Raw genomic sequence first — 576,716 nt, 5'->3', positions numbered from 1 at the left:
TCTCTCTAGCAGGGCACAAAGGGCCACACTGGTGCTACCTGCTGGTGGCCTCTAACATAGATGTTGCTGGTACCGTAGGAGCTTGAGAGAGGGATGAGCAATTCAGATCCTCTGCTAAAGGCTTATACCCTGAAGCATCAGCAGTTACAGCATTTGGAAAGGACTCTGGCAAATAGGTTCTGGGCTTTTTTGCTGTGGAGGCTAAAAGTGCTTCCATCCCTAGCTGTCCACCCAGCTGCTCTAGCTGTGGTTGTACCATGCCATGCACATCCTGATAGGATGAGTCCCTGTGAGTGCTTCGGCTGTATCACTTCACAGACCAGTGTCTCATCAACATGAAGAAAGGTGGGACTGTCTTTAGACACCATATTGTGAACACCTGCAGCTGAAGACAAAGTCCCCATCCTGTCCCCTTCATGCCTGCTGCAGCAATAATCATCTCAGCATGATGGCCAGGCAGGGAGAAGGGTTGTATGCTGGTTTGGTAGCACCCTAACCAGCCAGAACTGCCACGCAGCACGGCTTGCTTAGTGTGAGCATTGTTACCAACTCTCCCTGCAGAGCCGGGCTGGCTGCCCTTGCCCATACCTGGGTGGATAGCCCAAGAGGAGAAACTTGCTGCAGACTCTGGAGCCCCCTCAGTCACCTTCCCAACAGTTCTGCCCACTGTCCTGAGACACACTTGCTGCTGCTTGACTGTTCCACCAACTCCTCCTTGCCCTGTGCACAGCACTGCCCAGTCCAGAGCTTCGAGCACACTTATAGCTATAGGGTGCGCTTGTGCCTACACAAACCACCTGGACAGCTGCCCAGAGCTGTGTAATTATGGACATCGCCACTGACCTAGGCAATCTCTTGACCAGTAATAAATAGTCAGATGCCCAGTGAGCTCCAGAGGTGTTATTCATCACAAAAAGATTTTGTTTCACGGTGACTGCAACTGCATTCGTACTTCTGTGTGAAGAAGGTACCTCCTTTTCAGGTACATGCCGTGGGCTAGTTTTTGTTTGTTTGTGTCTGGGAAAAGCATGAAGAAAATGGACAGGAGAAAATGTTGAATTCACAGAGCTGAAATCTAAATGTTTATATTTGTTTGTGTATCAGGAAAAAACAGAGATTTTAGACAAAAGAGAAAGCCAAGAAAGGGTAGAACAACCCAGAAGCACATAGAGTTTTCATGGTGGGATTTCACATAGTTAGATTTTAAAATATCTCATCTCCTGCATCCACAGTAAGTTTTCAGATGAAATCCAGTGGTTTCTCACTACAATCATATGTAAGACCCTCTCTACATTTCAGTCCATTTAGGTATATGCCCAAACTTTCACTCTGAATGTAAGGTTAAAATGAATTTAAAAAAAAAATAAGTAATCAACCAACACTCTTCTGTGCTTTGACAAGGACCCAAAACCACCACGTTTCTTGTGGTTTTCTTCTAAAATCATTATGACAGGGTTGAGTAGAATCATGAGGCAGGTTTGCCGAGTGGTTTGGTTCTGAGAATATAATAGAGTCCAGAGTCAAAGCATTTATCTCTGGCATCAGGGCAAGGGATCACAGTGTTTCTGTGGGTACTCATAACCATGTGCTTGCATGTCCTAGCCTCTGGGTGATTATATATCACACAAGGTGATAACATGCACACTGAGAATAACTCTGTAGGAGACATCATGCATGGAAAGAAGCGACTCTGATTTCCTTGAAGTTAGTCCCAGACCTAAAGCCAGAAAGTCCTGCTCTGTCATTCTAGTTCAACTTCAACCCATAAGGAAAGTAACAGCAGAATAATATCAGTTGCTTCTACCTCAAGAAAGAAGCAGACCAAAGCCTAGAATTTTCCAAAGTCCTCCTAAAGCTTTCCAGAGCCATATCTGGCGTTCCCTTTGCCCTCAGGTAAGCAACAGTCTTAAGTTATCTCTGTAGAGTTCCTGGAAACTGGTGGCTTCCCCTTCTGCCACTGATGCCTGTTTGGTTTAGACTTTGAAGTTGCATTCAGTAACCACCAGAGAAGTGACCAGAGGTAATGCCCACAAGGGCAGCCCATGGATGAGAGTGCAGACTGAATTTCAAACCCCAAATACAAGCAGAGGTTCAAATGGCACAAGAGCAATATTACCAGGACACATGGGATCCAGATCTAGGCTGAAACTCTCCTTATTCAAGTCACAACAGAATTCTCACTGACTTAGGAAAGGTTTTTGCCACTGAGATATTATTTTCAGTTTAATTAACAGGCTACAACTATATCTTTCCCCTTTTTGTACTATCCTGATTTTCATGCCCTGGGGAGTACTGAGCAAGCAAGCAGCCTGGGGAACAGGTATGCAGAAATCCCTCTTAGCACAGGAGTCGGGACTGTAAGCAACTTTCCCTGTGCTAAGAGGCTGACATAGATACTGTGAGCAAATGCCTGAGAGGAAACTAGATTAGGGGATCTGCTTAAAGAGATTAAATAATTCACTGTGGCATTTTTCAAGAACTATGTTAAAAGGGAAACAATGTCTTTATTTGAATGTTTCCCCCTCCACCTTACATAAAAGGATAAAAACCTGCTTACTTTTCTTCCCACCAAGGATCAATTTTATTCAATGTGATTTCTGTTTCTCATCTCCCTTTTTGCCACCCAGTTTCTGCATCCATCCAGAACCAGCCAGATCAATATTGTAAGCACAGAGAAAGGAGGAAAGCAGCACAATGAAAGACTGCAGTCCAAATGGGAGCCATTTGCTTTGAGTCGGCACATCAGATGTGTTTTTACTCAAAGATGTAATACAGATTCTGAATCAAAAGGCAGGATTTTCCCCACCCACCACTCTATATTCACTGAACATCACCAAGCAATAAATTCAACACATCGCACTGGGAGACTAAGTTTTGCTCCCTGCATAGCAAGGACAGCTGCACTGCAACGAGGATACACTAACAATGTAGAATTTTATTGATTTTGGCTGATCTCAACACTGTTGACCTCAAGATGTGTGATGTTAGATGAAGATTAACAGTGAGGAATCTGGTTGAGAGCGACTACTAGTTTCTGCAGACACAGTTGACATGTCTGTGGGATAAGCATGTTGAGTTGCTTTGCCCTGCTCTTCTGAGCAGACACATAGCAAGCTCTGCCCTAAGCAGATAAGATTCACCTCAGGACCAAAAGACGTGCAGTTATGTGAACCTGGCTGAAAGCCCGGGCCAATACACCCAGCACCAACATAGCCATGGCCACATGGCTCAGACCAGCGTTGGCTTTTGTCCAGTGGACAAGGACTCACATCTGTCTGCAAACACGGCATTGCCATCCTCTCCATCCAGCAAGGGCTGATCCTGCAAGGGTCTGTGTTCAGGGTGTGCCTCATCCCTCATGATGCATCCAGCATCATCTCAGCTCAGACCATCCATAAACTGTAGGAGAACTTCTCGCGTTTCACAGTGGCCAAGAACTGTGCAAACCAGGCTGGGGAAGGCATTCAGCAGATTCAGGTTGTCCTTAAATGAGGCAGGTGACCTAAAGCAAGTGATTTGCAGGTGACTGGATAATAGTAAACAAGTCATCCTGCCTGCAGGGGCAGAAAGCATCACAAATATGCAAGTTATAGTAACTTTCCAGAAAAGGAGAGGGAGGAATAAGTGGAGACCTGCTCTGAGGTGAGTAACTGGATAGAGTCATCTGCCCTAACCGCGGTGCACCTGCTCTCAGGCTCTCTTGCTCCAGCCCTCAGCACCCTCACCTCACCTTCCCTGTGCTGCCACATCAAGGCAAGCACAAAGCATCTCACCATGCCTGCGGCAGCTCAAGAATTCCCAGTGGTGCAGGAGCATGAGCAGGGAGAGGGGCAGAGCTAGGAAGGGTAAAAAAAAGGACAAACAGCCCTGGGGTCACTGCTCCTGTTGCCACATGGAAAGGATCAAAGGGAGAAACAGCCCCTTTCTGAAAACATCCCCTGCCCAGTAAGAGCCATGTGGGCCAAGGTTTTCCCCCAGCAGACTGTCGTTGTTTAAATCTGACTGGCAGCCAAAACCAGGCATGCAACTGGTGCAGCCACCAGCATGTCTTTCCAGGGCTCCAGACACAACGAAACGGAGAACAAATCTTGCCATTTTGGCAGCCAGCTAACATAGGCAACTGCCTGTGGTTAGAGAGCCCTATAGGTAGGAACACCAGAATACCTGTTCCTAGGAGTTTCTGAAGAAAATCAAAGGAGTTTGGACCATCTGAAAGGTGTAGAAAGAGATGTGTAAGAGTAGGAAAAAAAATAATGAGTCTGTCAGGGAATGAGAAAGCAGCCCTAAAGCAATGGAAGATAGGAAAGCATGATTATAGCAGAGATTGCATCCAGCACAGACAGACCCCAGCAGAGAGGATAGGCTGGAGTCCCATGGTTAAGGCTGTACAGACTCCGAAGACATCTTTCAGCACAGGTCTCATCCAAAGCTGAATATGTAGGTGTAGAAACTGGGGCTGGCAGGAATTAATCAACAGTGCATTCCCCGTTCGTGCAACAAGTCTGAAACATGCACCATTCTGCAACAGCCCTCTGAAAGATGTTCTTGCTCTTGTCCCAGAAAGACATCAGAACATGAGAATGGATCTCCAAAGATATGTATGGGAACCAAAAAATCCTAAACCCACCAATCTAGGGATGTGGTAGGGCAGTATCCTGACAAGGACATACTGTCATTGCTCTAGCTTCTATCTATTGTCAGTATAAACTATTCCTTTTCTTTCCAATAAGGTTGGGTTACACAAAAAGTTACAATTTTAATTCTTTTGGATTAATGGGCCAAGCTGGGTAGGGCAAGTGCTGTCGTGTTGAAAGTTGTAGTAGATATGCTATATCAATGACTTAAACTGGTCATAGAACTATGATCCTGTATCAACTCCTGACCTTCAAAGAATGAGCTTTTGCAACAGGCTTCACCACAGAATGCACATGCCCAAGGATGAAAAGTCTTGTAAATGTCACATGGTTTCCTTACAGATTCACACAGATGCACCCACAGGTATACACAATGAATGTAAGTGTGCAGTGAGGGAGCAAAGAGAACCCACAAAATATGCAAAACAAGGAAGGTCCTGAGAAAAAGCATGAAGAAAGTTTTTCTCAGCTGTGTGCTAACTCAGATGCCGGGAACCATGAAACTCTGTATAATGTACTTCTCAAATGAAAAGGATTCATCAAAAACATCCTATAAAACACTGGGCTCAAACACCAAGTTTGCTTTCTAATGGAAATGACCTGCTAGATATTGAACATCGTGGGTTAATTGCTGGTGCCAATGAGGAATGAGTCACACAAGACTACTCCAGAAACATCAGAACTCAAAATATTAATCCATAGTTTGCAAACGTTGGAGCCCCCGAGGCTTTTACGGGAGTGAGGAACAAAACAGCCAAGCTGTTCTGATCCAGTGTGGCACAGTGGTGCACACAGGGTCACTACAAATACAGAAAGAACAGACAAAATCTCCTCCTGCCCCAGACAAGCAGCTAAACACTGTGGTGACACCATACTGCTCTGGCAGAACAAGGTGAGGGTAAGCCACATGAAAGCTGTCTTGTCTACACTGGAAAACCAACTGGAGCTGGTATTGTGAAATGCTGTCACCTGCCCCTCTGCAGTGGCTCCCACTTGGTCACTCTGTTCCTGAGCAGAAGTAGCTTTAGCTCAGCACAGTTCAAAGGCAACTCATCACCCCTGAGTGGCTATCTTATGTTTTCTATCCATGACCACATTGCAGAGAAATTCTGGTCTGGTCAACGTCCTCTGTTAGACAAAGCCCTGATACTTGGACAGAGTCTGCAGTTCTAAAGTAAGATAATTGTACTCAACATCATTAGCAACAAAACAATTAATTCCTGATTCCAAAGTGCTTATACAAATAAGATGGAGATAAGAATGAGAACAAACCCTTTGCAAATGCAGCAGAGCATAGAGTGTCTGCATACGCCTCGCTTAATTACCTATTCAAAAGGAACAAAGCATCTTTCATACTGTGACTCCAAAAATTAATTAGTCTCAGTTCTCATTAAATAATGATCCAGTTCAGCTCTAATTAAATTAGGCTGCCTTTGACAATCAGCTGCAGTCTAGCTATTGAAGGTAACAAGCTCCTTTTCCCTGCATCTCTCCTAGGTGTCAGCAGAGGCAGGGATGCTGGAAGTGTCCTTCAGCCCCAGCCCGGCCACCAGGCACAGAGCAGGTCCAGGATGCCCACAGGCCCTGGGAGCAGCTGGCATGCAAGAAACCTCCTGGACTTCAGGTCTTCTTCTGCAAGAACTAATGCTTTGGGGAGAGCTAACTTCTCTGCAGCAAGACTACATGCATTCACCTTGGTATTTCAACACGATCTGCTTTTTGTCACGGCTGTGTTCAGGCCTTGTGTCCCACACACCCCTGCAAACTCCCTTTCTCTGGCTGCCAGAGAAGTCTCCAGCTGGTTCGACATTCATCCTCTTCAACATTTCCCAAGGGCAAAGAATAAAACCCATGCTCTGGGCTTTGGCTAGAAGATGAAGGATGTGGAGGTTCTGCCCAGTCAGATACATCTTCCTTAAAAAAAGTAGGGGCGGGAAGAAGTTTATTGCATCACCTTATCATCACTGGTGCTGGCCCAAAAAATCTGCCTTGTAAGGGCTCAACACAGCCTTCAACACAGGTTCCCTTCAGCACGGCCCTGTGAGGACTGTGGGATCTCAGTCAGCAATATCTTTCTTGCTGAGCTGGTGTCTTGCAAGTCTCATTATCCTGTAGCTGAAACAGGACAATTCACCTCCCCCATTTTCCGCTCTTCCATCTGACCATGATCAGAAGCTTAAGGGAGAGGGACCAAGGACACCCTTGGGTTAAGGGAGTGGGTTACAGCACACCAGGCTCACCAGGTCCCTGCCTACAGTCTTTCACCAGGCTTCGATGTTTTCCAGCTCTGGAAGGCCCCGAGCCAGAGTTGTTAGCGTTGCATTTAGTAGCCCAGTCACGTCTCTTACATTAGTTATCCGATTTTAAACTGGAAGAAGCTATTTGTACCCACAGTTCCTTCTGGTAATAAGCTACACAGTGTAACTGCTCAGTGTGCCAACAGCAACTCAGATAAGGGGAAAGAACATGCATATCTGCACATTTCAGTCTCCTTTGGGTTGTTCTGCACTTGGCAGCCACCAGGCTACTTTTATACTACAGCTCCTGAGAGTAAGTGAGCATGAAAGATCTAGATAACCTTCGCCATGCCACTCAGTAATTAATTGACTCCTAACATATTTCCTCTCTCCCTCATTTTTTTGAGGCTAGAGTCCTCACCTGCTTAGCTGTTTCTATTATGAAATTGGTTTCATGTCTTTGCTCATCCATCGATTCTTTTGAAGTTTGACCAGATTACCAGAGACCCAAACACTTTCTAAAAAAATCACTGGAAAATACAACGCAGAAGGAACTCGGGATCAGAGACCACCACACCAAAATAGCTTTTTCTCCTGTAACATTTTACACATCCCAAGAGAAGGAAAAGATATAGAGGCAGGGAGATTATAAGTGTTTATAGATCACCAGTGTCAAACCACAGATAAGCATTTCAAAGAGTTTGCATAATAATCTGTGCTGCCAATAAAACATGACTGAATAGTAACCTTGTAAAATGAAGACCAACTGTCCAGCAAATAACTACATCAACTTTCACAGACAGTATCACTATTCAGTCCAATTTGAACTGTCACCTTTGCAAATGAGCACATGCCCATCTCCCTGGTACACATACACCTTTATTTCTCCAAGGCAGCTATTAGCTATCAACCAATGTCCTTATTCAGTAAATGCCTGCTTTAGAAGAAAGGTAAATGGACCTACTGCCTCCCCCCACCACTCATTTCCCAGGCAAGTGCTGCAGCTCCAAGCCCCACCAGGCCTCCACGCTCAGATCTGTGGAAACTTATAGTGTTCCAACAAGTTAAAATTACCCTGAACTCCCTGCAATCTGAGAGCTCCCAAAGTGCCCCCACATTAAGAGATTACACAAAAATGTGAAATGCTCAAGTCATTTGAAATTGCCATGTGATCAGCACAGAGTAGAGGGACATTACTGGACTGCTTTGGATGGTTCTGTAAAGCCTTGTAGCTTGGGATTCAAGCAGCACTACAAGACATACACACATCCCTTAAGAGGGATGGACATCCTACAGAGGTGGAAAGGGCAAAGAATAGCTGTAGCAGGGAGATACTCCTTGGCTCAGGTAAGGTCTGTATGCCAACCACATTCAGATGCTGCATCTCTTCTGACTTGATAAGACCTTCTGGGAATCAGTGAATGGTAACCGTTCTGTATAAGATATATATGTGGTGGTGCTAGTTAGGCATGTGAGACCATGGGGAACAGGACAGGAAATGTAATCCACTAAAGAGAGACAGACCTGAAATAACTGAGCCATTTTCTCAAGCATAAGTAAAAAGAAGTATGTATTCCGACTTGCACATGTACAGAAATCTCCAGAGAGCTGTTAAGATGCATTTCTTCAGGATCTGGTTCACTGTAACAATGTCTGAGTGCTGTGTTCCCATCTCTCCTTACAAAGGTTTCAGCAGAAAGTGGTACTGTCTTTGCAAGAAACCTTTTAAGAAGATTTTGATAGCATGCTTTTCTTCCTCTCCCTCTACAACATCCATGCTCTCCTTGCTTTTGGAACTGGACAGTTCCCACCACTGCTGACGTGCTCAGAATAAATACTCAGTTACCAAAAACTTTATGCCGCCTGGTGGCCAGGTAGATAGAAAACACAAGTGTCCTGTGCTCTTTGAAAGGAAGGCTGCAAGAAGTGGTCTGGCTTTTACCAGATTTAAGAGACTCATAATGAGAACATTTATAAAACTAGGATGTTGGAGAAGTACCAGTGGGGGAGAGTAATTTATTAGACATCAGGGAATACATTCCTCCATCAGGGGTATCTCTGCTGTGGATTTATAATGCTTATTATTGCATCGCCGACTCGATATAATGCAGTAGGGGAAAGAAAGTTCTGGCAAAACAAACAGAAAAACCCCATCAAACCCTCCGTTAACCATCAGACAAAGCCCTGGGAAATCTGACATCACTGTCTGCCAATCACAGAACCCACTTGCCTGTTGTTAAAATTGAAAAATTTCATGATCTGTCCCAGCAGGGAAGGCATAGAGCCTGGGAATGCACTCCATTTACAAGCTTTTCTTTCCCAGTTGCATGAAAGGAAAATGGTGCTGGTGGTTTTGCTGCAGAAGGAAGCAACTGCGGGCTCATAACCCAGAGCCCATACTGCAAGGAAAGATCTGGCCTGTTGACACACAAAGCAGATGTGCGTATGCAGGGGAAGCCCTGCAAAACCCAGGTGACACGAGGTAGTTTTTAAGCTGCTCTGCAGCTCTGATGGCAACCACTTCTGCATCACTGGAATAATACCACCTACACCAAGGCTGGTCTTTTGGAGGGATACACATCTGAATGAATAGGAGCTGAACAATTCACTGTGCTCTAGGGAATGGCCGCGAAGATATACCCTGTCACTGAAAAAAAATAATCAGTGGGCTGTAGGGTTAGTTGCTTTGGAGATGTAAATTTTGATGAGCTACAGCATGGGTGTATTATATTGGATGACAAGTATCTTTTTAAATTAGTATAATTTCTTAGTGTTACATTAAGGGAAGAAGGAGACTGAATTCCCCAGCTGAAGTAGAAATACAGCTTCTCAGGTTGAAAAATGAAGGTGTGTGCAGCAAGCAGATCCCAAATTCAGAGTGGGTTGGGGGAAGCATTGCTCCACACTGGAGGCTCCTATTTGAAGAGGGTGGGAGATAAACAGTGGGCTGCTGTTTTGGCCTATGAGTCAGAGAAAGACCTTTTTTCTCCAAGTAAAACCAGCACACAGCAGAAGCCTTTTCCCTCCAGAGCTGCTCTTAGATCCAAAGCCTTTTCAAAGCCAGTGAAAGAGGTACCCAGAGCTCACATTTATGAAGTGATGACAAGCTGCAAAAGAAGGATCCCACTTCTTACATTGTACATATGAGGATTTCAAGGGCTTTTGACTTCATCTAATCAAAAGCCATTTTCACCACAACACTCAAAGACTGTGTGTGAAATCAAGATAGTTTCTTTGCCAAATTTTCTCTGGGTAAACTACTGCTCCTCATGTGCCAAGTTGAGTAAAAAGAAAGAGTAACAAGTTTTAACATTTTTCTCTGCTATTAGTCAGAGAGGATAGTTAAACTGCTGAGGCTTAAGTTTTCCACAAAAAGTCAGTCTAATTAAAAAGAAAAAAATGCATAGGAAATTTTACCAGGGTGCCTGAAAAAAGGGACAGAGGGTAGAAAAGCTAAGATAACTTGAGCTGAACCTGGGTCTCTTCATCTCCTAGAGTAAGTTAGGTCTCAGTAATTGAGGTGTGGATTTTTCAGAAGTTCAGTCTGAACTGCAGACTTCGCAGAGTTCCCACACAGTAGAAACAAAAGCAAGAATCTCTCACGCTGCTTGTGAACATTTCTGCAAGGCAGTGCCTCACCCAGTTCTTAACAGGAAGCTTCCCATTAACAATAAGAAAAGGATGACGAATGAATGCTTAAACACTCTCCAAACCCATTCACTTCTAATTGTTTTATGATATAAACCATCCTCATCTCACAAGAGTTTCAGGGAACTTGTACTCTATACGTTCAAAATGAACCAAAATGGTTCTGTGGCATATCTTGTCCCTGCACTGTACTGCATGCTGAACAAACTTACTTGCAAACAATCTTGAGATGATGGTCTGGCTGGCTATTACAAACAGCATGCACATACACTGCAAAAACTCAAGGACAAATCTGCATCCCATAGCCCCCCTTTTCACACAGCTTGTGTCAGGTATTGATAGAAGGTGGGGGGGAAGTAATCAGTCTTCTGTTTTTTAGAGATGAATACAAAGTTTCATCTGATATGCCGTGACTAGCCCCCCAAGAGCAACCCTACACTGAGGAACTTGTAGGAATTTCCCACTGACCACCTGCTCTTGAAACTGCAGGGGGAAATCCCACATGCTCTGGGATGAAGGGAGTTCAGTTAAAAACAGCCCTTAACAATTACAGCTGCAGGTTATTTTTAATTGAATTCAGATGATGAATGTGAAATAGACGGATTTCAAGTGAGATAAGCAGAGAGATTCTTACTTTTGTCAAGAAGGTACAGAGCACACACTCTCCCCAACCAGCCTAGAGAGAAAACTTTTAATCACTGAGAGAGAAATTATGGGTCCAAACTATCAATGTCTTCAGTGCTCAAAATAGCCCTAGGGTGAGTCAGCAGCTGTTTTTTGTCTCTGCACAGACCTAAAGGGCCCCAGGAAGCTTTGCTCTTCAAGGACGGACCACAGAATTGGTACGCAGCTCTCCTTGTGACATCAACATCCTGGCTGTCCTCAGCCCTGGAGAAGGGAGGCAGGGATGTTACCACTCTTTTACTGCACTGCAGTTCAGAGCGAGCTGCAGACTCCTCACACAACCTCAGATGCATTACAGAAACTATATGGGCAATTGTTTCCCCACCAGAAAAAAAGGGACAAGATCTGTGTGGTGCACTCAATATGCTGGAGGGAAGGGATGCCATCCATTGGTATCTCGACAGTCTTGAGAGGTGGGCCTGTGCAAACCTCATGAAATTCAACAAGGCTAAGTGCAAGGTCCTGCACATGGGTTGGGGCAATCCCAACCACAAATATGGGCTGAGCGAGGAGATTGAGAACATCCCTACAGAAAAGGTCTTGGGAGTATTAGCGGATGGAAAACTGACTAGGAGCCAGCAATGCACATTCGCAGCCCAGAAAGCCAACCATATCCTGGGCTGCTTCAAGAGCAGTGTGGCCAGCAGGTCAAGGGAGGGGATTCTCCCCCTCTTCTCCATTCTCGTGAGACCCCACCTGAAGTGCTGTGTCCAGCTCTGGGGCCCCCAACATAAGAAGGACACGGACCTGCTCAAGCAGGTCCAGAGGAGGCCACAAAGATGATCAGGGGGCTGGAGCACCTCCCTTCTGAGGACAGGCTGAGAGAGTTGGGGTTGTTCAGCCTGGAGAAGAGAAGGCTCTGGGGAGACCTTGTAGCAGCCTTCCAGTACTTAAAGGGGGCTACAGGAAAGATGGGGAGGGATTCTTTATCAGGGGGTGTAGGGATAGGATGAGGGTTAATAGTTTTAAACTGAAAGAGGGTAGAATTATCTTAGCTATAAGGAAGAAATACTTTACTGTGAGGGTGGTGAGGCACTGGCACAGGGTGCCCAGAGAAGCTGTGGCTGCCCCCTCCCTGGAAGGGTTCAAGGCCAGGTTGGACGGGGCTTGGAGCAAGCTGGGCTGGGGGAAGATGTCCTCGCCTGTGGGGGGGTTGGAACTAGATGATCTTTAAGGTCTCTTCCAACCCAAACCATTCTGTGATTCTATTATTTTCTTTCTCCCACTATGTCTTGTCCATCTAGATGGTAAGTCCTTTTACATGTGAAAGGTGCTGTGAAATGAGAAAACAGCCAGGCTTTTTCATAATGTATGGGAACCAGTAACTAGATTATGACTTTGGTCCTGCAGTACTACCTACTGCTTTTCACTTATCACTTTGCATTCAGATGGGTAATTAGATATTGAAACAGAAGCTTTGTAGTCACGATGAATGCCCCTCAGCATTGACAGAAAATAAGAAAAGATTTGATAAGTTTGGGGTATTTTCCACAGAAGCAGACAAAAATTTTCATTAAACTACAGACACTGTATATCAGGCTGAATACCAACAGAGCAATGCAGATGTGTGCACAAACTGCTAAGATGGGACATCTCCTCATGCCACAACATCTTTTATTTAGATTATGAGCTCATTTTATCCATGCACGTGGTAGAACTACAAAAAAAGACAAAAAGACATTTTTAGGCTATTGTTACATGGAAATACAAATAAATTCACTCCAGCGGAACTTGATCAACACTCATTTCTAATGTAATAAGAAGAGTACACATGCAACTCCTCCCTTTCCCTCAACCCCAGACCTTTGTGGGACATTATTTCCATTAGAAAAAATGAACTGTAAACGCATGCGTGCAAAAGAAATGGATGAACAGAGCTGGGAATAAAAAAATCATGCCTAAAAGCATACACAGTGTTTCACAAGATAATTGCAGAACAAATAGAAAGCAGAGGAGAGACAGATAAACAGGCAGCTTGTGCTACATTCTCATGACCATCTCAAGAGCATTTTAAGGCAAAGGGAAATGGAGTAGGTAGATTTCTACTCAGCCATTTCCTGGTATCTCAATGATAACTAAAAATAAAAATTAGAGTAGAAGCACTACTGAGTTGGTACAGGTCTTGCATACACTGTGCACATCCAGTGTCAATTGCTGTATGCTAGGAGCAAGGCATAGCACAGCACAAGATGGAACCAGCCTGTTTCTTAAATGCACTCCAGAGCTGCCACACGGCAAAAAAAAAAGCCAGTTATGACTCAGTTATGTGGGATATGGGCTGGCAAGCCCCCCGAAAACATTTTCACAATTCCTCACTACAGTCTGCCCTACCATGCTCTCTGGGTAAAGAGTTCCAAGTTTGCTAGGTAAGTTTTAGAAAATCATGCTAAGGGAAGGAAAGGAAATCCAGCAGTTACATGCCTCAATTTAAATGTAAAGTAAATTTCAGGAACACACCATCCAAAGAATGGGAGGAAGAGACATCCTGAAATAGTTCATCCCCTGGAATGTCCCCCCCAGCCCAGTTTATGTGTTGGGCAGGTGAACCTCCTGCCTAAAGGGAGCATCATCACTGGATTAGCCCTGTGCTCCAAGCCACTGATCACAGTTAGCTTCCCAGCACCCTTTCAGAAGCAGCAGCACTGCACTTCTACGTGGAGTGTAGGCTGATTGGTTAACTAGCTATTGAAATTAGTAATCCTCAGTTGAGTCAACAGTTAGGCAGTTGCTTATATCACCTTACAAGGAAAAAAATATTGACACTCATACTGTCAACAGATCTAGAAGTAGGCAAATATAGACAGAGATAGAGTATTGAGATAACCTGCCAACCCCTGCCAATCGCAAGCAAAAATATAAACAGAAGGCTCTCTGCTTCATGAAGATTTGCAACAGGGCAGCAGCTATGTGAGGTGCTCTGGAACCATCTTCTGATCTGAGTTTAAAGCCAGAGAAGCATTATTTTGCTATCTTAAGGATTTCTCTGCTCAGAAGAGCTGCTGAGGTTATGGGCTTAAGCATCTGGAAATCAGTGCTGCTATCCGCTTTGGCAGAGGCAACAGGAGTTTACAGATTCAGCTGCAGTTACTAGATAACCAAATAGAACTGAAACAATCTGGATTATGAGCCTCTTTAAACCAAAATTACGATTTTGTTTTGAAACAAATCTTGATGTTGTCCTGCTCATTGTGACTTACTGAGAAAAAAGACAACAGGTATCTTCAGTCTAGAGCCCATCCCAGATTTCAGGGATATAGTACATACCTTTGCTCTTCAACACTGACCATTTTCACCCAAGGGAGATAAACATCAGAAGATGCTGGGCTAGCAAATGCCTCAGATTATCCTGCCTGAAGTTTCTCCTCTCTTCTATGCCTTCTCCCACTGCTCTGTCTCCTGTAGTTCTTCCTTCCACATCTATCCTAGAAATCCCCCTTCAGCTACTTCCCCAGAGATTCCTTTAGCATAGGTCTTCATACATTGCTGGGCCATTCTATACCCCCCATACCACATGACGTGGGAGGTATCGATGCTTTAACAAGTTACTCCTGTGGAAGTACCTCTCAGAAGGTCTTTCCCTAAAACGCTAAATGTCCTTTTGCAAAATCAGGCTACTTATTCTTCCCCCTAAAGTAGCTGGGTCAAGGGCTGAGTGAGAAGCTGGTAACCCTTTCAGCAATCAGCCATGGCTAATACAACTGAAAATGGTAGAGCTCCTTTCTCATGCAAAGACCCATTCTTTATGGAGGTATAATTGCCAAGATTGCCTTAAGGGCAAAAAGAAACCCCTCCATCTCTACACTTGGCCACACACTCCATTTTTTCTGAGTCAACTCAGAGGAAGAATATTCAACCTCTTTCTTCATGAAAACCACACAGACTCTCCAACAATGACAAGTGGCTGCTTAGGCTAACCACATGCATCCCCACAGCCCCTACTTTCTAACACGCTTTGACAAAGCCAAAGGGACACATTGGTTTGTGGTCCTGTGGGGAGTAAATCTCTAAGAGAGGCCTGAAGCCCACACCAGTCTGGGATTAGCACACATGGCGTAAATACTGGCTGATGTTCAAATAATTAACCTTAAGGGAGGGTATAGGTGCAGATGTACAGGAGAAAGATTTTAAGATATTGGTCATGCTTTTCACAATGTCTGTGAAGGTTCAGCTCTGAGGACAGGCATGTTCCAGGCTTAGGTTTGTGAGGTGGAAGAAGATGGAGTTTAGGCTGAGCCCATAAAGAAATGGTCAAAGGTTCAGTCTGAGCCACAGTTTCTTCTACCTGAACCAGTTTGCCCAACCCTGGAGATGCTTCTCAAGATATTAGCTTTGCTGAGGTTCCCACCTGACATCTTTCAGGAGGGCAGAAGGGCTCAGAGAACTCCAACTCCACCTTGGCTTATAAACCTGCCAAACATGTTTCCTGGCAAGGTAGTAGAGTCATTTCCCCAAAGGCATGGTGGTTTTGCTTTGTCTTTTACCAGGTTCTAGCCCTGTGGTGCTAGCAGTTGTCACTGGGAGACAATCATAAACCAAGAAAGCAAGGCAGAAAAAAAGTAAATAAATAAAAAACAACAAAAATGTTAAGACCACAACTACACACAAAAAGGACATGTTGAGCAGACAAAAGCCAAGATGGATGAAAAAAAAATGACTCACTCATTTTAAAAAGTTTTTTGCTTGTTCCAAAGTGAAAACAAATGGTGGAATAAGTCATTTCCATTGTGTTTAGCTTCTCTCTGTGGTTTTTACCAGTAGCCACAATTGTCTGTGTTGACTTAAGTATTATTTATAAGGTACAAGGAATGAGTTGTGGAAAAGTCAACCAGGGATTTGACAAACTGCAAGAAAGAGCTTGGAAGATTTCCTGGTCTTCACTGTGCCTGACACTCACCACCACCAGCCTCTTTCTGTCTCTTTCCTTTTTGTGCCCTTGATAAGAAAGTTTTGGCATTTCTTCCTCTTCTATATTACAGGCTGAGAATACCTCCGCAGAAATACATCGAACACCAGCAGTGACATGCACTCTTTCAGCAACAGAAAGGAAAACACTGACACCTCATTTGAGAAAACACTGGAAATGGAGGAAAAATTAATTGATTCTCTAGGAGGAGACCTGCAACGATCCAGACTGCAAGGAGGCTGTCATCCTCCCAAAACACAATAGGTACAGAGATGCCCGGGCAGGCTCTGCACAGGGCAGCCTTGATCAATAAGGGCAGCACAGCCACGTCTGTGCTAATGGCACACAGTCAGCTTAAGTCTGGAAATGACCTGGCCACATTTCCAGGCACCTTTGTTTCTGAACAGGAGTAGCATGCTGAAATGCCACTTTTCTAGGCTGCAGTTACTTACTGGCTCCTATCTCCATTTGACAGATCCCCATGTTATGCTCTACCATGGCAAAGCCACCTGGTTCCTCCCATGACAAAACCAGCTGGTCCTCCTCTCCTCTCTCCTCTTGCCTGTCTTGGCTCAAATGTAATTTGAATTGAAATTTCTAGGCAAACCAGAAATTTTAATTTAAAACCAACTTTTGAGAAATACTTCAGAATAATTAATATCTGAGAATACAGAAAAATGTTTAATTTCAATCAAATATGTTACAGAACTTTTAGTCAATATTTCCAGGTAAATGTAATGTTTGGTTGCAAAAAATCCCCTCATTATTTCCTGAATATCTTGACACTATTTTCTCCCTTTTAGGCTGAATGCAAATACATCTTAGAGTTTCCACACAGAAATGTTCTTTCCTCTCTGGTTCTGCTCTGTTAGCCACCTGAATATGTTGGCTGCGTATTGGGGCCCAGAGTTGACTATTTAATGGGAAAGTGGACACCTTTGTCAAAAGATGTTTCTCATTAAAAAAAAGCAATAAGGCAATCCAGCATGAGAACAGAGAAATCCAGTCAATGCCCAATATAAACAAATGATCTGAATCTGACTATTAGAGCATCACAGGCTTTCAGAGTTTGTAGGAACCTTCTCTCATTTTGATTAGCACAAGATGCCCCTGCTGCTTCCCTTGACTCACCTCATAACATACTGATTTTAGTCTCAAATCGGGGCAGAAGTCAAATACAAGCAGTATGATTCGTGTGCCTCTTGCTTCAATCCACCCTCCTCTGCTTGGAAAATTAATTGTCATTTGCTTTGAAGTTTTATTCTCTCAAGCTCACTTTTATAAGAATTGCAACCTACTTGTTGAGTTCTTTTGGCATAAATTGTTCTATTACTGTGGCTATCTTACTGCAGAATGCATCAGGGTGGTGACAAGAACTCTCCTGCAGCAGGGCCATGAGGTCCTTGTTCATTCAAACTTACTTAGATTTGTTTTATGCACACCACAGCAACTCTACTGGCACACAGGCGGAATCAGAAGAGGGCCCCGAACTGTGGCAAGCTTTTGATCTATGCAGTCTTGCCTGCTGTAGAAAGGTTGACTTGTAATGTCTTAAGTCAAGGCTAAAGGCAGTGTAAACTTGAATAACCTCAGAGTGATCCTTACCCTGTGTAAGAACTGTAGCTAATCTCATATATTTAACAATTAAAACAAATAAGAGAAGAAGAGGTCCAGCTCCAAAGCCCAGGAAATTTGAACTAGTTAAACAAAGCAACTTCGTTTTCTTTGCATCTTTCTGTGTCCATACTGATCCTCTCCTAAGTCTTGGCAAGACTTCTCTAAGACCAATTTTAAGTATGTCCTTCACTATTCTTTCTTTTTAAAGCAAGATATCCTGACACAGGCTTCCAGCCTCTTTGATTTGTACCAGTCCCTCATCAGAATCTAGTGAACTGTCATCAGATTCCCTGGCTCTCTTGGTATTATAAATCTTGGACTTTTTGAAATTGCATATGAAAATTTCATTGGCTCAGCCATTCTTAAGCCATGATTAAAAATCAAAATAATAAAATGTAAAAAGAAAAGTTAATTACACCCATGCTGGTAACTAAAGTGAATAGATCTCTTGCACACAAAACAAATCCCTGTACATTGACTTCCTCTGAGTCACGCCCCAATACACCCACGCCTCGCCTCACTAAGGTATTTCTCATGTCATCGTAGCCTAAAGCAAACACCTACACTCTCTTGGAGCCTGCAGAAGAGAGAACCCAACCTTGCAGGTTGGGATCAAAGGTGCAAAGGCCACCATCTTCCCCAGGATGTCCTGCAATTAACAGGTGATAACATGGAGATGGTGGCTTGGCCTGAGGTCATTTTTCTCAAGGGAGAGGGTGTGTGATGGCTTCTGATGTAGCAATAATCAACACCCGTTAGGCCAGGTGCAACAAAGTAGGACCAAGCTCCTCTGGTGTTATTCAATGTGGCCCCTCTGAGGATCATAGTTTGTATGGAATGAAATGAGGCTCTTATATAATGTGTCTAATTTTAGACTGGGGCTTGCATAGATGCTTGGACAAATGTGGATGGCTCTGCATCCAAAAGCAGGAAAAGAGAGACAGAGATTGAGAAATGGAAGAGGAGACAGATGTAGTAATAAGAGAAGAACAAGGGAGAAGGAAAATGATCAGAAAAAGATGAAGACTGAAGTGTTGGAAATGCTTTCAAGAAAACACTACCTCTTGCTCCTCTCTGGTCTGTTTTGTTGGGTTTGCATTTGTAAGCACATCCCCACCCCATCCAATAGCTCCAGTTTGCTGCTACAAAGCAACCCTGGGCTAATAGTTTTGCAGGGTCCATTTGCATGGGCAGGGTATTTTACAGATGAACGCTCTTTGTGCAATGACCTTCCACGAAGCATCTTTGCATCAGCTCTAGCTTCTGAAGAGCATTGTTTCCCACCAGACATAGAAAATTTAATAAGTATTCATGTTCTTGGGTAATGAAGAAAGGCAGGTCACGTTACGGTCATGGAGTGCCCTTCACTTGCTGTGAACCAGCCTAGTTTGAAAGCCTCAGTAAATCTCAGCCACCACAGAGTGACCTCAGGTGCCTCTGGGGTGCAGCTGGTTCTCACCGCTGTGTCATGCAGCCTCAGCTCCCTGGCGAGCCTTCTGCCTGCTGTGGTTGTCCTCCTGCCAACACTGCAACATGGCCGGACATCAGTTCCCAAAGCTGACAGCAGAAGCTATGGCCTGGCCTGCCACCATTTAATTGTTATCACACAAAACACCCTGTGCTTACCCCATGCTGGTTGCAGCTTCACCAAGAAGGTGTATACATCCCAACTGCAAGTCCCCAGAGTGGTCATATCTTCCAAATATCTGCTGGAGACAGATCAGAGGACCAGAGGACACTGTGACTGTGTCCTCCCTGGGGCCACCTGGCTTGTTGAGGAGGACTTTACTGGGTCAAGTGCCCATCACCACCTTGGAGCAGCTGCAAACACCTCAGCCGGGGCTGGAGCTGACCCTCAGTTCTGACTTATACGTGTGCTGTGGGTTGGATGGTGGTTGTCCCAGGCTATTTTGGGCAGCTCAATCATTATTTATTCATTCAGGGCAAGACTCTTGTAACATCCAAGCCTGAAACAACACCTTTCATGCCAGCAGAGTTAGCGATATAACCAACCCCAAGACCAGGGGCATTAGATATAGAAAGGACACTGAGTGATCAGTCTTCACGGCCACTGAATTACCTGCAGGGCTTTCCAGACTCAGAAGTTAGAAACAAAAGTTAAAACTGCAATCAACAGGGTGAGTGAAGCAGCATTTTCTTGCCACGGCTGTGACCATCAAAGCAAAGGCTGGGGCCACTGAACTGGATTTTCAGCAACTGTGCCCCTGAGACAGATGAGGAATTGGGAGGACCCTCACCTCCTTCCCAGCTCCCATGGACATCTACTGCATCCCTGAATCTACAATGGCTGAAAAACCCAGGAGACACAGTGGTGATGCGGGGAGCAATTGCATCCAGGTCTGTAAATGTGAGCTGAAGTACTTCTGTACCTGTCCATGCCAGCAGTGTCCCTACCTTTCCTGATGGTGTAGAAAAGGAACATAATTAGCAGCATGCAGCATGCTGATGTGTTTCAAAATCTTTGCTGGAATACCAACACCCAGACAAACAAACAGAGCAGAGCATGCTGCAACAAATATCTGCCCCATCTACAAATAAGACCTCTCCTGATTTCAGTATTAGTAACCTGCAGTGAAGAATTCAGCCTACGGAGCTGACAGATCTGTGCCAGGCAGACATACATCAGGGCTTCTCTGCAGCAACCAGAGACCCATGAAAAAGTGATAGTGATGGCACAGTTGGATAGTCCCGAAATACCAGTTTCCCCATAAATACGCAAATCAATTAAAGGTTACGAAATGCAGTAATTTTCTATGGGTGTAGCTACATGCTTCTGAATTTAATGAGCAAGTAAATGAAGTTGGGAGAGAGAAAGCAAAAACACACTTTGGGCTTCTACTGTTTTGTTCCTCAAAACCTACAAAACTTCACAAGCCTTAGATCACACCTGGTGACCCTTACAGGACCTTCCAGTTTGTGTCATACTGCAAACAGTCACTCCTGCCCGCCATCCCCTTGGGCCTGATGACTCTTGGGAGGAGGGAGAAGTAGAATTGCCTGTCAGGCATGGAAAGTCAGGCCCTTAGATGGGATACAGTCCAATCAATTTTAAAGATGGTGTGGGGAAAAGAAACGGGCTGGAAAAAAAATACCAGAAAGCAAAGACCTGAAGAGAACATTAGGACTGGAAATGGACTAAGTCCAATATCGCCCCATTTTCTGTCCATTGAAAAAAGGTTTAGCACCTTTCCTTTTCCAAAACCAGATAAGGCACCTTAATCATCCAGAGAAATTTTATATCTCCTTTAGGAGGATGACACTATCCCTACAAAGGGCAGGCATCTGTATATGCTCCTCTCTCTCAAAGAGCAGAACAGTTCCCCAGATGAACCTCAGGTGAACCCTTCATAATGGCCCAACATTGCCTCCTAGCCTATGACCTAATGTCCCTAGTATCCTACCTTTAAAACTGAACAATTCTTTACTGCTTTAGGGGCAAGTGTTCACATATGCCTATGAACCTTTCTGGCTTGTTTGCCTTGTTTCCTTTGCACAGCAAAAATTTCGGCTAATTCAGAGTCATGACTGAGAACTTTGCCCTCATTTAATTCTCTGCTGTACTTTTTGGGGGGGTCATCCTTTCAGCAGTCCATTTTTTACAAAGAGGTGATACGGTGATTCATTCTGCTGGCTTCCCAAAGCTGGGGGAACAATGAAAACTAGCCCATGCACAGGCAGTAATAGGCTTTCTGAATCATTCTGCAACAATTTCTTGGCATTACACTTGGGAGATGAGATACACCTCCAGATTTCTCCACTCCCCAAAATAGAAGATACCACCACTTGGGCACATTTAGTAATAGAACAAGTAGGAATAGAGTGGCTGTGCCATTTGAGTTGGTCATGGAATTTCCTTATCTTAGTTTTTGGTGCACAGTCCCATATTTGGTTGCAATTTGATGCTTGCAAACCCACTTCTGGGGCCACGTTTGTCATGCCATGTGCCTTAGATGTACCTAAATGCTCCAGCCGTGGTCGAGGGCTCGGTCCCGGACTCAGGAACTGATGCTTCTAGGTGTGACCAGAGATCTGGCATTCCTTCCAGGAGAGGGCAGCAGCCCTCGCTCAGCCGAAGGACCAGAACTACTAAAACCACTGCTTTCCAGTCATCAGCATTTTTGATAGTCAAAATAAGAGATTTCTGCTGTTCTGGGATGCAGATAGAAGCACACTGCTTTCATTGAACAGCAGGTGTGAAAAGCAAACACTCTGCTTCTGACTGAAACGTTTTGGTTAATCGGCAAGAGATTGCTTAAAAGAATATAAAATTTCAAACTCTACAGTGTAAGCTAAAGTGTGGAGAAAATTGTTGGATGAAATGTTCTTTTAGCCAACCCCTCTAACTTTAAACCTCTTATTTAGATCTACTCCAAGATTATTAATTTTACAGAATTAAAAATAATCAAATGAAATAATTCAGTAGAATTGAATATCACAAACCAAAGAATTTACAATTTTTTCACTAAAAAACAGGGGCAAATATTTTGCTCGTCTTCTCAATCATTAAAAAAAAAATAATCCAACTTCCAACACTACTATATCTGAACAGGGTCTTTAGCTAATAGATGTATCAGTAGAATCAATATGACAGTATTCATGTCCTGGAATAATTTCTGTCTCACCTCAGTTACAGAAGGGAGATTGTGAGCGTAATTGTTAACAGAGGACCAGTCCTCACTAACATTGTGCTCTCCCAAACCAGATCTCGGCTTTGTACATTGAACTCCTCCTCGGGTCAATTTACTGCTGTACAACCATTCCATTCTCCATGTAATGGAACAAGGGGAATTCACTTTACTTCTAATAAAGAACCACTATACAAGCCTTATTTTAAATTTGCATTACACAGTAACCTTTAAAAAGAAGATGTCGTTAGGCCAGAGGAGCTGGCTCTGCAACATGCTTCTTAGGTAATAATATCTTTCACATTCTGTAACTTCTGAAATATAGGTATGACATAAACCATATGGAGGCTCATATCACCAAGATACTGCTAAGTCAAGCCCTGCAGCCCTTCTCATTGGGTGCAGAAGGAAAACACTGCAGCCAATCACCCTCCCATAGTAAGCAAAGATGCTTGGATACTGTGCTCTGGAGTCATATCTTGCCTTCAGTGGTAACCCTAGAAAGACTATCTTTTTAGTTTGGTCATTAGATAATTTACAAAAATATCCCATGCTGTGATCCCAGCACAAAGGGCACACAAAAGCACAGGTGGAGCTCTGCTTCGCCTCAGGAGGATGCTAAGTTAAAACCAAAGCGCAGGTTGGTGCCACCAAGGGCAGTATGACAGCATTTGGCTTTCTGGACAGGCGTCCCGGTATTTGGAGAATATTTATTGTCACTTTGGGAGACCTGAGCTCAGATCCCTGCTTTGAGACAGACTTCTTCTCAAACGAGTGGCATGTATGTTGGTTTTGTGCTAGAGTAAAAAGGTTTTGTTGAAAAATACCTTCAAGATAGATTTTCAGCTACTGTGGTGACACGACCACACAAGAATGTAAGGAAATTAGATGGTCTACTTCCCGTCTTCCTCCCACACTGGTCAGGACATGAGGCTCCGGTGCATGATGAAGTTGCTATTGCCTAATGAGCTATTGCACATCATCTGACATGGTGCAAGCGATTATGTCCTGGTCTTTGCCTGCAGCAAATGAAGCTTGGCTCTCTTTGCTCACACGTTAAATGTAATTTGCTGAAAAGTAGGTGCCCTTGTGTGCGCTGTTATCATATAACAATGGATACTGTTGAGCTGCTGTAATATGAACAGTGCCTATGTCCTTCCTGGCACAAAGAAAGGCAGGCTTGACCTCACTGAGCACGTAAGCACATGGTGGCTGACATACGAGCTGGCCAGCTGAAGTCAGTAAAACTGCTTTTGTGGCCACATGCTTTGCTGGAGCTGGGTCCCTGTGTCAAGGGCATGAACGTGAAAGGTGATAGCACCTGCATTCACTGGGCCAGGTAAGCTTTACGAGAAACACCACCACCACAATGAATTCACAGTGAGGCACAAGCCTTAGATACTGTGTAGTTTGTAAATAACTTAAAATTATGGAGGTAGCATAGCTTATTCATATGCTTATATTTTATTTCTCTTCTCTTCTTCTTATTTATATTAGGTAAAGAGGTGAACTGGCTGAAAATATTTTTTGCTTTCCTCAGGAGCTGTATTTGACACAGTAAGTGAGAAATCGATCTCTTGAAAGAAAACCTTGTAAAATGGTGTGGTTTGTAAAATTAGATGGATTTGGGAAAAAAAGTCAATGCTATGGGAAAAATAAAGCTTGAAGAGCAAAGATCACTGGTATAACATGTGGAAGGAAAGGTCCTGAAAATTCAAAGAGCAACCAGCTAGAGATCTCCTGGCAACTGCTTGTATATTGAGAATCTTTTAGACTCCTCTGTCTGTCTGCAACTCAGTCATGGGGTTGTGTGTTTAATGTCTAAAACTCAGTACGGGGAGCCAGACTCATGGGTCATTGTTACTCCCAGCTGAGCCAATCCTTTATGATTTTGATCAAAGAAATGTAATTCTGCAAAGCATGGGCAAGACTACATGGAAAACCGGATGCATAAAGCAGGACAGAATATTGAGCTGCAATTCCCCAGAGGCATTAAACTCACGAACTCTTAGCTTGTTTGTAAAATACTCTAGCTACAGAGAACAATATGGACTAAATAGTATCTCAGAACTGGGCTGTCTTCCAGACTCCATCTCACCGCTCCTGAGAGTCTGACTGACAAACCCCTGATATTGCAGAACAAGAAATGTTTGAAGGTTGGTGCCTCTGGGTGCTCCTGTGAGGCCTTAGGTGCTTAAATACTTGCCTCTGTGGTCTTGAATAAATACTAAATTTCATGGAACAATTTTGCTTCAAGTTCATTTACTTGGATAAACGCTGAATTTCACAGAACAATTATGTTTCAAGTGCATTCACTTTATGTACAATGGAGAACATTTTTCCTTACCAAAAAAAATAAGGGGGGTGAGGGGGTTTTCATTTCGGAAGGCCCTTGGAGAAAGACGAGAAAGATCACAAACACTCTTCAGCGAGGTACATTCACCCTGGAAGTGTTTGTGTGGGCATCCTGAAAATGTTGTAGGCTTTAGCTACCTGGGGAGCAGAAGCTGTGCTCTTGAGGAAGGTGGCAACGGGTGAGACACTCCTCGCAGCAGCTGATGGTAAGTGCATAGTTAGAACAATAGTTGCAGTGAAGAGTATCTGAATAACCAGCAGGGTGGGTACATGGCCAACAAAAACAGGGTGAATAATGTCACGCAAAGAAATTTGTAAAACTGTCTGTTTTCATAATTGTTTGCTCATACTTAAGGACAAAATTTGGTGATAAATTTTGTCTGTTAAGGTGAGAAGTGGTGGTTGCACTGGATTTCAGAGACAAAAGGAGACATTTTGTAGGAATCACTTTTCTATATGAGGCCCCCTTTTTCCTCTGCTGAGTACTGGCCTGATGTACCTTGACCACAACACAGTTCTGACTGCTGTTGGGATGGAAAGGGCCATGGTCTGCCAGGTAAGAGTCATGTTCCATGACTGCCTGCAGCAGGTCCTGAGCATACTGACTGACACAGGGGACTACCTGAGTTTCACAGCAAGACAAAACACACTTTAAATAGCCTAAGCAATACGCGGAGAATTCCTCCCAACTAGACTCAGACAGGTGTGAGCTTCATGGAACTTTTGAACCTTGACCCAAAGATCATAGCTCATTCTGTCTCAGAAATAACCAAATCAAAACCCACATCCACAATGAAAACTTGGTAGCCAGATTTAGGTGATTAGCTGTTATAGAAACTTGAACTATGCTGGGCATTAAATAAGTAGAGGAAAAAAAGTAACTGCTTATGAACTCAACTAAGGTACAAGAGAAGCAACGGATGGTTGCAGGCAGCCAGCAAGGAGAAGAGGCAGACAGCAAAGATTTCAGCATGAAGAAGCAAACATCTTAATGCCAGATTCAAAGATTTAAAAGAAAATGTGTAAGCAAGAAGAAGGATCTCCTCCTTCCCCCCTTTTGTCCTCTCTATCAGATTAAAAAGAACACATGCACATGTGAGAGACTTTCTTAATGTCCCCTCCAGAATAGCAGGTAGGTAGCGACAGCTTTGAATTCTGTGCTTGGGGCAGCTGCTGCTCTGATCTCCAGTGAGGCCTATTCTCTGTCTGTCTGACTGTGGGACCACAGAAGACCATGCCATTTTCTCCCCGGCTTTGTCATGTACTTTGTGAGCTCCTGAGAGGCAGATGTTACTCCTTTCCTGTGATTGGGTACTAGTTGCAAATTCTTAAAAACTGTCTGCCAAGCAGTTATTAGCTCGTTTTCTTCCCCGGTATGAAAAGAATTCAGCATTAACTTAGAAAAAATAACCTTCTTGACTAAAATAAAGACAGTCTTTGAGGAAAAAAAAAAATATACAGAAATATGAAAAAACTCATTAGAAACTCCTCCTCTGATGTGTACCAAAGGAGATACAAATGGAAATTATCACTTGCTCAAAAGCACAAGCAGCAAGGAGAGAAAGCACATAGCGTCTCCAGTGTGAGTATGTGAACACATTTCCATTTCTCAGCTGTAGCAGCAGGTTGTCTTCCAGAAAATCTGGCCGCTATGTGAGAGGAAAGGAGATACATGGACTCTGTGTAAACACATCTAAAGCTGCAGAGCAAGGGCAGTGGCATGCATTAGGGACAGCATGGCTGGCTCTCTGCCACGGTGAAGGCTCTCAACATTACAAACTGTGGTACTTCTGAACAGGTAAGTAGGAAGCCTTGCAGATGAGCTCTCCTTGTGTCTTCACAGAAGCACAGAGGATGATAAGCTGCAAATTCACATGCAGGGAAAATTTGTTAATCCTACCACTCACTAGAAGGGAAACACATTGCCACTGAGAGGCAGCTGGAAGAGCAATGCAATAGGAGACATGAGTGCCGTGCTTTTCTGGCAGTTCTGGGCCAAGTGCATCTGTGTACTTTTCTGCTGATTGGTTTCCCAGACCCTTTACTGGGCTTGTAAAAAGTCCCCAAACCCACAAATAAGCATGAATTGTGAAAGTGGCAGGCCTCTGAGGGCAAGGAAGCCTGTTAACACCCTGAGGGGCTGTAAGTGCCTTGATTTTTTTGCCGAGGCTGCTTCTGCAAAGGGTCATCCAGGGAGCAGAGGGAATGACAGCATGGTGTGAAAGATGAGAGGGAAGAAGAGGGGGGTATACGGAGGTGCCTGGGCAACTCTGCCATCCATCAGGGCAAGCAGCTTCTGGACCCCTGAGCATAAATTGGAAGGAACTTGGGTAGCCATTTTTTTTTTTTGCTTTCACCACATTCCCTCTGCAGGCTGTCATGGTCCTGTATTGTCATGTCCCCTCATCTGCAATGAGCTTATCCAGCACCCATTCCTGCAGGATGCATCCGTCCCCCACCATGTTTCTCAGGGTGACAGATTTAGGGCACTTACCATGGTAATGCAGCTACAAAATAGAACTTCTGAGCCTGAGTGGCAGGGCCTGAGGCCGCAGGAGTTGGCATGCCCAGAAGGAGAAAATCCTTTCACCCTGCAGAGGCCCTGACCTGTGCTAAGAGCTGGCCAAAGACTCCAAGGCTCCCAAATTCACCCTCAAAACATCAGTCTGGTCCTGACACCCCTGACATGTAGGCAAGTTCAGTGCAAAAACCAGCACATATCTGCCCCTTACACCCAAATCTGTTAGGCTGAGGCTCACAGCCAGCCTGAACAGGTTTAGAGTTCACCAAACACTTGTACAGAAAGCCCACACAGATGCGTTTTACAATACCACATCATATATGAGGACCTCCTCTGTCACACAGACACATATATAAATCCTTCACATAGATACTGGCCTGAATTTACCTAACCTCATTCACATAAAAGCACTGGATTCCCCATTTTCATGCTTTAAGTGGTGATGGGTAATGCTCAGCATTGAGCACAGGTCTGCTCAACCACCTCTGGCTTCTCCCATGGAAAGCAACCAGAAACTCAGTGAGGCACTGGGGCACCTTGCTGGGGCCAGAACATAGCAGGATTTTTCTGTAAGATTTTCTGGTTTTCAGAATATTAACATTCTTCACCAAATATAACTCACAATTAAAATCCAACTTCCATGAAACTTTCTTTAAGTTGGGCAAGTTTCTAACATCCAGAGTGGGATTTGCAATAACTAAAAGAGGGAGAATATTACGAAAAAAGCAAGCAAACTCCTGCTGCACAATGGCATCATGGTCATGTGCAACGCTGGAAACCCAGGGCTCAAGGAAAGACCAGTTAGGTCACTAAAACCTTACATCAGTGGAAGAGGTGACTGAACACATTCGTGGAATTTGCAGCTATTAAGTATCAAGAAAGTATCAGGATGGTCTGGGAAAGCACCTGGGGCAAGCACCACTACTTGTCCTGTTTTCAGACTTATTCCAAGCCATAAATGGGTACAACCGGAGACAGGGTTGGAGCTACACTAATCCTTATCCAGTATGGACATTTCTTAGTGGCTCTCTGGACTCCTTCTGCAGTTCTCCTCTTGGAACTGCTTCACTTCCATATACGTGCCTAAACGTTCGCTGGATTAAAGTACACACATGGGATGTTATAGTTCACAGGTCAGGGCTGACAGATGGTATGGAAAGCTTAAACACAAGTTCCCTGGTTCTCTCTTGGTTTTCAGCATGTGAAATCTTCAGTGAGAGACCAAAGGACACAATCTTGAGAGCTCTCCCAAAATTCTATTCCTCTCCAGCAGCCCCAATTCTATGAAAAGCTGAATTTGCAAAAGGTGTTGCAGTGTTATAAAATAATGATATCGCCCAAGACGCCAGCAAATGGTTCAAAGGTTCCCAAGCTTTGCTTGCTGGTAACCATGGCACTGCAGATTTTGTTTGCTAAATACTGGCCCTGAAAGGGAAGGCAAAGGTGAGAAGCTCACAGGAGGCAGGCCACGGTGCATGTTGCTAAGCCACTGAGCAATAACATGCTGTGTGTCTCAGGGGTGTGATGGCATCAGTCAGAACAGGCATGTGACTCAGCCTCACCAACACTGAATCGAACCTTGTAAAGCACATACCTACATTTCATTTCTACCTCTTCTCATCTGTAGAGGATACCAGAAGCGGAAAAGAAAAAATCAGAGAGAAAACCCTTTCAATTTAATACTATTCATAGAAACATCAAAAGACCAAACAGCCAGGCAGGCTAATTTTGTAAATGCTGGATACTTCCTTGATGCAAGATATCTAGCTAGGCCTTTTCGAGTTCACCCATCACTACCCAGTCAGTCAGAGTACAATTAAATTCCCGGTCACCAACACCACAACTCTCAGCCATCCCAAGCTTTGGAGATGAGGCTGGTGTTGGACAGGAGACCCAGGAGTGAGATGAACCCTGCACCCTTGAGGCCTTAGGAGCCCAATTTCCATTGGCCTCCCACTGAGAAGCAAAGACCTTTGATGCTGCTTAATAAAACTCAGCACAGAAATCTCAGTGCTCATGAAATAACCGGCAGGAAGTGGCCTGGCCAGGCTATGCCAATACTGGAACCTGAGCCCAACAGTGTGGTAGCTGCTTTAGCCTCCCTGAAACTCTGCATTTCTCCATGAAGGCTGTTCTTTGGCCAAAAAGCCCCCTTATGCCCCTATTGGGACCACATGCCTTTGAAAATGTTACCTGCCTGTCCTACAACCAAAACATCAGCCAAGGAAAGAGAGGGAAGAAAAGCAAGCAGCCATCAAATGTTAAAGAGTAGGTGCAGTCAGCAGCCACTCTGCTGAGTCACTCCTGTTCTCTCCAACATGTTGAGGTTTTAGGGCAGGATAAGGCTCTCTCTGTTCACCTTTGCTAGCCACCCTGTGCAGGTGTTGCTTGCGAGTATGAGTGTTGAAGAGCCTCAAGTGCTTCTGCAGACACTAAACTCAATGTGGTTAGTCCAAGTCATAATTTACCAATACCAGCTGGCTCCCAGGATGAGCAGAAACATGCTGGGGTCAGGATGTTGTAAAGTAACCCTATTAAAATATTTTTCACTGGCTGCCTGTGCTCATGCTCGCGAATGCAGTTTGAGTATAACTCATGAAAGGAGCTGTGGCGAGAGCAGGTGAAGAGGAGGATGAGGTTCATTCTCCCCATGATTGCAGTGTGGCTAGTCTAGCAGGCACCACGGCAAGCTCTTTGTTGGGGAGCAACTCCCACACTGATGCTCAGAGTGGAGGAGAAAACTCACACCAAGAATCCCACTTCTGCTGGGAGGTTCCCTACCTTACAGCTGGCAACCTCTCAAAAGAGACGAGGTCAAGGATCAGTGAGTGGATTGGGATGGAATAAAAGCAACCCCTGTTGCTTCCTTCCCCCATCTCCCTGCAGCACACGAAACTGTGCTTTGGAAAAGTCTGAAGTCACACTCTTGAATCCTCTTGATTCCTACATCCATAAGACCTGTCCTTTTTCAGCACTGTAACACAGCCTCCAGAGACCTAGTTGTTTTTGGTGGTGTCTTTTTTTTTTTTTTTTTTTTTTTTTTTTTTTTTTTTTTTTCCAGAAAGTCTGCTCTCACAGTATTTTCAACTCAATTTAGGGCACCAACACAACCGGCTCCTTTCCTTGCACCCAAAACTATTAACCAGCAAGCTTTCTACCCCACATCTGTGACAGTTTCAGGGATAGGTCAGCACCAAACCTCTGGTTTGGAAAGTGGCTTTTTTCATACCATATGGCTCAGACTCAAAGGCCTGCATACAGGATCAAAGTGAAGTTTGGCCCCTTTATGTCAGTGGCAGTATTCTCGTGTTTCATAAATGTTCCCCAAGCCCTGAGCCTTCATATGCAAGTGTACCAGCCACTGCATAAAACCTCTGTCTCAGAGACTCGATATCCCTGTTACACGCCAGATGTCCGAGGGGCACTTACTGCATCTTCTGTCTGCAAATGCTAGTTATGTGGGAGAGCACCTGTACTGTTGCACATATGGGTGCTATACACAGCTTTCTAACTCCTTGTTTTCGTTTCAGTCTCCGCCTCAGAAGAGAAGTGGCCTTTACCATCAATAAGTGATGCCTACAGTTCTCTGTAGCTTATAGATAATGCAGGTAGTGAGCAGAGTCTGGATGCCTTGATGTGCCTATAGGCTAGACATGCGTTTTCAGAAGATGCTGTACTGAAATTTAGATAAAGCAAGAGTGTGTTGTGGACATTAAAAACATAGCAGATGGCTGTCCTCAGTGGTTGAGAGAGAGATCATCGGGTCCTTCACCTCCCCACCCCATCAGTAGCATTTTCTGTGGCCACTGCTTGGTCACCTTCTTGCACAGAGCCACCTGGTAAAATAAGTGTTTGCAGAGGGAAGAGTAATGCAAAAGGAAAGTCCAGAGTGTTTACTCCCAATTGTTTTTCAGGACCCAGTCCAACCATAGTACTTGTTCCTTTGGACTTTAGGGAGACAAGTGTACTTGACACAGATTCTGCATATTTTTCAGTCTTTAGATCTTCTCCAGCCTCCATCAGATTGCACCCAACATCTGAATCTGTGCACTCTTTGGAGCGGGGACTCATTGCTCACATACATATAGCAACTAGCAGACACCATCTCTGTAGTACTGCCCTTTCAGTAACAGAGCATAGCAGAAATTTTAAATGAAGATACATTACAAATCTGCTTAGTTTCCTCGTGAGAGTTTCACTGAATTAAGACTGCAGGATCCATTCCAAATACAGTGTATCTTTTGCTAACCACACTAAGCTCTTCTAGAAAACAGTTTCTCTATGACGAAAAGCCCTAATTAAGCACACAGCAGCCGAGGCAAGTTCGTTGTATTACCTTGTTGAAGGCACACTCAGTTAATCCTTACGGAAAGTCCCCTCCAGTCCCCTGAAGTCATTGTAACATACACACAAGTGTGCGTGCATGGGTATAAATAAAAAAATGCATCATGGACCTTGGTCACCAAATCTGGCCTTATTTGTAAGTGCTCCCCTTGCCACAGCCTTTTCTAGCCTTGACGCAATGGGGAGGAGGAAGGTGTCACCTGTTGGTGTCCTTGACAGATGTAAGCGTGGGCATGTGAGGGGAGGCATTTTAGAAACAGGGAAGGAGGGAAAACCACTCTTGGCAGCAACGAAGGGTCCATCAGAGCCCCCTGATGAAAGGTGCAACGCTGAACGAAAATGAAAGCCACTTGGAGTAAAAGGGAATTAGGGGTTGGAGAAAATGCCGAGCAGTGCATCTCTGCTCTGGGAGCAATGGAGAGTGGTACTAACGGCAAGGCATATTAGCACGCAAAACCAGCCCCCATGTAACCTGCTCAGTCTAGGGATGCTCAGAGCTTGCTTAAAAGTTTCTAAGAAAACATAAGAGAAAAAATATTTGGACCACATTTGCGAACAAAGCTGTCACACAGTCACCCCTGTCTTCTGTGGAATGTATTTCTCATGTAAGCTGCAAGTTCTGAGCTACTTTCTCATGATATTTTAAGATTTTATGGCAGCTTTGTTTTTTGTTTATAATTGTTTGTGCTTTTCAAGAAAAAAATCTGTTTGGATACAGTGATTTTCCTTAAAAGTTTGAAACAGATGGAAGAATTTGTTTCCGTGTTATGCTTTCTCACGTGCCTGAAATTACTGAAAGAACATTTTCATATCATTTTATAGATGCTGCTCTTCTCCTTCACCCATTTCATCATCTTATGTTCTCAGGCCTGCATACGTGTGTAAACTTCACTACACAGAGCAGCAAGAATGGTCAGACCATCTTGGGTTCTGGCCACTGCTGTAATGCAGCCACTAATAAGACTATGCACAGTTCAGCATCTGGTGTATCCTCTGTTCGGGACATCAGAGCAAAGGAATAGCTCCATGAGCTAATATATTAGTTATTTAGCTTTGACTTCTTTAACCAGAAGCAACTGTATCCTTGAAGCATGGTGAAAGAATATTGATTCAAAGTGGGTCTTTATGCACTCATGTATACACACGTGTGCATGCGTAGAGAGCCTCCAAGTGAACTGCAGTGAGGATGCACACAAACCCCATTCTCCGGTGTGTTAGCAGTGCCAGAAGGCCACAGGGGAAGAAAAGCATTCCCTACTTAGCTGAGTGCTGGGAACCTGTATTTCAAGTCATCTCTGTTTGCAGAACTAAGCTGAACTCCCCTGCAACCCAGGTGGGAGGCAGAGCAGCCCTCGCTGCCGGCCGGGACGCCAGCTGCAGAGCTCCCCATAGCCCCCGCGCACGCAGCGTGTGGCACAGCCAGCCCCAAGAGGAGGAAACCTCCACAGCAGACAAGGGCAGAGCATGTGCCAGTTCCCCAAAGGCCCGACCTGCAAAACATCAGAGACAGCAGCTCTGCTAACCCTCGATGAGCTGAGGTCAGGGAGACAGGAGTTTGGGAAGCTGCTGCTTAGGTACCAGGGAGCGGGGATGGGTCCTTCAACCTCTGATGCCCAGGGGCATAAAAAGTGCCCAGTACCTCATCGTTATTTCATCAGCGTTTGGGCAGCCCAGGATGTTCCAGCTTGGAGCAAGTTTGGACAGGAGAGTGCAAGTGTTCCCAACATGAGGGATGCCCCATTTTCTACACAACCACACAGCTGCCATACCAGAACTGGGCAGAACTGGAAAATTATACCATATATTAATGCGGCATGTGAGAGGGTTATGGTTTACCTTTTGTTCTTATTTAATGAGAGGGAGGGAGAGGAGGGGGTTAAGGGAGGGGTGAGATCATGATAGATGAAGAGAACTTGGTTGGCTAACTCTCCATAGCCTGTAGCTACTGCAATATTTATGAAAGGGAAGGTGCACCTTGGCAAGTTAACCTGCCTGAAATTGGAAGGTTTCAGATGAAAGGGAAACCCTGTAACGTAAAACTGAGCTGTGCTTGAGAGGAGTATGATGGCAGGGAAAGAAAAGCTATCTCCTCACCAAGAGTTTCTATTCCTGAATGCTTTGCTTTGCCCCCCACAAAAAAAACACAAAAGAAAGCAACCTGGCCAGGTCTGCCTGTTCCCAGAGCACAGGAACCAAAGTGCCTGCAAACATCAAACTCCCTCTTCTCCATTCAGCAGAAGTCCTCTGGCATGTGCTAACACTGCACAATTTCACTGTCTGTGAAGCTGGAAGGGCCCCATCCTGACATTGGGGTGATTTCTACTGCATTTCACTGAATTTTGAGCTTGTTTGCACAGACCAGGAAGGGCCCTTGGGTTCCCATTACAGGTATGCTTTTTCAAGAGGAAAACCTTGAAGATGCTATCATTAATGGCATTTCCTGCTTCTAGTACAATTCTTACTGAATTTAAAAAACAAACAAATAAAATTTTCTGTCAGTGTTATCAAGATTTCTTATTTACCAAATACTGCATCAGCATAGATCTTGGACCTTTTCTGAAGACAAAAATGTCATTTAGATGGAAAAAGTATGAATGTCAATATCCTGCAAAATATACCCTTCATTTCATTTTAGCATAAGACATGGAAACAACTTTGAAAAATTTCAGAAAAATATTTGATACATTACAGATAAATTTTAATTAAGATCTTGCCTGTGGGCAGACCCACAGCCCTGGCATCTTGACTCTTATCTACCAGTACAAGGCACTCCCAGTATCCTGTGCTCCCGTGGAAGGAGCAAGCTCTGTGCATGCAAGGATAGGTTTCTTTAGGTGCTTAACTGCTTCCTCCACAGAAATGGCTCCAAAGTGAGGTGATAAGCCACTGTTGGAATTGGAAGAGGGATTATTTTTCAATTTGGATGAAAAATCTAGATCTTTCTCATTCTTTCCTCCCACCAAAAAGAAGGGTTTCAACCAAACTGGATGAGTGGCTGTGCTTTCTATGGCTTTCATTTTTTAATTATCATTTCCCTAATTTTGATCTCAACCTATCAGTAAAAACAAAAGAGCGGTTTGAAAGCTTCAAACAAGAATGGTGCAATTTTTCCAGCAGTTTTTCTTATTGTCCCTCCCTTCCCACGCCAGCCCTAGTGCATGGGGGCAGGGGAGTGCTTGGCAGTCTGGAGGTTCTCACACCCCTCTCCTGTCTAGACCAGGGCTACGTCTGATTTTCTATCACCCCAAGGCTACAATTTCCAGTGAAGAAAATATTAAATTCAAAACCATCTGCCCATCTCGTCTCCTTCCAAAAAGTCAAAACCCGTCAGAGGCTGAATTCCCACGTCTGGCATCAGAAACCCTCCTGTCCATTCTGCAGCTTTACTGTCGTTGTTGCTCAACCCGTGACGTTAAACTCTCACGCAATGTGTTCGAGGCAGGGATAGTCATTCAGGTAAAGCAAGGATTTCACTGGGGCACTGAGAAAAAAAGTGGATATGGCATGGGGCAATGGTGCTGGAAGCTGGGGAGGATTTAACTAATTTACATTTATTCCTCATCTGACTTGCACTACTGCCCTCTGACCTTTCCCTCCGGAGACCTTCGGCTCAAGCTTGCCTGCTGCTGACTGGGCCAGGGTTTCATTTGCAGCATTAATCACAGCCAGCCGTCCCCGACATCTCGGTGGCAAGCCGGGGTCAGCACTGGTGTGCTGGGAGGGGAGGAGGAACAAGGCTAGTCAGTCAATCTGCTGTCTGGTGTCACAAGTGAATTATGGCCTGCTTCAAACACAGCGATTGATCTGTTCTGCTTTCCCCAGTACGCTTGTCAGTGTGTAATAAAGCCAATGGGAATTCCTGTGTGTTGAGTCAAAGAACTTAAGTATGCTCAGGTTTACTTATTTAAAAAAACACACCTGAAGTCTCCCCATTTGGGAAGCAGCTCAAGATTTACAATCCTGTAGAAATTTGCAAGGGTAAGAACAAGAAATACAACCCCAACCAGCCCTTCAGGCAGCTGGCCAATTAATCTTTCCTTTGCTGTCTGCTGCTTGTTCACCTTTCTGCCTTCAGCAGTTTTGGAAGATCTAAGCCAGGCAGCGGCAGTGACTTCCTCCCGCCTGGCCCGCAGTGAACCCCCGAGAGCCGTCCCGGAGGTGAACCCAGCGATTCCCTGGGCTGCATCTCCCGTAAGGGCTGCTCTGGAAATCACCTGCCACTCTCAGCACGGGCTACCCTTGAGGCCAGGCCAAATGCCATGTGCTCCCTGGAGAGGCGAGGGGCCGCACAGCCACCTGCAGTTTACAAACAAATGTCTGCACAGCTTGGGGTTGGCTTGAACTCAGAGCACCACCAACCTCAACAGCTCTGGGACTTGGGGGCCTTTCTAAGAACGGTTCTCTTACCACCTGGGATTGCTGCAAGGAGGGACGAGGCAAGCCAGGACAAACAAAAGAAGTCTGTTCCACTGGCACTGCAGGATGGTGCCTGCTAAAGGACAACAAGGAGCTGATTTCTCTCCCCACTGCTCCCAGAAGATCGCCTGAAGCCACAGGCCACATGTGGGTTTTCATCCATGCAACGTAAGCTGAAGGAAAGCATGGGCTGAAGGGCAGGTGAGGTGCCCTTGCCCAAAAGACATCACATATGATGTCACTGGCCATTAAGGGGTTAATTTTGTTCTGCCCTTGCAGGGTCTGGTCTTAATTGTCTCATCAGTGACTTCTCACTTCCACTACTCATCAAGAAGTAAACATTGCTCTACTGTTTAGCATGGGCTGTACATTTAAAAACTAGAAGGTTAATAGTTTTGTCCAGTACAATGAGGGAATGTATCTTATTCTCTTGCTTTGCACTTGATTAAAAAAACACCACCCAAAGCAAATAATAAAAAATCCGTAACAGAACAAATCCACATTTTCTCATGCAACATTTTAAACCAAAGAATTTGCATCTCAGATCAAAAATATGTCAGCAAACTCCCAAAACTCCACTTGCTGAGTAGTTTTCCAAAATGTAGCATTTCCAATACATCATTATTTTTCTAATCAGAAAACGTTGACTGATGAAGCTAATCAAAAAGAAGTTGATAAGCCCCAGCAATTTTTATTCTGACAAAATATTCACTTTCTCTGCAAAGAAAATTCCCATTAGTGATTACTAGGCAGTAGAATAAATGAGATTGCAGAGCAGAGCTGTTCCACAGATCTCATTAAAACTGCTAACCTAGGAGCACGGCATGCTCCATTTAAGAGCGCTCATGAATGCTCAGCTCCTCTGGAAACACAGGGGTGAACCATTTCACATCAGGTATCTCAAAAATCACAAAATTCCCAATCAGTGGCCATTTGGAAGACATTGGCCACAGTTCAATGGATTTTGAATTTCAGCTACTGTACATGTCATGACAATCAAACTGTGTGAAAAGAGACACAGAGAGCTGCAAGTTCATAAGAAATATTAGCGCCAAGTCTTGTTGAGTAATGAAGGAAAATGTTCACCTATGGGACTTTCCACAGTTCTTATCAGTTATCAAAAACCCCCAAGAGAGACACATTCTCCAGTCTTGCTTTTTTCTGGGATGAACTTCCCAGCATGCTGGGGAGGGGAAAGAGGAGCAGGAGGAATGGAAAATCTTTCTTGAACAAAACATTGAAGTAAATTCCATTAAAATGTTGATATTTAGAACACCCACTCACATTTGGATAGCCTGGGAAGGTCAGCCCTCAGTGGTGCTGGATTCCCCAGCCCTGTTCATAGCACAGCTTCTGGTTTTGCCCAGCCAAGCATTATTTCCAATAAAGCCTGCCCTCATTGTCCTATCTTCCCATCCTGACACATGAAGGGACAGAGAGAGTGGGAAGGAAGTGATCTCAATGAAAAAGAAACCATTCTGTAGCCAAAGTCATATTTTCTAGGGCAGAAAGAGGGATTTCTTGCTTTCTGTCCTTCAGTTTTTACTTGCCCTCCCCAGTCACAACAGAGCTGTCACTTCAAGGAGAGCAGAGACATTCAATACCCCAGCACTGGCACTGCCAGCATCTCTTGTGTAGACTAACACCACTAATTCCTTCTCCTTTCTGGGGAAGATTTTGTGTCTTTTCTTGTCCAGAAGGCAAGTTTCAGAGTAATAAAACCAGCCAGTTGGTCTTACTAGCAACACAGACACTGCCTCATCTCTGTAGCAGAAGGAAGCTTTTCTCCAACAGCCCCTGCATGGCTAAATCCTACAGTAGCAAGCAGCTGGACTCTGCATGTAAACAGCACACACATCTGAAAGCAGCTGGGCAGCTTGTGTAAATGCTGGCATTCACAGTCAAGCACTCGGAGCCCTGCTTGAGTGGAAAAATTGTCTGCAGTGCAATTCTTGCAATAGGGAGATCTTAGCTTCATGATCGAGCCCAGGAGTGGTTTCCCTGAAAAATTTAGAGACTGGCCCAAAGTGGCTTCAAAGGAAAGACTTTGCTGGTACACTTTGGTTCAGTGTTAACATCCTCCCAACCAGTGAGGAACAGGTCAAGAAATATATGGCACCCCCTCAGTGGGAAGAGGACAGATTTATGGGGATCTGGCAACATTGGTTTATACTGGCTGAAAATCTAGCACTAAATATCTTACAAAATTGGGTAGAAAATTGTGCAGACCATTGCCAAGAAGGATGTTCCATCACAGGGCTTTAGAGAAAAGAAAGAGGCATATCTGAACCTGTGACTTCCCCCAGATCACCCAGGAGAGGCCCAGCAAGAGAAGTGCTGCATTTGAAACAGGCTCATACAGTGCCAAACACTCCCTCACACTCTCCCAGATAAAGGGAGAGGAGTTGTTCTTCCACCTCCCAGATCAAGCCTTGAACAAGGCAATTAACTTGAAGAGGGCGATTTGATTAGACTCAAATTCGCCTGGGGTAAAAAACATCCATTAACAAACACCAGCGAATGGGAAGGTGCTCAGCTTCCCCTGGGCTTTCTGGCTCTGGCAGTTGGGAGCATGTACTGTAGTGGATTCATCAGAGCTAAAGGTGACAAGTTGGGGTTTAACAAGAGACACTGTAACTTGGTCTTTTTCAGACTTCACATAGGAAACAACCCCAAGACGATCAGGTCTTCACAACACTGACCATAAGAAGGTGTGCATGGGCAAATAACACACAGGCGTTTGCCTGTGTCCCCGCCACCCCAGACTCTGTCCCAGGGCAGGAGCTGCAGCATCAATAAAGCCAGTGGTAAAGCCGCCTCCAACAAGCAGCAGCATAAAGCCATCAGTGGAAGGTGGGGAGATAATGCCCCACAATCAGGCCACAGCTAGCTTGTCTCATTGGCTCAAATACCCAGAAATCCCACATCTCTACACTAAGGGATGACCTTACAGCCACAACTTCATTTTACCAGTTTGAATGTGGTTTGTTAAACCTATCTAAATACCAAATAACAACCCTTCCTGGAGGACCATACAGGCAGAGTTACAGAAACACTCAGTGCACATGCAGAGCCATTACTGCTCTGGTGCTGCGCTCGCTCTCAGATGAGGATGCTGGAAAGTGCTCTATACAGCTACACATAACTTTCTCGTTCAGTGACTGAGTGTGCATATCCACCCACTCACATGGTCTCATTCACTGCTCTGCAGTATTTTCTAGGCACAGTCTGACAATGAGCAGCCCACATTGTCACAGTCTGCCACCAAGCATATACATTTAAGCTGGCAGCAGAAGCAGCAATGTCTCTTGGGATGCTCAATACAGATAAAGTCTATAAGGGGAAAACCAGCTACCCCAATCCCAGTCACGCGGATGCCTTTGAGAGCATTTTTCAGTACTGTCAAAACATGGTATCTGCTGGTTCATGTACCAGTGAATTAATTTAGCACGAAATGGATAACATTTTGACTAACTCCAGTTGTTTGAGCCAAGCTTGTAGAGGACACCTATGTAGCCATGGTACACATCATTACTGCATTCCCCTATTGGGCTTGAGCTCATGGCATCCCCCTTGGAAAACCCTGGAGTATCTGCTTATTGCACAAATTTTAACAATAGCCTTTGTGCTCTGCTGGTGTGGTAACAGAGTATGTTTAAGCCATTGACAATGCTGAGTTCCTTGAAGTGGCTAATGGGTTAAAGCTGGGACATCTGGTGAAACACTAGCCTCAGCTGTTCCTCAAATGACATCTTCTTGGGTCAAATTTATCTCTTCTTGCCAGTCCATCTGCTCACAGCCTGTCAATGGTAAACACTTGAGAGCCACAGAACAAGCGACTTGGCAGACAGCAGTGAAGGACAGCATCTTGGAGTCTAACTAGATAGCGATACAGGAGCAAAAATAGCCCCCCATGCTCTCCCTCTCCCAGTCATCTTCCTACTGCTGCACTCCAGGGTCAGGGTCAGGCCAGGGAAGCGGTGTGCCGCCCTGAATAGAGAGCCCAGACCAGGCCACCCAAGGGCTAATGAGAGACTTGTTTGTTCCCTAAGGCAACAAGGAAAAAGCCACCACGCACTACTCAACACATTACTATACTTGCTCATGCTTTGAATGCCCCAGGGGAGCGGTTCACACCCATGCTGCCAGCTGGTGAACGGTCATTTCTTTCAGCAAGGATCTCCAGAGCCTCCTGGTTTTTCCTTGCCACCCCTGGGCAGTCCTGCCCGCATAACACCAGACCAGAGCAACACACCAGGAGGCACAGGGGACCTGGAGGCTGCCAGGGAAGGTACAAGATGAACGTGCTTCTCACTTACCAAGGAGTTTGTACATTCAAGGGCTGTTGCCTCCTTGCCCATGTCTCTAGAAAGGTTGCCTTTCCTCCAGAAGGCAATGACCCCCACCTAGGCATGACTATAACCCTGCACAGACACACACACTCCTCTCCAAAGCATAAACTCAAGAGCCCCAGATGAACAACGAGGTGGGAAACGGACATGGCTGCCCCTGCTGCTCCTAGGAGATTATGTACCTGAGGAGGTAAATGGTATAAAAACCCATCCAAAACACAAAATATTGCAAGAATCCTTGGAGGTCCACTGGTGTGAAAGAGTGGGCAGGGAGTCACTTCACAATTAGGGTAATCTGGGAAAAGCAGATTAAGCTGTCCTTGGTGTCAGCTGACCAGTGACAATCTCTGAAGATACATTAAAGTGTGGAGTTTCAATCTGGTGAATAAATCTTTTTGTTTAAAATGGGCCGACTCAGCACCAAGGCCACAGTTTGTCCCATGGGTTATACAAGGGTCTATTCATGGTTAAACAAACACTCTGTGCTGCTGTGTCTTGCTAACACAGTGGTGATGTCCTGAAACTAGTGAGGATCAGTTTCAAGTTGGCCCTTTTCTACGCAATGAGAAATTTCTACCTTGAGTCATTTGGATTCTTTCACAACAGTGTCATAACACTGCACTGTGCTATTGCAGGGCACCTGCTCGTGTCCTGATGCTGCCCAAAACACGACGAGGGAAGATCATCATGGCTCTCATGAAGCAATGAGGCTTCTTAGCATGCTATGAATACCCTTGAAGAGAGAAATCTCTTTTACCCTGCCAGTGCTATGCAATTGCCCTAATGAGCCACACAACTATAAGAGAAGCATTTGCCTTCTCCTTCACAGACTTCTCCATATCCCAAATTAACTATATTAACATCATAACTAACCCCCTGTCCCTGGAGCATGCTGGCAACTGGCAAAGCCCACATTTCAAGACATGCTTGATGCATTACTGTGCAGCGGATCAGGAGACAGACATTTTAGTGTGCGTCAGACACCATATTTCTCCATCCTTGAAACTGATCCTGCCGGAGTGTGCTCTCTGCAGAGCCAGGACTTTAACCCGAGAGTGCAGCTGCATTTTTAAGTATCATGTTAATACACTGTCGTGGTGGGGATTTTGTTCAAGGGAGGATGGCTCCACTCTGACCTTTGGCTCTAGAGGCACGCTTTAAAATTAAAACCTTGCTTCTTGAGTGACCATGCACTCATTCTCCATTCATACAATACTGCGATTTTAAGAACTGATCACATTCTCATCTGCTAGTGTGCATGGCACTCTGTACGTGCCCTCAAAAGCCAAGAGAACAGCAGTATGTACTCTAGGATTTTTAACCCAGGACATCTTTTATAGACGTGCTAACTCGGAAAACAGAGAAAGACCTTGATATTGTCCGTCTGGTCTGGTGGTATCCCAGCTCTGAGTTTGGGTTCAGAGCCACAGCTCAAGAAATTACATTAAGCCAACAGTAGAGCCAAGCCAGAAGACTCCTTTGAGACCCTGGAATCTGGTGAGGAGGGAGTAAGGAGGATGGTGGCCGGGAAGAGCAGGAGCAGCACTGGCAGTCCAGCTCTGCTTCTGCTGCTTCATGCTCCTGCTTCACTGTGGCAAGCCCTCTCCTCACTATGAGCTTGCTTCTGCATTGCCCCATCCATCAGGCAGCCAGTAGCCTGGAGGCACTGCATGTCCACCAGGTCTGCAGAGGTCCAACCATCCCCACTATGCATCCCCCAGCGCAGCCTGTCCGACATCAACAAATGAGACTTCCTTATGCTTTTAATTGTGCTACCCTCTAGTGGCCAATGCCATCCCCTTGAAGCTCAGATCATTGCTCCTGGAAGAAAGACAGGCCTTGGACTGCAAACCTTCAAGACCAGAAACCAGCTTGGTGCTGTGCAAGAATGACTTGCACATTTCAAAGGAGGAAGGCACCTGGCAAGGTCAAGCACTAGCCCAGGCAGAGTATGCTCCACCACCTCATCTCTGCTTTGGCCTTAGGAAGGGAGAGATTCCCCCTGCTCAGGTTGAGAGGTCTTAGCAAGAGCAGGGTGAAGCCAGCTCAATATCAGGTGCTTGCAGCACAAAAACCACCACCAAATTTGGGCTCTTGGCAGGCTCTCCAAGAGAACGTGCTTCCTTCCTCCTCCCTGCTTGCTTCCCCAGGTGTCTCACATCAGGCACTCCAGCAGCTTAGCTGTGGAGCAGAAACACTCAACACGTCAATAAAAATGGGTTAGAATTCAAGGAACGTTCTTGCAATTACCGAGATAATTGCTACATTTCAGAACCAAACATTACTTAATGGTACTCAATTATCTTGTGGCAGGGCCTGCAATGGCAGCAACTAATTGCTTAACTAAAGACTTTCTTCTTTCCACCCTGTGTCAACATGCACTCATGCAATTAGGCCATTGGTGCAGGGAGGAGAGGAGATACCTGTTGTGAAAAGAGGGGTTAAGCAGCAGCCACAGTCATGTTTCACAGCTCAGAGGACAGGTGTCTTGCCTCAGACTTTATAAGAATGTGAAGCAGAAATGGAAAAGCCCAGAAAGGAACAAGGGTACAGTTTTTTCTTCTTGTCTCCAAACAGCAATGCGATGAGTGGCATAGTGTGACTAGTGCCACTCTTACAAGGCTATATGCCCCCCAGGTTCAGCTGCATGTCAGTAGCCTTTTTGTAGTCTATCAGTCTGGAGAGTTCACGGATAGTAGTGAAAAAGAAAAAAAAGGCAAAAAAAGGCAAAAAAAAAAAAAGTGCCTAACAAGCTCATAGAAGACTTTGGATACTTTCAAGCTTGTTGTTCACTTCTTCACTGCACATCTCTCTCATATAAAAGAAAAGCAAAGGGAAAATATGTGTACTTTCCTTGTTATTTGCCATTTTATTACTCCTTCACAATCTTCTTTACTATTTCAATCACTCTCATAAGCAGAGGTTTTCAGTCTGCTTTGACACAGAACTACTCCCTGTCCTCCAAGGCCCCATCCCTTCTCCCTGGCTTTTTCAGTCTCTCTTCTACCTGAGAGGGGAAACACAAGACCCCAGATCAGGCCATTACCCTTGTGAAAACATCGGGTCTTGGTTTCTACCCCTCACTGCCCATGACTGGTCTGTTCCTCTGACCAGACAGAGCTCACCACAGAGCCAGCCCCAGGCCTTGTCTGCTGAACATCGGGTACCCTGGATCCAAGGGCTGTGCCTGTTCAGCTCTGCTCATCCTTTCCAGACTCACATTTCTCAGGCATAAATTCCCAAGTCTGTTTTGTTGTTTAATTACCAGCTCAACTCCCCCCCTTTGAAACCCCTCTTCACTAGGCTCAATGACATTTTTTTCTCCAGTTCATCATTGTTTCCACAGCACGAGTAAACAAACTAGGGTTGACTGTCCGGCTCAGAGACCTCCTTGGGGGCCTTCAACTTTATGGAAAACTGTCTATTCTCATCCTGGTTTTGTAGGTTTGACAGTTTCAAATCATAGCAATAGTTTGCTCTCATCCTTCAGTTACTGAATGGCCCTGTAAAGATTTGAGACAAAGGCTTCAAGACCATCAAATCGTATCTTTCAAATCTCCTTTTTTATGTTTGCTATATTAACAGCTCTCATGGACTAAAGAACATAGCTTCCTCTCCAGAACACCATGCTAGTTTGTCCTCTTTTATCCCCATCATTTAAGTCCTGTGCATGTTCTTTGGACTCCTATTTTAATTACAAGCCTAGGAAGGGGACAGGAGCTAGTGGGGTACTAAGGTTTTTGTAGACTCAAACTGGTCACTTAGAAGACTCATAACTCAGCAAGGGAATAGTTAACGTTCCCCAAAATTGAAAGCAGTTTTATAGCAGACTCTTCAGTTTGCTAGCAACGTACCCTCTCCATTTTCACACGCGCACACATAGGCTAATTGTTTCACAGTAGTAACCTCACCTGCAATTAGCCACTGTTTTAAGTCTTTGATCTTTATAACTCTCCAGAGGACAGCAAGATTCCCACATAAAAGCCTTTTATTATTTTATTCCACATGTAGGAGAGACCTTATTCTCTTGTGTTTATTAAAAAAAAGTCCTTACCTGATCTCAGAGATTCTCATTAGGCTAAGTGAGGCTGTGGCAAGGGGAAAATCTCACTTTGGGGGATGGCTCTCCCAGGTTCTAAGAATAAGCAATTACAGTCCCAACCTGATGGCCTTCACCTGCTCCCTGAGCAGACTGCTGCTCTGACAACATCCAAAGCATCAAGCCCATCCTGGAGATGGACTTCTTGGGGATGTGCCTTGTCTTGCTGATTCATTTCCTAGGGCTATTTCTATTTGTTTGAGCTAATGTCCAATTCATAGTTAAGGGTCAGCACACATTGTCCCTTTCCAGTGAGCTTACTGCAGCCAACGGAGCTCAGCTATGTGCCGTGAAGAAGACATCTACATCTGCTCCCCTAGCACGTGCTAAGGCAGGAGGATGCACATAGAAGAGTGGATTGCTGGATTTTGTCTGGCTGTTTTTTCAGGGAAAGGGCTGGGGAAGAGCAGGTAGCTCAGAGGCCTAAGCCATAGCTCTGGTCCCAAAGAAAACAAAACGTCAGGGCCTCAAGGCTCTTAATTAACTTGATTAGAGTGATAATTGTGGCCTGCCCAACCCCAGGGGAATGGAAAAAACCCTCCAGTGTGAGATGCACATAAAGGTACATGACTGAAACGTGACTATTTTTATCTTCTGTCAGTGGTTAGAAGGCAGTGTGGGGTGGGGTGGGGGTAAGGGGAGAAGGAAAGATCCTCAGCTCAAGAAGCTTCTCGTTTAGCACTAACAAGTAGGAAGCAACTTAGCAATCAAAGAAATTTCTGTAAAGTGCTTTTGCTTTTCACAGGACTGCTTTCGAAACATCTGAAAAATTTAGATTCTATATCCTTTACAGTTCATTAGTGCACAGTAAAATATGCCCTTAACCACTTCCTTTTTGTCTTTTTTTTTTTTTTTAATAGATATATCAAAAATAAATCTCTTCTGCATTTCCTTTCAAAGGATCTAATGGGACAGTGCCTTAGGAGAGCCAGCATTGCTTCCTTGCCCCTGTGCGAGAGTTGGGCTCCAGCAATAACACTCTGTTTATTTCACAGGAATGTGCTTCCAGAGACTGGTCCGAGGGAGTGGGAGAGGTGCCTGGTTCCCACAGCTACCAGAGCCTGACCAGTCACTGGTACAGCAGTTTCGGACAACTTCCAGAAAATTCCCCTAAGTAGAGCCAGGTGGTAGAGCTGATTTGGCACTGGGGAAGTAAAGTCATGCTGTCCTACATTTCTTCCTGCTGAAGGAATGATCAGAGGGGTTTTGTGTGGTTCTGCATAGCAGAGAGTCCCGTGGGTCTAACAAGCCCTTCTCTCGATGGCAGATGCAGTCCTGTCCCTTGGGTGCCTCCTTCTCACTCTCTGGATTTGAAGAGACCTTGCAGCAGCCAGGGAGAAGCCACCCCACACGCGGAGCCCTCTGGGGCTGATGAGAAAGTACACAACATCTGGCAGGCGGTGGGAAGCATGAGCTATACTCATACCACTCCAACTGTGTGGGTTTGGGGTTTCAGAGGTGGGGTTGATGAAGATGCATAATTAGAACACCCCAGAACCTGCTTTCAATTATGAATTCAGCTTAATTTGTCTATTGCCTTTAGAAGGAAGAGAAAACTTCATCCCACCTTTCTCCATCTGAGTCTACAGGCAGGAGATGCTGACCTGTGCCTTTCAGTAGGATCAGCACGGTGTTTTCCCCTGCTGTTTGCAGTTGTGTATCTGCAGCACATGCTGATAGAGGACATTTTAGAAGACAGCCTGAAGTGCAGTCCTGTCAGGGTGCAGGCCTGGTGGGCTCCCTGGCTCTGCATTTGGTAGCAGCTTCTCCTGCCAGCTGTCCACCAGCACAGTGCTCTTGTGTTTAAGCACATGGCACATGAGTGTCACCAAATTCAAAAATCTCTCACCCACTAAGCACCTAGCTCAACCCAGGGTCTCATACCTGAGATGTCTCCATCTTCTCTGCTTGTAAAGCCTATGGCATTAACTCATCATTCATAAAATGTCTTGTATCATAAAGTCTTTCTGAAGTATGACTTGCCTCGGTTATAAGAAAAATAAATCAAATAATCACAAATAACATGTACTCAAAATCATCAGTTAAAGGCTTCCTTTGCTTTCTGGTTTCTTCACTTTCAGGCAACACATGCTTCACCTTGTCAAACTTTGCTGATCTGGAAACTAGAAATTCACTTTGATTTTAATGACTACTGAGATGGGGGAAGAGAAGTACAAGTGACTAGCTGGGTCCAGTTTAATGCATAACCATTCCCCAGCTGAACCACAGGCTCACTGCTCTCCCACCCCAACTGTGACAGCTCAATTCAGCTGATGGTCCAGCTACCCTGAACCAAGACAAGCATGTTACTCTGAGAGCCCGAACTCTCTGCAGTGCTTCTGGAGCTCACTTGCTATGGGGGGAAAGAAGGAAAGGACAAGTAACACAAATTTCCCAATTAAAAGTCACTGAATGGTGACACTGGAACTCGAACTCAGACTTTATTTTCAGCTTTAACCCCAAAAAGCCACTTGGATGTGAACCCTTCTGTGTTGTTGCTGGTGTTACTGCATCTCACAGAGGGCAGACCTCATCAGCTGTTTCATCGGCTCTCTCCTTTCATCTCACAGGCCCCTTACCTTCACACACGACTGGAAAAAGACTATATCACCCAGAAAGCATGGTCTGTGCTGCCCTGGTACCTGTGGGTAGCATTCCATAACAAGTGTTGCAAGCACAGGGCTGCTCCTGCCTTGACCCTCATACCAGAAGCCTGTCAAGCAACTGCCCTGTCTAAACTGTACCCTGCTTAACAGAGCACAGTGCTTGCCTTTTTTTTCCTTCTCCTCTTCTGGAAGCTCATATTTCTCACGTCTCACTGTAACATTTATTGGAAAGTATATCCTTCACCTCTAGCCTCGGTGTCCCCTTCTCCAGGCTGGAAAATCACTGATGATGGGGGTGGAGGGTGGCAGCTTGTTCTCAGCTCATCAATCTATCATAAACCTCTGCACCAGGCTAGCTGGCTCCAACCCTCATTTATTTTCAAGCACAGAGGATATTTGTGTTTGTTTGGATATGATGGATAAATGATTTCAAGCTGTGGATTTAATTTCATCACTAATCACAGACATGGGTTGAAATCGTGTTCCTGAAGTCAGTGGCTAAACTTCCATTGACCTCCCTGGCAAGGTGGGACACTGGTCACCTGTTAAATGAATAATAATGTAAATTAAATCAAAGAGGGCCACAGGAATGGGATATGCAAGAAGATATAATTTGTATCATCCTTAACTTTATTCCTCATCTGTGGATTCATATATGAAAGAGATGTTTGCTTTCCTGTGTTACTACAGAAACAAGTTGTTAAAGAGACTCACAATCCCAGCTAAGATAAACCTCAGAAGCTTCTAAACAAGCCCCAAGATGCTCTTATAACATCAGTCAGACCTTTCAGCTTAGCTAAAAGCAGAAAAGATGCTGCAGAAATCCTTCTGGCAAGGCTCCTGCCATCCCACTGCAAAAGGCACTGCGGGGCTGAAGGCTGGTGGCACAGTTTTCTGCCTTCAGCATTATTCACTTCCCTTTTCAGTCCATGCCAGCAGAGGAGATGACCCAGGCTGCCTTTCCAAGGACATGAAGGGTCCCCCCTCCGAAGTGGTGAATCATTCAGGTGCTCAACATGGAGCTCCTCCCAGGAATCAGAAGCAACACAGACATTTAATTTCTGACTCTTTCTTAAATGCTACTGATTGTACAGTAGAAACTATAAATGAATGCTTGGCTCTTTTTTCACAAAGACCCCAAAGTCAGACCAGGGAAATCAGTTATTAAAGCATCTCTCTGTACCTCTACTGTGCCCAAGCAGGCTAGACTGATAGCTATTCAGTATCCTACATGAAATGAGGTGGTGAGTTCTCAGACAAGACCTGCAGTATAGCATCCCCTTTGAATGAAGTCCCTATATCATGTATAACACCATAAAGGAGAGAAAATTGAGGTAAATGGATGACAGGAGGAATAGACAAGACAGCACGACAAAGATCGTGACCTGTGTTTGTTACTAGTGCAGCAATGCACACCTGCATTTCACAGCTTGTAGTCTGTGCCCTGGAGCTGCTTCAGAGCACCTCTCCTGCTGCTGGGCCAGGATGTGACATGTCCTTCCCTGTGCATAATTGGGCCAGGAGGGAGCTTTTAGGGACAAACTGCTCAGTATTAACTACAATGCCTGTGTTCAGCAGGGCAGTGTGGGCATCTCCTCCCTGTCTTAATGAGCAATGGCTTCAGCATTGCTACCTCCACAAAAGTGCATTTGCCTGCATCTCTCCATGGCACCACACTGGCCTCCAGAATCTAATTCCTGAAATTAGGTACTAGGGCAGAGGTTTTTGGTTTCCAAAACAGAGAATGTGCTGGAGAGTGGCCAGAGGCTGTGGCTACACTGAGGGAGAGTGGGGTAATTTGGGGGGAAGCTTTCTGCCTACAGGGAGAGCAGGATGCGTGCGAGCAGGTCTACAGCACTCAGCTGGAGCAAAATTACCAGCAGATCATCAGCTTGATAGCAGGATTTAGTTCAGGAAGGGCCACGCCAGGTGAGTCACTGTGCTGCTGCTGCCAGTCGCTGGGACAGCTGATGGCTGTGATATTCCAGTGAGGAGGGAGTGGGGACCAGGAGGGAGATCACCAGGTTAGTTATGGAGTTAGGTACTCTGGAAGGTCAGAAGCTGCTGCCTGTGTCCATGCCCCTTCACAGCACCAGATACTGGGGCGGACAAAGCACCAGCGCCTGAGACCTGCTTTTGCCTCTCATTACTTGTGTGGGTTGCACTCTGTGCACAGCACAGCCATTCCTCCCCCAGGAATTGGATGAGGAAGCAGGTTTTTCTCCACCACAAGCTCCTCCTCTGGGGTGCACATGAGGAGCTGAACTGTGCCGAACCCCAGCATGGCAACAGCTGAACTTTGCTCACTGAGCCATGATCAAGCACCAGGCACCCAAGCCTGGGGCCAAGCTTCTGGGCAAGCACAGACCAAGGATCTAAAAGAACTAAAGCAGAGGGGAAAAAAACCAAACCAAAACAAAACCAAAACCCACTCCCAAACAAGAAACAGTCTTTCTGGTCATCTTCCCATCAGGGCACCAGGCTCTGGTGGTATAAGCAGATCTGAGTTCTACTGTCTTCAGCTCAAACACTTGCCACAGCAGACAAATCGGCTCAGATACTTGCTTGTTACTTCAGACCTTGCATACCCAGTGTCCTGCTCACCCCATCAGGTACCGTTGCATCAGCTGTGATTTTGACAGAGTGGTATCTTACCCTTTCTCTGTGTAGGTCTAAATAGCACTGGGATGGGTTCCCAAACAGTCAAGCTCAGTCTATTAACCAGGGATCACATCACACCAGAGGGTGTGGAGAGGCCCTTGACACCAAAATGTTTTGACAATCAAACAAACATCCCCAAGCGACTAGGCATCAAGCACAGCTGATGCAGGGGTAGCCAAAGCAGCTTTGAACTGTCTAGCCGCGCAGTCACATAACAGAGAGCTCAGAAAATCCTTCCTGAGAAGCTGGGTGAGCTCTTGGGTTACTGCTACACATGAAGCCAGCTGTCCTGTCTGCACATCCAGTGCTACCTATGTTAGCTAGTCTGATGGTAGCTCCAGTCTGAGCAAGCTGAAGCCCTGGTGCAGGGCAATGCTACTACCTGCATGGTTTTAAGGAATTACATCCACTCTATTAAGTACAGTAAAGCCACCACCCTCTGCATGTCCTTCCACATGGCCAGCACTGCATGGCAAAGAGAAACACAGATTGCAGAGAGATGCTGCTGAACAGTATCTGCAAGCACAAGGCTCCACAGACTCACCACTATAACCAGTAACGGATGAAGAGTTCAGAATCTCAGGCTAACACTACTCCAACTCCTGTTTAAGAGCAGTAGTTACTTCTGCTGCTTTACAATTAGAGCCTCTGCCCTATGGATGCAAACTAAACCCAAACACATCCACCCGTTGCTGGGGCTCCCTCCTTCCCTTTGCTCCAGGTGGAGGTGATGACTAGATGTGATGAGGTGATACTTGGCCTGAAAAATCTTTAGATGTTGCAATTCAGTGCTCAGGAGCTGCAGCTGTACTAGATTAGGTTAGACTGGGCTAACCAGAGGGATTTTTGCTGGGTTTCTCCAACACTATGTTAACCACAAATCATGAAGCAGCAAGAAGACCTAAGAAAATGTTCACATCTGAAATGCTTTCTCACAGAGCAGGTCCAAAAAATAAAAAGTCCCATGAGGTCAAAAAAGAAATGAAAAGTAATCATTGGGGTCTGAGGTTCTACAACGCACAGAGTATTGAAATGACTCACCCTGCCATAGTTGTGCTACCAGATTTCCTGTTTGCTCTGCCCCAATCTTTGGGTGTTTTTCAGCTACTGGAACTATGAATTAAACTCCTACACTAGAAAACAGCTGGTGGCAATGAAGGTGGGGTAATTTCATGAGGTAACTGTGATACACCAATATGAGAAGGCTTATGATCCAGTTTTGGTTTAAATTTGGAGACTAAAGTTCACCTCAGTCCTTATTTTTTCCAAATGGCTTATTCAGCTCAAGAACGTATTTTGCATCCCTATTTCCCCTGTCGCACAATGGAATATGAAGCCGTGCACTCTACTTGTCATAGCTTAGAATCTGTCTTACATTTCTCTAATGCCTTGCATGCTGGAGAGTCTTGGCATGTTTCACAAGCTGCTGTATATGTAGCCAGAATCAGACATGTGGCCACTTCTGGGGTGGAAGACAGCAATAACTGCATGTGCTGCACTAGGAGGAATAAGATTCTGTCCCGGAAGAGATAGTTTTGCATAACATGTCATTAACGTCAATCTCTGAACACCCAGCAAGCTGCTAGCTACAAGTTTAGCTGCATCTGAAGGACTGGAAATATTACTGCTGGAATGTGAACCTGTAGTTCCAGGCAATCTATTTCTATTTAACCTGCTAGGCTGTTGGTAGCTGTTTTCATCACTTAGCTACACTATAGACCAGCAATAGATAAATACCAATGTAGATCACAACCTTCTGTGCCTTCTGGGAGGGGTAGTGCCTTCTGAAAGGACCACTTTGAGAAAGGAACCAACAACAGGTGAGAAAGGAGTCAAATTGCCAGAAAAAAAGTCATTTTCTCTCTCCCACCTCTCATCACTTGCAGGTCTCTGTTCTCATCACTGCCCCAAAATGCCGGGCTGCAGCTGGCAGAAAAGGCAGCAATACAAGAAGGAGGCGAGTCCTGCAGGTTGGGAGGGCAAAGGCAGAGCTGCAAGGAGGGAGGTTGTGGTTTGGGCTGTGATTCTCAACGAGTTGCATTAGCTGCAGAGATTGAGGGATGCATGGCAGTGAGGGTGTGACCCAGGCTCTGTACCCCCAGTGACTTCTGCAGCCCTCAGGGTCCTGCACGTCCCTCCCCTGGTTGAAGGGGTAACTGTGGCAACTCAATTGACTATCAGGATGCAAGTTGAGTGCCTGGAGCTAGCATGTCCCCATTGAATATGCTCTTTAACTCAGGCTCCCTACCCTACTCCCACATCAGGTGTGGCACCCTGCAGCTTCCGTAACACCTACCTGGAGCCATTTGCCACAGCCTGATTGCTCATCTCCATCCCCTCTCCCAAAAGCATGTCTTTCTGAAGGTCAGAGGAAGAGGTTTCAGCAAGGTTCTTGTTGAGGTGCCTTCAAGTTGCCTTGCAGCCCTTAGGATGGTGCCAGTGAAAAGACAGGTGATGTTTAGGAGATAGGAAGTTGACCAAGGGCACCTGTGAACCTGGTCACAATGCTGCTACCAGCTCCCCTCTCAATTGGGTTTTAGTTTACTTCCTGTTCTGATTTTTGACAAACCTTCAAACTGGCTATTCTTGGGGAAGGAGAAAGGAGGGGGGAAAAAAGTCCCTTTCTCCACGCCAGCCTTTCTTATTGTCATGCTGGAGCTAAAGAGGGGAGAGTGATGCCCCTTTTTCCCGCACCCTGGGAAGGTGCAGAGGAAAGAGCAGTTCTTGTGGCCCTGAGTGCTGCTGGGGGCAGTGGCTGGCAGCTGAAGAAGACCTGGTTTCCAGCCACGCACCCAGCTGCTGTGGTGTGTGTCCTACCTCAGCCTGAACCACAGCTGCCGGCGGGAGCGAACATCCAGGTTTGGAGGGGAACTCTGCCTTCAGCTGCACCCGGTTCTTTGCGTTCATGAAACCACAGCCCTGGTTTAGTGGTGTAGCTGTAATGTGGGTGAGTGTCTTTATGCACACTCACAGTGGGTAGTTTACAGCTATTTTTTAGAAGGCATTTGCATTTTAGTGGGGTAGAGGATAAAAGTGATTGCCTACAAAACAGGGTCTAGCATACTGAAAACAATGATTGCTGCTGACACACAGTAGCCCTGAGCCACTCAAACCATCTCTGGCTCCCAATGGCCATGTGGCCACAACAGCCTCCCAAAGTAATCAACTAAATATTCTGCATGCAGTGCAGCAGGGTGCTGGGTACCACACAACATCTGGAGTTTGCTGGGATGTTAACTTAGCTTCCTTGAGCACCTGTGCAGAAACGAAAGGCTGCTTAAAGAGAGAAGAGCCTCTGAATCCCTCCTTACAGGTTAGATGGACAATTTGAATGCACTGCCCTGTATGCAGAGCAACTCCATATCACACACCCAGAGCTGGGGGGACTGGGCATCCCGCGCATCCACCAGCAGCTGGTCCTGCAGGGCTGTTTGGTGAAGCAGCACAAGCACCTGCACAACGTGGCCTCACTGGTGACTGCTGGGCTCAGCACGGGGCGGCCAACACGAAGAAGAGCCAGTTCTGCATCACCAGCACAGCAGGGAATTTTTGACTAAGTCTATTCATCTAGCCACTGTGCAAGCCCTCCTGAAAACACAGAAATTGCGTTGTATCAGTCAACATTAGTCATCAGCAAGCACTTATTTTACTAGGCATTGGCCACTTAAAAGGTCTTCCGATTTCTCTCCTACCCTAAATCAGTCATATTCATTGTTTTACTCAGGTAAAGACTTCTGTCTTTACACCAGGGCAAGGTTTGCACTGATGTAGGAATGAGAGGTCCACTGGTGAGCCCACATACCAGCCCACCTTTATAGAATGCTGTAGCTTAACAGGACTGAGGCCTCACCTGCACCAAATCTGGTGTCTGGATACCGAGCTTGAAATCAGCAGAGAAACAGAAAAAAATCAGACTAATTTCTGACTCTGACTGCTTTGGCCACCATGTACCATGCTGGATGCTTCCTTCTCCTCAACACCATCTTCCACTTCGTGACACTTAGTGTTCCCCTTCATCTCAAAAAGCAGAGTGTGGGGCAGAGAGACGGCAAAGTTGTTTCACAGTGTCTCACAGCTGTCTCTGCCTTGCACATTTCTGCACAGTGCTGAAATACATCAGGATGGACAGCCCTGGGGTAGCCCTTGTCTTCAGCCCTGCCTCTTCTCCCTGACCCCATGCAAACCCGGTGCTGGTTCAGGACAGGGTGTCTGTACCAGCCTCTGACAATGTCATTTCTTCCATCACCTGGACCTGTTGTTTTCAGAGGAGTAAAGGGCCAGGGGATATATTTGTTGATGGTGTGTATGTTGGTTACTACCAGGATTGGCAGTTTTAAGGATTTTCCATGTATCGCGTGTCCCTCCACGTTGCAGTGCACTGACCCAGACACAACACTGACAGCTGCATGGTAAATAAATAAAAACAGAGTATTTTGATCTTGGAGGGGGAGGTGGTTTGGAAGGGAAGGGGGGGCCAGAGTGTCAGCCAGACAGAACAGGATGGCCACAGCTGTGATGGGAACAGATGCGGCACAGGGAGCAGGAGCGGGGAATAAAGTTCTGCAAATGTAAGCAATGCTGGAAAGTCTTGGAGAATGGCATGCATATTTGGGACAGGTGGGAAGTGTTTACATTGAAATAAGGATGATGGCCTGACAGAACGCTGGTCACGTTACCTGTGACCCAAACTGACCGACTGCGGATCTCATGGGCCCAGAACATCCAAGACCACCATTTCTCTGTCACAGCAGAGCCCACTGAATGCATGTAGGGTCCTGCCCAGTGCTATGGGTGTCCAGTGCTCGTAGGTGTTTTGTTCCTCTTACAAGCAAGCTGACATTGGCTCCAAGCCAGCCTTTATCCCAATCTAGCTGGTAGTGGGTCTCTGTAGTGCCCCTGCAAGCCTTGGGCCAGGCAGGTTCAAGGCAGTATTGAGACCAGGCTCACCTGAGTCAGAAAACCTGACAGTGTGGTCTCCAGCACAGCTGGAGCACAGCTAGCAGTGCCTAAGGACACCCATCTGGCTGACCCCGAGCAGCAGCCCTCACATGGCTGTGTCCCAGTCTGTACCAGTACCCAGCGGTGTGGCAGTTTTAGGTTTTGGTTTGTTGTTTTTTTTGCTTGTTTGTTTGTTTGTTTGTTTTTGTTTGTTTGCTTGTTTGTTTGTTTTTGTTTTTGTTTTTGTTTTTTAAAGTCTAGGAGAAGCTATTTCTCAACTGATAATTAATTCATGAAACAACTAGAGTTGCACACTTTTTTAATTCTCGGAAATGGCCATGCTGCCAGGAGGAGCTCAGCAAGGCTATTGTGGGACAAGTGACCTGCTGCTAGCCACTGGCTGACTGAATGGGCATTTTGGTACAAAGCAGTTGTGCTGTGTGATTTCCCTGCTGACAGCCATTAAAGATATGAGGTTGTGGGGCTTTTCTTGCAGGGGATCTTTGCAGTGCTTCAGTGAATTGCCTCCATCCTAAGGACTCATCAAAACTAGTAATGTGAACAAAATCCTTGTTTTCTACTGGCACATCGTACCCTTTCCATAAAATATTAAGGGCTGGATTTTTCAAGCACCCTAGAGGCACTTGTGTCCCAATTTAAAATTAATGGTGGGCTGGGAACCCATCTCCCTAAGGTGCTACTGAAACCTCAGCTAAATGAATGGAGCTGAGCCCAGCAAAGATATAGTGTGGCTCTAGCGTAACTGTGGGATGAATGCCTGCATCATGCTTATGTTACCCAAGAGTGGCAAGGAGACTTGTCCAAGGTTACTTCATGTGGCAGCGGTGCACTGAAGAACAGAGACCAAGGGCTTCACCTTCTAAGCCTCCAGTCTGACTCCAAGCTTCCCTTTTGCTCCTGGCTGATTGCTGCCTCATGTAACCCATGGGAGAAGAAATCCTTCTTAACTGCAGCTATTTCACCGGAGGATGCTCAAAGGCAGCTTGCAAGAAAGTTTGAGCATTTCTAATCAAGCTGAGGGAAGGCTCACAAACACAAAGTCATGTTGAGAGACATTCTCTGCATTTATTCACACCCTAGCTCCTAGATAAAAATAGCTTTATATGTTAAGTTTAGGACCACAGAAAGCCCAGAGGATAGCAAGGGATTATCACAAAAGGGCAGCAAGTCAGTCAAAAAGAGCCTGGGGGACATTTTGTACAATTTCCATGAAGGGAATAATTAATTCAAACTGTATACAGACAGCTCTGGGAGTGTCCACTGTGGAGATGTTCAAAGAGTCCTTTGCTGCTTTGGGCTCACTTTAAATCGAGTGTCCTAAAAAAACACTGCAGCTATGCATTTCATTTCAGTTATACAGGGTGTTTAAATGCTAAGGGATCTGGGAAAACTTTGTTATTAAAGAGCTGCAAGACTTTAACAAGGTACTCAGTCATTAGAAAGTTGTTGAGTCATGAAAATATTCTCAATAATTTGAAATTAATGTTTAGTGTATGCTGTACCATAAAATGCTTAGATGTTGTGGCCATGGATACTAAAGAAAAACCTTAAGGCCATGACTACACGAGCAAGTTACCGCAAGGTAAGGTAGGGTGTAATTTTAGAGCACACCACTTACAGTAAGGTAACTTCCCTTTTGCCAGATCTTGTCCTGGGACCAAGGGAGGCAGCTAAATCCTTGCTAAACATGGGCCAGGCTGCCCCTCGAGGGCTGCTGGCTGAGGGCATGCATGTGGCTGGGTACTGCAGAACAGTTAAGGTGCAGTAAATCTGTGCAATAACTGATGTTTTTAGTATCTTTGCTCTCCAGCATAGATACAAGGATGGATAGACTATGTGTAGCAGCCACTGCCATAGAAATGGATGCAATTAGATAATCAAGAAGCTAAGTTAAAAGAGCTAGAAACTAATGTGCATTCATAAACACTGGCAAATAATAAACGGGGCTCTAGCTTCCATATACCAGTGACTCCATTGAAGAAGTAGGGAAAAATGACAAACTACCAAGAGTTCCCCTCTCTTCTTTCTTTTCCAGAAAAACACAACTATTTGAATTCAGACTTCTTCTGGTGATCTGCCCTTTCTTTTCCATCTCTGGATTCTGCCAAGCAAAATTCAGCAAGTTCTACTTATGACTTTAATAAGACCAGAATTTCTTGATGTAGTTGTTGTGGAGTGTGTTCCTGATAAATCATTTAAAATCAGAACAACAGGGCTCCTATCCAAAATCAAGTAATCATCACAGAGCCTGTCCAATGCTAGGTGGAAAATCACTGTCTTTAACCCAGTGGTTAGGGCATCCTGGAGCCTGGAGATTTTTCTTTTCAACTTGATAATGATCATTGCAGGACTTTTCTTTCTTTCCTCCCACTAGTTATTGTAATGAAGGGGGAGATTTAAGTGTATTATACCTACTGTTGTAAAAAAGGGAATGGAGTTTCACCAGGAGAGCCCTGCTACTGCTCAGGTGACTGGGAAGAAGATCCTGAGTCCTCCAGTCCTCTGGGGCAGGTGAGCAATCCTGATATTCAGACCATCTCTGTAGTATCTTATTCTATCAAGGCAGATATTATAAACCTTTGAGAAGTGAAGGAAAGAGACTACAAAGGAAACCATGAGCCCGGTGAGTACAGCAATCAACTTTCATTGCCTCTACAAGGTTAGGACTTCATCAGACCAGAGTGCAGCTTCCTCTGGAAATGTGTATTATACTCAGCCATGACACATATTCATCCTGCACATCCCTGTTGTTTCAGATTAAGAACGAATGATCCCATAATCCAGGTTTGCCTCCTTCCCTTGCAGGCTGGCATGTAGATCAGGGCTGTAGGACTCTCACTAGCTCATGAGCACCTTACCCAAAGCAAAACCATAAATATAACCTGCTTGTATCCCCAGAATCAAGGCAGAACTAGAGTACCGTTACAAAGCCTGGCCTATGTTACATGTTTTGCAGGCGTTGCACAACACTTTGTGCTTTCTAGGTGGGAAAAGTGGGAGAAGATGAATGGAAAGAGGAAGAAAAGGGGTTCTTTTTCCCCCACATCAATTGTTTTCTTTCCTCACACTCCCACAATGCTCCCCCTTCCCCCGACACCCACCACCCCCAACATGACCTTTCTAACCAAGGGAAGAGGGATGTATTTTGGAGCTGTCACACCTTATGCTGCAGAGGAGCATGTCATGGTAGGTGTTGTTCAGCATTCCTCAATACTCCTCATGGAAGCAGGGGGCAGGATGCAGATCCCAGCCAGCACAATGCCTGAAATTACATACAAATTATATAGAAATTATGATTCCCTTGCTAGCAAAGAATAACCCACATTTCTACTGATGCCCAGCTCTGTAATGAGGAAATATTGTTCTGAGGGACACAAAATACTCCAAATGTCCACCACTGCTGTGGCTGTCTGTAGGCATCTGTTTTCTTTAGGTACTCATATCAGTGTCTCAAGAGTTAAATTACCTGGAAGAAGGGGATTTTAGTAGAAGATCCGGAGTGGCAAATATTATCAGCAGTGTTAATCTGTCACATCTTTCCTGGACTCTACATACCACGCTCCATCAGTCTGGCATGTCATGGCCTGCATTGTTACAAGATGTACTGAAGCTGTAGCCAGCCATAGTTTGGCATCTCAGTGAACCTTCTGATCCAAGAAAATACGGGAAGGAAAAAATAATAATGCCATTTAAAAAAAAAAAAAAAAAAACAAAAAACGAAAAACAACACCCGACACAAACCAACCCAACTCTATAAAAAGCAACGAAAAAACCCCCCAAACTTCTAGGTACTAAAATAGAATTTTTCAGATGCAACTATAGAACAAATCTGTTTGAATTAAAGGTGAGTTAGACCCTTGAATGCACACCACTAAGGGATACCAAATGGCTCAAAACCTAGAGTTTTTCTTAGTCATGGTTCTCTCATATTAAGGCATATACAAAGAAAAAAAAAACCAAACAAACAAAACAAAACAAAACACCAAAACCATTTGCTTTCCTTGTTCCTGTTTCTCAGTTCTGGCAAGAGCCTGGCCCTGCAGCCAGGCTGGCCTGAAAACACCCCATGTTATCTGAGTTTGGAGATGCAGCAGACTCAAACTGGACCAGTCCGTGGAGTTGACACCACTGGAGTGGCCAGAGGCCACACCCCGGAGCAGTCACTGGACTGCAGACACCAGATGAGAGAGAAGGCTCTTGGCTCTATTGTTGTTGTTAAGCTCCTGGAAAGGAGCTAGGGAGAGGAAAAATGTTCTGGATAGGATAAAAAAAAGTCTCAAAGGAATGGATGATCTCACTTGTCCACACACACACGCCCAGATGTACAAATATATATAATTAACTGGAAAATACTGTGTGGTACAAAGGTTTCTTCAGCTTGGGTTCATCACAGTTGGGCTAGTCAAGGTTGGTACAGCCATAACAAAGAGTACTTCCCACACATCTCCTGCTAAGAGCCCTTCAACCACATCATAGGATTTTAGTAAGCATTTGTATCTGTTGATATGTACCTTTATTCTTTTCACACACAGAAAACTAGACATGTGATACAATTACTAAATGTATTATGTAATAGCTTATATAGATATCATTAGAATATATGGGCTCTATGTACATACATGTTCTTCTATGGGCAGTTTGTTGACCCCTTTAAACTGTTGCAAGGGTGTAAAGGGTCAGGATATAAAAGGACTATCCCATTCAAATGCTATGAAGAAGATAACCCAAAAGAAAGAATAAAACCAAAAACTACTGAAGGCAGTATCTCCATCTGCTTTTGCCCCTGTGCAGGGCATCTGTGGTGGAACAGAGGGAGATTCACTGTAGTAGCCTACACTGTGGGATTTTGGGGCTTCTTAAGCAGCCCCATGACAATTTGGACAAAGTTGAAAAAAGCAGTCCAACTTACAGCAACAAATTACCAGTTTCAAAGGTGCCACAAAACATCTTCTGTATCCCTTTCCCCATTTCCTATACAGTGCTACCTAAGGGACACAGCAAAGAAATTGTTCTTCAGAGCACAGCTTAGACCCTTACCAGCATGCCAAAGCAGCAAAATCATTTCCATGCATTGCTGTGATGCCATATTGCATGACAAACAAGTCCTTGCTCTATTCTGTTCCAAAGAGATATTAATTTATCTGGGCTTGTTTGTTTTAAATGAAGCAGATATGCCTCTGCCTGTTTGTTTGGTTTGGTTTGGTTTTTGTATTTTTGTTTTTCTTTTTTTTTTTTTTAATTATTGGGGGGTAGCGGGGGAGGAAGCAGGTTGGGGCTTTTTTGTTTGTTTGTTTATTTTTTTAGGAAATGCTATTAAGCATTCCCACATACTTTCCACTCACCCTGCTAATGAAGTTGTGTCCCTGAATACAGCTGGTGGTGTCCATAGTTTCCACCCTGAAGGTGCATAGGTTCCCACATGGGCACTGTCAGCTCTGACCAGGGCATACTTAATCCTCAGGAGCCACAGTCTGAGAGCAAAACCAAACCTTTTCCTTGCAAGAAGCCCCTACATCATCTCCTAATATTTTGCAAGAGCCAGAACTGTCTTAATAAAACTAAGGAATGAGAGGGAGAGAGAGAGGGGAGAGCTGTGCTACTTCTGTTTAGATACCTCTAGAAGCCACTACATGCTTGTAGCATTAAATGGAAATAGCTCACTACTTCCACTGTCCCGCTAGAGTAGGAGCTGGTATGTTGTTTGTCTTGCACTGAAGAAGTAGGCCAGTGTTTCTCAACAGGAAGGCTTGTCTGGATCCCAGACAAAGAAGGCTCAGGAACACTAGCCCTCAAATAACCTAACCACTCGCTCATCCTGACCCTTTACACATTCAAGAAAACTCACCACCACAGCTGCAGATTTGCATCTAGCTTCCCCACAAAACAGTTAACTTAATCCCTGAACAGAGATACTAACTAGAGAAGCCAAGAATGGTTATTTTTTAGGTAACAAGAATGCCCCAAACTTTACTGGCCTTACATGACTTTTAGCTTCTTGTTCCAAGCTCCTGAAAAGCTTGTCTGTTTTTTAAGACCAGGTCATTCCTTTCTCTGTGTCCAAGCTGTTCTTCCAATATCTTTTTAAATCGTGTGCTTGTTTCCAGTGAGTGGACTCCGAGTGACAGGAAAACTCTGTAAGAGAGATTGTCTTCTTGCATATAAATCTTACTTTAAAAGGATATGGTATTTTTGGAATTCAAGGGCTGGAGTTTTTTTTCCCTGCAATATATTTTGTTCTGCCACTTACAGGAACCCTGTGTCTCCAGAAGGAAGATGCTTGTTCAACTGTAACCTGAAACAAAAGACACAAGGTAAAAATCTCCTTTAATAAACACATTTTCAGGGTGAAGGAGATATTTTCTTTCAGTGTGTTCAGGTCTTTCTTCATTTGTCTACATCCAGGTGTGCAGGATTTCTGGTAGGGAATGTGTCATCCCCCTAAATACAATACAACACAAATTTTTATTTTTTTGTCTCAGTCTAAGATGCCCTGTCTGTGCCATGCTTGCCCTAATCATAAATCAGAAGTAATGATGGTACTCATGGTACAGACAACTTAGAGATGCTTTGAGGTTCAGCTACACATGTTAAGAGCCTTGACCAAAACATTATTTATTGCTGGTTACTCAACAACAACAGCAGCAACAACAACAAATATAAGCTTGCAAGAATGAGTTAGGAGTGTCAAAGGAAGAAAAGTTGTGCCCCAAAGGCTTATACTTTATAAAAACATGATGGCCAGAAAGAGCACAACACAATGAAGAGAAGCTCAGAAAATGGCTTAACATCACAGGCAGTGGACAGGTTTCAGATGTGTGCAATCACACTCACTAATGCCAGCTTTTCACCCTTGATGATTTCTTGCATCCATCCCATGGTCTATGCACCAGTGCTCTGATGGACTGGCTGGTCAAGCCTCTGGCGAATGCTCATGTCTGTCACTAGGGTCTGGAATAAGCACAAAGCTGGAGAACAGCTAGCAGGCCCCTGGTCACACACTTAAAAGTCACTTAAAAATCCTTCTCAGACTGAAGCCTGGTGCTGTGGGTTTTTCTTCACCATCGGATCCAACATCCCCCCAGCACAATAGGTTGTAGCATGGTCTCATGCTTGGGAAAAGGACCCAGAGACAGCAGAAGACCTGGAAGACAGAGACAAGGGCAGAACAAAACAGCTTTCTCATCTGATAATGCTTATATGGCCCCAGTCAACATAACAGAAGGATTCTATTTCCCTTACAGTGCAGGTATCTCTGTCTGACCTGAGTATTCTGGGCTCATGTCATAGCTGCTGGAGAAAAATAGTCATATTCTTAGGGGATTTTAGCCAGGCTTGTTTGGCCTGCCAGGTTAAGGTGACTCAGTCCCTAGACACCTCTATCTCTCTGCTTGTTATAAGGGGTGTCTAGACAGCTCAGGAGTAAGTGTGGCCATATCGACATTCGGTGGGATGAATCTGCCTTAGAGAACCACATGCTGTGCCAAGACCTACCTCTTGCTACTTCAGTAAGCAGGGAAGAGTGCTACAAATAGGGAAAGGAGGTCTAGATTCCCACAGAGATTTAGTGGCCTTACTCCTGGCTGACTTGCACAATCGTGAATGGGCTGTATGCAAAAACCAAGGCCCAAACCCCAGCTCTCCTCTGTTCCTGGTGTGTTTTGGTAACTCTGCTGCTCCCCTCTTGAAGCTCTACAGAGACAGCAAGGAGCCATGTAGCCATGTGGGCAGGCATTGATGAAGCTCCCAATTAACCTGCCTAATAGATGGGTTTCTCCAAGGAATTCTCAGCACCTGGATGCAAATAGGCATGCCACCCTCGCTGCCGCAAGGTCTCCAGGGCAACATACCCAGGTGCATACACAACAGGACCATCAGGTAGCTGCTTGTGTGCCACTGAACATCATCACAGCCTTTTATTCCTGGCACAGGGTGCAGAAAGATGAATGAGGCTGGTACAAAAAATGACACCACCCTGCTATAATATGTCTAATTCTCCAGTGTCGTTCTCAAAAGCTGACTGTGTGTCTACATACATATAGACACACACACTTCACGGCCCTTTGCCACTCAGTTGTACCAGCAGTGCTTACCTTAAAAGGAGTTAAGAAAGCCGAAAATCTGTACCCAACACATTCCAAGACACCATAATCTCTCTTTTTATTTATTTTCACTACTCATGGTCTAATCTTAGTGATGTCAATCTGTAGCAAAGGGCAGCAATCATCACATTTGTCTTTGGGAGTGGGCTCAAATATCTTGGGACTGAATAATGAATAGTTTTCATAAAAATGTGTAAATGCAAACAGAAATTTGCAGTCCAGTCCTGCTTCCATTTACACTCAATTCCTTGAGCAGACAGGTCCCAACAGTAACTCTGGAGACATCTCCAGCGAGAGAACAAGTGAGGTCTGGCAGATCCTGCAGACAAGTGGCCTGTCCTAAGTGCAAAAAGGATTCCAAAGAGAGGATTTAAAGAATGAGATTTACTACCTTGCACCACAGGCATTCACATGAAGAAATCTATAAACTGGGTACAGCGATTTCAGAGTGTCCCGGTGCTCTGCTCTGATGGCCTGTAGGTTTCCAGTTCTCCAAACCTTGGGAAGCACTCTTAAATAGCTTATTTTACTCTTGCCACGTATATCAAACTACAAATAGCTGCACCTCATTTGGTAAGTGGGCCTATGATGATGACCATGAACTTAATCAACCAAAGGACTTTTCAATCTCTAGGAGCCTTCCCAGAGGTATGAAGAAAGGACAGCCCTGGAAGTCAAGGGACAATGAGTGCACTGATAAGTAGGTAGACAGGGATTTATGCAGAAATATCTGCATGTGCATGTGTGAGGGGAAGAGACAAGATGAACTAATACCTTACCTTGAGGCTATGTCTTTACTCTTTCAGACTGGCACGTGTCTCCTTTGTTTTCGATAATAGAGGTAATTATATCTGAAATATTAAACTGTAAATCCATCATGCAAATAAAGGAATTCAAACTGCACAGAACTATGGGAACATTTAAGGATGGATTAAGGACAGAGATTCTGAAAATCACACTCCATGTTTTCCATCACTTGACTCAAAGACTCAGGCAGCTTACTGTTTTCTCCAGGGACTGTGTATCTTCCCACCACAAGATAAGAGAACCACACACTGATTCCAGTGAGAATCACTAGCGTACTGTGGTGGAACAAAAAAGCCTTCAGAGAGGGGTTTATGGTTTGGGTTTCCTTTAATTTTTTTTGACCCTTCTTATCGCTAAACAAAAGCTTGTGGTCTTTCCTAGATAATCGACAATTAAAGTCTTATAAAACCACATGCCCGGATAAAGCTGGTCTTATGCAACTTGGATGAAGCTTTATTCACACTGTAATTATTATTGAAGAAATCTATCATTATATTTTACGGGGAAGCTTAAAATGCAAAGCACTTAGTTAAAAATACAGATGAACCAAATCCTCCCATTCTCTACCACCTATATTTGAAAACAAAAGAAGAAAAAAGAATGCTAAGAAAGGAGACTCATTCTTTCCTTGTAGGATCACCAGTGACGCTCACCTTTCACAGGCAGCGAGGGAGTGAGTGCCTGGGCTTACCTTACAATTTTGTCTGTGTGGAAGCCTCTCCAGTTCAATGCTGGAGCGATGGTGCTGGTGAAAGCACAGATCCAGGGTGGGATTAAATACAGGGTCTGGTTTCTTCACGCCTCTCCATCTTGGTGGCTGCTGGACAGGCTCAGGCCCAAGGCATCAGTCCTTACATAGAAAGAGCAAGCTTGGACTTTCTGCTGCTGGGATGGTGCACAGCTGTGCACAGCTGGTCTGAGCCTCCAGGCCAAATGATGGGAAGGCACTGTGTTTTCCCCCTTGGGAAACGGGCTGCCATTTCTGTACTTCCTTATGGGGGAGGAAGGAGAGGGTGGTTTGGGCACAGCCTCAGATGTTGCCTTCACCAGCAAAATGTAGACAGAGATCAGGAACTAGAGATTTCTCAGATCCTGCTGGGTCTATCTGGTTCTTGGTGCACGTGAGCTGTATCTGACATTAAGAGCAGAGACAAGAGTCATTTGTATCTTTCTTTCCAGCAGTTCTTTCACAATCTGAACAGTGTGATTTTTTGGGGGTGATCTTTGGGTAAGGAATGCCATTACTTACACCACAGTCACTTGGGATAATATTTATTACTGATAGTCTTTCACAGGGCAAGCTCAGGCAAAAAAGATCAAATCTTTGCTTCAGGGCATCCATTGAGTTATAACTGCAGAAATGCCAACAACAGAAAAAGTCAAATGCAAAATGGAACATGAGTGTACAGGGCTTGACTCAGAAACCATAAGGTTTGGTGAGGTTTTATTGTTTTGTCTTACTTCAGGGTGTACTTGGGTCATATTCTACATAAGTGTAAGAGCTAGAAACACATTTTGGTTTTGTTTTTAACAAGAACTGAATTTCTTAGATAATAACAGATTATTTTTTCCAAAAGCATCACACTGCAAAATTCAGGATAAAATTATGAGAACTGGCTACATAGTAACTACTACTCCCACTTCTGCATGCAGCATTGCAAAAATCTTAAATTGATTAAAAACTAGACAACTTTCTTCCACTCACCACATTTGGATTGTTAAATAAACCAAATATCTTCATATTTCAAGTATCATCCAATCTTACTTGAAACCTTTTGACTGGCCTGGGTTTGTTTCTTTGCTGGAATGAGTGGGACAAGTACTCCACCCCTCCTTTTAAATAGACTTAAGCTGTATCATTTAAGTTACTTGGAACAGGATGCAGGGACCATCAGGAAAGGATTAACTGTAACAAAATCTTTGTGAGGTTAAAAACTGGACAAGCTGGCCATTTAAACTCTGTGATGGGCCATTTGCCTGTAGCAAACCAACCTTCCAAAAAACAACTTAATTACATGTGTCTGCCTGGAAGGTGATGCATGAGGGTTTCTGTTGTTGCTGGAAGATGCCCCAATGGAAATGCCTCCATAAAGCTTTTAAGAAGCCACCAACTTGGATGAATTGGACAAGTGGACTACAGAGTAGGATTTAATTAGTGAGAGGCGTGAAAAGCCAGCAATCTGGCCCAGCATTCCCTGGATCTCATCTCTGGCACAGGAAGGATTTGCATGTTTCCCGCTTGGGGCTTCTATTTTAGCCTGTATTCATTGCAGAGATGCTTCAACACAGCTGTGCTGCTTCATTAACTGACCAGCATGTCACTCAGCCCAAACAAATGGCTTTGGGGTAGTGTTTTCCAATGACTAGAGGGAAGGGTAGACCTCTGTGAGGAAAAGAAGGTGTTGGTCTAGTAGATTTGAGAATCTCATGAGATACATTAAAAATGAAGACCAGAGGAGAAGACTCAAGCAGCAACAGAGCAGCTTCCCACAGCAAAAAGGCTGGGACTCAAGTGGAGATTTCAGGAATGATCCTCAGCTGTTGAGACTGTACTGAGACACCAGTGACCAACAAACCAAAATCTCCCTTTGTGTTACAGCTACTATCTCTAGTAGAGACCTCCCCATTCCTGCAGTTTTCCCTGTAGGCTCAGAAGCAAACACTTTGCGGGCACTAAGTGAACACTAAGAATGAGAGAAACAGATCTGCAGCATCCCCACCCTCTTGTGCTCACTGTATCCTGTTCTCAGGCAAGAGCCATTCCCAAAATTACAACACACTCAAGCCTTGCCCTTGAATGCTTGGGTTAGGAAGGTGCCCTGCCCTATTCCAGAAGCTGTGTCAGAGATGTGCTGAGCCATGCAGCTGCTAGTTGGGCACCATTTCCAAAGAAACAGGGTCCATATCGTGCCACAAGTGACTCACGATGAGATCATCTCACTCAGGAAGAGACAGAAGCAGCAATCCCACCTCTTCCTCCGGGGAGGGCCCATGGGTTCATGGCATGGAGGAGCAAAGCAGGTGCTGCAAGTGGGGAGATTCAGGGCTTCCCACTGCCTTGCTCCTTAGATCCTTGTTTTGTGCAGAGGAGAGGGAGACAGGAACATGTTGTCTGCCAGCCCACGCTATGGCATCCATCACAGTGACAGCCCTTGGCCACAGGCAGCCTGGGAGGAGCATCCCAGCACACAGCCCCGGCATGCTGGTGTGCCTTCGCTCCTCTTCCTGGGCCTTGCTGTAACCACCATAACGCAGTCTCCTTGCTCCACGCCTCACCATGTGCATTAATACAACCCCCTGTAACAGCTCATTTCATTCTTCACGCGGGTAGTCTCTGGAAGACCACTATGGGCCCAGGTAGAATAAGGGACTGTGGATACTTGGCTTTAAAGGCAGGTGATTAGGAAATCCACATGGCATCATGACAGGCACAAAATCTCCATGACTATTGCCACGCTGGTACTAATCCTATTTCAGTAACGAGTTGTGGGGCCACTCATCCAAAACATTTTCCAAGGTATCTAAAACTAGTTTAGAAAAGACTGATTTTATTCTAAAAATTTGACTTAGGCTCAGGCAGCTCAGCAAGAAGTGAGCCCAGCAGCCCTAGAGCTGTCAGTCTCGTGCCCTGTTGTGGCACAGCACTGCTCAACATGAACCATTGCCAGATCTACCATTTCTATGCTCACATCTCTATCTCTAGAAGCATGGATGCTTAAGAAAATGGGGGCTCTGTAATGTTACTCCCCAATCCTTCCTGGCTGGCTTGTCACTGGGTGGTTCTAGCCTTTGACCTATGCCATTACAGTTCTTCCCAAATGGGTTCCCCTGGTAGTTGCCTCCCATGCACATGCACTCACACATGTCTGCACCACGCAAGCTGCTTATGCCTGCTCTTCCAGGCAGTCATTGCTTTTCAAATTGCCCATTAGAAACCCAGCTTGGCCCAAAAACTAAAAAGATTGACAAAAACACATTTTGCTGCTCTTCCTGCAAAACTCTTGAACTCCTGCAAGTTGAACACATGAAAGCAATCTGAGGTTAGCGTGTAATACACAAACCACATAAAAGAGATAATTTAGCATTAGACACATGTTACTAAAAGCAGGTTGAAACTAATACAGGTTTTGCATTCAGGTCATAAAATACAGCACTTATATCGTCTTATGAGGCGTCCCTACTTAGTGTGCCTTGATGGAGGAATAACTACAAGTGCTCCAATGTCGAGGCAAGCTGAATACAAAAACCACCTTTCTCCTTCACCCTTCCCCCCACCGTGAGAGAGATGCTCACATCTGCAGGACAGTCTCTGAACAGTGACAGACAATTCACGAGAAAGATGGGACAAAACTATTTTATTCTTTTTTATTCCTGTTCCACACCTACTGAAAGGCCACAGCAATGAGCTGAATCCAAGCACTCTGATAATCCTGTGAAACTATTTTTTAGCACTGCCATAATATGCCTCAAAAACCTGATGCCAATGGTCTAGTTGGAGCACTAGCAGGGAGAGTACACGGTCCCCAGCGCTGCCCACTGATTGTGCCTCTTGGCAGGGAGGGATGAGCACAGAGATCAGCCTCCAAGCATTATTAGGGAACCTGTGTGAGATTTCTCTTCTGATCCTGGGGGAAGACACACACAGCCTAATTAACGTTAGTAACTTCTGTCCACGGTTGACTCCTGTAGGATTCAACCATGTTACCACTATTTTCAGAGATCCCAAAGCCCAGCCTCTCACTTTAAGCCAGAGAAAACAACAAATTCGACATATTTCAAACAAGATGGAGTTCTGAAAATAGAGCTGTGTTGCACCTTTAAAAAGTATGTTGGCAGAGGAACTGGGTTTACTTTGAAAGTTAGTTTGGTATGAAAGAACTACACAGCAAAATGCTAAATCCCTTTAGAGAACAGAATGAAATAAAAGTAGATATTTCTTTTCTTAACACCTTGTCAGCAAAATTCTCCTTCCTGGGCAAGATTTTTTTTTTTTTTTGCAAAATTATTGTGCTACTTTGCCAACGATACTTTTCTAAGAACAACCGCCTAAGCAATGTAGCTGCTTTCTCATCCTGCCTCTCCCAACACTTCAACACTCCCTCCTGCAGCCTGGGTAGAAAATTCTTTGCCTTGGGGCCTGCAATGAAACTCTTACAAGCTATTGGGAGAAAATGCTGCAGGATGTAGAACCCACTTCCCTCTTCCCTGTGTCCCCATGTGCTTTTTTTTTCTTTGATATTCCTGACCCTGACTTTCAACCACTGCTCCAGCTAGAGTCTGAGAAACTGATTTGAGATATTTCTATCCATGTGTTTTAGACTCAAACAAACCGAACAAGGGGCACTAAAAATATGAAGATCTACCAATTCAGAGTTAGGCTGAAAAAAATTCCAATGGCCTAACTTCCCTTCTGTTCCTAACGATGTGCTGGACAAACACAACAATTCAACTGATTTTGTGGTCTGCATTTAACTTAGCCTTTTAAAGAAAAACCTGGATGGAAATGTGAATATTAATGAAAACACACCATCATGAGAATATTTATAGGACCTTCCTGTAGGCTATCACCAAAGTCTACAGGAGAGTTTCTGTCCTATTTTTAACTCTTTATTCACCAGCTGAGAATAGCTGGAAGAATAGCAAATATATCACACACTGACCTTAATTAAGATGGTGATTCACCCTTTTCTCTCTGAACACAAACAGAACAGCTCAGAGTTGGAAGGCTTACATGTGAAGAGAGCTTGGGTGAAGAGGAAAAAATTACCATGCAGGGCCTCTTTTGACAAGGAATATAGGGTTCCTAAAAGACATGTTATCCCAGAAAACAAGCACAGTCATTTATCTGTTTTATCTGGAAACCTAGAGAAATACAAATATGTAAGATATTGGGGTTTGAAAGTCTGGAAATCCCAAGTTAACACATAACTTTACTATGAACCTTATAAAAACAAGGCCTTCATCAATCTAATACTACAATATATTTATTTTACAAAAAAGTTTTACAACATCCAGAAAAAATTTTTTTTTTAATCTTCCTCACCTTATTTTCTTGTTCCAGGTGAAATGCCTTTCCAGAATATCTCCAGAAAGAATGTTTGTCTTCTAAGATTTACCACAATGTATTTCAGCATTATTTTTGCTTTGATTGGATCCTCAAAGTTAATTTCAATAGCAATCTTTTTGTGACTAAGAAGATACAATATTGACAGTATATTGGAGAAGGGAAAATTCCTTTCCAGTTTTATCACTGGGTTGTTCCAGAGGTCTCCAACTAATCCAAAGGCACTTCTTTAAAGAACAGGAGATATCTTAAAAGTTATCATTAATGAAATTTCTACCATTGCTCCACAAATGTATTAAATATAATAATCACACAATCTATCTTGAATATCTATAAACTGCTGATAATTAAGATATTCATATCAATTTACAATCATGATAGTAAATGCCTTCAGATGAATGAGATAACTACATCTCCACCACATTCATATAGCACCTTAGGTTGGTAAAGAACATTCCCTTACCACACTGCAAGGCTCTTGGATTTTGACTTTAAAATGGATTTCAAAACAAAAAGGATACAGAAGAGGACATAGATAATTTGGTGTACAGCCCAGTTTTTGCAATTCAAGAGCAAATGCTCTTACAGTGCTGTTATAGCAATGGCATGGATGGCTGACAGTGGGCTAGAGCACTTAGCACACATGCAGAAACTGCAAACACCAAGTTCACAGCTGAACCCCTCCAAAACTTTGGCACAGCACGTACCCTGGACAGCTTCCCCATTGGTCTGGGGTACTAGTTTGGACTAATTTATATGAAGAGAGGATGGAGTGTTTACAGCTGAACAATATTTACATGCATTGGGGATGAAAATCCCATGAAAAAATGTGCTCAGAGAGTGAAATTTAACTCTTGTCAGAGAGCCAGCAAAGAGAGCTCACCATTACTGTTGTACGAATGCTTCCCAATACAGCCACAGACATGACCTCCATGATAAAAAGGCTGTGTGCTGCCTTGAAAAGGGGTGTATTCCCTCCTTAGGCGTTCATAGAAATTATACTATATTTGGGATTTAAAGAGAAAAAATGAACAAGAAGTATCCCTTAGAGCTCCCTGGTGGATGGGGTTCCAAAAGCCCAGAATTGCACAAGCAATTGAATAACCATGTTCGTTCTGATTCCCAAAAAAGGCCACAAGCCCTGTGTAGGTGTCAGCATGAAGTGGCTGGTGCAGGACCACAACCAGCGCAGCCAAGTGCTGGGTCCTCATTCTGGGCTCTCTCCACAGCCTGGGTGGAGAAAAGGAAGGGGAAGATATTTTGTCCAATATAAATGGGGAAAACTAAGAGTACAGAGTCAACTTCAATCAGCAGAGTCTGATTCTTATAAAGAAGCTTCTGGAGAAAGCATATTGACATGAAAGTAAGCAAAATCTCTTGAAATAAAAAATTTCAGATCAAGGCTTCAACAAAATTTCCCTGCTTCATATCGTCCTGGTGACAATACCTTTCTGTAGAAGGAAGCAAAGGGGACTCTCCTTGGCAAACTCAAGGCTCAGAAATCAAAGCAGCCCAGTAAGGAAGTGGGGAAAGCCACAGATCTGGTTTAATCTGAAGACTTTTAAGTGGTCCTAGAGAAGCAGACCAGAAAGTAGTGTTTCTAAAACAGAAATAACCCAAATCCAAGGCTCAGATGTCCTCCAGACTTGAGGTTTGATTACATTCAAAGAATATTTGGATTCAATCCCAACTCAGAGAACACTGAGATGTGCCATGCCCATTTCTCTTATTAAGGGCTGGGGCAGATTTCAGGCAGACTTCCTTCTCGCAGGGCATGCACAGTGTAGGCAGCAGAAAGGCAGACTTTCTCACTGTGCCATTGCCAATGTGCCTTTTTTGCTGCCCAGGAGAAAAATCTCCTTAGAGAAGCAGCCAGAATAATGGCCAAGGCCTCAGGCCACTGAACAGACTGCCTGGTTGTCAAAACTGCAAGTTCAGGCTTTGTTAGGTGGAATGTCAGAGGTAGGACCTGGCACCAGACACATGATTCTTCTCTTCCCTGCTCTCCCTGGTTCACAAATGCTGGTGGATCCTTCTGCCAGACTATGACTTCAAGCCTTTGAGAAAAAGAGCCTGACTCTAACTGTTCATTCACCATCTCCTGACCCGCCCCCTGCCAAAGGCTGTGTGCTGGTATGGGAATTAGAAACACGAAGAAATGGTTTTAAAATTAACATCTAGTCCCTATGCTTTTCATATGATCAAACAAAATCTCACATACAAATACTTCCACAAATTCCTGATTTTCCTATCCAATCCTGGGGAATGGAGTTTAGGATCGAGATCAGACAGCAGAATTTGTATCTGAAGGATTTTGTGTATTTAGATCATGAAAAATTTGGAGTGAGAATTCCAATTTATAAATTGACAAAGCTAAGGGGACAGCCATGGTCAGCTAGGTTTGGCTTCTGGAAGGATGTCAGCAACAAGACTGCTTTGAATGAATACCCTGCATGAACCAGGGTGTAACTGATGGGAAAAGCATCCAATCTCTACTGCCAATGACAGAATAAATCACAGCCTGACTTTTTCTCCAAGAATGGTTTCTGCTGTTAAAAGTTGAAGATTTATATACAGTATGAACTCATCCAACTTCTGACTACCAATTCTTATTATACTATTGCCCAAAGGAGCTTCTGTTTCTGCATTTCTCTTCCTTATATAGCATAGTTGAAAACCAGATTTGAGCTTTTCTTGACTTGCTGTTTGGTAAGCTAAGTAGATGGGCTCCACCGTAAGGCATATTTTCTAATCCTTCACTCATTCTTGTGGCTCTTCTCTGAAAGATCTCCAGTTTTTCAACATCCTTCTTTAATTGTGGGTACCACAGCTGGATGCAGTATTCTCAAAGCAGTTGCACCAATGCCAAACACAGCAGTAAAGTGATCCCTGGGTACATAAGAAGAGAATATCAAGTAGGTGTTAGAAAGGATCCAAAGATTGCTTTTAGATCCTTTGACCACAGCACTGGAGTGAGAGATGACATTCAGCCAATTATCCATTCAAACCCTCAATCCTTTTCCAGATTCCTGTTTCTCAATACAGTCTATCCCATCTGGTACATAAATCTCAGAGTTTTAATTTCCTTTACCTGTAGCATCCTGAAAAGAAAAATTATTTGCTCTTTCCATTCTATCAAGGGATCCAAACTATGCAAAACCAATCTTTCTGTCATCTGCTGACATCAGCAGTGTGGAGTTAATCCCTCCTTCCAGTCACTGCCCCACCATTAAGCAACTCAGAGCAATGACTGGATCCCACTAGGAACACAGCTATTTGATGTGTTTACACTTCAAATCTATTTACAAATCCCACTTTGAGATCTGTAACTGAAACAGTCGGAATCCATGTACCATTTCTTATTTGATACTGTACCATCTGAGTTTATGAATTAATATGTACAGGAGCACATTAAAGGCTTATAGGAAGTTCTTACATCAACCTTAGTATAATAATCAACCAGATATCTTTTTTTTTTTTTTTTTCAATCTGACAGAGATTGATCAAAATTGTTTTCCAAACACCAATACTAGATGCCTCTTCATGTGTTACGTTGCTTTACTATGTCATTTATTGTATTATTTTCCTTTAATTTCCTTGAATTAATTAATATTAATGTTAATTATTAATTATAATAGAAATCTATTTAAAATATTGATCGAAAATTAGATATCTTTTGTCTCTAGAACTTCCCCAATGCTGTAGGGCTTATTAGAAATCAAAATAAAAGACCTACAGAGCTCTTCAACTCTGTAACTCTAGGATTTGGAGTTAGAAAACCCCATGATTTGCATATGTAATTTTAGAACCTGATTGTTACATACTCCCAAATTCCAATTAAGTGAAAATTATTCCATTATTCAGAGAAAACATTCATCCTCTGTTTATTCATAAAATACAAAGAAGGCTCTTTATGCCACTATTGCAAATTCTATCACAACCAGTCAACCAATTGAACGTGATGGATTATTTAGTTTAAACTTTACTATTTTATTTCTTTATCCGATTTTCTGAGTGACAATGCCCTAATTAGACCTTCCCTGGGGTACCAAAATTGAACTCGAATTGGACATTCGTGGGCAAAGGAGCAGAACCAGTTTTCACATTTATGAAATCAAGGAGTCCAAGCATCCTGAAGAAATCTGGTGCACAGCATTTTTTCAGGCCACAATCCTACTGTGAGTGTTCCCATATTTCCTTACTCTCTAAAAAGCTGTAGGTTATCTTCTGCCTCACTGATGGCTGACTTGCTCCACATTGGTTTGACTGCTGCTGCCCTGAAAACATGGACTTCAGATTACCAGCTACTAGCTGCCAAGGGAAGTGGTGTTTCAGAATTGTTAAGTTTGTGATTTTACTGAAGGTCATTTTCTCCCCATCTGCAGGAGAGCACAGCATGACTGGCTGGTGCATTAGAATAAACAGATGCTATCAGCACCAGCAACAAATTATCTTCTGAGGCTTTGTAATTTCTAGAGAGTAGCAGGTTGTGGCAAGTCGATTTACATTTAGGATGGAGAGGGAGTGAAACAGAGGTTATATCAGCATTAACAAGTAATTCAGCACAAGGGAAAAGGAAGAGTAAATTGAAGCTGGACAACTACACTGTGAAAAAAGTCATTATCTGTGCACCCATATCACTCCTAGTGAGATACGCAGAAAAACAGATGTGGACATATAGACGTTTTGCATCTGAAAAGAATTTGTGTTTTATGTTCAGGAGGTAAAAAACCAGAGAGAGCATGTGCATATGCATGTAAATGCTCTGGGAGACGCAACTGTTCATATGAAACACTTCCTTGCCCCAGGACTTGGGGGTGTGCTGCAGTCAGCAGCTGGAGGGGAGAACCCACTGTTTGCTTGCTGTTTCCAGGAGAGCACTTTCCTAAGGCTGAGATCCCAGTCCCAAACCCAGAGTGGTGGCATAAGTAAATTCAGGAATTGTTTCGCTGGTTCTCTGCAAGAGTGGGAGAGCACACCTCCTTATAAATTTTCAGATGCACAAATAGTTTAGCCTATAGCATTATGTATATATACCTGCACATAAACTGGCAGTACTAGCTGAAAGCCATGGAAAAACTTTTTAACAAAATGAGGAATGGAGCCCCAAGTTCCTAAACCCCAACTTGGTGTCCCAGCGAACTAGACTTGCTCTGCATTTTTGATCCAGGCTGTGCCTCTGCTACATTAAGAGGCAGCACACATGCCTATTTGTGCATGGAACTACAAGATAAGCCTATATTCCTGAAGTTTATGTAGTATATCAGGGCAAGGTACCAATTAAAGGCAAGTCCTACACCTCTGCTTTTAGCCATTGTACCTCTCCACCCATTTCACATTGGTACGCAGAGTCTGCACTGCTTTTTCATAACACTTCCCTCAGTGTTTTAAGAATAATTCATATTTCTAGTTGAGACTGGGAAGCAATGAAACCATCTGCTGCAATCTTATTTACAGAAGATACTAGACACCCATTTAAAAACTAGACTGGCTTTATTATCATGGTGAAATATGCTGTTTCATCATTCCTATCAGAATGGAAAGACAAAGCTTCCACATATCTCCATGCAGGTGGCTGTTCCTGCCTCTGGACCCAACACATCCTGGGGTCTACCTCCCTTCACATACGGACTGGCAAAAACATTTATCCCAGCACCCTGATGCTTTAGCCATCTTTTTTTCTACGACTGTCAAGACAATATCTGCAGATATTTATGAGATTTGATGCTTCACTCATATCAGTCCAGAGCTGCCTACACAATCTGTCATTAGGTTTCATTTCCCCAGCCCAAAAAGGAAACTAATCTTACAGTCCTGAGAGACTTGAGTACAAATGTGAGTGGGTAAGCCATGCATGCAACTCAGAGATATAGAGATTCATTTAATTTTTCTATAACATCAATTATTTTTATTTTAGAGGAACATACAAGAGTCAGTCATCAGTGTCCTTTGCAGGTTATGTTAGAGGCAAAAATTTTGGAAAAAAAACAGCCACTTGCATAGTATTTCAAATATTACTGCTTGTTCCCTGTCAATTCTTTTTTTGACATGAGTTTTGATCATTATCATTTGTCTGCAAGGCTCACAAGGAACTTGTCTCACTTGGTTTTTCTATCAAGAAACACAAGAAATCTTACACGTAAGGCAGTTCAGCAACTCATATTGAAGACAGGACCCCCATCCTCTGGACTTCATCTGCTGTCCTGATTAATTTCCCTTACCTGCCAGAGTGCACTGAAACTTCCACTGCAATTCTTTTCTGGTGTTCAGTGAAGGTCTTACGGGGACATCTGTAGACCAAGGGTATCAGTGGAGCAGAATCAATCCTTCCTTCAAATGATTCGAGGGATTTCTCATGCCTTCTCCTTTCCTCTACTAAATAACTAATTCAGAACAAAGAAATATATGCAGTAAGAGGACTCAAAACTAAGAGTTCTTAACCATTTCAAGTCACTAGCCCTTCAAATTCTAAGGCACCTATCAGCATACAGCTGAAAGCAATTGGTACAAATCTAGATTGTTCTATGAAGAGTCTATGTGATGTCTCCTTTTCGAACTGCTGGGTGAACTGTAGTACAACCAAAATCAGGCTGGTGATTCTATGATTTAAAATCAATCAATATTAGATATCAAATAATTCAGTCTGATTTACATGCCTTTGGAGTGCTATCAAACTTGGGGTGCACCATCTCATCTTTCTAGCGTAATGTTTACAATATTCTGCTATTCCTCTCTCAAACACTGCTGAGTTTCCTTGATTTTCAACAGGTGCAGTACTTTTTTTTTCTCTCTCCCCTAATATCTGCTTATATTTTAGGGAAATCCAGGTGAAATGGTGTGTAATTAGCTTTTAAGGGGCAGATCTATAGATTTTACTATAGGCAAATCACTACATCTCTCAATGTTTTAAATGATGCTGAAAAAAAAAAAAAAATCTCACCAGAGGAAGAAGTCCAAATATTCTCCCAAGAAAATTGGGCTAGCACACTTAAAGCACAAAAGTTTCCATAGCCAAAAACACTCACATCTGGATGCTTTTAACATTGTCAGCATGGCCAGACACCCACTTGTAGCTTGGTGTTGTGCAATTCCATCATGAAACTCAAACTCACACCATGAATCCAAAAGAAGCAGCCTAACACTTTGCCATCACACCCTTTCTTGTAAATCATTGGTTCTAGAGAACTTCTTCCAGCTCTAGGGTTTGGAATAACTTGTTTTCAGACCAAAGCTGTCTTCTCCAAACCAAGTCCTGTATCCTGGCTGAGCTAGCTGGAGTTAAATCAGCATAAAACTAAAATAGCACAATGGAAACTCAGGCCTACTGTTAAATCATGCTTCTATTTTTATCTGGCAAAGCACTTAAACATGTGCTTGAGATCCACAGAACTTAGGCATATGCTTAAAGTTAGTCCTGTGTTTACATGCATTGTTATGTCAGGGCTTATAAATCAACTGATTTTGTGGATCTGGCTGAAGTTCTTTGATTTTTAAAAGAAAACACACAATGATGATCTCCACATACGAAAAGGAATCCATAGGCTTAGGATGCAGAAACTTGCAAATCAAGCAGGAAAAACTGAGTTGGGCCAAAAGCTCACACAAACCTAGAGAAAGTGATATTTCAAAGAGAACTGCAAGATGGCACAAAGCAGGAAACAAAATTTGGAGTTCAACATCAGGTTCAACCTTAGTAGAAAAGGAATACAAAAAATGGTGGTGCAGGTAAAGCCAGGCTTTATCTAGCTCAGCAGTTTACCTGCAACACTGTCCAAAAGCAGATACTTAACAGACACACGATGCAGGCCGTGCACAGAATGGTCACTGTCTTCCAGTTTCTGGCCATCTGCAATTTAGGGACTTGAGGTAACCTCCAAGCCCACACAGGCCATTGTGTATAATAGCCTCTGATGAATGGATCCTACAGGATTTTGGCTGATCCTATCTTAAATTTATTTTATTTTGCCATTTCCAGTATTCACCATCACTTCCACAATGTAATAATGAAAAAGTAGTCCTTTTATTCCCTGCTAGTATCCTTTTAGTTTCTTTAGCACTTCTAGTTCTTGTGTTACAAGGAGGAGGAAATAATCAGTTCCCGTTCACCTCTTCCATATCACTCATGATTTTATGAGCCTCTGTCAAATGCTTCTTCAGTTTTCAAGGCTGAGAAGTGCTACTTTATTTAGAATTCTCCATAAAAAAAAGAGACAATTCACACCTCTGGCTACTCTTACTTCTCTTTTATATGTTTTCTACTTCTAATACATCTTTTTTTGAAATTGAGAAGTTCTGCATGCAGCAGCCAAGATGCAGGAACAATAAAGGAAGGTCAACACCTCTGCCTCAGTTGTATATACTGCAGTGGCATAAGCTGTTTGTTTTGTTCTCAGTCATTCCAAATAACTCTAAAAATTTCTCTTTGTCATTTATAAGACTTCTAATACTGGTCTCATAATTCTGGAAAATCAGCAACAATGACTTTATTAATCATTTTCCTGAATGTAGAAACCATAGAAAACATAGCTACCTAGAAGCACGAATGGTCAAGATTATTTTCCCCTGTTTTATTTATATATACTAACACTGACTTTTGTCTGCCACTGTACTGCCCAGTCTCTTAAGTTCCTTCTGCAAAATACCAAAAAGCTTTAGTTATCACTGTCTTTCTTAGTGATTTTTTGGCATGAACGAACTCCCTCCCCTCCCTATTAATTATTTTTTCCAGGTAGGACTGTTGAAGAACACAGCTCCCCCTGCCCCAGAAACTCTACAAGGACTGACCCCCAAAAGGATCACTATAAGGAACATGAAAATTTTTTATTGTGAAAATTGGCTAATTACAGCTATCCTTTTCTTCATACTTTGGTGAGACATTTTCAAAATCTATTCAGAACCCCAAGTACACCATATTAAGTGTCACATGCTTCTCCAGATTCTTATTCATTCCTTCAAAGAATCCAAGAGTTTGCAATGTATGCCTTTAATTTACAAAGGCCTTGTTAACACATCCGCAGTATATCGTATTTATATATGCTGCCACTAAATCTGCTGTAATTTCCTCTCGATTTTCCCTGGTACAGAAGCCAGATTTAAGTAGTCTGTAGTTTTTCTAATCCCTGCTGGAACTCTTTTTAAGATTGGTGACACACTATTTACCTCCTCTGGGATCAAGGCTGACTGAATCCAAAAGTTTCATACTAGAGCAATTTAGAATATTTGAGTGAATACCATTTGTCCCGGTGATTTGTTATTGTTCATTTCATTGATCTGTTTTCAAAGCTCTTCTATTAACAACTCAATTAAAGGCCATTCCATGGGCTCAAACCTTGGATGATTTCCTATTTGCTATGCATCCTTTGCCTTCTGCTGTCTGCTATACAGGGGCCTTACTGACCTCGATTGCTCCATTCACACCTTGGCCATTTGCTGAACCCACCATTTGCAGGCAGACTGCCAGCTCCTGTTGTATTTGGAAAAGCTTTTGTTATTAGTTTTCACGTCTTTTATGAGTCACTCCTCAAACTATTTTAGTTTGTGTTGTTATAGTTTTACGTTTAACTTGTAAGAAATTATATTCCTCTCAGTTTTCTTGGTTTAGGCATGATTTCCACTTTTTAGAAGGACACCTTTTACCTTTGCATTTCTAATAGTCCCCCTTATTCCACTGTTTTAACTGTAGTAACTTCTTGGGGGGTTAGTTTTATTTTGGGAACCAATGAGATACGTTTTTTCCAATTTACAGGGATGCTACTTACACTCTTAGCTCATTTACCTGCTCCTTTAATGTTATTTAAACTGCTTTTTAAAGAAAAATATTGTCATAGTCTTTGGGGTCTTCTTAATGTTACTATTCCTACAAAAGTATTGAATTTGACCATGCAATGGTCACTAATGCCAAGCATCTGTTCAGTGCAACAGCTATAGTTTAAATAAGGTCTCAATCAAGAGCGTTTTCCCCTTTTGTTCGTCTGTTTAAAAATGTTGACTAAAATTTGCTCTTTATATACTAACTAGGACAAATATTGTCTAGTCTATTTTCTCGTATACTATCTTTTCATTGCCTCTGATCTTTCTTAGTATTTCATGGATATTGACACTGCCATTGGTCAGCTATTTAAAAGGGTATTATTATAATGTTTTTCTTGATTTGGCATGGCAACTTTCAATCCATAGGGTGCGGGTGGTAGATGATGATACAGGTAACTGATTTATCTTATTGGACTCAGATTTCCAACAGATTGAGTCACTACTCCAACAACAAAATCTATTCTTGTCATTTCTACATAATAAGTATTCTGATAGTACAGCTTCATACTGATTAGCTTCATTCAGTAAGATTTCTGGGAGGACAGTACATTAAAATTCACCCATCCTCACTTTATATAGAATCATAGAACTGTTTGGATTTGAAGGGACCTTAAAGATCATCTATTTCCAACCCCCCTGCCATAGGCAGGGACACTTTCCACCGGCCCAGGTTGCTCAAAGCCCCGTCCACCCTGGCCTTGAACACTTCCAGAGAAGGGGCAGCCACAGCTTCTCTGGGCAGTCTGTTCCAGTGTCTCACCTCCCTCCCTCATTTAATTTTTATACAAAAACACAGCTACTTTTGGTCTTGGTCTAGCTGCCTATTTATGTGTGCCATGTTTAACTGTGGATTTGCTTAGACTGCACGATTTTACTTACAACCTGAAAATTATTGGTGGATGTCCTATGCTGCCATGAGGGGACAAAGTTTTTGTGCTGGGGAACTTGTCATCAGCATGAGTGTCTTATTCTCCAGGTCCTCATCTCACATAATTTTAAAGACTCCCCTGGTATTTGTTTTCATTCCCACCGCCACTAGCCTGGTTGCTCCCATTGCAGAAGAGACCACCCCTCCCATTCACTCTTAGCATCTCTTTTCTTATTCCCACATGACTTCCTTAGATACACATTGCATCTCTGCTTGTCTGGGACAAGTATTTCTTGAATGCTGTGAGTTCCCATTCTTTACCATCCTCTTCTATCAAAATGTTATGTTTCGCCTCTTGGAGCTTTCCCTTATATTTTATTGGTGCTCATACAACCATGACCAGACATGACACATGAGAATGGTTGCCAGCTCCTTTCCAGTATCCTCTCAAAGGCTACCCAGACACCACAAGATGCAAAGCCTCCAGAGCTTAGGCAAACCACCACATGCTCCTTCCTGGCCTCGTAATCCCAGTTATCAATCCCACGCAGCACCACAGCCTGCCTCTTCCTACCCAGCGGGACTGTTGTCCTTTCACCACGTGCCTTGCTTAAGTGGATACACAAAGTCTCCTTCTGGCAAGAGAGAGGGGTCACATGAACAGTATCTTTTGCACACATGTTTATTCATTCAGTCTGAAACACAATTTTATGATTTGTCTTATTGTCTCCTAATTCAAGCACCAACAGCAAATCAAGCCAATTCTCCCAACCAAATCTCTTCTAAATGTTCATTGTACATTCAGCACCCAGAAAACAGAAAGCTTCTTTTATTCAATGTCTAAAACCAACACAAAAAAAGGGAAACGTGTTTTCCACAGAGAAAATTTGGTGCTTATACTTTCTATTATCACAGTCCTCACTCTCCTGTGTTTAGGAAAGTTTTCTTCTATTTAGAAGCCAGTCTCCTGAGGAACACGATTGTGGTTTTCACATTGATTTTCTTTTCTAAAGACTGACCCTGTGTTTAATGTGCAGAGACCACATGGTATAGAACAGATCAGGGAGTTTGGCACAGAGATAGGAGGTACCTTCACCCCCTGGACAATTAAACTTGAAATGTAAAACCTGGCAAGTCTTGCATTTAATCCTCTCTGCACCCTGCCAAAGATAAGAAATCCTTCTCCTCTTAAAAAGAATAAGGGATTTCAGAACACATCATCAACTCCTCCCTTTAGCCCTCAATACTGACAGTTTTATCTCTATACACAAAGCTTCTCCCCTTTTCTCCAGCTTGGCAACAAAACTCAAGCTCAATGAATATTTTATATGTGTGTGGTTAATGGAGCATTCTGGCTCCAGTCCATTAGGAACCTTACACAACGGTGTATTAACTGCTTCTCAATGTAACATTTTGAGTCTGTCCAAAAGGGATGTGTGTTTGCCAGTTGAGCCAACATATTATTATTGTCTTGTCAGCCTAGTTCCTGTCCTTAGTTCAAAAGCAGGGTCCCCTGCCACAGCAATTTGCCACCATTGTGCTCCCAGTAGCAACCCGAGACTATTAGCCCAGCTCCAAGCTCTATTCTTCCCCTCTATATTGTGAGGTCTGCATCTCATGTGGGGTGGGGAATACCTGCAGTCTTTCTCCTTCAAAGATATACACAGGGATAAGCAATCACATCACAGATTAACACAAAGGTAAATATAAAGCAGTGAAGATGAGATCTTTAATTTTGATGAAAGCCAGGCCTCCATATTCTTTCATCAATTCTGAAATTTTTGCCTTAAAATCCACTTGACTGAAAAATTGATAGCAGAATGACAACATTTGACAAAGTACTTATTACCTTCTCCCTTTGAAAACCCACTCTGTTCCCCAGGGCCATCACAGGCAGAACACCATCTCTATAAAAATCAACACAAAGCCAACTCAATAGACAAATGGGCACAGATCACTCCCCTTAAAACAAAGGACAGTATAATTCTACCCTGCACATAGTCAACATCTAAGGTAAATGGTATAAAGAAGATAGCTTCTGGATTTCTCAGATGAAGAGCCCTGTGGGAGTTAGGGGTCCAGACCTGAATGCTCACCTACGCCTCCCCGACAGTTTGTGGAAAGCACAGAATCTTCCAAAGCATGAATCATCCCAACCTAAGGCAGATGTCTAGAATGGGTAAGATGAATGGCATGGGCTGTTTATCACTCTTCACCAACCAAAGAGAGAGCCTAGATGGCAATCTTAGGCTTTATGTCTAAGTTTTAGATAACTAAAATCAGGTGAGATGATTCCCAGCCCCAAGGTTTGCAGACTCATTACCAGACAAGCCACAGACCCTGACAGACTTAAGGCAGAAAACAACAAGATAAAGAAAAGTGCTGATGTGGAAGGGCTGATCTCATTCCTTCCCTGTCTGAAAGCAGAAAGATCTTATGTTTCAGAAAGCAAAAATTTCTCTTTTGCTCTCACATCATTGCTGAAGTGCAGTGGAAGGAAAGGAATGCCACTGTTTCACTTGATAGGACCCTGCAGTGCTTTCTACAACATCTACATGAGGTAGTCAACATCCATGAGGGACAGGGTATTACAAGCCAGTAAGCAAGGCCCAGAGGAGCCAGGGAGAGAGTGTTGGCCAAAAAATAGATGATGTGAAGGCTTTCAATAGGTAGGGATCACCCCTGGACAAATGGTGCCTCCTCACCCAGTCGTGCCTGCACACCCATGACTTACCCAAAATAGGCAGTAGTGGAATGGTCTGGAGCTGAAGGATGTGGGGAGGGGGCTCAAGGACACATGTCTAAGGGAGGCTCCATGCAAACTTTGAAGGAATTTCCTATTGCAAGAATTTGGGAGAAAAAGCACCAGTTTCCCCAAGAGCACTGACAGGATCACCATGTCTCATATCACACTTGAGAAAGGACAGGCACTGCACGAATATAATCAAAAGCCATAAATCTGACTGATCAGAAGCTCAGCTGCTCTGAGGTCAGGTTGTTTCTCTCTCCTAGAGGCACACACAGCAAATCAGTCATTCTACCAGTAGATAACCCAGTTACCAGCCCTCTTTCCTCTCCCTCCCAGATCCCTCAGCTCCCCTCAACATTTTTATTCTTCTATCCTTCAGAGTTATCACCAATGGAAAGTTTTGAGAATCAGCCGAAAACAACCAAAGCCCCTAATTGACTGGAGAAGGGAAATGGCAACTTCCATCATCTTAAAAAGCTGCACCTTTCTCCTACTCATCTCAAAGCTGAATAAAGGAATTAAAAACATAGCCTGGGGCAGCCAGCAGAGATTTACAAGAAGCAGACATTAGTTCTCACTCTAAAGGCTGGGCGTGTGTGCGTGTGAGCCAGAAGGAGCAAACACAGAGAAAGGGAGCAGAAACATAGAGTCTTTGCATTTAAAGAAGAGGAAGGAGAAGAAAAAAAAAAAAATAAAAAGAAAAACCTACAGCCTTTAAACCCTTCCTAATAAAACAAAGATCATCCTGGCAACATGAAATGCTACCCTACTTTGTTTATTTATCGACACAAAGAAAGAAGCAAGTTGGCACCTCAGAGGGTATTAAATGCTGTTTTTTTGCTGACTGAATGACCTCAGCTGAAATATTTTCCATGACAAGAGCCCAGAAGACGCTGGCACAGTGTCAGACAATAAGATTTTCAGAGTGTATTTACATTCTATCCATGGCCCCAGGCTGTTCCAAACCCATAGGCAGGTGCTGCCTTTATCTGTTCTTTGCTCACCTGGCTCCCTAGCAAAATGTTCTTGAGGCCTGCAGCTCAGCTGCCTTAACTGTTTGCTGCCTGGTGCTTAGAAAGCTTGAGAGACATCTGAGATCCTGGTAAATGGAGGTGGTGATTCCAGTTGCTCCTCAAAGCTGACCAGAAAGTGGTGTGTAAGGACTTTTTCCAACAAGCAGAGGGAAAACAGTGGTGATGCAATGGTAAAAGATAACTAAAACCCAGATGAATTCATGCTGAGAAAGATACTTTTTAAAATAGGAAGAGAGAAGGTAGTGCTTTCAGGAATGTGCTACATTCTCCATCACTTGGGATCTTTAAGCTAGGTCTGGATATCTTCCTAAGAAGAAACACTCAAGATCCTGCAGAAGACCAGACGAGAGGGTTACAATTATAACTTCTAGCCTTGAAACCTGTGCAGGACAATATGTCATTGTCAAGCAGGGGATGCTCACCAACCCACATCCTTACAGCAGTGGACACAAGGGAGGGAGTCAGGCTAAGCCACAAAGAACCACAGGGTTGTGTCTTCCAGCTCCATGGCACAAATTCACTACATCACAGGCTTCCAGCCACATATTCTCCAATAGACCAGCTCCTGACTTAGTCTTCAGCAAAATGATCTGTTCCATCCCTGTGGTGGAAACAGCCTTCTCTTTGCTCAGTTTAATTTGGCTTCTAGTGCACAACTCCTCTCTCTTGAGTAATAAACCTCCAGGAGACGCTGCGAGAGGATACGCCCTTAATACCGCACAACCAGAAGAATGATAATTGCACTTTTAACAGTACAAGGCAGCCACCAAAGCAGAGGAAGCATGAATTAAAGCAGGATAAAAAGGAGGGGCTTTACCATCTACCTAATAAGGTATTATTCATGCTTTTGGAAAGCTTCCTTGCAGAGAGATAAAGAGAGACATAATGGGTAGTCAAAAGCAACTGCATCTGGAAAAGGAAAGGCTGCCTGCCATCTCACAGCTCCATTGTCATGCTGGACTCAGCTTCTACCTTACCAGCCTTCAGCTCCTCTCCCTTTCCTATCTTCTTGCCATGCACCCTTGTTTAACCCATTTCACACCCAGGTTAGCTCCCCCCTGCCCCTCTGCATGGCTCATGTCTGGCCCACGCACACACCCCTTCACACCAGTTCCCTCCAGTTCCATTATCTTCACCCAACCAAGGAAAGTTTCTCTTCCCGTCCTTCCCTTTCTCTCATTCCTGCCCTCCCTGAAAAGTTCTTCAACTTAAATTCACTCTAGGACTACTGTGTGCAAAGTGTATACCCTTTCACATCCCTCCTCTGACCCATACTTATCAGCTCACTAATGTCACCCCACATCAAATAGGATGCAGACATCTGATAACTGTGCTTGTAACTGTATTTATGTATTTGTCTGGCCTCACTTTTCACCCAGGAAACAAAAACGTGACCTTACCCTCCAACAAATTTATCATAATAAACTTTCACTCATGAGCCCAAAACAATGCTGAGTTTTAAATATCTTCCCAAAAGTAAATTAACCACTGCTGACTTGCATATCTGTCACTGTCTTTTTCAATCCTATCCAATTGGTTATCATAATTTACAAGTATCTTGCAGCCTCTGCCATTTCTGAAGCTGTTTCTATACGTGCTTGATGATTGAGCTGTGCAGGATTTGCCATGCTGGGAAGTGCACCTCCAGGAAGCCTTTCCTACCAGGCAGAAAAACAAACAAACAAAAAATCTCTTTATCTACTGAGGTCATATTTCGTAAGGCTTTTAGGTGCATGGCAGACCGACCCCTAGTGGGAATTTCAAAGGGTCCTGATAAATTCAGTCCCACCAAAGTCACAGCAATTTGTGTACCCAATGAGCTAAGGCTCTGCGAAATCTCTGTATGTTTCTTCAGGAGTTAAAATGCCTTTGAAAATTGGAACTAGGTGTTAAATGTTTAACCAGGCCTGTAGGTAGCTCTTTGGTGCCTATCCCTGGATAAGATCAGATACATACATGCACTTGGTAAGACCACCACACAGGTAGATGTACAGAGAACACCTTTTCAAAGCTATCCCTTCCCTGGCTCCACACTCCCAAGCTAGCATCACTACAGAGTGGTTAAAAAAAAAAAAAAAAACAAACCCACAACAAAACAAACAAAAAACCCCTAACACCACACTCAATCAATCAATCTGTAGTCCTCCTGGGATGAAATGCTGTGAAGAGCTCCTCTCAGCTGGAACAGTGAGGATAAAAATGGAAGAACACATGAGACTAACCAGGTCCTGGATGTGGTGTCTGCCACCTCACACTCCCAGCAGGAACTCTCAGTAATGCCTGCACACAACGTTGCTTCTACTGTCCAACTCAATGACATCTTTTAAACAACGCCTCACTGATAATCTTGTAAGGATTTTCAACTCTGTTCTGTATAGCATTTTAATTACTTGCACTGTTTCAGGAGCTCAATCATTTATGGAAGGTATTTTCATCCCATTAATTGTAAGTTTCCCAGGGGATTCATCACAGTATTTCATGTCCTCAGTGCTATTAAATGCTTTAAGAAAGCATCCAGACTTCCAGAAGTTCATTTTTTTGTCTGCATATGGTTCTGGGGAAGAAGAGGACAAATCAGGGAAAGGAAGATTTTTAGGCCTTAAACAAAAAAGAAATTTTGGCTGTCAATTTTCAGGAAAAAAAAAATTCAAAAATACAACATTTCAGGTAATGTTGTAACAGCTTCATCTAAGTCTGCAGCAGGTTTGGAACCTGCTATTTCTAATGCTAATAGAATGCAGCTATACCCCTGCACTGGGAAAAGTAATTTCATTAGCTAGTAGTGAAAGGTTATATCTATCTCACTAATGACATCCACCCTAGGGAGCGATTCTTAGCCTCCCAGGACAGATAGTACAGAACATCTCATGCTAACACCGCCCAGGGCTAGCTTGGCTCTAGAGCAGACTGGCCATGCCCATAATGCGTGGCACTTGGCCTTGTGGCCATAAGACATAATAGTTGCTTGTGTGTGTGCTTGAAGTCAACATGCCTAAAATAATTTGAAAGTTGTGTCGTGGCCCACGAAGGCAAGGTTTTTATAGCCTGACGCTGAAGGGCTGTGTTGCATGCCCTGCAGAAGAGGGTGGTGGTGGCAGGGTACGGCCAAGAGCAGAAGGTCTGAGGTGGCATGGAAGGACTGCAAGGGGCAGAGGGAAGCCAAACCAGGCACAGTGCTGTGCTGCTTGCTGGGAGCAGTGCTGCAGGTCTTCTCTTGGTGGGGTCTATCTGGTTCACCCCAACACCAGACATAAAAATGGGCTGGGAGGCTGAGATGTCTGGCAATGTAGGTATATTTACTGCAGGCTGTTTCCCCTCCAAGCAGTCAAACCATCAGAGAAACAGAGACCCACAGCCTCCAGATGAAGTAAATAGAGCCATGTATTTTGAAGGAAGGAATGGAGATTTCCAAGTGCATCTGTATAGCATATCTGAAAAGCAATAATTGTATGCTACTGCATTCCCTGGAGTGGTGGTAACATCATCCCTTCCCTCCATGCCAAGGAAATTTATACACAGCCCAAGGAAAAAACTGCAATTCTAGTGGAAAAAAGGCTGAGACCTGCCAAGTCCCTGGAGCTCACAGCAGTAGGAGGGGAATGGAGAAATAACAGGTGGGGGTCTGTAGCCCAAGGAAGAGCCCCTTTTTCCAGCCCCTTCCTATTTAGTACAAAGTGCTTTAAAGTGAAGATAATGTTCAGCCTTGTTTTCCATGATCCTGTAATGGTGGAAGAGGCTCACAAGTGCTGTCCCACAGATGAACACATGTGCATTAGCCGAGTGGTGGTAACCCTGGGTATACATGTTCTCAGTTATATGAAAGGTAGGTTTGGCACGTTGGCTTATAACAGGGGCTGTGAGCTGATCAGCAGTAAATTATTAGATAGGTGTACCTCAACCATGACCTTGAGTCTTCTGAAAAAAATCTTCATAATTATGATATCTGTCCTGTTGTGGTATGCAGATCCCAGGAGGCAAGTCTGGTTTACTCTGGCTCTTAGCGGATGAGAATCTACGTCACAAAACCCATTATCACAGTCGGCATTAACCAGCAAGCATCTTGCTAATTATGTCTGCAAAAATACCCAGTTGAAATGGCCTGGGCAAGACAGAAGACCCCTACCTGCATGAGAAATGTCTATGCTGGTGTCAATTGGCTGCTCATGACATGAGAACATGCAGCAGCTCTGCCAGTGATGAAGAGACAACTTCCCCCAGCCGATCCCCTTTTGTAGCTCTTTATTAACATTTTTTGATGACCATTAAAGGTGATGGCTCTTAGCACTGGCTGGGAATTAAATTGAATGGAGGTCTACTAACCAAAAATAAAAATAAGGAGAAGACAATCCACTAGGAACTTCAGGTGTGTTTCAACTCAAAAAGATGGCATGGATTTCAAGGACAGGACCATTAAAACAATTACCTGAAACAGTGACTTGTCCTCACAGCAATTTTATCCTGAGAGAATTCACTTGCACCACCTGCAACCCTGCACTCTCATCTGGGATATCTGACTGGGATGGACCAAGAAATATTCCAAAAATGGAACTTTTACATCCCCCGCAGGGGTACAAAGCACAGAGCAAATGGCATGACTCAGACAGTGCCTGGAACATATAATGAGGATATTAAACTAGATCGTCACTTTATAGGTTACTTTATTTTTAATTAAAAAAAAAAAAAAAAAAAGAAAACACAAAAGCCAACCAACCTACATATTTGGCCTTCAGATGAATTTTTGGTTTTACGTGACAGCTTTTTCTCCTACTTAAAAATTTGCATAAATACTGTCAAGACAGGACACGCATGGTAAAGAATATGCAAAAGCCAGAGCTAAGCCCAGCTGCCTGCCTCTCCCACCGTGCTCTGCCAGGACAGCGGAGATCAGATGGGGCTGGTACTGGGAGCAGTCCCCCATTCTGTCCACCCTAGTGCACGTCACTAGGTGAGGGACTTGGTCCTGCTGGCACACAGCCTTCCCTTTAGTGACCCTTTCTTGACAGACCCTAAATGGACAGCCTAGTTTCAATTCACTCAGTCCTCTCCCTGCACAGTCACTGGGACGATGGAAGGGGGGTTTGCTTATTTTCCTGTGGGAACGGAGAAGAATAAGCTTCAATGCAACCTCCCTGTCAGGAAGCTGCTGCCATTCCCCTGCCAAAAGGGGAGAGCAAGAGCAGCGTGGCAGGGAAACATGAGGACGCTGGAAGGTATCAATGTGAGGTTGTGTTTACCCACTCAAGGGCACCCTGGTGTGATTTCACAAAGATCTAGTTCAGCTGGTGTGAATTCCTGTGCAGACACTTAATTGGGGTTCAGAAAGGTTTATCTCTGCTAACAGGATTAGGAAAGGTTTAAACTAAAACAAAAGAGAAGAATGCACACAAGCACTTTCACAGCTTAGAAAATAAACAAATACAGAGCAAGTCTGCCTTTAGACATGGCCAGAGCAACCAGTGTTCCCTTCCCAGCAGCCCTCCTCACATAGAGCATTTTACCTAATGCCATCCCCTTTGTTGCTTTTCCTGCTGCAACCCTACCTTACCACCCACTCAGTACAGAAAATTGCTGCACTTTACACCTATATACTGCTGAATAACTTGCACCACTCCAGAATTCGGCCCAAGCAGCTGCACTGGCATATGAAGAAGTGTACAAAACAGCTAAGCAAATGTTTTTTGTCCCTCTAAGATGGCAGTGGGCATCAGAGTGTGCCTGTGCTGTGAGAGCCTGGCAATATGTTGCATTTGAAAGAGCCAAAGGCAAGGTGGAGGGAGGCTATGCTGCGTTCAGTACAAGGAGGCTATTGCTCAAACCAGGTCCTACCAAGGCTTCCAAAATCCCTACTGGTGGGAAAACACCTCCCATTTAAATAGTCCCTTTCCAGTGAGGGCACTTACACAAGTTAATTGTAAGGGTATTTGATGCCTGCCCGAGTAATACTGCTGCCATCTGTACTGAGCTCTGCCGCGGTTCAGCTGGAGGTACAACGTGACTGAGCAGTGAATGGAAAGGGTTCTGCATCCTCCTGAAAGGGCAGGGTGGATCTCCATCTGCAGGGTGCGGTTGCCTTGAGATGGAATTTGGTTGGGACTCAGGGGTAATATCAGGAGTCCTGTGATGTTCACTCTCGAGTGGTGAGGATGTTGGTTTTACATTTTTTCCAAAAGGTTAGGAGTTGTGGTGAGCCTAATCATTCTGGCATGTCAGCCTGTGCTATCTAGGGGGAAGAGCACCACCTTCCGAATTACCAAGTCAAATTGACTGTAGCAATCAACTTTTCCTTCTAAGTCTCCAGCCAAAAACAAACAGGCCCAACCCTGCTTAACTTATGAGATCATAGCCCAAGGCACTGTAGCTTTCTGGGACATCACTGCCTCACCCATCCTCTACAAACATCAGTTGTGCAGGGATGGTAGAGATCTCTCCCAAATTTTACATACACAAAGATCTCTGACCAATGACATAAGCCCACTGGAAAGTGCCTGCAGCACCTCTCCAAGGTGGTAGGCAACCAGCAGAGCCATGGAAATAAGGACAGAGTGGTGGAGTCATCAGGAACATGTACTGCACAGAGCTCTAACCTCTCCTGGCTGGCTCCCAGTGAAAACCTCTTGCCCAAGCTGGTGCTTGTCATTCAAAGGCTGCCTTTTGTGAACCCTGCCACACCAATGCTTTGCTGCTGCTCATCTCCACTCTGAGTAGCATATTCATCTTCCCATCATCACCTCAGAGACTATTTGCATTGTTAAATCACTAAGAGAAATTGTTTTTCCCTTGGTATCTTCAAATCAAAGCTGCTTGAGCTAGAGATCTTTCTTTTGTTAAAGCATGTTACTATCCTTAATGGATTTTTCAAATGCATTATCCATACCTTAAACTTTAGAAATCATAAAGTCTTATTGTCCTACAATTCAAGCCTGGCCCAACACTTCCTGAAGCAAAAGCAAAAGTTCTCATTGACTTTTTCTTGGATCTGGTCTTTTCATAGCATTGGTTCTCTGATCTCAATGCAGAATCCTTCACCGCTGCTTGAAGAAGTAACTTTATTCATCTATACCTTACATGTGACAAAACAGAGGTATGACAAAGCTGCAGAGCTTTGTGAAAGGTCAGTCTGTGACTCTAAACCTGAGCTGAGATCAGAAGGTCTGAACTCTGGACCCAAGATAGATAGTTCTAGACACTTTCCATTAGGTGCTTTGAAACACAAAGAACCGTGGAACACAGAAAGAAAAAAAAAAAAAAGAGAGAAAAATAGGTAGCATTCCTCTCCTACCTAGGGCAAAAGTGATGCTGCCTGAAGGATGTAACTGCAACAACTGATGACCATTTCATAAGTCTCATCATCTTGGGTGTTCTGCTTGACAGCCTTGTATCTGAGAATTAGTTCCATTCAATAGTTTCTAAACCAAAATCAAATTAAATAATTGAATATGTATACTACTTCTGCAGGCGAAGCTAGGAAGAGGTGTCATTATATACAGAAGGGGATCAAAAGTCAAAATGATCTTGATAATCTGGAAAAATTGGGAGGGGGGGAAAGTTTAGTTCCATAAAAATCAGCACAAGAGACTATGCTTGTAGAGGCATCCATCCTCCTTGCTAGATGTAGGTAAGGTCTCAACTAGTGGATTGCCTCTAGCCTCAGACTCACATTTCAAGAAAGATGTTGACAAACCACAGCGTCCAGAAAAAAATTTGTCTCCAGCAACTACCTTAAACTGAGGTGTTTAAGCAAGGAGAAAGCTGGTTAAGAGGAGCAAGAGGGACATCTTCAACTGTACAAAAGGCCATGCAAGAAATGGGTTGGAGATCAGGGTTTCCAACCAGCCATCCTTCAGTGGCTGTATGATAATTTCACTTTTGATTCCTGATGCCATTTCTGTAATAATTGTATGCTTTATGGCTAAGAAAGAATCTTAAAAAATAATGTAAGGGTAATCTAAATGTTAAGAAAGTATAAGTGAAAAAAAAAAAAAAAGCTTGAAATAGTTTCTTTTATGTCATGATTTGGCTCATGATGGATGAGAAAATCCAGAATTTTTGATCACCATTTGGCAATGCTTACTTGCTTCCCTAAAGGGTTTTAAAATGGCACCAACATTTTATCAACCATGTTACCTCCACCCATTGTTTATATTTTTACTGACATGGGTATCTTGAGCCTGATGCAGCATTCTAAAGCATCCAGAGTGCACTGGGGTGTGGAGCTTCTCTCTCTTATATTGCAACTAAGCACCAAATTATTCCTTATCTTTTCTGCAGAACTTTCTAAATCTCAATCTGATTTGCTCTACACTGACCTACGTAGGTCTTGCAGCACTCTTCACCTCCCATATTTTACTCTCTGTGCCCAGCAAGCATTAATATTCAGAGTAAGTTTTTGCTCCAGGTATGAGCTTGGCTTTCTTTCAGAATAGTCTCATTTTCCTACCTTCATGCACACTTGTATTTCCTTAAAGAGCTTGAACACCCATTAAATAGGAGAGTCTAAATGACAAATGTTAAAATATTTTTTTTTAACCTATTTTCATTCAGTAGGTGCCCTACTTCTCTGCAGACTGGGCACCATCTCCAGCCTACTCAAAAATATGTGCCCTTACTGACACCAACAACTCATTTTTATCCTGATTTTCAGTTCCTTGTAGACAACAGAAAAAATAGCAAGTTGTGTGGATCACATCTAAAACCACGTGCATAAGTTCAAAGATAATTAGCCTTTTAGTTGCTAAATGCTGTGCAAAGCACACATTTAACAGCTAAAACTGATTTTAATCTTTGCTTAATTCTTTTGCCAGAGAGTCCCATTCATAGTGAGGCAGCTGTCTAAATATCTCGGCCCCTTGGGGCGAGGAGACGAGAGAGCCTCTTGCAATGCTCTTGAGTGACCCCAGCTGGCTACTCCCCCGGCAGCACCCAAGAGCCACTTCCAACTCAGTTGGGGCAGAGGATGCCAACGGGGCTAGACCTCCCAAAAGGCGATTTATCTGTGAAGTGCAAAAGTTCTCTTTCCTCAGTTCAGGTAACCCTTCTTAAAGTTGTATCAGAAAGTTGGGTAGCAAGAGTGGTAAGATTAATGCAAAGTAATGGCCTTATTAATGAGGACGTACATGGATTTACACACCACTGCCCTCACGCTGGCTGGACACGAAATCATCAGTCACTGCATCCTTCGCCCCATATGACAGCTGACAGAGTCTCCCCCTTGGGTCAAAAAGGCCCTCGACAGCCAGAGAGCGCCTGCAAATGGTGGGACAGTTTGCATGCTTGTTGCACCCCAAACCACAAGAGTGGTATTTTTTTCCTTCACAACACCTCGTCTAAGCTTTGCCATGCTATGAGCTCCTGCTTGTAATTATACTCCTTAAAAGCAAGTAAATAGGGTATTTTTTTTAATCATCTCAAACAGCCTTCTGCAGAATGTGATTACGCATTAATGCTTTCTACGGACAGGCAGTGTATGCACGGCCACAGAAAGAGATGACACGGGATCACAACAACAAAAAATTAATGATTATGCCTTCTGCAACAGGCAGTAGCCTTCACCAAGGTTTATTTACCCCAATGTCTTAAAATTCTCCAATATTTAGGGAACCAAGACATTACTGCATAACCAGATGATTACCCCTACATGTGGAATATGTAATGCACCCAGATAGGAAGGAGCTGGACTGAGGAATATGCCTATGCCTGTGATGTGATGAGAAAATATGCTTTGTTCCTTCTCAGAAAGGCTGGTACACTCCCCAGCTGCAGACCAAGGCTGACTATCATTTTAATATTAAAATGCTCGTTATGCTCATTACGTTTTTTTTTTTTTTTATTTTTGCTTGACCAGTTTATCTTATTGGCCCTTAGGTTCTAAAATATAGGGAGTGGCATAAAAATTGCATTATCTTCAATACATTCCTGACATTTAATCAGGCAAGGCTTTCGGTTACAACTACTTGCTAGTCCTTTCCTCCCTCAGACCCAAGGAGCCGAGAAAGCAAAGCTGGGAGAGGAGAGGACACAGATTGCAAAAGACATTTGGAAAGCAAGCAGCATGACAAGACAACATTTTACTTTTAGGCCCATGTTCAGACAGTCTAAATTGTCAGTCAATCCCTCTGACAAATATTTCCCATTGGGTGGCTCTCAGTGGCTCCCTGCTCAGCACCATACTTTGGTCCTAGGAACAAACCCTGGGAGACACGGTGCCGATCGGCAGTACTAAGGGCTTAGGAGGAGTTCATATGCCCTCCAAATGGCAGGGAATTTTATTTACCTACTCATTTATCTAAGCTGTACAGTTAGCTAATAGCTTGCACAGCACTTTGAAGCAGGAAAGCTCTAGACAGAAGAGCATTAGAATTAGTCATATAAAAACTATCATGAAGAAAAGTCTTCTTTTATTTTCCACCAGGTTCCCTATAAACCCAGTATCTCCACGTCTAAAAGAGCATTAGCTCACACAAGAATGACAAAAGCCTGATTTTGAATAAAGAGCCAACAGGGCTCAGAAATCACACCTAAGAAATTATAGAAAGGCTTGCCTAGAAACTGAGATTTAAAAAATAACAATAAATCCATTTGGGATTCTTCAGACTTGTCTGTGAGACTTGAAGTCACCATCATAAAGAGTTCACACCCACACTACGATTATACAAGCTGTCTTCTCTTGCAAAATCAAGCAGAAAACACAGTCTATCACAAGACAGGTAGTAAAAACATGAGATTGACAGCTCTACCCTCAACATTGCTGCTATTCCCAATTTGAGATACCTTTTCCCAGCTTTATCATCCAGGAAATTCTACCCTTTCCTTCTCATGTGAGGTTGATGGTTGCTGAGGGCCTCCTACAGATCACCGATGGGCTCAGCATTTGCAGGATACAGCTTCAGATCAGTGTTCTTGGCTGGGTGGATAAAAATACAAATAAATCAAACCACAACCAAAAAAAGCCTCTGGCAATCCAGAAGAAAGCTAGTAGTCATTATATTCATCTGCAGGATGTGAACTTTCCCTGTCCTTACTGATTTCTCTTATTAAGCGATCATCAAGCACCAATAGGAATTTTTTGCAGGAAATAGGAGTACAGAGTGTTCATAAGAAAAACACCAATACAGCATGCAGCCAATACGAACCACTTGACATTTCAGGAAATTAAGTTATACTGTGGTCCCAGCTTATAAATTCAGCAAGACCCACAAGGGAGACGTACTGTGCTTTCATTTGAAATGTGACGGCCACACGAGCTAATTGAGGGCAGTAGCCGCATATGCTCTGTCACAGCCATCCTGATGCCCTTCCTCTCTCCTGGCTGCTCCTATGCTGCTCAGGGCCCGCGTGCCCCAGCCAGCTTTGTCCTTTAGATGCTGAGTGTGCTGTTCTGAGGGTGAGAAAACAAAAAAGAGGATTTTGAAGGTCAAAAAACCCCAATGAAAACAATAATAGAGTTTCAGAGAAAGTCTCAGATCTCTTTCAAACAGAACTGAATGTATTTTTTGGGATTCAAAGCCTGAAGCATCTCATCCCTGGATGACTGACCACTTGGGGATTGCAGGTATTGCAAGTACAAGCTGGGGAGCCAGGGTCAAGCACTGAAGCTTACAAGCTGAACAGATTTACAGGGCGCTTTTGTCCATGTCATTGACAAGAGGGCAGAAAGGAGGAGGTTGAGCAACAGCAGTATATGGGCCAGCTGCGTGGGAGATGGAGACGCAACCATCCTGAAATGAAGGGGGCAGCCACCAAGGCTGGTGTTTATTCAGCCATATTCCTGGGGGAGCTCCTGCCAATAGACACGGGGAAAGATGACAGTGAGCCACCTTGCACAGAAACTTCCTCTTCTTCACCAGAGACAAGGTTGAAGTCAGTTGGGGAAGATGTGAGCTGCCACCCATGGGCTTGTGTTCCCACAGACTATCACCGGCTAAGGTGGCACGAGAAAACCATCTATAGCAAAGACAACACACCCTTCCTTTGTGAGAAGGACAGAGAGAGAGGGGAACTCTGGAAGGTCCAGGAGACTGTGCCCAGGCAGCCTCTCTCTCAGGGGAGTGCCACATACTCTCTGCTCGTCAAAATTTGCTGTGAGAGACTAAGGGCTGCACATGCAAAAACACCATTCAGGTCCCCCAGGCTCTTGGCTATGCCCTCCACACTCTTCCATCTAAAATGTTTGGACCATCTTAGAAAGCTTGCAGGATTGCAGCCAGTACTCCTGCTATTCCCAGTTAAAGGTACCTCTAAGGTATCACATAGGAAACTACTACTTCCTCCTCCTGTTAACTGGGTGGGTGCTGAGGGTCTCCCTTTCAGCCCACTGAAGTGATCAGTGCTTGCAGGATATGGCTCTGGACTGATTTGAGAGGGGTAGCTGCTCCACTGCTGCCTCACTGTTATCCTGTGGACACAGCCTGGCTAAGAAGAGCTTCAATAGCCAGCTCAGCCTTCAATCTGCTGTGTGACATCAGGCAAGCAGACAAAATGGAGGCTTGGGGAGCTGAAGAGACCTGCTTGAGATCACTCAGCTGATCAAGAGAGGATCAAGAAACAATCAACGCCCCCCAGTCCCTATCCTCCTGGAAAGAGGAGCATTAAGGGACAAATCAAACCTAGCAAAATCCACCCAATGAAGCATTATGAGACTGTAAAACCACTCAACTACAGACCAGCCTAATCAAGGAGCAGCCAAAACCTTTTGGGGAGGGGATATTGATAATTCCATCATCTTCTGTCCCTTGTAACATCTGCTCCATCTTTTGCAATGGGCTCATACAGGGAAGTCATGCAAAGATAAAATACTTAATTAAAACACTAATGCTGCAAATATTCACCTCCATGTAGGTGTGGAAACCTTCAAGTTTCCTTTTTATTATATGGATGGGATCCTGCTTTTCATTGGCACAATAGAAAATAGCCACAAAAATTCCACACACACAGCATCAGACCCTGCGACCAGTCTCGACACGCAGAGCGTCAGTAATAAAACACACCCCTACAGGGATTTAGCACTTTGGCTTGTGCTCAGCTGGGGGACTTGGGCAGGACTTTCACTCTTCAGACATAAAAAAAATATTAATTATAATCAGCTCTGTCATTATTTCAACCCCCGCACTCCCCCTTCCCTTTCAGCAAAGGGGAAAGGAGACATGTGCTGATGGGATTGTGGGTTTGCATGAACGAGATGGGGCCAACTCTGTGTGTGTGTATGTGTGTGTACTGCATCTGCCCTGGAAATCAAACAGCAGCTTTAGAAAGGGCATCCTGGGAAGGGCCCTCAGGTGCCAAAGGAGAAATTCAGGGAAATATTCTTTTATTAAAACAATTACAACAGCTGCTGCATGTACTTCCTTATGCACACATGCAGGCACACCCCTCCTTCCTGTGCATCCCGCACATCCCCTCTGCTACAGACACTCTTGCACAACAAGGTGACAAAGTAGTTTTCAACTTAAATCTGTGCAGAGGTCACACTCCTCCTCTTGACAACATGCCATACACCCCTGGTGCATTTGTCCCCCTCACACCTACTGTTCCCCGTGAATGTGCTGCCCCACAAGAAGGTGAGTCTCTGAAGTGCACATGCAGGGTAGGTTTTGTGCTGGCACCACAACAGGCACTGCAGCCAAGAAGGCAGACTAGTGAGTACAGAGGGTCTGAAATGGCCAGCCAATGCAAGGACTTCCCAGGGATTTCTGAAATGGTCTCCTTTCCTGTAGACTGCCTTTTCCTCCCTTTCTAACTGTCTCTTCCCATGAACTGAATGGTGGTGTCCTGCAGCACCCTCCAATCAATGGCTAAGTGAGGGGTAACGCACCAAAGTTCAAGACTTGGCTCTTTGTCAAACACTTCTGTGCTCATACATATTCATGGAAAAAAATAACAACAAAAACCCATACAACTCCCTATAAAAATTTGCAAAGCTGCTTCAACAATGCCTGGAAACCTTCTCCCCTAGTGTCCTGGTTAGACTAGTTACAAGGTGAAATTCCTGATTTTCCACTACACCCTTCTGTTGCACTGTCACTTTCTCCTTCCAGCTCTACTCTACCCACATGTCTGAGCTATCCCACTTTGGCCTTTTATCTGGTATCTAGTCTGGTAGCTTGACTGGGATGGTCTTCTTGTCAGCTGTCTGTGCAGCATCCACAAACATGGGGCAGTGATCCACATCTAAAGGCTTCAAGAGGGAATCTGTGAACCCATAATACCAAGGGGACGTGTTGTGTTTCATTGAAAAGCCTGCGGAGAGTCACAAAAATGCAGACACATCCATGTTCCTTCCTCCTTTCACACATGCTCCCCTCTTTCTCAGTTAACCTGCAATGCAAACAGAATTTGGGAAGAGCTCAGGGATTTAGGCAGGACCACTGAGCGGGCCAGGCCATTCCTGGACATGCTGCATGGTGGCATATCTCAGTGTTTCCCACAGGTGTCTGCAAATTGCTCCAGATGGACAATTACTAGAAAGATAGGGCTCTGATACATGATGGAGTGAGGCAGAACAGAAGACTACAGATACTCAATTCTGTGGCCTAGCAGAAAACCCATAGCATAAGACTGCCAGCTTCATTTTCACCTCCAGTGCTGCTGCTTACACTTTCACCTGGCCCTGCACCCTGTCACGGCCGAACAGGTACCCGATGTTGCTCTTCAGGTCTGTTAGCATGATGCCTTTGCTTTGTGCAGGTGTTGGCAACAACACTTGCATACAAAGCATGGAAAAATCCAGCCTAGGCTGGAGAGTGCTGCTCCAAGGTGATCCCTGGAGGCTACATTTCAGTTTGGAGGCACCACCCTGCAACGGGGCACCGTGATGCTACAGCATATGGCAAACGCCACCTTGCTCAAGGAAGGCACTTACTTTCTTTATGCTCCATAGCTGGTCCGTCCATGAGAATCATCTGCTTCTGCTCCAGCCAACCATTTATTCATTTGGGGTGCTCTGGGAGAAGAAAGAAAGTATGCTTCAGGCAATTGCCATTTGCCTTTGGACAGGATACCCTCTCTTCACACAGACACACTCTGTCTCTTCCAAGCAAGCTCTAATACCAGAAACCAAGGGATATTCTGATTAAGACCTAGACTGAATAATACAAAATTTGGAGTTTAAGCACTTCTCTAGTTTGACTTGCTTGGGACAAACTGCTGCAACTCACTATGCCTCAACTTCTCCATAGGGAAACTGGAGGGATATATGACTTCTGAAGCTCCAAAAAACCTGAAAGGGATAAGAGTTAAATGGTTGCTAATAAACCCGAATAACTCCTCACTCACCCCAGCAGCATTTGTCCACACACAACTGGTATCCAACTAGCCTCAGTAAAAAGAGTTCAATAAGGAGACAGAAAACTTTTTGACCTGCAAGACAGCCACCATTCTGCCAGTGGAGGCTTGCAAAATGCTCAAGCACCTTTAGCAGCAGTGCTTTAGCTCTGAGATTTGAAGAAGGGTAAGAGCATTTGCAATGGGCTCATAGTGGGATGCATAAAGGTCTCCCAGAAACATGACACCTAGGTGGGCAAAGCATTAATGTCTGTGAAATGTTTCTATAGGGGCAGAAAATTGGCTGAAGCTGTGAAAGATCTAGCTCAACAGCTCTGTCCATTGCCCAAAATAACAAGGTGGTGGCATCTGGGATCCTCCCCAACCCAGCCTGCCAGCAAATGTCCCAGCAATCCCAGCGTGTGTTCACCCCTGTCATCACGCTTTGCTGGGCATTAGTGGTGGACAGCACCCCACCCCAAGAAAACATGGGGCATTCTTGGCACTTCGCCCTGAAGGCAAGGTCATCAGATGTGATCACGAATTCTTTGCCTGCCACATCCACAGTGGTATGCACAGGAACATGATCCTGTCCCAAGCAAGAGCCAAGTTTGATTAGGGCTGATCGTTCTAAGATCCTTCCTGGGACGATCTTGCAAAGAAGGAGTTACTGGCCACCCAGAATGAGCCCAGAAACAAGAACATGAAGGCTTGCAGGGAGTTTGGGCAAGTCTCCCAAAGATATAAAGCAGAGTGACAGAGCCCGTGAGACCAGATGCTCTTTCTGGTTGGAAATACAGTGGAGAGTGGCACTTCTCCTGATGCCCTACAACCCAGCATGCACAAGTCACCACAAATGGACACAGAGAAGCCTTTCAGGCATCCCTTCCAACTTGGCACTGACTTGGCTCTTGGAACAGAGAAACTCTGGCCTTTTCCAAAACAATCCGCCTGACACAAGGCTCAAATACTTGGCTGAACAGAGTTGGAATCCACCCTCGTTCTCCTTTAGACACCCTCTGTGGGACCTTGAATGGGTCCTATCTTCTCTATTCCGTGCTTCAGTTCTCCACTGAGGACAATGACTCTTTCTCACTTCAACAGGGGGCTGTACCTAAATTCATTAACACTGAGGGGACACTCTGGTAGCATGGTGATGGCCTCACCCCATCCCAGCCAGCTCTGGGGCACACATCTTGTGAAGATTTCCCTCCTTTTGCTCTGCAGCAGAACAGCAATGCCATCACAGATGCCTCGTAGATCTGCTGAGGGCCACAGGTCTCCAGAGGTCAGGAGGGCAGAGTCAGGCCAATGTGCAAGGCCTCCATGGTGCTTCTGTACCTCCACCAGCCCTAGAAAGCGGGAGTCCTGCCTCAGAGAAGATGCCCACGAAATGACAGATCAAGTCCAAATTATATTTTTTGTTTCCCTGTGTGCAAAATGTATTTCAGTCTTCTGTGTTGTCTTTATTCTCCATGTGATGGAAACCCACCCTGCCTCAGCCAGTGAATAACAAAAAACTACAGAGGCAGCAAACATTAAGAAAACCCTGTCCTAAAGCCTACCACCACCACCACATTTTCCTCTCTGCCATCTGTTTTGCAAATTCAACAGACTAAACTAAGCACCCCCCCCCGTAGCTAAATTCCTTGCATCTCAGAAAGTACATGCATCTCTGTGCCAAAATAAACAATCTTATGGCTAGTTTACATCAAAAAAAAGTGCACTAATTTCATCGCAAGCAAAAGGAACAACAAATTGGTTCAAAGCTTGCCACTGTACACTCTGTGGAAACATCCCTCAGCAAAGACAGGAGTAAAATAACCATTGTGGGACCTTCAACGCACACTCAGCCTGGTACCCTTTACCTTCAGGAAGTACAAACCCAGTATTCCTACAGCTGTCACACAGATTACATGCCAACCAGCTTCCTGCTATTGCTGCAGGTTTAGTGGCAGTGCAGTACAAAATGTACCAATGATTATCCAGTTAACATAGGGAGAAGGGATTACCCGGCCCTGTTGGCTGGCTGCACGGGAGAGCTGGTTACAGGCTGGTTGAGAACTGCATCAGGTGCAGAAAGCCACTGCAATGCAATGTCCATGCACCCTTGGAGGAAAAAGGAAGGGAAAGAACTGTGCCTTCTTCACATGGAGCTTCCTTCTTCTTTGGGTTTATATGCAAGCACTGAATTCTGCAATGTGAGCAAGTGTCCAACAACTCAACCCAAAACTGATACTCAGCTAGTACAGACCACCAACCTGAGAGTAGAAAGTGCTGGGAAGGGGAAAGACTAGTCTCCCATTTCCACACAAGGCTGTGAGTTGGCCTGGCTTTGGCTCTGATGATTACTGAGCTAGGAGATCATCTCCTTCTGGAAGAGTCCTAGAGCCACAGATCCAGCTGGAGTCTTAGATTTGGGTGGATGGCTGGCTGAGGACCACCCTGCTTAGACTGGGCCAGAAATCCCACCTGTAGTTTAGCTTCAGGGTCTCTGGATTTGAGGTCCACTCTTTCAGCATGTCAGCTACCAAATTCAGCTCTTTATAAGGATACACTTCCATGTGTCCTAAGTGAATTCAGATGAAACCCCAACCTTACACTGAAGGAAGAGTACCCAGATAGACTTTTCCACCAGCTGAGAAACAGGCTTTAGTTAAAGAGGCAGCACTGCACAGCTTGAACTGAGCAACTCCTACCAGAGCCCAAAGCTGGGAGATTTATGCAGGTTACTCATTAACTAGCTCTAGTACCAACTTCTTTCAAGTAATCCACGTTCATGGCATGTTTCAATTACCAGGACCAATAAAAAGCGGCTTTTTGATCTTGACTATAAAGAGCTGCAACCTAAATGCATATCCCAGAGCATCAGTTCACCCATGTCACTGCCAGGAGGAGGACAAAAGGTGCCTCCCATGGAGCAGAAGTGGGCTGCTTGGTGGCACACCCCCCATGGATCAGCATGGCACTTTTCCAAAGCTGCTACAAAAAAAAAAAAAAAAAATCTCCCTATAATCACTTTAAAGCACATTGATTTGGAATCAAAATGGAGAGAATAGATTATTCTCACACATCTCAGCTCCTGCAGAGACCCATGTAAACCCGCGCAGCACCCCAGGGCTAGTGCAGACTTGGGAAAGAGTCTGAATCCCAGGGGCCTTACTAAGTATCAGACAATTCTCTTTGGTACCAGTTACAGCGAAGGAATCAGGGAATATGACATATTAAAGAAGGGCAACAGAAAAAAATATGGTTTTTTCCTCTCATTACAAACTCCTGGATGTGGCATACTATGGAGAGCAACTGAATTAAGCAAATGCAGTCCAATGTTTTAGACTTATTGATTATTTGACAGTTAAATCAGTAGCTTTAAAAGCTCTTAGGTAAAGGACATAGCTGAAATAGAGCTTGAGTTTGGATACAGTCTATGCTGGCGTAAATAAAAAACGAGTCCACAGATAAGAAGAGAATTAGAGTGGATACAATAAGTACACAAAAAAATACACAAAGCAGCTTACAGATTTAATGCATTCTGCTGATAGTGGTGGAGGTTGTTTATTTAATCCAGAGAGATTTAGGCATACAGAAAAACAGAAGTAGGTAAGGCTAAACCTAGATCCCACTGCAATTTCATGAGGTTTGCCTATCCATTTCTATGGCTTGGAGCACTTGCTTCTAAAGGCAAAGTTCAAATGACTGTTGCCCAGGTGGCATTGTACAGTCCCTACTCTGCTAATCTTCATGCTAGAGCAGCCAACAAATTGGAAAAACTAGTTCGGAGGGCAGTCAGAGGAGGGATAGAAGGAGCACACAGTTGCCTTGGAGTTATCCAGGGTTATCTACACATCACGCTGTACGCTCCCTGCTTCTCATAATTAGACTGTCTAGACAGGAGATGATGCTGGTGAAGCAGCAAGTAAAAAGGTTTTGCAGAGTTTTTCAGAGGAGCCCAGCTAAAGCGGTGATTACAACAGAATGACAGACACAAGACCTGCAGAACCCAGCTGAGATTAGAGCTAATTTTGACCTGAGTAAAGGTCCTTTCATAACCCTTCACATCCCGAAAAAGCTGCTGAATCAGAGCACTGATGGCTCAAGCACTCAGGAGAGCTCAGAGCTTTTGAACCAGCCTCAGACTGGAGGTTTCTGCAAAAGTAATTGCAGCTGTGTCTCAGCTGCATCCAGATGCTGGCATTTAGCAGCCTCAACTTGTGTAAACCAGCTTCACTCTACTGAAGTCAACAACAATTGACACCAGCTGAGAATCTGGCTCTCTGTGTGGTTTAAATATAGTCTAAAGAAAGAGAACTTACAGAAGGATTGCCCAATTCCTCATGTCCATTTCCCCCTTGGGGTAGGGCTGAATAAGATGAATTTTTTCTTTTTAATTTAGCTCCGGTTATTTTTAACAACAGCATTATGAGCTCACATTTATTACAGCACCTTCCATCCTCCAGGAGCCAGGCTGCCTTTCAGGCTTCACCAGGAACCACAGAGAGAGACGGACACGGTGCTCTGCACAGCACCGGGCTGGAACCACCTCTGGACGCAACACAGTGGATGCTCAGTGCACACAGAAGCCTGGCGACAAACACAACAAATCATCGAGGGGACTAAAACAATTCAGCTTCAGCATTGCAAGAGCAAACCCCAGCCATTTGCACAAGGAAGCAATCCAAGCAACAGTTTCAAATCCTCCCTTGAGCTGGCTAAGAGATGGACATGATGTTTTTACAGCCATGCAGGGTGTCACGATCACACGCTGTAGCCTTACAAGCATAACACAAGGCCAGATTACTACACATACTGCTGGGGAAAGGCAAACATGAGTGACCTTTGAGAAAGGAAGAGTAGCCAGATCACTCCTACGGTGACAAACCAGGGCTCTGTTGGCATTCCCCCATCTCTTTAGCTCAAACGTCCCAGCAAAGCCAAGGGATATGGCTCTGAAGCCAGTTAAACGGCAATCTCTGTGTAAAGCATTACCAGGCTGTAATTCCCCAGAACTTCGGCCATGCCACGGTGACATCTATACTGATTGCTAACCAATGTGTGTGTGTGGGTCATTGATGCTAGTGGCAGGAGAGACATTTTCTCCAGGGGAGCTTCAGAAAGCTCAAAGGTCTGACATCCCTGGTCGGGAGCAGGTGGGATAGTCGTCAATGCTTTTTCAATACAAGAGAGAAGATAAGAAAGTAGAACAGGAAAAGTAAGCTGTCTCATGGGCTTAAATCTGTGCGGTTATGCTAGAGGTAGAGTGACACCAAGTTTTGTCAACAGTGGTATGGTTGATTTTTTCTGGGCTCAGACTGGGAAACTAGGGCCTGCTCAGATGCAACCATATGGGAACTGCTCAGAAACAGCATCTTCCAGACAGTTCCCCTCAAGCCACCACAGAGCAATGGAATTGCAGCAAATAAAAGCTGTGGCCACCACCCAAATTCTCCATCAAAGACATGAACTCTGGCCTCTTAAAAAACAAAACAACAACAACAAAAAAAAACAAAACAAAACAAAACAACAAAAAAAAAAAAAAAAGAGAGAAAAGAAAACCAACACAAACAAAAAACCCCAGATCCATTAATGAAAAATAAAGCACAAGGCAAGGGGTGATGAAAACAAATAAAACTAAGGCTGTAAAATGCCTGGTATGTGAGATGTGTTGAAACTTGCTGCTGACAGCAGCTTGAGCAGACATTCACATGCAGCCATTCATAAGATGCACAGTAATTACCTTCTCTGGGAGGCTGTATTATGATGATTTCTTTAAGCAGAGCACAATATCTCTAGCAACAGGATATAATTACAGCAAAGGATATGCCTCTTAACCTCCTTCCACCCCCCCAAGTCAGCTCAGGGAGAGAGTTGGGAGCCAGGGGCTCTGTGGAGAGGGTGAAAGTAGTTTACCCTGTGCTACTGCACTCATTACCTAGAGCCAAGCATGCTTTTGATGGGAGATTGCAGTGGCATTGCTCTTGCAGGAACCCGACTTCTCTCCCCCTCAGCTTAGGGTGGAAACACTCCCAACACTGCAGGACTGTGACAGAGCTGGCAGCGGTCACCAGGCCACCGGAGGAGCTCAGCACAGCCAGACTGCTCTGGGCTGACACCTCAGTGGTAAATAAATAAATATTAAAAATAAACAGGCGAGGGAATGACTCAGAACTGGAACGTGCAGGCAGTGCTGTGAGGCAACAGGACTTCCCACCTCCAGACTGGGACCTTGCTAGCCCCAAATACCCCAGTGCAGAGCCAGTTTGGAGAGCTAGCATGCTCTAGAGAAAAACACAAGGCTCCCAGACAAGGAGTGGTACCATGCCCAGAAAGGGCCATGGTGTCTCCAGGGGATGGATGCCACCTCCTGGTGATTACCTGGCCCACCTGCAGCAGCCAAAATGCTGGAATTGGTCCTCCCAACTCAGCTCCCTGGCGTGGGTTGTTCTGCTCCACTTCCACAGCTCTCCTGCAGGGAGGCACAGGAAATCCTATTGCTGCAGCTGTTGGGTTAATTCATGTAGGGTCCAGAAGTAGAGAAAGGTGCAGGCAGTGACAGAGCCCTAACAGCTATGCACTCAGCCAAGAGACCTGATCTCTCACATTGCCTCCATCCGCTCCCTGTACTCACTTCTCCAGATTTCTCTGGGCTGGTGAAGTGGCCAACACAGTCAATGGTGGCCAGTGAGATTTGCTGCACTGGGAAGCAGCTCAGAGTGGTGAAGTCCCATTTGCAGACCAGCGGGTAGTAGTCTGTGAGCACTGCGACTTGCTCCTAATTATTTCAGTCATCAGTCTCAGGGGGAAAAGCAAAGGGTTAACTCCTGGCCCCATGCCTCCCCACCCTAAACCAAAAAAGCAATGCTTCATCTGACCCTAGGCTCTGTTGTTTCTAGCCCACATACTGATTATCTGAAAATCAAAACAGGAGCTCAACCTTCATTTTCCAAAAGCATCCGGAGTAACAGTGCTCACTGTCTTGGGCTGTCCATGCCAGAAGTTGAGAGCAAAGAATCTGGGAGGTTTTCAGAGCCCTTTTTCGAGATCCAGACAGGTTTACCTCCCATTCCAGGGTAGAGGATGTTTTTTCTAGATGAGAGACTGGAAACCTTCTTTCTCTAACATGAAACAACTAAAATTAAAGAATAACCAACATTTTCCTCACTGGTCTGGAAATTGCGTTACAAGTGAGTCAGCTTGGTGCAAGTTTGCAAGCTGTGGTATCAGGAGGAGAATTTCCCTTCCCATTTACAAAAGGAAATTAATTTTGCATCCACTGGATGGCAGTGTAGGGAGAGCAATCGTATTAGTCGTAGTATTATTATTTTCCTTTTAAGCCTCTCGAAAGTGATTGCAGACACAGCAATTCATTGCTTATTAAGATCTCCCTGCATTACAACCAGGGAAAAATATCTAGGTCTCATTAATAAACCATCTTCTAGAATCTCTGTAAGACGACAGACTGATTAGCCAAGATCATTCAATAAACGATTTGGCTTGTCTGACAAAAAGAAATGATTGATTGGAAGAGAGTGTGCTTTAAATACTTCACTCTTAAAAATAAAAACAAATACTTCAGATAGAAATACAAATAGTAAAAAGGCAGTATTTCTACTTCAACAGAAGATAACTTCATGCACCAGGCTGGCGGGTGCTGGCAGTATACACAAAGTTCACTTCAGTGTTCAGACTCCACAGGACGGAATTATTTTGAGCCTGAAATGGCAACGTTTTCTGCAGCTTCCATCATCAAAACATTTCAATGAGCAGGAAAGTCTATTCTACTCTCAGACATGGCAGGACATTACTGATTGACTGCAGAGAGCAAATTTTTGTTTCCTGCCCAGCATAAAACTCTGAATAATAGAGCTGAACGTTCGAATCCAGGTAAATAACATGCCTGAAACCCATCGCGTTAACACGACGGTTGCCCCGGAGCAAAAAGCGGTGGAAAAGCAGCAGGAATCAGACCCCGGGAAGCGAAGCCGCGGGCCGCCGGGCTGACGCTAGAGGGCAACGGCGAACCGGCGCCAAGAACGGCGGGGCCCGCACGCGGCTGCGGGCGGCTGGTGGGAAACTGCCCGGCCGTGCCGCGGGGGGGGCAGCGGGGGGCCCGGCCTCAGCCCCCGGCCCCCAACCCCCGGCCCCCGGCCCCAGCCCCCAGGCAGGTAGCGCCTGCCGGCGGCTCCCGGTCTCGGTTCATCTGGGTTAGTCAGTGGAAAATATTCACAGCTGGTTTTGGTCTAGAAAACAGCCACAAGAAGTACTTCTAACGGCATGTGTTTAAGCATCATCAAATAGGTGGTCGGATGCCGCTCTGAACAGATGATTGATCCAACATAACACATCATTCAATTCCAGATGTTGCAGAGCGCGAGAAAGGGAGATGGAAAGACTTCGGCAGCCTGATCTCCTTGGCTTACTGAAGGGAAGGTTTGGAGGTGATTTGATCTAAATCTATTAACATTTCTCAGTGGGGGACTGTGAGAGATGATAAAGAGGTCCAAGAATCTAACAAACAAAACTATAACTAGATCCAGAAGCCCAAAGTAAAAGCTGGGTAAAATCAAACTGGAAATAATAAGAGCATTTAAAAATTAGAACTTGCAATAATGCCAGTAGTTAATCACTTGAGCAAATCATGTAGGGGAGAGTTATATTCTCCACCCTTGGAGCTCTTAAAACAAGATTTGCTGTCTTCCTAAAATATGTGCTGTAGCTTAACAGTGAATTATTAGCCTTGATGCAGACAGTATGGGTACAGGTGTCATCTGAATGAGGCAGAAGGTGAGACTAGATTAGCAGCTTGGTCTCTTCTCGTAATTACAGTCTACAAATCTCAAGGTTCTTGTCACAGAGAATTGTCTTTCAGCTGTAGGGGCTGACTCCCACCTTTGCAAACTCACTTCACAGGCTGCGTCGATGCAGCAGTGACAGCAGTTCCAAGGACTCTGCCACACAAGAAGCAGAGGTGGCCTTTGGCTGATGGGGCAGCTTTTGTTGTCCAGTCATTACCTGTCTCTTCAAATAAAAAGAGCGTGAGCCTAAAGAAGCTGTTCTCTACACCTAACTGTCCAGGGCTAACAACCAGGTCATTCTGTACCCCAGCTGGGGTATGGGTTCCTGGGCTGTGGTAGCAGCTGAGAAGACACTTGGGCAGAAACTGATAGCTGAGAGTGGTGGAGAAGAGGTACAGGCCAGTTTCAATTCTTTGAGCCTCCAGAGATGCTAGTCACACAGAGTTCATGTAGTACAGAAATCAATGTCTGCAGTGCATACCCTTTTCCTTCCCAGTCCTGGGCTACATGCTGATCTTTAGTGAAGGAAATGGAATTTATAGTGGATATAGATCCTTGGGAGTTGCATGTTGCACAGACAGACACTGAGCTGTGACCCAAGCATCCAACAGCATCGTACCACTGAGACACCCCCAGCCTCAGCCCAGCCCTTGTGCACTGCAGGACAGACAACACCAACATAAACAAAAGCTCAGCCTTTCCCACCAGAGTCACAGAGCAGTGCTATTCTGGCTGTAAAGTGTTTCCAACCTAACCAAATGCCAGTGCTTTACAAGACTGGACAGTTATAAAACAGACAGAACATGATGAGAGTGCATTGGCCTTTGCAATAACTCAGGGGCATTTCTCTGAGGAAGCAGCACAGGGTGGTGCAGGAAAAAGGCAGGTAGAGAGCAGGCGGAGAGCAGGAGCACACAGTGCTTGGTGCTCGCGCTCCTCTGCGGAGGAAGGGCTTGCAGACACTTCTGAGTGCTTTGTCAAGGCTAAAAGGTGCTGTCAGTGAGCCAAGGGGGTTCGCTAGGAAACAGCATGGATACAACAGACATGGTACACTGCACTGGGCAGGGGACGATGCCTGCCTGTACTGAAATGGGAGTGCTGGCCCAGGGGACTATACCTTCCAGGTCTCCAAAGGTCTGTCTGCCTTAGTGAGGCAGACAGTATGCTGAGCTGATGGGTCTGTATTCCAAATTGGAAAAAAACCCACCACCAAATTAAAGCAAGATGATTTGCTGTGAGAAGGAGGGTGATAGAAATGTGTTTGGACATTGTATTGTTTTGTAGGACAGGATATGCCCTGGTCCAAACTTCTCCAAGCATTCTCCTCATTGCTCACGTGCAGCAAGTCTCCCCCTCCCCTTCCTCCTGCTAACTCTGGTCCCATGTAAGAACCCAAAGGTGTTACTCCTGCTTTCTCCAGGCTTGAACTCTCATTTGTCTGCTCACATGTGATCTAATGTCTGCAGCCTACCCCTGATAACGAAGCCACATCTGATGGGGACTCCTGTTAAACCAAAATGACCAGCAATTAAAACCCATCTCTTCAGATCAGCCTGAAATGCCTTTCTTCTTCTAGTGAGTAATTAAAGCAGTTCTACAAATCAACAAGTTGCACTACTTTTCTGGCCAGGTTGTCTCCAAAGCAGAAGGCCTGGAGTGACAGTGGCTCTCGCCCTTTCCAGTTCCAATGGCATGTGGGGTGCACCTTTATTCACACTCACACACACACACTCAAAGCAAACATCATGGCCATAAAAGTAAACGCTGGAGACAAGACCATGCTCCTACACTCTGCTACTCAATTTGCAGAACAGGAGAAAGGAGGTTATGGGGCAGCAAGTCTGATACAGGCAGCTGTCAGACTAACAGCGCTGGTGGATGTAGGACAGTGAAAGCATCTAGGTGGGAGTGCACAACCGAATTAGGGGTCGAAGGGTTAAGAGAAGAGAGCCCATTATTCATCACTACCACTGTGTTCCAGGCATAAGAAACATTTGCAGCTAATTAGAGGGAGAGCAGAACAATGCACTAGAGAAAGCAACAATGCCCTAGTTCAACCCAGCAGATGAGCTCCATGCTCAGAGCAAATTGGTCTAAAATGAGTATTGCTCCATCTCAAAACCAGAAAGGTGTGACCTACTTCTCTGACCCTGGCATCAGCTGCAGGAAGAGAATTGACAGAATGATTCTTCGTTCCTGTCATGTGGAGATTGAGCATATTCAGTTCCATTTCAGAAATAAAAGCCAGCAGCTTTTCCAGCTGATTTGGGGTAACCAATAACACAGAACTGCACTCATTAATGAAGCTGGTTTGTATTGTAAAGACCTCTAAGGCAACAACTAAACTGACTTTATATAAACAGCCATGATATTGTCTATGTGACTTAGGAGCCTTAGGTAATAGACTTAACATTTTCAAATGTAAAGTATATTCAGTTTTTAAATTATTCCAATGGATTTTGTGAGAGTTTTGCTCCTGAATAACAACAATTTTCAAAACTGAGACTACAGTACCTGAATGCTATGCTCTATGTAAGATCCAGGAAGCACTTGGGACCCTCTCAGATGAACACCCCCAGAGAACCATAAATAATTATCTGTAGTTCTGGAGGTTATTTTCCAAAGCCACTTAGAAGTTGTAGTGTCAAACTAGCTTGATTTTATTCTGAGCTGATTATTTGGGTGTCATCTTTTAGGGAAGCAATTCTCGGACATTCAGCTTGCTGATCACAGAGTTCATGCTCTGAAGAAGAAATAAATACTTCAAGTTTTGATGTCTGGGGAAGGATGGAAAACGTCTAAGGCTCAAAAGAAGGTTATTTATCAGTGGACTTGTGGATTACAAGCAGGTATTTTTAGGTAGTCTGATTCCCTGGTATTTGTCAACAAAGAAATCTTGAAAGCTCCTGGGTCCGAGTGTCTCAGTGAAAGCTGCATGGGCACTACCTGTATTTGGCAGCCACTAGGCAGGCAGCTTTAAAAACTGTCTACAGGCAGAAATTAAGGCATCAACATTTAACAAATCACAACTACTCTTTATAATGAATGTCCACCAAACCTTTTCAAACATTACACAAATCACCACTTCAGCTGAACTGGCTTGAAAGCCACTTTGACACATCTTCACAACACACAACAAAACGCAGAACCTGGAGGATGGCAGCAGGCTGTCCCAAAGGGAAAACTGTCACGTGAGCCAGCCTGACATCCTCATCAACTCAACTACACTTCACATAAGGAAGAGCAGGTTGTGTCGCATCTGCCCTATGTGACCCTTCTTTACTAAGTGGGCATTCAAAAAAATAAAGCAAATATGTATGAACGCCAGGATGGAAAGGTGCTAACTTGAGTATCACTGCTAAAAGAAGGCATTACCTCCAGTGGTCCAGGAAGAATGCGGATAGGCCGACAGCACCAGGGGATGACAAGTGCCTTTCCCTACCCACAAAGGGATCTGCACTTATTGTTGTTTCCAGCTGGCATTTAGCCTATCATTAGGCTAAGCAACCTGCAGTATTTGCCATGTAATTACACTGCCATGGCAGTCTGCACCCAACCATTACAAGATAATTTCACTGTAGTTACCAGGATGCTAGAGACTTCAGTGTATGGAAGCCCCAGGGCTACCACTTGCCAGACCAAATGCCACTATGACAATGCAGAGTTGACACCTAACTAATTCCATCCTTAAAAAAAGCTAACATTCCCCCACAAAGAAGGGAAAGAAGTGAAAGTGTGAGGCAAAACTCAGTGACAGAGATAAAATGCCAAGCAAGAAAGCAGAAAGCTATTCTTTGTGTTTCTGGGATTCCACAGATCTGGATTCCCATCTTCAGCCAGAAACTCCCTGCATCTCAGAGTCTATCTGGTACAATGGTATAGAACCTGTGGAGCAGACATTTGAAGAGATACCTGTATTGAGGATACTGTATCCTCTACATATATACAAAGGAGGTGGAAGAAGGCTGCTGGCAGTGTGTCTTCTTATTGCTGAATGATCAAATCTGTTTGGATAATAGCATTGTTTTTGAGTGCAGATTCCTCTGTGCCCACATCAGCTTAAAACTGGCTTATGAAAAGAACCTTCTTCATCCCTGCTTTGGTCTGTTCCAAACATAAATTCTTTGGAGAAGGAGCTGGCTGAGGCTTAGGGGGTGTGCAAACACCACCCTGCTCTAGGAAATACAGCATCAGTTTTGGCCTCTTGTGGCAAGACCACATAAAAGGCAGACTTGGCACCTTCAACCTGGGATTTAGCAACCGGAAGGTATTTCAGTGACATCTGGGAAGAAAGCTCTCTGGCCACATAGTAATGGCTGTCTGCTGGCTTGCAAGATCTTTATCGTTTTAGCAAGACCAGTCTCTACAAGTGGGAAAGCCATTTACTCAATCTCTGCTACTCTCTTCTGCCTTCACCTGCTCCATCAAGATCAACCAATGCTTCTTGTGTGAAGTGTCATTTTACACAAAAGCCAAAAGTGATATTTTGGTTATTGGGCTTGGCCTGAGCAGCAATCAGCTGCAAAATGGGTTTGTTCTGAGTTCAGAATCAGCCTTGGAAAACAGTGGGAAGCATTCACTGCCACAACACTGTCATGAAAATGGATGCTTTGCAGTAGGTCTAATCTAAGCTATATCTCCTTCCTTCAACAGCCTTCTCAGGCATGCTGAATAACAATAATATGAGAGTGAGAGAATATATCAATTCCAGTTCTCTGTCAATGATACTGGCTCCTCTGGCAGCTGTCCATTCTCTTACTGGTATATATGGCCACTTTCCCTCTAGCCTTCATTAACTCAAGATCAGGTAGGGACTTCTTTTCCGCTCCTCTTTAGGATGGCAAATAGAAACATGACAAGTTTTTCAGAAAATATCAAGAGGGGAAGCAGTATTTAAGACTTGGAAAAATGGCCTTCTCTCAATGGATGACATTTTGTGGCTGATACACAGCTGTTTAGCACAAAATGGTTTTCCAAAACACCTAAACCTGATCTTGCCTGTATCTACTTCTACACTTTTCAAATGGCTTTGGGAGACCTCAGAATTGTCAGGAACGGCAATAGATGTTATTCTTGTCTCCGCTAAATCTAGGGTGCCACCTGCAAAGATTCTTAAGTACAGAACATTTACACTCCCAGACAAGAGTGATGTGCCACCTATTAGACTGAAGAGTTGTCATTTGCCAACTGCTAGGATTTTCTTAACTAGAAATAGGCACTGCAGAGAAGCACCAAGCTCCAGCAAAAAGAAGAGATCTGGCATCAACCTTTATTGTTTCCTTTAAAGAAATTGCTAGCAGAGACCTTTAAAGTGAAATCAATAATGATTCAAGTTCTCATCTCCCCTTGTCTGCTATGAGCAAATCACAGATTCACTGACGTTGACATGTCTGTTATTATTATTATCTTGTCTAAACAACAAAAATAGTAATAACTTAAAAAATGCATCCAGAACTTGTAAATCAGTATGTCTCCAAGTACTTTGCAAAAAGGACAGTTTAATTATCTCAGTTTTATGGGTGATTTTCTGCATTTTAATGGTGGAATAACTAAGGCACATGAAGAGGAATTAACTTGCTCAGCTGGTCAACGAAATACCAAATAACAGATCCAGATATCCTGAATATCCATCAAATGCCCTTCAGATAACATTCTTGTTAGTATAATCGATTAGAAACATTACATATTACCCATCTTCAAAGAATTTCACGAACAGTGTACAGACATCATCAGTGTTAAACCACACCGTGCATCTTGGTATCCCATTGCACCTGCTTTGATCATCTTTGCTGTGTGCCTATAATTCATGTAATTAATAGTTCCCATTCTAAAGAGCGAGATAATTGACTTACCCAGCAATCACTTCAGAAATAATATTATTGGAAATAGGTCTGCATTATAAATATTCATCTACCTCTAGATGAGTTAGGCCAAATACCAGCTCCGTGTGAAGAGATATTAGCACCAAGGCCAGCATAATCCAATTGCTTGGGAATTTGTCTCATGTCCATACACATCACATGCAGCACTGTGCTGCACCTCTCCCAGTCCTCCCATGCCTTCTTTCCAACAACCCATCACCCTCACGATCACCACAGCCATATCCCACACATACCTTCATGACCTTTCAGTCAAAATCAGAAACTTGAGAAGTTTTCTCTGTACTATTGATTTCATGGACCTTCTATGGCTTGATCAAACACCCTGGTTAAAATAAGGGAATGTTGCAAAAGAATAGTAATATAAACCTGACAATAAAAGACCACAGCTAAGATATAACCACTTGTTCTTCATTTCCAGATCATCAGATGTCAAATGTGTAAATGATGCCTTCATAGAAAGCCATTAACATTAGTTTGCTTTATATCCTATACTCCATAGTAGCCAAGTGAAAATTACTCATCTAGTCTATCACCTACCTGGCAAAAAAAAAACAAAAAACAAAAACAACCCCCCAAAAAACAAACAACAACAAAAAAACCACACCACCAGAAAAACCTACAAGAAATAAATAATCAGTGTCCCAACATGTCTCATGCAGATGGCAACAAGGCAGTCATGACATCCTCACTGACAGTCTGTCATAGGATTCATCACAAGGGAAGACCTACTAGCTCTGAGCAAGCAATATCTCAGTCACCAAAACCAAAAAGTTGAAAACTACCAAAATTATCTCAAAGATCTTGAGCTGTTACAATAGTACCCAAGATAGAAACATAGGGAATCTTATGGGTTACTACAATCATCTGTTGGTTTATAGAAGTTTTGAACATGTTTAAGTGGATTCCTTCTTGCACAGATGTTATTTCAGCAGCTTTCCTGAAACTACATCAAATTTAGAGCAACGTTAAACAAAGGAAAAAAAAAAAAAAAAAAAAAGAAAAAAGAAGAAAATAAGATCTGTCTGATTCTGTATGAAACATTAGTCTCAACAGCTGACACAAATGACAGAGCTGGAGGGGAAAAGGTGTGGAGCTACTGGTAGTATCTCATGATATATGAGAAGTTGTGAGAGTCGTGTGAAGCCCCCAGACCTCACATACTCGTCTGCCTAGAAAGCCCCCAAGCTTCAACACAAGTGGCTTTTCATGTCAGTAGCAAAATGCAAAACCAGGAACATTTTAGACTGTTTCAGCTTCCCTAACATTCCTTCTGCACAGGTGTGATTTGACCGTATTGATCATCTTTGCTCAGAGGAGATAAAGCTGCTTTCCACAGAGAAATGCAGAGCAAAAGGATTAGACAGAAAGGACCATAATTAACAAAGCCAGATACTTTTTCTACTAGCAAGTAGGATTCAGTTCTACAAGTTACTGTCTATACCTTTTGTCCCCAAAGCACCTTTGATTTGCCTCCCAGCATTGGATTCAAAGCCAGTAAATAATGACTTTCTCACATAATCATTACACTTGGGGTTTTAACCATCTGAATATTAACCTCTGAAATGAAAGCTCAGTTATGAGTGTGCTTATATGTTTGATTTCATACATTCATGTTATTTGACTCATACAGGCAGAGTATTATGGGGCTGAAATCTCCAGATTAGTTTTTGGGAGTACGTCCCAAGCCTGAATTGGCAAGATCCAAATCTAAGCACAGGGAACCTGCCTACTAGAGCATTGCTGCTCACGGCAGAGTGCAGGCTATGGCACAGCAACAAAGAACCATTAATTAGACAGTAAGGATCCCATGGGTTTAGTTCCATTCCTCTATACACCATGTGATCTTAACTGTCAAATTCAGGGATAATTATTTCCTCCCCCCTGCTTTGTCTTTTGGGTACAATAGCTCATGGACAAGCCACTGATGGTAACATAAATATCTCTGCTGATGAGTATGGCTCTCCTGAGGTAGTGTTTTGGAACAGCAGTCTTCAAGACAGAACTAAAGACCACATTCACAGCACATCACAGATTAGTGGCTTTCAATACTACTTTTTTCCTTCCAGAAAGCCTCTTTGCCCATCCCTTCGATTGGTACAGAGACTAAAGACACAGCCTTGGCAAGGTGCCAAGCAACTTACGTCTCAGAGAAGGTAGCAGGAGTTTAAAGCGCTTAGAATCGAGCCCTTGCAATAAATGACTGACACAAAAAGCAACAGTGATCAACAAAGCACACCCTAATATCATCCTTGTACATTCCCATACTACATTTACGACCAAAGAAGGTGTTGTAGTTGGTCAGCACAATGTAATTTCAGTCTCCTCTACTGTGCTCTGCTTCCTAAACATTAGGGAATAAACCACCACCAATATAACAAATTAGACAGCAACATACGTTAGGAATTTGCTGCAACTCCAGCCCTCAGTGACTAGCACAGCTTCAAGTGTAAACAAACAAAAGCTGCAATTTGCGCCAACTGTTTACTCTGATTTTAAGTCAAGGTTAGCTTTGCCAGTACAAATTATGCCTCCCTTTGTCTTCAAGAAAGCTGGCCATAGACTAGAGGAACTGAGACAAATTTTTTGTATTAAATGAGCTGTCTGATTAGATAGATCCGTTTTCACCAGTTTTTACTTCTCCATCAGTGACCAGGGATTTACAACATTTATTATATCCCTTGTCTTCTACCATTAGTCAAATATAGCTTTAGCCTATATCCTCACAAGAAGTTAGGAGGACAGAGATTCATCTGCCGGTGCAAACCACAGCATGAATGCCGGTGAATGAGACCAAACTACTGGGCACTTCTTTGCCTTGTTAATCACAGAATGGTTTGGGTTGGAAGGGACCTTAAAGATCATCTAACTCCCACTGCCAAACACTAATTCAAATATGGGGTCATTAAAACAGAGTGCTTGTGATTTTCTTGGCTGTATAAAAACTAAGTATTCCAGATGAGGCTCCAGCTCCCAAACAATTCCCAGCATGGATGGACTAGTGAACAGTGAAAATAAACTGTTACTGGCTTTGCTTACCCTGGTGATGAAGAACTTCCTCATGGGATGCTGCTTTGCACAAGCACTTGCACAGAGAGTGGGTTTGGAAGTCACAGGTATGGGCACGGGACTTCCAACCAAGTGAGAATCTGAAGCTTTCCCATTGCAATGTTTGTCATGTTTCTCTTACAATTGGCCCATCTGGAACTCTTGCTTGTTTTTACCATCTGACATTTCGACAGCCTAAAAACAGCAAAACAACCCCCTTAAACAACCAAAATGTTTGATCAGATCTTTTATATAAATGAAATGCTAGTGTATGCCAGGCATCTGAACTTGGTAAAAATAAATGAGTGCTTCAAACCCACTATTGTTCTCAAGGTCTCTGACCTTCAAAACATCATTCTATTCTATTTGTAAACAACACAGACATGACAGAACATGTGAATACCACTTCACCCTTTGGTAGCAGCATCTACCCCAAGACCTCAAAGTGTTCTACAAATATTAGCTAAGGCTCTCATGCCTCTAAAGAACTCCTACTCTTCTACAAATATTAGCTGAATCTCACCCCATGCCACTCAGCTCATAGTAGGTTAGTGCTATTCTCTAAGTTCAGAAAGGTTGAATGCTCCAGCTAAGGCTATTCAAAAGTTCCGTAAAAGACTTGGGCAACAGAAATATGAGTTTCTAATACTTTTATGTATGCCTGAACCTCTGGAAGCTTGTCCAGATTATCACCAAAACCTGCATGCCACTTCTGGCAATTCTAATAAGCGCAGACCCAAATGTAAACCAATCCAGATTTGATCTACACAAAATAAAGCAACCATGAAAACTAAAACATTATTTTAACCACCCACCTTCTCTCCCTCACCTTTTTAAGTCTCACAGTCATTTATCCTTTTGTGCAAAACCAGGTAAACCAAGGAATAGGACACCTCAACTTCAAGTAGCAAGGAACAAAAGGTGGCACAGGGCCTGAGAGCATCACACCTCACAGTTAAAGTAAGTAGTGATGAGCATTAGTTGAGCTCACCCAGGTTTCAGGCAAATAGCAGTTCAGCACAGCTGCACTGGTTGCTAACTACAGATGTATGACCACTAAGATAAGGACATGGTAACTTCTACATGGTAACCAGCCTAAACTTCCTAGGAGGGCTTGCTGGAGGCAATTAATTTCTAAGGCACAGGAAACGTGACTGGCTTTTGCTCATGCCTCTCTATTGCTTCTTTTGTAAAACTGGTCACGAACATTTATTTAATGGAAGTTTTCAACACATCTTGTCAAAGGCATCATTCCAAGCTCTGGCCAAAACTTAAGCTTATATTGATTTGGATTCCCTCTGGGCTATGCTTCCATCAGAGTGTAGGAACACCTTCCCTCTGTGTTGTTTTGGGTCACCCAGACATCCCAAGCTGCCCATCTACTTTAAGATTACCACAAGAAACAAGTCTCACAAATCTGGAAGCTCGAAGACCACATGTTGCAGAGTTGAAATAGAAAGCAAAGTTTCCAAATATGCTTTTCTTGCCTGTAAATGAAAGTTTATTTCCACTGGGGAATGAGTTAAGAAGAATATCTTCCTAAAGGAGTACTACTACTCTATGTTAATTTAAAATTGTATTCAGTCTAAAATGATAAATATGATGCCCAGTCTTTAATTATACATAATGTATTAGGGTTTTTTTTTCCCCACAGAATTTTCTCTTCTATATTTTATGCAGTCTTCAATCTTCATTGAACCTAAACTGAAAGAGCTGAGTGATGTTGATGCAGAAGAAAGCAATGATGATAGCAGTCAGTATGAGGTTAAAGTTCTCCAGGTGGTTATTTTATTGTTGGGTAGAAGGGGCCAGTCCACATGAGTGTTGGCTTTTGGACTTTTTTACAACATATTGTTGACTCTTAGAGTGCACTATGACTATTACACAACACTGATAATGAGTGTTCACAGAGCTTTCCAAACACCACAGGAACAAAAAGAGAAGGTCAATGGATAACTTCATGACAGCCTACAGGTACTCTCTGATTCCCTCAATAGGGAAAACTGTTTGCTACTACAGTGCACTTAAAGGCACAGGTAAAATGCAGAGCAAAAAGTGAGAGCTAGGAGCCTGAGCCAGTCAGCTAAATTCAGAAGCAAAACAAAACCTGTGTCATTAACTTGGTGTTGGGTGGGAAGGTCCAACACAAGTGAAGTGATGGATTGTTTCCCTGAACGTCTGCAGCTCAAGACTGAGTACCTTTCTGGAGGTAGAACAGAGGTCCTAGCTTTTGGTGGAAGGGTAACAATGCAGATTTTGGTGGTGTGACTATTGGAATTGATCAAACTAGAACAGCCAGTCTCAGTCTTTGATATAGTGGTTCAAAGTGAAGAAGAAAAAAAAAAAAAAACAAACAAAATAAGTCTGAAACCCACTTTCCTTATTCTGGGACTCAAACCGCTAGAAGGAAGAGAGAATTCTTCAATCAGAAGTGATTTTTCAATCAGCAGAACTGACACACGGGCCAAAAGGGTTGAGAAACACTTCTGCTCTTCATAAGAAGTCTGCAGGCCTGTCTTCAGAATGTCAGCCAGATTCCCTCTTCCAAGAGGTGTGCTGGAGGTCATGCTCTCAGACTGGTAGTGTGCTCACTTCCCAGGTACTTTGGCCTTTCCTCTTGGCTGCTACATGCCCTGCTCCCATCCCCTCACCAGTTCTCCCTTGAACCTGGGTGCGCGGTTAAACACTGTGCACCCCTGAACATGATTTCCAATCTTCATGCTCTCCAAAGCCTTGAAATGCTTCTGAGGCAATACAGTGCGATAGAGTCTCACAATCCTGGAGAGTTTCCTTTTCTCCAAAATTAAGTTAGGAAAGTGAATCTGCCTCCTCTCTTAATAGGCTCCTCAAACTCATAAATCCCGGGCTAAAGAGCTACTGTCAAATCCCCTCTTAGATGGTATGATGGAAAGTCTCCATCTCCTCATGCTGCCCCACTGCAGATGGTGTAGAAAGGTGCTCCGCTGGAATTACCCTGGCATAAGGCACGGGGAGAAGGATAGACAACCTTGTTGCTGTATCTCTCCCCCCTTGCTGCACAGAGCCCCAAAGGCTCCAGTGTGACTCCCTGAGCTGAACTGGCTCTGCAGGCTTCAGACTCGCTGGGCAAGTCCCCCTCCCTCCCTTACACACAAGGTATAATCATCACAGCCAAGAGGCACCAGTACCACGGGCAGGTTCCCGTTCTGCAGCATACTGTATAAATGTAAGCTAAGACACACACTTTATGTTTAGACAGAAAATAAAAACAAAAGATAACAAAATAAAGGGGTGATCTTAACAAGTGCACATAGTTAATCCAAGAACCTGAGCTTCTGTTGCAGGGAAATGCAAGGTTTACCACTGATGCTGCTGTCACTATTTCTAATAGACCAGCAGAATCACAACACACCTGGTGCGGCTGGTGCTTCCCCCAGGCTGTGCACGCATCTGGGGAGCGCTTGGAGCTAAGCGACCTTGTCTTTGATGTTGGATGTCAGGATGAACAGAGGATGAACCTGTCTTCGAAGGGGTGTCTTCATACCTATAAACTTATGCCACACCACAGACTTCTTTTGAAGCAAGAGCAGTTGCACAGCATTCTCATCTTCGCTCTCCTGATGCCCCATCCATCCACTCACGAGGAGGTCACATCCCCTCTAACAACTTTGCTTTGCAGCTTACTTCTGCTCATTTCAAAGGAGCTGCCAGTGTTGTGTCCTTTTCATAGAACCCCAGGGACCCTCTAACCTCAAAATGAAGCAAAACAAAGTCCTTTGAATATTTTCCAATTAACCTGAGATTGACACTAATGTTTTTCTCTCAGTGTTCCCACTATCTGAACAATTGGATTTCTCCTGTATGCCCCAGTTGCCTGGCCTTTTGCAGCAAAGATCTAAGTAATTCCTTTCCCAAAGTTCACTGTGGTTTTAAAACAGAGACCCTTTTCTGCTAAGTTCATTTCTACATTGCTCTTCTAGGTTGTGTCATTTAGCAGCACAGAACAAAGAAGCCTTGCAGCAGCACAAATCGAGGGAAGATATCGAAGAAGTGACAGCGTGGCAGCTTTCTCATATATACTAACAACGAGGGTGAGTTAACACCGCTGAAAGCCTTTGGGGGTGTATTCTGCTCCCAGTCTCACAGCATAAATATCCAGAGAAATGCCTTGCTGTCATGAAGAGGGTTCATTCTGAACATCCAGAGCCAGCAGAGAGCATAATTGCAATGCCATAAAAAATGTCAACATTTGTAATTCATACAAGAGGCTGGAGGTAGCAGGTGCTGTCCCAGTCTGGTGCGTGCAGAAGCACGCCGGCCTTCAAGAGCTTTCAGGCACCATGGCCCGTTAGCCAAACTTCATGTGAGCTGATGGTGACACTTGAACGCAGGAACCCTCTCACTTGGCTAAAAAGGCAGTTCTGCCAGCAAAGTCACAGGCGGCTTCTGTGCAACCGGGAACAAAGGGAGGAGAAGGTTCCCAACACACAGTGAAATAGCAGCACTCCCTGCAGATACGCAGACCACACCGCACCTAGGGAACAGCCAGCACATTAGAGACAATGTGTTTATAGCATTTATTGCCCACTGTTGCTTAGGTAAGGCACATCTAAAAGCTATTGGGTGGATTGCCAATGTCCCAACTGCTGAGATGGGGAGTTTCTGAGCACTTTCTGTCCATTAGCTTGCAAATGTCCCTCTGAAGAAGGTAAAATATTGTCACCCACACTTTATAGCTAGGAAAAGTGATGCGCAGAGAGCCAAGCATCCCAGTTCTACCTCCCTTCTTTCTAAACTATAAATAACAATATTCCTTCCTCCAGTTACTGGAGCCAGAATGCTCTTTCAGAAAAAGGAGAGCTGCCCCTTGCCTGGAACCAAGTAGCCCAGAGTAGCTGGATGTAGCAGCCCGAAGCTTATGCAGTGCTTAACACGGTTTTAACTGGAGATTTTCTTCTCTAGCACATCTCCAGGGTCCTTGCTTGTAGTCAAGAAAACATGTTGTGCTCTGTATGCTCAAGGAGTTCATCTTCAATAAATAATCTGAACAAAGGGAGTCGGTGCTGGCACAGTTGCATGGGTTGCTGCAGGGAGAGTTTGCAGCAATGTCAAACTCACCTTTGTTGGTGGCTACTGCCACTTGCTGGGAAGGAATCCAGCCCCCAAAGGGGAACACTTAGGAATATCAAGAGCCAAGAGCAATTTCACCCCCATTAGTTAATATCAACTATAAAGGACACTTTCCAGCACATAGAGAGCAGTCATTGCCTCCCTGAAAGACAGTTAAGATTGATCTGGGTTTTAGGAGCCTTAAATGGTAAAACAGAAATACATAGAAAGAATTTTTTTTGCAGAATAATATTGCTCAGTAAGCATCAGTAGCACTCAGATTATTGCCTGGAAAAGTCTTGGGTCAGAGGCATATTGTTGACCCAATCCAGAGGGCAAGCAGCGAGCTCCATGGGCAGCACAGTTCAGGCTGTTGGGCAAAACAGCCAACAACATCCTTTCTGGCTTTGATAAAATGAAGTGGCATTCATTCTCCCTATCCTGGAAAAACAGAGAAAACAATGGTTGACAGGTCATTCTAAAGGAAGAGCAGGATCCAGGATTAAACAATAAAGACACATCAAAGTGCTGCTGAAACTCCCCAAAGTAGTTAAGCAGACCCACACTATGGAGCAGGACTATGGAGCTTTCAAGCCCAAATCCCTCAGGGCCCTTGGGGTCTCTTACAGCCCAGAGCAGACTTGTTAGTGTTGGGTCAGCATATCAGCCTGAAGCTGGTCCAGAGAATGCCGCTTAGCCTGCAGGCATACTACAATAGGCTTCAGCAGCAAAGGTCGTCCTTCCCAACACTAAATTTAAGAGGATGAAGGAAAAGATGCATTCATCTCATGGCCCTTGTAAAATGATTGCTGCATAAGGTGATAAAAGGATCATGAAACTTAGTAAAGGTAATGAACATCAAGAAGAACAGTAGTCATCTTGTCTAGCAATGCAAGTTTCCAGTCTGGCTAGCCCAGAGTTGATGGCAAAGATCAGGCTCATCCTTTGATTTCCCAGGCCCTCCAGGGCCAGCAGCTATACTGCACCAGTGGAACCAGCCCTGAGATGGCACACAGCCTGCCTTGGCTTGGGTCACGTTGGAAAAGAGAAGCTGGTAGAGGGGACATGAGAGGATGGTGGATGTTCACAGAGCAGGGACAAGGGACCCAGAAAACTCCTGGCTGATTTTGGTTCTCCCAAAGATGTTCTGCACAGCTTTTTGCTAAACATCTACATTGCCTTCCTTCTCCGTCCTCTCCTCTGCAAAGTCCTTTGTTTCTCTACCTGGAAAAACTCAGGAATAAAAGAACCTTCCCCTCTTTCATAAGTCAAATACACCAGTGATAGCAAAGGAAATAACAAAAGTTATTATTGCCTAGAAGAGGAAAAAGAAATTCTCCCTTAAGATCACCACCACCCCCCCCCTCCTGATACAGTTTCTAAGCATGAGAATTCCTGGCAAAACCTGGATCAGAAATTGTCGCTGCTAAATAAGTGCTAGTAGAAATAGGTAAACATCCTTGCACTCCATCATACTCCCTGAAAGACTGAGCATGCCAGCAAAGGCAGCACAGACTCTCAGAGCAGTAAATAACCAAGTAGGCAGAGCAAACAAACATCTGAAACGCCATACGGCAGAAAACCTCTCTTTGGAAGGAGGGGGTGAAAACACTTTTGTTAGAAAGGAGGAAGTTTTCTCCCCTTCCCTTCTCCCCACTTCCCCAGTCTTTCCCTCTCTTGTTTACTTTGTTTCCCTGTTTCTAACCAAGTAAGAGAAAATCTAGTATTTGTGGAACTGGGCTCTTTCTGTTCAACTCCAGCTGTAATTTGCCCAGTCTGACAAAGTGGTTTCTCAAGCCTGAAATAAAACCATAGAGATTTTTACACTACTAAAATGACTGGCCCTTGACAGGACTAGCAATTATCTATGAATTCCAAAGAAAAAGCTTGTTGCATGGCACAGCACCATGTCTGGGGAGGCAGGGGCTTTCTGTGCTTTTTGCTCTAGCTCTTTGGCCTGTTTTGAATATGGCAGCACAGGGAGGTCCACAGCAAAAAAAAAAAAAAAACAAAACAAAAAACCAAAACAAAACAAAAAACACAGAAAAAACAGCTCAGAGGATTTTTACCTATTATAGGCATGGTGTTGGAGAGATGTTACTGTTAGTCTCAGGTCAAGGAAGAAGCAGCATCCAAATTCAGAGAAAATTGCTTTCCAGGAACACCAATCACAAAGCTCCTTGGGGGAGGTGGGCTCCTGCTGTGGTCCCCACCATAGGGTAGCTGTACCACTTTCTTTATGGGGAATACCTGTATGCATAGACCAAGAGACGAAGGGGAAGGCAGTTGGTTTCCTTATGTTTGATTTAGGAGGAGTGACTGCTTTGGGATCTAACACCCAGCTCTTATCAGAGAGGGTCTGGGGCCTGCAAGAGTGCTATCCAGTATCAGCAAGTCCCCTTGGGCAGGGACTGTGGGAGCAGATGCTGACCTCAGCCAGGCAGCATGAAAACAAACCTCAGCACAAAAGGGCAGGACGCCATGAAATAAGAGTCCTTGGGAAAGGAAACAGGGAGAAACCAAAGCTGAAATCTTGATGCTTCTAGGAGATGTAGAGAGGGATAACTGAACAGGATGAGACATGGCCAGCACAGGGTTGCACGAGGGCAGGCTGAGGGTCTGAGCAGGGCCAGCAGCCTCGGCCAGCTGGGGAAGGAAGGAGCAGCAACACCTCTGCTGCTACCAAGCGCTGCTTCCAGGGCGGCGAGCAAAACCCGTCAGTGCCAGCCACGCTGCTGATTTCTGTTTGTCTGCTTGCTGAGGTCTGGCAGACAGACTTGACCTTCGATGTCTGTCTGGTTAGTACCCAGCATAGCACCAAGGACCTCTCAGTCCTGCTTGAAGGGAGAGAACAAACCTTTACCAGGGATGAGACAGGAATGGGGAAGGTAGGTGGCAAGTCTGTCTTGCTTTCATGTCTTTTCAGGCTGAATATTTTGGAAGGAAAGTTTGCCTCGGACTGAGGCTCTGTCTGGGATTAATTCAGCTCAAATTTGTAGTCACCACAGGCAGCGGGGAAGCTGCAATAGCTATTAGAGAACAAGCCAGAGAAGTAAAAGCAGGCAGGGACAAAGAGTAGTCCTTGCCCTCCCCTAAAAACAGAAAGGAGGCACAGAGATCCAAATTAAAAAGCAACTACTAGTCACCAGTACTAGCAAGTCACTGTGGGCTGGCCAGCAGCAGGACAGCCGCCCCAGCCAGGGCCCGTCTGCCAGCAAGCGGCTCTGGCCCAGCAAGCGTGGCACACCCTCCTCAGGCCTGCAAGCCCCAGCTCAGCAGCCCAGAGCCGACTGGGAAGGCCAGTGGAGCTGGGAGCAGTCCCAAACTGCGGCGAGGGGAAGGAGGGAGAGGAGACCTGCCCCCCACTCCCTGCTGCAGCCCTGCCCAGGGGATGGAGGGAAGCGGCCACCTCGCCTCCTCCTGCAGTTGCTGCTGGCTGAATGCCTCCAAGACGTTGGTGTTGGTCATTCTTTGGCTGGGGGGATCCAAATGGCCAAGATACCCAGAAAGAACAAGCTGCAAAAGGAAATGACACCATTCTGCGGTAGAGACAAGAAAAACACAATGAGACAGGTCAGCACCCAGCAATATCACCCAAGACGACTGACATCCTCGCTGCCATTGCACACGTAGGCATCACTGTCAAAGCCCCAAGGAGACAGCAATTCCCTACCTGAAGGCTGGAGGTGGTTTCCCATCTGCTCATCTTGGCTCCCTTGGCTTCGTACAGGCAGCAGGCAGCGCCGGGCCCCCGCGGTCCCTCCCCGCATGCCATCGCCTGCTCGGACAGGAGGTGGCAGCAGATGGCCGCCTATAACGCCCTGCCAGGCCCCGGAGCATCTCCCGGAGACACCCTGGTACCCGGGGGAGAAACCCGCCCCGACTCCCAGAGACGGGGCAAGGACGGCGGGAGGTGCTCCCTGAGAGCATCCATCCTCCCCGGGGTGCGCCTTCTCCCCGTCCCTGCCCCGCCGGCTCTGTAGCCCCCATCCAATTTCACACATACCACACCCTGGAAGCTCCTTACCACAAATGGAGATGTTTTAAAAACAGCCCGTATTGAGAAAACAGATGGCAGCAGCTTGGAACCTCTGATTATTATTGATTAATGCAGGATTATGGTTGGCAATAGGAGATATTGAGAGCTGCAGAAATTAATGCAGACGTTACCAGTGGAAGGGGAAGAAAAAACCAAAACCATGAAGCAAAAGCACAAGGAAAGAGAAGGGCATACTGCCCAGGTCTCAACATGCTCTCAACAATCAGGAATCATGCTCAGATAATCTCATAATCCACAAATGTTTGTCCCCTACATCATCTGTCAGCCTTAACCAGAATAATACCTTTTCTGAAGTTTAAAAAATAAAATAGTAACTGGAATTATTTTCCAACATTTTGAAATTTCCATTTCCATCTGCCAGCTTAGGAAATACCAATGGGCAATCAGGCCAATCCAGCTGAAACGGGGAGTCCCAGAAATCTGTTCTCTCTGGATCCCTAGGGCTACCTTCCTCAGAACTCTAAAGACTAAAAAACAGATGGATTTAGAGTTCCTACAAACCATCTCTCCAAAGCTGCAAAGGAAGTGTGAGGATTTGGTAACAGTGTAGTAAAACAATGACACAAAACAGCATGGACACCATTACAAGGAACAGACTGGGACACCCTGTCAGCCAACCCCTCCCTACCTTTCATCCCATCTTTGCAGTCCGGTGCCTGGGTCACCCCAGCCCCTGCCCCATGCAGATACCCATTTCACACAGCCATCCTCCGGGCAGTGCACCACTGGCTTAGTTTGCTCCTCTGCCCTTGAGTGAAACTTGATCTTTCAGGGAAAGCAGCTGTGATGATTGAAGTTGCTCCTTCAACCATCCTTTTTTATTTTCATATGCCAGACCTCACCTCTCTCACATTATATCTGCCCTTCCAACTAGAGAGGTTCATGCACAGCTGTCTGCCAGAAGTAGCATCGGACAGAAGCCAGCATGCAGCTTTCATATCCTCTTAGAAAAAACAGACCTGCTCCCTAGGAGAAACCCATAGGAAACATAATGGGTCATAGAATGCAGTACTGAATGGGAACTCAAAAAGTCACTGACACCATCCCCAGAGTCTTCAAACATGGTCATCTCTACCTAAACAATTCCTAGCCTGTTTTTTTGAGGAGTTGAGTGTAGGGGTGTTTTTTTTGGGGGGGTGGAGATGAAGGGTGTTGTGTGTGTGCGTTTGGTTTGGTTTTCGTTTTAAATCTCCAGCAAGGAAAACTGTATAACCTTGTTCAGAAATCCATTAAAGATTAACTCCTCTTACCCTCAGAAAGAACTGTCTCATGTCTAGGCTTGATCACATTTTCTGTTTCAAGGTAAGCCCAAGACTTTTGGCCCTATCCACAGGCAATGTGAATGTTTTCTATTTGCAGTATCTGTTTATATGTTTGAAGACTATTCACAGTTCCCTGTCTCTTCACCTGCAGAAGAACCCTTCAGGTAGAGACAACTTGATATAACAGCAACTCACATCTGTTCAAATTTATTGACTTTCTTAGAACATTTCAAATATAACAAATAAGGGCAAGCACAGGGACAAATCTTGAACCCAGCAGCTCTTTAGTAGTAATGGAAGTCACGTAAACCAAAAGTATGGTCTATTTTATTTTCCTTCTTTTTAAACCAGATGTACAAGCTGTTTACGAAGACTGTAGCAGAGTGGAAGATGTAGACTTGCCTGCTTTACAGGTTACTATGGAGACATCCTTCCCTTCATTATTCTGTAAACAGATCATGTTACACAGAGGTGAGAAGTTCTTATTTTTGGCCATTTAAAAATTGCCCATGATTAGAGCATTTCACTTGCTATGAACTAGTAAACATTTCTGGTGAATTGGTTTGTTTTATCCCAAGTTTGGTCAAGGAGAACACAACTGACCAAGAGATGAAGGTCAAAGATACACTTTTTATAGCCCTGCAATTCTTTCGAAGTCCCATCAGAGAACTGATGGATTCACTTCCTGCTAAGTTCTCAAAAACTTTGGTATCTGTCCCCAAAATAATACAGGCAAATTCCACCAAGCATGAATAATCACACCCCCTTCTCCTTAAGCATGTTTCTAAGGAATTATTCTAAATTAATTTGCACAGCATCAGAGTAGGAGAACTAAGAATATCAAACTTTTTATATCAATAACACTGTCCATTGATTCCCAATGGTCTTCGGGTCACAACTACTACATTTTTTCTTTTAGATTGTTATAAATAAACTAACAGCCCTCTTCTGTAATCAGCACCATGGCAACACCATTATCTATGATCTACAGGTCTCTAAAAATATGCCTTCAACTTTCCCCTTTTAATTTCACCAGCACCCTCCAAATGCCCAAGGTGCAGCACATTATAATCTTAGCCCTTAATACTGCTTTCTCTGTACCAGCTTTTTGACAGTTCACTACAGTTTGCAGAAACTACAAGAATTTTCATCTATTTCTATTGCTTATACTGCAGTTTATTTCTGTAAAGCTTTCCCAAAAATCAGAACTAGAAGTAGGACAGTAAAACTGCAGTAACGGGTTAGGATACAAACCAAATGAGAAATAGGCAGCAAAAGATCAGCAAGGCCTAAGTAGAAGCAGAAAACATAAACCATCATGAAGGTGGCTCTGTCAGGAAACTCTTGAGTCAACCAAATCCAAGTCACAGGACATGTACACAGCATCCCTGTTGGACAACCGCCTTTTGGAGAGATGGCCACAGTGCTCCCATGTAACCAGGGGTTACTCATGTCAAATGCACACAAAGCCCAAGCGCTTTTGGTCATCAGAAGTGCTAAGGTCACCAAGCTGACCAGCAGTAACAGGACAGAGAAGGTGTCCATCAGACACCATGAGGATGGTATACCACTGCAAACCAGACTTCTCACTTTTCAAGGCAGGGATAACATGTAGGGCAAGGATCTAAGTAATCTGAAATGAACTCTGCCAGGCTGAATCCACAAGCATTTGAGGGCTGAGCTGTAGGTATTTCCCCAGCACACAGTGATATCAATGCCAACAAAACCTTGCACAGAACCTCTTGGGCCTTTGTCTGTCCTTGTCATGGGGCACTAAAGCACAGGAGCAAAAAGGTGTGCAGCACAGCTTAAGGTCTGGTGATGGAACCTGAGGAGGTAGGTTAAAAACAAAGAAAATACCTCCTCAAAAAAATAATCCTCCCTTCTTTCCCTTCCAGATGTAGAGAGTTTCTGCTTAGTTATTTACTTTGCAAAACCACAGTTATTCCAATGCTTTTTTTTTTTTTTTTCTTACATGGAAATATGGATGATTACCAGAAAAACAAATAATTGGGATGGAGCCCAGTTGGATATCACTGAAGCAACTAAGTGAGTATGCCTTGTGGAGGAGGAGAAGAGAGAGTTACACAGTTAGGAACTGTCTGTTGTCACATTTAGGATAAACATGACAAGCAAGAGCTGCTTGTCCTCCCGCTACTGAGGACAAACTAACCACTCACAGTCAGGGGAAAGAAAAAAAAAAAAAAAAAAAAAAAAAAAAAAAAAAGACATCCAGGTTTTCTCAGAAAGAGGTTTAAGAATCTGATTTAGGAAGTCACTTGGGGAAATACCCCTTTTTCTACCCATATTCACATAAGCACGTAAACGCACATGTTTATTCTTAAATTCCGTCTTATTTTTCAGAATTTAAACCTGTGCTAAAATACTTTATTAAACTGCAGTTTTATCTTCCTGGATTAAATTTGAATTAGTCACCTCCTGGGGGAGATGAGATGTCTCTTGGTCTATTCAGTTCTCACGATGGAGATTACCCTCTTTTTCATTAGCCACAATAAACAAATACTGCAGTAGTCTAAAGCTCAAAAATTAGACCCTCCTAGATCAACCCTCACGTTAATTGAAGTAAAGGAGACAGAAAGATGAGGCTGGGATCAGCATACCTATTTTCTGTCTCCACGTAAAGTACAGAGTTTTCTTCACGTGAGCACACATAGAAATACTCTGGCCATCTGGAGCTGAGGAAGATCCAAAGCCTACCTCATCTGCTCTCTGGTCCAGGTCTTTCTCCTATCTACAACCACTCTCAGAAAACACTTAATTAGCCAACAGCTTGTTTCTGTTTTTCTCACAAATCTGCCTATAGCTGTCCCCTTCTAAGATTGCCACAGCATTATGTGTCAGGACACTATAATATCAACAAAATTCTATTGGAGATATGAGAATCAATGACAGAGCCAGAGTCCAAGCTAGGTGATACACAGTTTCCTACATCTTAGCTCTACCAAGAAGTACAAAGAAGTGCAATAAAGAAAGAAGCAGCTATACCCTACAGGCACATTATTCTTATTTAAACATGATACTGCCAGGAAGCACTTTGAGATGCTACAGTCACTCATAGCTTCAACCATACTGGGCTGAATCTTCCAGGATGGAAAAGCAGCCTTTGATCTGCTGCCACCTTTCCCTCCTACACGGCAGGACTCGAGGTTATTGTAATTGCACTCCTGAGCTACTGACACTACTTCTGTCTCCAGCTCTTCTTGACAGCCAGATATAGGCCTATGTTGGAATAACTTCCACGCATAAAAAATTGTCAGAGAAGTGTCTAAGAAAAAGCAGATGATAAGATCAAATGCAAACAATAACTTTCACTTCTGACCTTAGCGCACAACCTTAACTCTGGGATTCTTTACACAGCAAAGGCTCAGGGCACCAAACAGAAACCAGTGGTTTTGCAAGTAACAAAAGCCAGGAGTATGCACGAGTAGATCAGATGCTTGTGGTCCTCAGGGTGGGATTGACCAAAGAAAGTTATGAATAAGCCAGCATTGCAAACTCTTGACTCAGATGCCCATGTCCCTGCCGGGCCACAGCAATAGATTTCTTGCCTCAAACCCAATTCTCTTCAGATACAGCTTGTATCTTTTTCACTAAGGCCAGAGCTCTGAGCGCCTCAGGGAAGAAGAGCCGAGGACATCCATCAGAGCCGACAGTGAGAAAACACTCTGAATTATTCATAACACTCAAATAGCAAAATTAAAATTAAACTACCTTACATGACAATGGGAGGTATGCTAACACTGAAGAAATTCCAGGGCTACTTGTATGTGCTGTACAATGAGCTAAAGCTGGAATGAAATACTTGATGGCTAAAAGGCTTGCCTGTTTGTTTTCTCTGTGGATGGATATATTTCTTCTTTTGCCTACATTTATATCAAGTCTTTACATAACTGTTGGCTTCATACCTGAGGCTATCTTCCTGAATCAAAATCTCTCCCATACTGGTAGCAGAAGAATAGACTGCTTCTAGCTTTTTAACTTGTTAATAATGAACTTGCTCTTGTCTGATTGTTCTTGTCCCCTTCTCCCTGTGCGATATCTGCCTTGGGAAGTACATGGCTTTTGCATCAGTGTTCAAGTTAGTTTTCTGTACTTGCTTAGATGGCTGTCAGGGCTAGTTTTTGAGGTACGTTCTCCCTTTGATAGCACTCGACAAGCTCTGCTAGAGGAGAGCCAGCTCCCAAAATATATTTCTCTCACACTTGTTTTTCAGGGTTCTCCACTCTGCAAGGACTGACAGTGTGGTAACGAGAGGCACTCCAGACTGGATTTAATGCTACCATATGCTAGACAGAATGAGAATCCATACTGCAGGAGAGCAGCCGGTACATTTCCACGTTAACAGAAGCCTGATTGCAAATTGCATTTAGTCTCAACAGCTCAGTTCACTGCACACAGATGCCATGGGGGACTGTAAAGTTAGCAAGATGTGGGGGAGTATGGCTGAATCTTTAAAAAAGAGCTTTGGCTGATCGGATGGCACAGACATTTGGAGCTGATGCCATGAAAGAAAGTTGCTGTTGCATTTGTTCTGCCAGAAATAAATAATAAGAATAATGTCATGAGCTGTTAGTCAAATTACAAACTCTTGCTAGGCTGGTGATTGTCTGCTGATACAAAGGGGAGTATCGGCACTGTCAAATGCTGCTCTTATAACTTGACAGCCAGCATGTAAATGAAATCAGAGAAGAGGAATTTACTCTTTCAAAATAGGTCAGCATGAGACGAGACAGGTTTCTAGTTGGAGTGCACCGTGTCTCCCTGGGCTGGCTGCAAAGTGCACCTCTTAACTCTTACAACAGACTTCGCACAACTGAAGATATAACGGGACTAAGTGACTTGGGCAGGTTTTTCTCTCAGCTCATGGATCCACTCAGAGCTGGTAGAGAACAAGAACTCTTCTGTGCTTACTTGCACATGATCAACCAAATCAACTCAGTGGCCTCTGTGTAGGGCCTACGATACAAAAATACTCAGCTCAGCTCATCCGAATGGGCCTTTTGATGAGCAGGCTGAACAGGAAGGCCAAGGACTTTTCACTTTATGGCCTGAGCCTCCAGGGCACAGATCCAGGACAATGTAAAGATGCCTGGCAATGTTTTGATGGGGTGGTACAGAGGGTTTCACTATCCGAAGCTCCCAGGCCAGCACCAATGCGTGCGTAACTTGAGCACTTTTAAATATGAAACAAAATCACGGGTGTGGAAGTACTGCATGTAAACTCAGCCCTTGTGCTGCAGGATAAATGCTCTGATCCACGTGAGTCGGGCAAGATCTCTTCCTCCATCCTCATTGGAAAGTATCACACAGTTCAGCTGCTTAGATCAGTGTTGGTAAATGGAGCAGACAATCTCTCAAGGCCCCTTTTCCAGTCTGACATCTCTATGAAGCATTCCCACATTCCTGAAGAATAAGGAAAAGCTTTCCCCACCCCCACTGTACAGCCAGCCTGAAAAATTCACTGTAACTGAAGGTCACCAGGTCAAGCACTGCAGCTGGGTCATTTTATAGCCATTAATAATCCCTGTAGCTCAGAGAATAAAGATAAAAGTGATCTAAATCCTGCTCTTTAGGACATAAGCCAATCTTCCTCAGGGTCAGGAAGGAATTGCTCCCACACACACATCACATAAGAGATTGCACCGCCTGCCAGGTGCATGGGGGGGGGTTCATTTCTCCCCTCTCTCTCCCACCATGTGTTACCAGAAACCACTGGGGCAGACACAAGCGTGCTGTGTACCATGCTTCTGTAGTTTCACAGATGAGTGACCACCAGCCAGAAGATCCAGGGCTCCAGGTTGCTCAGACATGAAAACATTTGCATAATTTCCTAAAGCCCTGTATCAGTGAGGTGGCAATAGCTCCCACGTGCTGCAAGCTGCCTCATGCAGTTCCAAGAATAAAGTGCTATGGCTCAGTAGTCCCCTGTGGCATTGGCTTTACATTTCTGGGCAACAACTTCACTGCTCGGCAAAAGGCATTTTTCAGACTCTAAACAAATTCCCAGGAATTCAAATGAAGAGCGAGAAAGACAGACAGGGAAGAGCGAGAAAGACAGACAGGGAAGAGCGAGAAAGACAGACAGGGAAGAGCGAGAAAGACAGACAGGGAAGAGCGAGAAAGACAGACAGGGAAGAGCGAGAAAGACAGACAGGGAAGAGCGAGAAAGACAGACAGGGAAGAGCGAGAAAGACAGACAGGGAAGAGCGAGAAAGACAGACAGGGAAGAGCGAGAAAGACAGACAGGGAAGAGCGAGAAAGACAGACAGGGAAGAGCGAGAAAGACAGACAGGGAAGAGCGAGAAAGACAGACAGGGAAGAGCGAGAAAGACAGACAGGGAAGAGCGAGAAAGACAGACAGGGAAGAGCGAGAAAGACAGACAGGGAAGAGCGAGAAAGACAGACAGGGAAGAGCGAGAAAGACAGACAGGGAAGAGCGAGAAAGACAGACAGGGAAGAGCGAGAAAGACAGACAGGGAAGAGCGAGAAAGACAGACAGGGAAGAGCGAGAAAGACAGACAGGGAAGAGCGAGAAAGACAGACAGGGAAGAGCGAGAAAGACAGACAGGGAAGAGCGAGAAAGACAGACAGGGAAGAGCGAGAAAGACAGACAGGGAAGAGCGAGAAAGACAGACAGGGAAGAGCGAGAAAGACAGACAGGGAAGAGCGAGAAAGACAGACAGGGAAGAGCGAGAAAGACAGACAGGGAAGAGCGAGAAAGACAGACAGGGAAGAGCGAGAAAGACAGACAGGGAAGAGCGAGAAAGACAGACAGGGAAGAGCGAGAAAGACAGACAGGGAAGAGCGAGAAAGACAGACAGGGAAGAGCGAGAAAGACAGACAGGGAAGAGCGAGAAAGACAGACAGGGAAGAGCGAGAAAGACAGACAGGGAAGAGCGAGAAAGACAGACAGGGAAGAGCGAGAAAGACAGACAGGGAAGAGCGAGAAAGACAGACAGGGAAGAGCGAGAAAGACAGACAGGGAAGAGCCAGTTTTCTAGGAGGTGTCTCAGTAAAGCCCAAATCAAATCCAAAAGATCATGGAGGAGCTTGGGATTTCAGACAGTAAGAAAAAGAGGAGCACTCTCTATCTCTGCCTACACCACAGGCAGGATGGGCATTACAGACCTGTTGGCAGAGGGCTCCGTGTCCAAGGAGCTAGGAAATTTTAATGAGGAGCAAGGATGGTCTACATAGGACCACCAAACATCAAGCTTTCCCAAGGAAGGCCTCTTTTTCTACCCACAAAGCATCTAAAGTGCATTAGTCACTTATTTAGAGATGTTCAAGAGACAAGGATAAAGCTTCCAGTGAGAACTCAACTCTCAATCCCAGACCAAATTTCAGCAATAGACCATCTTTTCCTAGCAATTCCAAGTGTCCCAAGTTGTTTGAACAGTCAGGAAGAAGCTTTAAACAAAAAGCAAATACACTCAAGCAGATATCTGCTGAGTTGGCTGGTAGTAAACCATGGAGCTGGCTGCCTCTTGGGTGTCCATGAAGCTGAGGAAATCAATTTAGACCTGCAAAGTAGACATGAAAGTAGGATCTGGTTCCCAGCTGGAGCTGGATGCTCCCATGAAATTTGTTCTGTGCTTCCAGGCATCCATGCTTCATCCCACGAAGGCAGAAAATCCCCATGGTTTTATGCAGTTCTTCACTTTCATTTTCCACTGGTTTTTGTTATATAAATTGGTGGTTTAGGGTTTCCTTCCACTGCTTGGAATTCTTTATAAGGCAACTGACTCATTTTTGCACTCTAACATGGATGTTCGTGTTGTGCTCTTGCAGCACCTCATTTTGTGTGCTGAGCAAGCCAAGGACTAGAATGATACAAATGCTAAGGGCATGCAGCACTGAGTTTAGTGGTCAACTCTCATCATCAGCTCTTTCACACAGTCACACCTCAACGCTCAGCCGTAATCACAGTTGTCAGAGCTCCAACAAGGCACACAGAAATACCACCAGTATTTCCAAGAGCAAGCCCCTGTCCTGAATTCCAGAGGCACAAGGGAAAGGTAAGTGGATTCCTGAAGCTCATAAAAGAATTGTTGCTCCAAGCAAAGTTGTGAAACTGCAATGAACTCTTGAAGTATGCAAGACTGTTTTCTAATGACTATGGGCAGAGAAAAAATAGTGCTCTCCTAGTGCTGTCTGCAGTTCAGAGACCTCCTTTACTTTATGCATTATCAGTAAATAAAGGAGCTAAGAAATCTAATCCTAACTTCCATTGTGAGACTCTCCTAGTGATCAGATCCATAATTACTTCTTGTACTGAGCCATGCTTCCTCTTCCATGCCCCATTCAGTCACACCTGTGTTTTTAATCAGTCTTTTGTGCAGGGCTTTCCTTAAGACCTTCAATTGTTCCTGCAGTTTTTAAAGATTTGGTCTGAGCAGGCAAACCATGGTAAGGAGACAATGAGCCTGGAGACTTCCCTGTTCATAACAATACCAGCAGTATAACTCTTGCTCTGTCAGAATAGGAACCTACAGAAGGGCTTTTCTTAGACTTAGGGAAGATGTGTCTAACATGATCATATAGGGTGGTATTTTGGTAACGCATCTACTAGGAAGATGAGAACTGTGTAGCCCAAGCAAGATGTTAACGTATATATTTTCCACACTTTAGAACAAGGCTCTGAAATCTAACTCAAGTACTGTGATTGAGAATATCTGCTAGGTCCTAGCCACATCCACCTGATTGACACGTCCCATTTCCTAGAGCCTGGCCCTGCAATAACCCCCTTTAGCTGGGAGAAACAACGCCAAAGACAGACCTGCTCAACCTCACCCATATTCCCATCCAGCAGAGAAAATATCAGAAGGATTTGTTGGCAGACACTGAACACAGTGAAACTGCTGGAGTTCTTTTCCTCTTTTCCATTTTTTTTTTTTTTTGAGAAGAGATGAATAATTTGGCAATACATGGCTTCCCATAGACATGTCATGCAAGGCACCTCCTTAACACCATGGGGACCCCATGAACCCTTTGTCCTCTAAAGCCGAAGATCCTGCTCTAAAATATGGAACTTGAAGAGAACAATTAAGTTTATTTTTGTTATTAGCAAACAATTTCCAGTCTCATTCTCCAAAACAGCTGAACCACTTTAACTGGAACTTTCCAAAACACAAAGAAAGAAAACAGAAACAAGACCAAAATCAGAGAAGAACGACCTTTTGCACAGTAGGCATCAGCTGAAGCAGTTAAACTCTGCAACCTGTGAGCTCCTGAAAACAAAGACTTCTGATGGAAAAGCATTAACCTTGGTGATCCTAACATCTCTACCTGGAATACGTATGCTGTGAAGGCTGGCACTGCTCACTGCTGAATTGCCTCCACAACAAGGGAGAATTACATACTCCTGCTGCATAAAGGAAAAGTCCTGGGCCCACCATCATTCAACAGCTGGTTTGGCTGCAGATGCAAGTTTTGACTCAAATGAGAGCAATTCTGCTTCTGCCCTGAACAAGGTATTGCAGCTTGTTTACTGCACTGTCACATCACCCCATTTCATGCTGCACAGAGAAAAGTCACCCTAAAGATTACAGTACGGCAGTTCTGGGTGCCAGACAGGCTTCCTCACCAGGAGACAACTTTTTTTTCAGAATTAAACAAACAAACAAAGTGCTGTGGCTGCTGCCACTGTAGAAGTCATCTCTCCATAACTGATGAGACAGCATGAAAGAGCCATGCCTCAGCTAGTTAACTAGTTCTCCTAAGCATTTACATGGCTTCTTCACCTGGTCTTTAAAACTTCTTTGAATTTCTTGGATATCAAAGCTTTCCCTCTGAGTTGTACTCAAGCTCCAAAGGAAGAAAAAAAAGAAAAAAACAAACAAACAAACAAAAAAACCAACCCCAAACAAAAACAGTAAGCACCACCTACAAAGCTCTTTTATCACCCAACAAACAATGGCTGTCTGCTTTGAGCTCTTGCTGTTGGCACTTACAGACAGCAACTGTTTCTCCCTTTTCCTCCTTCCCTCCACACCCAGACATACTGGTGGGTCAGTTACGAAAAACAGATCAGAGATGACAAATGACAAATTGTACCTGGATAGCTAGCAGAGATCAACTAAGACTCAGTATTTTCCATGACTTAAGAGCGATGTGCATGCCATGCTTTAACAGGAAAGCTCCTTGACATCCATTCTGGGAGCTTTTTCAATACCAAGGATGCCAGAGGGTCAAACCAAACAAAAAACCCACAACATAGAAGACATTTGATATTGTCCTGACTTAGGGACTGAACAGCTCAGTACACGAGAGGTTGTAGTTCAGGTCCCATTTATACAACCAGTAAATCACTCACTGTTCAACCTCCCTTTGCTGAGTTTTGTGACTTGGGACTTTGTTCTTAGCTTACTGCTGGCAGAGCTGGCTATCAGGTACTGCCCTGTCTTTCTGGGACCAGCCAGAACAATTTTCCTGCAGAAAACAGACCATTCCTTTTGCTGTGAGTGATTTCCTGGTGCCAGTTCTCCCTTGTTGCTTCTCTGATGTCTAATAATGAGCAAGCAAATGTTTTGGTCTTTTTCCCTCCTTGGAGCTACTCAGACAGCGTTGCTTTTGTCTCTGGCAACCCCTTTCTGTGAAAACTTGAAGGAACGTAATACCTTGGTTGAAAGTTCAAGAGTTGTGTGATATGGGACAGGGAACGTGCTCTATCCTCCCTTCCCATCATATCAGTCACAAGCGACCCCCACAAACACATGCTTTCCAAGGTTCAAGCTGTCTAGTCGTGCTCCATCTCCAGAGGACCCTGTATCTCTCTACAGAAATCACACACAATGCTAAGAAAAAGCATAGAGCTCATATCTCCTATGTGGGCTAAGCTCACCTGGGGGTGGCAGAGGACATTCCTTCTGGGACAGTCTCTGTCAATATACCAAGATGACAGATGTATGCTGGCCTTGCTGCACTATGGACTCACTGTAAGTTCTAGACTTAAAAGCAGCTAGCTAGAAATTCTATGGACAACTGTGGGTTAATCTGCACTTGTTTGATTGTCAAGCACCTGAGATATGATGACACCACATTGGCACACTGTAATTGCAACATATTATTAAGTACCTCCAGTCCCCAAAGGCTAAGACACTTTTAAAAAAATAATAAAGCTAATGCACATAATAGCCTGTGTCTTGTTATTTAAGAAACCTCTTCCCGGCATCGGACATCGACAGTACGTGTAAATGCACTTTCTCCAATAACTATGCACAAGGAACAGTTTGATGGAGTGCCAGAAAGTACAATGACTGTTCTACCTTAGCAATGTACAGAAGATGACATGTTCCCTTTAGAACTAATTGCTTTATTCAAAAAAAACCATTTACTAAATCCTAGCTTGGTCTCTTCCCTTGATGAGCAATTTCAGAATCCACATCGGAGCTTTTGTTTGTTGTTAAAAGACAGGGACAGAAAACTGTTTTGCTAAGTCATTTTAATTTTCATATTTAATGGAAAAGAGTTCAGAAGGGTATTTTTCATTATATTATTTGAACATTTGCATTATATATGCTGCTGGGCCTTCCCTTGTGTGACTCAAGGCTGACAAGTTCAGGCTGTCAAACACAATCCTTTGCATCAAATAAATTACCCTACACCAAGATCTGGTTATAACTATTGACACAGACCAAGCTACACATCTGAAAGTCTGAAAATATTCTTAACTTTGTTATTATCCTTGTTCTACATTCTCACATGCATAACATGAAAGCACTTTTAGAACTGCTTCCAAAATTCACTGCATTCCTACAGTCAAACTGCTCCCTACCTCCCTGCATTAAAAAAAATAAAGTCAGGAATTCCTCCTCTTGTGCCTTCAAGAGAGAAACAGCTGTAATGACTTCACAGACAAATCAATGCCATTTCCAACAGAATTAATTCATTTTTTCTCCCTACTTTGAAGAATTAGAACAATTTCACGATGAGCCCTAGGGAGCGAGCTCATGAAAATGCACAGAGCAGACAGCATGAGGAAAAGTCTTTGGCTATATATTTCAGGAGGCAGAAAATGGGCCTATCTGCTTCTCTATGAGCAGTGAGAATAATTATGTATGCATTTGCTGCATCCCATAATCATCATCATCACAGACATGACATTTCATAGCTGAGTTGGGAATCTGCCTTTCACAAAATTATTTTTTGTTTGGAAGGAGAAGTTATTCTAAATAATGTCTGGTAGTATAGATATAGGAAAGCATAGATTTGAGAGTCAAACACTCTAGAGTCATAATCCTATCACTAGCTCTCTAAATAATTCTATTCTATCGTTAACTCCACATTTGCAAAATGGTAGCACATCTGTCTATGGCAGAGTCCCAGGCTACTAGGAACTTTCATGAGATATTATAAACTGGTGCATTGATGTGAACTAGTCAGACTGTGTGTGCATGGAGAAACTCCTGTGGGCTTTGTAGAACCTTGGCCAGATTTGACAGGTGGAGGGACTCTCTTGTTTTATCCTGGTAAAAGTGCTCCAGGACCCATGTCATTACCTTGCCATAGAACAACAAGCACTAAGGACAAGGAGCGTAGTGAAGAGTTGTGTTTATTAGGTGTACCTCTGCTTCATTCAGACTATCCAGGAGGAAAGAACCCATCTCTTAGCTAAGTGATGAGGGACAGGACAAGAAGAAGTACCAGCTTGAGGCACAGGGGGCTCAAAGACCATCCCTTCCCCAGGACTATTTCCACCCATTGGGTCATGGCTAATGCTGTCAGAGATGCACCACAGCCCCATTATCAAGATCCAAACAAGGGGAGGACTTACCCCGTTGCTCTGGATGAACATACTGCTGGATCCCTACAGCACAGAAGGGAGGCCCCAGGTACCACAGAGCCAGCCAAGCTCACATACCTACCCATGCCTCTTCTCCAGTATCCTGGCCTGCTTTCGAAAGAAAACCAGACTGTCTCACGGGTTCCACATTAGGCTACACTAATTGATCACAGAGCCACATCTCATTATATTTTCTTACTGGGATGGTGCTAAACCTAACCCTGTTCCTTACCAATTCTCCAACTTGGGTAGAATGAAGATCAAGACATAGCCAGATCCATAGCAGCTCCTCCATGAGATTAACTGAATTGTCATGTAGGAAGCCACAGCCACCTCTAACCATAGGTGAATTCTTTCACTCATCTCCCTTCTTCTGGTGGTTCTGGAATGTGGATGTTGTCTTCAAGGGGACAGAGATCCAAAAATCCTTTTACAATACTGATTCTTATTTTGACTTGTATGGCAAGACAGTGGGGCCCTATTTATGACACAAGTGCTAGAACAGTTTAAAGGAACCTAAGTGCAAATGAGACCCTCACCCCTGGAAGAGCTGTACTGTCATATTCGGCATGAGGACCTCATTAATAGACAGACTGGGTTAACATCATAGCACTTCTTTTCCCAATGATCCAGTGGGACTTAGGATTTCTGATCTACACCAGCTTTTCACATCCAAGAGATTTGTACAGGCTGGCTGGACTGGTATGCAACAGCTCAGGCCAAATTGCAACTCTGGTTTGAAAAGGGTTCCCTGAAAGTATGTAGTGCCTAAATCTTAATGCTGGGGACAAGTATCTGCAAAAATGTAGTATTAAATGCAATGAAGGTTCAAGTACTAAATTAGCCATGAGCCTGCCTAACACACACAGATGAGTAAACTTTGATTCTCTGCTACCTAAAGTAGCAACTACTTGCAAATGCAAAGCATGTTCTCCAGGTGTCCTGTACAGTACACACTGTGCAGGAAAACTGCTACCAAACTTCAAGCCAGGACAAATTGCTGGCTGGACAAGAAAGCAACATTTACCCAACAACATGATGTCACTTATGTATATGTGGGAGGAGGAGAAAATCTTGATTTGTTCTGGCCATAGATGAGGACACAGCTTGAAATTAATTGATTGTGGGTGAATTCAAAGTAACAGCTTGATCCAGTTCCAGCAAAATCCAATGGCAAAGCTCTGGTGCATAATACCGAATGTGCCAGACTTTCTTCTCAAAGACTTTAGCTCACACTTCAGGGTGTAGAAGTGATCAGACCCTCTCTGCCAGCTTGCTAGGGGAAGTTCTGATTAGGCAGTTGGACCTAAGCTCCCTTAGGGTGGGGCGACTGGGAGGGGAAAGATAGGCTGACACGTAAAATAATTTGTTTAAACAATATTTAAACTAGAGAAGAAAATTAATTAAGATGAAACTTGCACAGAGATCCTTCAGCCAGGAATCCAGTCCACAGCTTGTTCTTTCTTTCTACCTGTTTGATATCCACAGTCACAGCATCTCAGTATTTTACAGCTGCACTTTCTAACTACTGATGCAGGAATATGTGTGCTGTCCCCTTTTAACAGATACATCTCTGCAGAACTAGCTTAAGTGTCCTAACACCAGTATTCTGTATGATAACCCTTTCCTCTTGCATGCTCAGTCTTCATTTGCTGCAACACACTTTTTCCTGCTGTTTGCTTTTCCCCACCAATGCCTTACACTCAACTTGGAAAGCAAAGCTCAGCCAACCTGCTTTACTCCCATTTATAATCAGTTTAACTTCCTGGCTCTGGGGCACCTTTTGCTGTGCTCAAGACCACTGCCACACAGTTCTGTTTAAATCCAAAATAATTTGCTGACATGGAAATTAAACCATTGTTCTTCTGATGCCAATAAACTGAAGTGCTGACAATTGAAACAGTCATTCCAGCAAAATGGTCAGGAGTATCCACGTTTGTCATCTCTTGATGACTCCAGATCAAGAGTGCTCAATTCATAAAAAGCCAAAAGATGAGTTCTCTAAGTACCAATGTCACAAAATTGGAATCTCAGAGTGTTTTCTTAGAGCTACTTAATAGAGAGAAGTGTCTTTATTTAGCACCTGTCATCTCAAGTTCCCAAAACGTTCTCTCAGAAATTAAGTTTCCTAATAAGCTTCCTAGCCAGACATCAGGCTCCAATTTACAAGGGGTAAACTTGTTTAAGGTCAACCAGCATGGGAAAGAAGAGCTGGGAAGCAGCTCCAGGAATCCAGAGGACCACACCCCTCACTAGCCACTAGACCACACAACTGTCCCCATTTCACTCAAGTCATTATTAAGCAGGATAGAAGAACACTGTGGTTTTATTTTAAGTCAGCTGAACTCTTGCATTAACATTTTACTGTCCCACTGATGTTTTGCCTAGAACATTCTGTAATCCACAAATTAATGTGAAGAACATCCAGTACAGTTTAGAGGAATAAAAAATTTACACAAATGGCAATGGAGATTTGATTTCCAGCAGTTTCATAAATCAGAAGTTGGAGAAAGAAGGATCCTTATTTTATCACATATAGCCTTGTATAATGCCAGCAAAACTGCTGCCCTTCCCAAAACCAAGCAGAAACCCTATTGTTGCGGCAAACCCCATCTGGTCACATGGAGAACTTAAAACCCAGAAGCATTCTGTTTTGCATGGACAGAAAGGGAGTTTTGCTCTAAATATGTGACAAGGGCCAAAAATAAATGTGCTCTACCTATACACAGTATATGAAGTTTTGGTTGCCCGCTCTTATTCATCACTTCATATTTTTGATGATCCTGCCCTTAGCTTCTGGGACAATGTTTTCTCTATCTGACAAATCCTCCCCTATTCTCTTATTTTGTTAGATCACTTTGTTGAACGATTCTTCTAGGTGGAAATAGATCCTCCCCTTTCAAGGACATGCCCATGCTGCACTCAATGCAGTGAAGTGCAAATGTAAGGCAAAACCCAATCCCTATTTGGAAAGTCTTTGACCAAAGTAGCAGGAAATTTGCCCCTGGAAATGAGGTTTGTATTGGGCATAGGCCCTGCTTGCTCAGAATACATCTGAGGAGGTGTGCCCCGTCAAGAAAAACCATCTCTATCGACAATCAAAATCCAGTGCTCCAGCCTGACTTGGAAACTTAGTATGGAGCTAAGCAGAGCATAAACTCTAATATGAGCAGAATCATTTAAAATCCGTTGAATACAAACTAATTAGTAAACATCTCCCATGTGCCAGATGACATCGGATGTTTCGCACAGACAGGGCCTGGTCACACTCCCACAAACCCAGCATGGCCCAGAGCTTGCTGGACCACTCCCCAAGCTCTCCCAGTGCTGATGGGGCCCCTCTTCACGGCCAGCCCTGAACACTGAGGCAGAGCATGGTTAAATGTAAAGTTTGTGTGAAGCTGCAGGAAAAATGCAACTACAAGGCTGAAACAAAACTTAGTAAGATGAACTGACAGTGAAAGAAGGGGAAATGCCAGCAGGGACCATCTGTATTGCTGGCACAAGCTAGGTGGAAGAGAATGGGAGTGTGCCACATGTCAAAGTTTTGAGAAAAGTGCTTCCTTTCTACCCCCCAGGAGCCTCTTCTTAAGATGGTGCTCTCCCTTTGCCTCTCCTTGAAAACCTAAGAACAGCCCAGAAAGCCTCATGATGATGACTGTTTAAGAGAAACAAAGCTAAGTCCCTCTGGACATTAAACATACTTTACCGCTTTACTCAAAAGCAGGACTGCTAACCTTAGTGTCCTTGGCCAACTTCCAGCTTGGGTCAGAGTCTGCACACCTAAATTCAACTCTCAGCAGTAACCAGGGAGGCTGTCCTGTTTCATCCCTCACAAGTAAACATTGTTCTGTATCGTAATTCCATCCAGAGGTAGACACGTGTGCCTAGACATCCATCATTTTGAATTTGTTTTAGGTATATCTGGAACAAAAAATAAAATACAGATCAGAAGGTTAAGGAAAGACAGCTTCAATACTCCTCTGGTAGGCATGAGCACAATACAGCTGTCATGGCCTTAGCCAAGGAACAGATAGAGGGTGTGAGTCTCCTCTTTATTTCACCTGGAATGACAAAACTGATCTTTGATGTCCTAGTCTGAGACAGCAGCCTTCTTAACATGCACAAGATGAATTTTATTTGCTCTGTCAGCATAATTTCTTGATCTTTTATGGCCACCCACAGACTGATTGACTGAAGTGATTCCCCTGACACCAGCTCTCATTCTCTGCCCTTGTTGGTATTTTTTTCCAGTGATATCATCTATCTTAGGCCACTTCAAGGATCCAGCAGCTGTCGCATACTCAATGCTAGGCTGCTGTGAGTTTGGATTTTGCCAGACTGTATGCCAGTCCAGAATCAGTGTTGGTAAATAGAGTAGCCAGTGTGCTAATTCTGTGTTTGTACTGCACAGAGTAAAACAGAGTAGCAGGTATTTATGCTGCTCTTTTACTGAGGAGCCTGAGAAGCAAAAATCTGTGGAAACAAGTTTTAACACTCTTGGGCCCAAAACAAGTTATCTACTGTAGGATCAGGAGACTGTAAACTAGTGTTATATGGGATTGCACCTGCAATCACTTCTCCAAATGGGAAATCTCATAATAAAAGCAATTTTAATAGGGCAAGCACACTGCAGACATCCTTGTTGCATCTATCAAAATGTACACTCAGGGAAAGCCAAAATATGACCTGCTCCACCTCTGGTTATTATGAGGTCTCAGAACATATGCAGCTACCCAAATTATTATGTATATTGCTATTGTGCTTAGAGGCTACACATGAGATCTTAGCTGCCCTATAATTAGACCTGCCTAATATAATCAAGCCTGTCCTGTGAGTGAAAGTTTAGGGGCTATTCCCCTCCAAGTGACAAGCTATGACTGAATATAGCAGGAATAACACATCTAGCCTCTTTCTCCAAGGATTTACATTCTGGATAGGCAATGGAGGCAGAAAGAGAGACAGATTGGCAGAACAAGGTAGACTGGAAGAACAGTTTTAAAGAAATGTAATGTAAAAGATAGTGATACTGCAAGCTGCTGGGGAGAAGTGGTAAAGATTTATAAGGACATACCCCAGAAAAATTAGAATCAAGCTAGAATCAGAATCACTGAAAACATTATTGTTGGATGTCACTGCAACCCATTGAGGTGACAGAGGGGATCTGGCACTGAGGTAAAAGCCAGTGCCAGATAAATCCATGCCAATGACTTTGTAAGGACACAGCACATTACCTAGATGAACGACGACTGCTTTGCTTATGTCAGTGGCAAAAGGCAGCCAGCACTGGCCACACACATTAAAAGAAAGTGCACAAATTCTTAAAAGATAAGCGGATGTAGCCTCTCAGCTCTTCTGCTCATGTCTAGGCACACAGTCCTTTCAAGCATGCAGCAGGTGAAACCAGTGTAAAGGAAGCTTCAGCAGAGGTTATGGATTTCTGCAGACTAATGACACAGTTGAAACAGGTGAGCATGATCTACCACTTGTATAACAGCTGTGTCCAAAGGTTTAGCCCAGAAAGCAGATTCACTGCACTACACTCTACAAACATTCAGCAAGGGCAGGCTCTGTTCCAAAGAGGTTGAGATTCAAGTAAGATAGACAAGGTTTAATGGCTTGTCTGTGGTCATATGTGTCATCGGTAGCCTACTTAGAAGTCCAGCTAATACCTCCTGAGCTCCAGTCCAGCATCCTCTCCAAACATCCCGCCTTCTCTTTAGCCAATACTTCCTTTTCTTAAACAAAGCAGGTCACAGAGAAGACACTCTGCACTGAAAATTAACACCTTTAAAGAGGCCGACATCTGAGTTTCTCCATCTACTGTCAACTTACTAATTTGCTAGGGTTTTTTCCAAATATATCTATCTGCAAGTCAAAACTCCAAAAGTGCTGAAAATAACAGCACCTCCTTCCACACACCAACATGCTCCTTACCCATGGGACAAGATTGTCTCCAACACAGCAATGAAAAGCTGCTTCTGTAGAAGCTCAAAATTACTATTCTTCCTGCTCTTGTCAGTAGCAATCAGTAAGGTCACTGCAGCATGAGCTCCCATTGAATATCTAAGGCCATCCAATTAATCTTAGTTTGCTGAGAACTCAGAGAATTTAAGTAAGGTCAAAGAGTTAAAAGAGATCAGGAGACTCTACTCTCCCAACTGACACGATACTTCCTGAAGAGCTGACACAGACATATAAGTTACTCCACTGACAAGAAAACAGAGCTTTCTGCAATCAACACCCTAAGCACATATACATTTACTTTGAAAGATAGCAAAACATCTGGACAATACATCTCTGCTTGCTGTCCCCCATCATTATGGTAGCAAATGATCTTTCTGCAAGAAAAGGCCCTCTTTGATTTACAGATTATTTGTTCTGTAGTTATTATAGGGTTACTCAGACATGCTTATGTGCTTTCTCAGGTGAAAACTGGACAGCCATGGGTCAACTACTCTAGTCCTAGAGACTTCATCAGCCTCAAATGCCTCCTTTTTATCTGCTAGGTGTGAGTTAGAGCTCCTGAAGAGATGGGCGCTCTCCTCACACACCAGAAAGCAATAAATGAAGACAGAAACAGTAGGAAGGGTGTAGATAATAATTCTGAAAAAAAGGGGAAGTCATGTGAAGAGCTCTAAGCCCACAGAAACAGCCATGCAAAGTGGACACAAATGTGTCACAGATGCCACACAACAACTGACTTCTGTCCAGGCACATTAAAACACAAGAGGCCTGAAAATTTTTGCCCTTTATCCATCCACTGCTCCTCAAGGAAGCCCACCAGTGTGAATGTTATCCCTCTGTGCAAGGGAGAGACCACAGAGCTAAGAAGCTGAAAAGAGCAGCACAGAAACCAGGCAACAGTGGCAGGAGAAGGACCCCCATGGGGAACAAATGGGAAATAGTAGGTTCCACTTTGAGAAAGAGCTACAGAAGTCATGGGTTGTGCCCAGACACAGGTAGGTAACAGGATATGAAGGTGGCCTCAGTCAGAGATACACCAAACCCAGGTGCCCACAGAGATTCAATCACAATTGGCTCCTTGAGACAAGCCGTTCTCATGCACGACAACTACATGCACATGCTTCAGCATGTCCCTGAACATGCATGTGTTAAAGCTGAGTTCCAAGCTAGTGGGTCTCACCCCAGTACTAGAGACAACATTTGGGACTAGTGCTGAGGATACCACCTTTTATGGTCAGCATCATACTGAGGGAAGCAACACTGGAACATCCTTGTCAACTAGCCCAGACAGGGCTAGTAACAGTGCATGCAGGGATCTGCAGTGCCCACCCAGCTCAAACTTCAGTGCCTAAGAGCTAAGTGGGACAGCATGTAGCCCAACTTACATCACCAAGCTCTAGCTAAAAGGATCTTGACATCCTTCTATTGGGCTAGCTTTCATTATTGCTGCTCAGACTGTCTCCATCATTTGCTAATGCAGAACAGATTAGAAGGTCTATCTATATATTATGAGATTCTTCCTGCTGGTGCAGGAATGCATTTCAGTAGTTATAATAAGTGGCAGCCACAGAAACCCAGCTTTTCTGATCATCTTACAATTGCGTCCTTGTAAACAAGGAGACAGATGTTGCTCTGATCATCAGCAATGGGAAAACAGCTTCTAAATGCTATGTTGAACACAAAGCTGTGCTTGTATCACCTCCGCGGTTGCATACGTAGCAGGGGATTCCTGGCAGCTTCCAACAGAGAGGGCAAGCCAGGGCAAAGAAGAAAAGTGGCAGGAGTGTAATTTTCCTGGTAGTATTATGCCGGAGAAGGCTCTGGGCAGCTCTAGGATGAGCTAGGGTAGGGAAGCAAGGAGTCATGATTCATAGTGAATCTTTCCTCCAACTTGTTTCCTCTCTCTTCAGCTGTGCAGAGTACCTGAGTGAAAGACAATATTGTCCTATTCCTGGGGACGAGGCAGGAGGAAGTACCTCTGTTTCCTCTGCAGAGTGACAGCAAGAGCTGTTAGTCTTCTAAAATAAGTGTACAGGGCCTGCTTATAATACTGATTGCTAAAAACATCCTCTCCTCTCTCTTGGTCTAAGAAAGGACTATGCAGACAGGAAGGATGGAAAGTGATGGTAGGCCAAATGGTCCTGGGAAAACAGCCCACTGAAAATATTTACAAGGGAAAACATGCATAACTTTAGAGGCTGACAGTGATGCCAGCAGACCAACCAGAATGAATCCTTGCCATCAAGATGACTGCTAGGGTTTATAAGTCCTTTGCCAGGAGATGCCAGCATCCATAATGTATGGATTCACACAAGTTCCCTCTTACGAGTACTGAGGACCATGAACACCATCCCTGTGTACCTGTCTGCTCATCTGGTATAGTTGCATTTCCTTACTCTCCAGCATCATTAGCCAGGCACAGTTCCTCTACTTGCCAATGCATAGCCTGGTAGGAAACAAGGACAGGCTTATTAAGAAAAAGTGCAAAATGAAACACCATTTTGGAAAGACACAGCAATAATTTATCTGCTTAAATGACAAATAAAATACTTTCCCACGTAACCTTGGCAGTCAGCCATCAGCAACATTCCACAACCAATAGTGGTCCAATGGGCAAACATTCCTCTTCCACATTACCTCCCTCTGCCATCCACTAAACCCCACTCATGGTTTGGCATCAATGGGTAGCAGTGACCTAGCATAGCGAGGTCACTCAGGGAACAGCTCTGTATGGCATCTTGCAAAGTATTTATTGATTTGTTGTGAGAAGTCACCACTGATCCCAACTACATGCCACAGTGTTGGGAAGGGACTAATTGGAACTAACTCCACTCATTCCTCTACAATCTTACCCAAAATTTCTGTTGAGAACTGCCTCTGCTTCAGCTTTTGTTGAAGACTGCCAAATGCAGCGTCTTAAAAGAGTTAGTATTACACAAGAGTAGGTAGAGCAAAGACCTTGCTACAAAGAATCCATATTCTCTTAGAAACTAAAAGTCACTTCCCCACTCTAATTTAGCTCCCATCACCCAAATGTTTTAAGGTTGTGGCATGCTACAGTGACTCCCAGGGCATTACTAGAAGATTTGTCAGCACCCTTGCTGTATTTACTCATCTCCCAGAGTTTGTCTTTACAGTGTCCTGTATGAAAAACTTACGTGGGAGAATCAATTACATGCTCATCCTTCTTGCTGTTCAACAACATGTGAGCAGAAAGCTCATGGATGCCTTCTGTACCATCAGACTGAAGATGACTGCATGTCTATAGCATCTTATGAAGGGTCAAAGTCTGAATATAAGTTTGCTCATTGACCTTCATACTACTCCAACACCCCACATTTTTTCAAACATTTTATCAGTTTTCCCAGACTGAAGAGTCCCATTCATTATCTAGAAGAGTCCTATTCATTATCTAGAAAGCCAACATTTCTCATCTGCATCTTACAGCCAGAGAAACAGAGTCATCAGTTGTTTATGCAACTTCCGCTTCCCCAAAGGAGGAACTGTAAGTTAGACGACTCTCCTCTCAAAATCACTCAAATACACAAAGTTGACACAGACTTAGCCCTGGTATTGCTGGTCTCCAAGAAGGGAAAGAATTTCTCTTATGCCAACACTGTGCAACATCAAGGTTAAAGATGCCTGCGTCCATGGGTGCTCCTTGGGGTTCTCCAAGGAAGAAATACCTTGCAAATTCAAGGTCAGTAGTTCAAGCTTGAGATTGATTTCAAGAGTGACCTTAATGCCCATTTAATAAGAAAGTTCCAATCTGGCAGCCTTCTCTGAGAGGAAGGGCAGGTGTGTGGTAGCTGAATATGGAGTTCCCACATTATCTGTTCTGCTCTAGGCAGACTAAATCCCTAAAGACAGGAGAAAAGCAGCCTCTTCCACCCCAGGCATAGCCAGTGGGCTCTTACATAAGAAACCCTGCCCTCCAGCTACCTGCCACAGCATTGCCAAGAGGCACAGGCAGGACCTCAGCAATACCCTGGGTTTCAGAAACACAGGTCTAGACCCTCGATGTCTTCCACATCACCCAGGATTGGCAACAAACCTCCTCCTCCCTGACTCACATGCCTACTCCATGTGTTTTGGGTGATGTTTTTTTTTTTTGTTTTGTTTTTTTTTTTTTTTTAATAGCTCACCTCAATTCACACCTGCCTCTTCAGCCTGAAGGCTAGGACCAAGTTGGCAAAAGCTGAAGACATTCAGAAGAAAACATACCTGACAAACAGGCCTCCCTTCTCTCACCAAACAAACCAACCTTAAGGCAATTTCCACCTCGCAGGCATCACACCCAAAGGACAACACAAATAGAAACAGCCTTGCAAGCAACAGCAAACATCCAAGATTGAAAGGAGTGTGACTTGGCTTTCCTCAGTAGGAGAGGTGTTAACCTCCCCTGAGGTCAGATCCCACATGAACATGGGCTTATTATCAAGGAACTGAAAGAGGCATTGAAGAGACACCAACACCTGACAAAAAAGTCTCATAACCCAAACTATGCTTACACTTGGCTCTGTGTATCCACTTGTCCCTAAGCTCTCTTCCCAGTCCCAACATTCCTATATGTCTAAAAGCACCACCAGCCTCCTGCCAGGCCACTACCCCTTCTACCTTACAGGTGCTCTTTGTTTCAGGAAATAAGCAGTGGGTTATTTACTCTATTGATTCATTAATTTCTGCCTGATGGTTTTGGAAATAGCGGGCTTAGCTTGGCTTCTAGCAAGTCCCATAAGAAACAAACTATGACACTAAGAAGGATGCTTGTACGTACTACACAAATTCATAATTTTGCTCACGAGCTGTTGATACAATGGCTATGGGGTACCATACAGCATTAGCACCAAGCTACAAGGTGATTTGCTTCTAGAATTTTACTCTAAGCTTTGGCTGAAGTTCTCCCCAAATCCTATGGTATGCAAGTTAACATCACAGTAAAGCTTCCAGCTGGGAGAAATTTAATGATACTGTTTTACACAGCACATCTCATTAATAATAAGTAATGCATTGGACAGTTTGAAGAAAAATACCTACCCTGTGTATACTGAGCTAACAAGGTCACACATTCAAATGTTAGTATCTGTATGGCGTCATACTGAGCTAGAAAAGCTCCTGGAGATTCTTGTATCTTTGCATTACACAGATTCATAAGACAGCCAGACAGAAGTTGAAGGACTGCACAGGCTGATTAGACCCAAACCAGAGTCTAACAAAGCTGTGAGAAGCTAGAAAAAAAAACAAGACAGACAAAACCAGGCAAAGAAATTAAATACCCACAAGTACTGGATCTGCAAACCTAGGAAACAACAGAAAAGGCTCTTTGGTAGGTTCCATGACTTTGCCTTTCCCAAATGGAAACACCAGAATAAAACATGTTAGATCATTTTTCTGCTTTTTAGAGTCCCTTCAGATCTGTTTATGTGTTATCCCCAGCTATATGCAAAAAAAAAGTCCCACCATCAGCCTAAATTCCAACCTCTGATTTTGAGCAACAGATTCAGGAGTATCTGGAGTGTTACAACAATCTTTTTTGATACATGAATCTTGACCCTTGTTTAAATTTCTTCAGAGTTCAAGTATGTTTGGGTGCACCCTCAGAAGTCAAGGCAAGCCTTCAGTCCTGCTCCTTAGTTGCAATCTGGAAAAGACACACTAAGAGCGAAATAAATGGCGGTGTTTGGATAGCCATGCCAATAATCCAAACAGTGCACTTCGGAGTGAGAATATTCTACATGAGAATAAGGAACAAAAAACCCAACCAATTTTAAGTTGTTCTCTGAAAAGCATTAAAAATGTATCCAGATCATAACAGACTACATGCCTCCTGTGCCACTTGCAAAAATGCTCTTGGAGCAGAGCTCTAAGTTCCCAAAGAGATATTTCTATAGGTAATGAAAAGATTGGGCATTACTACCTTCTGAGCAAAGAGGAGTTTGAGACCTACCTTAGGCCAACATGCAAGACAAGGCACCATTCCCATTACACTGCTGCCTCTTCTATGACTGTGTATACACAGCTTCTATACAGCTGTTAGAGATGTCATGCTGCCTTCTAAAAGCAAAACAACGAGTCAGCTGAGATATAAATACTTTGCCAGAGCACCTCAGACTAATTGCTGGCCCACAGTTTTGCTACAGACTTTAACTACTAACTTCCAAACACACGTATTTGTGTGCTTGTCTACTGCTTTAGCATCACCATTGCTAAACTGCATGCACAATCTGAAACACAGGCCTGAAACTAGAAAAGGCAGGAGTAGAACTAGGTCCTACATCCCTTTAGAGTATCTCAGCACTTCTTACTCTTCCCAACCTCAAAATAAAAATCAACACAAGTACACAATAAATCAATGACAAAATAGGAAACTGAACCCAATTTGGATGCCCTGACTGTATGGAACTTGTTGTCTCCAACGTGTACAGGACCCTACATTTTCCAGCACTTTGTCCAATTCACTTCTAAATATCTCCCAGAGGGAAAAAATATTTTGTGGTCTAATATGCATCAGTGTTGGGAAAACCAGCTAACATTTTCCTCTGGGGTTAATGTGGACTAAGCACCATGAGAATTACATTTTGACTAAGTAACTCAGCTTCCTCTTACATTATTCCAAAGCACCCATCTCAGCTGAGGTCTCAGACATCTTTGCCTGGTTTACCATCTCTGTGATATCTGTAAACACAATCAAAAGTTTGCTGAAGTCAGAGGAGATGTTTTATTTTAAAGGTAAATGATTTTCTCTATTCTAAGGCCTAAGTTTTGCAAATATAGTGTGGATAAGTTTCCCATGACTCAAAGTTCTAAGGATGCATTAAACAGTTATTAGAAAGTGTCCTAAGTAAATATTGGTCACTTCTGGTAGCTGAGCATGAGGTATGTTATTTTTAACATGTTTGGCTAACATAGTCTTAAAAACCCCTAGCAATCAGGAACTCCATGACATTCCCAGCTACTTCATACTGCTGCATCAATATCTTTACTACTAGAAAGCTTGCTTAAATGTCTCACCTCGTTCTTCCTTGTTACAATTTAAGTGCATTATTTCTCATCCTATCTCCATAGCTATGGAGAACTGTGTCTCTTCCCCCCTCTCTGCATGAGTCTTCCTATATCTTTTGAAAATTCTGCTGTACTTGCTTTATTTTAATTTCAGTTTAGTCAGATTTTGTTTCCTTCTCCTTGTTTTGAGGTTAAGCTTTCAAGATCTACAATTGTTGCCCCTGTTCTCCTTTGACATCTCCCCATTGTCCACATCTTCCCTGAAATGTACTGAGCAAATTGTACACAATGGTCCAGCTGTTTCCCCAGGACTGTGTAGAGTAAAAGAATTACATCTGACTCTCCTGACAGTGCACGAGTACTCATGGTTCTTCATAAATCTAAGTTTTGTTCATTTTCCTGCAGCTACATAGCAATTCCAGATATTATCTTCTGTTCTTCAAGATCTAAAGTAAGCAGGAGAAGCTCTTCAAGAGTTAAAATAAATGTTAAAAAGAACTCAAATTTAAAAGAGTTTAATTAAAAGTTATCATTATCTTTGTTTAAGAGAAAAAAAGTCTCTTCATCCTTTCATTAACTTATCTGTACTTTATGTGCCAGGTCTGTTTTTAAGTACACTGAAGCCTAACAATACCACTGGAAGAGAAAAAGAAACGAGCTATTCTCTAGAGACATTATTATGAATAGCATGTGTTCCTGGCTATTTCCTCTGGGCCTATTTTATGAATCAGTCCCAAAAAGCAAACAAGTCATGCAACAGTCCCACCATAGGGTCACTCATGATCTCAGGTTTTTATTTTAGCAGACAGCAACTAACCTGAAAGTTCTAGGCTACTCAAAATTTCAGCCTGATGTGGAAACAGAGAGATACTACTGCATGAGTTAAGTTCTCTTCCATACTAAAGAGAGCAGCATTGTTCTCTAGTTTGTGCTGGGGTTGTTGACAGATGAGCTGTCTCTCAGGAGGGAGAACACCAAATCCAAACTTGTTGAAGATATTCAGCAGTCTTTTGTTCTTTCTACATCAGTATAGAAGCATTTGCCTCAGTCATCCCAGAACTGAAAAGGTACTACACAGAACCTACATCACTTCTGCAGGACAAAGCAATGATTAAGCTGCTGTCTAGAGGGGGAAAAAAAAAAAAAAAACAAAACAAAACCAAAAAACCAAACATACACACAAAAACATTGCCATGCACTTTGTGACAGGTAGAGTCAACAGGTAATCAAAATAATTCAATGTGGGTTAAAACACAAAAGCCAGAGCATAAGGCAATTTTTTTTTTTTTTTTAAAAAAAGGATTGTTCACAAGTTTCGAGTTTTAAACCTTCTACCACTTCAGTTCTGCAAGGTGTGCTGTTTCCTCACAGGTTGTCATGCTCTTTCTTTATAGGCTTCATTGGCCTTTGAGGTGGATTGTAATGGATTTTCAACAGGAAAGGCTAGTACTAGACTACTGTTATTCAATAGATACAACTAAAAGATAAAGGGAAATGAACTTCATATTTTTGGGGTGAAATGACCAGAATTATGGTCTAGATTCATCTAGTTGTACTTGAATCCAGAGAATTAGTTCCACCCATTGTAATAAATGGAACTAACTGCAAAATCTGGATGTGGGTCAGTATTTAGAATCCAATCCAACAGTTGATGGCAGGCTTTGTTGCAACTCTTAACATTTAGAGTAAGAGAAGAAAGAAATGAGTAAAGAGATCCAACTTGGCACAAGAGCCCTCTGAAATGCTGAAACCCTGAATATCAGGATATCTCCTGATCACTGAAAACAGAAGATTAGAAATAAAAAGTGGCATCGGCCAGTCTTTTAAATTTGATTAATAGTTGAAGGTACTAGGACAAATATTAAAACACAATTCTTGGTTCTAGGTAACCTGGTTGGATTTATAACCTTGGAAATAATTAAGGACAGCCTAATAAGACGTAAAGATCTTAGAGGAAACAATATGAACACCACCTGTGATTTAACATAATTTCATCCACTGCTGCTTCCAAAAGGCTCCTTTCACCCCACTCACTACACCAAACTCCACCATTCCCATATCCCAGTCTCAAAGGCTGGAACAGCCACATAACCATGCTACGCTTCCAAATATCGCAAGACAAAAGTCAAGGTATTCTGCTTGCAAAATACAAAAGTTCAGGAAACTCCAGCTGAGATGAGCATAAACTGGACTACATTGAAGTGCACTCTGTTTCAAACTATATTCTGGGCTTGCACCTAGTGGGTAGAAGCAACAGTAACCTACACAGGTGAGCACCACTTGCTGATTCAGTTTCTTCTAGTAAATCAGGCAGGTAACTCAAAGACAAGCAGTGCCCTTCAAATTCAAAGATATCCCTCATTTCTAGGCTTTGACAGTTTGAGCTTTCCTTAATTTAGGGTCACTTCCTCCCACCCCAGTTCTAAGGTTGGGAGTTTTGACCTGGTGAAGAGGCAAGCTGTTATAACCTTGCTGCACGTGCTTTGAAGGACTGGGAGCCCTGCTGACCCAGGACAAAAAAAAAGAAAAAAAAAAAAAAAAAAATCAAAGTGAATTTGTCTTGAGTGACAGTAGCAATGCCATAAACAGGCTGATGAAAATTAATCATTATGCCTACAGGAATACAGCAAAGATTAGCACCCCAAACTCTCTCAGCAGTCATTACTTTGAAAAGTTTTTGTCTTTTGAGGTCGCCTCCCACCATTTTATTTTTTTAAATAGGTTAAAATTCTAAATTAGGCAAGCAGCAGAGATCACTGTGCACACCAAATTGTAAACAGTACTCCAAACTGAGGGATGTTTACAGGGATAAGCCACATCTCTGGACCTGAATCTCTCTCCTTAAATACTAGGGTGGCTTGAAATCCTGCCTCAGAGATAAGGCCAGGCTTGAGTCCATCTTCCAAACAGATCTATTCCAGGCCCAGGGAGTAATGTTGGGTGAGAGTCAAGAGAGAGAGAGGGCATAAACCCCCCTCTTTTTTCACATGTTAATTCTGCAAAAAGTTAACACACATTAAATAAACCAGGGGGCTCAAATCTATAAAATTCAAGGGGTAAAAAAAAAAAAAAAAATTTGCAACCAAGGATTTTTGGACTGCTGAGAGCTATTTTCCATGTGTGTCTCATGCTTTCTGCATTGACTACTTGGGCTGACCTGAGTGGGGAGTTGTGGGGGGGAGGGGTTGTGGAACCATGAAAAAAAAAAAACACCACACCACTGCTTGCAAGAACAAGCAAAACTTTTCAAGAGGAGGGGAAGGGCTAAGACTCACCTGTGCCAGGAGAGGTACACTGACCAGCTGCAGTGGGAGCCCACGGCCCTGCTCACCCACCAGCACCAGGATGGGCAGCTCCTGCGCTTCCCAACACACTCCCTAATCAATCCCTTCATCCCTGTTTATCCTGCACAGCTGGCCATTCATCTCCTCCAATCCGACAGTTTTTTGCTCCACTCGCCTGGCTCCATGTTAACACTCAGCTGCCTTACATGACACCATGACCTAGTTTGTTGGGTTTGTTTTTTTTTTTTCCCCTCATGGAGAATAGCAAAGCACTGCTTCAGTGTGGCTTGTGAGGAGGAAAGGCAAAATTAAGGAGTGCTGGCAGAGAAAGCCAGGGCCCTTTTCAAAAATTCGTAGCTGTTTGCAAGAGGTTAGACAAGGAGAGGAAAGGCCAGCCCAGGCTCTCCAAACTTTGCAGATGAAAATGAGGCGATAACAGGAAAAATAAGAGAAGGGTCTTGTGTTTGAGTCCGAAAGAAGAGGCTTGTAATAACTTTACCAAAATCTGAGAATTTTCCTACCTGGCTCCCACAGAACTTAAATCAGCTGATTCAGATACAAGGGTAAGAAACACCATCATGGGTAGCAGCAGCGACTCAGGTGAGGGAAGACAGTGGCTCAGAAAACATCAACTCATTTCCACCCTCCCCTACAGACCTGATCTAAGGAAAATTATTAGACCCAGAGCCTTCAAGATAATCAATTACATGCCTATATACTATAAAAGTCAATCGGCTTAACCCTAACCCTAAGGAAATTCTGCTATCTCCACCAGTTTCCAGTGCAAATTACAAATCTACATTCCTTTGGGGATGTGGATTTTAGTCTCCACATGTCTCACCTCCCTGGTGTTTGAGAAGAGATAAAATTTCCCTAATTCTGCAAGGTATTCTGTGCAGCAAGCTGTCAGGCATACCTAATAACTCAGTGAAGGGGTATCTACAAGAATAAATTGGAAATATCTACTCCTAAAATAACTAGAATTTGGTCTGTTCTATGAGGCCAAATAATCCTTCAAGGGTTTTTGATGTTCTTGTCCATCCAGACCTCTTTAGTTCTTGAGCTTTCAAAAGCTTGTCTAGCATTATTTCAAGGGTGTATTGCTCTGGCTTACCATAGCTTTCTTTAACTACATGGATGGTTGTCCTTGGTAGCAAGCTCAGAGCACAGCTGCTGCAAGGCAAGCGGTATTAGTCTGCACTCTAGCAAGACTGAAGAGTCAAAACAAGCTATTTCCAGGCTGGTATTTGCTTTCTTCACTGCTGGAGAGCTTGCAGGACAAAAAAATATATTCCCGTGCTTGTAGGTCAGGTCCAAAAGGGTCCTCATGATTTTTGCTCTTTTCATTTCAGGACCTAGTTTGCAACGGAGCCAATACAGACATGGTTTGGCAAGAATGGCATGAACCCTGGCAACAACTGGATAGCATTCATGTGCCTTGGGATAATGCTCACTGTGGCTCACGGACAGAAGTGTAACCTTGCACCAGGTTGTAAATGTCTGACCTAAGGAATAGTTCCAGTCACCTGCAGCAGCTGTAGGCTTTTATAGCTTCACTCTCAAAGCTTTAATCATTATAGTGCCTGCTGCTAGGGACGACCAAAAGAGCTCTAAGGTGTAACACTAAGCTTTGAGAGCTTCTTGTAGCCAAGTTTAGGACCTGGCCCAGCTGGATATCTTCTGGAAGTCACTGGCACTGTACTTACTGCCCACTGATGCAGACAGGCTGGGCTACATTGCTGCTGTTCGGGGAAAAGCATCTTGTTTCACTCACCTATGAGTATCCACTTAGTGGCTATTCTTGCAGAACATGTCAGTAGCTGTGGCAGGAGGTGCTGAATGTCCAACCTGCCACACCTCACCGAAGTGCAACACAACACAAAGGCCCCAGACACTCCACTTGCCCTGTACTATGTTCAGCTGCACTGGCCCACAGGGCTGGAGCTGGAGATGCTGTAGCTGGGAATGTTCCAAGTACCCAAACCCTGCTGGAAAGCCAGCTGTAGATTGCAGCCTCACTCCTGTTGCATACCATCCATGTCTCCTTCATATATGACCCCAAGCGGGTCTCACATGTTAGGAGAAAAAAAAAGAGAAAGAGAAGAAAAAAAAAGTCACTACAGATGTGCCTGTGACTAGAAAACAGGCTCCAGGGCTCACAATCTCATTGCTGCCCTCAGCAGCTCCTAAAAACACATCTCCAAAACCACACACATGGAAACCACCCCTGAGTGCAGAAGACACTGTGCCCTTCTGAGCATCTTTTTCCAGAGCCCTCCTGGAACCCAGCTGCTCTGCTAAAGCAGCCCAGCACAAGCTGCTTCCAGTTTTCCATTGCAATTAGCATAGGTGTTGTTTATCTTATTTTAGAGTGACCTGGCTCCTCTGGGGAAAGCCCTTGTCTCCAATTCACTCAGACACAGCAGTTGCTTCTCTGCTCTCGGCATGAAGTGACCTTGCAAATGGTTGGGATGGATGACTATAGGGTAAGTGAGAGTCACTACCACCTAGGCACTGAGTATGCACAGACTCACCACTAAAGAGCAGGAATCCTCCCCCGGAGTCCACATATAAGTCTCAGTGGCCACGTCAAAGGCTCAGGGAGCTGCTTTCCAAAAGCCACAGATTCCCCACAGGTTGCCCACAACTTGTGGATAGAAGAGCAAAACAGTCTTCTCTCAACTGACCTCTATGCAAAGAACAAACACAAAAGAAACAGTTGGCAGGATCAAGGCACACTGCACGCTCTCAGCCCAAACACATGCTCTTGAGCTTTACAGATATGCCGCCAGCATGCTCCAGGAGCTAATTCCATCTTCAGACGTACCTTAGCATGACTAAAGCATCTGAATTCAGATAAACAGGGTTCTTTGGAAGCAGATCTCCCAGTTACCTGCCCTTACTGCACTTTGATTCACATCACAGGGTGATCCTGGAGGATGCAACCTGGAGTCCTTTCAGATGAAGCCAGACTGGGCAATACATGCCAGCGCACGCCAACCACCAACATCCAATACTACAGACTGGTCCTCCAAAGTAGAGCTAACCCAAAGTAGAACACCCCTGGAAATGCAGATAGCACTGCTGTTATATTCTCATCCCCATCTGATTTACTCCAGAGCCACTCACACTGCTCAGTGACACCCTCAGAGCTGCTCCAGCTGCACTCTGGTCCCACCCACATGACTGGTTTCACCTGCTCCTTTTGCCCAGTGCTTAGGCCATCAGTCCTCAGAGACAATCCTTCAGCTTTGATTGCATGCAATTGTCACAGCTTTTCAAACAGGGCCCTTAGCTCTCCCTGCCTGAGATGTCTGAATAAAATGAAATTAATTCATTGCAGTTTTTACTGCTTCCAAACTTGCGTTTTACAGATGTTTCCCCCATTTCACCAGGAACCATTATACTTCAGTTTCAGTTGCAGAAACCATTAACCCATTATGAATGGGCAACATTGGCCTATTTTGAAGAGCTGGTTCTAGTTCCTCTGCCACAATAAACAATAGCAGCAAAGCTGCTTGGCACTAGCTACCTTCTGAGAGGCTATTCATATTCTGGTGTTTGTGCACACTGCAGAGTTTACGGCAGGGATTTTGCATTGTTTATTTTCTGTTCCTCTGCAGACAGTGGCATTGTTAAACAGCATGTGTTCGAGAGAATCCACCCTCTCCATGGGATCTCCTCCCAGCTATTACAGCACTTCCCAGAAACCTACTGAGCTCTGGAATAAACAAGTCTCAATGGGGGGACTGAGCCCACACCCGAGAAGTAGAGTGCCATGAAGCCTCCATAGCAATGAAAGTAACTTGGCTTTGCATGAAACCTTCCTTTTGCCTAATAAAATCCCTGTGTTGTCACCCTAATGGCGCTCTCCTGTCCCTTGCAGGCAAAAGACAGAATAATGAACTTTTCTCTGACTTGCTCCAACTGTGGTATGGGCCACAAGAGATGTTTTTCTCCTTTTGACCCATGAGCTTAGGCACCCAAGTATTTCACCTTAGACAGAAGGAGCAGAGATCAACCTTTAGTGCAGATGACCGGGGTGGGGGGGGTGGGTGCAGGGTGCTGGGATTCCTCCCAGCACTGAGAAGCCTCCCACATGCTCAATTGGTTTGTTTTTCTTCACCCATGCAAAGTTAGACCAATTGCCAGATTTGGGGACAGGAAGGAATCTCCTCCAAGTCAGATTGCAGCAACCATTATGTAAATAACTTTTGTTTGTCTTTTTCTTTCCCCCTGCAGTTTGAGGCCTGGTACATCCTCAGTGTCATCTAGCCATTCTCTCCTGGCAAACACCCTCACAGCAGCACTGGGAAGCCTTTGCTGGCATTCTGCCTTGCATACATATGCTCATCTTTTGTCATGGGATACAGAGAGATGCTCTGCAACATGTTATATTAGCAAAGGTCAGGAAGACCCTGCTGGTCTAAACATCCCATATGCAGTAAATTAAGATTGTGGCAACTTTGATTCATTGATTCAGGCAGTGCATTTCATACTCACATTCCTAGGGTTATTTTCTGGCTGGCAACAGATATCCAGCATTTCTGCTGCACGAGCAAATCACTAGCAGTTAACACACAGGCTCATCGTAGGATCTGTAACAGGCAACCCACCTCTCTTCTGGGCCAGAACAGGTCTAGGCTGACAAGCAGTATCAATGATTGTTCTCCCTGTGCCATGACAAACAAATATTTTCAGATCTTCCTGTGAAGAAGAGAAACACTTAGTCTTGCATTTCCAAGATTTTGCCATCTGACCTGAGATTTGCTCTTTTTTGTATTGGCTTTGAACAGCATTTACCCATCTATCTGGGTCTTTCCATGTTGCCATGTTTACAAGACACGCACATTTTGCTCCTCTTCATAATTCATTCCCACTATAGTCTAGCTCACACACAATCAAAGCAGAAGCCCTTCAGAAGCACTAAACCCAGTACTAGGTTGCATAAAAATGATAGTTCCCATATGTCCTTATAAACACCATGCCAAACTGTATTTGTACTGTATTTACATTGTGTTAACATCTACCAAATTACCAAGCCAGCAGGAGAACATACACCCATTCACATTTCTAAACAAGGCTTATGGTCTGGGTGAGTATTTAACTTTTTTTTTTTTTTTTTTTAAATAGAGCAACGTGTATTAAAAAAAAAAAAAAATTCTAGCATGATTTTGGACTGCAGTTTCATGTTACTTGCCAGAACTAAAACATCTGCATCCTGTGGTATCAGACTACTGGGGACTTTGTTAATTCAGAGGCAGCTAGAGTCTCGGATGGGATTACCCCAGGAGAGCTTCCTGTTCTCTTGACATTTCACATGGTTCAAAAGAAGAGATTTTAAGCTACCATGACTAAATTCTTTCTCTCCTTTGCACTTGAGTTTATTTTCAAGTGTACAAGTCTCATATCATGGAACCAGGTCCAGTAATACAAGCTGAGGGTCTGAAACTACATTCTGGAAAGTTCCTTTCCTATCCAGGGATATTTCCTAGCTAGCAGCCTTCTGATTTTCCTTGGCCTGGGCTTTCTTTATAGTTAATAACTGATCAATCCCAAAGTTTGTAATAAGAGACCTTCACTGTAGTTTTTCATCTGAGGACCAAACCTGAAGTTCACTCTCCGGGGAGACATAGGAAGTCAGAAGTGCCAAACAGATCACAGCAATGATCTGTTAAACCTGTCCCTCCTTAACAGCAGCAGAAGAGAGACAATGTTCTAGACCTCCTGACCAGGGCCATGAAATCTTTTCCTGGCCTGACAAACTGTGCAGTAGGTTATATTTTTAGGCAAAAGGCTGCTATCTTTCCTTTTAATCTGTAAGGTTCCAGGCGATATATCTTATTACTTACAGCTGTAAACAGTAATCATTAAGATTCATCCTAAGACCTCTGTGAGCTATCTCCAGTACTACAGCAAACCAAATCACCTAGCCCAGGTTTGAAGCAGCGGCTGAAGTCAGGATACAGTAAAAATTCCTTTAGAGGTAGATGCTACAGCTTCACTGTGCTGCAGGCTCGGGGGAGATATGCTTGCCTCTTCCAGTATAAAGAGATGTGCAATAGGATTTGAGCAGCAAAGCACAGCAGTGCCCAGACCAGTCAGATCTGCAAACTGGAAACTATAATGAGGACCAAACCTGAACCAGACCAGAGGCTGGGAACAAGCAGCTCAGTGGGTCACACTAGACCCTGTTGCACAGACAAGTTGCATGACTTCAGAGCAGTGGTATACAAAAGGGTTCCACCATGGGACCACTCAGGCAGGCTTTGATCATAGACTATTTTTCTCGCTGTTTATTCATAAGTTATCTCACTCTCCAACTTCCCTTGCACAGCTCATTGGACAACGGCAGCTTTCAGTCTGATGTCTTGGGCTTGATCTAAATGGACAGACAGAAGAGAAAAAGACGTTCTAAAGTGTTGCTCAGCTGTTCACTAAACCTGTAATACCAGAGTGGAGAGGTGGCCATAGACCTTGATTCTTTATGTGCTGACTCTGTGTATCGTAGTGGACATATGAAAGTACAAATTCAGATTAATTTATGATAGTCTAAGTACTAGTTTGTAGCTATTACATTGATGGTGGAAGGCAAAGCGCAATGATGATTAGAATTCATCATATGTGCCTTATTACAACTTTCTACTTATTATTCATGTTTGAGACATTTGTCAGATCTAGAACAAAAGGAACACATCCCTACTTCGGGCCAACAAAATTAATGGAGACTATTTTCACATACTTCAGTTTCAAACTACACGTGCATTTTGTAGACAATGGAAGTTAAAAGCTTTGTAGTCAGGAACTTGGGCATCAAACCCAAGGGAGTTCTTGGGTGGTCATGTCCAACTCTCCAGGCAGCCATATATTACACATCATTTTGGATCATTTCTACAGGCAAGCTTATGCTCAGGTCTTGGATTTCAACCTGGATTTTGTCCTAGTTTTGTATTCGTGATGGTGATGCTGATACACCTCCACTTCGTTCTTGTAGCAGCACACATTGACTATATAGGTTGAGCAGAGGCAAGGTATGGTTCAAAAAATTGATCTTATGCATGAAAAAGGATTTAAGTGCATCTATCTGTTAAAAGAAGAAATTACTCATTTTGTCAGGAAACCTAATCTGCATCAAGACTTGTGGTTGTTTCATGCTACTTCAAGGTTGAGCTGAAAAACTATATGGGACAATGCCCTTCACTTACCCCAGCACCCTTCCTCTCCCTTGTTTCTTTGATGAACTGGAAATCTGATAAAAAAGGATCACCACAGGAGCAGGTAGGACACACATATCCTGACAGCCCCTGGCATGCAGGATGGACCAGCTGCATTTCTAAAAACCAATTCACCCATTCTGCAAGGAACAAGAATTTGCCTGTGGTCCACAACTTATTTATAGCCAAAACTGCAGTTAGAGCTCAGGTCTTTCTGGCCACTAGGAAAGTAGCCTGAGCTCCAGCCATCTGTTTGAGGGTTAGGCAACCTCAATCTCTGCCAGCTCCTAAACTTTAAAGAAAATAGGGTGTTCTTTTTTCTTCCCTTAAAGCTCCTACTGAGCCTAGATTTAAGTGCCTAACAGTAACATTTCCAAAATGCCTCAGTGATTTGGGAGCACAAGTCACAGCGATTTCATGCAGACACTGTGGTGAAGACTGACCACTGACTAACTCCTGGTATGGAAATATTCTGGCCACCATCATTCTGAAAGATGGTAAGGAAAGGGCTAAACTCCAAAGAACCTCAGTACAGCCTTTGAAAAACATCTTAGTAATACTTTGTCATGCACAGCGTCAATGCTGGAGTTGCTAGAACTCATTCCTCTGGGATATAAATTCTTTTCCCCAAAGTGATATTTAAACTCTATAGTCACTGTTTTCGAGCACAATTCAAAACATTCCTTTTCCCTTAACGTATATGCCTAGTTGGCCTAAAATTAAGAGTTGTGAGAACTCTGAAGGACTTTTGGTAAGTGAGCCAAACTGTATGTGAAGGAATGCAATAAATTAATCTTGAAGTCAGGGAATGTCCACTACCTAAACTATAGATTTCAGGTTAACAGAACACTTTAGAAAAGTCTAAATCTACCCCGAAATTTACCTGTCTTTTGTGATGAACGTATTTAATATCAGAGTCCAGTTTTCTTAACATCTACCCTGTTGCCCTGAAGTAGCCCTTACTACAACATCTGCAAAAAAAAAAAAAAAAAAATAGCAAACACTGTCTTCCCAGAGCATTGGTGGGATCTTTCAGCTGAAAGGGCCAACCCAGGGGCCATAAAATGCTGGCATTTAATTTCAGTGTAGAAGAAAAATCCCATCCCTCCTCCTTCCACAAAAGCTTTGGGAAATGCTTCAAGACCACTATTTGCTGCTAGCAGAAGCCTTATTCCACATAATCTCCCAGGGGAAGTCTCACAAGAGGAAAGGCTCTCCAAGACAAAGATCTCTTCCAACCAGCTGGAAAACAACATGCCTTCATTAATCTACTCAAGATACTTGAATTTTGCAGTGCTATGCTACAGATTTATGCAATACCTCATATTACAGATCTCTGGTCTCCAAAGACAATGTGAGAGAAGGGATGGGTGGGAGAAGCAGCCTATGATGGAGACTTCTAATTTCTGGTCTTGCATCTGTCACCCTTATTAGAGTAGCACTGGGGAAAGCAGGACTCCCCAGCATTGTATAACTGCTGTATCCAGAGATGACTGAGCACCCAGCTGCTTCGTTTGCCACTGTCTATACACAACTCCCCCATTCAGAGAGGTGCAGGTAAAAGCTCTTGTTACTCCCTCACTGACCATCACAGTCAGCATCTGTCAGCACTAACTAGTCACTCCCAAGCACACAGAGGTGGCCCCTGCCCAAAGCAGCTCACAGTGCCAACAACTGAGAAAGGTAATACAAGTTGCCCAATGTCACACACCAGTTCAAAGACAAGAACAGAGCCCAAGAACCCTGGTTTACAATCAAAGCCCTTATCCCCTTCACCTGCATGCTCGCTATCACCAACTGACAACACATGATGCAGATCTGGGAGTAAAACCAGACTTCCACCTGAACTTGTTTGCACATCAAAACAGAGTTAACTTTTTCCTCCTTAGCACAAGTCTAACCTAGATCACTACTGAACAGAACAAACTCAGTGACCTGCAAGGACTATGGGAAAAAAGAAGCCCTGTTAGTGAACGGTCCAGTAACGAAAGGGCCTTAGCACCTCTGGGATGAAGGCAAAAAAAAAAAAAAAATGATGTGGAGAGTAAAAATAAATGGTCACAGAAGACTGGCTTGGCAAGGACCCCGCGCCAGCTGGGCAGCTCTAACATCTGGGAGCCATGAGTGCCTCAGATCACGGGGTCCCAGACATGCACTCAACACCACGAACAAAGCATTTCAAAGCAAAGGGCAAGGTGGGGGCAAAGCTGGATTTACTTACTGGCAGCATCCAAACGTGTGCTGACAGAGGGGGGCAGGAAACGAAGCCAGTTGGAGAGGACAGCCAGTTATTGCTCAGCAGGCAGGTAGGGAGCCATCTCACAGCACATCAGCCACTTCCATCAGGGCCTCAGTTTCCCTGTGAGCACGGCCAGGCTTGCTGCAAGGAGTCGGTAGTGACCATCAACTACACCAAAGCTGCTCTCAACCTGATGAGCCACAGTCCTTCCACAGAGCTAGGAGCACTACAGCATAACTTCCCTATCCCCTACCACCTTGAGAAAGAAGTAGGAAGAGGTGCCGTGAACAGTATTGCCTTTGTTGCTGGGTTGGACTTTGCCACTGCCTGTTCCTTGCTCTTCACCAAGAACATCCTAGAAACAGCCAACACTAGGCACAAGAGAGGGACTCACACTGCCATGGGCCATCTTGAAAGACAAGGTGCAACCATCAGGAATAGAAACTACAGGTATTTTACTTTCCACAAGCACAAACACCACATTAGAAAATTCTCTAGAAAGGAAGAAAAAAAAAAATCCCCAACTTTTTCTGCTCTTTAAAAACTGCCAACGCTTTCCAGACAGGGAAAGGTGAGTGGAGGGTCAGTCAAACACCAAAACCCCCAAGTAACTTAGATGACAGATACACATTTTGGCACACAAATTACCTCTCCAGACAGCTTCTGCAAGGCCTAATCATCTTAACAAGCATGTGAAGATCAAGAAAATTTCAAATGGCAGTGAACCACACTGCTCTGAATTAGGTCAAGCTTTCCTAGCCTGGTGACTTCTATTATCCCTGACTTCAGCTTTGCCTGCAGCCCATCACTGAAACCTTCCATCATGCTGCTCATTTACCTGCAGGGGAAGAGGGCTTTGTGATCAGATGCTAGCTTAGGCTTCAGACAGGCTGGGGTCAGCTTCCATCCCGGTCCACCACTTGCTCCCCATGGTCATCCCACACCTCCACTTGTATAGGTAGGCAGTAAATACGTTCTCAATCTACACTGTTCTGGCTCAGTTATGACAAGGGCTATAAAAAAAGCTATGAATGCATTGAGTCTGCAAATTTCTCACCTTCCTCCCCATTCTGCCCTAGGCTTGCATTTTGCTTTGGCTTTTCCCCCCCTTTCTTTCCTGGGAAATGTGATGAAGGAGGGTGGAGTGGCTCGGGCTATGTACAAATATTCAGACAGTCTCTTAGCAATAAATGGATCTCAGTCAGTTCTATTATCTGTCTGGCTGTGGCTCCTATTATCTGCTGTGAATTGTAGCAGCGATCTCTGGAACAGCATTCAGGCACCATCATTACTAACTTCCACACCCTCCAACGACCACACTGTAACAAGGCATACTGGATAATACTCGCCATTGGAAGAGGGAACATAAAGGATTCAAGCTATGACTAACACAGTGAAAGGCTCTGCACGGGGCTTTACATTCATTGACCCTGGTTTGTTATTAAAGAAAATCCTAGGTTCAAAACCTAGACCTTCATTTTATAAAGTGCATCAGCTGATTTCTACAAAAAAGCTGATTTCATCCTCTTTTTGCTCACCCCTCCCCTTCCCAATCTTCGTAGGCAACTGCAGCTTAAGAGCAGGGAAGGCACAACACAGGTCTGTCCAGAGCTTACAGCCCCCAAATAGGGACTGTAAGCCCAAATCAGTGAGGTTGTCATGCCCAACAAAACGCCTGGGAGCCCACAGTGTACCACCAACAGGGACACTGCAGGGAGCATCCAGTGATTCAGGGCTGAATGCCTCCAAAGCGGCACTCAGATGGCTCCTCGTTAGGAACGTGAAATTTGGGATCCAAACCCACATCTGACTTTCTCGCATTTTTCAAAAGCCCTCCAGTTCATTTGGGGCCCATCTGCAAAGCCTAGATTGAAATCTAATATCCTTCCCTAGGGTAGGATGAGGGTTTTAAGAGAAAACTGCTTAGGTCTCCCTCCCATAGCCAGCAAGGCACAGCCACAAACATTAACTCCACCAAAGCTCATTTTCTTATGGGTTTCTACCTGGCAATGGATTGGTTTCAGCCTCCCAGGCACAGAAGCTCTGAACAGAGACTTTCCTGAAACTGGGATATTTCAAAAGCCTCCCTCTCCTTCACAGTTTCCCCCATGAATTTCTCACTTGGACACCTATTTCATAGCAGGGCTTAGTATCCAACTATTACCCTTCATTCAGCATGGCTGAAAAATTAGTCATCAACCTAAAAAGTTATTAGGAAACACTTGATACTATGATTGCTTTCCTGTGGAATGAGGGAAAGGGAAGAGGTGGGGGAGGGAAGGTGGGTGAACCCTTGCACTTACAGTTCAGAAAGCTTTTCCAGCACAGGCCCAGCTCTCCCAGGGAACCTCAGCCCACAGGCAAGCACCCAAGATCCCAGCTTAGCACAGCTGCTCCCACTGCTGATACCCCAAAGGCAGCTGGCAGAGACCAACTTAAATAGAGCTACTGCTCCCTGCAGCCATCTCTCCGGGCAGCACCACCCATGGCTAATGCAGTCCAGCTGAAAGTCATTTATTGTCCAGCAATTGCTCACAGGCCTCAGCTGGAAAACACAGCCGGGTGCTTCTCTCTAGTCTGCCCATAGGCATTTGGGTGCAGGAGTGGGGCTGGCTGCTGTCCCATCTGTGTGTAGAGCAGCACCGGGATGGGATGATCAGCCGGCTCTGAAGTATCATGCCACGGCATGTGAAGCCCATGGAAAGTCTGGGAATAAGGGAAGGAGCACAAGGGATAAACTCCACAGGGTCCACCCAGGTCAGGGACTTGCAGCTGAGGCTACCAGCAGCGTCTCTTATCACGTTTGTGTGTGTCCATGAGGAGTTGCTTAGACAGAGTGGCCCAGTGCTGTTGTCCTGCATCCTCAGATGGATTCTGGCCACCCCCAACTGCTGTCACAGGCCACCCTCTGCTCTTGGCACCACTTCTATCCAGCTCCTCCAGCTCTGCAGATGGTGGGATGTGCAAACCTGAGCTGGAGTCAGCGAATGGCACTGGAAGAAGGGAAAAGTTACAGTGGGAAGATAGCAGGGAAAAGTGGGAGCCTTGAAAGAGGCTGCATGGGATTGACCACAGTCAGAAAAAGCACGGAAGAACAGAATATTACACCTCTTCATGGCCATTTTCACACCACGCACACTCTAACTCAAGTCATCTCAAAAGCCAGGGTGGCAGGAAAAGTAACCTGCTGAGGAAATACAAGAACCAACAGCCTGGAAAAACATGGCACCTCCTTAGGCAAGATTTTTTTGTGAGGCGGAGACCAGCCATAGTATCTACCCACTCAACCCCACTGCCCTACAGCTGAAAAGGCATTTGCTGGGAAGGGGCTGCCTTTGGCTAATAGCCCTCATGCCCACAGCAGGGCTGGCTGGAGCTGGCAGTCTAAAAAGCTGCATTTTAAGTGGCTTTCTGGCAGGCAGTGCCAAACATTTGCAGAAGATGTTTTGAGAAGGGAAAAAAAAAAAAAGACTCCCCCCCCATTGCAATGGTAATAAAAACATATTTGATTTGTATACAGTTTATATGCTTCATAAAAATGCTAATTACTCTCCTGAACGGAGGAGAAACAGTGCAGTTTTTTTGCATCCCACCCTTCCCCCTGTACTACCCTTTATACTTTTATGACGCAGCATTTATTTAAGTCGGAATTGTGCCCAGCTCGTTCTGCTTTTTGTACGGCGCATCCTCCCCCCTCTTCCCACTCGTAAAAAAAAAAAATAATAATAACTTGCAAATTTGTTTCAGTGGAAATTTGGAAAAACATTATGAGGAAAAAAAAGCCTCCAAACATAAAGCACACAAGGATTCCAACACTGCCCCCCCTCCCTTTCCACAACTTTTTCCTTTGGTGCATACATTTTTCCAAGGTCACCTCGAAGGCTTTTCCTAGCTGGCTATTAAAACAAAAAAAAATCTCCTGCCCTAAGAAGAGTATGAAGCCATCGCTGTGGCTTGGACCGTTTCCCTGTGTACGGATGCCACGGGAGAAGAAGCAGGGCGGGGGGGGAGCTGATATTTTTCCAGGACTTTTTCTCTCACCAGAGGAGGAGGATGAAGATGGAGTGATGAGTGAGGTTCCGTTTGTCCGGCAGCATGAGTCACTCAGCAGCAGTTTCCGATACACACATTTTTTTTTTTTTCTTTCCATTACAGATCCATTACAGAATTTGGTGTCATTTATTCCTTCCTCCTCCTCAAGAAAAGAAAAGAAAAAAAAAAAAATCCCGCTACCGTTATGTCTAATTTATTCTGGGAACTTGTTTGAGGACCCACCAAACATGGTGGGGGAAGGGTGATTTGACACACAATCCAAAATATAATCGGCTCTGGAAGCTTTTAAAGAGACTCCTTTAAGGCTGTGCCAAACCTTAAAGAAGGAAAATACTTCCACTAAATCCCTCCCACCATGAATGGGATCCTGTATGTCTGAGGCTTTTTATTGGCTGGGTGGTTTTGGGTTGTTGGTTGGGGTTTTTTTTTATATCAAAGATGTTACTCTTTCAAAAAGGGTCTGAGCTCTGCGGCTTTTCGGCAGGCAGCAAATTCTTGCTCCTCGGGCATGCAGTGATCTGACACAGCCCTCCCCCACGTTGGGTCGGGTTCTCATGCTAAGATCTGGCTCCTGGAGCTTGAGTTGTTGTTTTTTTCTGGAAGCTGTTTTTCTCCCCTCTTCACCCTTTAAAAACAAAACTAAACAGAACTAAGCCCTTAAAAAGAAGAAGAAAAAAAAAAAAGCCAAGCTTCACAGGGCCCAGAAACACAGCCTGGCCTCCTTATGCCTGAAATATCCCCATCATCTGCAGGCAAGGGGTGGTGCTGCCCGTGCAACCTCCATCAGCTCCTCTGCAGCCAGCCAGCAACCAGGAGGTGAGGCAGGACAGGGCCTCAGTGGGCAGAGAACGTGCACAGGACATCACCGTCACAGCCAAGACCTCCCAATCAACAGTTCTGTGAACAACATATGGACACGCATGGCCACGTTGTCTCTTATTTCTTCCCAAAATGACCCCATTCAGTCTTGCTCCAGATTTCAAATGAGCAAATCTGAGCTGTCCCTCTACTGTGACTCCCCTGTGACAGAGTTAGAGCAGGCTTTAAACAGTGAGATTACCTGTCCCAGTGCTAAACTGGTCCCCCGCACTGGCAGAGAGCAAGCATGATTGCAGGGTTCATCTATTTATTTTGATGGAAAAGTATTTCAGGGAGCTCTGGAAGCACTGTTATATTTTATCTAGACCAGGAGGTCCTGCTGCCCTGTAGCTCTTTCCTTCCAGCTACACTTAAATCCAGGTCTGGAAATGCATACCACTACCACTTCTTTCTTGCAACAAATAGCATTAATTCAGCCACACAGCCTGTGCAGTATTTAATCCTGATTGTTTATTCTTTCAGATGCCACATTTAGATTCTGCTCCTCTGTCCAAGTCTCAATCTCAGCTCCACCAGTCCACTTTGTGCAGAGACGGTAAACAGGAAAACTCAGCAGCAGGGGAAAGCCGTGCTCTAGGAGCAGCAGTCTCCTCTCCAAGATCAAAAGGCATGAGGAAAAGGCTGCAGGGAAAATGACTGGAAGTTTGGTCGGAGTGAACCCCATTTTGTCTGAATTCAGGCTTACGCTGGAGCTGAAGGAGGGACCCTTCTCCATTGACTAGGTCAGGGACCTCAGGGCATCCTGCCCACATCAGCCTCATTCTTCACATGCCATGAGCAACTTCTCTTCTGCATTTCAACTTCTCTAGGGCAGTCTCACCCAAAACTGATAAGGCCCATCCTTGTACCAGTGACTCTTCTTCTGATACAGACTGGAAAGCCAGACAGGAACCCTGGCACCCTGACAGTGTTTTCTACTTAATTAATATGCTTCTCATAAGGGACAGCTGCAGTTCAAATATTTTATCGCTGTTTCGCCTCCTTGCCCTGGAGAAGCATGTGCTCTTGGGCTGCACCATCAGCTACGTGCAAATGGCTGCAGCAGAAGGAAGCTGGCTGTTCCCAGACCTTTCCTATCTGGGTGCTGGGTGACGGGAGGGCACAGCGTTTCGCCTGCCCAGCTCACGGAGTGGCCCAGGTCGCTGTGTGTCCCCGACCAGGCTTTGTGCCATGTGCCATGCTGACCACTGACTCGCTGTTTTCTGCTTGGCCACTCTTAAAACAGTTGGTCATTCGGGGCCCCAAAGCAGTCTTGGAGACCCCATGAGAAATACTCCCCCTCAGTTCTGATTTCCTGTTTACAGTGACGTTTTGGGATGTGCTTCCAAGCCAGTGCTTAATCCTTTTACTCTGCCACATTGATTTTGAATCATTCTAGCTTAAGTGTTATGAGTACCAAGACAAATATTTTTCATGAGTCTCAAACCACAAGTATCTTTATTGACCTTATTTTTAATTTCATCACAAATAATCCCAAATTTAGCTTGACAGGATCCATCTTCCACAAGGTACCAGAGGTCTTCTGATTAAGAACCAGTCTCATGAAAGCAGCTATTTAATGGGATTTCAAGGCAACTCTGGCAGGAATAGGTTCAGACCTCCTACCCCACAGTAAAAAGGCACATAACCCCCTCCAAGAATGCAACACAAACTGTTCTGGAAGAAAACTGTGCTCATCCAGCTTTACATTTCTTATGCATTAGGTTTCAGTAGCTGCCAAAACATGATTGGCATTTCCCAAACACACACTAACATTATTTATTAAAGGAAATTGGAGTCCCCTCCCTAAAGAGTCAGAGGATCCTCAGTCTAAATAGAGCACAACCTGAGTGAAATCCAGAGCATGCAAGTACTGTGGGCTCCAAGGACTGACACATCCATCTACAGGTTTGTGGCTATTTGCAGCTCAAGACAAGTTTAATGCAAACTGAATGGCCAATTCTCTACGCACAGGAATACCGTGGGATTTTCTGTAAAGGCAACTTGCAGCAGAAAGCTCAATGTATTTTTATTCCCCATTTGACAAAAGTTGTGATTCAAAGCTCCAGCATGACCCAGCAGAATGTTTTTGAATCTGTGGAGGGAACCAATTTAAACATCATAAGTTAAAGGGAAGAAAAAAGAAGCCAACCTCACATCAGGTTTTGCGTGCCAAACCTCACCATATAGACATGTGCAATTATGGAACTTCCTGAAATATATTTTTGCTAGAAAGAGAAATGGATAAAGGTTACATGGGACTCTGAAGAGATTCATGAAAGGATGCAGGATCATAACCAACTGACCCACTGAATTGGGAAAGAAAACCACAGTGCCCAATACCAGGTGCCAATCAAAGTCTGAGCTCTCAACTATGTATGATAATGGAGATAGCCACATGCAGTGCGTGCCAGCATGGTTTTTCTAAGCACTGATTATACCTGGAGGCAGCAGGCCATGTGTGCCTTGCTGTAGATTCGGTGTTACTGGCATGAACGTGCTCATTCAGTCCCAGGAAGAAAAAAAAATACGTTGTTTTGTTTTTTTTTTTTTTTTTTTTTACAGCAGTATGTTCTAATCTAAACTCTTCTGGCCTCCTAAAATGTCAGCACTTCTGGTCAACTGCTCAGTATCACTAAAAGAGAGCTGGAACCTCTCCCGGTGCAAGCGCCCACATCTCACCCCCTGCAGGGCCCCGAGACTGGCAGGGTTTCTTCAGCCTTCATTGCGTTCCAATGTGCTCACTCATACAGTTGTTTGTGACCTTTTTTAAGGGTGTTTTTTTTAATATTTTTTTTTCCTGATCCTCATGAACCCTAATTATGAATCCAAGGTCGTTATCAGTGATGTCAATTATACAATGGCTGAGCAGCTGCTCCCCCTGTTGCTGGCCTAATAGTGCCATGTTGAAGTAGACAGCAGAATTTCTTGTGCCATTTAAAATTTGCTATATCATGAGTTTCCTTTCAATTGCAAAAGCAGAAAAACAGCTTGAGTACTTTTCCTCCTACATCTTTACTTCAAGCTGCTTTTACAGTCCTCAGTACATCCTTCAGCATCTCCTGCCTTAAATACATATCCCAAGGGGAATAAAGGGGAATTTAACAAAGAACAATTTTTACCAGATGGTACCCAAAGTCATCTACAAACACAAAGATAGGAACTGCTTTAAAATAAACTCTATTGGAGATTTTTGGCTGTAGGAGTATAGGGCATGTGGCTATTCACATGTTATGAAGTGCTGTACTCGGTACTGAAATACAACTACCTCAGGGTGAGAACTCAGAGGCAGCTTACTAGTGCAGGACAGCAACAGATAATGTTTGACTACAGGAAGCAGAGCAGCATTTAGCGTGCAACTGAAATGAAAAGGGGCCTTTCTTCACCTTGATATATTTTATAACAGTTTAGATAACTAGAGGGAGGTAGCCCCAACAGCAAACTATCACAGTTATCAGCAATTTCCTCTTCTGTGTGCTGGGTGAGGAGTGTGGTATGCCACATCCTACCACGTAGGAAGTGTTAACAAGCACTGACTTTTTCATGGCAGACATATAGCTAGCAAATATCAAAAGAGACCTAAATCTTTCCCTTTCACATCTTATTTTTTCTTTCTTCATCTCAAAATATGAAAGAAGGTAGCTGAATTCACACGGGGTGACCTTCTCTGTGACTTCCCTTGCAAGGTGACACATACTAGCACCACTGGGAAATACCCATTTGCCAAATATAAAGTTTGTGGAGGAATCTGCTTCAGTGCTTTTTATGTAAAGCAATGCTAACACGATGTTGTACAGAGGAACATGACTGTCTTTTAGTCTGCACATCAAATGTTCATAAATGGAGAACTCTTTTACTGAAGAGCTACTGGTCTCCTCTTCCCCCCAGCCTCCTTACTTCACAGTCCCAATTTCTACCTTGCAAAACTCCTACTGGGGCCCGAGACTCAAGTTCTTCCTTACTGAGTATTATCCCCAGGAAGGAAAACCAATGGGCCAATTTATCATCCTGTTGATGTCTGGACAATCCTATCACTGTCCCTGTCTTTGCTGTGACCCCTCTTACTGTACTAATGAGGATAGAAAGCAAATTAAAAAACCTTGCCATTGTCAGTGCAGCCAGCAGCTATGACTCAGAACACACAGAGGCTGAAGATCTGGTGACTAAGACAGAGCTTTTTCTCCCCACACCCCCCCCTTTTTTTTTTTTTTTTTTTTTAATAGTCACATTAGAGAATAGAAAAACTTCAAAGAATTTGACTCTTTCTCCAAGTTACTATAGGATTAAGGATTTCTTCTTTAGCCCCCTTTTCGGCTCACTCCAGTGATAGATGAAGTTCTCCATACTGTCAGTTTTGCATGGTCTAAGCAGCTCCAAAAGCTTAAACACCCCCCCAAAGCCCTTAGGGTTTGCACGTCTGGGCTTTAACCATGCAAGATCCAGAACTCTCAATGTCTCCAGACTTTGAGAACTTCCTGCTTAGGCCAGGGGGATGCTGTCAAAATAGACTTCTTTACTGAGTGACTCAGTGCTGCTTTCAGTCCTTGCCAGAAGCCAAGTAGAGAGGCATGAGGAAAACAAACAGAAGTTACTGAATCATTTCAGAGTTTTCAGAAAGTTTGGTTCAGCTTTAATTCCAGTAAAGCTCAAGAAGGATGAAGCAGAAAAATATTTCCTAACCAAATTCCCCATGCAAAGGCTCTTAGTAGACAAGCGTGTGTAAATTTTACAAGTCTTGCATTCCTGTTCAGGACCTGTGAGGTTCCACATCCAGACGATGGGAAGGATAATGCACATACAGAACACATGGAAAAAATGCCCTGTAGATACCAGCTCAAGTTTTGCCCTCAGCTCTTCTCCCATGGCCAGACTTCCCTGGAATTGCAAAAGTGTTTCAGAGCAGAATTCAGCCTCTTTTTTTTTTTTTTTTTTTTTTTGGTGTTGTTTTTGAAGCGATATAATCACTTTATGGAAGAGCCTGGCAGACACCGAAGGCTGCGCACACACACACACACACACACACAAGCATGCTTGCTGGGAACTCTCCCCCAGGAATGCTCAGCTTGGATCTAGCCAGCTTTTCATATAATTCAAACAGTGGAATACCAGTTTTGAAAACAAAATAGTCCAAAGATATTTAAGTGTGAAAAACAAAGCTGAATTTGCCTAAAGTTAGAGAAAAAAAGTTAAACCCCAGACATTCTCACAAAATACTTCCATGCCAAAGCCTATCTTGGATCTGTATTCATGCACTCCTTTGTAGGTTGTTTGAGATTAACATCAGTCTGACACTGGGGAAAGGGAACCATGAGATATATCATCAGCTTCTTCTCTCCTGCCTCTCCACCCCCCGAAAAAGTACCATAGCTCAAAGTAGGACAGAAAAGCAATAACATAGTCACCCCCCCAAGCTTGTGATAATGCCACAATGGAAAACAGTACGACAAAAATGTTAATATGCCATTTAAAAAATTAATTTAACCCAATCTGGGCCAAAGAACACTGAAATATCTTCATGACAACACAGTTATTTCATAACATCACTGATAAGCAGAGGGAAGTTCAAGTCCCTGTAAGTACTGCTACAATTATATTATTTTAACTTTAACCTTTTAAAAATTCTTTTAAATATAACTGTCTACTTCATGGGGTTTATGACGCTGTGATTTGAAATAATTCATCCAGCCTACTATTTATTTTTAAACCATGCATTTCACATACACGTATACGCACAAACTCAAATCAGTCCTAACGAGAATTCCCTAGTCTTTAAAATTACCAGGAAAGCTACACAACCATACATGGAGCTCTTGCCTACAAGCTCAGCGAGAAGACAGGCTCTGCAGCTGGATGCAGCTATAGCACCTATAGGTCCTATAGCCACAGCCCATCCCCGGGTCTGGACAGGTGCCCAGCCCACCTTCTCCCATCAATCCACCAACACCACAACGTCACTTATCACTTGTCACACACCGCTGCAGACAAAGGGTGATCATTGCCCCTCCGCAGATTTATCTTGCTCAATAGCCTATCTGTAGGCTGGTTAATCCTAACAGACGTTAACCAGTGATAATGTACCTTAATAGCAAGCTGATGTCTTTAAACACAGCTGTGCACAGGGTCTCTGAATTTCAGCTGTACAGCATATCTCAGATGCTGTTTTGTTCCATCTTTACAGTTACGCAGAGCAAAAGAAGCATTTATTTTCCCCTCATCATTTAAAAATTTAAAGGCTCCTATTATTCAAACTAGTTAACGAAGCAACTCGTAAATTTTCAGGAAAATACACGATATGCAAAGTGCAAGGGTTACAAATCATTAGGCTGTCTTTCTTATGCAGGACAAGAGGAGTTAACTCTGGCTTTTTACACAAAACAGAGCCTCTGATTCATCACTGCACCAACTGACTAGCACAGTAAGACCAATTTAGGCAGTTTCTGACAGACTACAGAACCCAAACCAAACAATCAACAAAATTAGACCAAAAACCTGTGCTGAGGGGGGGGCGTAGGGTGGGAGGGGGGTGGGGGTGGAGGGGGTGGGGTGGGATTCAGGCCCAGTTATAAAACAGCAACTGCAAGTTTTTCAGTCAGTGTTTATAAGATCACACTCCCTCCATCAAACTCACTGGAGATCCAGAAGACAAGTTCAATTCATTCTCCCAATTAAATAGCTCGTTTGGATCTAATACGATGTTTATTGACTCGTGGGCCTGTATTGATTCTGAATAGGCTACAGCTAAGGTTTAGTAAATGCCTTGGAGATAAATCAGCATGCAGGTAATAAACTGCAGATCACGTAAGCAAACATTACTTAATTATATTCCTATTAATATATTGAATCTGTAATGAATTTTTGAGGCATTTAATTATCAATTTGACAAGATAATCGAGGGGTAGTTAATGACAGACCAGTAAATTGTTAAAAAAATACAGACACTTAATAAGTCTCCTAACTGACACTGAATTAACTTGCTTTAGCTGTCTGGTTAAATAGACAGCAGTTAATTACAGAGTGCTTAAACAGTCTCACAATTTTAATATATGACCCTCTTTGCTGTGCAGTAACCATGCAGCAGGAGACACAGGGTTTTCTCCATGTATTCCCTTCAGATGGCTGAATTACTAGCTAATGCAGCCAGTTTGTCCTACTAAGATTCAGCAGTTAGGTAGGCCTTTATTATTTACAAATGCAACGGACTACTCCCTCTCTTTAGTGATCAGAAAACCTTGTGTGTTTTAGTCCTCACAGGATTAACAGCAAAAGGGGAATTTTTCACTCATAGGAGGGGTAACACTTTGGAAATGTAAGTGGTCGCCATGAAGCTGCAAGTGGCTCCTGGACAGACAGAGACACCCGCTAGACATTCTGGCCATTCTGGCTACCCATGGATGTCTGAATATTGCTGTCTAGCTATTCCTGTATACCCAAGAAATGCTTTACCCAGTGCCGAAGTGCAGCTCCTTCTTTGGATAAAATCTGACACTTCACTGCAACAACTGGTTCAGCACTGACTCATACAAAGATGATCACTTGCCATAGTGTTTTGGGAGCATTAAAAAAAAAAAAAAAAAAAAAAAAAAAACAACACAAAACCCAACAAAAAATCGACAAAAACAAGCCCGCAAAGGCATCACCAGAGACAAGCATTAACAGTTCATCCCAGCGGTTAACGAATAAGGGTAACAAATATTAATAGCTGTGACACCTTCTCTAGTAATAGCCTCAAGCTGCACTGAGGAAGTGCAGCTTCCTCGATCTTGGGAAGTCTTGGTGATAGTTGGTTTGAAATGTAAAACACTGCTGATAATCTCTGGTTGTGCATGAATAAAACATTGTAGATCCTTCATCAGCTGGAGAAAAGGCATGCAGGTCCTTTAAGAAAAAGAGATTTCAGGTAGTAGAAGCAATGCTGTTTGACGCCAGGAGTTCAGAGGCCCGGAGTCATCAGTCTCTCCTATCATTAGTTTAAAGAGAAATTTTCAAGTGCCGGTTCTTTTCATTTATTTACTTTGGGGAGCCTTTAAGGATCAAGCTTTTTTTCCTCAGTAATTATGCAGCCTAAAAGCCCTTTCTCCAAAAATAAATAAAAGCATTCATGCAATAGCACAAATCCAGGAAGAAAGGCTTTAAAAAGCCACCAAATGTTATGAGACTGAAAAACTTAAGCTGAAACCCCAGGGACCCCTACTCAGCCAGACATTTGCATGACAGTGCAATGACACCAGCAACATCATTCTGCTCTTAAGTCATTAGCAGCCGTGCTAGTGTTAAGTAGCAAGGGTTAGTGGGCACAGTCCTTCCATCACAGCCTCCTTAATGTACAAATTCATGTTAGACAAGCCCTCAGTCCGTGAACAAAGAAGTTATGGTGAAATCCATGTTTCTAGCTGCTTTATTTAAGTCATGTCATGTTCTTCAGAGCTAGGCCAGGAAAGACTGAGCAGGGCTGTTGCAAGGCAAAGTTGCCAAGACATCATTCTCCAGCTTCACCCAAGTGAGAGGAAATGGTTTCTGACACCTCTGGTTTTCCAGCTGGTCTGAGGGCAGCTTGGACACCCAAGGCTCTGTCGGCTGCTGAGGACACCCTCATCTTCATCTTGAACAGAGCTGCTTAACTGTTCCTGCAGACCCGCTCTGCCCAAGGAAAGCACGGAAAGCCATAAGGAATCCTTGCCACATCCAAAGTATTGCTTGCTGCATGTTTATCAGTGACACAGAGGGAGGGAAAGGACCACATCTTCAAACGTGGGCATTCCCAGGTCGTGCCCTGTCACGCTCGGACTCAGCACTGATTTCTCATCCACTGAGCAATGACCTCCCGTCAAGAGGTACCTGGTCATTTTAGGGCAAATCATAGTAAGATCACCACCTACACTGATGTCTCCTCAGAGAGAGAGCAGTAGTTGAGGCTGGAAAGCATGCACAGCCCTTTGACTTGTGATGGAGGTGGGACCACGGCTAAGTTACATACCATTCCCTCAACAGGACAAAGAGGTGAATCAGCAGAGCTGATTTTAACGCCTTGCTTACTGAAAAAGAAGGCAGTACTTTCCCTGTGCTGATACCAAGCCAGCCAAGGTCACTGGCAGACCTGGGCTCTGCAGGATACCTGCTCATGCCCGTTTGTTTTGGGCATGCCATTAGAGAAAGCATTTTGCCAGAGTTGCTGGCAGATTTACCACCAGCTCCGCATGTAGAACTTAGCACATGCCTCACCAACATACTGTGGTGTTTTCCAAAAGCCACTTTTGGTCCCAGGACCCCCTGGGATGTCTAGAATCAGACTCTCACTGCATTCCAAGAAGCACAAGCACAGCCTACGGTGTCTCCGGGCTGGCTGGTGGTGGAGTGGCTGGTCATGGCACACAGCTGCACTGGGGCCTGGGAGATTGGCTCACAGCGATGGCCCTCTTAGGATCCTTGGCCAGTGCTGCTGTGGTCCAAGGCCAACTGCAAGTCGTTGTCCTGCTTCCCAAGATCTCTGCCTCTTCTGACCTATCCCCACAGGCTCCTTCTCTGTGATTTCTGCTCAGAGTGGGCAAGAAGCTCCCACTGCCCCCGGGCAGTCAGCTGCCCTGCCCTGCTGGGGCTGCAGAGGTGGGCTGTGGGGGCCACCAGCCCTTCCCGTCTCCTCCTCCGCATGGATAAGAGCTCCAGCCTCTGCACATCCCTCCTCCTCTTGCCACAGATGGTTGCCGGGGTTTCTCTTTGGCTGCCGTTTTTGGGCCCAGCTGCAGGAGGGCTCTGCTCCAACACAGGCTCAGCTGGGCTAGCACAATGGGAAAACAAAGGCCCGCTCACTGGGGATCTAAGCCTTTTCAGCCCCATTTCCTTTTCCGATGCTTTCATTTCCTCCTAGTGAAATGCTGCTGAAAGGAGGACAGTGTTGCCGTGGCTGCTGCCGTAGGCATGGGGGCTTGGATGTCACTGGCTGATTCGTCATCTGGGTCAGTGATTTCAAAGGGGCCTACGCTCACCTCCTCCCTTAGAGATAATATTTCTTCTAAAAAGGCTTACACAGGCCATCAGTAGAGACCCAAGATCACTCCGCTTTAGAAGCGGACAGCTTTGCCTGGCCTGTGTTCCTACAGCAGATCCCAGCAGAGGTGCTGGACATCCCAGCGTGAACACGGGCGAGACAGAGCCTCGCAGAGGCTTCTTGATTTTTAGCATTTGTTCTGCAGTTTTCAAGGCACCCAGCAAACCTAAGGAAGCATTTGGGGAAGCCAGGAGGAATTGGGGTAATTCGTGATTTGGGAATTATGGTATGGGGTTGGAAGGGGGGGGGGGGGGGGAATGAATGTGGCTTGATTTATAGCATGGCTTTACTGCCACTGCCTTTGACTTTGAGGGGCTCGAGGAACATGCTGTGTTGGAGAAAGGGAGGCTGCATTAATTTGAAAGTTTTTTTGGCAGGTAACAAAGTTATCCTTGCTGGGTAAGGGAGAAAGTGTTAATCTGCGCATTTGCTAAGGAAGAAATTAATATTCCCTGATTTTACATAAACTTTTCAGTTCAAACAAACCGAACCGACCCACGCACAGAAGATTTCCTCGAGGCGGGGTTCCTCAGTGACCGATACCTCCCCGAACAGACCTGCACATCACACCCTCAACAGAGCTGTAATCCCGCAAAACGCCGCCCCCGCCGCCCCCTCACACCCCTGCCTCCAGCCTGCGCGTGCTCCCGCCCCTCAGCGCAGCCTCCCCACCGCGCTCCCGGCCCCGCCGCTCCCACGCAGGTAGATGGGCCACAGCCCCCCCCACGGCCGCGCCCCCCCCCCCCCCCCCCCCCCCCCCCCCCCCCCCCCCCCCCCGCCCCCAGGGCTGCTCCGCCCGCCGGCAGCGCCAGGCCCCGCGGGCAGCCGGGCCCGGGCCCGCTCCGAGCCCCCCCCCGCGGCCTGCGCCAGCCCGGGCTCGTCAGCAGAGGGCACTCGGGGAGAAGGATTGCCGTGGGGCCGGCGGGGAAGGGGCGGCCGCCCCCCGGGCCGGGCCGGGCCGGGCCGGGCCGGGGCGGTTATGGCTGCGCTGAGGCGGCCCCGGAGGGCGGCGGGTTCCGCGGGGCGGGCGGGCGGGCGCGGGATGGCCGCCGCCCACCGGCGAGGGGCGGCCGGAGCCCGGCATCCCGCTGGGATCACCCCCGGGCTTTCTCCAGGCTGGGGAAAAGGACTCCAGGACTCGGCGTGACGTGGAGTGGCGGTGCTGGAGGAGGGAATGGGACCAAATGTCCTAAACGCCGGGTCAGGGTCCCTGGGTGCGGCCTGCTGCGGGGCCCGGCGTGCTCGCAGGACGCGTCTCGTTTCCACCGGGGCTAACCTGGCGCACCTGGAGGGACCCAGCTGCTGAAGGCAGCACTTTCCCCTGATTCTCCCTATCCCAGAAGTGCTATGGCTTCTTTTAAAATGGGGAATGGATTAAGAGCAAAGGAAATGTGTGTTTGGGTGGGAAAACTCGTGGGGGTCCCAACATAAAGGCACCAGGCACAGAAGTAAGCAGTGGGGTCTGTGGAGAGCCCAGCCAAATGGCTCCTAAGGATGGATCTCCACAGGAGGAGAAGGATGGAAACAAAGCACCTCTGAGGAGGGAGTCTGGCAGTGCGACACATTTCTTCCCCGCTCCCATCCACCCCACTAGCCTCCATCCTGTGATCTGCTCGCTGGACAGCCACCGAAGGTTGTGGAAGATGGGGATTTCTGGAGCTGCAGCACCCTCCCCCTGCCCCTTGGCTGCCTCTGCCAGAACCCCCATTTCTGTGCGACCCACACCTCCCCAGCCCGCAGAGCCCTCGCTGCCATTGGCAAAGGTTTGCTTTATTTCAAGTTGCACCGAGCGACACGGGCTGCGTCGTTTGAGCTCAGGACCCTCTTTGGCCCACTGGCTGCTGTTCTGCGGCGCTGCACCCCTTCCCATGGAAGGCAACCAGCCAGCCCTGCCTGGCCCCAGCACCTCCAACGCAGGAAGGCAACTAACTCATGGTGACAGGGTGGCCGGGAACATCGTATACAGCTATGCTGGGGATAGCGAAGCTGGGTACATAGGTTCATGGGGCAATAGCAGCACCCAGTTCCAACTTGCACAGGGGGCTGCAACCCTGCAAAAAGGCCCTTCCTGTGAGCCCCTCTAACCACCAACGGCAGGAGCAGCGTGCCGCTGGGAGTGACTGGTTTGCTCCAGTAGCCTCTTTACAAGCACCAAGGGACAGCTGCTCGGGGACTGCTGGGTTTTTAAAAGGCCACTTATAAGCTTTAATACTGCACTGGGGGAGAGGGTAGGGAGAAGGGGGGTCAGGGAGGGGTGGTTGCATTGACTGCTTAGGACTTAAAGCTGTAAACCTCTTCTTCCCTCGCTCATTGCTGGGACGTTTTTATTGGCGAGATGAAGGGAGACAGAGCACAGCTCCACAACTTGCTCTTCTTCTAGAGGTTAATGACCCAGTTAGCAGCTCTTGGCTGCATTTCCCGACATTTTGCAGACATCAAGACCCGTCTCCCTGCCAAGTACATTCTGTTCCCTGGAGCTCAGCCAATGCATCTCAGATTACTATGTAATGCGACAAAGAGGGAGAGCTGGAGGTGAGGGTGGGGGCTGGAGGGGAGATACAGGAGCCGTTGGGAAGGGGGCAGGGAGAGGGTGGGAGAAGGGGAAGCACCACTTCTAAATTTAACATCTGAGATGGAAATGAAGCTCCCAAGGTGCTTATTTGCTGGATAAAAACGTGAATCCCAGGATAAATTGGAGTGATGCTTCTGGGAAACAGATGCAATCAGCAAATAATTCCCCCCTAGGGACAGCGCAGGCCTGTGCTTCCCGGATCCGCTGACAGTCAAGCTCCTGCTTCTGATGCCCTTGCATCCAGGACAAATACTGCTTTCCTAAAGGAGAGTCCAATATCCCAGGAGGAACAAGGGCTTAGCCAGGAGTCGGGGGAGAAAAGAGAAAGGAGTTCCTGTGTGGTCTTTATCTTTTTGCATCCAGGGCAAAAGATGCTGCTCAGATTCACTGTGCTTGGCCAGCTTGGCTGCTTCAGATCCAGTCACTTGCACAGTGAAGAGAGGAAAGTCAGGCCACAGGGAAGGCTCTATTGGCAGGGGTTGAACATGCAGGTCACAGAGCAGGTGAGTTACCAAACTCATTAGTAGCAGGTGTCTGCCATTGCTAGAGGCCAACACGATCATACACTCCACACATGCCTGCAAGCCTTTGCCCAGTGAACAGTCTGGTCCCCTCTCCCGAGCCATGCTGGGGTCTCCCTCTGCAGCTCTACTAGGATCCTTTGGCCATTGAAAGCAGAGACTGCTGTGGCCATTGCAAAATTCCCCTTCCAGACATCCCATGCCACATTTCTGAAAAAATCACGTTGTTTTCTAGGTCGCTCATTGAACCAGAGACACTCACATGCTGGCAATGTTGAGAATGAAGTTTGAGGTCCTGACCTGAGAGAAACCCTTGCAACCCCTTCTCTCCCAGGCTGGCATCTCTGTTGCAGCATTCTCATCCTACTCAGATGCAGTATCTTCTCCTAGTTCAGCTCTGGACCTTGCTCACAGCTGCTCTGGGAACCTTCCAGCCAGACCTGCAGCTCCATCATGCCCTGAGACGCTTGCACTGCCCCGATGATGTGCCACAAGCCCTCCTCCAGTCAGGGCACAGTCTCTGGCACATGCTCATGCCAGTTCTCAGCCCCAACCCTTGCTAGGCCTTGAGTTTCCTCCCCTCCCACCCTCCTACATCTGTGTCAGCTCCACTTGGTCCCAGCATATCCCACACAGACATCCCAGCCTTGGGCTCCTCTGCCCAAGTCCCAACACTGCTGTAGCAGCTCACCTGGTCCCGTTCCTCCTCTGCTGCTCTTCTCAGACACAGCCATGCTGACGCATTGTGGTCTCAGACCCAACCCATTCCCTCTTCTGTACCGCTCCTGCCATATTGGCCTGCTCCCATGTTGCCTCTCCTGCTCCAGCCTGGCCTCTCCAGGGCACAGCCTGTTGCTGTAGGGCACCAGGGGTGGGGGAGTCTCCTTTCCTGCTGCCACCACACTCACGGCTCAAGGAGACGTGTTGGGAATCCAGCCTTGTGAGCCACCTCTGTCCCAGCTGTACAGGGATGGTATCAGGAGCCATGGATGAAGGTGGGACTCCACCAAGCAAAGCAGGAGGCCTGGGGAGAGCTCAGGGGGGACAGGTTGCCACACACAAGGTGTCAAAGCCTGCCCACGGCACCTGAGATGCCCCACGGCCAGGCCCATGCCGTGGGCATGCCCAACACTCCGTGGCGTGGCAGGAGCAGTCAGGCAGGGTCAGCGGTCAGGCAGGGTCTGCGCTCAGGGCTCAGAGAAAGGGTTAGTCCCCAGCCTTTCAGGGCAGCCAGAGCACGGGCCAGGCAGAGGCTCTGCTCCCCAGTTCAAGGGCAGCTGGGTGAGAGCCAGGCTCCCAGGCAGCACCTCGGTGCTCTCACCCTGCTCTCTCAGGCTCAACAGCCCCCTTTGCGCCATCCCTCGGGATGCCGTCTTGTGAACTGGGAAGAGAAGAAACATGAGAGGTCTGGCTCGACGGGGCTGCTTATCTCCCCGGAGTGGAGCCCTCCCTCCTCTTCAGGAATTATTTCCTTGAAAGACAAGAAACAGCACAAAACTGCCTCTTGCTCAGCTCCATCTGCCACATGGGGGCTGTGTGCCGGGAGGCCACAATTTCTCACTGCATTTGCCAGACGCGTCTTTAGGAGAATTTTCCACCACCTGCAGCCCAAGAGAGTTGAGTTGGGTTTACCTGTACCAAGAGTTTCTTAGGAAAATCCCGGGGAAAAAAAAAAGTGCGTTTCTGTGAAGAGGAACTTCCTCAAAAACCACAGTAAATGCCAGCATCTAAAAATCTGGCACTGTGTTACTTTACTGCTAAGTATCTGTCCTCAAGGCCAGCCCCACAGAGAGAGTCATCAGGGGCCAAAGCATCCTCTAAAACATAAGCCTAGGCTAACCACAAACATGCAACCCTCTCGACTTCTAAGCCACACGTCAGCCTCCTCCAAAGGATGAGAAGGTCCAGACACAGTCCTGTGATGTAGGACAGCTGGGAGGAGGGCACAGGTTGCAGGAAGGAAGGAGCAGCTCCTCCCCAGGACTACCCTTATGAGAGAGGCTGGGTGGAGGCATACATGGAGTCTCAGTTTTCTGGCAAAGTCAGCCTTATCCTCTTTGTCTGGCTCATGTCCTTCCACAGCAGACGCCCCGCTATGGGGATGAACCCACGTCACAGCACACTGTGCTAGATGCTGCACGAACCCAGCATGAAATCGGAGTCCTGGCCCAACACACCTGCCATTTTGCTGCCCAGCAGAGCTGCGTGCAAGTGGAGAAACTTTCAGTCAGCAGGGAGGGCACATAAAAGCGATGGTGGACAAATGGGGAAAAAATTGCCAGAGGCGTTTCAGCATCTGGTACAATGCTAAGACTTAACTTGGGACAATTACAATTTAAGTATTGCTGCTATTGCCAATGCCAGAAGCAGCATTTTCCCCCTTATCAGGGTAAATAATAGCAGATAGGTGACTGCTGAGTTCATGCTACTTTTTTCCACCCTTCCCTTTCCTCACAGATCCGTGCTGGAGTAAAAACCATGTCAGTGAACGAGCATCAAGGCCAACACATATAAAGACAGAAATGTTCCAGCCCTATTTATGGAGCAGGCCGAGCCAGGCGAGCATCAGCTGGATCCCCCGCTGACTTGTCCTGAGTGGGGAAGCTCATCCCAAAAGCTGAGACTTTTTGTGGTTTTAGGAGACTGGCAAAGGCTTCACTCCCGTATCAGCTGGCTTCTGAATTTACCAACTCATAGAAACCATCAGGCAGTTTCTGTGAAACAACTACAGCTAGTCCAGGATCAGTTTCTCGCTGGATAACATCACTCCCAGATCCACCCACCAGAGGAAGCAGTAACCCAGGTCGAGTCCAGTTTATTAGCCCACTGTGGGCAGGGCAGGAAACAATATGCTTAAAGTGCATCAAGGAAGGTTTAACTTTGGCACTATTTCTAAGCTTCTCAACTTATAAGCATAGTTAAGCACTGAAAAGATTGCCTAGAGAGACTGTGGACTCTGTATCCTCAAATGCTTTCAAGAGCAGGACAGAGGCAACCATCCATCTGGATTTATTTAGGTCCAGCTGGTCCCATCTTGTGGTACAGTATGGACCAGGTGACTTCTTGTTACGCACTGGCCTTTCCCATCTCAGTTTCCAGGTGCATTTGTTGAGTTTCCCCATCACATGCTGTTCCCTCTCTCTGTGTTCACAGGATGCTGAACCTGATGCTGAGCAAGTTGATCTGACTTGTGAAATCTTATTTTCCTTTAAATTAGGATGAGTTTTGAAATATACATAAATGTATAGAATACCAGAGAATATTTATTAGCATTGAAATTAACAGATTGATTTGATTTTTGCTGATTAGGTAATTAGGAGAACTAAAGGGGTAATCACCTTTTCAATGAGGAAATGAAACAATCATCCAAGCTAGACAAGTCCTGAGTTTCTAATTTGAGCAGAGAAAAAAAAAATAAAATAGCTACAGGTGAAGATCAAAGAGCAGTATCTATGCCACATTGTCTCACACTCTCCAAGCAGACATGGGCTGGGACTTTTCCTACCATGCTTATCTCAGTTTTATGCATCTACTCGGTGCCTTGTGAGATTGAGCGAGGAGAGACGAGAGGGTTAGACCAGGGACTAAAGCAATGCAAGGGGCAGTTCTTGGTCTCCTTCATGTTTAGAGGAGGAAGCCGCCTTCCCTACAGCTCTCCACCTCACCAGAAGTATGGCCAGACATGTCAAGTCACTGACAGCTGAACACGAGGCTCACCCAGGCAAGCCCTGCCTCGCTCCCCGCCGGAGCTGCCTCTCACACATCTGCAGTCCATCAGGGCCTCTCTCCCCCAGGGTGACTCCACGTGCCAGACTTGTTTGCTGGATGTTTGTGACATCTCCAGGGCTCACATCTCAGCGCCCCAGGATTTCTTCCCCAGCTAGCGACACGGGAAGAGGCCAGCGAGTGCAACCCTCAGCCTGACACCCCGTGCCCGGCAATTGCAACCCCTCGCTGGCTCGTGTATGGCTTGGACACCCATGCAAGTGCTGTGACTTCTCTCCCCTGTTCCCACCTGTATTATAACAGAAACCAAGATGAAGGGAGGCTCTGGAGAGCCAGCTACCATCAGTCCCTTAAAAACAAAACAAACAAAGGCCTTTTCTCAGCTGCAGTGGCATGAACGGAGCTTAGTTCCCCTGGCCCCTCCAGGATGTGGCTGAGATATATCAGGGAAGAGCAGCTGTCAGCATGGATGTGCCTAAAATTAGCTCAAAGAGAAGGTTTCCTCCATTTATTTATTTGCTCCTTAAAAGGCCCCTTCTTATTAGATGCAAATTCAGCAAAAAAAGGTTCAAGCCAGTACAAAGGCGCTGCTAATATTTTTCAATTACACTGAGAGGGAGGTCACAGCACTTTGCATTTGAACTTCTGCTTAGTTCTAGATGTTCTTGGGATAGAGACTGTAGTGATGGGGTGACTCTTTGGATGTTTGGTCGCAGGAATGGATTTGGAGGAGCTGTTCCAAGTGCAGCAGGTTTAGCTGGTGAGTTGGTGTGCTGGAGACCAACGTGTCATTTATTTGGTGTTATAGGTGCCCCAGGAAGGAATCATGGAAAATGGGTCTCCAATCCATATCTATCTCCTTTCAGATATACGCCCCCCTCGAGAGTTTTCCTATTGTACATAATGGCATTATTTGCTTTCATCTGTTTGCCAGCTTTTCCCTACCATCCATCTTTCTCACCCTCTGATAACTTCAGGACTCCCTCACCAATTTCACTCATCAAATAGGAGGGGGAGGAAGGGGGTGGGGAGGTCTTAAAGATACTAGAATCCAGCAAGTTTTTTGTCAGAGAGAAATACCTCAATAAGGCATTTTGTAAGCAAAGGACTGGAGAGTGAATTTGCTCGTTCTTAGCAAAGAATCCACATATGGCATAGATCTGTAGCAAAGCAGGCTCGATTGCTTCTGCTACTCAGGGGACCAGCTGTTAATTCTAGAGCTCAAAAAACTTTGTCTCATCTCCTCTGTTTGGCTCATGCCACATGAATTGAAACGGGAGTACCGATACAGACATTTAGAATTAGTGAAAAGTAAGAAAAAAACCCAAGCCTTTATGGAAAAAAACCACAAAATTTCTTTTAATGTACCTATTCCATCCCACATATCTACCTCAGAAAGATACTATAGTATTTATTTGTGCATACTCCTAGAATGGGTCTTACATGACACCAGTGGCTGCTTTTGAATTCTTCCTCTGCATCTTGCTCTGCAATGACCCACAGACATTCAGGAGCTGGTTTCCTGAGGCTGCTGCCTTTGTGCCGACATGCTGCTCTCCCAGCTGCCTTTCATTTTCTACTCTGCTTATCATTATTTTGAGGTGAGGAATGGTCACCGTTACAGTAAGGCAGCAGGCAAGACTGGGGCAGGTGCCGCCTACTGCAATATGAAGAGCTGATTAATGAAGTGGGCAGTAAGTAGCAACAGCAGCTAATGTGGCTTCACAGCTGGAGATCACCCCTACGCACAGTTGTGCTATAATATAATATAGTCTAGTCTAGCCCGGTCAAATCATGCCGTTGTCTTTGTCTACTGAGTCTACAAGTATTTGTACCCAAGGTTTTGGTTTGTACAAGCGTGGGGGGCCACAGACTATGACTATATGCTATCAGAGCATCAATAATAAGTGGGCTGGGGTGCTGATGCTGACCAGACCCTTCCATCTAGAGCCAGTCTCGATATTCAAGGTCCAGGAACAATGTTTCCAGACTGCAGCTTCTGTTTTTTTCTGATCCACCAAGTCAAGTGGATGCTCACACAAGCTGGATCCTGAGAACCTTATGGCTTTTTAATGAGAAAGTGAGAACTATTTACACTCTGCATAAGCTTTTCCCTTGAGACGGCAATCCTGGGCAGGGCTAAAGGCCTGCTAGAGGTACCTGTAGACTGTATCTTTATCCTCTCCTTCAGGAAAGTACATCAGAGAGCAGAAAGTCAAGCAGCTCACAGTACAATGTCTTAAAAGAAACACCCTCCCCAACCTGTATCACTCATCCTTCTGCTCTGATGGCATCAGTGTTGCTCTGAACAGCACTGCAAGTAGTGCTGATTGCAGAGCAGCAGCAGGAAGATGGGAATCATTAAAGAGACTCAGCCAAATCCCTGTAATTAATTAGTTAGAAAAGGATCTTGGCATTATTAGAGAGGCCTCAGCAGAGGAAGTGACACCTCCGTTCTAACAGACTCACCTTCCGCCAGAGCTGCTGCTGTGATGTTTGACATTGTGCTGGTGTAAACAGAAATTAGAAGTCAGTGTGACAGAGAGAGGAGCCGCTGGCAGGCTCTGTCCTTGGCCAGCGCTGTGCTGTGTGCCGGGAGGTTCCCGTGCTCGCCTTACAGGCAGAAATCAGACCCTGGAAATGGCTCAGGTAGGGATGATTGCTACTCACCCAGGAAGACCCTAATTTCTGCTGTGATTAAAAGCAGGCCCAGTTTTCCCAGGGTGCCGTAGAGAAAGCTGGTTATCCAGATGTTTGTGATTATAAACAGCCAAGCATACGCAAAAATGTCACCCAAGGCACCAGGAACTGGTGTCTCCTGGGATCTAGATGCATGCAGGATGCTGCTGGCCCTGGCAAACATGCACAGGCTGGCTACATGGAGAACTGGGCCATGCTCAGAGCTGCATATTCATGGCATGCAAATGTTAAGCTACTTGCAAACTCCCACAGCTGTCATCAGCACACAGTACCATGGCCATGAGCCCCAGAGATGGAATAATATCCTATGGAGAGCAACAGGATGCTGCAAGATCTGTGTGTTGCTGAAAATAAGAGCATCAAAAGGAAGATGGAAACACAAGACTAAAATAGCCAGGATTGCTTTAAAGACTCTTAATTTCCTTTGGGGAAGGAGGCCAGGCACTGTGGCTAGTACATGGGGTGAGGAGGCAGGAGGCCTGGCTCTACCACTGACCTGCCGTCATACCTCTGGCAACTCTCTTTTTTCCCATGTGCTAATTTTGCCCTTTCCCCACTTGGTACTGTCAGCCTCTAGGAATTTGTAAGGCTTGAGTTGGGCCTCTAAACACCATGATTTTGGCATAAAAATCAAGAGCTATAAGCATATACGTATGAATTATGGGACTTTTTGAATGGCCTTGTGGTTTCTGACTCTTTAGGGATCGTATTTCCAACTGAGTGGGTCAGATTTTTTTTATTATGATTATTATTATTTTAAATGAAAGCCAAGAATGTCACATAAACACAGGGCTCTGGCAGCTTGAGTTGGCAGTGCTGCCCGCTCTTCATGTGTCCTGCCTACTTAGACTGGGAGCGTCTGAGGCATGGGCTGTCACTGGCCATGTCTGCACAGCATCAAGCAAAACCTCCCCAATCTCAGTTGGCTTTCTGCACTTCCCCAGGACAACTGACAACAAACAGCCATTCAACCAGCTGTTTCCAGTAAGGATGGTAGGTGGGATAACTCCCCTGAGCTCAGCCCGGATTATAGTACAGGTGACCAATGGACTGACTGGAAGTGACCCAGGAATAGGCTCCCAAGGGAGATTTTTGCTGCATCTCATTTTGGCCCTGCTGTTGCAGCCTTGCCAAGGTGTTTCAAGTGCTCTTCAAGGCAGCAGAGATTAAAAGCTGAGGTGTCAGTGCTTGCATTTGCTGTTCTGTCTGCTGAGTTTCAGTCAAGGTCCCGGTCATCCTCTGGGCAGAGGTTTGCGAAGAAGATTGTGTTTAGCTGAACTGCCTTGCTCATCCCATGATGTCGAACAACTGAAATCCCCCACGTTTTACCTTGCAGATGTGCGGACATACCACAGGAAGCCTCCTGTCTGAGCAGCTGTCACCAGCTCTGCAATGACAAGAAGCATGTCTGTGGCTCTTAGCTCTGAAGCTCACCTCTTTACGTTCTGAAGTGAAGATGTTCTCCAAATAAATGAATAAACTGAGATCTCCAAATGAACAACATATTCTTCCTCATGTCAACTTTGCAGAGAAAGCAAATATTTCAAGAGAATATGGTTACTGCTCATAGCTCTTTGGAGCCAGCCTGCTAACTCCTCTGCTGTGGCTGTAAATCTGATGGTGGTTCAGTTTAAGGACCTCACAGATGCTATTTCAGCCTGATATAATGTACCATAAATGGGATTGAAAGCTCCCATCTATAGCAGACAAAGCCCTTCTGGTTCATTCAAACACTGAGGAAACCGACTATTGTATATATGCGCAGCTGGGATTCATCCAAGAGTGAGTGATAGCCGAAAGAATTTACACGTTCCTTGGCTGGGGAACATGTTGATTTCAGAAGGCAGCAAAGGTAACACAAGGATACAGGGAGACTCCCTTGCCTGGCATTTAGTATTTGAATCTTGTCCTTTGACTCACCTCAGACTCACTGTGAAAGGGAAGAGTCCCAGAAGGACAGAAGAGCCCCCACCATATACGAGATATTCCTGGTTTACAGGCAATGAGGCATTTGATCTCCATGGGATGGCAAGCAAATAGAAGCTGCTCCTGCAGCCTCAGTCTGAATTTTACGGGGTGTCTGTCTAGCTAAAGAGATATATCAATATATACAATATCACAGTCAGCTTGTGGAATGCATTTCTATAAAGTACTGTGGACAACCACATGACTCCAAAAAGGTTTGGGGGATGCAATTCATCAGCCCAGGAGACATGAAGTAACAGCCACCAGATCCACTGTATAATGATAAAGGTTAAAAGCAAACAAGTAAACTCAAATGTGCACTATGGCGGAGGGAACCTGCCTTCAAAGCGTGAGACCACATCTAATTAACAAGGGTCAGGGAAGGGTCCCCTGGGGCAGACCACCACACCAGCGGTACAGCGGGGTGTCCTGGGAAGCTGTGCTTCTGGCATCTGTCCCACGCGGGCCACAGAACGAGAGGGATCCTTGGTCTGATCCTGCCTGGCAGTTTCTGTGCAAAATGGGGCCAATTTGCTGGGAAGCTTCCCACCCCCAAGGAGGGAAGAGGTGGGCCGCGAGTTTAACAAACATTTTGGTATTTGGAAGTCATTCCCAGCTCTCGTTTAACACACAGACTGCATTTCCCATTGCTAACTGGCAGCAAAGAGCTCATCAACATTTAAATAAGAGGCTTGTTAATGCCAGCGTGAGGCAGGTTTGCATGCCAAGGCTGGCTAAGGTTTCGTGCCAAGGATTTTCTAAGAGAGAATTTCTCTAGGAAACTCCTTCAAAAGGAAGAATTCACTTCTGGTTAAAGAGAGCGAGGGCTTAATTTGAAGAGGTGCTGAGCTGGTTAAGTCAAATGGATGGTGCAAGAGCTGAAAGCCTGTGAAAATCAGACTCTAGCTTTTAAATCAATTAGCTGAAGAATGGCATGTGGTGTTTTGCAACTGATTATGTTTTCTGCAGTGCAATAACTGAAAGGAAAAAAAGGCTATGCATAACCTCTTTCATCAGTGCCACTGACTTGCCCATCGATGCTAAATATACTAAGGTGAGGCTTTAAATTCACCTGTTACCTGAGTGTGGGAATATTATTTTCTACAAACAATTAAACGCACCTTATTACAGGGAGGATCTGCAATATTTGGCTCTCTTTCTAGGTCCCAAATGAGTCCTATAAATTACAAAGAATTTTCACTCTGTGACCTTGTTTTGAGCCTTCCCTATGGAGACTGAGCCCCCATCTCAGAGCCAATGGAGAGGAAGGGTGCCAGTTTTGGCAAAGCTAGAGAGTTCTGTACTATACATCTCTATAGCATGGTTTATTGCTTTTCCTTGTTCTGTCATAGAACAGGAGTAATGTCCATGGTGTCGGAGTATGTGCATGGTAATTGGCTTTTGCTGTAATTAAATGCCTCGGTGCCAGCGTTTAATCAGCTGCCAAAGCCGTTTATTGCCTCATATACTGCTGCACCATGAGCATTACCCCTTAATTAGTTGCTAAAATAGTGATGATTTAGCAGCGTCTTTATATTTATACTTTAAGACAGCAGATTCAGTCCAACATCAACAATATTGCAAGATAAAAAGGCAGCCCATTCTGCTATGCAATGATTTGGGCCTATTTATTTTTCCTTACCTTGTGGAAAACAGTGTCATGTGCATCTCCCGGTGACAGGGCACTGGATGTACAGTTAGCGCTTTGAAAGCAGTCGCTACGTCTCTGCTCCACTCCAGGACCGACCTTGTGTATTTTAAGTGGATTCAGTATCAACAAAACATTGTCCCCAGAAACTCTCAGCAGCAGAAAAGGTGTAGGCTTCTCCCACTTCAACTCACTGTCAGCAGGAGTGCCTGGGTCTGGTCCAGCAGACCAGAGGCAGGGAGCTCCCTGGGGAAGGGAGCTCCTCTGTGCCATCGGAGGGGTGGCACTTTGTCTTGCACAACCCTGGCAGGTTGTGACAGGTGACACTGACACCCCATCCAAACTCCTCTACTCCCCTTTCCCTGCTTTCCGTTCACAGGGGAGGTTGTGCTGTTACGCAGCCACTCACCATTTTGTGGGGAATAGAGCAGTGAAAGAGCCCACTCACTGTGTCCATTTATCTTCCCCAATTTCAGTTGTCCGAAAGCAAGAGGTCTGGTCTATGCAGGTCTTTCAGAGCTCCTTGACAGTTAACATAGTGAGAGAGGCTTCTCCAGAAAACACTTCACTCTGCCATGAAGAAAGTGTCTAAGAGACTTTGGAGGAATGGCCCTTTGGAGGTGTCCATCTATCAGAGAGGGAGCTCCACAGCTTGCTTGCATTGGACTCTCCTCTCCCAAACTATTAGAGATGGAAGAGATGAACCCTGCCCAGAACACCAGTACTGCCTGCTAAGACTAGTGTTGTGGGCAGATTCCCCAACTTTCCAAGTTTATTCCCAGCTTTGAAAACTCCCAAAGAAATTTACAGAGCCCCAGAATCTCCTCAAAATTGACTAGAAAGTAAAAGTCATCCCTGCTCAGTAATAAAACTCCATTTATGACATAGAGGAAGTCAGTCAGCAAGGTAGCTTAGGTGTCTTCAAGATAAACATACAAGAGCCATCCTAGTTTAAATCCAGGTGGTTAAATCTACAGTAGTCATAGCTGGAGACAGCCACTGCATCAGGGAACACAGCTGTACGACTGCTTCTTCCTTTGACCAGGAACGTCACCAACAGAGCAACCTGAGGGGCTGCCAAATAGCCTACACCGCCTCCATCCCGCCTTAAACCCCTGGTACAGCTAGCTTTGGCACCTGGGTTTTATATACACCTCACTCCCAAAGTTTTCATTGTCTTCAAAGGATTCTCCTTGCCTTTGATTGCAAGAAAAGCAGCGCCAGGCTATCGAATTAATAGCTCCCCCACCCTTGGCCCTTGCCTCTGGCCCCTGGCCTGCTAATGCATTTTGATTTGTGTGTAGACAACATATCCCTGGAAATTTTCCATCGTAACAAGTTTAGGAAAAAATACCTTGTGCTATAAAGGAAGTAATAATACCGACTTTGGAAAACTCTATAATAGTTTGAATGGACTTGAAAGCCTTCACCATCACACTCCCTTTACTGCCAAGACAAATCCTGTCAGACTCCCGTGTCCTGTAGGAACAAGCTGCAGAGCTCGTCCTCTCCTGAGGGAGAACACAGGCCCTTCCTTAAGTCCCTCTGGGAAGGGGAGGAGGAGCTGTGAGCAAAGCTGCTGCTTGTGCCTCTTTCCGTGGCTAACAAAGCATCCCCTGACAACATATAACCTCCTAAAGAATCCCTTCACATTCACTGGAGGTGGGAAAGGAAGTATGAGATTTAATTTGCAGCCAAGAATATTTAGTCTGGACAGCAGGAAAGACTGACCAAAGGTGAAGACAACACAGCAATTGAATGGACTGCCGAGGGAGGCTGTGGGATCTCCATCTGTGGATGTCTTCAAGGGGATGCTAGATAAAATTTTTTTGGGAGTGACAAACAGTGGAATGAGTTTAGCTGTATTGTGTGCCTTGAGATCTTATATACAGCCCCGTGGAAAACTGTCTTAAGAAAACTACTTTTGCTGATATGAACGGAGGACAGTATTTATCGCATTTAAAACTTGAAGATACAAAACAAGCTTGTCTCAGACGCTCACCTAAAGAAAAGATGACAGACCTTCTCCACTGACTAGAGGGCCACCTTGGGCCACAGAGCTGTCTTCCAGGCTGCTGAAGTTCATGGAGATGAATCCCACCTTGAAGATAGCCTGTGAAGCTCTGCACAGGAGAGATTTCTGAGAGCAAAGGGCTTTTATAAAAAGGTCCAAGGATAGACAGGGTAAAAAACCAGAGGCTATGAGCAGGGTGCAGATATTTATCAGGTAAGAATTGGAAAAACTTACCAGGATACAGTGGATTTCCTGTCGCTTGAAGCATTTTGGTCAGGGAAAGCATTCGGTGAAGGCTTGATGCTCTGCCAGGTTCTCTGACTGGAGAGGTGAATGTCAGGCTCTGTGGTGATCAGTGTCTTTTTGAAGCAGATTGGACTGGACCAGGAACAATCCTGATTATTTACTGCAATGACAGCCTAGAAACAACTTCCAAGAAGAGATAGGCTTTGCAAACCACACTTCTTTCTACTCTCCCCATAATAGTTACAATAATGTTCCTCTATTCAGCTGCTAAGCAAGGTGCTTCACTGTGCTGTCACCCGATCACAACTCCCATTTGAGAATACTTGTGGGCAACCTCCACATATAACCCACTTCTGCAGATTACCTCATGGTTTTGAAATAGAGTGCTCTCTACTGCAAAGGCACACATTTTTACGAACAGCGCAAAATTCATGAAGAGATGGCCAGTACAAGCAGGGGGTGGCCTCTCTTGTGACATATTTCTAGCATCCTTGCTTCACCCAGTAGTGAAAGAGGCTCTTGAATTAAGCATGTTGAGGAGCCACACAATGAAATTCTGAACCCAAAAGAGAGAGAGAGATGGAGGATATGAAGCATAATTGCAGGTGGAGGTTGGAAGAAGGTAAATACCATTCGACTTGAAAAAATAATTTCACACACTAGCAAACAAAAATGAAATTTATAAGGAGTTTATTGGATTGGTAAAATGTAATAAAAAAGCATTTGTGATACTTCTTCTGCAAAGAAAAAAGGCATCTGGCGATTTTGCATATTTATTTTCCCTTACAAAACATTAGAAAAGCATAACTGATAAAAAGGATAACAACTGAAAGAGCAAAGAGGAAAATACATCTCAATATAATTGGATAATGCGTAGTAAAAATACAGAAAACACATGCTTAGAACAGCTTTCATTCTCTTACTGTAAAAAGTCATTTTACGTGTTGAATAAAAAATATATGCCGGTTGCTCTGAAAATTGCAGTTTAGAAGAGGTAACTAGCTGAGAACAAAATATATATAACTATATATATTTATAAATATAGAAAATGTGTATATGCTGCATCTGTCCTCAGAACAAACTGGAATAAATGGTTTCAATTCATGCACACAAGTTACCAGAGAAAAAACTTCATATATTACCTAGTAGATCAATCCTGTAAGGTGCTGACTGCAGTTCCTGAGTGACCTCAAAGCTCTGTGGAAGTAGTCAATGAAGGAGACAAGTGGCCTGACAAGAGAGGCTACTCAGCAGCTCACAGGAGGTACACTCAGCAGCTCACAGGATTTGGGAGAACTCCAATGGCAGCAGGATTGGGCCCCTCACAGACTTGCATAGTGCTTGTGCTCAGCAAGGGGTAAAACTCTGGTATCCCCAAGCTCTGACAGACAGGAGACCAGTCCTAAAAGCTCAAGTAATGTTACTTCATTAGGATCTGAGGGCATGGAGTGTGCAGCAGAAGGCATCCCTCATGTAGGGAATGCCTCCTTGTGCCCCTTTCTTGCCCAGATACCTAGGCTAGTGATTCACATTTAAAAGGAAGATGCTTCCCATACCACTGAGAGCCTCCGTTTGCTGGCGCAGGACAAGAAGTGTGGTCAGTCACGCTCCCCTCCCAACTGCAACAAAGGCAACAATGCAAAGCCTCCTCTATCTCAAGGGCTAAACCAACTGCTACCAGAAAGCTGAAATACCACCTCAAACCTGGCCTAGCCATCCACAATGAATTACTGCACATCCAATAATCATCATCACCACTGAACCCTAGAGCAGACAGGTCTGCAGTCGGCAGGGACAGGCCAAAGCATAACAGCTACACAGGACAAATACATTCCTGGGGTCACTTCTTCCTTGCAGCTTGAAAGAGCTAACTCAATCTCCCAGCCCTCGGGGGGCTTGCCATGAGGCATTTAGCCAGGAGGAATCCTTCTGGAATGGCCCATGTGTGGTTCAGACACCCCTGTATCAGCCCACAGGTAAATCCAGTGTGAGAGATTAGGCTCTGAAACACAACCAACCTCTGCTGTTTGTTCTAAGCTGGAAAGTACTGTTACCAAAACTGCAGGAATTAGTACTCCCAGTTTCTCATTTGACTAACTGGAGGGAAGGTACTGGAGGCTGCCCTCCAGTCTCTGATGGTCCAGAACACAAGCCGTGGCATGGGAAACTATAGGACCCTTAAGGAAGTTGAAGTGTCACCAAGGCAGATTCTGTCTAGCAAGATCATGAGAAAGTCCAAGTGTAACTTTGCTCTGTCCATACCTCTACCAATAGTCCTCACTCTCCAGAGGGACAACAGCGGAGGTCACAGCGGTGCAGTTCTGGGCATCAAAACATCAAACCTTTCCCTTTGCTGCATTTCCAATAAACCTTGCATTTCCTCTCTGAAAAGTTTCCTAAAACATGATTTTTGGGGACTGAAAGTGGAAGCGTTTTTAATACAGTAGCATCAATCAAACACCCAACCTTTGGTTCACCTTCAAATTTTCTCTTCTAAGATTATATAAAAAATGAATAATGGAGAGCTTATAAGAGACAATATTAAACAAATAAAATCTCAAGATATGAATGACTCTGCTGTTCTGATAAGATAGAGACATTTGAGGAGATAGCAAGTACCTCTGCTACTGAACAGTTGCCTACCAGACAATGAGGTGTGTTAAGCAAGGCGACAAGCAGTGCTGATGGGATAAGCCATTGCTTTGCTTATCCCAATGGAGAACAGATGCTCAGAATTAACCTCTTGCTTCTCTTCTACATCATTCTCATAGTTCTCATCCCTGCTCAGCACTAGGGCTATCTCTGCTGCCCATAAAGGAGCACCGCAGGTCTCTGAAAAGGCACAGTGTGAAGAAAGTGGAATACACTTTTTGTAAAGGCAGCTCTGTTAATAGCCTACTCTTTACCTTGATGGTGGTTCTGCTTAGATGCTTGTCAGGTGCTTAGCTACTTAGGCATAAGGCACATTAGAAATACTACTTTTTAGGTGGATAAAGAAAAGAACTAGATCAGACTCAGGGGACAAGGCAGAAAATGCCCATTTGCCAAACTGAAATGGGTTTCCAACCCATACAGAGCTGTCAGTAAAGCACTGGCAGATGTAAAAAAGTGCCCCAGTTCCGTATTTTCAATGGATACCATCTCAACATAGTTGAAACGCAAGCCACAGCCTCCGACTGTGCATTTCAGTGCAAACCACTCTTATCTCATACAGCCCTGAATGAAACATGAGCACAAAGGCAGCCTAATTGGAACAGGATCTTCTCCTCCCTCCCTGCAAATCCGAATCATTGCACACAATCCCATAGCTAATGGCAGAGAGAAAACACCCGTTTCTGGCAAAATACTTCCACTAGGAAGGCAGGATCAAGCCCTAGGCTGGACACAGACTCACCATGAGGAGCAGCTCTGACTACGGAGAGGATGAGGTGGATCACTTGCTTCGTTAGCAGGCCTTCCTCGCTCCCATGCTGCAGCGGTATGGCAAGCTGGAGCTGGAGCAAACGTTTGCAGAGGAGGTCCTGGGCTCTGGCTGTAGTTTAGGGAACACTTCAGAGGGTGGCATTTTTCTCCTTGGCCACCACCAAGACGGACAATAAAAAGCAACAAGAAACTACACTGAATGGCCATCTCCCTCTCATTTTGAAATCTGAGCACTTTCCCAAATAAAGGCATTCCTCAGATCTAGAATTCATATTTGGAAAACCTCCCTATATCAGAACTGGAAGATAATCTGATTGTATTTTCTGGTCCTTAACTCTAGGTGAGCTTTCCTAGACAGAGGTCCTAACTTTGTTTTAATTCAGTGCCCAAACCAAAATGGCTCCATACCATATAGAGACCAGGAGCAAGACTAGGTCACAACAACCAACAGGTAAAAATAATGACACCAGGAAAAAACACATGGTCCTGACTATCAGAAATGCTGAATAAGCAAAGCTTCGAGGGAACAAAATTAGCATGAGATGTAGGAACAGCCATTAAAAAAAAATAATCAGAGCAATTATGCCCTTTATTTTTTGCCACGTTTATTATTTTCGTCTCTCCTCACAGATGAAATGGGGCAGGCCAGTTCTTTTTCCTGTTCAAGTCGGCTTTGCTACCTCCACAGCACAGGGCTGTGGAGACAGGACTTCCCGCACTTCAGGGGAATGCTGAAGTGGGGCTATTTTTTAAACATCAAACTATTCCTGTTCACCATACACTCTGCTTCCAAAAAAACCCCAATCATCTGAGTCTTTAAACAAATGGACAGATCCTTTAAAGTTTCATAACAATGTTTTAAACCTGGGGTAGGAGGGATGGGAACGGGAATACATTTTCCTACTTATGGGATATAATGAAACCAACGTTTCTGGATATGAAATGCTAGGTAATAATAAATCAGAGATCTGTTGCTGAGCCCGTTCTGCCAGCCAGCCCCTGTGAGAAAGAGACAGTGAGGAAGGGTTTTTTTTTTTTTGCACTGATGAACTTGAAATGAAAGGAGGGGCAATACACGGAAAGGAAGAGGGTAGACAGGTACATGGCATGGAAATGACTTGCCTGGAGCAACCACACAAGTAGACAGAAAAATGGCAAATATAATCTGTCTCCTTATTCCCTTAGCCCTGCTCCCGAAACTAGTTTGAGAATGAATTGGGGGAAGGGGAGGAGGGAGCAGCAATTTGAACATGGCAGATGCTCCAGTTTAAACCATATCTTCCCAAAGAGGAACCGAGGGTGGGGGCAGGGGAGATGGCTATTATTAATGTCCTTCCGTATATAGCAAAGCAGACATCCTGCATAATGGCAACACAATACATCAATAATAGCCCAAGAATAGCTTCCTACCGTTTTTTTTCCCCCTGACAGTTAGAAACATAAAGAGAAAAATCAAGCTGCTGAGATAAATAGCTGAGTCTCCACCCCCACCTCAAATTGCCTTGGCATATTTTAAGAGATAAATGGTTCTATGAGAAATTTAAATAGCTTTCTCTTTTCTTTTTTGGCAGCTGCAGGAACTGGGTCAGGTGTAGAAATTATTAATTTCGAAGCCTGAAAAACCCATGTTTGAAACTAAGGGTTTTTTTCCTTTAAAGCATCAACTTTCTTAGAAGTAGTTAGAAAAAAATTTAAAATAATTGAGGTTTTTTTTTTTAAAAGAAGTCAGACCAAAAATAATTAAGGAACACTGCAAGCTTCAGAAAAGGGACAATCTGCAAAACATTTTAATGGACATTAAAAGTATCCGTTGTGGACTGTTTATATTTTTTTGCATAGAGCACAGTTTTTGCACAATGGCTTTTGTTGCTCTTCATCAAGCATAGCACAGGGAGTATGCCTTGAAGAAAAAGACTGGGGATCACCATTCTGTAGTTTTACCCTGACTTTAGTGCGTGTTTCCAAAGAGACAGGAGATTACTGCCAGTGACCAGCACCAAACACTTTCACAAGAAGCTCACTCACTCATTGCCATGTCTCAGGACTGACACCCCAGTGAGCTGATCTCAGTGAGGCTGCGCTCGCTGGTGCTCAGAGCTGGTGAACCTAGTACCAAACTACGTTTAAATCACTGCCTTCCCCCTTCCACTCAAGTTACTCTTGCTTACACATTGATACCAGGATTTCTAGCTCAGCTTCACTGCACGATGCCAAAAGCTCTCCCTCCTCAATGAAATATATGTAAGAATCTCTTTGCAACCATAAACGCCTGAATCTTACAGAAAAGGAAGGTTAAATCCTGTAGAATCTGCTCAGAGCAAATAAATGCTGATATATAAACTCCCTCACAGGATAGTACACTAGTTAAGACCTGTAACAGGTTCAAATTTCCAGTCCTACAAAGACTCCAAGATCTTGAAAGACACCCAGTTGGCATGCAGCCCACTCCCTCCGCTGCACGGCTGGTAAAATCCCCCCTGTTCCTCGTGTCCTGTTCTGTGTCCCAAATCAGGCGGATACCTGAGAAGGATGACAACTCCCTCATTTAGACTCACTGCACCTCTGCAAGACTCACGGCTTGTGCTCTACTTCCCCCAGTGACCAATCAAAAATTTAAAAGATGACAACGACACAGATGTAAATAGAACTGCAGTGCCTAGAAAGTCAGAGCACAGATAGGATCAGAAGACAGACTGTAATTACAGGCCCTGCTACTTATTACATAGGCCAGTTGTGCTACATGAGCCTTTGGTGGAAACTTCCTGTGTAATTAATAAAGGAGAAACAGAATACTTTTGCAATCACTTTTCTAGCTTTCACTGTGGGGGTCCAATCCTGCCATCCTGGATTAGCTCTAATCATAGACAATCTTTCTCTGCATAAACTGAAGGCATCTGTTCTGTAAAACGGAAAAGAAAAAAAAAAAAAAAAAAAAAAAAGGACAAACCCTTGTTGCAAACCTACACCATGCAATCAAGAAGGAAAGGAAACCGATCCTGAAAACCCCCCACCCAGATTGTAATCTGACAATGTTTTCAAGGCATCTGGCAAAAAGGAAGAAGAATGCTATGAAATATTTAAAATCCTACTTCTGTCAGGAATACGTGAGAAGGGAAAGGTGAGTTTGAAAGGGCTGCATTATTTGTAAGCCAAAACCCGAAAGCGCCACCTTTTGCATAAGATCACGAGATGCCCTTGGCCCAAGCCAGAGCGGTCCTGAGAACAAGTACCAGGCACTGATTCAACAGGGACTGGCACGACAAAGTCGAGGTTGTGTGTGAGCAGGACCAAAGAAGCTGTCCTGCACACCATGGCATGTACCATGGGACATCAAGGGTAAGGCAAACAAGAATTAATAATACCGTTAAATAGCTGTGTGTTTGCAGCCCATAACTGATCCTTGTCATCTAAAGCTTCAACCAGATTTTCAACAGCATGGGAAATAGGGCATCCCACCCCCATGGGAGGATTTCTCCTAAAAGCACTGCTCTTACTGCTGAGACTCTTACCAAAGAGGACATCCAAGGAAGAGGAAACTGCCCGGTGAGACCTGAGATGCACCGAATGGCACTTTGCTTTGCTCCTGCACCCAGGATCTCATCCTCTCCATCCTCAAATCCCATTGCTGTGGAGCACCTTTGCAGAAAGATCTCAGCCAGGCCTGACCGCTGGACTAATCCCAACCAGCGCCATGAAAAGCAGGTGCAGAAAGAGGCTGGATGTGCCCAGTTGTCATAAGCAGGGGAGCAAGCAAGCAGACACTCAGGAGTTACGATGCTCAGCTGCGCCTGTGCCTCGGTCACATCTACCTGCCTGCTGTACAGTTTTGGTAGGAACCATAAAAGACTTCAGGACAAGACTGGGCATACAAATGGGATCAAAATGGTCCCGAAACACTGAAACAAAAGACACTTTGGAACAAAACTGGCACAGCCACAATCCCCACAACGCTTGCGTAAGAGAGAAAGAAAAATCCCTAGAACGTATTTATCAAAAGCCATTTTATGCAGATTTTTCCTTCTGAATATTTAAAACATGGCAAATATTAAACTTCAGAGATTCTTAATACGTTCCAAAGCCCCACGGACCTTTGAAATGCTAGCTCATCAATATGCAACATCTAATGTTGTCAAAAAAAAAAGAGGGGAAAAAGAGAAGCTATTCATCCTCTGCACAGAGGTTACAGCGAGAATCCCAAGGAAAAAAAAACAACTTCCAGCATCTTATGCAATAGGTTAAATTTACTCTGGTTGGGAAAGTTTCACTTTCTGCAAGAGAGAAAGTGCCTGTATGTGCATTGCTGCTGGAAGCTTCTTCTGAAGTGTGAGGCTGAAACTGTGTAGCTGGATTACAGTAAGTAGTTTATTAAAATAACCAAGGCTTGTGGCTTTGCATCCTGTTCCAGTCCAATGTAGTCTCAGGATCCCCTCTCCAAAGGCCAGCAGACAGTGCGCCACCTAAAAATCCATTCTAGTCCAAAATGCTGTGGTTGAAATGGCTTTGCTTGTTTATAAAGTTTAGTGTTTCGTATCGCTTGCATCTGACCTTCAGCAGAAAGAAAAGCTCAGTTAAGTTGTGCAAATACATACCAAATGGGAGCAAGGGAAAGCAGCCAAAAATGCTGCATGAGCTTTTGCAGGGCTGCAGCCTTTTAGGAGCACCAGTGAGATGAACTGGACGAGAGGCCAAATTGATTTAGGCTCCAGGCAGGAGCTTAAAACACCATGACATCCAAATTCACAAAGAAAACGTTCTGTTACTGCAACCCCAAATTTCCTGCACATGAAAACACTGTTTTCTTTCATCTTTAGGAGATGGTCGTTCTGTAATCCAACATTTAAAAATGAACAAACAAACAGGAGTCAGCTGACAAAAGATTCTTGCTGGTGAATGGAAGTAGGTCACTCTGAGCATTTTGCCTTTACAGTCTGGCTTAATGTTAGTGTTGTACACAAAACAGTAACTAAACTGCACTAGGGACAGGGAAAGACTCTAATTTTGTCTTTTGTATGAAAATTAGCATTAACATTCTGCATTAATGTGCAATGCCTCTCCAGTACCCGATATCTGGTTAATTAAAAAAAAAAACAAAACCAAAAACAAACACAAAGCAAACCACACACTAAATTAAACAACAACAAAAAACCCTTACTGGTCAGCTTGCATTTAAAGACATCTAAGTATGAGTAATCGGGCAGAGAGGAATTTTCCTGAAGGAACATAAAAGAAAATGAAAGCTCCACATACAAGAGCAAATAAAATCTTCTGTCTCTCATGAATGCAAATTCTGGCTGCCCTTTTACACAAACATATTAAAGGAATAAAACTGGAGGAAAAAATAAAAGAGGAAAAACTAATAAATCCGTTTTTGGAGAAAAAAATGTTTAAAAACAAACAAACTATCCTTCAAACAAATTTCTTCATGATCAATCCCTGTAATCATGTGGTTCTAAATTACATGGTTAAATATGACTGAAAAAGTAAGGCACAATTTCATAATCATTTAAAAAGCAATAATTATAATAATTTTCTTTGATATCCATGTGGCAGGCCACTGATACTATGGACGCGCAAAACTACTTGATTAAAGATCTGGAAAAGTTTTTCCAGCTACTAGCTAAGACTCACAGTGCCTCTGTGAAGTAAGTAACATACCATCTTCACTGCAAAGATGAGGGCACGTTGAGCCAATGGAAAAAGCAGGTAAGAGAGCTGCTCGCGGACAGAGGGAGGCAGAGGCAAAAAAGTAGAGATACCTCAAGTGTCATGTTCCCAGCGAGGGGCTCTAACCCCTGGAAATCTAAAGGTAATGTCACCACCTGGGGCTTCTGTCTCCTTCCTCATTTTCTACAAGATCTGGGTATAATAAGTGGACAAACAGCAAAATTAAAAAAAAAAAAAAGGTTTGAACTGAATGCTCTTGACACCACTGATCACTCCTATTGCTTCCACATATAATATGAAGCCAAAGAGACCAGGAAGACGTCACTAGGAATAAAGCCCAGTGGGGTATAAGTAGATTGCAGCCTGTATTTCTACTTAGTTGTATCCCCACAACCACCTTACGTGTGCGTGCGAGTGTGTATACCAGAGTGGTCTGCAAGTGTTTGAGTGCAGGTTTTTCAGATCCCAACAGAGAATTTCCAGGCTGAAATGAGAGCTGTTCCTCAACATTCACCAGGAAACCTACCAAGGTTATGGTTTTTCTGTCAGATTTTTAGATGCTGGGTGAATGTTATAATCTCACAAGTTTAAAGTCTACTCTCTCTCATGCTTCAAATGCCAATCAGGCAATTGACTGTTGCAAATTCAAACTTGAAATGCTGAGGAAGCCAGGTAGTATTTCTAGAAATGTTTAAGGAGAAATGCCATTCCCAAGCCCAGAAGGGCATGTGGAGATGAAGTTCAATCAGTATCTCTTGATCTTTATGGCAGTTGCCATCATGTATTTATATTCTTCAGTAATTTCAGGGAGAAAAAAAAAAAAAAAAAAAAGGAAAAAAGAAGAAAATTGCAATTGCCACAGAAAAAGACCCTGGCACTCCCCATAGCCAGCCACTCCATGGCTTTAAGATGGGAAAGAAAAATGAACCCATGAACCCAACAGAAGTAACATGGTTATTTTAAGAAGAGTCACATTATTTGGGTTGTTCTAACAAAGGAAACAGTGACTTCAAAATTAGCAAAACTAGATAAAAATAGGGAAAAAACATCTTGTGAAAAGTTTCAAAGCTTTTTTTATATCACCAGGTCCGATATTGAACCATTTCCCAAGAACACATGTGCTTGCTTTTAAATAGAATTTTTATCCAAAGAAGTCTTCAAAACTATCACAGAAACTTTAATTTATCAGCAGAAGAAACCCAAGAACTACAAAAAACTAAGAAAAACAACATGGGGTTTTGAGAAATGAAAATATTTGTTAACAATTTAGAAACTTCTTTAAATAAAAACTCAATATGGTTTTCATTCTAATAGCAAAAAAAAAAAAAACCTCCAAACCTTTTGTGGATAACACTGCAAAAAGAGAATTTCTCATTAAAAAAATGGCCCTTCTGACATCACATAATGTAGTGTAAAAATTGTGACCATCTCTAACTGGAAATAGTGTTCTCACAGCTCTCTCTTAGTTTGTACTTTCCTAACCCCTAGATAGTACTAAGTAGTTCCTGCTATCCTTTGGCAACAAACACTCAATTACCATCACTATTGTTTTCTCGTGGGAATTTCACCACAGTGAGAATCTTCAGCACATCTCTGTCCGATAGCCCTGACTTACAGTACTGAAGTCTGTATAAGGTGTAGTCAGCCCAACTTGGTGAACAAATAGCAAATCAATGTGATGAACCAACTGCAGGAACCTGGTATCAATAGAAAACAGTTATAAACTCAAATCCTTTCTGAGCCATTCATCTGAAGCACCAGGTGTCTAACATTTATCTCTGATGCTGAATCAAAAGGGACCAGCATTCACCAGACCTAAGCTAGGCTCTGCTGGCCATGGCCAGAGAGCAGCTGTAACAGGTCCAAAGGGATTTCAGTATGACTTGTTGCATATTCTTTTCAACAATCACCATTTCTCTAAAAGACACTTTTTTCTCATTCTTCTCAGGCACATTTTGCTGATAGGCAGAAAGTCAACTTAAGGCCTGTGTCTCATGAAAGTCTTGCTCCTGCCATCAGGATGAACACTATTATGTAGAGTTCACTATGATAAACACTTTGGTATCCCACACCTCTATGATTAAGTCATTACCCAAGCATTTTGCAGCCGTGATAAAAATCTAATAGTTAAAATATTAAAAAAACAAAAACAAAATTAAAGGTGCATTATCTGATAGGCTAAGGCAATGCTGTTCCTTTCTGTTTTTAAAAGCAACGTTCAGGCAATGATTAAACTAAGTGACAATAAAACCATCACATCCACAAAATACTAGTGTTAGCCTTGGGGATATGCTTAAGGATTGGGCTGTAACCAAGGCAACCCAATCTTCTGGAGAAAGTTTAAGTAGACAGTTTTAAAGCCATGGTTCAAAGATACAGTAAATCTGGCTGTAGGGCTACTTGTGACATACGGAAAGTGCCACAGCCACCTGACACAAAGCACTGATCTTGCAATAACTCATCCTCCTGTAGTCCAAATGTTATGTTGGATCAGCCACTGGCTGCCCTCCTGCAGCTGGCATAAGGGCGACACAGGAGCCATTTCATGTGTTCTGGGTAATTTGACTGTGCCCACAAACCACCCAGATCAAACCTGTATGACTGGGTGATACAGAATCAGTCTGGTATTAATGACTGTAGACCCATGGCTTATGTCACACCATGCAATGGCTTTAAGCCTGTGCTTAAACAAACCCCAGGGGCTCAAATATTTTGCTAAATTAGAAACTGATCCTGGACCCTCCCGGGCCCTGTCTGGCCACACAAATCATGGGATCGGGGCCTACTTGCCAACAAATGCTAGACAAAGCCAAAGCAGCATAAGCAAAAACTTCAGACTTGAACAGAAATGTCTGTGTGATCTTCCAATTCTTTATGAAAGGAACAGATTGGATGTTACCACAGACAACGTGAATTTTTATCATGGCTAAGAAGTCCACGTTAAGAAAAGCAAGGTCTCTTTGGCAAAAAGACTCCTTCTTTGGAACAGATAAAATAGGATATATTATAAATATGTGATAAATATTGTGATGAAGCAATATCCCAGTGGTTCTTAATTGCAGTGCAATTGAGATAAGTCCACCAACATTTCCTAATTAAATCCTGAAGCATCAGAGGGGAGATTTTCATACACGTGCGGGTGATGGGAGCCTCTGTGATGTATATACATTTTTGAAGTATCTTCTGAATGTATTTATAGCCATTTTAGAAGCCAAAACCACACTCATTACAGAAAAAGAAAAGTGCTTTGGATGCTCACTCCTTCCAACAGGCAGATGGCTGTGGTGTTTCAGGGGTGAAAACAAAAGCATGATAGTACCTTTGCCCAGATGTGTCAGATCTAGAAATTAGCCACAGTACCTCAAATATCAACACTGCTCAGTCTTTGTCAAACATCTTCCATCCATGGAGTATTTAATACTTAAAATTTTGGCTCTCGCCTCTCTTCATGCCAGCCCAACTCACCACAGAACCCTAATAACAGAGGATTTAGATCTAGATCTCCTGGCTGCCCCTTAGCTTTGAAATGGGCTGGAATCCCAAACCTACATACCAGCAAACTTTTCTGGAAAGAGAAGACAGAACTCCAAAAATCAGTAGTTTGGGCCAGTCTGTGATTAGCTTAATCCCCATAATGTCCCTGGGAAGTTGGAAAGAGGCCCTCTGGTGCACAGGGCAGAAGATAAGAAGCCATATGACTTGCTCGACGTCTAGCCTATCACAGGGCCATCAAAAGCCCAGAGGCTCTGGACTTTAGTCTAGGCCACATTCTGCAGGAAGGCACAATAGCTCATTTCCATCCATTACTCCAGTGTTATTCAGGCGAGTCTGGTCAGCCACCGGATTTAACACAAACAAGAATAAGGAAGATCAGAGCTACATTTGCTGCCTAATGAATGGCTTATTCTGCACCCAAGTGCATCATGTCCTCCCTTGTGCTTGCAGAGATGTAAAGTCCTCCACAGGGATACAATGGTATTAGCAATTACAGCTCTGACCTACCGTGTTTTTGTAGGGTTAATTCAAAATGGATTTGCTCAGTAATTGTGAGTTTTTTTGACTAGTGGTGGTGCAGACTGCATTTAAAGAAGCAAGCTCAGAAGTACCTTATATGCCATGGTTCAGGGAGCAGGAGCCCAGATGGAACCTGGCAGGAGTCATGGTGCAAAAAAATCTGTTTATGTCTGAGGCAGTAAAATTCTTGAAGGCCAGAGAAGAAATCTAGTATAAAAAGGCAAACTGCTTCAGCACAGCCACTATGGTAGAGAATGATTTCTTTTGCTTAATGATGCCACCCTTCTACAAAGAGGGATTCATTCTGAGCTGTGAATTTTGGGAAACTTCCCTGACACTGGTGGAGTTTGCCAACATATAAACCATGTAAGGAACAGAGGTTTCAGACTGGTATTTCTGTATTTGAATTTACTGTATACAGCTAAAGCTATTAAATTTCACAGTGCTCTTCCATAAAGGTTAGTGCTAAACTGAAAGGAAATGCACCATTTGCAGGAGCTGCAGTGAGTATTTCAATTTTTCCTCTTTATTTCCTATCGGTCTAGCTCATCTAACTTTTCTTTTCAGCATTAGTGAGTATAATTATATCAGGCTTCTGTTATAGAAAATGAAGATGAAAGCACCACATTCTTATTGTTTTTTAGTAGGTGCATGAAAAAAATTCTTGTAACTTACTCTTGAAAAGTGCCAGTTTGTCACATATATGGTCAATCAGCCTGCAACTGTTTCAGTTCTGCTTCTTAATTTGTTAAGTGCAAAGAAAGGTATTTTCTTTGATTACATCTGCAAATAAGATATTAATGTCAATTCAATGATATGAAAATTATTCCCTCACTATGTAATTTGCAACTTAGTTATTATGGGTTTCATGAACAAGAATATTATAGCTGCTCAGAGTGCTGTGGGTTTCTAATTTTTAATTTTTTTTTTTTTTTAATTAACCAAACTTAAAAAAAAAAAAAACCAAACACCAACATGAGAAAAAAAGATTATTTGTGCCCAGCTTTTATTTACCTTGGCATATGTATTAATTCTGGATTGAAGATGAAAATGCTGCTGCTGGCCCAGCACCCTTTTGCAATGACATTTCACCAAAGAGAAGTTATAAGAGGCTGGGATGAAAATGAAAGAGAAGAAAATGCTTATTTTTTGGAATGGCAGAGAAGGGTTTAATACCTTCTTTAGCTTTCTTAAAAACTGAACAGCAGCATGTATTTAGGAGGATCCTTTTTGCTGTTGTTGAAATAAGATCCTTAATTTTTTTAATGAGAACTGCAGATCATGTGTTAACATCTGAGAAATGTATATCCCAAGGCTTGATTCAATCCCTGTTACAGTTGAAGGAAAATCTTCCTATTGAAATAAACAGAAGATGTAACAAGACTCTATTGCTTAAATGTCTACCCAGAAACCAGCTCTGCCAGTGGTCCCATTAGAGTTGGGTGTGCGAGAAAGTGGCATAAGATTTTTTTGAGCATCGCTTTGCACTGCAGTTCTATGTAGTCTTTTTTTTTTTTTTTTAACCACTGGGATTTTAAAAATGTGTTTCCAGCTCCACATCCTTAAAAGACCTCGATGGACATGATTGGCTTATACCTCTGGTAAATCAAAAGCACATTGTGTGTGTGTGTGTAGTGTGTGTAGTGTACAGTGTGTGCAAGCTCACATCTTTCTGTGATTGCTCATACATTGTGAATTGGAAGCATCGCTACTGAATAAATTTATGCAATAGCAAAATATAATTTTGTAAGAAAAACAAAAAACCCTATTGAACTGGAAGGGAATGGAGACAAGTAAGGGCCTAAGAAAAAAGACATAGGTAACAAATCTGTGTCCCAGGGATACAAGGTCACACCTACACTATACTCTTAGGTGCAGTACAGCTGAAGCTGCATTGAGTTGTGATGAGAGGAGTGCTGGGTCTGCTCTCACACCTTCTAGGGCAGCGGAGCTAGTTCTGTTGGTGATCCAGATCCTACTGAAGTCAAAGGGAAGCTCCCCATGACTTCAATTAGAGCTGGTCAGGTTCTCAAAATAACTTGGGATAAAGAACTCTCAGCCATCTTTCACCATCTACCTTAATGTACTTCTTAAGAGACAGAAATCAAACAGAAATATAGTTAAGACCATGTTCAGACCTCCTTCTACAGGCAGATAACTTAGGTGCTGTGACCACTTATCGCCATCAGCTGCAGAGAGCCAGTGGTCTGACTCACTCGCTGCCCTCCTGAAAGTCATGTCTAAATTAGGTGCCTGTCATGAGCACTCTGAACATGGCCTCTTGAACTACCCTCTTGTTCCAAGGCCTTCCAGTTTTAATTAAAAAAAAACAAACAAAAACAAAAAACAAACAAAAAAACAACCAAACAAAAAACCCCAAACAAACAAGCAAAAAAAAAAAAAACCAAAAACAAACCAAAAGCAGAGATTCAGACCCTAGGCTGGAAAGAAATCATGCAAAGCTTGTGCAATATCCCCCAACAGGCATCCTGGGGAGGGTCACAGTCGATACTTAGAGATCAGTGCTGGCCTTGGCAGTCAGAGCCTGGATCCGAGCAGAGTTGCAGGTCTTGCAAAGGATGTGCCCATCCAGAGGGTAACAGCCCTGATTGTCCCCTTCAGACAGGAGACCACCACAGTCCTAGGAAATAAGCAAACAAAGAGCAAAGTAAATAAGAAAGAACAAGATTAAGCAAAGAATCTATTAGTCAAAGAAACTCTCCTCACTCTCCACCTTGTAACAGGATCCAGCCTGAGTCAGCATAAAGCACAAAGCTGAGGTACGTGATGTCTTTCATGATTAAGCCATTTCCTGATAAGAGACAATGCTGCAGAGAAGATGCGTTTCCAAGCTCTCTGCTGAATTTAATCCAATTGAAAATAAAAGGAGATTATTCCCTTCACATTTCTGAGGAAGGAAAGGTCTTTAGCATTGGAGAAAACATCAAACTTAAGCATATATTCATTAATGCAAAAAAGGATGAAAAAGTAGCATCACTGGGAAGGAAGTCTGGTACCAATACCTCACTACAGGTAATCTCCTCTGGAAGAGTTAATGCCACAAAGTTATAGCAACCATTCCAGGGGTGACAGCTAAGCAAACTTCCTGCCTGTCTACACTTACCAGAATCGCCACCTGGGTTTGTACTGCAATTGGCCCAAAAGGTTGTGACTGAAAGGGGGATGTCACTGAGACAGGCACATGGAAACCCCACTAAAAGGCCCAAAACCTGCTTTAGAGACCTCAGCCTCTAAATATATAAGGCTAAGTGTAGCTGCTAGAAAAGTTGGAATTATCCCTCACTGTGTGGTCAGGCAATCACTTGGCCCAAGACTGCTGATGGAGCTGTGGTGAGGGGATTACAGCTTGCTTAGAGGCCATGCCTCTTCCTCATAAATCTGTGTTTGTAAATATATCTGTCAAGCAAGTGGAGGAAAGAGGAATATCATTGTTGTTCCTTTTGAGATAACTGAGGCACATGGAAATCAAGGCCAAGTGAGTGTCTGTGTCCTGTGCTCGCCACTGCCCCTACTTCTGACGTTCATGTGTGTGAAGCCTAGGCAACTCAGTGGCCAGCTCAGGGGCACACTGTAGGATGAATTAGGCTCCACAAAATTTAGTGTAGGAATGCCCCAGTGTCTTTAAAAAACTGGGCCTAGGTAATGGGCTGATATGAACCCTGGAAGCCAAGGTCAGATTGAGAAGTGAACCAGATGCCACAAGTTTCAGCCTAGACCTTTAAGCCTTAGTCCATCCCTCTTTCCGGTTAATGTTATTAAAATCTGCAACTGCAATAAGAAATACATTTGGTCTCATTTTCTTACCCCGCCATCTGGCTGATGTATTATCCAACAAGTAACACTTGCATTGAAGAATTCTTGAAGGTTCCCTAACACAGCTGTTCCCACATGTTAATTGCTTTAAGGTGATTTTTATTCTCTGTCTTCAGATTCTTACCATCAAAATTATATGAAGTGCGTAATGAAACTGAACAGGAAAATAGCACAAAAAGCATTGCACAAAACAAGAATGATCACGTTTATGTGTCCATTAAAATTCTTCAACCCAGAGCCATATGTTGAGTTTCCTGTACAATCTTGCTCAAATTCTAACATGCATTAGCTTTCATTTTAAGAACATAAACATGAGGAACGTTTGTGTCCAAGCTATAATTTATGAAGTTCTCAAATATTAAGCCCTAATTACCTGAGTCACATTCTCTTGCTCTCCTAATGAACCTGTTATAAACAAGAGACCCGATTTTCTTCTAATTTGTGCTGATATAAATGAGAAAAAATTTCTTGCATGATGCAGTCAACGAAGTGATTTGACTGTAGAGTCAGTGTTACAATAGGTTATGCCTGTTGTGTGTAACAGGAGGTGTTGATGAAATTAAGCCAATCTTTGCTTCCGTCCTTCATGTCATTAGAATACTAACCTCGCATCGGTAGCACTGGACATGGAAGTCACGATCCAAGGCGACAATGCGTACAGTCTCCTCTTGTCCTGGGGCCGGCATGATGGGCTCCTTACACACCGAACATCTCGGTGCAAATTTCCTGAAGAAAGAAGAAACGATACCAGTCATTCTCAAACTTAGCGTGAAAGTTTTTTTTAAATGTACCAGCAAGCCAGAAATGTGTGCACTTGTACAAACACACAGGTAGGTACACATATGTCACAGTTTGTAGCTTTGCACAGCTGCCTCCTTGGAAAGATGACACAAGGAGCACTTTAGTCTTACAATGCAATTTCAGGCTTGCAGGATATTAAAGAACATTTTGCCCACTATTAGGAGAGGACGTAAGAATACCCGATAGGCAGCAAAGCATATTCTGCTTGCCCTAATTAACAACTAAAGTGCCTGTTGAATGACCCACAATCATGACGCCTATGCAGTGCTTCAACCCTCAGGCTCAACCCCCAGTCTAATGATAAGAAAGCCCATGCAAATCCTAAGATTAGAAAGATGACCAGGATCTGCTTCAAGAACATTTATTGAAAAAAAAATAACACAATATTAAAATTTGGAGATAGGAATAAATAGGTAAAGAGCCTCAATAGAGATGGTAAAAAGATTTGCCTTATACTGCACTAATTTGTTGAGGTTTATCCCACCCTTTTTAAACTTCTGAGCCATCTTACACACTTATGCACACAGACGCATGCTCCTGACTGTGCTCACTCTCAAACAAGAAGCATCAGTGCAATTCTGAATAGCTGCATTTTCCTGCTGAAACCAACTCTCAGTTATCCATTAGTGGGTTGCCCAGGCTTAAAAGGGAGCAGGTCTGGGTGCAGAGACACCAACCAACACACTCTCTTCCACAGTCAGCCTCAGCCAGAGTTGTATAGTGACAATCACTCTGCGTGAAGGGACTGGCTTGAATCAGGGTCAGCTCAGCAGTTAAGAGGAGCACAGACCTTTCCTTATGCCCTTATATTGCCCACCATACGCCCTTCTGGCTAATTCACCTATGCTTTGTATTAGCTCTGGTTTTGCTCCCCTCAGTTGCCCACGAGAAGTGGCCATCTCTGCTCCTGGGCAGGTGGGGAGGCTTGAGAACATTTAGCCTGTGGTGAATCATTAGTTGCTGGTTTGGGTTCAAAACTTATGGGTACAAATTACTTAGCTGAAAACTCTGCTTACAAAAAAAGAAGCTTATACCTACAGAATCTGCTGCCATGTAATGAGAGCTGGGGTCATGGGCTATGAAGTGACAGAGGGCAATGCTTATGGCAAACATCAGAACATAAGGAGATCAAAGGCCTCCCTCTTCTGAAATGCCTAGGAAAGATTGACTCTGCCACCCAGTCTGTCACATGAACCACCTCAGAATTAACTAGCTTAGGAAAAAAAAAAAAAAAAAGAAAAATCTATCTGTACTAGGAATAAAGAAAAATATTAATTTCACTGGCAGCAGATGAAAGATGTCTGTGTAGCTGCGATCTAACGAAAAAATGAATTAAACAGTGGCTATAGCGAGCGCTCTGAAAAATAACTTAAATGGATCAAGATATGACCAGAGCTGTAGTCGCAGTTAATTATATGCTGCTTCATGCAGGCGCTTCCTTGTGCCATTTAGCTCAAATGTGGTGCTTAAAAATACTTCAACATTTCTTTGTCCAGGCCACTGTGGGTAATTCATTATGAGCCACATATTAACTCCCAGGACCCAGAGATGACTCCTGCAGATTTCAGGGGATGTGGATGTGCTACTGCTTGGCCTAAGCTCAGGGGGTAGCTAAGTGACAGTGTGAGCATCAGCTACAGCTTTGTTATCAAGAGGACGTACAAGATGTAGAACACTTGGCCTCCAGACCAGGAGGACATGTCATGCCTAATCAATTAAAACTGGGCTGGCCGAAGTGCTGCTGAATGCGTGGTTGGCCAAAGACATTCTGAGCGTCATGTTAGGTTTCGTGCTATTCCTGCCATCTTCCCTTCAATCTTTCACTCAACAATTTTGTGTCCTTTCCTTGGATTTACATCCTCCCACTTCCTGCTCTCAGATCCCTGAGGTCCACATCCAGTCACTGCCAAAATACTTTAACATGGGATGTCAGCTCTTGCTCCCAACCCTTCTCCTGAAGGCATGTGAGCCCTTGGTCTGTGGGGCTTGGGGAAGGAGCAATCTCCAAATCATAACTGGGTGTGAGGGAAACCTTTCAGAAGCTTGAGTGGGGCGTAAGCTTTCTGCTGGGCCTGTGCTCAGAACCAAATTTTACCTTACACACAACTGTTGGCACAGACAAGCAAGGCAACACAGCAGCTGCCAATTAACCCAGCCTATTTGAGCTACAGGGAACATCCTCATGTTGGATTTTAACATGCCAGTTGGTTGTGGCTGCTTCCCTTTCTGTCAAGTCAGCCTGCTTCTTTGAGCTTTCAGGCCCACACACTGATGTCACAAGGCTCTAATTAAGTCTACCCCCTTAGAAATTAAGAGATAAATGGTTGAGATGTAAACTCACATTTGTCAGTATTGATTTCCTCTTTTAATTGAGGGGTGTAATGTGTCTCTCTTTTCCATACAGGGGAAACATTTTGCTCTGATTATATCTACCTGTCTTCCCTAGATTAGTTGTGATGATGGGGGTGGTAGTGTGGCAGTGACAGAAACTACTTGCAACTATACCTTTCAACTTACTTTAAATAGCAGTTTCACTATAAATTATTACCAGAGCTGTCTTTTAGCAGCTTTAAAAAGCTAATTAGCAACTAGAAACAAAAGGATCTGTGAGCTTTCTGTGGCCACCTAGATCCCTCTAGCCAGTAAGCAAACACCTGCAGAGGGCAACAGTACAGGACCTCTCTTAATTGCTCAGTGGAAGAAGAGGGAGATGCTGATGTGGAAGTGCAAGTACAGGCAGTGAGGAGAAACATGCACATGCTCAGTGCAGGGGAAGGCAGGGGAAATGCAGAGCATTTAAAATGGAGGAACATAGAGGTTATCCATAAATTCAGATCTAAGCAAAACAGAGATCAAGCAGCATCGGCCCCTAACCAATTAACCTTGTATGCATGGTGTTCCTGCTTGGAGTAAAGCTCTGCTGACTATTTAAGGGCCTTGGGAGAAAGTGGCAGAGGGTTCAGATCTTTCTGGACATTCAGACTGAAAAAGGAGGATTTTTAGGGACAAAAGAGAAGGACAATAAGCAAACCCACTGACAGCAGTTTAGGGCATACTTATGGAAATCCTCGATGCAGTGGATGTTCCCACTGGCATCCACGGTGAAGGGGATCCCATCCAGGCTGCGATGGCACATCACGCAGGTGAAGCAGTGGGGGTGGTAGGCCTTCCCAGTGGCTCGGAGGATCCTTTCCATGATGGGCTTTGCACAGACACTGCATTGCTCCAGTGTGTTCTGTAAACAAAACATACACAACAGATGTGAGCACCATCTCAGTGGGACATTTACAAAGGTCAGCTCGGTTGGAGGCTGCTGCTGGTCTACTTGGAAGCTTTAGGTATTTTCTTTTCATTTCTTATCTATAAGTGCAATACAATCAACAAAGAGTATAACAACAGCACAGGGCCTGGGTCGAGCCTTTAGTATAGTGCGAGAACACAAACCAGAGCCTTCTCTCAGCAGCTCTGATGAAAGATCAGAGATGGCCCATCAGGTGGGTGTATCCGAGACATTGCAGCCTCTGTAGATGAGAGGATGTGAAGGAGTTATGCAGCCTGCACTCCTGGGTCTTTGCCTCTGGACTGCCCAGTCTGAACAACCTTTTGCAGCTGAGTTGATTAGACAACCTCCACAGCGTGCAGTGCAAAGCTGAAGCCAAACTCCTGGGGCTACACAGAGACCCCCTAACTGCTCTACCAACAGAGCTCCCATGACGGGTCTTTATCTGCCTTGTAAGAAAATTTTGGTCTTCGTCTCCCACCACAGAGACTACTGTTGAGTCTGGGAAGAGAACAAAGCAGTGTCTGCAATGACCATTGCAAGGACAGGAGGTCAGCATGACTTAAACTTCACTTATCATTGACCCACGAAGTTTGAGATAATGACTGTGAAATGCCAGCTCTAAGGCCATGATCCTTGCTGCGCAGGTTTTACATACTATCCTGCTCCTGAAGCACTGGAGCCAAAAAAACCTTTCAAGTAGGGTCCATTGAATGATTCATCTCATCTCATCTCAACCCTCACTCACCCTTGCAGTTAATTATAGAAACACCAAGATAATTTTGCTTCAGATGGTTGTGAGCCACACCAGCCCTTCTGACACCAACTGTGCAACTTAGCCTTTAAAACCAAGCAACTTCAAGGCACATTCCATGAATGGAGGGTGCAAGCCACATAGATGCAAACAATAAATCTGTGGCAATTATTTGGGTCATTTCACTGGACTTTGGGAAAGCAAACTTCACCTACTACTCTTGCTTGATGCATCTGGAGTTATCAAAAATTGTTATCAACCAGTGTTTGAAGCTTGGATGAGGTAGAAAGTTTATAATTACAGTAATGATTATGATTAAGATAGACAGAAGTAAGGAGGGGGAAGAAAGGAAAAGAAAACATCTAATGGGACAGAAAAATAAAAAGCTGCTGGAAGGCAGATCATGTTGACAAACACAGGAAGGCTAAAGTTCTTCTGCTTCCTCATGCAACAAAATTCCCAGGGAAAGTAGTGCTTTGACTGACCGCATTGTTATTGCGTCTTTGAGCCAGTATTCTCAGGGGCAAGATCCAGCCCTTACATGTGCAGCCAAAATGTATTGTCAGGAGATGAATCACCCAGGAGCTCAGAGAGGTTACTTTTACACTCACATATTTGCTATTGGACATTATCTCTGGGCTGCAAATCACTGGTAAGATACAAACATACACAGGTTCATATCTGAAGATCAAAAGGATTGGTTTTGGAAAGGTCGATATGAAAAGTCCTGAATTTCAACCCATATGAGAACTGCCTCACACATTTGTAAAGAGAACACAGCCAAACTAGCGTTGGTTTCAGACTGTATTTTGCTTTATGCCTTGTAATAATGGGCAGGAAAGAATTATTGCTGGCCTTTCTGTCTGGTTGCTGTCACCATCATCATCATTATAACAGTAGCTGGTATGCCAGAAAAAGCAAGGTCAATAATTTTCTCCTTGGAGAAATAACCTGGCAAATTTAGCATTTTGCTTTGCATAAGCAGATCACATCATCTCAGTCCGCATCCATGCTGTTCTCTATACTGCCAAGGAGGGAACACAGCATACCTGCAGATACTGATGGAAGATTGTGCCACTCGTAAGGCATCTGCTATGACACCTTCTGAATATATGCAGGTATGGAACGTTTGCCTCACCAAGTCACTGCTTGCTTTATTTCCAACAGTTGCCAACAAGAGAGGCCAAAGTATGACAATAGGGCAAGCAAAACACAGCAGTTCATTAGGATATGCTTCCAGCCTCTAGCAATTTCTGGCTTAGGGACTTCCTGAGCCAGAGCCTGGCTTCTCCATACTTAGCCTCAAGTGGATGTTTCTCCTATGAACATTCCTTATCACTTTTTGAATTCTGATAAACACTGAGCACCCACGACATGGCTGGGAGTTTCATGGCTTACCTACATGCTGGGGGCTGATCTACTAAGCAGTTCCCCTTGTCTGCTACCACAGCCTACTAAACAGCACTCCAGACAGCAACACTGAGCACAGCCTACCTGGAACTGTGAACAGAGCAGAAAACTGCAGCTGCAATCCACACTGCAAAGGGATTTAACACCAAACGGTGTGGCTTGGGAATGCTCTCACTGCAGATCTGATACAATTCCTACTCACACATTTCAGACAGAGTTTAAGACTGCAAGGGATCATTACAATCATCTTGTCTGACATCTTGTGTCAACGCTGACTTTGGTGGGAGCTTTGCAGTGACCAGGACAGCAGGTAATTGCGCTTCTGGATTATGTCTTCAGAAAACACACGTCTTCTGCTCCCAAATTTCAGCTCAGTCACACTCTTTGACATTCTTGCAGCTAAGTAAGACAAGCATTTTAAATTAACCAACTCCTGATTAAGCCTTCTATAAAACCTGAAAATCAGACCTGAGAAATTTATTCTTTTCATCCTTCCAAGTCTGTACCAGTGAGGAAAAACAAAGTCATTAGTTTCAGACTCCGGCTCACTCCCTGTCTGGGAGTATATTTGCTTAAGCCTCTTTCCTTGCTAGAACCCTGGCTCAGACCCTTCTCTTCAAGGTGTTACCAGAAGATGCCAAAGGAAAAGTTTCCTTGATTCACACCCATTTGACATCAGGTTGCTGTAAGGCATGATTTGGCCTGTGGAGCTAACAGGGTTTTCTTTAATTCTCTAATCAGTTTATCCCACATGCCTAAGTGCTGCCCCCGCAGCTAACGACCTGCACAAAGGTATGTCTGCACATTATGGGAATAGCATCCCTGTAGGATTGTAAGATTGGCTTCTTGATTTTGCTCTTTCACAGTTTAGCTAACTCTCCTAGCACCACCTGGAGCTTTCAGACCTTCAGAAAGCCAAAAAGATGAAGAAAAAAACCCCCTAAAGCCCTATTTTTCTTCTTTTCTCCCAAGCTGCCATTGCCAGCACTCTCTGTAATCAACAGGTAGAGCTGAGTGCATCTGATGAGCTACACAGAGGGCCAAAGCAAGGCACAGAGAAGAAAGATAAGAACCAGCTACAAAACATCAGACCTAGGAGCTGTGGTCAAATTCATGTCATAAGAATATGGACCACAAACACAGCGGGGGCTGAAGGGAAAGTTTACCATCCTTTTTCCATATTTTTGGCTAAGAGGCAGGGAGTGCCCTTCTTTTTTAAGAGACACTTGTGTCTCCAAATCCAACTGATTTTTTGGCTTTGAATAGGATGGGGAAGGAACCATCCATTTCTAAATGGAAGGTTGGCCCAGTGTTAAAGGCTGACTCTGGGTCCACACCTCTTGAGGGCAGAACTGCTTATCCATGGCAAAGAAAAAGAATCTCACCTGAGGAGAATAACACACCCTAGTACACCAGTAAGAAAAATAACCCCAAGCAAAGATACACTAAAACACAAGCAAAGAACTGAAATGACCAGGACATCAAGCATCAACTTGCAAGTGAAAACTGTAAGGTTTAAATGTGTACAGCACAATCAGCAGCAAAGTAGAAACAAGCATCTAATAGCAAGTGGTAGTGGTAGTTGTTTGAGGGCCTCCCTATAGCAATACTTGGCCTTTCAGAAACCACAGAAAGCCAAAGGGAGTTGCTCTGCAGATGTTAAGTTTAAACATGAACCACGTAGTGAAAATCCAAACTGCTGGGAAAGACTTCTGGGGTGCAAGAGCCACTGAAGACTGGAAGTGGGAAGTGTTTGAATCCTTTCCTGAAAACTTAACATCCCAGATGGAAAGCTGGCAAACAGCTTTGGGGAGCAGAGTTGCTGTGACAGTCTGTGGGCTGCAGCTCATAATGCTTCCCTAATGCTGCAGATTATAACCCCTCAAAACCAAATTTTGAGTGACAGCAGTAACTCACAATATAGTGCAGCACAAGGACCCTCCCACAATGACCTAGAAATGAATGCAGAAGAAAAGCCACACAGAGATTAGTCATTATTTCTTCTGTATTGGCAATTAATCCGGAGCTCTAATGAATGTAAACAATCTCTCCTGTGCTCTGAACAGCAGACCGAGGAGAGCTCACACACGGGGACATGAGCAAGGTATAGCTTATTTTACTAGGAGAGGGGAGGGAAGTTGCTGGGATAAATTACATTGGCAACTCACGCACAGGGACATGAACTCACTTTTTGCGAGCACTGCAGAAGAAACACATTTTTTGGAGTGACTGTGCAGAGGAGATGGTATTAGCCGCGGGAATCAAAAGTGACTGTTGTGCTAAAAACAGGCACATGGTCAACTGCTGTAGTTGAACTGTAACTTAGTAAAGTGCGGTAAGTGAGTTGCTTTAGATCTTGTGACTCTGTCCTTCATTTCCTCAGACTGCAAGGAGAGCAAAGCAGGAGACATTTTCCCCATTGTGGGATAATTTTTGAGGCTTGAAAATGTTTCCATACTTAAGTGAAGACAGAACACTTTAATCTCGAGAAGTCTGGTGAATTTATAAACCCCAAATTAGATCAGGTCAATTGAAACACTGCACTTTAAATAATTTCAAATGGTTTCATTTAGGTTTTGGGTCTAAAAATATATAGTGGGATTATAAATTAAATATAAAGCAGACACTGGTGGAAGGGTTAAGTGTCAAGATATAATTTCAACACTTGCAAACCCCCTTTTTGGCATTATTTTTAGAAAAGTAAAATCCAAGACCTGATGTGTTTCCCGCCCCCACCCCAAGTCCCAAGCCATTCCCAGCTGCTATCTCCACAGATAGGTAAACCTTGGCAAACACATAATTTAATTCATTAATGGCCAGCATGAAATTCCTTCCCCCATATTTGAGGAGTGAATTCGGGCACGTGTGAGTTAATCTTTATCACTTAGCTTGACCAGCTGGACACATTATTAGCAGTGGGTGACACACTCCTTCCCCTCCTGCTGTTCTCAGAGGGGTAGGTCCATCAAGGAGAGCCCTGTGGAAGCATCTTGGCCAATTCTCTGATGTTTGGGCCACACTGCCACAGCTGCACTAGTGTGTTGGGGGAAGAGATGTGACCCTTGACAGTCCAAAATATCCTGGCAAAACCCCCTAATTCAGACACAGTGGTAAGCAATGAGGGTGCTCTTTAGCTGGTATAGCTTGTTTTGCTGGGAGAGGAAAGATACTGGAATAAATTATATTGGCAACCCTGCAACATTACCAGCATGATGCGAGTCTGAGGTGGGCATACAGTTACCAGATGCATAGTGTAGACTCAGGCCCTGGAGATTACTGTATTCAGTGGTTTTCAAATAGTTCTTCCATTCGTCTCAGTTTTTAGTGGCTTTCCCAGCACAGTAGCAATACCATGGCTGGCATGCTTCCCCTCTGCTGGAATTTGCTTTTCTTGTCAGGAAAACTGAATTCAGTTTTGTATTTTTGGACTCAGAGCAGCTGGAGGTGAATGTGGCAGAAAGTTCTCCAGCATACAGGGTGAAGGAGTTCCTTCCCCTTGCCCTGTAACTATTAGAGGAAGTCTAGATATATTTTATGGCTTATGTTAGTAGCAAAGATGACAATGACATGCAATTGAGTCCACAAATGTACAATAACAAAGGCCATGATGAAAATGGAACAGGGCTTGAGAAATGCTTCACAAATGACATGCAGATGTCAAAACATGCTCTACAGTGAGAGTAGGAAGGAGATCCATTTGCTCCTTCTTAAGAGAGCTGTCTTATCAAGTAAAGGCAAGGGGATGGCTTCGCCATTATCTGAGTACACCAAAGGCTGGAGAGGAAACCTAGAGAAGGCTGCTGGTTCCGGCAGGCACACAAACTGGCCATACTACCTGGAGAAAGGTATATATTTTTAATGGTGAATGTAACTAATGTTTGAAACAGCACAGGCAGGGACAGGGTGATCTGTTTTGCTCAGTGCCAGTTTAGATAAGACCCACATCCATCTCTAGTACCACCAAGTTAAGAGTGATGAAGGAACATCAGGGTTAATCGATCTGCTCTGCATTAGGCTGTGTCCAACCACAATCACACTGACTCCTTCCAGCTAAAAATCCACAAGAAGCCTGATGTTGGAAATTACTTAACTACTTTCTGGCACTCAAAACTACTCATCTTCTGTACATTCCTTGCTCTGACAACACAGAGATCTTTGTCACTTTAAAACAGCAGTGCTAATGAATGTAACAAATGAGGGATTCGTTCTGTAAATTGGTGGGCTAGAAGATAAAATATCTGGATTTTACTTCTGTCTTTTCAACCAAGTAACTGTCAGGGGCAGAGCACTCCTATGCTCCATGCCTCAGTCGGCCTGTAAATAAAATGGCTGTAGAAGTTGCATATTCCCATGAGAAACTGGATACTGTTAGGTCTGATAATAACTGTGAAGTAGTTTGTGTGCCCAAATGGTTACTTGATGGAAACAAGGTATTTTTAACAGAAAAACCTCATTTTTTAAAAATCTATAATGATTTCATACACCTCAAAAGTCAACCAGATCTGACTTTGGGAGGCACAGTACTAGAAAACAGCATCTGAGCTGTTACTCAGAGTACTCCAATATGGCTACAGCAATTTACAGTAGTAAAGTATTATAATACTGAGGAAAAGCTTCTAACTTACAGTTGACTTTAAGGAAGCACAGAGAATAAAAGAGTCTATGCTTATGTAATTTTTTCAACAACAATAATTATAGTTGCATATAGTACTACAGTAAGCCAAGCAATTGAAAGCATCCTTAGAAACTACTATGTAAAATGACATTGTTCTATATCTTGCTAATCAGCTCCTGTTCCTTCAGTAATTTTCACTGTAGCAAAGCTGCATTTTCAAAGCTTCTCGCATCTTGTCTACTGCCACCAGAAAAGAGGAGCTGCACATTCCCCACAAAATTGAAACAGTGCATTGTGCACGTTGGTGAGCACAGCTTGTGCTTGCTGTTAGCACTGCTGACCACACCACACCCCAGGTACGAACCCCAGAATAATCACGTGAAATTGGTCACGCTACACCAGGACTACATCTGGACCAGAAAGCATCCACCCACTAAGCTGGGGCAGGAATTTGGAGCACTGTAGAGATGAGCGTCTGTAAAGCACAACAGCACCAGCAAAGTACATGAGACGAGCCTGCCTTGGACGGGAGGGATGATCTGACAAGACAGTTTGCATCTCTGATTTCTTCAATCCAAGGAGATCCTGAGCTCACAACCAGATCTTTGGCTCTTGTTCCAAACCATTGGATAATACAACACCTGGCGCAAGATGCTGATTTTCAAAGATTTCTAATTTGAAAGAAATCCCTCAAAATCCCTCCCAGAATGCCAGAGGTAAACAATCTGTTCAAGGCTTCTGCAGCTCAGGTGAACTGGTACAGAGCAACCACTGAAATCCCTGGACCCTGTCACACAACGGCAGCCATGCCTTGGATGATTAGTATTGCTTCATACCACTGGGGTTGCTACCTAGAAACAAATCATCTGCTGGCTTTGCCAACTGCAGAAGGATGGGTTCAGGAACTTGTTAGAACTCTTTTTTCCACTGGAGTGAACCTTGGTAGCTTTAAAAACGATCATATTCTATTAGCTTTGCTCCTGAGAGACAGGGCAGAATACATTGCAGGTTTTGCTAGCCTGCACTTTTATCTATTATTAACACTCACGTGTCAGGTGAGAGCACCTACAAACCATAATCATAACTGAGGGCTCTGCGGTACGAAGTGCTCCGGGGGATAAAGCAAACCTGTTCCCTATGCCCAAGTGCTTCCAGTCTTCATGCTGTAGATGTAGCGCTGCTTTCCTTACATGTTCTGACCATCAAAACCATCTCTCCCCTCAAAATATGATGTGCCTGACCATGTATGCCCCCCAGGGAGCTTTGCCTAAATAAAGACTGAAGGATCCGTCCTGCTACAATTACTTTCTGCACAGGCAGCAGAATTACAAACAGCTGGGAGATGTGGCAAACAGTGAGCAGATAGACTCTGCTCCTTGTTTAGATACAATTGTGGACAACACAGAGATTTCAAGCTTAATTAGCAACATCGAGAAAGCTGTTAGAGAGGCATTTCAAACCGCTTGCAGTTTAAACTGATAAGAACTTTGTGAAAACAAAACAAAATTGTGTAGCAAATTGTTAGGGTAAAATTCAAGTCAAACTGAACCGCATCAAAGGAAATACAAAGAAGTGACTATCGGCAAGAAGCAGGCTTTTTTTCTTTTCTTTTGGTAGAGAATTTAATTTCATAGCCTTTAATAAACCTGATGCTCCAATCCAAGCTTGCCACTCTGGCAAAGAGCTTAACCAAAATAACACTGAAACTCATAGCTGGCTGACCAAAGAGACTATAAATTGGTCAAATCTGGGCAGAATACAAGAAAAAAAAAATATCCAAAATTCCATTCAATCTTCCTGTTTTAGAATTTTGATGTAACTGACCATTGACATGGAAATGTTATCTTGACCTTTAACTGCTAAAGCTGACTTGCAGAGGAAAAAATGACTGACTCTGACATCTCAGTGGTTATTTATAGTTCCCCTCACCCTCTTCTTTCTTGGTATTTTTACATTAGAAATGAATTCTCTGCCACGCTTTTCCTGAAGGACTGTCTGAGCAGTGCAAGAACTTGTGACATAAAAACCATCAAGAAAATGGAATCTTGTTGATTAACATGGAAATCAAACTTTAGCTGGAAACTCTGTCAGTAAACTAGCATCCAGCAAAGCTGAGCTTTTTTTGGTTACAGATTGAACCCCATCTGACTTGTAACTACAACCTGTTTAAAGCTGTCATTTTATGCTTCCTGTGCTCTCCAAGAGAGCTTTCTTTGAGAAATCAAGGGAAAAGACAGGGCTACTACTTGAGAGTCTGGGTACTTCTAAAGTTTGTACAAAAAAATAAAAAAGGCAGAATCCTTTCCCTTCACTCCTTGAGAATAAAACAAACCCCTCCTTTCTCTAAGACACAAGGAAAGGCACACACCCCATTTTCCCCTGGTTATTTCAAGTCACAGATAAGGGCATCCTAAGTTGCTTCTAATAGCTACCAAAGGTTAAATATTTCAGCAGAATATCAGTTTAACAGCTCCCCCTTCCACCTAAATTTCTCAAGCAAAAAGAATGCAAAGCTTCTCCTGAATCTCTCATACAAGTCACAAGATAAAGTTGTTTTCTAGTGGCAGGGGCAGAGCACAGGAAAGTAAAGGTGCTTGACTTCTGTCCTTGGGTTCATCAGTGATTCAGTGTTTCATTTCATTATTTTCCACCTCTGTGCTTCACTTTATCTCTGGAGTGGGTTTACTAAACTATTGGGAGGCTTGTGATGCTCTGACAGAAGTCACGTCTCTATTACGAACACCAAAGTTGGCACCTAGAACTACCAAGAAATAAACAACTCCCAAACCATATCAAACCAAAAAAGAAACAAGAAGGTAACGAAATTTTGCACAGAATTTCATGAAGCTTTCACTGAAACATCCTTTGAGTGCGAGACAATAATTTTTCAGTGTATACGTTCAAGTTGTGAAATACAGGTCATGGCAACAGTTCAGCATAAAAATAGCTGCTTTTAATAGATAATGTAATCCAGTATAAAGCTTGGAAAAAAACCCCAAAACTCTCACAGCACTTGGTTGCTGCTGGTACCCGAACTGACAGTGAGAATATGATTCTCCCAAATCCCTGATGGGTTTCTTAAAGAGTTGCCAAATCCATTTAAGCCCCTGATGTGAGGAGAGCATGTTGGAGCCCTTCGGGCAATGGGAGACTTATCTGTGCCTGGAATACAAGCGTTGAGAACTTTGTGGGTGCTCTGAGGTTCTTCTAAAGGGAGGGGAAAAGGTGGTTTCTCATTTCCTGAAGAAACTCTCCTGAGAGAAATGCATATTTTAAAGACTTTGGAAGAACACTAAGCAGGGACCACAGACAACCAGCACTGGCCACTGTCAAGAACAACGGAAAGCAGAATTTAATGAGTCAATATAATGTGTTTCTATACTCTTTCCCCTCTACATCAAGACCAAGAATTTTTGGGTGGTTTTTTTTTTTTTTTTGGGTCAGGATTTCTTCAGAGGCTTGAACTGAGTTATCCCCTGGAGCGACACCCATTCTTCTGTCTAGAGTCAGACTCTAATTGGAAATAAATGCAGGCTGCTGAGTAAGTCCAGGGACAAATATATCACCTACCAGGTACTGGGATTATTTTTAGATGCATTGACATCCCTATTCTTTTCATTCAGATGACCTGGATGTTTGCTTCAGTTCCCGGTCTGGAGAAGCAACTTTGAGCCACCTGCTGAGATAAGAGTGATAACGAAGGAAGGGATACAAAAAGGGAAAATGGAGACAGCTATGTAAGAAGAATCCAGACAAGGCATGGCACAGATAAGAGAAACACCCAAAGGAGTCAAGTGAGATGTGAGAAAAGTGAAAATACATCTGCTTTCTAGCTGGAGAATAATGTTCCACCCCGAGAACCCATCCATCTCCTTCCTTCCTTCACTATCAGATGATCTCATCCACAGAAAGAGAAGATGATTTACATCAGCCCCTCTGCATCTCCAGCCCACCTCTGAGGGTGCTTCTGCTAGAACTCAGCTAAATGTACGCTTGGGAGAAAAAGGATGGTACATTAATCCTTCTAACCTTACAAACTGATACCCACACTATAGGTCAGATCCTTCCTGGAATAGCATGCGAAAAGTAAACAAGAAGCTTTGGGTCACTCTTTTGTTCAAAACACTGTTGGGCAGAAGATTCCTTGCAACACAGTTGCCTACCTAGTTGATCTAACCTCTTGGCACTGTTCTTTTGCTCCCAAACTAGAAAAGTTAAGGCTCCTTATGAAAAAAAGAAGCTTTCTTATTTTGGACAGACAACATGGAGACCTGGATACAGAGATCTTGGATGGCAAAACCATTGGAATGCAAATAAAAATGTTTTGGGCTCAGAGTTGACATCAAGAGCAGATGGGCATGTCTGAGTAGATGGTAATTTTCTGGTGTCAGCAGGGTTAGTCAAGGATGTTCAGAGCAGGAGACCTGCACTCTAAAGTTATTTTTTTCTCTTTCATCACCACAAGAAACTTTGGATTAATTTGGAATATGAAGGACACTGGTCTGAGCTGTCGGAAAGGTTTATGTCAGAGCAGAGCAGACCGAAAATCAAGCTGACAGTTGGCATTTCTTTCCCAGGTCTTTTACATCACTTGAGGAGTCTGCCCTGGATGTTATTTAAAGTTGAAAAGCACAGCCACTGAACACTGTGCTAGTCAACTAACTGTCAGTCCCTAATATATACTAAGCAGATTACTCCCCAGTTTGTGAAAGCAACACCAAAGGCTTTCAGCCAAATATTACATTTAAAAAAAGAAACAACAGTTGAGAAAAAACAGCAAAACCCAAACATAAATGGATCTTTTGAAAAGAAGAAGAAACTCACTTGGGCACACACAGCAGTAACACAAACACCACAGTCTTGTGACAGCGCTCGAGAATCAACAAGCAAAGCAGAGCGGCAACGAAAGGAGAAACCAACTTGTCCAACCTCACTGTTTTCCTAATGACACAGTTACATAAGAAATATGCATTTATATAAACACACTGAATGTATAATAGATATTATATAACATGTCCATTCTCCAGTCGATAGTGTCCTCTCGGTGTATGGACTCTCAGGCTGAAATCACAGTAGTTATGGAATATAGAGGAAAAAATACTATTATTTCAGGATCATTCTGTTCTGTAACTGTTCCATTCTGTTATGAGGATTTTCTTTCCATAACACTGGAAAAGACCATGCTCTGGTGCTTCACAATGTATTTTAAAAGGTCTGAGATCACCTGCACCAATGGCTGTTTCTCATTAATGTAACTGATGAATTGCTCATCTCCATCCTAATACAAGTTACTTCCAACTTTCCTGTCTGAAGATCAGAAATTGCCATTTCCCCAGCAAGAACATCTGAATACCCAAAGTAAGCTGACACTCGCCTTTTGCCAAGCAGCTCACACGAAGTAAAACCGGTATGGCCCACATCTTTCCATAGCTGCTGATTTAACAGACCTCCTGGGAATGACAGAAGGAAGGGCCGTTCTTAATCAGGCTATGACTATGGACCAAATCCAGGTGCAAAGGGACAGGACAGTCTGGTAATAATATATGGCTCATGTACCTGATTGATTGAGCTAATGCAGGCAATATGGACAAGTGCTGGTGGTCTCCTGATGAAAGAAACACATTTTCTTGCTGGCACTATACTACCTTACTGTGCAAAGTGGTCCCTCGCTGCACGCACTGCCACACCAGCTCCCAAAGAGACAAGGGAGAAGGACAGAGGGACAGGGAGTGGCAGCAAAGGGTGGGGAGCAAGGAAGCAATCTAGGCCTTTCTGAGTCATCCTCTTTTTCCGGGTTTGCTGCTGGGGCAGTATAGCCCAACTCTGCCCTACCTGTAAGTTTTCCTATGGAAAAGTTAATGTTGGCTCCTTCACATGCAGTGCAAGTCCAGCGAGCATCCTCCTGCCAGTTCTGCAAGGGCAACTAAGGAGTCTTGCTGGAAATCTGGCCCCAGAGAGAAACAGCAGTGGAAAGCAGCCATTTCAGAAGCACATTATTAAGCCATCAGACCAGTAGCTACAGGATCCCCATGGAAAAGTTGATCCAGGCACTTTGTATAATTACTTGAGCCCTCCCAGAGTCATTTATTCCCCTTTGTGGTTGGCAGGGAAAGACAGTATCTTCTAGAGCTGCAAAGTCATAGGGCTTTTTAAGAAGCCAGGTTTGTAGGTGAAGGCATTTCTCTTTGCAAAATCTTTGCCCGAGTACACTGTTCAGCAGCCATCCAGGGTTTTTGCAGAGCTAATGCAGCAAGTTCAAATGAGCATGGCACGCAGGCAAGTTTAAGCTTTCCATTTGTTTTACGTACATATGTTTTAACACTCACATTTTTAGATGAAGAGGCATAATTGTGCATATTGCCTACAGTACTGCTGGACTCCACCTGTGGGAAGGAACTGGAGTTTAAATTTTATTAAAGTTGCACATGTTTCCAGGAGGTTGCTAATTATCCTGTGTGTTTTATACAGTATTTTTGGCTCCAGGGTCTTTCTGTACTTTTATGAAAGAAACCCAACACAAAAATATTTGAGCTGAGATCTGGTATGTGTGACTGAAAACCAGGCACTCACTCCAGGATTCATCTGACCCCACATATCCTTGTTCTTACCAGGCTTTGGAAAACACTTTGAGATCTGCTGGTGAGAAAATACTGCCTGGATACCAAAGACCTGTCTTTCCAATTTAATTCTCCTGCTTTCATGCACTTTAAACTACACTGTTTGACTGGCATTCCTAGGACTGCAGTTGAGTGTAGCACTGATCTTTTCAGGGCCTGATGTGTGAATGAATTCACTTTGGGTACAACCTTCCTTTCAACTACCGATTTCCCAGTGTCACCCACTGCAAAATGTCCTCAGGAATAGGATGTTCTATATTTTAGGGTGGTTAATTCAAATTGCTTTTTCTTAAAGACACTCCATGCCTGCAGGTTTTGTTGGGGTATGTTCAGCATCTTGGAAAAACAAAAGCAAACAAAGCAGCCCATAGTCTCTCACAGAGAAGACAAACCACAAGATGGCTAGAAAGGCGGCCAATTTTTGAAAACACCAGCTTTACCTCTTCTGACCTAGATGGCTGACCACCCCAAGCACCACCTCTAAGTGCTTTTCTCGTGTTCCTTGAACAAAGGCAGACAAATCCGCAGTGGCCATAAATCATAATTCTTCAGTAGTATCAGCTGGAGTTACTGACATCTGGACCTGCCATGGCAGTGGCCTAACAGGAGGAACGTGTTAGCTAGCACCATGTACAGGAAACTGGGATCTTGCCAGCATACTATGTGCGTGCTTCCCATCTTCCCACCATGGTTGGGCTCTCTCTGCTCTCTTTTGAGAACGTGACAAAAAGAAAATAAAACAAGGCACCACTCCTTCTACCCCAAATCCAGAGTTTGTGAGGTCCTTGGTGCCATCACAGCATTGTTTCTGTGCAGAATCCCTGGCAACTGATCCACTTAAAAATGTTAGTGCTTAACAGGTTTGACTAAATCAAGACTTCCATGACAGTGTCCAGGCATAGTCTGAAGACATCTAGAGATGCAGACTTATCACCTACTAGTCTTTTGTTCCAGTAGTAAACAGTCATACTATTAAACTGCTTGTCTCATTTCTACTGTGAGTGTTTGGCTACTGCTTCCACCATTGTTCTATCTTTCACCACTATAAAAGTTTCTTTATTGGCAAGTACATTGCCTTATACGTTACATCATACCACCTCTGAGAAGCTATACTGTCTAAATTCACTTTAAAGTATTTTTTTATCCCACCTTTGGTTCTTTTCTTCATCTTCTTCAGTCTTTCAGTGTCCTTGTAAGGAATGGACAGAAGACTAGATAGGGGATTCCACATTCCCACCAACACTGAACTTCATACAAAGCCACTCTTCAACTTGGTCTTCCCCAGCCTTTACAAGCAGGCGTTTTGCAAGGGCTGGTATCAGCCATTTTTGCCACAACACTGTAAGGCTCCCTTAGTTGGCTGTACAGAAAGCTCTGCCCCTTCCTAAGGAAGGTACTTTGCAGGATGAGCCTCCAACTGTAGATAGAGCTGGTGTGCCAGAAGATGATGGTTTTGTTCCTGGACAGATAGATAGCCTCACAGTTGGGTGTATTAAACCAATTTTGCTCAAATGATTCCAGGATGTTCACCAACTCATGCCCCTCCATTCCACTGCTTTGACATCTCTCTAATCCACTAATTTTATCAGCAGGTTTTTTTTTTTTCTTTATTGCTAATAACAGATTACAGATAAGCATCATGTATTGTCAGACATAACAGCTCTGCAGTACTATTTCACCCATGCTCTTTCGCATGGTTTCTCTTGTAGGGACAGTTGCACTGGTCCCAGAGATATGGTTGGAGGGGCAGATGGTTTATCCCAGGCTGCCTGGTTACCATCACAGGGAGTCTTAAGCAGAAGTCATTAACAAGCTGTGTGATTTAATGGCATTTCAGGGTTTGTATAATGTGTGGTAGTTACTCCACATGTCGTTATGAAATAAAAACTTCAGTGTATAAAAGGCTTTCCAGAAAGACTTAAGAATTGCTTCAACAGGAGGAAAAAGTATTTTACCTTACTACAGGAAAAAAAAATATAAACTGCTAATCAATCTGACTAGCCCCTGGAAAGTAACAAGCTGACTATGGTTATTATTGTGTTGGTGATAGATGCATTTAGGCGTTAATGTTAACCCATTTCTCAGGGAGGTAAAACCAAGGCACAGTAAAGCAACTCAAGCTGAGCAAAAATAGACATAAGGCAGCAGAATAATTCAGAGTATGAGCAACGGCTGTAAGATGTGAACCCAGGATTGTGTTCAAATAGCTTAGCTCCAGCTACTTTAAGTTAACCAGATTTCTCATTTCCTTCCTCCTGGCTTTAGGGCACTCTCAGCAGCTTTGGCATGCTTGAGGTCATCACACAGACCTGCTGGATTAGGACTGTAGGAGCTAAGGGAAGCACTGAAAGGAAGGACTGGCAGGCACCTGAATGGACATAATGATGCTCTGGGCAGAAGGAGGAAAATGCCAATTCCCAGCTGGCTTCCAGAGCCCAGACATGACAGCGTACAAGAGGTAACTCAAGCACAAAGAAAACATCTCGAGGGAACATGGACAGAAAGCCTCAGGGCTGAATGCAGCTCTAGCAGCCTGGTCATGCCACCCCAAAGAGACCAGTGTCACAGAGGGGCAAAAGGTAGCTCACCTTCCCATACATACCCTATATGGGGTAGAAGCAGCACCACAGGACCACTTTTGCATGCTGGGACTTCCTCCTCATGAAGCACACCAGGAGTTCATTTTTTTGGCAGACTTGTGAAGGGTGGGTTACATTTTCCTCTCCCCTCCTACAGATGCTGGAATTTGGCACATAGAGCTGACATATCACCTACACGTGCATCTGAGATTTGTAAATCCCATGTAGGAACATGCTAGGTCAGACATGCAAGATGAACCCAATGCATAAAAGAAGGGTGACATAAGTAGACCCCTGGTTTTTAACGTTTTTGGCAAAGATTTCAGAGGGCAGGGTAGTCTCTACCATCCATTTTCATATGCCAGAATATTTTCCAAGATGTCTTGTGCTTTAGATCCCATTCACTTACAAAGCTATTTTTCACCAAAACCTGCTGGAAAAGAAATCTATTGATGGAAAGGGGCAGCTGCACCTTGCAGATAAGTACAGCCGAAGATCTTTTATGTAAGACTGCCCCTGACCGCGTGGAGAGCTGTTAAGATGTCAGATCATGGTTTGTTGCTCTCAGGGAAGCTACTGCAGCACTCAGTCAGAACAAGTTTACATCTTGGAGGAATTAATTTGTCTGAATAATGTCATCCTGGTTAAACAAAATGTTAGGAAAAATATTGCAGGGTTCTGGTGCACCTCCCTGAATTGATGCCTATATATGGGGATTAGCCAGCGTGAAAGGGATCCTGCTGAGTCAAACTGGATTATAGCAGTATTATTTTATAGAGACAGAAGAAGAGGGGAGGGAGGAGCTAGGGAAACCTTGCAAAAATATCAGCTGTTTGACATGTTAAAGCAAACAGAATGGATGTGAAAATGCTGCCTGCTTACATGAGTGCATCAGAACCTGGTCAGCTGACAGCAGCAACCAAAAATAAGTTTCTACCCGTTTTAGCCCAGCAGGCAACCCAGCTCCCAGAAAGGAAGGTGGACTCCAACCCTTTCCCAGGTTTCAGGAGATGTGCTGGCTGTGTTCCCACCAGGCCCCAGTGCTGTGGTGGCACCCCCATGGTGGAGATGTTCCTCACGTGGGGAAGATGTCCCAGAGCGCCTCACTAGGTCTGCCTGAGTGCCGAAACAGCACGTAAGGGAGCAAGTGGGCTTGCAGACTCAGCTCTCAGAGCCCCTGGGGAGCTGGTGCAGATGGCAGGAAGGGAAAACATGCAGGCTTTCAATAATGTCCCTGAGGTGCCTCCATTTTTCATCACCAGGCATTCACACCACCATTTATGCGCTGATTGTTCAATGCTGGCTGGAGACTTGGGGCTGGTGGCAAGTCACAAACGGTACATGCCCTTGTACATCTTGTTTGCAGAGCTGGATCTGCAGCATGTTCTTAGAGCGTGCCTGGAGGGCTGGTGTCCTCTCTTCAAACAGCTTGACCTTACAGTGATAGCATCATTTCCTCCACCCATCTCTCTCTGGCCCAGCAAATATTTACCTGTACAAAGCAGAAATGCTTGCCCAGGAGAAAGCAAGAGATGCCTACACCTACCATCTGCACCCTGCAGTGCAGGGGCGGGGGAAGACTGGCGGCTGCCTTCCAAATCTCACTTCAAAATCAGCCCTAAATATCCTACATGTTAGGTCAGTGCTCAGAACAGTGGGACTGTGCGAAGGGCTAAAAGTTGTGCTTTGCAACATCAAGCTGAAGACCGCTGTGGTAGCAGTGGAAAAACACTCCTCCATCCTCCACTGCCCAGTGCCAGAATATCAAATGCAATGCTACGCTAGCCAGAGCTTACAAACACATGGTTCGAAAGGAAAAATTCAAATGGATTTGAGTCATGGGAGTATGAAAAAAAAAGATTCTCAAAAACCAAATAGAACATATCAGTCATGTTGTAACTTAGAAAGCCAAAATTTCCTCCCAAAGCCAGCAGTGAAACAGTTTCCAAGATTCCAGGGCACATCTCTGTCTGGAGCTAATATAGACAATTTTTTAATCCAAGTTTCAAACCCAGTAAAATCAATTTCTGACAATAAGAACCCCTCCTGGCCAGCCAGCCAAAGATATCACTCCATGCCTCCTTAACCCGCCTTTTCCCCACAGGTAGCACTGCAGCCCTCACAGCAGCACCCCTCCAGCATTGCCATGTCCATCGCACATCTCCCATGGAGCAAGACCCTTTTCCACCCCCTTTTTGCAGTCAGCAGTATTATCCCTGTGCTTTTCCAAGTGTGGAGCTGGAGCAGGTTGGAAGCCTGCGGTGAAAGGACAGGCTCAGTCCTGACCCACATCTTCTCAGTGAGCACTTCCATCCTTTCCCTGCTTCTCTCTGGCCCTGCACATCCCATGGTATTTTCTGCATGCTGGCCTCAGCTAGAGCTGCAACAAGACCTCCCTTTGAGCAGCCTCTCTACCCATGTTTCCCTTACATCTCAGGGAAAGGCAGTTTCAGGGTGGTTTTGTCCTCTAGTTGAGGAGGTTTCAGAGCCCAGGTCACTCACCTCCAGGGCCTGTTTCCTAGCCACATACATCTTATAAAACAGTCTGGGTGTACTGCACCTCACTTTCTTTTCCTGTGTCAAAGAAAATGGTCAGAACTGCCTCTTCTGGTGGAGACATCCCTGAATGAGAGTGAATTAGAGCATGATTAAACAACCAGGCCACTTGGGAGCTATAGGTGGAGGAAAATCTACTTTCTAGGTACTCAGATGTGGCTTGCCTTGAATAAACAGAGCAAAGGTGACACCGACACTGGGGTGATTGCAAGAGTTGTAGGTAGAGTTGGTTAAAATATTCTACCCTGAGAGGTATCGAGTCTCCAACATCACTCCCAAGAGACATGCATGTCAGACCAAGCATGTGGCTTGTAGTTAGATGAAGTTAACTGGGATGAATTCCACCACAAGCATCAGACCCACTTAATAGAAATCCAGTTGTCTCCAAGTCAGACAAAAAATGTGCTCCCTTAAAGAAATAGCAGTGAAAGACAAAACACACACACACACACCCAACTCCCTGTGTGTAAACATCAACAAAAACTAAGTAGTTTAATAAATTTTGCAAAAGTAAAACCAGAATAAATGCTTTGCCTCCAACACATAAGGAACATATTATTACCACATTGTCTTCAATGATTATTCAAGCAATGCATTTAAATGTTCAGGGAGAAGAATGTTTGCTAAAATATTATGTAACATGGGGAAAATGACTAATTCTGCCCTTGATCTTTTCATATTCTGCTCCAAGTAAGAGTCACTAGATCTTATTCTCTGGTCGAAGCAGCAGCACAGCTGAATTCTGACCCGATTCCCCCAGTGGCTTTTATGGTAGGCCGATCCGATCCCCATTCAGCTGAGTTATTCCAGATTTACTGAGAGCATAACTGTCTTCTGAATCAGTCCTTCAGGGCTGCACATTTCCAAAGACAGGTGGAATAAACAGCACATATTCCTCCACGCTCTCTGCTGATGGAGGCCAGAGATCATTTACTTCCAGTTCCTCATGACTTGCACAGTCTGGAGCTTTAGGCATATGCCAAGCGGGTCCAACCCTGTCCAGTGGTTGTAAGCATGCTTTAGCAACTGCTGATTCACTGAGTGGGTTTGCTACATGAATTCCTCTCCTCTCCTGATAGCAGATGCAGAAGTTATTGAAGATGTGTCCTGTGGGTATCCTTATTTCCAGTTCATTTACATCAAGATTACACATAAAAGACAAATAGACCTGTCTGCTCTTACAGACACCTACTAGAAGCTGTCATTTTCCTACCCTAGTGAGGAAAGAAATAAAAAAAAAAAAAAAAAAAAAAAGAAATTTGGGGTTTATAAACTTTCAATAGCCTTTTTAAAGCTGTGACCCAATCCAACCTGTATTGTAGTGAAACCTGTTCAGCATACACAGACTGAAGGTGATACTGACCCTGGGGATTATTCTCAGAAGAGCTGTAGTTAGGGCTGGTAAAAAAATATTTTATTTAAAACTTCAGAAATGCCCTCAACTTCCCCTCCTAAAAGAAAACTTCCATGGAAAATGTCTGATCCACACACTTCTGAAAAGGAGCTTTTCACTAGTGGGGAAAAAAAAAAAAAAGAAAATCTGTTCTTGGGGTTTCCTTTCAAAGCTTTTATACTCCATCCTTCAAAACATGTAATTAAGACTTTCCTTTTGAGGGATAACTGGGGTGAAAACAGAAATTCCCAACCATCTTCAGCTGAAATCCATTTCTTATGCAACTTTGAGTACATGTCCCTAAGTCACTGGAGAGGCAGTGACAGGTTTTAGCTCTCACAGGGTTGTGTTGTCCTATCAGGTGATGCATCACAGCTCAGGTATCTGCAGTCCTCATCAGGCTGGGAATGTGTTTTTATCCTTCCTATAACCTCCAAGTAGGAGCATAATGCTATGCATGATGTGACGGGCTGGACAAGTCTTGGTCTTGTTTACATTGGAGTTAAGAGGGAGGAGACTTAGTGAAATCAAGTGTTTGGGATTTATTCAGATATTCTCACAGTCAGAATCCAGATCATTGGAGCTGACCATATAACATTCTCCCTTTTTTCCTAAAGGTTTCCTCAGATTGAGGTTTAAAGGCCCTCATGAAGCTCTGTTACTGTATTAACCTGTACCAGTGAGATTTATCCAACAGGGGCCCCTAACTGTCACCCACTGAACACCTATTACAGAACTTCTGCTATTTTTAATTAACAACAGCCAAATTACCAGCTCAGTCCTCAGTGGGTCTGATTTGGATCCATGCCCCCTCTGTAACAGCAAGGCCTGCTGCAAGCAGAGAAAAATGCATCGACCTGCTAAGGGATAGCAAAGGCAGAAAGCCCCTAACCATACTGGGAAGTTTCAGAAGGCAAACAAGGCTCCTTCTCCAGCTAGAGCACCAAGGCTTATTTTGCAATTAGGAAAGAGAAGATAAAGGGACAAGTGAATTTCCTGCTGTGATGAGGCATTTGCAATAGAGTCCCTATAACTACATCTTGTTCCTAGCGGTACCAGTCTACACAGTGCTGGGTTATTATGTAGTGTCTTGGACTGCTTGGAGGTAATAAGCATTCACCGAAAATGGACTGCTATTAGCCACCGGCAAAAGCTGATTATAATAGTGCCAGCACTGGAATATGTTTTCCACCCATTTACAAGAGAAGTAAAATAACAGGAGGAAAAAAAATCACATTTGCCAGTGTTTGGAGCGTAGTGTGCTCTACATACAATTATCGAGAGAATGACAGGAAATTGACCCATTTACTCAGAAAAGTTCCTATCGTGTTCTGCACTATTTCATTTCATGCCCATTTGAGAACAAGTCATTTCTCTTCAGGGCAGAAGATAAATTGTCAGCTCGTACACACATCTCTCTTCATTGCCAGGCACAAAAATATCACAAAGAAACATTTCCCTGCCCTCTGCTTAATTTTCTTCTTCTTCATCTTCTCTAATAAATGGTGCTAACTATAAAAGTCAACGGACTGTAAATAAACTCAATTCTATTCCTATCTTACCTTATGATTGATTTTTGGACATAATGTATTCCACCCACAAGGTCTCTTGTCTGATTCAACCGCTCTTCTCAGTACCAGGGAAAAATCAGATAACAACCTCGGTGGAATAGCTTTATATAAAAACAGAAACATTTGGCAACTACAGTTTTCTTAATGGCACATTGTAATACATGTTACACCGCATTACGGCCCGGCAGACAGGCTTTGTGTCAGTACTGAGAACGCGTGTCCTGGTGGGAGTCCTCGGTGCAGGGCCTTCGCTGTGCATTTAGGCAGAGGTGCTGCCAGCATTGCCACTACAGGAACAGCAGCATGAAGTGGTGCTTAGGCTATGGCAGGTCTGCGTAGTACAGGGTGTAGGGAGGCCTAGCCATCTTCCCAGCTCTGCCCTTGGACTTAATCTGTCATTTGACCCAACCACTTCTCTGATTCAGAATGGGCTTGATGGAGAGGGCAAGAGCAGCAATTGGACCAGCATAATAGACAGAAAATTCACACAAAAAGAAGTAGCTAGAGCCCTGAAGACAGCAAGGTCCAGGAGGAAAGGCGGCTTGTGTGGGTAAGAAGAAAAAAGGATGTCATGGAAATGTCTCTATCTACATCCTGAGCTCAGATTTCTAGAGAACTGAGCTTGCTGTCCCTACTGCTTTCAAGTGACAATGCTCAGTCCTGGTTAATATCAAGGACATCAATGAACACAGAATTAAATGGCATCCCCGATGGAAGTGCCAGCAGTACAGATCTGCAAGCAGAACGCAGGTGTCTCCCACGCTGTACGGCTGGAGAACTGCTAATGTAAGGATGAGCCTCGGGCATGGACAAGCCAGCATGGCAGTAATTTTGTACTCCCCAGCTTCAGCCATATCCTTCAAACACCCTTCCAGCCCTCAGCTGTTTTTATTTTTTTTTTTTTTTTTTAATCCAGTTTCTTCAGGTTTAAGTAGAGCAGCCCAACAAATCCTGTGCTCACACACAACCTTTCCTGCAGCTGATGTGCTGGCCAGCACACCTTGGCTTATCCTCCTAGCCCTTGCTCTGCTAGGTGTAACCTCCTCTCTTGTATGTCTGTAGTGCATACAGTGCTGAACACACTGTTCATTTGCTCTTGGACTTCATATTCAATCTGATCACTTGCCACAGTTCTTTCACCTGGTTATTAGCTTCCCTGTGCTCTTCCATCCTGGAGTATCATTGCCAGGAGTGAAAATTACCATTTGTAGCAAGAAATGAGATGGGGAAGGGAGCCCAGAGTCAGCACCAGCCTCAGTAGTTACAGCACTTTGATCCTAGATTGAGACCAGCAAACCCCATATTTTGCACAGAATCCAGTCACGGAAAGCATTATTTTGACCATCATTTTGATTATGACGGAGCTATGCAGAATAAGAGCTTGGGAAGTGTCTTGTGAAGGAAAGCCTTTCTTCACGAACAAGCAAAATGGTCAAGGTCCTATTAATTCACATTCAGACTTTTTTTTTTTATCTTTCCCCTCAAAAAACCTTGTTCCCCAGTTAGGAGACAGGATTAGCAGTTACAAAAGGAGGAGTTTCCAGGTCAAGAATCATCTGAAAATTACAGCTAAAACCAAATTGTTGGGTTATGCTTTTCTGTCCCAGGGAAAAGCTGTTTGCTGCTGCTTGGTAGAGAGCACAGCTGACTCTGAAACCCAGAGATTGCACATGCCTACAGAGAATGTGAAAAAGAGGGAGAGAGAAAGAAAATAGTTCTCTGCCTTTCAGAGAGAGGGTTTTGTTCCTCTCTGGCTGTCAGCATGGACATTTGGACATGTTCAAGAGAAGAGCAGAGAGCATTACCTGCTTGGGAACAGGACTGCTGTTCCCCACTATGAGAGCAGCCGGATTCAATCAACTCCGTAGAAAAACAGTGAAAACATTAAGAGACACTTTTACCTTCCTGTCTTCATCAGCTGAAGAATTTCCTGTGGCTAATTACACATTTTAGCACCAAGATAGTGATTGTCCTCTAACTGCAAACATCTGCCTCCAGCCTGGGGTAGAGCCCAGCTCCGACCACCAGACCTTGGGCACTGGCATCAGGCGGCTGCAGGGCAGGATGGTGGTCCCTCACCTCCTGCCCTGGGATGCGGACGCAGTTACAGGAACATGAACCTTACTGAAATGGGATCCAGCACTGGAGGTGCCAGCTGCTGACTCTGCAGCCTCCCGCTACGTGCCAGTCCCATCCCGTCCTCCTCCCAGCTGTCCTCCCTGCCTGCTTAAAGCCCCCACGGGAGGCCTTTGTGTCTGCTAGCTACCAGGAGGAGCCGAATTCTTCCCTTAAGGTCAGACTCAAAGCCCATCAATCCACATATCTGTGGCAATTTTTCCACTGATGGTATATGAGTAGCTTTTGTCAGGTAATTGCTTGCTGCTTATCCACAAGCCAGGCTCTCCAGACTCATTGTTGGTCCCTTGGAAGATAACCAAATACTTCCCGACATTAAGAAAAAGATGACAGGGCTCTTGAAACGCGTACCCTATGCCCACTCCTTGATTCCTATTCCTTTGTTTATAAATGTTGAAGTATGAGCTAAACCTTGACTGCTACCACAGCCCTGAAGTCACATTGATTCCCATACATGGGTGAGAGCAGGCATGTGACCCTTCCACCATCTGCACAGGAGCAAACTCTCTTGCACACACAGAAATTTGCTTCCCAATTCCGCACCTCACTTCATACATCAATGCTCACCTTCTTTCAACACAAAAAAAAAAAAAAAAAGGAAGAAAGGAAACAAATAACTTCTTCTGCCAACACATACATGCATACACATGCACAAATATTTTGGAAAAACTGAAGAATCTGTAGATAGAGGGGCTAGTGCCAAGTTTAAAAATTATTAAACATTATGTACAAAGAAAACATAATGAGCTCCTACGGGATGTAGAAAAAATTACCCATGAATTAGGGGAAAATGGATAACCACTCCTGGGTTTACCACTTGTGAATTATTTAATAATCACTCCCCAGCAGCTGGAATATATTTATCCACCCCATTGGAGCACACTTTGCAATTTATTTACACTGCTTTAAAATATGATTATTTATTTAAAAAATAAACAAGGTATCCACAAGGGAAAAGGGAAGTAAACACAAGCTTAAAGGGGAAAAAGCATGTTTTTAGCTTTTCAGTTCATTTTAGGGAATTTCCACTAAAATTCACTTGAATCCTCTTTACTTATCCTCTACTTTAAAAAACAGAAATTGAAAACTCTTAATGATTCCAGTCTTCCTCACACAATCACAATAATCACTTTATGATATGTGGTCTATGTCTCTTATGCTTTCATTAGCCACATTGTCTTGGGTACCAGAAGTCTGATTTAGCTCCCATTAATATAAAGGAAAATATTCAAATCAGGATCAGTGGGAGCAGGCCCTTATCTTAGACTAATGTGATTTACAGGATCAGGTCCCTTGACTAATCTAGAGTGACTCTACACCCATGGCCCATCAAACAGCACTTAGCTTTGCCATTTAATCAGCTATTTATTCTAAAATGCAAAGGGTGCCATTTAGCAAAAATTGAAAAGGCAAAAGGTACCATTTAGTACTGTCTAAGTGCAGAAGTATACTGCCTGCTCCCAAAATTAAAATAACAATTGTGAGCAAAAGGCTTTGCCCACTAGATAGTGAAGTGTGCTACTGAAAACTACAGAGTGATTTGGACAAACCTGAGGGAAAGTCCACAAGAGGAAGGAATACCTTTCCCACGCGAATGCCAAATAATTCCAGACTGAATTCAGGCTTCCAGATTCTTCCTCTACAAGTCTGCATGTATGTACATGTATGTACATTGGCCATGGAAGGCCATGCACTGAAACTCTATTACCCACTTGGGCACAGACACTTTTAGGAGACAGAAGTCATCTGGGAGAGGGGATGTCAAGAGACAGACCTGACATTGTAATACAAGTTTTCATACTTTGCCCATACAAAACAAAAGACAACCCCCAGCCCAAAACCACTGTCCCCTCACTAAAGAAAAGACTAATCACTGTTGGTGGAACCTCTTTACAGTTAGTTTTTCAACAATCCACTGTTATTTTCTTTAAGACCAGGGAAGTTTATTTATAGATCTCAAATGTGGGAGAGTCCCATGGTGACACCACCATCAATAGCTATTAGAAAGGCAACACTTTGGACCCAACACTTTCAAAAGAGACTAAAGAATAAGATTACTTAGTAATAAGAGTTTAAGCCTCATTGACAAGAGTGGGTTAGCAAACCAAAAAGCAGTGAGTTCCTCAGTCACTTATGTGCTTTTGAGAATGTTTCTCCAGCTTCTGAAGATAATGTCTTTCTCATATCTTGTTTCCCTTCCCTAGGCCAATAAAATCCGCAACCAATATGATTTAAAAATATGTAATTTGTAAAAGATATCACCTTAAAAAAACCCAGAGATCTCATGGACTAAAATCCAACTGCAGGCATGGATGTCAATGCTTTACAAGCTACTCTATAAATAAACTGGTACAGTGAATGCTTTACATCTTTAAAGTTAAAATGAACTGCTAGAATACTAAGAGTTCAGATTGAGGAGAACAAATCAATGTGTCCTCCTTGCTCGGAAAGGGCTCAAACACAAGTAAGTTTTCTCTTGAACTGGGAGTGCTGCACTTTTCAACAATAAAGCCAAACTGACCTCTTAACATCCTGGAAGAGTAAAAGCAAATTCACTGCATATTATTTCTGGAAAAACAGATACCAGATTTCAAAAATTATTTCCACCACAACAATCTAACACACGATTAGACACAAGTACAGATGTGTACTTCTCTGCTGGGATCTGGACATTACAGGCAAGGGAGCAAAATGCTCCCCTACCCCCTCCCGAGAATGCAAAATGGAAGTGTCAAATGCCTCATGTGGAGTTATGTGCTCATTTATTTTAAAGACAGAAAGGATTAAATACATCTACATAAAGGAAAGAAAAAGTGTTTAAACAACAATAAAAAAAGATTTAGTGGCATTAATAAAGAACTCCCTTAAACCAGCATGTCACCATTAAAGTAATTAATAGGGCATGCAAGATACTTCAGCGGAAAGTGAGCAGTGCTCACATTAGAGCCTTTTAAGTTTTCACATGACCTCAAGACAGACTATGGCATTTATGTGCAAAAGTACCCTCTAAAACAGAGATGGGGGCATTCAAGTCTATAAAAAGGTGATTTTAAAATTTAACTGGTATGGTCTAAGTCTAAAATCCAAAGGTTAAGGGAATATTAGAAGGGTAATAATTCTATCTGATTAAACTTTTATCCGAAGTGACAATAAAATGTTCAAAATGAATTAAGGATTTTATTAACAGATGCAGAAGCTCTATAAAAGAGTTTGAAATCTAAGTAGCAGAGAGGAGAGGTTTTATGTTTTTTTTTTTTGTCTGGATGGAGGTGATATTGCTATAAAACTTTAATCTTATTGCCATGCCACAGTGAATGTAAACCTGTCAAAGGTAATAGAGCAAATAAGGACTGCTTTCTCTTCCTTCTCTGTGGTGCAAGGGCCTCTTTCCAGAATATAAGTAAGAATATGTACATTCTATGTATGGCATTAATACTATAAGGTGACAGACACATGTAGACAGGTTATGTGCTGGTGATTCACCTGTACTTCTGCTGGTTGGAGTAGCCCCAAGGTGGTAAGTACAGGCAAGTTATATGGACCATTCCAAATGAGCACTGAGTGAAAATTGGTGCTATGCCACCAGGGACTCTTCAGAACATTTCAGCTTTTCCAAAATGGAATTAACTATTTCAGGACTGTTTCAGATATTTTAGTTGTTTATTAGTACCTTTGTGTAATAAGAGGATCACACCAATCTCTGAGCCCTTGAACAAATGCATTTTACTACCTTAGACTGATTAAGTTTAAGCCAGCCATAAATCTGTGGAACAGGATAAAATACAAGACTTTTGTAAAAATTGTTACTAAAAGAAGGGCATATATTACTTAGAGCAGAGCTCTGCTCCATCAGGACAGTTTAGGCTTAGTAGCATCTGCCAGCCATGATTTAGGCAATCACTAATTTCTCCTTCTGCTTTGCTGCCACTAAATTCTGGCAACTTGGTTGCCTTGGTGATAGCTGCAGTGTCTGTGGCAGATGCACTGGAAGACATCTTGCAAAGTGGTTTGGCTTTCCCAGGGACTCTTGAGCCTTTTGCATGTTGGCCAGAGTGCTGCAGTGGCCACTTGTGTCACAGTGGCTATTCCACCATCCCCCAAACCCAGCAATGCCAGCAGCAGGCACAACCTGGCCCCCAACCTGCCTCCATCACCCAGGGCTCAGCCTCTCTCGCTCCCTGCAAAGGCCCATCATGTGCTACAGCTGCCCCTACTTGTTGCTGAGGAGTGAGCCCAAAATGCAGCTTCAGGGATGCCCATACGCTTCTTTTGCCCTACACGACCCACGAGAAAAGCGCAGCTCCTAAGAGGAGCAACTGACTGTGAATTGCCAAGGAGACTAGGATGACAAACAAATATTTTTCTTTTCACAACAGAACATAAATATTTGGCAGAGCATTTAATTTAAAAAAGTCTAGAAGTTACTCAAATCGAGTAGAGAACGTTGCTATGATGTTCATTTGCTTCCTAAAATATGACCAGTCACAGATGGCTTGCTGTAGGAAATATTAAATTAATTTTTAAAAGTGTTGTCTGGCTTTAACACAGATTGCATTTACACAGATACCTCTGTTGGTGGAATGCCAAGATGGTGTAATGGTTCAAACACGTCCTTAAACAAAAAACTACATTGTCAAGAGCTAATGGAATATGCATACTTAAAATCTCAATACCTGATAACATCCGAAAGTTAATTTACATTTCAACACTGGGGCTTTTTTCCACTCCTGCTATATTTCTCTTCACAAGCAAGGGAAAATATCCAGGTTTGGTCAGTAGCAACTTCTAGGTTTTGGGCACCATAACCATAATTTGTTTCAGAGTAGTTTGAAAAAATACCTACATAAAGAGCATTTGGTAACATGAGAATCTGGAAACAACATAAGGCCACTTAGTGTTAGAGTCAAATAGCAAGGACGTAAATACAATGAGCCACAGCATTAAACTAGCACATGTTAGCATATTAACTTCAGCAAGACAATAAAAATCAAAACAATACAAATATCTTTTCCAATCCCCAGCATCTGCAGGAGACTATTCATATGGTGCCTGAAGAAGCCTATTGAATCCCTGCTTTATACCTGAAACCAAAGATGTTACAAAGTTTTCTTCCCCCCCCCCCCCCCCCCCCTTCATGAAGCTCCATTTTTGACAACAGCAAAAGCCTTTGGAAACATGGGCAAGTAGAATAAAAATGGCCACCAGTTTCCAATTCCCTGGACATACTGCACTGCCTTAGAGAGCTGTGTGGTAAATCTGCTTTAAGAGTTACAGCATCAGGTTGCTGTGAAAAACCCACATGGTGCTTCTACGTCAAACATTTGTCAGGAAACAGCAGCCAGGGAAAAGCAGAAGCAATGTTGTGCGGATCTCATCACTCATTTTAAACCATCCAGACGCCTCACCAGCTCCACGCTTGCCAGTGTGCCATCGCTACCTCAACTCACACGGATGGTCCTCACAGGGTTGGGCAGAGATACAGGGACCACAGGTCTCGCTGGCCACATTAACCAATGTGCTGTCTGCTCCTGTGAAAGCTGCTACCTATCAGCGCACAGTAATCTCTTGTCCCCAGCAAATGCCACAGCACTGGAGTTGAGCTATAATCTGGTCTTCATTCTACCCAAAATACCCCAGTGGATGATTATCTCTTCTGTCAATATTGTGCTTGGCCCACAGCATTATAATCAATGCAGCTGAGAAAAAACAACATACTTGCAATTTGCTTTGACCCTCCATGAGCACCAAACACTCACCATACTATTAGAACCAATAAACTTTTTCTCCTGTCATCATTCATGCTTGTTGCGCTTTCCCTAAACTGGCATGATTTTGGTTTTTTCCTAACCAGAAATCTACCAAGCCCACTGGGGTTTGTGTGTGTGTGTGTGTGTGTGTGCCATGGCAAATTAAACAGTTTGCTCTACTGCAAACAAACACTGCACACAGGCAAACTGATGTCCTGGAGTGAAGAAACAGAGGCAGGACGCTAGAGGGAGGATCGACTCACAGACTGAGTTTTTGCCAGAACAAATTCCTCAGTGTGGCTTCACCAAGGAGACGGCTGAAGTGGCACGCTGCAATAGCCCGCTCACCTCCCTGGCACTCAGGTTTACAAATCACTGTTTGGACCGAAGTAAGAAGGCATCTGGAATCAGAAAGCAAGACAAGACTTTCTGTTCTCTGCAAGGCTGCTAAGGGGAAATCATACCTGCTGAATCCAAACACACCCCTTTCAGGACAGATTCAGCTCTGTTACTGGCAGGTATCACAGCCTGGCTGCAAGGCCTATGCTTTACCAGGAGCTCTACTAGCATAGCATCAGCAGTGCAAAATAATCAAGAGGGCTTGCTAAAAATATTAACCCTGTATTTACTTCAGTGAGTTCTGATTTTTTTTATCTCTGGACACTGGAGCATTGACATCACTGCTTTAGGAAGGACAGAGCAAACTCAGTAATACACTGATCTGATGGAAAGGCACACCTAAATTAAAGGCCCTATCTCAAATAAATCACAGCCTTTCCAAAATAATTGTATTCAGCAGTTTGAATTGACAAATAAATATGCAGTTTACAAGCAAGCAGTAGGACTTCATGGAAGGGAAAACTGTTGTGGTACCTCTCACCCTCCTGAGTTTTCCAAGAGCCCTCACTCAGCTTTCAGCTGCTCATTTCATACTCATGCCCAGTCTCCAAACAGCAGTAGTTTGAGGAGAGGAAGAAAAGAGAGGTAGATCTTCACTTGAAGATCTTTGCAGGCTGAACTGAAACTAGCCAGAACACTGGGACACTGAAAACCCGAGGACATGGTTTGTGGTCCTAGTCAGGTCACTTGAGCTCAGAACGGGGGAAGCAGGGCTAGGAAAGACCCCTGGGTCTGCCCTTGCCTAGAGAAGGCTTGACTACATCTTAACTGTTCTTTACAGATGTTTGTCCCACCTGCCCTTGAAGGCTTTTGGCAATGGAGATCCATGCCCTAAACAAACTGGATTTAATCTTCTTGCGGTCAGTTCTCTATCTGGAACATGGAGGCAAAGCCACTGCCTTTCCCCTACACCTTGCTGCTGTTTACCAGGAAGGTTTTTAGAGACAGAGGCTATCGTCTGTCATTCACTAACACACCACAATGAGAGTTTATTACAGCGAGATCTCTAGGTGCTACTCAGATAGCACCAAAGCATTCAAAGGGTGAAACAAATAATTTGCTAAGAAGGTGAAGTACAATTGAAAGAAAAGCAGAGATGAATGCTACAAACACTAGACATGGCTCTAATACCCATCTACTACAAAGATGTTGGTGCATAAGACTATTCTTTCCTTATAAGATGTTTCTGCTAGCTTTCAAAGGCAGACAAGAGCTGGGCTACCTTCTAAAGGGAAATCTCAACACACATCTTGAAGTCATTGCTAAATGACTTCACCATCCCCTCTATTGTAGTATGATACATAAGCAGATGTATAGCCAGGAGCCATGAAATCCCACTGGTCCTGCAGAAAGGGAGACTATTTTCTTCATAAGAATATACACTTGGTCATTGGAATTCACCCTGTGAGGCGAGAAATTCACTGAATGGCAGCAGCTGGTCCTTCACAATATCATTTTATTTCAGTTACACTAAACTCCCTCCACAAAGTTTCCCATGGCATAGTTTTTCTAGATTATACACGTCAAATCAATGCTTAGTTCATATAATCAAATATGATAAATACCTCTAATTATAAAAGCGCAAGACACGAGTCAAGAAGACAATTCAAGTTGTTATGGCTGCCAACATATGCAGGAAGAAAGATCTGGATTCTAGCAAGCCATCACAAAAGTCTCAAGCAGGCCCAGGTGTGGAGGAAGAGTCTTCACCTAATAAGGACACATTCTTAAAGATGGACCATGGAGAGGAGTGGGAAATGATCCACCCATCCCTAGCAAAATTTTGAGCTACCAAGACATCATTGAACTATTTATTTGGCACTTCACACCCAATCTTTCAACACATATGTACCTATTAAGATGCCATTCAGCACTGTGGTGGCTTTTCCAGAAATATCCTCCTCAAAACACTGCTATCATTGGTCATATTAAGTTGCTTTACCTCCATAATCCATAGCTGGTCTTCCTCTAAAGCAACACTCCACTCACCTTTCTGAAGGTCAATTACACCAAGGCATGACCTCATCTTCTTACTACCTACTTCAACATCAATCATCTGCATTTGCAATAGTCAACACCATGAAGGCAAACAGCAAATGTAGGTTGAAAACAGGGTATACTACACCTTTAATCCCATCAAGTGATTTGGACCAGTTAGCCAAGCACATCCTGCTGAGAAAAGAATAATTTCATTCTCTAAGCTGGCCTCAGCAGACAAGAGTGTGGTCTCACTCAGAGATGACTCCGCCAAGGTGAGCACAGTGCAGTTATTGGCAGGGCTCACACTCTCATGTCTTCGAAAAGCACTAGGAATTTTTATTCCTACAGACTTGGTTTGTAGAATACTTGTCCTGTCCTTGTTGAACAGCGAGATGAATTGGCTCTGTCCTCTTTGGTATGAGTCTCATTCTCCACAGAGGAGTTCCTATATAGCATACCTCAACATCTCATGGTATTCTTTCTTCCCATTCCTTATAATTCCAGTTTAGAAAGGAAGTTGACTCCCCAGGAAATCAACCTTTTCCTCCTGACTAGCAACAAAATAAAAGGCATGACCCAAACCCTATCACAGCTAGTAGGCCACTGAAAAAAAAGATCCAGGCTTTAAGAGGGTCAGCTAAGTTCAGCATCCGTCCCAGTTTTGACGGAAGCTGCTTCACTGACATATCCTCTCACACACACATTTTTGTACCTCCTAGACTTGGACTCCTGGAAGCTCCAGGTGCAGCTTATGCAATAGCACCCCATCCTCCGCTATTTTATGCCCAGATTGCACAAGACCATTTACCACTCAAAGTAGTAGCACTGAGCTTATGGCCGCCACTCCGCCCCCACCTTCCATCTGTATTTTTTATATCAGCCGTTGCTGGGTGGTATTAATAGAAAGGACTGTTACACTCTTAAGGGATTTATTATTTTTTTCAGTTTTACAAACACGATCAGTTTACCAGGAATGACACTCTTCCCTTGTCATGAATTTTTTTCCCACGAAGTTATCAATTGGGCCTAGACTAGCAAATTTATCAAAACTAATAATCAATAGGATTAAAAAGCTAATGATCAATAGCATTAAATGATGCCTGTAAGAAACCAAAACTCTGGACCTGCTTCATGTCTGCTGTGCCCATGGCCCTCTTCTGCTGTGAGTTAAGAAATATCCAGGGCAGGAGCCCGCTGTTGCCTGGTGCAGCCAAGCTGCATCTCTCTGCTACGGCAGTTGAGACTTAATGTTTTTAGATCCTCGGGTCACAGGTTCAGCTCCCTGCTGCTGATGACTCACGCAGGAGCACCGAACTAAAACTAGCAACACCAGCTTTTTTCTAGGGGAGGACTGAAGAAGAGCATTGATCTCAATGAAATATTTCGAGGGCAGAAAAATTCCACCACGTAAAGAGTGCGTGACTTATCTTTAGTTTATTTTATATTTTTGTTCCAGTTGTCATTTTGAATTCAAACTCTATGGAAGGCAGGCATAATAGTCTTAATGATCCCATTGAGTAGTTTAAATTCAAATTGTGGAGCACTCGCAATACCATGCTGGCAGCACTTTCCATAAATTACTCTCAAATTCAATACGTTGCTTGACAAAAACAAGAATAAAGGGCTTTTTACTTTAAAAAGAAGAAAACTTGTATCATAAAAAAAAAAATCTTTAAATTATAGTTTCTCTTTTCTGGTCCAATTTAAATTGTTACATGGTTGCTAAATTAGTGCTGTAATCTCTGCTTACAAATTGCAGAATTATTTTTAAAAATAGATGTAATTTCGCTGAAGGGATCAACCTTACACTTTAAGCCACATGTGCTGAAGGTAGCTGCTCTTGCACAGCTTTCAAACCACACTCATGTGCACACACAGGGAGAAGTTTACAACACCAGTTGCACTGAATCTGATAGCAGTTTTACCAGAGATTTCAATGAGCACAAATTGGGTTAACACCAACATTTTAGAATGATTAGCAAATTTAAGCTTTCCCAGAATGCTCCATGGTACCAGTGGCTCTAGTCGTACCATTTCATAAAACATCAGCATTTCTCTTGTTTTCTGAACTATTTTCTCCTACTGAAGCACAGCCTGATAGGCCAGGAAGTTAGGAGCTAGTAAGAGAGAAAAACCTTGAAGATTTTTTTTTTTTTTCACAAAACCAATAATCGGGGGAAAAAGTAAAGCACTACGATCCTGAGTTTAAAGCTAGGGAATGGCAGTGATCAGGGCAGGACTTCCACACACAGTTCTTCCCCTTCAAGCACTTCCACAGCTCTAGTACTATGCATAGATGAACCTGACCCTGCAAAATCCTTGTGAATGATCTTCGGAGTAAGGTTTAAGGCCACATCTTCAATATCTCACAGTGCGCAGCAGAAACAGGAAGCCGTGATCCCCGGGCCTCCACAGGGCACTACAGAGCATACCCACCATCTTCCTCCATGCTAGCCAGAAGACAGACATGAGACAGTTTCTTCTCTCTCCTTCAATTGCTCATCATTTCTAGCCCACCAGTTCTCTGAACTCTGTCATCTGACCCTGGCTATTTCTGCTTTGCATGGTTAGTTATTTCTGCTTTCCTGTCCCCTGCTCCATCGCACCATGGTTCTTCCCTCAAGGCCCAGCAGTGGGTCACATTGACTTGGACACAGCAGAGGAAACCTTCAGGAGCCAAGAGCATCTGCAAGATCTTGCTGCTTTCTGTGCTAACTGCAGGTGCTCAGCACCTCTCAGCCCTCAACCTCGGAGAGCTTATCTCCAACTGCCAACCACCAGACTGCCAGGAAAGGGGATAAAGAATGGAGGAAAATTTCCACATCCTGGAGAAAGTCATCAGGACATCAAAGAACATCCCATTCACAAAACAGCAGCATCACTCTTGCCAGACCAGCGTGTCTGGTTAACCTTGTGTTCAGTCCTTAGGATAATACGGTATTTGGAAAGCAGACAGCTGGCACTGCTCTAACATCTTGCTCTTCAATCTTTTATAACAACGGTTCCACTGATATTACTATTAACCTTTTCTCTGCACTGAGTCCAGAGCTAAAATCTCTTCAACTACTTAGAGGAAGCAAACCAAATGTTTTGTCAGTAATTTGTCCTGTAAGGGAGGGGAAAAGTATACTGATAACATACTGCAGACACAGCATTCATCCCGTGTACAGCAGTACACTGGTTATGCTGGAAACCCTATCATGATATTTCAGATGTTACTGGACTGTCATAATGACTAGGAGACATCTGTCTCCTATTAACACTTTATTTTTTACAGTTGCTTTTAGTTCAGCAGAAGTGTCTTAATGGAGAAGACTGGTACTCTTTTAGAAATAAGATCAATAATGAAAGAATCCTTGGATGCAGAGCAAAACCAGCAAACACATTGGCAACAGAACTCACTGCATTCATAAGAAGTAACAGGAAATGATAGTGACTGGCTTTTGGATGGGGGGATTTTTGTGTGAAAGAAATTAACTCTGGCATTCAAATTCCCATTAGGAAAAATACTTCTTTTTAAACAGGTGATTGATGTCCTGAGATGTTAATTCAGACTTCTGGGGAATTTCATCTTAACTGTGTCACTGATAAATAATGCCAGAAACAAAAACAAAACAAAAAACCAACAACCCTTCTGTAGGCTATTTAGGCTTGGTATTGACTAACCAGTAATTAAATACAGCTCTTCGCAGCAATCTTAATTATGGCTTCACTCCACCACAACTAAGAAGAGTCATATAATAAACTGAGAAGATTAGCCAATTCTAACTGTTGAAAAACGTGTATTTTTATTTTTGCACATAGTTTTTATGTGCATAAGGCCACAAGTCACACAAGGGAATTATTTAAAAAAAAGAAAATCAAAGAATTAATGAATTCATATATCATGACCAGGCAAATATTACAGTTTGTTTTCTATATATAAATGAAGCAGCTTGGCCTAATAGCTTGCATAATAGGTCAAGAGTTTTGGACTTGGGGAACAAGGGATGTGTGCTAGAAATCAGTATGAATTAGGTAGAACAGTAAACAAGCTTCATTGAATTACTCAGATTTATACCAGCTGAGAATCCTGTTTTCTCAGCTGGCCACAGCCATGGATTAGCTGTGCAATCTTGTGCTAGTCACAGAGGCTCCCCTTTTCATTAGAAGTCAGGTCCGCAGGCATCTGAGTTTGTGTTCTTCAGAACCATTGATTTCCTACAGAACTAGGGCTCCAAGTGTCCAAGTTACTTTCTGATAATGGGACTTGGGGAAGCTCCAAAAAAAAAAAAAAAAAAAAATCAGAGACCACAATTCAGCAAAATCCTTAAGTACAGGCTAGATTTTAAGCAGGTCATTAACTCTCATTGACTTCAGTATGACCGCATCACACATCTAAAGTCAAAAGCATTCAGCTTGTGCCTCAGCAATTTAAGGGCCCCCAATCCATTTGCAAGAACAACTTGCAAGCCTAGCTCAGGCCCTCAGTGTACTTAAGCACTCATCATCCTACTGAAGCCAATGCAGACCTCATTTCATTAAAAAAAAAAAAATCAATGATACATATGCTCTACAACACAAATTCCTCAGGCCTAAACCCAATAACATGGCAGGTGCCTAGATCCCTTGTAGATCTGGCTTTCAGCAATGCAGAGTCCTGAGCTTTCTGAAAGGTATTGAGACTTAGGCTCCCAATACTTGTTTCCTCCACATCGAAGAGTTTAGTATGTGCTTGGGTGTTTTTTTTTTTTTTTTTCTTTTTTTTTTTCCTTTGATGCATAAGATTGCCAGATTCGTGCTTTCCATTTCCCACTCACGTTACCAGCCGTCCAGCTACACATAAGTAGCCTCATCAGCATTGCCATCCTTTCCCCTGCATGTGCAGCAGTAGATGGACCCAGACATGTTTTGGGTTAAGTCCATAACCAGGTTTTTGTGGAAAGCATGGATAAACATTTAAAGGCCCCTCCTGGTTATATAAAAGAAAGCTATTAAAAGTTTACTCTGTACTCAGAGCTGCAAAGCCATATCACAGAACTCACAAATGCAGATGCAACCAGGCAATTATCATTCCTTTATCCCTTAAATAGATAGAAGATAAATTTGAAAGAAAATGAGGAACAGAATCCTTCTCCCCTTCCTTTTTTATCCTTTTATCTCCCAATGTAGGAAGTTTACTGAACCCTTGCCAACAATTCACTCAGGCTAATGAAGTGTATAAGTAATGGGATTAAATAATCTTAAACCATTACTACAGTGGCTAATGCAGATGTTTTCTCAAACTAAAGAAGATGAGTGGTGTAGAATGCATGCTTGATTTAAAAAAGAGGAAAAGAAAGCATCAATCTGCAAGAAGATGAAGTCAGTTCCAGCTTGAAGTCAATGAAATGTTTAATTCCAGTTACATAACGTTGCTCCAATGAATGCACCTTCCTGAAGTCTCCAGTGCTTTGCACACGGTCAGACTTGCCACAAAATTAATCTTAAATTTTTACGGTGCAATCATTTTAGTGAAAACAAAAATGGAAATGGTTTTAAAGGTACATATTCGATCATTTAGGTTTTAAAAGCCAGTTAACAAGGCCCATATATCACTGCCATTGTAAATAAGACAGAATCCTCCCCCTTTTTATATTCAGCAATAATCCCACTGCAAAGGCTCTGCAAAACCAGAAGGAATAATGGGATATTGCTGGCATTTTCAGAAATACATATTATTGCTTTAATTATAATTGGAATGCCAGAAATGTCAAGAAAACCATCAATTTTTACTTTCAGAAGTGTAAATCCAATTCTGGAAGGATCTCTTGTCCAGTGTTTATAAAAAGAACTCTGAATTGGAGGTTTAGAGAAAGACCTATCAATGCTTTTTAGAATGTTTTGGTGCTTGTCTTATTCTAAATTACAAGGATTATCCCTATATACTGTATGCTAAGGTCACACCAAGGTAAGGCCGCAGGCACGTTATCTGATGTTTCTTTAATTTGCAACTGCAACTGGTTCCAACTAGCTCTTATGGGAGCCTCTTAAAAGGTGTACCTCCTCAGAGCAACTGTTAATTGTTTTCTTTAAGAGCTTGTTGGAGGCATGAAATGAAATTTTAGGGCAAAGTAAGCTTCAAAAGATATCCAATTCAAAGACCCTTAGGTTCAGTAGAAGGACTTGCATCAAGCAATGTAAAGGTCTTGCTTTTAGAAGTTTTAGTGCTATCCTGCATCCCACCTCCTTAATCTTAGCAGGCAGCACAGTCTGTAAGCATTTTGGTATCAGGTTTCTCAAAACAGAAAGCTTCTGAGAATAACACTACTGCTTAAAAATCACTACATAGTCTGCTCCTTACAGAGCTGAAATAATCAAAAAAAGCACCTCTTTCCCCTGATTTGGCCACTTCATTTCAGAGATAGATTAGACCAAGAAACAAAGTTCAGCCAGGAAGCTGAAAAGATCAGAGTTCTGAAGACCACAGAAAAGCTGGTGCCCATGGTACTGCTATGGGATTGTCAGGTTTTAACTCTAAGGCAACTGTGGAGCAACGAAATAAATCAATGTTTCTAAAGTCTGTGCATTAAAATCAGGGTGCAAACAAGAGTGGGTACTTACAATATAGCAGGGCTCACAGTAGGCTTTCTTCTCCACTGCGTAGAAAGGTTGTCCCCTCAGCTTGTTGTTGCACATCATGCAGGTGAAGCACTCCACATGGAAGACCTGGTCCATGGCCGTGCAGCCCGTGCCTTCCCCAACAACATTCTCCCCACAGCGGGCACAGCGGCCTGTCACCAAAGGGAAAGGACAAAAGTCAAAGCAAGCTCCTGGTCTCAGGGGCAGAGAAGGTCCTCCCACAAGCCTGCGCTGCACAGTGGGCAAGGAGGACGTGGCAGCTCAGTCAACATGAGAGCAATTTGTGGCACTGCTGGCAAAGATCCAACACCACCAGAAGGAACTCCGGTGCTGGCCCATATGGAAAGATCTACAAAGGTTTGAAACTGGCTACTGAGACTGAACAGATACACAGTGCTGCTGCTGCTAGCCAGTGGTCATTGTAAGGATTCTGAGCCCCAGGTGCAAACCACTCAGCTATCATCTGACCCACCTACATAGTCATCCTCAGCTGCTCAGTTATATGGGATAAACCTGTGCCTAAAGCCTTGCCTCCACATGAAAGGCCTTTGTGGTAGGATTCCTCTTAAAGCTGCCTGGTAGCAGTGCAACTGTTACCATTTAAAGAGTAGTTTTTGTTTGTACAGCTCGAACCAATTCCCTCCATGAAGACAATTATACTGGTAAAGGATTTCGCTTCTTATGCAGTATAGCAGTATCAATCCTTGTTCTCTTACTAATGTGCTGATGCTGATCTAGTTGATATTTTAAATAATTCATGCACAAAGTCATGGAAGGTATTTAGGACAACCCTCATCCGCCCTATGCAGGAGAGCCTCACCAAAGGCAACAGAGCAAATATAGTCTGGAGCTTTGTCCCACTCAAAACGGTATTCTTCAGTTTGAGAATAATTGTGGTGTCCCTAGTCTTGAGACCCTGCACTTCTTCAAGGCTTTATGGGTGCAGTGGTATGGTCACTACGGGTGGGAAGGAAGGGAAGGGATGCAAAAGCTGAGGTGCAAGCAGGAACAGCGTTCAAAATAGAATTACTCATAAATGCATATACAAATAATATGTCTCTAATAATAATTAAATAACCCAGCAATGACATGATGTTTTTTCATACCATGGTGTGTGTTTATTGACCTTTTCAAACAGCTGCTGCAAAACTTCCTACAAGGACTTGGACATGCCTCGTCATCCCAACAGCAGGGCTGCTGTCCTTGTGCAGTACAACATCAATGTCCCTGCAATCATGACTTCTTCTCTACCTGTCCCAGACTCCAATGGGCTACATCCAGGCAACAAAGCAAGTAAGCTACTTTTGGATTCCTCAGAATGTGGCAGGAGGATATATATACACATTTGACATATATTAGGAAAGATTGGAAAAGAACCCAGATCATTCTGATTTGCTACAACAGCGTAACTGTAGTTGGCATTATACAGGACAGTTCCTGACTCAAACAGCTCTTAGTCTGAGCAATGTGGAGAGAGAAGTCACCAGGTAATTCCAGACAAGCCTGGAACGACACCCCCTCCCCACCCAACCCCTCCCCCCCCCCCGCCAAAAAAAAAGAAGGAATTAATAATGTCGTTTTTATACTTAACTTTCTTTAGCATTTGTTATTATGACAGTTTTGTGCTTTGATCACTCCACCATAATGTTTCTTGTGAGGACTCCTTTTTTATGATCAGAGAAGGAATGCAGGGTTCCCAGCATGGTGGTGAGGCTAGAGAGCATGGGGGAAGAATGGAAAAAAACACGAGGACTAGGAAGATGAAAAAAAAAAAAAACAACCCACTGGAGAGAACCACAGGAGAAGTACTGCTCTGGGAAGGAGGCAGAAGAAACCTACTGTATATACCACAGGAGCTGCATGTACAACAGGAGAGCACTGCTTGGTCCTGTGTGCAGACAAGACCAAGCATGCTCCGGGACCTTCTCCAAACTGCTCGAGTAGCTGGGCTGTAATATAAAGAGACATCTGGGGAGTAGTTAATATCTTTATATATAAAACATGAAATTGAAAGCCATTAGTGTATTACTTTACACAGTGTTTTTCCAGAGGGAATATTCCACTGAAGAATTTATTTTCCCTGGTGTGCCATTCTGTGATCATCCGGTATTATTTTTATGAGGCATTTGGACATGGAATAATGTAGTGTCTATGCAAACACTTCTCAGCTTTCTTTGTTAACATCTGAGTAGAACATGTGGGAATCTTTTCTTCCCCTTCTCTTCTTCTCACATTTATAATTTAGCCAGCTCTTGTGTACTTCAACACTTATCTTCCTCTTTGACCAAGACACCTCTTCATTTGCTGCAAAAGCTGTCTATATATAGACCATACTTCTGACTGTACGTCTCGTGTCAGGAGACCTGGGTGTGTTTTCTAACTCAAATATATACTCTTGTAATCTCTGGCAAATCACTTGCTGCCTTTGTACCTCCATCCTCTCTTTGAGCAAAGGGCATAAAGACATCTTCTCTGCCTCCCAAAGGTGCCCTGAGGTTACATTTCTGCATAGCTCCAAGGCATTCCCCAACTACACTGCTGGTGGCTAGGTACAAACCAAAGAGCAGCACAACAGAAGTCTTGGCCAACTTCTCTCCTTGAAGTTGGTATTTCCTTAGGCTTTCCTTCTTCTTTCTGGGTTTTTCCACAGAAGATTCCCAATGACAGACTTAACCCATCTACATTTATGAGAAGTCCAGATTCTGCTATTATGTACAGACAGAAATGTTCCTGTAAACTCTCACACAGGAAAACTTAAAGAAAGCTTCCTTTTTCATAAGTTTATATGCAAATTGTAACATTGTGGCCCGGAGCAAACCATGTTCTTCATGAGACATGGCCACTCCAGTAAGAATCAAAACACAAGCTCTGTGCCTAGCACCACCCCCAACTGAGTCACTTGCCCAAAGGGCAAAAGCAAGTAAGCCAAAATATTAAAATTTGGGAGATTGCAGTTAGGTGGCTGGATTGACGTAAAGGCATGTGGGCAAATACACAACTGATCTGGCTTGCAGTGATGTGGCTGTTAGAGGTTGTACTTTCTGCAGATTTTGGTGCAATCTATAAGACTTGTGTAAAACCAGATCATTTCCCCCGACTCCTGTGCCTCACTCAAACTTGGTTAAAAATGGCTATTAGTTTCAAGTATTATTGGTGAGGGAGGAACTGACAGACAGACAGGCACATGCACACAGGCGGTGGGATTGCACAAGCCTCATTTCCTTAGAAAACCAGAAAAACCCCACTAAAAACAATGTATCTATCATTATGTCTGATAAAAACAAAACAAAGGTCTGTTTTTCCTATGTGCCAATTACCAACGGTGAAGGTATTTGTGGTTGGACTCACCACAATTAAGTACTCACACATGTTCCCCATTTTAATATTTTCACACTGGTTGAAATAACCCAGTCCGTTGTGTGCAGAATACCCATGAGTGAATACAGAACAAGTTGCACTGCTTATTGGGAAAGAAGTAGCAAAGGCAAAGCTTGCAAGACTCAAGAACAAACAGATTGCACAAAAAAGATTACACAAATAATCTAAGAGAAAAATAGCAGGCAGCGTATTACAGTAGAAACACAGAACAACGTGACCCATTTGCTTCCCACAGAGACAAACAGCACTTAAAAGGCAGCTTAAAGACAAAGGACAAAATTAGTACTAAACTGCATGAAGATGAAACTATGTCATTTCAACATTCTTCTTTTGCCCCTTCAGCCCTTTTTAGGTTCCTTTTCAAGATCATTTGAGCAAAACTAGAAGGTGATACGTTGGCAGCAAGCCTGGGAGACTGGAGTCCTCTACTTTTGCATGAAAGAGGTTCATAACCTTGATCGTGACCTTCCTTCAGCCTAGCCTGGCTGCCACATGTTGGTTTTTCCTTGGGGGGACATACAGAGGTGCCCATAGGGGCTTCCCTACCAAAACTGCTGGAAATGTCATAATTACTGACTGGATCACAGGGAAACACTTCAGCAGCTGAAACACCAGCTACTATACTTTATTCTAAACTCTCCTCGTTTACTGTCTTCTGTTGTACAAAAAAATTGAAATATTGTGAATCTGACAGAAGAGGGGGAAGGGAGGAGAGGAACTCATATTGCACGTGATGTCATGTTCTAACTTCTCATTATTTTATTACTATTATTACATGGGTTTTGCTAATACCACCACAGACCCTTGCTGCTCAAACTGTGAAACAGCCCCATTGTGCTGGGTATTGGACAAACACAGAATTCAAAGAAGGGCCTGACTGCAGGAGCTTACAATCTAATACAAGCAATAGCAACTGGGTACAGATTGCAAATCCAAAGTAGCAACCAGACAAAACTGATCGGCAAGGAAAATTGTGGTCTCAGCACTCTAAATGTTTTACTGTTGACTAGGAGTCTGTAGACAGCCCAGCAAAGGAAAAGGTTAAGGAAGAATTTGAAAGAGAATCCGAAGGGAGTTTGAGGGAAGTTTAATGGGATACTTCTGAGGAAAGGACAAAGACATCTCAAAAGGGAACGTACGTGCTTAAACATAGACACCAGCAGATAGGAAGGATGAGTTGGTATGTCACTGGAGAATACTAGAGGAAAAAAAGGTGGGAATAGGTCATTGCAGGCCATGCAAGTAAAGACAATTAAGCTTCTGTTTGATATGATGCAGGAAAGAAACCAGAGGAGATACTAAGAGACAGGAATGATCTGGCCTAAGGTACAAGCTAGAGAGTAATTTCTGCAGCTGCATTCTAGTTGAGCATGACCAGCGAGAAACTGAATTGTTAGAAAAGGATGTTGCAGAGTCAAGGTCACTGGAGCTTGGATGCAGGTTTTATTTGTGAAGATGAATAGGAAAGGCCATAATCTGAGCTGTTACTCAGCAAGATTCTTAAAATTTGGCCAGAGTCTGGGCGTGATCTGGAGATGAGGAATTAGATATAGGGTGTCCAACCTTATCTGGGACATGAGTCACTTTTAAATGTCAGATTAAGAATGTGAGCCCATCAGACAAACATCCACCACTGAAGATGGATGATGGAACAGGTACATGCCATTCTAACGCTTATGGCATAATATTCCGATAGCAATCACACTGGAGCCAAATACAGAGGTAATGTAACTCCATCCAGCTAGCTTGAGATGCTCTTGTTTGTACATCCAAGTTCTGCATTAGCCTTATTTCGGCTACAGCATTATTTGTCTGTCACACCTACTTAGATACTAAACGATCAGGGGCACTGACCATCTCTTGCTGTATGATGTACAGTGCCTAACACGGACAATTCAGCCAATAACTAGTGATACTAAGAGTAAAGAAAGCATAGAGAAAATGTGCAAACCCCTCTACAAAAGGGTTAAATTAATTAATTCAAAGCATGCATTCTACGTGGAGAGGAGATAGGGGATAATTTTCTGATAAAAGCAGCAAAGTAGGAAGGTTCTGCATTTGCTGAAATATGGGGAAAAAAACATTGATATCTCAAAAGCATGACGGAAAAAAGCTGTTTCCCACCTAACTGTACTGTGGGAATATACCACAAGGTCATATGCTCAGTGCCTATCAATTACACAATTTCCCTTGATCAGCTAAGCGTATTCCCCGGTTCTCACTGCAGCCCTGATATACTATGCAAGAAAGAACTAAAGATACACAGCACACTGCCTTTACAAAAGTGTACTAAGAACATTTTTAAAATACGTAAATACATTGAATGAAATATCTCACTAAAAGTTCCCCTGGCAGCCTCAAGACACCCAGTATTTCCACTGCATTATTTTTCTAATTATCTCTGTTTGGAGTTTGCCAGCGAATGCATTTTAGAGATTCATGACACATTCTGCTTTTGGATGGCTTTGAATCAGCTGGCAGTAAAAGTGGAAAAATCATTATTCCTAATGAAGAAATATTGATGACAAAACAGCATTTCGAGGACAACGTTGACCATAAGTCAACAATGTAACAAGATTTTCCCCTCTCTCCCTCCTCTTTCCTAGTGACTTTTATCCAAGAGTTTTCAAGCATTTCCCAAGCATGTGGGATTCCTCAGGGCACCTATGTCAGACAGGCACAATTATTCCATTTTAAAGGGATATGGGAACAGAATTTAATCCATTAGTATTACAGTGTAACAGCAGATCTTAACTGTCAGTACACCTTAATCAAGTTAAGTCTCAGTGGTAGAGATCCTGCAAGCACCCATCGGATCCTGTGTTCCTTGATTTGTCCAAAAGAAATAAAACAGGAATCTCTGATCCATAAGAGAGGGTTTATTCCCTTCCTGTGGAGCATGGGAGGCATGTGTCCAACTGTGATCATGTTAGGGAAAGATGTGTTGATCATATTTGTCCTGGAGTTATTCCAACACTTTGGCACTCAGGGCACTGCAATAATAGTTCAAAGGGAAACCCAAAGGTAGTTTGTACATTTTGTAGGAAACTATAGTATTTTTCGCTTCTCATCCTTGCCTTCCATACCTACCCTTTTTTTGCTTTTGAACTCAGACTTCTCACTGAGTGGGAAGCCCTTGGCAATGGTTTATTGTGCCAGGATCCAAGCTTGAAGTTTCACCATTTGACAGTAGCAGGCTGTATGCATCAGTTTTCTTACACAGCCTTTGGACACGAGACAGATCAATCTTAATTCCCTCTTCTTCAGCAGACATCAGAAAACACAATCTTTCACAGTAAACAGAGCTTCATGCTGAAACGTGTGCCTGTAACACTTCATAAATTAAATCCAAGGCCGTGATTTAATTACTGTGTCCTGGTTATTCTGCTTTAACTGCATTGCACTTGTATTCCAGATGTACAAGTCTCTGCAGTGACCTCCTTGTTGTTTGTACTGTGCTTGTCCAGCAGTAGCTGCACTCTCCTGTTGTCTGCATCCCTTTCCTCCAACCACAATACAACTTCATATTCTCAGTTTGCTTGGCTGCAAACCTGACACATTCTCAGTATGCCCCAGAGGTCCCATTCTACTCCACACAGCAAATGCACTGCAACTGTGCAGGCTCACGCTGCTAACACTTTACTGTACCTTTTCAAATGCTTCTCCATGCTGCTTATCACAAGGTTACTATCCCAGCCAGTCACTAGCCCTCATCGTGAATCCTTCCAACAACTTGGGAAGGTGGAGGACTGTCAGGACACCTAACACACAGGTGGGGAACTTGAGACCCACAGAGGTTAAATAACTTTCTGAGGGTCACGCAAGGAGTTTGTGGTGGAGAGAGGAACTAAACCTGCATCTTCTCAATCCCAGACTAGTCTCTTTAACCACAAGATCATCTCTGAAAAGGCTTGATGGTGGGACAGGCTTGCAGAACAAAAACTCTTCCATTTCAGAGGGAGCTCCCAGCACCACTCCTGCTGGAATCCCCTCCCCGGCAGGAGGAACGTGCCCCCTGTGTGGGCCATGTCATCACTCTCCGGCAGCCTGGCTGAGCCACGTAGCAACTGAGCATGAAGTTTTGTCTCTGCTACTGTCTTCTGTATAATGAGAAAGGAAGAAATGCCTGTGGTTCCTTCAACATCCATGTGGTCATGGTCCCTGTCCCTTACACATCTACAACACCCTCTCCTCGACTCCCTGGGACACAAGATACAATTAAGATTTTTTCTGATATAAAGCAGATTAAGATGAATTCTTTCCAATGCAGTTGAGGTACCTTCCTAAATTCTTGCAACCAGAATGCATCACTGTCACAAAAAAAAAAGGCTCAGAGAGGAACACTCTTGAATTTCCCACAAAGCTATAAAAATTCAAGTTGAACAGGATCTTGAGAGGTCATGTAAACTATCTTACTGCCTCAAAGGCATGATCAACTCTCTCTACAACATTCTGGACAGATACTTGTTTAACCTGTTCTTAAGAACCTCCAGCAACGGAGATTCCACCAACTTGGGCAAAAAATTTCAGTGAGTACCTAACCTTACCACTAGCAAGCCTTTCATTCCATCCAACTGAAATGCCCCTCGCCGTAATCTAAGTCAATGCCTTTTTACTCTATTCACTTGGGCTTGGCTTGATCTATACCAGTTGTATGGGAAGCTTCTAAAGTATGGGTCCACATGAACCCTAAAGCAAAGTTGTCCACCCCCCCCCACCCCCTCCAGGCAAGGCACTTTGCAATGCAGGCAAATGTTGATCTGACCATGTGTCCAACACATCGATGAGGCACCAGTCCCCCAACTTGGGTGATCTGCAGTGAGTGTCCCAGCCCAGTGGGGGTCAGTGATGCTCTACAATATTTAAGGTCCCAAATACTTTTGTTTTGCAGCATGAGCTGCTTTTTTTTTTTTTTTTTTGGTTACATTGTGTCAACTTTTTGGCACATGTTTTCCATGTGCAAAGGGGTTGAAATAGAGTCTCAGTACATCTGGAGAAAAAAAGAAAGGGGCTGAAAAAAAGAGTGCAAGAGAGGAAACATTCCTCCCTTTGTTGATCAATCAAGGAAATGCAAGGGAGAGAGTAAAATGTAGTGTATATATTTTCCTTTATATTTCCTTTAATGCTGATGAAAGTTGCCAGATGACAGAGACTACAGTTGTATATCCACTGAAGAGCCCCGGCTCGGGAAACTGAGAAGTGAGCTGTCTGCATAGCTTTGCCAGGCGCTCTCAGCTGGGGCACGGGATGTTGTCTCTGGAAGCAACAGCAATTCCTCCTCCAGCCCCTGCCTCCCCGACACCACAGAGTGCCATGTCCCATGCTGCTTCCTGGGCATTCCTTGCTACCTGCTTCTCTTCACAACCTTTCCCAGTCCGGGCTTAACACTAGGCATGGATATGATAAAGCAAAGTAGTTTTAAGTTGCAAGTAGAGAGTTGGATGGAAAGAAGTAACATTTCATAAATGTTTTTTGTTTTGCTTTTTTTTTTTTTGGTTTTTTTTTTTTTTTTTTTTAATTAAAAAGATGTTTGTGTTTGGGGGTGAGGCTTTCAAAGCATTGATTTGCACCAAAAACCCCAGGCGACAAACACTTAACTAAATAAGGAATGCAATCATTTCATTTGGTAAAAAAAACCCCTAATTTAAAAAAATTTCTACTTTCACAAAAGTCCCTCACCTTCCTGTGCCATCACTCCTCTCCTTCAGAGGAAACTTATCACATATAGGACATTAAAAAAGCAAGACGTAAAAGCTCCTTTTTTTCCCAAATAAAAATAGGGCAAAATTATAAAGGCTGTGAGAAAGTGGGGCTTTCCTATGTTTTCAAAAGCTGAGAAAGCTCTTCTTTTATTTTACTTTCATAGGAAAATGAGAGTTTTTAAAACAAAGATGACTCCTCTCCTTGGAACACATCACTAATGTTGAAATCTTATTTTTCAGTGAGACTTTACCATTACCTGGCACCCAGGGAACAACCTCAGCCTCTCTTCACTAAAACCCCAGTGAAGGTGAGGGTATCAGCTATGTCCCGGTGGGGCTGGCAGGAAACTTCTCGCTGGGCAACTTAACCCAAAGCTGATACTGTGGAGTTTTATCCCTCTTGGGAAGGACCTTAATGAGGGAAACAGTTGCTGGCAGAGCTGTGGATCAGACAAATTTTGGCAGTTCTGGTGATCCCAACAGCAACAACTGCCAAGCCAGGTCCCTTTGCACTTACATGTGCAAAGCCATGTTGCATGATAAACCCTGGACAGTGGAAGGACCAAATATATGACAGCACACAAGTGAGCAACCATGCTTGTCTGGACCTCCTGCAGTGAAAGGAAGGCAGGATAGGAGCCATAAGTCACTCTAGCTCCCACCCTCATCAGGGGTGGTGGTCAGGGGTTTCCTAGGTGATCCCCTGGCCTGCTGGGATTGCTCTGTAATGCTGTGTCAGATTTCAGGATCCTCTCTGGAAAGCCGCAAAAAAACCCCTTACAATTACTGGGAGAGCCAGTGGTGGAAGCCCCAGCCAGTGGCTATGTGGGGGCAGCTCTCCCCAGCCCGTTTGGGCCCCCGCACAGGTGTCTCTCTGAGCGTGCTGTCCCAGCCTGCTCGCCCACTGACTCAGGAGATTAAACTTGCTGGTAGAGCAGTAGAGGGTAGTTTCAGGGGCTGCTGCACCCTACCCCGTACGTAAGCAGTGGCTGCATACAGAGCAGACCTGGAGGCCCAGACAAGTTGGTATCCTCTTCAGATGCTTGGTATTTGTTATGCAACGGTTTGTGCATCTTCTCCCACCCACTCCTCCAGGTGGGGAGGACCCGCAACTGGCTGCCCACAGGCTCTTGCTGCTGCTCAGTGCAAGCATTCCTGAAATGTAGATCAAATTCTCCTTAGCTCTCACTTTCTTAAGAGCTGAACCAAGGGTGCAGTCAGAAGGGACCAGCTAAGATTCACAGTGATATAGATAGCAGTCTTTATGTCTAGGTCAACAAATTAGTTGTAGGACTATGGTTAGGTTTGCCGCTTTCAGCACAAAAGCAGTTCCAAGGAGCCCAAGTGATGGGTTGAGGCCCTGCAGTGCTAGGTGCTGAACAAAGACAAAGCAAACAATGTCCCCTTTCCCAAAGACTTTTACCTCCAACTGCTTCCACATTGCGCAAGGGCACTTCAAACCACTTCTGTCCCCCAGCCCAGTCAACCCATTTCATAAGCCCAGCACAGGCGCCATCAGTATGTTCACCACACTCAAGCCCAGCCAAAAATTACATCCGCTGCTGGGCATGAATGACTCAATTCACTCTTCCATAGCCTGGCTGTGCTCCAGCTGGTATTCGGCAGCTTGTCTCTGCCTTGCTGCATCACTGGGAGGGTGGTGGCATGAAGTGATTTTTACCAAAGGCTCTGTTCAGAACAGAAGGTGAAAACGCCTGAGTAATGGTAAAGGTTTGAGTCAGAGATGCTTCCCATGCCAATGGCTCTGGCCTACCAACCTGGCATGCCTCCTGCATGCCTGCCTGGGGAAAAACGTCTGACAAAAACCAAGAAACAGGGAGGGAACCTGTCTTCCTCTGCCAAAAGTGAAAAAAAGAAAAGAAAAAAAAAGGTGGAAAAAGGCTGGATCCCACAAAGAGTAGAGTCCTCAACAAATGACAGCTCTCATATCCCAAACAGCTTTGAGGCCTAGGGTTTTCAAAGGTGTCTGACGGCATTAGAAGATGTCCCACCAAATTTCAACCAGCACCTCATTTATTTAAGGTCTTTTGAAAACCCTGCCTTTCACAATCCGGCACCAGCCCAAAGCTTCCTTGCTGTTTTGAAACATGCACTGTCTGCGTGTTGACAGCAGCCCTGCCATAAATCACATCCATCAGGCGCTGGAAACCACCTCACCTGTAGGCTGACGATCTGCCATCCCTTGCACTGAATTCCATCACTCCAAATTTCTCAGCAGCTGGAATCAACTAACTGTTTTTTTTCATTAAAGCAATCTACTGGACAGAGGTTTCCTTCTTTGCCCCAAAATCTGGGACTCTTCCAACCAGGTGCAAGGTCCAACATTTTTTTACTCTCTTGGACAAGTAACAAGAGCTTTACAACCTGGGCTGGAGAGGCACTCCCATTTGGAGGGGATTTGCAACATTTGTTTGTACTCAGGATGACCAGACATGTCATAACCTTAAAATGTGACATTGGTATTGAGCGCAAAAGCCCTTTCAAAATAACATCTGATGTTGGTGACACCATATTAATTATACTCATGTAATTATACAATAATTACAATTCTGGTCATCCTTTGGGTCATGGGACCTGCTTTTACTGGCTGAGGTAGATGGAAAGTAATACTGATAACTCTCTAAGCTATTTTCAAAATGACCTCCCTGTGGCACACGCTGCATATCTGGAGTCCATGATGGAACAGTACGATATCAAGTATCCATAGATCGTTATTCTCACCTGATTGTCACATTCTCAGAGCTTGACGGAAAAGGAGACAAAAGTTTTCTTGCTTGGCCTCCATTAGAAGTTAATTAGTATAAAATATGAGATACATATTTATAAAAATTATTATTTTATTTAAAGAAAGTATGTGGAAAACCCATCTGCACAATTGCATGTGTCACTCTCACACATCCTACAGGTTTTGATTCATAATTAGAAAGGCTTAAAAAATAATAAGTTAAAAAAACCCACACACCATAAAGCCAAGCTCTTTAGTGGCCCTAAGACTGCTCTGAGGCAGTGCTTTAGGCTCTAGAGCCTGCTGACTACTAGTAGGAGACATGGGAAATGTGGGTTCTGATCCATATTTATCATGATACAGATTGTCCTGACATTTAACCTGAAGTCCTCCATGAGAAGGCTCTGATGTTGATCAGCATCTACAAAGGCGCGCTCAAGGTATTACTCATCACATTTCTAAGATGGAAAGTTCTTTCTAAATTGGATTCCGCACGAAGGGCACCAATCCCTGTCTCCTGAATTATTCACACAATTCTTGACCTAAGAATTTTGTGCCGATGGAAACTGAAACCTCAAAAGCTTTCCCTCCTCGTGACAGGGCTGAACCAATCAGAAAGGACCAATCTGATATCCAGAGGTCATGATGAGTCTTGCCAGTCCAATGTCCTTGAGCGGGCATTAGAAAAGGCTATCATCAGCGGGGATTATAAGTGTTTGCCAAAAACTTGGTGTTGAAAAACCTCCTGAACATCCTGAGCCAGTGATGGCAACCTCTGTATCAACAAAGTTGGCAAATTGTTTTGCTCTGAACTTTCAGGGTGCTCTTTACTGGTTTCCTACATACATGGGAGTTCACTGTGAAGACGGTAAGTATATTTAATCCTCATTAAGCACTTTGGTATGACAGTAGGGAAAACTGATGGACTTGTTTACATGTGATAACAGAATCATTTGAAATCCACTAGACCTCCAAATTTAGATCTGAGGCACATGTAGAGATACTCATTCCAGTTTATCCCAAGACTGATTTTAACTGATGTAAACTTAGTCAACTTCAGGTACTTTTGAATTTACATGACCAATCCCAGAAAGCCAACGCTGGTTTATGTAAGTTGGTTTCCATTTGCACCTAAAATGATGCAACTTTGTTATGTTGACAAAGTCAGATGTGAAAGGTAGATTGGGGAAGCTATTATTCACACCCCAGCATAGGAAACTGTGTGGGAAATTTTTATCCCAGTGAAAGGCTACAGCTTGCAAAAGTGAGCATCCAAAACACAGAATTGCAGCCATACGAGACCCAATGCAAATGTTTGAGATCTCAAACATTTTTGAAGTATCTTTCATTGTTTTGCACTGCTCTAAGCATCCTCTTTGTGGCCTCCGCACAGATAAGGACCTGTGAAATAACATTTATTTTTGCAGCTCCTGGGAAGTCTCCAGCCCATCTTCTAGACCAGATGACTTCAGAAGCATTTCTGTTAAGTTTCAGATCCATGTCCGAACATTAGAACACCTGCAAAAAGTCTGAATTCCAGTACTGCTTCACAAGAAAGTCAAAGCAACCTTTCCATAACAAGAAAGAGAGACTGGCACTTTGGAAACCACAGACTAAAGACTTAAGAGCTTTTTTTTCCTGCAGATGAGTCCTGCCTGAGGTACTAAGGGTCACCATGGGATATTCCTAGCTAAGAGGGACACAAAATTAGTAAAACACTTGCCCAGGGGAAACAATATGAATATCTCATTTTGTAGTGTTATTTCCACTGCATATTGTTTTGCTCTCCCATGTCCCCAGAGCACAAGCATGAAGCCACTGCACACACTGATCTCCGGAGAGCTTAGGCTATATTTAGTCAGCCAGACCTCTAGCCAAGCTGATGTCAGTTCGAGCATCTTCTAGTCAACACACACCTATTGAGATGTGACCCACTATGCATCACAATTAGACCATGATCCAAAACATCATCCTGTAAAATGTTACTTGTTCTTCTGAACAGCTGCAATTTTCCTAAGCTGGAACAGCTCTTGTAATCAGACATATGCTGGATGCACAGCATTCCTAATTGCTGCCCAACAGCTGTTATTCATAGTCTCAGGACTTTGGTCATTTACAAGAGACTCAAGACCACAGGTCAGCCTTCTCTTCCCTCCTAAATGAAAGAAAGGTGTTCTGCAAAGGGTAATAGGCAGTGAGACTGTGTGTGAACACCTTGCAATTGTAAAAAACAGAAGGAAGCTGAGTCTGGCAGATGTGAAACAGCTTAGTTATGGCTCCTCACCCAATGGCCTTAGCAAAAAATAACAACAAAAAAAAAATCCTAAGATAATTTGCTTTCTGTGAAGTATTGTTTTTGTTTAAAAGATCAAGTCACACTTAGATAGATCAATAGGCCTTACTAACAAAGCCCTTTGCTCATAAACATGTCATGACCAGGGCTAGCTCAGGGCACAGATCTGCAACCCCAGAACAGCCATGTCCCTTTGCCCTAAGCTTGGGGGTGGCCTCTTTTCAGACGTCTGCCTCTGACTCTCCTGCTGAGGCTCCTGAAACTTGTGTTATCTGTGCAGTTTTTCGCCTAAGCCCTCTAGATCTGAAAGTATGTGTCTCTCCCCTGCGTGAGCAAACAGAGTAGTTTCCGTTTCTCGCTTGGTATAGAGACAGCAGTGTAGAAAGAGACTGAAAGAGTTTAAATGACAAGCTTTTGCTAGGAGGTGGCCATGTAACTGACACAGCCTTCCTGGCTCTCCTCAGCTGCCCTTCCGAAGGAGGGATGCCACAGAGATGGCAATGCACCAGCTGTGCACATCTGCAGTGCACATGATCCACTTGCTTCACCTTTTGAATTATGCCTGTGAAAAAACAGTGGAAATAAATCTGACCATACGCAACCTCCTTTCTTCACTCCCTTTGTCTTCTTGTTGCCTTGCATGGAAACTGAGTATACATAGAATAAGAGATTATGGTTGTTTCTGCATCAGAAGTGGCCTAATGGAATTACACAAGCACAGTACACTGAAGCCTGTGCTTTGCCATTTTATCTTTAGAAAAAGCCAATGTTTTTAGACATATACAAATAAATGATGGAATATTTTTAAATGTCCCTCTCAAACATCCACTCTTATTGTAGCCATATCCTCCCCAGTCCTGTCCTCCTTCCACACCTTCTTCCCTCGTCTAAACACACACGTCAGATTTGCCACTGCTAGAGACAGTCACACTTCACAAGACCACGTAGGCATTGAAAGCTGAATCAGCTGTTGCAAGATGTTGAGATGGAGGGAAAGAAGGGAATGTCATTAGAATCCAGGGTCCATGTGGCATCCTGCACTACATATATATACGCACACACAGTATATATGCATTTTAGGATTCTCACTAATTTCAGCCACAGGACAGAAATGAAAAGCAGTTGCCCAGCTCATGGAGATGATAACAAGAACACATCACCAGAATTAGCTCAATGTTGGCAATGATGTCCAGAAGAGCTGACTGCACATGACAGTCTTATGCAGAGTACAAATGACCTACATTAGAGTCCCTTCCAAATGTGTCCCTCCAGCAAAGCTCAGCCAGACACAATTCCTTAGCTCATGTGATCACAATCCTCACATTAAAAAGAGGTACAAAGTCAGTGTTGTCATATCCCAGACACTCATCAACACACGAGAAAAGTCAAGGTGAAAGACTTCAGGCTTTCTGCAGGTTTTTTGGAAGCCAGCAGCTGAATTCACTTACCTTTCAGGCAAGCAGATAATGAGGAAATAGTGGCATTTTAAAAGCTGGGTTTTTTCAGAATGTAATTTTAAATGACAACAAAAATAACCAAAACCCCCACAAAAACTTCCCCTACTTCCAACCTGCCCTCACATGAAATGCTGAACATCATCTGCCTGGTCTGCCCCTGACAACACAGACAGAATCAGAACATGCGCTCAGTAGATAGTAAGTTATTAACCTCTCAAGATATTGTCTGGAACCCGAATTTGTTGAGGAAATTGTATATTAAAGTTGAACACTGATGCTAACTGAATACAGCCCAATTCACAGCTGTAAACAAATAGTTTAGTGTGGCTGGGACAGTAATTTGGAAGGATCCACAAAAGAAAATAATTCACATCCCAAGTCCTGCTGTCTGTCTTTAGCTGCAGACAGTGTCTTACACCTTGGAAGATGGTCGCACCCACACCTCTAAACTCTCTACAAAGGTGTCTGTTATTGCCAAGGTGTTTTACTGAACCAATATGCTCTATGTAGAGATTAATTTTGTCAGCTGTTAAAACCCTTACACCTACCTGTGCTGTCCCCTTTTGACCCTGGTGCTGTGAACGTTAGTTTTTCAGGGGTTAAGCTCTCACTCTTAGATCACACTAGTAGAGGTAATTATTTCTACATCTCTGTGTATACCTTGGCAGACAGACAAGAAAAAAAAAGAAAAAATAAATGCAAATGAGCAAGTTCATAAATGAAAGCTGGTGACGAGGTATCAGATGTGGTCTCCCATCTCCGATTTGCACCCACAGTGATCCTACTGCTATTGACGTTCTCCATTTCCCTCAACGGGGCTGGCTCAGGCAGAGGCACGGGACAGGCATGGTGCCTTGCCACGCTCTCCTAATCAGCTGACAAAATCTGTGCTGGCACAGTCCAGGCAGGTGACATCTTAACAGCAAGTTTCGCAAGTTGAAACAGGTCTACTCTTGGCTGCTGGTAGCATCTCAAATGTCTGCCAGGGCTGGCTTCTCATGATCTGCCTGCTGGTTTGGGATGACAGTCTCCTGACTTTTGAGCACAGGTTGTGACCTTGGGTTGTAGCCGGAGACGTGAAAAATATGTTCATGTCCAAGATGACATGACGAACGGCAAGGTGCATTTGTAGACATGAAAACAGTCCAGCTCACTAAAAGCAGCAGAAAAGTTTGGCTACTTTTGATTCTTTTCATTCTTTTAATCCTCCCCTACCTCTTTGCACCACTGAGAAACACTCTGTATTGATTATGCTGACATTGACAGCAGAGCTGGAATTTTTTTTTTTTTTGCACATCTCAGATGAGAAAGTGGGTTATGATTCATCTCACACAATCTGAGTCAAAGCGATTCCTTAAAAAAAAAAATAAAGAAAAGAAAAAACCAAACAGTTTTGATGCGTTTCTATCAGAAGAGAACAGGCTGGAGGAGAAGACTCGGCAAATGAGACAGCCCCGTTTAATTCTTTTTTTACCACATTTCACTCTCAGATAAAATCTGGCCTTTCCCCCAACTAAACTTCAAATGACACTCAAAATACCCCCAAAAGTTATTGGCAAGAGACAAACCACCGTATCAAAAAAGACAGCATGAGACAAATGCCACCAGAAGAAGAAATAACAAATGCCATACCATGTCCCCCACGCACCCCCGTAGAACAGTGATTGCTAGACTGGAAAGTAACAGATTACTACGGTGAATTATCCATTTTCCTAATAGCCTTGAACTATCTAAATACTGAAACATGAAAACATTAGTCAGTACATTATATTATCCCTTTCTTATTTTCACAGCCACGTTATTAACCCTGGAAAATAGGGCTTGTGATCTTACTGCTGGGATGAGCCTTCTGACAGGTTGTGATTTGTCATCAGACAAAGCTCACGAGTCCATCTTGTTGATTTTTACATAAAATAAAGAGTGTCGCCACAGCTGTGGGTAAGGCATGGGACTTGAAGGAATTCTAAGCTCAATTCCCACTTTGCTACTGGTTCTCTGCATGACTCTGGGCGAGTCATCTAAACTCTGCCAGTCAGCCCCTCGTTTGTAAATTAAGGACAATAATAATTTCCTGGTCCTTGCCATATTCTCAGTTTGGGAGCTCTGAGGGATGCATACTGTTTCCTACTTCATGTTTAATTTGCACATAGTGCAGCGTGACCGCAGTCTTGCTAGCAGGCCTTAGATGTTACTGCAGTACAAATAAGCCATAATATAACACGGAAGCAACTGCAAATTTAGTGCAACCAACTTCAAACAATAGGTGAGCTGTTTTCAGTTTTAAAAAATCAAAAAAGGGGTTCATTTATGCCAGGTCATGTGCATAACTAACTCAAAACAAAGAGAAATTAAATTGTTTTCATGTTACTTGGACAAAGACTTGTACAAGGCTGCACAGCTGGAAGAGTGGTTTTGAATTCCAGCTCCCAAACTGACTGCTTGTATCGCTCTCCACAACTTAGCTGTACGTTAGGAACAAAAAAAAAAAGAATGTCTTGAGACTTAAAGCCAGCTTCAAAACTCTATCTGAAGTGAAAATTATTTCTATAAAACTACAATCCAGAAAAACATTCTCACTTATTCACAAACACACATACGTACATCCCCCCACAAAATACCTGTGTGTGAGAATTTAGTGCTTATGAAATACTGGATGGAAACTCCTGGTTTCATTTGTCTCCATAAAACAGATCTAACAGAAGGAAAGGGAGAACAAAACTTCTCCATCCCACGTGCCCCTGGACTAACAGCCTGCCTTCAGCTCCTGGCCTTCTCAAGGAGATTCCCAACCAAGGATCCTCCAGATGCCACAATTTATGGTTTTTAGTGAGGTGATGACATACCCACAGAGAACCCCCCTGAGACCAGCCAACTCATTTCACGTGGGGCAGGAAACACCCATAAGGTAGGTCACACTTTCGCTTCTTAATGACCTGAGTTAGCTATGGACTAATGACCTACAGCTGAAGACTTGATGGCTCATTATCAATTCTTTAGCCATTTCAGTCCATAGAGAGTTTACTTTATGCATGTAAGTTTACCATGACCAAGCTGGATTCTCTTTGAACTGCTTCTCAAACAAAGGTAGAAAGATTTACTTTGTTTTCATGTACAACTATTAATTTTGGGGGGTTTGGCTAGTAGCCTCATCATTGCCCAAAGTCCTTTCAGAAAGGTTGAGCTTTGCTATCCATTGGTATAGTTCCTAGCACACTAAGGGCCCTATCACAACATTAGAAGTATCTATCACCCTTATGGATTAATTTTTTTCCAAGTATATGTTAATATTTAATCATGCTGAAGAATCCTGTAGAATACAGCTGTACATTAGAAAGACACATCCCTGATACTTCATTATCACATTTCACTCTGCTTAGAAGACAGCAGGGAATTGTCAGCTTTCATTTACTGACTGTTGGGACAAACCTAATTCTACTCATGTCCTGAAATTCACCTTTGTTTCATGGCACACAGGTGATCATGGAAATCCCTTTGGTACAATGCTATGTTGGTATTCTGCATTTATTCTCCATTAAATGACTTCTGCATCAAATCAGTTCTGTTTAAAAGTAAAAATATGTCTAGGTTGACTGCCAGCAATTCAAGCTAAACCAGGGACTTAAAATACACTAAGGAAGTCATGTTGCTTGCTACCTGTTCCAGCTGGCATTTTATCACCTACAGTAACAAAGGGTAATTTTGGTTTTGATGCAAGATTTAGATCACATCTGTGAAGCAGTGTTCATCTCTGAAGACACTGTGCTTCAGAAACACTCGTGATGCAAAGTCTTGTCCACTCTTGTGTGAGTAAGAGGAGGAAATAGCAAATGTGAATCTCCTGCCTCCTGGCACATGTGGGTACCAGGTACTCAGGGCTTACTGGAGTGCAACCTTCCCTCATTCCTGACTGCTACATCTGCTTGATCTACATTCAGAGATGTGCACTCAAAACTTTATGACTAAGATGCCTGGCACAAAAAGATCTATGTGCTTAGCTTCACAAAATGTTTTCCCCACAATTACTGCAGAGTAGGACTGGACAGCAATAGCAAGAAGAACCAAAATTTTGCATCCAGTTACACAGTCTTTCAAATGCTGAAAAGCAGCTTAAACCAGCTCATGGCCTCTGTGTCCCTGTTTTCTCTTGCTTTTCTTATGGCTGGAGATAAATCCATGTAGACATGGTATATTTTGCTCTCCAGCCACTCACTGGTCTCCTCTTTTTCTCTTCCCACTTTGGAACTGTAGGCCAAAATTCACCCTGTGGGTTGCCTTGAGACTATCCTTATAAATTTGCTCTCCAAACTCTACCTGTACTTGCTGTGCAAGGATGCCGGCAGTCACAGGACTCCCTGAAAGAAATCTAGATGGGGGTGGCAAGCATTGACAGAAGTGAGACTAAAGAAACAGGCTCTGAAAGCCATTTACCAGGGTAATTAAAGCCCCTGGGGAGCAGAGGGAGCGTGACTCCCCTTGCGGCAGGCCACAAGAGGGCAGCTGGATGTTGACGGTACTGCACCATGACCTCCTTGAGTGCAGGCTGCTCCCAGCCTTTGAGGTTGTGCACAAATGCTGGAATACGGCTTGAACATAAAAAATAATAACTTGAAATAAAATGGAGAAAAGGGTCCCCATTATATGTCTCTTCTTCCTTCTTTTGTGAGTGGTTACATAACAGAAAATGACTGTCGGCTCATCAGCTGTTGAAAATCTAACCTACTATTTTCTGACCCAGATGCTGTTCAGATGAGGACGTATGCTATCTTACACCCGAAACCTTGCCTCTAAACAAAAGGCATGATGACACATCACATTACATGGCAAAATTACGATGTAATTATGCTCCTGTAATAATAATATGCATCTTTTAATGATAATCTTTTCAGAAGAGACCTAGGAATACAGGCAAGATATGACAACTTTCATTTTCTTTTTCTGGTTATAATTCATATGAAACTAAGAGGCTACCTGAGCCTCTTAGAGGCTACAGAAATGCCTGATGAAGACTGAAATGCAATGCAGAACATGTTCAATTTGAAAACACTAGAACTGTTTAGCGTACAGAACCATATCAAAGAAAACAAAACCACCATGAATTAAGGAAGCTGTACCTGGACAACCCAGTGTGCCTTCTCACCTGAAGCTTCTATGACTCTACCACAGTCTCTCCCATATCCTACTTGGACTTCTACCTGCTAATCCACATCCTTCTTCTCAAGAAGTAAAATTAGGGAATACCTTTGACACTGTTTAGACACAGGGTCTCTGGTCCTAGTTAAGGATTTTTAGCTTATGAATGGAAGCCAGTGAGTGGAAAGGTTGACAGAGCCCTAACAGATTAAATACTGGTGCCACTTATTGTTCTTTAGTCTTAATTGTGACACAGCATCTCAATGAACCATTGGAGATGAAGGCTTCTCCATGGGGGCAGTCATACAAGCACTGCTGTTAATCAGCTCCTGTCTGAAGGACTATGTGAGTTAAGTGCCCTGAAAATAAGGAGAAAGCGGGGAAAAGGGAGCTTGGAATGGTAAAAACATCTGCCATAGGTCTCACAAGAGGTCAGGATGAGAAGCAGAAAAGGAAGTCAAGCATCCTGCTTGTTGGCCTTGCTCCTCAGTCTAACTGCACTACCTCTCCCATTATCAAAATAAGGGCACATAGCAAATACATGTAAGAAAACTACATATCCTGAATTATCAGATCTGAGACAAATCAAGGTCCTTTTATTGCACAAACTGAGTACTTTCAACAGGATCATCTTAGTACCTCTCTTCTCCCCATGTGCATCCCTCCAGCACACTGGAACTACAAGAGGAGGCTGCTACATTAACAAATACATAAAACTGGTGGTTCCTTTGGTAGCTCTGAGCACTTACAGTAAAATACCAGCGAAAGTTTCTTCCCACCAGTCAGGGAAACTCCTCTGCTGTGGGGAGTGACTCAGCTGGGACACTGTCCAGAAGGCAACAGGAGATGAGGGGCCCCAATGGCACTTTTCCAGTCTTAATCAGCACTGTCTGCATGGTGATGGAGACTGATAAGTTGCCAGAAGTAATTTCTTTCTATGAGACTTGAAACAGTGGTCTAGAACAGTTGTAATCTTTGTGTGTGTGTATTTCGGGTTTTTTAAATGCAAAATCAAGGCCTTTAATTTCCCATGGTGGTCAACAAACAATTTTGATAGTTTCATCCTAATCTCCTGTAAATATCCATTTCTCCTCCCCCAACCTTACCCAATTTCCACTCCACAAAGCATTATGTTTTTTTTTTTTCGAAGAATCAGACATGCTTATCTACAATAGCACATTTATCAACAGGGAGGGCTGTGACAGAGAGAAACCATCCCTACTGCACAGTGTATAACACATTTGGGAATCCTTTTTAATAAAAAGGGATTTGATTAAAGACAGCCAACTACCACAGGTCAGCAACTGAATCAGCAGTAGAGAAGGAAGAGTAGCTTAGACTTAAGAGACTTCAATTTACTGATTGCCAAGGACTTCCCATGAGAAGTCACTCCATAACTTACTGGAGGGTAGAAGGGAACATAAACCAAAGATCGGGGTGCTTAGAATTAGTATGGTAGTATGGCCTTTCAACAAAACTAAGTTAGGCAGAATACCCAGCATGCTTGTTTAACTCCTAAAAATTCAGTGCTTTTTTTAAATTATACGCTCAGTTATGATATTTCCATGCTTAAGTACTGCCTTGCCAATGGCAGCTAGAGGATTTCCCAGTGACTGGATCATGCTGCTGTGGTAAGTCTAGGCCAGAAACAGCTACAAACTGTGATCTCGCTGCTCCGGAGTGTGTCTCCAGTATGCTGCTTCTGGCTCTCATCACATGCCTGTGCTCCCGGGGAATGCCGTGTGAGCCATGCCGTGCTGCCAGCTGTATGCGCTTGCATGAGTGATCACTGGCTAGAACAGTTCCCCCGACTCTGAAATCACCTTCAGTAATTTCCACCCAGGGAAGCTGCAGAGAGGTGTAGTAAGCACAGACCTGATGGAAGTGTTGGCTGTCCTGATCCTGAACTCAGTTCATTTGGTCTGCCAGCAGTACCAGCCAGCATTTCCAGGCAACTAGACAACTTTAGTGACTCCTACTCCCCTTCCTCCCCAGGAACCTCCACTCAGCCCACACTGACTCCAGAATCAAGACGGCTTGACTGAAACCCAGAGACGCGGCAAGTGAAACTGCAGAAGGAAGATGGTTACAGAAAAGATCCTAGAATGCTGATGGGACAAGTAAAATGACCTTTCTCCAGCCTGACAGTTCAAATGTAATTATTCCAACAAATTATTTTCATGACTTAATATAACGCCTTGCAGCTTTCTAGCAAGGTTAATTAGATTCCTCAATTCAAAACCTATCTGCTCTTAACCAACTTTTAATGCGCTGAAATCCAGTTTTCTAAATTCAAACTAATAAAAGTGATTAGCTGACAGCTATCTGGTATGCTACAATTACCGTGGCATTTAGACCTCAGGCAGAAGATATTTAATGCAAATCAGAGTCAATGTCTCTGCCCATTTGTCCTTTTTCTGATTATTTGATCAATGTGTCATGTGAATCTTGTACAATCCACGCTACTGTGCTAAATAAATAAAGAACAAAGGCAGAGATATTGGTTGAGACAGTTAACCAAAGTTGAAAGACTCTTTTTTTCCTCCCACACTTAATTTGTTCTTTCCACATGAGCATGAAGTTACTGAAAGGCACTGGCTGACAGCTCAAGTGGATGGGTATTTAGCTCTGACATAGCCAGAATTAGTACAAAACTCCAGCTTGCATTGCCATATCAAAAAGTCTCATCAACTATGACTCCAGAGACCACCTTCCCCTGGGAGTAGCTTGGGCTGGATCAAGCCTGGGAGGGTGAGGGCAGCCCACCTATTTGATTTTATCCAATCATAAAAAGCAGTTGTGCTCCAAACTTCTGTTTTTGTTTTATGTTTTCCTTGGTAGATATATAATTAGTTGTGTCTGTGTCTCCCAAATGGCTGCATGGGGCACAGCATGCTTAGAGAGCTGAGGAGGAGTTAAGCTCAGCACATGGTTCTTCTGCATACCAAGGCTGGACACCTCTTCAGAGATGACTTTCTGTGGCACAGACTCAGTGCAATTAGAAGATCAATCAGATGCAGATTGTAATTAAACATCATTTGTTTGAGGTAGGACTAGGATTGTTGTAGGGTTTTCATGTTCCAGCTTGCATCGTGCACGATTATTCCATCTTGGATCATACTACCATTTATATAAACAATATTGGCAAAATTTCTGAATGCTCTGGAGCCTCCTTTCCATTTTCCTGTCTCCTGCTGAATTAAGAGCTATTGGCATGGCATTGGTCTGACCTCCCATCTGATAGCCAAATTGATGACCTAACATTGAGAGACTTTATGTTCCAACTCTTTGATCTATGCATCCCTTTTGGATGAAAAAACTTCGATGTACCACACTCTCAAACAGAGCAAAGCCATCTTAGAGATAGAGTATTAGTCTGCAAAACGCGAGCTGAAATCAGCTTCATAAATACAAGTGCTAAACAAAACTAATGCTCCACTTCAGGAAGTAATTTCTGAGCTGTGAGGAAAATTAATCACTAGAACAGCTTATCAGGGGTAGGTGGTTGACTCACCATTGCTTGAAGTCTTTAAGATAAGATTAGATTTTTTGTTTTCAAAGTCATGATTCAATCACGTTTCTGGGAGAAACTGAGAGTAGGACATTAGGCAGTATATGACAAGGTCCCTTTTGACCTTGGAGCCTGTGAATCTTCAAGTTCTGTGTTCACCTGCCTACCTTCTTGGGCTATGAGAACTGAGTGGACATTGGTCCATCAACCAGCTCCTGCCACACACAGCTCTGCATTAAGAAAATGACTGTAATCAAATCTCATGCTTCAGGACTTCATCCATTTGCTTGAAGTGAGTGGGGAAAAAAGTTTCTCTCTCTTGCCTGCCCACACTAATGGCTAAATACCTGTTATGTTTGGTGGTTGCTTTTCTTTTAAAACATCAGAGAGTGAACACAAATGGATATGGGAAGAGATGAAGTCAAATGTAGCAGCACAGAAAATGCTCTCTGGTTATCCTCTCTTCAGTTAGTCTTTCTTGCTCACACCTCAGATGTGTGCTAGCCATCAACTCTGATGACTATCAATGTTTATAGAAAAGGTATTTTGGCTGTGAGGGTGGAGACCGTAGAAGGAAGAAGGTGCTGATGGAGAATGGGGACTGATATCAACCCCATCTACAAGGACAACATTTATTTGATGAGAACATTTTGATCTTCTCATGTAATCAGATCCTTGTCACTGCAAGATCCTTGTTTATTAGTGAAACCTTGGTCCTGCCTGCTTTCCAATTAAACAAAACCACAGCAGTTTCTTTAAGACAGAAATGTTTTGGTCCAACCCACATCTATAGAAAATAGACCTCAGGGGCAATCTAAGTGAAATTTTTAAGAAATTATGAAATAAAGGAAGATAAACATGTAAAGGAAGAACAAAAAATGAATGGCCTACCCCAGTCTTTACAAACTATAGCAGTTTGTTTCCTAACACTATCACTCAAGTGCGTAAGGAACAAGGCACACAGGCAAGATGCATCAAATATGCCCAAGGTTCTTGACTTTAATGCAGAGTTCAGGGGTCAAATCACCTGTGTTTTATATAAAAGCAAGATATATATTTTATACCTATAGATGCCTGAGATAATTCTGTTCTACACCATTTTAAAAGGAAATTAACTGCTTATCTTTTTCCAGGCAAGGAAGGTGACATGGTTATGAGCCAATCAGTTCAGATTTGTCTTCCTTGTACTTGTTGGACTCAGTTCTGGGCTAATGGGTCCCCATGTAAAACCAACCTGATTGACTCAAAATGGATTTCTTTTTAATCTATGACAGCATACAGAAAATTAAAATCCATGCCTTGGGAGCAGAATACATTTACACTGCTGTTTTTTTTTGCAGCTGCAATGAGAAAGGATGGGGCAGGTGGGCAAGACAGTGCACTGTACCTGAATTCAGTCTGGTAGCCTAGAAGCTGGGGACATGGTGTGAAAATGAACCAGAAACTGAAAAATTCAACTTTATAACCAGAAAGACTACAAACACACAGCAAGTGAGCATGAGATTTATGCTGAAATTACAGAGGAATTCCTATGGATGATTACACTTCCAGCCCAAGCATGGAAAGCAAATCCATCAATATGAATGTCACTACATTAACAGCACAGCTGTCAGGCCTCCCCTTACTGAACCTGGTAAATACAGAAAGGGGCTACAGACACTTGTGACATGGCACTGCTCACCGAAGTAGTCATCAGAAGGAGGATTCTCCATGTCATACAGCATTTTCTTGGTCAGATGTTCCAGCTCATCCTCAGGCCTGAAGGCAGGAGTGCCTGATGCAGGTCCAGAGCTTGGATACCCACTCTGAAAAAGAAAGGACAAACAGTCTGTGATGTGGTATAAAAGCATTCAGCCACAGTAAGAGGGTCTATTGGCTGTTCAGTGTTGAACTTCATTCTTTGTCTCATTTTTGCTTTTTTTAAAACCCAAGGGATTCATGCAAGTAAACATTTAATGTAATGAAAATGGACTCCTAAAAACATCCAGTGAAGTGCCATATATCCTCCGAGAATGAGAAGTATTCCGTGCCTCATAATTAGGTGTCTACTGGGTAGCACATAATAATAAATAAAGGAGAAAATTATTTCAAGGATAACTTGATACAAACATTTTCCAACACTGAAAAAGGCTTTGGAAGCATTTCAGTTTGGATTTGGCAAAAGCTTCCATCACTTAACAATGCAATATAAAAGATGTTAGAACAGTCATTCCTACAGTGGTAGAGTATAGGGGCAAAGACATGATAATCCTGAGCTGCTAGTTATGTCCTCTTCTTGTTTGTTTTGACACAAATCCTGCTGTTAACATTAGTGAGAGCAGAAGCTGGTCCACACATTTTTAGTACTAGGGATACAAAGGTTTTAATATGTGCTTAGAACCTCAGACCCTCTTGGCCTTCATATGCTAACAGCTGGCACTCAATATTTACAGTCTGTCTCAGTGAGTCCTCTCCCTGGAAAACAGCAGGAGTACAGGCATATTTTGAGAAGCACAGAAATAGTCTCATGCCTAGAAGTTTCTTAGAAGAAGCTAAGTTTGGTGTCCATAATGAGAAACTCGGTCATTTCAGGATTAAAAAATGCTGACACCAGCTTCCCTTGCATGCACTGCTTTCTTGAAAGACTTGCATGCGAAAACTAACTTATTTATGAAATGCAGCATTTCAGTAAAGCTAGTGATTTCATTGATTAATTGCTGCCTTCATCAAGGATTTGACCTTAGATATGAAACTTATGAGCCTTAGTCTGCAAGGAAGCATTTTTCCATGCTTCATACCTACTTAAATGGGAAGAAAATGTAAAATCACTGAAGAAACAATATACTGGCCACTTCTGTCTGGCTTATAGAGGCTACATCTGACATGATGAATCTTTATTGAGCCAGTCATGTTCAACATAGAACAGCAGCTTTAAAGCACTGCAAGAGAATTAACTAAATGCTTTCACGCTTTTTTCTTTCAGGCAAGAAGGAGATTTCAAATGAGACATCAATCAATGTAGAGAAGTCTCAGAACGGTGCTTAGCAATAATACTTCAATCATCCACTCCCAGAAACCAAACAGTTGCATGTTCCTGATCTTATCATATTTATTTTTCTAGGGCCCATGCTAAGCTGTACACCATCACCCCCCTTACTTGTTGACCTGATCTATCTCACTGGCACTGCACCATGAGTGCAGCAGATGACTGCACTCCCTTAAAGTGCTGGATTCCCTGTGCACGCACAGTTCAGCAGTTGTACCCGCTGCCTGCCCTCTAATTGATTGTTAACAGTGTAGCAGCAGTGCACAAGGGAGATGGGTGGCATGGTCTCCTAGAAGAAAAGGCACCTGGAGTAAGTCCTAGGCTGGACGAATTTCCCTGGAGGGCTGTGCAAGGTCTATTTGCTGTACGTTCAGCCTTCCTGACTGAGAATATAGACTGGACCTACCATACATTCAGGTCTTCCCAGAGATGTTTTCTTTTTCTGCTCAGGGATTTTTTCTAAGCAATATTAAAGGATTTTCTGCATTTTTCCAGGATTTCTAGATGCCTTTCTGTTGTTCTGGGGAAGCTGCTGAACATCTGGAAATCCTGAATATACACACACACAGCTCAGCACACTCCATCATACAACTGCAATCACGCTGATGTGTTTGGGTTACCACAATGTATTTTTTCTTATGGGGAGACAGGCCTGTATGGTGCATTTGCTTTCTAAGTCATGTAAGTGCCAACTCTGCGGGATATCTCATTTTCATGGGGAAAAGGTCACTCATATGACTGGGAGTTTCAGAGCCAGGTACTTGACACAGCACAACCAGAAGCCCTTGGCCAGTGCTTTGTAGCTGTTTTCAGAAGGCTAGTCGACAACTATTTCATTAGGAATAATAAATAGCATAACCCTGACAAAAAAAAAAGGTTTATTAATAAGCTAATTAAAGGTGCCAAATGTAAAGTATTTAATCTTGGAACAACCTAGTTTCTTCCTTTGCTCTCTTGTTCCTAAGAGCTGATCATGAATCTTTCCTGAACATATATTTTAACACAGCAAGTGCAGCCAAGGATTTATTAGCTTGAGAAATCAATTTGGCAACTGAGCCTTTTAAAATATTATTCCCTCTATTGTACCTGTTTCAGTTCCCATGCAGAAAGGAATGACCATACCACCCCATCAACTGAGACTCCTTCCCTAGACTTTGCATGGAGAAGATAGTATGGCCCAAAGGTGATGTTGCCCCCCATCCCTGTATTTCCCCTTTAGCAATCACCAGTGCAGCACGAATGTATGGAAGTGTCATGCTCCAGCCTTTCTGCTGGGCTCTGTCCACATGTAACCTGAAACACTGCTCTTACCCTTGGGCTTTGTAATATAAATGGACCAAAACAGAAGGCACAAACTGCTGTCTGTTCACAGAAAAGAGAAGCGAGGTGCACGGAGCTGAATTGATTTGCAGATCATCACGCGTGGGCCCTAAGGCAAAGCCCAGACCTGCAGCCAGGCTGCTGCGAGCCCCACATCTTCAGCCTCGCACATAGCCTGCGGGGGCTAGGCTCTGCACTGCAGACCTACCCCAGCTACTCTCTGATCCAAAGCCACCGCATCTGCAGGCCAGCACCAGCCAGGCTTCAGCAGGACACCCTGGGCAGGCGATGTGTGAAGCCTCTCCCTCTCTTCCATACCGGCTTCCCACACCTCCCGATTGGGGGACCCACTTGTGCCTGCTTCAGTTAAGGGCTTGGGCTGTGCCATTTAAAATTTTAAAAGACTAAAATCTGCAGATTTTCAGTTCTGTCTGACTTTCTCTGGTTTTGGAGGCCACACTGCCTTGTACACACAATAAATAGGCTGCTCTCATATTTTATCTACATTGCACTTTTCTAAACCAGGCAGATTTCTTATCCAGTACCCAATGTCAGCATAAATAACAAATACCAACCACAATGTTATGAGATGCTTTAACTTATTTTGACTAAAATTCTATGCCTTTTTGACCAACATTTCAGTGGTGCTAGGCACATCTTTGTCCTCCTCACATGGCACATGCTGACTATGTGCCTCCAGGAAAATGCATTTCATGCATATGAACATGCTGTTGAGTTTTCTGGGACGCACACTCACACAAACATGGAGAGAAAAGTGTATCCTTAGTCCAATCTAAAATGCTTGTTTCAGCAAAACAGTTTCCTTCCTCCTCCTTTGTTAGGTCAGGGTAAAAATATAACTCTGGCTTTCCTTACAAAACAAACTGTGTTGTTGTTTATTAAACTTCCTCTATTTTCTCCTGATCTGTACAATGATCAAGGCTATCTAGAAATCCAATTTGCTGTCTAATCTACCATAGTTATCTTCATGCATTCTCTTTTCTCTGTGATGCCTCAATGCACACAAATATATATTTCCTTAGCTAGACACAGCTCAAGGCTGGGGTCTGCGCTGAATTGTGACATGGCCTCCCAAATTCCCTGAGCACCAATCTGTCTGGATAACCACAGCAGCATCTGGGATGATAAAGTGACCCATGAAAATGTAAAAGAGCCTTGTTCAACAAAAAGCCAGCAGGAAGGACCATACTTTGAGAGCTGGAGCATCTGAGTCCAACCAGTGCTACTACTATCACATACGAAGCATCCTCAGTGAAGAGCATGATGATTGCAGTTACGTGCGCAGATGCAAATGCATTCATGAATAAACACTGTCCTGCATGTTTAGTTAATGGGGTGTTTAGGAAAATACAAGCATTCCCATAGTTAAACGCTGTGGCAGAAACTATCTTCATGCTACAAATCAAAGGAAGTGAGTTAATCACTTGTGCTACTCTCAAAGCACTGCAACAACATCTGGCTCATCTTCCTTATTAAAGTTCAGTTCCTAAAAAGCCAGGTCAAAAGAAGCAGTGGTGTGGAATCACTGCATAATTATTCTGGTACACAAAGTTGATACTTGTTTCAGTGCTTCTCTGGTGCATGTTGTCTACTCCAGACCTCACTGGTAATCAGCTGTGTCTGATGTAATGACTGCCCAGAAATGGGAGCTCTGCAGTTAGTGCAGTGCATTCACCAACAGGAACCTTCCCCATCCACATATAAATTTTTACCCGAATAGGTAGAAACCACAGCCCAAAATCTGCAAAGACATCTGAAGATGATGCTGTGATGAATGCACCATCATTCAGAGTGCAATGTATGTGGTCATTTTTCTTGTCCGCTTGCAAATGTTGTAGAAGAAGCTTCTTCTCTCTGAGAGAAAATAACTTCAATTATGTGTTCCCAATTACAGAAACGTGGAAATTATCTTCTTTTCAGAAGGTAGAATTAGCCCAATTTGGAATTGAAAGGCAGCCAGAAACATCTTTCACTGATACTTACTTTCCCTTTCATTTTTTTCTTCTTCTTCATCTGCATAAAGTTAGCACTTTCCTTTCACTTCACTCACCAAAACTGATCATCAGTCACATAAACAGTTAAAAAGCATTGCAGCACATTTTTTATTCAATGGCCTGACAAAGACCATACTTTTTAATTTAAGTTATTGACTGTCCAAAACAATCGCAAACTTTCAGACCAAAAAATCCAGCATGGTGCCACATCTCTCATGAGTTGCGCTCCCAAAGAAATATCAAGATTGCCTGCAGCTGTAATTCAATTTCTAATTAAGGCCAACTGATCTCTCTTACAGAGGAGATGCACTGGAAAAAAAATATTTTAATTTTTGATTTATTATCCCAGTGAAAAGTTACAGCTGCCAGAGTACATAAAGCTTCCTGAAAAGACAATTCTGCCTAGATTCACCGCAACACGCACATTCCTGGGTTTACTCCTGGTTGGAGAATAATTCATTGAGATCCTTTGAAGAAGCTGCCCTGCATGAGGACGTACCCACTGACAGCCAGTGGTCTCCTGCCTACACTAGCAGTCCAAAATCACAAGCCTTGGGGCAGGCAGGAGCGAGGTCTCTTCTGGGACATGCCGGAGCAGGACAAGCCATCAGTTCCCTCGCTGCCTACCTGCCCTGCCACCACTCCCCACAGCAAACCATCAATCCAGAACGGGCAGTTCTGGCAGCAGAGCCCTCATTTGCTAAACACTGGCTTGCTTTGAAATAGGACAGTTTTGTAACTACTTCAAAGCTCTAGAGGATATTTTTCTTTATTTTTAAACTTCATTACTGTAACTGTATCCTCACACAGCTATCCATGCACATTCCCAGTCCTCTTCTAATCCTGCTAAGCTCTTCATTTCAACGATCTCTTGTGACAGTAAATTACAGAGAATTTGAGCAATAATAATAAAAATATTTGTTTCCATTTTAACTTCACAGCCTGCAATTTTGCCCAAATATCTTTTTCTTACACTGTGAAAACGGGAGGCAGACAGGTAGAAGAGGAGGTATCTTGTCTGATAGTTTTAAAAGGAAGACAATAGAGTCATAATTCAAAATCATTAAATAGCTGAGAAGTTCCCAGGACTTCTGAAAATCAAGCTGCTCATGCAGATGCCTATTTTGACTCTCTGGAGACCAGCTTTTAGCTTATAGTCATGAAAACAAAACCTTGGTCTCTATGTATTGATACTGAATTCAATAGGATCACTGTTACATGCACCCTAATTACTCTGTAAAATGGGTTTAACAATATTTCTCTTAATTAATCAGTGCCTGCAAAGGTTTCCAAGCTTCTGCAATGTAAGTGACTACACAGTGACAGTGTTTTATTAATCATCAAGCACAGTAATAAATAAGCATGACTGTTTTGTCCTTGGATTGTTTGTATTCTATTATATGCAAACAGACTAAGTATCTTTTCTTGAATTCTTCATGTTCTCACTAATGTTTTGAATCTGGAAGGGCTGGTTATTTTTGCTAGGCATTATAAAAGTTGGATAATCTGTAAACACCGCTATCTGCTGCTTGCTTCTGTATTGAGCACAACTGCATTAAATGACAGCTTCCACTTCTATGATGGAGAGTCACTTCTGCTAGGCACTGTGGCTTGTTTATATATTCAGGGTTAACCGGAGATGAGCTAGATTTTTATGAAGCAACATTGGCCATTTCTCATTAGAAAAAGCAAACCAAATAGATCTCCAAGTAAAAAATATTTGACATGTTATCTTAGGGAACAGTAGATTTAAACTATATTTCAAATAAGAACACCTATAAAATACCACATCTTAATGTTCCATTGCTGCTTAAATGTATATACAGAAGCAAGTGCAGCAGTGCCTGATCTTGCCTGGGGCCTCTCGGCCCTATCATTACACAAATATACTTTACCTGTCAAGGCTTATCTCATATGAAAAGGGGAGCAGGCTGTTTTGCTTTGTGTTTTCCTATTAACCCCACTTACTTTGGTAACAGACGTTACAGGCACTTTGTTAAAAGAGCCAGCAACTCAAGTCACAGGCTGGATGGTATTACTGAGTGGGACAATGAGGCATCACCACTATACCAGTATACAGATAAAGAGATTGCATCATTTTAGCCCTGTGTTTTTGGCTGGAAGAGCTTGTTCTGCTTCATGAAATGACATCAGGAGGTCCTATGCTTACATCTCCTTTTGTTTCAAGATTGAAGGCTTTATTTTACTCTAAGCTGCTTTCCTTTCCACATCTTTCTGGGCTCAGAGTCAAGCGCACTCTTACTTCCATACATCATCACCAGCAGTAAAGACCCTATAGGCTGCTAATCGACTCGCCTCCTCTTTATGTCATAATACTATAGGCTTCCAGGGCTGCTTTCAGAGCATTAATTAATTAATCATTATATTTACTGCTATCAGCAGGTCAAAATCTGCATTTCAGACTATGAGCCATAAGCATCCACAGATGACAGTCTCAAAGCCTTAGTCCTGAGCTGTGTAGGGAATACTGTAGGTGGGTTTGAATTTGCTTCTTGTCATCTTGGCTATACATCTTGGGATACGTAGTGCCATCTAGGGCTTCTTGGCTGGGGAGATGATGAGCCTCAAGACCTGTACAGAGCTCTCTTGTGTAAATCCAAAGTAGTACTACTGAAAGATATTAAGCTGTGGGGGACTCTGTTCACAGTAAGTTGTACTCCAGGGTGGGGTTCATGGTGTTCCCACCACGCGAGCTGCATCCTCACCTTACAAAACAAGCACAGGGGCAAGCCTAGTAAAAATACGAATGCTCCAAAATTCATACTGATGAAAAGAGATGTGCTTGCTCACACAGTACATCAGTAGCCCGGGAAATTCACTGCCACAATAAAACCACTGACAAAATGTATGCTCATTCCAAAACCTACCCTTCCAGAAGCAGCCCTAAAACACAAGGCAATAACTGAGCTTTGTTCTTTTTTAACTTTTTCTTTTGCAAAACACTTCAACGAAGGCAGAGCTTCACTGTTTTCATAGACATTGAAAAATGACACTGCACGACAGGCTTACACACACCTCTTGTGCGGTGCCTTCTCTGGCAGACCACAGCGACGAGGGAGCTCATCACCATTCACCATGCGGTGCTGGGGGTTGGACTGGGTGTTTGTGCAATGAGCACCACCTGCCCTGTGGTTCAGGTTGGTCACCTATTGAAAAAATAGGCTGTCCCAGCTGCAGTGCTTTATCAGGTAACAAAAACAGAAGTGCTGGGGCATCACTTGTTTCAAAAGAAAAATAAATCTCACATTTTTAATGGTACTAATTTTGCATGTGAAACTTGCATTCATACTGTATTAACAGTTTAAATATAGCTTTCTTGCCAGATGCCTGAATATGCTAGAAAAGATACTTACAATATGCAAATTGGGTTTCTGTTTTAACACACAAAGAAACTCAAAATCACATCACTTTCCATCACCAAGACAGGTTTCAATCTAAGCTTTTTTCATGTGAAAACTATAACAGCAAACAAATGGTTAACCAAATGTGTTTAACCCACTATCTGTAGTCTCACTTTTAGTCAACAGTGACATGGGCCATTACACTTCCCAGGACACCAGTGACTTAAATGAAGACTACATATTTTGTTTAACATTAAAAGATTATATATATAAATTACAATGAAAAAAAAGCTTCTCAGACTGGAGCGGGTGCTTGATTCAGCATCCATAACATTGGAGGGCAGGATTCCTGAGTTTTATCCTCAGCAATATTCTTATCCAGTCTGATCCTGCACCCTGCTGTTATAAATGGTGTTCATAATGCTTGGCTGTCTCAAGAGAGTTTGAGAGTCTCAATGAACTCTTGATTACAAAATGCTTTGAGATCCTTGAATGAAAGATGCTGAATGAGTACAAATTATGACTATTATTAATTATCTTTAGTAGCCAAAATTGTGCCTTCTTCCACTCACATGTGCCCACATTCTGTGTTTTAGGATTATAACATCTTCAAAACAAACACTGGTCTCCTAACATGCCCCTTAGCGGTATTGTTGTATAATTAAAAGTGATAAGAATAATATTAGTAAAAACAATAGTATGACAAAAGAAAGTTACATTCCTGCTGGACTCAGAAATTTCTTCCTTATCTCAGGACTGGAAGATTTCTCCATTTTACTCATGTTCCGATCCCAAAAATCACCTGTTCTCTTTTCTTCATATGTAGCTGCTTTTTCTCTGAGAGCTTTGTCGTTTTTCTTTTAGCTTTGAACAGGCCATGCTTCTTGAAGTGGTTACTGGAGGGTCCCAACCCCTTTTAACAAAATGAGTACAAGTTCTTTTGGAAAGCGGATGGGGAGCTCTGAACACGTCAGAGAGTGTAAGCGCTGAGTACAATCCTTGATTTGACTTTCAGTCTCTCAGGTGACTGAGTCAGGGGAAAGTAAGCAGAAACTTAACGGAGTCCAGATATCTGGATTCTGCCCATGCCATCTACTGTGCTCGCCCCTCAGCCGAGGCATGCTTCAAGGATGACAAAAAATATTCAGAATGACACCTTTTCTAGTGATGCAAGAGAAAAATGAATTTGCAAATAATAATAATAATAATAATAATATTTCTATTCTTCAAAGTCAGAGGGAGAACTCATTTGCTTGCACCTCAATGACTTGTGGTGAAAGATTGTAAAGAAAGGGTACTGACACAGCTCAAGACAATATGTAAGCAGTAAAAATCAGAGTTCATCCTCTAATTTCTGCCTCAATTAGAGCATCTCTATGTTTTATACCATCTGTATGGACGGTTTTGTTGCTGAATTGCTTTATACACCTTTAAGAGATTGAAGCTTTACTGCATTTAAAACAATTAATTCTCCTCATGAAGAGCCCTCTGCAGGTATCTCTAGGTTGCCTGAGTCTCAGCTCAGCCATCTAACATCATGTCAAGCACCATTTGCAAAGATGTGTTATTTAATTCATGAAGAGCAATCGCCTGGACTGCCAGTGTTGAGGCTCACAGCAGCTCACACGTACCACTTCTACCAGCAAGCCTTGGCCTCTCTTTTATCTCCAGCCCATGGTAGGACAATATCCTCTTCGCAGAATTACCAGACTGGAGTTGATCATAATGACTGGTGATTAAAATCTTAAAGATCTCTCTCACCTCTTGTGAAATGGAGGTGTCCACCAAAAGCGGGCAGTTTGCTTGCAGACCTAATGCTACTTGCCTGCATTAGAGTCTGGGAAAGTGTTTGGCAGCAGAGCTTGTGGTGCAGCCTGCATCCACAAGGCATTAGCTGTACTTGCAGGTGCTACTGTGGTGCTGAGCACTGCCAGGCAGAGGGTACAACATATTAGCATTAAGGAAAAAGGTGGTGAAATTAAACAGTGCCATCAGGAACAGAGAGAGTAATACACAAGAAAAGGAGGAGAGAGTGAAGGGCTGCAGCCCTCCGTGAATGTCATCTTGACAGACTAAGCATTGCTGCTTTAGAAGAGACTTGTAAATATTTCACTATCAATTACCTCAGGATAATCAGAAATAATATTTTCAGAACAAAACAGGGCAAAATTCTATAGCGCACTTGGGCGAAAAAGGCCAGGGTAAATGTCTGTCATCTAGATTATCATTTATTTCACCAATGTACTTATGAAAATGATCTTGCATTTGGCTCACAGCAGTAGAAATTTCTCAACAAAGTCATAATTCTCCTGTAATACAGTCCAGGGCAGTTAAGTACTACTCAGATAAAAGCTCCAAGTCTCCCTTGAAACACTGTCCCTGCTCAGGAATTTCCCACAATCAGAGGCGGGAGCTGAGAAAATGGTGGCAAGAGATGAGGAATTATTTTGCCTCAGAGAGAACCAGAGGCTGAGGACCCAGCAGGTCCTACCTGATGGCCGAATTGTGGCAAGAAGGGAAAGCATCAAGGGCTATGGGCTATCAAAAAGCGATACAGGAATTTTCCACACAGCTATTCAATATTCAAAGGGTCTCAAACTTCTCCTTGCAATCTGCTAGAATAGGAGTGAAGATCTGAGTTGGCTGCACTACTGCTCACAGCTGTTGAGGATGCTGCTCATCCTTGCCTGTGGAGAGAGCAGGAGATGGCCCGTGAAGGAAAAGAGCCACAGCAACAGAGAGGTCAAGGTCAGCTCTGGAATGAGGGCTCTGGCAACATGGGGAAAGGGGCAGGCTTTTCCAACACAAATTAATTAATTAAATTATCAATTTAATTTAATTACATTATTAATTAAATAAAATAAAACAATTTAAAAAGGCAGAACTACAAAGGCAAGAGAGACGTGATGGCAGAAAGAGGGGAACACCAGTCAGAAGGCAGTGTGCAGTAGGGGATTTGACACAGAGCCCAGCATCAGAGAGGACGGGATGAGGCAGAAGATAGGAGAAAAAAGTGCAACCTGGCTAGGAGCTTCCAGAGCCAGCAAGAGCCCACAGAGAGAGGGCTGTGCGGACCCACTGCATGAAGGAGAGAGGCTTAGGGAAGACTGATGTGCAAAGGAGATGAAATGGAAGGATGGACTAACAGCATCCTCAGAGTAGGGAGCAAGCAGAAAAGCAAGAGCAAAGGAGAGGTATTGGCATCAGCTGATTTTACTGAATCAGCTCCCTTGTACAAGAACTATCCAATTGCTAACCAAAACCCACCAGTTTCAGATTATGGGATAGGTCAGATGCTTCCAGACACATGTGCATGGGTGTTTTTGCTCGGGCATCAGGGAGGGTGGGCACCCAGAACAGGCCACTACACCCTCAGTCTCACTTGATTCCCACATGGAAGGGTTACATGGGGTTCAAATGTCACATGCTCCCCTCTTCCACTTCCCCTGCTGCATCTAGTGCATGATCCCATGTCCATCACAAGCACGCTTTCAAGCCAAATGGAAAACTATTTTGTGGTCATGATGCTTCAGATGGTAAGTGCATAGGTGCTTGTGCTGTGGGGCTTGTACCGTGTACTGCAGAAGTACCTCCAGTCTCCAAGCCAAATGAGGTTAGGAATGAAGAGCAAGAAGAAAGTCCCTGCTTGGTGCTGGATCCAGGAGGGTATATGGGGGCTCCCTGGATTCAGAGCCATTCTACTGCTTTCTCTCATCCTCTGCTTTGCTATCAAAAAGCCCCAAGAACTTGGCAGCCAAACCAGACTGTGCACTAAGGAAGGGAATATGAATTTTCCCAGCTGCAACCTCTAAGGCTGCTGCCAGACTGAGGGTGCAGCCACTGCACTGACATACAGACCTAATGATCTGTGCTGGTTAAGGGATCAAATGCTTGAAGAAACTTGCCCTGCTCAGAAGGCCACACTTGATCTGTATTTCTGTGCCATCTTTTGTGTGAGCCTGGGACTCACTTTGAGGAGGTCAGGAAGAACTTGATGGCTCAATAAATAAGAGACACTTGGGAGAGTTAGGAGAACTGACAGCTCAACAAGATCCACGTTTAGCTGTCAAAACATTCCTCCATGTACACAGATGCAGCTAAGAAGGCTGTCCACATACCTCCTGGGCCAGAGATGAACTTACCTCACTAATTGGTCGAGCACTACTTTTTGTATGGATGTGAATGGAGTGAACTGAAAGAGGTGGTGGCATGTGAAATTAGAGCTGAGGAGGCTGAGGACTGTGTCAGGACATAACATTGTGCCTGGAACACTTTGATGTATTAAAAAGATCACTTTGTCTGTAAAACGTTTTCATGTCTTGTTCAACCACAACAACAGCAGCAGCCCCCTTCTGTTTTTTAATGATTAAGCAGCTCGCAGGTTGACTGAGCAAAGGCTGAAGGGGAAAAACAAAGATATATATATATAATTCTGCTTGCAGAATTTACTTGAAAAGGATGGGCTAGACATTCAGGTGGTTCAAATCAGAGTCGCTCCAGGGAACTCCCTGATTTACACAGCGGCGGGGGATCTAGCTCAGCATGCCAAAGTAAGTAATGTACTCAGGTGTACATTGGCTCATCAAGAGGCACTATTTGAGTCAACAAGGCTGTCCAAGCCCAGCCCAGACTAACTGCAACCCCCTGAGCCCTCAGGTGCATTTGTCTTTCACAGGCATATATGACAAACGGAGAAGATGGGCTGCCAGACCAAGAGCGAACACTGCAGACAAGGACCCCACTCTGAGGATACGGGTGATTGAAACCTCCTTCCTGCAGGTGACACTCTAGGGCTTACTTAGTTAAAGTCCCTGTCCCCAACTATGGGGCCTCTCTTAGTCTGGCTTTCATGGACTCCTGCTATAACCTCTCAGCTCTGACTAACCTGTTTTTCTGGTCCTCCCCTCTCCTTGCTCCTTTTTCGGAGCTGGCTCCCTCTTGGAGAGGACCTTGGAGCAATTGTGCTTCCTCCATCTCCCTTCTCACCTACCCTTGTTCCAAAGAGCCAAGGACATTTCAAAAGCATACCTAGAAAAAAGTTGTGAACGTCAAACACTCCAGAGACTCCTTCCTCTTCTTTCGCTCAAAATTACATATTTGGCTCTCCATGCTCACTTCCTACCCCTCTGCACTAGTTTCACATTATTAAACAGGGGGATTAGTCCCCCTCTCTATTTAGGACACACACCTGAAAATCACTCACATACTTTTGCAACGTGGAGGAGAAATAGTGAGACCAGCAAAATGCTGGAAGAGATTGCCTGGGGAGAGTCTGTGATTTCCATCACTGAGGCTTTTCAGAGCAGGAACAAACAAATATTTGTGAAGAATGGCTTAGGCAGAATTGATCCTGTCTCTGAGCAGCAGACATATATTCAAGTCTGTTCCAGCCTTATTGTTTATTCTTCTGTGATTGTGATAGCAGTTGTGACATATTCTGCAATGGAGTTGAGCAAAGCCAGCTCAAGGCCTGATGGATCATCCTCAGGGCTGAAGGTGCTTGCAGGAAAGGAAGCTTATGTACAGTATTAAGTTACTTTATAGTTTTGTTTCAGATGCTAAATCAAATAAAATTTGTTCAGAAATAATATGACAAATAAGCCGGGTCCTAAACAGGCACAGTGACTGCCCTTCTTTTACCATCTCCAAGGTGCTGTATCTCCAGCTTCAGGTGCATGAGGCAGCTCACATTCAGAGCACCCAGTGTACGGGCTGTAAATATTTGTGTTAGACAGAGGGCTTCTTTTGTCCTGGTCCCCAGGAATGTCCACCCGGCACTCCGTGCTGAATCCCCATTAAAGCCTCCCAGAAGTTAGACTGGATGCAGTTGAGTCTGGCCAGAAGCAGGGAAACAGCAGGCAAGGAAGCATTCAGAAAATCAGCATATGTGCCCCAGACAGCAAAATGTTCCACGTGTCTGTTGTGCAAAGACCCACGTGTGTCTGCAGTGGATAGAAGGAAAGAAGTTACTCCAGAAACATCGACACAAGCACTCCCTGCAATACCACCTTATGGGGAAAACAAATGGTAGGGGAGCTATCTAATCTACTCATCGCAAAGTCTTTAAGCCACAAGATGGTATTTACTAGCTGGTACCAGACAACATTCAAGCAAGAACAGAAAGTCACTTTCCCAACACTCCTTGTGAATTGCTCCCATCTGTGCAAGAGAGCAATCCAAAGTCCTTATGCCCATGACAGCACTGCAATCACACACTTTGGTGTTTAAACCCAAAATAGTGTGAGGCAGACCACGGTGAGGCTAGTACATCACATGCAGCTGCACTGATAAAGAGGAGACATTGCAAGCGGCTCTCCAGGGCACGGGTTGCTAGGGAACATCGCGAAGCCGCCGCAGATTTCGCTGCTACTTGCTGGCTCTTTCCCCTCTTACCACCTCACTCGTGCTGTGCCAGCTTCTTCGCCCCGAGAGTGCCGTTCTTCCTGTCTGAAGTGTGCAAAAACAAATCTGCCAGCAACAATGGAGCACGATTGCTCGGCATGTGTTCCCGAGGAAAGAAATCTCTCTAGCCTTTGATTTTCAAAGGCAGCCAGCTGATGGGTTGGGGAAAAAAACACTCTCGCCATTTTCTCCATGTCTGAGTGTTATTTCATTCAACCTGTGCTATGATTAAGGGTGGGTGGCAAGCCCAGGTGGTGCAACTCAACGGGCTGACTTCGTGGGCACCATGACAGCTCGCAGATGGCACGACATGGTGCCCTGAATGCCATGTTGTATCCTCTGGACCCCTCCTCTTGCCCTAACATGCTGCTCTTCGGGAGGTTATTGCAGGGGCCAGCACAGCTCTGTGAACACGGCTGGGAACTGCATGGTGCTCCCACTGCTCCAGTGGGCAGCAGGGCTTATGAGAAAGGGCACACAAGCAAGGGGAGGGCTGCTGGAGAACCGGGATGGAAGGAAAAGAAAAATTCTGCCTTCTCAAGAAAGAGCTGGAGTAAGGAGAGACCAGTGACTAAGGTGGAAACAAAAGGCTTTCCAGTATTAATCAATCTTTAAACAATTTGACTGAATGATTAGGAATTGCAATGCTCCCTACTGAGGCATTAGAGTTTTATATTTAGATGCTGGATGTGTTTTTCCACCCTGTTATTTTTAGCTACTAGTTGATGCTAGGCTGGTGGTGGCTGCTGTCAGATCGATGAGGCTCTCCCACGATGGCAGCTGGGTGAGAGATGGCAATTGGAAGCAGGATCTCGTTGGCCTCAGGATGCTGCCTACTGCTGGAGCCCCAGGCCACACAAGAAGACAGCATGAGAGCAGAGCAGTGGCTGGTTCCCTAGATCTGTACTCACACATCAACACTGTGGGCTGGCTCAAATGTCCCTCAGTACCAAAAGGGACTTAATTAATCTCTAAAAGCGGCAGAGAGGTAACACCTAACAAGATTGTAAAACTAAGAGGTTACGAGAAAGAACAGATTTGGAAGTGATTTGGAGAGATCACTTAATAAACCTCCTTATCACAAGAAGGAGGAAAGTAAAGCATTTTATTTTCCTAGTAATATCACAGCACACATCTTGGGTGTCCACAGTGCTTGTACTCACAACACCCTCCAGACAAGGGGAAATTTGTGTAATCCTCAGGGCAGACCAGATGTACAGTTTCTACACACTGCAGGGTCCTGTCTTCAAGAGCGAACACTGCCTGATGATGAAGTGGTAAAAAATACAAGAAGCATAAAACAATAAAATACTAAATAGTTTGTCAAAAGACTAATTCCTGCTTGACTCCAGGTAATTTGCAATTAGTCTGCTTTGAGATAGGAGTATTTATGTTTCTTCTCAAAACCAGAGACCCTTACGCAGTGTGACAGCATGCTTTCTTATGCCAGGCAAGGATGGTCAAGGTCTCATCTTGAACTTCATTCAGCAGCACAGCAGCATCACACCAATATGCAAATACCCTTCACGGATTCATGTTATGTATCACGTGTTAACCTCAACACAAACAAGGATGATTCTCATTTTTGAGGGAATACAGAAAGTTGAATGCCAGTGTACACCAGTACATCAACATTCCTGTACAGAACATGCCCTGCACCATTGCGTCATTCTCCAGTGACACCGTGGCATGACCTTAAAAATGAGAAATAGTGCCAGCATCTCCTATAGCAATTGTGTGAACAACACTTGCCCACCTTCATTTCCCCTTTAATCCACGTTTCAAAAATTATATTCATCTGCAGAGACATGTTAAGTTGATACATGCCAGGCACACTTTATTCCTCACTTCAAGCCACATGGTTCTAATACTAATGGCTAATAAAGGAAGAGTATGTTTTCACCTGTAATTTTTCAAATCACATCAAAAAGTGGTGCAACACAGAACACTGCAGACTGCAGCACAGCACATGTGCTCAGTCACATTTTGCACTGCTCTGTACTTGCACTGCTAATGGCCCTTAATTAACATGCACAACCAACTCAGCACCAAGGGCAAAGAGAAAGCAGTACAACTATGTGTTTGCAGAAATGGTACCTTAAATTAAAACAAATAAAGCAATTGCAATTTTATTAAAAGTGCATTTTGGGATCAGAGCCCTGTAGCAGACTTTGGAAATAACCAGGAACAGAGGACATCAAGTTATCTAATGGGTTTTTGGCAATCATTTTATTTCAGAAATAAATTTTCTGGTAGTACAGAGACAAACGCTCAAGGCCAACCCTGACATCTTGGTCTTGGCATGTCTCAATAACCTCTGAGTTAAAATCATCCACTGGGCACCTCCAGGAAAGACAGCCATTAGATTTCTCACAGAGGAAAATCATCAAGTAGCAACCATAGCCAACTCAATAAATCTTAATGGAAAGGAAGCAAGGACTCTAGCAGGTACTAAAACCCTGGTCTAGAGCTAGGGAAATTCCACCTAAATTAATGTGGAAAAAAGTATCATTCACAAAGTCATCCGCAGACTACGTACTACAACACAGTGTTTAATATAATTGCCTGGCATCATCTGACTCCAGTTGAAAGAGTAAGAGGATATATTTATAGTGCACATAACTCTAGCCTCCAAGAATACACCTCAAGGCAGTAGCAATCTGGTCTTTTACCCAATGGTGTCCTTAGCCTGACACAACTGCTGTGTTAATCTGCCACAAAGGCACAGGCGTGTGCAGCCAGGCTTGCTAGAGGAGGTTGGAGTATGGTTAGCAATCCAGCATGCTTTGCTCCACCACTGAGGGACTCCCTGTCTTCCAGCTGCCTCCCACAACTCTGAAAGAGCCTGAGGGCCAAGCAAAATCTCCCAGGTGACTTTTCGTTTAAGGAAGAGAAACCCAACAAGCTATAGAGAGGCTGAGCTGGCAGCTGCAAAAGGAGCTGTAGCAGATAGATGCCCTTGGAGATCCCAGCAATATGCACATGGCCAGAGAGGATGCACAGACACAAGTTTCACAGCTCACGGTTGAGCTGAAGTCTATTATTTTTTACCTCATGGGTTAGGAGAACAGAAGATAGTGGCAAGGGAAAGAATAAGATGACTATCTGCCTTCTCAAGCAAATTAAAGTTGTCTCCTATCATTCAGAAGATCCAGCTGTTTATGTACATATATACTCCTTTAAATCCAGAAAAGTTTCTGTCTCCAGCAAAGAGATTTTGCACACAAAGTGAATGCCAGAAGCTTACATTCCTTTTTTAGGGGTCATATCTCTTGATATACATGACCCCTACTGAAAAGCATCCAACTGGGGACACTTCTTGTTAACATCACATAAAGAATCATCATTAAAAAGTCAACCCCTCTGGATAGGGAGGGAAAAAAAAAAAAATCATGTTACTAATAATCTGAGCGGCTCATTTCAAACTATGTATTTCTACTCTAAGATCTACTTTTCTCTTATAAGTAGCTTTTGGATCTTCAGATCAGATCCCTGCCAACACCTGCTCTCTCTGCTCAGTGAGTATGAGTTCTAGCACGCTAGTACTAGCTCTAGTACGAGAACTAGCTGACACACGGTTCATGGCTACCTCCACTTTGCATCCCATGCAATTTCCCAAAGCTAGCTGCTGTGTTCTCAGCGACCTGAGAAGAAATAGTTGTTCACTTCATAATTAGATTCACAGTAAATGCGGGAAGCGAAGCAAAAAGAACACAATGTTCAAAGCTGCCACTCATGGTTAAATAATTAGTCAATATTACGCTCAAATGCTGCCTCCAGTGTTCATGCCAATCTGTACGGGTAGGCATTTGTCCTTACATCACTTCGGCACCTCATTTCAGTAATTTCTATAAACTGTCAGTCTGGCCTCAGCAGAGAACGGGTCACACCACTGTTAATTCAGTTTGATTACTAAATACAAATAAGAATGGAGAGAGATTAAAGGCTGTGAGGTGTTAACAAAGCTTTGGTAAGTAATATATGCAAGAAATACTTTCACCTGATTTTCATAAGTAGGCCTTGTCTAAAAACAAGGGGGCTAATTAGTTGATAATTAATGCAGAACCATAATTCTGTTTGGTCTACATGTCTGTTATTGTTATACACACAGAAGTGCCCAATGAGAGGGATTTGGTTGCTTCTCCACACTGCATAGGAGCCCACTCCTTTTGCTCAACAGTCAGTAATCCTGTGGGCCCTGGCAGGCTTCTGAAAGGCTTCCCCTGTCTGGAAACTGCAGTTCACTGAGGCACTGCTCCATCTAGATATTTATGTTGTTCCTCCCAATGCTGTATGTTTCCCCACAGCATTTGTGTGCCCTAGAAGGGTTTCCTGATAGCATATAGCTGATCTAGAGCTGAAGTTGAGACTTTTGGAGCACCAGGCGATGCCTGAATGGATGCTGCTGCTTGTCTAAATAAGCTAACTTAGAAAGAAAGCACGAAACATTTTATGAGTGATAGAAACAAGTACAGACTAAATCCTGGAATGTTCCTGAAACACCTGCACAGCCCTTCTAAAATGTGTCCATCAAAAGAATGGAGACCATGTCAACATTTAGCTTAATCGCTTACCAGCTGCACAGCTGCCTAGCTCATACCTGATTAGGCTACCTGATTCACTTCCAACTCATGCCACCCAAAGGCAGGAGCTCTACAGACATGTCAATAAAACAGCCACACACCACAGATGAGGCAACAAATAGTGATCTGCAGCATGAAGAAGCCCAACCAAATACCAGCTCCTTTTCATAACACTGCTTGCTCCTGGAAAGGAGCCACTTCTACCTGATCTTTGTCTGGTGCAGAGGCTACTCTGACTTGGGCTACTAAGAGTATCACTAATAAAACTGAGAGCATTGCTGCTAAAAACAGGAGTGTGTCTCACAAGCAGGTCCTGCAAATGCATCCAACCAGCGAAGTGCAATTCTAACGTACAGCACCTGTTGGATATGGAGACTAGTGAGCACTGAGGTAGTGGATGTGTGCCTGAACACCCTGCCCAACCTTTAGCATGTGAAAGAGGGGGGAGAGGAGAAAGACTGATAAGAGAACTCTGAAATGATTCATTTTGTCTGAGTTTTACTATGCATGCCTGCCAATGACTTCATTAATCAGATTGCTCACATCTGGGTTGCCACCCTCCCCTGGCTGCTTCATCCATCCACACAGCTTGCTGGGGGGAGAGTGAGATGGGATCCAAACCAGAAACTATTTTTGATTGTTGAAGTAGAAAATTAATTGCTTTTCTTCCCCTTCTTCCCCCATTCTGAAACACCCCTCCTGGGGAAATTTGTGCTGAGAAGTCCTTGTGAACAAACACATGGAGAGTAGCAGAACATAGTCCATATGTACTAGCAACCCAAAATAAACTGTAGTCTGAAATGCATACAGTCAAGTAGATTCATAATGTCTATCTCTATGCCACAGTAACAGATGGTCAGTGAACTGTTACAAGACAGAGCAAGACTAGTTAAACAGATGGGGAGTATTATTTTTACACTGGTTTATAAGTGAATATTTAAGTTTCTACTAGGTTATCTGAATCCCCATCAAAGGAGGGCACTCCTGCAGTCTCCATCCAGCCAAAACCAAATTATGTGGAAGTTTTTACCCAAGGAAGGTACTGTGATTTCTTCTTATGGCCTTTCACTGGTGCCACTAGTACCTGTGGCAAAATCCTCTCGGATCTCAGCAAGGATGGCCCAATGCCACACGCCCCTGGAAGTCCTGCTGCTGCCTACAGCGTCCAGGGGTGTTTGCTCTCCCTTGCTGGCCCCACCACGCCACAGGGCTCTGTTCAATGCTGACAGAGATGTGGTGGCAGCAGCGTGAGAGCTGCAGGGCTCCTCCAACCCCATCCCCTCCTCTCTTCCTTCACCAGGTTTTGTTCCTGTTACTAATTCATGAAGCAGCAAAGATCTAAACAGCTGAAGCTCAACTCAGGGGCTGAGTGGATAGTGGTGACTAGCAAGAGCCATTACAAAGGAGGAAATGGGGCATTTTAGAAGAGACATGCATTTAAAGACTTGTCCATGTTGAAGGAATGCATGAGAAAGACCAAAGACACAGCAGACTTCTCTCCATTTCTGCACTTAGCTTTACTTTTTTTGCAAGTCTCTCACCTACAAACACACCGGTCACGTTCACTTTCCCCTTCTCAGGGTTTAAGCAGAACATCTGGCTTCACAAGAGGGCAGGACAGACTAAAAAACAAGTTAATTGATAGCTCAGAGTACCTTAAATCACATTCAAAAACCTAAAACATTTGATAAAGACACTGACATATCTTGCTCCCTGACATCTCGAAAGAACTAGGCTTTTTAAAAAGTACTGAACACCCTTTGACAATCAGAGCAGCCTACTGTTTTCAGGGTGGGCAGAAGAATACTGGAGACAACCATATCCACTTAATTGCAAGAGAGGAAAGTTCTCAAAGTGCCCATAAACTGAAAGAATCAGTCTCCTGCCCAGAAGATGCCTGATTCACATCTGCCCTACACCTTTTAGCAACTCCTGCAGTGGGCAGGTGCAGATTAGTTAACCCCCCACTTTAAAAACCTTTTTTTTTTTTTTTTTTTTTTTTTTTATCTTTACGACCAGAGGGATGCACAAAGGCTTCAAGTGTGGCTGATTCAGGCCTCCCTTCAGCATGGCTCTGCTGCAAGCAGATGTGGTCACAATTGTTGGAACAGTGCTTGGTTTTGAAATCCCACCATCCAAATCCACTTCTTTCCTTTCAGAGTGACCATTATCTTCTCACTGTTTGAAATACTGCTGACTAGTTCTATGAAGCTGCAGGGTTTTGCCTGCAAGCCTCAGAAGAGCTTGTACTTGCACTTCTTTATAAAGGAGTTCCACTTTGTGGCTGCCATCAGAAAATAGTGCTAAAGAAAAATGAAACTCTCTTTGCAAGTATTTATTTCTAATTTACTAAGGGCTAACAGTATCCAGTGACAAAACCCAAAAAGTTCTCATTGAAACATTTAATTTACCTAACAGCTTGAAATCTCCAGGCTGAAGATTATGTGCACACACACGCCTGTGTGCTAAGTCTTCAATTAAAGAAAATATAAAAGCTTTGCAGTTTAGCCACTGGGAGACTTTAAAGCATTTGCAGCCTGGTCTCTTTGCACATGAAATGTTAATGGGGCAACCATGCACGGCTGGCTCCACAGATAATGGTTCAGATAACAGTGGCTTTGTGATACCTATCACTGGGCTTCAGAGGTGAGGGGGCCTGCCTTGCTTCATAGTTGATGACACCTTGTCAGCATGCCACGTTCTCCAAGTCAGTTCAGGAGTTCATTACATCTAGATAACACCCTTTTTGCTCTCTGGTTCATGTTTATTAATGCCACGCACAACTCTGATTCATCAGAGAAGATGGAGTGGTGCTCAGCAGCACAAAGACAGCCTCCAGTTGATCCACTGCCCCGGCTGGAGTTCACCACAGGGCTTTTAATTTAATGAATTTATTTATTGCAATTCCTGAAAGTCCAGTGCTGTTACAGAACACGCTCATAAGTGCACCTGACAAAAGTTCAGGGCTTGTCAAGATTGGTCTAATTTGTATGTTGTGTAAACAACTTTAAAATTTTGGAAGTTTAGCACTAAGCCTTCAGTTATTAAAATAGCATTTAAAAATATGCATTACTAGAGAGATATTTGCAGAACACATTATTGTTATCATGGCTGAAAGCCAGCACAGGCGAGTAGTCTGCACTGCACTACTCTGTGCTGTTCCACATACAGGACAGCAACTTACTGCTGCTCTCGTAGGCCAAGTGCTGTAGTTCAGTGCACTCTGCTGTGAAAATCAGTTTTCTGAGACTCTCTAGCAATTGCACAAAAAAGGCTTTGTAGTTTTGCTTGGTAGTTTAAAATAAAACCAACTGAGGAACTGGCAATACCAAGAACACTTGCAAAACCTAGTAAGGGCTTTAGGCCTGATGTACAAGAGGTCAGCGTTTTGAAATCCTTTGCATTTAACTTACATTACTTTTACTTCTTTCACTTGGGCGTGCTTGTGACATCTCATTTCCACTCCTTCAATCTCAGTCCTTTTAACATACCCTCTTCATTCTCTGCTTTGGGTACCAGCAGAAAAGAGTTGCTGGGAGAACAAGACCAAGGCTTTTCAAGAATAAAGTCCCAAGTATATAGCATACATATGTATAATACATACAATATACACATATACAGATAGCATAGCTCTATGAACACATATCCACCTATAAAGCATCTAAATTGTGAATCTGGAAATGATGCAGGAAATTTCACCTTGGATCTGTGTTTCTAAATTCATCTCAGAGGACAACAGCATCCAGCCACTGGAGCTGTGATCCTCTGAGACAGCAAGGCAAAAAGGAAAGAATGGCTCTGCACTCTACAGCAAGACATAAGACAATTCTGCGCTGCTAGTTTTTTGATTTAGCGCATGCATGCTTTATAGGGGCTCTGGTCAAGTATGAGAATGTAATCTGCAGGAAGATTGAAAAATACAAGGACAGTTAAAGGGCCTTTCATGTGACTCAGTTTCACTTAAGGGAAAAAAATTGGTGCTTACTATATCATAGGTGAAATTTTGGCTCAGCCAGAATCAGTGGGAATTTAGCCAAGAGCCAGGTTTTCAAACAGTAATTTCTCTTCAGTGGCTTGCATGATCTAGTATTGGATTTATCTCATGGTCTGATTTTATCTCTGGAGAAAGTGGCTTTTTTGGGGGGAAACACAAGAGTGACTGTCACATTAAATAAATATTCAAGATACCCAAGATAACTATTGTTATAACAAAAGACATTACTATTACATTTCACTTTACTTTGACTGCTAAGTATACTACCACAGAACCACTGTGCCATACTTTTCAGAAACAGCAGTCAGCTAAGGCTTGGAGGATCAGCAAATCCCTGCTTTTCAAGAAAAAAGGAATGATACTGAAAATAGCTTCAACAGCTAAAATCAGCTAAAATCCATTTCTGTCTGTTAAATAGAGGTCTATTCCTGAAACACACTTGTTAGATATTTTATTTTCAATCCAATTTCGAGTTTTATGGACCAACCTGGTGTTATGGTGGTTGCTAAAGCAGTTATATTAGTTGTTACAATTATATCTTCCTTCTACCCAAAGCCATAAACCTTCCCACGTGTTGTATAATGCTGCAATTACTCCATAAACTCTACTAGTCAGCTTGTTGACTGCAAAATAAGTGTGTCAGTGAGAGCCACTGGCCTGCACAGAAGATGAGAATGCAAATGGTAACCAAACAGATTTATGGAGGAGAGTTTATTGGCTGTTATCAAAACGTCCACAAGATTAAAAATTTCCTCAGCAAATATAATTTGCAATTGTAAACTAACAAAATTGCAATGGAACTTTCCACTGCAGGATGTGGAGAAGGAGAGAAAGAAATGCTGCTGCGCTCAGCGAGGTTGCACTCGCCCGCACTGCCACCCTCCAGCCTTAATTCCCCTTCTCTAACCCCCAGAGCTAAACACATCCCCTTGCTGTATGTGGTGGCTGGCCTCTGTAGTGGCTGGAAAATGCTTACTATCTTGGGGGTGTGAAGAGAATATCTTATTCTGACTAGGAAGAAGGAATATGGACAAAATGCCAGCAAGTCGGGTTTTATCTTCAATTTCTTGGACTAGTGCACACTATCAAAAGCCTTTTGCTTCTTCAAACCCTGCAGTTCCTCTTCAGCTGAGCTGTGAAGTTGTTTCATCAACAAACTCAATATAAACTCTCAATGACAAGCCTGGAAGATTTATGATTTTTGTCATCTTTAAATAGCCATCATAAAAAAAAAAATATTGGCAAGTTGCTGAATTCATTTGCTGGGAATTGACACTTACTGATGGCTGCTGCTAAGGGATAATGTGGTGACCTGATACAGTAACGACCAGATAAGAGCTGGCAATAAACTGAAAGAGGAAAAGGACTTTAGGTCAAACATTTTCAAATTCACGTGCCTGAAGACAAGCTTTGAAATGCATCTGTAAACACTAAATCTGAGGTCAACTTTTTTGAACTGCTGTATCTCTGCAGCTCCTATTGAAGTCAAATGCATTGTGCTATGGAAAATCATACCTCGGGCTGCTTCTTTAGTAGCCAAATATAGATGCATACATCTAATGCTGGGTGCCAGAGAGAAAAAATTGGCCTCAAAGGCAAGAAAAACGAGAAGAGAGATTGCAATGTGTTACAGCTGTAGTATCGCTCTCTCACCGCACAATTATTTCTAATGAGAAAGATCAGCTTCTAACTTCGAGTTTGCAAAACTAGGGTTTGAGGCCTTGATTTTATATTGTAGAAAAAAAAAAATCACCGTTTCGCAACAGAAGACAGATTTCGTTCTTTTTAAGAACAGGGAAGACAAGGCAGCCCAGGTCTCAAACCCTCCCAAATCTACTCCTAAAAACACTGCAGCTCACCGCCCCCACAGCAGGCCCGCACTTCTATTGATATCAAACTTGGCATGGAGGAAACATCTTGACAGGGCTGGCTTGACAAATGTATGTGGGGACAGTCTGAATGTCCTCGTGGCACCACACCAGCAGGAACTCAGGTCAGGACCCCAGTGGATATTTGGTAGCAACAGTGGGATTCCCAAACAGAAGTGGCCTTTGCCAGGAGAAGTGTCTGGAAGGTGCTCCCTGGGATAGACTTATTCCTGTTTTGCTGATGGGAATGGGATGAGATAATCTCCATTCCTCCCAGCCTTTACATTTCTAAGATTCAATGAACTGAGGTATCTTGGGTTACACCAAGGCATCTGGCTGTTCTCTCAAGAATGTACATTTTTGGCAGAGAGATGTCCAAATTGCTCCTCTTGGCCAGCAGCGTTGACTTGTGGCTTCCCCTGCTGCTCTGTGTGCTGAAAATCAAGAGGGAAAGTGTAGACAGAAAGGGGAGACAGCTGCAGGGACCTATTAGTTATATTCCACTGTCACCGGTAAGTTTTCCTACTACCGCTCCCTGCCTCTTTACACAGACATTTGGTGCCCCCCACTTTCCCTATAACTGTTGGTTAGCATCACCCCATTTGTTCCATGCTCCCCATTGCTGCAGGACATGGCATGTAGGAAACAATGCCCCATCCCTAACGAAGGTCACAGATGCATGAAGCTGGTCTACGACAACTGCCCATCTCCAAAGCACCCTTTTTGTAATGCCACCAAAAAGAAAGCAGGCTGCTTGGATTGGATGCTGCATTACGGAGCAACTGTCCTGCAATGGAGCAGTTAGGGTGGTGGCCACATTGCTAAAATTTTGCTTTCCGCACACTAGAAACATGTTGGGTGCTAAATGCTTCAGTCTGTCCCCATAACATGACCCCAATCCCAAAGAAATCCATTGGGTGTGAATCTTTCCGCTTAATTTGCTCAGCTTTGCACTAAACCCTATCAGCATGACTGACACTGCAGAACAGTAGCAACACAGGGGGAGTGGTGGATTCTCACTGTGGACAAAAGCAGTATGTGGATATATGAGACTGAAGATAAACACCAAGGGCCAACCAGAGGCAGTCACAGTCCCAGACGTGACAGTCATGGTCCACCCAGACATCTGAACAGATGAGATGTCAAAAGAAGAAGGGTGAGGACCACAGCAAAGAAGTGACTAAAGCTGCAGACGGGTGAATAAATCATGGATTCTGGGTGTGCAAGCTAAAGCCAGATAACCATGAAGGTAAAGTCAGTGAGCAAAACCAAACCTACTCTAAAACCATGTCCAAAGAAAGGCAGCATGCTTTGGACAGTCTCAGAGTTAATGAATTAAGGGCAAGGAATAAAATGAACAACTTCACAGTCTAACCCAGAGCTACTGGGAAGTAGGCATCAGCACCAGCATGAGTTACTGGCTGAAGAGCCCAGCCATGCCTAGGCTCAGGGATTGGGCGAGTGACATCCAGGAGGTTACTGGCTCTCACAGATGGATCGCAGGGCCCTGCAAGGCACAGCAGTCACATATTTCAGCATGAGCAACCTGCTCCTACAGGACTTAAAATGTGGCTCCTAATCAACAGACTGAATTTTGAGAAACCTAAGTGTGAGGCGGGTGCCAGAACCCACAGCCAGTGAAAGTTGTTACGCACCAGAGAACATGGCCAGACCAGGCTTTCAGCCTGAAATGACTGTGACGGGAGCAGCGTGTTTTCTCTTTTTAATGCATTGATGTTTCCTGCACCGTGTGGTTACAACAGTGCAGGTGACTGTGCAGCTGAATGGTGACACCAAATACCACAAAGACTAACTTCTCATAGCTCTTCTTGGGGCTGAAGAGGTGGAATCTGACCATGGCTTTCATCTGATCAGTCTTAGTAAATTCAACAGGGTTGCTACATAAAGTACAGAAATAACAGAAGGATTGTCCCTCACTTGAAAACGTTGCAGTCTCTTGAGCTCAGGGCTGGGCTGTAGTAACCAAACTGAAGTGCAAACCTCATGTCTGTAAAAACTGTCTCGCAGGCAATAGGAAACCATGCTTCATTAACCAGCAACTCAGCAGCTTGCACATGTGCTGTGTTTTGTAGTATAACAGATTTAGGAATAGCAATGTCTCAGGTTGATGTGACAAGTTTGGAAAAGACAAAGACAGGAAGATTTCTCAAAGCTTTTGACAAGGGGGTTTGCAGACATTTCCCTGTGGTTTCTTGTCTCTCTCGCATGCTAGAGCTCTGTCAAAACCCTTCAGAGTCACTCTAGCTAATTCTAAACACTGGGGTACCTAAGTGCTGTCCGATGAAACAACTGTTTCAAAGCTGCTTCTGTTTGTAGGAGATATTAATCCTTAGTGTCCTGTATTCTCTGGGTCTTCCATTCCTCAGCTTTGGTTTGCTCTGAGGGGAACAAGGCTTCCGTACTTTTTTAGTGATTGTTCTGCTACTTTGGTTAGAGTTTCTGCTTTTTCCTGCTGAAACTTTCCGCCTTCCCTTCTTCATATAGGAAATTTTATCAATGGTTCAGAGGGCAACATAATCACCTCTAGAATGACTGCTAAACCAAGACCTCACTGTCCTGTTAACATATCTACATCTTATTTCAGAATGTATCCAAGGATTACAGAAAACTGGAAATGTGCAGGCTCTTCCATACGCAAGATCTTTCTGCCTTTTATTCGCCTTTTAGGTGCTGTAAGGAAATAAAGAGACAACATTTCTCTTGTTCTTCTAAATTTTGCAGGATCTGTCACATAGCCAGCCCCACAAATGGTAGAAAATGCTGTTCATTTATGTAGCTAGCTCTGGAGAAACTGTACTTAGTAATGCCTACTGAGAGGGGATTTTTCAAAGGGGATGCAAAACAAAGTACTTGACCCCCTTGTGATCATTGCTGCCAATACATCCTAATGCTACCCTCCAGGCCAAATCACAGTTGTTAGCATTCATTACAGGGCACCAACTCCTAAGATCTGGGCATCCCAAAACAGGCAAGAGCAGCTGGGTGCGCTCTTTTTGAAAAGCAGGTGCATGGCACGTCTTCTGAACACTGCAAGTATGCAAGAGAAAAATAACATTCCCTTTCTTGGAACTTATTTTCAGCAGTTGAACATTTCACAAAGAGAAACTGTTAGTGCAAACACTCAAAAGGTCAATCTCTAAATAAACAGAGAGACAGAGTGATGAAAGGGGTTAGTTGTTATTAATGAAGCTGAGATGATCACAAGTCAAAAAAAGCAAAGCAGCAATGAAGACAGAGAGCTATGAGCATGTTAGAAATTTTGGCAAGATCACATATGAAGATACAAAATGCAAAAGTTACATTCCCCAGCCTGAGATGGAACATACCCCCAAAAATCCTTCTTTACTTTCCCCTGGGATTTTCAGCTACTTTCACTCAGTTTAGGAGGATCAGCAAGTGGTTTTGCACTAGAAAGGAGCACCACCTACCTCCACATAAATACTATACTAAGACAAAGGATTAAAACAAACCTAATTTGCACCTACTACACAAACCTTGCTTCATCTTCATGCCCAAACAGGATTTCCCTCCAAATCAGGTGTACATTTTTCCCTGACACATAATACTAGTAAAACATGGTGTGTAGCTCAGATTAAAAGAAATCTGTACAGTGTCAATTAATAAAAACAAAAACCAACCAACCAAACATCAGACAAAAGATAATCACTGAAAATATTTAGGGAAACTTTGATGATGTAAATCCTGTCCAAAGCTTTCCTATTTTATGGTGTTTACCTTTGGGACTTGCTTGTTTACCAGTCATGTGGCAGCATTACACTGACTATAAATATGTACTTTACAGAAAATGCAGCACTGTACTAGTTACAGGTCAGTTCTTGGCTCTGAGGTGAAATTCAAATCTGATTATGTATCCCAGTTAAGGACTGGCCTTCTTATAATGAGCTAAGCCCCAAACATGAGCACAGTTGAAATTTGGCTCTACTGTTTGCAGCTTGACCCTAGGTAAACCTCAAACAGAACAATTTGCGGTTTAAAACAAACAAACAAACAAAAAATCCCTTGAAGTTCCTGAGTCATCACATTGCATTAGGTCAATTTTCAAAGGTGGATTTGTCTCAGTTGGTCAGAGAGCTTTTGGTGGGATCAGTAAGTGCATCATGGCTCAAAGGTGATTTGGCATCAAGGACACCACTCATATGGAGGGAAGACCTACGTGAAAACAGCCATGTGTTCATATCATGCAGAGCCTCATGTGCAAGGTGGTGAGTGGCTACTGGCAAGTGCTCAGAGCCAGGCTAGAGCTCGCTGAGAACATGGAGAGCGCTTTAGACATTCCTGTGAATATTAAATGTTTTCTAAAAGGGCAGGATGAAGTCTTCCCTCACACATGAGTAAAACCTCTCTGTGCCATCTCACGTTGTGCTGTACGTCTTGTCCTCCTCCTGCTGGCACCCATCCAGGACAGTGTAATTAAAGGACACATGGTGTGACAAGAGCAAACAATAAGGCACATACACACAGATACATAGCCCCAGCTGCACAAGTGCCAGTGTCCCAGCACAAGTAAACAAAGGTGTTCAAAAGAAAGCCAGCATCTCCCTAGACACTAAATGACAATGGGAAACTGTCCAAAGCAAAGACTGGGTCCAAAACAGCTCACACACTGATGGGAAAATTAGCAGGTTTTGCAAGATGCTGATATGGGTACGTGGAACCAGAAGATTTGCAAATGACCCAGACAAAGACAGTAATGGTTATATGTAATGGCCTTCCACAACACAGGGGATTTCAGAAACTGGTGAGTCTAACAGTCTCTTGACTTGGGGAAAAAACATAAAAAAATGAGGGACTGCTGGTATTATAGATCAGGGTGCTGAGGAAACAGGAAAGGAAACAGCAGTGAACTGCTGGAATTCACAAACACCGCTGGGTCAACAGAGCATTCAACACAATGGAAACCTGGCCCTGGTCTTGATCTGTCACCTCTAGGTTAAAATATGTTTGTGTTAAGACATGAACATTGAGGGAGGGAAATGCTGAAGGTCAGCCCTGCAAGGTGCATGATGCTTTCAATAGAAGCCAGGCAGTTGCACATATTCCTTCTTCGATGTTAGGAGATGCAAGAGAGATGTAGAATGAGAAGGAAATATGTACATTCATGTATCAGCAAGTACTAATGTGTGTTATGGTGTCAAGGGAGTGAGAACAGGGAGAGAACAAGCAAGCAGGGGTGACTGTGCCTTGAGCTACACTCAAAGCCTTTCTTGAGGTTTGCTCTTTCAGTGCCGTCCAGAGGAAGAATTCAGGGCTTGCTCCACTTTGGACAAAGACAAGGTGGAGGATAAACTTACATGCTGTGTGGACAGTGCTATCCCCTAATAAACTACTCAACCAAATGATTAATTAGTAATACGTTATCTGAAAGGCTGGTGGCCACCGGCTGTCCCCTTTCCTTTTTGCTCTGAAACAAGCAGACAAGGCAGCTGCTTTCTGATGTGCAAACACACACAAACTACCCGTGTTTGCTTTGCTCACTGCCCCATGCCTGCACATCCCAGCCAGTGAGGCAGTGTTGTTCTGTAGCATCACTTGAAAGATATCCCAACTCCATCTTCAGGCCTAGGCTCACCCATGGTGCCCAGCAGCTCCCGGGAGAATACCTAGGCATACCCTTTCCCCTCAGAGCTTCTCTGGCAACCCAGCACAGCAGGAACCAAGGAAAACTGAAAGGCTCACTGAATCTTGGATTTGGTGGCTTGGATGGTCTCACACAACAGCCCCCAGAGCTGACAGGTGCCATCACAACTTCTCCTTTTAAGAGGAAGCACAGACCACTGCATGTCAAAACCTCTGGGTTCACTTCCCCACTTCAGCATCAACTTGCTCTTTGGACATGGGCATGTTAATTAACCCAAGAAAGGTTTGGTTTCCCCTTCTGCATGAAGAGTGCCAGCTATTCAGAGGCATTCTTATGGTCCTTCACTGCTTGCACACAGAAGTCCCCAGGCTTCTTCCCTTGCTGGCAGATTTAGAGATTCTACCAGCATCGCTACAAAAGAATAATGAGCCACCTGAATTGAACATGCCTGAGGCAAGCAGGCCTATGTGGGAAAGCAGTGTGGGACAGCTCATCCACAGTAACCCCCAGTGGAAAGGAAGGTAACAGGATCCAAGCTGTCAAACCAAGGTGGCAAATTATTTGATCTGAGTGTGCTTAAAGGCTGATATTAGGCCAATTAAACTAACCCATGTTTTGGCTGGAAACAACTGATTGCCCATGTTCAGCTGAAGGCCATAAGTTGCAGTCCTCAGCATTAAAGTACTTTGAATTTCTTGGATGGGAGGCACAAAATGAGCAGCAATCATGGGTGATCACAGGTGAACAGCCAACACCGAGGACATGGGTAGAGCTCTAGAACTGCCATTACCCAGCTGATATTTGCCTACATACCTGCACATGCATGGGGGTGTTAACATCCCACAGCAAACCCCAGACTCAGGATATATCAGGCAGTTGCCAGGTTGCTTCCTCTCATCAGGTAGGTTTTTATATTCATTCTTGTAGTCACCTTTATGAGTCCTCCTGGTCTTCCCAGCACTCAAATCTCTTGGGCTCCTGCCAATCTAAATCTATCCAGTGGCAACCACACAGGTCTGAGGAAAACTGCACATCTTTGCCAAGGAATCACAGTCTCCTGAAATTCAAGTGAAAAATCAGTGCTGGAGAAAAAAGGCATCTGCAGAACAGCTGAGGCCGATATGAGCTGATATGAAACCATCAGCAATAAACTCTCATCAGCAATAGCTCAGTGTAGCTGCCTTGATCACTGTCATCACAATGCTCTGGACCTTGTATGTTGAACCTTGCACACAGACCTTGTATATGGTCATTGCTGAGGAGGAGTGAACAGCTGCCTCTTGTGCAGAGCATAAGAAAAGCAGGAAAAAAGCTCTTCCCAAGAAAAATAGGATGCGAGATACAGAGAAATCCTTCTGGGAAAAATTAGGAGGAGGAGGCGTGGAGAGAGAAAGCTTAGGAGGAAACACCCATCTTTAAAAAAATGGCCCAAGTTTTCAACATTATTTCTGCTTTGTATCTGTAAGGATGTGTGTTCACAACCAACCCATTCTGACACCCATCTTTTCTCTCTATCTATATTGCCAACAGTCCTTTCTGACCAGTCACAAATCACTGACAGTGTCTGTGCACAAATAACCCAAATCAGCCACATCCCACTCCGAAAGCTACAGCGAACCTTCCCAGAAACAGACAGGCATCGACTGCAGGATGCCATTTACTTGACCTGTTCTGTTACTACATTCCTCTTCCTGCTTCTTTACAAGAACTCACACATGGATACCTTGTTATATGGGAAGTGAAAACTCTGTTTGCTCGGAATCAGTGTCGCACAAAAGAAAGTACCAAAAAATGTTAAGGCTAGTATATACCAGTCCAAACTCTCCTACCAGACAGTAAGTATAAGGTGTCAATTCCCCTAGAGCTAACTGTAAAGTCACTGGAACACCAGAATTAGGTTCAGTGTGTAGTTGTTTTAGGTAGGCAGGAAATAACAGAATATAAGAGGCTACTCTGATTTACTCAGCCTCCTAATTGTTGCTTGAGAAGCCCAGATGACAAACGCTATGTTAGCCTCTGATCCCTATTCCCAGATGTTATTAAATCAACATAGTTGCACCAAAATTTGTACAGCTATACTGACATAACTCTGGTCCAATATACATATCACAAAATAGTAACCTGTACATTACAGCTCAAGTGCCTTAATAGGAAAGATCAGACTCATTGCTAAAATATTACTGCATGTGTATTCCGTATATGGGCTTTATACATGTGGTGTCGTATCTGCTGCGGCTTTTTTTGATGTTTGCATGTTTCCACTCCTGTCTTCTCATCTTATAAACTCCCAACAGCTGGAATTACTGTGCGGAGATATTCTGACTCCATCTGCAAAATAGCTCCTTTTATAAATGAGTTTGTTTTACAGCCTTCTAAAACCAAATGGGGCATAACATGACCACCAAATGTCAGATGAGCCATCTCAGATTGAACACCAAATGAAACTGGTTGAACAATCCTGACCACTGGGCAACAACGTTTATCTTCTTCTTCATTTCCCACATTCTTTGCATCTGATTCACCATAAAACATGCAGATGCTTCAGTAACAGAAAAGCTTGGGATGCTGCCAGTCACGCCTGGTCTCACTGGCCATTCCCCATGCTTGGCAACAAAACAAAACAGGGACTTAGGCCATGACAAGGCACTACCTATTCCTGTTCTACACACACACTCAATGGATGAGAGATTGGGCCACGCTCATCCTAAATCCACCAAAGCCCTTAGACCTAGACAAGGTCAGAATGCTGCATCATTCCTCAAGGCTATCATGTATATACCTCACTGTCCTAAAGCTAATTTATCCTTAAAACCTTAAGGACTTGCTTAGTCCACCGCTGAGGCAACTTTTTTGTCTCCTCAGCACAGGTACCTAGCTATCCCTCTGTCGCTGCGTCAAGACACAGACCAATGAAGGAGAAAGCCATGTGGCTGCTACCCATGTGAGCCTGCCTGAGTTACTTTCTACCTCTGTGAGTACAGGGAAATGACCATAAAAGCAGGATAGTGCAGTACATCTTTCAGAGACTTTATGAAGAATTTAGTTAAGATTCATAAGAGGGCTCTGAAAATATAGAACACTATGTAAATGCTAAAAGTTAACTGTTTTTAATAGCCACAGATTTAAGAGAGGTCTTTTATTCGTTTCCATACAAAGGTGCAGAAATATCCTTCATTGCAAATAACCACTGTGCCTGCTGTGAGAGGCTCTGCACATGATTTCAATTGCCTTTCACACAGAAAATAGGAATAATACTTTGCATTTATAGACTTTAAAACTACTTTGCAGACAATCAAGTCTCAAAACCCCCACTGTGATACAGGAGGCAAATATTATACCTGTTTTACAGAGGAAACTAAGAGGGAAAAAGGTTAAACTACCTAGCCCAGCGCCAGAAAGGAGACATTTGAGAAATCAAGCATGCTAGCAAGGCCTGTCTAGACCCACATTTGTTCACTTGCTCTTCTTAGTAAACAGTTAACTCCTCTGCTCCCAAACTTCTATAGGGCAGGGTGTACACACTACACGGCAAGTGGCCACAGCATTTATCTGTATTACCAGCATATTTAATCTTCTATAGATACTTCTGTTGACCACAGAGACTACCTAGAATTGCATGAGGCCACTTACTCAATTTTTTAGCGTGTGTGGCAGTAAAAAAGTTGTTGACAACTAGAAGTTAACCAAACATTTATTTTTAGACCCTAAGTCTGATGTTATAGTGTCTGGACTCGTAACTACCCATTTATGTGACATTAAGCTGAGCTACCACATGAGAAAATTGCTAGAATGATAGTATTTCCAGGGCATACTGAGTCACTGTCCAACATCTAAAATGGGAAATAAAATAATTTCTCAGAAACTGTCAGCACAGTGGGAGGCAAAGCTTGTGTAGAAAAATTCAGGTTTCTACTCTAAAACAGGTCCCTTGGCACTAAACACACTTTTTCTTTAATTTCCTGATAATAGAAGAACAATTAGGTCCCATGGTATTGATTTCTTGGCATTATCTAGTATTTAGAACAATTATTAAGCAACAGTAGCAAAATTGTAATAGTGATAACCAGGGAGTAGCAGCAGCACTGTGCAGACTCAGAAGTACGTATCAGTTTTTGCTTTGATCTGATCCATCCTAGCAATGTGATGTGCCCTGGTTGCTGCCTGGAGGCTCTTTCTGTCCAGTCCCTGGAGAAAGATGCTCATGAACCTCGTCTCCGCCTACAGCAGGAACTCCCAGCCCAAGTGAGACCACCTAGGCTTGCCTCCTCAGTGGCCCATGGGGAATGCTAATGTGAAAGAGTAGGAAAGTTCCTAGGGCAGTGTTTTTCTGCCTCTTTTAATCTGCATACTTTTTTTTTTTTTTCTCCCTTGGACGCGCGGGCCCCCACATAATGAATTTAAGCTTCCGACAACAGGCTTTCACAGATCAGGGGGAAGTACAGCTCAGAAGTAATTTGCTGATGGTTGGGATTTGCAAGGTGAAAGCCACCAACCTACTCTACAGGTACTGGATAGCCTGTCCTCCAGAGAAGCAGCTGTCTGTGGTCCCACAGTTAATGATTAACTCCTAAATGGGAGCAGAAGGGTTGATGAGGGTTTATGACTGCGTGTCCTTTTTATCCTTTTTAAAAGGAGAAACAGATGTTTCCAACCACCACAAACCTCCATTCCACAAATCTCTTGCTCTGGCTGTTACCTTGGGGCAGCAACTTCCAAAAGCTGAATTAAAAAACAAACGAATTAATTGTTTTGCTGGAAGGTTCAGAAAAGAGTCTGGGCCAGAGAGTCAGAGGTTGAATGCATTCCCTCACACAGCAGCACGTCTCCTGCCTGCTCAGAAGGCAGGAGACAGCATGGGAAAATCCTCTTCTAACGCTGCTTTTTCTGCTGATAATCAGGGTCTTCCAGACTGCCAGTTCAACTGGAGAAGAGCCCTGGAAAGTCTTCTGCTTTGTCAGTGGCATGGGCTCAAGTGTAAAACCCGTCATATCTGTCAAAGTACACAGTCTAGATGCTTTTGCTAGTATTAATTTAAATTTCTAAATCAACACCAAACCCTAGCAACTTGTGTAATGGTGAAGAAGTTAATTTTACCTGAGATGTTTGGGATGTGTCCCCCTGCTTCACTTCCCCTTTAAACTGATGCCATCTTGATTAAAAAAAAAAAAAAAGGGGGGGGGGGGGTGAGGGGGCATTTCTGACTGCTGCTTGCAGATATGCATTTGTGTGCATTTTCCATCCTTTAACTAACAAACAGGAGGAAAAAAAAAGTTAATTTTGCTAGCAATCTGCTGTGATATAAATAAAAATAATAGGTACATTCACAGATTTTGAACATTTTACAGCCACTGCCGCAAAAAGCAATTTTAATTTATAACCACGGAGTCTTGCAAAACATATAACGAAGACATAACAAAATGGAATGTTTATCCTGTGGCTCCCATTAGACCTCTTCCGTTCAATGGTTGTAACTAATGACTTGTTTTTCCACTTTTGTATTGGAAGCCTTATTATTGGGCTGCACAGAGCATACCTTATTTGATTTCCCTAGCAATGGCTGCACCTCTTGCTGAAGCCTGCAATTAGATGTTTATGAAATAATATTAAAAAGCTGCATAATCTCGTCTGTGGTCAAAAATTAAAAAAAAAAAAAAAAAGCCAGCAACAAACCAGCCCTGTTTGTATAATATTATACTGAGTACAATAGAGTAATGTTCACTCCAGTGCATGTGTCCTTTTGACTAACCACTTCTATCTGACAACCTTTTTTTGGCAACAGAACACATTGTACTTTTTGGATAATTGACTGTGGAATATAATGTTGTTTATTCAAAAGCGGGTCACACAGAACTGAGCTTCCAGTTGTCTTTATCCTTTTACCTTTCTTATCTTCATGTTGTTTAAATTTATGCTGAATTTCTTTTAATTGCATATATGGTTTTAATTGCTGTGCTGTATTTATTCACCAGAAGGTGACCTGATAGTGAAAGGGTAAAGAAAGGTGGGTGAGACACTGAATTGTGATTTGAAAACTATATTTGGAGATATTTATTGGTGACCAATCTCACAAAGAAACAAACGTAAGCACAGGCATTTCCAACACCCTCTGTTATCTACAGGGCCATGTTTGCATGGAGTATAGCTGCAGTGTTTCTTTCTACTTAAAACCCACTAGAAAGATTCATCTACCACTTCCCCAGTGATCTGGAAATTCAACAGCAGCAAAAGCCCCAATTTTAAGCTTAAGCCTTGGGGGACAAGCACCCTCAGGGAAAATTTTGTGGAAACACGTAGAAATCACGAAAAATCTAGATTACGAGAAACGAAGTTAAGGAAATGGGTTCAGGAGAAAAAATTTTAACTGAAGTATTCAAATGAGGCTGTGCAAGGATTGATGTGTTTCTAAAGCATGTTGTTGGGATGCAGCCTGGGGGAAGAGAGGTCACAAATAAGTGTTGCTTAACAGAAGGGAGAAAGGACTTTGATGTGGCAAAGGAAACAGAAAAGCCGCCTTCTAACACAAGCTGGAGAAGGAGGTGCCTCTCTGATGCTGATCATCAGACCAGGGAAACATGATAGTCACCTGGGACTTTAAGTCTGCAAGATACTCATGAAACTGAGGTTTACATGAGTACAAAAGTTGCAGGGCACTTCTTCACGGAGATTTCTTTTGTCATCCAACTTAGACTGAAAAATAAAACCCACCAGACTTCCTGGTGACAGCCTGGAAGGAATCCATCACTGGCATATACACAGCAGGAGCTTCCTTGGCCATTTACGCAATATTTTTCCCTGAAAAAGCCACGAGTTTTCACTTCAAGCTCTCTCACAGCAAGAACAGAAAAGAAGGTGATTCATTTAATGAGTGACCAGCTCCCACAAAGCTGGAGGAAACCCCTGAAAAAAATGTCCTTCAGGTGTTGGTAAAATAAGAGTCTAACTAGGCAATAATGGGATGAAAATTATTATAGCTAATCTGCTGTATTATAGCTCAGGCGTGGTTCCATTTTACTGATGACTAAAGTAATCCTAATACGTCAGTTTAAATTACTGCCAATTCATTTGAGGAAATTTTGTTTGTTTGTTTAGAAAAAGATTTAATTGGGGGGGATGAGTGATACTGACAGTAATAATAATTCATCTGTCTGTGCTGGTGTTAAACCACACCGTGGAAAATCCTTGCTAATGCTAGATTGATCAGCTAACACACAGCAGCTCTGCTCTTCTAATTTGTTTTATGTAGCTGACTTTAGACAGCACATTTCAATCTGGACTATTTTGAGGATCCATGTAAAACTAAGTCACTGACCTATTAGTGCGGATAAAGAGGCATATGAATACTACTCTGCTACAAGCAAGACACAGTTCATCTGATATTTTTTCAAGCAGAGAGAATACACTGCATCTGGAACAAAGAAGAAAATGCTATTGGAAAGTTTAAAGCCCTTAAATTAATTCCCTAGACAAAAAGTTGAGGCACCATGTTCATAATATCATGTTATATAACTTGCTGTGGAGCCAGGCAGCTACTAAGTGAAATAGTATGAGTTATAAAAACAAAATATTGTTGTGAAAACAATTTTACAGCTTTATAATTCACTATTATTTTCATTTAAGAACAAAGCTGTCAGTATAATTGCAGATTCTGTTTGCCTTGCAGGAGTTCTTTCAGCTTGTCATAGGAAACCTCTTCTTCTTCCTTTTTTTTTTTTTTTTTTTCTGAACATTTTTTGTTTCCAAAGGCTGCTATTTAATTTACTATATTGTGTTTCTTTATAGTTATCGGGAGGTAAACCTTAACAGTAAACCCATTATGTGGGGGCCTAAGTTAGTTTAGTACCAGAACATTTATGATCAGTACATGTAACCGTATATTACCAACTACTTCTTACCATTACTCTTGGAGGAAAAAATATTCTCTAAGCAGCCGTTATAGACTACTTTCTATTCTTTATAATGGAATATCTATTTCAGATGGGATCCTACATGGCTTGCACTGCTCACTATGCACTATGACCATTTTCTAACTTGTCTGCTCATAGAAGTACTAGCCTATCAATGGAGAAATTAATCACCTTTTAAACTGTGCACAGCTCCCTACACAAACTGGTGCTTTAGTAACGAACCATCACTATAATATGTGTACATGTGCCATTAAGAACCGGATTAAGACCATAAATATGCTTTACAGACGTCAGTGGGAAAATCACCCAAACATAGGATGATCCACTCTAAATGACATCACCAAAATATCACATCACCTATAGCATCACTATGATGTGAGCAGTTCCTTGTCTTAACACTGGCATTACCAGTGGGTCATAAGCCCAAAGTGTTTCATACCAACAGGGCAGCCAACCCTACTCATCTCAAACAGAAGGGCCATCTAATGCCACCAAGATGCTCCATGTTTCCTCATTCTCACCAGTTCTCCTATTCAACTGGTGCCTCAGTTTGGGCAAATATCCCTACCCATTCATGTCCTAGCTTCATTGCAATAAGCTCGACAATGACACAGAGGTTATTTGATAGAACAACAGCTTCACCATGTGCTCTGGTATCTTGGCTTTGGAAGAATTACGATGTGGTTGGACTCTAGTGTACTTTAAAATGGAAGGAAAGAGCTCCTCAGTAATCAGCAGCACCATCACACACAACAGCCAGAGTATGCCTGTGAATTAATTAAGTAGCACTCACTTTTATGGGTGCTGCTTTTTGTACTGAAAGCTGTAAATTGGTAGCAATGCCAACCGTCCTTGCCTCATCGTGCTACAGACCATGCTGCCCATTAGAGCCCTGAGCTCTGCCAGACCCAAGGTTCAGGCAAGCACCATCGCTCAAAAACCAGACAGCCTCCCCATCAGATGGTCCTTTCCACCTGTGGGTAAATATATGCTCACTACTTTTTATGGCCTCAGATACAAAATCCTTATCTGTTAGACTGTAACATGATCTGGCACTATCTGTCAAGGCAGGCACTTGGTTATAAAGAGTTAAACAGCACAGAAACAGAGCTCTTAATTAACTTCAAGATTTCACCATGCCTTATCATGTATTGAGGCATTGTCCTCAGCTTATTTTAAGCAGGAGCAAGAAAGAACATCCAGGTATTATGCCAAAAGCCTCTTTCTCAATTATTCCCCTTACATTACTAACCCATTGTGGCTGACTAAAGGCTAAAGCTGCAAAAGCTGCATCCTGAAGCTGTAAATTTCAGTCGGTTTCTCAGTATATGCTGGCCTGACTTACTCCTGTAACTGCAGGGTCCCTGTTATCTTTAACTTCAAGGTAATTGTTTGGCAACCTGTCGTTTCTCTGTTTCAGGAAAGCAATTCAAATATATGATTCCTGAGAGACAAATCTGATTAATTGCTCTGTCATCAGCTGGCTCCTGATACTATAGGGAGTGCTTAAATAATAAAAATATAATAGAAAGAACAAACAGTAATGTTCTGAAATCAACATATTAAACTAATTTCAAGACAAGAATTGGGCTCTTTCAAAAGTTTAGGGTATAAACCAGACTGTGTTTGATTCCTACAGTCAGGATAAGCATGCCATTCTGAAAACACCTCTTTGCACCTCTTGCTAGCACCTTTTCACCTGAAAATCCTGAAGAAATCCACAAAGATTTTGATGCAGAGGTTTATAATACCTTGAAGAGGAAAAATAAAAAAAAATATCATTCTCAATGCCACAGAGTACCACCAAGTGCAAACTCTAAACTTCTCACATAATTGTCAGATACCACTGCCTTCTTCCCCTCCTCCTTGTTTTAACAGAGGCAACAGCATTTTATTTAATCCACCTAGAAGCAAGGACAGAATCAGAACTGATATACAGCTAGTGCTGGTTAGAACTTGGAATTACTATTTTGTGAAGAATGTCAACATTTTGACATTTGTTGCTATTCTCAGGGTAGAAAGGAACTGCATATTCATCTGGAAATTTTGAAATGTCACGTTGAAATCACAAATTCAACTCTGAATTTTGGAATTTTGCCTTTTATTTCACTGTATATTAGCTTTCTGGTTAAATACTAAAGTAGAATATTTTAAATAAGCCTTCTTCATTTTACTTGCTTTTGCTTTATTTTAGCGTTTTAAAACTATGGGAAACCGCTGTCTCACACTGACAGAAAAACAACTTCAACCATCATTTTACACCATCTCTGAATCCCATGCAGTGGAAATTTTCAATACAGTGACTTTTGGGAAGAGGACACTTGGGTGGAGAGATGAGATTTTGGGGGAGAATACACTCAAGGGCAGGCAGACAGCATACAGCAAATTGCCTGCCTTTCTCCACAAGCAAAAAGCAACACTAAGAAAAAATACATCCCTGTGACAGCAGGAGGGAATCTGGCAGACTGCATTTATTCATCTACAGAGAACAAAAAATTCCTGGTCGCTAGATTAAGAGCAAACAGCAAGAACATTAGTCTCAGTTCAAACGCAAGTGCTGGAGGTATCTACTTTATGTGAGTGATGGCAGACTGTAAAAATTATTAAACCAGTACAGGAGAAGTGCATCAGTCATAGCAAAGGACACTGGTGAGCAGATGTTTCTGAGGCAAAGATGAAACTTCCAAGTGAATGTCTCCATCACAGGTATTAAATCAGTGGAAAAACTGACAAAAGTGGTGTAAAATGAGAAAACAGTGAGCTGTCCCAGTCCCCTTTTGGGCACTGCAAGTTTCATGAGACTGTCAATGCTGGTTGCAGCAGACAGCAAAGAAACACAACCTCCAGCAGCGCGGAAACAATGTGGTGGTTGAGGTCTGCTAATCACGAGTGGCTACCACCACCTAAACCATGCCAAAAGCGTAAGCTGCCTCGTTAATTTTACCTCCTGATTTCCAGCTGTCTCCCCACTTAATTTCCATAGTGCTAGAACGGTGCACAATGCTGAAGGGATGTCTGAAGAGGAGGTCATGCTCCATATGCACCGATGCCTGAATATGTGTAGATAGGGACAAGAGGACTTGTGGGGGCTAACTGGGTTAGGAAACTCGTATACTTGTGCCATGTGAGTGAGAACAGACACAGCTACCAAAGGGTCACCGCTGCCTTACTCATTCCAGCAAATCTACAGCAAAGGGGTGTGGATTTGGATGCTATACTAAGTCAGAGCCACAAGGCACTTTTGTCTGCCCCAAATTGGCAGATCGTTCTCAAGAGATCAATGTTTTTGTTAAGATTTTCACCCTTATGGACCAAAACCACAAGCTGTCTCAACTGATTTCAGTGGCACCCAGTCTGGATGCCGAAAATGTGCAGGTCCTTTTGGGAGGGAATGTGGTTTCCCAGACCTATGTATAGGTTCAGAAAGAGGAAGGAGAGTACAAGGGATCCAAGACCTAGGAAGGACAGACCTCCCAGATGTCTACAGCGGCCACCCCTCAAATACACCAGAAGCCATATGAGGTCCCTAAAAGATCCACAAAGCCACCTGGGAGACACACAATTGTGTCTCAAAAACACTCAAACATGACCTAAAACAGTGAAAGGACCTAGACCTATTTGGAGGTATAATAGCTCAACAAGGGTATTTGGTGTCTTAACCAGTCTAGCACAGAAACATCTGATGATAGCTGAGCTGGCCAGTGGTGGGAGTTTCAACTTGTTTTGGCCACAGTGCAAACTTGAAGGAATTCTCCATGTCAGAAACTGGCTTTGCCATTTTTGTTTTCTGCTGTGGACATCTTGGTGCCAGAAATCAGCGTACCTAGTGAGTCACCCTGGTCTTTTGTTCTCTGGCCTTTGGGAGGGGAGAAGTTAAGGGAGAGGCTTCAGAATTTGACTTGGCCTGAGCAGGCACAGCACCACTGGCAAAAAGCATGAGAGTAGCTGGTCATGTCACATGTTTCTGTGATGGTCTCATGACAACTCCACTGCTGCTCTTACAGAAATCCCTACCACCTACCATCCAGAGGAGAAAGCTCATGAAGTTTTTGGCCAGGAACGCCCTTGAAGCACGTGAAGGTTTAAATGAGGACATGCACTCCACTAGTTCATTTCCTAACTAGGACTAGGGTGTTAATGCTAGAGAGGGTGCTACAAAAGACTAAAATGCACAGAGGTTTCACATGCGTGACTCTCACTTCCATAACTGGCCCAAGGACAGAATGCAAGGCAGTAAGTGTGTGAGTAAAACTCATTGTTCTCAGTGGGCTTTAAAAACCAGTACAGATTATTTGCTGTTCCCATACCAATCCAGATTTATTTTGGATCAGCAGCGACTTCAACACGATTAGCACGCAGCAAAAAACACAGAGCCACAGAACCATGAACCTCTCCCTAGCCAGAATGCAAAAATATAAACATCCTTTTTTTTTGTTTGCCCTTTAAAAACCCTAAACAAATTTAATGAAAAATTTTACCTCTCACAGTGATGGATCATGGTATGTATTATAATTAAGGACCATGAACTTCTCATCTGACATGGATTTGTTACAACATCTTTAATATTTTGCACACTAAGTGCGTTCAAAATTAAGAATGCACTTTTTTGAATACATTTAGAAATTGTTTTATATTTTAAGATCATTCCCTTGCAAAATGAAAAATTCCTGAAGGTCTTCTTGCATTTTATGAGATATGTATTAATGCCTGTTTCTTACCCTGGCTTCTCAAATCAATTTTCTTAACTGAAAGGGCTCAAACCAACCTTGAAAAGGCAAAACACAACAAAAGGCAGAAGCCAGTTTTGTGTAGGAAGATATGTTAAAATTCACATTGTAACCAACAAGTCAAATTATAGTGACAATTCTCCCTACCAGATATCTGGCTCTGACATAGCCTTCCTTTTTTTTCCTGTAAACAAAATCATTACAGAGTAGATTTTATGAATGAGTTAGTCTGCAAAGGAAGAGAAAAACGTAAGGTAAAACTGGACAACACTGTGTCATCGGCAAATCATACAGTGTTTTAATACTGAGCATTTGCTGTTAGACTGTAAGATTCTTCACCAATTAAACTATATATTTTACAAAGCAGCAATCAAGCAGAGTCTGCCACCAATGTGTTAGAGAAGAGTTGTAAGTTTCAAAAATGAAATAGATACACAGATATTTAGCAGGCTGGTAGTGAATTAAAGTTCTGGAGGGATCTATCACCAAGCAGATAATAGTCTGTTTTGCAGAAGAACCGAAATTATTTTTATAGAGACATGTATGAAGTATTTCTGCATGTGTATTTGCAAATGCCATGTGCACACACACAAACATATATATATATATAAAAAAAAGAAATGCATATATGAAACCTCAAACTTGATCTAAATTAAATTGTCCTTCCAGCTTTGTAATGCAAATGAGACTAACAGGCTTGTGCTGTTTGTGGTTTGAGATGATTTGTGTTTCCATAGAGATGCTGACTGAAGTAAAGTTTTTGAATTTTTTATATATATAAGCCTACTTGTATCTATAAAAGTCTAAATATGGATCTGCCGTACCTCAGCATTTCCTCAGTAACTCCACTGGAACCACAACGATTTACACCAGTTAAGGTTATGTGCAAATTTTGTGTCTTTCACTATTTTCCAATTTAAGCTCCGAGAGTTTATTACTTCTCTCCCCACTCCTAGCTTCTCGGTAAGGAAGTGGAAGAAAAGAGAAAAAGCAGTTTCTTAGCAGCTAGCAGATAATATTTCAAGGACTTCTGTAATTTATTGCCCTCTCTAAACTGCCTGGAGAAACATCTTTGCCTTCAAAAGTTCCCACTGTCAGGAAATCTGGAATTTGGGGAAAACAGTCTGTGTGCTGCTAGTGAAGGAAATGCCAAAAGGACAGACTTTCTGTTACGTGTCAGAAGCTTTTTCCCCTTCTTCTGTGAGCAGCCACAAGCTGAAGAGCTGGGATGTGCTGACATGAGCCAGGGTGGGCCTGGCCAGCAATGGTTTCACTGCCTTTCCACCTGGGCTTGGCTGTCCTCAGCCTTCAGTGGAGCCTAAGCTTGTCATACACTACGAGGACCCCACAAAGCTAAAGTGCCTGTGTGTCCTCAGAGCCATACTGGAGATGGTCACCAGCAGAAGCAACAAAAGCCAGACAGGGTCAAAGTCTGGGCAGCAAGACCAGGCAGACCAGTTTAACTATTTCAAATTGGCTTCGCTTTATGAGGTCCGGGCACCAGTTCAAGTGGATGGAGGTGACGTGGAGTACCATCACGTGAGAGGAAAATCAGAGCTGAGCTCTGTGGGAACTCATTTCCATGTGGTTTCAGTGATAAGTGATTTTTGAACAGCGACACACCAGAGGTCAACCTCTGCAATCACTCTGAACCACAATCAAAACCAGCCTCTTTGGTACCTCCTATCTGCCTGAGAAGAGGAAGGATTTGTCCAGTGAACCAGAGGTGTTCACAAGCACACGGAGCAGAAGCTCCCACCCAACCTCTCATTTGATCTTGGGAGGGCCCGTAAGGGAAGACCCAAGTGCAGCAACACCGTACAGAGGTACGGCCAGCGAGGTCCTCGGGCAACGGCAAGTCAAGGGACACATCCTCCCTCCTGCCCGCAGGGTGATACCACCTCCCTGACAGTGGCTGAGGGCGTTTCTAAGGTCCCACAAAGGCCACTTTTCAAATCAGATGAGAGTTCCCCATTTCCAGCTTCTAAGAAGCCATATGGAAGGAGACCTGCCCCAAGCCCCCGCAGGCACCCTTTAACTCCCCACACCACCTTTCAGGAAGGGTCCCAGAGCACGTTCAGCCGCGTGGCTCTCCGCTCCCCCAGGACGGCTGGCAAGCACCCACGTCTCCTTACCTTTTGCTGCAGCGTGGGCGGCTGCGGGGCCAGCACCGGGTCGGTAATGTAGGTCTTCTTCGTGCTGGGCGGCTGGTAGAGCCCAGGAGGAGCCTGACCCACGGTGTTACTAGCAGGATATGTTGGCTCAGCCTTCCAGGAGCTCTGTGGCACATAGGGCGCTTCGGAGCCGTTCCTCCCCCCATACCCCCCATAGTAGGGGTCCTGGTAGCGGCCCTGCGGTGGTGCATAGCCGTAGGTGGGCTCCGAGGGCCGGGCAGGCGGCGGGGTGTAGCCGTAGTCGGGCCCATGGGGCTGCGGAGGGCCGTACTGCAGGGCGCCGGGCGGGCGGGATGGCGGGGGAGCGTAGGGCTGGCCGGGCCCGAGGCTGCCATAGTGCGTGGGCTGCGGGCCGGGCGGCTGGTAGTGCGGGCTGGGCTGCGCCGTCCGAACCTGGACGTTGAAAGCCGGGCGGCTGGGGGTGGAGGCCGTGGCGTAGGAGGCCGGCACCGGTTGCGGCTTCAGGGTGCCGACGGGAGTGACCGGGATGGGGGCTGGCTGCCCTGGGCCCTTGGTGGTGGACTTCTTGGTGGCGGTGAGGGGAGGCTGGTTGGGGATGATCATCCGTTTGTGGCCAGTGACAGGGGTGGACACGGATGGGGTGGTGGCGGCGGAGCTGCTCGCGGTCCCAGAGCCCTAGGGAGCAAGGAGAGAGAGCCGCAGCGTCAGCAGGAGGGGCCGGCTCGGGCATCAGGTCAGGAAGCGAGGGGTTAAGTGGAAATGGGGTTTTACAGTAACATCTGCGCAGCAACTCAAACTGCTTAGGAAAGCAGGAATGTACCTGAGACCACATGTTATAAAATGGTAATAGCAACCCTTCCCTGCTCTGACAGAACAGGGACAGCGCCGCGGCAGCCAAGCAGAACTGTTGTGCACGGCGTTTCGTCTCTCCTTGGAGTTTTCTCCTCTGCCTCCAAACAAACAAACAAACTAAAAAGCAATAAACGCAAGAAAAAAAGGAGACTCGCTAGAGAATAATTAGGGGAAAACCCATGCATTCCTGTGAAAACTAAAGTGTTTTGAAAAAGAGAAAATAAGATTACAGTCTCTACAGAGACGTGAAATTCCTTGGGTCCCTAGAGCGCTTGTAGGGTACTGCCCCCCGATATGGGAGCTCCTTTAACAACGCAGGAGGCAGCAGAATGGGATAGCCTAAAAGCATGTCCCAAGCTGTAAGAATTAACTCAGATCAAAGCAAAATAGGGAGGTGTCCCTGTCGCTGGCTCTTCTCCTAAGCACTGCTGGTTGAAGTCCTGACCCCAGAGAAGGCAAATGTTACACACGGCTCGTTAAAGGGCAGAAAGCGGGCCAGGATTCTCAAGATCTTCAGAAGTCAGCTCCCACCATGGCAGCCATGTAACCCTGCACCAGTGCCCGAGGCACAGCAGTGCTCGGGCAGCCAGGGAAGAGATTCACAGCAAGTGCCGCCACTTCCTGCCATTTGGCCACCAAATGAAGATTTAGTGCAGTGACACTGTCCTAATAGGCATCATACATCCTTGTGTCTAATGTACTTGTTTGTCTGGCTTAACTTATATTTAAATCCCACGTCCAAAAACACTGGTGTGAAAGGACATCTTTGTAAAGAGCTAATTATTATTGAAATAGTTTCCAAAGAACACTGAAGATCACCCTTAAGTCTTTTCACTAAATCAAAGAAGAGCAAACTTGAATTTCGGGAGTTTAGAATCAGGTAAAATTTCCTGCCTCTCTATTTTCCTTTATTCTGAAAGAGTACCTGAATTTCACGCCTTCCTGTACAGAGATGCATTAAAGTGAAGACATGCAGCTTAACAGTATTTCTCTGCTGTTACACTTAACACCATAGTTATATAAGATTATATCTCATCCAAATTTCCTCCACTGGACTTGATCTCACGCATGATCTGTTTGATAACCTACAAGTTCACCGCATTCCCAAGTCAGAGCAGCTCAGCCCTCATCAATGGTTGCGTTCATGCTAAAGCATGTGCCACCTTTCTCTAAACGGCCAATCTTGTATTTGTCCCCAGGTGTTCCTGCTTTATGCAGGCACCCTGACCTCTACCTACTACCCCATCACCCTCTTGCTGGGGCTGCTGGACAGGGGAAAGTGCAGTGGGGGGTTCATCGGGACACTCCATGCACAAGCTCTACCTGGGTCAGAGAAATCCTCTGCCTGGTCAGCAGGTGGCGGCAATTAATTGCTGCCAAACCAACCCAGGTCAGTGGCTAGAGAGGAACTCCAACCACCCATTTCTTTGGGCCTCCAAGAGTATCAAACTCGCCTTCCATAGAAGGTGGGAGAAGGCAGACATTCCACACATCCCTCCAACATTTGGCAAACACTACATATGAAGAAAAGGGAGGTAAGAGCAAGCTGCTTAACTTCTAGTCCACAGCCCACAATCAAGTCTACCAAAGGAATAAGGAAGCTCTGCTACCCACTCTTCCCTAGTGACGTGCAAATACATTTTTGCTGATGCATTGCTAAAGACCTTACTCCTGCAATCACACCTTCAGGGCAAATCTCCCATGAAAGTACACCTCCCATGAAGAATCACTATAAATGAGCAAAAAAACAGGCAAATAACAGCATCAATCTGTTTTGAGAGATGAGAAAGGTGTGTATGCAGAGGTGGGTAATAAGAAGACAGCAAATTACTGCTGGAGAAAAAACATCTCAATGTATTCAAACCTTGACCTTGCCAACAGATCCATGACAAGGCAGTACATAGACTGAAGAGATTTTGAAACTGAGAGCAAAGAAGAGCTGAAGCATGTCTCAGTTGAACTACAAGGGCAGAGACGGGTTAAGGGTCTGTAGCCTTCCATTAATACTGCCTGATTCTTCTATTTCTGAAACACCTGATGGGGAGCAGGCATTCCTCAATCCCTGTGTCAGAGCACAACTGTACCAGAACTCATTGCTAGAAAGAAAATTTGCTTTCTGTCAGACTTATTCTCCCATGTCAGCTTGGCATTTATGCCTGGGAGTGCTAGAAACTTTCCCATTTCTTCACCTATTTAATTCTTGTAAATGACAGTAGTTTGTCCACTTACTGTAATGGGATGAAAGGTCCACAATGCGGCACTGTGTAATTACCACCAGAAAAGCATTTTTCTTTTCCATGTGAAGAGGGAGAAGGTAGATAATGTTTTAAAGACAATGGCCTACTGGGGGGAGGGGGAAAGCCCAAATCAAAACAACAGAAATGAGCCCTATTCATCACATCTTATGTTTCTGAATGCAGATTCTGGAAGCAGGTGATGACAGACTGCTAGTAAAGCTCTTGCGATGGAAGTCTATTCCATCCCAAGAACTGGGAGACTTTAATCTTACATATAAACATCCACATAAGACTTCACTCAATGTGTTGATGCTAGTTTCCTGCCTGGACTGGAATATACCTTAAGAATGAATGATACTCCCCTTTCTCCAAAAAACCCCTTGCTGCCTACTGACTGGCACTCTGAAAGGCTCTGAGCAGCTCGCATGTTCAACACTATAAAGAGGATGAGCTGAGAGTCTCTCCTCCTGCATCAGAGCCCAGTGAAGGAAGGTGGCAAATTGGGGGTGCCTGGGTCAGAGACCAAGCTTTGCCATCAGCTCATCAACTTCACAGCAAAGGCTTGAGCTAACAAGTACCGGCTGCATTGTGGCATTCAAACCACAGGCTGCCTTGAGGAGGAGGAAGTTTGCATCAGTAGGAGTCCCCAGAGGCACCCTGTGTGACTCATTCTGAATTCCTCTGAGGGTGCTGGGCAAGTGTGTGATGAAATCTGGGCTTTAGGGGGAGGAAGAGGGTGTAAGGCTAGTTAATGTGGTGTAGTAGAGCAGGTTAGAGGGAACTTAATACTACTGGAGCATTGATGATTTATGGGGACGCAAAGAGGAATATTGGCTATAGCTCCTAAGCAAGAGCACAGGTGAGGTATCACCATAAATCCTCTGCCCTTTTGCCTGAGAGAGATGAGTGGCCACGGTCCAGCCTTCTGTATGTCTAGCCATGCACTCAGATATCACCCCAGACTTAAACCTCTAGATTATTCATGGATTAAGAAAAGACTTTATAAACACACATGAACTATGGACAAGATTCCTGCTCTGAAGACAGGCATGTGCAGAAAGATGAGAAAAGGGTACTCAGATACCACAGGGAAGAGTGATTTCAACAGATGTCTGGAAGGCACTAGGAGGATAGGAGAGATGGATGAGACTATAAAGATGCCAGGTAGATGGAGAGGGAGTAATGAACAGAAATCTGGAAAGGGCTACCTATATCACTGGGAACAGTCCTAGCAAAACAGATGACTCTCACAAATGTTTCATCCAAATGAGTCCACAGAACTACTAGCACAACAAAGTAGACTCATCCAAAAGCACATGGAAGTGACAACCTAGAAGCATGAAAACAAGTAGAAACAGGAGAAAGACGAAGGGGAAAGACAAGGATCGGATTCATAGGAGTGCAGGCATCCCTTCCTCCAGCAGCTCCTGGACAGCTCATTTCAAAACCATATTGCATTTGCAAGTGACTATTGCAGTCAAACACGCTCTCTGACATCCTCTAAGGGCTGTTTTCAGAGGAAGACATGCTTTCCTCTGCTCGCCATGCACTAAATGAAACTGTCTGACACACTTTGCAAGTGCAAATTAGAACCACGCTACTTACCATCAACTCCTTCTTGCAAATTCATATTTGCAAAGAGAGAGTAAACTAGAAACCCCAGGTGCTGATAACGCAGAGTTGTTAAGAGAAACAAGAGTAGGAAGGAGTTAAATTCAGAACCTCATCTACCACAAGTATTATAATACAATTTTTTTTTTTTTTTTAATGGGGAAAGCACAAAAGCCTTGTTTAAACACAGATGGAAGTACCTAAATGTTCTGCCTCTTCTACAAATGAATTATCCAGCAGTTCAAATAAAGGTGAACTAATACTGACAAAATCAAGTAAAACTCAATCAATGTGGGAGGAAAAAAACCCCCAAAAGAGTTCTCCTAAAAAAAGTTACTATGTGTAACCATGAGGGGAATCATTTTGCTTGGTAACTCCTGCCCTGTTTTCTTAAATGCAGTGTAAGTTTATAAACATTTGCAGGAGTTTCTTGTACCAACCATCATACAGGAAGTCTCTGGTGGTGTGATAAACCCATGCTGTCCTGGGCGTCTGTCAAAGCTGGGTTATCTGGATTCAAAGCTACCCTGGTGGGGAAACCCAAAATCCTGAGTATCTGTGTGATTATTCATTCTGTAGAAAATATTTACATAGATCTTAAATTAATTCAGTGTATACCTACAACTAAAAAAGTCACCACATAGGTACTAGGAATGGAACCTGCTGTTCTGTAGAAATTAGCCTATATTTCTATACCAAATGTCGGGGTTAAATCTTAAAAAGAGTACAGAATAACTACAGTCTACAGCAGGAGCATGATTCTATATGATCAGCTGGAACTCTTATGAAAAGGACTTCATTCTCCTTTTATTTTGTGCATTTGTAGAGTATTTTCTATACAGTCCCTTCAGTTATTCAGTTTCACAGGCTGGATCAAAATGCCAACACAAAGTTTATCACATTCTATTCAATTCTCCAGGCATTTTTTATAAAGGTACAGTTGAATAGCTTTAGCCCTTTAGCTGTCAAATTATCACATATAAAGATACATTACTCCAGCTCAGTGGTTTTCAACCTTTATGCTCGGCAGACTCCAAATGTTTTTCAGGGGAGGCAAGCTCCTTTATGGAGAGAGTTAATCTACTGACAATAAACATGGTTTTTTAAGTTACCTTTCACTGAATTCTTAGTTACCTTAGGAGTGATCCACGGACCCCCAGGGTTTGCAGAACACAGGTTCAGAACCACGGCTCTAGCTGGGGCTCCCTTTTTCGAGTATTTCAGTCACTATTTACTCCAGGATAGGAATGAAACAACCCTTCTTCCTCAAAAGGCAGAAACCTGGCAACTACCGTCAGGCTGAACCCAGGATGTAGCGTTCCCAGGGGGCTGCCCATTCACAGTGCCCGCACAGCATCTCTCTTCCTAGCTCAGCCACTCTTCTGCACAGTCCACGGGCACAAGCTGGACTGAAACGCGAGGCCAGCGCAGGCATGTGCCAGCTTAAATCTTTTAAGTATGGCTCAGTGGTGGTGGTTGGAGGCCTGGGTGGGAAAGGCAGCGAAAGGTGGAAAATTAACTTGGCTTCTCCTGACACCACGGACTGGCATTCACCTCGGCTAGCTAGAGGTGCTTAAGGTGCTCTCTGTGAAAAGCATCTCCACGGGGTCATTTATCCCTTTCTAATATTGAAGCCTAAAACAGGGGAGATGAATCATCCACTGGGGGAATCTACTTCACTCATGTAAAAGAAGCATAAAAACAGCCAAGACAAGTCACTGAATATTTAGACAGCGCAAGTTAGTGGAGACAAATTCCACAATAAGCAGGTAATTTTGATGTGATTGTAAGAAGCACTGATACCTCTTCCCTGCATTAAGTGGACTGCCACTCAAGCTCAGCTAGTGCTGCGCACCAAGGGAATTTCTGAGTGCCAGCAGCTCAGAAGATCAGCTAGCACCCTGCCACGCTGTGCAGCACTGAGAGGCCGGGCTGCAGAGGCATTTCTAGCATATGAAGGGGGGTGACGTGGGTGGGCCAGCCCTTCCTACCTCCTTTTCCAACTCCAGGCTGAACAGTGGCTCCCGCTGGAACTGGAGCTGCTGCTTTCCCAGAAGCAGTGGCTGGGCTGAGCCTCCCTCCTGCCTGAGGTAGCGGATCCCAGCTCCCCCTCAATTTGTGAAGGATAATCCCAAAGAAAAATCAAATACTCTGCTTTGAAACCTGGGCCTTTAGGTACCTGAAAATGTGAACAGGCATTTTATGGGGCTTCCTGATGTGCAGACACTTCTAACTCCTGCTGACTTTAAATTCTGTATTTGAACAAGCTGCCTTGCTAGCGATAATGTATGGCCATGTTCCCCTGAACACATTCTCTTTTTCTGTCTGAAGTAATATCTGGGTGAAAAAGAGAAATCTAGCCTTTCATTTGGGACTTTCAGACGCCTGGAGTCCTGGTAGAGCTCCAGCTGGGTTGCTGAATGTCCAGAGATTCTGGGTAGATACACTGCTCCCATTCAGCATACCTGATGCATTTTCAATATACAGGATCTTCTGGACTTCTTCATAATGTCCCAACAGTAGGCCAGGGACACTGAGGACACGTCAGTCCCCTTTGCACTGCTGCTATGTGGTGCACACAGCTCAACTGCTAACACAGATTTCTTTTTGTGTCAAAATGCTCTTAGAATCCAGTCCAGAATTTTGAAGTCTGGTCCAAAATTTTAAACCCCTCAGCCAAAACACGTTTATAATCAGATGAAGCTTTTCTTTACAGTTTCATCATTCTCTCATTTCTAGTTTACAGCGGACAAGCGAGTGTCATGAAGGCATGGGCTGTGTACGGATCAGCAGCCACACTCATGCTTCCCAGATGTGTTTATATGGGATTCAGCTTGTTGGCTTGATCACCAGAAGTTATCAAGGTATTTGAACGGATTGCTCCTAGGCATTATACCAAAAGAAGAAGAAATCTTATGAAGTGTTCATCTCTGGTTCTCAAATGAAGAGAATACCTTACAGATGCCATAAAGTGTTACAAGAACACAACTGCTTCTTAACTTTGATCTGTTTTTCAGCTGCTACTGTGGGTGGAAAAGGAGTCAACATAGCTGTTAATGTTTCTGTTCACAAACTCTTTTGTACTCCTTGTGATGGCCCAGCTTGAAACACAAGGGAGAAGAGAGTGCACAAAAGAAAAGGTGATAACAAGCTGATCTCCAATAATTTATTGTGGAAAACAGCCTTTCACAACTGAAAAGAACAGTTATAGACACACACCTTGGTTCAGCTTTCAGTACGGGTGTCAAGTGTTTTAGGCAATCTGGGTTTCCACTTTCCAACACTCCATTAATTCCAAAGAGCCTGAACACATCTGAAAAGTTTGGTCTCCAAAACTCAACAGTGTTATGCCAGGGAAGAATTTTGCTTTTCCTTCTCGGTTTCATATTTACTTTTTTATTTGTTTACCTCAATACTATCACTACGATGACTACTATGAGATTTTTTTATTTGTTTTTCCCTTTCTGATGAGTGATCATCTGGTATTTATGAGAAGGACTATGTGAGAGACCAGCTTTAAAAGATGTGCAAACAATTGACCTAAATACTTCTAGCTCTGGTAGACAGTCAAGGGCCGTAATTTTAGCTTAATTCACTGAAAGGGCTAGTTATTATTAAAACTCTCATATTTAAGCAATTCCAATTGACCAGTTCAAATGCAGTAGCAATTTAATCTACAAGAACCTCGGATATGAACACGAGAAATATCTTTGTCAAAAAGCTACAGAAGATGCCAGTCATGAGAAGTTAAACGTTTTCTGAATTCATCTTGGGATATTTCTGTAATTTCCCACTCTCATCACTAAAATGACAAATTGCGCCCATACGGACCTCGGGAACATGCAACGGCAGTCCCCTACGCTGGCTGAATCGGTGGCACATCAACTCAGCAACAAATTACATAAGGAGCTGTGCACCACAGCCCTTTGGTTATATCAAAACGCAGAACTACTGAATACAATCCCAGAACAGAAGACCACAAAAAGGGTAGAGTGGTACCATGTGAAGACAAGTCACTGTGTGCATGGAACAGTGAAACAGCCCCTTAAGTAGCGCCGTCTCTCTCTAAGGCTTAGCAACACAGGAATGTCCAAAGCATTTCCATTCAGCAAACCGGGCCCTCCTAACAGACTGAACAAGTCTCCTTGCTTAATTTAGGCAAAATGTTGCCCTGCCTGACAACTGGGAAGCCCCCACCCCCTATAAATATGAATTTTGGGTAAGCGAAGTATTTTTATGACTTTTGCTATTACTAAGCTAGTGAAGCTTAAAGTATCATAATTACACCATCTACAGACTTAAAGACGTTTTTTTCTTCCTTTTATAACTTGATATTTGTAATGGAAAAGAAGCTAATGTGCGTGATAAATATGGGCAGGTTGGAGAGTTATACAGATTATGCCGCTATCCATGGATGTGTATCATAATTATAAAAAAATGGTTTAAAAAGCTGTATTGGAAGATGCATGAGTGAGGGGAAGGGATGTGCACCTGTGAATGACAGGACGAAATACATGTATTCGTGAAGTGTTTCTGGAGAAGTCTTCTAACACATATATAGAAAAGTTATCATTTTCTGTTGTGTATTGAATAACGGATTTAAAGAACAGTCCAAAAACTCTATAAAAGCTTCTCATTTTCTACTAAATCACAAAGGAGTTTAGAGTGTTTATAGAGTATACAAGCTTTCTTCCTTTATTAATTCTAGAGAACATTAAAAGAGTGTGCATATGAACACATAAAATAATATGAAATACATATGCACTCAGACACCACTTGGTTTACTTTTTGTTACTTGTTATTTGTTTACAATTCCATTTATTTGCTGTGTTGCTTGCATTTATGACCTATTTATCTTTTCAAATTCCAAAACTCTATTAAACCAGATTTTAAAAATTATCCTACCAGAGGGCATAAGCATTTTCAAATGTTAGTATTGTCTCTATTTCCTGTGAAAACCATGTGTTTTTATTCTTCTTTTCCCCACGTTTTAAAGCCTGCGTGAATAGTAGTACAGAAGAGCAGAAGCATCAGCGAACAATTCTGTGTTCATACAACATCTGTTTTCTTATGGTTCACTTGAGGTCCAGAACCCACCATCATCCGCCAATATTTTTAGTGGGCTACAGAATTATTCAAGTTAGTAACCTGAGTGGTTAGCAGCAGAGAAAAACTATACAGCCTCACCAGAAAAATAACAGTTCAACAACAACAACAAAAAAAAACAACATAAAAGACAGGCAAATGTGACAGAGAGGTTATTTTCCTATTAGGTCCAATGTACACCTTTCCAAAAGGCTGGCGAGCTCCAACAACAGGTCAAATTTAACTGTTTTCCCAGATGGCTCCTTCTGGGAAGTGGAGTGGAACGTTCCCTCATTTATCCGTCTGCCTTGGTTATCACCGCTGCCTGAAATACCTTAGTCTTTCCACAATATCGCAGATTCCAAGTACAATGTTGAGAAACCTATCTGATTGGAAAGGTTTTCTTTCACCTGCTGTGGCTTTTAAAATTATTCTATAGGTATATAAATACATACACAAAAATATATACAATTTATCCACTGCAACATGTCTAGTCAAAACACCGGGGCAGTACTGTAACAAGTCAGGAAAGTGAAAGAGCATTAATTTATAGCACAAGAAAAAATGCCGTATGTACCACAGAAATACTCAAGCACAAAACAAAACAGAAAGTTAGAATATTTTTAAATTAAAGCATTAACTCAGAATAATCACTGTTTCCTCACTATTTTCCTCTCTTACTAGAGAACATATAATTGCTTTAAATGTATGGTTAATGAAGTGTTACTCAAAAAACACATTGATAAAAATTTAAAATTGTAACAGTATCACACTAAAAAGCCTGTGTAAAGCAATGTCAAATCCATTGCCTCACCAGGCTTGGTTCTGTTGCAAATAGCATTATAAATTAATCCAGTTTTCCTAAATATGCCTTGAGGAAACAAAACCACAAATAGCCATTGTAAGTTTTAATATAAAAAACACAAAAAACCAAATAACAACAACAAAAAAATCTTCTCTTCATTCTTAACCAGAATGCAAGAGCTGTGTTTTCAGCAACTGATATTGCTGAAGAGGTTATATACTTAGTCCAAAAATATCAACTTTTTTTGATGCAGCTTAGATATACATACTAGTTTAATACCAGGCTTTCTCCTCCGCCACACTCCTCTCAGCTCAGCAATTTCAGGAAAAAAGGTTGCTAAACTTCATCAACAATGACCTAATGAGCCCAATTAAATTATGATTTATAATTTTCCTCACTTACACCATTTTTAGACCAAAATAACATCCCAAGGCATTTGCTCTATGGCTGCTGATTGGGTTAAGGTTATCACAGTCACAGCTGAGAACCGGAATATTCTTTAATACCTCCTGCTGCCTGAGTTACGTTTTTTCAAAAGTGCCTTATATCAAGCCAGATTCTGATCTCAGTGACATTGGTGCCAGCTTAAGCACATCTGTTGACTCCAGCAGATATACTCCAAATACACTGGCTGTTGCAGATCAGGATTTGGCCTACTACTGCCTCTGAATTTGAGGGGTTTTCTCCCCCCTGGGAACACAGCGGAGGTTTCTATGCAAACTGTAACAAATCCTACGGATCTGACCCCCGCCAGGTAATAATCGTCTAGCTTTGCTTAAAGCTCATCATGTAAGGAGATCTTGGCAATTCATAAGGCTGCAACCTGTACAAAAGCAAATTACATTTATAACTGAGGCTAAATATAGCCTGCACTGGACTAAGCCTCAGCACCTCCAAGAACCCAGCTCGGCACGTAACAGCAGCAGTATCGACCAGTCCAGCTCTCAGACCAGCTGTGCACACTGACTCGTGCACCCATCCACAAACACTTTTGCATCAGGAATTAAAAACAAGCGTGCTAATTCAAAACAAACAGACATACCCTCCCTCTCTCCTCACTTCTTTCCTTGTGGTAGATGTATAAATGCATACTGATGGCTACTGGGATTTACAGCCTAACTGGTTTTGACATTTTTAACTTCAGAATTTGAAACAGTGACCTTCTAGCCCTGGGGCAGGAGTGCTAAATGCTAAACACTTTGGGACTAGGGAGTATTAATTTAGTCCTTCTGAGTATCTTGGCTTCCACAATGTTCTAACAAGGGCTCAACGCTCTCCAAAACTCAGCAGTGGACGCTCAAAAACTGCAAGGAATTTTGGATCCAAACTGGAGTTTCATGGCTTTCGTTCTTCTTGGTCACAGGTCATATTAAGCTCCAGACCTGAACTCGAGGGTGGTGGGGAGAATTCAGGTCTGGGTCTGAATTTATGGCAGCATTAAATCATATTTCATTTCTAGATTGCAATGCTTTTTTTTTTTTTTTTTTTTTTTTTTTTTTTTTGCGGTTCATGATGTATTTGTATTTTAAGAAAAAAATTATGCACGGAGCAAGCGTCCTGGCATCACAAGTCATCAATAAATCTCTTTTCCATAACAACCCACAAGAATTCACTGCAGGACCCAATTGTTAAAACACAAAGCAATGACATTCTATAAGCTTGCAGAAGTATCATTCTAGCCCTTGTGGACTTGCTAAATTCTCTAAATGAGTCACTGGCCTCTCAACGGAATTCTCAAAACTTAGGTTACACCAGGTTAATTCCCTCCCCAATTTAATTTAGAAGTCCAGCTGCAGCGCACAGCTTTCCAGTGAAAAGATCTAAATGCAGAGCCCATTTGCTCCGAACAGGAAACCTCACAGTCCCAAAGCTCACCTCTTCCTAAAAGATAGAGATAAACCAAGCGAACGGGAAAAAATGTGACTTCTAAAGCCTCGTGGGCCATGTGATGTAAAAATCAATATTCCCCTTGCACGGCACAAATCATTTTCTGCTGAAGGCCAAAGGACCATAGCTGAGGCTACTGTGGTTGGGGAAGGGGAAAGGGCAGCTGTAAGAAATGGAGGATGAGGAGGGGGCAGACACTTTAACCCGAGCATGGAGAAGGGAGGTGCCAAAAATGACCCTTCTAACCAGACCAAGCGATCAGACATGGAATTTGGGGTTGGGCTCAGGGCTTCAGCTAGGTGGGACACAGGGGGGACATGCCCTCTGCCCTGCACGCTCTCCTTGCTGGGAGATGAGATGGTGGCTACTCATTCGCTCTGTCCAAGGCTACTCGTGACAACGACAGCTTGCAGCACGGCATCCTGCTTTAGCTAACTTGTCCCTAACTAGCCACACAGCATCAGCTACACCAGAACCCCAAAAGGAAAGTTTTTGCTGGGCAGACACAGCTTATCGTGCTCTTCATAAAGGGATAAACTATGCTGAAAGTAGTGCAAGATTTTGTACCCCCACCCCTACTCTGCGAGAAGATCATCTGAAGACACCACTGCCTAGTTTGTTAGAAAACCCCCTAAATTTCCAGGCTAAATATGTCATGTCCAGTTTGTCCTTAAGAAAGGGTACAACAAGCAAAAATCACAGATGATCATGCCATTGGTTTCGATGGTCTAAACAAACTTGGTTGAAATGAGAAAACCCTCTTTAGTCTTCCAATATCACTACAGTTTTCACCGAGAATATATCTTAAGGAGGAAAGGTTTTACCTCAGCTGTAATTAATTCTTTTTTTAATAATAAAAGTAAAACCTACCAGAATTTTTTTTTTTTTGAAAATGAAAAAATACAAAAGGAAAAAAGGAAAAAAAATGGAAAAAAGGAAGAAAGAAAAGAAAATAAATAGTTTATCCTCCTACTACTACTGCCAAGAAGTATTTAATTGAGGATTTTGGACTTCATTTAAAATAAAAGTACTTTTCAAGATTGCAGAAAAAGCTTAAAACATGATAAAAGCTAAACAGCCAGATGGAAAACTAAGAAGAAACTGAAGTAAGTTTTTTTTTAAAGAGAAAATACAAATGATTTTAAACAAAACCCATGATATTTTTAACAGATGGAATTGATAATGCTGAACTCAGCCATAATTCTACTATATTTTGATATGTATCTATCAAAGTCCACATGACTTTTCCATGAGACAGACAGATAGATATATAGGCTGATAGACAGATGGATAGATATATAAAAAGAAAAAGGAAAAACATCATTAGGAAAGGGAACATTTTCTTGTCTGTTCTTTCAGTATGATCTTTTTTTTTTTTCATTTCAATTTCTACCTTATTATTTCCTATAAGTAGAAACAGATTTTCCTCTCTTTCAAAAAATTCTTAAACAGAAAACCTCCTTTGACAGTTTCAGCAGCAGATTAATCACTTTTGCAACCCACAAAAAAAAAAGTTTTCTGGAAAGCATAACTGTCTGTAAATGTAAATGACAGAATTACTCTCTCTTATGCTAAGACGCCTACACATGCTCTCACTTCCATGACTCAGCACCAGATAAAAGCTTGTGAGATAATAAGCAGCAAACTTTCCTTTAGAACAATAAAAATGGTTAAAAAACCCCTCTTGCTACCTGCTTCCCACCCCGCTTCACCTCCCTCCCCCTCCCCCCCCCCCCCCCAAATGAAAAGAAATCCCCATGGTATTACAAATTCTGCCAATGGATTCCCCTCCCACTGAAATAAAATACAAATATCCCAAATACTTCAGAGAGGAGAGGGATCAGGCTTGAGCAGCATCAAAATCAAAACACATGCAAACATGAGAGGCTTTTCTTTTTCACCAAATGAGCAAGAATGGGTCTGTTTCAACAAAGAGGAATTTAATTACTGTTCATCCCCTGCCTTGCTCTAATTTGGTAGACAAATTAGTTGAAATTTTGCTCACCTATAATGAAAATTTCCAGGCACTACTAAGGCAACGCACTCATGCCAAAAATCACAGAAACCTGTGGGGAAGGAAGGGGAATTTCAGTGGGACTTTCCCTCCTGCACTGTGGTTGTTGTCTGACTTGAACTTGTCAGAGCCAGAGTAACTTCTCCTTCAGCAAACCAAGTCAGTGGCAGACCCTACAGACCAAAATATGACTCTTATTTTGGACAAATCTTCGAAATAAAAACTGAACAGGAGGGGCTCAGACCTCAGTTAGGTTCTTATGATGCTACTGAAGTGAAAAGGCATGGTCTTGACACCCAAATATTGCCAGTCAGCTTGGAAATGCTGCTGGAACAGGAACAGCCACCTCTTCTCCACACACTCTTGCCAGCCCCAGCTGAGAGGGATGAATATTTACTTGTTAACATGAGATGCCATGGACCTGAGTAGGAAAGGGGCTACTTCCTAAGCCCCTGTACAGTCTGGAGTCCCCCTTGGTGAGTGATGGACATTTCTGCTAAAAGCTTCCATCACCTTATGTACTGAGTGGGTCACCATGAGCCTGTGTCCCTCGGAGGCAGCTCACTCTACCAGGAACCGAAAATTACCTAGTAAATAAAGCAGCAAAATGCTGCTTGTGCCCATCGCCCCTGGAATCCAGCCAAGGGGTACCGCAGCCCCTCCTGAACATGCTGCTGCTGGAGGCTTTCATGTTTTTTTTTTTTTTTTTTTTTTTTTAATGCTGGAAATTGTAAATTAATGGTATTACTCATTAAGTTTAAATTCAAAGGAAAGCCCCAGGGTAAGGCATCCTGGGCCACGGGTGTGGGACTTCTCAACGGAGGGATGCTTTGAACTGAGCCAGAGGTAGAATCAAACCCTTCAAAATACCTTCATTAACAAAGTGCACCTGCTCCGGCAGCAGGCTGGTGAGCGGAGCCCGTGTCTCGGCGTGGTGCTGGCAAGGCCGCGGCCGGAGCACGTGTGTGTCCCACACACACCAAGGAGTGGGCAGGAGCATCCCCGTCCCAGCTGCTCCCCATCGCTGCGCAGGGAGCACCGAGCGAAGAGAGCTTCGTCTGGATGCTCCAGCTCAGCTGGCTGCTGCTGACAATTTCAGCGCCCCTCATCTTCACAGAGCAGTGTCTTGAAATTTTGGGCAGGGTCCGCCAAGCGCTGGATGCTCCCCAAAGAGAGTGACCAGCGCTGGGAGAGGCATGGGGAGAGGGATTCCATGCACCCAAACACCATCCTTTTTCCCCAGTGTTCCCACAGAAAAGCCCTGTAAGCTCTAGATGAGAATCTGCAGGCCCAGAAAATGAAAATACTGGACCATTCGTATTCACGTCTCAAACCCATGCTCTTTATTTCACAAATAACAGATTTCCGCACCCAAATCCGACTCAAAGCAGGTGTAGCTCCAGTGGTTTCTGTGCAGTCACATCTGCTCACACTCCAGGGCAAACGCCAAACTATTTATTGCTACTTAAAATTTATTGCATTTTTAGTCCTCCATCCCAAAACTGCTTTTGTTCAAAAATTCCTTTTAAATCCTTCTATGCTGACTGGATAAATCAAATCTGACAATTAAAGTGGTAAATTGTTCAGAACCTCAGAGTTTCCACCTGAGGATCTCCAAATACTTTTGGAACTTAAACGCATTTAATCACTCCCATGCCTCTTGCAAAATGGAAAAAAAATAATAAAGCATCCTTTTTAATTCTCTTTTCACAGATGAAAAACTGAAGTCCCAGGAGCCCAAAATGGCCCGCTAGGAAGCCGCTTGCCCCAAAGACTGCTTATCCAGTAAATCAGAGGCAGAACTGGGAAAGGAAGCCAGGAGTTTCAGCAACTCTCAGTCCTCTTGTTCTCACCACTTCATCAAACAACAGGCACAGCTATGTGATCATGCAGTTGTCAGTGTTTTCCCTCAAGGGGGCTGGACAGAAGATGCTGAAAGCATTTGATCCACATGGTATTAAATGCTAGCACTGAACATTATTGTTCAATGATGAAAATTCAGACATAAATAACTGGCTTGTTTCAAATAAGTAAAAGGATATCTGTGTTTGCAGGAAACTCACAAGAGGGAGTAAAGAACCAGGGTGTTCCTTTCCTTTTATTATTATTCTTTTTATTTCTTTTGTAGCAGTATCTGGAAATAAACCATGAGACAGAAGAGCTGCTCCCGCTGCTGCTGTGGCAGATGGCAAGCAGGGCTCGAGACCAGGGCTCTGCTTCGGCAGGGCTGCGTGGGGAATTCTGCAGAGGGAGGAAACAAGGCGAAATGTGCAGGCTGCCGTCTGCATTCATATAAAGCGCTGTCTGTTGCTAGCAGCACAAGTTGTTCTGAAAACAAGAGTCAATCATCTGTAGCCTTATTTCTGTACATTTCCTGCAGGGGTCTCATGAAATAAATGAGAATAAATGTAAGGGCGAGAGTTCCTATTAGGAGCAGCCTCGTCAGCATCACCCAGCCAAGCATTTACGTCATCAGCATGCTAATTTAATCAGACCTGAGCAGTGATGCTATAAATGGATTACCATCCCAGCTAGTGTGGTTACCGAGGTAACTCAGCCCTTTGTGCCACAGATACAATCGGCTTAATGATAATAAAAACCTCAGCACAAATGAAACAGAAGGAAAAGTCTGACAGGGCTGACGCATACACGACCCTTTCTCTCCTCTTCCCCCTCCCCTTCCCCAACCTCAGCCGCTTACTGCAATAAAATTAAGTGCTGCTGTGATCTGTATGCACAGCATTCCCATAGGGAACACGCAAGTAAATAGAACCCGCGGAAATAATTAATACAGGCCAACAACTAATGCCGTCAGCACTACTTAGTCATTCCACCAACCCTGAATGGGAGAGGGACACACAGACAGAAACACCACACGGGCAGACTCCAAAGAGCCTGCAAAGGGCTTCAGAGAAGTAGTTGCTCATCCCCATGCAGCATTAATTACACCAGTGGAGTGCTTGGGCCAAGAGCTGACTGCGACAGTGAGTTTAATCACTGCCCACCCCTGCCAGGAGTGGGGCATTTCCACATCATCTCCTGCTCATCTGAAACTGGAGGTGACCTGAGAGTGGGTGGCTCAAAGGCCAGGGAGAAACTCAACAGCAATGTCACCAACCCAGAAGTGGGGGTAACTCGGTCCTTTGCAGGGAGGGCTGAAATGGGGGTTTGGGCTTTCCTGCATTCAGACAGCTCCGCAAAACCAGCAGCCTACTCACCTCCCAGCTCAGCCTGGGAAATGACATCCCTTGCAAAGCGCTAGCCTTGATGGGCTAAAAGGCAGCGATATCCCTCCCTTAAAAATGGACCTAATACCATACTCTTCAGCTCCTCTAGCTCTTTGCCTGAAGGAGCACAAAGCTCCCTGTGGATGCTGAATGCCACACATTTTCCTACTCAGATGCCAAAGACCAAATTTCCCATAGCTTTCAAGATTTTATTTGCTTTTCCTCCTACCCAAAATCTCAGTAATTATGAGCTCAAACAGCATCATCTAAGTACCCAGCTGCCAGAGCAGCTCAGGCATTTCACTCCCCTTACTGCAAGTCACCACCTCCTCATCTACCAATACTTCATCTGAAAACACCAAACACTACAACCAGATCAGGAGCAGGAGTGCATTTCGTAACCTCAGGCTCAGCAGGCTCCTGGTGGGTATTTCTCCAGTCCAGGCAGCATCTTAAGGGATTAGCATGAGGTCAATAACTTTTGATGGATTCATCAGGAGTGAAATGAATTCTACATTGCCTGTCACATAAACACATGCATCAATCTTGTTGCTTTGTAAATGCCAAAACACAGCTCATGTAGGCTTTGGAAAAAATCCACAGAGGCTTCCCAATATTTACAACTGGACATACACAGAAATGGCTGCGTCCCTGCCTTTGTTTCACAGATCAAAGTTCTGTGTGTGTTGGTGGTGGGACTGCATGAGGGCAGCTCACTCCACCTGAGGGAGACCATCTCAGCAAGCCAACCCAGCACTTTTTCACTGAGCAGAGGTACCCAAGTGTTTGGACGCAAAACAAGCATTAGTGAGATCAGCTCTTGCACAAGAGAAAGCCGTTTCTGAAGTGGTAGAACACCAGCAAAGCCAAAGCTGCTTCTGTGCACTGTTGCATGTCCCTGCAATGAGCAATAATAGCAGATTTGTCTATAGAAAAGACGAATTCAGGCGCATCTCTTGGGAAATCTCACTAAATACTTTCTCACTCCTCCACCACAGAGAAGAGCACCAGTCCTCCCGGGAAATTTATTACATACTTCTAGAGAAATAGTTAAATAGTTCCTTCAGGAGCCCTTTTAGATCAGATTACAGGAGTACACTTTTCCCTGGAAGGGAGAGAATCTTATGCAAATGACACCAAATTATGAAATGTTATGCTCTTGGCTGGAAACACCTGAGTGGCTGAAACCACAGAGTTGTGTGTCCTGATCTAATCACGCCCTCATGCCAGCCAGGCAGGTGAGCCCCGGGAAAGGATGTCAGGGGGATGAAAATCCTCAAACCAGAAGGCAGACGGCAGAGTGCCAGAATGCACAGCTCTGGAAATGGCGCGACTGTTGATGTGAAAAGGAAGCCATCACCTTTGCTTCAATTTAAAAGTCATCATGACAGCTTGAGAGATTGTAACATTTAAGTGACACAGCGACAGCTTGATCCGGTCCAATAATCGCAATTCACAGACGTGCTCTAAACACAAACTCTGCTTCCCTAGGTGCAAATCAGCTGCTTGCTTGGGAAAGGCGTGTATCAAAAGGGGGGATGTAATGTTAGAAACGCTCCTCCAGGATGGTCACTCGGCCAGTTATTCTGCATATACTGTGCTTGTGAGACTGGACTGGTGCTCTCTCCATCCTTGTCATGCAGAAAGGATCTGAGCAATGACAGATAGATGGAAAGAAAAGAAGAAGAACTGGCATTGATGTCAATTGTTCTATTAATTTGTACGGGAGCTACAGGTGTGCAGCACTTCAGACAAAGCCCTTAAGTATCTTCACTGCTGCAATCAAGAGAAAACTGAAACATGCAGCCTCCCTTTTTCCCCTTAGACCTTGCTCCTTCTGCCAGCCAGGTGGGCCCTGAGGTGCTTGCAGCGATGCAGGGCAATGAAGAACAGCTTAATCCAACTGCAGGTGTCTCAGCCACATTAAAAAGAGAATTAGGTGTTCATTAAAATTTAAAGTACACTTCTAACCTCTTTATAGTTAGTTGCTTGTTCTCTTGGCCATGAAGTTTTATCTAATGGTATGCTGAGCCTAATAATGGCTCTTTTGTGGCTTTTTTTTTTTTTTTTTTTTTTTTTGCCTGCTCAATGTCCTGCTTATACAGTTTAGTGCTATGGAATGATGCCAGAGTAACAACTCTAGGCAGCAATGTCTTCCTTGGTAGATGCAGAACAGTCAGTGCTGGCATTTCTTTCCCTGAGGTGGCTCCTTTTAGTCCCCATGGCACATCTGGGACGAATTGCTCTGAGCCTCTCTGGAGATGACTTCTCAACACAGTAGGATTTCTGGCCGTTTCCAAGTGGGTCCTAATCCTGAGCGCCAGTTAAATCAACAACCAAGAAGGAAATACTACAGAACTTGTCCATGAAAAAAGAGTCACAAGGCCAAATACTTATTTCACCCCTTACAAATATAATGCTAAAGTGCTACCATACCCCTTCCTGCTTCCCAAAGGCCATCCACAGGCAACATCATAAGAATTATTTTTTAATAATCATTATTAACGTGACTTTTTCAGTGGCCCACAAAGGTAAAGCAGCACAACACATGCTTGCCAATGGTTATCATTCCACATATAGCTTAATACCTTTAAAAAACAAGTCTGCTCTCTGTAACCAAGCTTATTTCAAAATTTCAGGTTGTCTTAAAACCAAATAAACGAACAAAACGCCAAAATACTTTTTCAGCTGTTGAGCTTCCTAAAGGCATATTATATACTTAAGAAACATTAAGACAGTGACCATCTTGAACAGAGAAACCAGCGGCTACAGAGCTCGCTGCCTTTGGAACATCTGCTCTGATTTGCAAGTCCCTTGGATTGCAAAGGAAGCCAGAAAATGAAACCTTCGGTAATGGCTCATTTCCAAACCTTTATGGACAGATCAGTGGCAGGGCACTGGATTATTCTTAGAGAGAAAGCAGGGCATCCTCAGCTGTTTGCTGTGCGCAAAGGCGGTCAGTGACTGCAAGGCAGCCAGAGACTTGCAGGTCTCGGACGTGTCAGGGACCAGGCGCTGCCCCTGCCTGAGCACAACCCGAGGCTGCGGCTCCCTCAGGGAATGAGAGCTGGTCAAAGGCAACCCCTGATGATGCAGTGTGGCCTCACTTTTCTTAAGCAAATCTTACAGGTTGAAAGGGGCCACAGGAGGGTGTTCAGTCCAGTCCTCTCCCTTAAGGTAGGACTGACCCTGACTAAACTGTTCCTGACAGATGTTTGCACAACCTGACCTAAAGCCTCTCCAGTAATTGAGGACCTACCATTTCTCCATGCCATCTTTTGCTGGGGTTACCTATCCCTCCTATAGCAGTTTTACCGTAATGGCTAATCTGAATCTCTTTGGCTGGATTCTAAGTCCCAGACATTGCACTTTCCAAAGTAGACATGCAGAACCTTTCATTCGCCTTTGCAGCTGGAAGCAGACCGACACTGAACAATTAGGAGGCAAGAACACCCGCAGGGAGGAGGTTATTTACATAAACAGGATCACAATGTATGAGTGTTTATATATTTATTACTTATAAAAAAATACCACAATCTCTTTTCTTTTCTAATTAAAACATCCAGTTTGCCCTGCTGCACAATTGCTAAGCAGATTTAAAATGAGGACTTCAGTAGCTATTTTATGGCTAATCAAATGAGTAAATATAATGATCTGCTCCAATTCCCATTCTGATTACACAGTATAGCTATTTCATTCCCTCAATAAGATCCTCGCACCCAAAAAGAATAGCTTAATGAGCTTAAGAGCAGAATGTTAGGCTCAATTTCTCTAAAGGGTAATAGAGTGGGAGTGTCTGCATAATTAGCTTTGTTGGGCTCCCTCCCTCACTTTACAATACTTTCTATACAGAGCTTTCACTTTCTCTACAGGTCCCCCTGTTAAAGCAGCAAAATAATGCAGAGCACATTAGATTCATACTGGTTGCACAGAGGAGTTTTGGAAGACAGAAAAAGAGCTGGAGAAGTGCTAGTTATTTCAGCCCAAAAGGGCTCAAGTTTTAATTTAGCTTCAGCAATAAAAGCACACATGTTCGTGTACATATCTTATTCATCTCTAATGTATTGAACTCTTAGATGTTTCTGAAAGTTAAGATCTGCCAGACTACTAACACACTGATCAAATCGTAGTATAAATCACTACAGTACACTCAACATTTTCTTCTTTGCATAAAACTTGAAATTAAATTAACAGCACACAATCTATAATGTGAAACATTACCTAACACATTTGGAAGAGTCTGATGCTGAATTCCCTTGTGGAAAATAAAAGTATTTGATATACTGATTTTTCACTGTAAGAAGCAATTTTTACATAAGCTGGCAAAACTGTAATATTTTCTGCTTGCAGAAGAATTTTCAGCTGAAGATCTGCAAATCCTTTCTGAAGTCAGACTCAGATAGCCAGGTGGAATATGTGGTTATTATCATCTCTGGTTTACAGGTGGGAAGCTTAATGCTAGAACAGTTCAAAATCTTACTGAAAATACAGGGGACATATCAGGGATCTGGGAGGAAAGGGAAAACAGCAGATCCTGTTTGGTTCCAATGTGCTGTGGCTTCATCAGATCTCTCCCAAATCAGTTCTCTTATATCTCTTCTATCACTTTGTAATTGCAAGCAAAGTACCCGTGGAAACTGTCTTTGGAAACTATCATGCAAAAACCTTGGTAAAGAGGTCAAAATCTAGTCAAATTGTTTAATCCTGCAATGACTGAAAAAAAAAAAAAATTGAAAAAACAAGGCACTAGAGACGTTCCTCTGAAAAGAAAGTCCCATGCCGAATCATGGGCTTTACCTCTAACAAACAAAATCCATAGTTAATCCATTGCTTCAGAGTAAGTCAACATCAAATAACAAAGGGAGTAACACAGGTCCAGAAGCCACTTCCATTTTTTTGGCATTCAGACTCACCAGTTTGCAGTTAGACAGCAATAGCTGATCAGAAACAAATGGACACTGCACTTAAATTTTTCAAATTCTTCTGAAACAACTAAGTATACTAGGAGCTTTGAGCCTTGAAAACAGACAGCTAAAACTCCTAGTGGTACAAACAGGAGGAATGATTGTTCTGTCTCTTCCAGTGCTAGAAAGAAACAACACAAAACCACCCTAGTGGGAGGCAAATGGAGAACATAAAGGTGAAGGTGGGTTGGCCCCACCTCCATGGGATTCCTTTGCCAAGGGATGCTTTAAATTCCAGAGATTTACATGAGTTCATAAAGCAACTGGATGATCTGATGGAGGAAAAATACCTGACTGAGTATTATGGAAGACATAAATTTTATCAAGCCAATTTCTGGGAACAGCAAATTCTTAGATAAAGGGAAATATCGTGGGGCAGTATTGCTATGAATTTGCACTACTCTTGTCTTCTTCCTTTGGTGTTTACTGGGAAGGATGCTGAGCTGGAGTAACCATTCATCTGATACAAGACAGACAATCCTAGGTTTTTCATTTCAGGCTTATATACACTGACACTTGACAGAAAGATACTGAAAAGCCAAGGCTTAAATTCCAGTTTCTGATCCAGGCATGTTGTTTTCTAGAAGCGATACTTGTGCTACTTCTGTCTTAAAAAAAAAAAAAAAAACAACAAACAAACAACAGCAGTAGACCAACATTATAATGACAGGAGTTGGGACAAAATGTACTTGATTAAATGCACTCAAGATGTGACTTCCCTGCAAGCTCAGCTGCAGACTACAAGGTCCTACAATGTTACAGAAGCATTTATCTGAGTCCAGGAAGAAGGATACCAATGCTTTCATCAAGTGACTCAAGTCAGAGATGAAGCTGCGTCTTTACAACAGCCTGCATTTAAGATGCTCAAGAAAAAATTTCTCCAGGTATAGTCTTTCAACAGAGTGAAACTGCAGTCTCTTCTGCATGTGAGAAGTCCAATTAATGGAGGGCCAGTCAACAGCATGTGATGGAGCTAGTGCTGGATGTACTGGTACATCCACACGCAATGCATCTCCATGGGAGATGGCAGTCCTGAGCACAAAGCTTTACTGCCTCCCTTATACTGTACTGCACTTGTCTGCAGGAAAAATTCCCAGCTGTTGGGTACAACATCCCACTTGGGAAGCCAGTTCAAGCATCTTTGCAGAAGAGGGTGTCCTTCATGTTTCCTTGAGTCGTGAGCTTACAGCTCCTCAGAGGCATATCAGCAAATCAAGGGACCTGGTTTGGATGTATAGGGAGTTCTTAAGCTGTCCAAGCAGAGAACAGCTTGAAAATGGAGAACAGCATTTCAAAGGCAAACAGACACCTGCTTTGGTGTTGGCTGTGCCAGCTTAGCCACACAGAAAAGTGAAACAGCTGCACAAATTTGCAAGGTTGTGCTCAACATAACCCTTGGAGAGAGAAAATTTATCCCAATCCACCCATGCTGCAGTCACAGATGAGCGGAGAAAAAAAAAGCCCCAGAGGTCCAGATGCAAATATTACAGGTCACAAATAGCACATTACCTATTCATCCTCACTGCACCATGTACTGAACACTCACCCAAACACTTTACACTGAGCAGGCAGGCAAAGAAGCGGGTTTATCCCTGTTCAACTGAACACAAGATGGCTCAGCCAAGGTTACACAACAGCAGGTGAGAGGTCTGTGAGTCTCAGGGACACTCCTACAACACAGGTCTGAGAAGAGGTCACCTCCTTCTTAGGTTCAGGGTTGGACTACGTTAAAAGAAAATTTGGGTTAGTGATAGATGCTTCAGACTGAGTATTTCTTTCCTCCCTACTCTTTCAGTATAGCCTTACTATCTTTAGTAATCTTAGAGGAAACAATTAGAAAAGCTGATGCCAAACACTCCAACTTGACCTTTCTCAGGACCAAAGCCCCAGAATACTACCTGGCAAAGCTCTGATGGACATATCTGAGAGTTCTACAGAGTACATCAAGGAAAGCCCCTTCAGAGCTCAAGCTGCTGTTTTACAACAAGAGACATTTTTAGCCTATAATTTTATCTCTCCCATCTTTCCCCATTGCTTGAAATTAAAATAAACATGGACCAGGGCCTAGGATTTTATTTTATCTGTCACATATTGCTATCATTAAACACACTTGAAACGAGTGGGATTAGTTCAAATAAAACTGTCTCTTCCCTCTCCCTTTCTCAGCTCAACAAACATAAAATAGGAAACTGCACTCCAAAACATTCAGAAGCAACACACATTACATCATGAGTAGATGATCCATCTGGCAGGCTGACACGGTCATAAGTTTGCTTAATTGTCAGGTCAGGCATATTACAGACCCAGTCTGTCAGTCCTTTTATTACAACTTTGTACTGGGGAATTTCAACCTCCTTGTACTCTGTATGTATAGACGTGGTACGCATCCACATGGTCAGAGCACGCATGCATGGATACATATATGAAGTGTCACTCAGAACAAGGAGATTAAATTAAGCAAGGAAATGCTGAAGTAAAATAGCTCCTAGCAACTGTATATGTTTCAGTCTGGAACAATCACGCAAAGAAAGCAATGAGATATTTACATTTAATTTATTTAAAACTGGGCTGGGGAAAGCACTGATTATGAGGGATAATCCAGCACTGGCTCATAAGCATAAGAACCAGAGATCCTCAGATGTTCCCTCCATTTATACTTTCTAAGTGATCAGCCCATCCTTTCATTTTTGGCTCCATGCAGTTCCTATCACGCAGACAGTCTCCTGAGATTGTCCGTATGTCCTCCTGAGAAATCACCGAGTACACTCAGCAAATGATTGAATTCATCAAATGGTTGTTTAGCCTTTAAAAAGCCCACAAAACAAACCAAAACAAACTTTTTTCCTCCTTTGCCTTCATACCTTACCTCATCTCCTTCTCTTCATTAATGATCTCAATTCTGAAATGATTTTGTTTACAGGAAGACTTTCAGGCGTTTTAAGATACAGTTTGTAGGAAACATGCCAAATATAAATCGTATTCTCTAGACCTGCATCCATTTGTGATTTTACATGAGCATGCACACATATGTTCAATATAGAAACAGCAGGTGTTCTCTAAAGTTTTATTGCCGTTAGTTAGAAATGACCACATTACTCAACAGTGTCAAAGCCAAGTCTTGTCAAAATCAAGTCTTGCCAAAAAGCTAAAAAGCTTGATGGTTTCCAGTGCTGTACAACCCTGCTTTGGGGTGCTGGCTCCTTGAGATACCTCCAAAACCTAACAGTGATCTACATTTACCCTAAAGAAGCACTTAATGATTGGATACTCCGTGTGGTATCTCCATGGCTTTTTGTGCAAAGTGGAGAGTGCTGTCTTGAGCACGGTAGCAGGCCTCTGTCACTGAAGCCTCATAAAGCATTGTGACCTTCGTGGCCACCCTGTTCCACAGCCAGATCTCCTGTCTTGCACTTTGGACATTATCTGCTCATGCAGACTCCAGTCAAAATGTTTCCAGAATAAGATTAAATATAGTTCAATACAATATTTGTACTATCTCCCTGCTGAACTATACAGTGTTCAAAAAATCCCAGCTGAACAACAGTGGCTTATCCATCACTTTTTAAGACTGAAAAATGGTCTTAACTGCACAGGTATCACATGTAATGCACAGTTGGTCTTCCTGCAAACCAGCACAGTAATCAACCCTGACACCTTCTCTTCCCCTCTTGATAATCACAGCTTGAAACTACATGTGCTTCCCGGCTTTCTTGCTGGATGGAAACAGAACCATGACTCCCATCTTTATTGAATTCTCCTTGGATCATGAGTTAATGGTTTTAGAAGAGGGAATCAAAATTGCCTGAGCCCCCAGGATGACTGGAGTGATTGCTACTATGCAAAATGGCAATTATTCATGTCTCTGAGCTTCTTGGGACAGCAATGGGCTCTCACTGACTTCTTACAAATCACTCCAGAGGGGGTAATATACCTAGTCTCTTGTCAACTCAAAGATAAACAACAGTGCTACTTACAACAAGATAGTAAAGTCTCTGACCTGGGTTATGCTAACCAGCAGGTGAGACAACCACAACAATCCTATCTGTCTTTACACATAACACCATAAAAACTGTACAACCTGCCCTTGCTCTCACTGTACTTACACTCATGAAACTACTTATTTTCAAGCAAAGAATTCATTGTAAGACTTCAAATATTTTGCTTGGGCAGGGAGTAATCAGTCTCAGTCTGCAAACATTGGCAGAAATACTTGTAACATCTGCATCAAAATCTCATTTTTCTGGTCAGGTCCATTTTTTTCTTTTTCTTTTTTTTTTTTTTTTTTTTTATAATTTGTAGGAGAAGACTAATACTCATTGGACCAGTTCATTATTGATTTCCCACAGAAACAGCAGTTAGCTAGAGTGCTCACTTTCAGCTGTGAAGCAACATGTTATGTTTATCTTGCTGTAATATCTTTTCCCATTTCATCCTCTTTTACATACTCATAGAAGTTTCCTATTCACTATTGAAACACCATATGGTGATAATATATGCTAACACAGGCACAGTGACACAAGCAGTCCACAAGCCTGCTATTGAGCAAAAGTTGACAACATAAGGCTGAGAAAATTGTAAGTGCTTCCAATGCCACAATATGTACGTCACCTAATTGCATTTTACTGTGATGCAAAGAAGTCTGAGTCAAGGAAGGAACTTCCTTACAATAAAACTGTAACAGTCTGGAGTAATTTACAGTTATTTGAAGAGCTATATCAAGGATCTATCAATTCATAGCTTTCAGATACAGGCTGGGTGTGGGTTGAGGTTTTTTTTAGCCAAGGCAGCTTTAATACACAGAAAGAGACAATGCATCTCAGCATCACAGTCATCTCTCAAAAGGTTCCAGACAGGAAGGCAAAAGGCAATCAATAAGAGAAAATATAGACACAGCCCCTTAAACCATCCACGGATGCATCTGCCTCTTACTTTAATGGTTAATGGTTTTGAACTAGGAACATCTTGCAACAATCCTGAGATATGTTCAGGCTATAAACGTATCATGTTTATTTATGCACTGGTAGTGGGGTCTAATGCAGAAACTGCATGGCCAACTCTCACTTTTCTGTAGGGCTCTAGATTCTTCCAGGCAGCTCTACTTGAAATGAGGCTCAGAATAGATGTCCTCTGCCTTTGGACTGTCCAGAAAGGGCTCTAGGGAGAGATCCTCTCTCCCTGGTAGGACAGACCCTTGTAAAAACAGAGCATGAAAGATGGAATGGACCAGCAAATGACAAAGCCCAGAATGTTACCGATGTGTGTCCAAAGCCGGGTTTTACAATGAGCTATACCGTCTCTCTGTGCCTCAGCTCTCCATTTGCAGAATAAAAGAATCAAACTTTTTCCTCAGAGCTTTACAAGGACAAACGCATGAAAAGCTGCAAGTGCTCATACAAACAGGCACCAGTAACTACAACAAACTTGTGAAAGCCATACTTTAAATAATAAGGCTCCCTAGCGTGTTTTAGCCTTCTCCTTTCAAATGTATTCAGAAACTGCAATTGCCAAAGTTAGTTGCCCTCCTCTTTTAAACAGGACAACTCAACAGTAACTCAAGTCAGAAGGATCTGCTCCTGCCCTTCAGTGGTCTCTGGGTAGATCTGAGGCAATTTGAAGGCATATCAAGACAATACTCTCCTTGCTGTGTGTGTAACACACAAATGAAAAAGTTATCATTCCTGCTTTGGTGGAAATGGCCTGGGGAAGACGTCCAGCGCAGGCCACAGTGGGAACAAAGTCCCAAGCGACACATTGTCATGCAGGTGTTTCACTCAGTTGTTGTGCTGTTCCCTTGGCTCTGAACTATTTCCTTTCCCTAACAGGGAGGAAGCACAGCTGGTTCCTAGTGTGTGCAGAAGAGAAATAGTCAACACAAAAGAAACAGAAAGCATAAAGAGCAGAGCAAAGGAAGCCTAATTTCCTATGGACTTGCGTCTTACTTCTTGAGCAGACTCTGACCCTTCCTGTTCTCCTCCGTTACACCCCTCCTGACCACCCCTCTCCTGCTTCCCTTCTCCTCCTAGTATTAGCCTTGGCATACTAGGATAAATATCTGTGTATGTCAGCCAAACAACCTGTGTTTCAGGTCAGAGATCCTGGTTACAGTGCAGTCTGGAAGAGCAAAAGTTCAGGTTGCCTGCAAGACACGCAGCAGGCTCAGAGCTCGCCGTGCAGGTGTGAGGATGGGCAAGCCCATGGGCCACAGCAGGGACAGCCAGCATCTCGCTGCAGCTCCCCCGGAGACATGGGTCTGGGTCCTTCCTCCCCAGCCACTGAATTTTGCATATATATACCCCTCTCTTAGACCCACTTAAAAGCAGCCAATGGACTCAACCGTAGGTGAGGAGCAGCCAGCTGCCAGACAGTGATGGGTGCTGAGTGGGAAGAATTAATCAACTATGCTTTCATTTCAAAATGCACCAGGTATTTCCTTGGTGGGCATTGTGCAGGAGAGTGGCTGCTGCACATGTAGGGAAATCACTGCCTTGTGCCAGAGGACTAAGTTCAACTTCCAGCCATACGCAGGTGGGGAAAATGACTTCCCACTTCTGGAGTGCTGAGTAGATCAGAGAGTGACGATACAGGTCCAGGACACCACAGCTTTCTGGGCCTGAGGGTTTGAATCCTTTAAAGTTTACTGTCAAAAGATTGCATCAAGAAGCCTGTTGGCTGTAAATCACAAAACTGTAGCTCAGTATCAACCAACACCCTCTCAAAGATGAAACAGAGTTTTTTATTTCCCCTGCTTGGTTCACACACTCCAAGACAAAAGTGAATGCATTTCTCTACACCTGAGACCTCTCCAAATCCTCCTGACAGGATGTTATCACGTATGCTCTGCCCATCCATTCACATGTGCTACAAGAGGAAGATAAATCCATGATGGGGTGCCCACGATCTGGCCTCAGGTCCTCTGGTGACCCATGCACAAACCAAGTCATCTAATTCCCCAGTGCCTCGGTTCCTCCCTCGCCCATGAAATAGCAAGCGTACTTCCGTATTTCACAGAGCTGCTGTCGTGGTGGTAAATCTAATGCCGCTGAAGCACTCAGATGCATCGACCCGTGCAAGGATGCAAGCAGAGTCTGCGTCCCAACAAAACGCAGGTCTCTGCCCTAGAGGCAGCTGCTCTTTGCTGGCTGGACACACGGACAGCTTGTGAAGTGCACCAGGTCCCTTTGAGATGAGTGCCAAACCACGGCAAGTGCCAAAAATTGAGGACAGGGAAATGATGACAGGCTTCCTGAGATGATGGTATACAGCAGTTTGGTCCCATTGCAGGGAAGAAGATAGAAGACAAAACATAACAACAGGTAAAAGGCCTTGAACAGCTTTAGAGAGTAACAGCCCCGCTCTCAACCACTCGTGACAAAATAATCACAAATGCAGAATGAAAAAATACCAAATTATGAGGTACTATTTGCTTTTTATCACTGTTCCCAAAGTAAATGTTTATCTTTATCCACACACAAATTTGAGATGCCTGCACAGATTTTAAAATCCAATGTATCCAACACTCATCATTGTCTAAAGCTGTAGCCAAGCATGTAGACAGAAAATCCAAATGGATGCAAAAAAGAGAAAGGGGAAGAGGGAAAAGTAAACCTTACTGAGATTTCTGGGAACTTGATTATATATCAGAAAAAAGAAACAGCAGGAGTAGTGCTGCTTTATTTTCACTCTGATGATAGTACAAGAGGAAGAAATAATACCCTGCAAAGGTCACTCTTATCCTGTTCATCTGTGACAAGCTGATAATCTGGGATCTCTGAAAACTTTCTTTAAAAATCTTCACGGACATGCTCTTGTCAAAAGGATTAGGGTTTAATACATACCAGCAGATGCAACTGATTCGAGCATCTGCTGATCAGAGCAGTGTCAGTTTGCTGCGCACACCGGCTGGAGCTGATGAGCACGGGAAGGTTTCCCCTTCTTGTAGAGAAAAACCAAATCCAAACATACATGAAATCATCCGTTAGCTATTCCTCCCTACTTACACGTACGTGGCTGAACATCCCTGCCCCGAGCACGCTCCTCTGCCCGCAGGCGCGTCAGGGATGGCGTGACAGACGTGCGCTGTTCGCAGGCAGCGTGCCTCCAGCAGCGCTCCTAGAAAGCTTCAACCTTGGGACCATCTTAAACACCTCTCACGTGGGGTGGGAATGTCACTCTGCCTTTGGAGAGGGGAACCGCAGGAGGAAGAGCTTCCTGGATGTAGAGGCTTTGCTTCTTGAGTGCTGGGAGGAACCCACTGAAATTGCACCAGACGGGATGTTTCCTTTTCTACTTTAAGTAATCCACCCGGATTCTCCAAATGGCACAAAGCAAGTGCAATGCAGCCAGAAGCGGGAACACAGCTTTCAGAGGTGACCCTGCCTTTAAAACAGCCTGTGCAATTTCTGATGTCCATGACTACGGCAAAAATGTCACAGCCCGCTGAGAACAGCCCTCTCCAGCAGCCCTGCAAGCGAGCCTGCACGAGCGCCCGGTGCTGCTGCAAGCGTTGGAGCTCACCAGCTCAACGCCAGTTTGGGCACCCCTCCATGAGACACCGTCGTCCCTCTGTGTCCACATGAGCCATCCAAGTCAGTGGCGAAATGGCAGCAACTCACAGCCTTCATGAAAAGCAGTATGTAGCGCATGTAGCTCTGGAGTAGCAGGATGGCGCTGCTAAAAGGTCATTAACGCTTTAGGATGGACGGGGGATGCTTCTCAGTTTCAGCAGATGGGCTTACTCCCAACAAACCTTTCTGTCCCACAACCAAAGAGATTAAAAAGCTCACAAAAACAAAAATGCACAGACCTCAAGTGAACAAATACAGAGAGCCCCTTGCCACTGGGAAAGCCCTGCCTGGCTACCATGCTGTGCTGCTGGACTCTGAAGCCTCTTTGGCAAAGCTGCACAGATGCCCACAGATTAGACATGCTCAGACCAGCAGAAAGAGGCCAGGGCACTTTTATTTACCTCAGATATCGTATCTGAACATGGCAGAAGCTAAACGATCGATTGCAGCCCAAATTGCATTGAAAAAGACTCCGCACCATTCTAAATACCTGAAACAGCCAAAACCCTCCAAGTCCTGTAACTAAGGAACTACAAACCCTGTCACATAAATGCTACAGAAGGGAGGAATTAATCCTGAACCCACCAAAATGATCTTAATCTGTCTGTACCCCTGTTTTTTTTTATTATAAGAAAGAACATTCCTGACAACAACTGAGATGTTAGCAAATACTCCACGGACTGTGCTTGCAAAATATTTTTGGTGCATACCAACCTAAGAAGCCAGACTCAGACAAATAACAGGAACAAGGAAACCAGACCGATCCTGGACTAGCAAATTTGCATGGACTGTTTTGAATACAGATTCAGTGATCTGTTTTTTACAGAGCCTGTATGTCAATCCCACAGCCCAAACCAAGAGCAATCCTAAGACTCTTTTTCGATGCTGGGGGAATGCACTGACTTTGTTGAGTGGGAGGCTTTATTCATGGCTGGAGACACAGCTCCATGTAAACAAAGATAAACCACCCAAACTCTTAGCCATGCATTCCTGGTGCAGCAATAAGTGGTGAACTAAAATTAGAAATGCACATGGAAGAGTATTCCTAAGAGTCTTCAGCACTCAACATTTTGCCTTGTTTTGTGGTTTGCTATCCTACAGCTCAAACTGTTCAGTCCTGTCCCATCACTCTGCAAGAAAATATGTCCATTGCCTTTTCACTGCTTTTGTTATCCCCAACTGGTTGTCAAAAGAAGTGACGGAATAACAACCAACACTGTCATTTAAATCCCTTTTAAATTCTAGTCATTAGAAGACATTGTTTCCCAGTATGTTTGGAACTTAATGAAAACGTATCACTGATTTTTTAATTTAATTTTCTTTACTTTTTTATTGTTCTGCAGCTGACATTGAGAACGAGGTTCTTTTGCTTTGAAACATTACCCAGGCTGACAGTGTTGGGTAATGGCAGATGTCTAATACTGGGGGCAATGATACAAAGGCAGGGACAGAGGCATGAATCCTTAGTTACCTCACATAACTCTACCTTAATTTTTCCCATTTGTTAGATGAAAAAAAATTTTTTTTGGCATTATTTGTACAACCACATCACCTAAAGGCCTTCAAGCCAGACCAAGGTTTCAATTTGCTAGATGCCATACACATGGGTAATAAGAGGCAAATCACATTGAAGAGGTTGCCAAGCTACAAGGATGGAAGAGATTTTGAGAGGAAGCAGAGTAGAAATGCTACATTCAAGGTCATTTAGCACAGTGGTGGTAGCTGGGAATGAAACAGGTCTCCAGAGTGCCAGTCCAGTCCCCTCTGGATCAAGCTGCCTCTAAAAGCTGTACACAAGTAGATTTGATCTTGACCATCAAAACATGTTCTTTTGCTATTTAAATACTCCATACATTTTGGCCACTCAGTATTTGCTTTTAAAAAAAGACTAATTACTTTTGGACCAGGTACATCTTACGACCTGGTACACCTCCCACAAAGACCTATCTTGCCAAACAGACACTCTGTTGGAAATTTGGGATAAAACTCAAGATTTTCAGAAGGTAGGTGTCCAATTCCAGACAAAGCAATCAGCATTCAGTACATAATTCACAGCAGGGACAAAAAATCCTGAACTTTTGTATGCTGCTATTTCCAGTATTTCATTTTCACAGCCTCTGCTGGAAGCCCTCTCTCCAGAGTCACAAAGTTTTCTTGTTTTTAAAAAAATGCAAACATTTATTTTATGGGCTGAAATTTGGCACTTTTTTTTTTTTTTTTTTGCTTAAGGCCTTGCTGCACTCATCTCTTGTGCAAGGATTTTAGCAGAACAGGTAAAAATTGGGAAAAATACCCTTTAATAGAGGAGCCAGATGACCACAGCATTCACCAGGCTCCCTAGTCAGGGTTCACCCAATTTAGGAATAGCCCCTGCTCCCATCCATGGAAGTTATGCACCTAAATGCCTTGTCTATACAATCTCCTTTTACTAATGAAAGACATAGTCGGTTTTCTGCCTCTGAACCTTCCAGTGGGTTACTGCAATTCAGAAGGTGCGATATGTAAGCAGAAAAGAGAGTGCAGCTACACCAGAGGAGCTCTGTACTTTACTCATCGCACTTGTATTCCTAAACTTTCCCAAACAGGAAGAAAATATTAATTAGATTTTTTTCATAATGCATCTGCAGTTCTTCAAACAATACCTAAGGCAAACTCATCTGTTAACATGCCATTGCAGTCATGGTAATTCTGAGAACATGCTGGTCTCCTTCATTTCAATACACTGAACCAGAAAGGCTGGAACTGGCTGTGCTGGTGATGGTCACACAGAAAGCTCTCAAGCTTAGGTGATGTTTGGTCCTTTCTAAAACTCCAGCTCCAGCTGAATTCTTGAAATACAGTCTCTGCTATACCACCTCACAGGACAGATAGCATCCTTAGATACTGCTGTGTTGCAGTTACAGATGATGTTTTAGTCTTGTAGACAAAACCCTAGAATTTTAATCACTTTTGACTGCTTCTGACTCAGTCAGAGAGACTTTCACTTACAAGTCATGGGCTTAGCCTGAGGCTGAGGTGATGGTGATCGAAAGCTGCTTCTCACCCGCACGTTGTTGATGGCCAATCTGAAGTAAACTATCAATGCCTAGAAAACCTCTGCTGCGTGGGACTCTCAACATCTGCAAGCCAGAGACAAGAACTAACCAGATACAAAGCCTGAGAGAATCTTTCACTTTGAGGTTTGGCAGCATTGGGGTTGACTCACACTGGGGCACCAGACTTGCAGGACAACCTTCTCCCACCATACCTGCTGCTATGGGGAGGAAAGACCTCTTCTGCTCCATAAAGAATCTATGTTGAGAAAATGCTTTCCAAACTCATCACTTGAGATGGCAACACAGCTCTGCATGACAACAGCATCCTACCATCTCTACCTGAGGCATGGGAAGCAGCCAGCAGGACCTGGGTGACTCCTCTACCTTCACTTTCCAGTGCAGCTGGACTTGAATTAGGCAAGACCACTGGGTACAGGGAGCGTGCTTCTGACTGCAGGTGTCAAAACTCTCTCCCTGCCCTCTATTAATGGTTGGTAATTTTTAACTCATGGCAATGTCCTTCTCACCTACCTGGCACACTAAAAATATTACCAGAGTGATGCCCAGATAAGCAACACAGGGATGGTGCAGAGATTCATACTCATCAATGTCCCCAGCAGCAGGTCTGCTGGCCAAGGACAGTTGTCTGGGGTTGCTATTGGCCCACCCATTCTGAGAAGCATTATGGACTTTCCAAATCTACTGCAGAGTACAAATCCCTCTGCTCCAGAGGCACCTCCCAGTGCATTGTGTCTCATTGCAATCCTGAACTTGTACCGAAGATCGAAAGAGCTTCCCTTTGTGTGAATTTATGCCAATGGGTCGTGAATGTTAAATAAACTGCTTGTCATTACCCTGCTATCACTCCTACTCCAGTGAGAGAGGACTATGTTACAGTTTAGTTTATGTTGCTTTAAAACTATCCTGAAGATAATAAAAAAAAGAAACCTAACAATAAAATTTCTCTTATTCCAGAATAGGAATATCCCCAAGGGCAAGGTATACCTATAAAATTATTATAATGCTTTAACTGCATAAGCACAACTGGAAACGTCTTCTCTGAAAACAAGTCATAACTCTATTTTCCTTGCTGCAGCCATTATCCTGATAAATTTGGGAAGGTCAGCTAAGGCGTAATCCAATAAACGTGCTGATGTTCTGAGTAAGTACCTCACAATTCGCAGCCTAATCTATTATCCTACTATAAGACCATCAAATGACTCACCAGTTTTAATACTTAGTACAGATCAAACAAAGGAAAATATCAAAGCTTTGCGTTCTAGTTCCACCTTTCAAGGACTTGTTTGAGTACTCTTTAATTACAGCAGATGATACATTCAACTCTGGCATTTTCTTTCTCTAACAGCTATACTTAGAAGTTGCTGTAGCTGTAGTTTTCACAGGACATCATGTTATCCAATAAATCCTGAAAAGTCTGATAAAACCAAATAAAGAAACGTGGGATTTGGTCCCACAGATGAAATTCAGCTTCTTCTGTCCACTGGATCACACACAATGACTGTAACACACCAGAAAGCAGAAGCATCCCGTTGGTCCTGGGCACAGGGAACAAGCCTTCAGAGCCCCCACCTCAACTGTGGGCAAAAAGCCCTGGGAACAAGCATGTGCACTGAGAAACACACATCATCTTGTAGGCTGATGAATTTAAGAGGTCAAATCAAGTCCAAAACTTAGGCTATGCCTTCCAGTCCTCCAGAACTCAAGTACACCTGCAGAATTTTGCATTTGAACACCGTGATTTACCATTTTCAAAAAAAAACATATAGGTAAAAAATAAAAGTGAAAAAACAACATATTCACGGAACACCAGATCCCAAAGGAAGAAGTATCAGGAGAGAGTCAGCAGTACTGTCAGCAAACCTGCAAATGCTCAGCAAAGTGGTTACAGAAATTACATGTCTCTGCGGAGATGCTGGAGCTGACCGTGGGCATTGCCAAGGAAAATGGTGAGTACAAATCTCTTTCAGTTAACTCTCACAGTGTTTTGATACTATAAAGCATTTTCCAGTAACAGTGTGTGTTTGTATATGTTTGGCCTATACAAATAAAATGAACACAGGTTATTCGATACAGTGCCTGAGCACTATCACTGTTAAAACTTGTCTCATTTGTTTCAATAACAAAAAACACACTAGGAAAAGGACTGAATTTCATCTGGTTTACACTGTTGCTCTTTTTGACTGACTGACCCAAATCAGACTGTTTTTCAAGAACAAGCCCGTAAGCTTATGCGATAGCTGTGTACATGCTGCTAGAATGAAAGAAGAGTTTATCGGGAGGTGCCTGCAGAAGGGGCAGAAACCACACAGGCCACCACGACAGAGCCTCTGTGTGCAGATGGATGCTTTCAAAAGTGCATAAATCTAATTTAACTCTGCTTTTGCTAAGTTCACATACTTAAACAAGAGCAAATCTAAATGAACTCAAACTGCTACTTTAGTTCTGTTCCAAAGGTATTGGTTCTCAATTACTTAAAAGAAATGCTATAATTAAAAGAACCAAAAAAGCCACAAACTAAAGAGAAGGCCTATATGGATAATGGGTGTGCCCTGCATCACTCAGCTATCCCTTTGATACTTTTGACTTCTGGAGCTTTATTCAGGGCTGACATTGGTAAGACAAACTTGGCATACATATAGCTGCATACATACCTACAGATCTATATTCACTTAAGAAATGAGACCAGTCCTGAGATTAGGAAGCAAAGACAAGGCACAACGCAGCACAAACACATTTGGGATGATTTTATGAGATCTCAAGAACTGCCCTTTCTAAAGTGCCACATGGGTGTCACTGCTTCCTCTGATAAGTAGATGACATCTCACCAGAACTTAAATAGCTCCACTCAAGCACTACCTAGATGAGTGACAAAAATTAGCTGAGCTGCTGTCACCCCTGCAGTCCTTGTCTAGACACAGCAGAGTAAGTGCAAATTCCAGTCTGCCTTGCTGGGCTACAGCCACCCTGACAGCTGAGCTACGATCCAAGTCACTTCGTTGCCACTGATTAGACAACAAAAACAAAAGAAAACAACTTGAGACACAGATATCTGAATCCTTCTGGCAATTTGACAGATAAAAGTTAACAAAATAGAAAAAAAATCAAGAAAATAAAAGCGTAAAAGTAGTTGTGAACTGACCGGGTTTTGATTCACAAGCTATTGTTGGTGGGAAGTCGAGGTGAATGAAATGACATTTTTTGCAAGTATTTTTCTAACAATCTCCACGGCAATCTAATAACCAGGATCAGAGGCCTTTCACTAAGAGGTATGGCAGCTTTTGAGCTGGTTCCCCCTTCAGAGCAGCTGCGCCCTTCTCCCCATTGACAACCACATCTGGATGCTATCAGGAGGAGCTGGCATGCCTGCTCGCAACAAATACCAAGCAGTTAGCAAATTGACTCCAGCAGTCGATGCTGGCCACTTTCCCACTCTCTGTTTATGCAGTGTGACACTAACCTGTTGAGTCCGAGGTTTGTAAGGAGAGCTGCTCTCTAGGTCGGCCAGGATGCTGGTCAGAGAGTCGATTTCTGCATCTAAACTGGACCGCCTCTCTTCGAGCGTCTTGCCACCAGGATTCACCTTAAAGAAGAAAGAAGAGTTCCAGTTATTCAAACCACTTGGCCCGGCACATAGTTTCTTACTGTCCTCATAGAGCTGCTACCATGCCCAGTGGTAACTCTCAGGTTGCAGGGACAAACATGCCGAAATGCTATAGCTCTCTCCCAGAACCAGCAGCAAGCCTCCATCTCATAAGGATTTAGGCTGCTTTGGGGCTTTTCTTCATGTATTTCCCACAATGGTCCCATTGTGTTAAATTGACTTGGAGGATTATGCAACTCCGTGTGCAATCTGCTGCTGAGGTGAAGAGGCAGAACAATCCCTGCTACTGCAGATGGAGATGATGTATTTTAGAAGGATGCCTGGCTGGGGCAGCCAGAGCTGGGGACAGGCTTGGACCACCTGGATCCTGAGAGCATCTCTTTTGCCACATCCCCATCCCGGGCAAAGCACAAACAGAGCAGAGCTGCAAACCACAGTTGCCAGTGACTGGCCACCTGCACCTATTATTGCTTTAAATCAATTCATGGTAGCTGTACCTGTCTGATCCAACACTTCTTCACAATTTCCATCTAAAAAAATGAGCTCCTTCAAGGAGGAATGAAAAAGTTTGATTCATTTCTAGAGGATTCAAGGTGACGGGCATGATTTGCAACAAGCAGTCACAAAATAGCATAAATAAGGTCTTTGTGAAAAGGGTTATTATGCAGGAAAGCCCATGCTGAGAGCTAATACCAACCTACACCCAGGACCCTTTCTGATTCAATAGATCTTGCTTTACCTGTGCTTTCAAAACAGCCCAGCTCCACTTGTACCCAGACTTGTAGGGACAATCACTTGGAAAGGAAGAAACATGAATTTTTACCACGACTACTCACCTCCCAGGCCTCAGCACCACAGGAGATTATGTGATTCCCAAGCCACTGTTAAAGGGCTGCACTGTAATTCCTGCTAGAATAAGCATTTTCAAAGAGGACTCATTCACACGCTTTTGTTTTTAAAAAATCAGCCTAGTCCAAAACCTCTTGGAAGGACCTCTGTGCTGTACAGCCCAACCCAACAGCAGCACCTCCCAGCAGTGCACAAAGGCAGGTATGAAGTAGGAAATATCTCCCTCTTCAATGTTTTCAGTGCTTTGGAAATTAGGCAGCTCTATCAGGAAGGAGAAGTTCAGGAAAACAAGCTAAGGATCCCTACTAGGTACCACATAGGTGCCAGGACCTAGGCCCACTGAGCCAGCCCACATTTAGGGCATGCACTGAAACCAAAGTTCTTGAGTCAAGTGAAATATTATATATTGAAAGTATTTTCTCAACCTGAGTCATAGTCAATATTTTTCTTCTGTCCTTCCATGTCTGACTTATCTGCAAATCCCCCAGACAGAGTCTCTCCACGTACGTTCAACTACAGAGCTCAGTGCAGAAGAGCTTATTCACAGCTTCACTACTACAATAATAAAAATACTAAAGAATTACCTAACGACTCACCTAATTTCAGCTGTAAAGCCTGTTCAGACCATACCAGCACCTCCCCACAGACAATCCAGCTCTGTTTGCCTTCACTCTCACCAAGTTACTTAAATTTTCCAAGCCAAAAATTGGCCTTTTCCTTTGGCTCGCTGGCTGTTCCAGATAGTTTTTATTTAAATTTCATTTCAGGAGCATTTGATCATTACCTGTTTTACAGAACTCCCCAGTCATCAATCCAACACATAAATGGCAAATTGGTCAAAGAGAGACAGACTATGCAAAGCAGGCAGGCTCTGATCTGCCAAGCTTATACGTGCTGAGGCATTCATTAGTTCCTAATGATTATTAAATCTTATTGGATTACAATAAATTTGGCTTGACTAACAAGAAAATGGAAGCTCCATTGTGCTTTATGCAAGAACACGTCATTTAAAAGGCTGAGAGTCAGGTTAGAAACTACTTATAAACTCAATTCTTCTTGCTTATTTTTATTGTAGAGCCAAAGTTTTTCCATTCCAACTATCATTCAAAAAAATAAATACTTCTCACAGGAATTGCCCCAGACCGTTAGTCCTGGCTAGCTGTAGGCACCTGGAATTTTAGATCTGCAAAAGTACAATTTCCTTTCCACTATTAGTGCACTTCATGGTTCTTGTTTGGTTTTACTCCATCCTCCAGTTGTTGGACTATAACTACAGGGCATCCACAGGCTTCCCAGACATGAAAACTGTGATTACTCCACTCCAGTGAATTTTTAAGCTAAGCAGCCAAAAGCCAGCCTGGAAAGGGGGTGGGATACAAAGGGTGCCAAAGGCTCCAACATTTGAAGTGATAAATCAAGACAATGGCAGACCCAGGAATAAAACTGGAGTCCACACGCAGCCTGTTTGGTACCCTGACCCTAGAGAGAACGGATGGTGGCAGATGAGAAGATCAGCCAACTTAATTTCTGCTTCTTAGGATTTCTGGGCCATATTATTCCCAGGTTCTCATTGCCCTGAACAATTATGCAATATCTGACTAGCAAATGCTGCAGAACAAGTTGTAAGGTTGTAGAAGTTAACTGTCCTTAGGAAACCTAGAAAAATAAAATAGCATAGAAACATCTCTATTGATTCTGGGATCTGCAAAAATTTATTTATTCAATTAAAACATGATCAACATAGATTAAGAGCCCAATTCTACAAATGCTGGAGCACAATGCAGTATGACAATGCCAACTAATAATGCTATTGATGTGTATGAGGGCCTACTGGGGCAGGACTGGACTTCAGGTAAATTTAAGAAATGGTAATCCTTGCAAAGACAGGTTTCTGATAGCTCTCTCTTCCCCATCTCTACGAATCTTGCATTTTTCTCCACACAGCTTTCCAGATTAAACCGAGTGATTTGCTGTATGTGGAAACAGGAGAAGAATTTGCAACGCTAACTTTAGCAAGAGAGGGTTAAGTTATTTCTCTTCTCATGCTCTTCGTCATAATGTTGCTATAAAATTTTTATGATATTGCTCTGGAACCAAACCCAAGCACCAGGTCCCAAGGCACAACAGGTTTGCTCAGACACAGCTCTGCTCCGAGGAACTCGGGCTGGTTAAACTCACGACCTCGCAGATACAAACACCGGAATCAGCAAGAACTGCTAATTCTATTTCTGTCTGGATTTATGGCATTGTTGCAAACCTGTCACTTGCGCACCCTCTCTTTCAGCCAGCAGAATATGGAAAAATGGGTTTAAAAAGAAAAAGGATGCTATCTTTGGCCCGGCCAATGTGAGTTCGACAAAAAGCAAACATAAGCCAACCCCATCCAACAAATTACTCATGCCAGAGACTATCCACTCACGTGAACTTCTGCTACGCCTACACTCCTATCCCCTGGCTCAATCCCTGCTGTGAGGCAAAAGGGAGAAAAACAGCAGAGAGCTTCACTGGTTGGCTTGTTTGTCAGTCCCTGAATTCCTGGTGTGCAGTTCAGAGCAGCTGTGATGGTAATCCACTCCTGAGTCCCATCAACCCACTCTGTTCCAAGGAAAGCTGGCTTTCATTTTTCTAATCCTACTGCCCAACACCAGCCAGTGCCACAGGTCCCCCCACACCCTCCCAAGGGACATTCATTACAGAACATGCAGTGCAGAGGGCAACACAGGGCCTCAGAAGTTTGTTTCACTGTGCTAAAAAGACTGTAAGACTACTCATCGAGCTAGAAGACATGAAAAGCACAATGATTTCCCTAGAGGCCACCTTCTCCTACAGCCTAGATTACCTACTCTTACCACATTTTGCAGGTTACAGCAGAGGAACAAGAACACTTCTCATTTGTCCAAGCCAGCTCGCAATGGGGCTCAAAGTGAAGAATCTGGCTCCCAGATGTCTTTCCCAGCTCCTGCTCCAAATTCCTTTCCCTACCCAGACCCAGCTGCCTCTCTTTTATTCTCTGTTTTCCCCTCTGTCCATGCCCTGTTTGCTGCCACGCAGTGCTGCAGCTTGGGACAGTCAGCCCCTGGGATAAGAGATGAAATATGGGCTGCCAGGTTGGCCTCTGAGCCCTTGCAGGAAAGCACATCGATGCCTGGTGGTGCTGCTGTGTCAGGGAAAGATGGAGGGAAACTTTGCAGTAGTGACCTGCTGACTTACACGGACAGCAGGTTAGAAGTAACTCCAGAGTCCCACTGTATGTTTTCTACCAACACAAGGCAACCTCCAAACTGCTCAACGCTTTCAGAACATCAGGGCTTTGCTCACCACAGTGCAGTTTTCCAGCATCAAGATCCACCTTCTCCCCATCCACCTCAGTCTTGATCAAGTCTCCTCTGAAGCAGGTTGAGCGGAGCGCTTTTCATGAGCGTTGTGGCCAGCTCATCCTCTGAGCTGCATCCAGTAACGCAAGCTGTCACTACTGGGAAATGCAGTGCTGTTATAGATGTACAGACACGTCCAAGACAGCAGAGCTACAGCTAGACACACAACCTTCCTCGTAGCATCAGGCTCGCTCCGCACACCGTGCTATCACAAGTCACTGATAACCTCATAACTCACAAGTGGAAGAATGGAAATGAACACCATGGATATTAAGACAGGTCATAGCTAATGACTCGAAACGCACAGGCAGAGGGTTCCCACTGCCTTCTGTTCCTGGTACACTGGTTTCACTGGGAGCCTGAGGTGCTTGGGGAGCTTTCTTTGGGCTGCAACAGGTCAACACTGCATTTAAATATCAAAGAATGGAGAAAAGCAGGGAGCAGAAAAGCCCTTTGCAGCAAAGGTAGTCATGGGAAGGAAGGACTAAAGTAAACAAGATGAGCAAGGAAGAGGGGAATTTAGGAAAATCAGGTGTTGGGAGCAGGTAGATAGCAAGTAAGGACTTTTTCCCTGAAATACTTTATTGTCTTTTCCCCCAGTAAATGCGACTGAGCCACAAGCAAGGTAGCAGAGCTGATAAATTCAGTGGCTGCTGTCTGCTTCCACCAGGTTGCACCCACAGCAGCTGCCTGCCATGTTCTGCAGGCTGTTGAAATCCTCGGGTAAGCACTGAGGTGGTAGAAAGAGCAAATGAAACAGCTCTCCAAACAAGGAGTTAGCATCTCTTTCTACTCCACGGCCTCAGGCACTGGGTTTAGACAGAGCAGCAGAGAAAGATGGATGGGGCTCTTATTTCCTATTTTAGCTGGGGGCAGGCAGGGGAGAGGAGGGAAAGATGTTTGATTTTGATGGCATCCACTATACATACAAGAAGACACTGTGAGAAATGTTAACCAGGAGGAAGTGATTCAGTCTTGATATACTTCAGGCTGAGGTTTGTGTTTAATTTTTCCCTTTTTTCCCCATTTCTTTGCACTTTCTCCAACAATACCACTGCCAGAAGCAAGATCCTTTTCAGACACACACCCTTGCTACCCCATTTCTCTCACTACAGAACTCCTCAGTCTTCGTTCCAAGGACACAAAAGCCATATAAAGCCCAAAAAGACACTGCAGTGGAAAAAAGATGCATCTTCAAGGGCATTTATCAGGAAAATGAGGCACCCTGAAGATGAGCTGCTGTGTCTATTTTCCCCTGAGCCTAAAGACAAGTGCAAACATTTATTTCTAATTCCCTAATGTAAATTAAAACAGTCCCAAGAGGCTGCCCCACCAAGCACACACATGGAGACAAGAGCTGACTGCAGCATTTGGGATGAGGAGGGGAGTCTAAGATGCTTGACTGATGCTTAATCACCATTCCAGGCACCAAGGAGGGGCTGAAAAAGTAGTTGCGCCCTTTAAAAACAGAAAGATTGAGTCTTTTGAAACAGATCTGAAATGATGGAAGATTTCAGCAGATGTGACCGCAGTGATTTCACCAGACATGATTGTATCAAGGATCTAATAGAAAAGAACTTCCCTGCTGTTCCATCAGGCTGAAGCCAGGCCTGAAATATCCTTTTTAGTCTTTTGATGACATCAAGGATAAAAGCCAAAGAGAAGTTAGGTTTTGATTTATTTTTTCCTCTGCTCTTCTTTTTCGAGGCACGGAATAGTTTTACCTGGTTTGTGTTGCTGGATATTAGCAGGACCAAAGGAAAACACTTCAAAAGTTTAAAGTGAGCTGTTCAAAGGCATCATTTGGTGTCTCTCCAACACTGCTATCATTTAATTGAGCAGCATTTCTACAACTCTGGCCACTTTTGCAGATCTTTCCATAAGGAGGCAGGTAGGCCTACCTCGAACGGGACTTACATGGAGTTGGGGACAACCATCTACTAAACACCAGCCTATGTTACTGTCCCAAAAAGGACCAATAAATGTGTCAAATATCTTCCCTTTGCAAAGTTCATACCAGTAGCTGTGATGCAACAAACTGCAGGAGACACAGCAGGGTAAAGGGGTCCTGAGGTCCAAGCTCAGCTCAGTCCCAGACCTATGGCATGGGCCCAGGGTAGCCACAGTCCCAACATTCAATCTCTCCACTCATGGAAAATGCAAATAGCCCCAAGTATCCTGAGGATTAATCGATTTTATCTCTGAAGCAACAAGGTGTTGTAAAGAACTGCATGGGCTTACAGCTGGGGCAAATGAGCAAGCAGATGAAGAAAATTTATTTGCTGAGCATTGCTAGAAGACATCTTGCAAAACCTTAACCACCAATTTATAAACTCACTGTGGTGTAGGAAGATTATAGAAAGGACATATAATAAAAATATATAAAACAAAAAAACATAAAATCAAAAACAACAGAGAAAGCAGATAGAAGAAGAAAGCATTAAACTAGAAGGCATCAGTCTCAAAGCAAAGAAAAGGGGGTAGGTGTTTCATCACACAACATACTGTGAAGCTGCAGAGCTACTTCTCATGCAAGATGCTGTGGCTGCTATGAGTTTACATGAATTTCAAAAGCAGCTACAGAAACACATGGAAGAAAACTCCACCAAGATACTTAATAAATAAAAAACCTTCTGTGCTTTCCCTTTTACATTTTCCCCTGGACAGTCACTACTGACCACTGGTGAGCTGAATTGGCTCTCTATAGACATTTATGTGAAGCCTCCACTTGTGCTCTCTATCTGCCAGCTGACACCAGCCAGGAGTCACTTCTGCTGGTGGGTACACGTCAGTCTTTGCAGGTTAATAACTAACTGACCATCGCCTCAGTGCCAAGGCTTGGACCAACACTTGGAAACCCACTCCTTCCCTCCCTGTAGCCAAGACAACAGAAATCACAGCCAATTGCACTCAGCCTCCTGGGACACATATATGAAAGACAGCAAAGACTTTGTTGCAGTTATGAATCTGTATGACAATAAAGATTTATATTTCCCTAGAGGTCAGTGTGACTGCTCACATACAATAGTTAGGAAACATCATTGTCCCAAGGAACTTACTGTCAACTGGATACCAGCCCCGAGAAGGGAAAGAAGGTGGAGGGGTGGGAGCGAGGTGCTGCAACTGGGAGACACAACCAAGCTCCTTCTGGCCACCAGATGAAGACATTAATCCACCAGGCAAACAGGCACTGGCTTGTGGCCCAGTGGCCCTTCTTCCATCACTGTTCAATAAGTCATTGCCCTCTGCACATCCTGAGGGCCCCAATCCCAAAACCAGCACTTTGGCTCTGCTCGGGGGCAGGATGTCACCAGTGTGGATAGGCAGTGGTAATGCCAGAGGAGAGCCCAGAACTGCGTTCCCTTGCAAACAGCTCCTGCCCCTAACACTGGAGAGAAGCTTTTTTCAAACACCCACAGTTTGTCCAGATTTCTCAACCATAGAAGAGGATTTGGCCCTTGATATTGGATAAGTGAGGAAAAACAACAAAGGATGAAGCTCCATCACTACGGTTTTGCCAACAGGCTTCATGGCCTGGGGCATGCTCTGCTGAAGCACTGGGAACAAGGCCAGCAGCCGATGACCCCAGTGGCTGGGATGGGACAACTGCCCATGAGCAGATGTGCAACACTCCCTGTCCCGCTGCCACCCTTGAGGACAACAGAAGGCAATTATGCAACAGGAGTAAAGAGGATGCAGCAAACGGGTCAAAGCACTCAATAAGATCCACCTTGCGGCCTAGGTGTACGCTTGTAGGTGTCCCAAAGCTGGAGCTGCCAACACAGAGATACTGTGCAGTCTGGTCCCCTCAGCCCTGACCTGCTCTGTTCCAGCATGGTGTTATCCAGCCCCCTGCTCTCTGCATCTCAGACTGACACGTCTATCTCAGGCATTCACACTTGCACCTGGCTTTTTGGGGTTTCTGACTACTGCATTTTGCTCATGGAAAGAAGTTCTGGAGATTTCAAGGTTGGCTAAACAGGGCTTTCAAAACTGCAGTGCTACTGAAAAACAGCAAAAGCCGTTCAGCTGACTGGAGGATCTTCGTACTGTGGGCCAGCTAGGACATAGTGAGGAGGCACCGTGATCCACAAGCATATGAAAGAAACAGGATGGATTTCATAAAGAACAGTTGGGGGATGAAGAGAGGAGAATCGTCGCATGAGCCGACATCTGTCAGAGCAGCAGACCCAATGGTCCTGATAGTTTACTTAACATGTCTGATCAAAAGCTTTGGGAGTCTTGTCTCTGTTAAGTGATACCAGATGCAAAATAAACAGCGAGATGAGAAGTGTATTAATAAACTAAGGAGGCACATAAAGTTATTTGAAAACTGAATGGGGAAGATGGGGAGAGAAAGGGGAGAATAAAACCAGTCTATTTTTCTATTAAGGCAATTTAAAATTCTCTGGGTGGAGTTACAATCACCCATCCTTGGGAATTAAATTGAATTAGTGAAATGTTCCTGTTCATCAGTGGAATATACAATATAAAGTGGAATATATCAATTTTTAATTTATGCCTTCTGCAGGACAGCACTACTTCTGTATTCAAAGTGCAAGAACAGCTGGCCGTGAAATCCTTTTGACCCAGCACAACTTTCACTGACTTTAACTAACTTTGCAGCAGCAGGGAATATATACTTTTTTTTTTTTTTTTTTAATTAATGCAATCACATTAGGACTCATTATTGATAATTATGGTGACTGTTAAAAGTTTCCCCTTTCTTTGCCCACTCCCCCACCAACTTAAAATCTGTTCCAATATCGTCACAAATTAATGTTTAATTAGCCATCAAGCAGAGCTGATGTTCCCCACAGAGTATTGCTGCTTGCAGAAAAACTGAGAACTAAGAGGAGATATCGGATATTTCATCACCTGCCTCCAAGGGGAACCATAACCGAAGAGCAACCAATTACCCCAATGCAGTTGCAAAGTTTAATCAATGTAAAAATCAAATAGCTCATTAAGTGTTCACTGCAATAAAAGAAGACCTTCCCACTGACTCATATGATGTGAATGTTACATTTATAAAAGATTCCATGGTCATATCCAAGAGCAAAGACTCCCTTCACCTCCACATTCTGGCCAAGTTGTGATCTTCCTCTTTCCTTTTCTGGCGTAAAAGAAGAGGGAAGAGGAGGATGCCTCCAATGGCACAGGACATGTCTGACAAGCCACGAATTACACACACCTACGCACAGGGTAAACTGTCACACCCAGCCCCCTGACTCGGGATTTATATTCCATGGGGGGAAAACACCAAACACCAGCTCCTGTCCAGTGCTGCGTCATCCTAGAGCAAGGGAAGCGCAGAGCTGAAGGTGATTTTACTCCTTTCAACATTTCTGGTGAGTCTAGTGCTGAAATACTGTGACCAGCTTGGAAGGCAGCATTCTAAAACCTTGAGAGACACCCCAGAAAAGCAGAAACAGCTGACAAGAAGACACATAGAGAGCTCACTTTGTTTTACTTATGAAGGAGATTGAGAAGTTTGATAGCAATATCTAAACAGCTTCACAGAATGAACATGCCAGATACCACAAGACTGTCCAATCTAGCAAAAGAGAAAACCACGCACCAGCTGTGAAGCCAAAGCAAGGTAAATTCTATTTAAAAATAACAGAGATATTCACTTGAGTGTAATACTGCAGGTAATTAAATGCTAGAATAAACTTCCAAGATTTCTCCATCTCTTGATGTTTGCAGATCAAGGCTGGATGCCTTTGGTCTCCCTGGGTGACTGGGCAAAGCTTTATGATCTGCAGAAGGGCACAGCTGTCAATTTAATGGTTCTGCCTGGCCCCCACATCAAGAGAGGTGAGAAAGCAACAGCACTGCTGCATTCATAAAGATCTATTGAAATCACTTTGTGTTTGTAGCACTTTAACTGGAAATTAAATTTACATGAACGAACTCTATCCCACACAAGACTGTATATTGTGACAGTTAAATGAAGAGCTTTTTAAAAGGGACACGTCTCAGGCAATTTTAATCAAAAAAGATAGGTTTTGTTAAAGCTACCAATTTCAGAAAATTAAGGTTGACTAAAACTGTTTTTAAAAACTCTTTTTGGAATTTAATCACATGTTGGAAACCCATATGCAGCTGCTTGTGTCACCTGCAAAAAGGCTGTATAAAACATAAGCATATGCTTAATTTTACACGTGTGCTTAAGTTCTATCAAATTTAATGACGTTTAAGCACACAGTCAAGCTTCTCCGAATTTGAGAAAGCATTCCCTAACGTAGGCTATGAAGCTATTAGGAAATCACCACTGAAAAAAAAAAGTAAAATTAAATTGGCCAGTTAATTTTCACAGCGTGAATAAGCTCCAAGTCCAGAAGTTAAACATATAACATACTTCTGAATTTGTTTGCTTGTTTTGCTGTAATAGGAAGGGGTGCGGGCCAAAACGTTTGCAAGGATTCAAGAATCTCCCAGTGAGCCTGGCAAAATATCAGCAAAATGGATGTATAAAACTACATAAAAGTCAATGGCTTGGGTTTGGCTTCTGCAGAAATGAGTCATGTTCAAAATCTACTATATGTCTCTCAAAGCTGAGAAGAGGAAAATCTGGACTCTGCCTCAGTCTGCATGTTTTTGGGGCGGCTGATGGCTGTAGTCCATGGGGTGGGCAAGCCCTAGCAGGGAAGACCCCACAGTTCTGATTCATGGAGGAAGGTTCTTGCCTTCAAGAAGTTTGCAATCTCATTTTCCAAACCATTAGGCCTACTTTTACCTTCCCTTCAAGGCTGCCAGATGTGTGTCTGGTATTTGATTTGGCTGGATGACAGTGGGTTTTCTTTCTTTTTTAACAACCACCTCGTCGTTGGGACACCTTGCCTGCTACGCATTTCCTAAGTGAGAAACTCAGCTGAAGAAAAAAGAACCTGAATTACACAGAAAGCTGAACAACGAATAACTTGCACTGCCCAGAGACAGCTGCAAAATCCTGCAGAGAGAATCCTAGTGTGCAGATCCCTCCTGGGTGAGCTCCAGGGTTTATTTTGATACTGTCCCTATGCAGATAAATGAATGTAAGTTGTTTTTCAGTAAGAATTCATGTGTCAGAAAACATGGGTGTCTCCACTACATGTTAGACCTCAGGAAAATATATTTTAACTGTACTTCTGCTTGAGGCCAACACAGCCACAGAAGCCAAACAATTTACTTCACAGAAGGTATATTCCCTACCTAAATGTCTCTAAGAGGCTCACCCCGACCTTAGCACCGAGCAAACGCCACTCCCAGAGGGCAGCCCCACCACCCGTGGGAAGCACTGACGCCCGAACGTCTGCACAGACCTTGGCAGTGGCATCTTTTGGGAACGCATGGAGAAGCACTGCAGGGAGGAATCAGGGGAATTTGCAGAGGCAGGGGGAGGAAGAGGGGAGAGCGACTCAGGAGTGAGTGGAGTAACAGAGCTGAAGAGGAAGGCTAGACCTGGGATGTGAGAAGACCTGAGGCTGTTTCCATGGTAAGAGAGAGACGCGGAAATGAGGAGATGGAGAGGGAAGAAGCTGTAGCTCGGGACTGTTGAATGAGAGGAATTTGTACAGCACCTCTGGCGGACCTGTCACTTGCTGGCTTCAGCAATACTTGGAGTTTCTATAGATTACCCAAACATTTCTATTTTACTTCTCACACCACTAAAAACAGCACTAAAAATGTCATACGATGTTTTCCAGATGCTCTTTCTTACCTATTCCTTGTGTGTTAAAGCTAATCAATATCCTGCATTTTCATCAGCAAATCAAAACCGAAAAATACAAGTGTGGGGAATAGTCCTGCAAAGATGGAGTTTAATGGCAGCAGACGCTTAAAATCATGCTTGCTCTTCTGTCCTGGAACAAATTCCTCCAGCTCTGGCTACAACAACATTTGTCACCAGTATTTCTACCACTTTTCAGCTTGTTCAGTCACTGTGCCACATGCTCTTCGCAGAGGTAACATTTTCTGACAACAAAACCACCCATCATGGGAGCTGAAGCTGTTTATCACCAGCAATGAAAACTAAAAACCAGACAGCAACCTGCATTTGAGCAACTTCCATTCTTGGAAATCAGATGTTCTCACAACTTCTCCATATCCACATCTCATTACTGCCAGGCAAAATTTGCATCAAAAATAGGATGAAGTTTGACCTACTCTTTGAACTATTCCACTGTTGTAAAACTGAATTTAGACAGACAGTTGGATTCTCTAATCACTATAGCTGTATTTCCTTTCATCTTTTTTGACCAAAGCTCATTTCTGTACTGCAGAGTATCACAGTACTTAAAACACCAAAATCAAGGTGGGAATCTGACTCCATCTGCTCTGTCACGTTCCATCCTATCACCATGCCCAAGCTGCATGGAATGACTTTGACTTTCTAAACCACGTCTTCCAACTCCAGCCTGCTTCATAGAAAAGGTGTAATAATTTGTCTGCTGCAATTTTTAGAATTCCTTCTTGCTACTGACAGTCTGTTTGTCTTAGTCTCACTGCTGCATTATAGTTCCATAATGCAACACAGGCTACCCAGGATTTGACACAGGAGCAACCAATCTTGCAAGAGATCTTTCCTAGGACCTGCTAATTCAACAGAAGATTTGAATAGCACTCATAAATAAGAAGAATGGAAATTTCTTCGATTCTGATCATGTTATCTCACTGTCTTCCATCACTTAGCTCATCCGCTTTGATGGGAGAATTTCCACATCTTCATTATCTTTTTATTTTCCCTTTGCTTAAATAATTCTACCTTGGATACAATAACGGTTTTGCTTCCTTTTTGCTAAGCTGATACTAGCTCTGACAGGATAATATTGCCTGCTCTTTTTGCATGCTTTCCATGCCTCCCCTATTACTTTCCACATTCCTGTCTCTCTTAGCCATGGGCGGATAATCCAGGTTACGGATTAACCTCTCTGCAGGTGCCAGCAGTGAGCCTGTGTCCCACAGAGATGTACCCACACGAGCCAGGAGGTGCCCACCAGGGCTTGTAACCTCGGGCACAGCACTGGGGGACCACAGCCCGCTGTTCGGACCCACGCCAGCCCATGTGCATAACACTGCCCTGTGTGGGAGGGTTTTAGCTTGGTGACCTCTGAACATCACAATCAGCAACATCTCTGACCTTTCTGTTTCCTATCACAACTTTCTGGATGGTCCCATACCGCTGTTTAAATTTGATCTGTATTAGGCTTTGGCTTTGTTCTGCTCCCTCACCTCATCACCCGCTGTACAGAAGATTATCAAAAGTCCCTCTGTTCCATCTCTGAAAACGTCTCCAGGCCTCAGTCACAACCCTCCTCCCAAAGAAGGCACGAGTGTGCACCAGTGCAGGTCCTGGCGCATTCTGTGTTACTATATTAAACAATAACATAACAAATACCTTAAGTAACACAGTAATAAGCATGATGAAAATAATGAGCACAGTTAACTGTTTGGATCCTTGCTTCCTTCGCAGCCCTTGCTGAGAGGTTTAGCCATTAAAGGCTGTATTGCATTATAGTATTGCCAAGATATTAATAGCCAGGCAGAGAGATGAATGGCAGGCTTACGTCGTACAATTAAAACTTTTCCAGTTTACCCTTTCAGTAAAATTTGTGGTTTATAATAAGCATCTTTGTCTATTCTGAAGAGAGTAAGGATTGGAAAGTTACATAGATGGGAACAGAGGTTCATTAAAGATTTAAAATAGAATGTGGTTTGGCACTGTAAAACAAACATGCGTATAAGACGGGTTGCATCAAGAGCTGCCTGAAAGAAATACTCAGTGTTCCTTTTCTCTTGTGATCCTGGATCTACTGGTCATACTGCCCACAGAAAGGGATAAAAAAGCAGCAGGGATAAAATGTGCGTGCTCATTCCCCAATAACGTGGAGGTCTGCTCTATATCCCCACTCATTATGCATTTCTCATACATATATATAGTGTATATGAGGAAAAACTTCCATTTTATCTATCATGCTTCCAGATATTCATCAACATATTCAGACTTTGTATTACTGATTTTCCTCACCTTAGTGCCTAGAAATCCCCTATTATAGACAAAACACATATTGACCTGTAGAGAGCCAGTAAGCATTTAAACATTCAGAGAGCATACATGTTATTTGTTCAAGACTAATTCAGAGCACAGCACATTCCCGTTTCTCAAACACATGAGGAAGGCAGAAGGGAGACAGATCAAAAGCATTCCTGTAAAGCCAAGGTTTAAGTAAGAGGGTTAACATACAAGGTAATTTATTTATACTGCTGGACACAGCTTCAATTTAGATAAAAGGCAGTTGCTTATCATGAGAATTTTAATAAATCAGGTCAGGAGTCCCAGAAATCTGGAAAAGCTGGATCTCGAATGGCAAGTGATACACACAGACTACGGCTTTATCTACAAAGTCAATGGGAGCCACTGCTGCTTGCCCAGAGCCAGGCAGCTCTGCCGGCAGCGAGAGCTGCGCTGCCTTACCGATGTCCCTTGCCAGTGAGCACCTACACCCAGGCCAATAATCCTGTTGATTAACAAAATCTAGCACTAGAGGGAGGCTGAACACATGTTCTGCTCTCTTTGCCCTTTTCAGCTCCTCCGAACATTGAAAGGCAGGCGATTTAAAGCAAGCCCAGCATCCAGGCAGAGCCCAGCCACCCCGCTGCCGAGCAGATGTGCTATTTAGGGCAGCACCCCCTGTAGGCAAAAATCACGCTCTTCCCTCCCCAACTATTTGTCAATATGTGCACCCAAAATTAAAAAAAAAAAATAATAATAAAAAAAATAAAAAATTCCTCCATTCCGGCTGTTTCTTTAGCTGGTGAGTCACAGCCCACAAAGAGGCACCACTGCTGCCACTCACTGGGAGGGAGTCAAACGGAGAAATGCCTGGCAACCTCCTGCATAACAAGGATGAGGTTCTTGCTGCTCACATCTATCAACACGTTCCCACCTTCTCCCAGGCACGAGCATGAGGTAGAAGCAAGCCAGGTCTCTGAACAGCCTCACAGAGGAAGGCACATATGCTTTCAAGACTGTGTTTCAGCACTTCTCCTTCCAAAATTCCTTAGCAATAGGAATTTGAGCCCTTTGGATGATTTTCTGTGTATTGCAACAGGACAATACAACCAGTGAGTCCAGTAGATCTGAACATGGGAATAGCTCCCTGCCCACGTAGCTGCAGCACTGCAGCCCCTCCATCCATACGTGGTTATAACAAGAACTGGTATAGTAAACTATTTTATATTGCACTTCATGCAACTGCTTCTTCACTCTAAACCCCATCCTAAACCACTTCTGCACATCCTCTGGTATATCCCAAATTCTTTCTGTTTTCAGCCACTGATGGTATTTACTCATTAATACGCAGTTCTTACAGTAACGAGGCAGTGCAATGTAGCAGACAGAATTGCTCTGGGATGCACGAGATCTAGGTCCTATTTTTAGCCTGCCACTGGCCAGCCTGGTGACTTAGGCAAAGCACTGTCCCTCCTTCAGCTTCCTTATCAGGGAGAGACTGGTACTTCTTTTGTAAAGTGTTTTGTGGCCTGTCAATAAAAAAACCACTGATAACAGCGAGAGGTTGTTGGGAAAGAGGTGACCTCCTAGCTGAATATAATCCTCTCTTTTCTGTGTTGCAGTAGCATCTAGGGTCCCAAATGAAAATCAGACTCGTATTGCAGATGAATCACCTGCAGTGATTTATTTAGTGGCGATTCATAAATGCATATTTTTCCAAGGTGGGCCTTGGCAGGTCCACAGCTGAGGGTCACATCTGCTCTAAGCCACCCGGGTCCTGCCCCAACAAGAAATGCTGGGCTCCGAACCCCTCCTTTAAGGAGAACTGATCATTTCAAAGCCAGTGGAGATCTGAAGCCCCCACGACACAGCTTCTCGAGATGCCCCCGTAGCACGCACGGCTCCGGAGCCAGCCTCCCAGGGACGGGTCGCAGGGCAGGGACCAGCTTTTCACGCTGCTGCACACAGGCCTCATCCCTGAGCAACACTGCCTGGCGAGGAAGGGAGAAATTGCTGGTGCCATGAGCAAGGGTCCCCCTCTGTGAGCAAACAAGGCACTGGAGGGGCTGCTGATGAGAGTTTTTCACTTTTGCTTTTCCTAACCTGGGCAGATTGCCTGTTTTGAAAATAGAAGGAAGAAAAAAAAAAAAGAAAAAAAAAAATCTGCCTGCCTCCCAGATCTATCTATCTCTCTTTGACAAACAGTGATTTCATTTTTCTTCCCGTCCAGGATTTTTTTTTTTTTTTTTCTCTTTTAAACTGAGCCCAAGCCAACGTGGCAAAAGGCTCTTTGCTCATGTCCTTATTTGTCAAACACGCCGTTGCCGCACCCTCACCACCATTCTGGGAACAAGCCCTTGCCTTCGCCGGCTGACTTCAGCTGAAGGGGAACTTCCCAACACAACTCTCCCCCAGCCTCAATGCACTCTTTTTCAAAATAAACTTTTCCTTTTCTTTTTTTTTTTATTCTTTTTTTTTTTTTTTAAAAAAAACAAAGCATTACAGTTAATAAGAGTTTAAATTTCCTTCCCCTTTCCTCCCCAGCCCTGCTGTAAATCCAAACACGATGGATCTAAATGGGAAAACAGAAATTACAAGAAAATGTCAGACCTATTGCAAAGGTATTTCGCAACCCAGGCCTCTTATTTCCATCAGAGCATAAGCACTTCAAGGGAAGTCAGATACTAAAGTACCTTTTTGGATCTGATCCTAAGTGGCCAGTTCCACTGTCCAAATAGAGATCCAGAGATAAACAGGGCCATGAAGACTGGGCATTATTATTATTTTAACTGCTGCTCTTAAACTACAACTTAAACTGTAATAATCTGTGCAGCTTTCAGCCGTCTGCTAACAGTAACACATGAAATGATAATAAACTGAATATATATATATTCTGCTGCCCTCATCAACTTAACACCTAGTATAAAAAGCTCTACCTGGAGCCACAGCACACATATTTCATAAGCTGTCATCAGCACTCTGCCATCCAGAGAGAAATTTCTGTTGTAAAGGGGATGAATTTGCTGGAGCAGATGGATTTCAAATTCTGGAGGGCTTACACAGGGTCTGCAGGAGCTGAACCACCCCCAGGCAGCAGCCTCAGATCCGGTCCATGCTCAGGAATGGGATCATCTGCTCCAGCACTTACATTTAGCAAGGGGGAAACTGAGGCAAGGAAATAAAGTGGCCTAGCATTGGAGAGCAGAATCAGGCTCGGCTTTAGTTTGTTGGAGTCCAATCCAACATGCTCATGAGATCCCTGCCTTCAAGCAATCATGCTCTGAGGGCTGAGAAAAGATTCACAGCAGAAGGAACATAGCCACCATTTGTTCTGCTCCTTCAACACAGGAAACTCCGTATGGAGTCGTCAAAGTGATTATGCTCAATGCACAAAGGCATCAAGCATCTTTCTCCATCACCATCTGCCTTTTTCTCTCATCTCTCGGGCCTTACGTCTTACTTCAGCACGGCTTTTGCTGCTCCTGCAAGATAAGGAGCATCATGATATTGCAACACAAGACCCTGCAGGCTCCTGACTTAGCCCTGGATTTTGTCTGCTCCTGATCTCTGTCAGAGGATGGAAGGGAAAAGACAGGGAAAAAGGTGACAAGAGAGCATAGATTAAAGGTAAGGACCCGTGTTTGCTGCACAGAGTACATCTAGGGGTGGTGACAGGCAGGAATGCTTGGGTTAGACTGGTAGACTCTCCTTCCTCCAAACGGGATGCCACACGAAGGACTCTTGCTCTAACCAAGATCCTGCCAAAACCCAATGCTGTGAACACGGCTCCAGCCCCAGCTTCCCAAAGCTAGAGAGAGAGGGTGTGACAAATCACAATTTCATGAGCTCAGAGTGGAAGAGCCATCCCGTCGGGCGGTTCTACCAAAAGCCACGTCCCAGTAACAGCCCCGAGCGGCTCGGGCACATCTTTGGACCCGTCACAGGAAGGAGGCATGAGGAGCTGAAGACACGAACTCCTTGCAGTAAATGCAGCGAGGTCCCGGCCAGGGGGAAGCCTGACTCCGGAGAAGCACGTGAGGTGCTGTGACCCCTTTCCGCAGCCCAGGCCCCCGCGCAGGCAGCGCCCTGCCCTCACCCGGAGCCGGCTGCTGCTCCGCTGCTCCCATGGGGTCCACTCTTCTCGGAGCGATAAAAGACAGAACAACACTTGCTGGGGAATTATTTCATTCCCCCAAGGCTGGGAAAAGCCATGCTCCGAACTTGGCTAATATCTCTGATGGCTGCAGCCTTTCCTGGCAAGGGAGAAAGCAATCCTCATTAACCCCTTCCCTCTCGAAGGCTGCTTGTAATGCTGAACCCATTGCAGGAACACTGCTGAGACTTTGTGATAACATCTGAACGTCTTGCCACAGGCAAGAGAACACAGGAAGCCCACAAGGAAGGGAAATATTTTCTTTTTACAGAGGCACAAAGTAGATGAATTGACTCTAGAGTTTGTGGCAGGGTCAGGAACTAAGTCAGATCTTTTGAATTCTGTTTAATGTCTGTCCACTAGCCTATTCTGAGGTTCAAATCCACTGAGGGACACAGGACTGCCACAACCTTCCCAGGTCATCAAGGGCAGCCCCATGGCTATGGATATGTGGTTACACAACTCTCATCAGCCTCAAATCAAGATCATGCTCGCTTTGTTCTCACTACTCCTCCCAGAAGGCTCTTCCAGACCTTTGCAGCCCCAGTGCTTAGAAACTTTCTAAACACCAGCATGAAGGTACTTCTAGCAAGCTCAGTGTCTCCTGTTCCTACACCAACGCTCACCCAGCGCTGAGATAGTTCTTCTCCGGTGCTTATTCCCCAAATGTATTTGAAATTTGCAAGCACATCCCCTCCTCAGCCTTCCTTTTGCTCAGCTAACAAGACAAACTTTTCTGGTCTCCACTGGCAAGATCAGCTCCTCTCTCCTTGATCACCTTGACAGCCTGTCCCTGCAGTCTGAATACATCTCTCCCGAATGCACCTGAGCTAACAGTACTTCAGTGCGCCTGAGTTGCCGGTACTTCAGGCAAGCTGGCCATGTCTGCACAAAAGTGTTCATACTTTTCAAAGGTGTTCAAGGTATGTCCCTATCCATACAGGACATGCCATCAACACCTGATCCATCTTATAGCTTGCGCTTTCATCCAGATGCCAAATCCAGAGGACCCAAGCCAGCAAAGAGGGGGTGAAAAGGGTCTCGGTGACATCACTGGAGCCTGGGCCAGGGCTTATTTGCTTCACTTAATTTTAGGCATCTAAACAAAGCACTTTTAGGATCAGATTACTGCCCTGAAGTCTCTCTACAGTCCATGGAAGGAGATGGCCCTTCCAGAAAACAATTAATTCTGGGAAGGTTTCACTCCCATCCACCATCACAAGGACATAAGGCAATTAGTCTTCTAATTCAAGATGGATGGGAAAAATCCTTTAATATCCCAGCAGGTTTTGAATGGAAATATTCCCTACTTGGGAAACACAGCTTGCTAAAGCTGACTTGGTTGTTCCTGACACATGATTTCTAACCACAGCACTTTGCCATCTCATTTTATTATCATCCATTCATTTCCAAAATTTTTAGATCAGTTCTGCACGAACAATAAAATTCTTGGTCTTCTTACCTGCACATTGAAAGCAACATCATCCAGAGGGGGTGGGGGGGGAAAGGCACCTTGTGATGATGTGATGTTCCCAAGATCATCCACAGGAGGTGGGGGTGGAGGAAGGAAGTCCCCTAGAAGAGAGAATGGGAGAACTTAGACTCACCAGCATAAGCCTACATCATGACATGGATGATCAGGATGAACCCTGCAATACTCACAGCTCTGCCATCAGTTTTGTGGCACAGGAAGTAACACATTGCTTAACCATTAAACGCGCAGCTACACCCCTCCCTGCTTCAGGAGATGGCTACAACAGCTCAGTAACATTGGCAGATTGCTTAGAGGTGCTCAGACCCCGCAGCAGAAGGTGACTTGCCACAAAGCCCGAAAGCACCAACATCTAGCTCCACAGATGAAAGCCTGCATCTCAAACCGGCCACAGGCAGTTACAAAACTTGCAATAATGAACATCCCGCATCCAGACTTGCAATGAATCCCATCCAATTCACTCCCCCCCCCATTGTGTGCTCAATTATTCCAGTTCTTCTTGATCACTATAAAGACAGCATCCGATTCTGTCTAAAAGCAGGGACTCCCTGTTGCAGAGGACACATGGAGGGCTGGAGCTGGAGCCCAAAATCTAGACCTGCCCATCTCCTGCATCCCTGTTGGTGGGAGGCAGCCACGCTCTTTGCATCTCCCTCTTCCTATTGGGACCTCATAGCTTCATGTAAAGAACTGCTGGGAAGATCACAGGCTCTTCTCAGTGACAACAGCCACGTGATGGGCCAGCTGCAGGCTCAGAAGCATCCACATCTTTTAACTCTGAGGAGGTTTTTTACATAGGGCTGATATACAAAATATCTACGCTTTAATTTGCTCATCTTAAACTTCCAAAAGTGCTGATGTGAAGAGAAAGCAGTATGCTGGCTGTGAAGCCATTCAGCTTAGTGTAGAGATGGGAGACCTCTCCTTGAGAACTTCATGGGAGGTGGGAGCACAAATGAGAAAACAAGGACAGAGCAGCACAGGCTGCGGGCAGTGGGACCCCAGGCTCTGAAAGCACCTCCTAAGGATGGAGAAAAAGGGTGTTTGCTGTTAGCACTGGATTTGCCTCCTGGAGAGGCAGCTACCTGTAACTTGGGTCACTTTGGTATATTTTTTTTTCTTCTCATAAAGCTCAATGCTGCAAGTAGAGCTGTTTGCTGTTGGCTCTCCTGTGCGCAGCATCTGAGATGCAGGTTCAAGATGAATAAAAGTGTGATATTTCATGTGTATAGGAACTGTTGCTTTCAAAGGGTTTTAACTCTTTGGGGAGGAAACATGGGCTCCCTACTTGACCCTCCACACCTCCGTGCAGTGCCACACCACCTCCTGGCTACAGGCCCTCAGTGTCATCCCCAACTACCAAGGAGCAGGCTCTAAACTGTTTAGAGAGGTGCTGAGCTAAACCCCAACGACCCACAGTTCTCTGGACCACCCGTGCCCGGGTTCATCCCGCCCCGGGCCCGGGCACCAGCCCGGCAGCACCACCAGCACAGCACCTTCCTGCTATTTGCCGTGGGAAGCAGATGGGCCTGCAGCCCTGGAAAGCTTTCCTGTTTGATTTCAAATCACTCTCTGAAAGGCACAAACTCCCCTTAGGACTTCTATGGACCTTATTTCCCAGGAAAGTAATTTCTTCCCATTTTCCCCAAAGTGAGCATGGAGAGGGATCAAAAAAACCCTCCTGAATCCCTAAGAAGCTATGATCCTAAATACAGATGCATGAAGACAGTTCAAAAACAACACACTGAAACCTAATTTAAGACAACCATGTTGCTCCAATACATAAAATCCCATGAAACCTACTGGCTCGTGATATTATAGAGTTCAAGACAGATTTTTAAAAAAAATTATGTCCAGTAACATCTGCAGTATTCTCCTCTTTGCCCTATAATTAATCCAGTCTTTCATGTCAAATCACATGAAATACAATAAGGAGCAAAAAGAAAAGAAGAAATATTTTGAAATTACTATCTTGATGTTTAGTTCTAAAAAATACTGGGATGTTTGAGTGCTAAGTAAACTTTTCTCCTTTGCTCTGAAAATGACCCTCCAACCAACCAACGTGGTTTTGCAAACAAATTCAACTCCAGCAGACACATACCTCACAAAGAATACACTTCAGATGATGTTTCTCCAGTTAGTCCTGGCTCCGATGCCAAAGACTCATCTCCATGCACAGCACATTAGTTAGGCACCCTTGCTTTATTAAAACCCTTCAAAACACCTATGTAAAATCGAGGTAAAGAATGTGTTGAAGGGCATGAGACAGGGAAAGGGACAGGGTTTGTGCATAAATAGAAGGGAAAAATAACAATTGCTATAACAGAAGGGGAAAACAATGATGGCTAGAACAAACACAAAACAAATACCATTTTGCCCCTTTGGAAAATCTGTTCCTCCCAAAAGAAAACAACATTGGCATGATTTTTCAGACAAGAAGCAAAGGACAGAGACAGAGAAGAGCCTTTTTCTAGAGTTTGAAAGAAAAGACTTTTCTTTGCAGTACAAGACAGCTGGCTTTACCGCATCTCAGCCCAGCTCTGCTGACTTTCTCCTCTGTGTCAGATAAGCTGCTGGCTCTGCTCTCCGCACAAATGGGAAGGTTTTTAGACCGGGAAGCAGAGAGCAGATGCCTGATGAACTGGGAGGACCTTGCAGATGTTTGGCCTTTTCCTGGTCCTCTGCGAACAGATGGACTTTTCTCCTTCGCAGCTTTAGTTATTTATTCTGCCACTGCATTTTCCTCTTTCCCACACACAGACATAGGACCCGATGCTGTTCCCACTGCACTCACGGGAGAGTATTCCCTTGGATACAGGAGGGAAAGCTGTTACTGTATTATTATTATTATTGACATTGCTGGAAGTGTCCCTCCAGCAGAGAGGGAAACATGCAAAGACTGTAGAATTTGCGTCCTGAGCAGTGTATGCTTTAGATGAAGTGCGGAAGAAACAGGTCTACATTTGAGGGACTAGAGGAGGAAAAAAATCTTTAAGCAGGGTCTCCTTACAATGCACCTCGGGGACCTTCCCTCACCCCCGAAGCTTTGCAAGCCAGACTGATTTCACTTGGCTAGAGCTGGGCGAGCCATAGGAGGAGGCAGGAAAGTCCATGTGTAGGTGGAGTATATCACTGCCCCCCGTTGCTGACCACCTCCAGCACCAGCCAGCTACATGGGGAGCTGTCTGGGGAAAGGACCAGCCCCTGGTCTGCATGGATGCACTGGCAGCCACGGGGGAAATGGGGCTCTGGGGTTATCAGAGATAACCACGGGCTGATGGAGGACACATCCCACCCTGAGCACCCACATTCTCCTGACTGATTTAACACTGCAGCTTCTCCGTGAATAAGGGATAAGGTGGTCAACAGGCTTATTAGTATTGATTACTGCTCAGCATTGAGGCTGGCATTTTGGTTGACATTCACCTGGCATCAGCAGGAACACTTGGAGGTACTTAAGCTTTGAGACATATCAAGGCACCTCCAGAAGGCAATTTATACTTCAAGGCAGGTGAAATCACCTTCCAACGGCAAGTCACCCCGTGGAGGCAGGCATGGGTGCAGGCAGGGAGCTGCATCCCGCCCCTCGTTGCACCACGGCGCAGGCAGCCTGACTTCAGCTCTTGCAATGAGAAATCCCTACCCATTACCATACATTTAGAGAAAATAAACACTCCTCACTGCACCAGCTACTCGTTTCTTCTTCTTACAGCTGTGAAGACCATGAGTCAACCTACAAAGGGGCTGCGCAGCGTGACACATGCACCAGCTCGGTTATTTCAGATACGACGGCGCAACATGCCGTGAAACCGCAGCTCTGAGCTCTTCTCTCAGCACCCGTGCCCGCTCTTGTGCCGGAGCATCACCCAGTGCAACCACAAGAGATGATATTGTCAGTCCTGGTAATGCTCTCCCCCGTATCTTACATACAACTAACTAGACAGAAATACGTCTGTCCATCATGGCTGTGTTAGGAAACTATAGCAGAGCCATAAGCAGAAGTGATGCTCTCAAGCCCCAGCCCAGCTCCTGGCTCTGATCAAATCTGTGACATGCAGATGCATTTGCAAGGTTTTACCATTCTCCTCCCCAAATCTTCCTCTCTTACACTTTCCAATGAGATTTAGGCATTTCATTATTACACTTTTCAAATGTATAAATAAAAAATTGTTCAAAGCCTCAACAGACATCTACATCAGCACAAGCCTGTCAGGCTGAAAAGAAACTCCTAAGATTTTTGCCATTGGCTGTCTGATGTCTTCTGGCTACAAGTACAAGCTGAGAAAAACATCCTGTCTCATGTACCAAGAACCTCTCTTACAGTCTAGCCTTTAAATTTTTAAGTGCACTTCAGCTATTTGCAGGATCAGGCTCACGTCTCAAGTCTTTGTTTTCACGGAGATATAGCTGCCAGTCAATAAATTAATTGCAGCACAGTAATTGCCTCCCCTCTTGACTGACATGAATATTTGCAGCTTTGAAACTTCTAGACATGAGAAAGATCTCACATGTTCAGTAAGAAGAGACTGTTTGAGGGAAAAACCCTCAGAAACACAAAAAAAAACAAACCACCATATTTTTCCATAAAACAATAACTTAATGAAATCTATCAACCAACAAAACAGGGTTTACACTGGTCCTCCCAGCTCTCTGGCTGACATCTGAAGACTATACGTCCAGATGTTTTTCATTTTTCTCCTTCCAAACAAAAATAACCCTTTTTCTTCATCATCTCGGTAATTTCTGACTCTGAAGCTAGTTCAGAATCAGTTTGAATCACCTGAAAAACACAGCTATGCCCTGACTCAGAGACTAGACTGAGGATAGTAATGGAGTAACCCCCACTGATGTATATCCATTCTGAACCAAACAGATTCCATTTGGCAAAGCACTAAGCAGATACGGGCATTTCCCACTGCCCTGTCAAGTAGTTATCTTCTACTGCAGAAAGCCAGAGTTTGTAGTTTCAGGGTGATCTACATTGAAACAATAAGATTTATACTTAAATCCTGATTTCTTTAGCATTAGGCTAAAATCCTTTTGATTGAGGCCACCATGAACCTGTATTCCACAATAACCACTGCAAAAATCTGCAGAATATTGCATTATTACTAAGTGGTCTGGGAAACTTCATACTGCAAAAGTGATGCTACAGGATTTTTATAGAAAACTTCAGCTAGATATGACCTGGTGACTCTTAGGTGTGAACACACATCTTACTAAGTTTCCCAAAATGAACATTTTCCTGTAACATCTGTATTTAACACACATCACTGGACAAGGAAAGCACACGATTAAAATCATGTTTTGTGTTGGCATATCCTTGCTCAAAGTTATGTTGTGAGGGGTCACCAACACCACGTCAGTGTGGGAAACCATCGCATGATTACAGATCAGCTCTACAATCTACCTAAATATACCACATTGGCCTGTGATTCCTAAAATAAAGCTCCATCAACCCGAAGCACTGTTTAAATTACCACTCTCTTACCAATCACTAATCCTACCATTTGAACTACTTTTGCTAATCGGCTACTATATTAATAAGCAGGAGAGAAAAAAAAAAAAAAAAAAAACAACACAAAAACACACTGGCTAATTCCATCCTCAGCATTTAAAAAAGGAACACTGAGTCTGTCAGGTAGTTGCACTGAAAATTTACTTCACCACCTGCTAGCTGAAATATTGCTTTTATGGATTTATATTGTATTAAAAGGTCACTGGCTGTTTAAGTCTTAAACAGTTTTAATCATTCTAAAAGTCTCTTAACAGTAAGAAAAGGAAGCTCAGAACAAACAGCAGCAGGGATTCTAATTAAAAGGGCCAATTCATCTAATTTTATTTGGGGTTAATTATTCAGGATTCACTCTCTGATGTGTAAGGAATAGCAATTAGTAATTTTAGTGATTTGAGGAACATTGGAGGTGTAATCAGTTAAAATGAGTGAGTGTTTACAACACAAGATGTTGAATTAGTTTCTCCCAGCTGGAGAACAGGAACATTAGTCCCCTACAGTTCAGGACTATGAATCGCAGTCCTGCTTAAAATATTCTCTTCGGATAAAAAAAAAAAAAAAAAAAAAACAAACAAAAACCCAACACACACACACACACCCCCCAACAATCATCTGGTAATTTTGTTTACTACATGGGAAGTCAATAGGGAACATGTACCACGGTAGCTTATGCATCCTCACCTCCACCTTTATCCCACCATCCAACTACCCAAACCCCTGGAAACAATTCCCAGCATTTTTCCTAACTGTACAACTTTAGCCAGACTACTAGCCTCCTGCCAGGTCGCCTTTTTCCACAGCTAGCTGAAATAATGAAAGAAGCAGCCTGTGAAACTTTCAAATGTTAATTAACTTCAGTGGTTAAATGTACAGAGGAAAAATGACCGTGTGATTAACTTAAAACCTCTAGGTACAATTCCTCTTGCAAACGCAAATCTAAAATAGCTCCACTGGAATCACTCTGGTTTTCTTCCAGCATTACTAGGAGCCACAGAATAAGGTACTAAAGCTTTCAGGAGGAGCAGATGAGACCCGGATGGGAACAGAACTCAGATGGGAGAGTATCAACAGGGAGATTCAACACTGGCTGCTTTGTCCTTTGGGTCTGAGCTGAGGCAGCAACTCAAAAGCCATTTTTTTTCCACCTCTCAAGAGGTAACTGGGTTTAACCACTATTAAGGCATAGCCAGGTGCTTCAGCGGGACTGGAGCTGGACCCCTTGCATTGCCTACAAGTTTGTAACCACATAAAAGAGCGGCATTGGCACACCATGCTAGGCTCACTTCCAACGATGTAGCTTTTATTGAGCAACTTGATATAGCACAAATAGATGCTACTTTTAGTGTCCTGTACACAGATCTTTTTACTCCAGCTCTGGTCACCAGTGGGGAAAATCCCACCCACCTCTGGTTCACGTCAGAACTTGCTGACCTCCTTCTCAAAACACCCCAAAGGCAGTAATTAGCACGAGGGTAGGAAACAAGGGCTCAGTTCCCCAAATTATGCAAAATCTCAGCTGCTTCACCACAGTGGATGCCCCTCATTGTGAAAATAACGCGTTTTTTTGATGAGGCTGCATTTTCATTCAGCTTGTGACTGTAGACGCCTAGCTGTGCCATCCTTCCCAGCAAACGCAACCGATGCTCTTGCAGCCCCAGTGGTCACAGGGGAAGGGAGGCAGGTATAGCCACATGCTGGGTTATTTTCCCCCCACGCACATCAGCTGAACATCCTACTCATCGTATGCTTACGATACATGCCGCTAAGTACAAAGGCATCGATGCAAGGCTGCATTTTGATTCTTCAATTTATTTTTCCATTTAACTGCGGGGCAAAGCATTCCAGCTAATGTCCCACACCAACCTCTCTGGAATAGAGATGACTGACTTTTCTCACATCAACAACCCATTTTGTAAACACGATGTGAATGAGCCAGTTCTGCTCCTGCTCAGATCACGTTACACGTAGCAGTTATCTCTATAATGCTGATATCTGCTTCAAGAAGAGGTCTGCTAGTATCAGAACTCAGCTCTACAGAAAATAAATCAGTCCTTTACTAAAGCTTAGTGAAGGACTAAAGTTGAGCCAATGCAAGAAACAGCCCACGGCACTGTAAAACTTTAATTAAAATCTGTGCTAAAATAGAAGGAGGAAGAAGAGACATAAGATTAATAGAAAAGCTCTAAGTACCGTTCCTTGTCATAGACTTCTTTTAGGACTTTGGGGATATCACCTAGCTCCACTGTACCTCAAATCTATGGGCATGCAAACGCTTCCTTTGCCTTCTCTCCAGTGTTTATTTGTAGATGTAAGGATAGAGCTCATCTTACTTGGTCTGTACAGCAATTAGTACAATGAGATCCCACTTTCAGTTGCAGCTGCTCAGGTCCAATAGCAGGGTCAAAAGTAGTTCCAAATGATTTTTTTTTTTTTTTTAAATACAGAAAACAGCCTGCTGAGATGGAAAGATTTCAACACAAACAACTGGAAATATGCTGGAAATCAGGGCATCTAAGTCAGAAGAGCAAATCCTATCCCCAGAGGGGAAACATGGGCTGCATTCCCACACACCATCCCTCTCCTCTGCAGAATGAAAGGTCCATGAAACAACTCAACGAGGGAAACGCTGCTTCATTCAGAACAAAACCGAAACAGGTTATCTATTTGTTTATTAGATTATGGTGTTCAACTCATTTGTTCATTACTAAGAGCTCCTGACAAGAGTTGACATATGCATTAATTTACCAAAGAGGGCTGTTGTGAAGGAGTTGAAAAAAATGAGCTATGCGATTGGATTAAGACCTTGCTCTCCCTGGCTGTTTTTGTGGCACAATCAAAACCAATCTGTTTTTTCAGTCAGCTTTCTCCCCTGAGGAGGCAACTCAGGGAAGAAACCCAGGGAAGATGGGGACTGTGTCCTTCAGATACATCCTTTCTTATCTCAAACCAAACCCCCTCTGTGCCTAGTGATGAAATACAAAACACTGCACAGATCTCAAAAATACATCTCCCAGAGCTCTATACTGCCAAGGGACTTCCTCAAGTTTTGGAAGCTGCAGCCAGCAGTTTTTAAGCAATCTTGGACTTATCTTTGCCTATAACTGTTCTTGTGTTGTTTTCCCACTTTGGGGGTGAATTGCAATCTGAGCAGTCAGATGAAACCCGATGTGCTGCAGCCTTGGCTTGAGCCTCAGAGCCAGCTGTGGCCCATGCTGCAGAACATCTGAAAGCACTGGATCCGTTCTGCTTGCCCAGCAGACGGAGGAGAGGGACAACAAAAACCACTGCCACAATTAGACCGTTTCGCTGGGTGATGGTGTCAACCTTTCTGCAAGGTGTCCCCTTCATGAAGTCTGCTGCTGCTGGCTTGAGACTAGAGCAGAAACACCCAGTGGGAAATGCATGTATGGCTCTCAGATGAACTGATCAAACAAACCCCCATAAACTGATTTTCAAACTGGCTCATTTAGTTCCTCCCATCCTCTTCCCCACCCCTCCCTATGTAACTCTTACAAACATCCAAACTTGGAAAGATTAAAGCAAAACACGTATCTTTACCAGATGTGTCTTAGTTCACTGTTTTCACCAATACAAACAGCCCTGGCTTTCTTCCCTCTGTTGCAATTAGTGCTACTGAGGAGCAGAAAAAGTAGCTAGATTTTCTTCATGATACAAACTGAATCACTTATTCACCAGTGTAACAGCTGAATAATAAATTACATCCTTAATCCCTGAAGATAATTTAAGATAAAAATAAATGTTAGATAAATAGAATTTACCTCTATCATCTTCTTTCAAAGTAAATAACTAATGCTCCATACCTCCATATACAAATTTATATAAACATATACGTATATGGAATGGTGGTGGTTTTTGTGGAAGGATCTTGGTTCTTCTTGTTGGTACCTACAAGAAGTGTCACACATGATCTGGCTAGGCCATGGAGGAGAAATGGGGTTATAATCAAAAGAAAAAGAAACAAAACAAAAAAAAAAAGGTGGGGGGAAGCTGTTTCACTCACTGGGTAGATTCCACCCGGAGGTGCTCTGCACCCTCTCTACTGTACTTCTGGATAACAGAGCAGGCAGAGGAGACAAAAAATTATGTAGCCTTTCTCTTCTTTGAGGTTAATTTTACCCTACAACACTGATGCACAAGCTTTCTCTAACAAGGACCACTGCCCAACACCCCAAAGTTACTATACGCACTTATATGTGCAGTTATTGTCATATTTTGAGCAGATATGCTTTAAAATTTCCACTTTTGCATAATTCAACGAAGTAACTGGTTAGGAAACAATGTGCTAAACTGACTTTTCAAATAAGTAACTACATTTATGTTTTCCACATTTCACAAAATCCCTTACCAAGAACAGCCCCATCCTTCTCCTTGCTGGTCAGAGCCCAGAGCACCGCGGTGCGGAAAACAAGAGGAGAGAGAGCACTTCCCATCAGGAGCATCCTGAAGTAGGCAAGGAACAGTTGAATCACAGAGGCACAAAAAGGACTTCCCAAGGATGAGAACGATATTCCTATCCATGACACTAATGATAGCAAAATTCACTCTTTAAACTGACCCGGGCAGACTGCCTATTTTCAGAACAGAAGCAGGGATAAATGGTGGCAGTGTGGGACCTGTGCCAGTTTTGAGGGGGACGTGGCTCTCCCATCTTGCATTCCCAACAGGAATGACCATGATACTGTAGTTATCCAAGCACACATTTCAAGCTTCTGAACATTTTGAGAAAGCAGTCAAACCAGCAGTTTTGCTGTAACTCTGCTCAGTATATGGTGTCTCCCTACCAGAGAAAATGTACTAGGGTCTGGGCACCAGCCCAGGGTAACTGAGAGGGTGCCGTTGCAGTAAAACATACCACACCAAAAGCAGAGTCAATTATTTGGTGCAGAGAAACCTAGGAGAGATCGTTTTCAGATTGAATTAAAACTTTTCTATTTAACCAACAGAAAATGAATTACTGAAATATTTGTGGCTATTGTTAAAAGGAAAAACGTGGAAGAAAATTAAAATATTCTGCAAAGATTGTGGTTTTGTTTGAAAAGACAGAGATTTTAGTCTTAAATAAAATATTGTGGAAAAAATGATAACAAATTTTAGTAACATATTGTTAATTTCTAGGCTGGAGTTCTGAAATCTTCACTCTAAGGTTTGATTTTCTCTCAGAGCTGTTATTTGAAAAAATTTAGGAAAAAAAAAATAGGTTAGGGGAGAAACCTCTCTTGATTTTCTTTCATCCTAACTTCTTTTCCAGCCTTGCTGCAGGAAAGTGCAAATCTATTCTTTTCAGATTAATGATTTATCTTCAAGCTAAATCCCCCCTCGAATATTAATAACCTCTCAGAAAACAATTAACATGAATATATTGTTTGAGTGTGTGCTCAGGGAGCAAGAGAAGAAGATAAATCTATGAGCACAAACATCATACTTTGTGGCCCACTGATGCTTTCAGTGACATACAAAGGTTATCCACTGTAACACATGCATCTCTCCATGCTACCACAAGCACATGCCTGGAGCAGTGAATGGGAAGGAGAGTGCTTAGCAGCACAGGGGAAGAGTTGATGGCCCATCTCACCTTCTAACAAAAATTCCTCCATCAGTGAGACTGAAAGTGTAGAACCTTTCCTCCATCAGATAGAAGATGCTGCGGGAAGGGGAACGACTTCCAATTTGACAACACCAGCAAGGGCAAAGAGCCAGTGACACCCCAGGCAGGTGCTTTGCTCAGAAATTATTTTAATGCACATACATGCCTGACGTGCTGAGGCTTTATGATAAATCATGAAGCCTAGCTAATTCAGAGTTGCTTATTAGTCCAGTCTCCCTGAGCTCTGAGAATTTTGTAGCCAATGTCTCTACCTTCTTCATGAATCACAACAAGCAGAGAAGTGTAATTTGGGCCAACTGCTCTGGACTGCCTTGTCTCCACACTGCTCAAGGTTAGGGCTCTGTAGCAGGCTGGTTGCATCAACACTATCCAGCCTCTGGTCTAGATCTCCCCCCAACCTAACCAGTGCTGTGGAGCTGAGGACTATCACTACTCTCTTGCCTTTTTCTTTTCCAAGGTGAAATAATGAGAAGGGTGTGTTGCTGCTTGCCAATATGGTGTTTTTACAGTGGAACAATGAGAAAGCGTGATCTCTGCCCTGGTAAGAGTGGAAATGTTTAAGGGTGCGGAGTCTTCTTAGAGGACCATCTTTGGCACAGTGAATCAAACTTGAGAGTCACGGCCCTAGTGCTGGTCTAGAGGAGAAGAGGAGAACCATCCTCCTTTGGAGAGCACAAACCAGCTTTGCTAAATGAAGCCGAACAGCAGGTTTTGAAAACTGTAATTTTGCAATGCATGACTGGCTGCATGCAGTCATCCAAGGTGATTGCTTTATGCAAAAGCAGAGCTCATTCCTAGAGGATTTAAACAATCACAGTCAGATTTCCTTGATGAAAGACACCCAAGTGAGTAACAACCTTATTTAAAGAGAAAACATGGCATGTTTGGGTACCTGGGCTCTCAAGAAAACAAGAAGTAATCAAGAACACACTGGAGAATGATCTGAAATTAGCCAATGTTTATCTTTGTACACAAAGGAAGAATTTTCAATTCAAAAATACAGGCATAACCTAGCTTTAAAATCCAGTACCACATCTAGGCAAAACCTAAATGTAGATGTTGAAGATTATTTAAAGAATAGGAATCTCTGCTTTCAAGAGACACGGAGATTTACTCTATATCCTTATCGGGCCATAAATATCACATCATGTCTCGGTGATTAGCATCTCGCTTGATTAAAATCTTTAATTCCACTGGATTTAAAAGGCTAATTTGAGAGTCACTCAGACAAGAGCCCAAAGCTGGAGCTGATCACAAGCACAGAACGGCACACTGCGACTGCAGCACTGATATCTGCTGCCCTGGTTCTTCAAAATGTTGCAGGTAAAACGATCAGATAGGTAAACAAAGGTGTGTGTCAGGTCAGCTAGCAAAATTTTTCGAGGCAGTGGCTCCACACTCATCATGAGAAACAAGATAAAACCTACTTTGGCTCTCCTTTACTATATACTTAACATTTGCAAAAGAAAAATCAGATGACTGCTTAAAGCTCGGGATGATGCACGCCATCTTCAAGCTGTTCTTGAGCAAAATGTTTAATGTTTCATGTGGTTTGGAAATGGCTTAAATTCCCTGCTGAATTTTTCATGCCCATACACAATTTAGCCTTTCTCAAAAAAATCCCCTTCAATTATGTATTCTGCAGAAATTCTTTGGAAGGATTCTAGCTGCTTTTTTTCCTCTTTTTTTGTTTGTTGTTTTTCAGCTTGATAGGGTCTGCATAAGATATCCTTACTTGGATATGTCCACTGAAGTATCTGGACTTCACCACTTGTGTTACTCATGGAAAATCAACTCCACTTTCTTCCTCTCTCTCAGTCCATGCCTTTATTTTAAATAAGGGGAATGGGAAAAGAGAAGAGCACGGGGGAGGGGCTGAAAGGTTGCAAACTTTTGGACAGGCCCTGCTTTTTTCCCTGATACACGACAGGGAGCTGTCACGGAGCCACCACGGAGCAAACCCGGCAGGCGGGCGGCCTTTGAGCAGCGAAGCCTGCAGAAGGCACGCCGTCCCCAGCACAGGAGATGCGGCAGGAAAACGAACATAATTAGAGCACTGCAATGTGCCAGCTATTCTTGGAGGCAGAACAGCCCCTCAGGAGCTATTGCAGGAGAGCGAAGCGAGGACAGCCCTCGGTCCACTCCAACCCACGTCACAGGCATCCCCAGGAACATAAAGCCGTCCTCCCATGTTCTGTCCTGCCAGGCAGCTCAGGCTAAAGACACTGTCTCCCTGCTGCTTTTGTTCTCTGAACACCTTCATTTTGCTGAGCATACATCCCCTAATGTTCCAGGAATATTAACATAAGCCACACACAAAGATATTATTTTAAAGAAGTGATTCCCATAGTTCTCCTATTTTTGGAGACACATCTTAAAAAAGCTTCCCTAATATACTGGAACAGGACCCATATTATCTCTTCATAAAAGGAATACAACTTCTAGGCTTCTAAATTCATTGGTAAGCAGTTCAGACTTCCTTTTATACTGTAAGATTTCCTTCCCCTAAGACGCAAGATATATTGCCTCAAGGGAAAAGCAGCTTTATGAAGAGGAAGCTATGTGTGCCAAAATTGTTCTCTTCCATTATTTGCAACATCCTTTCTCACTCCCATTGTTTTAATAGAATTGGTCACTAGAAGAACCTGCAGCAAAAACACCAATACCCTCAGCAGAGCATCTACCTGCCAAGAGCCCCAAACATCTGCTCTTCTGAAAAGCCTTCCTGATGTTCAGAAAACACGTGTTCTGTGCATGTCCAACTACAAAAATCCAGTGTCTGATATTCCTACGTGGGATCCAGAGAAATGTTCCCTTTGTGTATGCACGTGCTTGCATGTAGCATGGACTCAGTTACACACTTAAGTGCATGCATAAATGTTCCGTCACATGGGCCTTCAGAAAGCATGTATCAATTTAGGCATTTGTTGAAATGCTTTGCTGAGCAAAAGGATCAGTTTACATACTTTCCCTAAAGATTCTGCTGAAATGAGGCTGGATGGTTGCAGTGGTACCTCTCAGGAGATCCCCAATTCTTCCCCAAAGCATTCATTTGCTAGGATTTCACTCTTGCACATTCAACTTTGGGGAATCAGTATGGGAAACTGGGACTCAGGAATTTGCAGTATTAGAAATTACAGTATTGCCAGGGGTAGCTAATGCAACCACAAATCTTTCCCACCGATCCAGATCAGGCATCCCACCAGGGTTACTGACATCTCTTCAATTTCTTTTAAAATCTCCTCTAAGTGGTATTATCTCACCAAACTCAAGCAGCAGGAAATCCAGGGTTCCCCCAAATCAGAAACTACCTGATTTGGGACAAAAGGAATCTGCTGCCAGGAGGACTGAATGGAGTTCCTAAAAATAAGAAATATTCCCAGTGATTCTGCACTCCTCTCCCTGAAGTGAAATGATCAAGAGGATTAATTTTAGAGTATGCACAGTTTTAATGTGAAAAAATCCAAGTTGCATCTTAGCTTTTAAGCAAAGACCAGATGGAATGTCTATCATTAGAAATGCCAAAGGGAGAATACACTCAAAGTTCGCTCCAGGATGGAAAGGTCATTTCTAGTCATCCTTGTTTTAAATGTTCTCAGAAGCACTCAAGCTTTTTGTAAGAAGATGGTCTTCTTTCAGTTTATCAACTTGATTTTCTCCAAAATAAAAAAACTCCAAAACAAAACAAAAATCACCAAACAATACAAGACAGAAACTTTAAACACAGGCGCCAGCTCTCTTTTTCCCTCTCCAGAGCAAAAGAGTCATTAAATTTTTAATGAATTATTGTTTAGATGGCAAGAAATGCCACAAAGATGATCTGTTGATTCCACCCAGGGGTGTTTACTTAGAGATGCACAGGGAGATTTATGAGATGACAGGCAACAGACAAGATGTCAATGAAGTCTGAGAAGCAATGCTTTGCTTATCACGTACCGATGTTGATGAAGAACACATCAAGCTAACGGGAAATGGATCAGGTTTCAACACTGTGTTCAAAACAACGTCCCAAACCCCCAGCATAGATCATATGCTAGCTGACCCATACAAATCCACCAGCCTATTTGCATCGTAGCTACCCTGCTACTGGTCACGAGATCTGAGAAGCTCAGTAAGGACCTCCTTAGGGCTACAGATGCCTTCTTAGCTGTAGTAGCTCACATACGATGACTAGGAAGAGGCAAAATTGTGATCGGTGATTTTCACTGGAGTTATTAGGGTGACCTGGAGATAATGAAGTGCTTACAGCTTTACTCCACTTCCTAACTCACAGAAGAGCTACAAACACCCAGCTTCCACTAAGATTTCAACCAGTCCCCCGTCTCCACGTGCCAGACAACTGTGAAACAAACTCCCTCCCCATTAAGATAAGACCACAGCTGAAGTACAGTATGTGAATAAGCCTGCTGGGGCACAGCTTCCAAACCCTACCAAGAAAATATTTAATCAAAGACAGAAAACTCCATTCTCTTATTTTCCAACAAATATAAAAAAAGACATAGATACGATGATATAAAATTGGCATTTTCACAGTAAACACATCTGTGTCCCAGTGCAGATTATTCCCAGTAAGAACTGGAGCTACTGGCTAAAGCTGAAAGTGCTTCTTCCTTTCAGGCTGTGCCTTTTCTCAGCTCTACTGGGCCAGCCCTGACAAAAAGAATCTGGATTCAGGTCTTCATTGTGCATAAATAACAAACTTACTTGTAAGGTCCAGACAGCTGCATTTGCCTAAATCCACACAGAGGAGACATCACTGACCTAACTTAGCAGCAACTGGGCTGCACAAGTGTCAGAGGGAAACATGACCTGCGGTACCACTGAATGAGGGACAACCAGACAAAACCAAGATTTCATTCTCAAATGTCATGCTAAAACGTTGGGATGAACAAACAAATGCTTTGTTGTTTCTTGGCCACTTGCAAATGGTCTTTATTCCATATGAAATATCTACCAAACATGCACAGACTCCTCCCAAGCTCTCTTTAAAAATCTTTTCAAAGCACACCCTCATATTAATCATTTACGATTTGCATTAGAGAAGAAGGAAAAACAAGAAGGTAAGGAATCTTAGATGATCAGACCTTCCCTAGTCCCCACAAACAGACATTCACTGCCTTCCAATAGACTTGACTAATAATTTTTCTAAGTAGCCAAAAGATTTCACAATTAAATGCTAATAGAGATAAGATGCATCCTCCTGCTCCTTCTGATGTCTCATGAGTTTTCCAGCTCCTCTCATTATCCTGGGCATGACGGAGCCAGAACTGCTAGAAAAGAAAGCTCAGATTTCAGCTCCATCCCAGTCACTGACCAAATGCCCCAAACCTTCATCACCACTCTTGGATCACAGGAAAAAAAAATAAACCAGAAAAAGGGGAGTTTGAGTCCTAAGATCAGAACTGCGTTTGCTGGACAGGTTTGTTAGAAAAAACAGTCTCTGGACTTTGTGTAAAGTAAGCATATTTGATCAGGTACTAGGAGATCAAATAGACAGGGAGCCTCACAATTCCCTTCCTGCAGCCTCATGCTTGTGGTGACAACTGCACTTTCCACTGATGAAAAGTGACCTTTAGGCCCTGACATTTAGGCCCAGATTTTCCAACTTGTGTTACCTCCGCCTCCAGTTTCACAGGTGGAATTCATAGCACTTTAACGTTTAAATAGTTGGCGGTGTCCATCAAACACGATCTCGTGTCTTACCCAACAGATTCTTAAAATGGAATATTCCCACTCCAGAGACCCATACCATGCTGGACGGTCAACTTACACGAGGTATTGGACGTGCCATATCTCTTGGGAAAATCAACATGCCAAGCAAAAGCTCATCTCTCAGAATAGTTACCCTACAACCTTATTTCTCTTTTATTTGTTTCCCTACCGCAATTACACACCACATTCTCGCTGGGGCAAAAGGGATCATTAGCAAGAGCACTTTTGGACAGATACAAACAGGCAGTGCTAAATGTGCACCAGAAACAGGGAGATTAATAGTCTTCTCACGTGAGAAGGCATAACAAGGCAAATGGATTCTCCGTTAGCTTGTCTCTAATATCTCAGGAAAGCACCATATACTCAGAATGGAAACATGGTGGTTCAGCAAATATTTGTTTAAAAAGTCCGATTGTGATTGTAGAGAAAGAGCTCAGCTGTGGTCACGCATCACAACTCTTGTCTTGGATTAGCTGCTAAATTTAAAGTATTTTCTGTCTGGCCAACAAGAGCTATTTACTGGCATGGAGAAATGTTTTAAATATCAAGAGTTTTCAGGCTCAGCCAAACCAACTGTTCCTGCAGCTCTCTAAAAGACTCCTGTCCCTAATGAGGGAAGTGAACAATTGGATGAAACCTAGAGATCTGGTAGCTGGAGATGCACCAGTCCGACCCCCTCCTGCTGCCACAAGGTCATTTCTCCCTCTTGAGGGCATATGTCCCGTTTTTATGCACACAGGCTGAGCGTCTGATGCACCAAGAGAAGTCGGTCAAGTATTCTCATGTTACAAACTCAACTGCCTTTTCTGCTGAAGAGAAGGGTTACAGGCTCAAACTCTGCAGGACCACTGTTGGCAGGGATGGGTTAAGAAGGAAAATGCAATTACGAATTTAATCCAAATCTAAGTCACTGAATGGACTAAACAGAAGATGAGAAATATAATGTAGCACTTCATACATTACCCATTATGACTGTGTGGTCTCATGTCCACGCTGATAGCAGAGGAGATGCAGGCCAGTTGGGATTTTACCCAGCTCACACTTCTTTCATGTGTTGCCTCTTGTCTTTATAAATTCATTTTTACATAAGACAGCTGTGTCAGACCTGAGCTCCCAGTGCAATTTTCCTTCTATACTTGCAGAATGAATTCAGTCAGTCAGGTCCTATTTCTCCTTGGGCACCACACAAAGAATTACAAATGGCTCTATTTATGCCCAATCGGTACAAAAAGTGATGTTAAAAGCATAGCGGGAAGGAGGAAAGGACCCAATTACAAAAGCAAGATCTGTGAGATAATCTCGGTCCCAGGTCAGTGAGGGGTGGCAATTAGGAACATCTCATCTATCTGTCAGTTGGGGTCATTCAATGAGCACATAACAGAGAGGAAAGGTGGCACCTCGAAATGCCAATTACAACTTTCCAGACCCAAACTCTGCTTCAGCTTCCCCTGCCCCCTGTGCCCTCGTCTCTAACATGACAGGAAGGTAAGGTTGAGCAACAGGAATTCAGTACTCAAGGAGTCTAATTGTACTGCAGCTTAACAACCAATTAATGGTTTTGCAGAAGTTGCACGCTCCGCCCAAGGGGCTGCCTGGCTCTGTTGAGGAAGTGCATGGTGTTGACTTCCCAAACTGAGTCACCGTTATAAAGCCCTGGGGCGGTATTTATAGAGATGGGGGAAAATTTCCAGGAAACATCATTTACTGGCACTCACAAAAATAGCAAGGAAACTCTTCAATTACTAAACTTTTAAGGAAGAAAGTCTTTCTTCTTTATGACAAGACAGCAAAGCAGCAGCCTCTATGATTTGCTTGGAAGCAGTTACAATTAATATTGTTCCTTATCTCGCTTTTCCCTGACAGTAGTAGATGTTGCTTCTAAGCTATTAATTCTGTAGAGCTGCAAGATTGGTTTTTTTCTCCTCTCTTTTCTACTGATTATTTCCAGGATAAGATGCTGAATTCAGCCTTGCCTCCGAAAACTGTAGCAATTCTTTCCTGGAACACGTCTTTAATACCATCCATAGGTTGAATCTACGCCCATGCACACAGAGACTGGAGTGAGCCCAGGTACCAACAGCAGCTCAACCACAGCAGCCCAGAGGTCAGCCTGAACCCTTTACCCAACTGTCCAGGACCCTGACCTGGGGGGAATGGTTGAAGTCTTCATTAAACCACATAAATCTGCAGATAAACCTGTTACTGGAAGTCAAGCTCTCCCATGCAGAGGTGATCTGATCCCTCTGCACAACCTAGACAGGCCCTGGGATTGAAGAGCAAATAAAAGCAGAGGAAGGACACAGATTAGTAGCTGTATCAGTCACCTGAAAGTATCTGTTCCCTTCCACATATGCAACAATTTCCTTATGTCTCCTCAGAGCCAGAGACTAAGCCAGACTTTCAGAAACATTTTGTCCCTGCAATAGTTTTAAGGATGCAACCACAAATCTGCGGGATGCTCGACCATATTAAAGCATAAATCTTCCCATTAAACACACGTGGATTTATGCTCTTGCTTAGTGAGGATAGGCAGACTATCACTGGCATGGTCTCCTTCCCCTAAGCAGCCAGCATACCGCATCAGGAAGGATGTAGACTACTTGACCACAGAAGTGCAACTTTCTGGAATTAAAAAAAAAATCTTTTAAAAGCACAAGATATGAGCACACGAGCTTGTCCCCATCCCAGACACAAAGTGCAAATGCCTAATTTTAGTACTATGACTTCCAAATTGTCACCACCACCACCCCACCCTCTCAGCCTTGAGGCCAACACTGGCCAAAGAGTCTCTGAGAAGGCCTCGAAGATGTTCCCTGACACGTCTTACACAAACCAGTAGCTTGGAAGAGGACAGAAAACCAGGGTAATGAGGGAAAGGCTGCTGGCATGAACTTGGCCAGTACCTGCCCCATTTGACCTCTCCGCTGGGCTGTCCCGGCACGGCTGCTGGGAGGGCACATTGGGTCCTGCTCTCTGCCAAGCTGTCAGTCCTGCAAACGGTCCGTGACCCCCGGTGCAATGCAATAGAGACCCAACAAGTTTGTTTTGTGCATGCCACTGTGGCGTCGGCAGATACAGCAGCGTGCTTTGGCTAGTACTGACATGGGAAGCATTCAAAGCACTCACGCAGAGATAAGAGGCTCCCCTCATCTCCTGCCTGAGACACACTGACCTCCCCCACTCCCTTCTCCCTAGCATTGTTAAAGATAATACAAAAATCTGCCACTTATTTTTTTAAAATATCTCTGTTTTAGAGGGTTTCCCCCCCTCCTTGTTTTTCTGAGGCCAATTAAAAATAAAAGTTTACCAGGAAGACGACAAGAAAAAAAAGTGTCTGATATCATTGGATCCAGCCTATAAGGATCTCACACATAAAAGAGTTATGTCCCTGAGCACTTTCCAACAGACTTTCAGAAAATTTCATCTTTCTACTTCCCTGGCTGGATAGTCTGTTTGAGTAATTTTCTCTTTCTCCTGGGGCTGGTTGCTAAGAGACGCGCTATTACTTCTCCCTCTCTTATGACCCGATTACTGTGATCAGCAAAGACAGCGTGCAGACAACAGCCTGACACAGCTCATACAAGAACATCGGGCTCGTTACAAAATGATGGACTGTATTAACACTCCGCAGCCCCTTTGCTCGCCGTGGCCTTTGCAGAGTCTCCTGGCACAACTGGGGGCTTTTACTTCCCCAGCTTCTGAAGTGCACGTTCAAACATTTTAAATCACAGGACTGGGAAGGGAGAAGAATGGACTTTTACCTCCTGTGTTTCACTACCTGCCAGCCAGAGCGGTGTTAATGGATCCTCACTGGGAAACCCTTCTTTCCTTACCCTTCCCAAGAAGTGGCCCAGGAACTATAATTATCCCTTTTCACTCTCCTGCAAAAAAAACTTTGCAAATACATAACGCATGTTGGGTTAGCACATTCCCTTGAAGAGTTCGATGACACATTGTAAAGCTGAGCTTGATACTTCAGGGGCCAAGAGGTGACCTGGTCCTGCAAAGAGCTGAGCTGGATTGCTCTGGATGAGGAAAGCAGCTGGAAATGCACCCAACTGTAGGTTCAGTGGTCCCAACGAAGCCACCGGGATGCCCGATGTGCTCCCAGTATGTGCTGGAACAGCCACAGCCTGGCACTGTGTCCTCTGCAGAAGAGCCCTAGGGGATGGGGCCAGTGGGAGGGATGGGAAACCTGGAGCTCAGATTGTGAGCTTGCGCTGAGGGGTACATTGGGCGAAAAGTGAAGGAAATTAGATTTTTGTTCTTTGGTAACAATGTCAACAAGTCTGCTGCCAGCTGGTATGGCTCAGGATGGGGTCATCAACCTCAGAGACCATCAGCCTCCACTTACTGAGAATTTAACCCTCAGCACGTACACCTTTTATAACATAATTTCAAACTTCTATAATTTCTGATCTTAAACCTACCTTCGAAAGATTGTGTTTACTAGTGCTGTTTTAGTACTGTTTTCCTACTATTGAGGGCCCCCGTTCCTCCCACCAGCTTGCTCAGGGGCAGCTCCCATGGCAGAACCCCTGGGAAGACCCTCATGCCCCAGGTACCTGGGCCATACAAATGCTAATGCCATTGCAGAATATCTAGAAAAGCCAGTTGCTATATCTTTCCAAACGGATCTTGTAATAGAGATGGCCCAGATGCACAGGTCCCTCCTCTTATTCTTCATACCAGTTCCCATAAACTCAGTGCTTGGCAAAACAAATGCCAGTTCTCATGTCAGTGTGATTTCTACCAACCAGCCCTCCACGCCAAGCTTTGCATTATGGTTTGGTCATGTCTAGACTAAACCAAAACCTTTCCTTAGTCATTGTCATCACAGGATTAAGAGTTGGAAAAGACCTCTGAGACTTTTGCACTTCGCAGCTCCTCAAACAGTTTGGGTAAATCCCCAATCAAGCTCCTAGAGCGTGCTTGAATGTTCTTCCGTGGCTACGACTTTCCAGTGTGCATGCTAGTTAAAGAAGAAGACAGAAGGGGAATTTTGAGATAGGGATGTCTGTTTATTAGAAACTAGACCAGATCCCTGCTTATCCTCTTCTGCATAACCACCGTCCCCAGGCAGCCAGAGCCACAGGACTCAGTCCAGTCACAGACCCTCAGCTCTCGCGCCCAGTCCATCTGAACACTCTTCACTTAGCAACAAGCATTTTGGGCCTCGTACATTTAGTACAAACTGTAACCATGTAGTGTTCACTGCCAGAAATGCCTGCTCTTTGGCCACAAGTACAGCTTCTGTGGCTTCAAAAGTTGCTCATTCATTCTTCTAACCTTTTATTAGACCAACCTGTAATATAATCCAATAGACATTTATTGGGTGCTCTGACTTAGCAGTACTCTGTCTGGCAGAATAAAAAAGCTTTAAGCAGAGAAAAGGCAAATACATATATTCCTTTATTATAACAGTTAGTTTTCAGGTCACAGAAGAGCTGCATTGTGTGAAAAAAAAAAAAAAATTACTCGAATGTTAATTGTCATATAACAATTGTTATTATTTAACAGACTAGCATCTGGAGGATGTTAAATTTCAGATTAAAATAAAAGGGACAAGTGCTGCCTGCTTGAATTCATGGTATTTCTGCATTAACATTGCTCTCACTTTGATTGGGCACCACATCCCTTTAAAACTATATAGAGGACAAACATTATCTTTTTAAAAGTAGGTTTGATATAGTCGATGACAGATGTTTGCAATTTGAGTTATAAAAAGATGGCTTCTTTCCATCCAAGTGTATGTCAGAACCGCCTTTTTTTCTCTTTTTCCCTTCCTTTTTTTGCCCTTTTTCTTTATTCTACCCAAACTATTGTGGTTCACAGAACAGGCCACTGCAAAGATGAATCACTATTCAATGTTTGAAATAATGAAGTGGAAAAATTAAATATAGTATCTTGTAAGAACAGACAGACAGCAGAAAAAGAAAATGAGAAAAAAAAAATTAGGCATGGCAGAAAAAATTAAAAATCTACCTGCTGAGGAGTGTAATGTTTGCTTTATGATACCAAATAACAGAGAAAATACGAGCTCACTCACCAGAATGAAAAACAAGGCTAGACACTACTTCAAGTAGTTCCCAAATAAGAGGCAATGTATTCCAAAGCCTGTGAAAGTTTAATATTTGTAATTCTAACAAAACACAGTGAGAATTGTTAATAAAACCTGGTGGCTTGACTTGACATTTTGTGAACTACTGATAAGTATACTGGTTCAATAATAGTTTTTATGCACCTGTTTTATGTTGCATTTTTCCCAGTGCCATTATCTGAGGTGGTATTTCAAAAAAGAAAATGTTCATCCTGAGAGCAAAGCCAAGAGCAGAGACCTACGTATTTGTCTCTAGCAAAAAAAAAGCCAGATGCAGACACTATTATCCAGCACAAGCAGTAATAACTTTGGATGACTGCAATCAAAACAGAAGGATTCACCCAGTGCCAGTTTATTTACACTGGTGAGAATCACAAGTCCTGTATACTGGTAACTGTGATGTGGACAACTGGGCAAAACTCCATGTCTCCATAACTCATAAGGTACCGAGTAGAGGGATGATGCCCAGTCACAAAGGCACCAGCTTGGTCTCACGCCTCTTCAACCCAGCTCAGCTTGCTTGGGGCAGTTTAAATCCGCTATTATACAAACGAGAACCACCAGTTTCCAACTGGTTTCACTTGGTTCTTAACCAACGGGGAAGAGGATGTCATTAGAGAGAAATCAATGGAGACTTCTGCAAGGCTGCTCCAAACTGGTTCACAGCTACCCCTTAATGAGGGATCCCTGCCTTCCCGCTCGTTCTGCAGGATTTGGGGGCTTTGTTTGTGCTTTAAATGTTCTTGTGTAGAAGGTAGCAAAGCCACCATGGAGGGGCCTGGAGCTTCATGTTCGTTTTCACTGGCTGTATTTTGTAAGAGCCTGTGGATGATGCAGCTCTGACACTAATGAATAAAGTATTGTTTCATCTGCTTCATTTCGTTCAGTGCAATAAACACATGGAAGAATGAGGGCAAGGATTAAGAAGGACTTTAAAAGTTTATAATATGCACTTTAAAAAAAAGACTTCCTCTAAAAAGCAAGAACTAATGTGGGGGTTGTGCTCAGGCACAGTCAGGATGATTTGCAACAGTAAGGTTACCTCCTTATTCCCAGTACATTTTTCATCTCTGTAAGCTCAATCCTGAGAGGGATGGGACCATAGCATCCATTGCAATAGTGGGACCAGAAAAGGGTTAGTGCACTTCTCAGCCTATTTTTTTTTGTCCCATCACTGAGACACTGCCTCCCTCCCAGAGCATCAATGATTTTTTTCAGCTGGTGGCAGAGCTGAGGAGCAAGGCAGTGGGCAGAGACCAGCAGATCCCATCGGAAAAAACTCTGGTACTCACTGGACTCAATTCAGCACCAAACCGACCGAGAAACAGCATATTCCTATGCCTCATCTGGACTGCAGCAATGGTCCGTGTGCTTAACTCCCAACATGTGCGGGACAGCGAGCCTCAGCTTCCACCACCATGAAAGACTAAACTGCATTATCTCATGTTAGCATTGAACGAGGCCCACAGAAATCACCGCCGGAGTGTGGCCGGGCAGCTCACTGTTCCAGCGCCCCAGCCTCCTGCCACCGATGAGCACAACACAGCAGAAGCCTGCAAGAAGCACCAAGGAGCAGGTATGCCACCTCTCTGCCAGCACAGCTCTCCCATGAGCAAGGATTCCTCTTTGCTATGGTGCAGACCCAGCACAGACAACCAGAAAAAAAACCTCAAAATCTGCAGAATCTCCCAAGTCAGCCTGAATTTATTCTTTCAGGGCTCTCATCCAAGTAATGAATAGACTCTGGACCTGGTTAGCTTCTGTGAACTGTCAAAGATTGCAGAGCAGGGAACAGCACTGCTAAAACATGGAGTGTCTAATAAACCCACACCCAAGCTTCAAAAATTAGACAGAGATGCTGATAGCAGCCACAGTAAACAAAACTCACTAGGTATATCTGCCTATAAAAAAAACCCAAACAAACAAAAAAAACAACAAACAAATCAAACCAACAAGCAGCCTGGTAGTTCATGCTCCCAAACCCTTATAGACATAGCAGAATAAAATGTGCCAGTGCTCAAGAGCTTCCACACACATGAAGAGGAGGAAAGAAGGGAGACTCAAGCCCTGGGAAACCTTGATCAGCTGGGTTCAGGCATACACAGTGATGTCAACCACGTAACCTCGCCCTGGAGTTGGTCCTGCTGTTGTGCCTTGACTCAAGAGTCACTTGTCCTGTCCTCCAAACAAGGTAAATGGAAGCAGCTGGTTTAAAAAAAAAAAAAAATAATAAAAGTAATGAAAACCTCAAAGACCTTCACATGAGTCTTGTTCACCATATCTGAAAGTCACTCAAGGAAAGGAAGGAGAAGAGCTTGCTTTGTTTCTCATCTCTTCATTTAGTTTCCATTATTAAATCCATATTAACTGTTTCCACAGGTATTACATTCACCAAGGGTGGCAATTACAAGGAAAAGACATCAACACTACTAAATACTGAATTTAGAAGGACCCAGCAGCATAAACTAAAGTGGCTAATTTTGCAAAGCATGTCCTCAGAGCCTCAGAGGGTGACAGAGAAGCACGTCTAAGCGCTGTGCAGCCCTGTAAATCAAGCAATTGTCCTGGGAGGGATGCTGTCTGCACAACTCTTTCTGGTCATGGTTGGCACTGCAGTATCTCCGTCTCAGACAGCTTGAGAAACATGGTCAGATTCATATGAATGAAAGACATTGCAAGAATATGAGTTACTTGGTTTCTTGGGAGTGGAGACAGTCATCTTTGCAGGACCAGGATGGGTGCCAAGCAATGATCTGGCACTTCCCAGTAGGAGAGGATGGACTCATTTCCCTTCCCTGCCACCATCAAATCACCCTTCAAGTGACCACACATGATGGTAGAGGAGGTGTATTCAACCCACAGGGAGCTGTGGCAGTGCTTGTGAATGCTGCACTGGAAAGCCCAACCCTGCAACCCAGCTGGGCTTGGGCAGGCAGCAGCCTCCCAGGGCTCACCGGCTGTGCTCAACCCACATCAGCACAGTGTGGTTTCTCCTGGACTTGCACTGCTTCATGTCTGCAGTTTTATTTGGAGGGGAGGGGAAAAGGCAAGGGGAAAAGAGCTTTTGCAGTTATGAAAACAAGCTTGAAACCAAAAGGATCCAAACCAAAAGGCAAATCACACTGCAAAGCTTGACACTCACTCAACTCAAGCCATCCGACAGCCCAAAGAGCTCCAACTCAGACTTTTCTGTGTGCCTCAGGCTGACGACAGATTTTTACATGTTTTTGAAGCCCCTGGTTTTGGCCTCACAACCCCTAGCGTCATCCCAGCGCACCCCGACTGCCCTGCTCCATCAGCACCCATTTGGGAGAGGTCTCCATGACACGGAGCGTGCAGGACTGCGCCGGTGCCACCGTGCATGGCCCATGGCAGTGTGCACAAAGCTGGTGGATCAACCATCACCAAACTTGCTCCGTGCCAGATGCCTCCTTAGTCTGCCCTGGAGGGTGAGGCCCTGTTTTCTGGGACTAAAGATGAGGAGAAAAGGGAATTTGCTTCATCTGCAAACTATAAATCCTCTCCATCTTCCTGAGCCCAGCATAGATGGAAACTGATGTGTGGCAGTGTTTGCCCAAGGTCCCAGCTCTTTTGAAGATGCCAAAATACCTATTTAAGTGTAAAAGCGGGAGAGCTGGAGAGAAGTAAGCTGCAGGGGATTGAAGGAGGGCAACCACAGAAAGATTTGGGTTGGAAGGAACCTTCAAAGATCTTCTAATCCAACCTCCTTGACATCAGAAGGGACATCTTTCACTAAATCAGGTTGCTCAAAGTCCTGTCCAACCTGACCTTGAGAGCTTCCAATGACGGGGCATCCGATGCTTTTAAATGAAACAAAATTAATACCATCTGCTTGGAAAAAAACATTACTTTGCTTAGGAGATTTTTTTTGCTCAGCAAGTACAGAGGACAGCATGCTGTTGGACAGAGTCTGCTGAGGAACAGAGAAGGGAGGCAGGTAGCACCAAACACATGAACATAGAGGAAGGAGCCAAATATAAGAAGTGGACTGTCAGGACCCATAGCTGGATGATATCTCATTCATCTCAGGACCCATCTTCTCCCAGCACAACGAGAAGATGCTCTCAAACTTCAGACATATCCAGCTCCACCCAAGGATCACTCTTGGCCCCAGTTCCATTCTTTTAGAGCCACTGGTCAAATATCTGGACATCTAATTTTGATTTCCAGCCTAACTCATTACCAGCTACAATTCCTCCCCATGCATACTTGTTTATCTTGTAGAAAACCATCTTCCCCAAGCTTGAACAGCTCTCATCCCTCCATGGGCACCTGCATGTCCCAGGGAGCATGGTGCTCACGTCTCCCAGGATCAGGTTAATCCCCCGTGAACTGTCACAGTGGGGAACACTAGCACTAAACCATCCAGAAACCCAGCCCAAACCACAGCTCATGGAAGTCTGGTCGGGTGTTTGCAGGACCTATAAAAACACAGCTGTGCCCACCTCTTTGGCTGGCTGCACAGCAGAGACCCATGCAGGATGTTAATCAGAGCTGTGGTCTTATTTATTATTGTTATTATTACGGCTACTACTACTACTGCAGTTATACCTGGGGACCCCCCAAACAGATCCCTGCGACAGCAAGACAGGGTCTCTGCTTTGATGAGTTAATAAATCTAGTTTGAAACAAGTTGCAGCAAGTCAGCATGGCAAATAGCGAGGAGTCGGGCTGGCAGCACTATAAAAATTGCTCACTTCGCTGGTCTAAACCTCACACGCCTTGAGTGCTTCAAGTCACATTAAAATGCTGCTTGCTTATAAACTGTTGGCTGTTGCAATTTCACTTTTTTTCAGTCATTTAACCACTTTAACTTCTTCTCAAGTTCCACTGAGTAGCTTTTAATCAGTACCTCCCGACTGATTTTTGTGTGGATGTTGGGGAGAAAAAAACAACAAAAAAACCCCAAAACAACAAAACAACAACAACAAAAAAAAAAACAACAACAAAAAAAAAAACAAAGTCAAGGTGAGACCAAAGAAATGTCTCAGTGTGAGGGAGATGGGGGTACAGCCAATCATCCCCCGTTCACACAGCACTTGCTCCACAGCCTGTCACGCCAGTGTCTTTCCCCTGTGCTTTCAACATGATCAAGAAATAAAACCACAAACGTGATCAGCCAATCAGACCTGCGACGTGTGAGCGACATGCCTACAAAATAATCATAAAGAAACGCGAGGCCATAGAATGCATTTTTTTAAAAGCAAGGAGCTGAAGAAATTACCAGGAATGGAATTTACTGGTCTCCCAGGGAGATTCCTGATACCATGCCTGCAGCCCCTGGCGTTGGGGAACCAACTGCAGTGACGTGGCTGGGGCAGGGCAGGCTGCGACACCCACGGCCGCTTTCTGCCCCACGGCAGCCCTGGGACAGCCCTTCCCAGGAGCAGCATCGCTGCTCGCACTCGTCTCCGGCAGAAGGATGCTGCGGTGCGTGCTACCCACGCACTGGGTGAAAAGCCCACGTGCCTCCAGCACGGCAGCTCTGGTGGGGCAGGAGGGATGGAAGCACACCAGGGTGTGTGCAAGGGGATGCGGCAGCTCCCCTGCCTACAGACTCACAGCGAACCAGACGGGAAAGACCTGTGACCAACGGAGAACAAATTTAAGCAAAATGACTCTCTGTGCCCCTTTATGCAGGGAACCGGTGGGGTATGGAGCCGTCTCCCAGGCTGAATTATTGCTGCAAAAACAATAGAGGTCATTGAAAAAACAATTAGGGAGCCTGGAGGAGAGATGGGAGACATAGAAAGTGAATGAAGCACGTTGGGCTAAATATTTTCTCACTGTCTCCTTCTTGCCTGCCAGATCCCAGAAGCCTCATGTTCTCAGGGTTATATATGGCCAGGCTAATGGCTTTGCACCATCTGTTGACACCAACCAGCAGCATGTCACCTTCTGAAAGTGGATTAGCTTAAGCTGCAGGCACGCTGTCACATCACTAAGCCAGTCCCTGACCAGGTCTTGGCCAATCTTTAGCTCTTCCAGGCCTGTCAGATAATGATGGGATCTCCAAAAGCCCAGCATCAGACAAGGCAAGGGATTGGCACTGAAAAAGTTCCCCTGTGAGCTCCTGATGTCTCCCAGTTTCTAACAGACTTGGCACTGCTCAGCTGCTTGTGGGACCGGGTAGTCAGGGTTGCATGAGAAATGTTTGCATGCCTCATCTCCCCTTCACAGCCTGCAGTGCCTGCTCTGCTCTTAGGGAAAGCCTCTTCCCCAAATGACAAGAAACAAATAATTTTTAAGAATGTGACAGTGTTCCTGAGTCACATATAATCGGATCTACAAACCCTAAAGCACTGACAATTAAGGCATACTGACATTTTTCACCAAAAAAAAAATGATGACTGATCAACAAGAGACTTCCTAGAAAAAAAGTGTCATTTTCCATTTTTATTTTAAATTTTAAAAGAATTAGAAAAATAAGAATTTCCAATTGACTTGAAAGTGACATTTTCATTGCACTTCAGAAATTGATTATTTTTTACTTTTTTAATTCCAAATGTCTTTCTCTTCCTCTTACTCGCTAATGTTTTGTTACTGAAGGCAACAGAACAGGTGCATACGACTTCGCTTTTCCCCTCCAACACATTTTCTTTTTTCGTTCTGAATTCTCCAAAGTTAGAGCAGCAGAGAAAAAAAAAAAAAAAAAAAAAGAAACGAAACACTCATCAGGCTTTTCCAACTTTCCTACAAAATGTCCTTAACTTTAGAAAAATCACTCAAGTGCAAGATTCAATATGCTGCTTTGTTTTTCTTTCTCCTTTCCATTATTCTGTAGTCTTCCTGAAAATGCATATGCTTTCAAAAGATATAGTAGAAAAAGGAAAAAAAGATACAGATGACATTTATCTTATTGCACTCTACACAAAAAAGGGAAAAGTAGTGATGGAACAAAGTAGATCTTCCAAAAACAAAAGTCAAAAGCTGGTTTGGCAATTTTCTTTAATACAACTGAGTTTTTATTTGGGGGGAAGGTGGAGAGGAGGAAGGGGAAGAGTTTTCCACCCATTTCTAACCAGAGTAAATCACCAGAAACAGAAAAGCCACTACTCTGCCAAAACAGCTATCACTCCCTCCTAAACTCCTTGACTTCCACCTTGTTTCTGCTGCAGTAAGGTTCCATCACACACTCTCCACTGTCAGCTAGGGGCATCCTGGGTGCTCCAACTGGCAGGTTTCCATTTGCAAACCCCAGAGGCGCTCCCAGCTGTGTGATCCTGCTGCTGGGAACTCCCTCCCTCCATGCATCCACAAGTCAGGAACCAACTCCCACACTCCACAGAGGCTATTGCAATGGTCATGTAAATATCCTCAGAATTGTATCATTAAATTATTTCATATTCAAGAGTGTTCCATAGTAGAGGGGAAAGAACAAAAGTAGAACTGAATGAAACCAGCAGGCTGGAGAAGAAGCACTCCTAAACCTGTTCTGCCAAACTTATGCCCTACCACCCTAATTATACCCGTACTCCCACAGCTCAGTCCCATGTGTGTAAAATCCCACTGTGCTGGGATGAAAGAACCAATAGTGAAATGGGTTGTTCAAGCTCCAGCTCCTTGGATCAACACATTCCAGCAGAGACTAAACAAGCAAAACCCCTTGAAACGTACCAGTCTTGGACATAAGACATCTGTTTCCAATCAAAACCAAGAAAGATCTGTCCCCGTGTCCTTCCCCAGTCCTGTACCTCTCAGGAGGGTAGCTAGCCAGCCCGAGGGTAAGAGATACTTTCACATTCTTACTGATTTAAATGATCTGAAACAAGGAGGCTCCCACAAACTCATCAACAAAGAGCAAGGCAAGAACAGCCTGTGTTTGCAGTCAATCCCTCTGAATTAGACAGTTGTGGTTCCTTCCTAAAAAAAAAAAAAAAAAAAAAAAAAAAGATAAGAACTTACCATCACCTCCCGGTTGCTTGTATGGGTTGTACTTTGGCTTGGGGGCAACAACAGGCGCAAACTTCTTTGGCGCCTGCTGGGTGGACACCGAGATGCTGGGAGTCCCAAAGGTGTGTGTGGTCTCCATCCTTGCAGTAATGTGACCAACCGGCTCGTTGGTACTCTTGGGTGGCAGCCAGGATGGGTGTGACATGGTTCAGATCTGAGAGGAGAGGCAGAGTTACACGTACATTAGGAACTTAAGCTGGGGAAATAACAGTTGCAAACCTACTACTTTGCTGGTTTATAAAATCAAACCTACAAAACCCCTTAACATGTTTAACTTGTGCATGCTTATCTTCAAACATATTGGTCCTAACATATAGGACTTAAGATACAAACTTGTCTTCCTTTCCCCAGTAGGTCAGAATTACTGATCAGCTCATCGCTGGTGCCTACAAAAAGCACTGCTATTTCCCTCTTCAAACCAAAGCAGAGGCAGGCCGATACCCTGGAGAAGTCCATCAATCCCACTATCCACTCAGTATCATAGCGATATATTTGTCTTTCCCTATTTAGCTTTTGCGAATACATTAACGTGCAACAGTGCAGGTGCTCTGGGGACAAATGTAGTTGCAGATAGGCAGACACACTTCCACAATACACCTTTAGCAGTTTTTCACATGTCATTTAGGACCCCATTTCCCAGTGATTTTCATTCAAACTTTTAAGAAAAAGGATTTCAAAAGCAGCTATTCATTCTTGATGCCTCCATTTCTGAATGCCCAGCTTAAGCTATTTTAAAAGCATGTCAATTTTGAAAAAATGCCAGAATCCCACAACTGCTGACAACCAGGCTCCTTTTAGACATCTTGACTTGTGTAACAGAAAACAGAAGCAACCCAAATCATTATTTATTTATGAAAATCTTGGCTTTGGCCTCTTAAAAGCCTACATCACTTTTGAGAACCGGACTCAGATGATGCTGAAAATGTGGCCCATAAAAAACCTGTTCATTGCAATGAACAAGTGCTTTTCACCACACACAAACCACACTCACTGGGTAGCAGCGATGGTCCTACAGTACCATCAGATGGTATTGCAGAGTTGGATTTGAGATGTGATGAAGAAATGAAGACCCCACACAGACAAAAAGCAATGCTAATATTGGAGCTCTTGAGCATCCTGTCACTTCTACCCATTCTCTTCTTTGGACTCAGGACTCCTCAAGGCCATTGAAAGCAGCAGGCAGCTGTGACCCAATCATGAAAGATTTGTTTTGGTCATGGAAAAGGATCAGTGCAAGAGATAGCACCAGGCCATGGGAGACATTAGCAGAATGCCACTGCAGAAAAGCACTTCCATCTGGGAACAATGGAACAAAGTAGAGCAGCTGCTGGATTTGCAAAGAGGTGGTCTCTAACTGTAGCAGCAAGTGCAATCTGCCAGGGCTGAGCTGCAAGACAGAGTTGTTGCTCTGCTGAGCGTGGCAGCAAAGGGCAGCATTAGCTGGTGTGAAGAGTCTTCTGAGCTCAGGGTGGGAAGAGGAAAGGAGACAGACAAAAAGGTGGCCTCTGGCAGGTGTAGATCCCCTTGGAGTGAAATGGTTACTGAAGTCCACAGTGCTATAGCTCTCTAACTCTTCCAACCCAGCTCTATGGTCACGCATGCAGCCGTTTATTTGAATGGCTCATGAGGAGGTACTTCCAAGATGAGAATTGCAGCCACATACAGCTCACTGACACCATGCAGGAATGCAGTCACAGTCCAGCCTATCTGGGCATATTCTTGGTGCCTCACAGCTATGGAGTGTGTGCACTTCCATGCACACATGCTTCTCAGAGAAACAAACAGCACTGAGCTCTGCTTGAAGAGCCCCAGGTTTACGTGAAACTTTTAGGCAGGAAGAAGGCATATTGTGGTAGCATATTTAAGTCTATCTAGAGAAAACAAAGCAGAAATCACACTTTGTTTCCCATTTCTCCTAATTTCTGCTTACACATCTCTAGAAACATCAGGACTAAGCTGTTAGGACTTAGGAGAAGAGCTATTTTGCCAACTCATCCTGGCTGGCAAAGCATCTGCATTCTGCAAGCTTCATGGTGAAGCAAATTCAGTTGAGTCCTTTATCAAAGGACACTCTTGAGTATAAACTAGTGAAAGTAGTCCTGTGGGTTCCTGCATGGATAACCTTGTCCTAGCAATTTGCTGTTAGCAATGCTGAGTCAGTCTGGGGGAAAGGAGCAAGCTTTCCATATGGCAGTGTGGGGACGCTACCTCCAGCTAACAGCAATGACTGTTAAAACTGATGTATATGTATCGGTGTGCTTATTTCAGTCCAGCAAGTTTACTCCAGGTAGCAGGTTTACTACTTAAGGAGGCATTTCTACTTAAAAGCCCCAATGTCTGACCCAACACTAGGTGATAGACAATTTGTGGTCATCTTCCACCGCTCTGCGTGAGAGAGGAACTGGCAAGTGCCAAACATCAGCCCCAACACTTGTGGCTCTTCCTCACCATGCAGTCTGACTGCTCGGCAGGCACGCAGTGGTTTCACAATCCCTGCTACAGGAGGATGAGCTAAACATCCGATACCAGTGAAGGGAAGCCACCAGAGCCAGCATGGAGGGACTGACTAGAAACGAGGCAGACGGGAGCGTGGCAGGAGCACCCTGGAGATGGACAAGTATCCGAGGCTGAGCTTCAAGGACACAAATTTCTCTCCCACGTATGCCTTCCTTCTGACCTCACATCAACAGTGTGGAGCATCATTCTGAAAGAAAGAAGTGAAAGGCAGGTCCTCCCCACAGGGCCAGAGAGGAAACCAGACGCGAGGGGTGGGGTGGAAGGCACGCGAACTGCACTCCCACCGCCTGGTACTTCCCATTACCAACACCAGCCCTGATGGACCTAGAAAAAGACTCCCACTCGAGCAGTAAGATTCACCTACACTGCTGCCTCTTCCTCCCACATCCTTCAAAAATGTAAAATGCAGCAATAAAATTCAGGCAACTATCTAGGTTTTAAGAGCAGAAAGCAATGAGGGCACTCAGCCTTAAGAGCTAAACAGGACAACTCTGCACCCTGCAGACTTATTACATCCAAAGATGACTATACCTTACCATTTGCTAAAAGCATCCTGGAGTTTTATTCTGACAGGTTTTCAGTCCCTGGCTTGACATCTCATATGAAAGAGCATCCTGCTGCATGAAGCACCCTCATACCCTGAACATTACCTCCATATTGATTCAAAGCAAAAAAAATTCCAGAACTGACCAGATTATTGTCGTTCCTGTTCTGGTCACTCTCTAGCTGTTCCTTAACAACCTCCCAGGCAACATGCCTTGGTCCCACTGAGCTCTCACGGTTTGCCAGGTTGCTGACAGAGATGGGTTGAGTGATGCTCAAACCGAGAATATGTGCTTCAGTAGCAAGGTTTCACAGTGCTGGGGACAGCTGAAGATGATATGAATCTCAATGAGTGAACTTAAAAAGCAGACTGCTCTTATGAACAGTTCGGGAGTGTGAAGACCACTCTGCTGTAACTTAGTTGCTGACTGTAAGCGGGCACACAGGTCCCTCTCAGCTACCCTCCAATGCATTTGTTTTGGTGGTAGTGGTATTTTCAGATTGTTTCCCCGTTAGCTTTTTTCTGTTCCTCTTTCTCCCTCTCTCATTTTCTGTTATGCATTTGCTGCCACTCATTTTTGCTATCTGTGCCTTGGCAATGTTTTCAGCAAGTTCCCTTTTCCTTGTATGTTCCAGCCCCAACTCCCTAGCCTAAATTAAATTTACCCTAACTACTTTGTGAGATCATAAAAAAAAAAAAAAAAAGAAAATGAATTAATCTCTCTTTAACAGCTGAAGCTAAACTTCTGGATTTGCTGTTATTTCCCCCCCGCTTTTTCATCTGTTAAAAGGCCAAGAGCAAGGCAAAACATAAGGGACAGCGGCTTGCAGATGGGCACAGCCCCCACCTCTCTCTGCAGACTTCTCCATGGTGGAGTACCCTGGCTAATTCAGACAAAGCTATCAGTGCTCCCTCACCATTCCCTGCAATATTGCCTGGTTTTCAATCAGAAGCTTCTTTGGAGCAGAACGGATGAACATTTTGTGATGTGGACAAGTACTCAAAACAGCAAAGGGAAACTTGGGCTTAGAACCAATCCTCTTACTCTAAGCTTACTCTTACGTATGCCACCACCTCCACATCATTGTGGTTCCTGCACTTGCACAAGAACCTCCAATAGGTAAAGTTAGTGCTTTTCTGGCTAGCCAGCAAACATGAGCAGCAAACAGATGTTTTACTTTTGTCTTTGAGGCGTTTCCTTCCAAAAAAGTTATTTCTGCCAGTTCTACAGTAAAAAGTATTGCTTTCAGAAGTTTCTAACTAGATGTGGGTGATTGTAGAATTCAGTGGTGGCAAGAAGGCTAAAATCACCAAGAAACTCAGAGAATAAAAAGAGCAAGCTGTATTGGATATTGCAGGCTTGAAAAAAAACAAGGAACAGGTAAAACACAACGAAAGGAGCATCAAGATGGATGAGCCGAGGGAACCCAAGAAGCAGGACCGGAAAAAACATCCTGTGAGCATGCACACTGGCAGGGCATAATGTGGTGAAGTGCATCCACTCACCTTGGGCTGTCAGGGATGGAGCTGATACTGTAACTGCATTACCCATTTGGTGAATACAGCAAGCTCCTCCTTCAAGGGCAATAATGGCTGGAGTGAAAAACGACCAACCCAGTCTGATCACTTTGATTCTTCAAAAACAGTACCCCCTCCACTGGAGAATAGTGAGTCTCACCAGCCTTTTGCTGGGCAAGCCACCTATTGCTGCTCCTTGCACACCAAATGCAAAGGGCCTGATTCCTCTGCTGCTCAAGTCAATGGCTGGACCACAGAGCTCTCACTGAAAAATTAAACTGTAGGTTAAGTCTACAGCTGCCCCCACATTTCTGCTCCAAGCAAATCATTTGTCAGGCATGATCTATATTCAACAAGCCCCTTCCTAGCAAACTTGAATAAACCTAGCTACCCAACATTTAACACAGCCAGGCTGGAACAACTTTTGTCATCAGAGCCCATGTCCCTGGGAATCTTCCCAGAGGAGCAGCAACCTCTTGCTTCCCCATCAGTGCCACATCTACCCCTGTCTTGCCTGAAATCTTCTGCATTTCTGCCTGCTGCTCCCTTACAGCCATCCTCCTTGCTCAGCAGTAACTCAACAGCTCCGTTCCGGATCTGTCTGCTACGAGCTCTTCCTATGACTCCTTATTTACTGACCGCTCTGGCAATACCCAAATTCACTGCCCCACTTTAGACAAAAATCTCCTGAATCTTCCTTACGTCGCTTTGAAAGCCCTTCTTGTTGACCATCTCATCTAGGCCTTCTGTACCGTGCAGGGCACTGAACTCTACTCAACTGTTACTCCACAAAGCTTTTGTTGAGCTAAAGAATATTTATTATAAAGAAGACGTAGCTTCAACTGAAAGAACGCAAGTATTGGAGAATCCACCACAGCATTAGGTAAATTGTTTGAGCAAGCAATTAAGCACCGTAATTACAACTTCTCCTTTATGTCTGGCTTTAAATTTATCTAGTTCTGCTTCCAAACACTGGATTTTGTTACACTTCTGTCATCTGCGTTACAGACCTGCTTCTCTTCCTTAAGTAGATCCCTTCACAACACAGCCAGGTCATTGGTTGAATCAAATCAAAGCAGTTAAATTAAGTATTAGTTAAACTCAATGTAACGAGCAGACTTTTCTTGATTCATTCATTTATATTTACTCTGAACTCTCTTCAATTTTCCAGCTACCTTTTATGAAATGGTGGATACTAGCATATGACCATTTTTTCAAGAATGGTAACTTAAAATGGAAGGGGTAAAATTATTAATAATATCAAAGACAAAAAACAGACTGAAATAAGCTGTGGCTGCTTGAAGTTCTGTTATCCTTCCTTCCTTGGAAGCATTAGTCATCACCTACTTTTGGAGGCAGAGTATAAGACCAGACTAACCATGATAAATAACATTAAGAGCAAAGAGTGAAATCACACTGCATAAATAAGGAGAATAGTGTGCTCTGGTTATATCATTAGTTCTATCTTAATGCCCTAAGTTCAGAAAATTCTAACCATGAAAGAATACACCACAGCAGAGGAACTGGAATCCACGAATCCCAAGATGAGACCGCATTATCTAAAAATGTCAGACCAGGAATATCAATAGAAGATAATACTAGGCAGTAATAAAAGCCTGACAAGGTTTTTCATTCCTTTTTAATTTTTTTTTCCTTTTTTTTTTTTTTAATGTGTGGGCATAAGTGCTAGTTTTTGCTTTTAATTACAGGATGTCATTCACCTTTGAGAAGCAAAGGTAAAACAATGAGGGTTCCAAGTCAATTTAGCCTCACATCAGATAGGCAATGGAGAGGTGTAGTACCAATTTGTCTACTTTTAAAATTGTTAGTACATTCATCTCTGAGACAGGCTGGCTCTTCTGTGATTAGACTGTACCCAAATAAATCTTCATTTCATTTTCATATTTATAACATGGATCAAATACTCCTTGGATGTTGATGGACTTTGCCAAGACAGAAGAATTTGTTAATTAAGCTAATGCTTCATAGTGGGTAGCAACAGTGTTTAACAAAAAACGAGCAACAACAGTCTGTGCTTCCAGACAGTCTGCTCTGTCTTCCATCCCACTCTTTCCTAAATCCACTGGCTTTACATGAGTCCATAATGTTCTGTCTTAGTATCACCCATGCACACTTAATCATCACTCTTAAGGCCAAGGAATTGACCAGATACAGGCAATCAGGACCTTGCTTGCTGACAGTAGATGCAACTGGAAGGCCTGTTGTGGCTTCTCTCTGATACTATTCAGGAACATGATCAAGACATCCCCTTCCCTGAATAACCCAAGTTTGTCTTTAGGGGCTTACAAGAGCTCCGTGTAGAAAGGCAGACTGCATTCTCACCACTCTCCATTCTCTTTTGTCCATGTAAAAGAACTGAGAGAAAACTTCTGACTTTCATCCACGTTCCAATTGAGTTTTAAAGATCTGCTCTAGCACGGAACTAAGGGGACACCCTTCATGATGCAAAATCATGCCACACATTGCACCTTACAGTTAGAAGTGCAACCTAAAAGACTGTATGTTTCTACTCCAAGCTTAGTTGTCTTCATTTTTTTTTTTGCCTGAAATTCCCAAAAGCACAAACCCAAATGCCCTGCTAAAATACAATTCTTTGCTGTGTCCTCATCACCTCCATTCCATTAATTAGCCAAATGCAGTAATTGAAGCTGACCAGAGAGATTTGCTTTTTACAAAATTCCAAAGCCGCTTGCTTCTCTTGGCACTGTTTCCCTCTGAACGTTAAATGAATTTATTTCTCCATTTATGGCCGATGATCTCTAGCCATGAAGCCTTCCTGATTCTTCTGGCCTCCAAAAGAGGATATAATGTCAAAATTCTGGTCTCATTAGAGGTCCTTAACCAAACATAGGAAGTGCCATAGCTACTTACAAACTCAGCCCAAGCCCTCCTGGGATCTTTCCCATATGGTACTACTTATCCTCATCAATTTTACATCATATAGGAAATTATGTGATTTGGGGAACTGGGATTCCTTTTGAACTCCCTTAATCATTGCCAATCTGTACAACTTCTCACCGAATTTAAGTCCTGTAATATTAACCAGTCCAAAGAAGCTCCTCCCTCAGGCATTCCCAGCAGCAAATTGTCTCTGGTTCTGTGTGTTCCTCAAATGTCACATCAGCAACCGGGAAAGCCACAAAGCTGCAGGAACAACTCTGAGCACTGGGAATCCTGTGCATGGGGCTGACGTGACCCTCCTCACTGGTGAGCAGTGGAGAGCTAACAGGAATCAACTGAGCCACCAAGCAACTCCAAGACGTGATAAAGAAGGGAAGATGATGTCACCCTCTAGTGACTGCTGCCTTGACCATATGCTAACTTGATACACATAGACTCCGACTCCTTGTGACACATCTCTCCCTGAGATCAGGCTTCTTTGCTTGCACCCATTTTACACTGTTTATGGACATTTCTTGATGCTTTGCTTTAGTCTTTCACAGCAGGTGTCTGCTGGAGCAAGTTTAATTCTCCCTCTCCCCCGAGACCCAGAGTTTCTCCCAATTGCCTGTATAAGGCAGGGTTTTGTATCTTCAGCTCAATCACTCAAAATAAATAAATAAATACATAAATAAATAAAATCAAAGTCACTTCTTCAGTTAAACAGGGCTGAAAGCACTCACCAATTTCCTGCTGTCGGACATCACTAATGTAATCATAGGAATTAAAGGAGAAAGAAACCTAGTTAGAGCACTGCTTGTGCTGAATTATTCCTCAAAGCATATAATCTAGTATCATCTCACTCTTGCTTTAACATCTTCAATCAAATTTCCATGGGATTCTCCAGAAGACCTGATTTAAATTCAAAGTTCACCCTGCTCTGAGCAAGGGGTTGGCCTAGATGACCTCTAGAGATCCCTTCCAAAATCAATTATTCCATGACTCTAAAACCCCAGACTTCCAGCTGTGCCTTTATCTGCACTCAAAAGGGTTTGCAGCAACATAGCTGTATCCCACTTCAGATATGCCAGCAATATCACCTACTGGCTATGCAGTGTTATATTCCTTATTTTCTAGTTGCAGCAGTTTGCAAATGAACACAGCATGTGCCCATTCTTTTAACTAAATAATCAATACTTGGAAAATAAGGGCTTTTTTTCCCTAGCATGGCTGCATCCACGCTTTGTTTTCTTGACAGCAGATCTAAACCAGTTTGGGATGTGACTTTGTTTTATGTACTGAAGTCACTATAACTTCTACAGTATTACTCAGACATAACATAAGACAGCAAGTCCATAACTGGAGACTGTAAAGACATGATGGTAAAGAATGGTCTCTCTCCTACAAAGATGCTTGACACGGGTTAATATCACCATGGATATAGTTCATCAGAGACCAACCCAATATCACATTTATTCTTACACCAAAACCCTGCTGCTGGGAAAATGTTGGTATCAACCAAAAACTTACCCTTTCTTAAGTTTCCTTCTTAGTTCATTTCTCTTGTATCAGCCTCAATAGCAGAAAAGGTAGAAGGGCAAGCTAAACATAAAACTTCTTTTCTTTCTCAATATAATTGCATTAGAAGTTTTGGGATTAGATGCAGGCTGTTTGAATTTGACTGCTGCTGCAAAACACACACATAAAAGCTGATAAACGAGATCTTTCTTTTACAGCCATGTCACATCCTAGTGTTGGATGACAAACTAGGCTTTAAAATCCCAATAAATTGAACTTGACTGGCCCATGTGCATTGAAACAAAGAGACAGTTCTGGCTCCCTGGAGATAGATAGATCTATCTAATCTAATACAACCCTAATGACCGCATTACAATTTCACCAGAGAGCAGGCCGATTCTTGACTTCTGTGGTATGAGACAATCCTCAGCCACTCCAAACATAATCATATTGGATAAAACATTAATCCAAGGCCTCAGCTACTTGTGGTCACAACACACCCCAGGACAATTGCAACGGAGGACGTAGACCTGGTGGCCAGCCCAAAATGCTTACTCAAATACTGCAGAGTTTGTGGTTGAACCTTAAGAGCTAATCCGGGAGGTAGCTCTGAGCCAGACAAATTTCTTGCAATTCTTAAAGCTTCTCTTCCTGATAACTTGACCTACAAGCTTGTGAGGGTGTTGCTGCATCACAAAGAAAAGTTTGAGATGAATGTTTCAGAATTTTGTATATAAAATTAGAGGAAATATATTAATAGGGACAGCAAAAGAACGGGAAGAATGATGCAGAAAGGTTATTTTGAGAAACTCAGCCATCAGCTCCCTTACACAAATACTGTTTTCCTGCACACGATTTATTTTCAAGATCCCTCTGCCAAAAAAAGCCGCCTTTATTCCTTCCGTGCCCATATTCATTGTCTTGTCTATAGCACAGCTCAGTACTTGGCTTCCTACTTCAGCAAGGCACTGCCAAGCAACATAGAGCTTATCCATCAAATAAAATGGTTAAGGGACTGGACTTCTCAACCAATGGAGACATACTGGAATCAGGCCTATCAAGGGAGTCCCACGTAAGGGAAAAGAAATCAGGACAACAAGAAATGGCAAGGTTAAAGCTGTTAGAGCAAGCCCCGGCTGTTTGGATGCTGATGCTGGCTGTAAACAAGAAGGAACCGTGCAGAACTAACATTCAACTCAGCAGTGAGATATCAACAAGACCACAGTGGGACCAAATGGGACTGTGGCAGCACACTGACACACAGATAATTTTATTAGCTTTGCAGAGTGCTGTGTGTATATGTCTCAGCTCGGGGAGAAACAGCAGGGACCTGAGCTCAGTCAAGAGAGGGAAAGTGATACAGAGTGAACAAGGAAACAGTGCAGAGCTTGAGGTCCTACCCAGCAAGGCTAACGTGGGTGTAGGCGGGGTTTTTATTTATTATGAGTTCCCTGCACTCCTCTTCTAAAATAGCTGTGGTTGCAGGAAGAGGCAGCTGCCACCATCCCTGGAATGAAACAAATATGCTATTGGCAGTCTGAACCCCAAGCCATTGAGAGGGTTTCTGTGAATGGAAATGGAGCTGCAGCCCAGAGGATGGGTGCAGCACGGGCCCGCTCAAGAAGGATGTGTACATGAGATCAACGACACTATAACCTTCTTGTGACACCTCAAGGGGCTGGCAGTATGAACCAGACTTTGAGACTGTAATGCCTAAAAAGCAAGCAATTAAATCAATTAATGGGCAGGAACTGTGTCCAGGATCAAAATCTTTATTCCTGACTATATTCTTCCTATTTGATCCACTTACGCTTTCCTACCCCATATCCCAAACCATTCTGGAAGTCACAGCCTCAAGTATGACAAATCCCTACATGACTTCTCCTTCCTGAGCACTGCACCAACCTGTGCCTCGTTTTTGGCAGCTCAGCCTATGGCACCTTGCAAATAATCAGGGGAAATCGCCTTTTTCCTATGGAAAATCCTATATCCTAGCACACAGAAGAGCGATTGCTTCCAGATGGCTGGAGAGATTGCTAATGGAAGCAAGATATTTGAGTGCATGAAAACTGTAGGAAAGGAAGTACACAGACCTCTTCGTATAAACAGAAAAAAGACTACATTGCTCCGAGTTTCAAAACAACAGGTGATTTGTCATCATCAAGACGTGAGCACCCCAATGTTTTCTTGTCTCCCTTTTCCAACACAAAGCAGAAAAAAAATATTTAGGTGCTTCCTTCTTTAAGAAGCTGAAAGCCTGCAATACTGCCAGGAAAGAAAGAGGATCTCTGCAGGTTAGAAAGTCCTGCTTTTAGCAGGAGACTGGACTATCACCAACACTAGATAAGGCTTGCTGTGGCTTTGTCCTTGAAAACCTCCAAAATGGAGAATCCCCTGCTACCCAGTGACTTGTTCAAGTGTTGCATTATTTTCCCAATGAAAATGTTTTTCCAACTCTTCAGCTGAATCTCCCAATCCACTATACATGTCCATGGCATTTTATTCTGACATCTGGACAGAAGCATTTGGCTCTGTCATCTTCATAAGACCCCTAGCAGTAGTCACAAGATGCCATTAGATCACTCCTTTGTCTCCTCTCCATCGGAGACAGAAAGCAAAGCTCTCTCAGTCTCTTCTTGTAGGCCATGGGCTCTAGGTTGTTGACTGTTCCTCCTCTGGACTGTTTCCAGCTCTTCAACAATCCATTTCAACCGGAGGACTCAAGATCGGATAACAGCCTCGTCAGCAGGTAGTAAAGGTGAACAATAACTCCTCAGTCTACTGTCCAGGCTTCTCCTGAAGCAACCCCATATCCAGTTTGCTTTATTGGCAATGATAGCACATATTGGGCTCATATTTGACCTGGTGTCCACTGCCTACTCCAGGTCCTTTCGTCAAATAATAAAGAAGAATAAAAGGCGTATTTTGAGATGGTGCCTAAGCTGGAAGGGCTCCAAAATGTCCATGACCACATGGATAGGAGGGTAAGTCATAAGGTCATGTTAGCTACCCCTATGCTTTTTGCAATAAACACAACACGGAGCTCATTGATAAGACAGTTGTTTAAAGAGGGGTGTTCTGGAAGCACATGGAAATGGGTGAAAAGGAATATTAAGAGCAAAGGTAAGTATGCCATGACACTCTGAAGCCCATCAAATAAGGTTCTGTTTTAGTAACCATAGGGCATTAGTTCTGCTCCAAATAGAAACTTGTGACTGAAGACAAGTGCTTGATATTATTTTCAATTCTTCTTTGAAACTCATAAAACCACTGAGCACCAGCCTAGGAAGCTGTTGCTTTTCCCTTTTATCTCAGTGTCTGTTCATTCACGAACAGTGATACTCAAAGCTCTGGGAGATAATTCCTCAGCTGGTGCAAACCACAGTGCCAGCAATGAAGTTAACCCAGCCACACATCCACACTGGCCTTGCAATATTGCTAAACAGGCTCATCATATTAAAAAGCTCACTCCAGTTGCTCTACCACTATCACACTGGTGTCTTCTGTTTTTGATCATCCAAATTAATCGTTTGTTCCCCTTCCCAGAAATCACTATGAAGTTTTGTTGTGACAAAAGAGTTTCCATACTAGACTGGTCACACTGGTTCCCTAGATGTGAAACGGCTTAAATCTGACAGTCTTCAGGAAAACATTACCGTGCTCGTCTATCCTCGCTGCACCTTCTCAGAAGAGATGCGGGGGGGGGGGGGTGGTAGAAGAGAGGAAATGAATCATGATCAGAGGGAATTTTTGGAGGGAAGGAAGAACCAAACTTTTAATGTATCTAGAGACAGTGATACACTGATGAGTTTTAGCCACTGCTGGCAACCACTTGTGTTCTGCTTTTGAGCTACACTAGGGCAGCTGGGCCACGCAGCTGGTAAGTGCACACACAGCTCAGTTAATCAAATGCCCTCCAATAGTGGCTACCGCTATCTCACAGGTCTAAGGCAAAGCATGTTCCCACACACAACTAAGTGTCTGCAAGGCATTTCAGCATGCCTTTGCTGTGTAATGCACATATTTTTCTTTCAAAGTAACACAGCTGCCAACACCTTAATCATTCCATGGGGACCTTCAACCCCGCCAGCCCCTTAAGTGCTTCATTACCTCCAGCACACTCCTGCAGAGCTCACATCCCAGGTGAGCTGTATGAGCACAGCTCTCTGTCAGCTAAAGCAAGCAGACTGAACTGCAGGAGATCAGAATCTGTGCAAATCAGGTCTAACAGCTTATCTACCATCACTCTTTGTTCCAGCAAGTTTGGCCTCATTTACTGAAAAATATCTAGGACAAAAGGCAAGACAGCAACAAGAAACCACCTTTGAGACTGAAATTATTGCATGTTTCTTTTCATGAAATCCTGTGGGAGAGAAGATGCTTGCTCCTCTGCATGGACTCTCTAAGGGGCTATGGAGACCAGCCAAATAACATAACTGAGGCACCTGAGTTCTGTGTACATCCCCAAAGCTTTCTTGTTTTTAAGTTAGAAACGGCTGCCTCAAGTCATAAAAATACTATGTTTTGAAATTGTATTGATATGTTCTTGGCACAGAAAAAAAATAAACTGCAAATGCAACCAATACGGAAACTTGAGCTGCCTTTTGTTTCTGCAGGACTTAAAACACCAAGGGGAAAACCTAAGCAACAAATTAAATTGATCCATGGAAAAATGCAGTCTGTTAGGATGTGTACACAGATACCTATTTTGAAACTAGCTTAAGCACATGAAGGCACAACCTACCCTTTGAAGTTTCTAGGTTGCTCTCATCAGGTTCCTTGAGATGACACTGCTGGAGACATCATCCTGAGGAATCACTTCCAAGGCAAGTCCCTTTTTAAATCAGGCTACCTCAGGGCCATTTTTTTCTGAAGGAACACCACTAGTGAACAACTTCACCTGCTCTCTTCATGCCAGCTCTGCCCTCCCTCCTCTGCAGCCCCCTCTACAATCCATTGCCCTCCCAATTGATGTTATGATCTAATGGCTCAAGATGATGTAGGAAGGTTACTTAATTATGCAACAAATATGAACATACACACGTATGTATGAATACACATATGCACATCCCTGGTTCTATTCTACATCATTTGCTCAGGCAACTGGTAGAGGGAAAGAATAAGGAGAGAAACCAACAGTTGCTCACATGGATCAACACTTCCAGGCTCTCTCTTTTGCAGCTCATCTCACTCATACTTGTGGTTTCAACATGTGATTCACATTAGGCCCCTCTGCTCGCCATTTGATGGTTCTGCTAAACAGATGTGAATTTATTTAGTCACAGAGCCTGCTCTTTACACTGCCTCTTTGTAGAACAGATGGGTTTTTTTTGCTTCCTGTTCAACAATATTCAGATAATGATCATACCCAGTGCACAGGTTTGCTTGATGATTTCATACAAAAAGGAACAACACATGAACACAGACATGATCTCACAGGAGTTTTCTTCAGCAGCTAGGACACACCACAAGATCTAAAGGTACTGATGCCAAATGCAACACCAGCAACATCTAGAGAAGTCAAAGATCTCAGGGATCCCTGAGGCCAGCCCCATAGCTTCAGGCAAACAAATGATGCACGCTGCACCTAGTAGGGTCCAGAAGACACAACTCCATCAACCTCCCATCGCAAAACATGTCTCCCCATGCAAAAGCTCTGGTGGAAGAGCAAGCTGAAGGGTGAGATCCTGCAACATTCATGGGGACATGAAACCATGTGCATCTCCTGGGACTCCTCAGCATGGTGAAATAGCCTGGAAAAGCTATTCGCTCCCTGTGTGGGCATTCTTCTTTCTGTACTGAGAGTGCCTTTGGCAAGGGATGAAGCAGAGCTGCACAAAGGCCCTCTCAGAGCAGAATAGGACTGCCCACATGAGAAGTACGCTCAGAACAGCCATTGCACTTTAAATTCACACCCTGGCTTTGTTTCGCAATACTCTCCCTGAGCAGAAAGGCCCTAGGCTTCAGATTCAATTTCTGCCCATATTATCAATAGCTGAGCACTATTCCCATCCGAGGGTAGGATATGGCCTATACAAGAGGCCAAAGTACAATCTGGGAGGAGAAGGATGAGCTTCACACTTACCTTGCACTACCCTGTATATGGATGCACCTCTATATTGCTTTAATAACTGAGCTCTGATGACTTCGCCCTAGCAAACAGCTCTGCTATGTGGGCAAATTATCTCTGCTTTACCACAGAAACCAAGCATAGGATGTGTATACATGGTGCACATAAATGTCATGCCCACACCTGTGCAAGGACCTAATCCCTTTCCAAAAGCTGCAGCCCCATCCCTCAGTCACAGCTTTGCCCTCCATGTATTGCCCACCTGTTACAAAGATGACTTCAGTTTCTAGTATAACCTACTTAGGACTTTCATTAACTCACTAGGGAAAAACAAATAAGTAAATACACACACACACACACACACACTTACTTTATATGTGGTCATATTAAAATTTGGATTATCTGGAGAATGAGACTCCAAGTTTCAGAAAGGGAAGCAAAAGTGGAATTCTCTGCTTGAAAGGCATCTGGGACACGGCCATTAACACCACTCCCCGGAGGCCCTAAAGCTGAACATTTACAAGAGCAGAAAAATATGTGTGGCTTTCTTTTGGGGGGGGTGTGCATACAATTAAGGAGTATTAAAAAGCTAGTAGGTATTAGGCAGTAAAATATTTTCAATAAGAGAAGACTGGAACTGAAAAGGACAGCTGAGTCCTTGCAGGGTGACAAGCACTTCCAGCTACAAAGCACCTTGTGTCTTCCGAGAGGTTTGTCTTCCTTTTTTTCTTGGCAAGTTCTGAGCCACCACAGTGTAATTTTCATTTCTATTAATGACTGTGCTATCCAAATATTCAGTGTATGGACCATACACCAGCACTTCGCTCTTTTGTACATCTTAAGAACCGACAAATCAAAATGCTGTGAAAGAGTGACTTTCATAAGCATAAAGCAAATTTATGTGCCCAATTCCCAGAGGCTGGTTGCCTAACCTTCAGTATGAGCCTTCAACAACTTTCGCTGAGCAGTCAAACAATGCGCTTTCTTTCCTCCATGTAAGTAAAATGAAATTCCCTCCCACCTTCTCTGCAGACCTGGTAGGGTTGGTGCTCCCGCTGGGGCAGGACTGATGACAAGACAGAACATGGCATCAGGGAACAGGGCTCCCCTGCCATCCCTTCAGGGCATGTAGGAAATCTTTCCAGGCATCACTCTCCATCTGCATCCTCCCTTCCCGGTCACCTCCATCTAGGCACCGGGGACAATACTTAGCCCCTTCTTACAACACTTTGAGTTCAGACAAAAAAAAAGTGCTCTGGATGGTCTATCTCACTATAAAGTGTACAGAGCTGAAAGGCATCCAAAATGCAAAGCACGGGTACACAGATTTCAGTGGAGGGTTAAAACTGAGGGGAAGCGGAGCCATCTCAGCTGGCAAAGGCTCATGATGGATAGCAGTGAGCTGTTCAGAAGAAAATGAAGAAAACATTTTGAATGCCCTCCTAAAAAGGAACAAATAGGTCCAACACTCCAACAGAAGGGGATTTTTTGCATCTCTGAATGATAGTGCTTCGGTTTTATGGCCTGAGGCTGCTTGGGAAATTCAAAGCTATTTCTCTGAAGAATTCACTTGGACAAGCTTTATGGCTTTGATCAGTTAACTATTTTTTAATGCTAATCCACCCCAGTGATATTTGTCCTCCTTTTCCCCATGTGCACAGAAGCACAGACACAGACAAATACTACACAAAAGCAAACATTAGCCAGATGAACAGCCAGGAACAATGACATCCAGAGCCCATAACCAAACACCAACTTCATTCTGTTTTATTCTTTTCTCTTCTAGCAGCTCAAGATCCTTTGGCCCAGTGTGACCTGCTAATGGGAATTTAGGAATCAAATTTCACTGCCCGGCAGGTATAACGCTCACGCAGTGATTTGGCCACAACTATTTTCACTCAAGTAAAAATTTAAATAATTTCCCCTAAAAGTTTCAATACAACATGTGGCTGAAAGGCCTTATTTGAAACTTAACACAAACCCCTGAAAGTAGCCCAAGTGCTGCCCCATCCTCCAGATGAACAAATAAAGGTACAAAAAATGGCAAATTGCTTATATTTATGGAGAAAAGATTAAAAATGAACCAAGAACAGGACTGAAGATACTGCACTCCCATCATCTCACCAGAATTGCTCTCACCTCCCCCACAATCTCAGTCTTATAACCTGAGCAACACATTATGCAAAACTCCATTTACAATCTCAGCATACAAACTTGTCTCCTTGCTTAGGACGCCAGAGTCTAACTGTGTACCAGGTACACGCCAAGTATCTAAGCCAATACTCAATTATCTGTCATATTAGTTGCACCACTGTGTCATCCTATGACATATATTGCAGCCACTACACCAGAGGGAAAAACAAAAAAAAAACAAAAAAAAAACCAAACAAAAAAAAAAAACAAACAAACAAACAAAACCACAACCAAACAAACAAACTAATAAGGGACAGTCCCTGCTCTGCAGTACCTTTGGTATTCAGGCTGCTATCTAAACTTTGCTTGCTGTCTTTGGGTAACAGATTCAGGCAGTATTTCCTGTGGCAGAGAATTACACAGGCTGATTACCCTCCACGGAAAAGTGAAGAAATCCTGGAAGCAATTTTCTGTCTCAATTGTTCCCAGAGCGCAGGAACAATCTTTTAGCCCTCTTCCTATTTTCTGCTCAATGCCATCCAGGCTCAGCAGGCAGAATCCATCACAACAACGCCTCAGGACTGGGTCCTGCAAACACTCACCCAGGTGAAACTTTCTTTGCACATGAGTAGCCCTACAGACTTCAACTAGCATCAGGCTTGAACTTGGCCCCAAAGTTTTTAGAGGACAAAAAGTACAGAAATGAGATAGGTGAGAAACTCAAAGTATCTGGGAAATGTTCAGTCCTAGGTAGGACCAGGCTTATCTCAACAGTGTAACACAGATAAACAAAGTGTTTCTGATGCACATTTCTTAACCTGTCCCTTTCAAAATTCATTACCAGATTTTTAAAGGAAATAAGGAAATAGCAGCTGTACCTGAGAATTGTGCATCATGGGTAGAGCTGATAAGACAACAGATGATTTTCTTAAGCTAAAAATTTAATTACCATCGGAAAAAAAAAAAAAAAAAAAAACAAAAACAATGGGACAGTTACTGTCTATGGGGAAGAAAAAAACCGCACCACTTTTAAGAGAAAAATATAAATGCTGATGGCTTTCTAACAGAGCCTGAAAGCATTCCCGTGCAAAACTACCATCCTAGCGCTGACAGCATTTGTAGGTGTGGAAGGTCAATTCCCAGTTTCTAAAGTGCTCGTGTAGGCTACACGCCCCAGGAGGCACCACTGTCCCAGTGCACCGGGGACTCCCAGGCTGCACGGACTGTGGAGACGTGGTTTGGCTACAAGACTGACCCACAAAGAGGAAGAAAGGATGGGGTACTGCATACAAATCCTCACCCCTCCATGTATGCTGCACCAGTGACTCCAAATATGTATTTTTCAAGATTTTGACAATGAATACTTTTCACCCTTGTACAAACCCACAGTCAGAATTATTCAATCAGAACCTTATTTTCCACCAAAAGAGTTTTGATAGAGAATGTTCAATTTGCCCTAATCAATGGGGCTTACACATCAGTCAAAATATTTTCTTGAATTGACACCATCAGTGCCAGAGAACGAGAACAAGCTCTTTAGATAATCTGCCTCCAAAGGCAGGTATTGACCTTTCAGTCATGTTATTACTTTTTTTTAATAAAGGTAGCATTTAAAATATTGTTACTTTTCAGCTGATGCTGCTGGGAGAGAGGGAGGGAAGGGGGCTGCATGCCTGATGCAGAATTGCATGGCCAATCTTAGTATCACTTAATTTTCAAATGAGGAATTTGGTAGGAAACAACCTTTTCCTTGTACACAAACATTTTTAATTTCATGCCCTGCTAATCATACATCTGTTAGAGCTCCTTTTCCATCCATTGCAGTAACGATAATAAAAGAAAAATCACTGCACTGACAATGTGGTTTGTCTAAAATGAAAATTGAATAATAATCAATTTTCCTCTATGGGATGAGGGAACACAGCAAGCAGCAGCACTCACTCAATGAAGGTGACAAAGACACAATTTGAAAAGTGACGCTTTCACACTGGCCCTGCCAGTGGTCCCCGCTGCTGGCAGCCCCTCTGTTCCAGGCATGTTTGTGTAAGAGACTTTTTGGGACAGGCTTCACCGGATGGCTTCTCTCAGGCTTCCTGGTGGCCCATGCCAGTCACCACCACCAGCAGAGCTTCTCGTGCTGTCATCACTGCACCCCCCAGCCACATCCCTCCCCGCTTCTTTTCCCCTCTGTTTTTTCCTCGCCTCTTCTATCAGCAGAGGATTACTGTGAGACATGCTACAGCAGTGCCTCCATCTTCCCAAATCTCTTTCCACCCATGAGACCCAGTGGGCCTCAGTGTACCAAATTTCAGATGTGTTCAGTGCCCTTACCTGTGCCTTCCACATGAGAGACTTGACTAATGTGCTACTCAAAAGTGCACTTAAATATGTGGTTACACCCCTGAAAACAAGTCCTTATCATCTCTTCAATAATGTTAGTGAAAGAGTTGAGACTTTTATTTAATAGACATGCCCAGCTGAAATGCCAAGTTAATCAGGCCCCAACAAACACCCACAATCAAGAAGACCATCTAATTTGACCTAAGGAATAAATTTTTTACAATGAGGCACTGGAACAGGTTGCCCAGAGAAGTTGCAGATGCCCCATCATTGGAAATGTTCAAGGCCAGGCTGGACAGGGCTTCGAGCAACCTGACCTAGTGAAAGACGTCCCTCCCCATGGCAGGGGGTTTGGACTAGATGATCTTTGAAGTTCCCTTCCAACCCAAACCTTTCTATGATTTTATGATTTTAAGATTTACCGTCTTGCACTGCCCACACTCTTCTTCACTGCTGATACACAGCTTCTGCCTTTTTAGACTACTCCTATTCCCACAGCCGTTCTGGGCCAAGTGAGAAATATTGCACTTGTAAGACCTACGCAATGGTAACTCCAAATTTTAATAAGCAGTGAGAATCCATCTGAAGTCCCAGGCAATGTGGCACAAACATATTATGGGCAGAGGTACACAGCTCTGCTACACCTGAGACTCCTCTCTGGCTTCCAGTCTCCATATTAGCACGCCAAACCCTCTCCTTCCAGAGGCTGTTTTCTAAAGCACAGTTATCTACATAAGGTCTCCCTTGTTTTCATCATGAAGTGCAGTTTTTGGAGTAATCAGCTTTAAGGAGACTTGTGAGTTAACTAATATCAATTAATTACTCCCATTTTGCAGATAAGCAAACAAGAACAAAACAAAACAAAAAAAAAAAAAAAAAAAAAAAAAGGGAAGTATACTGGTCTAAATCTACAGAGGGGAGTTCAGGACAAACACTGTACACACTCCTTGACCTGGGTCCAGAGTAACCAAAGCCACTGAGGAGAGAACTTTGGCATCCCCAGCCTCCTGCCTCCTCCTCCAGGAGCAGCTCGAACCCTGCCCTGCACAACCACCCCTTCAGCTCACACGAGGATGCACAGGCAGCCTTGAGATCTTTAATTTACTTGTCCCTTCACGCTAAAGCTATAGGGATTAGAAATGTTACTGTACAACCCAGTTTTTTAGTACTCAAGAGACAGTTTTACCCCAGCTGCCCCAAACGCAGAGTTCTACCTGGAGGCATCAGCACGGCTCAGTCATGGCTCACCTCCACCAGCCCTGCTGCCTGAGCGCCAGCACACAGCAGGCTCGGGACAAACACTGGGGACACAAGGCAAAGGTGATCCAAACCAGGCTGTACCCTAAGACTAGGTGACCATGATGGGTGTGAGAACAGGCACTGATACACCCCATCTGTCAAAACGCAAAAGGATTCAGCTCTTGATTCTTCTGACTTCTAATCAAAGTGCATTCAGTCAAACAACTCTACCAGAATTAACAGTGAAAAGGGAGGGGGAAGGAATAAAAAAAGACTTTGTTGAGCAAAAGTACTCTGAGACACATTTGATGTAATAGTCATATGATTAACAAACTGTCATATCAAAGTTTTCTGCAAAGTAGGAACACTCTGACAGTTCATATTTTAAAAACTGACATTTTGATTCATTACTGTAAATAGCAATCTGTATTAAATATTGTGACAAGGCATACAGTGTATTTTTTGAGCTCTATAACATTTAGGAAGTACAGGATTTTTTTTTTTTAAAGCATGTATAATATCAAAAGCAGTTAAAGCAGAACTCCAAGAAAGCTTCTAGATAAGAGAATCATTATTTCTGAAATAACCTACTTCTCTGCCATCATCTCAAGCACTGCTGGGAACTTTGGCCCACAAGGATCTTAATGTACTGTTTGCATAATAAAATAGGGAATTGTCTCATGGAACAAAAGAGCTATAAGGAAAGTGGCTACATTAAATAATGTAAAATTACTCAGTAGCAAATCATCCTAAAGTTGGCATAAAGGGAAGAACACTAAAAGGTGCCGAATTACCACTCAGAATATCTGAGAGTGCAGGTTCATAACCAAGATAAACAACATGATGTCCAAAGGACTGCCCAAATGTGCATCTCGTTTACCCCTTCAGTCTCTAGCCACATGTTTTGCCCACCCCTCTGTCTCACCATTTGTGCCTCTAAAGGATAAAAGTGATGGTAGGGGCTCGGGGACACACAGACAGCAGGACCACCTCTTCTAGCAACTGTACAAGCTCAGACCAGTTGAACCTGCCCATGAAACCACCTCCAGCCTTCAGTTATTACCCATCACCCCGACACTCGGAGACCATGACATCCTCCTCAGCAGCTCTGCTGTGTCTACTTAGACGGCAAGCTCTTCGGGACAGGAAGGGTCTCTCCCTGTGCACGCCTGCGCAAGCAGAGCTCCACCTCAGCCCATCCCCTAGGACCTGCTGAAACCCTTACGTGGGCAGAGGGCTGCCACCCCCCCGCAGCCGTGCCCGCCGCAGGCTGCCCAGACGGAGCTACCGCGGCCTTCGCCTTGCACGGAGATCCACAGCAGGGCAACGCCAGCTGCAGGGATGCTGTGAGCCACCAGAACCCACCCACCAACCAAGGCCACTTAATTCCCCTTACCACTCCCCACCAAGTTCCTCCCAGCTGGTGGATCCCTTTCCCTGGGTCACCGGTATCAAGGCAAACAGGAGTGGGCCCAGAAGCAGTAACGCAAATGTTTTGCTTTTCCTCAAAAGCAACCCGTGTGGCAGAGAAATTAAAAATAATAGCTCCAGCTAACACAGAAAGACCTTGGTAGAGTAGCAGAGGAAAACCAGAGGCTGCCTAGCCTGTTTGCAAGATGCTCAGGTGTTATTAGGACTGCAGTCAAGGGCTTTAGAAAGAAAAATGGTTACCATTATCATTACTTGCAGCCAGCTGCAAGTGGAGCTCTGGGCTCAGTCTACTGAGAGAATGGATATGCTGCCATAAACACAAGCCCTGAGCCTTGTCCGGGACACGGTGAGGCAGTCATGCACGCTGAAGATGGATCACAATGCTGTTTTAACAGAGGTCTGATCCAGCACAGCCTGTGTTTCTCCAGGAGCAGCTACACACCATCCACAAGATTTCCAGCATGTGAGTGTGTTTGCATGCCAGCAAGTGTGGTAGTAGTAGTGGTCTAGCCAGACATCCAAAACATATTGGCACCACTATAATTTGTCCATTCACCAATATGTTTTCCTAAAAACGCCCATATGCTTTTCCTGAAGTTCCCATATGCTTTTGCAAAGAGAAACAAAAACATTTTGTTAGTTGCGAGCGATTGATCGCCACATATTTCACAGAAGTCAAGTAAAAAAACAACAACAAAAAAAGCAGTCAGATGCTTCCCCCTCCCTTTCCTCTCTGTTCACGGAGGGAACTGTGAAGAGCAGGAAAAAAATTCAGCCCACAGCAAAATACACACACAGCTCATTTTTTGCACTGCAAGATATTCCAGGAATTACAGGAGGAATCTTCATTAAAAACAAGCTATCAAAGATCTGGCAGCCAGTGGCATACCAGACAGTAATTGAGTGTTGGGTGTTCGGCTCAGTGTTTGGTGCTAGCTCGGGTCCTCGCCACAGGTAGCGCAGCCCACAGGAATCCTGGCTCCCATTAAATGAGCCTGGGGGGGGAAGGCGGGAAACAACAACAGTGTGGTAAAGAGGTTACAGCCTTTGCGATTGACAGGACAGGTCATCTGATGCCAAATTTATCTATACCTGCAGGTATAAAGCCCTCTCTCGTGCGTAGGGCTTCCCAGGGAGGTGCTGCCTTGCTAATGCAAATCCCAAAGCAGCGAGCGTGCGAGGGGGGCAGGCAGGCTGCTCAGTTCAACTGGGAGCAGGCACGTGGGTGTACAAGTATGTGTGTGTCAAGGCTGGAGCATGTGGGAACTGTAGCTGTTTAGTTAGAGACTCATTAAGAAATGCAGCAGACCCGGGGCCAACATTCAAAGAGGAGCAGTGTGAAACATTTCTCTGGAGAAAGATTAGCACATGTTTTTCTTTACACAAATAAAACTAAAGAGAGAATCATAATATGGACAAATCAATTAACTTATGAAAAGCCAAGGGCACCGCATGCAAGAGCAGATGAGAGGGGAAGAGCTTTGTTACAGGGACACTGAAGCAGTACATAGCCTTTCTTCCCTGGAAAAGAAATTCAGCTATTACTGCATGAAGTGCTGGTGTTAGCCCTGTCTTCATCACACTCGCTGTTACTGGAACACAGCTGCTTCCTTCCCAAAATGGCTGTGCACATGAAGAACTTGGGATCATCTTTGTGAAGACTATGAAAATACACGAGGGCAGACGCCAAAGGACTACTGCAGTACTTAACTTGGCCGTTTCAGCCTTAAGGTAGGAGTTTGAGGATGACCACCTATATAGGATACCCAGAACAGCATGCACCCTTCTACCAGAATAAAGATTTTCTGTGATGTAGTCCCATGTTCTCCAGCAAATTTGACCAGGAATGCTCTTTGCAAAGTTCGCATTTCCTTACAATAATCTAATCTCACACAAAGCCTAATGACAGGCCAGATGCAATAGGTCAAGAGCCCAATTTTCCACAGAAACAAAGCTGAAAACCCAGTCAAGAGAAAAGAAATCAATCCCGTGAACAGGACACAGAGTAAAAAACCAATTTGTTGGAGATGGCTTGCTTGGCAAGATACATTTTATGATATGTTTTTGTCCAGAGTTATAAGCACCTGAACATCTGACTTCACCACTCACCAACATATTCATGCTGTTGCTTAAGCTTTGAATAGAAAGCAAATATAATACTGTCTCATTTAGCTAACAGTCTGTAAGGATGGGCTTCTTTCTAGACTTCATATTTTCACCAACCTACTAGCACAGTTTATTAGACTAGGCCAGGAAAGCTGCCACAGAAAGAGTGAGACTTAACAGACGAGCTGCCATTAATCTTCCATAACCCAGCAACTGGGAAGACCAGGCCTTGAACCAAATTCTACTCTCTTGCTATTAATCTCCTGTCTTCTACTTATTAATCCCTGGTCTGTCTTTGTCTTTCAACGTTTATTAATGTCCCCAACTGTTTGCAGTAAACAGGATGCTGAAATCTCATCTCCAGCTAGCCATAATTTACACAACAGGGAAAAAAAAAAAAAAAAAAAAGGCACAAAAAAATAAAGCCAGGAAGAGGGTAAAGGAAGAAAGGAGGGATGTATGTTGCATATCGAAAGGGCAGAATGAAAGTGCGGTTATAGGTTATATTCAGTGACACAACAGGGTAAAGAATAGGCACTCCCAGCTTCAGCATGCTGTACAGATACGACTCTCAAGTCGGGTAAGATCAAGGCAAATGAAGTAGCTCCACCAGGGTAGCGGAAGAAGAAAACCCAGTGCACACCTTCCAACATGACAGTGGGTTGCTCTGGACCCACGCTGGCTCACAACACAGCCCCTGGAGCACGCACCACGCGTGGCCTTCTGGTGCTGCCAGCGGGCTTGGGGAGCCATCCTCACAGCAAAGACTGCCCAGAGCCACCACACCCTCCTAAGGCACAGCTCCTGGAGAACTTGAACTTCGTGGCCACTGATCAGCTGCCAGCTATCCCTGTCCATTCGTTATCAGCTTCTCGACAGGGCTGCTCACTGCTTTCTTCCCCCAGATGCCATGACTTTGTGGCACCTCTAGCACTTCTTTCGCCTCCTGGTATGGCACAACTGAGACAGGCTTGAGGACAGACCTACTACCCTGACACTGATCCTTTTTTGCAGTTTTACCCTTGCTGCAATCAAATCATCGCACGATGGGATGGGCACGAAGTACAGTTCATGTCCTACACATAATCTGGCAAGGGACTCCTACAAGAGTTTGGGGTAGTTTATCAGGGTGATCCTTAAGCCACAGCTAAGTACGTCCAGTGAATTTGATGGAACTGGCTATTCTGAAGACTGAATTAATTTCCTCCTCACCTAAATTTCTATTCAGGTTATTCTTAATAGGCTTATATACTCTTCTGCTTTTGTACACTGGAGCATGGTTATATTAAAGCTAGTAATACAGTCAGCTCTCCATCATCAGCTGGGAGTGTATCCAGGCTGCAGAGAGCCATGTCACGGACAGGGAGCAAGTTCAAGTCCACAAGCAGGAAAGTCTCATTCAAAATGAAATCAAAGTAATATAGCTCACCAGACCACACAACCGTTCCCATGCAACACTCCCATTCCCAGGAGAGCCTACATTTTTGCTGGTTCCAAACCTGGACCCAGAAACAGTAAAACCATCTCAAGACTCCTGGGTTAGCCTGGCCTCCCACCACCCTGGGATTTGGAGAAATGCCCATCATTTGCTGAGTGACCAAATGTGGTCCCAGGGTCTTTCCACTGCCTCTAAACTCAGCAGTTGGCAAAAGCCCCAGGACCTGATCCATTCCTCACCTGGAAGCAAGGCAGCCCTGTCAGGCACCCAAACAGACGTACAGACAGGCTCTTCCAAGGGACCTCTGCGGGTGCAAACAGAAAGGTCAGAATCAATGTTTTGCTCATCATGAAAGCAGAAAGTAAATCAAGCTGGCTGTGACACCTCGCCAAAAAAACAGCCCCAAAAGGGCCTGTCATGCCTGTTCCCCTCCTGTACAGAGCAGACCATAGCTTTTTTTTTTCCCCTCTCATTCAACTTGTGCCAGTCTGTCCCTGTTTTGACCCATGCAAGGGTTTTTTACACACTGACAGGACAGATTACATTTGAGCAAGTATCAGAGTAACTGAGGTTTATTTGGGAGAGAAGCTACTCGTTTTAAATCACTGCAGAGCTGGTGAAAGGCAATGACGTAAGGGCTGCAGGTAACAAAGTCTCTTTCAAAGCCTGACCAGACACCCTTCTGCCTCTCCTGCTTAAAGGGCTTCTTCTTCCCGAGCCTCCTCTGTGGCTCGGGCCGATGGTGAGCCACCCCCACAGCACTGGCTCTGCCATGTAAGCACCGAGAAGAACTGAAGCTGAGATGGGATGCATTAAGCACACAGCAATTGTGGAAAAAGTGGCAGGGCGGGACAGCCCAAACCCTACCTCCACCTCCTGCCCTGCTTTCCTTTTGGGTGCCTCCAAAGACACCCAGCTAAAAAGAAAGCACAAGTTTTCTAAGTTACCGCAAGCTGCTTTCAAACAGCAGCCTTTCATACTTCCAGCTTATTGATATCTGAGCCTACTCTGGTGTTTTCTATTTCCTTTCATCTCAGTCCTGGAGAAGAAATAAGCAAATTTTAAAAATACTAGTGATGATTAGTGAAAGGTCCAGTCCACCTCCACCTGCCCGAGCTCTCCCAGCCTACCACTCTCCCAGCTGCCCCAGGTCACCCCCAACTCCTCCTAACTGCATCCACACCCCTATTTTCCTAAAGCCTAATTATCTCTTAACAAACATGACTGAGATTAAATCATTTAAAGGAGGCAGGACAGACATGTCTAACCAGTCACATACATTACTTTTTTAAGGAAATCAGGCTGAAACCAATTAGCCCCATCATCCGCTGTCTTTGCTCAGGAGAACTGGGTCTGGCAAGGCTTTGCCCTCCCGGTCCGTGGTGGAGGAAGGGGAGCACAGGGGAGAAGAACTGCAGCAGTCACTTCAGATCCACACCAAAGTGCAAGAAGCACAGACAAATTTGCTGAGGACCTGCCCACACAGACACTGGATATTCCTTTCATATTTGCCATGACAAAAAATTCATGTCAACATTTTTGCAAGCACTGTAAGCCTGTATCAAGTAACAGAAAAGAGGCAAACAGGTGTCCTGACCACAGAGGATACAGCATATGTGAACAGTTTGGAATTTATTATTATTGTTTTTGTTTAAAGGGGGAAACAAATCCTAGAGATTTTTCTGTGCATGATACATTTTCTGCTCCCTGTTTGATGTTGCTTCCAGACTGAAGACTTCAAATAGCTAACTCTAACCTATGCCTCAAGCCTGCTTTAAACTAATGCCGCTTATGTGACCAGAAATGAATGCATGGTGAATCACTTATGCCACACACGGGGTGATAAGCAGTGGTGTCCACATCTCCCAAGCACCACATGCACATGAATATGTTGGGAGAAAGAAAGTAGCAGCCCTCTCTGCATCACAGCCTGCTAATTCAGCGGTAGTGCCTCTGAATTTTTGGAGCTGGAAAGCACAAGCTCCGGGTCAACAGCCCAACCACAAACAGTCAGAGAGATCAATGTAACTGCTGGCATTTTCTGCAAAGTATGTAGAAAGATATATATAATCTGCATAGGCTGCACTTCCACTCTCTCTGCCTGCCTTTGGGAGATGCTTAAGAGAAGCTGCATTTTAATTACTAGTCCAAATCAAGGGAATCTGATCTTGACAGCAAGGGAAAGAGAGCAACTCAAAGTTACAGACTTCAGTGTATGTGGGTCCCAGCTCTTCACCGCTTTGCTGACATTACTGCTTCCAGGAATTAAATCAAAACCCCACTTAACTTCAGAGAGATTGCAATTTGCATCTAAAGCGCTGCCTAAGCCTCAGTTGTAATAAACAGATACAGCTCCACTGAAATTGAAGGCGTTATTCTGATTTTGTCTGGTTATGGATCTACAGACCCATAAACATTACAGCTCATCCAACCTCCAGCTAAATATCTTCTAATAGAAGACCATTATCTTTGTCAGATTGATTGGGAAAACTTGTTTAAAGCACTCTTGAAGACTCATTAGCATCGTTGGGTTTTGGTGGTTGTATTTTAAGAATAAACCCCAGCAGCTATTAAGCACTTGAAAAAGGAATGTTAACAGTTTACAAATAAAGCTGGAGTGGAGATATAACTATGTTTTTGGATTTTCATTGGGAAATTGTTAAAATGGAGGGAGCAAAGAAAACAGAAAAATTAAACTGAGCTGTGTACACACACTGAAAAATCACCCATGTTATTTGACAGATAATGAATTAAAAAGAAACACAGGGATGAGGGAAGCAAAATCTTGCTAGAAAATCCCAATCCTCTCCTCCTTTAGAGCCTTACTAAATTGTATTTCAAGTATAGGGGACAGACAAGACAGCATGCACTCCAGGAAATACAGATGCACTTTGTTGGCCATCACTGGCCACAACAGCTGATCTCAGGTTGGGCTCCTCTCGCTAAAGTCTTCCTCACTCCCTTGTCATAAAGCATCCTAGCGAAAAAGCTTGTGCTGACCATGCTCCTCAGCACACAGCAATGCTATTGACTTGTTTTACAATTCTCCGCCAAGAGGGTGGATGCTCCTGACCATCACTACATCCATACCATGGGCCCATGGTTGTCATCTTTACACCATCTCATCAAATGAACTGGTTCCCTTGGGCAAAAAGCCACCCTGTCCACTGTAACCAAGCTCCTGTTCGGATTGTTGCATTGCCACAGCTTTGTTGATGAAGGAGAGTCTTGGCTTGATTGTTTTTTACAGTTGTCCTGCCCAAATTATACTACCAAGCATCAATTATAAGCGAAGCTTCAGACAGGGAGAGGTGAAAGAGTCTTGCTTGAGATTTTGCAGAAAATCCACAAGCATCCCAGGCCGTGCCCCAGGGTTCAGGTGCTGATTAGGAAGGGACATGAACACCTCATCACAAAGAAGCCACTTTTAGCAGTTCCTCGGCCTGAGAGCCTTCCAAAGGGGCAGCCCTGACCAGCGTCACAACCTGGGTCAGCCACAGAGGAGTGATGGGGAAAGTTTGAGCTATTTCCTCATCTGATTTTCATTTCATTCATCTATCGCTCAAGCCTGGGAAATACTCTCAGATCCTCATGTTTGGGTGTGTCTCACTTCAGAAACAGCTTTGCAAGCCAGCACGTTAAGCAAGTCAGCAGCACTGCTGGGTCCTGTGCTAGGATTAATGTGGGCACTGTGGTGCCAGCCCGCATCTCGCAGCCATCGGGCTGCAGGATGGCAGCTACACGTCCCAGCAGCCCTTCTGGGCTGGCACATCACCACATTTATAGGTATGGCACACAGGTGCCTGCACTGACCACAGCTGGCTCAAAAGGGAAAGGGCAGAGAGCAGCTCAGCCACACAACACACACCCACCATCAGTGTGTGCACAACAAGGCTGGCAGGGGACAGGGACACTTATAGCCCCCCCCCCCCCCCCCAAGGTGCACTCCATCATAACTCCCTTCGGCTCTTTGAGCCCTGAATGCAACCTTAAAAATCCATAGTTCCAGACATCTAGCCCACACGCTGCTACTCCAGCTCAATAGGGAGAGGATGACCTCAATTTTGCCACACAAATGGGAAGGGATAGGGGGAAAAAAGAAAAAAAATTATTAGTAGTAGTATTTTGTTAAAATCAAACAAACACATCCCCGGCAAATCAAAGACAAAACAGAGGAAGGGATACAGAGAAACAGTCTCTGCTGTTGCTTCAGTGGCAGAGAGCAGCTCCCGTCTGCAACAAAAGCTTAGGCAGCTCAGGTGCAGGAAGAAAGCCACCACAGCCTGCCAATGTCACACTCCATGGTACCATCCTCCTATACCAAAGTGCTACTGAACCGTGACAGCCGCTCACCTGGGAGGGGAGAAGATGCTTGGGCACGCTGCTTACTGCTCCCCAGTACCATTTGCTGAGCTAAATCTGCAGGAACGGCAGATCTGGGACAGCGATCTCACACATTCCTCTTGCACTGCAGATCAGTAGCTAAACCACAAGTACCCAGGTATACAGGGCACCATGAGCACCCAGGGCTGCAGGACAGCCAGTACCCAAGTAGGCAGGGGCTGCCAGCCCCTCGCCCAAGCCCCTGTGGTGCACAGCACCTCCAACAAGCAGTGGGCAGGTTTGCTCCCTGCCTCACAAGGACCCTCTTTCCACCAGCCGAGTCTCCCCACTGCTATGTGGGAGCTTCCCAGGGAGACCAAAGAGAAAGTCAGGCACAGCTCAAATAAGCACCTGCATCTACAAACAACAGATTAAATTCTCAAGCTACAAAACTATGTTTTAGCAAAAGTGCAATTGAACTCCATGTACTTGTTACATTTCTAAATATAGTCCGGTTGTCAAGACAACAAAGAGACTGATGGATCTCTAAAGTGTACTGTATCTATTTAATTGTCAGCATTTCAAACTGACTCGAGGAAGGAAAAAAATGCTGCGTGATAAGTCTAATCGTCATGGTTACCACTGGCTAACTCCATAATAAAAATATATATATATTCTAGCTAAATGTGCCAAGCTATGTGAAGAGCAGATGGGAGACATTCTCATTACTGCGACAGCCTCCACTGGAAAACTAAACTTGAGGAAGGATGCGAGAGACTTTACAGAGATCTCAGACACAACAGACATCGTGGGCTGCATCTTCCCAGTCATTTGGCAGCAGTCGCTCAGGCTTTTCCTCTGTGCTTATTCGCCCCATGTGTGCTGGGACAACCCGTGGGGCTGGGGCTGCCCGACTTGCGAGTGGTCCTGTTTGGGGATCTCATCCCTCACCCAAAAAAGCCTGAGATATGAGTTGTTACTCCTTAAAAGCCTCTGACAAAAATCTCCTGTGAACCTGCCTGGGATTTGCACTCCCACCCTCACCCGCTTGCTCTCCTCCCTCCAGGCAGCCGTACCCGAGCCCAAGGGCATTGCTCTGGCAGGAGGCTGCTACAGCCTGACCCTTCTGCTCTTGTATTATTAACATCTAAAGCAAGGGCTACATCCAGCCTTGGAGAGAAACAGCTAGCCACTACTGCAAATATACCACAGCCTCAGGCTGAGCTGGGAAACATCACGCACCCCCAGCCAGACTCTGCACTCCGTTTGACAAGCATGATTCAATGGCATGAAGAGCATCAATATTCAGGTGAGGTCCCTCCTGAAAGAGATGCTTTCCAAAAAAACCCTCAAACATTGATTGGCTTTTGACATGGAAGACCTCCACATCAATGTCTGAGATACCTACCTGTGTAATAAAATGACTGTGGCTTTCCTTCACTGATCAAAACTCATCCACCTACTCTCAGTTCTCACTTTTCTTTCATTAAACCAAAGCTTAAGTTGCAGGAGAAAGGCTCAAGTTTCATCCAGGTATGAGAAGCAATGGAAGAGAATTCAGGTTCACCTGGTGAGCACTGATGTCAATGAGTGATGAGGTTTCCAATTAGTCTGAAGCTTCCCCAACATTTTTGACAGAAACCACATCAAAGTTGAATCATCTTTACAAATCTCCCCCCAAAACCATTTCACTCCTTCGTACAGATAAAAGCTCTGTATCTCTGCTGTCAGACACTTTCATAGAAGCCAGAAGGCATTGCCTAAAACCATCTCCAGGAGAGCCACAAAAGAAAATTCTATCTGGTTGGAAAATACTAAAGAGAAACACCAGTTTCCAGGCACCTCAAGCAACATGTTTGAGTTCATGATATTTTCCCTAGAGCCTGCCCTCACTCATCACCAAGATGAACAATTTCTGATTTCCAAATATGAGATTCTTGGTGATATAAAAATGAGTTTTCACACCTACCAGTACAGTCACCATGCGGTTCACCTTCGCATACTGCTTCACAGAGTGGTCTGTGCACGGAGATGGGCAGTGAACATCAAAACAGAAGTAGCACAGAGGTGTTATTTCCGGGGTTTGTGTGAGAATTATTTCAAATACTACTAAGGTTAGGAGCTAAAAAGGGAGTCTTAGGTACAAAGAAGCCTATGTCTCAATTAAAGCCAATGGGACTTAAAGGCAACTGTTTTTTTACAAGTATTTGGGTATACCCAAAGTGAAGCAGCATAAGCATTTTTTCCCTAGGTGCCTAAATACTTTTGAAATTAAGCATTATCCATACGGAACTTCAAAGAGATTATAGCCCTTCTGAAAGCTGCATCCAGAGCTTAACTGAGCTGAAATCCTACACAACCGAGAGCTTTGAATCCTACTCCAAAGCGCGTATTTCAACATCATATGGGTGCAGGAACCTAACTTTGGTTTTCCTGTTACTAAAAGTGCTCGCCTAGGGCACCAGGCTCTTACAGTTATGGCTTTGGGACAACTATTACATTTTGTTCTAATAAAGTATGTGCTCTCTGGAGCAAACTCCCCAGGATGACTCCTTTGCTTTGGCACAAATGGACTCATTTGGTTGAGATAAAAGGACGTTCCCTTGCATCATTTTAATTTGATTTTTTTTTTTTTTGTAAGATAGAGAAACAGTTCATTTTGCTAAATGAGTGCTCTGTTGCCATGACTTCACTGCAGACAAACACAAAGCCGTCAAAGCTCCTTTTCCTTGGGCGTTGTTTTTTTTAAACAGGTATTTGATCATCTTGATTCTCTTGCTTCTTTTCCCAACATCTGGATTTCCAGCAATATCCCACAGTCACATACAATGGCTATAGCTACTCAGTAAATTAGAGAGATATTCCTGAACACATTCATCCCCTCACAATCCACCTCTGCCAGCTGTGTTAACGCACCCTCTGTGAATTAAACACCCAGGGCAGTGCTGCCTGGAACAGCAGGCAGCAAATCTCTCCAAAGGAAACCCTAAATTTATGGGATTAGTCCCCGAAAGTCAGAATTCCCATGCTCCCTCCAAAGATTGAAGGATGGCTTCATCCTGCTCACTATCAAGCCAGGCTGTTGCCCAAGATTTTGCCCCAAACTAAAACCAGAAGCCTCCATGAAAGTCCTTCCCACCGCCTCAGTTTCTCAGGCAGATGAAGGCGGCTGCACCTACATGTCATCTGCCTCTATGGGGTGTTGCAACATTGGCTGAGTTAATATTCATGGAATACGCTGGGGATTAAGAGTATTATAGACTTTACTGAGATAGAGGGGTTTTTCTTTTTTCTTTTTTAATGTTTGCATTGAATAGACAGACTAAGTAGAAACAGCATTTGTAGCCTGCAGCCATTATCCTAGTAAATGGCTTATTACAGCATGCAGCCTACCAGCTCACCTCCAGCCTGTCTCACTTAAGCGCATGTAGGTGTAAACACTGCTCACTCCACAGAACTTTCTTTTTCACTGTCTCTGTCTGATGGAGTCTCTTGATAGCTGGGCTCACAAGACAGGGCGCTTAGGATATAAATACTTCAGTATGAGCTTGTTGTTTGGTACCTATTTATGACAATCACAGAACAATTAATTACTTCCCATCTAAAACTAATTCCTGCCTCTTCCAAAAAGCTGAAGGAGGGTGAGCTTTGTCAAGACTTTCAATTTCCTGATGAGTCACAGCAGATCCACTACAATAAACTCAATACTTTAGACTGTTTCTTATCCAGGTATATTCAATACATTACTAAGATGTGGAGTGTGCTATTTTAAGGGCTAATTTCAGGCACTGTATGCATAATGCCTTCTCATCTGAACATGCGCTTTCTCCTGGATGAGACAGATGTAGCTCCTGAACAACCATCCCTTCTCCCCTCCCCCCCCCCCCCCCCCCCAAATCATATAGATAAATAAGCACTGCAAGAGAAGAAAGTGAAGAATGGTACATTTGGTGCACTGATTTTCACAACACGTAGCCCTTCAATAAGTAGCCCTCTCCCACTTCATTACTTCATTCCCTGCCCTTTGGCAATAAAATTACTTATGTGACAGCAGCATCTGACAAGAAGAAAACATTCACAGACTGCACGGGTTGCAACAAGTCCACAGCGTCTTGTTTTCTTCATTCTAGGGCCAAGAATCATACATTTATTTTCTGCCCCAAGGAGCAACTCTGCATCCCTGTACGAATCCTCAATTGTCCCCAGTTCCCACGCCACCCACTCACAAGCTCCCAGGCTCCATCAAGCAGACAGGAGACACCTTGCCCAACCTCCAAGCAGCAACACAGGTTACAGGGACCAGCAGGTGCCCTCTGGTCCTCATTATTTACTTAATTTAACAACTCTTAGAAATAATTTATTGTGCCAATTGGGCAATTGATCCCAGATGGGTCATTTGAGTCTGCAGCAGGTTGCAGTCTGCATCAGCCTGCCCACAGTCAACTGTAGTGGAAACCGCCTCATCCAAGACAACTATGAAGGGCAAAGCAATGATCACATCTCCCTGGGCTGTGCGCAGGCCTAGGTTCTTGCAAGTAATACAGTGAAAAGCTCTCAAGACACCAACAGCTGCCTAAAAAAGGTGCAGCTATGATGATAAATAGGTTAAAGACCAAGATGTTTGGGTAAAAGAGGCCAGGTACAGGAGACAGCTATGCTCTCACTTTTAAACTTGCAACTGTGCCATTAAGAACATCAGCCTCTCTAAGAGCAGTCACTGCACAGACACCACCTCAAGACTACAGTTGTGCTACTTGCTAACAGCAGTTTTCCCCATGGGACAACTGGACTATTGTAAACAGTTTCTATGCAAACAGCAGCAGTGCCAGTTTCTGCCAAGCCCATGCTAATTGCAAGTGATTCCAGCTCAAATGCTCTTAAGTCAGAAAGTACTTAGGTGACTTGTAGCCAAGGTCTCACATTTATCTCACTAGTTCTCCAGTGGTGAACGAACCTACAGTCAGCTATGAAGACCTGCCAGTGACTCTTTTCTTTCTTCCTCCTTGGAAAAATTTTCACGTAAATTCTAATTTTATGCCAACAAAAATGCAGAATGTTTCTGATCCTTGCAATGCCCTCAGCCTGTTGGTGTAATTGAACTGTCAAAGCAACACAAAGGACATGGACCACTGATATTCCATTAAAGTCAACAGATCCTCCAAGGCTCAGTGGCTCCTCCGGTGCTACTCTGAAAGTGTCAACGTCTCTTAATGTATCACATTTACCCAAAAACCTCAGGGCACCTTAGGAATATTCAACCAGTTTCACGAAGCCTGTGAGAATGAAAAGGGCAAGTGGTGAAAGATCATTTCACACAGCCAAGTCCAACTTGGAAGGACCAAGGAAGCAAACAGACTGAGCTGAGATGTAAGTTTAAAACATGGCAAATCTCTTCTTGAGTAGGCTTGGTTAGTTAAGGTCACTTTAATTAAGGACAGGATACTCACCCAAATTTTATAGATTTCCATGAAATACACTATAATCTCAGTCTGGGTGCTTATAGGACTGGCAATAGGTTCCATGAGATCTACAATGACATTCACTTTGAGCTGCAGGTGACAGAGCAACACAGCTCTAAATACATATGAACCCCCATATGGAATCTCAGCATCTGTTCTTTCTGTTTTAGAGTACCTGTGATAAAATTTCTTGAGCAAGTTTGGACTGGACTTGCCAGCATCCATTTCTAACAAGATCAGAAACGTGCTACACTGTGCAGTTCTCCTCTTCCGTGTAGGGCAACCAGCTCCTTTGAAGAAAGCTCGGGCAGCAGCAGAGATTGTGAGCTGATGGTCTTGGCTGTGCTGCAGAAAGTGCCTGGAGAGTCACTGCATCAAGACAAGTGCAAGCAACTTCCTTAAAAACTAGTATTATGAATAAAGAGAAAATATAGGACCACATTAACGAAGATGACAAAACAAACAAACAAACAAACCACAAACAGACACACACAAACAAAAAAAAAAACGACACACCAACCAAACAAAAAAAGACAGGAAAAAAAAAACCTCAACTTAAAAGAGATTGTAAATTCTCTTTTTTTGGACAACATTGCTGGTAGCATATGGGTCTGCAGCCTAAACAGACAAGTGACGAGATTCACACTCATCTCATGTTCTTAAAACATACAAGACCAGGAGGATTCTCCCATGCCAGGCAGTTAAGTCCACGTGCCTTCCTAAAAAGCCATTTGGAAAGTTTCTAAATGCAGTAGGAGAAAAATAATCCTGCTCAGTCCATGCCTGCGTCTCCCTCTCCTCCCATTAGCACACAGGGAGAAGGTTGGCTTAGAGCAATACAACATTTCAATCTGAATATGAATCACTCCTCTGGTGAGAAAACAAAACAGAAGCTTATTTCACATGAGCCTTATCTGAAGTTATAATGAAAACCGACACATCTAACAGGAGCAATGGAAGTAAAGCATGGTGAAAATACTGGCTCAGACAAACAAACAACAATGCTTTCCATCTTAGAGGATCCCAAAGTGCTTTACAAACTCATAGAGGCAGGAATCATTTCATCCACCACTGAAACACGGTCATCTCTAGGTGGGTACTCAGCTCAGCACCACGCTGCAGTTCATGATGGAAGGAAGAATATCACTGAGCAGAAACTGTGTGAGAGTGTAAAAAGGCATGATCCCTCAGTGGGAACTGGACCACTCTCTTGGGAAGTGGAAGTTGGTTTAATTTTGATTCATACAAATCAAACTGGCATTATATGGGCTGAGCACCTGAACATCAGGCACATATGATGTTGTACTTAAAAGTGATCTGCACATTTCTGGAGCTAAATGTTTACTTCTCCTCCTGGCAGCATCCGGAAGCTTGCAGACTATTTACCTGCATCTTGGAAAGAGCTATTTAATCCTACAAACACATCAACAATTCACCTTGACTCAAAAGAATGGTTTACTGAGCTCTAAGGAAACAATGAACAAAATCATCATCTTTTTTCTTATTTTTCTGGCAAATGTCTAATAAAGCTTTTCTGAAAGGAGCTTACTTAATCTTTTCCCACATTATATTCTATATACAGCTACCATTCCAGAGACAAAACTAAACAAAACTTGGTGCACAAATGCAAACAAATCGGGGTTTGGCCCGATCTGCCTAAACCAAAAGCCAACTTCCTCTTCTTCTGGCTCAGCAACAGACACCCAAAGCCAGTAAGTTCCTAGCATTTTTGAAAGGCTGACTTTTGGATGGGTTAGAGCAAGTTTGTCTTCAGTGCCTTGGGACTGCACAAGTCAAGGGAAAATGCCCTTAGAAGGAACATGGATGGTGATACATTGATTTGGACAACTACTACCAAGCCATTTCACTGTAGAAGTGACCTCTCTCCAACCACGCAGTCATATTCTTGCCAGTTGGAGATTCGTCCTCATCTTAGTTTAAACAGAACTAATTAATTTGGTTTTCCTGGGGGACGGAGAATAACCATCAGTTCAATAAACAAGAAAGGAAAGTTACAGTGAGCTGAACATGATTTAAAGGTAAACTGAATTGCCAGGGGATTCAGGCAAAAATTCATCACTGATTCAACAAACGAGTCATTGAGATGTCTTAAGAACAAGCTATCAAGAGAAGTCACTCTTCTCTACCTCTTATTATTAGTTACTGCTGGAAGTGACCTTTTCTGCAAATCTCTAGACCATTTTGAAGTACTGGAGACTTCAGGAAGTGAAAATTAGTTCTCAAAAAATGAACTAAATGGTTTCAAAAACATTGTATTAAAGGTTTCATCTTGCTTCTCTCTTCACCTTCAGGTATTTAGGTTGAACTACCCACTGCAAGAAAACAGTCACTGTGCAGCTCTAGCTGAGAATCCCAAATTCAGTGACGCAGATGCTTATTAAGCTGTAGAAACCAAGGGAGAGAGAAGCTGCTGAAACCAACAGAGAATGAAGGTGCCTCATGCCACTGGAGCAAGCCAGTAGCAAAACCCACGGAGAACCAAGGAGCCTTGTCCCTCAGCTCTGCCTGCATCCTCGGGAAGATCTTAGGCAGGGAGCTGGCATTGCCTGCAGCCAGCACAGAGCTTGCCTGACTCCAGAATCTGCTCAGCCTGGCAGAAGAGTAGGAGGTGCAATTGCTGGCAGGAGCAGGCAGAGCAGCAAAGCTGGTGGAGATCATAAATGGAAGAGTGTTGTAAAACATGGAGGTGAGCACAGATTGACACTCACCTTCACAGTTCCCCCACAGAAAAGCACGCCTTGATAGACTCTCAAATCTTTGAAATGCGTCCAGCCTTTGCTGGATTGATCCAGGAACCTCATTCGTATGCATGTTTGTTCTCACACGCAAACACGGCAAGGTTTTAACCACACACATTTTGCACAAGTCCCGGAGGCCCATACTTACAGGTTACTCATGAAACTTGGTCTTAAATGGGATTGTAAACCAAAGGAAAGAGATTACAGACAAAGGCAAAGACTGCAAAGAACTGAAGAGCAGTTTAGGTTGGAAGGGAGCTTTGGAGGAATCCAACACGGAGGTTCCCCAAAAGAGCTAATCTTCAGAGGATCTTTTTCTTAAAACAGGACTTAGTGAAAAGATTGCACTGACTTATCTTCCAAAACTGATTAGTCACATGAAAATATGGGCTAGGCTCTCTTCATTTAATATCACTCCCGAGTGGAAAGTTCTCATCAAAGCTATAATATATTCAGTTCCAGAAGAACAATTAGGTGACATTAGAGAGGTAGTTGTAACTCTCAGAATTAAATGGCCTTGCTATTTATCAGTATGTGCTGCGCCTTTAGAAGTTTCCAAAAGTGACGGTCTTTTTTTGTGCATGCTGGAATATTCAAGAGCATTTCATATCTATTCTCATATCAAGAAAAGAACAATTAGATCAATAACGAAACAGGAGTGCTCCCTTTTACTTTCTGTGGTTTGCAAAGAGGTTCATGTTTCTGTGTGAGCACAGCTCTTGTTTTAGTGATGTGAAAGTGTGTGGTTTGTGCGATACCCAGTTTCTTCTAATATTTGAGTTTCTGTTGTTTATCTACCTACAATTTACAGTAAAACATCTTTTATTCTCACACCTCTCAATCTCAAAATTAGACCAATTTTCCCAACAACAAGATTTTATTACTCCATGTAGACTTTTTACAAACACTGGAAAGCTTGCTGACAAGACACTCCTCACTAATATAGCATAAAAATCACAGAAGATGGCATTACTGTTACAAAGTCTACCTATGCATACATCTGTGGATACAGACACACAAAGTAGTAATCACAAGCTTTTCTTTGGGGAAAAGGACCCGTTTTGTGTTTGGAAAAGCAACTAGAATTCCATTACAATCCATACCAAGGGTCCCAAGGCACTACATGCAGTGGGTAAAGATTACTGAGCAACATTCAAGCCACTGTTTACACATCACTATTGTGCTATCTCTTTGTGATTAGATTATTACTATTTTCAAAGGTATCCAAAATATTCAGAAGGTTTCCCATCCCACTGCAGAACATGGATCTAATTCTAGCAGAAATTTCTTAAGAACCCTCCAAACGGGAAGGACACTGAAACTACCGGGGATGGGAAATCTGCTGGCTCCAGCAGCAAAACAAACTATGCCATTTATAGCATTTTGACCCTTTCCACAGCAGACGAAAGCACTGATCTTTTATCCAGAAGTGTTCGTTTTCCAGATAGCTGTTTCTGGCTACAATCTCTACTTCAGAATCCTTGACTGTGCTGTCCCTGTGGCTCTCGGAGAAATGCATCTTTGCTAAATATACTGAAGGTCCCAAAGAGAGAACTCACCTGCTGCTACAACACAAACATCAATCCAACAATAAAAATCTCAAAACAAATGGAACACTAAGTATTTCTGAAGAAGAAAAGTAGATCACCAACAGCAAGGCTTTCATCCCTGTAACAAGTCGTCTGGCCAGCTCTGGAGTCTGAACCTACTAAGTGCACACACTAAAGACTCTCCACTTCTCATTGATTTACCTGTTCCACTTCTCAATGATTTCTCTGCCTGGACCAGCCTCGTAGTTTGCACACAAATATTGCCATGCCTTGTCTGGTGTTAATTTAACAGCAATGGCATAACACTGCATTACCTGGTCATCCAGCTGCTTCAACTAACCCTAATTCCGGCAAGCCAGGACACAAACATTCAAACTCCTTGATGCATCTTGCACCCACCTAGGGAGGACTTGGCTTTCAGCCAGTCTGCTTAAACCCTGGTGGGATTAGCCAATGTTTGAGAGGCTCCTTTATGGGATAAGTAAGGAGGTCAAGTGCTGTGATCTAAAAAAGGACATGACGGGTGCATATAATCCCTCACAGGGCACATCCCTCCACCCTTTAAAGCCAGCAACAGGGATGACTAAGAGCACACAGCAAAACCCATTATAACCAAGGCCATGGAAAGTGGCATATATACCATCTACCTTGTCATCTTAGGATGAAGTGAATTTATCTCATTTTATCATCAAACATGTCAAAAAGGATATGCTTGGAAAAGATGCACAGAGAGAAGTGTGAGAATGTTGCTTGCTTGGTTCTAGCTGGAGCAGAACTGCTGAAACCTTCTAGGTTCATTCCTTTGGATTCCCTGCAGATAACCCTGATGCTATTGGGAAATGGCAGTAGCTAAATCTGCACTAATGCAATGCATTTTAAAATATCCTTCTGAAACATTTGGGCAATGCTCAATAAAACTGACATATAACACACCCTGCTATAAAAGCACTCCAGTTAGGTGTTGCCACTGTGGGCAGCCATAGTCTGAAAGTGCTGTTTGATCAAAAGTTTAAATCAAGGGTGGGTGCCAAACCAAAAATATTCTTCTAGATCAATGTCACAATAGATCACAGTGACCGTGGAGCTCAAGCGTGCCAAATTTCAACATCACTTGGTTTTCCCACTGCTATCTCAATTCAGGAGACCTGACTGCCCCCCAAATCCAGATATTTCTCAAAGTTTGATGACCTTGTGGGATCCTTCTTTGAAATACAGGCAAAGACAGACTTGATATAGCAAACAGACCATGGGAACAGCTTTGTCTAACACGAACTCCTTACGCACCTTAGGAGAGCCATCAGCTGGCCTACCCTGAAAGGAGCTCACACTGCTGCTGCAGCTTAACACAATGCTGGAAATGGCTCCAAACATCTCTCTGGAAACTAGCATGATAATAAAACTTCTGCTGAAGTCATATGGCTCTCGGGCAGCTCAAGATGGGCTATCAGGAAGTGGGACCCAACTCAAACCAACCACAAGCACCTCGCTAACAGAGATTCCCATCGGTAACACAGCACCAGCCATTGCTCTCACCTGGGCACTTGGCCATTAGAAAATGTTGGAAAAGCCTCTTCCATTATCCTCCTCCCTCAGACAAGGTCACTAACCACCACCACTGTATGCCAACTGCCTTCCCTCACCAATAATCCAAAAAGGATTTGGACCACTGCAGATGAGGTGAAAAGTTTTCTCCGCATCCTCCAGACCAGCCTGTGCACCCTCTCCCCCGTTAAAGCATAAACGGAGTTTGTCATGGGCTCCAAGTGACCTTAGTGCCAACAATAATTCTTGCCTTTATAAGCAAGAATTTGGAAAACCAGCTTTTATTGGACAGATAGGTATGGCTGAGATTTGTGATCCGATGCAATGCACAGTACACTGTGTGACTTTGAGAAATATTACCATCAGCTAACAACAGCACAAATTCCTTTCTTCCCTGTCCTTCATTAGCCTCAGAAGCTGGCCTTGCCAGCAGCAGTAATGCAAGTTGAGACAACAAAGCACATTAATGATGGGCCCCGTCATGTTCTGTATTAATTACTGTAGCTAGTAGTAAACTGTTGGTTATAAATTATATTTTGATAAACTGCCCTTTCTTTGACAAGCCAGCTCCAATGTTTAATGTTGCACTTAATCCTCAAATAATACCCCAGGAGTCCTCACTGTGCCCAGCAACAAATCAAAGCAAGCTTCAAAAGGCTGGCACAAGTCCCCTTTTCCTACGCACTCTGACATGAAACTATCCCATTGCACCAACTTCATTATAGGTCAGCTCCAAAAGCTGAGTTGCCAAAACCAGGAGCACACTCAGGTACCAAAGATCCTAGAGATGCCCGAGCACTTGTCTGGTAAGGGAGCAAGGTAGACGCCAGCGCAGAGCACGTTTATATACCTGTATAACAGTTTTCCAGAAATGCTGCAGTATGACAATGTTCTGCGAAGTAAAATAGCAGGGTAGTAATCCCCAGAATATCTCAACATTCCTAAGGGAGGGAAATTTCTTCTACCTGGGACTGAAATAGTCAACTAAAATCTTTAGCCAAGAACATCATATTCTTATTTTTGTTTCTTTTTAATTCAGTGACATTTAGCTAGCAGAACAGCTGTTAGCAAAGGTCTAGGAGAGGTGGAATCCCATTTTCTATATAAAGAAAAATGTTTTGGAGGAAGCTGCAATTTGACAAAAAATACCTGTTTAGCAAAGTACATTTTAAAAAGTGGAAAATATGTTTTGTTTTTTCTAAGGTAGCAAAAGATCTACTGCAGCTCATGGAAAGGATCCCAAGTCCTAGGAACAAAGATACAAAATTATTTTGCAACACGCATCCAGGAAAATAAGGGGGAGGGATGTGCCCTTTAAGAAGCAGCATGGGGAAGGACCTGCCCTCCATCTCAGCCAGATGCGCCCATCACCAACAAAACATGTGAAAAAACTAGCCATGGTCTTCCCAAAGATCAGGTCCAGCTCTCATCGGCAACAACCAGGAGCTTGCAGCTGGCTTCAGACAGAGCTGAGTCAAGTCTGGCACAGTCAACACTCTCCTTTATTTTACTCTGGAGGCACAACTCACCACAGTGAGCAACAACAAGATGTTGCACATAGGATTTACAGTGCTAAAAACCCAAAAGCTCAGAGAGAGGATCAGCAGTGGCAACTGAGAATGACATCCCCTCCTCCACAGAAGGATGTGAAGCCCTGCGGCCTCACTGCAAGTTGTAAATTAAAACTGCTTACAGCAGTCCAGGGTTCGGTCTCGTTCTTCCACCACTGGTGGCAGATGGCGAGTGCTATTATTAAATCTTGATTGCCAGCTTATAATAGCAATTGTATGAAAACGTCTGCCCTTGGACAACAACTCACTATCTTTATTTTGGGAAAAAGCAGAAGAAGTCTTGCAGTTAAATAACTTTCTTATTTTAACAATTTAAAAAAAAAAAAAATAACAACAACATACTTCTCCTAATTGGAAACACACAGAAAATAGGATATGGCTGTATTAGTTAAAGGTCAATGCACATTTACCCACGTCTTTCGAAACTGACAGTATTCTCGTGACAGCCATAAAAGCTGCTTTGAATTTTAGTTCCCTAGAAAGTAAATATAAGGAATCCCAAAGCCATAACCACAAGTGCCACAACTCTTAACACTGATGTCATATTCAGCTTAATGTGTGCTGCAGAAGTCAGGATGGTAAAGCTTCAAAATTATCTCATCTATGGTATATGGGAAGAAGACAGTAATTATCCCCCAGCCCAGCACCCCGGGTATGTACCACAATGCCTTCATTTGATGCAGCATTAACAGCAGGACGTGTTTTACTCACAAGCATTTAGTGTGGGGCACTGTGGGGCTGGTGGGACCATTTACGGGGTCTGTTGCAGAGAAGTATCTCGCACTACTGTATGTTTTATTTCAGTTTTGCAACTGCTCCTTCCAATTCCAACTACCAAACAAATGTTCCCTTTTTTTTTTTCAGGAACCAGTTTACATTCCCTTGTGCCAATCTGTTTCTGTATCAGTTAGCCAGGGCCAAGGGGGTTGCCTTTCAGATCCTTTTCTGGTACGTTAGATGTAAGGGGACAGTGTAATTAATAGATGTCAGGCACAGTCCCCCTCGATGCATTGATTTCTTCCTACGCAGGAAACACTCCGGAAGAACATGATCACCCCTGGCTGTCAGGGGTCCTCATAAAATCCATAGGCCTGGATCTACAGAAACTGCTAATCATTTTGGCTGGTGAGAAGAGGGAAGGTGGAGTCTGATTTTGTAAAGCAGAGGAAATCTCTTATGAACTGTAACGCCTTAGCATACTCCAAAGGGAGCTTAGAGGAACACAGAGCTGGACAGCCAAAAGACTTCCAGAGCAAGAGGCAACTAAGAAAAACCCTTTCGGTCCTAAATTGCATCGAGGGAGATGCAAACACTTGCCCTGAGCTTGGGCATCTGCATCTCTAAGGCACCCAGACCAGGGATTGCTGCAGCTAGACCGGTTTGCTCCCTTGGCTCCCCCATTGTCACACTACATCAAGTCATCACCTTTCCACCGCAGACAATTTAGATTTTACCAAGCTATCTATATATAAAGTTGAGCTTCTAGGAAAAACAGCATTTTATGACTAGACACCTTGCTTATTTTTTTTTTAAGGTTTAATTTTTCCATATCTTACATAAAATCCTCAGAAAAAAGCTCAAGATATATGATTATTTTCATCACCCCCTAGTTCTGTCCAGGAGTGTGCAGCTAACAAACCGCGCAAGACCAGTATTTGTGCAAAGCTAGTTAAAACATCCTCATTCTGCAAATATTAAACCTCCCAACACAGACCACAAAAATGAAGAGCACAGAAAGAAGGCAGTCTGCAAGCACGTCAGGTAATCCTGCTGAATATTATGCTTAGCTTTTCACAAGTGATAAAACACTTTTCACTGTGCACAAAGGCTCAAACCCAAAAATGGCCACCCAGATCTGCTCACTCCTACCCACCCCACAAGGCACAGGAGACCACCCCTAGTTGTAAAGAAAAATCCCCTTTCTTCAATTTTGCTGAGTGATGATGAGTTCCTCTGAAGAGATATCAGCATTTTGGCTGGGCAGCATCTTTTAATATGAGATGATAGATGGAAGAAAGGTTCTCAAAGAAAGGAGATGTCAGTGCCATGCAGCTGGCAAGCTGTAAACCTTGTATTTCAAACAAATATAAATACAAATTGTTACATCTCTCTCTCTAGAAGTTAGAGAACACCTCTCTTCAGTATTTACATTAAAAATACTGCCCTAGTTAAGTATCTAGACAATCCAGTGATCTGGTCTATGACACAGAGATGTATGGTGAAAAAGAGAAGGAAGTAAAATCTGGTCTGAAACAATACTGTACGCACGTGGTCCTGCACCACCACCCAAAGTATACCTCTACTAGCAGCTCAACTTCTTCAGCCTGCAACTGCTGAATGCCTTTTCGACTGGAAACCTTTCTACAATGATAACCTACTATGGAAGGAAAATCACTAGAGGAAGACACCCAATAGCTTCCAGCCAGAACACAACATGCCTTCAGCAAGACCTTTGATTTTCACAGGCACACACTGAAGTTGTTCTTTACAACAAAGAACAGCCCATCTGTTGCATAACTAACCTTAGGCTGCGTTAGATAAGTTGTGCCTTCTCACAGATCAACTGACCTTAAATAATGTCCCCAGTGTATTCAGAGCCAATAGGTTTCTCTTTTAGAGCTCAACTGACAGGTCTTCTCCTTCCAGCTATTTCTTCAGAAAGGCACACAAAGAAGGTTTCAAGAGAAATCTCATGCTTACTGTTCCAAGAGCAGCTTTCCAGGCCAAAAATTAAGCACAAGATCTCAGCTCCAGAGTCGCATCTCCCTTTGAAGGCTTCTTCAGCGCTTCATTGCAACAGAGCAAGTGAGAGCTTTTGCAGGACAGAATTGGGATTGAAGCGGATGGTAACTGGAAAACTCAGTATACCTCAGGAAAGTTTGCTGTGGTTCTGCCACTGAGTCAAGCCAGAAGGAAAACAGCCAGCCATGCCAATGAAGCACTGCTTTGTATTAAGGATATGGCAAAACAAAGGTCTGGTGATGAAGAGCTCTCGTGTGTCATGCAAGGGTCAGCAGCAAAGGCAAATTCCACCATGGCATTTCCGTTCTTTTGCCCAACCCATTGCTAAGAGTGGATACAGCAGGATCTTTCATTGCTTATCCAAAAATGCTATTTAACATAGCTCTGCAGCATCACCCCACTGCCACATTCCACTCCAGAGGTGGGATACCAATACCCGCACAGAGCTGAAGCCAGAGAGCACTGTTCAATGAGCAGATTAATTCTTTTTACACCATTTTTCCAACCCCATCTTGTGTGTGAGATGATGCAGGAGTTCTGCAGCAGCCAGAGAGGTGGAAACACTCAGGAAGAAAGAGACAGTGTGAAAGTAAGCAGGTCACTGCACCGCTCCTGGCAGGTCATTTCATGGTCCACACAGACGTCTGTGCATTCCTCGCTGGTGGGAGCAACACTTTAGAAACTAAACGCTCTGTAAAACAGAACTGTATCCCTTTGGGAACACAAATACCAAAGCAACTGCCCAGTAAACCTGCAGCACAGGCAGAGGCACTAAAAGCCTGGCTATTTTCTGTCACCAGTTCAGCTGTCATACAACCTCCACTTGAGCACCAATTTCCCTACTTAAAAATCAGGGACAATAGGGCTTCCTTTCTTGCTCTGTGATGCTGCACTCATCCAGCTGCTGCTTGATAAGAGTTTCGATACAAAAGCAGATATAACACGCACATCCAGCGACTCCCAGACCTCTTCCCATGGAGTGCATCAGGGCAGGAGCTCTGCCTCACCTCTTGCAATCGGCCAAACCGGGCTTCACTGATAAGTCTCTGCCTTAGAAAAGAGCCACGCTATTTTCTGTACAAGCCATCAGCACCTCTCGTTGTAACTTCATGAGCCCACCAGACTTGTGAGAGTTGTTCATGCCAGAGGAGCTCCACAGCCACTGAGGAGCTTTCTAGTAAACCGAGCCCTGATGGTGAAGCAAAGGGCTTGCAGAGCTGACTTACTGGAATCTATTCTTCCTGCATTAGTCAGCATATATGAATACATCTTCTTGCTTCATTAAATTTTAATTGGAGTACATGTGAATAGTTTTGCTGGTTATTTAATCAAAGGGAGTCTGAGTACAACGTGTTCACATGAAAAGCTAGAAAGCAACATCCTTTCTAGCTTTTCTTTTGGATTTTTTAAGCATCCATTGTTGATTTCTTTAGGTCAGTTGACATTTTGGGGCTTCTACAAAGAACCATGAAAAGCAGCCACAAAATGCAAATAAAGCGCTTTGGAGGGAAACTGGACACAGATCATTAACCCTGCATTCTTCATTATTATCCAGACAAAAATGAAATGCAAAATCCCAGAGCAGCTGTTGTATTAGCTAGCTGATCGGTAGTGCTAAACACGATGACTGCTTCACTGCTGTGTATCATGCATGTTTGGTCTGGACTGTCTGGAGTTTCATTATTTTAAGTGTCCTTAGGTACTCTGAAACCACAGCACATTTGAACCTATAAAAAAATCCTACGTGTAAACTTTGGGATTTCCTCAGTAATCGCCTTCTCTTGTACTGCAACACAGATGCTTATTTGTTCACACACGCTTTACTTGAGCTTAGAGAAACTTTGCATGTACTTTCTTGGCTGCCTAGAAAAGGACAACCATCTCCAAAACTCCTTCCTTAATAAAACCACGAACCATATGACTGGATTCTCAACTTCCATAAAATCCACAGTTAGTACAGCTTGAATTGACTTACAGCAGTTTACACCAGCTGAAAATCTACCAGTAAAGCAACTCCAGTCTGCAAGAGCAAGAGGCACAGCTGGGGACAGAAGCTCAGTGCCTGACTGCATGAGAAACAAAAAGAAGCTATCTTGTTCTGCCATGGCACTGTTTGCTAAGTGAAACAACAAAAAAACACAAATGAAAAAAAAAAAAAATTGCAGCAATTTAAAACCACAGCAAAGAATTTACTGGACTGCTCCTGCATACTTTCTCAGAAATGTACACATTTTGTATAGTGATAGGTTCTGGCAGCCTGGGACTCTGACACACTTTCTGTGGCGATGTCCTAATATTAGAAAAATTTGGTCACAAGTTAAAAATGTTACAGAAATAGCATAGGATCATAAGTTACCAGCTGAGTCAGAACCTGATCTGCTACTTGACTTTTATACTATTTTACTCTTAAAAAAAAAAAAACAAAACAAAAAAACCCAAAACAAAAAAAAACCACAGCAAACAAGCAGCATGTCACACAGTGTTTCTTTTTATACAGTTTGTTTCTGCCATCACATATGAAGAAGAATGAGCCTTTGTAAGGAGGAAGAAAGTCTCTCAAAATGGCAAAAACTGATCTGCAAGGAAGCAAAGGACACAGATCCCCTCATACTCCACAGCCATGTGTGTCGCAAGTCCTTCACTAACAACGCAGACCCTCTGCGTGCAAGAGGCTGTCTCTTGATCATGCACATACGAGGAGTCCTCCATGAGAAGCTCAGGGATGAGGATGGGACCGTACCTGGTAGTGCAGTGCCATAAATCCCAGGAATCTTAGGTGTGCAATGTAGTCTTAAGCATAAAAACATTTTATTTGCACTCTGTACTTGTAAATCATTGGTAAATAATTAACAGACAGCATAAGCGTGTAACAGAATTGAGTCGCAGGTGTTATTGAAGGAAAACTGCTATAAATGGATATGTCACAGTAATAAGCCGCCTGTTCACCTGTTGGGCGCTGTAGAAATTAATTAAACAATTTAGTTTTCATAAATTAACCCCTGACACCCAGAATCTTACTAGAAAGCACAGCCTCAATCCTTCTCTGTTATTTATGACCGTAACTCTTTCTCCTTTCACAGCCTGGCCAGACTTTACATGAAGAAACTGTGAACCACCCCAGGCTCCTCTTGCTGGGGAGAGCCCTAGGGCCACACAAAGGCCTGTTCATTCATCCAGCGGAAGGAAGGAAGGGGGGATGGAGGCAAGGAGCCTTGCCCCAGCATCCCACTGAGAGCTGCTGGACTCACTGGCTGCAGCAGTGGGAAGGGGTTTGCCTAGTATGAACACACAAGCGTGGGGAAGGACACCCAGTCGTTCCACATCTCCTCTTCAATTTTTCCCTCCTTTTGCTGCTCCTCGTGTCCTACAGGCTGTTTCTGCAAACGCAGCCCAAGAGATTCTTTTTTTTTTTTTTTCCCCTCGATGTGTAGCAAGAAGGCAGAAGAGCAGAAATCCTCCTGCCAGGCGTCACACTGTGAAGAACACAGCTCTACGATCAGAGCTCTCCATGCTCCTTAAAACACCAGAGACATTCAGCATCACAGCGTTTCAGCCACAAACACACAGCTGCTTGAAGGGCAACACGCGGGAGCCTGCTAAAATGATGAGGAAAGGGGAAAGGATGAGTTCTCGGAGAAAAGCAGATGACTAAAAAGTTATTCAATCCAAAGCAGCACACTGAGGAAAGTCAATTGTCAGTGTCCCGCAATTGTTTGCTGCATGTCCCTCAGAAAACATGCAGATCCTGGCTCATCTCCAGTTCTGCCTCGAAACAAAACCAAAAAGGCCCCTTTCTGACAACAACTTTGAAATGTTTAAGCTCATTTCACCATGTTTGTTTTGGTTTTGAATACAGTAATATACAAGCAATGAATTCTTGATTTTTTTAATTTTATATTTTTTTTCAAAGTACAGCTCCTATAAGCTTAAAAGTAAATGAGAGTGCTTTGCTTCCTGGGGTATGTAACTGGAACATTTTTCTAGCACCTAATAAAACATTGTTTGGTTGATACTAACCATTAAAGTATGTGTTTCAAGTCATGTAATGTTCCCTGTGAAATTTGCCTTTTTTGCTCCATGAAAAAAAGGGCACTGAAAGGAATCCTGCAGCCATAAGGATCTCGCTTATTTCATGGAAGTATCATTTTAAAAGCCTCACAACATGATCAAAGCACTGTTGAGAACAGATGTTCCAGGCTTTACAAATTCCAGCATAAGTATTTTTATGACATTTATCACTGCTAAATTCTTTCAGCCCATTTTTTTTTCCCCTGCAAGAAGCATGCAGGCACTTTCCTCCTCGAGGAAGATGTGTTCACGCACGGCCTCGGCTCCCACCACAGACCTTCTCCTCCCACCACCCCCCCCCGTCCACCACGAAAGAGAGCCAGGCAGTTTCCCCAGTGGCTCTCCATAAGGTTTCTTCTTGTTGACCAAGGCACACACCATCCCCGTCCCTCAAGATCGCACCACACCATCACTGCCATGACAAGCCCTGAGCAACCTCACCCAACCTTGAAGCTAAGCCTGCTTTGAGCCAGGGGCTGCGTGAGAGACCTACAAAGTCCTTTCTACCTAAACTGTTGAAGGACTGTAGATCTCGGGTAGGAGCGACATGGAAGTGCCCTCAATCACATCAACACCCCAGGAAAACACCTTCCCTGGTCTCCCAACTCCTGCTATGAACATGGGAACCCTCCGCCTGTGCACAGGACCTAGAAGAATCCTTCCCTGGCTGGAGCAGAAGACACCCACCACTACCTAGCTACAAGGCTAGATGCAAGCAGGAGATGCTCAGGTAGCTAATACGTTGGATGTTACTAAAAGCCAAATGAGCAGAGCCAGAAGGAACAATAGTGGGGACCTGCAGTACTGTGCAGGAACCTGCTTGTTTTTGGGAGAGCAGCAACGAGTTCCTGTTCCTGGAGGTGACCACAGAGGCAGAGAGTACATATTTCAAATGCAATTCAAATCACAACCAAATTTCCACTGAGATTGAAGTTCCCGGGAATTTTAGCTCTTCACAGTCAGTTTCTGTGTATTCATCTTCCCATAAGCATCACCAAACTCTCTGGTTGACAGAAAATCTAAACAGCATGCGGTACTAGGCAGTTTCATGAGAGTAAGCTGTGTAAAACAATATTCACAACTACCTAAGAATCTTAAGCATACAGTTTGTCTCTGAAGAATAACATGGGGGTTTGTACCAAAAAAAAAAAAAAAAACAAAACGGGATCTGAAACAGCCAGATCCTTTCAAATTTCACATATTCGCAGAAGACGGTGTTTGTGAAGAGGACCTCACAAGCACAACACTTCTCTAATATGTGCCCAGTTCAGTTTCACCTGTTTCCATGCACTCCCTTCCCAATTCCTACAACCTGCTTACACATCCTGTTTCACTATGAACACGAGCTTCTGCCCTGGGGCAGCCCTGCCTTCACTTCTCCTCATGGGTAAGCTTGGATAACAATCCAAGTGGGAGCAAAAAAAAACAGACAAGTTTACCCCTCTTGCTCACCCAGTCTGTGAGCCCAATCAAGGCATTACCAGGGATGTGGCAGCTCTTCACCATGGGTGTTGGGTACCACCAAAATGGCAAAGAGAGACAGGTCCACCATGAGTCACCCACCAAGAAGATGGAAGAGCAACCTCTGAAAAAGCAGCACAAGGCAGAAGAAGTCTCCCAGAGCAAGGAGGGATGAGGAAAACACATGAGAGGAGAGAGGCCCCAAGTTCTAGGAACAGGGAAGAAAACATGGATGCTGGAGGTGAGCACAGGTCTGATGAACAACAAGGACAACCGAGTGCGACAATCTGAAGAAGTCAAGCAGAAGCTGAAGGGTGTTGGAAGAACAAACTCAAGCAGACAGGGGTCTGAAAAGAGCATCCAACAGCAAAGGAATCATAAGCAATCACAGCAATGGTCTTCCTCTCGTCAAATGCTCGTGCTTTTCTTGATAGACCTCTTAGCCTGAGGACTTCTCGTGTTGTTTAAAACCCATTTACTTCTTCATTTATGAAGTCCAAGTTTGTATTTAAATGCACATAGAAAATTTGCCTTCAAAATGCCTTTTGCTGAAAATTAAAATGCACACATGAAATCTTACCATGCTGGCAACAGGTACTTTCTCTGTGTATGTGCAGACATGCATGTACGTGAACAAGCAGGTGCATGTGCACAAACACATGTGAATTCACATCTATGCTACAGCTTTTCTAGGAAATGACTGTTCCCCTAAATGTCCTCAAAGGGAGAACAGAAACAGGGGGAGCACGCAGCGCTGTCACACAGCCACACCGTGTTCCTCCATTCCAACCTCAGAAACAACCAGCACTGATATCAAAGTCCTGAATTCCTGCGGGTCCCGTCCGGTCCCTCCCCTCATCCTGGGGCACAAGGCTGGGCCACCCCTGCCCTCACACTGGTCCGATGACAGCACCGTCGGTTACGGAAGGGGAGGACGGTGTCTTCTGAGCCTGGGACACAACGAGGGAATTTTAAAAGGGCGCTCAAGACAGCATCAAGACTTATCAAAATCGTATTGCAGAATTATTAACAACACAACCCTGCTCCAGACCTGAGTTTGTTTAGTTATCTCATCTTCCCACTCCAAGTGAATTAGCTGACTGATTTTAAGAAACACAAAAAGCCTGAGACCAATTTTAAGGCCTTCTGATTTAGCCATTAAGAAAGAAAAAAAATCCTACATTTCCCTCTTGTTTTTCTAAATAAAAATAATGTATAGCCCTAACTTGATAATAAATATGCTCAAAAGCTGTCCTTAAGTAAAAGCTTTTGATAACAAATTGCCTGTGCTAACTGCTATTTTACTGTTGAATTTTTTATTGTTGCTTAAGCACTGCAATTATGCTAATAAGCCTGAGAGGATGGTACACTAAAGCATTGAATGTGACAGATATAATACTCAATAAAATGTTAATCTTACCTGAAAATTGGAATCAAACAGCCTTATTAGTATTTATGGATATGGCATCTCCAACATGTTTCTTAAGAGGAATATATATATGCAATAGATATTTCCAAATATACCCTGCTATTTCTCATGCCTCCATATGATTTAATTCAAGGTGGCTATTACCCCTGTTGCTAATTACCAGCCCCTTTTGGAATAAGAAAAAAGTGTCGGCATCTGGGCTATGCAAAACTTCTGGATATTGGAGGAGGGCTCGTCCCCCTTGGCACCTCGAGGATGGCAGCTATCCATGGGGATGGGGACCCCTCTCCCCAGCTCATGGCAGGGCCACCAGGCTGCGTAGGGTGCAGCAGCACACAATGAAGGCACTGCTCTGCCACCCTCTGTCATCTGTTTTTCCCATCTCTCTACTTTTAGGTGCAAGGGACGTAAATCCAGCAAAGGGTTAAGCTATTTACAGGCTCTGGAGAAATGGCTTTTGGATTTTAAGATAGGACTAAACACTACTTTATTTTATTTTGAAACTTTTCAGCCGATGCTGACAAGGAACCAGGCCCATCTGTTTCGCTGCATTACACGGCGTTGCAGAGTTGGACCCAGAGCTGCTGGGCTGTCACTGGGGATCTGTCACTGAGGTGCCGCTTGGCATTCCACAAGTCACATCACATTTTGCACCATTACTTCACCACCCAGTCCCAGTCTGCCTTCTCAATTGACAGCATAATTTTTTTCAGGGAATGAGCTGTCTTTCCCCACAAGTAGCCTTTTTTTTTTTTTTTTGCCAAGCCTATGGGTCCCAGACCCAACCTCGGGGCCATGCACTTTCCTGCGGGTAAAGCAAGTGGTCTTCAACATCTTCACTTTCTCATCTGTGAAAGGAGGAAAAAATAACCTCAGAAGAGCCACACGCTTCTGACAAACTATATTTACATATGTGTTACCAGGCTTTATAGAGAGACCACTTCTACAGAACAGACTGGCATGGTTTTCAAACACTACAGATTAATGCTTAAATAGCAGCTCCTAGCTCCCAGCTTCGCTCTTCTTGCTGCTCTCACCCACAGAAGTCAATTCTACTGACAGGACAGCAGAAACATCAATAATCAGCATTATATTTTCTGACAGACAAGCAGGATTCTTGCCACTGGATGCTGCAAGCCTCCTTGGTCACAAACGTTAGGTGGGAGATGTCTAGTAAGTGCTTCGATGAATTGTCACAGCAGAGAAAACCCAACCAGCTGCCCGCCAAAATCTGGGATTCCCAAAGTAGCTCAGAGATGATGAGCAAACCACAGGGAACTGCTCACAACACTACCAGGACACATAGGACTTTCTTAAGCAACACTTGCAGTGGATGCTGGCTTGCACTCAGTGTGCAAGGATGGAAACAGGACTGCTTTGCAGGACTCTGAGCTCAGAGCTGCTCCACAAAACCTCATTTGCAGGTGTAAGCAAGCAGCGCGGCATTAGGAAAAGAAACAAGAATTTTCAGCTGCAAAATCAAAGAAAACTACTAATTGACTGACCTTGCACCTTGGGGAGCTGGGAGCAGGGCTCCTCTGCCCCAAGGCATCCCCAGCACAAGATGCCAGATGCCAAATCTTCAGGTGCAGCCAGCAAGTTAACCGGGCACATAGCTGCGATGTGCTGTGGGACCATAAGACAACTGCTCCCAGAAAGGTGACAGGACTCATCTCTGCCACGTTAAGTGAGTTTTGTCATTATTTTCAACCCTGCAGGGAAATCTAAATTGCACTTTGGCATATTGTTTTCTTTTGCTAAGCAGCAACACTTGAATGTTAACTCTGGTCCTGACAGGCATATTTATGGAGTATTCTTTGCAAATAATCTTACCCTGACCAGTCTGAAAGGTCTGAATCATAAAAAAATAATAACAACAATAAAAAAACAGAAGGCTGGAAAACCATCACTTCCACTGGCATAACCCCTCAACTTATTAACTGTCCTTGCAACAAGGTGAACTGCAAGGTCCTGGATTTATTTGATTGATCGAGATCAAAAGATCAGAGGGCACACAGTAAATTGTATCCTTCCATGAACACATTTTGCTTTCAAGATTTGAGCAGATAGTTGCAGGAACTGAAAAGCTCAAGATGAAAAAAAAAAAAAAAAAAGAAAAAAAAACATGTACAAAGGTGACTTCAGAAAGGCATCCCCTTACTTCTCTGTTGACACCATCTGCGTTTCTTAGAGATATTTGAAAGTTTCTTCCATGTTCCCATACCCTTGGGACACAACAGCTTATCTCTGCTAAGCAGAAGATGATAACAAACAATAAGACACTAGTATAACTCCAGGGGAGACACTAGTATTTGCTGACATTAGGGATGAAAGGCAAATATTAGAGAAACCAAACAAATCCCAAGCAAAGTCCAAGAGGAGATTGAAGAACTTCCCATTGAATTTCAGGTGTTCAATGAGACAGGACAGATATCTCACTGTCCTTCTTAATCAGACCAAGGAAGATGAAGTACCTGAATCCTGTTTCTCTCATGATGAAGGCTCAGAGGCTTCCTGAGCCCAGACGAGGTTTGTCATCTACAGCTCCCATGAAAGCAAAGGAGAAGCAAGGGAACAAAATGAGCAGCCATTTTCAGGACATATTTTCAAGACCCAGCTGGTGAGCCAGCATTTTTAAACTCAGAAAAAGTCTTCCATGTTTGCTGTCAAGACAGGACAAAGAAACACAATGGAGAACAGGAATAGAAGAACAAGAAAAGAAAAATGAAACTCTCCTCCATTTCATCAGCCCCTGGAAACAGAGGAAAAGTAATCAATCGGTTCCTCTCTCTGTGTTCCAACATGATATTCGTATTTTGCTCAGTGTACCTGTATCTGTAACACTGTGTTTTCATGTCACAATAAAATAGATGAGATTACCCACCTGGAAGTAAAAGTAAAGCCCTTACATGGATCACAGAAGAGACCCAAACTCCCAGGAACTTGCTACAGAGGAACTAGAATTGATCCAACCTCCTGGTTTTAATCACAAGTTTATGTTACATGCTAACAACAGCGGATTAAACTCCTTTTCTATGAGCTTACACTTTCATTCAGTTAACAAAGACATTGAGCACCAGTTAATTGTTGTTGCATCAAAGCTCATCGTCACACTAAGCAGCTCCTTCTGCACAGATACACTGAACTTTGCCTTTTACATTATCAGTTTTGAATAAGGTTGTTAAGAATTTCACATACTCCCATTTTTAATCATCGTAGGGTTAGGAGGGATCTCCAGAAGTCATCTAGTCCATTTCTCCACCCCATGGAAGGATCAGCTCTTCTAAAAGCACATCTGCTAGAGCTTTTCCAACTTGTTCTTAAACCTTTCCAATGATTGAAACTGCCTAAACTCCTTGGGCAATCCACTCCAGCGCTCAGCTGTTCTTAATGCAGGAGATCATTTACTAATGCCTCATCTGAATTTCTCTTGCTGAAGCTTTAAACTCATAATTTGTCTTATTTACAGCAGGCAGATACACAGTTCATTCCTTCTCTCCACAAGTTCACTATTTTCAAAATTTACAAGCTGAGGCACCAGTGTGGCTCACCCTCTCTTTGCTACTTGCTCAAAGCACGGTCTTCATCTTGTGTCTCTGCATGCATATTTCTTTTCTTACCCTGAGAGAACAGGCAGCTAGGATATCACAAGGCTGTTTCAAGAGAAGACGCGCACATCCAAAGGCTGATGCATTCAGGCACACACAGTTATAAAGTACTCTGAAACAAGAAAAAGAAAAGAATTTTTTTTTTTTTTTTTTAGGATGGTGGGCAAAGGGTCCAGTAGTAAGGAAACCCCAGAGACTCTGAAATGCAATTTCTTCCACCCCACTATTTAACTTTAAAACTGATCTTCAAAAGCAACATCAACAACTATAAATACACCATGCACCACCACTCAAACTTGGCCACATTTTCTCTGAGAAACACCATAAGGGTTTGATAAATCTGTGTTCTAGGAAACAAAATGCTCACTGACTTTGCAGAAAGTCCTGCCAAACTATAAGCAATACCCAGCACACATCAAAATCAGATGGCTCCAACTCCAAAGCTTTATTCACTGTGACAGAGGACAGACCTTAATGTTGCCACCGGTGACTTTATTTATAGTGTCACTGAAACCAACAGAGACAAGACTTCCAGTCTACTCTGAGATTCAAGTGTGTATAATTATAGGATAGACCCAGAGGAGAAAAATCAGGTCTGATGAAAGACTGAATAACTTTTGTGTTCACAACATAGTCCTTACCTCCTGATCTTCAGGGTGTTCTACCTAGCAAAAAGAAATCTTTCTCCTGAATACAAGGGTTTAGTGACAACAAGGAAATAATAAAGAAAGGATTTACATGAGCGTGTTTGGAAACACAGGGGAGAGCTCTGAATAACAAAAACATCCCAAATTTCATGAGAGAGAACAAGCAACAGGGGAGAGCAGCAATAATACATTTGTCATCCTACTTTTGGAGGCGCTCGGAAAAACAGAGTTAGATGCTAGCAGACAATTTCCCACACCAGCATCTTTCACCAGTGGATCACCTTTTGCACCTCACCTCATCTAAATTCCTGTCTCCCCTTAGCAGGGGCTGCTGCTAGCCCCAAAGGATCAAGTGGCTTTGTAACAAATACTCATTCTCCGATGGCTGAAGCCGAGAAACACTCAATTTTCCACCTGCTGTGAAAGCAAGATACCTGTTACACATCTAAGGATGTACCAATGCAACAACTCAGTGTCCTCTCTTGCATTCACCATCCACCTGACTATCCCTTTCACTACTGCACTTTGTCCAACTCCAAGTTTCAACTTGGGATGCTTTTTTATTTGGGGTTGGGTTTTTTTTTTTTGGTGGTTGGTTGTTTTTTTGTTTTGTTTGTTTGTTTGTTTTTCATTTGCAATCATTCTCAGCTGACCTGGGCTTTTGCTTTTCTTGATCATTTCCACTCTTACCAATGCCAGCACTCAAAGCCAGCCCAACTGCTGTCAGCACAGGAAGGTGACATGCTCCTATTTAGCACAGATTTGATAACAGAAGTGCTGTTTCCAAGGCTAAAGACGAATACCTGCACCAATAATGTCCCTACAGCAGCACACAGTAGCCGAGGAGACTAAGCAATAAATGCCTGTTGCTGAAGATGAAGAACTCAAAGTAATCTCAAAATGTATGATGGCCAACTAATGAAAGAGTTTAAATGCATGCCCATCTTTAAGGGTAAAAGTAGCTCCAAGGACTTCAGCAAGATCATCTGCAGCATCAGACACATTATTTCCCAAAATACTAGTGAGATAAGGATGTTTAGCAAGGGATAGAGATATGAGAAGTGCTTCTACCAAGAAAATACACCAGTTTCTACGGCTGAATTACAACAGCTGTTGAAAACCATGGAGTAGCATTGAATGGCAGCCCAGGACAGGGAGCCAAGACGACTACCACATGCAATTGAAACTGCCAAGGGATTAAGTTAGGTCAAATGTAATTACACAAACTGGCACCTGGCCAGGGTACTGGCTGGTTTAAGAAAATTAAAAGAGGTGTTCAAAAGTTTCAGAGATGGAGTCCTCCTCCTGTTAATTATTTGGTGAGTCAGTCACTGAAGTCTCAGTACTCTGTGAGGCTGTCTGAAAAAGGGGAAAAAATGAGGCATAAACTTGAAAGGCATTAGAAGCGATTAGCAAAAGCCTTTGTTCTCCACGGCAATCCTTGCTGCACTAGTGCGCGAAAGCCTTTCATACTCATGCTGAAAAGTAGCCTTAGTTCCTTTGATACTTCTGGGAGGAAGCATTTAAATTTACAAATATCCCGCTGTCAGAAGTTACAGACAACAGTTGAGGAAGTTCTGCGTATTCTAGCCAGATCGTACACAGCTCCAAAGCCAGCTCCCGGGTAGGCAGTGCTCCTGCTGAAGGGAGGAATGCAAACAAGGACACATGGAAGCTCACTGAGACCTGAAGCAACATCTTCTCTACTTGCTAGTGATGTATGAAAGTCAGGTCATGTTGAAAAGGAGGTTGCAACCACGTGGGACAGTGGCCTCCTCACCTTCATTCAGTTTTCAGAAGATGGGGAGCATGCAAGACAGGCAATGGTAAGGAGAACAGAAAGGATGCTTCATGGTCTGGCAGCTGAGTGTCACTTAGAGAGATTAGATCCTGTTTATGCCTCTACCATAAACCTCCTGAGCGATAAGAGGAAAGTCACATATATCAATTTTTTCCCAGATATTTATTGCTGTTCTTTTTCTGGTTAAGTACAGACATGGAAAGACCACGTCCAGAAGAGGCGGTAACCAACAGTCATGAGTTGAGATTCTCTGTTCAATCTCTAATTGAAACTTGTACTATAACCATGTACAGCGCTACAAAACATGAAGTGTTCTGAAAAAACAGGCATTGTAAGTCTCAGTTTTGGCACCTGAAAATAGTAGATGCCTCTGCTACCTCTGCATCTGAAAATCATCATTAGATACACTCATTACTGTCTTTGAAGCAGTTGGATGCGACAGTAAAAGCAGTATGGAATTCGAAATTAACCTTTTTGGGTAGCTTATTCAGTGAAATGTTCAGATGATGCACATTAAATAAACCAATTTTTTGACTGATGTGAAAAAAACAGAAAGATTAAGTAACTATCTTCTCAACAAGTGCCATACACCAGGCATGTTGAGTGACATGGTTTCCTCTCGAAGCGACAGCAGGTGAACACACAGCTGAAGCCTCTGCCATATTGATTTCGTGCACTTTTTTTTTTTTCCCTTTTCAGAAAACAAGCCAGGAAAAGGCAGACATTTCACAGCACAGATTGGTGCAATTTGTGCTAATGGCCTAAGTGTAGATGCAGGCAGCAGCTCACTTCTCTTTGTGTGGAACTGTCAACAGGGACAAGTTCTGGTGAGACAACTGCTACCATAGCACACCTTGCCCCAGCCCTGCAACACCTCCTCTGATGTCTTCGTAATGAGCAGGGTAAGAACTAAGAACACAGGAGAAAGTCTGTGCTACCTTGCAGGAGTGTGCAAAAGCCAGGGGCAAGCAACCATGAAAAAAGGTTGCAGTCTCTGCTGACCACATACAAGCTGTTGCTCTTCCAAAACGTAGTCACATGCTCTTCCAGATCACAAAAGCACAAATGCCCTAAATCCCACATCCCTCCCACTCCTCTGACAAGATAAGTCACTTCCTTGGAGCCTTCAGGCACCACAGAGACAGCAGGGACACAGACTTCTTTTAGAAAGAGGAGCAAAACAGTACTGCAGTTCTTCCCATTCTTCTCAAAGTCCTTCCAACCAGCCTCCTCTGAAGTGGCTCCACCGCTTTAGCTGGTAAGACCCGCAAAAAGAGGTTTTGACAGGAGAGACCTAGAGCAGGAAACCAGAACCAAACTGGTACAAGTCAGAGGAGATTGTAAGCAGCAGTATTATAATGCTTTCTGAGTTTAAAATGTTCAGCAAGGTCAATATTGAGCACGTAGCTATCTCTGGGCCTGTATTACGCCCCAGGCTATACACCACCAACATTATGCCAAAGGCAGACACCTCACAGGTGCTGGGTCTCTGCAGCAGAAACACCTGCAGCTCCTGGCCCCAAGTTCCCTAATTAGCAAAAGGTGGAGAGGATGCTTAACAACAACGTCATTGCCCTAACCAGCAGCATGCCTCATCCCCTCTCCTCGAGTCGGGATGGAAAGGCGTGCAGTGCATCACTGTTGCAAGGAGCACTCGCCCTGCTCCTCGATGCACGCCATCGCCAGAGCCACGCGCAGGGACCGTTGCACGTAAGGGGAAAGCACAGCACCAATGCCATGCAGATCACAAAGAACATATTTTTTAGCATGACCGCACACACCAGGCCAACCCACACAGCAGATACTGGGGAGATCAGTGGCAGCCCAAAGGGTTTCATGCTGAAGAGAGGCTTGCTGCCGAGAAGAAAAGGTGGCCGGAGTGTGAGGGGGAGGTCTCCCTGCACAGCAGCAGTGATTAACCAATACTGATAATGGCCTCTAGTGCCTGAAACGAAGCACAAGGAAACGGCATGGCACAGGACTAATGCCAAGCAGTAATAAAGATGAAGTCAGGTCTGTTGCTCAAATAAAAGGGTTTTTTTTTTTTGCTTAGGTTACTTGTAGTTAAAAAAAATAAAAGTTTCTGCATGCAGGGACATCCTGTTCACTGTATTAAATTAAAGGGATGATTCAAGAGGGAACAGCTTTCGGTAAGCAAGGGGGGAAAATCAATTTCAGGTTGCTACGGACAACTGGGCTGTCTCCTGTAAAACTAAATTGGATTCAGTTCTACGAACCTGAACGCTAAACACTCCCTAAAATACAACACACACACGCTTTCTAAATAAATAAATACAATAAAATACAGTCTTGTGTCATCTCCCAGCTCTTTTTGCTGAACTAAGGCTGTACTCAAACCTGCTAATTACTGCAAAATATAGGACTGGAGTTTTGGCTCAGCAGTGGCTTTCTGACTGTCAGTTCAACACCGACTGCTGCCTTACAGGGGAAAAGATATTTAATAGCACGGTGGCATTTGGCAAAATGAATCAGAGCAGCAGCTCAGAATCACCATGCTCTGGGCCCTTTCGTGCACTCTGGGCTTGCAGCGGGACCTAAAACAATGTTCTGCTGATCGAGGCTCCTGCAGAGCTCAGCTAGCAAAGGCTGGAGAAAACTCAGCTTGGGGCTTTCAAGCATGTCTTAGCTGATACTGGACGAAGGCAGTTTAACCTGCCTGTGGTCCTTGAACAGCCTGAATACAAACAGCATCCTCCACCTGAGCAGCTGACCTGTGGTCACAGCAGCCAGGTAGGAACCTCTCATGGAAGGACCAATGGGCACAATACAGTGGCTACGGTCCAACAGCTGTCCTCTCCCCATACCTTGCTCTGGAATAATTTCAAACAGGTTTTAAGCACCATTCCCACTCCCCACAGCAAGTAAAGATGGATGGGCACAGGGCTGCATCACCTCCACGCCTGTGGGACATTCTCCTCCAGCACACCCCTCCATCAGCAGACCAGAGCAATGCACTGAGACCCACTCTGCAAACCACAGATCCCCCAGTCCTCACACCCCACTGAGCGAGGAGGGCAGGGAACAACAGCAGCCCTGGGAGCCTCACCACCCCTATGCGACAGGCATGTTAATCCCTGTGCTCCTTGGGAGCCTGGGGAAACTAGGAGCTTGGGAGAGATGTTTAAGAAAGCAGAGGCACAATGTGGCAAAGATCAGAGCCACCAGACAGGAGGTGCATTGGGCATCTCAGGGGTTGGAAGGAAGAAGATGAAATCAAGGTTTGAGGGAGCCGATACCCCATGAAATAAGAGAATCAGTCAAGGGACGACTGTGCTCCACCTGTGCAAGCACCCGCTGCAGCACAGCTGTCCGGCACGATGCTGGGCTGGAGCTGCACAGCTAGTTATGTTCCTACAGTCACAGAGCTCAGCACCAGCCATGCAGCATCTTTCTGCATCACAGACAGACTCAGGGGACAGACATCAGGCCATCACGGCAGCCCGCTGAGAAAAGGAAGGGTAAGAGCTGGACACCGAGCTCCAAACCCGTGGTCAGAGAGGCTGAAGCAGAGGAAATGAGGCATCTGATTCTGTACCCTTCCCCAATAGCTGCTAAGTGATCAAATAAATCCATCTGGATCAATCTTTCCATCAAGACAACAGGAAACATTCCCATCCCACGATACTATAAGTCTTAATTTTATGGAGCAGTTGATGTTTTTCCAATGAAATGTATCATTAAAATATAAGATTTTATTAGCAAAATCAATGATGTGTGCAGAGACAGTCCCTCATGGCTTTTAAAAAAAACCTATGAATAATTATAAAACTGATAGCAATAGAGAACATTGTGCAATTATTACAGCTGTTTTACAGGATTCTCTAATAATGATGGCCCCTACTTCTGGTAAGACACCTTAAGGCAGTACCACAAAAAAAAAAAAAAAAAAAAAAAAAAAAAGAGCAATAGAAGGACAGCATTCCCCTGCACTTAGAGGATGCAAACACGGTGCCCGCTCTGTTCACTGAATTACATTTTTTTTTCCCCAGGAAGAGAATAACATTTTGGAAACAAACACCACAACTTTTACAGACATATTTACCAGTCACCTGTCTATTTCTCCTTCTCCACAGGTTCCAGTGTTTTGTTGCATGCAAAAAGCAACTGGGGGAGATTCACTCCTGTTTAAAGCTAGCAGAAATGGAAGTAGAAGGAGAAGCTGTGTCCTTTCAGTACCCATAAAACACATGACGGTCCTTAACCATGCACACAGGTCAAGTATCTGCAGCATCAAAAACCCCTCCACAAGCAATACACCCATGGGGGACAGAGGAGTGGAGTCCTGACACACATTCACCCACCCAGTTCACTGGTTTCCCAAGATAAGCAGCCACAACTGTGAACCCACAGTCAGGGCTTTGTGGCCACCTCAGCACGGCTGCTCTCTGGCGTTTCACCCAGCGCCAGCTGTGGAGCTGGGGTGGTTGGGGCAGTTGGATCTACCCATCCTCAGAAGGAAGCCAGATGTGCACGAGAACACAACTGCAAGTCCAACACCCCAAGCATTCACCCTCCTCACCTCTCATGGGATGCTATGAGCATACCCAATCCTCCCAGCTCGCCACTCTCCTGTTCTCAATTGGTAGCCATCATTCACATCAATACCGTCATAAAGAGCTCAGATAGTCAAAACATCAAGACATCCCAAATCCAACGCTCACTAAGCCCACTGTCCAACTTCTCAGCGAGCTCTGGCTAGTACGCAAAGAGCACCATTTATTGCAAAACTCTCAAGAATGCACTTATGTGAAGCGATACCAAACAGTTCTATCCCAAATGTTTTGCCTAGCACCCATATTCACCTATTCACAAGAGTCTGAGGTCCGCTCAGAGATAAAAATAAAGACCCTACTCCACCTGGCTTTAAACAACCTCTGGATGCATATGGGGATGGATGAAGCAAGAGTAACAAGAATACTCAACAGATGTTTTCTTTAGCATAAATTTGCCATTTGTTTCTCTTTCTTCTACCATCAAACTCCTCTGTTATTCTCACTGGATAATTTGCAGTGCTTGTTGCAAAGTACAGTCTCTGAGAACAGAGACAGCATACACTTGATAATGTAGAAGTTCAAAGAGCTGAGCCATGCATGACCTGCAAGCAGATTGTTGCTATTTCCTTGCATGTATAAAAGGGCCTTGCCTTCATGCAATGCTGGAACTTGTCATCATGAAACACCACCCTATTACAACACGGCCCAGAGGAGCTACTATTTTGGGTCCTAATAACGTGCTTAGTTTTACAGGAAAGCAAGAAGGCAAGTAACACAGAACAACCCAGCTGTCAAGAAGAGAAACAGATGGGATCCTCACGTAGCTACACAGATTGCCTTAGTCAAGTGCTGTCACAGCCCATCCTCGAGATGGGAAAGCACGGTGTAGTAGCTAGATGAAAGGAGCTTGTGAAATTAAGTACCATCATTACCTCCACAAGCCCTGTGAAGAGACAATAGAGAGTTGCTTTCCAGGCACTCTGATCCCACGGCAATAAAACATGACTCAAAGTTGTTAGGCTGTTTTTTTCCCCCACTAGAAATGACTTTGGCTGAGTGACAATTACCCAATTCTCCCACCTGTTTGGCCCCCACAAAACACAAAGAGTATCCACGGAAAGATGCACCAGGAAGCACAGGTCACATCTGTGGTCTTGGAAAAGCTATCCCTTCAGAAATGATGCTCAAACAAGGCTGGCCGGAGGTGTCCCTGCTAGCATGGCCCCTGCTGCCGGCAAGGCAGGCCGCCCGCGTGCAGGCAGAGCCGTGATTCACTCCGCTGTGGCTTCTAGTCCACAATTTGGCTTCCAAACAATCTAGGAAACCACAACACCTGCCATGGCCATTCAGCTCCCATGTCATTGATGGAGGTACCTTTGCACACCACGAGTCAGTGGCAAACCAGTAGAGGTGATGGACTGGCCTGACTCTCATTCAAATTCTTGACAGGAGGCTAAACGCAAGGTAACAGACCAGTGCTTCAGAAACCCAGGCACGCTTGGGAGATATCAGGGCCCATATCTAATAAATACAGGGCTCGTGCTTTGCACTTACAGTCTGAGCTTGGATTAGAGCAGCCCCTGTGCACAGCTGCCCATTCATGCCCACACTTACTCAGGCAACGAAGGCTGCATGTAGAAGGGAGGGTTGAAGCCAGAATTATGAATGAAGTACCAGGATCGATTCCCTTATCTGTCCTCCGCCTCCTACTAACTGGAAGATGCTATTCAGGGAAAACATAATTTAAAGACAAAGGCTAATGATGAATCATATTGATCTTTAGGACAAGAAAATAGATGTAATTGCATCTACCTGCTTGCAGCTTGCCAAGTCATATCAAGTCTCAGGACAACCTGGCCTCCCCTTCCCCTCCTCATCCCAGCCCTTTTCTCTCCTCTGTCCCCAACCAGAGAAAGAAAAAACCCTCACAGAAAACAAATTCCTTTGCACAAAACAATTAAGCATTGCCTGGGGCCAGCTCAATGCTGGCTTCCCTCTCCCTGTTACACTGTACAGAGCCTGAATTAATGGACGTGTAGAGGGTCCACTTTCCAGGGAAAAGCAAATTCCAAGCTTGCAGCTGGAAGGAATGCATCGTATGTCTGGTATTCATGCTGTGCCTCTTTTCCTCTTCCTTTTTTTTGCCGTATAAGGAGCTGAGCACAGCAGGCTGGGCCGGGGAGCACAGCGCTGAGTGCTCAGCGCCGTTAGACTTCCGACTTTGTTTGTCTTTACTGAAAATCCAATCAATCCATCTAGGAATAAGGTTAGTGCATATACCACAGAGCATCGGGCTCAGACATCACGCTCCTGAGATGCAGGACAAAACGAGGAGCGAGCTGAACTAGACCAGCCCAGCAAGTGCTCCTGCAGAGATGTATGCACATGTACCATGCATAGGCAATAATTTTCTTAATTACATTGGAGGGAAGCGGGGTGCTAACTTAAAAACTTGAGACTATTGCAGGTACAGTCCTAAAAGGGTTGTTTCTCAGCTTAGCAGTGCTCAAGCCATAGCTGCACAAGAAATAAAAGGCAACCTAGCCTTCAGTGCATGCACCAGGTGACGGAAGGATTACGTACCCTAGGCCGCAGAGAAATATGTAGTCCCTAACATGCACAGGTTATAAACAGGAGTGTGAGACCATGATTTAGAGAAGAAAATTGCTGGGAATTTTTCCTGAAGTCCTGACAATCTCTAAATTCAAGTCTATTGCAGCAACCTCAGCAGCAGAGTGGGATTTCCATATCTCCATTGGAATTACAATATTACATTTTAAAAAAATAAAACCTTTTTCACATTACTGCTTCTTCAGTAAACAACAGACTATTCATGTGGGCACCCAGAACTTTGCAGGAGCAAACGGAAAAGAGAAAGGCACTCTCCTCTGACACAAGCAGAAAAATCTTGGATCACAAATACCCAGGAAGACTCTGCATCAACGCCCTTTTCTCAGCCCTGTTCAGCATTGGAAGAGCAGCTCTCATTACATCCCACAGGACAGTGGTGACAACAACTGCAGGGATGAGGAGACAAACATGGGATTGATCACCACTGGAGCATGGCAAAGAGCCCCAGGAAAGAAGTAAGCCCACAGACACATTGCCGATGTCCAGATTGTCTCCAGTTCAGCCCTGTTTTTTCTTCCCATACAGAAGACCTGAAAAGATCTGCACAACCACCTATGCTGTTCCTTACCCTCAGCTACTTCAGAGCAACATGCTTCTGTCTGCTCTCCTCAGCCAGGCATCAGGGTCCCAAGTGAGGCCATGATAGAGCTGGCCAGGAGGAAGATGTGGAACCTGAAAGAAAACAGCAATTTGGCCCACTTCCCCAAGGGTGTTGCCTTCGACCCAGGCTGGTTCTCAACGCCTTGAAGGAAGATGCAAATCCTCCGTAACAGGCAGGTTCACAGTCTTCTGCCCCAGATACCATCTCATTCCCGTGTCCGAAATATAAATATTGACTTAATCCTGAGGCAGGAGGTTTAATCTGGCTCCCAATTTTATGTTGTTCTTCTGCCAGTAGTCATTAGCACTGAAATAATTATACACACACAGAAGCACCCAGTCTGCCTTTGGATCTCGGGTCACTGGCCTCAAAAGCCTCCTCTAGCAACAAAGCCCATGCTCTGAATTACAGGTTGGGTGATGGAGTTGTGAGGTTTTTTGCCAGATTCTCATTTTTCAGCTTCAACTGACCATCGTATGTGGCTTTGTATTGGGACAAAGAGAAGATACACACCAAAGCTACCTCCTCACTCACTGACATCTCTCTGGGCTTCAGAGAGGATGATCCCAATGCTTTCAGTCCCTCTGCAAACACATTTAGAGGTCAGGACACTGCCTGGGCAGAATGCTCCCCATCAGCACCATGCTAGCTTCCCTCTATGGAGACTGAAGGGTGCTGCCCTGCTGGATGACAATACCGACCATCAGAGCCCCTCACACTTGGCCCCAGGACCACAGCAGCAGGCAGCAGCTCATGGGCAACCTGAACCCACCCAAATGCCCTGTCCTGTCTTCCTGCCTCTGCCAAGCATGTCAAGTCCCATCCTTTCCCAAGTGCCAGCATCTCTGGGCTGTGGTTGCCCACTGACACCCTCTCCCTGGAGGTCCAGTCCCACTTCCTGCAGCTGCCTGCTCCCAACCTTCCACCTGCACAGAGTTGCCTGCACCAGGGAATGGGAAAGACAGTGGCCAGAAACCTCTTTATGACATCCAGATACAGTCTTCAGCCTTCACCTGTTGTATTCAGAAGGAGTCAGGGATGCTCTAAAGCACCCACTGAAGTGACTTGGATGAAGACACAGTTTGAAACTCGACTGGGGGAGGGGAAGATTTCTAGCCTCATTAATAACAGCCTGAAATTAAAAGCAGAGCTTGCAGTACAGCTGCAATTCCAGCCACCCTGCTGCTTGTGTTAACAGTGTGGCTTTATTATGGTCAGGGATTAAAAACAGCTCCAACAGTTAAAGGAGGGGAAAAAATAAAAAAATAATAATAAAAGAAAAAAAGAAAAAAAAACAACCACCAAATGAAAGAGCTACCACCGACAAAAATCAGTAAAATAAAAAATTCCTGTGGGCTGGAATGGTTAGCAAAAAAAAATGTTGTGTGCCATGAGGAACAAGAGTGAATGCTTCCTTCCCGACTGCCAACAGGCCCACACATGCCCCCCACCAAGTGTATTTGTCCCCTCACATGGGAAGCCACCGGGTGCTCTGTGGCTCAGCACCAGCCACCCTCAGTCTCTCGTGGGATGTGATGTCACCTCCTGCCCCCAGGTAGGTGCTCTATAACCACCTTGCTCCAGGTAGATGCTTGAAAGCCTTCCTCTCTCCCACTGCCTAAATGCTACAGCATTAAGAAGAAAAAGGATAAGAAAAAAAGTCTTGCAATAAATGACTAATATGCATGAAACTTTGCAGGAGGGACCGGTCCTTGTCAAGCAGCCAGAGGAGATGGAGGGCTGAGAGGTGGGGAGGATCAGCGGACCCATGCGACCTCTTACAAGAGCCAAGCAGAAGCATGCCCGGGTTTCCTGGAAGTGAACTGGTTACCCAACAATTCCTGAAAAGACCATCACATGCGTGCCTCAACACCTGCCCACAGCATCCCCGCTGCCAGCCAGGATGAGAAGCCAGTGGGAAGCCTCAGTTTGACCCATCTCGATAAAACAGTCATAATAGTCATTGCCTTTGACAGCTTGGTCCATAATGCTGAGATTTTAACATACTTTCTCTTCTTTATAAGAATTAAAAGCAATAAATTCCTGAGAAAGAGGAAAACTATTGCACTTATCTTCCTCCCCTTCCTGATACAGAACATGCTCCTCTTTCTTTTCAAGCACTGGCAGCTCACCAAGAGGGCCAAATCTCTGCAGCCAAACCCTTCCCAAGAGGGGAGACCCCTGGACCTCCACAGGAACAGCTACAGGGATCAGGGGCTATGCAGGGACCTCAAAAGCCCTGGAAAGCAGTTTACAAAACTCCTGTGCAAGCAGGAGGGAAAATAAAAATAAATTGAAAACAAGGAATCGACTCCATGCATGCACATGAGGCAACAAACAAAATGAGAGCAAGAAAAATAGACATTCAAAGCTGTTTCTCCAGGTCTCCAAGGATGACTGATTCTTCTCATCCCAAAATTCCCAGGGAAGGGGGGCATGAGGAGCAGCCCACCCTGATGCCCATGCAGAACCTCCCACCATCTCAGCACACAAAGCAGGACTCACTGCTCCCCTCCGGTTTTGGGGGGCACAGAGGCAGGAAGTCCATATTCAGCAAGGAAGAGATGATCTTTCTGTTACCACCATCACTGTCACGAAAATTGCCATGGTTTTAAGCTTGTCACCTTTCTTCTCTGTCAAGATGGGATAAAAAACAAAAGGTGATGTTCCCAAGGAAATCATCCATGTTCACTGCAAAGCTGATGATGACCACACGTCCCTTAAGGGCCAAAAATATCATCACGAAGCTCACACTTGCTTTTTCTCCTCTCTGCCCTTATAGGTTTGTAGCCCGGTTGCTCAGAAGCTTTGGAGTTGGGGATTTCTTTTACTTCTTTTATTTCACTGTTGCTTTTATCTCCGAACAACAAAAGAAAGTGAGCACAGACACAGCACTGTGGGAAGGCAAAAGTTTCCTCTCAGTCAAACAGAGCCACACCTACAGCTCTTCCACCACTGCAAAAGGCTTGGCCTTCAAAATCAACCCAAAACTGGCCCATTAACCAAAGACGCCTCCTTTGCACTATATGGATATAAACCCAAGGACCAGAGGACATCCACAGAGACATGCTCTGGTCTGGGCAACAAATTCCTGCAGCTACCACAGAGCTGTGCTATCCAGAGCCGACCTCCCAACACAACAGACTCAGACTCCTCCAGTGTTTTCCATGGGCATACAGAGGACAAATTTGGTCCTCATGGCTGCTGCTCCCCACCAGTAAAAGCAACACTGGCAGCACCCAACAGATCTAAGCCCCATTCTTGTTCTGGGATGGATGCAGAATCATTTTCCATAAGGGATCGAAGCTCCCTTAACAGGGATGTGACTATTAGTTGACAGAAAAGGTCTTCACTATTTTTGGAGACAGAACAGTGGATTCAGGTAAATTCCTGCTGCTGTAATGAAGGATGATGATGCCCAACTCAAATGAAGAAGATCCATTGTTATATGACAATGTATGTGTCTAGACAGCAGCTCTCAAAAGCCTGCCAAAAACACTGTACACTGTTCGTTTCAGAAACTCCAAGCCAGGCTGTTCAAACTCTTTATAATTCCCTTCACTGTAGGGCTATGAAGGGCTTCAATAGAATTATATACTTGAAGCCGTGTCTGCAAAAATATCACAGGTAAGGTGGCAAGTCCCCAGCAACCACACAGCTGTCGGCACCACGTCCAGGGCTGGTTTGATAGCATAAGAGAACCAAAACCTCCTTTCCTTTTCCCATCAGAAGCCTCGAGTATTTCGAAAACTTTTAAATTAAAACTAATAAACCCCGCAATACACTGTCTTTCTCAGACACCAGAGTACTTTCTAAATACCAAGGTGACTGCAACCAAAAGTCACCATGGCTTAACAAATTCGGGTGAAGTGAATTCTCAGTGGTTTCAGCTAAAGGGCTTTGCTTGCAGCATGCTGGGAGCACACACAGTCACCACAACTCAGCCAACGTTCAGCTGTGATAACGAAACACACGTCCCTGCAACCTCGAGGCCCCACAAAGGGAAGCATTATCCCCACTTTGCAGACAGGAGAAATGGAAGCTCAAGAACAACAAGCCACAAAAAAAACAAAAACAAACAAACAAACAAAAAAACCCAAAACAAACAAACAAACAAAAAAAAAAAAAAACCAAACAAAAAACAAGAACAGAAAGCAAAAATAAACCAACCCAAGAGGTAAAGTTTGGAACTGGACTGCCCCATCACACTCACTCCTGGATGGAAAAAAAGGAGATGCTTGAAGGACGTGGGATGATGGCTGCACAGGTACAGCCTGGCAGGAGTTAAATGGGCTGGGCCTTTGGGAAAGCATATGGGACCAGGAGGAGCTGGGCAAGTGACAGACAGCAAGGAAGATGCTGTGGCCATAAGGCACGTGGCAAAAAAGAGCAAAAAAATGGACAATTCAGATCCTGTCCTTACAAATAAATGCTACAGTCTTTATCCTATGTAGGACAACTGCACTGAGAAAGATTTCCTCTCTTGCCCCAGAATTCATGACCCTCTACATCACAGGTTTCTGGGTGCAAGTAATGGCCATCCCTGTACAAGCAGATGGGGATCAGTGCTATGGCTGGTGTCAAGCTGAGCTGCTCCTTCTCTTTAAAAACTGTGCTTCCAGCTCCAGTAGAAGAATCCGCATGTGCTCAGACACTCCAAGTAGCCAAAATCAGGCCAGTGCTGAGCACTGCCTTCCCTTAGAGATTTCACCAATAAACATCTGAGTGAAATCGTGATGACCCACGTGCATATACTTCTACAAATGTATTCAGTTCAAACCCACTCCTTCCTCATCTCCTCTGACATAAACCCATATTTCTCCATTAATAGCTGAGGTGCTGCTGACACCCTGAGCAGGAGGGCAATCCCCTTTCAGAGCTGACCTCCCCTTCCAGAGCTTCAAAGTCTCAGTGAAATAACCATCTGTACCTCAGGGTGGAAATCAACACTGGGACCAGTAGCTCTCATGAACTACAATAGCTCTAGAATTTCCTTTAGAGCGCTATTGGAATTTGTCAGGCTAAACACACTAATATATTGAACCCACCAAGGACTTAAACTTTGTACCTATACAATGAAAGAACACATTCATTCCAAATGTCATAACACACCTACAATAAACTATTATTGCATTTCCAGAGAAGGAAATCTAGGCACCTATAGCAATAGTGGGTTGTCAGAAAGACAAAGTACTACAGTCAAAGAATGAACTCTGGTTTGCCCCATTTTCCAGCCCATCACAGACACATGCTCCCAAGACCCAAGTCTTTCCTCATTAAATGAGGAACCAACCACCATTCTGAAGCAACACCTCAAGCTTTGGGTTTTCTTCTCATTTTAGCACGTGCAAGCCATGAGGAGCTAAGGGGACCTGTGTGCTGCTGCTTCTCAAAGAGACCAGACACTCCTGAACGACAGCTCTCAGTAGTTCAAAGCTGGCAGCCTTCCAGTTTCTGCCAACTTCCTTGGTTCCCAAATGATAGTCTATGGTCCTCCTTCTAGACAAGTCCACTCTTGCATTAGTCCTCTGATAAAAACAAGTGGACATTTGATGCAAAGAAACATGCATCAGTACAGCTCAAACATGTCATCATTGTGCAAACAAGCCTTCAGCACCACATCATACATGGAGATGAAAGACCCAGGATCCTGTCCTCCTCTTGCTAAGGTACCATTTGTATTAGTGGAATTTAAAATGCATTTTAAACATTACCTGAGAACTTTCCTCAGTAAAGGGAGTCATCCATGCACCTTCACAGGAGCCAACCTCCTCCCTTCAGGTAATCTGATGTTGGAAGGTTTTGATTAGGTCAACACTGGAAAAAAATCACCCAACATCACTGCTGATCTTGGCAAGGTTAGATTTACTACAGCAAGAACTAGAAAGAGGATCTGCCTAGCCTGGAGGCCAAAGGTCCAAAAGGCAAGCCAAAAAGTAACTCGTTCCCTTTCCTAACAAACTGTGTTTTCAGCTGGAAGTCACTTGGCAGCCTTCCTACCAGGGGATGCACCAGGTCAAGACAAGGGTTCATTCCCGGCCAGGCTGAGTGGGGACATGAAACACAAGAACGGATAGCACTTTGCAAACATGGGCTGAAACACCAGGAGGACAGCATCTGCTGAGCTGTCCTGGAACAGCAAGGGATGCTGCTGGCCAGGGCTGCCGGGCTCCAGGAAGCATCAACCTAAAGTAAAGCAAGGATGCGGTAAGTACCAAGGCACAAAGAGAAGTACCCAAGGCAAATCTTCAGGCATCCAGCTGTACCACACCTGCCTTATGAACACCTTTGGTCTCTTGTTCCTGTGAAAATCAAACACAGTGGCATACTATAAGAAAAATGTCACTCAAACACCTTATTAAAGGTAATTTCCTCTCCCACCCCTTTTCATCAGCAACACTCGAGTATTCATCAAATGATCCTGTTATTTCCAGGCAAAACGTTAGTCTTCTTACAAAGAACCTATGTATTAGCACTGTCTATTGTTATAAATGTAAAAAGTTCTACTGAAAAAATCAATTCCGAAGCAGTGCGTCCCATCTACCTGAATAGGAATTTACCTTAAATAGACCTCATGCAAAGGGAATCCCATAAGTGCTTGAGGAACAACGCTCATATGGAGAAAAGGTGTAGCAGTATCACATTACTCTTCCCTTCTAGGCAGTAGCTTTCCACTGAAATATTATACAATGCACCTGCTTATTATTCTTATTGAACAATATTGCATTCAAATCCATGCTGCAAGCATCTCACTCATTGCAAAAAGACTTCAGGAAGGAATAAAAAATTACATTAAAAGGAAGTAATCTATAGTAGGACATTACACTGCACCAGTTTCAGACAGGCTGTCATTCTGATCACACCAGACAGCATTTCGACTCCAACAGTATCCTTCAGTGAAACAACCTTGTTACGGCATTATTCTTGATACATGGAGCCCGTTTGAAATGAATGGTACAAATTCTCTTAGTTATTTCAAAAGGACTGTGTTGCTCAGAGCGCTTTAACTTTTCACATCATCTTTTCCAGTAACTAGCAAAGCAGTAAGGCCAAAACAGGCCACATTTAAGGAAATAATTAAAAATAAATAAAACAGCACTTGCCTTGGGAAGGAACTACAGAACAGGGCTGTGAATCCCAACTCAGGGGATCCTTATGTGCCTTTCCAGATCCAGGCCAACTCAGAAAATCACTTAAGTACATGATTAACTTTAATATGCGCTTAAGTTGCTTTGACTTCCGTAGGACTTACATGCTTTCCTGTACAGAAATACTCTCTTAAATCAGATCCTGTTTTGTAGAGACACTGCATACACACACATGTGCAGCTCATGCCCTCAGGAAAGCTCTGGCTTCTCAGCCTAGCTGCAAACCAGACTGACTTAATTTTGTGCCCACCTATAGACCAAAATGTTTCATCCAGAGATTTAAGTAACCACCCTGAGGTTTGGAAGTGCTTTATCTGGATCAGGGACTTTATGAAGGGTTAACTCTAGGTTTTAGACTTTGTAAGTGATGCAAAGGCTGATGAGAAACACTAGAACACACTGGAGTTGCACATCTGTCCAAGAAGATAAGATCTCCCTGGGCCCAGTGGTGTCTGCTCTGGACCGCACTGCGGACCAGCCCTGGGCTGTGCACACAGCAGGTATCGGCAGGACCTTCCACCAGTCCTTTCTGAGCCACCACGTTGCCTGGTGGGGCATGGGTTATGGCTCAAAACACCACCGGGTTTTATGTACATGTACAAAGACGTATAGACCCACAACCAAGAAGTCTCTCAGCTTCAAATGGGACACAACATTTCAACACCTCTCCATGCTACTCCTGAGGAAGTCAGTGATGTATTTCCAGTCTTCCACCACACTTCTTCACTGGACATTTGCAACTGCTAAATGTCTATGTAATTTCTGGTTTCTCAGATGCTCGGGGTCTTCTGTGGCCCAGGATATCACCATAAATGAGACACGGAGAAAACAGGTGTATCAGCACTTCACTGGCATCCCAGGATGCTATGTGCCAAACCCAGCAAGGTCTTGAATTCCCAGGCCAGATGTTCCCAGTTCACTGTGCCACAGTGGAGAAGGGTTATGGCACAGTGCTGCAGCCAACCACTTGCAAAGGACCACAGTTATTGGCCCACATTGTGCTCACAACTACCACCATGCAACCCAACATATCCCCCCAACATGGCAGCTAGTGCAGTGCTGTCTCACATAGGCAACTGCAGAGCCAAGAGCAAGGAAGGATGCATAAAGTGACAGAAAGCACTCTCTAGTCCTGCCCAGCAAGGTGGGTTGAAGGACTACAGCAATGTCCAAAAGACATCTGAACCAGCCCTATCATCAAGGAGCTTTTGTGTTTCAAAACCGAACCTCAGCCAAAAAAGGCCCCTTTGCCCAACTCCTCCTCTCACCAGCTACTCTCTTGCTGTTACAGTTAATTGCAAGCACATAGTTCCTACAGCTTGTCTGATACAAAAGAACTCCTACTATGTAGGGGCTTGGTTTGCCCATTTTGCCCATTCTCAAGGCAATGCAATAAATTATTATTATATATGTCGGCTTTGCAAACAACTAAAGCATCCATGCTGAGTGTCTACATGGGGGCATGCTGTTTCTCAGCGTGATCTGAAATAGCCAAGATATTAAAATCCCACAAAGAACTGAGATTCTAATGGAAAAATTGATGGGCCAGATGTTGACACTGATGATTATTTTGCTAGCCCGAGGCAGAGCCCAAACCCCTCTAGGTTAGAGGGCCTCACCCTTCCCTGTTCCTCAATGACCCACATTACAATCTAGCTGCTCCCACATCCACCCACCCCTTGGGTTACTCACCCAGGAGAGTGACGCACACTATCCTTTCCAAGCCCTGGCCCTTCCCCTGCATTAATCACTGTTCCCCAAGCACCTGGATAAGGGATCAACAAGCTCTTCAGGGCTAACGTTGGCATGGGAGAAGAAACACTTCACAGTAAGACATCAAATGCTGCATTCAGGTTTTGGAATCCACCAGCTCAGTGGCTCCACAGTAACCTCCCTTTGGGGAAGCCCCAACTGAACAAAGCCCAACTATGCTTCAGCACTGTTCAGCAGTGCAGGGTGACTTTATTTTACCTCTTGAAATCTCTCTCTTTCTTTTGGATGCCACCCAGTGAAAACATTATGAGGAGAAATTGTTGTGGATTCAAGAACCCAAGGTCTTAAGATCAAGCCCTTTGCTAGGCAGCAGGAAAGGATCAGGACAGCAAACCATACGCTCCCAGAGCGCCTACAGCTTTCTCTGTGACTGGGATTGGTGTTCAATTCAAACCCACACTGACCTTTTTACACTACTTCTCCCCAACATGGCTGAAACAAGCTCCAGGAGCAACTGGAGCTGCCTGACTATCAGCTTTGTGCCCGAAGCCAAGACCAAAGATGCTGCTTACCAGAGCTGCTGCACAGAGGGGCACCAAGCAACATCATACCCTGCTGCAACACAACCTCAGGGCTTTTCTCCCCACTCTGGGACCTCTTGCACCCTGTGCAATAGGATCCTGCATCTCCAGTAGCACAGGGGCTCACAGAACTGGGGAGAAGTCTCAACCTGCACTCCCACAAAGAGGGGTGAGGGGGTTTGAACTGGAAGGTCTCTGTGCAAGTCTTGCGTTGAATACAAGATACACAGTGATGCTGACCCTTGCTCCCACTGAAGGCTAATGAAGACAAATGTTGAAATATCTGCTGATCAGACCAATTACAGAAACAATTAGTGATCGCAGAGTGACTGCAGGGAGAAGGAGAGCCATCGGCTGCAAGCCTGCCCCAGGGAAGTGCAGCATCCCAACGTGCCTCCCACGAGAATAAAACCATGCACTGTCCAAAGGTGAAAAGAAAATAGAAAAGTTTACTGCCTGTGTCATTTAACTATGGATTTGTATTACGGCAACACACAGGGAGTCAGTCTGCCTCCCTCAGCCCCTGAACATAAACATACCATCTTCCTCCAAAGGTGGCAACAGAGCAAATAAGATCAGGAGTGACAAGAGGCAGCAGGAGGAGAGTTTCAGGGTACTGCAACTTCCCATTTCAAAGCAACAAACTCTTTCTACCATCAAGTTCAACTGAGTATCAATAAAGGGTAAGACTTAAGAAAAATACAGGTAGTGTCAAGACATATACTTGTGCTAAATCAAGTCCCTTGCCCAACTTTTCAGTATGTTAAAAAAAAAAAAAATTAAAAACAATCAGTGTTTTTCAGTAGTTTCTTTCTGTCCTGGTTGCTGTGGGAAAGTCTTGCACAAACCCTGGTAGAAACTAACTACTTTGAAACACAAACATGAAGCAAAACTGAAAAACATGGTTCTCCTGAAATTATAGTATGAAATTACAATAGAAGGGAATGTATTTTCTTTGAAACCAGCACCATCATTTCAAGCCATACTTCAGTCACCTGAATCACATGCTCAAGACAACCAACGTAATGCAATTTCTACCTCCAAAGCTTTGGTCTTGTAGAATTTACTCATTTAAACTGTGAGAGAGGGAAGCACATTACATACTGCTGACGGCGTGCAATTGCATGTGTGAACATAGATGAGGATGAGGTGAGATTAGAACAAGCTTGCAGGGAATTAGCCCAGTGGCTTATTTATTCCATGACAGCACAGATTAAAAGGGCTGGCTGTCCCTTTGGCCTTACCAGTGCTCACGTGAGCTATCAAGCACATTTTATATTGGAGGGAAGGGCAGATGATGTTATCATCCAGGTAAATGTCCCAATAAATAAACAAACAATTGGTGCATACAATGAACAGCACTTTGTATGTGATTAGCACGACACCTACCAGGATTCTAAAATGCCTTATAAAGAAATGCTCTTTTTAAGCCTCTCTGGGGTGGGTGGGCTGCATTAGTTCCAGATGACAGTCAGATATCCGAAGTCAGAGAGACCGACTTCCCAACTCACCATCTCAGAGTCTTCAGGCAGAACCAGCCTTGCCCGGTATGCTCCAGTTTAGCAGCATCACCCGCAATCAAAGCCTCCCAGTCCACTCCAGCACAGACAAGCACCTTGCTTGTGCCCTGTCCTACTGGACCAGGTTTCATCCAAGGCTCCCAAGGGATTTAGTAGTAGAAACCAGGTGGCCTCATTCCTACTGACCCATTCTCACTGTAACATATTTCTCATTTCCAAGCAACTGGCCTGTTCTCTCTCGGTTCTGGTTAATATTATTTGTGTTTTAATGCTTTCTAGGAACCATTCCAGCTTTACATCACAACAAATACCACTGGGTAGGGGAAACACTTAATCTGCCTGCTGTGCTTTGGGTAATTTGCTTCAGGAACTGGTCCAGGCAGTCAGATAAACAGCAGTGCCTACCCCATGGTCAGAGCTCTCCCCACACACACTCAGCCCCACTGGGGACATGGCCCGTAGATCTGAAGGTGCCTTTCACCAAGGCTAAACTCTGGAGCTCCTCCAGAAATCCTCCAAAGGGCATGAGCAAGCAAAATAAAGAGAAACCCACAAAAGCTTGAGATCAAAGGACTCTTTCGGGTTGCTTTCTTTGCAGACACATTGGGTATTTCCCATTTTCTTCCTCTTGGTCTCACCAGCAGCAGGTATTTCCACAGCCATCATTACCACAGTACATGCCTGACTGAGGCTGAGTTAGTGTTGTACAACACCCAGGAGGAGGTTTCTATAGCATCACTTACCAGGAGAAGCTGAGGCAGAAGCATGAGAGGTTCTTTTCCAAACTTCAAGAATCAATTCACTTGAGACTATTGATTCTGGTACTAACCTTGAGACTGGCCTTTTTAAGTTAAAAATTTCCACATGAACCCCACCAAAACACAACAGTAGTCAAACTGGCTGTCTGGGAAGCACTGAAGGAGCCCAAAATTACACAAGAAAACTGTGACAGAGCTGAAGACAGCAATATTGGATTTTGTGAGTTCACAACCCAACTTACCCTATAAAATATTTCTCCATCCCTCGAGGGCATCTGCTTTATAGGATTCCTAGGATTTTACTCACAAAGTGGCATCCAGGATAAACAAAACAAAAAAAGCCCTTGGCTGGAGCCAGGTGGATTCTCACAAGGACAGGTACCAATGGTTTGATGCCCCAGGAAAGACAGCACAGGACACAAGCTTTGGTTCTATTAAAACACACATATTGTCATCTCTCCTTCCACCCGGTTCAAAAGAGGTCAGGAAAAATAGCAAGTAAAAGGCCCTCCATTGTAGGAAGGCAGCAGGACTCTGGGTAGGAGAGCTCCAGGGCAGGACAGAAAAAGCCCTGAACAGACCATGCTTCATGTCCAGCTCCCACTCTGGGACCACACAGGACCCCAGAAAGGCTGGAGCAACACTATATCTCCTCACTTCCCCAGAGTCCCAGCACAGAGACTCTGACCTGTGCACATCATTGCACAGCCTGACAGCATGCCTAAAACCACAGCATTGGCAGAGCTGTTGCTCCAGCACATAATATACCTTTGGTTTTAAATCAGCCCAGAGCAGAGGCACTTTAGGGATGACATCAAAACCAGCTGGCAGTGTCCCAAGTCCCTAGGGAGCAAGGGGGACTGACACAATTGCACACAGCAAGGATTTGGTGTATAGATGAAATTCCCAAAGAATCTGTAACTTCTTGCTGTTTCATGAAGGGCTTTGGGACAAATAACAAAAAAAAAAAAAATAAACGGATAATCCCAAAGTTTCCAGGACAGCAAGCAGCTATGTTCGCAGTCTTATCCATACCTACTGCCCTGGGTGCTGGTGAGACCACGCGGCTTCTGACAATCTCAACACGGCAGTTCCCAACAATCCACTTGCTCTGAACTTCTTCATTACCATTAAGTATTGCTTTTAATCATAGTGCAACTCAGGGTGTCTTCCCAATGAAGGGAACAATACACAGACTGGCTGCAGTTCACACTTTACTGCAGCTTCCATGTGTGTGGCCTCTAATCAATGCAATCACAGCTGCTTGTCCCCTGCCCTGATGTGGAGTCTTATGAAAAAGGATTTCAGATATCACTGCAAATCCTTCCACACCCCCACCTCCTGGAGACCCACCACCACTTGCCTTTTAGAGACTGTATCACAGGCAGGAAGGGATGGTGCAAACTCACTCTTCCCCAGTCATTTCCCACACTCCCCATCCTCACTGTACTGGAGAAATTCCCAAGGATGGAAGGACAGCTCAGATTCCTTGCTTGTCATCCATGGAGTCACAAACCCATGAGGAACCATCATACCGGTACACGCACAACCCAAGTCAACAGGTATCACCTACCCAGACACAGCCAAACAGGACACAACATTTCATTCATTTTCATATAAATATCATATGAATAGTGTAACAAGAGAGTCAATCCTTGGTATCTTCCCTGCTGCAGAGGCACTGATCTCTATGGACCCTTTTTGACACCATGTCATGCTATGAGCTTGCACTAAACTGCTTGTTGACACACACCTCAAAATTCCTTTTCCAAGCCACTTCTTTACAGGCCATTACTCCCACCAAGGTTTTCATTCCCACTCATTGTGCCTTCCTTCCCATCTTCATGTATAACCCATGAAACTCATGCTTTACAGCAGCCAGAATGACCTTCAGGTCTGCCTCCTGCCAGAGGAAGAGCTGTTCACCCAGAGGAACATTTTGTTCCAGCCCAGGTTGGTTATGGAAGACTTTTTGGAGTGATGTTTCTCTCTGAAGCACAAACCCTGCTCAAGTCAGGAGGATGCAGGTAGGAGAGGTGAACACATATCAGGCAAATCCATCATGGTGGTCTGCTCCCCAATGCAAGTTTGCTCTGGAAGCTTAAACCAGACCCCAACCAAGTGCAGCTGTTTGCATAAAGTAGCTTTATCCTTGCACTAGTTTGAGCCAAAAGAACTCACTTTATCTTCTTTAAAGCAAGAAGCTGTTTTCTCTGCTGAGCAGGGACGTAACCAGATCAACAAAGACTTATAGGTCAGCTCCTTGTCTGCAACTCCACCTCTCATTTACAGTTTGTGTATTATTTACTCTCAAAAAGAAGAGGCAAAATAAAACAAAAAATGAAAGAGAGAACCCAGCAAGGAGATCTGCTCTTTGGAACAGGAAGGACAAGCTCAAAATGGGAATATTCACTGTCACCAGTCAGCCCCAGGGAGGGGAGAGGAGAGAGGGAGCTCAGTGTTATGCCACATTAATTATTTACCCACAGATTTTTTTCAGGAACTTGTAACCCACACCCAGAATCCCAGGAGTACATCCGCAGGGTGCAGGCAATGAGGAAATCAGGGAGGGAGAATGGGAGGAGATACTTTAAAATCAGCAGGAAAGCATTAAAAGAGTTTAAAGCCAGGGATTATCAACCAGACAGAATTACCCAGTTTATGCAGCCAAGAGGAGGAGGAGGATGAGGGTAAAAACCCCAAGGAAGGCTGAACTACTGCTGGGTTCCCAAAATACACAAAGCACAAACAACAGACACAACCAGCTGAGGTCACTACATTAAAATACAGATTATGCAGCATCCACTAGCATTAAAAAAAAAAATCCTCAAGAAACTTAATCTACCTCTTCCCAGCAAACCCACACAGTGCCACGGAGCACTAGAGAGCATCTGAGCTCTGGGCAGCACCTGAAAGTCTCTCATCAATTTATTCCCCAGAAGAACTCTGCTTATCTCCCACCACCAAGTAACAACACTTGTGCATGATTCTGAGACAATATTTCAGTGTTTTGGAGGCGAGGGAGCTCTGTGTTGCACTGTTTTTCTTAAAGCAAAGAGGAACTAGAAAGCTCGAAAGTTCAGATTCTGGAGAGCTCTGTGGGTTTTACCGGGGGCAGAGGGGAAGGTGTTTAGAAGTTATTTTTTGTCAAAAACAGGACGTGCTTTTTCCTGTTTCTTTCTAAATTTTCCCCCTACATGAAAACACTTCCCATTTTCCACACAAGTCCTAGTTTTGAACCCCTGCACAGCAGCAAACCTCTGCTCCACCAGTGACGGTGGGGGAGCACTTTGACAGGCTTGCAATGCCCTCCTTCCACACTCCAAATTAATCCCCTGCTCACATTAACATTCCTTTTTATTCTACCAAATTAACTACTGCTCCTCTTTTTATATATTACTAACCAGTGGACTGAATCAACACATCTCAGTTTCGGAAGGAGGAACAATTTACACCACCTTGTTTTCACATCAGAACCACTGACTGTGCCACAGCCAGCCTCAGCAAAGTCGCTCCCCTCCACTCCTTCCTGGGCCAGTCCAGCTGCCAAGCATCGTTTTTGTGTAGGTCCTACAATCCCATACACAACATAGTACATGCTTGCTTAGATCTTTTGGTTGGTTGTTTTTCTTTTCTTTAACCAAGTGTCATTTTCCAAACCAGATGACTTTTTCCACGTTGAATGTTAACAAGAGTGTTGGGGGGGAAATGGTGAAGACACTCATCACTTCATCTTCCTCCTCTAGTTTGATGCAAAACTGCCCCTTACTCTCTTATGCCATAGCAGCATTTTTCAGATATACTTCTTTCACCAAAACGTTTAAATACTGCAGAGAAATTATCTACTAAGGTGATTGTCTTACACATTCTCTCTTTTCTACCACTTTTCAATCAGCATTGCTGAATACATCAGAAATAACTGTTCTCTTGTCTCTTTTACCAAGCTTCTTCACACTATATATAATGTCCCTCCTACTGTTAAATGCCACAAGGTGCAGAGCAGCTCAGGCATTAGGAACACACACCAGACGAATCCTCTAAAGCCACTCCAAGGTAATACACTGGCATCAGGAGTGCAACGTTTATAAACTAAAAAGTTCTGTCCTAAAGTCCCCTGTGTTGTCAACAAGTCAGCCACAAACCCAACGAAGGTAGCAGTGCTTGGAGATCGTGCCACATCACTTCCTCCACCTACTAGAGCATCAGCAAATGTCTGACACAAGACAAAGGCAGTTTTTGTCCCTTCCCAGGCATGCCAATGACAATATTTATTCTTCTTAGCCCAGTTTGCCTTCTTGCTTTAGCAGGAACCACACACCGCTTGGTCCTGTCAGATGAGAGCACCCCGTGTTCGCCAAGGCGAGCAATGAAGAAGGAGAGCTTCTCTACGTGATACAAGACAGGGAAATGCACAGTTCTTGACCTTGATGCACGGAGCACAGAGGAGCTTGAATCATGGAGACCACTTCAAGAGATGACCAGGACAGCAAGCAACTGCTTGGACACAGGGAGATTAGGGAGGAGAACCACCTTAAAGCCAGAGTGCCTTCTGGCAGGGAGAAGTGAAGGGGTTCTAACATCCATCTCTTACACATGGATGTAATACTTTCTGTTTCCTCCCTCTTCAGACGCTCTCCTCCCAGTCCCTGAAGTTTCTAAAGAGACAATGCTTTCTCTCCTATACCATACATCAATATTTTGAGCACTCACCAGTGAGTCTAGCCTCCTCCTGATCCTGATAAACTGGATGGTGAGCCTCTCTGTGATTACAAGTCCCCAGTGTGCTCCATATACCACTCCTAAAGCAGCTGAGGTTATCAGAGCAACCTCAGAAAAACAAAGGTAGGTCCTCCCACACCCCCAGCCTAAAAGCTGTTCCTTGTGATTACATTTAGCTTGAGTCTGTAAAATGTAAGATTTATTTAGAATATGAAAAGAACATGGCAGGATTAGACCACAGCAGTCACCTGTGTACTCCAAGAGCCTCACCAATTTCCACTGCAACTTTCTTTTCCTCCAAATCCTTCTCCAACACACTTTCCCTTCACCCTCCCCTCCCCGCCCCCCCCAAAAAAAAAAAAAGAAAAAAAAAAAAAAACACAACAAAAAAACACCCACCAAAAAAACCCGAGCTGGCACCCAGCCTAGATGTTCTCCCCATATGATCTATCCAAAGTCTACAAACTACTGACTTGTGGTCACCAATTACAGAAAGAGGACTCAAGCTTGGAGGTGAGAATTAAAACCTCGTCTGTTTATATACCTTTGTGGTAATTTGCTCTCTCCCACTGGTGTGTCCATCAGCCTGCCAAGAGCATCCCAGCTCCTCAGCAGTGCCCCCCCTTCAAGCGGGAAGGTGTAGAACATGGCACCATCCCTGAGGGTCATCTGAGCAGAAACCCAGCCTGCAAGTTTCTGTTACTGTTTAACCATCACCATGGCTTCTGGGCTAAGGTCTGGTACCCAAAAGCAAGGATTTCCCATCACTTCCATTCCAGCAAACTGCTTTCCTATAAAGGAAAGGCAGAAGAAAGAGAGGATTCCCTGTCACTACTAAGGAAAGCCACTGGCTCTTTATCAGTGCACCCCACCGTGGTCACTGGGCTTGTATGGACAAGAGGTGGGGACAAGCAGTTGACACTGGGCACCATGGAAATTCAGCTTTACCTTTCCCCTTCAGTCCTGCTCTGTCCTCTTCCACAATAAAAATTAACTTAAAAAAAAAAAAAAGAAAGGGGCGGGGGGAAAGGGAAGGGTGTGGAGATAAAAGTACACTGGAGGTGCCACACTATTAGTGCAAGACGAGCACAAAACCTTGCCACAGCACCCAGCAGTGCAGCAGAGGGAAGAGGAAGCTTTGCCACTGATCCAACCAATTCCTCTGATCCCAATGCCAACATGTGAGTGGGCAATCAGCCCAGTTACGGATCTCACGCCACTGAGGTCCGCTTTCTCCTGGGAAATGTGAGTCAGGGGGGGATGAAAGCAAGTTACCAGAGAAGTTGGGTAACACCACACTAAATGGGAGGCAGGAGGGGTCACACAGCACCGTGGGAAAGCAAAACCCAATCTCAACACCCGCCGCTGCCCCGGCAGTCTGCAGGGATGGGCCATTTCACAAGCCCAGGCTCTGATGCAGAGAATCAACCACCCCTCCAGCACCGCCGGCTCCCTGAGCCACCAACTCCACGAGGGTTTCTCACCGGCCAAGAGGCCCATGACCGCTCGCAATGTCACCCAGCCCACCCAGAAAGGCAACACTACTCCTGTTTTCCATGAGCTAAGCGGAACAGCTTAAATACTGCCCAGCGCTGCCAACCCTTGTGATGGGTAAATGCTTTTGGGATCAAGGGGACATCTTTATTTAAATGGCATCTGTATGGCAGGTGGAACATCAGCTTCATCACCCAATTAATTTGTGTCAAGCCCTTACGCAACCCTTATGCAACCAGGTGCAAGTATGCCCCGTCACTCACCCAGCCTGCTCATACAAAAGGACAATGTGCCAAGCCAGGGCATGGAAGGCAAGCACACTGACCCCTCTATTAAAATCAGCATCATCCATCTTTTTATAGAAAACAGCTGATCTCCTAAGGACTTCCAGTTACCATAAAGCAAACTGCAAAAATTTCAGGGCCAGCCGCATGGCTTGGGGTCTGCCTACCCAGGTAGGTAGTGACTTTGATACACAAAAAGCTCACAGAAAAGATACCCAATGTAGATCAGTTTATTTTGGGAAGAACAGAGCTTTTTTCTTCCGTGTTTTAGCTTACTCCACCTTCCAAAATAGCCTGAACTAAGTCAAAAAAGGCATGTTCATTTTGGAATGAAGCAGCATGCATATGAAGTGCTCGCAGAAGAGCTGTGGCAGAACAACTTGTTCCTCAATAGCTATTCTGAACCATGGCTCAGTAACAGATCCAGAGTACATCTCCGTAAACGAGACGTCGTGTTGATCTGACAACCCAGTTGAAGTGGTGGGTAGAAGCTTAAAAACCTTTACAAAAGCATGAGCTCTCGCTGACAATTCCCTTGAACTAAGGACACACCAACCCAAGAAAAATCTGACATTATTCGCTTCTTTTCTAGAGACCTGCTTTCCAACCTCAAGTGTTCAAAAATCATCAGTCCAGCCTCAAAGTCTGTAAGACTGCCTTAAAAACTAACAGAATAAAAATTAGTGTATTTAAGTTTTCCCCCTACTGGCACTCTGTATAGAGAGCCATTTTCCCAAAGCCTTCCTATACAACCAGGAGGCTCAGAACCTGAAGTTTATTTTAAATGAAAGATTAGCTATTAAAGGAAATTACAGATTTAAGGGAGCAGCGGCTATAAAAGACTTGATACAGGGCAGATCTTACAACAAGATCACAATCAATAGAAATCACTGAACACCTTGAACATCAAAGCTAAGACATTGAACATCTCAAATTAAAACTCCGGCTTGCTTGTTGCTATTATTTGTGATTGCAAGGTCCCGGATCAAAAAGTACTTCAGAAGAATGACCTTTTATCCTCGCTGCTTTCACACAGGCTGAGCACTGCCTTTCCAAAGGGAAACAATTTCCTGAAGTACAGTGTTAGTATTTTCTTATTTTTTCCCCCCTTCAAAATTTCACTTGGCATTACAGCACTAGTTAATACAAACCCTTTCCGCATGCTCCGTTTCACTGTCAAGCTCTCAGTATCCATGTTTCCAGCACAGTGGGAAAAATCTTTAGGAAGCAACATTTAAACAAAATAAATTGCAGAATTTTTTCCTCCAGAATGTTTCACAGGCTCAGGGCTTTATACAATAGCTTGTTTTTACAAAATGTGAATTCAGGATCCGGTTTAAATCGGTGTCCTGTTACAGCCACCCTGCCTAAAACATGTACTTGCTTCCTTTACAGCAATTTGAACTTGTTCACCATGGCCAACTCATACCACATCCATATATTAGATAAATATGCATGTATATATATATATATAGGCGCATGCTGTCTCATCTGGAGCTAGCTATGACTGACACAGGGCTCATTCAGCCAGGAGGAGGGTTACTGAAGTGTTATCTGCACTTGAAAGTGGTTTAGTGTTACTGGGCTGAAAGGAAACAGAGAGACATCCTGTTTATAGGCTGTAGAGCCCCAATGGATAAACAAGTGCACCTCAGTTAAAAGTAGAGTGGGGAGGGGAAAAAAAAAAAAAAAAAAAAAAGGCAGAAAGAAAGACTTAGCAAGTATCAGGATAATGAAATACCAGCTAAGCTGCATGCCTGGCAACACAACCCAAGGCTGCCGGGCAGCCCCACGTGCTGCAGGGCTGCAGAATGTACAGAATGTGCCGCCGCACTGGGGCCGCCGGCCCCTCCGACCCCGCCGCAGCCGGACCCCGCTCGTCTTTCACCCCGATGCTGGGCCACTTCCTGGCACACGGTGAGGCGACACCGGAGCTATTTTTCCACTCCCCTCCTCTCTGTTCTCCCAACGCATGCCCACGCTGCTGAAGCTTTCGATGTGTTTTGGTTTTCATCCACCGGCAGGGCCGCAGCGTGGATGCTCAGGGTTTTTGCAAGGTCAGAGCGGGAAGGGCGTTCGTGCAAGGTCAGGACTCACAGCGCAGCCCCAGGGATGCGGGGAAGCTGGCAGCCTTCCCTCGACATCCACTGCTGCCCACCGGCTTAGGCAGACTGGGTCTGAACTGACCCAGTGTCGCTGCTGTAAGCCCAGTCCCCAGCTACAGCAAGGAGGAGACAGCTCCAAGCTGTGTCCCTCCCATTCCTGTCAGGAAAACACTGAAGGTCCATCCCCAGGTTAGAGGGGATGTACCAGGATTAACCTTGTTTGAATTATCACTTGCATACGTTGGCCTAGCAAGAGTGGTCCAGGCCAGAATTGTGGGATGGATGCAAGAAACAGATTTTACAGAAAAACCCTACAAACATCCCTCTGCTTCTGATGTTAATAACGGACTGAACAAAGTGATAGAAACAGCTGAGGTTCTACCTTGGTCCAGACCCAACAGTCTCTGGTGCCTCCAGTGAACATAAAGCTACAACACTCTTTGCTCTCGGGCTGCCCTTGAATGAGAAGCAGAAACCCTCTGGACCTTCAACACCTCTACAAGCACTAATGTCATGGCAATGGCAACTCACTAGGCCAGTCCTATGGAGCTACAGGCTACCTCCAGCCTCTACAGCAAACCCTCCCCTAATAACACCACAATTCTGCAAAGAGCTGGCAGATAAAGATGCCTGGCCAGTGTTAACATCATCTTACCAAACCATGGGCAAACTGGGCAGGGAACACGGCACATCTGCCAGGCTCAGACAAGTAACAAGCCCCACAGGGACTCTTCCTATCTGGTCAGTCTTCATAAGAAGAGTTGACTGCTTCTAATCCCACTTTCCACACCTTTGCTGCTCTACTGATCATATTTTCCCCTCACCAGTGAATGTGGGAAATAGAGACGCATTCAAAGCCTTCAACCTCAGCCACCAACACAGAGGGAAAGTTTTGGCTCCCCTGCTCTCAGTTACAGGACAAACATTCCACACCAGCATGCAGAGGAGAATCTGAACAGTGCACCAATACTTTGAAGAGACCCAGGTGAAGGTTCAGGTGTGACTTCTCACACCTTGTTTGCCTTTTCATTTTTCACTGCCTCACTTCCCTTACAGTCCCAGGAACTCTCTGCAATGAAGGTACAAGCTCGAACACTTTCTCCAGCCCTTTCAGTCTGAAAAACTCCACCCAAACCCAGTCCAAAGCATGAGCAACTGGAGATCTGCCCCTGCGTGTACAAGCAGAGCTTGCTGACAATGCTAGCATTCACCCTTCTGACCACTTCCATCGTAACCCGGCTGGCACAGAAATGCTTCACAACCACCACAAAAACCCCACAGCTCTGCAAGGACACACAAAAGTGGGACTTGCCCACACTCTGACACATCCTGGGGATGAGACAGCACTGCCAAGTCCTCGGTCGATGAACTGAGGCCCAGGGAACCTGAGAACTCCTTCCAAAAGAAAGTCCTGAGCAAGACATTTCTCATGTGTTTCCTATCCTACTCTGTCTCGTGCAACCGAGACGGGTCTGACTCATACCAGGTTTCCACAAGGCCTGACACAACAGGTCAACGGACTCGCCTTGAAATAAAACAACAGCAAGCATGAGGTGACTGTATCTTGGCCAAGAAGGACCCAAATTCAAGACAGCCCTCAGAGGCAAAACTCCAAGGTAAATAATTAATGAACTCCTTGCTCATCAGCTCAGTATAGTCCTGAAGCCTTTATTTTGCTTTCCTTTCAGCTGGAAAGAAAGTTCATTGAGAATGAAAGCTAGTGACTCGCAAGGAGGAGTGACAGATGCTGCCTGCCTGCATGTGTGAAAAAACTCCCGACAGGCAGAAATAACACACCTCACATGTCTTATGGTGGCAGCGAAGCAATAAATAATCTAATAGACTACTAAGGCTCATAGTAATAACGTTGTGCTCCCTTTTCAGAAGCCACTCCCCACACCGGATGACATCTGCCACGGTATAGATGTTCCTGGAACAGGGAGATATTTTTAAATCTCTCAATGTGGCACAAAACTGTGAGCGCATCAGCCAAAATACCAGCCACCATAGCATTTATATATAGCCTTGCGCATACCATCTATAGATGGGAACACAGACAGATACATGGTATCTAGCAGCATTACAAACAGACATTCTTCTGCTGGTCCCAAAGCACTTGAGAAGAAACTTCCCAGTCAGCAGCTCTGCCCGTGTCACCCTGCCTCGTGCAACTTTCCCTCCGCTCCTGCTCCTCAAGTGTGTTAATTGCTGCATCTCAATTCTCAGGGATCATCCGAAGTCTGACTCTCCACCTCCCCATGTGTCCCCTCTGCTACAGGGCACTGCAGCGACAGGGTTTCCCTACACCCCTGAGCATCTCTCCGTACACACGTCCCAAACCAGAATGCACGGGCCCCAAAACTTCCTCCCTCCTTGCTGAGATAGGCCCTGAGAAGGGGTGAGTTAGGCAGTCTAATTCACTCAGGGGCACCTCCATCTGACACTTGCGAACTCCAGGTATGGTTCCTATTAGAGGCAGGAACAAAGAGCTGCTCGTGAGAACAAAAAAGGATTTGCAAGCTCAAAACTAGCAATAGCTCCCCATGAAGCACCTGTAATCACTTCCCAAGAACTCTGCTGGCACCCAAGTTACTGCAGGGGAAAAAAGAAAAAAAAAATAGACTGAATGTGGCGTCAGATAGCGCAATACATTTTCTCATGAGCATCAAACATGCATCAGTGTTTCAGAGTGCCGCACCCTTCAGAACCAGGTTGATGTTTAAGCTCTTGATACAGTTATCTGACTAATAATAACCCCAAAGAGCACTCCTTGCCTGGCATCCTGCCAGACCACATGCAGCCTTTCTCCCCTTTTTTTCCCCATTTTTTTTTGGTTGGTTGTTTTTTTTGTTTTGTTTTTTGTTTTTTTTTGTTTTGTTTGTTTATTTGTTTTGTTTTGTTTTTTTTTTTAATACTTTTTTAAACTTTGTCAGACATGGAAATGTTGACTCAGAAATTCAGCTTCTTCCATGAAATGATTGGCTGAGACTTCTTTTTTGTTATTGAGGAAACCATGATTTGGGGGCCAGGAAGGGGAGACAAGGGAAAAACTCATGTATATCACCTTCACATGTGCTTTATTTTTCTCCTCTGGCAGGAAACGGTGAGAAAGGATCTGACCCAGTTGCCATCAGCTGTGTTGGAAGTGATTGTATCAGCTCCACCTGCTTAATGTGGGTATTATTCATAACTGCAAGGACAATGATTTGGAGACAAATCAGCTGCGACTGGTGTGTTCTCAAGGGACAAATGCAACACACTTGTGCATGACACAAGCAATCCACAATAGCTGGACAGTCTCAGGGTTGGGGGGAGGAAGGAAAGCAGGGAGGGAGAGCTGAATATCTCTTCCTGTTTGTCAGGGGAAAAAGAGATATTACAAGGAGTGCTGCTTATTCAAACATTTCAAAGTTTGCTTCACATTAATTCCAGCATTCAGAAGCAACAAAAGAACTGCACCGAGAGATCCAGCAGCTACAGCTTAGGGAGGAACACTGTGTCCATGTCAAGCCTTCAAAGCCTTATAAACTGCAAGGAGTTCAACATGGTTCCTTTATATTCAGAGAAGAACAGCCTTGACAGAGCAGGCTGTGAGGTACCACGTTTTGCCATTCACACCGGCTACTGATCCGGCCCCGTGCGTTACCCAGCTCAGGTATGGTGTAGCCTCACTGAAACGCATCCTGCAGACAATTCCTTACAGCTAGTCCACTTGGGAAAGTGTTATCAAAATAACAAATGAGCCTCTAATGAGCAGTACAGGGTGAAGCAACTGCTGCCAAAGCACCACAGAGGCACTTAAATGGTGTTTTTAAAAGGAGAAGACAAAAGGAAAAAGGGGAGAAGCGTACTTTTGCATGTCCCAGCATAAGCAGAAAGCCCCAGGTCGCTGCTGTAGCTAACCAGGAGGGTGATGGTGGTGCTCACTGCACTCTTATAAGCTCAGCAAGAATGTTCTGGGCAGGTGCCTCACTGTCACTACTCAGCACAGTGTCCCAAAATATCCTCATGGTTTTTTGGGTTGGTTTTTGATTTTTTTTTTTGTTGTTGGTTGGTCGTTTTTTTTAAATGAGATTAACTATACACAAACAGCACCATGTCCACAGCAGGCTACTAGTATGACATCCACACCACCAGCAAGACTCTGAAGTTACAATGGTCATGCCCACAAGGATTTTGTCACCACTTGTTCTGCCTCCACCATGTACCACATTCCCCAGTGGTTTTACTCTGACAACTTCATGGGCTTTCACCAGAATAAGTGCTCAGAGACAGCAGCCTGCTCGCAGACACAGCGTGTATAGGTCAAATGGAAGAAAAGCCCTTTAGCCCATTCTGCACCTTATTCCCCTGGGATTAGAGTAAATAATAACATCTTGATATCTTGTCCAAAGCCCTGAGAAATAACAATGTGCTATACCTGCCCCTCTCAACTACTGTATATACTTAAAGGTATATACCCATATACACCCACAATGATGCCAAATTACACTCCACCAAAACAATCAGTGTCAGGCATCTGACCCTCATGACCCAAACTGGTGAGTTTTCATATGAATTTACCACTCTGCCCCTACACAAACAGGGAGGTGGAAGCAAACCGAAAACCAAGGCAGGCATCGCCCTTTGCAAACACCTATCAAGCCTAACAGAAAATGCCAAGCCCAGCACATTCGGACACATCCCCCTTGCACACCCTGGTGGGACAGGCGGTTAGAGATGAAAAAGGCCCATTGGGAAAGCTCTTCCGTAGGAGCTGGTATTTCAGCTATTAAAGAAGTTTCTGTTTAAACATACATTAATTGCATACACTCAGGAATTTCTCAGTTTTACCGCTTAAAAAACACCCAAAGCCACTTTGAGTCTTTTCCTTTTTTCTCCCCCACCTTTATTTGCTCTGTAAACACATTTGTGTGTGCCCTAGATCACATAACGTTCAGTTTCTGCGACAGCAGCTTCAAAGGAGAGCAGCAGCTACCTAGCCAGCTCACCAGAGACTGCCAAGCATCCTGGATCCTGCCCCTGCCATCACGGCACACCACAATGCAGAACTCTGCATCACCCCACTCCTCACAAGACCCTCTCCCAGTGCAGGATGAAGCAGAAGATGTTGGTGTCATTTGTACTAACAGGTAACATTAACAGGAGCACACATTCATGAACTCACCCACCTCCCTCGCAGGCTGAATTTCTCCCAGCAACACCCTACCTGTTAGCCGTGAGGTTTTTTATTAAAGAAATATTGCAAGTTTACCATCAGATCAAGTCCTCAGTTGCAGCAGGTGGAAGATATGCTATAACTGCAAATACTCTGCAGCCTTTTTGAAGAGGCCGTTGTGGTCAGCCCAGTGATATTTCCCATCCCATTTGCAGGCACATGGCACTTGCTATGCCAAGCAAGAGCAGCAGATGGGTACCACCTGATGGAAAGAGCCCCAGAGGAGAGAACCCTCCTGTGCACTGATACAATTACAGGTAGCTGCTGCAGTAGGGCTGTCCAAAAAAGGTGCCCCTGAAGATCTCAGGAAGGAGGACAGGACAAAGGGAGTCGGAAACTTGGATCAGGGCTTGGCCTTGCCACGTATGTACATACACATATATACATACAAATGTTCATATACACCTGTGCACATCTGTGAGCTTTGGGCAAGTCCCTTAGCCTCCCTCCCTTACTGGTCAGTAAATGAAGGGTAGTATCACTTCCGTGAACACACTTTAAAACCCAAGGACTGTATAAACACCTGCAGTCAAGAGAAAGCCCAGCATCTCCATCTCTACCACATCACTGCGAAGAGCAAGAAACCTCGGCAAGGATGCACCACTGAAACATCTCAGCCCAAGGGAGTGATCAGTGACACCAGCCCGAAGGGGCTGCTGGCAGATATCCCATGATACCTTCGATTATGACCCTTTATATTGTCTTATGCCTTGCACATCCATCGGCCTCCCTTCCAAAGAGGAAGGCTGGGAGTGACTCCTCTTGTCAAACAGGTCTGCTCCATGCCTCGAGCAATGTGAAATCCCCTAAAAGCAGCCAGGAATCTCTTTCTTCTCTGAAAGCAGGTCATCTCCACCATGATCAACCTCAGGCCACCCAGAAAGTAAGGTCTGAACTAAAATTCAGACCCTCTTTTGCTGGGCTGGCCATGCCACCAACTTACACGCACCAAGAGACACCACCACTAGGTCTAGAAAAGCAGCCTCTACAGCATCTCACAGAAGGGGAGGTGGGAGAGGGGAGTCATGTTTGGCAATGAAAATGTAATGGAACATTTTGTATCGATCTATTGTGGAATGAGTCATTTTTAGAGTGACTCGCCTCCTCTTCCCCTCGCTTCCCCACCCCCAAATTATGGACTGCAAGAAATGAACTGAGATAATGGGCAATTTCAGATGTTCTAAACTCTAGTTTTTCTCCTGCTGGAACAGTGTGCCATGACAGTAGATGGACTGAGCTCCAGAGGAGATGTCCTTCATGTTCCCACACCTGTTACTGGCAACAAAGAAGTTGTGTCTAACTAATGGGTAACTAGGAAAGGACCAGAGGGATAGGAGACTACTTTGGAGAGGAAATGAGGAACCAGAAAGATCTGGAAAGCATCAGCAGTGAAATGAGAACCAGAAAACAGGGGAGGATCAGACACAATCCCCCAAAAAGATAAGCAAGCTGGAAGGGGATCAAACTGCGGACAAAAAGCATTTGGGTAAAGCTACTACTGCTGCTCCAGGAGAACTCTGTGGACTTTGCAGTTTACAGGCACTTGTCAGGGTATAAATGCCAAACATCAAGGATAGCCATTTCCAAAAAAAGAGAAGAAATCAGAGAAAGGGAAATAAAGCTGGTGACACTGAATTCTTCCTCAACTCCCTCAGTCTTTGAGGATGAAACAAAACCCCTAAGGAAGCTGTGGAAGTCCCAAGGTATTTATAGAGAACTGAAAGCAGCACACGCAGGAACCAGATGACCAGTGAGTTTTCCCAGCTCAGTTCCATGGAAGTTAGTGCACAGGGACCTCTGCACAAAGATTATTGCTCTTTTACTGGGGTGTGGGTATGGCACAACATAAACCACTGATCCCACCCCTATCCTATCAGATGTCACTGAAGTGTAGACTGCTGCACTTCAAAACCTACCCATACCATATACATCAATATTATAAATGTAGATATATACACACACAAATCTCTGATTTACTGTCTAAGTTTCTAGAGGACTAACTCTGATGGCATTAAGCACAAGGTGACAAGTTGCTTATGCACTTGCCTGTTAAGGTTTGGTAATGGTGCACACACAGGATCACGTGGCGTGTAACCACCCAGCACCCCACCAGACACAGGGGGCATGTGAGCCTGGCCAAGAGCTCTTTCAGCACTGGAATTCAGCCAGGACCAGTACTCTCCATTCAGAGAAGAAACTGGTACTTCATACACTGGGAGATGACTAATCGCAGTAGCTGAGTTACAGCATAGCTTTTAACACATGACGAAGAGACGTTAAGGTCATCTCAACTCTCATCTACAGCATCCCACAGTATCCCCTCCCACAGCTTACTCGCTGCTCTTTTTCTTCCTACTTCTTTTCTCACTTTCTACCCTCCCCTTCAATCTTCTTTCCTTTCATGTCTTCTCACCTCCTTCCATACCCATTTACCTTCCTGTCTATTCACTCCTCTGGCACTTTAAACACCCCTTCTCATCACCCGAAACTCCCATCTCAGAAGTCTTTTTCTTCTAGGAATGTGCTTAATCTGGATTTCGATCTCCAGCAATCACCCATGCCATCCCTTCCCCAGCGTTCAAGTGCATATTTGTCTGCCCTGGATCACAGACTCTTTAGGACAAGGATTGTCTTATTCTCCACTTGTAAAGCACAGTATACATTTACAGAGTGGGTAAATGATAAATAAGAAGTCTCAGCATTTCAGGGTAGCTCAGCGTGGACTCCCTTCACCGAGGTCCCTTGGTGTTTGCCTTCCTTTCGCTGCGAACTAGTCTGCCCGTAAGACTTTTTCTTCCTTATCTCTCAGTTACAAGGTTATCACGTAAATTTATCAGCATTCTTCAAAAAATAGTTAAGAAAAGGAGGTGGGGAAACAAAAGGCCTTTACCAGTCCTGCGCACCCGTAAACTCAAACCCCGAGATGTAGATGAGCTTGTGGGAGCACCGCGAGGGGACAACACAGCCAGAAATAACTCACTGGAATTATTTCAAACCCCACATGCCCCATTTCTATTCGGTTTTCAGTGGGTTTCGGGATGAGCAGACACACACAACTGTGTGCTGGGGGAGCATCTATCAAATCTGCATTGACTACCACCAGCTGAGTGTGTGTCTGCCTTTGGAAGGAGGTTGGAAAAAAGGCAAGTGGACTGTTGCAATGAAAACGTGGGGTATGGTAAGAAAAAGTTATGAAGAAAAGATTACCCACAACACGTAGGGCAGAGGTGACTAAGAGGCAGTCCACATTCCAATGAACAAAACCAGCAATGGCAACCCGCCCCCCGCCACGTCAGGGCTGAGCCAATGCATCCAACCGGGTGACTGTCTGGCAACAACACCCATGCGTGATGGGGGATTTGCATAGCAGGAGTAGCACTTCTCAGGAATCAATGTGATAAAATGCTCATTCAAACAAAAAAAAAAATTCGAAAAGAAGAGGGCAAGAGTACTTGCTAGACAGTTCACAGAGTTGACACCATCAACTGGTTCCCTATCTCATGAGAACCTGAGTTGTCTGGGATTTCCCAGTGCCCCAAGTTGCTGCTCTCTGGCCCCAGCATTCCTCCACCACATGGACTTCACTCCCTGCCTCCCACTACACACCAGCCCCTTGCCTACATGAGGACATCGCCTCTGTCACTTTGAAACACCCATCTCCAGTGTCCTCCCAGCTTTCAGAAATTCTTCACCGGGAGCATGCTCAAAAGTCACGTCCTTCTCTGTCCCTACAGTCTTAACAGCCTCTTCAAGATCATCTGATATAGCTTTCTTATACTCAGTGGAGAATTAGTTGATAACTAACAAAACACTGCGGGTAGTGCGTGCATCAGGAAAGATAAGCAATACCACTGTTATACTATGAGAAACCTCATCCAGACCCTTAGGAAAAATTACAATTTTTGTTATTCGTTTCATCTGAACTCACCAGCTATCCTCAAACTATGCAGCAAATGGGAATACTTTCAAGTAAATAATTGGGGGGACATTCAAACCATGCTGTGATCAGAAATGGTCACTGAGTCAGCAACAAGACAGACACAAATGGAAATTAAGAATAAAAATCGAGGACAAAGCAATCACCTAGAAAACAGCAGGAGATTGGGTAAGACAAGCACCCCTTCCTTCAGGCTGAACGTACTTTTCTGTGTAGCAGTATTTCACGAGATAGAGATTGAAGAGCTGGTGCTTAACGCTGCCCTTGGAGACTTGCCCAGAAGTTTTTACACTGCTCAGCACCCTGTGCATAAAAGGGCAGCAGTGGCAACTCTCCTGGTGAACTCCCGCTGGCCAAGCTGTCTGGCAGGTATAGCTAAAAAAGCCATTTTTGGAAAATATTGTCTTTTTATAGCTTATCTCATTGCAGACAGCTGCCTCTCGTCTCTAGAAATAGCAAGATTTAAGAGCCATATTTGCAGGGACAGATTTTAAAGGTTCCATCTTCTAAGAAACAACCTACACATCCAGAAACACGAGGCCAGATTTGTTTTGATACTGGAACCCCCTTCCATATGCTAACCATGCCCACGGATTTGCAAAAACCCTGCTCTGAAAATGGGATGTTCATTCAGCAACAGGCGACAAGTAACTTGCGTTTGCCTTCCTATAGAGTCTGTTCCCAGCACAATCAGCAGCAAAATAGCACACAATTAGGTTGATATTGCCTTTTGCTGAAAATAGTTGGCATTTTGTAAGTAAAACAGTGGTGGTGAAGAGCGTTAAACACTAGAAAAACAAGACAAATAAGTTAAGTAAAAATACCCGGCAGCTACAGCTGATCAGCACCTCTCTGTTGTTCCTCTTCCGCAGGAGCAAGCCAGGATCAGATCCCAAAGCATTGTTATGATTCATTCGAGGCAATAAAGACAGAGCCATGGGCTGCATTCCCCGGTGGGTTCCACGGCTGCAAACCCCAACACCATCAGCCTGGAGGAGCCTCTTCAGCCACCCCACCTCAATCACGGTTGTGAGTGCAACAGGGATAACATTGTTTTCCTACCTTTTAGCAATAACAAGCTTTTTTAGATATGAAGCAGCAAATTCCTATGAATTTAACACTGGAAGAGCCGATGTTAAGGACGTAAATGGCTCTGAATCTAACAGGGCCTTGCAAAACTTTCACAGTACCACTTTTTACTAGCAACAGTTGGACCAGTTGTCTACAGCATCTTCCTCATTATGAGAATTTTTTTAATTTATTTTTTTTTAAAAACTGAATGAAGGGGTACTAAAGACAACGACCTGCTGTGAAATGACCGAAAATCCCATGCAAACAACCCATTAGCAGTGTTCAAATGCAATTTAAATTACTAGTTGTTAAAGTGCTCTTCAATTTCATGGTAAGTTTCCAAGGAAAATTACATGCTATGTACTATTTAATTGATTGTTTTCTATTTCTTAACATCTGTTTATTCCCTCCTCCTGTCTTTTCCTTAATTTCAAGGGATGATAATGACTTTTCAGGGAGGAAGGGGGAATGGCTAACAGAGTTGAAGAGGGATTTACCTGAAGAACAAGGATGTAGGAGGGAATTGGCTGCCAAAAATGGGCAGCTTCACTGGAACTCATCCCTGTGATATTTTTGCAGTAGGGGTGTGAGACAGCACAGCACAAGGACTCCTTTCCTCCTCACCACAGGCAGCCAGGCTTTTGAAACCTGATGTTTCTTTAAAATATAGTCAACCCCCCGTGTCAAGCAATAAGCAACTGGGGAGCCTTACGCACAGTTAAATATTAGAAGATGGTGGTAAAGCAACAAGAGCAACTTGTTTCCTCCTCCCAGGCACACTAGTCCTTGAACCAACACACTCACTGGAGGCAAGCAAACGTTTCTCATTTGGGAGATCTCATCCCAAATGCAAATACCTAGTTCACAGGAGCAAATGCCCCCCCCTCAAAGTTGACTGAAGAATTAGGCTGTGAGTGAGACCTCCTGCTGCTTGCAACAGCTGTTACACAGGAATGTGTATTATAAAGCTAATAACAACAGGCACTTCTTAAAAGCCTGCACTCTGCTTCAATCCTAGGAAGGAGTAGCAGTACAATTAGGTAAGGTGTCATCTGGAAATTCCTGAAGTAACAATATTTGTTGGGATGTCACACACTAGCAACATATATCAACTTTATGAAATACCCAGCATGACTTGGTTTACACATTTAAGTAACAATTACAGAGATATTTCGTGCTCAGAAAGGTATGACTTTATTAGAGTAAGGGAAATGGGTTTAACAGTACCACTTGGCATGAGGCTGTGAAGCATTCGCCTGTCTGCAGGAGCTGAGCATGAACCATCATGTAGAATCCAGAGATTTCCACTTTTCCCAAGTTTGCCACACGGTGCCTCAGTTTCTACGCCTGCACACCAGGATAATACAGATTTCCTCAGCCTGTGGGCACAATTTAGTGTTTAAGAACTCTGAAACGTTTGGCTACAGAAATGCTAAGTCAGATGTGTAGAGCCACCTCAGATGATAACCTTGTCTTGCCTTCGCCCCTTCCACGCCCACATGTGGTAGCCCTACGCTCTCTGGCACAGCTTCTCTTACCTGTTGTGGGGCACATGCACCCAGCCCTTGGTGCACACTAAATCCCCTCACAGCACCCGAATCACACAGCAACGGTGTCACCACTTCACCATGTCCTCTGCGGTGCCAGCCCTGGATCAATCGGTGCAACAGCTGGGATGAAGGATGGGCTGTGAACCAATCCTCCTTACACGGGAGCTAAAGAAAATCCTGTGCAATTAATACATCATTAGAAGTGATTGAGGGAAGCTTAAGAAAGGCAGGCATGGAGCTCTCTGAGCACACTCGAGGTCCAGAGCCATGGAAAGCTTCTCAGCCTTGAGTGTTTACTGGGTGCCAGGCTGCAGGAGCAAAAACCTTTAGACAGCTGTATTAATTTACAGGTCAGACCCTTAATGGCCGTTCTCCTGGAGCAGAAGAAAATCCACTGTGGATCCTGGTTAGCATCAGTGATCACTGGAGCTGCCCAGGTCCTGGAAAAATGCCAGATGGAGAGTCCTGGCAGCCTGTGGTCCCAGCCATGGGCATCCTCCATCCTCCAGAGCTCCTCCAGCCCTGCCCAGCACCCATCTGGGGGGACACAGGCAGCACGTGGGGAGCTCATCCTTCACAGTCCATCCAGCTCTCAAGTCACGTCCTTGTGGTGATAAGTTGTTGCACAGAGAAGGATCAGCACATGAAGATTAAACAGCCCCAACGTGCTTCCCCAGGTGTGGGGATAGGTCTGGGTGCCATAATCCCCAGAGTCCTGGATTATGGCACCCAGGCACTGATCATCCTTGTCTTCCAACAAGCAGCCTGGCCTGGAGAGCAGGAAAGGGGGGAAACTGCGAGGGGAACAGAACATCATCATTTACAGTCCTGCCGTGCTGTCCCCGAAACACCAAGCTCGGCCACAAGCAGCTGGCGAAGCCTGGAGGTGCCACATCCAAGCGCCACCAGAAGCAGGGGCTGACCCGGGGCAGGGCTGAGCAGGGGGAGCGCTGCGTGGGGAGGAGGCATCGCCCGTCGTGCAGGGCCACGGGCAAAGGCGAAGCAGAGCGCACGAGGAGCCACACAGGCCGCCGGCTCGCTGCCCGCCACAGCCCGGCACCACCACCGAGCACGGGTGGCTCCTTGGCGAGTCGCTGGGCTGAGGCTTCAGCCTCCAGCGCCCTGCTTTCCAACCCATCACCTACACCGTCCGTTCAGGCGGCACAGTCTTTAGGACAGCAGTTCTTTCCTTCGCACCAGCACCAAGCCCAGACCAGCAGGGCCCTGACACCAAAAGCTGTGGTAATCCAAGTAGCTTGTTTAAACAACAAGGATTCAAATGCAGCTAAAGACTATAAACTCCCAACACGTCTGACCTGCAGGAATAGGCTCCAGCAGTCCCTTCATCACCTTTTGGAGCTGAGTGCTTTCCAGCTCACAGCCCATCCTCATGCAAACTATCTTTCCCTGGCCGGAACAATCAAGCCAGTTTTGCACCTCAAGGACCAGCTGCCAATCCACATCTCTGGGAAACCAAACCTCACACTGAGTATTAATCCCTATTTAAAAGGGCAAAAGAAAACCAACAAGAGATTTACCTTCCTAACAAAGGTCTTAAATTTAAAACAGTGAGAGTATGGTAACAACAGGTTGGAATCAGCCTGGAAATGCCAGTTAGCCAAGAAGATACAAGCATCACTAACCAGCAGAAGGAACTATAAAGGGTTTTTCACCAACGCCCCTTCCCAAGTAAAAGGACAAACTGCAGTGCTTTCTGCCCGAGGCACGGGACCAGATGCTACGCAACCCCCGGAGCAGCGTTAAAAGCTCTCTATATGTGTTGCATGCTCCAGATGACAAGAGGAATGTGGGACAGTGGACCTCCACCCCAGATTCCCTGGCATGGTTTTAGCTGCCATGAATAAAACAGGAATCAGAGCATCTTCCAGGTTCCCCCCACGCCCCTGACTGTCTGGTTGAACTGCAGTTTCCTTTCAGGAAAGAGAAAGAGGGGTAAAAAGAAAAAAAAGAGAAGCAGCCAGCTGCAATATCAGTCAGATTAAAAACTACACAGTAAGTAAAAATAAAGAACAACAGGAAAAACCAGACACTGAACCTTCATCCAGTTACAGCAGCTAAACTTCTTCAGGTCCCTAACAAAACAGAGTTAAATATTAACATTTGAGGGAAATATATCCATACATTATACAGCCTTTTAAACACACACTCTTGCTTAAGAGACAGAAATCATACTTAAGCTATATTTTATTTGCTGACCACATGCATATAATACTCATTTAACTCCACAGTGCCCTGCTGCCTTGCTGCATTAACCAGTGAAATTAAAAGGAAGAGCATGACTGAAAGGGAGCTGGCTTAAATTATCTTTATACCTAGGCCTGAAGAAACATTTTGCCTTTGAGACCAATCCTGTAAGCCAACTTTCCCTGCTACAGAAGGTTTCATTGGGTCCCTTGCTGTTGACTGGTGATCCACATGCCTGCCTCCACCATCAGTGCACACACTTTGATGCCATCCATCTAACTAAAAAAAACCAAAACAAAAAAAATCCCAAGTTGCTTGCTAAAGCAGCAATGATGCACTTACCAGCATCCAGGCAAGCTCCTTCACTAAGACGCTTCCCTCTCGAGCAGATCAAATTTGGAACAAGGTCCAGGAACAAGAGAGAACTGAAAACTGACCACAACAAGCTTCCAAAACAAGAAAAGGGGGAAAAAAAAAAAAAAAACAACCTTACTACAGGAATTCAGATCCTGCTTCCACCAGACCCTGAGTCACCTCCCCTCCCTTGCAATAGATCAGAGCAATGGGTAAACATTTCCAAATATGGAGATCAAAACTCCAAAGGATGTCAAAAAAAAAATCACCCTTCTCTCCCTGGCTTTGGCACAGGGATGACTTGCCCCTCTGGAGCCTGAGCTGAGCACATCACTGTTACTGACCTACACACAGCCTGGACACAGGGCCAGGCGTCACCATCTTGACCTGCGCTTTGGAGGGTCCTGGCTCAACGGGTGACACTGCATCTCTGTCACCTCCCAGGGATGCACAGGGAGATGCAATAGGGGCAGCTCCAGAAGCCGTCATTCCTCGTCCCCTACCACAAACCTCCTCCTCGTCCCTTGACTCATCAGCAGAAAACCCCCTAGAACCATTTTTTTGGAGTGTTCTTTGGAGACGAATAGGCAAATTGAGGCTGTGTTTATAGCGACAACAGCTTGGCACCAGGAAAAGTAAGGATCAGCCATCAGTCCCACTGGAGGTCCTACTGCTGGGTCCCACACCAACTGCTCACCTGGGGAAGAGAAATCTCCCCTGACCTGGGTCATCTAGCCAGTGCTTTGCAAAAAGCATGTATTTGATTTTGCTTTATGGAAAAAAAAAAAAAAACCCAAAACAAAACATAAAAACAAAACACAAACACCCACAGCTCTGCAGAGAGGAACACATTGCTTGGAGAAGGCAAGATGTCCCTGCAGGGACAGGAAGCCCCAGGATGGCAGCACCCCTCAGTCCCTGCTGCCAGGGGGGTAATAGGGGAGCACCCAGCCCCCCCCCCACTCCTGGGAGAGGGGCTTGCAGGTCAACACTCAAACCCACACAGCAAATTTAGGAGGCAGAACAGTTATACTTCGAGGGCACAACTGTCCCTGCAGAGCCTGCCTGCACACGGGAGCGATATACCCATGCCACTGTTCCCATGGGCATCGCTCCTCAGCTGCAACAGCCGACCTGGGGGCAGCAGGGAGGTGACTACACCTGCCAGCACGGGATGACAGCCTCAGGCTGCAGCCCCCGGCTCCCCAGCCGGCAGCCTCTCAGGAATGTGCAAATCAGGACCCTTTCAAGGGGAACAGGCTGCCGAGGCGATCCAACCAGACCAGAGTGATTCCCCAGCACCACCCACAAGATGCTATTGAATTTATAGGGAAGGAATTCCAGAGCTGACTCTGCCCATGTATGGCCAAAACAAACTGTAAAAAAGCGACGTTATAGTACATCTGGGTTTCACTGGTACTGAAGCGCAGGAGGAGCCAAAATCCTGCACTGACAGGGGCTGTACAATTACCTCCAGCAACTAGGCAGAGGTCAGGGGTCCATGGCAGCAAGTTTAGTCCCCAGTACCACAGGTGACAGAAAACATGAAAACCTTTTCCTCAGAGGAATACAAAGCTTTCTACCTTTTAGAATAAGAAGCACATTTAACTTAGTGATACATCACTACCACTGTAAAAAATAAACCTTGCCAGGAAGCACCAGCCCATGTCCATTACACTGGTGGTTATAAAGGCAGCTTTAAAGAGACAACAGTCCAAGTGGCACTAAGTGATGCACCAGGGCAATGCCAACATGACACAGGCAGAGACTAGCTCTCAAGGGGCAGCTGATCAACTGTATTTCTAAAAACCCACTAGAACTTCTCCCAGAGCCACGCGCCTCAGCCAGCATCCAGGCCACCAGAAGCATTCTTCATGGTCAGAAACGGAGATGTTCTGAGCACAGTGGTAGAAGATGCTCCAAAAACAGGGGTAAGACGGGTCAGGTTTGACAAACTCTGACTCCATTTTCTAGCACCTTGGAGAAAACAATTCCCAAGGTACTGACTTTTGCAAAGATAAGCATCATGATGTAATAGAGAATAAGGTAAGTCAAGGAAGGGAACAAAAGCATGGTGGAGGAGCACTGGGAGAGCAGAAACCCCGTTCCAGGTGTGCACCAGCCCTCACTGCTCCTGCAGCACGAAAAGATCAAGGTTCTCCTTAACGGTTAAATGCCACTACCTCGCCTGCCCTGCCAGCGGGGGAAATACTAGCTGTGTCAGCTCAAGAGGCAAAGGGCTTACCGAACCGGAGAGGAATGCAGGCTGCAGTGGCACATGCGGCGGGGACAGGGAAACGAAACCCAGGGGGAATGCGGGCTGCTAGCGCTGCCTCTGCACGGGGGTCAGGCAGGGTACGTTTTACGGCTCCTGGGGTTGAAACCTGGGACTAATGGCTTCGTGACCTTAGAGGGACTCTCGTGCCAGAAACGAATATAGCTGTTAGAGGGGCTGGGAGCTCAGGGGCCTGAGCACATGAGGACAAGCTGGTTCTCAGCTCCTGGCAGGCAGCCCAGCGCTGCTTTTCAATAAGCACAACTCGTACCCATCAGACTGGGAGCGAGTGCACGCCTGAGCAGCATTTGCTGATGGGAGACCCACCATGCAGCTATTCTCCCAGCTTCATGTTCCCAGGGATTAGGATCCCTCCTTGGTTTGCCAGCTGAAAGGGCATTATACCCTCTCTCTCTTGCTACTGTACTCGCTTTAAACAGTGATATCTAAGCATGAGCTGGGGTTCAGTGCTTCTGCTTTAGGACACCTTCCACTCCAAATGACACGGAGAAACCAGAGAGACAAACACATCCATGTCCAACCACAGCCTAATCAGGAGCTCCCTGCTACATGGTACCACAAGTCCCAATCCTTGTCACAGCCCTAACCTTGGATATTCCAGGCCCTTGGGGGCCTGGGAATAAAATCCAACTCAAGCCTCCTGCACAGCAGTTCAGGCTGTTATCAATTGGCCACCAGGTTAGGCATGGCTAATTTCATTTAAATGACATTACATAAGCAGGACAACTGAGAATATTTCATTCATTAAAATGCCTTGAAGGGGCAGAGAGCACAACTTGCATGGCACACCCAACACAGGGATTGCTGCAACATCAAAGGAACACAGACCACGTAATACAGACAACAAGGACCAGGAATGCTCAAATGCACACATGCACAACTACGCACACATACGCCTCCTCCCCCAGCAAGCATAAAAGCAGACTTAGGACTTGCAAGCTGAAGTCCTGTGCAGCCAAAAGTTAGCACAAATGTTTGTGACAGTTCCACTTTGCAGGCAAAGGCAAAAACCGGGTGCAGAGGAATAAATATAGAAAGAAGTCGGGCACGCAAAGCAGGTGCTAGCTTGTAAAACCTTGGACAGAAAGGCTCCCCAGGAGGTTGAATCTGGTAGTTTTGCAACAGCTCCACAGAGAGACAGAAGAGACAGAAAAAGAAAAAAAAAGGAGAACATGAATGCATATGCATTCTTTTATCACCATATATAGTATATACAGACATTTGGTATATACACCCCCAGGCTCTCATACGCCACTGTATAGTATATACTATATATGCATTGCGCATCTTTGTTTCCATGTGCCTAGATTTGTACAGCATGTGTGTATATATATATGTATATATGTGCATTTCTCATGTGTGCATTTGTCATTACCCCCAACATCACCCATCCGCGTGTGCTGTCACACAACACACCACTCGACAGAGCACATCTAAAGCCTCAGCGCCGTAGTCTGAGATGACTTCTGAATGCTCGCAGCTTCTCTCTGCTGAACCCTTCCCCACCAAACCCTTTGGGTGCAAGCACCACCAGAGAACCACCAGTTTGTCTTGTATTTTCCAGTGACTCCACCCCCCCTCCACACTCTGATAGAAGAGGACTTTATTTTTTTTTTTTTTGCAGAGAATCACGAACAAGGTGCCAGTCAGAAAAGCCACATATCCTTCTGAGAAGTTGCCCCTCATGCCTGTGAAGTGTGTTTACGTACCGGTTCTCACTCTGCACAGCCTTTCTGGTGGGATGAACTCAGAGCAGGGCTTTTGGAGACACAGAGGGTTTCGTCAGAGTCACGACTTTGAGTTTCTTTCCCAGCCCTGCGAAGAGAGAGAGATACCCGTGTGATGCATGCTAGATGGGCCTCCTGACGACTTGTCTCCAAAACTTGCAGTTTAACCCACACAGCTTCTGGGAAACACAGCATTTTCCTCCCCAGCTTTCTTAGGCAGAAGCCTCCATACTCCTGGACTCCTTTCAGCACCCCCCAAAAGTGAGCATCACCACCTTGAACTGGGCCAACGACCAGCACAGGCTGCCAGCTGCCACAGCTTGGCCAACGACTTCCACCTTCTCAAGCCACAGCTCTTTTACTGCCCTTAATGCCCCTGAGGCATAAAGTAAGAGAACAGGGTATATCCGTCACTCATCTCTGTGACCTTGGGCACAGCGAGGGAGGTAGGAGACATCATTTAACTTGGTCTGAAGCTCATGGGGTTTACCACTACGGTGAGCAGAGACCCAGTTCAGCAGCCCTCCACCTCGGCACAGCCTTTTCTCTGAGCTGTTCTGCCCAATTCCCACTGGCGACTGCCTCACTCTTTCCTGTAACTGCAAAGCAGACGCGACCCTTTCTTGAAGGGACCGACTCAGTGTCGTTTTTCCCCTCTGCAGAAGATGAAGGTAGAGCAGAGGGGACAGCCAGACCACGCGACCGTGGCATGCCAGGACACATGGTGGGTGCAGCCCATGGAAACGGACAGCATCTGAATCGCACACTCCTTCCTGCCCTCGCCAGCAACTTGTCCCAGCCACATCCTGGTCGTTTTGATGGCCCTATCTCCGCTCATGACAAGAGCAGGCTTGCCTTGTCATCACCATTCAGCAGAGAAAGTTACTGCTATTTGACGCTGTAACGATGGAAATGCTCAGTTCAGGTTTGCACTTATTGTACCTGTGCTGTTCATGAGGGTGCATGTGAGCCCACAAGTCTACAACCAACATGCAGCAAAATGCAAAAGAATGCTGGTGGCTCACAGTCCAGGTCCATCCTCCCTGTCACACGGTGAGATGGCTTCCTGCCCCTGCCAGCACCCCTTGTCCTCCACACCATGCCTGATGCTACAGCGGCCAGGAGAGTAACAGGGCTCTCACCTCTGCCAGTGGTGGCAGATCTCCACTGCATCAACACTACAAGAGCACACCAAGGTCCACCCTGACCCAGGCATCACCTTCCCAGCTCAGTCCCATGGTCCCTGTGGTGGCACCCAGACCTGATTCCCCACAGGGCTGGGCTGGTATAAAAGTTCCCAGGACCCTCAACGCTCCCTCCAGGTGTGATGAGGACAAATTGAAATGGAGATTGCAATGGCCTCTCCCACTCACTGCAGGCTTGGGATGAAGATGAGTAACTGCAGGGTTTTATTGCCGGTGAACTCAGCCAAAGAGCAATTTCTCTCCATCCATCAAGGAGGAGACAAGTACAAGCAAATATTATGGTTGTGCATGTTTACTTTTCATTTTAAAATGATGTAGAGTTATATACAATTTAGGTCCTTCCCACAGGCTCCTGGCAAAACGCCCTTCAGTCTTATCTGCAAAGGCAGAAGACAACAACATTCCCTTCTGGTTCCAACACTGTTTCAATTCAACTAACAACAGCACCTCTGGGAGTTCCAGGTAAAACAATATTTCTTGGGACCCAACCTGTGTTTAAAAGATCTTGGCTCGGGCTTGTCTTTCACCGGGTTTAACTCAAGACATGTTTACAAGATCAGTTACAAGACTCAGCAGACTTGGCTAGTTGAACCACATCTTCCTGGCTTTACTTTCCACGCTGGCTGTCCCCATCATCCTGTGACTGGAGTTCCTGCGGCAAGGTGAGCAGGACCCCACATACCCTCCTTGAGGCACCCAGCTGAATTCTGCTGTGAAAACACTCTCCCCAGCAGCAAATGGGGCCCTGCATGGTCCTAGAGGGGCAGCAACCCACTGATGCCCAGGCACACATTCCCTTCAGGCCACACATCCACAGCTGGGCAGGACAGGGACAGTCTGACTGGTCACAATATCCACCTGAGCCCGTTTGTCAAACTATTCCATTTGTGACTCCATTTCTTTACCAGGAGGCTGCAAAGGTCAGTCTGGGTCTTTGAGCACAGAAATACCCAGAAGACAGATGCAGATGACAGACCCAAGGTATCAGAAAAGCTGCACACCTGGCTGCACCACAAGCCATCAAGCCACGATGCCACCACCAAATCAGATCTCTTCAAGACATTAACTCAACAAGCATTTCCTATTGGGGAATATTTCTTGAGACTCAAGGCCCCCAAACCCAAAGATCAGCAGAGCTCCTCTCCCCAGAGTTCCTCTTCTCAGCTGCCTGTACACATCCCTCAGCAAGGAACACCCCTGAGACCCTCGCACCAGAGAGGACTACACAGAGGTTTAGCAAAGCAATGCGTTAATCATGACAGTGCTGCTGGGGAGGCAGGCAAGAGATACAGATCTTGAGACACAGCAAGACCCAAAAAAGGGTCTGCCCCTTGCAGCCACACTCGCTCCTGCTTTGGCTCAGGTCAGGAAAGACAAATGAATGCACAGCACAGACATACTCCAATCACTGCCATTGATTCCAGCACAAGTCTTTCCCCCACTCAAGTTCCCAGAGAAACAGATGCATAAGGAGTCACCTCTGGGATTTATACATCCCCCACAACCTTTACAGAGAATATCCAGGTGTTTTTACATCAGAAATAGTAACAACAGGCGGGCTTTGAGTGCTACAAAACAGGTCCTCCTAGTTCAGAGCCACCGCAACAGATGCTCAGAGGTCTGTGCACAGCTAATTCTGATTTCCATCTTGCAACAAGGAATCCCATCTTTCTATCACAGTCCTGCAAGAGATAACAGCAGGAAAGTCTCTCTGGTAATGCAGCTTTACACTGCCGGGCTCCCATCTGGCATAACTCAGTGCGACTCTTGTGCCTCCAGATCACCAGCTACAGCAGCCGAGACTTCAGAGTCTGTATACACCTACGCGTACACATCTGCATCTTCATTTTTATGTCTAGCACAATACAGACCACTTATTTTAATGCAACACTTCAATAGGCAATTTATCATTTAAAAGGAATTTAAAGCAAATGCCCAAACAGCAGGAATCAGCTATCACAGTCAAAGCACTAAGTAGAGTCTCTGAACAAACTACCAGTACCAGAATTTACCAAAAGAGCACATCTTTACAAAAGATTGCTTTCTTCATTTGTGTCTTCCGACTAGTAAAAATTTAAGGTACAGCTCATAAAAAGCTAAGAAAGTGATTAGAATTTTAAAAAGCCATCAGAATCTGAAAGGAAAATAAGGTAAGAAGCCGAGATCTATGAACTCTAAAATCTTTAAAGATGTGATGAAGATGTGATAAAGATGTGCCACTCACTCACTGGCTGATAATACTGATGCAGTATTATCAACAGTAAAAATCAACATTTCTCAAGAAAAACAAAAGCAATACAAATATTACACATGTAGAGTATGGAAAGCAAGATTTCCTGTTTGCAGATTTGAATCTAAAAGCAGTAGTTTACAATGCCTGAATTAAAACATCAATCCTTTATTATAGTTTTAGTTTTCTTACATTGTTCTGATTTTTCAGAAATGGACAATTTAAAACCCTTGCAAGAATTTCAAGTTTCCAAGAAGTACAGTCAGCACTTTCAGAAAAACAGGCATCCCTAGCATAACTTTATAGTGGTCACTTAGAAATTGAAGTAACCAGACTCCCCAGCCCCTTTAAAAGACAATCTTACCTGCAAAAATAATTTCATCAAGTGCTAATTACACTTCTCACATAACAGCCTGGCTGAATGGCGTCTGGTTTTTACTACTCAAGAGTTGCGTTCACTTTTAAATCTCCTCTACACTTGAAAGCATTACCAATATTCAGAGCTTAATTTATTTTATTTTTTTTTTAATTAGTATGGCTATACTTGTAGAAGCCCAAGTGTGAAACCAGTTAAACTGGAATAAAGCAGCCTTGCGCTGGGACCCTTCATTCCTGTTTCTTCATGGAGCAGATGGCTCAGGTTGACCGTCACAATGAAAACTGTTGTTTCGACTGTTCCGGTCACCAATTTTTAAGCACAGACAAGCTCCCAGCAAGCCAGCCATCAGCACAAACTGACATGGGTCCCCCTCCATATGATTGGCAGGTGCATATACAGGTCCCCAGATGACAACCCTATTCAATCTGACCTTTTCATTTTAAATGAAAAACACTTAAAAGCCTGCCCTGTTCTGACATGTATTTTTACATTTTTCCCACACTGTACCAATATATTTGTTATTTGCTGCCCAAAGTCCCCAAACTTTGAAATCTCACGTTATCTCCTCTGCTGCCAGAGCCCTGACCCTCAGCTGTTCTGGCCACCACCAGTGCTGAGGGAGTTGTCTGAGGTCTCCACATCCTCACACATTGGAAAATCAGAACCCTTACACGCAAACCTCAATTCAGAGTCTAACCCTGACTTAAAATTCAGCTTATATACATGGGTAGCTTTACACTTGAACACAGCCACCCAGAGACAGTGACTGATCTTGCTATCCCAGGACACTGATGCCTGCGGGATCCAGCCCTGACTAATAGCTTTCTGTATTTGCTTCTCAGGTTTCTTTTATTAAAATTAAACTGCTTGATTCAAAAGTACACTGCTGAAGTTACCTAATAAAAAGATCACACAAGATAACAGAAGCTGGAGATGTGTTTCCTCCACTCTGCTGCCAGCAACGGCACCTGCTTAAAGAGTCATCAATACAAACAGCAAAAGCTAATACACCCGACTGCTGCCTTCTGAGAGGCCAGATCCTGTGTTGGTGTAAGGCAGCAACTATGCGAACAGCAAGTTTCAGTCTGCAAGGAAGCACACACCCCTCCAATATCGTACTTGGCATGGAGCTGCTTTCAAATCCACCACAACCCCATGTGTCAAAATTAGCCATAATGGGACTTACCACTTCCGAACTCCTGGTCCAGCCCTCACGCTGGAGGAAGGCTGATGCTGGCCGCAGCATGGACCGTCAGGTCCGATGGGGAAAATTAGATCCCATAAAAGAGCAAACTCACCAGCAGCCCCTGCACACTGCAGGGCCCAGAGCCTGGCTTTAAAGCATTGCCCCACAGGAGCCCCGGGGTCCTGCAGCAGTGGCACACCTGGCTTCATGGCCAGTGGACTCATTTTTCATCTTTGCTGTCACACTTGATTTTCAGGTTTGTCCCGGGGTTCATAAAATGAGGTTAAAACTAAAGAAAAGAAAAAAGGAGTGGGAGAGTAAGGGGAAGGAGGAGGAGAGACTGCTCCAGCAGCACAGCTGTGCCAAGGGGATGTCATCCAGCTTTCCTGAATGGAGACTCCTGTATCATAACAAACAAACAAAAAAATAATTTGGGGCAGGACATATTTAAGCAGTTGCCAAGGAAGTTGAGACAGCCCTACCTACAGCATCCCAGTGGCCAGGAGCCACCCCACTGGCTCTCAGCTGGAACCACCGGGCAATAGTTGGGGACTAACCCATCAGCAGGACCAGCAGTGTCACACCCCTGTTATTTTAAATGCACAAGGACGGCTAGAAAAGCGTGGCTAAGAACAAGAGGAATCAGCACATCTCTGCCAGAAAGCCTGCGTGTCCCATGCTGGAGTGACCTTTCAGCAGCTCCCCGTTGCTGCCAGCAGTTCTGCCTGTGATTTACGTGTCTAACTGACACCAGGATTGGACCCTGCATTTTCAAGCACAGACTACTGGCCTCATACTGTTCGCACTCCTTCAGTCTACTGGAATATTTTCAAAAGAGCCTCACTGATATTTTTTTTTTTTTTTTCCTTCCCCCTCTGCCATTTGCTGTCTGCATTTCACTAAGCCTGGTTGGAGAGACCTTGAGCAAGAGAGGGGGCAGTTTCATTTTCTCATTGATTCACTCAAATGCACCCCAACTTCTTGATCAAAGAAGGATAATTGATTTCGCTTTCAACTTCTCATGCAGTATCAGAACACCACAGAGCCTGGGTTTCAAACAAAGGATAATGTTTTGCAATCCAAAATAAAAAAAAAATGTCATTTCCATACCCCCCCACCCCTAAGCAATGGCCATCCTCACCAGGCAGCACCAGCAGAATGCTGCTCTAACACGCCTCCCACGTCTTAAGATGCTTGGTCAAGAAAAAACAGACCGACAGTGACCAAGAGCACACAGAAGCAGAGAATTGCTGTGCCCCATGGCACAGGGGCATCAGGAAGGAGCCTGGATCTCCCCACTCCCAGCCCAGCATCTTCTGCAGTCCACCTTTAGGTTGAAATCTCATGAGGCAGAGATGGCATTTTTGTACACATTTGTTCAAGTCTAAGGATTTTATTACAAAGTTTTATTACAAAGGACGATATTCCTTTAACCATTTTGGGTTTAAATAGCCAAAATTTGAAGGCAAAGGCCACCTTCTCCCCAGGCTTGCTCGAGTACCACCACAGCAAAACCCTTGGCACCATGGTGGGCACTCTTATTACTCTTCTTAAAACCATTTGTAAATTAAACTTCTAAAACTTATAGCTTACACAACCAGACAGTCTTTGTGTTCAAGGCTTCTCTGGAGGTTATTTAAAAGACATGTGAATGTGGTGCTTAGGGGCATGATTTAGTGGTGGACTTGGCAGTGGTAGGTTAACAATTGGACTTGATCTTAAAGGTCTTTTCCAACTTAAACCATTCTATATTGTATCCAGTTTTGGCCAGATCATTTGAACAAAACTTCAAATACCTGGTGGCCAACTGGATTCCCTAGTCCTGTGCCCACTTGGTCAGGCTAGGCATTTTTGAAAGCATTATAATCCATCACGATGTTTAAAAAAAAGCACAATTGGCCAAGACCATTAAATCTCTCTGGTTTAGAAAAGTCTGTCCCCTCCTTCCTCGCCACTTCCAAAGGCAACCAAGTATTAGCTATCTGCTTTCATTTTTATACCTTAATAGCAAACTGCCCCCATTTCAGCCTTGGAAGTAATACCTTCAGGTGGTATGAGCAACAAAGAGCCTCGAACAACTGCATTAAAAAAAGAAGAGAGTTTCTCAGTGTAGCTGCTCCTCTTTCCAAATAGTTAGATCAAGAGGCCAAGGAAGCATAATCCTTAAAAAAAAAAAAAAAAAAAAAAAAAAAAAAAAAAAAAGAAAAAGCCCTGATGGGGCAGAGAGGCCCAGGTTAACATGGAAGTGTGGAAATCAGCCAACAGAGAGTGGAGTAGCCCCACCACTGACTGCTGCTTTTCACAACAACATTTTTGCTTTCAACAAATGTTGTTACCATCACAAATAGAAGAATAAAAACAACCTAAACTTTTTTTCCTTTACAAAACAAGAACTGAGTTGCAAGATGACGCTTCCCACAGAAAACTCCATTTTGAGAAAGGAGCCATTTATACCAAATATAGATAAAAAATTCTGGAGTGATGCTGACAAGCCCTAATAACTGCTCTTATTACATTTCAAAACTAGGAGGACCACAGATGCCTGTGGATGTGTCCACCTTCTGAACAAGAAAGTACCATTACTTCCATCATAGATGGGGATAGAGACATACAGAAAATACATTAAAAAAAGCTGCTTTAGTTCTTAAATTATCCAGACTTCAGCTGGAAGCCAGGCTCCTCATTGAATTTAGCCCTTATTGCCAAGGAAATTTAAAAAAAAAAAAAATAGTAGATGCAGTTTTCCAGGCCATGCTTTATACTGATAAACTTTTCCCCCTTGTGAAAGGGAAAGTGGCCGGCCACCATAGAGCCCCAGCTCCCAGGCTGGGATAGGGAGGGAAGATGGGCTCACCCCTCGCTCCACTGTGGGATAACACACACACAGCGGCTGTCACACGAAGCCATCAGACCTTCCCTGCAGACAAAGCTGCTGCCCCTCTTCTTCCCAAACATCACCACCACCCCCTCAGGGGTGTGCAAGCCTCAGCCCAGCACTAATAACTAAAATAAGGGGTTGGAGAGGATCTCCAGCACACACAACAGCACAGAAGTGGGAAATAAAGGCAATCCTAATCCCCTGGCTCAGCAGGACCACAGAATATCTGTCAAACACCCATCCACCTCAACACAAGGACCTGGCAATCTGACTGCAGGATGACATACAGCTCCACGCGCTTCCCCTACATGTCAAGGAGGTACTTTCTCCCCCAAAAGTGACAGTGGTGGAGATAGCAAGGACACAAGGATGCAGCCGTCGTGCCATTTGCCCAACACCCAGCCCTACACATGCTGCCATCCCCCCACTGGGGCTTGGGCTCAAGCAAAGGAAAGGCAGCAGAGCTCGGACATCCCTCCATCACCTTGTGCAGGAGAACCAGAACACAGACTCTCACAGTAATTCTGTGGATTATCCTCCCCCTAAAGGAGCTTAATTAATTGCTTGTAAAAGGGGAAGTTACCACATAACTTCTTTTAGCACAGTAAGTGTAAGTATTGTCACGTCTTTCCTCTCCTTAAAAATTAAGGATAAGAAGGCTTTAGCCTCTCCGTGCCATTTTATGTTGACCTGGAGGATTATTACACGCTAGACTTGCAATGCATTTCCTTTATTATTTGCCTATAGCACCAATAATGACTATAAAATTGCACCCCTGGACCAGTATGATTTGGTTCACTTTGACTTCATTCCTGTTTCTCAGTGGAAAGAAAGAGGCTTCTGGTTTGCAGAATGGCAAAGTTAGCAACTACACATCTCTAAGCACCCTTACCGGATCTCATCTGTACTTAAAGGGAGCGATCATGCCTCTTTCTCTGCACCTGATGGTTTCTCAGCACAGTTTTCTTGGCTATTCAGCCTCTGTGTTCTTCCAAGTGTTTGCCACACGATATCTTCCAACCTGCTTCACCTGAGCACTGTATTTTGGGAGAGAAAGTACCTATCAGTTTGAAATCATAGCTACAGTGTGTGGATGCAACATCACACACTTGAGGCCAAGAAAGGTATCTTCAATCTTCTTCCATCTTGCTGGTGTGATTCACAGAAGCACCTAACAGCATAACACCACCATCATACCTGTCCTCACCTATTCCTACCAAACCATACTAAGCCTATCAGCAGGAATTTTGTCGCCAGCCCCGAAGCCAGCATTTATGTTATCAAGCCAAATGTTTTTATATTTTCACTTAGTGATGGGAAAAAACAGAAAGGAACCGCAGAAGCTTTTGAAGATAAAGATCTCTCCAGCATGTGCCTGCTGATATTTTCAAGGACTGACTTGGCACAGCATCAAGGAAGCCAGCATCCAACAGGCAAGCAAGACCAGCTCCATGCCAGACATCCGCCAGGCTCAAGGAACATTAGTGACTGCAGTCACAAAGAAACAGAGGAAAGAGAAAGGCAAATACTGTACCTGTCACAAGAGGTACAGCTACATGCCTGGTCACCACTCAAGAAGGAAAGAAACACAGAGAATAAAATGAGAAGGGACCTCTGTGAGCAACCACAACATCTCAGACAGCAGTGGCCATGCACAAGTCAGCACTCGCCAAGACTGACCACACAGTTGTGCGTGAAATACCACACTTGGCCTTCAGCCTAGAAACAGGAGACATGCGTGGGGGGCTGAGTGGGAAGAGCTGTCAAGTGAAGGCTATGTCCTATCAAGCCTGCAAATCTGCACATTGCACACAGAGGCTCACAGCAGCCTTGCACAAGCCATTCGCTCATAACCTCCATATATCTAGTTACAACTCCCAGAAATACATTTGACTTGATCATCAGGTTTTCATCAGCATTCACAAAGACCACAGAAGGTCAAGAGAGCCATCATCCAGGAACAGAGGACAATCACAGCCAGCTCAGTGGGAACTTGACAGGCCAAGAATGACTGCAGTCATGGAAGACCGAGGAGAGCAAGCTCGCGTTGCTCTTTTCTGAGGCTCTCAGAGACGACAAAACCTCTGACCTTTGATTAAACCACACTAGTCTCACAAGTGGGGGTGGTTTAGGGGCTCGGGGACTCAATGAGAAACTATTTATCTCAAGGTCATGGGTTCATACCCTTTTCAAGTTCTTTCTTCTTAGTCAATTAAAATAGGGGACTCAATATGCATTAAAAAAAAACTTGTTACTAAGGGCACAAACAGATACTGCCTCATGAAGCAGACAGATTAAGAAAATACAACCCATTTGCTGCTCCTTGTGAGCCCCACAAGCAAACACAGCAACATTGGGAACGCTCCCCATGCAAAGTGAACACGACCTGCTTGCACATCCAGGTTAGCAAAGCAGAAGAGGGGACTGCAGGTGAACAGGCACAATTGCCATCGCCAACCTCCAAGAGCAGATTGGGCACATCCCCATAAGGAGCATTATGGATGGAGCTGATCCTGCCCCAGCCTCTGAACCCGGTCCTGGGACACTTCTGCTCATCTCTGTACAACTGCTTTGAGAGAAGGTACGTTCAGCTGGTGACCACTGCCCAGACCGCTATTCCTCCTACACCAACTGGTGCTCAGAGGCCAAAACCCCACCATGAGGTCACAGTGGGGATAAGTATCATGCAGAGCAAACAGCATCCACAGGGCTCCAACCCTTGCTGCCCGGGAACCTGACCACTTTGGACAGGACATCTTCCAGCCCTCAACCCAGTGTTGACATCGGACTGCCCCTCCAGTTTGCACCAAAGGAGCACAAACACTTGCATGGACACTTAGGATCAGCTAAAGGGAAGAGACCCTCTGTCCTCCTCCTGCTGCGGGCCCAGCCCCAATGGTGACAGAAGCGTGACAAATGCAGAGGTCGAGCAAACAGGGAGGAGAGAGGACACCTTCCACTACATCACCAGGCCTAGAACAACACGTGAATCAAAGTTAATGTGTATCTGAAACCAATTACTGACAGAAACCAAACTACCTAGGAACTCCAGCTGCTGCATTCAGTGTTTCTGTTAGTAAGCACAGACACAGTCAAAACCTTTTTTTGTTGTTGTTTTTCAGCCCATAAAAAGTGAAGATAAAAACATGTTCCTCCACACAGGGTACACACACTCACCTCTGTTGCCTTTAGTGGCTTCCCACTGAGGACAAAACCACCCCCCCCCAAATACAACTGTTTGGTTTCATAAAATTTTTGATAACTTCATGCTTTTCCTTTATTTACCCTTTGGTCCAAAAGCAGAGCAATGGTTCAAACACAAACTCCCTGGGCACCAGGATGGAGCTGCTGGCCCTGCCGCAGCCTTCCCATGCATCGTGGCCAGTGCAGCAGCAATGTGGCAAAATGGAGGGATTTGGAAACAAATGGGAAGTAAGCAGAATTTTCTTCCATTCACCAAATATGGTAATTATTTTGGAGAGGACTGCACATCCTTTTGGCTTTTAATTAGTGGCAGACCAAGTCAACCTTAGTTCATATAAGTGAGAAACTATTAGGGGCTACAGATCTGCAGCCAAGGAAAACAAATCTGTACCGCTCCTTCACCCCCAGAATAACCTCTGATTGTCAAGCACAGTTACCAGGGGAATGAATAGCTTCTCCTGCAAGCTCCTCACTCAATTAAACTAATGCAGACAAAAAGGCCAGGCAGCAGCAGCCGGCAGCATGGAGCGAGTCAGATGCATGCACTTGGCACGCACAGAGCAACCACAGCTGGTTCAGAGTGACAAGGGAGAGGAGCAGTGGTCCACAGCAAGGTCTCTTCTTGAGATGCGGAATGGCAAAAACTGGTGGGGTCTGTGCCCTGAAGAGACTTCAGGAAGCTTTAACTGAGAAGACAGAAGTGGAAAGAGACCATAGTATCTGGAGCTGTCATCGTTATTTAACAGAGGCTGATAAAGATCTGAGTGAGGAAGTATCTAGGAAAAATCCTTGATTTATTAGTAATCCAGAACTATCCTCTCACTGCCTCCCCCCTCCACTCAGCAGCCTTATAACTCAGCCTCAAAAAATCAGGGCAGCCATCAAGCCAGAGCACAAAATAGAGGCCAGGAGACATGAGTACAATCCCCAGCCCTTCCTGAGCAAGAAAGCCAAGCGTCTAAAGCATCCCAATCATCTTTCAAAGCACCCAGGAAAAAAAAAAAAAAAAAATAGATGCAGCAGGAACTTGGTTTTTTTTTCCCAGTTGCTCTTTGCAGACCAGCTGTTGGGGCACTAATGATCCATATGAAGAGGATCAATTCATGTTCTGTTCCCCTTCTGCAGCTGAGTGTCATTAAGAGGATGAATATGGACCTTGGAGGCAGTGACATATAGAGGCCTTCCTTACCCTTCACTCCTCTGTGATATGTTACAGCTTCATTTTCTCTTTGGAAAGTGAGCCAAATAGCCTTTTTTTTTAAGGGAAAGCAAAGCATCAGACAGCTTCAGGCCCATGCAACACACTGAGCAAACTTCTAATAAAAAAGGCTGCAAGACTAATTATCTGAGATCTCTGAATATTCCATACAGGCAAACTTATTGAGTCCCTGGTCCTCAGTGTGTTCTCTGACAGCTGGCTGGGGCTGCACTTCATGGTGGGATGGAACAGGAACAGTCAGGACATGAATTGCAAACTGCAGAGTCCAGAGACAACTCCAGAATAAACTGCTGCTTCAGCAATACACACCCATATAACTTGCTTGACCTCAGAGGCATCATAGAGCTGGTAACTAAATGTTCTCACCTGGGGAAAGAGAGGGAGGCAAGCAAAAGATTCAGGCCAGCCTAGAGCATCACGCCCTCACACACCACCAACAAGGAGGTGAGCACGTCAGCACACAGACAGAGGCAGGCAGCAAGCAAAATCCACAGCTCCCTCCTTTCAGCTGACTTTTAATAGTGAGTGTGAAAATGTCGAGCTAAATCCCATTCCCCCTCAAAAACTAAAGGAAGTTGTGTCTTTGATTTCAATGGAAACACAGCCTGGCCCTTGCATAGCTAAAGGCAGCACAAGCCACTGTGGTCAGACCAGCCCAACGTAGCGGTGGCAGATGCCCTGCAAAGCTGCACCCACACAATGAACATGTCCCAGCTTAGATGGGCTCTTCCAGCAGGTGTTATTTGAATCCTGGGCATCTCTCTAGCAAAGTGCAATGATATTTAACTTCCTTGTGGGCTCAGGAGGCTGCCAAACATCTGTTGGGATTAGCTGGTTCATGTTTGTGAAGTGCACACAAATGCTATCGTAAGGAAGGGGCTGACCTATTTATGGATGTGAATGCTGGACTGAGACCCAAACCCACATACTATATTTGCACATATGGCTGTATCTCCTCTGCTGCATTTTACTGTGTGAAGTTAGGATGGAGGCATGAGGTGTCACCTATAGCTTACAGCTACTTCTGATCACTGCTAATTTAAGTGAGTAGTAACTGCTCCCCTCTTCTACTTTACCCCACCCAATTGCACAAGTGAATTTTGTTAACAAGCTGGGCTAGTGCAGCTCTACCAGGAACCCCCAAATGCCATATGTGTTAGCCTTCGCAGGAGAAACCCACCTTCCCTCAAGCCTCCATCCCACTCCCTGGAGCCTCACCAGGACTGCAGATCACAGACCCTCAGCCCATGGATCTCCGGCAGGCTCCCAGAGACAAAGCTGCAGCAGATTCAACCATCCAAATTCCTCATGGCAAGGGATTTTGCACCAAGTTTCACATTTCTCTTGGGTGTCCCTCCCTCCCACATAGGCCTCCTGTGAGTAAGGGCTGAGGAATGAGACAACGAGCATGCACAGCTCAGAAACCACGAAGATAAACAGCCATGAGGGAGATGAACTCCCCAGGAAGGACAGGGAAGAGACCAAGTAGGCTTCAGATCAAATTGAGCACATTTGTTAAATGGATTATAGGTGGCAATGGCAGGGCCACAGGAGCCGCACGTTCCCGTGACTCAGAATTGCTGTGTACCAAGTTGCAAGTCCTAGACATACAGCTTCGCTCTGCCAGAAGCTACTGCTCCCCTTTCCTCTTCAGACACATTTCAATACTTATCAGGTCTCCATCTTAGTCACATTCTGCTAACACACACTTTTTACATCCTTTTCACCTTCCCTCATAATCAGTCTCTTATGTCCCCAAGTCAATTGCCCTGCTCTTCTCTCTACATTCTCTGCTTTATCTTCATCTCCCAGGCCAGGAGGTCCTCAGATCCAGACACAGCCTATGCTCTCAGCTCAGGTTCACAGGACTTCAACACGCATGGTTTGTCAGACTCACTACTCTCCTTTGGGCAGCGTAGCAAGTGGCAAGTTCAGTCCAAGATGCTACAGGTCAAATTTAGAGATATGGACAACACAAGAAAATGTCATCCATGGGATATGGAAGCAAAAACAAAGAGAAGAATGAACAGAAGCCCAGGAGCATATCAGTAGCATATCCAGAATTACTCATGACTTTCATTAGATAGAAAGGCCTTGTCTTGTTCTGGAGATCAAGAGCATCTGGAATCACTTCCATTACACATCAGGTAGAATGTACACAGCTAAGACATGCAGAAAATATCCCCATCCTAGCAGGTGCATCTACCAAGACAGCTGGAACTAAACCAGATGATCCAATGTAGGACTTTGACAATATACAGATACCTTTGTACATCCAGTTCCACTTATGAACTTGGGCACGCCCTTAATCAGGTATGAATCAAATCATCTCAGACATGAGAAACTTAGAGCGCTGTTGTAAAAATCCACAAGGTTGCTTGTGCCTCACTGCACTTCACCTTCAAGGGATGGGGAGCAGCCAATGCAGGCAGACAGCTGCCTTGAACACAACAAAGTTTGAGCAGATCACCATCACTAAGACTTCTTGCACATGACAGCACAACCCAATAGCTAAAACTCCGCCTCAAGTGTGCAGATGCATACAGGCTAGAGGCTGCATACAGGTTATGGCACCCAGGGAAGCAGAGTGGTGCCACGTATGGGTATGACAGCCCAGTGAGCAGCCTGACCCCAGACAAGGTGAGGCATTACCAGCACAGATGATCGCTGTAACACACTGGAGCATGAATCCTTTCTTTTTCACCCCAGGGTACATCACATCAAGGCAAGACACCTGGTGGTGCAAAGGTGAGGTGATGCCAACCCATCTGTCCTGCATCCTCAGAGATATCTGATACCCACCTGTAAAACAGTGACCACAAAACACTGCCCATAGGTTGTGTGTGTGACGAGGGGATGAGAGCTACCTTCACGCAGAACAACTTACAAATGAACCCACTCTACAGTGATCCTCATGTGTAGTAAGGCAACGAGCTCTGCTCTCATAGCTCCTTCTCCCCCTGCCTCACGATGCAGTCCTTAAAAACTTCTCCACCAACTTCCCCAGCCTCCGCACACCCTGAGTTCACAGCTCTCCCACACAGCAGAGCAAAGCTCGCCGTGCCAAGCCGTGGAAGGAGGCACACAGGCACTCTGTAAGCTGCCATCCTTTCACCCTGACACTTCGAGTACCTGGGTGGGTGGAGAGCCTTGGAAAGACATGCTCATTTATATTGTTTTAAGTTCACCTGCTGCTCTGGCCTTATTCCCAAATCTCATACGCAGAGGGAGACACTAGAAGAGGCTTCACATGCTAAGAACACTGCACTCATCCTCACAGCAACGTGGAAGTCCAAGGTGTTATTCCTAACTTCCAAAATATGCTTCTGCCCCACACTTCAGCACTTAATGCCACTGTTAGAGGCTTGCAACTTGTCTGCTTCACTCACAGTACGATCTCCTGCACTGAATGAAGCTGTCTTTTCATTGCAGCAAGGCTATGGCCATTCTGCACACTACAGCACTATTTCAGAAGCAAAGAAGCCAGACATCTCCCCAGATAACTTTAACACTTTTGCTCACCATTTCTCCATCATCTGTCTTGGGAGCAAATTAGGATCTGGGTACAGGACAGCGCTTAAACACTTGCTTATCTTTAGGGACACAAGTAGCTGCAGAGTTCAGCTGGATTACTCATACACTTGAATTTCAAACTTACTAGGCAGAAGGTTCACCAAGCCCTCCTTAAATGGCAAAGATATGATGCTGTGTTTTCCAAGCTTGGGTCTGTGCATCCCAAGAAACCGATTCTCTGAAAAAGCACCAAAGTGGAACTGTGCTAGGGAAGGCATAATTCTTATTCTCCTAAAAAATAGCCTGCAGGATCAGAAGTGATGGAGAATCACCATAGCTTTAAAGGAAGCTTAAACTACCCTAAAAAATGGCAGTTTTACTGTACATGGGAAAACAAGCCACTGAGGAAGCATCCAGCAGATGATGTGAAGTTCCCATTACCCTTACTCTACTCCTTGAAATATGTTTTTATACATAAATACCACCTGGACATTAAGCATTTTTGTGGCTCATTCTGGACCTCCCTACCACATTTCAGAATGAACAGCACTAAGTTGCCCTGGTTTCTAAATGCCAGAGGCAAAGACCAGCTTCCATACTAAGCTAGGCATTTCAATACCCATGCAAGGTAAGTACAGTCCTTGTCACCCACTCGAGGATGATGATGATAATGCATAGGAGGCAGGTAAATGCAGAAAAGATGGGGGGGACAGACTGTAATGATAGGCATAACTGCAATAAGCAGTTCAGAGTAATCTCCACTGTTGGGCAGAAAGGATGCTAACTTTAGTCTGTAATTACAAACGATTCTCTTCAACCATTTCTCTGATTATCATTTATGACTGCGAACTAAAGAGAACAACCCTGGTCTAACTGGCTTTTTTCTCCTCGATTTCAGTGTCAGGGATGACGTGAGACTCCCAACCTCACTCCTCTCATTATTAAAATGGCAAGAACAATTTTCCTTCACCTTGGGAAGGTACTGCAAAAATACTCCCCCCAATTTGCAAAGCACTCCAATGAAAGAGCAAAGAGCACTCCAGAAAAGCGCAAAAAGAAATTAATAATTCTGCACTGACTTCCAAGTTTGAATAGTATGTAGTAAACCAGGCTTGGGGCCACACACTGCACAAAAAGAAGAGAAACTGAATAGCTGCTCATCAACTATCACCTTCCACTCTGGGCACAAAGAGTAGGTGTTCTGGCAATTAAGTGGCTATAGCATAATACCCTCTTGCAGGGGAGGCCAAAGTAAGGTTTCATGAGCAACCTTCATTCTGGTATCTCATAGCTTCGGAGCACTCGGACTTTGCAACTTTAACACCATTCTTTTAACCCAGTTCACTGCTTGTAATTAACTACAGGACTGCCGCACGGCTGCTGCGATCACTACTTATCTCTTGGAAAATCCAGATTAAAGGCTTGTCTTGGACACAATAATAGCTTGAGGTATCTCTCAAGATTTGCCCAAACCCAGGAAAAGCAAACCAAGTCTCTGCCTCAAGCAATGAGGTGTATTAAATTCAAGCCAGCTGATTTTTCTTCAGGGCTGAGCTGAAACAGGAATACTCTGGCACCCAGGCGAGTGAGGCAGGGGAGATGCAGCAGCTGGAGTTACAACCACTTATCAACTGCTAATCCAATCACTCTCCCAACCCAGTCACTGCATGCCACGCACTGTCTGGGAGATTCCTCGCTTTCATTCAAGCTTGCCTCATTAAGTAGAGTAATCCAGGTCTGTTATGGTGTGGTAATAAACTGGTGAAACAGAGAGAGCTCCTCAGCGTACATGTACACACTGAAGATGCACATGCACGTTACTGAGGTATAAAGCACCACAGCTGGGGTACAATGAACACAGAAACTGCAGCAGGACCACCTGCAAGTCACCTGTAAATCACCCCAAGTTTCTCTTAAACAACCAAAAAAAAAAAAAAAACACCCTTACCAACCAGAGTTTCATGCAGCCAGACTCATTGCTGAAAAAGCCTTAGAGGAGATATTTTAAATTTGCTGTTAAGCTTAAACTAAGTTTTGGAGATAGACCGCTTTTACCCCATCATGCAGTGCATCCCTACCCACCCCACAGGGCTCCAGAGAGCCCTTTCTTCAAGGTCTGTGGCACGGTCTGTCAGCCTCCTCATCCAAAATGAAGCAGCCGGGTCCTGGTTCCGCAGCAGCATCGGGCCCTGCGGCTGCACAGCCCGGGCAGAGACTCTGCAGCTGGAAGAGAGATCAGGAGCACGAGCAGAGGAGACAACTGCAGCTCCCCACAATGAGATCCACTGGCCTAAAAATGGGGGGTGGGAGGGAAGTTACAAATGGATGCATAAACAAGACCTCACTGTGTAATTCAGAGCTAACAGGGTAGTTTACTGAATGTTAATTAAATCCTCAGTGCCTGTTACCAACTGTGGAGATCAACTTATTTTTAAATTAAATAAGCAATAAATGCTTAGATGAACTTCTATTAAATTTCACCCAGCGAATGAAGTATGTGGGGCTTTTAATAGACATTAAACAAGATAGTTATGGCAAGTTAGTTGATATTTTATTACCTAAAGATAATAGCCATATTAAATCTCAACTAACTATTCCACTGACGGCACAATCATGCAAGACTTGGCGGAAGTTTGCCTGCCTTGAAGCATCATTGGGCAGCGGTAGCAGGGGGAGGAAGGCAGCCAAGTGCTGAATGGAACCTACTTAGAGGATACTCAAGTGCATAAACCCACTTAGGCACAAAACGGGATCCCTCCCAAACAAATCTGGAAATCCCAAAGAGGGCTGACAGGGATTCTCACACAGAAACAAAGCTGGCATAAATCAGAGACCCTCAAGCATCCCAACTCCCCCAAACCAAATGAAGTCATTTATGGGGTTACCAAGGAATCACTGTATTACAAGGTTCCCTTATGGCATCAAGGGCTACAGAAAACATCCTTCCTAACAGCCTGCAAGGCTCAAAAGCTTCTATCTTTTTCTAAGAAAAGGTTATCAGCAGCCCACAACTCCACCGATGTTTGTTTTCCTTTCCTGAGCATATTGCGATAGTTTGGGAGTGCTTCTGAGTGACTCACACGTGTGTCACTGTCACCCACAGATACCAACAACAGATACTGGCAGTCCAAAATGACAGAGACTTGCTGACAACTACTTAAAAATGATCATATTCATGCCAGCTCTTGTGCTTGCTCAGAACGTGATCGAAACCAAGTCTGTGAGATGAAAGCATAATCTCCACTGAGGTGTCTCTACTGGTACCCTTAATCACAGTGATTAAGTGTGGGTAGCAGGGGGTTTTTTAAGGTCTGGATTGGAAACATCACAGGCCCTACCTGCCCTGCCGTGCCTAGAAGCGGGAGGCACGGCAAGAGCTGAGCCCTGCACCCTGCTAACCCCTGCTTCTTGGGCAGGCACAAGCTCTCAAAAAGCTTTTAAGCTTTGTGGGGTTTTTCTGGTCTGTGGTTTTCGGTTTGATTTGTTGTTTTCTTTTCTCTGTTTGTTTCTATTTTACAAAACAAAAAGCTCCCTAAATTAAAAAGAGGAAAACACAGAGCTCTTCAGACTTTACCAACACTCTCCTCCAGCATCCCAATGCACACGTGAAAGCCAATTGCAACACCTTTCCTCCAATCCGTCCTCTGGAACCATTGTTCATGAAGTTATTTCAAGTCCTGTGTTTTCCTACATATAACCCACACTCTTTAAAGGTATTGTTCCTTGCGAATCCGTCCCTCAGATAACCCACATCCTTAGATAAGCTATGGTTTCTGTCTCCCCCGCTCCTGCTCGCTTTTGAAGCATGGCTGCAGTTCCAGTAAGCTCTCTAGCTTTTAGCAGAATCACCCTGCTACGAGAGCCAGAGCAAAGGGAGATGATGACGCTACTGGGGTAAGAAAGCAGGCTGCAGGGGACTGAAAGAAGGCAAGAGAGTTACTGTCTTGCTCACACACACACATGAACACAGATGCTGAATCCCAGACTTCTGGCGGGTCACATAGACTTGGTATTCATCTTGCTTCCCTGAAGGCTTCTCTCCATCAAAAAAATAACATAGCTCAAAAGCAGAGATGTACCTAAAGGAAATGTGTATTTCTTCGTCATCCCAATGCCAACTTTAAAATCTCTCCATGCTTCCATAGGGACTTCCCTCCACCTGAAGGGACTGATTACCAGAGCTACCACAGATGGCACAGAGAAGAGCATGGGTGATCGGCCGGGGGTGAAACCCAGTGTGGTCTGGGGCCAGATGAAGCAGAGGGTGTGGGTGGTGCCCAGAGCCACGTCGGGACCAGAAGAGTTTATTAAGAGAAAGGCAGAGCTGTGTGGGTCAGGCTTTCAGACACTTGACAAGGATTGAAATGCCACCGAGGATGCATTGTTCGCACAACCATGATGGGCAAAGGAATAGAGAAACCACTGTGGTCACCCTGAGGGTATATGTTTCCACAGACACACGGAAACTGTCTTCTTACAAGCAATTTGTCATCCACCCAAGCTACTGCTTTTCTGCAGCTACAGTCAGCAAGAGATGTTTCAGAGAAACCTGCACCATATAATCTCTTCTTTACAATTAGATGTTTAGAACATAAAAGCCATCACCGTTAGCTGGTATAACTCAATGTACCAAACGTTCATATAGCCATGCCATCCACTTTCTAGTTTTGGCTAAATTCTTGTCCTCAGCAATGTTCTGCATGATAAATGCCACCCTTTAGCCACATGGAAAACCACTTAATTTTATTCATTTTGAATCAGCCACTTTCACCTTGGCTTGCATTGGAACAAAGGCACAGAGAGCCCTTTTCCATCACTCACTGTTTCTGTGACACCTTTCTAATATGTGCCCCTTATATAGGAGCGATCCCAAACTACTGGTCATAGTGCCTCAGGTTTTCCAGCTCCCCACCATTTTTACTACCCCCCTTCTCCAAAACTGCAGATGTCAGGCTTCTTCACTGATCAGAAGGGAGTCACTTAATTTTTATAGTCAGGCATTACACTGACAAACACAATTAGCGATTTTAACAAACAAGGCAACTGTCAGGCTTCAAAATTAAGTGAGTGGTGTCTCCACTCTGACCACGAATCCCCACACTGTAATTCATACTATGAGTTATAATTAAAAATACATACAGATGATCATATTTTATATTTAAAGGCACTCCAGCTCCACTGAGACTGTAGCTGACACTACTAGGTACCTTGCAAAACTCACTAGTCCAGCTCTGAATCTTCACCCCGAACATCCCAGAGAAACGAGTGCTTTGGCAATGGATCCACATCTGAATCTGCACTTTCATTGAAAGCTTGAATTACACTGCACCAGTTCCTCATTCCAGTAAAACAGAGCCCATTACCTCTCACTAACACAGCACAGCTGAAGATGATATTCAGAGCAATGCAACTTGGAGATCCGATGTGCTCTGCAAGTTTCCATGAGACAAGGCAGCTAAACTGCACAGGAACCTGGGATTTTCTGTACCCTAACCATGAATGCCGGGATACAGGATTGGAAGTCCACTCCTGAACCACCAGTCTAGAGGCAGCTTTTTGCCCATTTGCCCTGATTTCACTAGACCACTTCACAGACAAAATCATTCAACACTTTTACCCCCTAAAGCTGGGTAGCTGCTCATCCAAATGACAACTAACAGAAGAGGACAGGACCCACAGAGCTGGAGCCCACACCAAGATGGGCATGCTCACCAGCATCCTGCCCCGACACCCGGGCCGATCTACAAGAATGCTCCAATAGTGAATATCTGACCTTGGTGCAACAGGAATGGGAGCTTCTTTCCCAGCTCAGTACCAGCCCATCTGCCCAGCCAAACTCACGGTGGTGCAGCTGGTACCAACCACACTGGGTGATCAGGGCTTGCACGACGGAGACGACCGCGCAACAAGAGAACCTGTAATCCTCACCGACCCAGGCACCACACACTGCGGAGACTGCACAACAGTGATTCACAGATGTTTGGGGCTGTACCTACAGAAGCTTCAGTGAGACAGTTTCAGCCTAACTTTCCTGGACGCATATTCCATCTCTAGCTAGGAGTTTACCCAGGCAGCATACAAGGGCCACATATCCCTGACTAGCACTTCTGGACTGCAGGCAACACAGGACACGTGCACAGTGAACGTGCCCACAGCCTCCACAGAGAGCACATGCTCTGGGGCTGACTTTTGGGAAGAGCAGCGCCGGCTCTGCAGCACACAAGCAGAGCCATTTCCACAGTCCAACAGATTCATCGCACACCACCTACCCGCTACTAGATGTCTCTCCCCAGCCAAGAGACCCCCAAAAAGCCTACAGTGACCTCCAGCAACCCACGTGCCCCTAACAGGCCCTCCGATCACAAGGCTGGGAGAAGAGCCTACAATAACCAGAAGGCACCTGATGGCAGGAGAGCTACCAGCACCGTATGTGATGAGGACTTTGTGCTGCCACCATCCTGGACCAGGTTCCCCCAAACTAGTAACTTTTCCCAATAACAGCCAACGCAAGCTGACTCAGGTGGAAAATAAAAAAAAAAAAAAAATAAGAAAACAATTAAAGGAAAATTATATATGAAACTCAACACTTAGAGGGTGGCAGGGCTGAAGGCCCCATTAGCAGCACCAGCATCTCACTGGAGCTGCAGGCAGGATTAGACTGAGGGTAAGAACTCTCTGCCAGGAGGCCCTGTGGCCACCACCCACACCATCACCTGCTGACAGCCCAACCTGCAGGGAAAAACCCTCCAAGAAAGGCTAAACAACTGAAAGAGGGGAATAACAGAGCTAATAAATTTAGGAGCGATAGGATAAAATGTCATGGGGTGGGCAGGGAGTGACAGAGTAGGCCAATGAACAGAGAAGTTTTCAACAGTAAATCTCTTTCCTCAGATAGAAAGATTTCCTGAAGGAAATCCCATGTGAGTACTATTTAGCCTTGCCTGTGCCAATCCTGCTGCACCAAGGGTGGGGATAACCAGAAAGTCCTTCACATTCCCAAACTGTGCTGCTGCACAGCAGGCTGGGCTACACACAGGACAGCAACCAACATTTTCCAGCATGAACACAGCTGCATAACATAGAGATTAAATGCTGCATCCTGTTCCCCAGCTTCAGGTGCTCCTCTGCCTTCCTAATATCCCACATCTGTAATTACTTGGTGAGCCAGCACCTGCTGTATCACCCAGCTCCAAGACAACCAGGAACTCTCTGCTCTCTCTCAGATCTTGCCCCAAAAATAAGTCTCAGAAAGTATAAGCTCAAACCCTACAGGTGAATGAGTCCAAGGAAGCAAAGAAATTCTCAAATCTAGTGTGTCTAAACACTTAACACTTCCACGTGAGGCCTTGCATTTCATGTAAGTCAAAACCACTCTGGGCACAGGGGCCAGTGTTGCAGATGTGCGGGCAGACACATCTGAAAGCTCGTAAAAGTTTTGTGTATTGCCTAGCAAGACAGAAAGATACCAAACTGGTACCCAACCCGAAAACCAAACAACTGGGCCAAAAAGCCAACTGGTACGGGCATAGAAAAACAAACAAACAAAAGAAAAAATAATCAAAACAAAGCAGGAGAATCCAACACTCTTCTGTTTCACTAACAGAGCCAAACTGCACCTCGAGGTACAGTAGCCACAGCAATTACAGCATAAGTTTCTCCATCAACACCTCCTACTCCAGAGCACTGACTTCTCCCCAGCACAGCCCCAGGGCGTGGAGTGTGCTCCCAAACAATGGCAGGAATAAGATTTGCCTGTTCAGAGGGGAGAGCATGAGAAGGAGGAGGAAAAAAAAAAATATATATATATATATGTATATACACGCAAGAAAAAAAAAAAAAAGCCCTGGGTGACGTAAGGGTGTGGGAAACTTTTACGTCTTTACCTGCTGGGGAAGGGTGGGCCTCCCCTGGCGTATAAAAAGCTGCCAGGGCTTCACTCAACTTGGTATTTACTACCGAGCCCCGGCCGAGGGGGCGGCGGGGCGGAGCGGCCGCGGCCGGGCCAGGTGCACCTGCGGCCGGCGGCACCGGGGGGGCCCGGCCGGCGGGCAGCCCCCGCCCGCCGCGGAGCGGGGCCGGCGTGCAGCGGGACCGCTGAAGTCCCGGGGAAGTTTCCCCCCTGCCCCACAGCCGAGAGCTGCCCCCGCCCCGCCGCCGCCGAGCTCGCACCGGGCCGGGCCGGGCCGGGCCGGGCCGTCCCCCCGCCGGCTCCAGCGGCCGCGGCGCCCCGGGCGGAGGGAGGAGCCAGGCGCGGCCCCCCCCCCGGCCGGGGGCTCCAGCTGTTGCACAGCTGCCTCGGCGAGCGGAGGGGGTGGGGAAGGGGGGGGGGGGGGGGGGGTGTGAGGGAGAAGAGGAAGGGGGCAAGTTATTATCTGCAACAATACCTCGGGGGGGAGGAGGCAGCGGAGGCGAGCGCGGCGGCGGCGGCGGCGGGAGGAGGCGGCGGCGGGGGGAGGTGGGGCCGCAGGCGGGGCCACGGCCGGGCCCGGGACCGCCCCGCCGCGCCCGCCCCTCGGCCCCGCCGCCGGCCCCTTCCGCCCGCCGCCCCCTTCCGCGCTCTGCCGCGTCCCCCGGGCAGCCTCTCCCGCGCTCCCTGCTTCTGTACCCCCCACCCCCCCACACCCCTCCTTCGGCATCCCCCCCGGCCAGCCCCTCCCGCATCCTCCCCCTCCGGTCCTTCCAGCACCGCCCGCGCCCCGCCGCATCCCCCCCGGCGGCGGCGGCGGCGGCGTTCCCGCCTCCTGCATCCCTCCCTCCCTCCCTCCCTCCCTCCCTCCCTCCCTCCGCGCCCCGCTCGACCCTTACCCCCCCTCGGGCGGAGGAAGCGGGGAGGCCGGCAGCCCCGATCTCGGCAGGACGCCCCCTAAACAAAAAGCGAAAGCGGCGGCCGCTGCCTCCCGCCCCGCCGGGCTGCTGCGCTCTGCCCGGGGCTGACGTCAAGGGCCCAAATTCCTGCCTTTCCCTGCAGGCAGATTTGTCCATGTAAGGGCCGGGGCCGGGGCCGGGGCCGGGGCGGCCGCACGGCGGGGGGCGGCAGCTCCCGGTACCTCGGAGGGGGACGACGGGGCTGGAGGCAGCTCCGACCCTGTGGGCATCACCCCCCTTGCCCTGTAACCTGAGGGGTTAGGCCCAGAAACTCACGCCGTGGTTTGCAGTATTCAGCTTTTCACACAGTTTTGTCCGGGGTTCCCTATGGTTTTTTGGTTTTGTTTTTTTGGGGGGTGGTGGTGGTGGTGGTGATGCTTTTCCAACAACCTTTTTCTATGTTCTTCCCCAGCCGGGGCGCCTGAAGAGGTGGGGGGAGGTAAAAGGTGCTCAGAGTTGCAAAGGAGCTGCATGCTCAGAGATTAAAAACAAAACCTGTCGAGCATACTAAGGAGAGGGGGAGGGGAAACTCTTTTCTGATAGCTTTCTGTTTGATTGTTTTGTGGCTATTTATAAGGACTGCAATTAAAATAATTCGGATTTTGACTGTGATTGTTTTTATAATAGAATATTAACCTGTAAGTAGCTGTTGGGTATCTGCATTTGCCCTGAAGAGAAAGGGAAGACGGAAGGGTTACATTGCACTCAGGCTGTGGAGGGGAGAGTTGCCAAGCCTTACTCATTTGGAAAGAGATTTCTGGATGAGTTTTTAAGAATTTTAAATGTATTTCAGTTTGACGATAAAAGGCTCTGCTGTGCGCTTTCAGAAGATGTTTACAGTCTTATCCATTACCAGCTTTAATGTCCACAGTCACCGCTTGACAGCCCCAGGAGAGAAAGTTTGCACGTAAGGACCCAAAAAAGGACATTAAGTGCCTGAAAGACTTCAGAAGCTGGAGTACAGGGTTGTGATCCAGCCAGCCTCCCTCCCTCTTCCCTGGCTGCCAAGGTGTCTAAAACAAGCAAGCACGCTCCCAGAGTGACCTGAGTGCTCTGGCAGATCGGAGACCCTGGGAGATACCACCCCAGGCTGACAGACACCCCTTCCCCGGCAGGCCCCACAGCAGGGGAACCATGACATAGCCCAAATGCAGTCCTAGGTACAAATTCCCAATCTGTAGCTGATTCCGTGTCCTGCACTGGCCCCTGTACCGGGGGTGCTAAATTCCTCCCGAGGGATGGAGAGGGCTGCCGGGGCCAGATGCTATCTTAGAAGCACTGCAGCTAAATCTGCATGAGCCTGTCAGTCACAGCCACAGATGTTTCGAAGCATTATGACTATGACTAGAAATACCCTAGCCTTGTCCTAGCCGCCTACCCTGTGTTTAAACCCTGCTGAGATCCAAACCCAAAGCAGAATAGCACATGAGTCACCGGGGCCCCATGCCGTAGGTGTACCTAGAGTGCCGATAGCGCTCTGTGAACACGGCCTGTTGTGAAAGACACAGGCACGGCTGCTTTCTAAAGCACGGGTGGATGAGAGCGTAGCACCAGCACAAGCTGAGCAGCCAAAGCCTTTGCCCGAGGCCCTATAAACCTGGGTGCAGTTCCTTCCCTGGAGAACCTACAGTTCATGTGTCTCCTTCCAGCTGAGCTCTCTCACCACCAGGCTGCGAGGTCGTGCTCCTTCTTCATCACGCTCTGAGGACAACTCACGATGGCATTTTGTGCCGGGGGCAGGCAGTCATCACAAGGGACTTCCTGGCACTCATGTCTGTCAACCCCAGCGTGGTGGGGCTCTCAGCGGAGCCCGTGTTTGTAATGCTCCAGAGAAGCAGAATTATAGAGGGATTGTTGTTGCCTCTTTTTTTCCTTCTCTGCTCGATCTTTCTTGAAAATCTGCAACAGCCCTTGTGCTGTGTCAACTGGTATCTAGGGGAAGCATCTGAAAACTAAAAGAAACTGTTTGGCCCAAGATGAGAGACAAGTGTTCTCCATTTCATATTTCAGAGAAAACCAGTGGTCAAATATTTTCCTTGTTCCATATCCAACAATCATTGCTTCTTTATCCATCAAGCTTATGCAATTTTCCAGTCGTGTTAACAGAAAATACTTTGCACATCCGCAGCAGCCTCCTTTGAATGATCCCAAAAGTTTTAAGCTTTGAGCCTCCACAGTGTGAGATAGTAACTACTAGTACCTCCATTTTGCAGGCAGATGAACTGTGACTAATCCTCTGCAGCACAGCAGCAGAAGTTTGATTCGCAGCCCATTACTCTTGTAACGTGCTGCCCGGAATGGTCACTGCCTTGTCAAGCACAGCGTGAATTTTCTATTTTTTTTCTTCAGTTTCCTATCATGACCAATATCATACACTTTGGAAATTAAAGTATAAAATTCAAGGTGTTGAGCCTGGCTGTGAAAATCTACTCTTTGCCTGGAAAAAATCAAAAATACTGGCAATGTGCAATCATTCCTTCGGTAATATCTACCGTACTCTGCACCATAGCAGCAAAATGAATTAAACAGCAAAAGACTGAAATGCCTGACATTGTGTAGGCCACTCAGGAGGCAGTAATACAAGATCCAGCCTGGGCCGATATTAATTCAAGGAAATTAAGTTTTTTAATGGTTGATAGAGGCCTGGAAACCTGGCCTCTGTTCCTACTTTTCCTCTGTTGTTCGGCTTTAGAGCAGTCGGTTCACCTCCCCGTGTCTGCAGGAGCCCTTATAAACCCACAGTGCAAGGCTTAGTGCAGGGAACAATACACCACGACACCCCATCAGACTGCATGCAACCTGGTTCTGTACAAAGTTTCCAGAAGTCAGCAGGTGAAACCTTGCTTTTCAGAGTTTGGGTCTCTGCTTTTTAGTAAGATTTCAGCTACAAAAATAAAATAAAATAAAAAAAAAAAACAAACAAACAAAAAAAAAAAACAGTATGGGAAGAGCCCTTGGGAAGCCATGGGAATTCATTCCTCAGGCCATAAAGCAGGAGCAGCATTGCCTAAACCATGCCAGAGGTTCGAGGTTCACCTACCCTTCTCGTAACGATATCTAGGGGATCCATTCCAGATTTTCACATTTAGAAAACCTTTCCTTATCTGTAACCCAAGTCATTTTTGCTGCAGTTCAACTCTTAGTCAGATGAAGTTGTGGGGATCTGACGTATTCCCTCACTAGCAACAATTCCAGAACAACAGGAAAGTCGCCCACCTGGTGAACTAATCCTTCCGTGGGTAAAAGCCAGAGAGGCTGGAAAACACACTCAGCACGTGTTCTTGGGAGAGCTGCCACCTAATTTTCAGACAAAGATCAGATGCAATTAGCCTTAGATCAACTGCAGACTCCTCTGCCCCAAACCACATCACTTTTCACCCACCTCACCATGAGGATGCCTGTTTCCATCCAGACACACACTGCAGCAGCACACTTGACCCTTCGGTCTCCAAAGGGTATTCTTGGAAGCACATGCAAAATCTAAGCTCACAGCAATAGCATTCCTGTGACACTGGGGAAGGAATGAGGAAACACCAGCATGGATACTAGGCAGACAGGAAAGAAAAGACTCAACCTGCAAGTCTGAATTCATTTCCAACCAGGGCGCATGTTCCTGATTTAGAGATACATGCTTGCTGCCTGGTGGAAGGAATCTAGGAACAGCAGTGGGCCAAGCTTTGTTATTCCCCATTTTGCAGGTATTTTTGCATCCAGACAGGAATGCAAGACACATACTGGGCAAGCATTATTAAAGCACAGATCACTGACAGTGATCGAGTCTGGGCCAGAACTCCAAGGGAATCTTCACTGATGAAAAATACAATTTCCAATAACCTCTGCAACTTTCTGTGAGTATATCAGAGATAGTGACTATCATCAAACCCTGCATCTCTGTACACGTCTGAGTTGTACATGGTTCACCAGATGCTCGATTTTACCCGGCAATTAGTTCTATCTAATTCCATATCATTTCACTGTTGGCCACAGTAAGTTTTGGGTAGCTCAGGAAAGTATAAACCTCCGTGCACCCATTTCAGGCTCTGCTCCCACTCAGCTCCATCTACCATCCAGGACGTAGCTGCCTGTGCCACACTTGGAAGGAATGGTAAAGCTTTATAAAACTGCTAAATCCCAATGCTGAGAAACTGCAGTTGAGCCACGTGCCAGTGTAGCGTGCTTAATTTTAAGGACATACTTAAATCCAATTTCAGCCCAGAGAGATTTTAGCTTATGTTTAAGCGTTCTGTTGAACAGGAGTGGATTTAAGGATTGAAGTGTTTTGCTAGACTGGATCTTTCGTTAATGAGGAAGGAGGGTTGCTAGTGCCTAGAAGAAAGAACTACCTGAAGCTCTGTGGCCACAGGGAAGCCATAACTAGCACTTCTCCATTTTTCTAATCAATCTTGATGAAATTAGCACATAGAACTGTTAAAGAAGTTGACGATTTCATTAAGAATCCTCACTCTCTGGGTCTCAGCTTTGGAGGGGAAAAAAGCACATTTGTAGTATTTCATCAGAGTGATGGGATATAATTAAAGCAGAAGTCACTGGACTCTGTATTTTACACCATCTGGTATCTTGCACAGTATCTCGCTAATGGTGAATGTCTCTTTTCCAGATTTTAGCACTGCAAATCACGAGTGCTTTGTTTTACAGGAAGGGAATTGGTAAAATTCTTTACAGAGTCTACACTAAATAAACAGAGAAGTACCCCAGTCTTAAGAGAAATGTTTGCAGTAACAAATATTTTGGGGGACATTTTTGCATAGACTCTGACCTCCCTGTTGAGAATCAAAGCAAAAATATTGAATGTACTAAGCAGATGTCTTCTCCTAGTGACAGCAAGATGAGCAGAGACAGCTGGTTAGAAGAACAACAACAACAAAAACACATCATAATTCCTGCTTTGGCTCCAAAAAAATCTTGGACTTGTTGTTAAGGAAAAAAACTATGTATGTAAGAAGCCAAGAAAGAGACAAATATCGTTGAATCTGGTAGCATTTTAGTGAATGTGCTGTAAATAACTTAAGTAGGAAGAAAAACTGGATGTGTTCCATTGTTTATTAAAAGAATGCCTCTTCTTATTTCCATAGGGACCTATAGCCTATATAGTCATTAACACATTTACAAGATATATATGTTTAAATATGTTGCCTTAATCATCAATCTTGTGGGCTCTTCTTCTAAAGCAAATAGAGTTACAGCATGTAAAAATGTGTACAGCCACATAAATATAATCTCTGCAAGCTAGAAATGCCAACTGTGAATTTCACATGTCACTCCAATCAGGGAAGATGAGCATAGTACAGAAACACCCAGAGATCCGAAATATTGGGAGGAGAGGAGAAGAGAAAATTAGATTCCCCCTGGTGAAATGTAAGAGAAATAATTCACACAGAAAAAAAAAAAAAAAAAAAGGAAAAAACAATTAAAATAAATATGAAGAGCTATTCTGGATGAAAAAACAGCCTGAGCTGTGATGAACAACGGATCAGAGAGGAGTTGCTTGACAAGACTGCAAAATAAGCCAGTGACCTTCTGGCCTCCCTGCTCAGAGGTAGTACACTCTTTCTCTTGATGTTTTTCATTTGAACAAAACTTGAACTCTGCTTGGCCCCTGGACATTTCCATTCCCCTGAGCTTTGGGCAGACTTGAGAGAAGAATTGCAGGATTCATGAGAAGAGTTTAGGAAATCAAAAGCTGTGCAGTTTGGCTAATGCCATGGACAAATAACTTGAGGTGGATGTTTCAGGAGGACTAGGCAGGCCCAAATCCCATGCCATAAGACAGCACCCTGTGCAATAGCAAAGGTCTCAATTTTCTGTCTCAGGAGGCGTCTTCCATAGAGTGGTTCCCTAGCCATCCCCTACAGAGGTCCTAAATAGTTTAAAGCCTCAAAAAAACAAGTGTTTAAGATGGTATAAGGGATGAGAACGGGGTTGTGAGCAATCTGACAGACCAGCTTGTAAACAGAGGACAATGAAGTCAAAAGGAGAGGAAATAGCTGCTGGGTCTCCAGTTCTTGGTTGCCAGCTTTGCCCATTCTCAGCTACGCGATTAGGCAGTCTGTATACCATCGTTTTCTTTGTAGGAAATGGGGATTAAGTCTCCTGCTCTGCAACAGAGCAGATGTGGGACCCTGGGAAATTTGCAGATTGAGCTAAACTGGAAACAGCTTCAACCATTTGCCAATATCTTGGAGAGTCTGGAAGCTTTCCCATCTCTACTGTGACAAAACCAGGACTTTTCAACATTTTTGGAGGACTTTTCTCCCTTGTAATAAAGGACAAAAAGCATACAATGAAAAACAAATCACAGTGCCAGTACTGACTGAGGATCAGGGCACCCTTCTGCCTGTTTTAATTCCCCGTCTTGCCAGCCTCAGCTCCAAGACCTGACCTACAGTTTCCCAGGCACGCCAGAAATGACCATGCCACGATGGAGGACCATTTTGGCCAGAGATTCCATGCTGATTCCAAGAAAACGTTTCCTAGAGTGTCTTGCTGAAATGGATACACTCCCACATACACAACATGAAAGGAATCATGTCTGACAAATAAACATTTTCTAATGAGAAACATTTATCCAACGTGTTCCTTCCCAGTGACTCTGGAGCTTTGTGCCTCAGTGCACCATCTATAAAAAGAGACAGTAGCCCCTCCCAGCCTCTGGGAGAACACGCTGGGATAATAAAGTGATGGGCTCTCTACCTCCATTTAGTTACCCTAAGAACTCCTCATACCTTATAGCATATAAGTATAGACTGAAGCAAAAATTTTTATAGGCCCATTATAACCCATGTGTTTGACCTTGACCAACAGCATCTCTGCCCACAGGCTGCTCTGTTTGCTTCATTCCTCTGTGGGACACAGAAACACACACAGGGCACCCCAGCAGCCCTGGGCTCAGCCATCCCTGCACGCAGATTTCCTCACACCATCAAGAATTTGGATCGCCGAGGAGCCAGCCCATCCCCACTGCCAGTGAGGTGACAGATCCCTGGCACTGGAGCTGGGCTCGAGCTGCTCATGAGCTGCTTGCGGCTGGAGAGGAATGTCTGCAGAGAGCTAAACCAGATTGCTCATAGATCTCTTCCAAATTGCTTGCCTCTAATCTAGTGTACAATTTGAGAGTAAAGTTGCACTAGGAGCACCATCTTCCCCTCCCTTCAGCATAATAACCCGGGAACACTGAGTTTGAGCACATCTCTCACGAGATGGCTGCACTGGAGAAACCTTAGGATTTCACTGGTGCCTTGGCAAGGGCATAAGATATCAGAGCCACCTACATGTATCCTTTTCCCTCTTCCAGGGCATGTCTGCTTCAATTACTTGTTTGATGCCATAGACCAGCCACCACAGCTGCAGAAGCGTGGTAATGGTCCAAGCAAGGGCTGGTGGTCCAGACTGGGCTTGTGAGCATGAAGCGATACACTTAGAAATACCTGTTCTGCACAGAGGTTTTAGAAAGGGTCAGATGTCTTCAAAACTTCAGGAAAGCTGATGGTTTGGCATCACCTGTATTTTTTGGGCCTACACCTACTGCAGGAGAAAAAAAGAAAAAGTTTTCACTTGATATTTGCCTTATCCTGACTACATTTCAGCCACATGGTTCCGGCATTTGCGGAACTTCTGGAGGCCCATCTCACGTGTTCAACATCTCACCCTTCTCAAGCGTAGGCTGAAAAATGCCACTTTTCTCCACTATTAAATCAAAAGCTGGCTACACCCATGTGTCAGTTGTTTACCACCCTCTGTTCCCTCCCTTTGGGCAGCTGACCAGGGATAATGACCTATATCCTTGAAGTGGTTTTTTTTAGCATTACAGAGAATGAGGTTTTAAGGCAACAAACAACCTAAGAACACAACATTTCCCACCCTATCTTATTACAGTCAGAGAAATCAGCTTGTGTCTTCGGTTGTGGGAACACCACAGAACCAGACAGCTCAACTCTTTGAATGTCCAAGACTTCATCTGGGCTTTCTCCTGCTTCATCTTTGTCTTAAACAGACTGGTTCCAGTGCTTTCCAGTTAAGACCTTTTGTTCACTCTTTACCTTCAGATAAGGACAACAAGCTACTCAGCTTTGCTTTAGCCACATCAGCACTGCTCCAGAGATGTCTAAATGAGGTGGCCACTCTGCACACATGGTAGCAAGGTGTTGACAGAGAAGCTGGATGTCACAAGGAAGCGTCTGAAAGCATTGGGACTCTGTCATCGCCACCCAGAATATTGCACCAGTTGACGCTGTTGGTGTTGAACATCAGCTGCAAGCTCTGCACAAGGATCTGGGACTGGTACACACCCTGCATCAAGCCTCACCCCATGATGAGACAGGCAAGAAAATGAGAAAAATAGGGCCCTGGCCCCTTCCTGTGATTAGATCATTATAATAGGTAAATATTTTCCTAGATAGAGAGCCGAGATAAAGGACTCCCGATGTCTGAAATGGAGTTTGAACAACACTCAGGACTATACCTATCTTGTAGTTCTTTGTAATGTGCTTTTACCAAATGAATGTCTTTTTCCCCAAAATACCTAGGAAATTAAATGGGAACTTGTTAATAGCTAAAGATGAAGACGCGGCTCTCACAGCATAAATTTTTCATTGAATAGCAAGAACAGCATAAGAACTGCAGCTCGGTTTTAGTCTACAGTCAAATTATTCACCAGTAAATATACAGAATGCATTTAGTAACAGGTACCAAGGGTTAATTCCCAGAGGACATCACAGCTGTACACCATTCAGTTCAACCATTTACTGAGGAGTAGAGAAAAGTGTCTGAGTTTTAGAGGCAGAGTCCCAGAGATTGGCCTAGTGAAGTCTCTTTAATAAGAGCCTGTTGCTGCACAGAAAAGTGATTGTAATTTTAAAAAAACAAACAAAAAAACACAGTTTTCTTGTGCTATAGCAAACAATGATTAGCCATTCTTCATTCCTTTTCTCTTCACTATTCATGATTTTGTGACCTCTGCTTTATCCCTTTCCTTGGTGTTTCAATCTCACCCTGAGCTTTCTCAGAGTTTGTGGGCTTTTCTATCAGAGAAGCTGCTTTATAAGGTTGTCTTTGAGGAGCGAGTCTGAATTAAGTCTCGCATAAAATCCAAGAATGTTCTCCGGTATTTGCCCTCTTCATGGCTGAAACAATATTCTTCAGACACGATAACATTGGTGTTTCAAAGTTGTAACCAGCACCTGTGGAGTTTTCAAACAAATAGGCTCAGCATTCCTTGCTGCACTCTTCGTTACTGCTCCCACGTTTGATTGTTTTGTAATTATACTTGTAAAACGTGTGATGGGGTTACACATGGGGGAAGAAAAATAATTTAAAAAAAACACGTTTCAAAATAGGAGGGGATTTATGTGAGCTGCAAAACAAAGAAAAACCCACCTTTCTTTCTTTCTTCATTGTTGTCTTTGGAAGGCAGCCACCGAAGTTTCCTTGTCAGTAATACAGGGATTTGTAAATAGAACAAAGAGCTTCCTCGTGCTGAGGCTCATTATATAAACCCCAGCGCACTCACGGTGCGTCTTCGCAGGCAGTTCCCTTGAACTTTGCATCTTGCTCCTCCTGAGAACAATCCTGCATGCCAGCTTGAACAGATGTGGTTTCCTTTAGGAAAGGTTTTCTGTTGGGGTCATTCTGACTTCCCTTTCAGAGCTTTCCAGCCTCATGTGCTCTTTGCTCAAGGGATTACTGTGGTGGCCGCAAACTCCGTGTGCTACTGTTAAGCTTCTCCTCACCTGCTGGCTGAGCTGAATGAACGCTGAAATCTCTGTTCCACAGAAAAATCTGACATTTCGTGTTTTCCTGAACCAAACCGGAAAGTTGCAATTTCCTTTGAAACCAAATTCTGAGAAACGTCATTTTAGAAAAGCATAATGGCCTTGCTGCAGCCTTTTGTTTGGGTGTTACCTAAAGCTTTTTATGCAAGATTTAAGCTAGCTTAAAATGCATCACTTTCCAAGTGATCCCAAACGCACCCAGGCAGCTCCCACTGTCCCTGAAGTCACCTATGGGGCCACAGAGTGTGCTGAGGGTGCTCTGCCATAGAGATGTAAGGAAACACATCTGGAGATGTGACACTGAGCCAAATGCAGTTTTGTCTCACCCCATGTACTTATTCTAGTATTGTCACTTCTTCAATTCCACCAGTGTACTTATATACTTTGAGCTCATAAGTATTTAAATTCTTATTTTCCAGCTTCACTGAAAGCAAAGGCTTTTACTACATCTCACTGAAGATATAACTCAAAGACAATAGGTTGTACAAGCCCATCATGATATTTCCAACAGATTGAGTGCATATCTAATGACACTAATTTTAAAGAGTGCAGCTTTAAGAAGTTTTAACTAAACCAAGGCACAAGGTTGTGCAGACCTTCTTATTTAAGTATCAATAGAGCTGTTTTTTCAGCTCTGGTTGGTTAGAAAAGTTTTTAAAATGAACAAGAATAAGACATTCTACAACTGATAAAGTGCATCAGATACAAAAGTTCACAGTGGTTGAACTAAGCTCATATAAGCCTGTGTGTAGGCAGCTCTGAAGCAGCAACAATACAGCAGGAAAAGCAGCCCTACCCTGTGGACAAGTGAGAAAAACAAAACAAAGAAAACAATGGAGGAAAAGCTGCTACTACCTGGCCTTCATGGAAAAAATTGTTTTAAAATAAAGACAAAACGAGAGGGAGGAAAGAAACAGAAATGTACTTCAAGACCAAACTCTCATCAGACTCAAAATCAGTGTAACTCCCACATTGCAACAGTTTGCAGGTCTAGCAGACACAAAGCTGTTCCTTCACCCCAAAACCAAACACAAAAGTCACGGAAACCCATCATGCCAATTCTGTGGCTGCTTTCCGGTGCAGAATCTCTCTAAATGTCAATGTTCCCTTTGTTCCATGCACCCTTTATAATGAGTCTATCATCTGTTTGGTAAAAGATCCAATGAAATATGTAATAAGGTTATCTCACCATCTCTCTCTATTGTAAAGCTCTATCTCCTCTTCCACTCATTAATTATTGTCTTCCATTTCCTGTGTCTGATCTGAATCAGAAAATAAGGACTCGAGACTTACAAGCTTAACAACTTACCATATATCAGTTGAGCTGTGGTAACTCTCCATGTGCTCCCTCTTAGCCTGTAATAAACAAAATCAGTGTGACATTGCGGAGCATAGGCTTGCAGTCTGTGCAATTTAGCTTAACCTCCTTTTATTGTCAGCTAAGCTGACAGTGATAGTTACCATGGCTCAGCTGATGTTCAGTCCTCATATTGCAAGGCTTTGCCTTAAAATCTTGGGAGTGGAGCTCTACTATTATAACTATCTGGAAAGCTACAATGATTTATGTGCTGTCAAAATACACTAAAAAAAAAAAAAAAAAAGAAGAAAAGAACAATTACATGATTACCAGCCAATGCCCCTTTGTTTGCAGTTTTTCTAGCATGAACTGCTCAAACTTTGGATCAAGAAGTGAAGCAATCTGTTTCTGAAGTGCAAACAGGGAAAAGTTATATGAGTCTTCTAGCAATTTCAGGCAAATATATCACAGAAGCAGCATGCTTAGCCTTTTTACTGTGCATCTGTCTGAGGTTTCCAGTAAGATTTCCCTGATATATAGTAAGAGTCAAAACTCTAATCTGTTTTAACTCTTTTTTATTGTCTCTGCAGCACTAACTTTGAAAAATGGCCTTGTCCCCAAAGAACTGCACATAGTCCATGTAGGGAAGCTGTTAAAATAAATGCATTACATAAAAATATTGCAGAGCAACTCAGCTCTGAGGGTTTGAGAGCTACAACATACAGATATAAAACAGAACAGCTAAAGTGTGAGTGGAGGTCACACTCCAGAAGAGAAGAAGGGAAGTCCCCTGTCTGGCAGTTGTTGCACATGGTCTCCGAAATCAACAATTCCTGCTCTTCTTTCTCAGGGCTGCAGCATTTTAATAAATGACTCCTCTCACGTTAGTGTCCTTCTGCCTTCCTCCTCACTGACCTCAATCCACACCAAGCTGATTCATGAAGTTTCTTCTTTCACTGTATTTGAGTGCTTTCTGGAGACCTTATTTGTGCTGTTCTGCCTGTTAGACATCTGGCTGATTTACAGAGACTAAGACACAGTCAAGTGCTGCGTTGGCTGTCCTGCCTGAATATTGTATTTCCTACACACTGTGTTTTTATCTCTGCCCATGCTGTGGTCTGATTTTGGTAGTCTGTGTGTTGTTTAAAGAAGAGAGCATACTTTCTGCCTCTCAGAAAAGCTTCTGAGATCCTCAGGAGTAAAAATGTGCTTTTCCACCTGTCTTCCTTGCAAAGCGGTGATATCTGTCTAGACACTGATTGGGGAAATTCAGGCAAGGAATAATGTGTGAATGATTCACTAGTGGGAAAAAACAGACAAATACCAGGTGCCTCAAAAAGTTGAATCACAAACAAGACAATGAAAAGATCTAAGAATACAGATGATGGAGGAGCTCCTCTTGATGTTTGTCTGTTTATTCCAGCAGGGTATGCAGATTCCACCCTCATGACATAACTGCATCATCTCAACTCATCAGCACCTCATGACACAACCCCCCTCTGTAGGGCTGAGTCAGCATCATTGTGCGATCTCCTCTTGGCCATGCAAAATGGGGAGAAAGGCTGTCCGTAATAGTAGAAAGCTGTGACTGACCTCTCAGGTCATCTCAAGACATCTCAGGAGGTCCCCAAAGGGATTAAAGAAGTCACGGTCATCTCATCCACACTCCTCCCAGGAAATAACATGGGCTCAGAACATTTTTCTGTAAAGCGACATAGCGCTGTGCTATGGAGAAGCTCCCACAGCAGATGGAAAAGTAACTAATATTGTGAGTTAAAATGAAGGACAGAGGAACACCTGCACTTGGCTCCTAGAGCTCCAAAAGAAGTTACATTTTCCCTGTAACCAACAGGTATGCCCGCTGTGCTCTTCTAGAGGCCTGGAGCTGAGAGAAGACTTCTCAAAGCATCAGACTCAGCATGGAGGACTTACCCTCTGCTCCCCCAAGCAAACAAAAGCTGTTTCCTATTTTGGCAAAAAAAAAAAAAAAAAAAAAAAAAAAGTGGAAAGAATCTAAAATATTCATATAAGGGTCAATTTACAAGAGGCAATGTAAAGAGCAGCTTTATGTTAGAAGAGACCCAGCCACACAGAGATTAAAATAGTGGGCCACTACCCCCAAGTCTGCTCTTAAACAGTCCCTGAGGCTTGAAACACAACCCTAAAAATGGATCATGCTGCACCTAAGTGTGTAATTCTGTACAACAGGGCCAGAAGGAAGGACTCTTCCTGGAAAACTAGGTCCAGAGGCCAGGAGGCTCCTGTTATGTTTGCACATACTAGTCCTTTTTGTTGGGGGATTTAGGTCACAAGAGCGTAGGAAAGCAGCTCTCAATCACCTGGCTCTTGCACGTGTTGCTTACACGTTGTGCAAAGGTTTCTGAACTCAGCCTCCTTTCAAGACACACCCTTTGTTTGTTACTTTCTCTTAGGGCTTTTTCGCAACCCCATCCACTGCCAACATAAACAAGGTTGCAACATCTTCATCTAATCTGTCTTGCTCTGCTCTAAATGTCAACCGCCAGCATTGCACTGTTCGCTTTCTTAATTGGGCAGAATACCTGCCATTGCAACCGTTTAGCTAGACTCCCTCCAGGAGAAAGTTTCTTGGGAATGGTAAGTGACAGAACCTGCAAGTTGGTCTTAGCTGATACCAGGCACCAAGAGTCTTGCGCAGGTAGGACGTGCCGCTGGCTTTGCTGAGCAGCTGTCAAGCATCTGTAAGGCACCAGGGAAGGTTAGGCAGAGTAATGATCAGGGGTCACAACTGCTGGTAGAAGTTGCTTCTGCAATTGCAGTGCTTTCTACTTCGGTGCGCACCCTCTGCGACATGTACCCTGTGCATCGAGTGCAAGAGGAGAGGAGATGATGCCATCTAAATGGCTTTTATCAGCTCATGTGTAACAAATTGTGGGACCTGGTTCCATTCCTAGTGATTGGGATAACTAGAGCAGATCCCTTCTCACTAAAGGGATGTCACAACAAATGCTCTGTGAGCACTGTATGTAAGCAGGTAGGCGACACGGTCACCCTGGAGACCCTCTTAACTCCCAAATTTTGTCTGCACTAGAAAATAGATGTATAACGCACTGAACAGAGAAGAGCTGGCAAGCCCAGAAAAAGGGAGGACTGCGTGGTGCCTATGCTCATCCACTCCACGCAGCCATTACAGCAGAGAGATTAGCACGGCTGCCCCAGGGCTCCCCGCGTATGGTGTGTAATATATGTTTGCATCTGTCCGCATTTTTGGCATGGCCTCCTGCTTGCTCAGATGGAGCTGTTCTGTGCGTGGGATGGGACAACATCCTGTTATGCTCTTACCCGATGGGCGCACTCACAGTGCTGGACTGTCATTAGCCACCTGAGCCTCTGCCTGGCCTGGCATGCCAGAAGCCAAGCTGTGGGCGGTGCTGCTCACCGGCTGGAGGCGGTTGCTTTTTATCAGCAACTTTGATCATGGGGATTTTCTCTTATTTTGTTCTCTAGCTTCCTTCAGTCTTGGATTTGCATAAAATCCTGGGCTAGGACTAATTTGATCGCAGGGTGAGTACATTGCATCAGGACCAGCCAATCCTCCATCCCAAACTGTCTCTTGACTGGGTGTGTTGGCACTGGAAACAGATCTGTGCAGGGACAAATGGTGGCTTGAGTTTTCCGTAGTGATAGGAGGTGCCTTGCTTTGTAACTCATTTAAACTCCTGTGCTATGTTCAGGATTGCAGCGGCAACTCCCAGTCAAGACTCTATTTGTTTACAGCCCTTGTTGCCACAGTAGCCAGGTGCTTTCCATGTTCACTCTAGGTTGCTGAAATGAGAAGCGTGTCCAGCCTCCAGGGCTTGCCGACAGCTATTGACTAATAAGAGCACATTGTCCTTGGTGACAGAAGGTAGCATCTTGCTTTATCTGTGCATTCCCTGGTTGGCAGCAGCAGTGGAGAAAGAGAGATGTCTCACTGCATAGGTAAGAGTATGAATTCAAGTCTCTCTCTGGTCATGAAGAGGGATGTCCCTGGTTGTAAATAAGTATGTGGTCATTCAGTTTGAGGAGTTAAAGACGTGTTGCAGTAGTAACCATGACACCTTCTAAGGGGTTGTTCACTATGGACATGTGTCTGATAGGCTTTTCTAGGTCCCACTGGATTAAATCCATGTACATGCTTGGGAATGTGGGGGTGATCATCCAGGCAGGGTTCAGAACTATTCTTAACACTTTCACTGAGTAAAATGACAGAATAGAGTCAAGGCTTAGCAGTGCCAGGTATCTTGATATAACAACAACCATCAATCCTGTTCACCTTTCCATCACCACTGTATGGCCAAAAAGATGGCCCAAGCTCTTTCCTTGCTGAGTGCCAGATTCATTTGCTTCAAGAACAATCTGGCATCCTGACCTGGCGTTGTTTTTATAAAATATAGACACGGGCATGTACTATTGCAGCATGTAATATGAACACGAGGTTATGAATGACACGGGGCTACAGCCTGCCCCATAGCCCCAAATCCCTCAAGACAGTGTCGATCTGTTAATACACTGATTATCTTGCTTTGATATAAAAAGATATACCTCTTGCTTAAAAAGGCATGCTCCACTTGCCATCTAGATGCAATCTAGATCTGTCTCTGTCATTGCAATATCCAGTGCACAGCAAGCCAAATATTAACAAACTCTGAAACTTAAGACAGAAAAATGACCCGTGGAATAGTGCTGACTGGGTCAGGGGTGCATGTATGTGCAAGGAAATCATCCATCCGCTCCCATGAACCGTCCTCCAGCTCACAGCTGGTCCAAATGGGTATGTCCTTGGCAGCTTAATCACTGCTGTCCCATGAGCTGGAAATGTCGTTATTTCAGACATTATAGTATACACAGGCTCAGCCAAGATGTAATATAATGAAACTAAATGTGCAATTGCAGTGATGGGCAAAAACTCTAGTGCTTTGTTTTGTATCAGCAATGCTCAAAAGCCAAGAGTTCCTGCCTAGAGCATCCAAGAAGTAAAATACCCTGTACTTTATCCAGTTACAAGCAACACAGTGGCTCTGCCTCATACCAGAATGTCCATTCCCCAACAGCATATTTATTGGTATGATAGGAAAAGAGAAAAAATCTCCAGTTTGGGGTATTTTTTAACCTTCATCTTTTAAGACCAGAAATCTTGTGATTGTGATAGGAGCTTTCCCACCTTGCTACTGAGAGTAGCTTTCAGTATATGATTTCAGTAGGGATTTTACTCCATTGAGAAGTTTTCTGGTTTGTTTGGGGATATTTTTGTCCTGATGACAATTTTGGGTCATGCCAAACCTCCACGTTAACATCTCATTTGCACAGCTACAGCCCCACCTTTCTCCAAAGAAACACCAAGAGCATTCCTCCCCATCACAGACAAAGAGAGTGAGCTCTTTGCCCAGAACAACAGACGAGCTTGGCTTTCCTGGTAGCAAATACCTATTCATATAATCACCGAAAGGAGAAGACATGTTGGTGACAAGTCTTTTCCTTTTTTTGTTCTTTCCATGGGGAAGAGCATTGTTTCCTACCCAAATTCTGATTCTGCTTTGTTTGGTTGTTTTTTTCTTTTTTTGTTTTATGAAAAAAGCATCACTGTATAAAGGGTGTTAAACTGCTGTTGAACCCAGAAGATGGTGGGAGGATGGCATTTTGCTGTTGCTCCTTCTACAAAGCTAGTTCATGAAGTTGTGCCCCGAATTGTTGGCAATATGTCACATTATGGCTTTGTGGCGTTGTGTACACTGAGTTGGCTCAGCATAGCGAACCCGCTCCATATTGCACAGTCTTGTACTACTGAGCAAGTGAAGTAAATTAAGAAAAGAGTTTGACAGTTAGTTTTACAACTGTACTCAAATGACTGTATGTGATCATAAATAAATGAAGCAGATTTATCAGTGCCTTCCCTCTGAGAATCAGGTTAACAGTAATTAAACTTTTCTAAAACCCATTTATAAAGTCATCTACATTTAGGTAAACTGAGTCAGAGAGATTTTTCTGTTGGCATATAATACAAGACAAAGGCAAGAGTCCCAACTCTCACTTACTTCAGACTCTTAGATGCCAACCTTTCTTCTCCATGAGGATGGAAAGAGAAGTTGGCTCTAGAAAATACAGTTGGTGTTTATGTTTTATTGCACCACTAGACATTGCTGTTGGCCACAACATGACAACAGTGCAGCAAAGAGAGCCTTTCATTTGCTTGTGCTTGGCAGAAAGTGTCATTCTTTGGTTACTCAGCTGAAGTTGACAAGTTGCCCAGTATTTTTATTATCAGGTTGTCAGCTCAATCTCACTACTGCCCTCTTAATTTATTATTTTGCATTTCAAAATCACAGGTGTGACTCACTGCACAGCCAGAGGTTATAATGAAGTATCCCACTCATCTTTTAGCTCACCCTTTGTTCAAGACAATGCAGATTGCAGAAGGTTTCTGAGGAGGTAAGAGGATTGCAAAAGAGCCGAAGACTTCTCTTTTATCTAACCAATGTGTGGGCAGTGAAACTACCTGATATGAAACCAGCTGGGTGCAAAGGTGGGCATGGAGGTTCATTTGTCATTATGGTGAGGTTTGAAACTCAGAAGATAGAGCAGCTGTAATTGAAAATAGGCACCCAAACTTAAATCACCTTACCCTGAGGATGAGGCTGAAGAGGGAATCCTAGGATAACACGCTTCTCAAGATTTCCTCTATGCTTTAATTTCCAACAGGACAGAAGATAAAAACCAAGCAACCAGTTCCTTTTCAATTAAAAAGTCCTATTGTATGTGTCTTATGATTTAAATTGGGAAGTGACTCTAAGTGCAAGATTTTGAGGTATTTGTTCTACCAGCATTGTGCAAATAAGAATCTCGTTGCATTAGAGTTTTTGAAACATAAATGTATGCTTCTTAGCATAAAGTGATGCATCATCTACGTTTCTCCTAGGATAATCTGAGACAGGTTGATGGGGAAAAGGAAGATGGAGCACTGTTCTATTGGAAAGACTATCTTGTTGCTGACTATGAAAATCAGGTGGAAATCATGGGTTGAATTAATGATTTGTCTATATGGGAAATTGATGGGAATGCTTCCTGTTATCAACAGCTCACACTAAGTAGAGTAAGAGACCCTTTTATCCCAGAAGTGTGTCAAAATCCAGAGCTATTCTGAATCAATTTTCTCTTTTAATTGGCTTCAACAGGCAGCTGGGCCCACAACAGAGATGCTGAGTTCATGCTACAAGAAAGAAAACTGCATAAATTTGAGAAGATATAAACACAGTTTGTTCCTAACAAGAGGAGCTTCCAAAATCACCCTACACAGCGTCCTAGCAGCTATTATCTCCCTTCCCTTGGAGAAAGATGCATGTCCTATTGCCAGTCCACGCACCCTGGAGTAGTGACAGCAGGGGCAGAGCTACTGGGACACTTGGGTTTTTTAAAGCTGCAACATGGAGCTGTGGCAATGAAAAAAGTGTACCTAGTACACTCTGTCTCACTGCCATGGGGAGAGTTGTGACTCAAAGACTGTCCAGTGGCAACAGAGAAAACTACACCGAGAGCACTTGTTCAGCTCTGCCATATCCAATTTCTGTCAAGTGTAGAATAATAGCTATCCAACGAGCTGGGACATGCTTTACCGGCATCAATAGAGTTGTGCTTCAGAGCATCCCTCGAGGTAGCAGAGAATTATCCCCATTTTATAAATGAAGTAACTCAGACACAGGGATTAAAGCCAAAATGTTTCAACCTGGCTGCCTACTGCTAGGTACCTACACCCATATTTACGCAACTCGTGGCCTGATTTTCAGAAGGGCAGGGCAATGAAAATTTTGGCCTGAGGGATTTGTTCACACACAGTTTACTGGTAACAACGCCCAGGATGGAAGCCTGGTCTCTGCTACCTGTCTTATGCCTTAACCACTAAAAACATCCTTTCTGCCACTAGCCAATAGTTGGCAAAGGTTCCTGCTGTCCCCATTCACCACGCAGGAGCTCACAATGAGCAGCGCAGACTGGCTGCCTATGAGCTCACAGCTAGAGACTTTTAAAGAGCAGCAGCAGGATTAAAACTGGTGCAATTTCTTTACTCCCTCACAGCTCTTCAGATCCCAGGCAGTTTTGCTTGACTTCCAGCGCTTTGCTAGATCAACAAGTCTGGTGTGCAAACCTCTGTTCTGCCTTGTGTGTGGCATCGTCCTCCCTTCTTGTCCCCACACCATGTCCTGCTCAGGGCACCTTGACTGGCAGAACGCAGGTCCAGTGCAGAACCAGTAACAGACCAGTAGGAGAAGGGGGAAAACCAGCCACGTGGATATCTGAACTGCTCAGAAACACAAGCATGAACGGGAGTGAGTTAATCCCAGTGCACCTTCACTGATCTCCTGCACTCTCTTTCTGGGCTTTAACTAAACTTAAAAATGTTCCCTGGTTTATGGGAAACTATTGAGAAGGAAGAAAATTTAGAAAAAACTTCCTCCCATTCCAACAACTAGCAAAACCCAGGAGGCAGAGCACTTGCTGGCTGGCTATAATCAAGCTTTGCAAGTGTCCCTGCTAATATCATCCCTGCCAGGGGCTAATGTGATGCTTGTCTTAGCTCGTTAGAGAGCCTCGCTGTCTTGAGACATACACTTAAAAAATAACACTGGTGGTTGGTTGCTACCTGAGAGAGGGAGGATGAACGATCTTCACTGTCTTTGTGGAACCTCCACTAGTCAGGTCACTTCAAGCCTGACCTGCAATACTAAGGGCATGCTGTAAAACCACTTCTGTCAGCCCCCGTGCCTTGTCTAATCTACCATGAAGTCCCAGCCATTTCTGACCTCTTCTTTCCCTTCCCCAAGGCTGTGCCCTGCTCATGGGGCTCCTGCTCAGCTGCTCTGTAGCATCCCCTCACCCAGAGGGAAGATGGGCAAGAGGAGGTGACAACTTTCAGCAAAGGTTAAGGCTGGAAAAGAAGGAAGTGTCAGCTCAATCAGGTCAGCTCAGCCAGCTAACTATATCTGTAATCCCTCTGCCCCAGGTCCCTGCACTGTTCTGCCTGGGCATTGGATGCTACTGTACAAGCAACACTTCCTTCACCGGGTCCCTGTGGTACTGGCAGCCTACAGCATCCAGGCAGGGAGATGGGGAAAAGGGGTAAAGAGAAAGCAGTTGATCATGAGAACCACCTAGAACTTTTTCCAGCCCTTCCCTTTTCAGTGCTTGTTGGGAATATGGACTTTGATATAGACCCCAGCCCTGCTGAGGTTCAGAAGCCCAGACTTGGCACCCCCTGATTTCTTCAGAAGAGGTTGAGAGCCAGATCTGGATCAATTCTTGTACTGCAGCTCAGCTCCATATTCCCAGCAAACCCAGAAGTTTTGAGAAGTGGGTAGTGAAACGGCCCCAGTTCCTTCTGCCCAGGTCTGAGGTGCCTGTTCTGGAATGGAAGCAACTGAGTCTCACCAATCTGTCAGCAATGGAGGAAGCCAGGGAACACATGCCTCCTATTCAACAAAAGTTGGTACTGCACTTTATACGGCAGCCAGTGCATTATTCCACAGTGAAAACAAACCCTATTCTTCTCTGCCAGATAAACACACTTGATCCTCTAAAGAGCAGCATTTCTGACTGTTCAGCAGCAGCCAAACTCACAATGGGAAAAATAACAGGTGTTTGTCAGGCACTCCTTGTTTATTCACAGTGCTTAAAATAATTGCTTAAAAAAATCCAACAGAGATTTAATTTTCTATGCTCCCACACTTAAAAAACAAAAACAGAAAAACCCCTAAGCTTGGCTCATGGTAGTTGAAGGCAATTCATTATGAAAGAGGTGTTCTTTCTGTTGTGGTAGCAAAGAAACCGACTTATGAAAGCTCCAGAGGAGCAGAATAGTAGACCAAATTCCTGCCTAGAACTAGCACCTCCCCATGCTTTTCATCAAGCACTCCAGGTGGAAGCTTTCGTTATCAAAACGTATAATTTTATTGTCAAAATGGGATGAGCAAGGATTAAGCTCTTCCAGTTGGTGCCCACCATTGGCCATCTCCATCACTCTGCCTTTTAAAAAGCAATGATAGCCTTGGGCTGGCTTATGCCCTTCCCTCTTGTTCTGGTGGTGGTAAGTGCAGTGCCCCAGGGAGAAAATCATGTATCAGAGGCGCAAACCTTTCTTCAATCACTGCTTGCTTCTCCGGGAAATAATTGGCAATGGATCCTGATCAATAGACCAATTTCCAGCGAGGCAGGCTGACACACAGTGCTGGGGAAAGAGGAGAGAGACACTGTGTCTCCATCCCCTCTCCCCATGCTTTGCTTACAGCACAGATGAGGGACATCTCTGAGCCTCTCAGGGGGGTGAGGGGACACTCAAAGCCTGACAAAGCTGCGTGGCATCTCAGCGCACAACTGCTGCAGGGGCTTGGTTCTAGGAGGCCTCATGGTGGTGAACAGGCCATGGGTAAAGTCCCTGAAGGAGCCACTCAAGAGAATATAGCATCATTCCTGAGAGCTACATGCAACATGAGACAATGACTGTGGTTGGTCCTCTGTCCTCAGGACTTTCCCTTCCTACAAGGTATGCCTTCCCTTGAGGCTGGCCCCCTGCAAGCTGATGGGATGTGTCACAGATGCTCAGTAGCTCCCCAGGAACTTGGAGAGAATCTGGAGTGACAGGAACATCCCAGTGCTGTCCCACCACCCAGCTGCTGCTCCTGGTGACTCCTGGGCTGCTGGCAGGGTCACACGTGGATGTAGCCACAGCTTACCCCCTGGTCTCCAATGTGGGACCAAACCCCCCCCAGTGCAGTCAGCCCAATGCTGGAATAAACACAGCCACATTTTAGGTCTTTAGTGTCCCCACAAAGGTGCAGGAAAGGCTACGCAAACCAAACCTTCTCCATGGGAGGGTTTGTTTGTCTCCAGAGAGACAGGTTGGACTGTGCAGATGAGGGGCAGAGCAGGGAAATGGCTTTACAGCAGGGACATGGCTTATAGCTCTGCGGTTATTATCTGCGTGGCGGCAGCATTCCCAGCTGAGACCAAGCTGTCACGGTACCGTCAGGCTCGTCACACACAGCAGCCTCTGGCCTGAGCAAAAAAGTCAGATGAAAGCCAGAAAGAGAAACAGAGGCACAGGGGAGGGCAGTAATTTCCCGGAGGTCAGGCAGCAAAGCAGCGGTCGCTGTCAGCATGGTGTGGGTCAGCACGGGGCTCAGCGAGGTGCCCGCTGCCACACAAGACGCAGCAGCGACATGCCCTGCTGCAAAGGGGCTCCTCAAAGAGTGAATTGGATGAGGCCGACCGCAGGTTTTGAAAGAGCATTTCCACAGGCAGAGAGGAGAAGATGAAAGAAGGCCAGCTGCTGCGTGTGGCAGGGTGAGATGAAAGGGGTTTGGAGGCCGGAGGAGCAGAGAGAAGGGACTGACTGTGAAAGCAAAGCCAGTGTGCACAAGAGGCAGCGGCAGCCGCTCGGCACAGAGCAGCTCCAGTGTTAGACACAAAGCAGCACCGCAGCAAAGGCGCGGGGTCTGAGAGGGCAGCCGGCACGATCAAACCGATCCCGAGCCCAGCTAGACTGAAGATGTCTGAGCAACAAAAGACTTTGCACTTCTCAAGTGCCGGCCGTTGGAGGCCTGCTGGGCAAGGCAAGGCTTTACGCAGACAAATGAAGTACAACCAAGTAGTTGGTGCATCGACCTGAGCAAAAAGCAGGGAGGTGGGAAGAAAGAGCAGGGTCTTACAAGGAGAAATCCGAAAGCAAAGCTTGTCCCATGAAACATTACCCAAGGTGTCAAAACCCACACAAACAAGTGGCGTTTCCAAGGTACCTGGCGCCTTTCAGCATCCACCCATGAGCTATTTGTCAGTGTGCCCCTGAAGCAGATGTAAGCGCATGAATCTCCTTTGCAACGCAGGCAGCCGCCAGCCCTGTGCAGCATTTCATCTCCACTGGAGCGATACTGGTGACTCAGCGCTTCCCCGGCAAGGCGCTGCGATAGCCTTGCTCCAGCAGTGGGATTATAGCAGCAATCCGAGTATAATAACGGTGCAGCTGAGCAGCAGGGATTTATGAGCAGGCAAAGAAAATGAGAATTATAGGTGTCCAGTCCCTATGACAGTACCACCATATATTTCCTCTAACAAAGCGTGTGACAACAGCTCCATAAATTCACATAGTAACAGAAGCAAGCGCCAGCTCGTCATCGCAGCTATTTAAGGAGCCAAGTAGCACTCTGCACTTATTGCAGAAGTTCAGTTAGTTAAAAATAAGCATTAAAAAAAAGTCACTTTTGGACCCTGGCTGAATAAGGCTTTTTACTCAAGATGCCCAACATTGCATCCCGTCTCTTCTCCTTTTATGCCTAGAGAAGCTCTGGCTTGTGGCACCTGGTGTTAAGCACTGCCAGCTTAGTACTGAAGTAGCTTAACTTGGGATGTGCCATAATTTATTGCAAAACTTAGCAGTGAGTATGAAATACTTGATCCTTTTAAATTACCAGCAACTCCAAAATGTGCTTTAAAAATTCTTTTGCTGCAACCCATTAAATAACTAAGGAGAACTTTTGTGAGATGTAATTGCTGAAGAAAATAACTCTACCATCCACAAAATGCTGAATTGTTTTTTTTAATGCTGCCTCATGATTAGATTATTTGCAGTACCTGTCAGCTAATGTGCTGTTTTCATTGCTAATTTAACACTTCTTCCTAACGGGAGAAGGAGGAGAGGGTAAAAACAGCCCTTCACAGTGAACTGCAAATCAAAAAATAGCTGCATGTTTTGTTGTCACTTTTGCTACTCTCTTTTCTGACGTATAAAGAGCTCACTGCATAAAGATAAACCCACCTTTTAAGCATGAGAAATATCAAGTTTCTCTGAATCCCATGGATTTTTTTCTTTGTTCTTGAAGCTTTGAGAAAACTTTAGAAGAGACATCTCCGCTAGAAAGAAAAGTTGGAACTTTCTTAGGTTAAGGCTTAAATTCAGCAGCACTTGGAATGTAATTTTCCTATGAGAAAAAAATTTGGCATCTCAGTGACAAACTGGAAGATAGGAAATAGAAATTAAGGCTTGCTGTCTGCGGAGTTGGAGCACCAGGGAGCCTGGCCTCATTCTCCCCCGAGCCCTGTTCAGACTTGGCTTCCCATGCAGCACTGGCGCTCCTGCCCGTTATTCCCCTTTTGTTTGGGAGCCCTTCCTGGGGTCAGGACAGCAGGTGGGAAACCTGCTCCTTGGAGGCTGATGAGGACTTGAGGTCTTGGAACTAAAATTTTGCTGAGGCACTTCCTGTGACATTTTCTCAGGGTCAAAATTATTCAGATTAACAAAGAGAGACGAGAGTCTTGTTTGGTTGGTTTAGTAAGAAGTTGACGTTTTGTACAGAAGTGATGTAACTTTGGAGGAAAAAAGTAAGGTTGCTCAAGAGCCAGATTAAAAGAAAAGTCTTTAATGGAAAATTTTCAGCCAGCCCCACTAAGGTCCCTTTATCTCCAGGTTTGGAAATGCTGCTGCTCTGCTTTCTGAGGTAACTGGTGTCACATTGCACAGCTCCTCCAAAGGCACAAGTTTGCTTATGCATTAGTTCTTTTGCATAATACCAGCAGCTAGAGTGGACTTGGGTTTTCGGTTTTTGGTTTGGTTTGTTTTTTTGGGGGGAGATTTGGTGTTTTGGTTTTTTTTTTGGTTGTGTTTTTTTTGTTTGTTTGTTTTTGTTTTGTTTTGTTTGTTTGTTTGTTTTGGTTTTTTTTTGTTTTGTTTTGTTTTTGTTTTATTTTGTTTTAACACACATTATTTGCTGCTAACAAACTCAGGAAGGAAATTTACAGTCCTGAATGGGGAGGGAGGTCTGCAAGGCGTCCCCGACAGGACTGAAGCTGCTGAACTTTGCAGTGACTCAGACAGCACAGGAAACGTTTATTCTGAGCAGCCCCATCTCCTCCTCTCTGTCCCCCTCTGCTTCAAGCACAGGGTTTAAAAACAAGTCACAGGATTTTCTTTTAATTTTGCTTTTGGAGTTGTTTTTATTCTTTTTCTTGGACTGTTTCACTGCTTTCTGCATATAAAGTTATTTACTAGCAGTGACATTAAACGGACAATGTGCTTGAGCAGAAAGTTTTGGGAAAGGGATCTTCAGCATTTGCATCAGAGAATCTACCATTCTTGGTTGGATGCAGCCGTACTGGTTATGTTAAATTAAGTGCCCTTGTTCTTTACCTCTATTCCCACCTTGGAGGCTAAGTATTGCATACAAAATTGGAGGGCTACATATGAGGGAGCAGGGCTTGGACAAGAAGGTGCAGCAAACTTGGAGGACAGAAAAAAACAGAAATAAGAGATCTGCACCAGGACATGGGGTTTCATACAGAGAGCTCCAGCTACATTATAATATTGCTATTTGCCAGCAGCTCTTCAAGTCTGGCAAATTCACCCCACATCACTGTTCCCACAACTGACATGTAATGAAACCGATTAAAATACTTGTTAAAGTAAATAAATAAAGGTGCTGTAGATGTGACTGTTTAAAGCCCAGCAGCTTGTACTTGTGCATTTTTGTCTCCTCATTAATCTGTTTATGAAAGCATTTTGATTAGTTCCATATATTCAGCTTCTAAAGTTAATACCTTAGCAGTCTAAAGTGTTTATACTGAAGCTAACGCTGAATTTTCTCTCAACTGCAATAAACATGTAAATCTGAATGGATTCATGCATGAAAAGCAAGTTCTAAAATTGAGTTAAAAAACATTTTCAAATAACGTTTAAAATGTTGTGCTAAGAACAGGCACAGGACACCTGTTATTATATTCTGGCTAGGGGGACTTCATACTTCCCTGTATTTCTATATGCATGTTTGTGTCTGGTACAGTGACTCACAGCTTTTGAGTTATTATTCTATAAGATAATAAAAAAATGCAGCAACTCCAAAGTTCTGTTCTGTTCAGCTCAGTTCAAACCCATAACCCAGCCCCTATCTGATCTGATCCTCATCTGCACATACACGATCCCAATCTGATTACCACTACGTGCTCCTCTCTACTTGTTGCAGCACAGCTAAACTTTGTCTTAAAGGAGACTCCCACTCCTATCAACACTTAAGCATGTACTAAGATTCATTCCCATGGCTGGGGTGGGTTGGTTTGCATGCAGACGGTTAAGCACATGTATAAATATTTACAGAGTTTGAGACATGGTCTTTCTAATTAGGTTTCCATAGCAATTAGCCCAATATCTTGATTAGGACCTGAGGCTGCTTCTATTATAATAAAAAAATAATATAAACCTCATTATATTGAGATGATGAAACCAGAGCACTCTTACAAGAAGAGAGTAAATGTTGGCTCAACGGCAGGCAATAGACTTAGCAGGGGCACTATAATAAAACAAATGAAAGAGACATTCTGCAGTGTGCGGAAATACTCTGCATCCAAAGATATAGATTTAAAAGTTACAGAGGAATTAGGCATCTTTGCTAAGAGCAGCCACAGCCCTGCTTTTCCTCGGTTTTAAGCTTGGTTTTTGTTGCTGTTTTTAACTAACATTCTTAGAAAAATGGTGTTTCCACACATGATAGAGAAGTGCCTACAGCTTTACATTTATCTCGGAAATTTTTGTGTGGTTTTACCAAAGGTTGAATTCAATATTATTAGAGAACTCTCACTGAAAGTACAAAATACAGGGTCAGCGGAGCAATAACTTCTTCGCTGAGAGAGCATTTCATGTCTCAACAGTTACTAATGTTGTACATATTAATTACCACGAGCAGCAATCCATGAAGAAATTACATCCGCATAGCAGTTGTGCTTGTGCTGTAGGTCTGCTGCAGCCGTTACCAGAGAGGTCCGTGCTCCCAGCTGGTGGGGACCAACAGACCACCTGTGCGCCCGACAGACAGATGCATAGGAAACTGTAAAACTGCCCAGCCTTGTCTCCCCATCCCACATCTGCACCAGAGTCGATAGGAGAGGCTGACTCAAATCCTACAAAGCTCCAGCGACAAATTCCTGCTTTACAGATACTGACACTGCTTCCTGCTGAAACCAGCATCAGACCAATGCTGAATACGCTTTGTCTTGGGGTTTGTAGTTTGGACATCATTCTTTTTCTTTCTGCATCATGAGTTTTCCTTTTTCACATAAAAAGTTTCAATACAAATTAAAACAGAGCTATATCCTTGGATTCTGGATTTTTTTTTTTTTTTTTTTAAAGGAAGATGCTGCAGAGTATTGCCAGATCCATGGCAAATCTAGATTAAGCAAAATGGCAGCTCATTAGCCTTCATGGACAGGCATTTAAAGTACTTAAGAGGGGACATAGAGCACTGCCCTTTACATTTACTTTGGCACTAAAATCAGATTAAAAAGGGAAAGGTTATTAAGTAAAGGTAATTGTCTGTTTTGTAGAGGGAATCTTTCTGAGGCACAGCCTGAGGCACTAAACTTTAAGAAGGTTAATTGTCTCATGGTGGAAGTCAAGCTATTACTGTTATTATGGGCAGTTAGGAAAAATTCAGCCTGACATCCAAAGTCCAATAACGAGTCTCAAAAATGGAGCCGGTTGGCTGACAGCCACAGGTCTATAATTATAAAAATTGGCATTAGGAAAATAAAGACAAGCTAGTGGTGAGTCCTATCTGTGCAGATGTGGTACAGCAGCTGCAGCTGGAGAGAAACGTGGTGCTGCTCCGACAGCCAGCTGGGAGCTGGGTTTAGGAAAAGCCCTTGAGCTGGGTGAGTGGGGGGTGGCCATGGGAGAGGCTTCTGGGGGGGGGAACATGACACTCCCTGAGCAAGGCCAGGGCTGTTAGCACTCGTTCTCATAGGGCCAGTGCCTGGTTTTCTTGCCTAAGAGCTGTAGAGGTTTAACTGGAAGTTTGCACTTGCAGCTGATGGAGCTAAAAACCCTGACTCTCATTTCCACCCTGTCAAATAAGTTGACATTTGTCCAGAATGCCCAGAAAACGGTTAAGGGTTTTAGTCCTCCCAGCTCTGCTCACACCCATCCTTCATCCCCTGTTCAGACCCCCTCAGTGACTCTATGTTCCCCTTTCCCAATTGCTTTAAGAGAAATACCAGGAGCAAGAAGATCAACCATGGCCAGATTTAACTCTAGAAAGATGCTGAAAGGCAAGTCTAGGCTTCTTCTGCACCTCTCGTGGGCATAAATGGGGAAGACTGAATATTTAGATGTACAAAAATACCAAAACGTTCATACATGTGATTCTGGCTCAGACTTACAAGCTGCTGGCAGAAAGCTCAGCAGGAAGCCCACTACAAACATCCTCAGGAAAAAAAGTTTCCCCCTGTTTGCAGATATTTGATTTTGGTGGGGAGGCTTGAATAACAAAACTCCATCTTCTGGACAATAAAGTGCTGGCTCAGCAGCTTTCTGTTCCCTATCCCTGGAGAGCCCATCACATCCAGACCCAAAGGAGAGGTTCAATTTTCAGCTTTCAATATTTGCATTGTATTTTTAGCCCCAGGCTGGGGATTCCTCCTCAGGTGCAGAAAAGCCTTTTCCTTTGTGAATCCATCTCTCTGTGCTACTCAGAGCATTGCCTTACTTGGTTTTCAGCTTTCTGGGTCTGGACAGGCAGGAGATGAGGATTTTTCACCACCACAGTTACCATGTGTGGGTACCAGGGAGGAACAGCGGTTACCTATGCAATGCTGGCAAATAGCTCTGGGATGTTTTACACCGTAAATCCCTCGCCTGTTCCGGAAGAAGACAACTATTTCTTCTGTGTTTGCATCAATATTTAAACACCTCAGCACATCCTGCTGACAGCTTAATGGTAGAAGTCAGTGTGGACATTTTCCTACCCAAAGCCAATTTTCATCCTCTGAAGCCCCCAAGAAACGGTGTCTTTGCTGATGCCACTGGGCGGAGAAGCTGTCACCAGCCACACTGCACAGATAGAAGCAACAAGGGGACACAAATGCAATGGGCTCATCCCCAAAACCTGTGACACAGCCCAGAAATAGAATGTGGAGCTACACTGCAACCCGATGGTCCCAGGGCAGCCTTCCCTGTCGAAGGGGGCTGCCGCCCTGAAACCAGGGTGCGCGGGATCAGAAGCAGCCCTGGGGCTTTTCATGGCAACCGTGTGGAAAAGAGCAGAGAGACAGGCTAAAGGAAAAAATAAATCAGTTACTCATGTGGGTTAGACAGGATGAGCAGCGAGGCAGGGACTGATTTAGGAGCAAGACTCCTGTTCTTCACTCCAACACTGCAGTGTGCTGCCAGGAGTCTTTCCCCCCAAGACCCTGGCTTTTGAGCTGTCTGCAGACAACTGGCTAAGGACAGGAGGAAGGTGGATGAATGTGCTTCGCTGACATGGCTTGATTCATGCAGAGAGACATGTTCCGAGTAATCTCCCTAGACAGGGCAGGCCAGGTCAGCGAAATGGCTGCGCTCATGAACAAAGTCCTGGAGTCCAGACTGCGGAAAGTGTCTGAGACCTGGAACCAGGTCCCAGGAAAGCATTGTGGGTGGAAACAAAGAACAGGGGGAGAAGAGGAGCAGAGGCCAGCACGGGTTTATAGCCTAAGCAAGTTTTGTGGGGAAGGAGCTGTCCTTTTGTCCTGTGTTCCTCCAAAGCCTAACGTGAAGTTGGCCCCTGAGCTAGGCGCTTTGGCTGCAGGATGACTGAGTGCAGCAAGGAGAGGTGCTGCACCTGCCCAGGGAAAGGCACCACCTGCAGTGGCAACAGGAGAACAAACTGGGGAGGACCTTGGGAAAGGCTCTCTTCTGGATTAAAATGAACTCTTTGGAGGTCATTCCTGGTTTACTTGTTCCTCACTTAAAACTTCTGTTTGTTGAATTTGGCCCTGTGATGGTGAGAAATCTCTCACACCATCTTCATTGTAGTGCTGCTGAGAAGAATATCAGAACCAAAACACTGCAATTACACATTCTTGTTCTGCAGCTGCTAAGACGTGGGTAAATCAGAAAACTTCAGGATACCTCCTGATTGCAGTATTTATTGAGTAGAAGAGCACAGCCTCACACAGTACTAGCCAACTTGTAAGTTGAATCGGACACTTATTATACATTTGGCCCTAGCTTCTGTACCACAGCAGGGTCTGCATTGGTGGACAGGACCAGGTGAATGCTGTGGTGATCTGCAGTGTTATCTCAGATCAAGCTTGAGAAGACATCTAGTAATTAATGGAGCTGAGTCTTGTCTCGCATTTTATTTTGTATTTTTTGTAAGGACAGTTAAGCCACCTGAAAAGAAAAGCATAGGATCTAGGCAAGATCCTTCTGCATATGGGGTCCAATAGTAAATATTTTGCACTGTTCAGACTGTGCTGATTCATACCAGTGGAGGGTCTGCCTCAGCAATTCTACCTGGAAAAGTCAGCACAATTAATCCTTCCCACTTCAGGCCCTGAAAAGTGGATTTTTTTTTTTTTTTTTTTGTAGGACACCAGCATAGTGGAGTATTATTTTACTGCTGGAGAAACAGAGGCATGAGTTGATGCAATAATTTGCCTGGGGCCTCACAGTTCACTCATGGTGTCACCAAGGAACAAGGGCCATTGCATGGGGTGAGGTGATGACTTCAGTTTCTTTTGCCTATGTAATCTAGGATAATGAAATCCCAGGTCTCTGGACTTCTAGTCTAACACCATATCCACTAGACCATACTACCCTTCCTATTACTCCTCCTCAGCTGATCAATCCTCTCCCTGTCCCTGCAACTGCTGTTCCAAGTCTGCTTCCTCCAGTGCCTACAGAGGCACAGCCAGGACCCTCCGTCTCAGCTCAGGAGAATAAGGGCAGGATGAATCCATGAGTGGTTGGTAGCAGTTTCCTTGCAGCATATTACTGCTGCCAAGGAGAGAGAAAAGATGGGCCCATGAGCCATGGAAGTTGGCAGAGTCCCCGTGAGGCCATTCTCTGCTGGCCAGGCCTGATGATGTGCTGTAGAACAAGAACTGGCCAGGACCCACAAGGCAAACCTGCTGCCGACTGCAGGAGAGCTTCAGAAAGGTTAAAACACTCTCCCCATGTCACTTTGACATCTCTTCAGCCCCTTCCTCCAGCCAGAGCTCCACTTAATAATTAATTGGAGAAATATCCCCCTTACCAAATAGCAACCAGAACATTTAGATCCTCCTGAGAAAAGCTACGTCTGTATTTCTGTCATGACTGGCAGCAGGAGATATGAGGCACTTACAGAAGGAGGGTGGAGTGCTGTCGCCACTGAATCAGACTATCAACCTATTCTTGCCAACCATTCAGAGT

At 44.1% G+C, this 576,716-nt stretch overlaps 1 protein-coding gene and 1 long non-coding RNA gene across 5 annotated transcripts; both read right to left on the bottom strand.

The window, feature by feature from the left end:
* Positions 1-63,561: 63,561 nt before the first annotated feature.
* Positions 63,562-99,044, bottom strand: LOC116960140. Its single transcript, XR_004406228.1, has 4 exons — positions 98,968-99,044; positions 94,881-95,013; positions 64,280-64,720; positions 63,562-63,632 (listed from the first exon to the last, which is right to left on the bottom strand). It is a non-coding gene; the product is annotated as an uncharacterized LOC116960140 (long non-coding RNA).
* Positions 99,045-210,442: 111,398 nt separating this feature from the next.
* LOC104364384 (LIM domain containing preferred translocation partner in lipoma) lies at positions 210,443-545,475 on the bottom strand. Of its 4 annotated transcripts, XM_042796896.1 has the most exons (14): positions 545,354-545,475; positions 520,717-520,822; positions 516,700-516,803; positions 471,873-471,972; positions 441,588-441,652; positions 415,546-415,747; positions 384,637-384,749; positions 364,658-364,780; positions 326,899-327,573; positions 281,625-281,748; positions 255,709-255,878; positions 217,146-217,324; positions 213,894-214,014; positions 210,443-212,095 (listed from the first exon to the last, which is right to left on the bottom strand). In XM_042796896.1, exons 6-14 carry the CDS (start codon positions 415,736-415,738, stop codon positions 211,967-211,969), a joined length of 1,827 nt encoding a protein of 608 aa, XP_042652830.1. In that variant the 5' UTR covers positions 415,739-415,747; positions 441,588-441,652; positions 471,873-471,972; positions 516,700-516,803; positions 520,717-520,822; positions 545,354-545,475; the 3' UTR covers positions 210,443-211,966. The 4 variants fall into 4 exon arrangements, with proteins under 4 accessions (XP_042652830.1, XP_042652829.1, XP_042652835.1 ...); XM_042796895.1 differs by lacking the exons at positions 516,700-516,803; positions 545,354-545,475 and having other exon boundaries at positions 520,717-520,890; XM_042796901.1 differs by lacking the exons at positions 471,873-471,972; positions 516,700-516,803; positions 545,354-545,475 and having other exon boundaries at positions 520,717-520,890.
* Positions 545,476-576,716: the final 31,241 nt, after the last annotated feature.

The sequence above is a fragment of the Tyto alba genome, unplaced genomic scaffold (genome assembly GCF_018691265.1).
Source record: "Tyto alba isolate M040663 unplaced genomic scaffold, T.alba_DEE_v4.0 Super-Scaffold_10, whole genome shotgun sequence".
NCBI lineage: Eukaryota > Metazoa > Chordata > Aves > Strigiformes > Tytonidae > Tyto > Tyto alba.
Note: the sequence above shows the minus strand (reverse complement) of the source record. Positions and strands in the feature narration are given on the sequence as shown.

Excerpts from the sequence above, each read along its gene's own strand:
- LOC104364384 (XM_042796896.1), bottom strand. The coding sequence starts at position 415,738 with ATGTCACACCCATCCTGGCTGCCACCCAAGAGTACCAACGAGCCGGTT. Across the intron at positions 217,325-255,708 it reads ACTGTGAGCCCTGCTATATT|AACACACTGGAGCAATGCAG; the intron begins GTAAGTACCCAC and ends TTTTGTTTACAG. Across the intron at positions 212,096-213,893 it reads TCCAGTGCTACCGATGCGAG|GACTGTGGTGGTCTCCTGTC; the intron begins GTTAGTATTCTA and ends CTTATTTCCTAG.